The sequence below is a fragment of the Pelecanus crispus genome, chromosome 12 (assembly GCF_030463565.1).
Source record: "Pelecanus crispus isolate bPelCri1 chromosome 12, bPelCri1.pri, whole genome shotgun sequence".
Classification (NCBI taxonomy): domain Eukaryota; kingdom Metazoa; phylum Chordata; class Aves; order Pelecaniformes; family Pelecanidae; genus Pelecanus; species Pelecanus crispus.
In genome coordinates this window covers 8175095-8747540 of record NC_134654.1, presented here as the reverse complement: position 1 = coordinate 8747540, position 572446 = coordinate 8175095, and the positions used below count along the sequence as shown (strand labels likewise).

Here is a 572446-nt window from a genome sequence, read left to right as displayed (position 1 = left end):
CTTCGCCCCTCAGTGTTGAGTGAGAGAGTGAAAGCTTGCAGACTAGCCATTACCTTTCTCATGCGGGTGTCGCAGCGGGAATAAAAACAAAACATGGAGCTGAATTTATTTCTAGCCAACGGAAATTTCATATTGAGGGTTACAGGCGTCCTGTGCCTCTTAAAAGCAAGTAATAAAATGCTGCTCTCAATTACAAATTGTATTTACATTTTAAACCCCCATATGGTTTGGTGAGGTAGAGGGAGGTTTCAAATGCATTAGCAGCAACACTGTGATGTGATTAGTTACAATTTTTTGCTCTTTGTAATGAACAATTAATGCCTCCACCATTTTTTCCTCTGTCCTGCAAACTAACCCCATGGCTATGCCAGGTCAATGATCAGTAGACAAGAAAAAACTCCTGCCTAATGCTATGAACGAAAACAAGCAAATGCATTGAAATAACCATCTCTAAAAAGCCTCCTGTAACAGGATTCACACACTAAGTATAAATTCAATAGCAATTGATTTTTTTATGTAGCTTCCTGGGCTAAACTTTTGAAAATGTAGGGACATTTAACATGAAAATGCAGAGGCCACCACTTTCGCAGAGGTCTGTCATTCAGTGTCGGCTGTTCTGGTGAAAGCATGTCTTCAGGTGCAGATCTGAACAAAAATGTTCAACATTGCCTGGAAGGCCTCAAATATTTACAGGACTTTCTACTCAGCATTTTAGAAAATCTGCTCCAGATTACTGCTCTGACAATGTTTTTCCTCTTTAACTGGGCTAAGCTTATCTCTAAAGATCCTGGAGACTACCTACCATTTGATGTCACGAGCTGCCTTCTTGGAAGTCTGTGTTAGCAACAATGTCAAAAGGTGTTTTCATAGAAGGAGCTGTTTTATAGAAATAATCAGCAGGTCCTGTTCAGCTTTATTCAAAATCTGACATGGATCTGGTAGAATAACCCTACTCTGAGCTTTGTAGGAGCTCCTGATATGAATAGGAACTTTTTCCTCTCTATGCTCATAAATGCACATCCAACTCACTGGTCCTGCCCAATAATACCTATTTGCACCTAATGATACCCAAGCAGTGTAAGACTGTTTCAGAGGGTATAAATAGGAGCAGTGTCTTTATTAGCTATGAAGTCAATCCGCACTTCTACTGGGAATGGGTAAGGTCCCTGAAGGGAGCAAGGTCTAGAAGCATAACCTGCAAGAAAAAATCAAAAGGAATCAGGAGAAAACTCAGTAACAATGCTGTGGCATAGAGAACAGATGGTCATCTCTTATTCCATGGGGTTTATTGGTCACAGGTAAGAAGTAATAGGCTCAGATTGCAACATAGGAGATTTTAAGTTAGGTTAGAGATTTTAAGCCAGGAACAATTTCTGTCTGGAAGCATAGACAAGCAGAAGATGACTGTCCAGAGAGGGTGTGGAATTTGGAGGGTTTTGATAAACATTAAGCTAGTGGTTTAGCAGTCTGATTCTGCTTTGGTTGTAATGATGCTCGCACCCAGGTATTGCTGACCAGGCCTCACAGATAAGAGGATGTTCCAGACTGAAAGTGAGAGAACCAGTGCAATACATTACAGATGTGTCTTTTCCTCAAATTTGTCTCCAATGCAGCAGTGACAGCCCCACTGGAAAAGGCTGGGCCAGATCCACTGTTAGTGTAAATCACCTTTACAGTCAGTAGAGCTTGTGTCAATTTACCGCGGCTAACCTGCTTTGCTTTTATTTATAAATAATACATTTATGACACAATGGCTATAAATAGTATTTCATTAACTTTATTGCTTATTTAGATATTTCCCTACAGGGCTAATACAGAGTTACTGTTGTGTTACTATTTCAGCTTCTGTTTTTCCAAAAGTTTAGTTCGCAGCTAAACCATACAGTCTACTTGGAGCTGAGGCTAAGCTCAGCAGCTCGACTTTGGATGAAGAGCACATTTGGTGTAATTAGATTTGTGGGTTTAGGTGTTTGGGGGTTATTTTTTTAGTGTATAACAGTGTAATAAAAAGAAATGGCTGTAATTTATAGCCCAGCATTTGGCAAGTGGCTTGTCTGGTCTAGGATTATTTTTTTTTAATGGCAGAAATTTTAAATTTAGGTTAGAATTTCAAAGAAGCTTAGCACCCACAACTAAGGCAGATGTTCAGTGCTGCCAAGCTCAAGCATTCAAAAATAATGAATCAGGCATGAAAATACCAATATTAATTTAAAATAAGAAGTCAGAGACACAAACTCACACCCATATACCCACATGGATATACAGGTACCTCTGAATAAGGCTAATGTTTAATTTTGTATCAAATTCACTCTTGATGTAAATTTACCCTATTATGTTTTCATATAGAATGTGTTATTTGTGACATCGAAATGAATCTTATAAACAAAAATATTTTGATGTTCAATTAATTATCCTTAAGGCAATAAAATTAAAAATATTTTTATTTTGCTTAGTAAGAAGTGATTTTCAGTGAGAACCTGGGACTAAATTATTCTCTATGCCACAATATTGCACCAATTTAGCTTATGACTTTGGGTTCCTTTCTTTAGCATTCTGGTATTTGCTTTCCATGTGCATTTATTTCCAAGCTTTTTTCTACAATAATGAAAGCTCAAAAATTCCTATTCTGAGTTTCACACAAACTAAGATTCTCTAATCATCTAGCTTCAGGGACTCTAGATTTATGAAGAACACTAAGCTTGATAAGAATCATTAAAAAAACAGAACTATGAATAAGGTGTGTTGTTTTTCTTTATCAAGAAAGCTCAGATTTTTCTTTCTTTGCAAGAGTTCAATCCTCAGCATAAGAAATACCTACTCATAAAGAGAACTTCTAAGACAAGAGCTTTCTGAAAAATATAATTCCACTTTTAGGTGCTGAGTGCCTTTGTAGAGCAAATACTTATTAGATGGTACAGACAAATGCCAGCATAACAAGTAGAAAACATATTACATGAGTTACCATGTACACTGTACTCTGTACTGTAAATGCTTACATTTAGACATTGTGAAAGAGGGCCCCCTTTCAAATGGAGTACTGACCCATCTTAAGCCAAAGCTATCCAGAAGCAAGGAAACAGTGTGCTACTGACTTCCACTGAACCTTGGATCAAGTCCATGGAGTGTAAAGGTAAGCATATGAAAAAGGCTTTGCAGGACTCAGAAGCCTTTTGAGAGCATGTCTTGCATTCAGGCACAATGTGAAAAGTGCTGATTGTATCCCACTGTCCTACTGCATAACACTACTGCATAGACTGACTTACTCTGTTTTCTTAAAGCAGAAGTCCACTTGCCTGTGTTATTGTAATCCAAAGAAGTGATGCCTTGGTGCTGAAATACAGAGAAGCAATGGCACATTAACACCATGTTACTGGAATACATCAGAGCAATTGTGCTCTAGTGCTGTATTACTTACTACAGGGCATCTCAGTAACAACACTCACAGTAACACTGAGTACTCCTGCTGAGGTGAAAGAAACATCTTAATGGGAGACCCTGACATTTCTGCAGACCCATCTACATTCCTTCCAATCAACACAGTGATTGCCCTAGCATGAGGTCACAAAGAGCCGTGTAAAAACATTCAATCACAAAAAAGTCCAAACCCCATGTCAAAACATAACTCACAGGAGCATGTGAAATCGTACTGGGCTTTGAGCTAACTGCATTAACTTTGGAAACAATCAGGGGTAGTGAAAGAAGGGCATTTCGGAGCTCTTCAAGAAAAACCTTAACAGTATTCTACTACCATGATTCAAAAACTCAAAAGTCTACAACGGTCACAGTGCAATTCATTTGGAAGAATTCATGCAAAATGTCATTTGTTCTGGCTACTGGATCTGAAGCTACCAGGGCGTATAACTGTTTATTCAGGTTCTAAAGCAACACTGATCCTCTAGCCAGGCCTGGGAAAATTTCAGCAGACCCTCCAACAGAAAGAATTACCTATACAAAAGAACTGCACAAGATAAACTGAAATACTAAAAAACCACATAAGCCTGTTGTAGAGATTCTCTTTTCAGTTCCAGTGACAACCTATGGTTCATACTGATCTTGTATAAGTATAGGGTCAGCTAGAGATTATACCTTGCACCACTGTAGCTCTAACGCTACAAATCTTTCTTTTGTCTCAGTCAAAGCTCAGTCAGTGTAAGGAGTCTACAATGGAAAGTTTGTGCAAAGTAAACCAGAATGTAAATACACAGTGGTCATCATGTAAAAACTCAAAATGAGAACTAAACATACAATAGGCTGCTCCACTTCCAAAGCTTGCGCTTTGGGAAACAATGAGTACTAGCCAGTTCAGTTTAAATTCACATTCAAACAGCCTATGTGCTGAAAGCACCAGGGAAGATTTTCAGTGATCTGGCCTCTAAAGTGCAAAAGCATTTACATGGGCAAGGTCTGTCTTTCATCTGCAACAGAAGAAAATACAGATTTTATTCAGAACTTCACATGGAGGATTTGGACTCATTTGGCTTTTAAATTTGCTTCAACCTAAAATCTTTGGACTTGATTCTTACAGCTTGTGAAGTCATTTACATGTGTGCAGAGTGGAAGTAAGAAGCTTCCTACTGAGAATGGTAGGTAATCTGCATTCACCTTTACATGTGCACAATGATTCTACAAGGTGTATATCCTGCATGTTACTGCCCAGTGTCTCAGTGTAAATCCACCTTCATCAGTAATGCAGGGTAATGTGCCATACTGTGAACATGAATGGCTAATGTGCTGGCACGTGTCCTGTTCAGTCATCCCTGCCACAAGGCATATAACCTCATGCAGACAGGTAGGACAGGCAATGCAGAACGGTAATGTCTCAAACCACTTCAGTTAGAGCAGTCAGAGTTCATCTGTAGAAGCAATGTGACCCGCCCAAGGTCTCAGCAAGCCCGTGACAAACACTGACAGTGGAATCTCAGTCTTCTAAGTCCCAGAGATCAACCACTTGCTGCTTGTTAATATTTTATGTTACTTTTATTCATTAGTATTTTTGCTTAAGTGCTCTGCTAGAGGTAGACATCCACCTCTAGCAAACTCAAGGAAATCTCTTTCAAGTAAACCTATGTTGTTCACAACAATCTTTTTGTATTTAACTGGAATTTCATGGAAAAGTTGTGATTTCACTAAAAAACTGCAGAGTATTTACAATGCTTGTTGTGGATTTGGTTTGGTAATGGTGTTTCTGGTGAAAAAAAGTTGTTTGAGTGAAATCTGATTAATCAAAACAATCCTGTTTCTGAAGGAAGATTTTGGATGTTTTTGTATTTCCAGACTAATTCAGAAAGAGATCAAATTTTGTGTCAAAACATGTAAAAAAATAACTGTTCATATTTAAATTTAAAAAATAAATATTGTGTCAGTTTGTGAAGAACTGAGCACAAAGTAAGCAGTAGCAAAATGTGAAAATCTTATGAAACACATAAATATTACTTTTTATCCAGTTACACAGCTCAGTCATCAGATGCTAGAACACAGCAACAGATTCAATGAATGTGGATGATAGAATCCCATCAGCAAGACGCTTAATGCTTAAAATGCCAGAGTGAAAGCATAAAGGGCAAACAGATTTAGCAAATCATGCTGATTCCAGTTCTTCCAGAAAAAGTTGTAACATCATCTGCAAAATATCCAAAAGAGTAGTTATTTCTCTTTTTTTAAGTGAATGCACATAACTTTGAATGATATGTTGCTGGGTTTTTTTGTTGGAAACTGTTTTGTTCTGTGTCTAAAAGGTGATTCCCATCCAGTGCCCAACACACAGCAATGAGGTTAAATTGGTTTGGATGATATCAGCTATATGTAATTAAACCAGCAGCCCATGTCCGATCCTTTCTGTGACCATGTTAGGTGTTAAATTAAGGTCTGATTAAGAGTGCGCTGCTGCAGTTAAGGTCAAGGACTAAAGATCACAAGCTTTGTTTCATCTAGTAACAATAAAGACTGTCTGGCTGCCAAATACCACAACAGCTCTTGTTCTCCTATCAGACTGCTGTCCAGCTAGAGGGATCTGATTTCACTGGTATCCCTTTTTAAACCCTACTTCTAAGGGGGTTTGTAGCTATTTCATCTGTATTAAGCAGCACTGTGTTACCTGAGGCTATATAGTACGTTCTATATGATCAAAGCTGAAATGCAGCAGCTTCTGACGAAGAGTTATCGTGGCTGAGGGGAAAAAAATATCAAGGAAGGACAAAAAAGATACAGTGCTACAAAATACCAGGTCGTGCCACCAAAGTAAACACCCACAGGTAAGTTCATAACATGAGACCACACAAATGGTGGAAACTGTGCACATGTGTTTGCTTGGAACAAATCACAGGCCTGCCCCACCAGCAGTCAGCAGGAGAGATGTGTCAAATAGGATAGATGGGAGATAAAAGCAGAGTGGTGAAGAGAAAAACCAGCAACTTATTTGTAGGATGAAGACAAGAATGGGTGCATAAGAGCTTCTCCCTGCATAAGTGTTTTCCACAAAGACAGGTCAGGAGACATTACCAGAGCAGTTGTCTGTTATGAGAGAACAAAATTCCTAATAGCCCAACAAAGTGTTCTCACAAAACATGCCCGTATTAATCTCAAATGAATACAGGGTTCTGGGACATGTTTGCTTCCTGAAAAGGAGGGTGGAGCAGAGTAAGAAACCATATGGCCCCAAAATAATCTCTTACAGCCACATCCTATTTTATGTTTCCATACTTGGGGTCCAGTTTCAGAGTAGGTACTGATTCATTTTTCAAGAGTCGTCTGAAGTGTCTTTCATTCGCTCCTAGTACTTAATAGACTATTAATAGAGCACTGTTCATACCTGGAAGGACAATTTTTCTATTCTGTGAGGCTGCACACAGAGAACTCTTCACAGGGACACACTAAACACACTAAAGCCACTACGTATTTAGACAGTTCTTTGCGAATTGCATTGCATATGTGATCAAAAAACTTCCTTGAGGTGTCTTGATGCTTTTAATTTCAGGATTTGAGATATAACCTTTCTGTCCTAACAAGCTCTGAGTGAATCCCAAAAGATTAAATGACATAGTTCAACATGGATTAGCTTCCAACTCCTTACTGGTGCTGCTGAGCTAGAGATCTCTTCAGAGCAGGCTTTGTTGTGGGAGTTCCCAGACTTCCTGGAATCCGAGTTGCATCAGAAATACAGTGAACACCACAAAATAGCCAGGTGTGAAAAATGACTTCTCCATGACAACAGAAATATGTTCACCATTGGGAGTCGGTGCCTGAACTGGAAAGCAGCCTTTTACTGAATTAAGGAATTCCTGTACACCTTATTTCCCACCTATCTGTGAAAGCATTATGACATTGCCAGTAGAATCGTGTGCTAGTCATGGTAGTGTCTATCTTTCTAACGATAACAAGAAACTTTTTCTGTCACCAGTTAAATTTCAGAACAGCAAACTTTAAAAAAATCCAATCAAAGTAAAAGGGCAGGTTTTGTTTGATTTGATTCACCTCCTAATCATTCTTCTTGCTAAATTTTACAAGCAAATATTGTACACAGAAAACCACAGTTTTATTTCACTGTTAGAGACTGTAGTCAAAGCATTTAAACTCAGTGGTTTAAGACTGAACGTATATATCCATATTATCTCGATGACAGCGCCGAGCAGTCCTGATTAACTGCTGCTAGTCAAAGGAAGTTGCTTTTGAAAATGATCATTAGTTTTGAAAATTGAGCAACCTTTTTGAGGTACTTTTCTACCATTTTAGATACCTAAATTTAGGCACTTCAGTCTGGATCCAAATAAAATCAAAGGCAACGTTCAGTATAGGTGGCAGGTCAGAACAGTGCAGCTCAGCCACTTGCTCTAGTACGGGAGCAACACGACAGCATCACGTCCTGACATCTTTGACTTCCCAGGCTGAATGATGAGGGACCCAGTCACAAGCAAGTGGCCTGGCAATGGCTCTTACCATAAATCTGGAGTGAACTCGGACTCCTGCTTTTGACTCTGAAGCTGCTGATAGAAGGATTGCTTTTGAAAACTTTCTAGCTTTGTCTCGGGTAGCTGCATTACGTTATCTCAGTAACTGCACTATTCCCTAAACTACACTTAAGCTAGTATAAGAGGGATTGCTGTACATATTATGGTAATGTCATTTATTTATTTTATGCAACTGGAAAATTTAAGGGCAACCACTTCACTTCTGTGCTGTGTAGATTAGAGTATTTACAGTAACACCTGCTTATTGGACAGACAGAAAAAAAAGCCCCCTTATATTCCTTCTTTATTGCAATTTATTATTATAGCTTGAATGGTTCCTAGTGACTTCCTAAGATTAATGTTAATATTCTGATCGGAGTCTTCCCTCTGGGGTTTTATTATGGGTTTTGAACATTCATTTCATTTAACATACACATGGGAGCAAGTCTGGTGGTTCCAAAAATATTTGTAGTTGGAAATCACAGTGATTTTTTGTTAGGCTCAGTGCCAAAGAAATCACAAATCAGAAGTCTGTTATAGAGTAGTTCCAATTTCTTGGCATCAGAATTTCTCTTTATGTATATGCATAGTGTGATGTTTTCCATAGCTGTATGGCACTGAAGATTTACTGAGAAATGCATTGCTTATCTGTTTTTCAAGGTCTCTGATGGAACTAGAGAGTTTGTCTAACCAGCTGGGGATTCATAGGGATTTTATTGACTTCCTGTGTGAGCAGGAGACTGTCCATTGGGTATGCATCTTTCTCTGTCACAGCTGGTGTTTTTGAACCAAAGTGTGGAGTAGAAATTTCATCCCTGATTTTTTTGGCTGGATCAATTGTTTAGTCTAGGAACTCTCAAGCAGACTTTCTAGGTGCTAGAATTCCTCTTTTTCTTCAGTCAGCAGCTGATGTTGTATGGTGTACATCAGAGTCTAGATTCACATCTTAGTGAGCAGAGATTTATGTTCGTCCTAACGCTCCTCGACATTAATGAGTATTACAGACATGTATCCCCATGGATTAAGTTGAGAACATACCCCAGAGTGTGCTTGGACTCTGTCATTAGGGCATCACACTATTAAAACCAACAGAGAAATTCCAAGAGTAAGAAAGCAATTGGATCTCTTCCCTTCTCTCTACTGGAGCACATGTAAGAGATACACTTTAAATCTTCTCATATTTCCATCCCTCTCACACCAATTCCTGCATTCATTTTTGGTTGTTAATGACTTCAAAGAAGAATTGATTGCCACTTTAAGATATTTCCCATAAAAACATTAATTTTTTCCTCAACTAGCTGTTTCAGGAATTGGATCAATACAATGGTATGACCCTGTACACTCCATTATCTAGGGATTGCAACTCCTCAGTGAAATATTATGGATCCTATGGGAGGTACCAGAGACCGTGGCACAGACACACCTGATAGCAGTGCATCAGCTACCAAAAGAATATGCTAACTCTGGCTGCATCAGATCAGGCTGTTTTCTGCAGATCTGTGTGGACGTGTTTGGTCTCCACTGCTCATTGCTCCAGGTTTTGGGTATATTTCAAGTGCAGGGCTGCAGGGGCACATAGTCAGCTATATTATCTGTACATCTTGGGGACAATTCAACTGCAAGCCAGGTAAACCATACACAAAAAATAGACTCTAGGATGTAATTTCAGTCTCCCTTAAAGCACCATGTAAAACTGACCTGTGGGAGGGACTCAGTGCAGAATTACCACACCCTCGTGATCTACAGTCTACAACAAACAACTCTGGAGTCAGGATTCTTGGATTTTCTTCACAATATCCTAGCCATTGAGTGGAGATAATTACTGTGTGTCTGGCTGATAGGAGTTTTCTAGGCTGACTATTGTCACACATGAGGGTTATTAGCCTTGTGTAATCCTGCCTATATCAGCTAACTGCAACATGGAAATAAAAACTTTATGTTTTCTCTCAGAGCCACTTGAGATCTTTTGGAGAAAATTTTCATAGGAGAATTCTGATTTACCTCATTTGAAAGCAATGGTTCCTGGATCAGTCAGTCCTTTGAAACATACCTATTTCTCCCTCAATAGAGGAGGGATAACAATACTAACAGAGATTTCTAAAATACTTTGAGATATGTGAATATAAAGGGCTGTCTGTAAAGTGTTTAGAAAACTTCAAAAAAAGGTGCTACATAAATGCATATTTATTGCAGTGCTGACATTCTTGTGGCAGCTCTGAATGCAGAATCAAAAGCCGGGGGGGGGGCAAGATATAAGTCAGAATAAGAAACTGTCAGCCTTTAGCCTGTATCTTAAACTGCTTTGAAACGCTGCAGACATTCAGAGAATCTAGTTTGCCAATATTGTATGTGCTACAGTAATTATGCCAATCTGGAATATAAATTTTCCTCCCCCCTTCCGAGAGAAGGCAAGGCTCTTAGCGATATACACAAATGGACCCCTAATCCTACGAACTTTAATGCATGTACCTAATGTTAGGCAGCATAGTCATCCCACTGAATTCAATAGCTCTACTCAGATGCATGTGTGGAAGTGTTTGCATGATTAGAAGTTAATACTAATAAATGCACAGTTCATACAAGATCCCTGTGTAAACAATCTATTTCTGCATGCAAGTGATGATTTTATTGCTGTTCTGTAAATCTGTGTAGTGGCTTTGTGAAGAAGTCTTATATTTTCTAAAGCAGTAAAACGTTTCTGATAGTGTTTTTCATTGCTAGCTCTTTGGGGGCTAATTAAAAGAAATATCTGTTAAATTTATTCATTGCTTGGTTCCTTGATAGCAAGAGGCACCTGGTGTAAACATTAAGAAGAAGAGCAGGCAGCAGATAGACCTCACCAAATATTAGATGCATTAGGACATTTTATTTATAAATATGAAATTGGTTTTAATGACTTCAAAAGGAGGAAATGCCAGGAAGAGCATAATATGAGCAAGCTCAGTAAAGCTGTCATGAAGATGCCTAAACCCACAAAATCTAGAAATTGTACTTGCTTCCCCCTTCTCCTCTCAAATAGTAAGTGGCAATTCCAGCTGCAATTGGCAAAAATGTACATAAAGAACTCCAGGACTAATGAAAACAAGCAGCAGATGAGATGGAGTATCCAAGAGCATGTCTGCATAGAAAGCACCATCAGTGGCTGATCAGAAAATAGCTCATTTACACTGAGTTGACTGATTCAATGAAACAAATCCTGAATTTCGACCCCTATGATTTAATGCAAAATGCTTAAGGATGAGAAATCCATTCTTCTTCGGGGATATTTAAGCAGGCATTTAACGTTAAGCATATGTTTTACATTCACTTGACTTCACTTTCAGAAATGTTTAGCACTGTTTCACTCTGTTCCCACTACAGACTTCGATAAACCAGTAATGAATAGTGACTCATTACTTTAAAACTAAGCATGCATTCAGCACTGTCCCAAACAAATACGAAATAAATTAATGATCAATAGATTAACAATACAAGTGAGGAATAACAATAATTGTCCTGAAAAAGTTCTCTCTTCATGAGGCAAAAATGTATCCCAAAGGTAGGTTTCATCTTAAGGCATTTTATTGTAACAAGGCATAGTCATTCACACTAATTTGAGAAAGGTTTTTCACGAATTAATTTGATGTCAGTAAGACCATTGTCCACTTTCAGTGGGATGAACCACAGCATCATTTCTCATTTAGAGAGTTGAAGTTTTGAGCCAGGTGTAATATACATGACTGGGTCCAAAGAGGTAGAAATATTTATGTTACAAGAACTCTCATTCATTACTACTCAGAAACTTAGGAAAAGTGCTAAGCAAAAAGGAAGTTTGACCCAAAATGATAAATAAAGTACAAACTGATCTTAATAAAACAAGAATGAAAACTTCATTCGAAGCTAACCTACTATGTGAAAAGCTGAGACAAACCACAGACTGTATCAAGTCTACAAAGGACTTTCCTCCTTAATTTGACCTCTTCTAGGAGACACTTGGACACAATTGTCCACGCACATGGAGTAATTGCTTTAATCCTGGTTGGGATGAAAAACCTTTCAGTAGTTGTTTTCCTCGTTGCATGTGTCAGAGAACAGTATCTAGATAAGCAGAGTGAGGAAGGTAGGTAGAAGTGTTCTCTGGGTACCCAGCTCCCTGAGCTGGAAGACAGGGACAGGGAGCAGAATGAAGCCCCCATAATCCAAGGGGAAAGGGTTAGTGACCTGCTACAGCACTTAGACACACACATGTGCATGGGGCCAGATGGGATCCACCCAAGGGTACTGAGGGAGCTGGCGGAGGAGCTTGCCAAGTCACTCGCCATCATCTTTCAGCAGTCCTGGTTAACAGGGGAGGTCCCAGATGACTGGAGGCTTGCCAATGTGACACCCATCTACAAGAAGGGCCGGAAGGAGGATCCGGGGAAGTACAGGCCTGTCAGCCTGACCTCAGTGCCGGGAAGGTTATGAGCAGCTCATCTTGAGTGCCATCACGCAGCACATACAGGACAATGAGGTGATCAGGCCCAGTCAGCATGGGTTTATGAAAGGCAGGTCCTGCTTGACTAACCTGATCTCCTTCTATGACAAGGTGACCTACTCAGTGGATGAGGGAAAGGCTGCAGGTGTTGACTACCTAGACTTCAGTAAAGCCTTTGACACTGTTTCCCACAGCGTTCTCCTGGAGAAACTGGCTGCTCATGGCTTGAACGGGCCTGCTCTTCTTGCAGTATAAAAAATGGCTGGATGGCCAGGCTCAAAGAGTTGTGGTGAATGGAGTTCAATCCAGTTGGCGGCCGGCCACAAGTGGTGTTCCCCAGGGCTCAGCATTGGGGCGAATTCTGTTTAATGTCTTTATCAATGATCTGGAGGAGGGGATTGAGTGCACCCCCAGTAAGTTTGCAGATGACACCAAGCTGGGTGGGAGTGTCGATCTGCTCAAGGTTAGGAAGGCTCTACAAGAGGGATCTGGACAGGCTGGATCAATGGGCTGAGGCCAGCTGTATGAGGTTCAACAAGGCTAAGTGCTGGGTCCTGGACTTTGGTCACAACAACCCCATGCAATGCTACAGGCTTGGGAAAGAGTGGCTGGAAAGCTGCCTGGTTGAAAAGGACCTGGGGGTGTTGGTCGACAGCCGGCTGAACATGAGCCAGCAGTGTGCCCAGGTGGCCAAGAAGGCCAATAGCATCCTGGCTTGCATCAGAAATAGTGTGGCCAGCAGGAGCAGGGAGGTGATTGTGCCCCTGTACTCAGCACTGGTGAGGCGACACCTGGAATACTGTGTCCAGTTTTGGGCCCCTCAATACAAGAAAGACATTGAGTTGCTGGAGTATGTCCAAAGAGGAGCAACAAAGCTGGTGAAGGGTCTGGAGCACAAGTCTTATGAGGAGCGGCTGAGGGAACTGGGGTTGTTTAGCCTGGAGAAGAGGAGGCTGAGGGGAGACCTTGTCGCTTTCTACAACTGAAAGGAGGTTGTAGCGAGGTGGGGGTTTGTCTCCTCTCCCAAGTAGTTAGCAATAAGACAAGAGGAAATGGGCTCAGGTTGCATCAAGGGAGGTTTAGATTGGATATTAGGAAAATTTTCTTCACCAAAAGGGTTGTCAAGCATTGGAACAGGCTGCCCAGGGAAGTGGTTGGGTCACCATCCCTGAATGTATTTAAAAGACTTGTAAATGTGGTGCTTAGGGACACAGTTTAGTGGTGGACTTGGCAGTGCTAGGTTAACAGTTGGACTCGACGATCTTAAAGGTCTTTTCCGACCTAAAAGATTCTATGATTCTAAGTTTTCCCACCCCTTTTGAAGCCTCTTGCATTTTCCCAGTTTTAGCACTGTATGGACTGATCATGTGGGCAGGGGATGTGACTACATGGCCATTGTGGAGGAGCCAAAGTAGGAGACCTGATGCAAGTTTTCTCCAGAGAAACAGTATTTCTTTGGTATGCCCTGAAGAGGCTTTTACCCTGTGCCAACAGAAACCACAGGCCCATTCATGGAAGTCTTGGGCTACCTATGACCCATGATACTATAAGGACTGGTTTAGCTCATGTTGTTATTATTGAAAGCGGAAGGAGCACAAATGGATGTACTGTTAGTAGCTAGCACACCTTAACTTTTTGGATGCGTTTCACCTGTAAACCTACTCTGTGCATAATCTATACTGACCCACCATGGTAATCAAGCTGGTATCTTTGGCATGTAAAGGAGGAACATTCTTCACATAGACAGCAGGGCTGACTCTCCACTAGCATCAAGGCTATAAAAGAATTGGGCTTTTGTGGACTAAGGAATGGTGTTTTGTGGTCTCCTAGAATACCATAGGTGTGATCTTTTCAAAGGGTCATTTCCCAGTTTTGAAGAAGTAGAGTTTTCTTGACTTCTTTAGTCACATCAGAGGTGCTTCATTTCTAGGGCAGGAACTTTTCCTCATTCCCTTGCAAACAAAATAAACAGACATCAGTTTTCCATCCTGCCCTGACCTTTGGAAGATGTCATCTCTGCCAGTACTGCACTCTCTGGCCCTGGAGAGACTTACCAGTTCAATCCTGACCCTAAGGGAACTGAGCCACCTACCGAATCACCATCACACTTCCTGCAGGCTAACACCTGTGTTTTCCTTGGAGGTCACCCCATCCAAGAACTAACTAGGTCTGACCCTGTTTAACTTAGGAGATCCAAGCAGCAGAATTGTCCAGACCTCCAAAATTAAATATGAAACATACCACAAAGCCTCAGAGGAGGCTGAGAATAAGGAACTGCAGCCAGGGAACACAGTCCCAGCTCAGAACTGCTGCTTGAAGGATACAAGCATGACATGCTGCAGCACAAATTCTCCATTGCAGGTTTTAAGTGACTTCAGTGACAGGACCTTGCTAGGTTTAGGATGAAAACAGGTCCAGACGAGGGGGAGCAGCAGAGACTGTAACTTATAAAATGACTCATTCCTACCATCCCTATATGTGAGCCTTCTGCTTCCACCAAGCCAGGTGACATTTAACCACAAAAATATTTAACCTGCATTTTACAAGGATGTATATCATTGACCATGATAAAGTACAGGGATGTGGGAGAGTCAGGATGCAGCTTTTTCAGTGCAACTCCATATAAAGAAAAAAAAGGCAATAAAAAGGAGGTCTTGACACAAGGAAAACATCCCAGTGAAATCCTGCCTTTTAATCTCAGCCACAATCTCTCTTCTCATCATCTTCCCTGCTTTTTAATCCTCTGCTGCACTTAGGTTTTTTTATACTCATTCACTTTATCAAGTTCACCTGTCTCAAAAGTCAATAAAAGCAGAGGCCACAGTTTTAAAATACAGGCAAATGAACTAAGACACCAAACTTCTCAACTTCTCCAGAAGTGCTGACTATTCACAACTGTCAGTAACTTCAAAGCAATCTATGGGTGATCGGTGCCTTTAAAAATCACTTAAGTGCTTGAAGAGGGACATAACTCAAAAACACAGGATAACACTTTCAAAAGCTTCTGACTAAAGAGTCAGTAGTTTACTTTCAGAAGTGATTTAGGCACTTAGGAATTCAAGAGCTACTCTAAAAAAAAATCAAGTGTCTTCTGAAATGCATAATTATTTTTGTGACTAGTATACAGATACCTTTTCTGATAACATACTGACCCAGAAGTTTTAGGCCCGCCTGAGAGAGGGAGGCAATGCTGTGGACTCAATGAACCTAAATGCTAGTCCAAGATTGGTCACACACTCATCTATCTACACAAGCTCCACCAATGCTCTGGTGGAAAAGTAACTTCCGGGGTTTATTGCTTTAGGAAAACTATTTTCAAGAATGACCTAAACTGATTGGTATTGAACAACTTGAAGAAAGACTCTCCTGCATTTTGCTAATGCCTCTGCTAGGTGGAAGAATACTTTTTGCAGATTTTCTCCTGTTACCATCTTTTTCCTGGCATCTGTTTATCACTAAGCCAGCAAGAGATTCAAGTGTCCTGCCATGATGCATGTGAGCTTCCAAAACACTTTGAGAAGAAGGAAGAGATTGCTAAGTGTACAAAGAGATGGGCAAAGCCAGTCATGTCATAGCTTAAGCCAACTTGTTGATAGAGGAGGTTTAGAGCTGTCATTAGTGAAATAGAGAAGAGGGCCACTAAGCATAAACTCACACCAGTGACAGCTATAGATCAGGAAGAAAACATCTCAATACATGGCAGCATTTTACTGCTGAGCTGTTGGCCTGAAATTCTGTTAATATTTATCTAATGTGCTGATCTTTAACATTTGGACTGCTGCTGGTAGCAAATAGTCAAACCAGCCCAAGGCCTTCACAAGCGTGTTGACTGGCCAGAGTCAGACTAAAGCTTAGCAAGGCTTCCTACCAATAGTCCAAAGGCATCTGGAGCCAAAGGGATCAATCAACTTACACCTCCTTGGTTTGAGCTATCTGTATTCTTTAGCACCTACTAACAGCAGTGAGGAGGCCAGGATGCTATAGATGTGGTTTGCATATATTCTATATATATATTATGAATTTGGTCAGTGTCTTTCACAGACAGAACAGCTTGATCTGGCCTCTGGAACAGAGGCTTCTAGGTCACTGCTTTTCAAGCTCCCAAGAAGTACTCTGCCACCACCATTGCTACCCATCACTGCACACTGAGCTGAAACAGTTAACTATGAGCACAGTGGAGCTAATATCTTTGAAACATACTGGTTTCAAGCCTTGCTCCTCCTTGGCAAGACATATTTTTAATAGAAAGGTACATACTATTTTGTGTTTCAGTGTCTCTAAAGAGGAGGAAGATTCTCTTCTCTCCTAAGCCTAGCTCCTGTGACCCTGATGAAGCTATCCTCATACTGTCTCTAGAAGGAAAGAAGATTCAGAGCCACTAGGAACTTAGGAAAGACTGCTGTGTATTAAATCTGCAGCACTAGTCTGCTGCATGATGGTCACAAGACTGACCTCTTTTGAGCTGTTTTTTTCATGAGTCTTTGAGTAGAACTGAATCTGGAAAGGGTGACAGCAGGCAGTGCTGGCATACCGGACAGTGCCTAGCATACCAGTCTATAATACTGGTTGGAATCTTACATACTATGATATACCTAGAGGGAAACTATTCCAGCAATTGCAATTGATTTTTCAAGGTAAACTTCTCATTGCTGTGCCTATGTTAAGCTACAGATTACTTTTTTAGAATCTCTTTTCTTTGATTGAGTTAAAGCTCGCTCTTTGGAATAGCACTTCAGTTTTCCTTCCTTAATTTAGATAAGGTTTGAATCACATATTTTACTGCATTCATTTTTCTTTGGTTTTCTTTTGCATGCAGAACCTGTTGGCTTTCTGTTCTACAGTACCATACACCGCTCATAATATCATCCTAGCAACCTACCTGGTTACATCCAAAAAAGTTTTTTCTCAGTTTGCCTCCTGGCCTGAAGTGCTGCTTAGATGTTTCTCACTGCAAGAAGCCTTCCCCTCTTCTGCTATTCATCATGGCAATTTCACATGCTCTCTTCAGCTGTTCTCTCCATGGGCTGGTGAAGCTGGTACGGTTATTATCCTCTTTATCCTGTACAAAGTAAAAAAAAAAAAAAAAAAAAAACCAAAGATTATTTATGGATAACACTGGAGACCACCCATATAGCAAGAAAAATTGAGAAAAACCAGTTGTTTTCATGCTCAGGGCAGTTATAAGCATACATAGCTTTGATTAGACAGTTCTTCCCATTTGACTTCTGTTCCTCAGTAAATATTTGTAACTTTGCTGATAAAGCAATGCTGAATTTCTCAGCTGGGTTTCCATGTGGACAATAAGCCGTGGGACTGGAGTATGGGATCTCATTCTATAACAAGTTTTCTTGAATAGTCAGTTGTTCCATTCTCTATCTTGGTCATGAAAAATCTGCTCAGGAATCAAATGGCAGAACAAAGTCTCTAAATACAGCTGCTTTGTCTGTATTATTGATTGCCTGTGAGGCCCATAGCAATAGCTGATAAGGGCTCAAAGGCATTAAAACATTTTTTTACTGTGACCTAAATGCAGGCATTTCATGTATAGAAAATGGCAACATTGCAATGTTGGTTTTTTTAAAAAATATTATATGATTTCTATTTAATGTACTTTATCTTTGCCTCAGTCTTGTTTTACTCATGAGAAAAACATATTACTTTTTTGTGCCTGCCCTATCTATGTATTATAGTAGAAACTTCTGAGGACAGTCACTGCATACTGGCATGGTTAAGCGTTACGACCATGTAAACAAGCACAAACAATAATAACCTGAAGGAGGGAGTAGTGTAAGTATGTGCCCATGGTTGGCCAGCCTGGGGCTTTGAAGTACACAGAGTTGAGACGTAGCTCAAGACAGCCCTCATGCCAGAATAAATTGTGACCAGCAACAAGACAATTCTGGCACAAGGCTGCTGACTGATCTGAATTTCAGCTGGGTAAAAATGCTTACTCTGAGGTCAGTATCATTGCTTTGCCTCTAACCCAGCTTTCCATTTAGCTCAACACATTTTGCAATGGGACACCCAGAGAATTGTCACCATCTGTCACCTGTAAATTACTTTCCTGCATACACCTTCAGTGCACATAATCTGCATCCTACAACTAAGCTACAGGAAGGTTTGATTCTTGGCTCAGAGGTCGAGACTGTTGGCCACTTCTGGGTTCACTAGTTTGCAATCAGTAGTTTCTTCCTAACAGAAAAAAAAAATCCTTAAGAAGAAAAACATAGGAAGATAAGGCTGACTTCCCTTTCTGAACTAAGAACAACCCTAACACATCCCTTTTGCCCATAGATCTCAAAGTGCTTTACAAAGGCAACGAATGTCACTGACACCACTTTACAGCTAGGGACACAGGAGCACAAAGGGCAAAGTTAGTCGCCTGAGAACCCTTCAATAGACCAACAGCAGAGGTAGGAATACAAACAGTAATCTGTTGACTAGAAAAGCTGCCCCATGTACATGCTGCCTATAGTTGTCACATTTCTAGTGCCAATAAAAGCTTTGGTTAGTATTCTTCATCTTTCTGCTAGGGACAAACTCATGCAAGAATTGTTTAGACCTCTCTGACCCCCTTATCTCTTCTTCCCCTCCCTTCTCAACATATGCATTCCCAGTTAGTCTTCATCCCACAGTGAAAGTCCCTTTGGGATGGACTTATGGGTTATATTACTAAAGTTTCTGTTTCCAGGCTTCTTTCTTATGGTATTGGCTCTGGTATTTAAGAGATAAATTTTAAATTTTGTGCAAAGCAGGGAGATCAGGGACATGGGAGGTTCAATGTGTTCAATAGGTAGTTGAGACAACATCTTCTATATAAAGATTATTTCAAAATTGCACTCAGTAGAAGTTACAGTTGAACGCATTATTTAAATGCAGCCTTGGCTTTTTTGCAATTTCCTGCCCAGAAGAGCAGCTCTCCAACTGTTTTGAAATAAAAAGACATAAACATTGGAAGGATGCAAGCAGTCAATCGACCTCATCAGTGCTCAGCGTTGGTGCTAGTCAGGAATTTTCCAACAAGACTTTTTTTTCTTTTTTTTTTTTTTTTTTTTTGTGGGGGAGGGGAGGGAGCAGAAAATGCTGATCTCTCAGGACTGAAACTTTTTGTGGGAAACACATCAGTTTCAACAAAATGTTTGCTGGGAAGAATCTTCCAGCCCATCTTGAGACTGATGGACAAAACCTGATTGGGAAAGGATCCCAGCGTAACCAGCAGCCCAGTGGTTAGCACATCCCCTGGTGATGTGGATTTATACCATGTGATAGAGGAAAGATTGAGCTGGCTCCAAATAAAGCAGAGCAAGGATTTGACATAGTCTTCCCACAGTCATTGCAAATACCCAAACCTCTGGGTCATCATCTCTCCTCTGCCCCAAGGAATGGGATTTTTATGAAGTCAGACCAATTCAACAGGAGCAATTGTGCTTAACAGATTGATCATAATCAAGGAGGTGTTGCAGACCATAAACATGAACCCTGGTCTCCTACATCTTATAGGAATTCCCTCAGAACCAGGCCTTGGCATACTTGTGAGCTCTGAACCTCTATTCTGCTCACTTGCTCTCTCTTTAACAAGAGGTCTTATTTTTATTTTGATGAGACAAAAATTCTAAAACATCCACATTTTTCCAAAAACAGATGTTTTGCTTTCTAGCCAGCTTTACTCAGCATTTTGTAGAAAGGACCCCTTAATCTGATACCAGATGTTTAACATCTGCCCAACTTAAGGTTTTCCATTGCAACCATTTCTAAAAAAGCAACCAATATATGCATAACAAGAAGCATTTTCTATTACCTCAATAGGCTGTGAAACAGACCCCAAATTCTTTGACAGTCCCCCAAAGTGTGTTGTTGGCTTTGTTTGTTTAATGGAAAATAAAAGATGCATTCTTTACAACAAAACATCGTTTAGAGTAGCATGGCAGAAGACCACATTTGAAAGGTCAGTGCTCTGCTGTTCTGCCTTCTGTACATTGCTGTTTCGTAACACCTTATTCTTCTGTTCCTGGTCTCAGAGAGAAACTGGCAGGAATGGTGCAAGATCCTTGCATAGGTAGAATCAGATGATCTCTTTGCTACAGCTCTGTAACTACTGAAGAACTGGTTTCCACTCCCTTCAGCTGCTGACTGTTCCTCACTATGGTCTTAATTTTTGTGAAGTAATGTGAGATGCATCAGGTGAGTGAAAATAAGGGATCTGTCAATGTATTTAACTTTAGAGTAGAATATTTTAGTTGGAAGGGACCTACAATGATCATCTAGTCCAACAGCCTGACCAATTCGGGGCTGACCAAAAGTTAAAACATGTTGTTAAGGGCATTGTCCAAATGCCTCTTAAACACTGACAGGCTTGGGGCATCGACCACCTCTCTAGAAAGCTTGTTGCAGTGTTTGACCCATCCCTCTTGGTAAAGAAAGGTATCCTAATGTCCAATCTAAACCTCCCCTGGCACAGCTTTGAACCATTCCTGCGAGTCCTATCACTGGATACGAGGGAAAAAGGTTTCAAATCACCAATAGCCCATTCTTGATAGTGTCAAATTTTCCCCAACACAGATAGTAAATAAATTCAGAAAGAAGTGAAAGAAGGGAGAAAAAGGAGGAAGGCATAATCTGTGAATGTGCTAAAAAATACTGTGATCTCCTAGTATTGAGGGAGGCAGTGGCAGGTTTTCTGAGAGGGCCAGAGAGGTACCTATGATGTATAGAAGGATTGTGAAATACAGACTTTTATTATCTTTCTCTTTGGCTAAGGTCAATAATTAGAACCCTCTTTCTGAAACTGCTCAGGCAGATAGGAGGAGTGATACTGACAATTGCTTCTTTAACCTGTCCAACAGTTTCCATTTGGAAAGAAGCTCTTTTCTAACCCTATCAGTATAAACTAATGCTTTACTCAAAGCTAATTCTTCTTCTAAATTAGGATCTGTATTTACATGTAAGTAACTGGTAGCTGGATGGCAGTCTAAAGGAACATTAGCTGAAAGGTGCTGAAGAATAATAGTATTATTCTATCATTACTACTAGAAGAAAAGGAAACTGTACATCACATGAAAGGCTGACCAGCTGCTAGTATTACATAATTGATAGGTACATTGCTGATTCAATAAATGCTAAGAATACAGAAATTTATCTACAAAGTCAGATACTCTTGTGTCCACATTAAGAATTTACTAAAATGTATAGCACAAATATACCACATATTTCTTGGTTATTTCTCTTTGCATGCTGGCTTATTTCACATCTTTTTTTCCCCCCAGTAATATTTTTTAAAGACATTGAAGAGGAGGGGGTGGGGGGAAGTGTTCTAGCAAGTAAGCACATCATTTTACCAACATAACTGGGGAAAAAAAAAAAAATCATTTCCAGACTTGACAAGAGCTAAGCTATGCACAGCACCTACTGAATCTGAGTAAGATTTAAGACTTGAATACAGACGGCAGGCACATCACAGCCTACCTTCAGAAATAGAATGGATTCAGCTGAAGGGGAAACTCGAGCACTAATGATCAGTTAAGTACTCGATTGCTTCTGTCAGTAACTTTACAACATACCACAGGGAAGACACACAAAAAAAACTCCTTAGACAAAGGAAGAAAACAGATCTTATAAAAAAAGTCAACATTTGTTAAATAAAACAAAGCATGGTGCTGAGACTACAGCTCAATTCAAAGTGAAGCTGGGCAATTTTACAGGTAACTGGAAGAAGTATTGAGGAGAGAAAACTCATGCTTCAGACAGACATCTGGTGATTACAAATTAGAACTGGGTATTTTGTGAAATAAGATTACCTAATCCTGGACTATGTTTAATTTCTTGCCTCTTCCTTTGCAGAATTTAGTTCTGGTTGCTGGGGGTAGGAAATACTAAACTATTGCATCTTCATTTGGAAAACAGAGACATGAGGAAATAGACAATCACATCTGTTAGTGCAGGTGGGCATGTACATATAGCTGTACACGGATATGAATACATATTTGGCACATACTGAATGTAGATGGAAGATTTGGGGTGTCAAGGATGGAAGCAGGGGCCTGATAGCTCTTTAACAAGTAAAGCCTCTATACAAGATATACTCGAGATGTAAATAAAGATAAGATAACATACAGCAATCTACCTGCACTCTCTAAAATCTGTTTATAGTTTCTCTGCATGAGAAGCACAATTTCCAAGAGTTCAGCTTGCATTTAAATAGCAAGATAGACATCCTGGTTTTCCAGACATTATGAAAAATGCTATCACCACTCTATATCCTGGAGTCTGTCAGCATAGCTGACTGTATTTCATTTGGAGCAGCAGAGCCACATCAACTCGCACTAGGCAGGGAGCTTCTGTTTCCAAACAGACCATGAGGAGAGTTATGACCTGCAAATCAGGCCAGAATATCCTTGGCTCTGTTTCAGGATGCAAATACTGCTTTTTCTCTCAGAAATATTAAAATTGAATGATCTAGTGAGGAGGCCTTTGCTACCTACTTTGGTTATGGGTCTTTTGAGAGATTGTTTCGACTATCGAGTAGCTTTTAGTGGTTATCAGTGACCACAAGATCAATTTACACTCTTAGAAAATAAATACAATTCTTGCTTACAATAAAAAGCAAATGTGCAAGTAGAGGGGAAAGGAAGAGAGAACACGATTAATAAATTACAATTGTTAGCAAGCACTAACATGTATCGAAAATGGCAAATTCTCTGGAGTATAGCTGAGCTTCTTTTATTCGGGTCAATGACTCCTTTTGTGATTTCCTTCTCTAAAAAAGAGCATTTTTCAATGATTTATGTATAATAATCTCCATATCAGCATATCTTATTTTTCACTATTTGTTTGTTAAACATGCTGCAAGAATCTAACACTGAAGCCCTTAGCCTTGAAAATACAACTGGGACAAAGGCATAAAAATATACATATAAAATAGAAATATTTATTACCAAAGCTGATGTTTATGATTTGACATGTAGGTTAAGGAAAAAAAAAATATACCATTTTAGATTGCTGAGTTAAGGCTTTAATGGTGTGAGTTTCAGACAGATATTGAGGGCTGTTTATTAAGGGGAAAAAAAAAAAAAAATCATCCATTCACAGACTACCAGAGCAGGAAACTGCAGTAAGCCTTACAAAGGCAGCTTTTCATTGGTCTGTGCAAGTGCTGTCTCTTTGCAACCTGTAGGAGTCAGAACTGGACAAAAAAGAGAAAAAAAATTAAGATTACTTGAGTTAGTTCAAAAGTTCAAACAGATTTGCAAATTCTTGAATTCAAGGTGGGTTTTTCATGACTGAACTTCATCAAGGAAGATTTTCAGCCATCTCTGCTCCTGTCTGGTTGCTTATCTAAAACCTTGATACTTCAAAGTGCTCACCCACCTCTGTGCCCCAAGTGCCTGTTTCAAGTTCAGGAACTGACATGCTGATTTCTTGAAAAAAAGATTCAGGTGTCCACTTCTTTGACGTCTCATTCATTACAAAGATGTGTCATCCAGTCAAAGAGCAGGACAGAGCCCTGTGACAAAAAGGATGTGATTTCCAACAGTGAATCTGAAGACTGAAATATTATCTGAGGTAAAGACTGAACATATCATTTCTTTGTCTTAAATCACAGCAGACTATACATAGGAACACTCTTACCAGGCTAGAAAAGTCAAAGGAGGTCTCAGATGACCCCTAGTATATATGTCACATTGGATTATCCCACCAGTAAACCCATATCTGGATTAATTCTCATTTCCACACTGAAGACTTGAGAAATGCAGAAGCCATATGTGGGAGTTCTATACGGGGCAAAACTGCACCGCATATGAATAGTGACAGCATTTTGGAGGTTAATTTTTTTATTTGAAAATATTCAGATAATTTTGATTATTTGATTGACGAGTGAAAATCCCAACAGATTTCAATTGCAGTATGAATTATCTTTTTTACCAGTTCATACTGTACCTGTCCCCTAGTGATGTGGAGGATTTCATTGTCTTTGCTGTCAGTACAGAAGCTTTCACCAACATAAAATACATTTTCAGAATCCTTGGGGGGCGGATGGACCACACACACAAGGAGAAGGGGTCAGGGGGAAATCAATAGATAAAATGGCAGATTTCCAGTATGTTTCAGCTAACAGGTCTGTCCCACCCTGCCAATCTCTGGCCGAGACTTTAAAGGCAACCAAACCTTCTTACTAGAGCTGTATTCTCAAAATTGACTGGGTACTTAGTAGGCACTGATGTCCATAAATATTTCACAAGGAAAAGAATGCATTTCCCAGGCATTGACTAACTACATATATTATTCATATGAAACCATAACTTAAGTTGAAAAACAATAAATGCTTCAACAACAGACCTATTCACAACCTACTCCATTACTAAGTAAAATGGGCTCTGGCTGTTCCTCAAGATCTCATAACTATGCAGAAATTCATTGAGACCTGCATATAAACATGACCTACAAAGGTGGAATATGAGATTGTAGTCACTTCACCAATACTAGTTAACTTGAAATTACATGGACAAGGGATTATAAAACACTGAAATTCATTTACATTTTATATTTGTATTATACTTTATGCTCCTGTTAGAGACCAGGTGTCCCACTCTAAATAAAGGGCAGAAAATTCACAACAAGGAAGTAGTGTTATCTCCCATTTTATACACAAAGTGTTAGAGCTCAGGGAGATAAATGACTGCATTCTCTACTGCTGTGCCTCCAGCATACCTTACCAATAGCCTTTTCCAGAGGAAAAATTTGGCACAAAAAAGATGAAGGTCAGGAAAACCAGAGATTGAACATTCCAGGTTCATGCCAAGAGACTCCTAAAGAGCTGGAAGCTGAATTGAGACTTTCTACTTCCCAAACAACTTAGCTACAAAACTCCCATTTCTTGGTAAATGGTCTTCAAACAGGTTTTTAAATGACTGCTTTGTCATTCAACCTGTTCAACACCATAGAGGAAGCATCTCAGAGGATGTGTAACAGACTAATGCTCTTTTGCCTGAAGCACTCATAACATTAATGGAAGTTAATTCTGCTGGTGAAAAAGGGTTAAGTGAGCTTTTCTAGCTCATAACCACAGCTAGGGAGAAAGGAAAAGCTTTTGAAGGGAAGAAAGTGGATCTGAGAGGTAGGCAGTACCACCACCATTCACGTGTTTACCACTCAGCTGGCAGCTAATGGCCCATGTATAAACTCAGGGTGAAAGTGAGTAAAATAAATTGTGTTCGTTAAAAGAGCCATCTCTTCTTTCAGTGGCACAGAAAACCCATCCGAAATGCACCCCAGAAAGCTATTTTGAGTTTGTTTTTTTGGCAAGACACAGAAAGTGCCAAGATAAAGTCAGTCAATTCAGTATTGTGAAGTGGAAAAAAAAAAGCAATAAAAACAGTGGAAGCTCTGGAGACAAGACTCACCTCAGCACAGACAGCAAGAAGGATATTTATGCTCTATTTATACCACTCCAAGTGCAAATTTTGCCTTGCATTGGTTATAATGCACATTTCAAAGGTCTTTCTGCAGCTCTGGCATAATATTAATAACGCAGCAACAATGAAAGTCTGAGGAACCAGGGCTACTGGCAGCCACTTTGGGCAAGGTCAAATGGCACATTCCTCTCCCTTGGCACTCTGAGACATCACATACATCCTGTCAAGCAAACACCCAGAGCAGGCTGAAAGTTGCAATGACAGAGGCTGTGTTGGTAAAGGAGCATTTTCCAAGTGCCTCCTTGTTGCTTCCTAGCTCTTCATTCCCTTCACTGCATCGTTGAAGTGAGAGGGTTTGGGTGCTGCGTGGTTTTACAGTGGTGCGATGGGGGCCAGGCCATCAGCCACTGTTAGAGGAAGGAGATGCATTAGTGGGGTATTATAAGGCAAACCTCACTGCTGTTCTGCCTCCCCTGCCATTGCTGCTCACTTTGTGAAGGAACAAGGAAGAAGGCTGTCTCTGAAGTCACTCTGGAGCTCCCACTGACTCTGCAAAGCATGGCAGGAGAGAGGTCTGACCCAGCCCTGCTACCTTGCTTTCTCCTTCACTGACAGAAGGAGATTCACAGATTCGCATCCCACCTGAAACACACAGCTCTCAGTAGTGAAGCCCACTCACTTATTACAGTATTGCTGGTTTATATGGCAGGTGTGAACTAATTCAGTTCATTTGGATCCAAGAGCTCTCAGCAACAGACAGGAAGATAAATAACCTTGGAAAAGGGGGTGTTGACAAGCAGGGACTTGTGGAAACTGACTGGAAGGATCAGGAACCTGCACACTCAGCTCCCCCCACTCCCTCAGCAGCCACAAAGCGTCCCCACCATCAGAGCCTTCAATGCTCTCTGCATTTCATTTTCCATTGAAAAGGCATTTCAGGGAAGTCCTGCTTCAGCTGAAATAGGCAACTAGCCTTTGATACCTGGTCCTTTGAATGCTTCTGCCAAAGAGGATTTCCAGTAGCACCTACCGTGAAGATATGCCCAGTGCTGTGTTTCCATCTCATCACTAAAGCCAGACTGCACAGACTCCATTACAGTTGTTTCTTTGCCCCAGTACCACTTTGCCACAGCAAACTGATCCCACCAGTTGAAAATGCAACTGATCAGCAGGAGGAGGTGAGCAACCTAATTAATTCAAAGGATTATTCAGCCATGTGACCCCAGGTAGTACCTTCAAAGATCAGAATACATCCCCAGTTTGGCTTCATCAAACTCCAACATCAAACACACCTCCAGGTAGCTACTTTTCTCTGACATCTGCAGCAATAACATTTCAGTGACCATCTTACAGAACCGAGTTAGACCACCGAGAAGTTTGCATGAGTGTCCTATGTGCGCAATGTCTGTATCCACTTACAACCACTGGCAGAACACAAGTGATCCAGATGCCTTGTGCTCATCCTCAGCACAGAAAAGCTAATTTCCCACCAACTGTAAAAGAAGACAGTAGGACCGCGTCCAATCCAACTCCCCTCTACACCAGTCTCAAGCAGATATGAATTTGTATAGGCTACTTATGAAGGCCTGGAAAAGGAAACCCTGACACAACAGTGTGACATCACATGCAGCTCTGTCACTCAAGGGTTCACACTATAAAACCTTCACTGATCCAATCCGTGAAGCAAAATGATGAATGACTCCAGTCAAAAGCTTACAGTCAGGACCTAAATCTTCCACCACCCCCTTTCTGCATGAATTAATTTTAGGTGTTCTGTGAGATAAATTGGATTTTGCATTTTTGCAACCACAAAAATAGATTGTTCTAGTTATTAAAATAAACACATGAAGAAAAAAAATGAAAAGATAAAAGAGAAAGGCAATATTAGTGTGGTCAGAAGTCAAAGAGTTATGCTAAAGAATCACAGTGGTACTAAGACACTTGTGCTATATTTTTGCAAGGGCACCAATGAAGGGGTGGGGGGGGAGAAAAAAAAAGGAAAAAACCTCACAACTTTTCAAAGAGAGTCTTTTTGAAGGCAGTTTAAGGTTAAAATAAAAGCAGATGTTATAACTTAACCTGCACTGTAGCAGCTGACTGGCTTCAGTGGGAGCAAGAATGGGCCAAAAATTTTTAAAGTTCTGGTTAAACCTCCAGCAGATGCAGTGCATTCTCTGATCAGTATGGGGGGGTTATGCCTGAATTACAGATTTTGCCCATCATGTTTATCTTCAAACAGCCTTCCTCTTCTCTCTTCCGCTAGGTACTATGTATCATTTTTCTCTAACTGACCAAGTTCAGTCCTACACAGAAGACACTACACTCCTCAGGCAGTAAAAAGGCAAAAAATATCAGATACAAAAGCTTCAGAGATTAAAGAGATTGACACCTACATGTTTGTATATCTGGGCCCCTGAGACTATTAAGCAGCAATTACCACTTAAAAGGCTCGAGTCTTCCAATGTCTCAGCCACCTGCTAGACTAGGACCTCTCAGGTCAGCCATTGCAAACTTTTTAGTAGAATATTTTATTTTCTGACAATTGCAGATCAAGCTCAACTGGAACTATTTACCAGACTGGGAGAAGAAACATTTAGAGATGAAGACATTTTAAAATAAAGCATCTGAATTTTTTTTAAAGTGACAAAATTTTGAAAATTATTATTTCATTTCAGCTCAAATAAAGTATTTCATTTTACTTAAAACAAAGTTTTTACTATTTTTTTATTCAGCCAGAAAACCAAAAAATTATTATCAGTTATTTCCACAGTGCTGCTTAGATTTGGGCTCTGAATAGATTTCAGTACAGAAGAAAAACAATCAAGTGCTGTGTTGCTAACTCTGACCAATTAATTTGTAGTTCTGCAATAGTCTATTTTTTCTTAAAGTTCCAGCTTCTTGAATCATGTGATTATATGAAAATCGGCTTTATTTCCCAAATAAAGTAGAGATCTGATAATTTGGGTTGCAAACAAAAGCTTCCATGGTGGAGCACTAAAGGCTTAAATGCCCCAAACAAGCGAAACATCTGTTTTTCCATCTTACTGATTTTTAAGTCAATCTTATAATATGGGATGGATGTTATTTGTGATTTTTGAACTCTTAGAGTAGAGAAGATTGCAAATGACTTTCCAGGAGCTATCAAGAAAAAGATGCTTCAGGATTCTTCCATCCCGAGGGCTTTTAACCCTCCTCTATTCTTGGCCCCCTCCCCCATCGGTTTTGGGGAAGGAAACCGTCAGCCAGCTAACTCTAAACCCATACAAACAGTAAGAGTTAATTTGTTGCAATGTATCTGAGTGTAGTAACTGATTACATTTTTCCCCAAAGGAAACTTCAGTTAATTTGGTTAGTGACTCATATGCCAGGCTGCCAATTACAACACAGATGATTACACACATAAATTCACATCGGAGTGGCTCAACGATCACGGGGGGGGGGAGAGAAAAAAGAAAAAAGGCTCCTCTTTAACCTTCCTGCGATTGGGGGTGGGTAAGCACCCCACTCTGCACGGTGCTGGGTGCCCACCAATGCCATTGGCGCTGAGTGCCAAAACCTACAAGACTGGGACATGACATCTCTGAAATGGCAGTGTCTTCTAGCCTTCCATTTGGGATTTTCATTGGAGAAATTTGTTGCACACTCTCTAAAAGATTGTTTGCCACTTGCATTAGAGGAATCCATATACAAAGAGAGCAGGAAGGAGGTTAAATGAGCAGCGCTTGGCAGTACGTCAGTAAATCATTTAAAGATAACCTGTGCATACCAATACCCCCCAAAAAAAATCCAATTAAAGTAACTTATTACAAACCTAGTCCTATTTCTGAAGCCCTTTATATTCCTAAGGAGGAGTGGGAGAGGGGGAGGAAAAAACCAGGACAAGGAGTCAGACTCTGATACTATAACATGAGGAAAGCCCAAGCTAGGCATTGGAAAAAAATCCTTACATGCCTCACCAATTGGCCAATGAAATCAATATCAAGGGGATTTGGCCAGGCTCCTGAATACATATATTCAGAGAAAATTAGACTTTGCACTTAGAAGCAATAGGAAGCTTTGACATTTGGTGGAGAACATAGGAGGAAGAAGGTGTTCTTTTATCTTAAATGAAAGATACTTCACTGGCCTAAGATGTATTTCTAACTAGACATTCTTCTAGATAAACAGCTGCATACTTTTCCTTCATTTAGGGTCAACAGGCTAGCTATAGTATAATTCATGCAGTTCCTTGCTGGAGAGGTCAAAATCCTTTACAAACAGTAATTAAGCTTCGTGGCACCAGGGTACTATTATACCAGTTTAACAAGGGAATAAATAAAAGGATGTAGTGGCTAAGTGATTTGCCCAGGGTCATTAAGCAAGTCAGTGGCAGAATCAAGTATTACACACAAACTCCTGGTCTCCCATCCTCACCTCTCACCAGTAGACAACTCCCCTACATTGGCCTTTATTAAATAACCATTACAAAATGTATTCATTTTAATTTGGAACTATGTAAATTGACTCTTTCCCAAAAGACAGCAATTGGCTGTTAAATAAATACCAAGTTATTATTACAATCATATTTGCTGAAGGGTGGATCATCAGTGTAATGTGCTGGGTTCAATAAAAAGGTTATTGCCTGTCAAATAAACATGATGAGCAGAGCTTGGACTCATGCGGAGCGTGTTCAGCAGTCACTGGCTTTGGTGGGAACTGCAGCTGCTCAGCACCTTTCAGAGTCTGAGTTCAAGTATTTTTTGCAGTATGTAGGGACAAAACTGGCACTGCCAAAGCAGAGGTGACTCCATTAGCAAGATAACCTTAGGTCAGATTCTGGCACCCTAAACTTGATTATAAGGGTAGTTAAGTCTCACCGATTTCTGTAAAAAACAACTCAGTGTGAGAGGCTGTTCTTAACAAGGGTAAAGGTAGTAGAAATCATTCCTGTAATATGAAAGGGTAAGATGATTTTAGTGTTAGTGCTAAATTAACTGCAGATACAGGAAGCTAAGGATCTTGCTTCTGTTTTTATTATAACTCAGCGGAAGGGGACAGCTGTAAATACAGTTGAATGGTCAGATTATGTCTTTCAGAGAGATGGTCTGAACACAAAGGAAGCTATTTTAAATTGCCAGTTTCTTTTATGTTTTTCCAAAGCGTGAGTTTATAAGAATAGTATTTGTTCTCTGCCAGACAATCATGGATGCATCAAAAAAATCTTTGTACCCTGCAGAACTGATTGTCATTTGCAGTTACACACTAAGGCAAGCACCCTGCTATAAACTATAGTCGTTCGTTTTTAGGCTGCTTCACTCTGCCAAAGCAGGGTGAAAGGACATTATTGCAATAAGCTCTCCGTTCTGATGTAGTTTGTCAGTGTAAGCAGCACGTTTCATTGGAACAACAAATATTGTTCTTTGCAAAAGCTAAGAGCCAAACAGTCAATGCATGTCGTAACTGCTACTTATGTTAAATAAACAATTTTTTAAAAATCGGCTTTTGCAGCACCAGGTCCGGGCAAAAGGCAGAGAAGCGCAGTACCGAATTAAAGCACTAGGTGGCAAGCCTCTAACAAGAAGTAACTTCGGGGAGCAGAGCCTCAACCAAGGCTTTCAGCAATCACCTGACAGAATTTCGCGTTCTGGAAAAATGTACTTTATTTAAACACCTAATGTTTCCCATTAAGAGCTAATGTCTTCCCTATATGCTGGCATAGAGCAGCGGCTAAAGCATACAGGACAAGTTGTACTGCAGACATTGCTTGGAGAGAACAATTCTTACCATTCTTATCTGCAGACCTTACCAAGATGTTCTTTTCCTGTTAATGTTTCCTTAATATAGTTACTTCCCCCCCCCCGACGCACACACACATTTAGTCTGTTTAGCGTTTTGCTACTGGAAACGGCTGAAGGTTGAGGTATGAATTTTAGAAGATACAGGCTCTGCTTGATTCGGAGGGAGCCAGTTCAGGAAGTATGTGATGTGGCTTCTCTACCAACGGTGAGCCAGGCAGCGCAGCCACGCACACACATCTGCACTCTCACAGGCCAATTAGAATGTTAATAATAATTAAGTGCCTTACTCCTAAGACGCTCCTACACAGGGGAATGCTAAAGTGCCAGTCAGCTCATTTCATTACATGCAGCCAGACACCTCTCAGACCTCGTGTATTTGCTAAGGGAGCGGAGCAGAGCGATTCCAGCTCCAGCCAATCTGATTTCAGATGATCTGCTCAACAAACAAATTAGAGCAGCCTACAGAATGAAATGTGGACCAGAGAAAAGTCCAGCTGTGGCAGCTGAGCTGTGGCAGCTGAGCTGTACCTTTTACCTCAAACTGAGCCACAGCAAATAAATACAGGGTGAAGCCTACAAATCTGCAGTTTGCAGGGTTTTGTGGGAGTCTTTATCTAGCTTTGGTTCACACGCTTCAGAGCGGCTCCATTTCAGATTTGAGATAATCCCCTAATTAAACACAAACTCAGCCTTAAGCTGCATGTCATCTGATTTCTACCCAAAAAATCCAAACTGGACACAGACTTGCTAGAGTCGTTCAGCTTGTTCAGCTCGGAGATTACATTTAACCGGACAGCAAGGGCTGGCCCAGAGGTCGCCTTCCATCTGTTTGAACCACGTGAGTCACCCACCTTCCTCATCTTTCATGAACGCTATAGTCTGGCTCACAGCTGACCACAATGTGCTGCCTATTCACAAATCAAGCCGTTTCAGATGTTGGTTTGCAAACAGCAGTAGGACAGAAGGCTAGCAAGAGGGAATGGTGGGTTTGCTGCTGGAAGAGTTCTTGGGTTCAAGGCTCGCCCATCTGGTAACATCCAGGAGGGGGCTGGGAAGAAAAGCTTGGACACATTTCTCATGAGCAGAACCTTCTGAGTGACTCCAAAAAGTTCTGGAGTTTCATTATCCCTGGCTTAAAAGGAACAAATTTATTGTGTTTCTGATATCAGAAATATTAAGGCTACTTTTCTCCCAAACCTCGACTTTCAGAAAAAGAAAAAAAATGAGGTAAGAAGCAAAATCTACAGGAGAATGAAAACAGAAAACCCTCTTTATTCAGATCACATGTCAAATAAAGCAGATGCAAAATAAGTTAAAGGAAGACTGAGTCATTCACATTTCCAATAAATTAAAGGAAAAAAATCCCATCATTTCTCACTCTATTTCACATCAGAGAACAATCACAACAGACTACTCAATTAATGCGATGATGACTTTACCCCTGGCCCCAAGGAGTTTCTCTGCCTCTCTTGCACAGCTCTGAAAATTATCACATTTGCCCCCATTTTATGTCTCTCCCCAGATCCAGTTTGCTCCATTTCAAACACTTTGGGTTCACACAACTGCCTGCTTGCTGTTTCTTTTTACTGTCCTTTGATTTTTACCAGCTGCAAGAGAAAAATCAAGTGAAAATACACGAAACCATACATCTGATTAGATGTGCATGACACACAACTCTACACCTGACTGTATATCTCAGTTTACCCAGATTCAGTTTCCCCAAAAGATCAGAAGCGTGAGCAAAATCAAGCCAGTCCAGCAACCCGAATCTAGTAGACAAAGAACAGGTGAAGGTCCCTCTGGGTCCTATTTCCAGCTCCTCCACAGATAACCAGAGGGGATGCTGTTGGGCCAACTCATTGCTGTGGCAGAGGTCTTGCACACCCAGCTTCAATTTTATCTTCAGCCCTTGGGAAGTAAAAAGCTAAATGAGGAATCTAAACTGAGGACTCAACTTTCTGTTGAGCTAGAGCCCTTTTAAGCCACTATAGGGACAGAAAGTTTTGTTAAGCCATGTATAGGTACTAATGACTTTTATTGCAGATCAGTGAAAACAATCAGAGAACTTGGGTTAGAAGGGACCATGGAGATCCCTAGTTCAAACTCCTGCTCAAAGCAAGACTAAGTTACAGTGGTACATATAGCACAAGACCTTGAAACAGAAGTGAGCAGATGTGGGCAAGTTTCTAGGTAAAGGTCTTTCCAGAGCCTTTTAGAATTTTCTATCCAAGCTTAGCAGTATATAAACAGATTTTGCTCTAGAGCAGAGCAGCTGCTCTGTTACTCAATAAAAAAGATTTTCTATATTGCATTGCTGGTGTGCTCTGAGCTTCTAAAAGCATTACAGAAGGTGGAATCAGAAGTATATGGTGGAAACCAAAAGGGAAATCGTTGTATTTGAGTTTAGCACAAAAACCTAATTATAATTTCACAGGAGAACTGAGGGAGGATGGAGTAAACTCCTACACTGAGCTTACTGCTTGGAGATTCTGCCACAGTGAGGCAGAGAACTGAGAACAACCTGGAGACTTAATGTAGGTATTCACTCCCACAGGGATGCTGCTGACTGACTTAACTGGAACTATATTTGAAGCAGACTGTTTTATATTTTCTGCCCACTTTGTACGAGATCAAATTCCATCCACTCACTCATAAACAAGAACTTCTCTTTTCTCAAAAAATTAATTACAAATTTTAAACAGAAAATAGCAACTAAACATGCAAAAATAATTTTGAATAACTCTAAATGATTTGCACTAGCATTACTCTGCACATGCAAGCTTTCAAGCCATGGAAATAATGAAGTGTTCTTAATAGCAATTTTCCTCTCAGCTGTACAGTAACAAACCAATCTGTTTTATTGTTATTGCAAGGCATCAGTGAAACTGTACGAGACTATCTGAAAAGGTAAGAAGTATTAAAAAAGTCAAATGGTCTGAGCTTTGTTATTCACATTCAGCTAATAAGACTAACACTAACTTTTGGAGGCATCACTGTATAAATTACAGGAAAATGAGCTGGGCAATTAGCTGGAAGCAAAATAAGCATCCTCATCTTCTGTAAAATACAGCAAATTATTTTATAAATAAGTGTTTGATCAAATAATCATTTGATCTTGAGGGTTGTGTAACCAAAGTTTTCAATCATTTCTCCTTAGCTGCCAAGAGTTTCAGAATTACGGAAGCTGTATCATTTTGTCAACCTTCAATGCACGGAAATGTTGAGGCATGTCCCCACAAGATGATTATCTGTCTGACTCGCAGTTGAAAGCTATTAGATGTTAGTTTTTACATTAGCTGAGAATTGCCCAGTTGCAGTTTTTAAGTTTGTTAAGGATGACAAAGATGAGCATGACAGACTTGCAGTGATTAAATGCTTCTTGAATTTATTTCACAATGCGTTAAATGTTTCTTATGATACAATCTTAAAATTAGAATGAACTGAACTTGTACCTACTGAAGTTTATGACATGATGAATTCTTTAGAGAGTAAATTACAATGAAACATTGATAGCAAATCACTTGGTTATAAATGTAGCTCATCCAAAAACACGTCATGACAAAAACAACGCATTTTATTTGGTAGTATATGTCTGCTCTCATATCTGATTTCAGCAAATATGACTATTTTCACTTTATACATTCACTTTAACTGGGGGGGCGGGGAGCAGGCTTTATAGTCATTGCTGAAGAACTAAAATTTTACAAAAAGCTAAATAGGGATGGTTATCTGAGAAACGTTGTATATATTATACACTAAAAATTAAGTGGAGCATGCATATACTTCACAAGTGTTGAATTTGGACATGGTATATTTCTCTATCTTCAGACTCCTAGTTCTTTCAATTACTTATAGTTGTGTAATTAATTATGTTCATTTCTACCTCAAATGCAGAAGTAGAACAAATAATTTCCTTGGATAAACAGACTTGAACAGATTGCAGAAGACCACAAAATATTGATTATGTTAAGTTTGAACTTCAAATTAAGGCACAAATGAAGGTTAATTTCAGTTATTCATGTGAAAAGTCTTATGAATTGCTGCAAAAATGTATTGAAAAATTATTAAAACTGGTCATAAGTACTGTTTTCAGTAATGAATTGAATTTTACTGGACTGAATTGTATATTCAAGGGTAGTAGATGTGAACAAAAAGAGAAAAAATACAGGATTTGCTAAGGGAAACGACATTTCTTTAAATTGCCCCTTCAAAAAGGGCATTCTTCCCTTAATCATGTAGTTATTTCCAAGACAGGTGATCATTCTGCTTTGGATGCAGAAGAGACACAGTGGTCAGCCCAGCACTGTATTCTAGCTAATCTTAGCTGCAAAGCCTGCTTTGGTTCTTCTCAGTAGTCAGCAGCGAGTGAAAGAGCAGGTGCAAGTGCCAGGTTAAAACTGGAGACAGGTAAGGATGGTTTAGTTCCACCTCCGTAACCACTGCTCTGTCCTGTGCAGATCACAGCTCAGCTGGAAGAGGGACTGTAACCATAAGCTTCCCAATTCAGACCGTTCCCACCAGCTGCTGCGTGTTCTCTGCCATAACCAGACCAAATCAGCATGCTTGCTATAGGCAGCTAGAAATGGCCAGTACCAAAGTGTCAAGAGATCTGCCTTGTGTTCTGGCTTTATCACTGCATTATTTTTTACTTCCATCCAGGTGCTAAGGAAGTTGCTGCTGTAATTACTATTAAATTTGCAGTATGATTGGTCTGGGGTCCTTATATACACACATCACTTCAGGACGCTGTGCTGAATTCTGAGTTCACAGAGCCACAGAAACTGACCTAGTTGTGTTCACACTTCCTCTAGAGATGTGGTATAAATTTAAGCCAGGGAAACCGAGTCTCTCTCTGCAGTAAAATGAGAGAAAATGCCAGCGTTAAGACAGTTTGGACAAGCTGGGATCTGGGCCTTAACTGTCTCCTGAAGTTTAGAGCTGACAAGACAAATATCACTAAGGGAATTCAGCCATTTAACAGGCTCCAGTACCTTGAAACAGCTCTCTGAGTGGCATTATGTCCCCACAGTGTCACAAGGGGCTCTCCAGCTGTGGCAGTCTCTCATTAAGATGGTGTGACCCATAGAACTTTCCTGCTTACCTCTGTGTGCTTGACCACTTTGAAATAAACCCATGAGAAGTTTCTGTCTTTAGCAGTAAGGTGGACCAAGGCTTTTCCACATACCTCTTCAACCTAATGCTTTGGAGTCAAATGCTTCTGGTATTTTAAAATAAAGCTTTAGGAAGCTTCATATGGTTATGTTTCCTTTTTAGTATTAGCACATACCCACACCCAGCTCTTCATTTTGTTAAAATACAAATATGTACATGTATAATGCAAACGCTCACAAGTCCAATCAGAGTTTGAGAAATTTTAGACCTGAAAACCTGTGCACCAGAAAAAGGATAAAACGTGCCCCCTGCACTAATTTCTACAGCCTGCCCATCACTGTGATGGTGCAGAACAGCACTACAAGGGACTATGTGCTACATAATGTCAGCTGGCATCAGCAAAGGTGCTGTGGATACTGCAGAGCTCTACTGTAAGACTGCTGACTATCTTCATGGCATCACATGAAACACAGAAATAAATAGCTCCTCTTCTATGATCACAGCACGGAAGTTTTGCTTTGCTGTCTATCCCTTCTCATTAAAAGCATAGAACACAACGCAAGATAGGGATTAGGCACAGAGACAGGCAAACGCAACAGAGCCACAGGGAAGAGCTCAAGGAGTAAAAGGATTGGCACCTGTGCCAATAAAGCCGGTCCTGGTGTCAGCTATGAGTTGTGCCCTCAGAAGCCAGAACTGAATTTCACTCAGAGCAGAGGAACAATAGGCGTAGACACTCTAGACCACACAGGCATGTACACCCATTTCCTTCTCCTGAGCCTCTGTGCAGGTGTTAAGAGAAACCTCTCCCCCAGCAAACTGTCATAAAACTGTGACTTTTTCTTTTCTAAAGTCCTCTTAAAAACAAACAGGCACACACTCTTTTCCTGTGAAGCGAGTTTAGGTTTTTTCCTATTTAAATTACAAACACATCAGAAATCTTCCTCACCACAGTGCATCCTGTCTTTTCTCTGTCTGACATTTAGAGTACAAGCTTTTTAGGGCAGGGTCTGTCTTTATTTTTTATGTCTCAGGCAGAGCCAAGTCATATTCTCAATGTTAAATAGTAAGTAAAAAAGGCCCATACACATGTACAAGGTTATATGATATATGCCTACCTTATGTACGATATATGCATGATATGGTCAGTAAAACAGGCCTGTACAAGAAACCTCTCTACTTATATACACAACTAAACAGATCCTGACTTGTGTGCTGGGGCATACACACATGGTACAGTGTATAAAGGAGGTCCTTGTAAATGTACATCCATGCATCTGATTTTTAAAAGTCTCCAGGATCCCTTCAGACTGGGAGGAACAGGGAGAAGCAGAGAAAAAGAGGACTGCAGAGGGAGGACATGTTGTCTACAGTTCACCTCTTCATGATGCTTGTTGGTGAGTGGTTCAGGAAGGTGGGAGTGACTCAGCCACACAGACATTGTGCATTGGACTGCACATCTGAGAAAAGGTTGAGAACCACTGCTCACTGTGACCCCTTTCCTGGGCAAAAGCAAAGCAAATACATTTCTCTCAACAGTTCCCAAGTACCATCTTCAGGCAGGCGCCATGATGACATCAGCCTTGCTTTCACAATTATTTAACCTCTGTCTTTCAGATCAGCAATGAAACAGCAAGGGTGACTAATACGCACATCAGCTCTGGAAAGTTATCAACACTGAACAGGGTGCTGGCCCTCAGGAATTAACTACTCTTTCATGAGTCTGTTTTGTATTTGGGGAAAGACTGTATGAAACCAAACGCTATGTGTCCATAAGAAGCTACAGGCAAACCTCTGTGCCCCATGGAAATGTCAGTCCTTTTGTAAGAAAGATGCAGATATAGTAAAGATATTTGCTTTTTCTCATCTATGTGTGTTATTTTGTACAACTCCCCTCCAACTCTGGCTCCTGCTCTCACTCTCCATACAAGCACAGAAAAAGGAGCTTCTCTTAACAGATATCTACAATAAACATGCTGATACTTGAGGTGTAAACTGAGAGGCTGGCATTATAACAGAGCCTCTAAATCAACCTCAGGACCTTGTTAGCATAATTAGTGATAGGACTGGCATCTTACAAGATCCAGGACAGAATATGGAAAAGTAGGAATAACAATAAAAAAATATAGATGTACCCCAGCAATTGCTGGGATGATTTCTGATGGTTCAAAAGCAAGTCAGATCTTGCGTGAGACAAATACATTTTATATGATGTTTAATCTCACAGGAATTCTGCCGGAAATACTCAGAAGCTTGTTAGAGGAAAATATGAGAATCTACTCACGTGAACAATAAAAGATTCTTGTGTGGAGGAACTACTGTGACTCCCATCCTTGTAATAGGTGTACATCTTGCAATTACAAGCATACTGAAAAATAATGTTAACTTCACTGCTCCTTTCTACTAATTTGAAGCTTCAGAGAAGAAGACAGTACTGGTCTTCGAGTTGAAACTCAAGTAAGATGGAGAAACACAGGGAAGGGGATTTCTTCAAGATCACCTGGATGTCAGTGGCAGAGCCAGAAATAGCATCAGTCTATAAGGGCCCTGAGAGCACTAGTAAGTATTACTGGCCCTAACCAGTCCCACCTGAAGCCTCCATCCTCTGCCCATGGGCCCAGGAGCCCCACTTAAGCTCAACCCTGGGTCTTCACTCACCATATGAGCAAAGCTGTTAGGAGTGCCTATCTCCAGCTCATTCACAGCCATGCCTGTGCCTGACCATGAACCTTATTGCTCTTGACCCATTGACTGATTTCCCAGCTTGACCACAGACCTACCTCATAGCTATGACCTGCCTGGTGATCACTGGGCTGTGTTTGACCCTGGTTAGCCTTACTAGACCTGATCCTGACCTGTGGATTGACTTCCTGGCTTGAGGCTGGACCTGCCTCATCACCATAAAACTGTCTGACGATCTGGTCTCTTGGTGGAAGCTGGCTACCACTCCCAGGCCTGCCCTGCTTGCCTCACTTGAGGGCTGTGGGACAGGGCCCCTGGCCCCTGATGAGGACTGTGACCTTGCAGCCACACTATCCCCTTCAGTTACCCATCTCTTTGGGAGCAGCTGGTGCTTGCTGCACCCTGGCATTATCCTAGTAGACCACCCTGCCTCCCTTACTTGTTTCCGTAGCAGCAAGGGCAGGAAGAGAAATGCCACGTGTATTTTGATATGACCAGGGAACAGAGGCAGAAGAAATTAAGGCACAAACTCTAACTGAAACTCTTCTTTGTTCACTGTCTTAAGCGTGTCCTTCCTCCTACTTTGTATTGGAGAAGGCAGCGTTGCCTACCCCAATGCGAGGTAGCAGCAAAAGGCATTCAAGGGATTATACAAAGAGGTTCATGTTCTGCATCAGTGTCCCTTGGGAATTATAAACCTTAGCTGACAAGAGTAGAAGCAAGGGAAATCAAGCTTTAGCAGGAGGATCACAGCAGAGGGCTTGAAACTACAGGAAGGAAAGGCAGAGACGTGGGAAGGGGAAGCACTGTTAGATTACCCAGTAGGGCAACTGGAGGATGCAGATGCTGCCAGTGGGGAGCAGATTTGTGTTGGGCTACAACTTAACACTAGGGTAGTTCTAGCACTTGGAGCTGAGAAAGGCAAATGGGTTAAGCACCCACTGGATGGAGGATGTGAGACGCAAAGAGCTCATGACAGAGAGGGCCAGGTTGTCCTTTGCCTGATGTTAGATACGTTCCTGTTCTTAACTGCAGCTGCGATCTGGCTTCAGATCTTAGCTTTCCTGAGCAGTCTTTGGTTCAGAATGTAGCATTCCAGCAGGGCTTATCTTGCACGGGGGGACCTGGATATCTGGAGCCCTGGTTCCGCATGGGGAGGGCAGAACAGCTCATCCAATAGTTTTGTCTCTAACTACAATCTCACTTACGCTTGTCTTTTCACATCTAATAGGAGAAATTCCACAAACAGCTCATGCTGTGGTTATAAGGCAGAAATTGTCTAAATCTTCATATACAGGCAATTATTGGAATTTGGAAGCTGAAGGGGGGTGACTCGACAGAAAAGGATTCAGGCTGAGTCAGCAAGATCATTTCCTTGGGAGTTAGATATACAGCAAGAAAGCAAAATAACTTAGAGGGAGGCAGGAAAAACTTTGTGTTGTGGAGGTTCAGGGTATGGAATGCAGTTTGTCCCACAGTTTCTCCGCCTTTCCCTCTTCCATTCCTGAGACATCCATGTGCAGCCTGTGGAATGACTGTGCAATTAAGAGAGGAAGAAAGAAGTTAACCCTTTGTACCTTCGTAGCATCTAATACCTCAGTATCTACGAAACTCCTCAGACACTGCTTGCCATCTCAGTAGTATGGTTCTTGCTAGAAGTTTATTTTAATTTGGAGATTAGAAATCTCTGTCAGCCCCACAATTCACAGCGTTGAAGTAAAGACCAGGATCCAGGCTTTTACAGGAATGGATGTAGTAAAGGAAAACTGTGGATTACACCTCTCTGGGGTCCTGCAAGTGGCTAATTAGCCTAGAGAAGCACAGAAACCCTCTTAGTTTCTCCCTGCTGGAGGCAAGCCAAGGGAGTCTGCCTTATTCTTACATGAAGTAGTATCTGAAGAAAGATCAAAGGATAAGACCAAGATTTCATGGCCAGTGAATGAGGCAAGTCTGCCGAGGGTTTCGATATGATCTTTACAATAAAGGGAAAACTTCTCTGCTTAGTAACATGCTAGTTATGGGATATTCATTTTCTAGATTTTACTAATATGTGTGTTAAATTCCTTGGGTCAGTTGATGGCTCTATAATTTCATACTCTTCACATGGGAAAAAAAATGATGCAGATGTTTTCAAATGTGGTGGGGGCTCAGGTGTATTTTTGAAACGTAATGTCTGAGATTCCTTCACTTTCAAAGGGATTTCGGAGACTCACTTGCATGCTTTGGAAAATGTTACCTTAAGCAACTGTTTCCTTAAAGGGTTACCACTGAAGACTGAGTAAGCCTCAGTCTCATAAGAAAATGCTTTTAGGGACCAGCTAGCAGAGGTGAATGTGATCTATTACTGTCCCTTTGCCCTTTTACCAGAGCACCTTAAAGCACTCTGTAATCATAAATGTAGGAAGAATTTGCTTCCCTTCCGTCCATCTCCACCCTGCTATGGGAAAGAAAAGAATTATTATGACAATTGGGCAATTGTAAGAGTAATTAAGTGACTTGCCAAAGGCCAGTTAGCCAAACTGGGGAACTGATCCTAAGCGTCCCAGTTCCTGCTCCTCCTTTGTAGCCGATACACACTGACTCTGCTGCTGAAAGGTCAGAATACTTCTTCCCTGGGGAAGATTTCATTTCCTCCTTTGAACGCTGAGGGAGGGGCCCCCTAAATCACAGGTTAGGCAGGCACTCAACCGAGTTAACACAATGTACTTCCCTACACCATGTCTTGAAGGTGTAGTTAGATGTTATTACATGTATTGCTGTAGCTCCTAGAGGTCTCTGCCAAGAGCAAGCCCCATTGTGTTGGACATCGTTCACACACAGTATGAGACAGTCCCTGCTCCCAAAGAACTTTAATATTCTTTGATATTTCTGGGAAACGTTTCATGAGAGAATTTCAGCATAGCGTACAGGGCCTGTTTCTTCCTTTTAACCTAATTACACCAGGATAACTCCACTCACTTCAATCCATACCTGCAGAGATGACACTCCAGATTCCTTATGTTGCAGTCTCTCTTTTTAAAAACAGTGGAGCATGTATAACAAAGAATCAGGAAATGAGTGGGCAGTTGGCATTAATTTCCTCCATGTCACCATCTTTGGTTGCTGTTGTGGAAACACAGCAAGGCACGGCAACTGCTATTTCAGTGCACAGAGCCATCCCTGAGCCCCAGATGGTGACCATATGATCTGTCCCTCTTATGGACCATAGACATGTTTCTCATCCTTAGTGTTTGACTTCTGCATGCAAAGAGTGCTCACCTAAATCTGCCTAACCACCACGGCACCTGGGTGCAACACAGGTCCCTTTAGGAATCCAGTAAAGACCCAGACAGAGGGTAAACAATTTGTGGAAAAAGCACAACCTGACTCAATTAGAATTTCCTCCATGAATAGCTCCCTATGTCAGAACTTAAGGCCCCAATTCATACGGAAATCTGGGACCCATTTCCTCAGGAATTGCTAGTTATTTACGCAGAGAAAGTACTGCATTCTGATTTTGTTTTCTGGACAGTCTGGGGTGGGTTTACTGCTCACTTGAATAGACTGGATTTATGCTGAGCTGGTAGCAATAAGATGACAAGAGATCTGTACTTCTAAATGTTACCACTTGTGTCCTTCAGCATCCCATCTCTCCTGCCAGCAGAAGGTGTCCAGGTATCAGGAACTGCTCATCAGCTGCTGTAGATGAACACACCCTACCACCTATGCTGACTTTGTCCAAAGCCCAAAAACTACACCTGGCTGGTATAAAATGGAGCAATTCTCTGTCATCTCTTTGCTAAGGAGCCTGTGAACTCCCAACGCCCAACATACAGCTCTAGTCATCATCTGGGGAATGTTGGCATTTAGAGGGATAATGGTCCCTACACAAGAACAGTCTATGGGCCAGAGCCCCATACATCCCCTAAAGCACACTTCTTTTAGAGCTGCCTTAGGACAAGTGACAGTTATCCTTTTCCAGGAGTATCTTACTGTGTCCTTTACTCTGGCAAATAGGACTTGTCTGTGGAGTAAGATATTGTAAGAGGAGAGTAAGCCTGGTACAGTCTGACCCTTAAGCAATAGTTATGATGCTCTTCCAAAACATCCAGAGTGTATAATACACCCTTTTTCAAAGGCCCAGCCTTAGCCACACACTCCTGTGCAAACAAAATTTGATCTAATTCCAACTCCTATGGCCTTTCTTAGAGTTAAACAAAGCCTTGTAGAGCTGAATGATAACAAACCACACAGGGAGGGAGAAACTACATGAGAAAAAAAAAAGCAAAACATCTGTCCCTGACATTTCAAAAATTCTTATTTGCCTAACTCCCCTGATTTCATCAGAGCTGTATAACTTTATACCAGCTTCGAAGTTGGTCTCTCTGTTTTTTTAAATCTTTCTTCTGATGAGCTCTGAAATCAGCAGAGGTGTTCAGGCAGACATGTGTAGGCTGTCTCAGACAGCAGGGGCTTCAGGCAAGAAGAATTTCAGGCCAACAGTGGCAAGAAAGAGAAAAGGTTGTTGGTGGTGGAACAGAAGATGAAGAGGGAAGCAGTGAGAGGCAATTCTTGTGGTTTGGAAGTTCCTGTGGCTCTATGTACAGTCAGCATTTCTGTCTGCAAACAGAAACATTCTGTTTGCTTTGCAAGCCAGATTTCTCAACCTTTGGCCTTCTGACCTTCACTGTATCTGGCACTACGATCAGGTGTGAGATTGTAACTCACTGCTCAGAGGGGCAGAGCTTTTTCACTTAGTCCACCAGCCACACTAGATGGGGCCTACCCTTTCCATCACAGAACTTGAAAAGACTGACTACCTCTGTGAGACAGAATGCAGGGTTAGAGGCTGTGCAAGGAGAAAACCCCAAAAACACTCTCTTCAGAAGAAGGTTCACCTGAGCTTAAATATTGCCATTATGTCCAGTTCCAATAAAGGCAGACTTCAGGCATAAGGAGAATCTAGGCATGAGCTGCACATTGCTTTTGCATGGTGCTAAGAATCAGAGAAGGGTTCCACCTGCTTGAAGGTATATAGTGCTATTTCTGTTGGACTCTGGCAGAAGAAGAGGAAAGCAATGTCTTTATATTTGACCAGAAAGGTCATTCAATTTGTCCTTATCAAATGAAAATAAAATAAGATTTTTTAAGGCAGTACAGTTTCTTTATACCACATGCCCATGTTTATTGCCATATAAAATTCCCTGTTTGCCTACACCCCACCCAGGCTCTTGTACACACCTGCATAAGTCTATAATTTTATCCCATGAATCATTCTATACCATCAGATCACACCCAAGTTACCAGAACTCTAAGGAAGTGGCAAGTTCATTATGCTGTTTTTCATCTTTCAATTTTAAAATAAAAGAATTTTTTATTGGCGCCCTGAATCCACAAGTATTTTTTTTATAAATGACAGGCAGAATGAACATGTAAAATTAATTAATTAAATGCACCCAACAAAAGGGAGTACAAAGGAAGGGAGAGCTAATAAATGATTTTTTAAGGGGCTGTTTGGACCTGTCCTGCAGTGGTTGTATCTACCTCACAGGGTACTGCAAATCTTAAGCATTCAAAATCATGAGTCAGTCTCACCAAAAATCATGAGACTGAGGAAAAATCATCATTTTCATTTCAAATTAAAGTTTTTTGGCTTATTTGCCTCCGGGTTTTGCAACCTTGGGAGAGCATTGAGGCCATGGTTTTAAGCACTTAAGCAGCCTTTGAAGGACTTTTTTCCCATGAAAGCGGAGATTTTCACCTAAGCACTTGTGTCCAATAGCTAGATGTTTAAGGAACCTACCAAACAACGCAAGAGGTTGCAATCCAAAAGAAATCAAATACTGTGGTGTACAAGAGCAATAGTGCAGTGATTCAGGCTAGTTTTAGAATGTTCTTTGTTAGAAACACAAACTGAAGCATACTCAACAACGTGGAGCGAGATATGCAGGCAAATATTTGCAAGTTGCATTTTTTCACTTTTGTTTACAATGTAGAGGAATATACTTCTATCTTAGCAGACAATTCTCACTTTTAACTCCTTAGAGTTATCTTAGGGTTTCCAAATATCATTTGAAGTGATTGGCTTTGTAGTTTAGGATTAGGCTCAGTGCGCTTCTTGACTTGCAGCCATTTGGCGGCCCCTTCGTTGCTACACAACTGTAACATGCAGCAATGACACAAACTTCTTGCCATTCAATTAAAAAATGACAAGCAGCCAAAGAAGAAAATTGGATTACCTCCTGGGCAACTTAAGTTCATGTAATTTTGCCACTGGGTTGTTTCCTAGCCAGGACACTTAATTGCTGAGAAATGTGTTAACAGCTTCATATGTGCATCTATCCATTTAGGACCAAGATAGGCGCGACAGAATCATAACAGATTAAGATTGGCGAACAGTCTGGAAGAGGCTGCCACCAGCGGGCAACTCTACCACAGTACAAAGACTAAACATCCGTAATAACAGTTGTCTCTGATCCAGTCAGGAAAAAAAAAGAAAAAGCAAAGCAGTGGTTGAAGTCTCTTATCTGCTCTGGAAGGGTCTAGCTTTGGAGAGATGATTGGGCACTTCAGATGGGAGATCTATTTTCTTTCATACACATTCATCATGCTTTATTGCTTGCTAATGGAACAACAAAGAAGAAATGGTCTAAATCTAATCATGCTGCAGTTGACTACGGCTGAAAAAAACCCAGCAACATTGAGTATCAGATACCTTACTGATTCTCCCATATACATACTCCCTCTGTTTAATGGCCTCCCTGCTCAGCATACCATTAACAAGAAGTCTGTTTAATTCTTACGTCTACACAGTCACACTGACATTTAAATCTGTTGCCTCCTCACCACTTTGGCACTATCCAAAACGTGGATAGTGTGACGTCTGCCACTCCAAGTGTTGCACTCTAACCAACCTCTCTAGGTACTTTCAGATGCTTTGTCATTGGCAGGGAGGCTCGGGGTAGCAGACAGGGTGAATCCTGTAAACATGGCAAGAGATAAGGCAATACTGAAGGGAACAATAACCACAAAACTAGCTCACAGGGTTCAAGGAATGGAGGTACATGTACTATTCATTTTCTGTGCTCTTGGATCCGCTGCAGTTCCACATGTAAGCTAACTTCTTCAGCCTCAGCTTTAAGACCTGGAAAGTCCCTTAGGACTGAGCATTATTTAACAAAGAATATATGCTTTCTTTATCTTTTATCTATATAGGAAACAAAACAAAAACAAAACAACCAAGACATTTGAACAATGCCTACAGCTCTGACTTAGGCCATGTCTCTGCCCTTGTTTGCACTGATGTAAATCAGAGATCACTGTAAGAGATTTAAAATAGGCCTTTAAATTCCTTATCACATCACTCCTCTGCTACGCCAATGATCTGTTCTGTGTGTTTCTAACAACAGTGCCCATGCTTTTGCCAAGCCACAGTTACACATGGAATGCTTTCTCTCTCCAGGTACACACAGTGCCTGTCCCCTCTTTATACTTTCACAAAAAACATGCATCTTTTATCCTCCTCACAAGAAGTGCATTACCAATTATACCAATCCCAGGGCTTTTTAACTCATTTCCCCAGCATTTGCTCAGCTGGCTTGCCTATCCCATTTGTTTATGATGAATGTTTTATGACATAAACAATTACATATTCCCAGGTGCATTTAACCAGAAAAGCAGGAACAGAAAGAAGTAACAGACTTGGGACTGCCTGGGCTTGCATGGTGGCAGCAACAAATATGTTTACACGCTTCAAAGGCACTGATATAGCTGCTTCTGCATTTTGGGGGACTCATGATTAGAATGGGCTGGTAATGGGTGATTTTTAATTCACAAGCAACTTCTTATTTTGATTTGGTTTAGCTTAAGGCCAGCACACCTGAGAAATCCAAGGCCATGCCTTGCATGGCACAGTTGTGAAACTGGTGTGATTCTACCTGGTAGAGGGCAGTAGTACACACACGCACGCATACATGCACACACTCTTGCGCACACACACGCTCTCATACACACACACACGCATACACGTGCGTGCACACACACTGCATTGCTGTAGGCACCATATGTTCCATGCCACAGGAACACGATATGAGACGTAAGACTTGGTCTGGTTTTCTTCCTCTCTGCCTTGACCCCTAACGCTCTCAGCACCACCACTGCTACTTCAGCAGCTGAACAGCTTCCTAACATCTGTAGTATTTGGGGCAGAAATCACTAGATTAAATTCCATGGTTTGAATCATGACATTGATTTTTTCATTTCTTCAGGAAAGTGATTTATTCTGTCCTTAAAATCCCTGTAACTGATGTTGTATTATCTAGCATTGCCAAGTTTTGTCAAGGCCTTGAGAGAAAGGTGAATAAAAACATAGACAAAGTTTTTCTCTTATGTCTGCAGACTACTCCTTCCTCTGAGCTGCCAGGTAATATCATGTAAGTCATATTAGCCCTTGTTCCCTTTCTACTGTTGGTTGCCATAATTAGTGAAGAAAAATTGATGTAGCTGATGGTGACACAAAGCTGAACCTGCATCAGTCTGAAAACCAGGCAGTAACAGCACTGAGTAACGTGACCCAACCCTACATGCATTGTGCGTTGCTCCATAAAATCCAAGCAAAGTGGCCTGCATGGTTTTCAGCTTGGATGGTTCAGCAAAGAAGATTTTTGATAAAAAAAGATTAAGAAGCAGAGTCTGAAACTCCATATCAAACAGAAATGATCCCCAAGGTACATTAAGATCTGACAGTCTCCATTCAATTACCAAGTGGGAGACAGCTGTCTGTCTGTCACTCTTTCTCTTCCTTGAACACCAACACATTCAAAGTCAATCCAAATCTTTTTGTTTCATCAGCAGGTTTATCCAGTTACCTGCAGGATGCCGAACAAGTTTAGGTACCAACTAGCGTAAGTCAGTAATGGGTCCAGAGTTATTCTCCCTCTCTTACTATGTCTGAAAAACTAACTGTCAAAGGAAAGAGAGACCCTCTCCCAGACATTGTAGCTTTGGGACTCAGGTCTCTTCTTAAACTTGCCATTTGTCCCCTTTTCTCAGCACAGTTCAGGGAATTCTCAGTGAAGAATAAGGCTCTTTCTCCTAGACCCTTTGAGAGATTTCCTATTAGTCACTAGGATAATTAAAGGTTCCAGTTGCATTGCATTAGCACCTTTCATGTCATTAGAGTCCAGCTGCAGTGCGAGAATCACATATTTGCTGAGACTCCTGTGCCAGCCAGCATGCCCGCAGCAGAGTTTTACATTTCATCACTTTGTAAAAGAAATACAATTAAGCAGTGTTCCCTGATCGTATTGCAGGGCAGCTTGCAAGAGGTGCTGTAAGCACCAATCACTGGAATGTCTGGCCATGAATTGTATTGAAATGGTGCCTTGACAAGGTTTTATGAACATATCGTAATAAATCCATGGCCATCTAAGACTTCTTAATTGTCAATGTACCGCACACCAAAGCTGCTCAGAACCCCACGGTGGAAATGCCAGTTGTGCTTGGGCACTTGCTTCACACAGCACATGGTATGTCCACTTGACTTATAGGAAAATCTTCACCATTTATTAGTAGTGCAGGTATTGTGCCACAGGGTTGGGGAGTTCTGAATTCACCCTGCAAACGCTACTGGTGCAGAGATTTAGTTCATTATAACATTGCTAATTGACAGACTTGTGTGCCTGTCTAGTCAATAACAGCCTGCTAAAAATATGCATTAACTAGAGAGAATGAATCAGCTGCTAATAGCAGTCTGCCTGATTGTCAGCTTCTATCTATCTTCAGTATTTGTCGGAACCTTGTCACTATTGTACTCCGGCAGCTCCAAGCCTCTAACATATTTATCCTCCAAACACCCCTCTCGGGCAGGGCGGTTGTTGCTCTTACCAGTTTACAGATGGGAAACTGTGATACTGAGAGGGAGAGTGATTTGCCCAAGGTCACACGAGAAATCTGTAGCAAAACAGGGAATAGTACATCAGTCTAGCCCCAGCCAGGACATCCTTCTTGTCTCCTTCCTCTTTCAAATCACCAGAGCTATAGCAATTTATACCAGTAGAAATTCTTTGAGATTTCTTGAGAATGCAGAGCCTTCTATTTATGAGTGTATGAAGTATTAACTAAATGCCTGCCTTCCACATTCCCAAAATGCTGACATCCCAAAGCCAAACTTTAAAACATTAAACATGCACACTTCAAAACTTGTTTAAAATCAGTGTCTCCTTTAAACCAAGTTGTAGCTCTTCTCTTTATGTGCATTTCTTCTAATTGCTAACACCTCTAGCTCCAGGTGTAGGGAAAGAATGGCCACCCTACACTTCTGTTGGGAGGTCTAGAATGAGCAGCAGTGTTAGAAAGAGAAATGTGAACCTGTTTTCTGGCTTTGAGTCTTGGCGAGTACATGAGTCCTTTAGTTCATGTACCAGATAGGTTTTATTGTAAATCAGTAAGCTGACATAGGATCTTAAGGAACATTAACTCATGTGTTACTGCGATGCTGTGATTGATTATAATATTGCTATTATTAATGTTTCTTATGTGCTATGCAATGAACAAATGTAAGATAGACGTGATCCTTCATGTGAAGTTTGCCTTCCAAATAATATATGATAAAGGAGAAAAGATAAGGAAAGAGTACGGCAGTTGATCTCAAGAACATAGACATAAGGTAACTAATAATGGGCTGGAAACTTGCCCAGTTTGTGGGAGCCGTGAATTCAGGCACGGAAGCTGAGCAGTGCCAGTCACACTAGAGGGGAAGGATGGTGTAATCAGGTGAGAGAAGCAGTGCCAAATGCACATTACTGAAGCATGGCTCCGTGTGTCTCACTGCACTAGCTAAAAAAAAATAGCCATGCATGTGGACCCCCTTGAACAGCCCTCTTCTATCACTTGAAGAAGTGGTATTGCGGCTCTATTCCTGAGTTTGCAAATGAAACAGATGAGAATTTTTAGTATATGGCAAGTCTAAAAGATGGTAAAACCAGCAAGATCTAGTCAAAGAAAATGTTCTGTTTAATTTTCTTATCTTTTGTATTTTTGCCTCATACACTTTTTCAACAAGGACCACACACATACTGTACTGTCAGCGGTGCCTCCTATTTCTTCTTGCATGCAGCTTCAAAACCCCAGGTTGTAGCTATTACTGTTTCAGGACCACAATTCAACACAGGGATGCACTGTCAGAAGAAAAGCACCATGGTTTCTCTTGAGCTGGGGAGAGACCCAAACCACCAGTTCTAGTTCCTCTGCCTGCCTTTCCTCCCTGTGATTTTTCTTTCTCTCCACAGTTTCAGCAGGGTTGCTTCAGGAAGTCAATCCCCCAACTCCACTCTTCTGTGTCTTGCAGGCAGTTGTGGCTTCAGCTGCTGTAGAAGGCGATGACTCTGCAGGTTTCTCCTTCCTGCCCTTGTAGTCTATCAACTTTTCCATCAAAAGGAGACACTCAAGCTGACAGTTGGTGCAGCTGCTGTAGCTGCTAGCCAGTCATGGCTACTGGGTGGCATCATTCAGAGGAAAGGAGAAGTACACAGAAAGGCCTGCCAAGCTGTGCAATAGACACAAGCCCTTCCTGGAAAAAACGAGGGGTTTCAGTCTTTTGAGAACCCCGAAGGATTTTCCTCCAGCTTCCTACAGGTGGAGCGGTTGGTTGAGCCAGTTAACTCAACCATCCTCAAGCCCTCCCAGCCCACCAACAGCAGGCTCGCTGTTCAAAAGACTTGTGTACAACTACGTAAAGCAAACTTCAAAGCTGTCTAGCCCACTGACACAATATGGAAATACCTAATTAAGGGAGTTAGAGATGGATACAGTGTCAGTTTTTACTGGGACAGACCTTGCTGGAGGTAGAAAAGTTTGAACTGGGCTCTTAAAGCTGTAAGTTCGTGTCCTACAAAGGAGGAACTGAGATCAGGGCTTGAAGGACAGTATTATTTGAATATTTTAAAATGTCCATTTTCAGCTCACTAAGGTCTGGCATTGGTAATTTCTAGTTCTCCTAAAAGGCTAAAATATCAAAGGAGAGCAGTGAATGGTCTTTGTGAAATGAATGAATGTCATCACAAGGAGGATTCCCCAGACAGCTGACACTCAGTGAGTGAGCTAGGCGACTGACTTCACCTATTTGTGCCTCTGCATCAGCATCTACAAAATGGAGATGACAGCTAGGTCTGGGGATGACACAAGTATGTGCCTATACTTGAAACCAAAGGGTGATATTAGAAAGAAAGGTGCCTAGGAAATTGCAGACGGCACTGTAATGGTAAACACCAAAGTGAGTAAATTCACTTTATAAGAAGCTGGTAGACTCTCTCCCAAATGAGAATTGGGTTAACTTCATCTATCTGCTTTCCCTCTTGTCTGCCCTCCTGGCAATATTAATTATTAAGGAAGTGCAAGTCAGTTCAGAAGTAAAACCCCCAACAATCCATAACAGTTCCATTAATTAACACCCTGAACTTCCTTTGCACTATGCAAGTACATGGTTAGTGCCAGATACAAAGCTACTAAAGCCAGGGAAAGTCTCCAGAATGTCAGCTACTCAAATGCTCACAGATATTAATGAATTCACAAATTCTCAGTGAGATGGGTCAGTATTGTTAACCCCCTTTTACAAACGAGGATATTGAGGAAGAGAGAGGGGAAGTGACTCACTGAAAAACACCCTGTATTAGAGACAGAAATAGGACTCGGATCTCGACTCCCATTCCTGAGTCTTAATCACTATTAGATCGAAGCTGTATAGCTTCACATTTTCTGAGGGCTGGAAGAGAAGAGGGGAGAAACAAGAGGTGGGAAGGGTGTGGAGCTTCTTTGAGTCAAAACTAAATGCAACTTTCCTGGAATGGAGCCACCACTAATTTCAATAAATTTACTTAGATCTTGAGCTTTAGGATGGCATGAGCAGCTGTGAGTCATCTTGGCCAGTCAAAGGAATAATTAATTGTTGTGGGCAAATCTCAAAAGGTTTAGGGGGTCAGGTAAGGTAAGCAGCTAAGCTTATCCTTGACTGCTCTTTTCTGCTCTGCAAACTACTCTGGAGACACTCACTAGAACATTTACCCCATGGTTTCCTTATGCCAGATCTGTCCATCTGTTGCACACACTTTCTGCTTCATCTTCTATTTTGATTATAAACTATTCAGTGCTGGGGTTGTCTCTGTTTTAGAGGTTTTTATAGCACCTGCCATTGCACAGTTCTGATCCATATAAGGATAAAGCAGTACCAGAGGCACAACCATCACCTAAATAGTAATAGCAGGCTGAACAGTTTGGCTCCTGAGATTTTTTGTGCTTCCTGATTATAGCAGGAGTGGTTTCCTTGTGGTGCTTTGATAGTTTTGCTCCCAGCACAGCTCGCAACGAGGAAGTACAAGAATGCAGAGCAATGATAGCCAGAATTTGCAGAACAGCTCAGCATGCACAATCAGAAGCAGATTTGCAAAAGAGCTCAGCTCCCATTTAGGCACCAAAATCAGTATCTAGATTTCAAGAAGTGCCAAGCTGGCGGGCTACAGAACTCTTTAGAAAATCCAGCCCTCATGGCAGCTTCTGAGTATTTGAGGATCTGGCTCAGCTTTTCAGGCTGAAAGGGAACCAGAGCTATGTGAAAAGTGTCACCCTGACTCAGTGTTGGGTATTCTTATTCTTTCAGAAGTTCTAGCCCCTCTTAGGTCCTGTAAGATGAGCTGTGCAAAAAAGGGTTGTGTTCTCCACCAGCTCTTTATTCCAGACAAAAATGCAAAGTTCAGAGTAAAAAGATGCCTTTTTTTCCTATTCTCCTGCCCTGAAAACCCAGCTTCTCTCCAACTCTACTCCTTAGGCAGTGCCTGAGGTTGGTGATTGCCCTTCAGTTCTCTAAGCGTCATAGCCAGGCAAAAGGAAATCTCATGGAAAAGGGAGCACTAGCTGTATATGCTCCTTCCCAGTGTCCCTAATCCATAACTCATTTTTGAGTGAGGGAGGCAAGCAGTATCCTACGTGATGGATTGTCACTCAGGGCCACTGCTCCAGGTTACGCTTTGAGTGAGACAGGACAGGTGGCTGTAACCAGGTTGCTGACAATATGCTCCAGCTCCACGCCTTCCAACATTGCTTCGCCTCACAGCAGAACACCAAGGAACATCTGGCTGGGAGGGGTGACTAGGAGACCTCCTATTTCATGCCAAAATCCATCAAGGCTTTTTGAAAGTATGACAGGCTGTCAGCAACTGCTCTATGTTTTTTAGCATGTTTGCAGGGCACAACTCTTGGCATTTAATTATAAGCTGATACCTAACAGCACAACTTCCTCTGAGCTGGGCTGGCACTACAGGGCTAAAGGGAAAGGGGATGGAGGAGAAGGAAGACAAGAACTCCATGTTGGTCTCTGAAGTCAGCAGATTAGAGTCTGATGCACAGGGAGAACAACCCAGTTGGAAGAGATGTCCCTCACAGCTGGATAAGAATTCACTACTGAAAACTATTTGTGCCCCCAAAATGACAGAATCCTTGAAATTCAAGAAACTTACTGGCTTGTTAGACTCAGAAAGAGTCCTGACCGGTTCTGGCCAAGTTTATGAATAGCCTGTCCAATAGGGTACTATGGAGCACAAGTTTCTGGGATATACAGTCTGGGGATAGCCTCTCCACATCAGACTGGTCAGTGAGCTATGAAGCTAGCAGTATCAGCTCTAGTGGGAATGTTCCTATTGCAGATTTGGCCCAGCAAGTGACCTCCTGCCTTTGTGTGTTCTTGGCTTCCCATCTGGACCTCTTTGCGTGACTGCTCCTTTTCTGTTCTAGTGCAAAGTCGAATAGTTACGCCAAGCTATTGGCGGTTTTAAATGAGTTTGATTTTTTCACTGGGGTAGAGTAGAGGCACTCCACATCTTGCATTGTGCTCAGTTGGGAGGTGATGGCTAACATACCTGTGGAAGCCCTGAGAACCTCACTGAGAGCCGATAGGCATGCAGGAATTTAAAAGCCCTGAAGCCATGTCTGAACCTGGAACTTCAGAGCACAGACTTTCAGGTTCAGTTTCATTTTGAAATGTCTGTAATGAAAGATTTTGATATTTAAAAATTATTATAATTTACTTTCCCTTCCATGGGAAATTTCAAATATGTCACTTTTTTTGCACTGAAATAGAACTCTCCATCCCCTGCACAAATTTTCCAGGAATTTTCCCAGATTTCCAAATTCTAGGATTACCCATAAAGCAGACATGCTGACTTTCAACCCTCTCTAGTGCCATTACTCCACAGTCTTTTTTCCAATTATGATTACATTTTAAAGAAAGAGTTTATAATCCCTTGCCAAAAAAAATGAGCTTCTTTTAGGTTCCAAGTCTGGAGAAAGGTTCCCTTTTGTTCCTACTAAAGAGATATGTTGCCTGGTGCTGACTGGGAGCAGAGACACTCCTGCATTCCCAGCCCTGACACTAACTGCCCCTGTGGCCCCAGGCTAATCACTTAAATGCTCTGGCTCAGTCTCCCCATTGGTAAAACAGAGATAATGATACTTACCATCTTCTTCACAGGGTTGCAGAGAAATAATTAGTTTGTGTCTGTAAAGCACTTTGAAGATAAAAAGCACAATACAATTGATAATAATTATTGCTATGCAGACTGGCTCTCCCCTCCCTAAAAACTTATTGGTGCAGAAAGGTAAGGAAAGCCCTGAACTGAACTAAGTGTCTCTCCTGGTAAAGCCCCAATTTCAACAAAAGTGTATCTAAGCCAAAACCATAAGCCAGCCACCCCCGAATTTTCTAAGTGTCAAATCTGGTTTAGTGACCCTAGTTCTAACTTGCCAAAGTTAGATGTACCACTGCTTGGAAAAGAGATTTGTTTTTCACTGTCTCTTTTTCTCTAGTCCCTCTCAGTTTTTAATAGCATTTTGTGCCTTCAAAAGCTTCCATCAGTCCCTGATACCTCTGCCTCTCCTGGCATGGGGCAGCAGCTTATTATACACTAGTTTGTTACAGCCTTCGCTTCAAAGATCTACAGTTCAAAGGGTCCTAGAAGTGTTGAACAGGTCAGCACTTTAATGCTGATCCACACATCTTTAGAGGACAGTAACATAGCCACAGTTTTGTTCCTGGGGGAAACAGAGAATAACTGGTTTGTAGAGTTCCCTTTGGCCTTAAAGCTGGCCACAGAATTGGATGCTCCTGGTGACAAAGATCAAGCGTCACGGAACCCTGTAGTGGATGAGCATGTAGGGCTGTGATGTAGTGAATGAGTGAAAATGTATCTTTATGAGTCACTGACTTGTTCTTAATGGGAGCTGCAGAGGGACAGAGGAAGGAAAAGGGAATAGGGGAGTAAAGGAGAAAAAAGTATCAGAAAGGATAAATTAATCTAAGCTAGTTCTTTCCATGCACTTATTTTTTAAGACAAGTGATAGAGGGATGGCATACCTAAAGATTATCAAAACCAGATCAGAGAAAATACTATCCCAAATATACCTCCAGCACAACCTCAACCAGATCCTCTTCTTGGGGGGGAAGTTGGGGCGGACAAAAAAACATGTAGATACGGAATATTGGTTAAAATATTTTTCACTTGTACATAGACATGAACTTCCTGTACAGGCCCTTCTTGCTGCATTTATGGCCCAAGAGGAAGCAAGAAAAAGCAGAAATCACCCTGTTCCGCTGAGATCCTAAAGACCGTTTTCCAAACAGAGAGTCTGAAGAAGTAGTATTTGAGTCACTGGACATATCATTAGGCTGAATCCAAATATTGAAACTAAATGCCAAATCTTCCTTTCTGATATTAGCCAAAGTGGAAGAAGCCATTTTTGCGCTGGGTATATTCATTGTCTTTTAAATTGATCTGAATCAGATATGGTACCAAGCCCTGGAAGAGCTTTTCTCTTACCAGGTTTATATGCATATATATATATACACACACTGGTTTTAATTAAATGCAACATGCATGAAGGCAGAATTTACCCTGCAGTATCTAGTTGGGACATGAATATTACCAGATTGCTTTGAGTAACAGAACTAGAGATATTTAAAAAAAAACCAAAACAACCCACCGAAAAAAAGGGGGGTCTGCAAGGATGTTACCTTGGGAAGAGCTGTGTGCTACAGCACATGAATTAAATGCATGACTGAAATACATCACAAACCAGCCATATCAGAAGACTGCAGCATCTCCGGGGTGCAATTTATTGCAAAGCATCATTTAACTACAGATGCCTACAGATTGTAGATATCTAGACTGTAGACATCTCTAGACAATTACAGAAAGACTATTTTGATGGCTTAAGTAGTATGTGCATCTTGCAGTAGAGAGGGCTGAATTTCCCACCAAAGGAATGATTCAAGTGATAGGGTAAAAGAAGTTTGGGCTGTAACAGAACAGGCTCCGTCCCAGCCGCTCAACTTCAGCTTGGTTGTCAGAAAATCCAGTCAATAATTAGGATGCCACTCATTTCTTATTTCTCTTGTTTCATCTCCTTGTTTCTGGTCCCTGGGGGAAGGGTGTTTTCATTCACTGCAGAGCTCCATCTTATAGAGAGTACCTGGTAGCTTCTCAGTCTGCGAAGGTGAGCACTTGTATTTCTGAAAGGCTGTTTTTACCCATCCAGATCCATGTCTATGACCAGAGACCTGAAATTCTGTTTGCACAGCTACAGAGACTACTGCAAAAATGTGTGTTTTTGTGAGAATGTAGGGTGATTGAAAGCATATGAAGTGCACAGGTGACTACTATAAACAGAGATTTCATTTGGGAAGGAGAAGATGCTGTATTTGACCTAAACTAGGGAAGTATAGTTATTCTGAATCTCAGGTGAAACTGTAAAGCTACCCTGTCTGTAAAGCCTTGTCCTTCTGCTGAGTCTGTCTTAGGCTCAGCCATCCTTGCACCTTCAGGAAAATACTCAGAAATATCTTTCCCTGCTTCTCTTTCCAGGGCCTGGGTGGCATGATCTCTTAATGCATCTGCCTGTTTACGTTAGCAAAATGGAAAGCAGCTTTGTTTATGGAAAAGATCTATTTTTGTTTTACTTTTTTTCTCTCAACTAAACTGACTTTTATCCAGGATCGTGTTTTGCTTTGGGAAAAGAAATGTGCTGCAATTCTTAGCCCTTGCTTAAAAGTCAGGTCAAGAGGAAAGGGGGAAATCCTGATCATATTATTTAATTTTGTAGGATTACACTGCAGCCTGGAAATCTAAAAGAGCGGAAGAGTTAATATCCCCCTCTCCTCTGTAACATCTTGCTCTGTGTCCCTGTGCAATGACATTTGCTATTCTCCCACATATATTTAGACAAGCCAGATCAGAAACAAAATCAGTTTTTCCATCTTATGGGCAGGGGGACAGTGTGTGGCATCCAGGGGAGAAAGAAATTTCAGAAGTCATCATGCTCCCCTGAGGATAAATCATGTCATTTTGTGTCTTTCAACTTCTTCAGACTTTGATCTTGTAAGAGATCAAACAGGGTCAGGACATGGATGGTAGATTTTGAATGAAAACCCAGACAGGGCATTGTGACGTGGAGATGATGTGGTGAGGTGTGGAGCACAGCGTGCAATGTTCTCCCTCTGCAGATATCACTGAGTATCTGAAAAGTATAAATGTCTATGTATATACTGCTTTATTGCCAAAAGGTGAAGGGTCCTGCTCTTGACTTGGAAGTCAAACTAAAGCCTGGCCAGTCCTTGTCATGAAAGACTGCTGGACAGTTTTTGGCAAAAGCTGATGCTTAGAGCTTGGGTTCTAATTTTAGTTGTAGTACTGACTCACAGCATGGATTTTGACAATTCTCCGCATCCTCCTCAGAGATGGAGATCATACTTTCCTGTTTTGCAGAACTGTACTGACCTCTTTGAATGTGTGGTATAGAGTTGGGGGTTGTATAAATTATGGCCATCACTTTATGACATTTAACATTCATGGTGAAACCATATATAGCCATATAATATATCCTTAAAGCTCTGTGACTTAGGGAATGCATTGTCCCTATTTCAATTATGAAGATTTAAATGTATGTGTGTTATGGAAAACAGTGGTAACATTGTCTACTATGAAGGTTGCCTGACTTTCCACAGTAATATATTTGTATGCATGCATGTGAGTTTGTATAATGCACATATACATAACTGCATTAACAAACACTGTGTTAATACAATGTTATTTTGATTCCAAAGCAAAGTGCTCGAAAATGAAGGAAATTATAGACTTCAGATGGGCCATGCAACTTCAGTTCAGCCCCACTGTGCATAAGGCTTTATGACACAGCCATTTAGCATATAATCACACACAGTTTTCATTCCACATTTTTCCTCTCTCCATTTTCAAAGCTTTGTGCAAATCACAGTACTGGTTGCACCCTTCAGACTAATAGCCATAGGAATTTTCAACTACAAAACTGTTTAAGTGACCTAAATGTAAGAGTTCGCTACTACTATCCAGTAATAACATGATATGGTAGCCAGGGTATGCACTATTACGAAGGATAGCAAACAATGATAATAATCCTTAATAAGTCATAAGAAATAATAAAGTAGGTAATGAGGTGCCAGTTTTCACAGTTAGCTGTGAAATGTTTCTCATGTTGACTTGAGAAAAACCATATAAGGGGATGAAAATGACCATTTCTGTTGATTTACTCTCGCTTTTCACATTTCATCCTAACATCAAATTTGTGAACTGGAACGATGAAGTTTAACTGTGTCCTGATACATCTTTGGTGCAGAAAAATCCTTTTAAAAATGCAGAATCGATTGAAGAACAAGGAACAATAAGGTATCGGCTAGTTTCTGGCTGATTTCCCATCTGACATTGTAAAAGCATCCAACACTATTTGTTTAATCTGAAATAGAGGAGCGAACCATGCCATTCTGGAACACCTCCTAGGACATATGCACATACACAGACCCCAGCAACAAGCTCCCTACCCACAGCCATCTGTCATGTGTGCCAATTGGAGCAAACCACTAATATTACTCAACAAGGAGCTCATTATAATTTCCTCTTCATCTACTAGGCTTTTGTAAAAGATCACAGTCTTTGGGAACGTGCAGCAGGGATGACAGGCATTCTGGACTGGGGTGCAGTCTTTTCCTTTGCTTCATGTCCACATCAAAGTCTATGCAACAGTACCAACTACTATTATTGTCACCCAGGATAACATCCCGTCTTCCTAGAACATAGGCCAGCTGTGGGATCAACCTAAAAATGACTGGCAGCCAATCCACGCTGACCTTCTCTGGACGGTTTCAAGAGTTTATTTCATTTTCTCTATCTGTAAGTCTGTTTCGAATCATCCATTTAATTCAAATTTTTCCCAGTTTCCCATCACCAAAAGGGAAGTACTCACTGGAGCAGATTTTCAAGAGATACCACAGCTCAGTTCCACCATCACACGCTTCATTCCCTGTGATTTCAGTGCTGGTCAGCCCATATTTAATATTGCAGTGGAGTTTCCTGCCCTTGAAACTCTGTAAACTCTTTGGGACAGAGATAATTTTGTTACATCGCAGTATTCAGCGTCCAGCACAGCAAGGCCCTGATCACAACTACTGCAATATATTAAACAAAAAATGGCAAAACTACAGAGAAAAGCTCTGGCACACAAACAAATCCTTTCTCTTAACTTCTACCTGAAGCAGATGCTGGTGGTATATTTAACGTGTGGGGCTTTGCTGATTTACACCCTTGTAAAAATCAGTATTCAAAGCTCCTTTTCATGTGCAGCTTCCATCTAAGTGAAGGGGATACTGCATATCAAAGGCAGCTGCACCAGCCACTTTAGATTTATTAGTAAATCCATTGAAAAAACATTTCCAGTGAAATAAATCTCAGCCTGCTGACTTCCTCCTATTCTTTACTTATCCTCTTATTGATTTTTGTCTCGGAGATTTAAACCTCTCAATTTGTTTTATGAGACACTTGTCGAACAGATGACAAGAAAAAAGACAGTGCTGGATATTTTCCTTAGCAGTTTTAAGTAGAAATAAAGAGCATTTCTTTGAAATTAGTCTTGCTTTTGTGACACAGTAGGAAGAATATATCTGACAAGCCCTTTAGAAGGTTTTGGTTCGTGTATAGAGAAAGCTCACTGGCTGCCACCAACACAGCTTTGTGGCAGCAGTGCCCCAGAAGCTCATTGACAAGTTTGACATGTAAACAAGCTGTTGCTAAAAATATTTAACCTAGGGGACCCTGGCTAGTTGAAGGGGCTAGTAATGGAATACAGATCCTTTCACCTCTAGGCATCTGTTCAAAGCTAGGCCATTGACTGAAAGTCATTATCGTCTGATGACTGTTCAGAGGAATGAGTAGGTGGGCTCTGCTCTGTGTCCTGTGAGCAAATTGTTGCACTACTAAACCACACTGTGAATCTCAACAGAAAACTGGGGCCCGGCACCTTCTGGTGGCTGGGGCAGCTCCTCCCAGGAGGAGGGTGTCCTCAGCTTACTCGCCTCCAGCTCCCTTCCAAGGACATATCACCCGGCAGACACTTGTGTCCTTGCAGCAGCTCCCCTCCCAAGTTGCTACTGCTGCTGCTCTGGAGGTGAGAGACGATGGAGGAGCACATCCATTCCCATCCCGCTCCTGCCTCCTGCCCCACAACCTGAACCTGTCCCAGATGACGCATGCCAGCTGGGTGCTGCTCTGAAACCAAGATGTCAGCTGAAGTCATTTCTAAAGGTTCTCTAATCATTTCTAAAGCTTCTCTAATTGTTGTTTTCCAGGAAAAGAGGTCACACAGGCTAAAACACCGTCTCCACCTTGGAGACCCACCTTCTGGAGCAGGAGTGAGTGATGGCGACAGAGCAGCGTGAGAGACGCTCACTGACTGTGAGGCACTGCTGTTCACCATCGGCCTCTGCAGCGCCAGGCACAGCACGGCCTTGTTCAGGCTCTGCTCTTGGGGCAATCCCACAGTATGGTCTGGCACAGCAGCAACAGCCAGTCGCACACATCCCAGGGCTTACCCATGGCGCCTGAGTGCGAATAAGGAGGAGGAGGCGCATCCCTTCCCTTCAGGACCTCTGTGGGGATGGGTCCAAACCGCCCAACCCCCGACAGGGCGAAAGCCGGTCGGAGAAGTCCTGCCAGACCAAGTGCCTGTTTCTCTCCTCGGCTCCACGGGCTGCCTGCAGTGGGGTGGGAAGTCGGGGATGGGGAATTTCTACTCCCACGCATTTTAAATTTCTGTTACTTCACTTACCCTCCTTTGCACTGGGATGTGTGCTCCAAGATGGCTCTGTCAGGCAGTCCACTGCCACAGGAAATGGCTTTTGCTCCACTTTGTTATTCAGCTTGAGGCTTGGCAGTAGCTTTATCTAAAATCATGCCCTGAAGAGACCGAGACGCAGGTGCTACCTCTACCAGCACAGACCCTGGGCTTCCTCTTTTCGGTAACGCTGGCTAACCCTGCTTTGTTTCCCCAATGCGGCAGAGCTGCCCCTCACGCCGCCCGTAGCTGGCAGCCTGCCACAGGGACGGGCCACGCACCGTGGGGCTGCCCAACATGGCGGGCAGGCCCGCTCAGAGTGCCCTGCCCTCGCCCCCTCACAGCCTCCCCACAGCTGTACGCAGCGGGGAGACGAGCTGAATTTCACCTTATGTTGCGTACTCCGTATTAAACATATATGTATTACATATATATATGACATAGGTGGGAGAGATTCCTCCCAGGTGCTGGGATTTGTACAGGACAAGGGCTGTGGGATATGGAGGCCCTGTCATTCTGACAGGCCGGGAAGGCTGTGAGAAACCAGGAAAGAGGTGGGAGACACTTGGCCAGTCCCTGCTTTCTAGAGAAAAGTCGCTTTTCCAGACTGAGTGTTTCTGCCCCGATTGCTTCAGGCTGGCAGAGGATAGCGGGCACCCTGTGAGGGGACTGAACGCAGCGCAGCCTGCCATGAGCCATGCCTGAGGGGAATCTAACATTGGTGTCCTATAGAATACTGTATCATTACAGGTCTTTGTGCCCCCAAAAGTGAGAGGGTTTAAATCCTTTTCTTTTTTTTTTTTTTTTTTTAATTATAAGCCTGGCACCTCTCCTAGTTATTCGTTTTGTTGTGAGGCTTTTCCGTTCCCCGTTTAAAAAGAGACATCTCATCCTGGGAGCTCCAGGGCAAACTCCATCTCCACACGCATGGGAACATGATGTTGCTAGGCAAGGTTGGTGTTAATTTAACTTTGGGAATCGCAGGAACAATAGGACTGGAAGGGGCCTTCTGGTTCATCAAACTAGTCCTCTGTTGTTAGAGGCAACTACGTTATATAATCCCTTTTGCAAGCGAAGCTAGCTCTATCCTAAAGCCAGCTAGGTTATTTTTGTCCCCCTGTGTCCATGGGAAGGCCCTTGGAGAACCTCGCTGCTGTAAGGACATCTCCATCTGAGGAGCATCTTGCTTACCACAGAGCATTGCTCTTATTAATCCCAAACTGCACAGCCTGAGATCTCATCCTATCACATTTCATCGTGTTCCTAATCTCTAATGCCCAGGATCATACAAGTCTTCCCCTGGAATCCTCTGGCCCTCCACATTTACACCACTGCCCTTATTTTTTGTCACCACCACAGTCCTACGGCAAGATCATTGATCTTGTCTGGCATTTTTAGCAATCTTAAGCTTTTGTCTTGAGAAATTGTGCCAGTTACATGCCAGCAGGCTCCCTTTCAGCACAGCTATCATCTCCCTTTTTGAAGGGAATGCATTGGGCAGAGCTATCCAACCTGGGTAAATCTATCCATTCTCATACAGGGTTTTTTCAAATTCAAAGATGTATATGCAACTGGTGTTCTTCTATTATATATGTTAACCGTGATATGTCTCATATTGGCTGAGAGCTTTGTGAACTCCAGCTCTCTGGAGAACACCTGGATGCCACATCTTACTATGGCTCCGACTAGGGTCTCAGCATAGATTCCCTGCATTTACAACCTCCATCTTATTTTGCTCTAAACCCATGCAGATTTTTGGAGACAGTTAGTGTTGATCCTTTCTACAGGATTTGTTTCCATCTGACCTCTTGGTGGGGCAGGACAGAAGAGGAAGAATGCAAGACCTTAACTACTCATTGCAGAAAAATCCAGAGGATCTCCTGTTTTCTTGCATCCTGACTATCACATTGATTGTGCAAGCATTTCAGAGAAGGAGGAGGGGTCCTGTTACAAAAAGACCTGTTTCCCACCCTCCTTTTTTGGCACTTCTTAGAAGGCCTCTTTGGAAGGGACTAATGGTCCTCTGGGACAAGCCCCCTTCTGCCAATAACCGTAGGTCAAAAGTTAAACTGAACAGCGAAGAATGAAAACCGGATAAAATACGCTATAAATCTTGACATTCTAATTGAGAACTGTCCAATGCAAACTGCAGTAGTGTGTCTGTTTTACCTCAATGCTCTACAAGAGGCCAGATCCCACTTTCCTTAATGGCTTGAAATATCCTACTGATTTTTACTGGGAATTCTCACTTGATTAAGACAAGCAAGATTTGGGCCTATGCAGTCTCCTTGAAAAGACTTAAAGTTTGATAGTTAATGTAATTTCTCCTCTGCAGTTATAGGAGCAGAATGATGTTTTGGATTTCACACTAAAGGCATGTTCATCTCATCTTTCAGGCAGAACTGACATGACTGTGTATGTGTGTGTCTGGGGGCAGAGATTTGCAGGACAAAAAGATCTGTGGACAAATATAGCTCATACAGAGAATTTCTTACTGAAGAAAAATTTGCCTGAACATAACATGTCATCTAAGATATTTTATAGATATTTTTGCTGTCTGAGGTAAATGGGGGAGGATTACACCTATTTTACAGACTGGTGAAATCAGCGCATAAAGAATTTAAATGACTCACCCGAGATTACACAATAACTCAGTAGCAGACCCTAGCAGACATTTCAGGAGTCTGGAGTCCCAGTGCTTGGAACACTAGCCCAAATTGTCTCCTTGGTCATGTCATCTCTGACAGGCATACATCACTTTCAGACACTTAGAATACATATAGAGTCAAAAATAGAAGAACAGAGCTTGTTTATTCCTCTGCTTATATATTAAACATTAGTTTGCTTTCAGTGAATAGTTTTGTTGTTTACATTTTCATAGGAATTCTAATTATTGAAGCAATTCATTCCAGACTTTTGCTATTCCTTTTCACAAAGGAACATATAGATACTGGAACAAAACTACCACTACTAGAAGCAGACCACTGTGGTTCCCATCCTGGCAGCTCAAGAGAACAATCTTGTAACATTAGAATAAAGCAGCTTTTTATTAATATTACACCTTGGAGCTCTTCTATGAATAGGAAACTTTCCCAAAAAAATTATTTGAAATTACATCCCTATACCTTGTGCTAATTTTTTTCAGCCTGGTTAACATCATAAAATGGATCATGAATATGTCCTTTAAAAATGATGACAGTTCTGTGTAGCTTATACAGTCTGTATGTGTTGGTGCAAAGAAAATTGCTCCTACTGTATACAATGTGTGTGCCAGAGAACAGAGAGAGGGTTAAGGAAGGGAAAACATATACTGGAATGTAGTGGCATAACAAATCTATCCCTAATCTTGAAAGCTCCATAGTGCATGAGTAATGAAACTAAAGATGAATTATTACATCTTGCACTCATAATTTACAGGTATGTGTGTATTATCTTACAGCATAAATATTCCATTTATGCTTTGTGATGATGTTTTTCTCCATATAGGAAAATAAAAGTAGTATTAGTCACATGTCTATAGCTTTGTCAGTGGTTGCAAAATGTTTTTCTTTCCAAGAGGAAAGCATACTGAATAATGCAACACTTACACTTAGGCTGTTTTTTCATACATTGACACTTTCAAAATCTAGAAACAGTTCTTTTAATTTTAAGGGCTACAATGTCTGCTCCTTTTATTCCTGCCCTTTATCATCTTACACACCATGTTCTTATAGACAAGGGGGGAAAAAAAACATTCCAGTGTCTAATAAATCTGAAATCCATCAGGGGCTGCAAAGCGTTCATTCTCCTTCCTTGGTACAGATCGTGTTACATTCAGCAGCACAACAAATGCACTTTGTGCACAAGCGCCAATGGAATAAGCACTTTCGTTCATTTTTCCAGGGTGGGAACTGATTCCATTTTTTTTGAGTTTTGAAAATTTTTAACAAAGAAAAGAGCTGCACAATTGATTTTCAAGCAAGGAGAGAGAAAAATTGTATTACAATAGTTGTTTCTGAGCAGAATTTTAATATTGTTAAAGGACTTTAAAAAATATTTTATGATACCAGCCTTCCATAGCACGCAGTGCTCTACCTTTGGTTTTCTGAGCTAATTTATGAGAATCTCTCTGTGTGCATGTCTCAGTAGTCCTTTTTTTGTTCTTAGACCTTTTGCTGCCTGTTACAGTGAAGTTGCACATGCTGTGCTTTCTCAAATGGGAATTTTACTTTTGTTCTTTCCTGTCGCATTACCCTAAAATAAAATATTTTTTTGAAAAAAATTAAGTATTTTATTACTATTTGTGTAAGGAAATGTAATGTGGGGCCAACATTTTAGGCACACCAGGACTGATTTTCTAATACATGATCTCACAAGTATGAGAGATTTTATTTCAATGAGTTCACAGCTACATACCTAAAGGAGGAGTAGATTAATAGGTGTCGGGCATTTTAGTAGTTTCTTTCTGACCCTTGTAGACAGATTTTTTTAGAAGATCTGAGCCCTCAGCAAGGTGAGTTCTTCTAGAAATCAGAAGCCAATTATGCATGCTGAACCCTCCTAAAAATGATAGCACTTCTTTCAGATTCCTGCATTTCAGTTTCTGCTTCTGTGAAATGGAAGCATTAATAACAAGCTAAATCATTATTAATTAAATGATCAGTGAATGATATCTACGAAACGCTTTTAGATTCATGGATGCTAAGTAACGTTAAAACAAATAAATAATTTGTAGAACTTGCTTGTGAAGTTTAAAAATGTGCATGGAGATAATATTTCAAAATTTGTTCCACACAAAAAGTAAGTTGCATTTATCAAATCCAGAGCAATTTGCAAAGTGACTACTAACCAATGTGTACAGTTTTAAGGAAGAAGCAGTAGTTAGCTAATCTAACTAGGGCGCTTTCACATGGCACAAGTTTTCAAGTCTACTGGCCCAAATGTTGAAGAGCAGTAGCAAAGAAAAAGCAACAGGACAGGTGTTCAGAGACAAACTTTCAAATGGGTACATGATGACCTGAATGATCTGCTGAACTTGTGTGTACAGAATTTAGGGGGATTTACATTCATGCATGAGCATTTTTGTACATACCAAAATTAAGCATTTACATATACACAAATTGGTAGATTTGAAAACATCTGCATTGAGTGGCATGCAGATACGTGGGGCAGAACTGTAGTCAGGATTGGGTCTCTGCAAGGATTCGCTGTTATATTAACTTTTAGTCTTGTCCTCAGCTTAAACAGAAGAGAAGGCAGAGCAAACAATCCAGCCCATCCCATCATTGGCTTCTGTGCTGGATTAAACAAGACCAGAATTCAGACCTCTCACAGTAAGAAAAATAAATTATGTCTCCCATGTTTCTTCTGCCAATCCACAGCTTTCTTCTTTTCATTGTCATGTAAATGGTATTGTCAGACCTGGAAGGATGCAAAGAGGTTTCTTTTTCCCCTTATCATTAAGTCAGATATTTTGAGCGTGCAGTGGACACCTGTGCATTGTAGAAGGGTACTTTTGCTCCACTTGGTTTTCATCAGGAGTAGCTCTTCAAATGTGAAAAACTATAAATGGTTGCTAGTGTTTCAAAGCAGAAATTGTCCTTTGAAAAAACAATGTTCCCAATGCTGGCATGAAATTCTTGCCTGAAGAAAAAAAATGTTATGGTCCTTAAGAAATCATAGATGGTAACAGTAAGGTAGCAGAGGGAGAAAAGCACTATGCAGAGATACCTTGAGGAAAAATGTCTGGTGGTCACTCATTTCTTTGGGTGTTATGTTATGTCAGTGTTATGCCAGCAATACCACAGCTTTATTTGTAGGGAGTCATCCATTTAAGGTAAAGAAGGTGATCATATTTTAAAGCAGAAGCGTCTGTTTGGAGCTGCAGTCCCCAGTGAGTAAGTATTTCTTAAGAAACGGTTGAAACTGTCAGTATTTTAGGAAAGCTAGGGGTATTGCAGCCATTTCCTATCAGATGATGTCTCTCTAAGTATGCAGGGTAATAGGACTTTTTTGAGCAGATTAGGTTAAATACTACACCTGACTTCATTAATGCTGATGGAAACACACAGCTTAGTATTCTGTGCAAAATTATGTTCTGAAGGAAAACCTCCTTTTAAGTAAGAATATACCAGTTTAGAACCATTAAATTTGATACTGTCGTAATATAACACATCTCAAAATGGAATATCATTTTGAAATAAGAAGTAGAAATGTTCCAGTCCTGTAAGAGCAAAATCATAAATTTTTACATTGTTGGCAGTCTTTGTTTCTACTTTTTAAACAAATTTCCATCAGAAAACTTTGTGCGGGAAATAAATGTGGCAAACTTACTCTCAAGGATCTTGAGGCAAATAATTATTCAGTCATTTTTTTAGGTTCGTTATTCTGATTAAATGGTGAATAAAGTAATCATCATTTATCTATGTCCTACTGTATTTTTGTTTTTCAGTACAAAACTGCAACAGAGAGCTCGGAAGGCAACCTTGTTGCCTTAGCGTACTGGCATCCCTGATGATTCTTGTACACTAACAGGGTAATAATAAACAGAAATGCCTTTTGAATTACAAGTTCCATTGGAATCACAGGGGGAAGGTCAGTATTTGCCAAATTGAGGAAGACAAAACTGGCACGAAAGGAATTTTATGTTCAGGCTCCTCAGAGGGGATTAGAAATGCTTTCTTAATAGTGACTGAAAGGAAGCTGGAATGGTGTCACTGAACATACAGACATTGCCCTGCTTATGCACGTATACACACAGTCACCACATCCAGCAGCACAAGGAGCAAATGCATAAAGTTGCTGCAATGTTTGAGGGGGTTTTAAAATACATTTTTTTCATCCTTCATCTCCACATGCTAAATATATAATAAGATACCTTGTTTTCTTGCCCTGTAGACCCACATGACCAAAATGAGGGACATTAGTAAGTGTTAGAAAAAGTATTCAAGCGTGAAATGAATTTCTCAAACATTAATAAGTATTTCTAGAACCTCAGTTTCATAATTTGACAGTTCCACAGTTAATAAATCACAGCAAAAGGAAAGTGTGATAACAGCAGAGCAAAAGGAAGCCTGGATCTATGAAGTGCAACTGAGGGATAAGTGAAAGAAGCATGCTGATGACCCTGAGTTTACTTTTGGGTTTTCTGAGCTTTCACTCAATTAAATTCATTCCTCTCCTCTAAAGACCTATTATGTGCCTTTACCTACGTTCCTAACTGATTTTTCTTGTAATTCAGCTCCTTTGCCAAGTTATTTCCATGATTTAAGGAGCACTGATTAAAAAAAAAAAAAAAAAAGAAGTAACTGCTGAGATGAAAGGAGCATCCACACTATATTCGAAAGGGTTTTCTAAGGAGGTGGGTTGATTTTAATTAACTTCCTGAATGAAACAATTCAGGTCTGGAGCTGGCAATCTCCAATAATCACTGTTTGGCCTCTGGATGAAAAAGGGAGTCAATTACACAAAACAATGCAACAAAAAGGCAGTCAATGGAAGGAAGTAGTTATGTGTATTACGGCAGTATACACATTAAGAGAGGCCCAGCATCTAGAGACCCAAAATGAGATTAGTCCCCACTGCAGCAGACACTAAATACATATTGGAAGAGACAGCCACCCTACTCCAAAGCTTATCTTCTCTGCAAGACTAGTTCCTGTTTATATATTTTGAGCATTTCCCCTAATTCAAACTCTATATGCACACAAAAAGCTTTAACTTTACTGTGAGTTGTAATCCCAGGAGTAGCACAAACTGCAGTTCCAGTTACCCAACGACCCTGTGCCAATGTGACCGTTCTGTAACATGAACATCGCTTAGCATCACTCAACTGCTCCTGCATCCATAATTCTCTCCCTCTATCCCTCCTTTTGTATGTTCTGAAAAGAGGTGACTTAGACCACATTTTCCCTAGGAGAAGTTAATACAGAAACTTGAGGAAGCACCCAACACCTTGCAGTTGCCATTAAGCAAGAAAGATCAAGAATGAGAGGAAAAAGTGGCTGAGAGAAAGAATGGCTTGCCCGAGCACATGATAACAGGGTAATATGCAGACCTTTGTTCAGCCCTTGCCACAGCTGGGTCCTGGTCTCTATTGCGACCACTGCCTGCTGCCATAATTTATGTAGGCCATGGTAATAAGCAGGCTGGCAAGCTTGTGTGAAAAGAGAGCATCAAAGCAATATGAACATGGGGAAAAAAGTATACAGCTGAAAAAATGAAAAATATTCTCAGGCCCGCCCATCTCTGACAAAGATGGTTCCCATAAAAGGGCCTTAGGACTGATGTGTCACCATAGCAGGCTTTCCAATTCCTGCAACGTTCTGTAAATCCTGGGAAGTCTCAGGCCCTAATACTAGATGCTCTGAATGTCATTTAAGAGCTACACCTTTGTTTTATTAGGTATTGAAATGACCTGCTAGGCATCTGCAGACTCGGTATGGTTTGAGGTTATGAAAAACGCAGGCTCCTCTGTGTCCTGTGTTGGCAGAAGGGCGTTTTCACCCAGGGAAGCTGGAACAGCTACCAAAGACCACAGTAACCAGGGAGAGACAACACGAAAACAAATTAACCTGAAAATCGTGGTTTTGTTTTCTGTTGCATGACAGGTTGAGGGGTGCCCTTCTCTCTTTTTTAAAAGATAGAGGTAGAAATTTTGCTGCTGTTACTTTCTGTGCACTGGCATACAGAGGGTCTGCCTGTATCCGTCTACTCTGCAGGGATGGCTCATCTTGTGTCCACTTGATTTCTTCTGTGTTACAAGTAGAGACAGAATCACAAGGAACTGGCATTAATCACACAATAATGGGCTTAATATGCTGGGTTGGTTTCTCCAGGAAACTAACATGGCCTTAGGAGTTTGAAGCCCTCCCTCCAAAAATCCCTTCCACTCTCCCAATAGAAACACCAGTTTAACTCTCCCAGCCATCACTGTCTTTTAGCCTGAACAGAACCTGAATATTTACTGTCAAACATAACAAAAATGAAGGGAAATTATAGCACAGCAAATCCAGAGACACAAGCCCAGTTGTCTCCCCTCAGCAGTTCACCTTTCCCCCTCCTTGTGCTTCCCCTGCAACAAAGCATCCTCACCTTTTGCAAACACTTATACTCTAAAGACCACAGCCCAGCAATATGTGAACAAAAAGAACTCAGCAGAGTCAAGGAATTTTTTGTCTCTCTTTGGTCTTAATTTTCTATAAGTGCGGGTCTGAATTTAATGCCATGCTCTGGTCAGCAATGCTTTAAGACAGATTTAGTTCACAGCAGCATGACACATCCTCACTTCAGACATACATCTATGCCACTGCACCTTCAACCTACCCAGCAAAGCTCCTGGGCTTCTGCTGAGCAGAGAATGTAAGTCGAGAGGATTTTACTAAAACTGCTTGGTGGTTTTCTGCTGCTAGGAGGAAGGGAAAAACCCTTGTTATGGATTCAGAGTCTGAACTCTGTCACCTGTCAGTTCCACTGACATTAACGTGGTAATTCTGGGTTAGGATTTGGTTTAGGAAAGCATCCTCAACCAGGCGAGCACATTGGTTTAAAAGCAAGCGTATTTATGCAAGGTTGCCCTAGAGTGGTTGTTTTTGTTGATATAATTCAAATCAGAATCTGACCCACTGACTCTAAGCCCAGAAGACAATTACTGCATAGTTTAACCAGTCAGATAGCCTCTATGGTAAGAAAATTTAAAAAAGAAATTTAAAAAAGGCTTTTAAAAGTGAGATTTCCTTTACCCCCCTTGTGTATTTTTCCCTTTGTCAGCAGAATTAGTGAGTTAAAGAGTAAGCAGAAAGGGGCTGCAGAAAGAATAGGGAGGCTTCAGGGTTGTGCTTCTATCAGAATGGCACATGTCCTATTGCTTCATTGTGAATCACCTGATCTACGGATTTAGCAAAAGAAAATTTGAGACATTTGAAAAATGAATGATAGGGATCCTGAATGGGAGGAAGAAAAGCTTAAGTAAATAGCTTAAGTCAATCTGTCCAAATGTCATATGCAAGGATGGCTCTGCTCTGCTTAATGACAGGAGAGCAAGAAAGGTGAGGGGGAGGAAAGGACCCTTTTGAAAGACTGTTGTTCTAATGTACCTGTGTTTATTTTAAAAGCTTTTCAAGGAGGTAGGGAGGGAAGCTACTGTCTCTCAGTGATAAAAATTGAGTGATTGAAGACACCATTTGGGTGCAATCTGTTCTGTGTCTCTGTAGTTGCCCACAAAATTCCAGATACACAGGTAAAGCAAGCTTAGAAGAACATGGCTGATGGGAGAGGACCAAGAATCAAGACTCCTGGGCTTTATTTCTAGTTCTGACACTGACTGCATGTGTAGGCAAGTAATGTTGTAATGTGTAAGTTCAGTGAAACCAGCTATCTGGCAAGTGGGGACAATAGTCTTTACTGTCCTCATAAGACAGGGAAGCTATGAGGTTTAAGAGGTATCTGCCAAACAGATTGGTTTCATGGGTGAAAAGTGGCTTAGACACATAAAGTATCTGGTAGTTAAAAAAGACCAGTGTGTAGAGCTAGATCCTTACTGAAGGAATTCTAATTTCTGTAACATATCTGTCCCTGTTCTAATTAGACATGGTGTGTGAACATCTGCACCCACCATCTCCCTGTTATGTGGCAAATAATATCATGGTTTATGGTTCCTCTGTTACAAATGCATTCTTGCTCAGTGTCTGATATTAAATGATTTCAGGCTGGAGTCTAGTGTGCTGTATGTGAGCTAGTCTGTTTTAGAAGACAAAAGCTTTTGCTTCAGTTGCTGTCATGTACGGACACTGTAACCTGGCTCTTGTGGAGAAAGCTGGCTGTGGAACATCTCCCGGCAGGTTGCTGAAGATAAAGGTATTCTTGGTTTTAGTTCCAGGAGATTGTTCTGCCAGAAGTTCAGAGTCAGTTCCAGCACTTGCTGACCCCTGCTGTCCTCACACACCTCAAAACGGCCTTATTTAGCAGATAGGAAAAATCTCTCTTTCTCTCTGCCTCTCTCCTGTGCTCTCCCTCTCATGTAATGTTGTCCTTTACGAACAATGACATATTCTCACTGTTTCTCGTATGCCCTTCCATTGAGATTAAAAGCTAGGTCCAGATTTGTTTTTGCTGTCATTCCAAATGAAGCCAGAAGAGTTATTCTGGGAATCATCTGCACTCTGCACTTTACCTAAACAAATTTGAATGGACAGGTTTTTGAATGCAACTGATCCTGCAAGGTATACAGGGTCTTTAGTCAATGAGAGAGAAGGATGTTCACAACCACACTGCAGAAGACTGGGCTTTTTCATAGCACATGTAAAATTGTTCCAAAATGGTTTTCTCCCCATGTGTTGTGATGTGATCAAATTAGTCCTCAGAAAACAAGAAAAGAAACAAGAAAAGAAACAAGGAAGGAAGGAAGGAAGGAAGGAAGGAAGGAAGGAAGGAAGGAAGGAAGGAAGGAAGGAAGGAAGGAAGGAAGGAAGGAAGGAAGGAAGGAAGGAAGGAAGGAAGGAAAAGGAAGGAAAAGGAAGACAGCCTGTACATCAGAAGTACATCAGAAAAGTTTGACATGAGGCCAAAGCTGGGAATGAGGATTCCTAGGTGCTGGTTGTAGCCCAGTCCCCAGCATGCCTGGTGACAGAAGGATCAGATTTTCAGACATGCATAGGACTCTGACTGTGCTCAGGAAACTGAGCTGGTTCGCAAATCTGATCATTTTTCTGTGTGGCTAAATAGGAATTGAGCTCTTAAAAGGAAAGTGCCCAAAGACTTTGAACAAATTATTTCATATTCATGCAGACAAATCCTTGTCACTAGTGTTCCCTTTTGGTTTGTGGCTCCCAGCCCAGTACTTTAATGTGGCCTTCTTACTTTAATGTGGTAAAAGTCACCTTACAGTAACTCTAAAAACTCTTTAAAATGCCTTGCTACTATATTTTCTATGCAGTGGGACCTGGGTGGAATTTAAGCCATACATTTAGGAGGTGACACAGATGGGCAGGTTTCAGCAGGGCAAATGGTAAACAGGAGACAATGACGGAGGAGATGATAAATAAATTACTGATAGACAGTGTAGATGATAGACAAAATGAAGAAGAGGAGTTTGAACTTCATACAGAATGAGAACAAGGAACTTCGAAAGGTCATGGATAGAAAAAAGGAGGAGGTTACATGAGACAGTGGAAGACATGATCAGCATAGAAGCCATCTTGCCCTGAAATTTTGGTGGGGGTTGGAAGTTTCCTTAAGCATCTTTTACCCTAGTGAGTGCCATGAAACAAAAGGAATCACTCTTTGGAAAACAAGGCAGTACAATAAAACAAGGCAAGATTATCATAAATAGATTAGGTTGTTCTATTCATACCAAAGTTTCCTACTACACATAAGAATTTTCTCATCTTTTCTATGATTTGTAGTAAATGAACACAAAATTTCCTAGAAACAAGCTGAATGCTGTCTCAAAACCAAGACAAAGCGCATCACCTCAGCAAGTCTTCAGATATGTTTGGATGGTGGTTAGTACCGATCTCAGCACAGAACTCCTGAACAAGCAGAGTCAGGGCTCAGCATGGCAGAGTACTGGGGAAGTTAATTTGGATTAGGTTTTATGTCCCAGCTTCTTTTTTTTTAGCTCACCATTGGAATTAATGGCAAAGGGCAAAGAGTCACAAATTCTGACCCCTAAAATATCTGTCCATGTGAGTTCAGCTTTTCGTCCTTGAGGATCTCCGGCTCTGGCTTAATGGAGCTGCAGCCCAAGAAGGGAGACAGATGGTACTGATGTGCTGAAATTATACTCAGCTAAGTGCAAAGCTATAACTGCTATTTGTCATTCTAACATCGCTGATTTGTCTAGAGAGAAAAACAAATAACTTGCTGGGGGAGTAAGCAACCGACTGGCTGTGGCCAGGCCAGATTGGAAGTGGGTGTAAGGCTCAGCACACAGAGACCCAGGTGCCATCAGCACTCAAAGGAGGCTATTAGGATGTCATTTCTGTTTCTTTCTCTGTCTGTCTCTCTCTCTCTGCTTGCTGTGGAGGTGGAAGGTGCGTGTGTTGTGAGGTGAACTGGGGAGTGAAGATAAAAATCTGTGGTAAGGAAATGCTACAGCTTTATCTCTGTTCTTTGATGTGGCAGGACAAATTAATTGATAACAGAACCAGCCAAAGCAGATGTGGTCATGGCCTCCTGAACTGCCCTATTGCAAGGAAAGGGCCTAGCAACATCAAAGACAAAGGTCAGCCAGCATTCCCCAAGCACAAAAAGACAAATCATGACAGGCAAATAGCTCAGGCTGCCATTGGAAAGGGGTTATTATCACAAAAGATGATGTCTGGCACATGGCCACTATCCCAATCAGCTGGACTCAGTGGCTTCTCTTCCTCTGCCATTTCTTTCTGTACCCAAAGGCAGAGTTTGGGCATAATATTTTTCTGTAAAAGTGGCTGTTACTTTTTGTGTAGTGGCACAGGAGAATTAAAGCACAAAGCAGAATCCAAGGAGCAGGCCAAAGCCCACACAATGGATTTAGAAAATCGACCTCAGCTAGTTTGAGTCCTCTTGTAGGCATTTCTTTTGAAACTACAGTAAACCTATCTTCCCACTTCCTGTTAAGAGTAAAAAGATTTGGATTCTAGTCCCAATTCTACCATTTGCTGGCTGTGTGCCTTGAGCAAAACAGTTCCTCTCTTGTGTCTGACCTTCTTTGTAAAAGGGAGGTGACAAAGAAGGCCACTCTGAGACCTCCAGAGCTAACAGAACTCCAGATAATGTTAGCATTTTCTATCTAGTATTGCTTGTTTCTACCATTCCCTTTACTGTTTTCTCTAAGTATCTTAATGTTTTTCTAGCATGCTCCCCATCCATAACAAACATTTCAGAAATCACTGAACACTAAACACTCATACCAGAAGAGCTGACTGCACTGCATTTCTCAGGTTAGTTTCTTTGCTCCCTGTTTCTCTATCTGGAAACAGAAATATTTGTCCTTCAAATACTATGACCTTCAAAACCGAAACCCTCACACCCCTGGCAGGTAGTTATTAACTAACTTGGGTTGTATATGTTCCCTTTTACCATATTACTGAATTCCTTACCAACATTCATGTATTCATTCTTTCATCACCACACAGCATCAGCATGGTACAGTAACATCAGCATGCCATTAATCCCTTTTTCTTCACATGCTGTCCAGGTGTTTGTCCAAACTATGTCTCAGTTCCTTGTCAGAAGAAGACCTGACATGCATCTCATACCTCTGCCCACTGATTTTCTGCTGGTAAGAAAGCCAGCAGACCAGAAAATGCCTGCCAGAAAATACTGACTAGAAGGGAGCCATGAAACTTTCCAGCCTGGTTCCTGGACCTCCCAGGACACAGGGTCATGCAACAAGAGCAGCTGCCCCACAGCTGAAACATAATCAGATTGCCTAAATGACTGAGCCACCCTCACCTAGGAAACCTGCAGCATATTGAAGTCTCTGATCACACATGCCAGGAGTTAAGACAGGGCTCTAGCTCCTTCTTTATCATTCACATGAGTAGAGCTGCTACACGGGACAGAGGCTATACCATAATCTCAGAATTAATTTCTTTTCACTACAGTAAGACAGTTCAGCAGCAGATCTTGGTGTTCTCAGGCATCCCGGGAGAGTTGCACAGCACTGGCTACCAAGAGATGCTCGGTTGTTCCACTTTTAAGTGTCCTTGTGCCCATTATAACATTGTAACAAAAATAACCAGAAGCGGGTATGTGTTCCCAGCAGGCATCAGTGATTCATAGCAAACTGTAAAAACCAATGCATGACATAGATAAAGGCATTTGAAGCCCCAAGACACAATTCTGGTGTGTGTATGCACACTAGACTACGTCACCAGAAAACAGAAGACTGCAAAAGCTTATCTCCCGTAGTGTGCGACAATAACTCGGTGGGACAGGTCACATTTACAATCAGCCAGATCCTGTCCTTCTCCTGTGGAGAAACTTAAAGGAGAGATCAGAAAAGTAGAAAAGCTCTGGGAGGCAGTCCGGACAATGTTCTCCAAAGCTTTCCTACAAGGATTATGGGACAGCTTAAACTGTGGAACCCAGGGCACTGTAGAAACAAAAGGATGTTAGCTCCCCCGCTGCCGACTTGGGACTCCCCTGGGGAAGGGAATCTCTTGGTCATGATGCGATGCCTATTTGGTTTGTTTGTTCATTTACTGGAGATGAGGGTTGACTAAATTTTGTCCCTCTTCCCCAGGGCAACCTTGCCGACATGGAAAGCTATACTTCAGGGAAAAGGCGGATCAGAGAGGTTAGTAAATGTGCCACACCAGAGAAACAGAGCAGCCAGTGGGAAGTTTTTAGACTCAGACCTAAAAATGAGCCCTACTGGTTTCAGGGGGAACGCTCTTGTTTACAAAAGTGAGAATCTAACCCATTGAAGTTATTTCTGATTTGAATGCAGTGTAACTGCAGGAGGGTTAGACCCAACTAGCACCATTCTGGCAAGTCTGAGGAAAAGGGGAAATGGCGAAATTTGTAGTTTGAATGTGAGAGGCAGTACCAGCCTGGGCCATGAGTAAGCTCACCACGAAAGCTGGTCCTGGGTCTCCAAGTGACCCTCATTCACCTACAGTTTCTCTTTGCCTTGATTTCCCTGTCTGTCAGGGTGGGAAAGTGACATTGACCCTCTTTTGGAAAGCGATGTGACAAGCACTAAGTATTAGATTGTTATACAGCTGTGGGAAGCACTGTGAGATCTCTTGGAATTACAGATACAGAAACAAGGAAAGATTTTGTCAGCTGGATACAAGGACTAAAAAAAAGACATTCTGACATGCTATTGCTGCTGAAGTACCCTCCCTAGAGAGGTTTGGCGAGGGCATTTCTCAGTGCCCACTCTTTATCTCAACTCCTCCACATGCCTCAATCCTAATCCAGCACAGCAGAGACTCATCCAATTGTATTAAAATCAAATGTACTTACAGGTAAATGTCACTCTACCATAAAAAGAAAGGAAACCACTTAACTTTCTGTTTCTTTGTCTACCTCCCTCCATAATAGTTCTTGTCAATTTACATTATTCATGACTGGCAGAGCTAACTTAAAATCTGTCTTTCAATGGAATATAATGCAAACAGTTTTCTGTGTGGGCAGGGTAAAACAAAATAATAATTACAATACACGATGATAGTGCTTATAACAAAATATTATTTCCATAAAAAGACTTTTGTGGCAGGAATACATACTCCAGCAACAATAAAAAGTACGGAGAAAGAAAAACATCTCTGCTGGCATATTAGATTCTATCAATGACACTGATAGTTCCATTGTCTAAATAAACATTGTGTGTAGATAAAGTATGACCTGCAAAGTAAATCCTTAGATTGACAAGATAAAGCAAATCAACTTTCTTCTGTCTTTATGCCTCCCACCAGATATATAAGCAGACTTCTCCCTATGTGGGCACTCCAACTGCAAGCATCTGCCAGGATCATCTATTCTCGTAGCTTAGGTTTGGTAGTTTATGATAATCTGAAAAAACTGCATCGGTCCATTTCAGACATTTTTTCCCTCGCTTTTCAGCAATATGACTACTTAACATTATGTCTTTAAAGAACATTAGGCATAAGTAGCTTGATTTTGCAATTTAGGATAATGAACTACATTGTGTGTGTGTGTGTGTATATGTGTGTGTATACATCACATGTATGGAATTTATTTAGAAAGTAAACATAGAGCAATGTAGCTACCCCATCCTAAAACAGTGAATGGAAAACCTAAAGGGAAGATTTTTTCACCGTTCTAGCTGAGCTTCTGCTAGCTTTTCTGGTAGAATTTTTTTTTTTTCTTCTTTAAAAGTGAAGCAAATACTGTTGGATTAAGATACTCAGTATATCAGGCTCCAAAAGTTGTGTGAAGCACTAAGAGGATACACAAGAGTATCTAACAAGTTAATTCAGGGTAACTCTATTGTCCGGAGCCAGAGCAATAAATATTAAGATGATAGAGTTGGCATAAAATAACTAGAGCAAAATCCCACCCTAACTCACAGCTCCAAGTGAATCCAAAAGACAGCTGACTGTATACAGAAGATAAGATGACAGGGATATATTCACTTACAGCCTTAATCAGCACATCCCACAGATCACAGTCCACACAATGACAAACACTTGATGCAAAAAAAAACTGTCAAAAAAAAAAAAAAATACACCTGTGGAAGTGATTGGATTGTGTTGCACTGTGTGAAAAATGATAACCCATGATGTCACCTGCCTACCTCCAGCTACTCTGAAGGAACCACTGTTAAGAATTTTTTGGCAATATTTTTCTGGAAGAGGTCCCTCCCATGTTACTACAGAATCCTGATGAACCCTTGTTTATACATCTTCCCCAGGACTATGGTGACCTTTCTGCAGGGTGGAAATGCTTTCAGAAACTATTAATTTCTCCTCTGGGGAGGGTAGAGAGGACCCATGGAGAGAAAGGCTTCCACAATCTTCCTCATCCCTGTCAACAAAGATCAGACCCAGAAATGAGGTTGCTTGTTTGGCAATGTACAGGAATAAGCACAAAGCTATTACAGGACAGGGCTCTGTAAAGATGAAGGGCTGAGAAACATGAAATGGAAAAGCAATGCTGCTCAGTAAATATTGATAGATGTTCCCTGTACTCCCTCTACCTCTGTTGCACAGCAATCCCCTTCGCCACTGCTTTCATGCTGTCACTCTGTAGACTAGAACATTACTTCCCTTCCCCTTTTGGCTGTTTAATTTAAAGCAGGTTTCTGCATTTGCTCTGAAAAGTGAAGAGGTAAGAGAGATGGTAGGAAACTTTCCACTCAAGACTTTCTGCTCAAGGACAACAGCACAAATGTAACCCCAGCTTATTGCACAAAATGAGGTGAAAGGTTTTGTCAGTGTTGATCAGTGTTCATTTCACTAGTACTGATTACCCATTTTGGTAGAAAGATCAAGGACTGAATGCTGAATGGAAGGAAGACTAAGCTAACCTTTCTTCCCAGGAGATGATCATTGTAGGTCAGGCTTGAAGCATATTCGCCACGTATTATAAGGGGAAGCAATGCTGAAACTCCTGCTGTGCCTGTTTGGCAGATAAATAAAGAATTTCAAGCTCTGGGGCAGACAGATCAGCAATAAATTCATATTAAGAAATGTCTGTGAGAGTTGCTAACGACTTCAAGTACCTCAGGGCAGGGACCATGGCCTTTCATGTGTTTATAAAGCATGCAACTCAATAGAACCCTGGTCCTGAGCCGGGCAGACGCATGTTACTACAGTACAGGTAAGAACTGTACAACAGTTCTGTGGGCATACAGGTGCAACAGAGGAACAATACAAGTTCAACAGTACAGCCCTTAAACAGGTTTCAGTGCTAAATGGTCTAGCCATTTTTCTCTCCCTTCTCCTACCAAGCAATGCAGCTTCTCCCCAGACATAGCGAGAGAGGTATTAAAGTCCTGGAGGACAGCTGTGGGTTGAGTTCAGGTCTGGTTGTCACAAACTCCAGAGTGAGTCCAGTTCCTGCTTTGCCACAAGTTTGGTTCTTAACCAAAGAGAAAAAACTTGGGATGCTCTGAAGATGTCTGAATGACTTAAGACCAAGAGAAGTGACTGAAGCCTGGTGTGCTCCTAAGCGTCATGCTTTAAGAGCAGCGTGCCTCTTCTCTCTGAACAGCATCCATAAAACTGAACTGAAAATTCAGCATAGAAAGGTGAGGTTGAATTTGATGACTTTTGCAAAGCACTAACATAAATACTGAGTGTCACTCTGTGGTAGCAAGAGAGAGAGGGAGAGTTATGTGAGGTGGAGGGCCAAGGTTCTCTCACTAGAATGCTTTCAGTCAGCCACCTATGCTTTTGCTATGCAAAGTTACGGTAGAACTCCCCATTCTGCTACCCCTCCCTATCATAATGGCATCCTGGCTTCTGCCAGCTTCCCTCTTTCAAACTAAACAGGTTCAAATGTGAAAACTTCCCTTGGACGGGATATTCATGGAACTGTTTCAGGTTGGGAAGGATTTGAGTCTAGGATGCTGCCACATACAAGAGGGGAAGCAGAGGGACATGCTGCTTAGAGTTTATATGGACAGCAAATTTATCCTGGCTTCAGGAGGTCCTGCTTTCTCTGCCCCCTCTCCATCATAATTAGACACATCAAAGAGCTGATCTGTCATCTGAAATGGCAAGATGCCTAATATTTATATTAGAAGGAGTCAAGCCCCAAGCAAACAAAGATCAAGAACATGATGGTGAATGTGAGGGGGGAGATTGAAATTCTGTCTGTGGACCCCAAGGAAGCTAAAGTGATGGAAAGTGTACAAGCAAAGAAGAAAAGGCAATCAGCCTTCCAATTAAAATCCTCGAGGATGAGAGTTTTGTCTGTGTTTGTATTAATCAAGGATAAGAAATCAGGCAACTCAATGAGACAGGAGGAATTGTACTGAGAAGCAAAGGATGGGGAAAAGCTGGGGGTCACTGGGGGATGGGCGCACACAGGAATAAAGAAAACAATGACTAAAAATTTAACTACAAGGTGCTTAAAGGAAATAAAAATCTCCCCAGGTGCCGGGAGTGTTCTAAAGGCAAGACTGGCTTTACTCACCCCTCGACCTAAGCAGCAGGCTTTCTTCAAAGCAGAGACCTACTCAAATATGCTTATGCAAAGAGGTTTTAAAGCCTTTATTGACAGCACTTAGCAACTATGGCTTTCCTGAACCTCAGCTTGCCTGAGGTGAACATTGCGTAGGTTAATTTCTTCCTCTGGTCAGGGCTACTGACCTTCAGTTCAGGGACATGCTAGGCATGAGCTGGGTGCAGCAGAGGGTAGGCTCTCGCTCACCTCTGTACCTTTGAATCAGGAATTCTGCAGCTGTCCCTACCTCTTGCCCCTACAAGGAGCAGATCTCAGTCAAACCCATACTGATTAGCCTAAGGCAATAGATGGTGTCAGTGTCAGAGCCAGGATTAAAACTCCAGTGGTTTTTGGCTGCCAGTCTGATGCTCGAATCACTAGACCACACCTCTCATTATAAAATAATTGTCTGATTTTCCCTTTGAAATCAAAGCTGTTTACAATTATATGGGAGAGAGCGAGAAAATGCAATCTGGGATGGTTCTCTTTAAAAGCATTTGCACCTTTTTATGTAAAATTTCAGCTTGAACAAACCCTGTGCATGCAGTTGTTAGGGGACTCTATTTAATCCCTCCTTTTCTCTTCAATTTGACAGCAGGATTTCTTGTCCCTTTTGGAGGAGCTCTCCAGATTGAAATGATTTAATGTATTTTTATCTTACTGAGAAATGCTGATTGTGATGAACATAAAATGTTTCACTTTGAACATAACATAAATGTCTACTGCTAAACATGTAGCTGAAGACTTTGGCTATAGATATGTTATGAATTTATGAGTGTTGCACAGGACCAAGATTCTTCTGAAATAATTCAAGACAAGCTTATAACACCATAAAAAATAAGTATTGAGCATGTGTTTCTCTATGAACTAGGTAATTTTCTATTACTACTAATGAAACAGTAAAATTTTGAACAATTAAGCACTCATAAGTAGTAAACTACTGAGTAGCCTAATCTACTGAGTGCCTTGAACTTTCATAAAAATCTACAGAACTACTCCAGCATTTCAAGTTGTGCAAGTATCTAAATACTGACTGAATTAGGCCTTATTTAGTAACAGAATGGGACACCACCTTTGGAGGGATTTGACAGAGTTCCACTGAAATTTACTGAAACTGGAGTTTCAGAAGGGGGGTTTTGATACATTGTGCCTAAGCTAGGTAAGACTAACATCAGCAGGAGTCTTTCCTTCAAGTTGAAGGGGCTTTGGACTGGATCCTGGATACTTAAAGAGCTGTAGACAAGTCTGTATTGTAGTCAGCCTTCATATTTAGATGGTAATGTATATTGCTCATGGTTATTATGAAAATGATTCCAATTAGAGATACCAGATGCCGTGATATGAGGTAAGCTAAGGAAGCTGTCTTTAGCTAAGAAATCACATCCAGACCTATCATTAACAAAAAAATGGCTGAAGCTGTTGATATTTAAGACTACACATAAGTATTAGTCACTAAAAGCTGTGCAATATGGTTTCCCTAATATTTTATAACTAAACCCAGCACGAATCAGGAGATGTAAAAATGATATTTTCAGTACTGTCCTTCCTTCAAGTGAATTGCACTTCTTATATGTTTCATGGCATCTACTTTTTATAGATACATATTAGTTCATTAAACTACCTATTTAAGCAGAAAATCAAAACTAAAATATATGCTCCCTGTGCAATGCCTTTGAGTTGACGCTGCTGTTAGAACTTTGCCGTTCTCTTCCCTGTGGAAATAGACTATAGACATACATAGGTAGATTGCGTTTTTTTTATCAGTGACTCCAGAGTCACTGTACTCACAGACAAGTAAAAGTCTGGCTAAGGAAGCAATGAGAAGAGGAAGGGTGAAAAGGAAGGGTAAATTTAACCCCAAATAGTCAAAGTCCTGTGTATTTCTTTTTCTTCTTATGCCCTATCTGCGGGAACAGACTTTTTTCCAGGTTCAAATAGGGCTTGGGTGACATGTATACAGCCTCATCTTCCTGGGTGGCATATCACAAATGTGTTGACACCAATCATGACAACCACATTTTGTTTTAGTGTTAAGCATAATGATAATGATGTAACCTTAGATAGTGCTGTATTGTAATTACACAGTTGTGCCAGTTATTACATAGTTATAACACAGATCAACTTCTTGATCAGATATGCCCAGGAGCTTCTTTTGCTTTACTCCTAATGTAGGAACAGAAAACTAGATCCCTAATTAACTTTGATTGAACCTTGATTAGATAAGGGAGTGGGGCCAGTAGGCACCAAGCAGGCGGGGAAGTCAGCCCATATGTAGATATGTTAAGTGTGTAGGCACCATCCTGACTAGTCATAGGAAAGAGAAAGGAAACTCCCTTTTCAGGAATTGATACCTCCCGACAAGCACAAAGGAATTAGCCCAGACTAGCCCTCAGAAATTCAAGAAACTTCTTACCTTCCCCAACTAGCAATGCCCCCACCCTATTAAGATGAGATTCTCAAGCAATTCACCTTGGGAACAGATAGATTTCTATCATTCTCTCCTGCCATCACAGGAGGGAATTGCAGAGAGACCTTTGTACAAAACACAATTATTCCTCCTAAGTATTCACTCCTTACTCCTTTTTGCTGCTGAAAGTGCTGAACTGTTAGTGCTATACAAACAAAGTCCATTTGGCCTCTCTGAACAATTTCATTGAATACATGATTTAATAAACGGATGAATGAAGCCAGACTTGGTTAACTGTCTGGTGGACAGCTGAAACCTAAAAAGCAACAGATGTATCTGAGTAGAACACAGCAATAATTTTACTAAGGAGGCAGGAGATGCGCAGATGCCATCTCACTTTTCCAGAGCTGCACTGGCTCTACAGTAGTCGATTTTTGCATCCAAATTTTAGTATGTTTGGTAACGATACTGACAAAACCCAAAACTTCAGTGTGGCAGGATGTGTATTATCCTTTTTGCAAGAGTACAATTGCACATTAAATCTCCAAATTTTTGTTGACTGCATACATTTTTCTAGGACTCATTAATGATATAGACCCAACAGGAGCTCTAGGTTGTTTAGGTTCTCTTAAAATATAACTACTACTACAACTACTAATCTAATCTACTTTGAACAAAGAAATAACTAAAACTTGGGACACTCTTGAAAAGCTTTCTTAATCAATTGAGGCTGATTTTTTTTCTATGTGTTAAGCTGTCATATCAATTCCTAACCTGTTTTAGAGAGTTCTTTTTGCCTAAATTCATTAATGCATGTGAAGACATTTAGGATCCTTGACCACAGAGCATTAGAAAAGTGCAAGTATTATCTAAGAGTGCTCTCAGCTGCCATGGCATTTTGTACTCCCCTGAACATGGAAGGGAGCGTAATCTAGTGTTTTACAGAAGCATGAATATCTGAGCCCTGTTTCAGCACAGTATATAATTACTATTAAGTGAATATCATACTTACTTCTGTGGCGGTACTAAGCATATACTTACCATACTCTTTTGAAAGATTTTAAGTTATGTTAAGTCCTTTGGGCCAAGTTGGGCTTATTGACCCTAAAGAGGGAAAAAAACCCTCAGATAAAAAGTACTTTAGTAACTACCCCAGTGTGTGTACTGAATTGGCAGTACACCACTCTCTGTAGATGTTATCACACAGACTTTTCTAAGTCACTGAAATATTCTGTTGCGTGTAACAGTCAACTTTCAGTCATTCAGACTTTAATACTATCCAGACAAGATTTTTTTCCTGTAGGGGCTGTGGACATATCCTTCAATGAGAACTGTTCATGTGCCAAGTATCAAGTTTCAAAGTTATTTGATATATTAAATATCTGTGTGGTATAGAAAAGCATGACAATAATTTTTGTCAAAAACAGGGAAATATATTCATTTCACTTTTGCAGAACTCGGAAATGGCTAGTGTTCCATTTTACATACATGTGTGTACACACAAACACGGATATAAACTGAACACGGACAGCTCGCCTGCAAGAGATAGCTTTTCAAAAGTCAATGAGTGAAATACATGGAACCTGTCTGCAGGTACAGCTGTGGTCAGTTCTATCAGCTTGTTATGGTCTAGGTCAGAGAGTCTCAACACTTCCAAAACTCTGACACCTTCGTTTCTTCCTAGCATGCCTTCTCCCTTCCAAGATCTTCCTCAAGTACAGGACAGATCACCCAAACCTGAAACTTTATCTCAAGCTTCATTCAAACTTACAATCACCAGCTTTTCTGACTGAGCAAAGTAACAAGCACATGCTTAGTTTTGAGCTGATGATGAGCCTTCCTGACACTCAGATGTTTAAATTCAGGATATGCGTCCATGCTTTGCTGGATCAGAGGCAGTATCATTAGAATTGAGCCACCTTTAATTTATGATTTTCCTCGTTTTAGGGCAAAGAAGCTAATAGTGACATAGTAGGAAAAGCAGCCTGTAGACCTCTTAAGACTTTGCAATAGCCACAGAGACTCCAGTACAAATAAACTATCTGATGATACTGATTTGCTTTCTGCTGAGTAGGACCTTAAGAGTGAGATAATCAGCTTGGCTGTACATTTGTCCCACTCCAGTCATTTTCATTTCACACAATAAAAACAGCTTAGCAGTTTTGCCTGCTTTAGAGCCAGCAACATAGTGACAGAAAGCTGTAATAAATGGTGGAGAGAATGTGGCTGATCTGTGCTTCCAGCATTTGAACCTCTGAAAAAAATTATGTTTCATTTAGAGCTCTGAGGACAGACTGTGTGTGTAAGTACAATGCTGGCTTTTTCTCTTTCCCATGGCCTGGAATTCTTTTGCCAGGATTGGCTTCTCTTTCTCCCGTAACAAATCATCACAATTTCGGCAAGCACTTCATTGACTGCCAATGCTGTGCTACCAATAATTTACCAGAATTGAGAAACTTTTGTGCTTTCATTCTGCACAACTAAACTATCTCCTGCATGCCTGGATTTGTTCAGTTCTGGATTATGTACTAGAGGCTGAATCCTACCTGATACTGGGCACTGTCTCTAGGCTTTTAAGAGTATGAGCAGCCCCAAGGATCTAAAAGTTAAGATAGTGGGTCAACATTTTGGTTCAATTGGGGATGCTCTGCTGTGCATCTTGGAAAGGAAATAGAGACTTACATGAACACTGTAAATTAGAAAACAAAAGCACTTGTTCATAATTTATCACATTTTTAAGGCTTACGTAAAATTTTGTGATTTCTAATATGTCAGCTCCAAAAGCACCTTCTGCAGGGCGCTGCATCAACACCGATTACAAATGGTTCCCATTTAAGCACTTTGCAAAGTTAGTATAAAACAAGATGTGACAGATGCAGGCAGGACTGCGGAGATACCTTCTTCTAGGAACCTTTTTGGGGGTGAATTGTATGTACAGTGAGGAGATGTTGCATACAGCTGAAATGAAATTTCTCATATTAGCCTTAGTGCTTAGATTCAAACTTGTATTAACCTGGGAAATAATACAAATGCCATTTGAAAGCCTATTCTTGTAACATTTCTGACCCACTTCAGACTCCTTTTGGTAATCTGGGAAGGACCTTTGTTCCCATGGCAGTCCATAATTTCCTGACTGAAACAGTTCAGCTGAGCTCTGAATGACACAGTCAGGCATTTGGATGCTTATCTTGCTTCCAAGTGTTCTGAGGTTCCTCATTTCTCACTTATTGCACAATGCCCCAATCTCACCGGGAAGGTGAGAACTGGATCAGAAAGAAATATAATTGCTTTTTTTTATTAGCTTATGGTACAGTCCCACCCTTCTGTGTTGCCAGCTTACCCAGTTATTCACAAATGATGATATACATACAGTGAATTATATAATTATCAGCCTATAATTACAGGTATATAGATATATACATCCCCCTGGAGGAGAGCTGGGCTTGGCACATACCTGCTTGCACCTCTGGGTCTTTAGGGAATTCATGCCCATTTTAAGTAGAAGATTATTTATTTATCAAATGCTTGAGACATTTTATGAAAAATGAACCCAAAAGAATCCTTTGATTCTTTTTAATAATGTTCATAAGGTATGTAACTGAACAAATCCAGGCATGTAGGAGCAAACTCTCTTGTGCAGAGTGAAAGCAGAGACGTTTCTCAATAGTAGTAAATTATTGGTAGCACAGCATTGGCAGTCAATGAAGAGTTTGCAGGAGCCATGCTGATTTGTTAAGGGAAGATGCAATGCCAGTCTTGGCACAGTGATGAGAGGCCGACACTGAGAAAGCAGAGTCAGTACTGTATTCCCATAGGCACCTTCTTTTCTGAAAGCTTTAGACAAGAATTAGTTTATCTTATGATGCTGCTTTAATGCTGTAACCATAGATAAACCCTATTGCCTTCCCACTATGTTTCAATGCCTCATTTTGTCATTGGGGCAGATAGTGATTCTCAGCTGATATAAATCAGCAAAGCTCCACTGATTTTTAACAAAGCTGTGCCAGCTTCTGCTAGCTGAGGGTCTGCCTAGATATTTCTCTAGTTGTAAAGCAAAGAATCCAGGAGGCAAAGCTGATGTAAGTTGGATATTTTTTTTGGCTTGTTTTTCTTTGTTCCGTCTCTCAAATGCTGCTCTCATTCATAACCGCTTGGATGCTTTCAAGACTGTGTACAAGAGTTACGGGGCCTAATCTGGCTCCTACAATGGTGTAAATCTAGGGTAGCTCTATTTAAATCAAAAGCATTACTCAGAGGTATTGCACTGCTGTAAAAACAGCATACTTGCCCAAAGCAACTGATCTGTAAATCTCATAATGTGCCCTGTATCTCTCTAAGAGTTTATTTGCAAACAAACAAGCAAAAAGAATCATCGTGGCTGAACAGACTGATTCCAGCCTGTGGAAAACGGACTGAGCCTCTGCCAGAAATAAACTGTAGACACTTGCTAATTACAATTTGTGGCCAGCTTACAAAGTTCAGTAAAGGAGAAAACTACCCCATTCGGATCCTCTCGCCCAGTTTGATGACATCATTCACATCATTATGTTGTGATATGCCAGATGGGAAAATTTGAGGTGGGGATGAAGTGAAAATTCTGGTTACACCTTTTCTCTGGGCTATCTGCTTGTCCATCATTTTTCAACATCACAGAGACTCTCAAACTGTTTGACTCTGCCATCCCCAGCTGGTTTGGACCAAACAGATAAATGCTGAACCATTAAGAATCGATACATGTTCCCACCATCGTAACAGGTTATGCTGCACATAGCTAACCTTCATTTAAATGGTTTATTTAAGCTCACTAGTATATTTAAATAGAGAGTGAAGGTAATAGTATAAACTCTGTAATTTCTATTGCCTGGGAAAAAAAAATAAAAACAGCCCTGCATCAAATGCTTATTGAAACTGAAACATATGTATTAACATATGGCAGAATTTCACTTACTGTATGTTTTAGTGCAGAGCTGATGAGGAAGGCATCTGTGCTGAGAGCATCTGAATGGAGGCTCAGATAACGAGCAGAGCTCAAAAAATACACTCTGAAAGTTTGGGATGTGTCAAAGTGCCCTGCAGTTGATTTGTGTCAGAGCTGAAAGAATATACTTAAGTCTCTATGCAGGTACACTGCTGTGCTTTGCTTTCTGCACTGGGACCCATTTGAGTCTTCATATGCTACTGTGGGCACCTGCTTTGGAAGTCCTGGACAAATTCTAAACCCCTGAGACAAATGGTTTCACACCAGAAATGCTGACACAACATCCACTTGGAGCTTAAGCAAGTGCTGTTACAGTAGTGCTATTTAACAAAGAACAGATTAATCAGAGATCTTAAACATTAAGCCCAAATCTGGATCCAGATTTGAAATTCTCTTTAAGGACAGCAGCTCTTTGGCGCTGGGGTTTTGGTTTTGCACTTTCTACAGACATGCAGACTGGTAGAGTTGTGAGCATAATCTTTATCTTCAAGCAAGAGACGCTAAGAAACAAGAGCAAGCTTCCTCTGCTGAGATTCTCATCCCAGTCATACAAACTTCCAAGCTTTATACAAAGCCAGATGTCTTGGTTCTGAGTGAACCCCTGAATACTCTGAATATTAACCATTTCTGCTGCACGTATTGATGTAGCGTTTCAGTAAACTGTATAAAGACTGTCAGAGGCTCTTGCTGCCAACTACTGATATTATTAATGGGCACTACAAAGCCACATTGTTCTACACCTATTTACTGGTAGTAAGATATGAGGATACGAGGTGTAATTACTTCACTGCCTTAAGGATAGAAGTCTTTCTTTCTGATTTGACCACAGTAGAACATCTGCATCACTCAACCACAGATTACCTGGCTCCTGGGAGATGCTTTCAAAGCACCCAGTTGCTACTTGGTGACCCAGAAGAAAGTTTACCACCTACTCACAAAGCCTCATTTTGAAGTCCTGTGCCTCTCGTAAAAGCAAGGAATCTTAAGCTTCTTCAGAGCATGGGCCACGTGTTAAATGCGTGGACCGCTTGTGCACCGTTGCACAAATCACAGCTTCCGATACAAAACTGTATTCCAGGGATAATTCCTTTTCAAAAAAAAAAAGTTATTATTGAGACTAAGGAAAAGTATTTAACATACGTACATTGCTTTTCATGGAAGCTTGCATGGAAATAAGGAAAAGAAGTTGGGACAACTCAAACTGCCTGTTTCCCAGAAACACCAAGAGCTATGCGGAGAAGGCATCGCTGTGTACGACTCAAAATCATGTTTACTGAGAAGGTTTCGGTTTGTTGTATTTCCATTGTTAGCTGTACTGAGGAAACTTTTGGAGGCCTCAGCCCAGTCCCTGTGCTGTGGGCTGCCCCACAGAACGGAGTGCGTCCCACCATAGATTTCAGTTTGTGGCCCTGGAACATGAATATATTTTCATATATTTATTGAACTCCACCCAGGTACGAGCTTGTCCTTCTTTGGAAGGACAGGTTGTCTAATTTGGGGTAAACCAAACCGCACAAGGGATGTCTTGGTTCTGCAGGGTAAACACTGAGGTGCAAATGCCCTGCCTGAAAGTGCAAACGTGCTGAACTCCCTTCAGTTGTTGAAGATGGCATTACTCCGACTCCTCCGCTCAGTCTCTGCGCTGGAGGTTACCTCCCACAGAAGCATAATAGGCAGGAGATACCTGCCTGCACCTCCACTGCCCTGAGACAAAATCAAGGCAAGTAATTTCAGCTCTTTGAAGGTAGGTTTGTGCTAAAGACCCAGATTTTCTGCTGAAGTGGCTGACACTAATATTATTTGGGGGATAAGGGGCAGCCTTTGGCAGCAGACAACTGAGGGTTGTATCATCCTCAGCCAACACAGGAAGATTTTCCAGAGCTTGTCTGTTAGCACCTTCAATAAGCTCCTGACTTAAATTCTCCTTGACTGAGAAAAGAGCAAAATAGATTATGTATGCACAGAATCATACAAAAAACTATATTTAAATGTCTGCGCAGGTATCTAAATAACATTGTGAACAGAGTCTCAGTGTTTCACTCTAAGTCAGGCAGAAACATTTGGCATAGGCCTGGACACTGAACTTGTATCTCCTGGGTCCCAGCCCACCGTTTCAATCACAAGACTATTAGTCTTTCTGAGTATGGATTTGTCTATCCCCTATGTCTTTTCCATCATCTCTAAACTTGAGTGACTCCTATGACTAACGTGATTGTAAGTCATAAAACATTAAGTTATGACACAATCAAATCAAAGCCAAGAAATTCATGGTTAGGGTGTAGGCTACATTCTTAACTCAAAACCAGAAAAGCAGCATTGCAGGGTAAACAAAAGGATGAAGTGTCAGCCCTCATTTTTCATTTTTGGGCTCTTATCAGTTTGTATCAATTTAAGCCTTTTTAAAATATGTAATTTCTTTGACTTATTTTTTTCCCTCTAGGAACTGAAAATTATTCTGCTTTGAGGTCTGGAACCTGCCATACAATAAACACTACTTAACTGGGACATGCTTAATAGGGATGGCCACTTTAATGGGACATCTCCTAGGGAACCTATTTATGTTAATGAGACTGAATGACAATGACTGTTTCTTAAGTGGGGCAACAAAAAGAAAAAAACTCCACTTAACAGGGAGGTACTCAGCTGTTACTAGTTTGTTAAGTGTTTAACCAAGTGTTAAATAGTCTAAAATTCTGAGCTTCCATCTTTTAATTCAAAAATGGAAAATCAAAACACATCATGATGAAATGTAGTATTATTATTTGTACAGTGGCGTGTAGCACAAAGAAAGGGCCAGGCTGTTTTCAACTATGCCAGAGTTCTTTTCTCCAAAGAGCTTAAATAACCCTTTTCTCCAAGCATGGAACTACCTGTAGATCACATTTGTTCAGAGATTCATTGCAAAAGCTAGAAATAAAACCCATCTGTCCTAATTCTGAATCCTATATTTCACCCTCTCACCCCAAATCTTTCCATTTCTGCTGTTTGAATAAAAAGATGGAAGCAAAAAAGTCAAAATAGGAAAGCTTCTTAAATTGAAGTGATCCTGTGATCCCTAAGAATAGATATCTGAAGACTTCCGGGAGCCTCCAAAAGCCTGTAAGCCATTTTGAAGGTTATTTTCTTCCTGAAGATCTTTTGTGTTTTGTGGTTTCCTCTGAAAATATGTATACACATTTCAGGGGGGAACAAGAGAGCATGTTAAGAAATTGTCTTAAAAACAAAAATCCCATCTTAGACGACAGCTAAATAAATTTGGGGACTCTCCCAGGCAAACCAAGACATCTGATTATGCCATTGTATCCTGTTTGGCAAAGGAGAGAGTGAAGGAAAGTGATAGACATGAGGGGCAGATGGAGTTTGCCTAATGTGTCTGTTCTTTTCTTCGCTGCCTTTTCAATTTAAGAATGTAGCAAAATAGCAGCTGCTCATAATTTCATGAATCAAGAAGTATGTAAATTTCAGCTACAAAATTTGTTGCATAGTTAGACACACACACACACAAAAAGAAGGGGGGAAAAAAAAAAAGAAAAAAGATCTTGCTTGCATCTACAACTTTCTTAATCCTGCACGCAAATTTAGCTTTCAGGCCTGGTTCTCCTCTCGTTTCTGAGCGAACCAAGAGTGGCTCAATCGATTTCGCTGTCGTCACGTAGGGCAAACGCTGCGGGATAATTGTGCTTTAAGGATTCAGCTAGTCTCTGCTTGTTGCCCTGATGCTAGCATGGAAGGACGAGCCCGGCATGAAAGGCTCCTTTCACACCCCTGAGCTACCACCGGGGCTTTACGCCGTAGCTCTGCTTCTAGGCCGCAGATGCGGAGGTACGGAGGAAAGGGGTTGCGGCAGGAATGCCTCCGCGAGCAGGAAAGCCAGCGCTGTGAACAGTTACCTGAGGATGCTGACAGTATTCAACTCTCGTGTTTCAACCCCTAGCAGCCCCCGAATTAAAAGATGGAGAAAGTGACTTGAAATGTCTCATCCAAATGTATGAAACGCTGCTCAGAAAAGGCTGGGGATCGGGGCCTCCATATACTATACAGCTGGTTCTAGTTTTCAGACAAGATTTACTAAACACATGTAAACCGTGCATATCTGTTTGAATACTTTTTGTGCAAATAACTTCCTCTGTGGTCAAGCTGTTCCTCTCAGATCCAGGCTACAGATTTGTGCTTTATACTCACCACTTTTTTACCCTTGGATTTCCACCAGTATCGGTTCACACTCAGAGTACGAAACTGTGAAGAAGGGAGCTGAGTTTGGCAGCAAGAGTCAGGAGAATTTACAATGCAAAACACCGAGCAAACTCCTGATAAAGGGCAGAAATCATCCCTGGCTTAGCTCCATCCCAGTCAGTGGGCCAGATCCTGAGCAGCTATAAACAGACACAAGACCGCGTATTTCATAGGAGCTGCAACCGTTTATATCATTTGGCCCGACAGCCTCTTATACAGATGCCACATTTCACCAGTTCTAGTGGGGTTTCTCCTGATTTATGCCCACCGAGTGAGCAAGCAGGGCAGTGATCTTTCGTCACCAATTAAAACTGCCCCACAATTATATTTGCCAAGCATCATGAATTCAAACTTTAAACACAAAGCAACAGCTGAAACTGAATATAAAGAAGCAGGAGGGCAGAGTTTTATGATCGATGTTTTATTGGAATCATATAAAAAAGAAAAGCATTTCACATATTTCATGGAGGTATTTTATGTGCAAATTTAATATGAATCCTCTTCGTGTTAAACTCTTACGTGATCTACGTACTTCAGTATATAAAACACAGTATAGGACAACTATGAACAAGTTTATTAAAGCAGCTTGGGCTCCTGTTGACATCACCAACCACACAAGTGCTTGCTCAGGGTTGGTGTGATCTTATCAGTCTCTCCTTATATTTCAGGTTACCTACTTGTTCGTTTTCCCTATATATCTTTCATTGTTACAAGAATTCAACTCATGGGCAGATCTCTAAGATAAATCTGCTTGTCTGTTTTGGGAATATGGCTCTAGTTCTAATTTTGCAGACTTCGTTCAGGCAATACTCCCTTTGACTTCAGGGATTTTTGCCTGAGTAATCCTTTCAGAATTGGACTCTCCGTGATTTTCATTTACTTAACAACTTGGCATTACATCTGTAAAATATTAGTCCAGTAATGTAAAATATCAGATTAGATTTATGCATTAATCTAATCTATATATGAAGCTCGATAGTCAGTTCTGTTACACTGCATTATTGCAATTCCAGGCATTCTGTGTCACTTCAGATTTGTACTGATGATGTAAGAGAAATAAAAAGTGAGGTTTCTAGATAAAAAATTGGTAACCTGTGTATGTGAAAAGGAATTCTAAAATTTTAAACAAAATTTAAAATAAATCCCCACTTTCAGATAAACCAGGTGAATGTTTCTCTATCAATCACAAATGAAGGAAAGCACACAAAAAAAGGCTAATCTGAAATAATCAACAAAACAGTAAGCTATTAAAAAGGAAAAAGCAGGTCAAAATAAGTATCTAAAGTGCAATGTATTCTCTAAGAATCCTTGAAAATGACAAATAAGCAATTGTTTCTTTCCTGTGTGACAGTTGCAGTCTGAAAAGTAAAAAATTACTCTTTCATACATGTTCATAAACTGCATTTATAAACACTTCACATAACTAAATTATATTTGTTTCCTCCAGGTTGGCTGCCCTTGGACATTTTCTCCTTCTTGCAGTTTTAATTTTTTTTTTTTTATACAATCCTTTCATGAAAGCAGGTCTTATGCATATGGCCCTGATTCAGCAGCCAGCCCCACGCAGCAGGGCATTTAAGAACATGTTAAACTAAGGTTTTGTACGTGCTTTGGTACTTTTAAAAACTGGATACTTGGAGACAACCCACCAATACGTTAGTCTTACATCTTAAATACATTTACTTCTCTTTATGAATGCTTTCAATTTGTTTTACTCTTTTTGGGCCGAATCCAGCTTGTTATTTACAGAAAGAACACATTTACAGAAAGAACACAACAAGATTAATAGGCTATGGTCTGCACTGGCCTACACCCCTGGAAATTCATAGTGATCCCATCAATTCCCATATAATTTCTTTGGATTCACATCAGGTTAAAGCCCCAATCCATGATAATGCCAAGCAGATGCAAACAAGGGCCAGCATATAAATGTGGAGAATCATAGCCAGAATAAGACTGGATCTGTTTATTCCAGAGGAGAAAGTAATGTTTAGATATAAAAAATTACATGGATTTTTTTTTCCCCTCCTATTTGGTAATCCATCGCCAGCCGAACACCAAGTAGGAAACGATGCAATGCCAAGGGGAAAAATACATTTATTTCATACATGTTATTAAAGAAATACTGGATCGGTATGCTACCCCAAGCGCTTCGGTTCACTTGCATGTATGATGACAGGCACCCAGTACACTCTCTTCAAAAGGGAGGTTCTCCACACAAGAATGTTTCCTATGGGACGCAGCATCGGTTTTGCCGGTATGGCAGCTGCAGTGAACTTATGGCTTCCTCTAAGGGTGTCTATTTTCTCCCTTTCTGCATTAATCCAGAATTACTGTTTCTCCTACCCTAGCATTCAAATGCATCAACCCCAAACACAGTTGTGTTTGCAGAAAATCACAGTTGTGCTCAGTCAGTCACAGTTGTGTTTCTAAGAAAAGATGCGCCTCCCAAAATGAAATCTCACACTCCATAGTGGAAGAAAAACCACCTCAAACATCCTAAACATCACATATTACAATAAAGCCAGCTTCCCGGTTGCCCCGATAGCTCCAGCGAGCACTGCAGCCCTGTGCTCAGGGCTTGGCTGTACAGCGGTGCGAGAGGCAGGCGAGTCGGTCTGTCTCGGTATCTCCCCATCTCCGCACACACCTGTCTCTCCATCCCCGTGCACCCGTCTGCCTCTCCTCTCCCGTCCCTGCGTGTTGCAACAGGGCCCAGGCGCAGACGCCTCTCCCCTCGGCACCCACGTGCCGGAGCCGGCTGTGCCGATGCGGGGCTGAGCCACCCCGGGGACGGCCGGCACCCGCGGGGGACCCGCCGCGAGGGGTGCGACCGCTGCGGGGTGGTGACAGGCCAGGACAGGGGGACCAAAACACCCAGCTGGAGGAAGGGAGCAGAGGGGTGTTTCCTCCTTCCCTCCCCACATGAAGTGTCTGTGATTGGAAAGTGAAAGAAAAACCTTTTTTCTCTTTTCTTTTCCAAGAGAGCGTCAGCTTTGCACTCACCCGCTTTATAGGCCCTATCTGGAAGTGAATGAAAGGGAAACTGGTAGGTGAGGGAGCAGCCTTGGAGCTGCTTTATTCATGTATTTCCCTCCATCTCCTTCTTGCAGTTTCCCTGTTCTGCAACCCACCAGATGCAAGTGTCCGACAGTCACCACAAGATTTTTATCTCCTGGTGACCGCAAGTATTTTACAGAATGGAGAAACTGAGGGAAGATTCAGTGAATTGTTTCGTGGCACGAAGAGCCCTGTGACGGCAGCTGAATGCAGCTCCCATCCCAGCTGCAGTCACTGAACCAGCTCTCCTGCCACGGGGGAAGTGGCACAAAGAAAGCAGAATATAATCACCCCAGCTGAGGTTCAGAAAACAAAAAGGGATTTAAACTAATAATGCTGGTTTCAGCTTCTTATTCCTAAGTAATATGTGAAATATTGGACCTGAAGATTCTGCAGAAACTGGGAGAAATACCTGGCTGGGACAGTTAGTGGAGGGGAAAGCACAGCCAAAAAGGATCCCTGACGGACCAGGGAGGGAGAGATGGGAAGAGAAGAACCTGAAGCGAGAAGTGGCTGCATGAAGTGGGTGAGGAGATTCATGATAGGAATAGCAAGAGTTAACTACCACAGAAAAGGATGTGCAAAAAACAAAACCCTAACAGAAACCAGTAAGAGGTAAAAAATAAGTGGAAGGTTCCAAGTGAGAAAAAAGGTGCGAATTTTGCCTGGGAACATAACCTACTAACTCGTCTTCTAACCCCTCGAAGGACAGGGAAGATAAATGCCCGGATCAACGGAACGGTGTTAAGTCAGAGAGGAGTGCCAGCGGGAGCGTGCGCCCTGCCCAGCCGGGAACGGGCTCAACGTGCCTGCCGTCCGGCCAAACGCTAGCTCTGATATCGTCCTGCACATGCGATAAAGGACAATGAGGCAAGGGCACTGCTTACAAATTAAAACTGGTATGAACCATGTACTTACATAAATTCGGTACGAAACTTATTCACTGCCAGCTACAGGGAGTGGATAATCTGATAGGTCCTTTTCTTCTCTAATTCTCTTGATTGCCTATGGGTATTGTTATTACTTATGCTGGCCAAAACATGACCATGCATCTGGATAGAATATACTGTAAGAAAAGCAGCTATTTGACAGAAATGTTGCAAAACATATTCAGTCTGGGAAGACTGACTCAATTCACTAGACACACTACTCGTTCTTTTGGGGTCTTCAGTGACTTCTGCTGTACCTGGCAGAGAATACCGCTACGATGTCATCACACGTTTTTGTTGGTATGGGTTAATCCACAAATCCTCAAAGAAGATCTGTTGTGGGTTATGCTGGATACTTATAAATGTCTTCAGAGTTAAACAGCAAGTAACCACACCACCCAAATTTACTTTGCTTTTAATTGTGGCCATTTTCCCTGCCCTCTATGAGAATTGCTTTCTTCTCTTCCATCTACCGGTGTGTATCTGTGGCTACGCAGTGGTCAGAGGATTTCATGCTTAGATCACGTATGCCACCATCTACATGATTTGTGCTTAAACTTTCACAAATTACCAAAGAATGTGGAAATCACCATGTTGGTTCAGAACAAGGGTCCATCCAGCTGAGCCTCCTGCCTCTGCCCGTGACCGTAGGTGGACACCCAGGGAAGAGCGGGCAGGCACATGGGATACTTCTCCTCGGTACTGTCCCAGCTTCCAACCGTTTTCTGCTCAGGGGGTTTCCTGAGCTTGTACACATCACGGTGTCCACATCACTGGCCAAATCCGCCGGCAATTTATATGCTGCAAAACCTCTGGCTACTACGACAGGTATAAATCAAGCAGTATTGGAGTCACTGACAATAATTGGGAAAAAAAAAAAATCTGTGATTTGGAAGACATATATGAGTTTTGATTTTAATTTGGGCTAAATCTCCCAGCAACATAAATTATCTGTCTGTTTGGCTGTCTCTATTCTCTGCCATCCCTATGGGGTCTCACTATGCAATGGCACAGTGTAATAAGGATAGATGGAGCACAGCTTGCTTTGCTCTCAAATCCAGTTTAAGAGTGAACAGAACGACACTTTCACAGGGGAGCGGGATGGGATTTGGAATGAGGCACTCCTTTTCAGTGGGCACAGACACATGGAGCCAGGCAGCTGGGGACAAGAAGCAGCTGAAGAAAATGCAAAGATGAGAGCCATGAAAATGAGGAGAGAATGGGCTGGACAAGGAGCAGGCAGGGGTACAGATAAGGCTCTAGAGGAACACTTTTACGGGAACTGATAGAAATTTGCGAGTCAGTTTAAGTGAAAAAGAGGAGAAGAAAAAACAAGAATCCATGGAGGAGAGATTCAAAGTTACAGCCTTGCTGGGAGACGCAGCACCTCATCTTTCAGTGCTCTGGCCAAGGAAATAAGCCAGATTCGCTAAGGCAAAGAGAAGCCTATGTCCAGTGAGCAAAATTGAACTCATGGTCCAAAATATCTTAATGAATGCAGACTGCTGCCCAGAGGAGCAGCTGTGACAATGAATTGTTTCTGACAAGTTTGGGACCCTTGGAATAAAGGTCCATTTTCTTCAGTATTCTGGACGACGACATGTAAAGCATAGCAAGACCAGTTGCCATTGATGGCCCAGTGTGCAAATGTGTTAATTAAATATCTGTATTAGTGACATTTTATGACAGGATGACGTTATCAGGAAACAAATTTTAATCAGATATTTGCCTAATTCCTAAACCAGTGCCCGTATGACTATATCTGGAAGAAAACGGAAAAGAAATCTGCACAATAAACCTACAAATATTTTGGATGTAGCAAGCATTACTGAAGTATTATTAGTTACTGCCATCATTTTAGATTTAAACTTCAAATACACTGTACTTACTTTTTCAGTACTCTATTAGTGCATGTTGAAAGAAGTTAGCATTTACACAGATCAAATCTAACCTTAAGAAAACCTTCCTCAAATGAACAGACGAAACTGATTTCTCAAAACAAAATAATCCAAGGAACTTCATTCTACCCATCTTCTTGCCAGGGTGCACCAAATTTTCCAAGATCTTCCTTCCATCTCACATAGGTACGGTTCGGCAGGAACACAAAGAAAATTATCGCTTGCTCCAGGGAGCTCTGTACCCTGCAGAATCCAGCCCGAAGAAATACAGCACTTTGAAAAACCAGAGCTGTCAAGCAAGATTTCCTTGGGCTTGCTGCCACACAAAATGGCAAATAAGGGACTTGATCCTGCACGGAAGACAATAGGAATTATAGGTGCTCAGCTTGTCTTCCAGCACAGTTAAGGTTTCTCAGTGCTTCCTAAAATCAGCCGTACTGTTTATTCTTACTCAAAATTATACAGCTAAAAGCTTTGGTATCTAGCCACGGAGCTTTTATTTCAAATTGGCAATAATGTGACAAGATGTAACTCCTGCAAAAAAGACTACAATAATGTTAAAAATATCGTAAAATATTATTTATATCAGGATACATTTGTTACCCCATATGACAATCATTCATATTTCTTGACAGATATAAACCTCTGCTTAACACATTAGTATCAAAAATATTACCAGATATAACACTGTAATTTAATACCTACCAAATGTATTTTAAAATATTACTCAATTTAAAACTTTGGATTTTAACCAGATGTGGTTCCAGAAAATGATTCAGGTCAGATGCTTTTTTCTTTTCCTTTTTCTGTGCGTGCGCGTTCAAAGTGGAGCGTTACTATGTGATTTATTGTACTATGACTGCATGCCCCGAACCTAAAACAGCACCATGATACTTCATCCTTGAGGCTTACACACCTGCAGTCCAAACTAACAAGAGAAAACATCTACATGGCATGGCAGGAGTCTTTGAAATGTCTCTTTGCAGTTGCCTGGACACAGAACAGACTGGTAGAACAGGGAGGCAGCGGAAAAAGGGTGAAGACAGGAACTCCAGCCTCTTTCATCTAGAAAGGGGGGACCATGGAGAGATTAGAGGAAAGGATTTTGATTAGATCACTCGAATGTGAAATGATGCTTCCCAGGATTAAAGTCCTATTTTAGAGCTACCAAACCGGTTACGTTGTTAGTCAGAATTTGGAGGCTCGTGCAGCTCCATCCCTGCAGACGGCTGTCGCTCAGCAGCACCCGACACCCTCTCGCCGGAGCGGGGGGGACCCCGGCCGGGCACCCCCCGCCTCCCCACCGCCACCCCAGCCGCGGACACGCAGCCACCACCCCAGCAAAGAGCCCGAAGCGTGGCAATTCTGCGGGAAAAGGGGTTTCCTTCTCAAAAGGCATCGCTGGGTCCAGCCCCACGACAGCCGCGCGTGCCGCGGTGCGGAGGCTCTTGGATTTCAATCTCGTTGAGCGCCCAATCTAGTTCACCGGGTGGAGGCCTGACATTTTCATAACCGAATGCCATTACTTTTATTCCCAGTACAACCAACTAACAATTTGAAGGTCTATAGTTGTCGGGCTGATCATTACGTGGAACCCATTAACATAAAACCCGCCATCGCAATTAGTATCTTTGTAAGCAGCAGCCTCAGCAAAAAGTGGAAATGGAGGCTGAAATAATGGTGCTCCTCCAAACGAGGACGGCAGCAGATTGGGAAATAATCTGTAGCAATTGCCCTGCCGCTGTCTCTGCCGTAACTTCTCGAAAGATAGACAGAGCCGTTTTCAAGTAGTCAACCTGCTGACTTGAGTGAGCACTAAATTCGCTTGATGATCAAACACAGTTTGAGAAAAAAAACCCCTACACTCACTCACTTACCCAGAGGAAGATACATTTTGCTTTTACAGACGAAGTGCAAAACAGTGCAAGTAGCTGCGTTTGGGAAAATCCCGTGCAGCTTATCGATTACAAAGGGGACAGGTACAGGCGGCGGTTTTGCCCGTTTCCCAGCAAGGAAATAAGGAATGCTTTCTCGAGGGGGTAAGGTATTTGCAGACTGTTCGCGTACACTGGTTTGTTTTGTTAAGAGATGAGCCCGGTAAAACGTTCTCTGCTTTTCAGGAAGGGAACAGGGAAAATGTTCGTATTTATAGCAACATTATTGTTCAGAACAAAGTAAGTTATTTCATCCTTTTAATCTCCGTTTCTATGGATATCCTGTGCGGAGCTATGATCTGATTTTCCAGCCTTCATGCGAGTCGCCCCCTCCACGGCAGTGGTCAGTGGCACCAGCCCTATGAGTAAGTGCCTGTCTACATTTAAATAAATCCCTTTTAAAGACGCATTCGGACCGCCCCGGACACAGTGAATCAGGCTGCCTCGAATGTACTTTTTCATTGTTGTTTCCCCTAAACTCTCGCCACTTATCTAATTTTAGACTGCAGGCTCCCCGAGAGGGCCAACAACCTTCCCCGCGCGTTCGGGAACCATTTGCCGCGGGCGATGCTCGGCCGCCGCCCCCGGCCCACCGCGCCCGCGGGGCATCCGCGCACAGCGCCGGCCGCGGCGGGGGCTCCGCGCCGCGGGCACTGCCCCCCGCCCCGCCGCTCCCCGCACCGCCCCCCCGCTCCCCGCACCGCCCCGCACAGCCCCCCCGCTCCCCGCACCGCCCGGCCCCGCACCGCTCCGCAGAGCCCCCCCCCGGTCCCCGCACCGCCCGGCCCCGCACCGCAGAGCCCCCCCGCTCCCCGCCCCGCCCCGCACAGCCCCCCCACCCGGCCCCGCACCGCCCCCCCGCACCGCCCGGCTGCTCCCCGCACCGCCCCCCCGCTCCCCGCACCGCCCGGCCCCGCACCGCCCCCCCCCCCGCTCTCCGCACCGCCCCGCACCGCCCCCCCCCCCCCGCTCCCCGCCCCGCCGGGTCCCCCCCCGGGACTGCACGCGCGGGGGGGGCCGCCCTGTGAGCGCGCGGGCGCGGCGCCCCCTCCCCCCCCCCCCCCCGCCAGCGCACGGGCTGAGTCCGTGTTCCGGGCGGGCGCGGGCTCCAGGCCGGGATTTGGGCGCTCCCTGCCCGCTTCCCTCCCCCTGGCCCCCCCGCCCCTCCTCCCCCCTCCCGGCTGGCTCCCTCCCTCCCTCCCTCCCCCTCCCTCCCGGCTCCTGAACTCCAGCCCCTCTCTCTCTATCAGCCGCTCACTCTGTCTCAATATGTCTCAAGATGGCGGCCAATGTGGGATCGATGTTTCAATATTGGAAGCGCTTTGATTTACAGCAGCTGCAGGTCAGGCTCCCCCGCTCGCCGCACCGGCCGGGCCGCGCCGCCGGACCCCCCCCCCCCCTTCCCTTCTCCGCCTTCCCTCGGGCCCGGCCTCCCCCTCCTCCTCCCGCTGCCGGCCCGCGCCGCCTAAAGGGAACCCCCCGCTCCGCCCGGCCGCGGCGCTCCGCTCCCTCCGCCCCCCCCCGCCATTGATCACCGGCCCCATCGGAAATTGATCCTCTTTGTTCAATTCATCGATCAGCCCAAGATGGCGCCGGAGCCGGCGCTGCCGGGGCCGCCGCCGCTTCGCCCGCTCCGTCCCGGGCTGCTCTCTTCCCCGCTTCCCGTTCCCCCCCGGCGGCCGGGGCCGTGCGGGGCGGCCGGGGCGGCGGCGGGGCTGCCGGCGGCCGCCGCTCCCCGCCGCCCGCCCGCCCGCCCGCATCCCCCCCGCCCGCCCCTTCCCGCCGCCGCTTCCCCGCCGCCTTTTCTCCCCGGGAGCCGGGGAAAGTTTACCGAGTGCCGGGACTTTGTGTGGGGGCGCAGGGAGCCGGCCGGGCTCGGCGTGCAGGCGCGGCGCGGCGGGGGCTGGGGGCGCTGTGGTGCCGGCCAGGCGGGCGCTCCCCCGCCGCTGCCCGGCCGCCGCCGCCGCCTCGCCCGGCCGGGGGTGCCGGCCCCCCGCCCCTCCGCCGCCGGCGGGCAGGGGGCTGCGGCCCGCCGCGCTCCCGCCGCCCTGCGCCCAGCGCTGGCTCCGCGGAGGGGCGGGGGGGAGGGGGGGGCAGCCCCCGGCGGCGGCGGCGGCGGCGGGGGGGCGAGGGATGGAGCCGCGGCGGGGTCCCGCGGGGCAGCCGGGGGCGGGAAGGGGGCGAGCGGCCGGCCTTGCCCGGCGCGGGGCGGGCGGGGGCAGCGCCGTGCGGGCTGGCGGCGGGGCCGGCGGGGCGCGGGGGCGTCCCGCCCGGCGGGGCACGGCGGGCGGCGGGCGGGCACGCTTACATAATTCACGGGCGCTCCGGCCTCGCCTGCTGCCCAGGATCTGACAGATGAGCGGAATATTGATGCTTCACTGTGCTGGCTCGCAGCCGCCTGTGCAAGTCTTGTTTTCTCCGGGGGAAAGTCCTCGCTAACCGGCTTTCCGTCCCCCTTTGGGTGCGTGCCCTGAGGAAATGGCAGATCCACTATGGAATATAATCGCTGGGGTATAGATAAGGCCGGGGCGGATTGCGGGGGGGGGGGGGGGGGGTGTCAAACGATGAATTGGTGCTGCTCCCGCCGCTGAACAGGGTTGCAACATGCGTGTTTCTCCCAGTTGATTGGCGCAGGAAAGCGCTGCCCTGCCTCTTCAGACCCTCCGGTGCCTCCCGTTTAAATAAATTGGCTCGAAAGCCGCCGGCTGCCCGCCCTGGCCCCCTGCGCGGCGGTCCGGCCGGGGCCCTGCCGCCGGCGGAGCCCCGGTGCCGGGCAGAGCCGCAGCCCCGCGGGAGGTGCGGGGACGCTGCGGGGCCCGGCGGGACCCGGCCCCCCCCCCCGCGGGGCTCGCGGAGGGTGAGCTGGCGGGAGCGATGCTAAAAAACCCCAGCAAGCCCCAAAACGGGAAGTGCTGCGTAGGATCTGTAGCAGGAGGCTGGTCCCTGCTGACTTTCAGGTGCATTAGGAGGTGGGGTAATGTAACGTTTTGGTTTAGGCTCTTCTCCCCCCACCCCCTTTCGTGTTTTATTGTTTCTTTTAAAGGCTTTGGATTAAGGTAGACTTGGCTGAACTTTGCTAACTTGAAAGGGTTCTTAATAGTGACCCAGAATACCTACAGGAATACAGAAAACGAGATCCAGATGTAGAATTGTATAAAATAAAATGGATTAAATTAAGATGTAGTTAAACAAGGTCTGACATCTTTAATTGTGGACTTTTGCTTTTGCCTCTGTATATGTGTGGTTGTACTTGCTTAGCATAGGAAAATAAACGCTCCTAACGTCACTGCGATGGTGAGGAAGTCTAAATATTTCCTGTAAAAATAAAGCCTTCAGAAACACTTATTGATTAAAACATATTATGCGAAGGTATCTATCATGTAAATTAAATTCTAAAATGTAATGAACGCAGCCAAATGGCATTTTGATAGATTGTTCTATTCTGTTTTTAGTAAAAAAATAGCTCACTTTTATCATAATTCAATTTCTGTGCGTACTGTAAAACCTGTTGTGGAATATCACTGTACAAACCTTAATCTCATTTTTGCAGACTAAATGTGACAGTCTTGACTAGAACAGCTTGTAGGTTCTCCTTTGAAGCATTCCGGTAACGCTAGCTTGAAGCTGTTTGAACAGTATTCATTACCTGCTTTTGAGGACTTGTGATTATTTATACACGTTGCGGATTGAGGCTGTTCACCTTTTGGCAGGTTCACCGGCCAATCTGTGCGCAGTGCGAAGTTTATTAACTTTGCACGCGGTCTGTCTGTGGAGCGTCCTGGAGTGACCAGAGAGGTAGAGAGCACCTTCATCCATATGCAGAATAGTTAATTTGTTTCAAATTAGCTTTTTATTTTTTTTTTATCCACCCATCTGCACGAAGAGGTAGTGTAATACTTACTCCCACTTGCAGATGAAGCAATATGCTATAAAAACTATCGTTACTGAGTATGAAGTTCAGTCTTACAGAACTGTCCGTGCCTCCCTCCCTCCCTCCCCCATCATTCATTTGTACTAACGTATTTCGAGTGTGGAATTATAGAAAACAAAAATCCGTTCGTCTGCACTTCTGTTACCCTATTCCAGGACAAAAACCTGAAGGATTTATGCTTGACGCAGTTCCACCTGTGCCCCTGTAAACTCCAGCTCCTGTAGCTCTGGGTCTAGATGGCTTTGAACCCCTTGTTTTTCTGCATGAGAAAGTTGTAAGGAGCTGAGACTGTGCGGCCCCGTGTCGCTGGCAGCGGAGCGACATGCACCCTGTCTGCTCGCAACTTCCTCTTCTGCCTTCTGTTAGAAGACGACGTTTAACTGTTGATGAGCTTCGACCTGCCTTGTAATATTAAGCAGCAGTTTTCTCAGGATTGTATCAATATTAATTAAAACCAGCCAGGAACACTTTAGGGTCTGACTCTTAATTATTTATTTCCTTTCACTAAATAACCTCTTGTTTATAGGAAGAGAGATTTCAAGAGTTGGAGGCAGGATTAAATAATTCAGAACTTGGATTAAAGAACAAAAAGGTCTGTTCACAAGTGGAACATGAGATGCAAAAATGGCAGTTTCCTACAGGTATCAAACGTGGCTCTTCACTTGAGGCTGTACCTGAAAGGCATGCAGCTGAACACTTAGCCCTTTTCTCTAGTAAAGGTTAGTTATATTTCCTAAAGAAATGGTGGAATTAGCATGGCATTTCTGCACCAATTTGCCATGTGGTTGAAGATGGACCCACGTTTGATAAACTGATGGCAAGGGAATTGCAGTGCATAGAGAAAACAGATCCTTGCAAACGGTGAATATTGTGGCACTAAATGCAAATTAAATCACTGGAGAGATGCTGCTTGCCCCCGAGTTAAAACCGCGTCTCCTGTTTGGAAGCAATTGTGTGATCTGAATCAGGTTGACGTACAGCGGCGTGAAGGTTACCTGCTGTTGCATGGTCCTGTTTCGAGTTTGTAGTTTTTGATGTCACCATCACCTTCACCATAAAAAACCAACCCTCTGCTGCAGAACAGGAAAGCGAGCGTCGTGCTCCCGTGGGTATGGCATGCAGTCCTCTTTAAGATTTTGTTTAATATTTCTGAGTGTGTGTGTGTATGTATCTGTATCAGAGGAGACAGTTGGTCCTGTCGTATCTTTTGGACCAGCAGTGTTGCATGAGTAAGCCTCGCTTGGCTCTCAGATCTAAGTTGAATCTGCAGGATGAATGGAAGAAGTTAATACCATTTGAAAACTAAACAAACTATGCGTTGAAGTATTTTGATGATAAACACAGGTCTCAAAATGTTACCGTAGCTTTGCAGGACAGGCACGCATATTGGTAAAAAGTACAGTTTGTTATTGCTTTTGAGTAGAATGGCATAACTTGTTATTGTCAAGCTAGGGTATGAAAATCTAAAGCCAAATCTTGCTCGCACGTTTCTGTTTTTTAAAATCTCATCCTGGTATTGCATCATATATGATTAAAGTAAGGATGGAGTATTCTATGCATGCTGTGACTAGCTGTTTAAGGTAAACCATTGATCTTGTAACATTATAAAATTTGTAACAAAATCTGGAAAAACTTAGTAGTAATGAGTAGCTTTTAAATACTGAAGCACTTCTATTATTTAATTAGAAACAGGTGGAGTTCTTGGCATCTTTTAGTTGGATCTGATTGTACCAGAGCACAAGCTGATTTGTTTTAAGTGAAGGAGTTAACGTGCTTCATCAGAAGTGGAATTAGCAATTGCATCTGAGTGTTTAATTTTGTTTATCCGTGCAGGTCACTGTAGAACTTGGAGTTTCTGTCCTAAAAGTAGACAGTGCTTTACTATTTATAATGGTAGTTAAATGTGTATTGAGAAAAGAGTCTCTAGCTACTGTAAATATGTGTCTGCTCCTCCCTGCCTGATCAGAGATGTGTAGTGCAAGCAGCTTGGTAGTCCTTCAAGAAGATGCAATACAGGGAACAGAGAAGGATGTAAAAGCCAGGGCACTGCTGCCAGTAGACTCTGATAGCTATCGTTGCTTCCCTGCAGCAGGAAGGCTTTGGCTTTTTGTGGTGGTCAGGGTGGTGGCCCTGGACATCAACATGCGTGACATACTGGAAGAAAGGCCCTTGGTGTACTTCTGAGAATTTGGCTTTCATGGGATTCTTTGAATCCTACTCCTTGAGTCCTGTTCCTTGGAAAGGAATTTCTGAAAGCTTTTCTAGCCCTCTTTCCTGTTCCTCAAATGAAATAATGCTCGTCTGAAACATGGCAGAATTAGTGCGTGTTTCAATCGCTCTGCTCTTATGCCAAGTTTGTGGTTAATTGGATAATGTATTGAGAAATGCAGTACTGAGGATTTGGAATACGGTAATGGTTGGGATTTTTTTTGAAAAAAAGATTGCACTGCTTGGCTGTGTATAACAATACCAAATAAGTAATGGGTGAAGCATTTGCTATAGAAGAAATTACATGCAGTCTAAAATTCCAATGAACAATTATTCTTTATTTGCAAGCTGATTTGTAATGCAGAAAGTGGATGTAGAAAAATGCATAATCCAAAGTTTCGGTTTGATCACACTGAGGCTGAAAATAAAGGCAGTTTATTTATTGGACAGAGAACAGATACATACATGGATGCTTAGTATTTTTTAAGACACCAAGCAGGCAGTGCGGATTGACTTGTGGTCCCTTTCATGTAAGCAGGGTAGTAAGTTCCCATCTTGTATATTCAGGTTTCTCTTGCACGTGTTCTTCACATTTTATTCTTTGCTTACCTTTGTGTTTGGTTGTTTCCCATATACTTTATGGGCAAGGTGTTGAAAATACAACATTTTCTGGATTGAGGATACAGTGACAATGTTCCAGCATTGCATGAAGGAGTAGGAAGATGTGACGCTGAGAGGGAGAAAGCTGAAATGGGGTAGTTAGCAGAAGACAAGGAGTCTAGGGCAAAGAGATCTGTACAAGAGTGCTCACACATGGGATTGTAGGTGTGGTGTTGAATTTACCGGGAAAGATGAGAGAAACTGAGACCTCACGATCAGAATAGTTAATGTCCTTAAATTAGTAAAGAGAAATCTTACTCATTTTGTGACATACATGTTCCCAGCTTGTTTTTGTCATCTCTGGTTTGTCAAGGCAAATAAGTTAGTAATTTCTGCTTTTACTGTTAGCTATAGTGAAGAAAATACAGTATATTGCATTGCTTGGGTTGGGAAGAACATGGAAATCTAGAGAGATAACTGAATGTTAACAGCGGTAAGTTTTTATAAAAGATTAAACACACAGTGTGCAGATGTTGGGTGTAGGTTGTTGGATGTAACAGTGGTCTTCCCTGTTGTCGAACAGTACTTGCATTTCTGCGAAAGCAGTGGGCAGGAAAGAATTTGCACCAGATCCACCACGGTTCCCTGCTTGTGCTTGAGTTTTGACTCTAGCAGGATACAGCAGTCCTTGCTGTGCTGCTACTCGGTCACTTCTGTGACTTAGCAGAGTTAAGTATTTAGCATGAATAAACTTATTTCTCGGTATGAAGGTGCTAAAGCTGGGCTATGGCCCGACGGCTCTGTGCAGATGTGTTACAGCAGACGCAGGTTTGAAGTTGGAGCCTCTCAGACTAATGTTGTCTAATAGCTTTTTGCCTCGCTGGCAATGCACTTGCTTCCTTGCCTCGCAGTAATTTAAGGCTTTTGTCGACGGTTGGGGTAATAAGGAAGTTTCTGTGAGGGCTGGAGTTGTTGTGCTGCTGTTTGATGGGGTGGAGGGAGGGGAGGACTTGTCTGTCTCCTAGTTGGGTTCATGGACCCACAGGGATCTGCTCTGGGAATACAGAGGTGAAGATTACCCTTTCTTTGAAAAGCTCAAAAGCAGATGCACAAACGTATTTAAGCTGCCGTATTTAGATGCTTTAAATTCCCCCATATCTTTGTGTTTCTGGCTGTGAGCTTCTTTTAAAAAAAGAAAAGTGTAGGCCATGGCTGTCTGAGGCTTTTTCAGAGGAGTTCGTACATCAGTGCTGAACAGATCCTGTTGTTCCTATCTTTGTTGTGTGGAAATGTACCTTGGTGAATAAGCAAGCTTGGACATAACAGCATCTGGAAGTGCCAGTGCAAGGTTCTGTGAAGGATATGAAAATTTAGGCCAAATTATTGGTAAACGGCTGGACTAATTTCGCAGTGGGGGTAGACCGGTCGTTTCATTGAATTCAGTGATCTTGCTGTTGGCTAATGGTCAGGTGAGCCCTGGTGTGCATTGCACAGGAGTATGCAGGTGACGCCAAACTGTGGTCTAATTCCTGCTTACATTTTATAGTATCCCTTGAGCTATGGAGATCGGATGGTCCTGTGCTGCGGCATTACCATGTTGCTGTGGGATTGTTCTTATGGGTTTGGGGGGTGTGTACGTGCAGGGAGCCTCAGTCGCTTCTGATGCTTACATTGTAGAGGTCTTTCCTTGCTGAGAAATGTTGGCTTCAGTCTGTGGCTCACATGTGACAAGCTGAGAACAGTAATGCTGCAGGGAAGTAAAAATAAAAACAAATGGAGTGGGGGAAATGACGCTGTGTAAAGGACTGGATGGGATAGAGGGAAGTGGTGAAGAAAGGAAGGAGTTAAGGAGTGAGCTTAAGCTGAGGACTTGCAAATGAAACTCTTATTGCAGTACAGTTGGGAGGAGAGCTTATTTTAGAATTTATATAAATATTGGGCAGTGCAGCTGGTGAGTATGGAGGGTCTCCCAACAAACGCCTGGCTGTAGTGTTGCAATCAAATCCAGCTCACCTGCACTCACTGATCATATAAAAGGATAGCCTGGGGTTTACCACCAAGATGTTCTTGTGGAAACATCCTGGGAAGATTTGTATGTGAGATACCAGGGTGATGGTATGACTTCAGAGTACACTGACAGATTTTTAATGTTGCCCTGTGACAAATAGGGCTTACGTTCCTGTTAGACTTAAATAGCTTTTTAACCACTTGGATGGTATTTCAAGGTATTATGAATAGCAGCATTCTCATTGTTCTTAAAAAAAAAAAAAAAAAAAAAAAAAAGAAAAAAAAGCAATTGAATAGCTTTAGACTACTTTTTTTTTTTTTCCCCCCAAATGAAGACTCAGACTAGGTATGTCTGAGATGCAAAAAGGTCACATGTTTTGCATGGAAATGCCCTGCCTTATTCCTATAGAAACTAAACTGCAAAGCTAAAAGGTAGTGCTGCAGATGATGAAACGCACAGAAGTTTGATGGGTCAAGTCTTACTCCTTCTGTTCTCTCTGGTACCTCTGCTAGGTATTTGAGGTTGCGTGGTGTTGCTGATCCATTATTTTAAGGAAGACAAAAGATTTTGCTAACCAGAACGGTAAGCTTCAGCTGGTATGCATCAGCCCATCAAAAATCTATACACTGTGAATACTTACTTTGGGCAATAATGCTTAGGGGGACTGGTACTAATGTACAAAGCCTTTAATTGGTTCAGATTCAGTTTGAGCGAGAGTTACTAGGTAGCAGCGACTTTGAAATAAGTTGGGAGTTTTCAGTCTTGCTGCTAGCAGTTGATGCATGCCTCTTCTCGGCTCTGCTGTGGGTCTGCTCGGGCCTCTGCGCATGGCACCCAGCCTCTGCTGGTTTACTTCTCCATCTGGAAAACATTGATAATGCTCCTGACCCCTCTTTGAGGCACAAGATTGTGCGTTAGCCCTTAGTGTTCCTTTTTGCTACTACTTAATTCTGTGTTGTGTTGTGGATAAATAAGACTTAGTTGTTGCTACATTTTCTGCACCTTTGTTAGCTTTCTTTTTAAATGGATTAGACAGAGGATATACTACTGTTGATTTGTAGGTACTTTTCAGGCTTGTTGCTGGAAGCAATGTCTATAGAAATGAATGTGAAAAAAGAACTGAGTAGTCGGGTGTCCTAAGAGACTATTGTTGATGATTGGTACCAAATCACTGAGAGAAAATGTTTCCTGCAAATGGTTATAAGGTTATAATCCGGAGTTATTCATACATACACACTCTCTTACTTTAAAACGTACCTCCATGTTCTTTGGTATACTGTTTGAAGGCAAGATAGGCAATTTATCAAGTTTCCCTTCAAGATTTCTCTGTACATTAAAGGCTGCTTAAAATTTACATTATAGGCACCCAGTGATATGAATGTTGAATTTAATATTCAACAGTTTGTGGTTGCATCATTTAAAACTGCAGTCCTCAGCTAGCTGCAGCGGTAGGTTTGAAACAGCTCCCTGTTTGAGAACGACCGGCCGGCCTCTGCCAGCTCAGGTGAAGGAGGATCTGCAGTCGCTAGCAGGGCTTTTGTCCAAGCCACGCTCCGGTGGTTGCAAGGACTGTAAATGGCAGCATGCGAGCCCCCCGAATGGCAAAAGAGAGGGATATGTTCTGAGCAGGTTTTATGTACTGTGTTCGACGCGTATCTGAAGGCTGAAATTCTTGATTCACCAAAGACGTATGATGGGGTAGCTTGAAACTTTTTCTTACAGCAACTTTTATCCAAATTGTTCAGGTTTTGCAGTATCGATAGCCTGCTAAGACTGCCAGCGGGGTTAGAGGTTATGATTTAGATGTCTACTTGTGCCATCAGAAATATTGATCGCCTACTCATTTCACATGCGTTTGCTTCCTGGATCGCTGTGAGGCTGGAGGGGTGCTGTGCTCCGTGGCTGAGCTCCTGCTCGCTCCTGCTGCTGCGAGTCGGGCACAGCTCAGTGAACTTTGCAAAGGTGAATAAGCTTTATCCCTATTTAGCACAACACAAAGGCCCTGACCCAGTAAGCGTTATCACATGTGCTTAATTTTTAACACATGCGTAGTTGTAGCCTTCTGACTGAGCTCGAGTGGGAAGGAGCTGCCTTCTCTAACCCAGCCCGTGGTGAAGTTGTGAATAGAGGTGAATCTCTCCGTACTAGTCCAGTGGCTTCTCAGTCCCTTCCTTTATGTCATGTTTCTAATCAACTTTGTTCTTTTTCTTGTTGTTTCATTGATGTGAAATACAGATGTTGTCAGAATAGCTCAATAAAATTTATACTTGTGTTTTGTCAGTAATTATTTTTCATTTTGTTTTTATTGGGTATTTACACATTTTATTGCGTGTGCATGTCAAAGTAAATTTGTATCGTGCTATCACTTAAAGACGTTTGCTTCATTTTCAGGCATAAATAAAATGTACCCTTTGTCTAGGATCTGAAATATGATAATGTTAATTTTGTCAGCAAACTACATATCTATCTCTCTGTTGCAACTTTTGTGTGTGCATGTTAATATCGATAGTACTCAACTTTGGTTTGGTATGTCTGGTATGAGCATAGTTGCTTTTTTAATACTAATTGTGGAGATGGGATAATATTAAACATTTAAAAACAAGGAACCAGTAGTCTTGCAATTGATTTTCTGTGGAGAGACCTCTGTGCAGAGTTGCTTACACAATTGTAACCTTAGTTTCTTTTATGTGAGTGCAAGAAGTGTTTCATGTATTTAAAAAGTAAAGAAGAAAAAAAGCGAATGCACTGGTTACTCCTCCCTTCCCTTCTTCCAGCTCTGTCCTGTCTCTTTCAGGAGTGCTAGTTTTCTTTTGCTTATAGGTTTCTGCACGTTTTCTTTGGCATGGAGTCTTGCTATCGAAATTCTTCGGATGTTGGAAAAGGGCAGCTTGCTAATATTGTGTCTTCAGCTCATCTCTCCACTGCTGTTCATAACACCCTGCCCGTTTTCTCAAGCAAGCATACTGTATACTCATAATTACTGCTTGCACTCAGAATGTCTTTTTTTTCATTGCTTTCAAGAGTGAGTCGATACTTGCTGCTTTGTTAGGAGTAAAGTCAGGGGGCTGCTGTGCTCTTGCTTCACGGGCTACAAGAAACATTAGGTGCATGGTGAAGCAGACAATGAGGGAAGAATTGGTCTATGAGAATTTATTTTGTGTATTTTCCTAATGAAGAAAGCTTTTCTAGTCTTGATTCTGCGAGACTGTGGGTGCCGTCTGTGTTACTAACAGTCCTTAGCCCCTGCAGGACTGGGGATTATTTCCCTGTTTTAGATCAGGATTTGAATCAAATTAAATTGTCTTACAAAGCCATACTCTCAGTTTTATGGATAAAACATTGTTTGCTGTTTCTGTGCTTGTGAGGAGGAGCTAGTTTCAGGATTTTTGTGTATGTGCAGGCAGAGCTTTGGTCAGTCCCATGATTGGGAAGTTGTATTGTAAAGGTGCTTTCTTCTGTGCAACTTCTGATACTCATTTCTGTCTGAGTCCTTTGCTGTGCTCCATGCCATCAACTCGTGAAACTAGAACTGTGTGGTTTTTTTTCTTGGGGTGGTATGATAAATACAGCATGAACGATTAAAACGGCACACACGCTGTGCTGTGATCAGCTTGGTTTAGATAATAAGTTAAAATCCGTTAGCATCTTGAGATGTTCTGGCATACCCTGAGAATAGTCAGTTCTTTAATGTGCCAAGCTAAGTAGAACTTGATTAAGGTAAATATCTGAGTTTTTCTGTCTTGTAAATAGGACTTGAAGTCTAAAATTGAAACTCTGAAAACTGTGAAAACCTATTTTAACTAGGATTAGAGGAGGAATTTAGTAGTTCAGATTGTTTTTGGGATCTTAGAAAGTGGTCACTATGCCCCAGAGCTGTCGTACGTGCCATCTTTTTGAAAACTGACTTTACTGCAAGGGCTAAAAAGTTAGTTTGGGACACCAGCATGCTGTACTTGGTCATTCAGTGCTGTCTCTCCCAGTGCTGTAAAAGGTGCTTTCTGTGCTTGGCTGCTGCCTGCTGTGCCAAAGGTTGTTACGTCTCCAGTCTCACGGGCTTGCAACTTCTGATACCCTTTAGCATCCTTGCTGCTGAAAGGTGATGGTAGGCAGGCGTTCATTATTAGAGGCTTTCTTCTGGAGCACATAAGCAAACGTGGAAGCTCCTGATATCAGGAAATGTTGGATATGTATTATTTTTCATTTCTTAAGTGAACTTTGGTTTTGTACAGATAGATTAAATGGAAGCTGGTAAGCTCTAGCAGGCATGCCTGATTTGAAAAAACACGCATACTTCTATTGTTTTTGGGCATTCATTGCTCTTTATCTTGTTCCCTTCTAGATATGTCATGGCAAAATGCAGTCATAGATCGTAGTGTTTTTACGCCCTATTTGTTTGCTATAATCATTTTACCAACAAATTGTGAAGTTAATTTCAGTGGTAAGAAATTTTCATTCTGTAGCTTTTTTTTTTTTTTTAAAAAAAAGTAGTTGACAGTTGGCAGCAGCCTCTTTGTACAGTTTCTTGATTGTCAGCTCTTCATTATAAATTTACTTTCTAAAAGCTGACTTAAGGCCTGACACTTTATTTGTCTAACTGTCAGTTACACTAGTTTGGAGACCTAATAAAAGCCTCTCATCTTCCTATTGAATTAGGCCATCCTTTACCACCCCAGTGACTGAAGTAAAACAACTCTAATAGTATCTTTCAGTATCTATTCCATTTTTGCTGGAACCCTGCTCAGGGTGTCTTCTGATACTTTATCCTCACTGTGACAGTAGTTAGTTCTCTGGTAAAAGGTCACTGTAATGTTTTAATTGGATTTTTCAGCTGCAAGGAATATAAAAATATAAGTTTATTAATAGAGGAGCTTTGATCTTGAAGGATTCCAAAACATTTGCTGCATTGCACGTACAGGAATGGTTTAGTTTTACTGCTCATTCAGGGATAATCGGTTTTGTTGTGGAGCATGGAAGCTGGATGTTCTACCTAGCAGGTCAGGAGGAGTGAGGAGCACTTCTGTGTGAGGGGGGGAAATCTGGGAAGGGAGAACATTGTTCCCGAACTGGAATTTCCCCAGGATACAGAATCGAACTGTACTACTGTCAAAGGTGCCAAGGGATCTTTCACAAGTTGTTTTGGTTTTACTTTTCATCTGAAATCTTTGAAGAAGGTCACGGGCAATAGACAATTAGAGAAACACTTAATTGAACTTGTTACTGTATTTTTGTGGAATTATTGTGCTTTACAGTTATTGCTGCTTTACACAGATGGTTATTGCTGGTTTCCATCTGTTCGTTAAGGAAAAGTAAAGGCAGAGAACGGCAGCTTTAACTGGGTTTTTAACCAGAACTGTTAGATTTGATTTCTTCTTTGACCATGTCAGGTTAATCTGTTGGGTACAGTGCACTGTGGTTTCAAGGAAAAGAGATCAAAGTGGGAGCATGTCTGCACAATATGGGTCACGATAGCAGTTTCCTGTGTTTTGGGCACCCTTTTCTTTGAACGGTCCTCAGGTATGTAGTACGGTATCACCCTGGCAGATGGCCAGGCCAAGGGAAAGACTGACCAAGACTGACATTATGGAAACCATTTAAGTGAAGTGCTTCACAGCCAAAAAAGATCCTTCAGCTCATACTGCTGCTTATTTCCAGTTTAACCGTAGTGCTCTCAGTATGAATGACTTTATGGTGTCCCAGTGGAGTTTTCCCTGGTTTTGCAAAAATCTGCTCCCTTACACTATCGTGATGGTTAAAAACTTGAAAATCTTTTAAGGCTTGCAGGTGTGGGAGCTTCCTGCTGGCACTGATGCAGCCGAGCTGACATCAGTTTTAGCGCTCGTGGTGATCCTCCGTTTCTCAGTTTCTGAGGAATGGTAGGAGAAGGAGCCCCAGAGATGCAAGAGAATGATCTGGGGTTTCACCCGATGAAGAGCAAAGCAAAGTGAAAAACTTCTTCAAAGTCCCGTCATCTTACTTGTGGCACTCAGAGTTTTTCTTCACCTGACTCCCCTCTTTGAACCAGTGGGTGATTTGTTCTTGCAGGGCTGCTTTCAGCCGGCAGAAATTCAGGTGGGATGGAAAAATGAGCCTGTCTGGTGGGAGAGCTCTTTGCAGGGGTCCTGAGCAGGGTACAGAACAGTCATTTTATTTCTCTGACTCCCTTGCCAGTTGCTCAACCAGATGTCCTCAGAAGTTTGTGCTGTAAGATGTTAAGTAATTAGATCATTCAGATTCTAGTTAAACATAATTAGAGCCCTGTGTAAACTGAGTGAAGCTGACAGGTTTTATAGGTTGGTCATAGCAAAAATATCAGATGATATAGCTCAGCATTAATACAAAAAGATTTAAGCCTCCCTGCCCTCAAATAAAGAGGTGTTTAGTCTCCAAATTTAATCCTTAATTAGAACTACAGTTTATGGAACTTACTAAAAATGTTTTCAGGATCTTGGAGGCCTCGCTGAAAAGTGCTCCCATATAGTGTTTGCTGGTTAAATTTTCCTCTCCTATGCTCCTGAATTTGAAACAGAGAACCTAGCTAGCCGTTAGTTTGTAAAGTTGAGGATCCTTCCAATTCATGGAATCCATGTAGATCTACGTGGATCATGTAGAATCCTTCATGTATGATCCATCGATCATACATGGATCATCTAGCTGCAGCACAGACTGTGTAAGATGCCTTGTTTTCCACGAGCTATCCCACTGCAAGCTGAGTTCATAACCATCACATTTCTTTGGTTATTGTTAAATAGCAGAACTGGAGAGAATCTCCATGGTATTGCGAAGTAACAAAAGTAAATGCAGGATTGCAAGCACAAGGCTGAAACATTAGCTATGTGTTCCAGCATTTGATTATTGTTGCTTTATTACAGCACTCTGAAGCTAGTCCTGGTTATTTCTCTCCCACATTTTACAGATATGACACATTATTTTGTTGTTTGTTTGCTGGCAAGCAAAACATATTTTCTGAAGGAAAGTGTTAACAGATACGCTGATAAAATGTCTGTCTTCTAAAAACTGTCTGAAGACAAATTGAGTATTTGTCTACATGTGGTGTTCACACTGTTGTTGTGCTAGCTGCCGAACAAATTAACAAGATGATTCTTGTCTTTTATAGGATGTAAACTTTCTTTTTAAATGTTGCAGGAGTCCTAAGTTGAGAACTAGACCCAGGGTGATCCTTGTTCTGCTGAATGCTCTGAAAGCTGATTGCTGTGTTGCTTTGCAGTAGCTAGTAAAGAAAAACTAGGTAAAGAACATTCGCGGGAAAGTGAAGATATGTTGGAAAACTCGGATTCAAGTAGTTAAGGGGATTTTGCAGTTAGACTTAGTTTAAGAAGAAAAATCAGAAGGAAGAAAACTGCAGTTATTTCTTGGTAATTCCCAAATGCTTAAGTTGTCTTGCTCGGTACTGAAAACAGCTCCTTTGCGTGCCCTACAGAGTTACTTCATGCAGTAACTTCCCACGTCCCCTCCAGCCTCTCCCCACCATGCTTAGTTATGTCACTTGTGTGATGCTTCGAGCCTTGCTGTCCTGGCTGGAATCTCGAGACTGTTTCCAAGCTTGTATTTCTCACTTGGCAGCACATGATGCGGCTGGTGGGCAATCTGCCGTATCCCTTTTTTGTCAAACATCAGAGTTGGTGTCTGACACTGAATCCGGGAACAAGAATGGGGAGAGTGAAATGTACAGTGGAGCTGAAGATATCTGCTGGGTGTCTTTGTGCATTTTGCTGTGGTTATTGCTTATGATTGATACTCAGTTCTTGTGGTGATAGAATGACAGAGATTTTGCTTTTCCCTTTTGTATTTTAAGTGTTTAGCATGACCTGGTAAGCGGAAAATTTTCAGCTACTTTTTTTCTACCAAGTGCTGTCTGCTTACAAGCGAAAAACTCAGTTTGAGGAAAATCCCCTGAAGTTCTATAGAAACAAAACCATTTTATAAGGGGGGGGGGGGGGGAGTGTGTATGTTTGTGTAAACACACAAGCTCACACAAGCACAATCTCCTTTCTGGATCAGCTCCCACCATGCAAAATACGAACCTGAAAGTGCTATAATTGATTATGTGCAACAGGAGACAAACAACCAAGATTTTTGGGAGAGGGCAGGGTGTGGTCCAGATCTGGCAAAACATTTAAGAACTGAACATTATTTTTTCAAAGGTAGGGAAACTTTAAAACATTGGTCCAAGAGTTAAGACTGGTTGGGAGAAGGAAAAGAGTACAGTAAACTGAGACGTCTTATTTGTAGGGGGAGGTGTTGGGGGAGGAATTGGGAAGAAAGAACACGCAAGTTTAGGTTAGTACATGTTCATGTTCTTCTGGTTTTTTAACTTCATTTGTTTCCCTGGCAGATGTCCCATGGCTTTGAGGCCTTTGTCTGTGTGAGAGAGAACATGAAGGAGGGCTTGGCGGGACACTTCTGGGTTGTGTGGAATAGCTGGTAGTCACGTTTATGGTTAGTGTTGTCTCTTGGCTTATGCAGTTTTGATAACTGGCAGTTGTTCTGTGAAGTTATGTGTTATATTGGCAAGTCAGCTCTCCCTGAATTTCCTCCACCCATTTGGTGTTGTAGATAGGTTTCATGTACAAGTTTTTGTAAGGTCTGAATAGGACTTGTCACACCCACTGTACTTTACTTTCATAGAGTACTTCACTTTTCATAGACACCCCCCCCCATATTAGACTCTCTCTTTTTTAAAACGTCTTCATACAATCTAAGATATTACGTGCAACCCTGCTTAATTAAATTGAAAAGAAACAGTATTTTACAGCAGATCTACCAATCCTTAAATGATAATATTTTTCTGAGCTTTGTAGCATATATGCTGCATCTTCCTTTGAAGGCTCTTCATTCATTTTTTTAATGATCTTTGTACCTCAGTGCTTAATATTGTATCCTTTTGACTTGCTGTAATTTATAGTGGAGTTGGTCCTGTAGCTGTTGCGGTCTGCAGGGGAAGAGGAACAATATTCAGCTGCTGTGAGGGTTTGAACCTTCTGGTAGCCTTTTGCTTTTCTGTGTCTGTGACTCTAAATGGATTTATAACTCTGTAGCTTTATGCCTTTAAAACACCTGCTGTAATTGCTTAGAAATATACTCCATGTCAGCCTTTATTGCTTACTGTGATTACGCTTCTGGTAACTATCCTTTTTGGCAGACTCATAAAATAAGTTTCTCATAATAGAATTCCTAACAGAGTTAAACAATATGCATCGTTTAAAGTGCAAATATGTTTTATTGAGGAAAGGAGATTATTCTGCTGTTCTTCGATACCTTTAATTTGAGACTTCAGAAGGTGCTCTGCATTAAGTACATGCATAAGTTTAAAAAAATTATGTTTCATCCATTTCACTGATGGGAGGTATGTGGGGGCCTTTTCTTTGTATGGAAGGTTTATAGTTGAGAACGTGCAGGCAAGTTCTTGAACTTCTAGACACTGGTTTTTGTCAGTTACCATAGCTTATATATAAACCGTACAAAAGGTTGAAAAAATGCTGCTTAATGTTGCTGATTTAACACTGAAGTGGTGCGTGAATACTGAAAAAAAAATTAGGCATCAGAGGTTTGTACCTTCAATTTAGGGCTGCTCTTGTACTTCCTACTAAAGCGGAGGGTCCTGTGAAGCTGTCTGTAGGGTGTGATGGATGAGCTATCAGTACGTTTGGCTGTGTTAATATGTTACATTTGATAATTCTGCATGCAAGAAACATATCAAGGTGTTATGTATTCTCACGACAGTGAAGGTACAGAGGATAGAAGATAACCGAGACAGTTGAACTTTGTGTTGTACTACCTTGATCTTGATGTCTCACCTGGCATACTTCAGGTGGACATCAGAGGGTTGGGAAATTCTAGTTTAACATTGCAAATCAACTTAGTATATTAATTCTTGTAAACTGTTTCTAGAGATTGCAGGATTGAGGAGGTGTTATTTATCATCACTTTTAGCTAAAGAGTTCCACCCATGCAAAATTCTTAGCGCTAAGAGAATTAGACTTTTTGGTAGGCGGGTTGTTCTCAAAATCTTGAGCAGAGGAAAAGGTGGTGAATAGTTATTTTTGGGCCCTTTTAAAATATGAAAATAAAATTACTGGGGTTAGTCAATGTTCTTTACATCAGCACCTTTATCCTCAAGGATATTTTGGTATTTTTGCCTTTGAAATTTAGGCTAGACTTCAAAGGATAGATGGAATTTCCTGGGAGAAACAGCGTGCTGAAGAATGGTAGAGGCTGGAGTTGGAGAAGACGAAGTAAATGAGTGCAGGTCGCTTGGTACTGCTGGCCTGCTACGTGTCTCAAATGAAGGAAGCCAAGCCTTTTCCCACACCGAAGTGGGAGACCTGCCAAGGATGTACCTGTGCCCCAGAAAATGCTACCGAGGATTTAGTTTGTGGTGCAGTTGCCCATGTCACCTGTCTGCTACGGAGTTTTGATGTGCTGGGATATGGCTGTGAAATTCTGCATTAGCTTAGTGAGGCACCAGGCTTGGTGACACCATGTGCAGGCGCTTTGTGCTGTTGTACAAAACCTGTTTGAGTCGTTTTAGCCATTTGCCTGTGGGAGAGGGATAGTGAGAAGTTTAATTTCTTTTTTAGGCGTAGAGTGTATCATACAAGTATAAAATCAAATACTGTGGGATGGCAAATACTGTTTTTTAAACTAGTTGGCTTGTTGTAGCTGTGATAATCTGTGTTGATCAACCCTTTTGGTGTTTGCTACAAAATTTATTCTAAAAGGCATGGTAGCTCATTCTCGTTGGTGGCGGTCCAAATCGTCTCTGCTGCCAAACTTGGCACTGGTGCCAGTGGTTTGCTTTAGCTGATCTAAGAATATAATACAGATGGTTTGATACTCAGTACAGATATATACAGATGGCTTGAAACTTTTGAATTTCTTTATTTCATTCCATTGTTTCTCCTTGGTATATCAAGTATCTCTGGATATATAATTGCTATTCTTAAAAACAATCTGAACTGTATTTGGTTCAACTTCTGCCTGTTGTTGCTGTAAGAATTTGTCAGCAAAAGGCTGCTGTTTCGTACAAGTTCAAATGTTCTGCGTGTCGGTACAGGCATGCACAAGAATATTTCTGTCAAGCTGTTTGACCACCACACCTGTATATATTCTTCAGTTACATGGGATGTAGAAAGCAGATCCTGTAAAGTGAGTTTGTAGATCTAAAAATCCGAAGATTGTGGCCACCGACACTGGCTTTGCTTCAGATTTGTTGCTGACACTGGTAATGACATCTTTGCCGTTGAGGCAGTGAAGTTTTAGCCCAGTGTAATAGTTCAAGCAGAGATCAGTGATCTCTGGCTAAAGGCTGGATAGTTTGTTTTCAGTACTCATTACAGCCTGTTGATCTCTTGCCAGCAGAAATTTCTAGGTTGTGAATTTGTTTCTGTTGTATGCAGGCGTATGACATCAGTTGCCTGCTAGTAGGACAGGGCGTAAATAGAATCATGACAGCATAACTTCAGTGCTCTCCGCGTTTCTCCATGCATACAATACCTTGATGTTACAGTAGCTGATGTTGACATAGCTCATTGCCTGGGCAAATGGTAAAAGTAGCCTCTGCTTTGATTTGCTTCTGATCTGATCTTGTATGGGAATTCCTCGTTCTGCAGTTCAGGGATATCAACAGCTCCGTTCTGTGCATGGAAGTTTGGAGGTGGTTATATAGACTTACTTTTGAGCTGTGATTTACTTAGCTTCCTTCATAAGGTTGTTAAAGTGCTTAACAACGCAATTAATGTAATTTAAGGACAGTTAAAAGCACTAGTCGTTCTCTTCAACTTAATTTTAAATGCTGAGACAGATTAAGCAGTTTGAACAATGACAAGATTATGCGCTATAGCCATTGAGCGTATAAATAAAATATGCCCTAGTACTTCGTATTTTGAATCCAAAACTTATGGACCACTGAAATGAATGATTATGGATATATTGCCTTGTTCTGGGATCATCAGACATCCGACAAGTTAAGCGTGATCAGTGCAAGTCAGTATTTAGATGTCAAACCTGTAATGAATATTTCACTGCTATGGGAAGTACTGCTGGTGACTTCAATACATTGTATGTCTCGAGTTCATTTCAGTTCCACTACAGATACTGACATAATGATAATTCTAGAGATGAGACGTAAAATAGATTTATGCATCTCTGAATGCTTTCTCTTCCATTTGCACAGAGGCATTAGCATTTTATCTGAGTAGTCACTTAGTTTTTGTGCGTGTAAATGGTTTATGTTTTGCAGGCTTTTTTCCCCTAAGTTTCATTAATGCTTCAGTTAATATTCTTAATACAATTCATATTTTTAATACAGAGACGTTCAGATTTTGCTAAACAGGAAGGAAAGTTTCATAAGAGTTACCCTTATGATGAAGCTGCAAGCCAGGTCCGTCACCACCCTCTCTGGAATGAGGCAGCAGAATTCTCTCCGTTCAGCACAAGAGGCCTGGCCCATTTCATGGTTGCTTTGGAGGAGTATAGTTCCACCTTTGTTGAGGAGAAGAGAGATGGTGACTACCCATGTTTGTAAACACACCAAGAGTCAAGTGGTACATAACTGTTCCTTGTTGGTCAAATAAAAGCATTAAGGGTAGGTGGAATGTTGCGGAAAGCAGTGTTTTACGGTGAACGCAGTGGGATGCTTGTGCCTTGGGAGCGAACTCACTGGAGATATATGTTGATTAAAAGGAAACATGAATCTAAAATTGAGTGGGACTTTGTAAAAGGCTTACTCGAAGGATCATTTGTAGTTTGAAAACAGTTAACCTAAATCATACGTGGATGATGCAGTGCCATTAGCTGACTTCAGAGTCCAGTCCAGCTCAAAATTAATGTTGACCCTGGTGGAATCAGCTGAGGTGGTTCGACACTAAGAGTAGGCACGTCTTTTAACAGATTGGTTGGGAGCAATGTGCTTGGTAAAACTAGCCTTAGCTTACGGGCATTTAAAATGTTTAAGTTAGTTTTGAAAACATAGCTTGTCTTTGAAAAGGCAGGTGCTCATGTGATATGTTTATTTGAACAGTCCTTTTCTACCAGCTTCAAGAACTTTGGTTCTATTTCAGCCCTGTTTAAGAAAAAATAGTTCTTAAAATGTATATTCATCCTTCCTTAGTAAGGATAGAGCTTAATTGGGGTGTTTCCCAGAGAACTGGTTTAGGAGTAATGATGAGTGACAGAATTAGCATTATTCAGATTAGTGGAGATACGGTTGGCTAGTGCCAGCTGGCTGTGTGGGCACAAGAGTCAGCTCTTGGTAGCGATGACAGAGGCTGATTCTTATATCCCACCCTGGCCTTCCCACCCAGACAGCTGAATATCCAACTGGATGTTTAATACTTGAAAATCAACCTACTGAGCAGCCTGGATCAGGCTCTAGGGATGAGATTTTTAAAAGGGAGGGCGGGTTTGGGGTGGTTTTGTACAGGGGTATCTCGCCAGGAAGCGCTACCGAGAAGCTGGCAGCTGGGGGACGCCGGTGGAGGCTCTGGAGATGGCTGTCTGCGGGGGGTGGCTGGGACGTCTCTCCTCGGCACCCCGAGCTCTCCCACGTCATGCGATTCCCCGGCAAGCGTTGTTCGTGGCACCCAGCCAGCTTGTCATGTCAGCGTTGAAAACTCTCGTACGCTTCTCCAAAAGTTTTGAACCTGTCTCGATCTGCCCGGTAACCTCGGTGTCTCCGCAAGCTCCGCATGCAGAGCAGGACTTTTCAGCTGCCAGCCTCTTGACCACGTTTGACTGACTCTTTGTGGCTTGTTAGTAGCTGGGTCAGATCATCCACGTGCGACGTGTAAGCAGCGTGGAAAACCCAGGGCGTGGTGGAGGAGCGAGAAGGTGTGTGTGTGGCCACCCTGTGCCGTCCAGGTGACGGCGTCTGGATCAGGCCGAGCAGGTCTCGGGGTTGTATCCCATACTGGGCAGGATGGTGGATCTCTTCCTGCCTGTTCTGGCTTGGGAGTGCTCTCTGGTTTGCAGCCCTGGCCTGGCAGAAGTAGTGGCACGGCCAGGGAGCTGGCGTGGTGGTGGCACAAGGTGCCGGGAAGGGGCTCCCCTGGTGCTGCGGTGCAGCTGCAGGGCAAGGGGTGACGTGCCGCTCGCCCCCGGGCTTGGAGCTGGGGGCCGCGGGGGGAGCTGAGGGACCACGGGTACCTTCCTCCTTATCGTCCCCTTCCAAATGCAGTCTGCCAGATCTTTTGTGAGACATATTTTTAAGAATAAAATAAAATAGTGATCAAATGCACCTCTATGTCTGTGTCGGATGCCACCAGCAGAGTGGGGAGTTGTCTATTTGGGAATTACCGCTCCATATTTTGCCGTCTCATTACTTTCCATATCCACCGTGTTGGACTCCTACCTGATGATACTGTCTGTATCTTGAAATAACGAGGGTGAAAGATGGTCAGCCTTCAGTTTGTGTCAGTTGTGAATTGTCAATCTGGGCAGCCCTGGGCAGCGTGCTCAAAACGCACGCCTGCTAAATGCACACCCTGACAGGCAGCGCTGCCTTTTTTCCCCCACACGTGCTTAATCACCTAGATAAATAGTGGCTGTTCAAATGGGGCTACTAAAAGGCACCTGCAAAATCAGTAGTCACTACTGAAACCCTAGTCCCTGTATGCTGATTAGGCTCTTGTTTTTTAAAAAACTTGTAGTGAATATGTTAAAATTCTGAAATGAAGATATTTTCCCCAGTTATTTTCTTCTAAAATACACTTAAAATTGTTCGCTCTGATGTTGAGGAATACTCAATGCTTCTTCCCTCTTATTGGTGTAAACGCAATCCTGAAACATTGTCAGTGTTTTCTAATATTATTTCTAATATTTTTCTTAGTCAAAGGGCTAACTGATGAGTTCTGTGACTGCTTGTGAGAATAAAATACTTGATAGTATTCCTATGAATTTTTTAAATTATTTTTTGAGTTGCTTAGTATCCTGCTTGTTTAGTGTAACTATATTGGGCTTTGAAGGTAGACTTATCATGAATTTTCATGGGTATCATTTTGTTGGAATTGCTGCTCCCCACCACCACACACATACACGTTACAGATCGGCTCATGCAGTTTTCGTGCTGTATGTTACTGCTTTGGTTGTTTGGGTGAGATAAAAACTTGTTGAACTACTAAAGTGGACAGAGTTTAAAATTACAGACACATTACTTTTCCTTTGCAGCCATAATATGTTTGTTTTGGCAGGCTGTCTCTTCACTGTAACATGGAACAGTTCCTTTTTTTGCAATTATTCACTGTTTTCAGTCATACAGCACCAAGTATTATTCATGGTCCTGGAAAAAGTTACTCTTTCACAGAACAAAAGCATAGGAAGTACTCTGAGCTACCCCGTTTTCATAATGGACAGGTATTCATGGTACGTGGGTACACGCTGCAGTAACAGTGTGTTTTTAAATTGCCAAATGGCACGGGGTGTTCATGGCTTTTGAGCCACAGGAGCCCTCTCCGGGCTCGTGGTTTGAGCATCTTGGGCCGTGCTGTTGCGTGGTACCTGCCAGGACGATGCCTTGCGGATCCACCTCCAGCAAACCCCGCGCTCACCTGGGCTAGTGCTAAGCTTCTCCCACATGGTGGAGCTTTTACCCTCAACTTGACCACAAAAAGACATTTATAAAGTGCAGAGAGCCAGATTAGGAAAGGAGGGCTCTGCTTGCCTCTTCTTTGATCCATAAAATTTTTGCATGTTGTATAATGATGTGTGTGAACTGCACAAACATGGACACTACCGCTGTACTAATGCCTCCAAATCGATTTGCATTAAGTAGGAGAGAGGCTTTTTGGATCCCTTCATAATCATGTGGCAGTTTCTAAATGGCATATAGCTGCAAATGCCATGCAGCGCTACAGCTGCTGAAAAACCATCATCTGTTTTTAAACTAAAAAAGGCTAATCAGATCTGCATGGTGTTCAACAGGTATCTGCCCTGTTCTCCCACCCCGTTTTTCAATTTCCAGCTGCCTTATTTTGAAGCATCTTGCTGTTGTTTTCTCATAATGCAGGAATAGTGTTAATTATTAAGATTAATGATTCTTTCAGCAAACCGCTTTTGAAAGAAGTGTTGAATAATCTGGGAGTTTGTGTGATTTGAACCATACCTGGGAACTGGGAGGAAAAAAAAGTCTGCTAGCAAGAACAACTGCCTATTTTACAGAAATCAGCTATTTCTTATTACTTGTTTATAGTATTCTGATGCTGTGCAGTCTTCTAAAGGTGTTCTTTGCTTATCCAGTCAAACTGTAATTCACTTTAGTGCTTATCTATTTTCTAATAATACTTACCTAGAACAAGAGGTGCCCTTTCCTTTTTTTTCTCAGGGAAAAGGAAAAGAATAACTTCAGTGTCTTTTTTTTTTTTTCTTTCTTTCTTTCTTTTTTTTTTTTTTTTTTTTTTGTTTTGTTCCTTGAGTAAGGAAAATACCGTTTCCTCCAGTGGAAATGAGTAATGGTGATGCAGGTCAATTTAGACTTTTGTATTAGGCACTTGTTTACATAAAAGTAATCTGTTCTTCTGAAAATCTGTACTTTTCAGGGGAACTGTGCATTAATTTTAAGCTCACCCTGTTCAGAGCACAGTAGCATTTTTTTCACCTATTATTCCTATGGTTGGAAATCACAATTGTTTTTCCTGCTGTCCCTGTATGTGCTAGAAAATTGGTTTTGCTGCTGAGGTCCATGTGTCCACTGCATTGCATGTTCTGCCAGCTGGCCTGTTCTCCCTGCCAAACTTTATACTTCTTTGGTCTCACTCTTTGCTGTTTCTGAAGCAAGTCCCTGAAACCTTTTTTTCCAGTCTTCCTCTGCCTTGCTATTTTTTTTCTTTATAAAAATAAATTGTAGAACTGATCTAACTGTTGCATATCTGCCCAGCTGTTCATGAATTCTCCTATACCAGCGAACAGAATTGCTAACTGTTCATGCCTGTTCTTACTGCTCATCTGGCTGCATGCTTAGATTTCTTTTTTATTACAGAGCCCTTTTGTGAAATATTTAGATGGTTTTATCAAGTGATGAGTTAAGTTCTGTGTTTTGTAATGCAGGAATAAATGTTTTCAAATGATAACATCTTGTAGTGAATAAAATGATGCTTCCAATCAATGGATGGTTCTTCTTTGACAGCAGGATGCTTGGTTTTGTTAGCTGATATTTTCTAGGTGAGAGTAAGTAATGGCTTCTTCCCATAAACTCAGTAATCTTTTAATTTTGGTGATTCAGTCTTTAGTATAAAGACAGTAAAGTGACAGGCTTCATGCTGTTTTTAGGACTTTTTATGACTTTTAGTCATCCTTAGAATTAATTCAGGTTCCAGTAGAAGCATTTGTTACTAAAGAAAACACACTCAGATATTTAATTACTTGATTTTCTTTTTTTAACAGATTTTTAAGAACATCTGTGGATCCTAATGAAGTCAGTGAGACTCGCAGCCCCTAAAAACTGCCTAAATTTTTACAGTAACGTGGGAGGAGGGGAAGGATTGGGGTGGAGGGCAGGGTACTGTGAAGACGCCTGGCATGTATTTTCAGAAGACTTAACTGTATTTTTAGCTAGTGGGTATGTTTAGAGTGTCATTCATTTTAGAGAGTGAGACCATCCATTTGTTCTAGACTGCTTGAATTTCTAGTTTTTCTGTAAAATACAGTAGAGTTTTCTTGTGGGGATGATACAGAGTTGGAAGATTCTCAGCTGTGAAAGAAATACGCTGATTATCTTTGCTTTACTGTTTTCCTTAGATTTCAAGAGTTTGTGCTTAACATTTCAAAATTAGTTAGAGAACTGCTTTCAAACTGCTAAATTATGCCTACCAGAAGGTTGCAAAGCGAGGTATGCATACCTGCCTGGCTGAACTGTACCTGCTTTTGACAGCACTGCAAATAAATTATATATTTAAGCAAATTACTTTGAAAGCAGTAGTTTTCAAATTGGGACGGTGCTTCTCTGTGTGTTCATACATCTTTTGTTGTAGCTGCTTAACAAGTGAATTTGAACAGGACTACCTTTTGCAAATTTGGTTTCAAATTTTCAGACAAACACAATACACAAATTCTCCTTCTTTCTGTCCTCTACAAAGAGGAAGGAAGGAAAAAAGTCCCCAGATCTATTTCAGGACTTTCTCAGAAGTTTGCTCATATAGTTTCATAGAAAAAAAGAAATTTATACTTTTAAATTAGCAAAATTCTTGAGGACTGCTAGAATTATTTTGCTTTTTAATGAAACATAATGACTAATGAGAAGAATCTGCCTGGACTTCTACAAAATACTGTTTTTTAATAAAATATGTAACAAATGGCTGCTCACAATTTTGAGTAATTTTAATGTATTTTTTTTAATCAGCTTGGAATTATCAGATGCTTTTGCGTGTTTATGCAGAGGACCACGTGTGCTGGTGGCATTTATGGCTCTGTCAATGAAGCTTTTACTCGACATTCAGTTCTGCTCAAATGTCTGTACTGACCTAAGAGGCAAACAGAAAACTTTGTTTCACATGACAAATACAGACATTACTGGATTTAAGAGTTTTGCCTTCTAGTCAGTTCTTTTGTTCTTTGTGGTCTTGTAATTACATTTTCTTCAATGCAGTTCTCTTCACTGTTGTGGTGCAGAAGAGTTTTAAGGAAGGGAACTGTGCATGTGCAATAGTTCACGTATGGTCAGAGTGCGTAAGCTAAGGGGAGAAAAATGTCTCTTATCTTTTTCAGTTATCTCTGCTTACCTCACTTTTTGGGGGGTTGGTTTCCACCTTAAGAACGCAGTACTGCAAAATGAATCTCATGAAAATCATAGAAATAGTGTTTGAGGCTTCATGGTGATTTGTTTTACTTCCAAATGAAAATATTTAGCTGTACTCTAAGGTCCTATTTTGTTCCAAGTAAATCAACACATAATATCAAGTTAACTTCATTGTTCTTAGAGTGCTCTTTATTATAGGTATTCCGATTTGGGTGTGGTTTTACAGACTTTGCAGAATTTTGTTAAAATTAGGGATTATCTTTTGTGTATTTAAAATAATCAAAAGTGAGCGTTAACCTCTGTTGATACTCTGGGATTGGGGGAGCTGCTAGTTCTTCTGTTTTCAGATACCCTGAGAGCAAGTCTAATAAACTGGTAAGAAACCTGCTAATGGGGCTTGCATTTTACTCTCCTAAATGAGCAGCAAGGTGGCTGCCCTTAAGTCAGCGCCTGAATGTTGTAATCTAATCGAAGTGGCATGCTGGAGTTTTTTGCAGGAGCATTCAGGGCGGCAGTGCAAACTGATGTGGCTGGTGGTATTTGTGGATTATAGCAACATCAGTGGATTATCTGCAGGAGGACGAGTATTAGAAACAAGAATTAATAATACACTAAACAACTAACTAAAAGTGGCTAGTGAACAGGAAAGTAGCAGAATTATAGACTGTACTATTTACAGTTGTTTTATACTTGACATCCTTTTGGTAATTTCTGTAAGAAAAATTGAAAAAAGTCTAATGGAGGGGTGGCAGCAAATATTAGGCAATTTACTGAACAATAGGAATTGTCCTGAGCAGGGAGTTGAAGTATTTGGTATGGCTGTTTTAAGTTAACAGAAGGTGAGTTGTGTTTGCCATTGAGGGGAGGTAACATTAGACACAGCCTGTTTATGTCTTGCAAATGGAGAATTTCTGAGCAATGTCATTTGTTTCAGCAAGAACTGGTTTGTTCGAGTATTTTACTGGTAGTGAAAAGGAGTGATTATTTAAAAAAAAACCGGGGGGGGGGGGGGGGATTTTATTCCTGTAATCAAAATCCACCACTGTATTAAAAACCAGCCTGCATAAAAGGTAGCATTACTGGATAGCATTTCAGTAAGCTTGAGGCTTCGACTCAAAATAGGTATCGCAGCACTAAGAGTGAGCCTCATCTGTATTTTAAGGTATGTTTGTCTGCCAAGCACAGTATTTAATTGATGGTAGCGTGTTTTTTTTGTCGTTTAGCCCCCTTGTAGAAAGCAGAAGAATCTGAACCAAAAATCAGAAGTCATTCTGATCCAGAAACTGCCTACAGTACCTAAATTGTTGGCTTGCTGTTCGTATCTACTAGTATCCTTGGTGTCTAGAAGTAAGAATCTAAATGACTTGAGTATTCTGAATACGTGTTTTTGACAGCTTTGGTAGAAGGCATGATTCCAAGAGTAGTTTCTTTCTAAATAAAAAAAATAATTTTGTATTTTTCATGTGTGCAGTGTTTCTAGCAGTATTTATTGTAGGCCTAAATTATTTAAACTATAAAGCAGCATCTTGCAAGAAATTCCTATTCCTATGATCTTTTTTTTAAACATATAAATATTTCACTTCTATACAAAAGACAAACCTTGTATAAAAATACTGTATCACCCATGAGTAAGAAAAGTTATTAAAGGTAGGCACAGACTGAGTAATGAAATGGGAACATCAGATTCCTTAGAATAGCCTGTTACTAAGGGATGTTGAATCCAAGATAAAAGAACTCCTGTTTCTTCTAATTTCTAAGACTTTTTTCAGACCTATTTAATTATGCTTTGAATATATCCAATCTGATGTTGATGATGGCAGTTGCTTTGGATAATGATCAGCTGTTGCAGCAAAAGGATTCGCTCAGATTTTTAATTTAGGAAGCAGAATGCTGATTTTTTTTTTTTTTTTTTTTTCTTTTTCTCCCTATAAACTTGGCCAGCAAACGGCAAACTATTTCCTAAGAAGATGGTAGTGTCTTGGATGTCACTTTAGTTTTCTATCTGCTTTCTCGGGAATCGGCAAAAGTACCTAGGGATTTAACTGTTTTGGTCAGCATTACCCTTTTCTGCCTTTATGTTTCTATAATGGTTCATAAACCTGCAAATAATGTTCTGCTCAGAGCTCAGCCAAAAATGAGTAATTTCCTTTTTTCTTTACAGTACTCCGGAACTAGTCTGTAAGATTCTCCCCAATGGAAGAATGAGACACATAATATACTGGAACCAGAGCCCATAAGAGAACCAAATTGAAATTAAAATAATCCTAAGAATTTCTTTTTTACTTCATTGTGTATCTGCATGCGCAGAGTAGTCCCTTCATCCTTCATCTGCCCTGTTGCCATTTTAATAAGCTTTTATACGTTTATTGTAAAGGGTGCTGTTAACTTGTGTCGGTTCCACTCCAGGAAATTGGCGGTTATCGTCTGTTCTCTTCCTAAAATACTCACTAGTCCCTGTATGAGACTTGACTCCCTTAAATATGGTATTAAATACGGTATTGATGGTAGGCAAAGTCATCTTATGACTGTTCTGTTTCCCTGCTGTTGCTGCAAACAAACGTTAAGAATCTTTCCAAAAAGAAAAATCCTCAAGGATCCTTCATTAGATGTACTCCTGGGAATTGGTAATAGATACTTGAATATCATTCATTTTAGGAGCAAGGTTTTGAGGCCTATTAAAATCAGTGTGCATGCTAAATATTTACTCTGTTTGATTTGAAATGTGTATTCCTTTTAAAACAGCTTCTTTTGCATCTGCGCTGTAAATGCACAGCTCACTGCTGCACTGAGAGTGAGTGGCTCCTCGGCTCCCAGGGGTATCCGTGTTTTCGCTGACCGGGACCTCAATTTCCCAATTCCTGATAGGTGCCGTGCAGGCCTTTGGCTGGCCTTGTACAGGAGCAGATGGTATAGCAAGAACAGCCCGCAAGTTTTGCGGGCCAAGGTTTATGGCAAGCAGAAAAAAAGGGAAATGTTAACACAGAAACTCGAAAAATCCCCTGATAAAGAGAAGGGAGAAATGCCAAAGGGAAGAAACAATAGTGTTGCTCTAAAAGCGGTATTCTAAGCCCAAACGTACAACTAAAACTATCCTGATCTCATCTGTGCAAGGTCTATAAAACCCAATTACTCTGATATCTGGTATTTAAATAACTAGAAACTTTATGTCTAGTCTTGTCTTGCTTTTAGCTTTTTTTTCAGTGGGAAAAACTGTCCAAGTCAGTGATAAGAACCATTTTATTTGGGGAGGAGTTTTAAACAACACCCAAGGATGATGTCATTCCTGACACTGTTCATATCCTGATTATAAATCTGCAATGGTGAAAGAAAGAAGTATGTATTAGGAATGCTGTATCATTACAAACCTATTAAGCATTGTTTTAGATGTTTTAAAACAAGTCTTGGCATATAGAGCAGCTTACTGGGTTTATAGAAGACCGATCTACTTTTTAACTGAAAAAAAAAAAATCATTACTCAGTATCTGATAAAGTGATAGTGCATAGATTTTAGGCTACAGTACTTTTTTTTATGTGTTTAAAATGGAAAAGGTACTGAGGTTTTGCTGGTAAAATATTGTACCTTTTAAAACATTAAAGGAGAAAAGACTTGGAAGCATCTGAAAAGGAAGTGGATTGTTAAAGTTGCTTGAGAATTTCTTTTGCTGTCTGTTTAGGTAATCATAATTAAAAAATGCCTGAATGATCTTAATAACACATGATTCAACTGACAAGCACTAATTGCTCTCTATCAGGCCAAGAGAAGATGAATGTTGTCAAGAAAACCACAAGTCAGACAAGCTGATTCTCTTCTAGTCTGACACCATGTTCCCATGTACAAACCAGTTTTTACTGGAGTCTTTCCAACATCAAAAGAAAATCCTTGCCTTCCCATTAATTTTCGTTGCTGGCAGGCTTGAGCTGTTTGTGACGAGTTACTTTCGTTACTATTGCTGGCCTGCTAATGCACAAGATGGTGCAAAGACAAAAATGTAAACAGGTTTCCCAACTTCTCTTTATCTCTTGTAGCTTAAACTGAATACATTCTTACACTGGAATACGAAGCATTAGGTATAAAAAAAACTCTCTTTTTTTTTAATTGTCATAGCAATCCTTTTCTTTTTTTCTTTGCCCTGGCATGTGCAGTGCACTGGGCCAGGTAGAATAACATTATTTTTCTTCAAAGGTTCTCTTTTTTTTTTTTTTTTTTTTTTTTAAGACATCTTATGCAAATTATGTCATTGCAGTGAAAAATCCCAGTTTTATATAGCAGATGCTATCTGGCAGGATTTCCTGCAAGGTGATGTGTATCTAGTGCTGGGTTGTTTTTTTTTTTTTTCTTTCTTTTCTTTCTTTTGTTTTAAAGACACCTTTTTTTGTCTGTGCTCCTTCTATTCAAATTGAAAACCTGTTCTTGCTGCTTGACATTACTATATTCCTTGATTCAGATACAAGCAGTAGGAGATACTCTGTGTTCTTTCATACTTCCCATTTATATTTGGGCATAGGTTACTAAGTAGTATTGGAGGGGTATGGGTCACTTGGGCAACCATATACCAAGATAAATCTGATGACATCTTTCTTGTAAACAGTGTTTAAAAAATATTGCCTGCATTGTACTAAGTAAATTCTAACTTAGTCACTCCAGTATTAATTATGAAGGGAGATCATATGTTTTAATGTAGGTTTGAGACTCTTATAAATTAAAAAAAAAAGAAAGATAACAAGAAATACTGGGATATTCCTGTAAAAAAAATATGCCCTTTAACCAGGTATTTTAAGTTGGATTATTAAACCTCTCCCCAGAGTTTAGTAGTGCCAATTTGTCTTTTAATTAGTTTTTTCTGAGGAACAGGAATATTGACTTGGTTGTGAATGCACCCTTGCAGTCTGGAAGGACTTTAGTTCGAACCACTTTATGTTCTTATGGAGAAGACTGAGATCAGCATCTTAAAACTTTACTGTAATTCTCAAACTTTAATTCTTAAACATCATGTCAGTTATCAACCTTGATAATATTTCCCTGCCAAATTTGATTACTGTTACTATTTGATTAACCTTTAGCATGTCTGGAGATGCGATATCTTTAAAAGGAATGATTACTTTGTGCAAAATGAAACTTTGAATTATCTCTCAATTTTGGCATCTCAAACTTAGACCCGTGTCAACATCTCAGTATGCTAAACCTGCTGTAGAAACAGAGTAATAATGAACACATTTTCCTTACCAGTTTCTTTTGCTGGCAACAAAAAAAACCCCTTGTTAATGGGTAATGTTGAAGTGCAGAGGGAAGGATGGGTGGAGAACATGTGAAGAGAGCATTCCTGGCTTGCTTTCCAGCAAGATGCCGGTCTCTCCTATTTACTGGGTCACCTTTACAGGTATTGTTCCCCGGTTTTTGGCTCATTGACAGTAGAAATAAGTAAATAAATCAGAGTAGGTAGGCAAGACCGTGAGCTGACAGTGGGTTGATTTGTCATTTCAAATCTCCCCCCCCAAAAAAAGTACTTGCGTTTTTTATGTCAAAACTATTCTCAAATCTATCTGAAATTACAATAATCTGTGACAGTTTAACAGCATCACACGTTATAAAAAATGTAGCGATGAGTTCCTTTTCTTAATTTTTGCATGTGATGGGAGAACAACAAATTCCCTCTCTTCTCAAATGGTGCCCTGCGATGCTGTTTATTGCGCTGCTGATCGACACCCAGGAATACAAGGGGACTTGTTAAAATTGGAGGGTAGAGCACTGTACTGTCAGCTGGAGTCAGATCCTTTTGGGGCAGCAAAAGGAGAGGGTTTGTTTGTTCTTACTTCACAGTTTTCTGTAGAAAATAATGAGAACCCTAGAGTCTGTCCTGAAATCGTAAAATCTTTTGTTTCTGTAGGAAAGTGAACAACTATTAAAAAAAAAGGGGGGGGGAAGGTGTGTTAACTTTGAGGCTATGACTGTGTTACCTGAAAAGCACCAGCCAGCCATGGGGTATTCTGAAAATAGCTGTTATCAAATCTTGTTTAATACTTTTCAGTGCTTTACGTATGTAATTCTAGCTTGTATTTGAGAAATGATGTTAAAAAATGGGATCCGGCATCTTCTGCTGTACAGGACAGAGCAGTGTTTGTGGTCTCCCTAATATCATAGGTTTCTAGGGTTTTGGAATTTTGTTTGGTTTTGGTTTTGTTTTTTTTTTTTGTGGTGGTATCTTTTTCAGTAAATTATTTAAGAAAACAGTTTGGGAGTTTATTCACTGGCTTTGTAGAGCAAGGCATTCCTGTTGATATTTGTGTCTAAATGCAGTTATCAACCTGCTCCTCAGGAGCAGATCTCTATACTGGGATCTGGTGGGCTGAAGAATGGTTGTCCCCGGGTCACACCCTTACTCGTGCCGAAGGTGGTGGCAGCACTGGGACGTGTAAATGAGATGGTGTCTCTGAAAGTGCGACTGCTGCTCTGCCCTTCTGCCCAGGACAGTTGTAGAGGGGCACGGCAGCCTTGTAGGTCCTCTGCTCTTGCGCAGGGTGGCTGAGGTTTCGACGTATACCTTAGAATGCATAATCTGTGATATCATGAGTACGTTCATTGGCATGGTTCCTGCAGCCGAGCGAGGAACATGCCAGCGAGCGATAAGCAGTGCCATCTAGGGTTGAGCCTGGCCTAGGATTTTCATCTAAGAGCCCTGTCTAAACAGTCAGTCACAACCCAGTGGTGGAAGGTTTCGGAGGGCAGAGTATATTATTACTCTTACAGAATATGGTTTTCTTTAGGTGATAATATGTATTTTAAAAGTACGGAACAGTACACTCTGAATCTTGCCAAGAACTTTTAATCCTGATGTTATATCAAAAATACATACCTGTGACAGGAGGATTGCAAGATATTTTTGCGGGGGGTGTGATGTTACGTGAAGTCCGGGAAGTTCCTGGTGTGTAGGTGATGAAGTGTTTGGATTGTTCTTCAGAACCAGAGGAAGTTACCTTCTAGCTGGTGCATGCAGGAGAACATCTCCTTGAGGAAAAGTTGCTGCATATATTTGAAGGGGAAAAATGTAGTTTGATCATATGGCTGAGCAAACCTACCTGAGCCAGATGAGTTGCCCAGAAGTAACTGGGTATCATGTCTGGATATTGATGTCAGTGCAAACCCTTTTTTTGGGGGGTAAGGGGGAGGGGGGAGAAGATGGGGTTTGAAGTAAACTTCCTCTTTTCTGTGAGACAACGTGTTTGAAGTTCTGAGTAGCAGAGGCTTCTGATAACATATTCATATATATGCCTTATATCTCCATTTCTTTGGCTTTGTAGCTGAGGCATCCCTTAGGGGCAAAGTCTGAAGAAGTCATCTCTAGAACTGACCTGTACCCAGAAGGAAAAGATTTTGTTTTACAGATTTATCTGAGGTTTGTGTGTAGCTTTGGGGGAACTCGTTAAACTTGACAGCAGATGCTATGGTCTTGTTAGTACCACCCAGAAAGGCCTTGTGGTTTAGGCTTTGGATTACAGTTTTCCACAAAGAACCACATTATTTTAGGGTAAGTAATTAAAGAAGGTGCCAGTGCTAAAGTTCCATCATATCCTTCTGTGCCTATATTGCCCAGTCTGTGGCCCACAGTCCAGTAATGGTACTTGCTGGGATACTTAAACATAGCCTTTGCACAAAACTGTGCGGACCAAACCAAGCCCAAGCCCTGGTCCCTCTAACCCTATGTCCATCCCTGCACACTTGGCACATGCATAGTGCAGCCTGTCTTTGGGCAAACTCAGGAGCCAACTCCCAACTACTGGTTGGTGCCTGTGGGCAGTCGTAGGTTTGCATTATTTTTCAGTAATATTTAAGTTCAAATGACTATAACTTATAATAGCAAAACCATAATTTAGTAAACAGTAACAATTTATTTCCCAAAGTGCTGAGCACTCTATGCCGCCTTCTGTTACCAAATTATAGCAGGATGTACAATGGTCTGTGGATTTTATTTCTTTTTCCTGAATTAGATGGTTTTCCTAGGTGAGTTTGCTATGTTGAAGGAATGTGGCGTGGGATTACGTGAAGAGAGGGGTTGGTGGAATGGAGTCACGACTGTCAAGTGCAGGTTGTGCTCAGCAATTCTTCCTAACTGCAGGCTTGAAGGGCCCCTTTTGACCCATGTAAGTCTTTCTTCATCTTTCATTTCTTCTTTACAGTAATTCATTTTCTAAGGAATTTACTTACCTTTTGATTAGATGCGTTAGGCCGGGGTGTTGACTGTAAGCTCAAACTACTTAAAAGGTAGTTATTTTGAAGATGCCCTCCATTCCACCCCACCCCAAAGCAGCAAGCATGGTTTGCCCCTTGGCATTTCAGGTCCCTGCTTCTTCCTGTTTGAATTTCCCTATTTGCTAGCTTCAGGGTTGCTGTTTCTCTCCCCTACCCGCCCCCCCCCCTTTTTTTTTTTTTTTAAACCCTTGCTTTTTTCCTGAAAAGTATGTGTCAAAGCTCTTTCAGGGAGTTTGTTCTTGGCTCTCCTGATCAAATGACTAAAGGCTGGAGTGGGAAGAATGTCTGGCCTTCAAGTCTGTGATCTGTTGATTCATAGATAAATATCCTATAAAATGCATAGTTGGGCTGCTCTGAATTTAGGGCTGAATATTCTTTCATGATCTGTTTGGGAAAACAGCCACAACTTGACTCAAACTTTCCAGTTTGGTATGTCTTTGTTCCGGTTTTATGCAGTTCATCAGCCTGACTTAAAGGGAAATCTGGTTCTTAGTCCCGCACATTGAACTCATCCACGTGCTCTTACACCCTATGGAGAGCCAGGTGAGCCAGTCTCGATATCCCCCTTGCAGAACTCTGCCATTGTGGGTCTCAACAGCGATATGTGTGATCTTGGAGCATTTGAAACTCTTACTTTGCAGGGGCACAATTCATTAAAAATAAACCTAGATTCAAAGTATTAAAAAATAAAAAAACCACATACAGCTCCCTTCCATGAAACTGCTTAAGACTGTAGGCAGAGAAAAGCCCCAAAACTTCCCCCCCGCCCCGCTTTTTTCCCCCCCCAAAGGGGAAGTTCAGAGAGGAGATGGTCTATGAAAGTGTGTAGTTTTCTGTGGTGAAACAAGTAAATGTTTTTGTAAAATTTGGACCGTATTACTTGTGGGGTAAAAAAGAGGGAAAACAGAAGACTGAAGATGAGTGCTGAAATGCAGTGATATGTAGTCCCTACTTGGTTTTTGGTGGGGGAAAAAAAAAAATCATGTAGCAAAATAAATTATGTACAGTCTGAGAAGCACTTGTTTTCCTTCTTGATCTTGTTAAAGCATTTCTTAACACAATGGCTTTTTTTCTCAAGTATTAGCATTAATTACTGAAAATGTTAATAGTTTTTGTGGGTTGAACAAGTGGGAAGACTAGCAACAACCTGGTATTTCAAAAGAAAATATTCCATCCTCTAGATTCAAAGATAATTCAGGAAAGTAATAAAAGCTTGTGAAATCACATGGAAGAAAGCTTTATGTCACTTCACTCCTTCATCAGATAGAGAGCAAATACCTCACTTCACTGGCCAAAACTCTGTGTCTTGGAGATGACACTGTAATTTTTTCTTCTGCAAGTCACCGAGTTTCATATATTTCAATGGACTTTTCCCTCCCCTTCTCAAATAGTCATCTTAAACCCTCCAACATCTTGGGGCGTTCTGGCAATCCAGCTTGCTGCATGTGCTTCCTGTAGTCAGCGTGCACAAATGATCACTCTTTAAATCATACAGGGCAAGATTTCATTAAAAATCTGGAGAACCATCTTATGACTAGGTTGATGATCTCATTTTATCCATACATGGTACTTATTAAGTAAATACCTTTGAAGCATAGGAAGCTGTCTGGGAACAGACTTGTGTTTCTTCCTCTGCTGTGTTATCTTAATTGATTGGTAGTACAGAAGTCCTGAAAATATTTTCTAAGGGAAATATACATTGGAAATAATGCAGTACTATTCTTAGCTCTGTTTGCAAACTTCCTTTTTTTTTTTTTTTTTCTTCTTCTTCTTCTTCCTTGTGGCTTTGCTGTTCTTCAGGTACTTTAACTTTGTATTTACTCTCATTTCCCTTAAGGGGAGGATTTGGTGAAGTACTGAGCACGTTTCAGACCTGACTCCAAGGCAACAGGAGGTTTTCCAAGAGCTAATTCTGGCCTTTTCTATGAGAATCCTTGTCAGCACATTTTTGCTGTAATGAAATGGTGAATAAACCAAAGTATTTTTGGTAACGGTGGTACACCACACTTCTATGGTGCCTATCCTTTGAGGATGCATGTGCTTCGGAGACTCAGGAATTGCACACCTCGTGCATGTTTCTGCTTTAGTTACGAGGAAGTGTTTATGCCGACAGGCTGGGACAGAAGTTCTCACGAGTGATCACTTACTGTTTCACCGTGGATAGTAATCAGCAGCTCACCTTCTGTGGTTAACTCTTTAGTTGGAAGTCAGAGCCTTTTAGAAATCTGAGTGAGGGTGTCATCTTGTTATTACCAGTCTCCTTTGGAGGCATCCAAAGGAAAGATCATAGCATGATAGAAACACTGGATGAGAAGGACCTCCAGCATGTCTCTAGTCTGATGTCCTGCTTGAAAGGGACTGTCACCCATACTAGGAGAGCTCTGCTCTGGTTTGTCCTAGCAGAGCACTGGGAATCTCCATGGATGGAGATTCCCCCATCGTGACCTCTCAGTGCAGTACCACCTTTACAATGAAAATGCCCCTTCTGAGCATCTCAAAGAACAATTTTGGCTGTTGCTCCTCAATTGAAACCCTCCTAACTAAGACTGTTGTTACTCTTTGCTTTAGAGGACTGCTGCTCATGGCATGAAATAATGAGCAGGAGCTCCTCTTAGTTGTCAGGGCTGGTAGCAGGGCTTCTGTGTTAGAAAAGCCAACAAATTCTTTTGAAAGAGGATGTAGCTATTCATCTGAGCCTTAATTTTTATATATAAGTGTTGTTACCTCTGCAAAGCAAACTTCTGTATTTGATAGAGAGAGCAGCAGTCGGAAAAATCTTGATGAAGAGAAGGAGGAACCACCCAGCATTTAGCCTGGCATTTCTGTTCATTGTGTTCTGGACTTTCCAAATTGGATTGAACGTTGTGATTGAAAAGATTGTCAGCGCTATGCAAATGAGAAAGAGAAGTGAAAGTGCATCTCATGCAAGTAATTTCTATGTAGATAATTTGCCATAAAAATTTATATTGCAGTCCTTAAAACCTTCAGAGATTTATTCTGTCTAGGGAAAGGTGATTTATATGGTATTAAAACACTTTTTATGTTCCAGTCCTTTAGATTTAATGTTTATTGCCTATAAAAATGAAATCTTCCTGTGGATATTTAAAAGTTTTGGTACTGTGTGAAATATATATTCAGCTTAGAATCTGAAATGCTTTAGAGATGCAGTAAATAAGTGATGGAGTGTTACCTCAGGTTCACCAGCCTCGGCAGTCCAGACTTACTCCAGGGCTGAATCCATTATGTAGATAGCATTCTGCTTACCTTAGACATATGGTAAAGGAGAGCATATAATGACGAAAGTAATGTGTAATTTTGTCATTCTTTTTTGGCTGAATATTTAGGGCACTTTGTATAAAGGTGTTTGAAGCTGAACTTGGACTGATGTGTATAGTCAGCGTTAAAATGCAGAAGTAGGGTTATTCCTTACCTGCAAAGGGCCGGATTAAAGCATAAGATTAGGGTACACTGCAGGAGTATGAAAAGAAGAAAAGGCATTCTGCATCGTTTCTCTAAATAGCTTCTACACGGGGTAACAAAGGGAACAGGGCAGGACTGCTGCAGTCCCTGTGAATAGATGGGCAAGGAGGAGTCTGTGTTCTGGGTTTATTTCTAGTTTAATTGTTGGTTATTTTTGCTATCCCTGTTACTGTTTGGGCAGAAACACAGAAGAAACTGTACATCTTTCAAAGCGTAATTCCTAACCATCATAGTGTAGGTCCCTCTCCCCTTCTATTCTAAACAATTGTATAGAGCATAATCTATCTGTCTAGAAATGTATAAAATACGAGGCATGAAAGATATAGAAACAAATCAAGCGAGTTTTTACACAAAACTAAGAAAGTGTGTGTAGGTGGTTGTTTTGCCTTGTAACTTCTTTAATGGTGGTGCCCTGAGAAAGTAAATGACGTAACATGCATTGCTTTTTCCCGAACGTTTCTCATCATTTTAGAATTCATCCCACAGCAAACCTACGCAAGTTAAATGCATGTGTCCTGCTGAGTACCGATAAAGATCGAGGAAAGGTTGGCAAGTTCTTTCGAGATTTTTTTTTTTTTCTCTGCAACTGCAGAATCCTGTATATTACTGCACATGAAGCACAAAAATTAAAGACTGATTTATAGTCGTCGAACTAATATAACCGGACACATTGTGGGAAATAATTCTGGAGGCTTACAGATAATGCTTAATTTGCAGTGGTACATCAAATAGCATCTAGCAATCCCTTTCCAAATTGTTCGCTTCTAATAGGAATCTCACGTTACTGTGGCTGCCTGGACAGATTGCGCTGGAGCCTGAAGTCCTGCCTCCGGCCGCAGCAGGCGCGCGGCACGGCGGTGCAGGCTTTCTCACACCGCGCTGCGGCTCTGCCCTGTCCCCATGTGGGAAAAGATGCAACTCGGATGTTGCAACATCGGGAGGAACTTTGGTGAAACTTCCCAGGGTTGTAACTGTCTGTGCCCTGGCACATGAAAGCCAAGGAGGTGTCCGAGTGTTGTAGCAATAAGAGTTAAGTCTGTGTTAGTAAATGTAGCGTTTGATGCAGCATGTTCAGTGAAGGTGGCTTGTGTGTTGTTTAAACGGCGAAGCCAACCAGCTGTCCTCAAGGCTGGGTGGGTAAGGGAGCTTGCAGAATAGGACAGACAGCAAAAAAATCCCAAAGCACTATCAGGATAAAACTTTTTTTTCCCCAAAACAAAAAAATCCCTAATGAACAACAAAACCAAACAGCCCCCCCCTCCCTGCCTTTTATTCTGGCCTGCATAAGAAATTTGGAAGGCCAGGATGATGTTCTAGATGTCTTTTTTCCTGGGTGATGTGAAAGAAGTGGAGAGGCAGGAAAGCAGAATAAACCTGTGGTGGGTTTAAGCAGAGTTTGACCTTTGTTTATAGGATTGTAGAAATATGATTTAGCTGAAGTTAACTGAAAAACACTAGCTGCAAAAAGAATCAGGCTTTGGCTGAATGGTGGTTGTTCCTGGTTCCCTTATTGTTCAGGTTAACATCTCTAACCACTGCATTTCAAAGTTTTTCTCCCCCAGTGCTGTTTCTGTGGATCCAGAGAATTTTTGCATGGTGTTTTCAGTGATCTGCTTTGGATGACTGTCTTCATAATGCAAAAATTAAACTCTCATATTTTTTGTATACTGAACTCTGAAAAGCTTTAAGAGGTTTTAGGCTCTCTGATGCTGCTCTTGAAGCAGATGTCTATAGATGTCTTTGTGTAGAAGAATTACTGTTTTATTTAGATTATCCTTTGTACTTATCAGCCAGATACACTGCCAAAAAACAGCTCTGGTGGTCTGATAATTCCGTGGTTTTGTGGGGCTTCATATTTGTCCACTTGCTTCTTCTGCAGTAAGCTTAGTAGTTACATATTCAGTTCATACCAGAAATGTATTTTCTTTTAAACACTTAGATGTTCTTTAACTAGAACTCTTCTCCTCCCCCCAATTATGTAGGATCTAAGCTGAGAGAGAAAGAAAACCAGTCTCAAAGTGAAACTTTTATTGTTTGATATAACATGTAGCATGTTGTGTCATCTCAAAAGAGGCATTTTTGGATCAGACTTTTATATTGTCAGGCCTAGGGCTTTATAGTATTTCATCAGTTTTCTCCACAGAAGTGCTTTCTGGCATTTGGATGAGGGTGCCCAACACTCCCGTCTGCATATATGAAAGCTCATATTTGGCTTTTCTTAAAGAGTGTCTAGATAAAGGATGGAGACACTAGAGGCAGTGAATCTGAGAGTGAGTAGCCCAGAGGTAATCCAGCTATTTATTTATAGTTTGTCTGAAAAGCACATGGGGATGGAGAATGGCGATAGCAACTTCAAACTGTTCACTAAAAACCTTTAGCTTGCTGCTATAGGTCATGCATTTGAATGCTATTTTTTGTTCAAAAATGTGATGCTGATTAAATACATAATATAGATAGGAAATTATTCATGGGGACCTGACTTTTTTCCCTAAAGGGCTTGGGATAACTCTGGACTTGGTTTCAACCACAGGAAAAAAAAGACAGGCAGTAGTCCCATCGTGTCGGAAAGTGTTGCTGTTTATTTCAGTTTTCGTATAGGGGAGGGAGAGATGTATGTATGTATATATGGACTGAAAATCACTGCATGACAGAATGCCTTGAAAAGATGCAAACGTAAATGATTTCTTGGTAAAGAGATCACTTACGTCCCTAGTACATCATCTACCTCCCCAAATTGCCAGGAAGCAAGAGTTACTGTATTGTAGCTAACTGTAGAGTTTCTTTCTGTGTTTGGGGAGGGGATGAAGTAATCTGTTCCATCAGCTTGTAAAACTGAACTAATTAACAGACAATCAGCATTGATTGAGACAGCTGCATTCTTTACTGAGGGGTTGTAAACACAGAGTCTTCACAGAATTGTTTTTACTGCTCTAAAGTGCAAGAAATTGAAATTGTATTTGATAGCCAAAATTAAGGACTTTTAGTGACAGTGTATCATAGCAAGGTTGACAGTGCCACTGCAGCTAAATCTGTTGTTTGCATTTTAGTGTGATTTGTCACAGTGAATAGTGGGGAAATTCTACAAATTATCACCAAAGAAGTTTTTTACGGTTAAAAAAGTATTTTAGCTGTACTGTCTACCTTGGTTATGTTCATGGAGCAGGTAGGCATCGGCTGTCCGTAGTTCGATGCTCATCCTGGTAGGCATGCCTTTCACTGATTCTTAATGCCAGATCTGCAGTATTTTAAAAATATTTTATGTATGCATTTGTCAGTGCATGATTTCTAGAAGTCCTGTATAATAGTTCCTGATATACAGTTTAGGGTATGTTAACTAGGAATGCTGATTTTAAAAATGGACGGTCCATGTTAAAAATACTGTACAGAGAATAGTACTCCTGGTTCTAAACTAGCTTGCAAGATTATTAACATTAAGCATGTTATTTTTTGTTATATGCTGTTACGCGTGCTGTCACCTCCGCGCCAGCCTCCTTGTGGCTGTACATCAGCTAGTTTTACTTTATCAGTCAGTTCTGCTATATTCCTTTTCATGTCACAGAAAATAAGCTTAACTCAGTGCTGCAGTACGTTGTTGGGAAACACCTAGCTAGAAAAGGCATTCTGCATTCCACTGCCCCTGCCTCTCAATTTCAGTTCAGTGTAAAGTGTGACACTTATGCTGAACTGTAATCATCCAGATAAAATGTTTAAAAACTATAAAACTTTTCTGAAAGGCTTCAAGATCTGGCATTCTGTTTAATGGTCCAGAATATGTAATGCTTGCTAGTGGTATTAAATGCCAGACATACATTTTACTGTTGTGTGTTGTCATGGCAAGATGAGTCATTATTTGGGATTTAGATCTGAAAGAATACTGAGAGGCCTAAATGGGACTTTAGTAGTAGCAAAAACCTAAATAAAGACAATGTTGCTTTCTTGTTTCCTATTTATATCTATAATTTTTTTTAGAAAACATCCACCAGTTGCATTTACAGGCAGCTTCACAAAAAAGCTATATTTTTTCCCATGATGGGAAAATGCATAAACCTTACAGCATGCCCAGAAAGTCAACAAACTCAGACCAAGGGAGGAAGCATGTTAGTCAGGAGTCAAGGACCGTTCTCTGAAAACACTCTGCCAAATACTCTTCCTGCTTAAATTGTTTATCAAACAACAATTTCATTTGCCAGTAAGTTTCTTCTGATCTTGTTTTTGTTACTGCTTATTTCTTAATACAAGTTCCCCATCCAGCTTCCTCCCCAAAATGCTGCAGTCCCTGTCCCGTGCCTGATGCCCCTCTGACTGCGCGGCTGCGCCATGGACCAGGTATACAGCTCTTCTGCAGGGGAGGAAAGACCATCGGTGAAGGAGCACGTTGGCATTTAAACGTGACATTTAGGATATGATCCTGGCTCTCCACATTTCTTAGGCACCACTTCTGCAATGCCCAAAAACATGAGAAGGGGGAGAAACATGAGGCATTGTGTTAGTTCAAGTCCATGGTAATTTTTTCCCATCCCTCAAGGAATTGCTTTGTTGGAATGTGGTTTTAAAAGTATTTTTAGGTTGCTTTTTCAGTGTGCATTTATACTTTTGTCGGTTAATATTTTATGTGCAAATGTTAGGATAACAGCTTAAGTAGCTTTCAGATTGGTGATTGCATTTGGAGACTGAAGGATTATTGAGTGGTTGTCGTGATGGACTTCAGGGTGGACAGCTGGTCTGTCTGTAATGGTTAACCGTGTTAAAAAAAATCTAAAAATAAAATTAACGTGTGTCGTCAAAGGAAAAATAATTGTGAATTTTTGTTCTAAATGACACTTAGTGTAGTTAGAATTTGGGTGAAGTTAAATAAAATGTGAGCAATGAGTTTGTTTTCATCTAGAATAAAAACAAACAAAAAAGCTTGAGTTTATTTTTTTTTAAACCAGTAAATTCCCAGAACTCACACTGAAACAAGACTCTGTGTGTATATGTACATTATTGATTTATTGGTGGCGACCTGTATAGCAAGTTATAAATCCTGGTCTGTGTTACAGTATCTGTATTGCTTAAAGCATGGTCACGCTTCATTTCCTAGCAAAGCTTAGGCTGGAAAGGGGAGTAACTAAATGCTTTAAATGATGTAACAGAGCTTAGTTAAAGGGTTGATCTTTTTGTTATTTAAACCACTCTTTTAAGACTACATTTTACTTTGATCTGTGGTCAAAAGAATTATTTAATGTAACTCATTAATCTGATCTTACTTGGAAGTAAGACATGAGCTGGAGTTAGTGACGGTGTTCTGTTACAAAATGGCGGCGTAATCCCTTTCCACCTGAGCACAGGGGCTGCCGCATTACTGGCTTGAAACAAATGATAAGAATAGTGAATTAAGTAGTTTGTAATTACTCAGCAGTTAATTGCCCCCCCCCCCCCCTTTTTTTTTTTAAGAACCAAAGCTCTTTTAAAAATTGTCTACAAAAAATGTGTTTCATGGGGCATGGTTGCTGTGCACCTCCTAGCTAAAACCTAATGATTTGCTGGTATCAGACATGCGATTAGGCTGTTGTTTTTCCCTCGCTGTCCTTCCCACGTGCAGCAATTCCAGCCCCGGCGCTGGTGCCCGCAGGAAGGGCTGGGAAGGGGACAGGGGGGACACCTCCTGCCTCGACCTGCTGCGCTCCTGTCGGCACGGACAGAAGCGGAGGGGAGCAGGAAGGGCAGCGTGGCCCGAGTGGGACCCGACGTGCAGTCATCTTGATAGCGTGGTTACTGCGTTCTCTCTTGCCACTGGAAAGAAGGGGTAATTTGTCTGCTGTAGTGTGGGCAGAGCTATGGTGAGTATGGCTTCTGGCATTGCATCTCGGTCAGCTTTTGATCAACTACTGAGATAGAAGGTCAAGCAGATGTATTTTACTCTGTGTCTTGCCTAGGCAAAGTCTTTGCAAGCAACAGTAGGTTTCCTTTGGTTTCCCATAATTTATTTGGCAGAAGAAGATGTAGTTTGATTCCCCACCACCCTTGTAGCCGCTATGAAAGTCACAAATGTTAAGCTGAGGCATTTTTTTGTTTCTTTCAAAGTAATTAACCAGTGTGTATGTGATTAGCTAACAGTTTTATCACGTAGGAGGCCATCAGCTGCGTAGGGCAGGGACGCAAGAGTTTACGCGGCTGTAATGCAAATTGGGGTGTGCCTTGCTGCGTGGCCGGGGGACGATGGGCGAGCAGATTGCTCTGAGTCGGAGCGCTTGCTGCTTTGTGCTGTGCGCTTGCCATCTGACTGAAAGCCTACCTTCTGGGAAGCCTCGCTGCAGCAGCGTTTAAATTAATTCATTACTTTTTGGCCTTTTCTGTTGTAGCTATTGAAGCAACTAGTTTGAACTTTTGCTTTTAAGTGGAAAAGTGTGAAAATTAATGTGTGGGAAGTCAGTGAAGTTGTAAGCAGTACCGCACCGGGATGGGAGCTGCAACGGGCGGGTTGTGGACGTGCTGTGGTTTCAAAAAGAAGCGAGCCCTCTCCCCAGCAGACACTTGCATTTACTTTTTAGGAAACTTATGTCCTTTGAAAGTGTGATGAACTGAAATCCACAACCTAGCAGAGTGTTAAGTAACCGATGGAGCAGGTTTGCTGAAAGGGTTTCTGGGGGTTTTTTTGCCAGGTATTGAAACCAAACTGCAAGGTCTTTGGGTGAGGTAATGGAAGGTGGTGGTTTTGTAATGCTGTAGGGGCTGCAGCGCGGGTAGCAGAGCATCTGCGTGAGGGCACCTGTTAAAAAGGCTTGGGGAGGAGCAGGCTTAGAGACGCAGAGAGCAGCGAGCGCTGCTGGGGTCTGGGTGACCGGCTGGTTTTTAGCTTGCACAACATTTGAGGCAAATGCATGCTGCTGTGCGGTAGCGATGAGGAGAAAGCAGACCGGGTGGGAACCAACACAGAGATGACTAACAGTCTGGTGTAGAAGCTGAGGAGCACGAGGAGGAGGAGAGAAGCTTTGGGGTTAGGGTTGAGGATGCTATGAGTGAAACCTGAACGTCGTTTCTAGAGAAGTCGGAGCACATCGCTTGCAGTGCCGCTGTCACCAGTGGTGGAGACCCAGCCCAGGTGCTGCGTGTCGGACCTGGGGCTTGGGAAGGCATTCTTCAGCCCTGAAAGCACGTGGTTTTGAGGAGGGTGGAAAGAGGGAATAAATAATGCCGGAAGATGAAAACTACCTTTTGGAACAAACAGGCAAGGTTTCATTATTTTCCTGAGTGAGAGGAAAAGCTTGCTAAATAGATCCTACAGACCTTTGGCATTAAGGTCTTTATAGCTCTGGACAGTCTCCCATTCTTTGCGTTTTCTAAAAAGTTTTGAATGCAAGGTGTAGAAGAAAAGACAGGCATGATATTGTGTTGGCTGTGGCACTGGCAGTCTTTTCCCCTCGTAGTGTATTTGATGCTGGCATAGATATTTATGCAGCTGGTTTATGCTGATAGTAGCTCCTTTTGAAAATCATTCCCCTCTTGCAAGCTATTTTGATAGGCTTTCCCTACGTTTGTGGTAGTGGCTGGTGTTACTGTGAACAGACAAAGCCACAACACTTTTTTTTACGTTTTTCTTTTGTTTTCGTTTTTAAAGAGCCTGTTAGTTAAGGTATCTTATTGATAGCCACATCAGCACCTCCGTTTTTGTTCTCTCTTTACTTAATAGGGTGGCCACCACACACGTTGACTCACTGTCCAAAAGCATTGCATAGACCACAAAATCTGTTCCGTTAAAGCTTGTTTAAAAGCCTACTTGGAGCCAAATTATTTGAGTACGCGGAAATAAAATGCATTTGTTGAAGTTTCCTAACTAATTCTGTGTGTGAAAGGTAGCTGCATCAGTTTGCCAAACGGCAAAACACTTCTTAAGAAACACATTTTGTTTAATGCTTATGGTTTTTGATATTTTTTTTTTTCCTGCCAGGAGCATAAAAAGCAGATATTCTTGTCTTTGCTGTGTTATTTGTTCGTCATTCAGTGCTGCTTTGTAAGGCAAGGGAATGGTGGTTCTTGGTGCTGCGCTCTTGTTGAGCTCTGATCTTTCCTTTTGCTTCTGTTAAAAAGGGGCTTTACAGCGAGGGAGACAAACTCATTTTACTGAAAAGAAACTTCTTCCATTGTTGCATTCTTACAATATGTTTTACCTTTCTGAGCGCTTTCAGATTGGAATTGATGCTTGCTTTTTACAGTCAAAATAGACATTAACAAAAATTCCCAGTGTCAGCTTTGTAGTTACTTCCCTGGTCATAATCTAGAGCTTTATCAAGTGAGCATGCCTGTTCTTCCAGAGAAACACATCAAGCTTTCAAAGCAGTTTATAATTTCTGAAATATTTCTGAATAAACTTAAGTAATCCATATGTAGGCTTCTGAACAAGTGAAAACTATGGGTTTTTTAAGATTGAAGGGTAGATTGCCTAATATATCAGTTAGGGAAATGTAAAATTTCCCCAAGACAAGTAGGCTGTGCATATGCAGAGTTGTGCCAGACACTTCTACATTGGTGTCATCATTGCACCAAGAAATTTTCCTTTAATAGGAAAATAAAAATTGCAAAAAGCTGCATTGAGAGCTTTGATAGATCTGACAAATGCAATCCTGAGAGGGGATGAAACAAAAAATGAGACTACTGAAAACTCCTTTCAGTAGCAGGTTATCATGTAGACTGGGTAACTGATTCAAATGATTACAAAGGGAAATACCTTAAATACGCAGAAACCAGATTTCAGGGGAAATAGTTACTACTACATTTAGTGGTAGAAAATACCTAATCTACATGCAGTTGTGATTTGTGTCTATCCTTGCAATGAGTTAAACGAGGTCCACGGTGAAAATGTGCTGTTAACATCTGCAGCCACGCTTAAGGCTTTTGAAGGCATAGCCTAGACATTGCGTCCCTAACTAGAAGTCTACCACAAAAAAAATCAGTCTGTCTTAAGCTTGTGATATAAGTTTCTTGCTCCAGTGTAAGAGCTTTGTGGTAAACGCAGCAGGGATTAAGCATTTTAAAATTGGAGAATAACAAAATTTTTGGATACAGTTACATAGCAGTACGTGCAGATGATTATTACAGCTTTTTATAACTTTTTCCATGTGAAACAGAAATACTGGTTCTAAGCAGAGACTGAATACTAGTTGTGATAGAGGATGTTAGAGCAGCTTTTGGGGGGATTGGGATGCTGAAGCACGTATGTTTCTTGGGTCCTGAAATACCTGTGCCGGGCAGCGGCCGTATCTGTTAGAAATGGGCGTCCGAGATGCGTGATCAGCTGCGGTGAGCGTTAGGGCAGAGAAGGGTATCGGTGAGAGCTGGATGTATGAACAGAGTTGTCCAGAGCACAGAGAAACACTGGTTTGTATTACTTGTTCCATTCACTCCACTTTGAGTGAAAAGGAAGCATGGCCGTGGAGAAATGGAGTGAGTGTCTGTCCTCAACGCCCTCGCGCTCGGGCAGCTTCGCTCAGGTTCTGCCTCTTGCTGCCGGGAGGGGCTGGGGACCTGCACAGTCTGTGCCTCTGTCGCACCTTTTCGGACCAGAGGTGATGAGTCTAATTTTTGCTGTTGCCTCTTCCTTCCTAGTGATAGAGCGGCATTGCAGAGTCACATACACCTTTCCCACCATCACGCTCCCAAATTCACATTTCCTATGTATCCCCTGTGTCTTCCCGCAGCGTCCATAAAGCAGAGGGTGCTGCTCTTGGCCCGGCTTTGCTTTTCACACAAATTGCTCTTTTTAGTCCAGTTTCACTCACATAAGCAGAGCAGGGCAGGAGTGAGCAGCCTCAGCACCATGGGGTTCTCTCTGCTTATATAGTCTCGTTTGCTTCTACCTTGCGGATGGGGGAACAGAGGCTTCATAAATATCCAAGAAAGCCCAGTTTCTTTCTGGAATCGTTTTCCCAAGTGAGTAGTTTTTGGAGAGCCCATAGGACTCAACTTTGCGAGATGCCAGCCAGCTGCTTGCAGGGCTTGGGTGGCAGAAGGGCTGGTTTGAAGCTTCCTGTTATAAAAAGGGAAGGAGGACTTCGGTGTGCTAAACCGGTCAGTTGTCCGAGTGGTGCAGACCTGCTGGCCAGGTGATTATCAAGGTATGCATCTTGTAGGGAAAGACATGTCAGAGGTAAAAGAAAACAACCTTGAAACCTGCCTGCAGAGCCTGGAGTTTCATAATTACTTGGGGTCAACCTAATTGCAGGTTGGTGCCGAAAGGGGGGATTCCACCAGCCTCCCTCTCTCCAGCTGTGGTTTCCCACCTCCCTTTTGTAATGGTACAACACCTTGTAGCTGCAGGGGGGGGCTGAGCAGGGAGCTGATCCAATGCAACAAAAGTTAGGAGGGGAAGAGTGGGATATTGGTTTTTAGCAGGCTTGCCTTCCTGCTGTGGCTCCCTGCGCAGCCATGTCATCGTGGTCTGTGGCACGGAGGCGGCAGAGCCAGAATGAAGAGGGGCGGCTCCTGGGGAGCTTAAAAGAGGCTGGAAATACTTGCATTAAAGGAAGACAAATTCACTTCAAGTTGATAGTTGTTACAGCGGAGAGCAGATTGACCCTCCTAGTTTTAGATTTTTTTTTTTTTTATACTGCATGAAAGAAACCTTTTAATGTTTGTTTTCTGAGGATTGCTTTTAATGACTCCCGCACTTAAGAGCGTAAGACTTTCTTGTCTCCTCTCTTCCCACTGCCTCCCTCCCATCCCCAATAAATTTGTTGAAATGGGTCAAAGTAGAAACCCTGGAGACAGTTCTTTAGTTTTCTGTGGCTTAAGCAGTGTGTACTGTGTCTGCCCTAAATCGATGGGACTTTGGGGCAAGGGGAAAGATATTGGTCTTGCTTGTTCTCTCTCAAAATGTGCTCCAAGTTGCGGCTCACTTTTTGTAGGGGCAATTGAAGGGTGGCTATTTTTGGCCAGAAAGTTTATTAGCCAGTGTTGAGTCAGTGGAACTAAAGCTTCCGAGCTTTGAATCCTTTCTGTAGTCAGGTCACCACTGCGACACCTTTGAGCCCTGGTTTCTGTTTGCTTTTCATTGGAACCTTTTTGATTTCAAAGGTGTGGAGAAAGATACTGAGACATGGTTGTCTTTTTTTTTTTTTTTTTTTTTTTTTTTTTAACACTCTAAAGGACACTCCACTATGCTTCTGTCTGTATGCTATTACATCTTCTTTTACTTAATATCTACTTAGAGAGTGGTTGCAAGGCTTGGGAAGCATGTATACCTTTGAGTGTTATACAGTACTCGGGTGTGAAATCTCAAAGTTAACACTACTTACCCCTTAATATGTGCTTACCTGCAGAAATAATGCATCGGCCACGTTGAATTAGTACAAAAATTGGGGTATCTCATGAGATCAAGTCACAAAAGTATGAAAAATCTTCCATTAATGTTTGTGGGTTGTCATCCTGTATCTATTAGTATGTTTAAATAAGTGAAACTTGTAGTGTATATGGTTGAGATCAAGTAAGAAGGTAAAAAATAGTGATTTTCCAAATAGTTTTGATTTGGGGTTTGTTAACTATGACATAGCTTGAAGATGTAATTTCTCATTTTATATCAGATCTTGTATACAGAGCTAGATATCTACTGTTTCTCCTCTGGAATTGGATTTTACTATATCTGTTATTTGTAAATGCTAGGCAAAGATCTTGAGCTTTTGGGCTTCAGCCCACAGCGTCAAACAGTTCAGTGTAGTTGCATGATGGCATTTCTCCTTGGTGATGTCCATACCTGAGATGTCACATATGGAAATGTTTTGTGGTGAGAAATTATCATACCTGTCCCAGAAGGAATTCTGAAAGTAATGGGAAGGTGCCCGTAGTAAGTGCATTGGGGCATTGGTATCAATGAAGCGGTGAGGGCGAGAAGGTTATTCTTCATTTGCCACCTGACTCTTCTTTTCATGACAGCACAAAATATGAAATGTGATTTATTTTTTAATCAGTTCTTCTTTTTCTTTCTTGTCTCTAAACTTGGAAGTACAGGTCTTTAAAAGTCTACTTTTCCATTTGTAGAGTCGCTTGCTAGTGCTCTATTTCGTAAAACAAAGCATTTGATTCTTTGGTCTACTGAAATTCCCTCTTACTTTATGATTTGTGTTTTCTTTGCTTTGCTTTAAATGTCTGCTTCCTTTTTAAATACAGTTTTCCAAGTTGCTGGCCGTACCAGATTGTTTATATTTTTTAAAAGCCTTCTGCTTAGCCGTTATATTGCTCTTTATAGTACTGCTTAACCACATTGGTTTCTGTTGCTCTTTTTTCTTGCATAAACTTAGCTGGGATGAATTTCAAATGTGGTTTATCCAACTGTTAAGTATTTCCCACTTTTCTGCAATAGATTTCACATATGTTACAGAATTCCAAACCAAGATCTGGTGGACATATTGCCCTGTTTTTTTCCTCAAAGTCAGAAACAGAGGTTTTTCAAGCATTACAGTGACAATATTTAGGTCACTGGCTCCAGCATGCTGCTTAGCTTCAAATCCATTTGTTGTATTTAGCTTATTTCCAAGGATTAAGATAACTTTGGTCCATATATTCATTAGGAAAAAAAAAATCTCTTAATTTTCTGGTAATAAACCTAAAGGGGGGGAAAAAAGTATTGATCCTTTTGAGTTGGAAACTGCAGAAGGCAGCTTTTTTTTCCTCCAGAGGTCGAACTGTGGGGTCACATAAAACACACATGCGTTCCTCCAGTCATTCAAATCTACAGGATTTACCCATACAAAAGTGTAACTAAGAATTTGGCATTAGGCTTTTTCACAGAGTATCTAGAAAAAAAATTCAGGACCTAAATTACCTTTTACTTTTGATCTGCTAGTCCTGTACGTTCTTTTTTTTAAACTTGCAGAACAGGGGTTTTAGCAGGTGTCCCTTAGGTACAAGTGGTCTGTTGCTATTGCTAGCACCTCTGCAAAAATAGGCAGAGGCAAACCTCTTGTTTTCCCATTGCGTTTCCTCATATTGGGTGCCCAGTTCCACTGGGAAGTACATATGACCCAATGCATGGTAAAGTTTTTGTGCTACCCATCTAGTAATAGTCAAATCTGTTTTACCTTTACCCTGTTTTTTCTGTGTGGTGGTATCAAGAGAAGACCTGATCGGTGACTTGACCAGTTACTGGGGATCTGGAACTACACCCAACGGGAGGTCCCAGGCTTGGTTTTTTTGCTCTGGTCTGTTACAGGTTCTCCAGTTATGAACAAACGCCAGTGGCGTGGCAGGTTTTCTGGTGAGAATACTGGGTTTTTTGCATGCAGGTCGGAGGCGTGTTGGCAGAGTGACATGATGAAGATGGCCGCAGATGAGACCTGCTTTATGTCTTGCTCTAGCACATTGTTCCCACTTTTTGTGAACATCTTTCTCGTAGCCAGGCTTTTCTCCTTTCAAATGAGTAAAGGAGGAAAACAGTGCCAAATTCCTGTTAGAATTTTTGGTTATAACTCCAAGTGACTTGGGGAATGATGTACGTAGCTGAGTGAAGGGTTTAGCTGTTATTTTTTTCATGTTATCTGGAAATACTGCAGAAAAGGAATAAACTGACAGGGAAGATAGTGTCGTCGGTTTATGTGCTGATAAGTGACCCATTCAGTCTATTATGGTGAAATTTGGAAGTACAGCACCGAGTAAAACTGGGATGGGGATAACGCACTTGGACGAAGCTGGGCAACGGTCTGTAGGCTGAGCCTGTACTTCAGCCTAGTAGAAGCTGTTGGAAGATAATCTGGCATTCATCAGCTGATTAAAAAAATATGTTTTGGGGAGGAAACAGGGATATCTGCTAATAATTTTAGAGGAATAGATTCCAATGGTAGGAAAAGATGATTTTGTATTCAAATAAGGAAAGACTTAAATGGAAAAAGAGCATTGCAGTGGCAGTATAGAATTATATGCAGTATGTCATTTGAAATTAAGAGTGGCTGAAGCGTAACCAGTCTAGGCTGAAGTATAAGGTTAACCAATATTTGAGTTAATCATAATTTTTTTTCATAAAGTAACTCAAGAGTGGAAAATCCAGTATCTTTAAAAAGCAGGCAGGTGAAAATAAAGCTGGCTTGAACATGTCCAAGATCTGTAATCTTCACTGGATTTGGGAAATTATTAGGAGGTGTGTGTTGCATGTCACTGCTGCTATCCTGTATAATGTTGTGGTAAAGCCATGAATGCTTTTGAGAAAAACGGTAATATTTTGGTTGCAAGGTGGAATGAAAAAAGTTGTAGAACTTGGTTTGATGTTACTTAGGAGGTCCAATTTCTGGAAGCTTGGTCTTTGTTCTGTACTGCTCTGTAGTCCAGCTGTCTCGATATTCCAAATTGCATGATGTACATATGAGCTTTTGGTTTTATTTCTGTGAGAAACTGAGTTCTAATGACAGTTCCTTTTTTCGTTTTGTTTTTCTTGACAGAGAGAGCTCGATACCACAGCAACAATATTGGCTAACCGGCAAGATGAAAGTGAGCAGTCTAGGAAAAAACTTATTGAGCAAAGTCGCGAGTTCAAGAAAAACACTCCAGAGGTAAGGAGAAGAGCTGTTCCAGTCTGTTGAGTTTCTTGCAGTAGTATATGGTATTAGGTCTACTTAAGTGTTTTGGGTGGGTTGGGTTTTTTTTTCCCCCTCTTAATGGTTTGTTCCCATGATTTTCTCATATCTGTTGCTAAGTCCACCATCTTAACTAAGACTGCTTGTCTTTGGCTTTCTCTTCAGGCAGTTTTTGCATTGTGTAAATAATGAAATACGAATTGATGTTTTTAGAGGAACTATGAACATTAGCCTTCATACAGGCTTGCTCTAAATTTTGTAATAATGTAAAACCTGGAGAATTGAAAAAAAAAATTCTTCTTCGCTAATCCAAACTCTCTTAGCACTTGGATGTGGAAAGTGACATTTCACTGCCTAAATAAATCTGTATCAAGGGCATAACTTCAAAGATGCTCATTTTTCCATCAAAAATCAAATTAAGTTTTGCTGTTGATTTCACTGGAAATGCAACAAGGTCAGTGCTGAGCTCTTTAGAAAACTCCACTCGGAGGATGTGCATCGCACGCAGCAGGTGGTGTGTAAAGGGTGTCAGGACCGACGCTAGGCAAACCTCGGAAAGGTGACTGTTGCGTGTAGGAAGCTGGGAGTATTTAAACACTTCCATGCTCATGGTAGCATGTGCCGGGTGTGTGTCTGTGTACATGTATGCATAGTTGTATAGAAAATACACATAGACTGATTTTATTAACAGTAATGAATGCATAGAAGTGTGTAGGGCTTTTGTTTGTGTTGTGGTGGGTCCCCCCCCGCCCCCCGAATGATTGCCAGCAATCTGTTCATCCAAGAATGTTCTAGGGTTTCAAAGCTCGTTCCAGATAACCGATACACGAGTGTCGGTTCCTTCCAAGTATCTTCCTGGGAGAGAAGCAGCAGGCAGCTTTTCTAACCTTTATTGCTGCTTCTCAAGTAGCAGATGCTGCTTTGCTTCCGGTGGTGCAGAGGGAGAGATGCTGGAGGAGCCTGACCCGGACCGGAGAGGGGAGAGGGAATGCCAGAGCAGGAGTGACTTACGGGGAAGGGGCATGTTTAACTGATGCCCTGAGGAGGCTTTGTGCGGCAGAAATCAGGTCTCTTTCTGTGAAAAAGAGAAGATTTGGGGACTGCAACTTTGACGGAACAGAACTTTAAAAAGGATCAAAAGAATATGGAGAGTGAATGCAGTAGCTCTGAGAGGGTGAGGAATGAGTTGATTGCCTTCGCAGGAGAGAGCAAACTATTGGGAAGAAGAGGAGGAAGGAGAGAAGTAAAAGAATATGGAGGGTATAGGAAATTGTACAAAATCCAGAAAATAAATAGAATTCTGGGGCACATTTTCAAATTGTTTGTTAGAAGCTGGAGTTCATTCTACAAGACTTACTTAACTTGCCTGCTTCCTTGTTTTTTTTTTTTTTTTTCTCCTACAAGGAAAATGACAGAGTCTTCAGAGTGTGGCTATAGCTGCCAGCTTGTAGCTGACAGCATGTTTGCAGATGTGTTTCAGGATGATTTCTTTTGGCCACTTTCGTTTTTATGGAGCAGAACATTATTGGCGGGGGCAGGGAGACGGACCCCAAATACTGCACTTCTGAGTGTGTTGTGAGAGGGCCTTGGTAATTCAGTGGGAGTTGATGTGCAGAGGAAAATTGCGTACTCTGTGTAGTTATTTCAAGAGATACAGTGGGAAGGCGGTATGCAGTTCTTTCCAGTAAGCAAGATAGGGAAGTGAATGGCCCCTGCTGTTAAATCACTTGATGGTGAGGTTTTAAATACACTTTTTTTATAAAATATAATTCCGTAGCCTTCCGTATAATATTTTGGAAGAGAATAGAGATGTTACATTTGTTCGGGGACTAGGTTCAAAACAATGGCTCTGAACATCCCCAGTGTTTGGGGAATTTGGATCTGTGCTAGATTCTACATCTTGATCTTGTGTCCTGGGACTCCTATGAAACCGTGTTCCTTTATAAGCTTGCATGGATTTTTTTTTATGTTCTTTCTTTCTCTTTCTTCTCTGTTGTGATGTTCTTTCTGCAGCTTTGTTTCTGAACAGCAACACAATCTAACTCCTCTTCTACTTTCTCTGACAGAATTAAAAAATGAAAATGGGATCAAAGAATTAGGAGAAAGTATCTGAACTGTGACAGTAGCCAGCTGTAACAGATGTGCTAGGCAGTTAGTGCTCCCAGGGGCATGGAGGAAGCAGCTCAGATGTGCAAGGTCTGATAGGGCTGCCCTCTCCTCTCCTCTCCACGGTGCTTGGTGTGGTAGACGTGGGTTTGTAAGAGGCAAAAACGGAGTGAGGCTTCGCTGGCATTCCTCTTTACGCAAAAGTTTAAGCTTGCGCACTGCTGTGTTCATCTTGAGCTGTTTTCTGTGCTCCCCAAAAAGAAGGGAAGTCTGTGAATAACTCCAGAACTGCCTAACCTTTGAGAAGACAGTTGAAAATTAGAAGGCAGGATTACTTGACCTGATTTTTTCCAAAACTGCAACTTTGCCTGAAAACCTACCCAGTACGTTGAAAACATCCTTGAGGTGGACAGGAAATGCACAGTGAGCCACTGGCATCTCCAAACTGATACATTTATGTTACTAAAACTTCAAACATGCTCTTTTTAATAACCAAAAAGACTTCTGCTGAACTGAAGCTGCTGAAGACCAGCTTGCATGCAGAACCGTTCTTTAGATAAATAAGTAACCCAGTGTACAGCTTAATTTAAATTTCCACAATGAAGTAACATCTTTCTTGGTACAAAAACCCCACAAACCCACAAAGATGGAATTGTTAAATGTAACAATTTGTTTCAGAATTCTACTTTCCATTTTCTGTTTTATTCTGCATGCATCCTGTCAGTGCACTAGTGGTTTAGCCTGTTCCAGCATCTCTTTTCCTCTGCTGTAGCCAGTCTCACCATAAATCAGGAGACAAGTGTCGATTGCCTTGACTTTCCTCTCCATTGCTGTCTGGGGTGTCCTCTAGACTTTCCATAATGTCTGCTTGCAAGCAGTCTCCTGTGTAGCAGAAAAGGATTTGAAAAAATTACTAATGAAGTTGAGGATATTTATACTTCTGTTTCTTTTTACTTTAAAAAATGCGACAGATCTATTTGGGTCACTTCTGCCTTCCTTGCAAATTATCAAATTGCTACAAAAGAAATATAATATTTTTGTGTTTATAGGAATGACTCTAGGGCTTTTGGTATTTTAAAATGTTAAAATACTATTTCTGACTTGGCATACTGGGAGATGACTCTGGGAAGAAGTATCTCATGTTTGGGAACCTTATGAGAACAGAAAATTCAGTGGTGGTTCTTGCACACAAAAACTTTTGGAAAGGGTTCTTAATTCCTGTTATTCCAAAAATACTTTTTACTTCCTCACACCTTTTAAGAGGTCATAGAATCATAGAATCATAGAATCATCTAGGTTGGAAAAGACCTTTAAGATCATCCAGTCCAACCATTAACCTACACTACCAAGCCCACTCTAGACTAATCAAGGGTAGACCAGACTAAACCATATCCCGAAGTGCCACATCTACCCGTTTTTTAAACGCCTCCAGGGATGGTGACTCCACCACCCCTCTGGGCAGCCTGTTCCAATGCCTGACCAAAGGTCATATCAGACCTGCTACTCACAGATGTTTTGGGGTATTTTCAGTCTCAATTTGTTTCACCCCGAGCAGCTACCACCGAAGGCTGACACTGGTCAGGAGATTACCTGAAACATCAGTTTGATGTAACTGTTACTTAGAAGACATCTCAAAATACGTCATGTGAATTGCCACCCTGCATCAGATGATTATTTTCTTATCGCGATAATTCCTGAACTGTTGTGACTAACTGTGTTACTTTTGGGGTATTTTAGCCTCTGTGAAATTCTTGGTCTAATTCATCATGTGACCTCATATGCTGATTCTGGTGTGAACGAGCAAATGGTTGAATGACCAGCTTTGAGAATTGTTTTGGTTTTTTTTTAAGTCGCTAAATAATTTCAGTTGCACACGTTAATAACTTTTGGCACAAAGTGAAGATACTTCCTAATGTTGATAACTTTCCCTTCATTTCCACCCAGATTCCTAGTTGAGTAACTACTTTTACTCACCTCTTTCTGTTTCAAACATTGACAAGCTTATCTAATACTTCCAGTGGTACAGACTTTTAAGCCAGTCAACAGCAATAGTGAAAAATATCAGAAAACAAATAACTGAGTAAGCCTAGACTTTGTAAATAAGTAATATGTAATTGTTAAATGCTCTCGGAGTGGGAAGACAATAATACTTAAGCCTGTTTAACCTATATCTCTCCATTGCTTTCCTTTATGATTTAGCCATGTAAACTAGATAATTGCTGAGCTGTGTCGGTTATTACCAGGCTCACCTGAAACATGGGTCCTTAAACTGAGCACAAGACAAAAGACCAGCCTCAGAGGCCTGGGCCAGCTGCTTTTGGGGAATACAGTAAGATGCTAGTTTTCTAATGGGAGAGCATGAGCTCTAAAAAATCAGGCACGTGTGACACGCCTGCATAAAGCATGTGTTTGGATACAGGAGCTTACCCCGTGAGCTTGTTACTTTGGTCACTGTTGTTTTTTCCTGATGGTAAGTTGAACTGATGATTCCTCGCTGTTGTTGCCCTTTCCCGTTTCTGGGTTGCAGAATTACTCTATCGGCGAGATTTAGAAAGTCAAGATTACCTTTAAATGCTCAAATTGACATCTGTATTTTGCAACACAGATTAAAGATTGGATCGGCGGAGTTACAGAAGGACACGGGAGAACCTTTAAACATAGGCAGCATAAGTATGTTCTCAAATAAATAGGTTTAAAAAGCCCTGGAAAATGGAATATTGGAAGGTGCCAGAAAACAAAATAAATGAGCATATGAAAAGCATATCTTAACACTGACTGAGTGGATGTGGCTGCCTGCTGACCCCAAGCACTTTTGTAAATAAATACAAGTTCTGCAGGTGACGGCGACGTTGCCACTGAGGACCATCCAGTGCCACGCTGTTGCGTGCATTCCCATGAGCTTGCGTGCGTGTTAACAGAAGTTGCTATAGCCACTTTCAACGTATTTACACTGTGTGCATCATTTTACATGACTAATTCTGTGCTGCCTTGGTTGATCTCTAATGTGTGACATTTTCCTGCCTATGCAAAGCCTGGCTTTCATTGTCGCCCTTGTTACCTGAGCTATTGCCATCATCCCTGTCCTGCTCAGTTATGTTTCTGCAGTGCCACTGCTGCAAAAGAGAAAGAAAGATAAGTCTGTAGAAGTTTTTGTTGCAAAAGTAATAGATTTATTCATGACATTACATATTAGGGTAATGTGCATTTTTAAGATACATGGTATTTTTTTTAGGACACCCACCCCCCATTATAATGGCCAGTCCTAACTAACTAAAGGAAATGAACACAGTTATTATGCAAGGGCTCAATTTTTTTGAATTTAAAATTCTTAAATTCTTAGTCTCCAGTGTTTCTGGATCATTCTATTGAATTATCCAGTCTCTACAGCAAAAGATAATCAAATCGAGCTTAAAAAAAAAAGAAAATTAATTCTGCTGGTTGAATTAGTTCTTGAAATGAGAGTATTTTTCTAATTGTTGGTATTGATTCCTAACAACTTTGCACAGTCAGCTGTGGCCTAGCCTGTGTAACAAAGCGAAAATGATAACATGCGTAGGAAAAGTACTGAAAATACATAGTCTGTTTGAAAACAGTTTGATGCTCTCCGTGTCTGTGTACATAGGGGTGAATATTGATTTGCTGCCATCTAGAGCTGGGTTGTTCTACTCCCTTTGTGTGGGTTGGTTTTTGGGGGGGTTTGGATTTTTTTTAAAATTCACTTTCCCAGTGTGCCTGACAGTATCTAGTGTGCGGATGTTCCTTCCTCCCCTTCGCCCGGAACATACGGGAATCCTGCTAATTTTGGGTCCTGACTACAGAAGAACATACATGATGTATTTATGTAAAATTTAGCTGGCATGATACAACTAAATCCAGTTAATACAATTACACTAACAACAATTAGTGAATGTCTCAGTGCATGGTAGGGAATTAAAAAATACCACCTTTCTATGTATTTCCTGACTTACTACTTAAAAATTGTTTCAGGAAAAAGATGAGGAAGAGAAACGCTGTATAAGTTCTTCCTTCCTTCTCTCTTCCCATGACTTTGAAAAGATTTGAAGAGATTTTTGTTAAGAAGAAATGAATTTGTAGTTTGTTCAAAAAGAATCTTTTTTTATTAATTTGTATGACTCAAATGCAGTTATCAATGTTCATTTAATACTATTATAAAACTGGTTTGTATCTTTAAGAATCTTCGTATATTTAAAACCTCAGCAGAATGCTCAATACATAGGATACTCTCCTTAGTGAATTAAAATATCACCATTTCCTTCCATACAAAACAAAATTATAAGACCAGAGAACTATGACTTATGTTGTAGGTTTGGAACAAAGATTAATACCTCCCCTTCAGGATAATGATATTTAGGTGCCATGTCCTCCCTTTCAATGTTTTTATTGAATATTACCATTTTTTGAAGAGGTTCTGTTTGCAAGGTAAATGATGTTTATGGTAATTTGTACTACATGGGCTTGTTATTTCAAAAGCTAAATGAAGTAATATGCTATTATTATGTGACTTTTTACAGAAAAATAATATAATAAAGCTCCATGTCTTAAAATATAATCTAAAAACTAGTCTTGTGGAGTCAGTTAGGTTAAATTAGATCAAACCTCATCCTGGAGGTCCTTTATTCATGAGTTCTCAATAATTTTGTTGTCATAATTTAATACATATTTGACTTTAGCATATTCTAATTGTTAATAGGAAAAACATCAGTGTTTCTGACATGCTTGTCTGTATTATGATCTCTTGCTGCCTTTTCACTTTATTGGAAGTGAGGGAACAATAAAAGAATTATAATTCACAGTTGTATTTTTCTAGGATTCTCATAAAACTGACCTCCATTTTTCTACACGTTGACCCTTCTCACCACTATAATTACTAGACATTATGAATTTTTTTTTTTTTTTTAAATAATTGTCTTTATCGCCCACAAAAAGCTAAGCCAGAATCTCTGGCAGATGGCATCTCCCCTGCTGTTTGCTGTGCACACATTACTTGATGCTCACAGTGATTCTTGCTAGAGCTCAGTGCATTGAGGAACGGCAAATCCAAGCCAGGAACAAACCTTTTTAAGACGTAAGCCTTTATCTGGTGTACCTGCCTAATTCTCCTGTGTTGCAATATGGTTGTGAATATTCACCCCAGCTCCCCTAAACACTGGGTCAGTTTGTTGATTGAACTGGCATCCTTGGCTCAGTAAAACTTTGGTTCTCGTTTGTTCTCCAAAAGCAAGTGATTTTGTTCTTCTCAGTGGGGGGAAAAGGTGGCAGCAAAGGCTGTAGGTGGGTAGCAGACTGTTGGGTTGCAGAACCTGTAGAATTTATTATGAGATAACAGGACTTGAGAAGGTCCTTTTACAAAATGAGGCCATATTTTGGTGATTATTGGTATGTAGGATTTCACAGGCAACTGTATAGCTGTACGACAGCATTTGTAAAGGTCTGAAATTTAGGAAAATAATTCCCTTGACCTGCAGAAGTAATGATCGTGTGTTGTATGTTACTAGGCGGAGAAGTTTAATTTGAAGCATTTTTCTGAAACCACATGACCTAGGACACTTTGAGTTACTGCCTCTGTTTCATATTCTTTAAAAATAACCTTAAATAAATTTTCTACGACACAGTTACCTCAAAAGTCTTTCTATAAAGCTGAAAATATATGGTGAGTACTTTATTCAAGAGTTCCAAAAATATTCAAGAGGGAGACACATCTGATTCAACTGAACATGTTAGAGTAGTTGAAGAAATTAATTACTCTGAAGTCACTTGCTCTTAGTAATTTAGATTTATTTTATTTAAGCATTTTTCTGGTTAAACATGCTTGATAGTTGAAGAATGCATTTTTCTTCTAGCAACATCAGTTGCAGGTATTAGATTTCAGTCATGTCAAGGGTGCTGATTTTCCATGGCAGAAAAGGAGAATAGGGGCTATTTTTGGAATTACCATGGTTTACAAAGGGACATACTTGTCAGCAAATATTTAGAGATTAATTTCTCTTGTTAAACATTCGATGCTACTATGAATTTCTGCTGTCACTAAGAATGAAACAATGCAAAGCAAATAGTTTGTTTTTCCTCAAGTTGTACTTGCCTTTGCTTGAACTTTTCAGCGTTGACCCATTTGGAAGTTGGCCAGAGCGAGTGACCGGGGTAGGGGGAAGATTGGGGAGTGAAGGTCTAAAAGAGGAGAACTTTTTCAAGGTCAGAACTCGAAGAAAAAAAAGCTTGATCTTACAGGGCATTTGTCATCCATCCTCCTGAAGAATGGTTGTAGTTTTAATAACTGTGCATTAAGACTAATATGATTTACTGAATGCATCATTGACTTTTTTAAGGGAAAATATTTCCATTTATTTAGCTCAAATAGCTGAGATTTTTCTCACTGTGGTACCAACAATTAACAGCCATTCTTCTGTGTTATGTTACTTATAAAGGTAAGTGTAAAACTGGGAATTTACATATAGATCACACAAAGATAAGAATGAATACTCTCAAAGCAAGTCTGAACTTCAGTTCCTAAATTTGCTTTGAACCATTTGAACAACAGTTTGATGTATTTTTATAAGTTGAATCTTGAAAATAACAGGCAAGTAAGATACCTGCTCTTCCTTCCTATGTGTCTTTACCAAAAGAAGAAATAATTAAACATCTTCAATTAGTACTTCTCCTTTTTATTTTGTGAGCAAATATGCTGTAAACCTGCTTCTGTTCATCTGCCGGACCACCTCAAAGTCATTCAGGTGTAATTAAAGGAACATGTTGTTCTCATTAAAATTATTATGTTGTCATGAATAACGCTTTTAATAATAGTTGCCAGTTAAGAGAGATTCTTTTCATTGCTCTGACAGTGGATAAGTGAAACGTTGGATCTGCTTGAAACAAGAGCAGAAACGATTAATATGTTGGGTGAAAATGTTCACAAACAAAATTACTAGGTTACAGATTATAGTTGCAAGCTTTTCTAGTTAAAAAAAAAAAACACAAAAAAAAACCCAACCAGAAAACCCAAATACCCCATCTTTCTGCAGGACTGCACTTTTATGGTCAATTTTGGATGAAGTCTTGAGGTAAATTTTTAGGGTGAGAAATTTTTGTAAAGTGTTCTTAAAACCTGTTTTCTTCCAGAAATTTTTAGTATGTTTTGCTTGCTTTAAAAAAAAAAAAAAAAAAAAGAAAGCTTCCTAGTAACCATTTTAAGTAAATTAAATGCCATATGAGAATTAGAGCAGTTGAGAGTCATTTTTATTTTAGAATTCTTTTTGCATTAACACATCTGCAGTGTTGATGAATATATGGAAAAATGAAATTGTGCTTCTATCCTGCCGTGTCTCCAATGTGACAATAAATCAACTTTTTTTCCTTTTAAAATGTCTGGCCTTGTAATTTATGTTTGCATAACCCATTACTAAATTCGTAGTAGGTGTTTTAGTTGGCAGGCACAATTCCAGGGATTCAGTGGACCTATTTTAATACTGAGCTTTTGTTACTGTTCATAATTATGTGTAGAAATATATGTACTTTCTTAATTATAAAAACTAGCTTGCTTTAGCTTTGGATCTCATCTTACTTCCTCAACACAAATTGTGTTTTAAAGCTTTGAAAGAATTAGTGCTTTTTAGACTTGAAAAAAGAAATGGGTTTACCAGGTTTTTTTTTTTTCCATTCTTGAAGGGGGGGGGGGGGGGGGGGGGAACCACCAAAAAACAAAACACCAAAAAAGTAATAAAGTACAACAAGTAAAGTTGTGATGCATCCTGGGTGCTCTTTATAATTTTGGAGGATTCTTTTATTTTATAGTCAAGTTGTAAATATTTAGGCCAGCATCAAGACAGTATGCAAATAAAAGAAGTTTTATTAATAACCATTATCTGGGCCCTGGTAATAAATATGTATGACTCACATAGGAATAAACCCACCCGATAAATATGAAAGCCATACAAAACCATTAACAATTTTTAATGGACTTGCAGATGGAATAATTTAATGCAACTGTAGTTACTCAGGTTCCAACTCCTGTAACTATTTCTCATCTGCTTGAAAGCTTTCATCTGAAATACATTGCTACCATTCATGATTCCACCTTGTCTCTGTTTAAACCCATAAAATTGTGGTTTCACAATTTTTGAAGCGCTAATGCTTATTTATGGCTATATTTCTGCATTTTTTAACTGACTTCTTTTTAAAAAGAAAGTTTTTTATCGGAAGCTGCAGCCCGAGACCGGTGTTCAGCAGTAAAGACGGGGCTGACTGGTCCCCTGAGTTGGAAGGGAGCTTTCCGCACGTGCTTTGCTCATCCTAGATGCTTGCCGTAACACAGGAGTTACATACGTGCCTGTTCCGACAGCAAATTATACAGACCTGTGCGCTTGGAGGACCAGTTCATTGATTATTCCTCTTAAAGATTAAAGTTGTTAAGGACCAGCATGAGCACGTGCCCTTCTGCATACAAATGGGTTTGTATCTTTTCTTGTGATTCTCTGAAATACAGGGAGCAATGAAAAATGTCACCTGCTTCAGTCCATAAATAAAAGCAGTCTGGTTTGAATTGGCTAATGTAGATACAGCATCATCACATCTTGTAAAAACTTCTGCTGGGGTTTTCTAAATGTTTTGTTTCCTACTGGGTAAATAATCGTGCTTTAAAGTATTATGAAGTGTATGTCAGGTTCATCAGTTTGTCGGCGTCGTGGTTCAACCCCAGCCAGAACTCAGCACCACGCAGCCGCTCGCTCGCTGCCCCTGCCCCGATGGGATGGGGGAGAGGATCGGAGGAGTAAGAGTGAGAAACACTCCTGGGTTGAGACAAGAACAGTTTAATAATTGAAATAAAGTAAAATAGTAATGATAATAATATAATAATGATAATAACAACAATAATAACAATAATATACAAAGCAAGCGATGCACAATGCAATTGCTCACCACCTGCCGACTGATACCCAGCCAGTTCCCGAGCAGCGATCGCTGCTCCCCGGCCAACCCCCCCAGTTTCTATACTGAGCATGACGCCATATGGTATGGAATAGCCCTTTGGGCAGTTGGGATCAACTATTCTGGCTGTGCCCCCTCCCAGTTTCTTGTGCACCTGGCAGAGCATGGGAAGCTGAAAAGTCCTTGACTAGCATAAGCAGTACTTAGCATCAACTAAAACATCAGTGTGTTATCAACATTCTTCTCCTACTAAATCCAAAACACAGCACTATGCCTGCTGCTAGGAAGAAAATTAACTCTATCCCAGCCGAAACCAGGACAGTCGGGGGGGGGCATCAGGGACCTTTTAATGGGCAGGATATCACAACAGAAATTCTTGCGTATAGCCTGAATGCTGATAAATGAGCTGTTCTGTGAGAAGAGGGACTTGTAAACATTCTGGAGTTTTAAACGCGCATTTTAAACCAAAGCTTTCATTTAGTGCAAGATAGTGCTGGGACTGCTTTTTAAAAATGCCCAAATGTGTTAAAGACTTCTCAGTCCTGTTTGTCGGAAGTGATTTAAGTGCTGAAGATCTGAACTCTTATGTACTTTCAGTGCACTGTAGGGCATGTCTACACCTGCAGCGGAGCTTGGCGAAGTCTGCTGGTATGACCGTGGGTTTCAAATGCGGCTTAATGTGTTCCCTGGCTGCTACCCTTGGCTGTCAGAAGCGTGCAGCTTCCTTTCAAGCTAGCTGGCTGAGCACGGCTTTGGGGACCGTGCTGTATCGTAAGTTCGAAATGCCAGATCTCTGAAGGCTTAATCAGACAAATTAACCTGTTGCTGATTATCCCCTTTGCCTCTAACTCCTGCTGATGAGCAGCTGAAGAACTGGAGCAGGCGAATAAGAAGCACTAAGTTTGCAGTGCAAACAAGAAGCTAGAGGTGGGCTTGGGGCTGCGATCACCTGCACCTTGGTGGGATCCAGGTTACCCTAAATAACTGCAGTGACCATCAGAATACCTGTCGCTTGACGATCTTGAAATGCTATCCGTTGCCTCCCGTGCAAAAGCTTTCTTGGGCTAGGTGGTGCTCAGCTAGAGGAGCTCGGATCAGATGTGCACATCCTCTGGCACTTTGCAGCAATCCGCTCTTGCTTCCTAGCAGAAGGCAACCGAGGGGCTGGTTCTTGTGAGTGGACAAAGGTCTTGATGACCGGCGGTGGGTGTGGGCAGTCCTTACGCTAGTTCTGTGAGAAGGGAAGGAAGCAAAATGCTCAGATTCTTGAAATGCATTTCTCTTCCATATTAGAGGTACAGACAAAATACATCTCTGCTTTAGGAGGAAGAATTGGCAATAGTAGGAGTTAATTCTGTGTTGGCACGATTTCTCTCCTTGCTGTTCTGCTCCTCTTGCCGTGCTGTGCCTTCTGCGGGGACGTTCCCGGTACGGAGCAGCTGGTGTCCGCGTGAGCAGGGTCCAGCACCAGCCTGGCTGCAGGCTTGACAGGAGGGGATGCTGATGAGATCAGGGATATCGAGCACACGAACGCGGAAACAGGGCTTAAAGTTAAGACTGTGCAGCAGTCCCTGAGTGTGTTATACCTTTAAACCATGCCATCTTACTCCAAACAACGCCTATTATTGCCTGCAGTGCCCTTGGTTCATCCATGCAGTTAAAATGAGGGCAGCAATAAAGAAATGAAGTACTGCTTTGTTAGAAAAGGGAAGACATTTTTAGTCCAAAAAAATCATGTAACTGGTTGAAGTAGTTCTTCAATTAATGCTTGATAAAGTAATAAGCCAGTTTAAAATACATGTTCAGTTACAGGAGAAGGCATATATTAAGCTCACCTGTTGAGAGGATTATCTCAGCTAAACACACTCATTTTACATGAGACCGAAATAGATCCTTAAAAAATTAATACTGAAACAGGTTTATGGCCGATAGAGAGATTTCCTTCAGACCTGTTTTGTGGTATGCTCATCTGCTTTTTCAGGAATTTTAAGCACTGAAGGAATGAAGTCAAAGCTGCTGCTTGTCTTTGAAATGGATGCCTCTTTGATAAGCCTCTGATCTCTGTACCCAGAGTTGTAGCAGCAGATTCAAACGCTGATTGTAAAATTGGGAGACTAAAATGTAGCCATGACAGCTTCAAACACTCTGTCTCTCTGTCAGATTCAATGCACAGGACATTGCCAGGAGTTAAAACGATGCAAAATTAAAGTAGCCTACTAAATTTACCTGCCATGGAGAATCCACAAAAGAGCTGCCACTTCTAATCCTCAAATTCGTTTCAAATTATTATTTTTTCAAATTGGACTCCCTGATCTCTTCAGCTCAAGCTGTTGTACAGATTTGAAAAGCTGTCTCTTCTTGTCAGATCACTGGTTTAATAATAATAATATCTTACATTTATATAGTCCTTTTCATCCTGCAGCTTCCTAAAGTGCTTTACAAGCTTTATATATACAAAATCGCGCAACCACCTCTTGGGTGGCTGGTGCTAGTCAGCCGGAGAAGTGGCTGGCAGCTTGTTACCCTCGCCTTCCTTGTTCACATAAAAGCACTGGGGAAACGTAAAAGACACGGAGATGATCCCAGTTCATCCCAAGGGGATGGCGCCTTCATCTCCTGCAACTGGGAGCTAGAACCAGTGCAGGGATGTTCTGTCCGCCCCCAAAACTGGGGACACGGCAAAGAAAAACCATCACTGCGGTCTTGCAACCCCAGTGCTAGTTTTGTTTTGCGATTATGTTTTTTTTCGGTGTACTCTTAGTCTGAAAAATACCTCAATCTCTGGAGTTTGGGGGAGCAAGAGGACTAACTTTGCTTGACTCCTTTCAAAAATGCACATGTGAAAAATGCAGGTACCTTGAATATAAAGCAGTTATTTTAAAAAAAAAAAAAAAATCCAAACCTCTACCTGAATATTCTTACTCATCTGTTTTTGGTGGAGACTGCTTGGACAGCTAGTTCTAACCTGTCAGTAAATACGTTGCAATGGTTTCTTTAAACCTCCAGAGGCTGGGGTTGATCGTGCAGAATAGATTTTTGTCAAATTAGTTCTAACTCTTGAGGGAATAATTTCTGGGAGAAAAGAGCTATTGAAGTGGGACATGTGCTGCTCGTTAGTGCAAGAGGTACACATGCATTGAGCCACTCGGCACTGGTTTCTGAAGGAAGAAAGGGCAAGAACACATTGACAGAGGTTTAGACACCATTAATATCACGAGGCCAGTTTTCTGTAATGATTGATCTAGGGTTTTTTGTCTTCTGTTAGTACTGCATGTTACATTTTTGTTTGGCTTCAGGTTTGCTCTTTTCAAGATTGCTGATGTTGAAAGGCAACTATATTTAAAAAAAAAAAAAATCAGGCTCCTTTGTTGCTAAACTTAAGAGCCACTGACACATCTGGAGAACATCCAGCTCTGATGCGTTCTTCTGCAATTTGGATCACGTCCGACCTCATAACTTTTTTTAAATTATCCTGAGTTTTTTGTACTAGATACCATTAGAGACCATTTCCTGTGTCTGGATTCACATCAAATAATCTTGCCTTCTTCCTTACCTACCATTTGGGGGCGTAGGGGATGCTAAAGAGGAAGGCTCCTCTTCTGCATGAAGGGAGGGGTTTTACTTCAGTGGTCCTTGAGAGCCAGGAAGAGGGAAGGATGGAGACCCAGACATGGTCTCAGAGGCCTTAAAAACGTGGAAAAAAAGAAAGTGTACATCCATAGACACTAATGCTAATGGACACTTATCCTGTCTCTGGCTGTAAATTATTGAGATCCTGCTTCTATCTGGTAATGCAACTTAATCAGAATCAGTTTTACTGCTTTGACCCCATAGGGAACCTTCTAATTTCATGTTTTTACATTTTGTCTAGTCACTGTACTGGGAGTCTTCATATCCGGCCTCCTGGTGGCATTTTGAAGAGACATGCTGTTATATTTACCTAAAAAACTAGTATCAGAAGGCTACTATTCAGTGCCTAGCTTTTTCCTGCAGTCCTTCAGTTGATGGTCAGCTGAGAGGATACAGCTTGTACAGCAATTTGCAGTCCTGCCCTCTGTTCAGGACTTCAAGTGACTGAAAACATCCCTATGCCAGGACTTCCCGAGCAAAATCCCCCAAGGCAGACTACTGCTGAGGGTTGTGCTGTGCGGAAGATCTCTTTCTATGCCTCCTGCGTCTTGCAGGCTTTTCAAGTTACAGCTTTTGCTTTTATGTCTTTGTAAATGAGATGCCTATGACATTGTACATTGCCTCCTCGCAGCCTTAGCACTTGGTGGGGTTTTTTTTCTTGTCATGCCATGGGCCACAACAGCTTTGTAGGCAGGAAGAAACCTGGAAATCAGCTCTACCAGTTGCTTTGCATACATACATGTAAGTTGAAGGTCAGTTTTTGGGACAGCCCAAATGCATGACCATGGCACAGCACTTTATAGCTCCTGGTGGAGGTTTTTTATGAGGCCGTGCAATGTGGCATAGCAGGAGTGCTTGCCTTACCTATCCGAACACTGCCTCCCCCAGTGGGAGGTGCACACTCGAGCCATCTTCTGTTATTCCATTAAGGACAGTCACTAATTTTGTGCTATGTCAGCTCAAAGAAGGCGTATACCTTGACGTAGTACAGACAAGGAGAGGCGCTTCCACGTTGGGTAGAGGCTGAAGAGTTGACCCTGCTGTGGGTCAACATCCTTTCCGCTACTGAACTAAAAGACACAGAGTCTGAGTGTAGTTCCTAAGAGATTGTTCCACTGTCATGTTTAAATTCAGTGCTGGAAGGAGCCAGTGTGCAACAGCATGTTAATGGCAATACCTGAGAAGATCGATCCAATGGTGTACTCTACCCATGCTGACTGCGGGGTGAACAGGGCTCACACATCTTTCAGTTCAGTAACTACCATATCTTTATTCCCTTAGCCTAGTCTGCAGCTTTCTTAAAGGGATTACACTCCAAAGCCTAGGACTTAAAGCTAGTTTTAATGAGTTTGATGAGCCTGTGTAGCAGACTTTCATAGAAGCCTGTCCGTCTAAATAGCATTTTTAATAGCAATTCCCTCTGCTCAGGAGATTAGCAAGCTTAATGCTTTGAGGGCTTCTTCCCCACTGGATGGTGGCACATAAAGACAAGCTCTAGTGAACAGTAACAGTCTTTGCCAAAAAGTATGTTTTAGACCTAAAGTTGCAGCTCACTAGTGTTAGAGCTGTCTCTGTTCTTTGTCAGCATCGAAGTGTGAAGTGTTGAGTGTGTAAGCTAAGTGCTGTTGAATGCTCAGCTGCATCTCTATAGGCTCTTACCCTAAGGCTCCTCACCACTGCCTTTTGTGGAGGTTACTGCTTGCTGATCTCCCATAAGTGATAATTTGCTCAAAAAACCTCCCAGTCTTCAAGATTACTTACTAAAGAAAGTAATCTGTGAATTCGTATTGTTTACTTCAATTTCTGTTGGAATTCTTCAACTGTGAGCTAGTGTAAAAGCATTCAGATGCTCTGTGTACATGTGTATGTTTGTGTATATATATTTATGTATATGTACATGCATATGAAAGTAGTTCTACTTATAGATGAAACTGGTAATGGTGTCTTAGAACAAGTGTGCTATAATATTCCTCCAGTGGACATGCTTTTCCAGTAAATTCTGTGTCTCAACAATAGTGTTAGCATATTTTTAGATGTGTGAATACATGTAAATTAAGTCTTAGAAAATAGCATCTGATAAGGAATTTTTTACACGAGCAATAATTGGGTAAAATAGGTAATTGTAGATGGTATGTTTTATAGGATATTTGACTCTTGAAACCTGTTGCTGGTCCAAAATTAAATATTGCTGTTCTGTTTTCCAAATCAGTGTAAATTTGGAGCAAGGAAAAAAGATTTCTGTGTTCTTTATTATTTTTCTTTTTCTTTTTTTTTTTCTTTTTTTGATAAAAGAAGAGACGCAACATGTTTTCACATGTGAGCTTTTGAAATATTAGAATTTTGGGGAGATAGATAAGTTGGCAAAGTGCATGTTGTTGAACTGCTATTCAGAAACAAAAGTAGAGCTGTTGGTGGGTATGAGTGTTTCGTTATCTTGTTTATCTGATCATACATTCATTTTTGTGAAAAAAGGGATTGTCTTGTCACAGACCCGGGATGAAACACTTTGATAACTTTTCCAAAAGTCCCTGTTGTTATGATGATGATCACATGCTAAGTTCTTAGACACATTCAGTTTCCTTTTTTAAAAATACCTGCATGCTTCGGAATACAGTTAAGAGAGGAAGTTGGTATTTTGCAGGGTTCAGGGGCATCATTATCTGTTTTCTGCACTTACTACTTTCAATTACACAATCTTTTTGGAACATAGTCTTTTTAAATGCACCACAAATTAATGCCTGTACATGTGACCGTGTACAATGTGGAGGGGAGGGGAACTTGGAAAAATACAAGATAAGATTTTAACACTTACAAGTTGACTGTTCTCAGTAACAGTTCTTCTATTGTTTGTATTATTTTCAGTTCTATAAAAGAGGGTGAAAAAGTTGGGGTTTTTCCCCTGTCAATACAAGTAAATGCTAAATGCTTAGATACGGCATCATCTGCAGCATTTAAGAATAAACAGGTACTTACGTGCTAATAGCATCTATAGGTTTCTTTCTTCCTTTAGCATGATGATTTGAAGGAAGAGAAAATGTCTCACAAGTCCTGACTTGTTGCTGCCAAATAGGAAAGTCTATAATTGAAACTTTGGCACTGGTTGCATATACCTTTCATAAGTATTTGCTTTTTACCTTGCAGGATTAAAAAAACTGGAAGCGAAACACAATCAGGTGTAAATGATGTTATATAAAATCTTATTGCCAAATCTGTGCTGTTAAGAAATAAAGTATTTTTATTGAAACTAATAATTTAATTTTACCAATGTACTGACTTTTCCCTGCTCTCAGAGTAGGAAAATTGGCAATTAGTATTCCATAACCCAGTCTTATGGAAAGATTTATCTGTTATCAGATACATTATAATTTATATATTATATAAAATCTAGTGTGTTCTGTGCTTTGATATTCTTCAATCTGGTCTTTTAAAATTTGTGCCAGGAATCAGAATTTAATGTTGGAATTAATTAAAGTCCAGAACATTCAACAGCTACATTTGTTGACTATAAAAGATAATAAAGGGATAACTATAAATATGTTGTGCTTGGAACATCTTAGGTTTTAATTCAGTTATTTAAGACCCTTGGACCACAATAGTATTGAAGGTTCTATTAGTAAAACTTGCACATTTTCTCTTGTGTTCACAGCTTCTAAAAGCTAAAAGATTGGCTTTTAAATGTCAGTGAAACCTGGTTTCCAAATGGCAAGTAGATGTATTTGTGGCTACGATGCTGGCGCTCCCCTTTTCCTCCTGCTTCTTATTTAGGAACATGTTTGTAGTATGGATTTCATACAGTGACATACAATCAGAAGTAGTGCCAACAGCAGAATGGTATTTGTTTAATAGAAGACTGAGTAAAAAGAACCTCACTGTTTGGTCTTCAGTACCTTCACTTTATAAGCTTAACATTCTGGAGCCAAAATAAGAGAAAGGTATTTAAATCTATGAGAAAGAGCTATTTCTGAGAATTGTAGTGACTTCTATTAGATAAAAAGGAAATATTAACCTTAATATCAGTGGGTGGATAAAAAAAAAGGATGCTTAGTGGATAAAAATCATGACATTTATCTTTTTAAAAACAGGGTCTTGCAGGTTGGGATCTTTGGTTGGAGGCTTTCCAAAGCTGGATGACTAAGTAAGAAAAGACAACTCCCAAAGCTGCTGGGTGGAGTTCCTAGACTGGTACCAGAAAATTCCCAGAAAGGAAAACAATTGCTCCTTGATTGGAATTCTTTAATCCAAAGATTATTCACTTATCAATACTCTAAAAATATCTTAAATAGTTTCCCAGAATTCTTAATATACTAGTTGTTTTAGGATAGATATGTTCTGCTTGTACAGCGACGGTAGATGTGCCATAGGGTGCTTTTTAGTATTTAAGAGCAGAAAGGGAGATGAGAGGTGAAAGAAATGGAAAATTACACGAGGTGCAGTGTAGCGCTGACTCTTGACCTATAAAGAAAGACTGGGAAAAGTCAAAGTGGGATCTAGAACTTTCACTTAAATTTTTGGGTGAACGGGTATATTTTTCTAATATTACCCTTTTTGTATTGCTGGACTGTGTAAAATTGCATTTTTGTGAAGTATTTGGATAACAAAACCATACATTTTTCAGTATAAGTAACTTGACTTTTCTCAATAGCTCTTGTAGAGTGTTATGTATTCTGCTGAAGTTGTGGGCAGGTGCCAGGTTTTCTATACAACGTGACATAGTAAGTCTGTGTGGAGGAGAAATAGCAGTATGTATTGCTTTAATATTTGTAAAATGCTTTGTAGAGAAACACTTTTGAGATAGAACAGATTGGCGGAAATCTGCGTCCTTACCACCAGTAAGTCTTCATGCTTTTAAAATTTCAGCTGCGCCTTTCTATTGTGTTTCTCATGGGTGAGCTAACTAGGAGGTAGTTCACAGTAAGTTGATGAGAACATTAAAAATCAGAGATTGTTCTCCACACAAAATCAGTTACTTTGTTCAAAACAAAATTCCAGGGATTGATAACTTACAACATTTGGAATTTACCGAAAATATTAGGTGTAGAAGTCCTTTTGATTGTGAAAAGCATCTCAGTTACTTTGAGGAAACTTCCTAGTTGTATAAACTTGGTATTTTGTTGCACAAAATTTGCTGTTAAGTTTTTACGTTAAAACTGGATGTTAGGTTCTTAGCCACTTACCTTGATTTGTTTCAAATCTGTCCTTAGTGATGCTAGTAAAATGCTTTCTACCATATCCTTTGGCACCTTCTTTTGGTGAAAGAAATCACTGAATCTGTATCATGAAAGTCTTGTTTGGACTTTCAGGACAGATTCTTCTCCTGGGACTACTTAACACTTTGCGAACACTCTGTGTTTATTCTGGCCCTTAGGTTGGACCTGCCGATATTGGAAACCAAGCCAGAGGCTGCAGGAATTCCTAGGAAAAAATTCCCTCTCGGCTGTGAAAGAGGAGTGTTTACCAGAAGCTGCAGCTTCGCAGTGTGCTTATTGAGCGGGGAGGATGAGATGGCAGCGTAATCAATAGAGAACTTGCTGCACACGAGCTCGCATCCAGGGCACTTCTGTGGCAGGGGAGATGGCTGCAAGAATTGGCAGCAAAATAGTTTTGCATGGGTTTGAAAGTATTTTCTGTGTTTACTGTAGTATTAGAATTATTATGAACTAAAATGTCACATGTTTAGTTCTGGCGTCTGGCACTTTGAAAAACAGGTAGTAGCTCTTAATCCAGCTTTTGTTGATACAGCTTTTCTTTCGCTCTTGTTGTTGCGCAGAGCAGGAAGCGTCAAACCTACCTTTCTTAAGTACCTGTCTACGAGCAGCACTGTAATTGAAAATATATACTGTGAATGCCTGTAGGATAGAAGTTTCATTTTTCTTTGATGACCATCAAGATATCTCTTAGTGGTAATTAACCCTTAACCCAAAAAAGATTGGAGCTCGGTACATTATCGATCAAGTCATAGTGTTGAATGCTCTATGAAACAGTGAGGTTTTAAAGATTTCACGTACAAGGACGTAATTTTCCATAGCTCGCAGGACAAGATAATACCGTCTCTCTCGGGAGTCGTGAGCGAGATGGAGGAGCGCCCCGAGTACCAGATGGACACAAGCGATCTGTTTGCCAGGGAAGTGGAGCGCTCCGTCCTGGCCTGCATGGGCTGCCGTGACATCTCTCTTCATTTTGCCGTCTCCTTCCTCAACCTGTATCTTTTGGTATTGTGATTATGACTGATCAGACTAGTATCTTCACGAGTCTCTTACGGAATCTGTTAATTCTTACCGGAGAATTAACAGCTCCGGCTTTTTTTTTTTTTGTTGTTGGCAGGATTGATGGTGGTGTTTTCTTTCCATGGAGACAGTTAAAGTTTTAGTATTGCTTTTGTCAGGTTGGTAGTCTGAGTAATTTTGGTGGTTTGTTTATACAAGAAGTTAGTTTATGTACTCCGGCTTGTACTTATTCTGGCTGGTTCTCTTAAATCCATGTAAAATAGCAAAGTAGAAATGCATGGTAGAGGAAGAACTGGAAAAACAAACCTCTGGGTAGAATCTCTGTGCTGGTTTAAGCAGATCCAGCTGCAGTGCTGCTAAAGGAGATGGCCTCATCCTGCACTGTCTGCGTATTCTTATCCCCTTGGCTTGTGGATAGTTTTTACATTGATCCAATTTTATTTCTCCTTTTGCTTAAAAGTGATTTATTTATTTAAAGACTGGCAAACCAATCAGTAATTCTTATGTGGGATTATTTGCATGTGCTTGTGTAACATGTTTCTCAAGACTCGGATCTTGCAGGATAAAACTCCCAATAAAAATGTAACAAAAGTAAGTCGCGTTCCTGTGCTGTAATGATTTCTCCCCTTGCAGCAAGGGCATAGTCACTGTCTTCTATTCAGTCCTTTTTTCATCTGAGGAGACTGATTCTTCGGGTTGCACTGAAAAAATCAGACAGCCTCACAGCTTCTCCTTTCCCCTGATTTGACCCCAGCTAACAAAGTTGCCTGAAGTTCTTGCTTTTCTCATTGACTGAAGAGAGCAGGTCCAAACAGGACTCTCAAATTTCACCAACTGCCTTATTCTGGGTTAGCTCCATCTTATCATGTGTAAGCCTGTTGTTGGCCTCAAAGCTGGAAGTGCAATATTCCCCAAGTAGAGGTATTTGGGAATGTTTCTCATAAAAGAATTGTTTTGAAGTGCCAGTTGATCCGACTAGACTTTTCATGGGAAGATGCTTTGATAAAGTGTTAACTGGGAATGGTTGCTCCCAGACGACTCATCCAGTGGTGGAAGGAGTCATCCGAGATGAGGTCTGGGTTGATGATCTGACTGCTTGTCTGTAGCAAGGGGGATTCAGGTCAGCATTGCTTTGCTTAAGTGCTACTGTGTAATTAAACAAGAGCTGTCCATGCCCTGCACGAATCATTTAATGCTGATCTACTGAATTTGTTTCTATCGTGAAAGCTTTTCCACTCTCAGGGCAAAGAGAGGTTATGGCTTTAAGGTGAATGGCTTGTTCTCCTGAATTAAATTTTTTGGAAAGACAGTCTAATCGTGAAAACACAAGGACTTGTGATTAAGGCAGTCGCTTTTGGTTTGCGACAGTGACAAAGCAGACGCTATTAGCTTCTGCCTCTCCTTCCTTGTGCTTTACCCAATTTTGGATGGCCGAGAAGGGGCTTGGTTGTTTCCTTTGTTCTGTTTTTCCTTTTTAATACTGAAAGGTTTTGTGGGAAGGGACAACTGCCACGTATCTCTACCTCATTGCATGCAGTAATGCTTTGCAACAAATGTGGGATATGTAGAAGTGGTACCTCACGGTTTCCCATCACCGTCTGTCCCTGGTAAAGACCACGAAGCGACGTGCTTGAGGCCGTCCTAGCCCCCACAGCCTGGGCAAGACTCATGGAGCAGGTAGCCTGCATGCAGGATCTTTGAACCAAACAGGAGCAAAGATGAAGAAATTCCAGAGCAATTAACTTGTTGCGCAATATTTAAATTATTTTTAATCATAGTTTTACCCCAAATTATAATTTAAGATATATCATGTAATCACTAGTAATACAAAATGAAAATGGAAAGGGCATGTTCTTTCTTCTGAACATTCTCCATATAATAATCAGCTAATAACTCTGCTTTAATTCAGAAGTTCCACTTGCTCAGTTTTTAAGTTGGCAGGCTGCTTTTTAATTCTTCTGTTCTAATTTGTTGTAACATGTATGAAATACATGTGTTAATTTGAGTAAATACAGTAAAGTTAATCAAAGGAAATGATTACAGAAGGAACCCGAGAGGGTAGCTAGTTATCACTCAGGAAGGAGTTATGTAGTTCTGCCAAATTAATTAAATACTACTAGTTAAAATCAAAGGTTAGTGATAAGAATCTTGTTGAATTTTGGATACAGGTGACTTGTTCTAATGGATGAAACAATGATGCTTTGGCTGAACAGATTTTTTGTTTGTTTGTTTCCTTATAAAAGCCTAACAAGTTATTTATTCTTGACCATCCTATTGCACTTTTAACTCTGAATTTCCCTATGGGTTTTCCTTAATGGGGTGAGCAGTAAAGTTCTTTTGCCTCTCTCACATAATGCTTCAAGGTTGCTTCACTGGAGGCCTATGTGCTCATCGTATCTCTGCGTCACTGCTATGTGTCCCCACTCTGTTAAGAGAGCTATAATTAGCTTGCAAGGCGCTAGTCAGAGGATTCGGCAAAGTGCCAAGAAATCAACCCCGATTACTATATTCACGTTGTCAGTAATGCCCACTTCACAGTTTCTGCTAATTTGAAATGGCAAGTCCCAACTTCCCATAGCAAAATTACCATTTTTGCACTGTTCTTCTATTTTCTGCTTCTTATTCTGTTATTTTGACTCCGTTAAATTACTGTTGTAAAGAGAGTTACAAATCATCTCGGAAAATTCTCATCAGGTAATTGCAGTGATACAATATAAATACAGTAGAGCCAGAGTTTTACAGCTTGTTTTTAATACAGTTTAACACAGACCCGGGAGGGAGGGGGTGGGGTGGTGTATTATTATGCTTAACAAAAGATGGTATTTAGGATTGATCAAAACGGTGTCTGCACTTAAAAGAAGATTCTTGTAGGGGAAGTTAAATCACTACTGCAATTGAAAATACGCTCAGAAACCTGACTTTTTCTTCTTTTTCATCACTTCGCATGTACTACCTTTCAGATTGTTGCATTTGCTGTCTTGTTGATACCTAGTTTCTTATTTAAATCATTAATTTCTTTTTTTTTTTTTTTTTTTTTTTTTTGCTTCTCTCGAATGGGTTTTCTCAAACATTCCATAACCAGAATCAAATTTTACAGGGAGTTGGGACAAGAAATTATTAACTTAATCTACATGACACAATTGTGCATTTCAAAGTATTTTTCAGATTTCGGTGCTTGTAGTGCAGGTGGCAGAGGCATAACCTTCTGTAACCTCTGGCATTTTTCTCGTCTGGAGGATGGAGTCTGTAGTTGTTAGATGTGCTCTGAAACACCTCGAGTGGGATGATGGCTCTAACGGAGGAGGTATTTCTGTGATCTGTGCTTCTGAGATCCTGCCAGGCTGATCTGATCAAGCTTTTATCCTTTAGTATTCAGGAAATGTGATTATCTCTTTGTAGACTTCTTTCACTCCCATAATGAGTCCCTGATTTGTCACCTATTAATAATCTGATACAGAGAGCTGAATTAATATGTTTCCCTGTATTTCTCTAAACATTAGCTTAAGGGCTAGGTCATTGGGTAGGAAGTATTGTGATTCAGTGGCTTCATGTTCCTTAGTAGATAGTGGTTTTGACAAGAAGATTGGTTATGCTGGTAGTTCATTGAAGCACATTCACCGATGTTTTTTTATGGTTGTAGGTTACTCTGAATTCCTAGGTAACATCCTTAGGAGTAATACTTGGGTTTAATTCCAACAGCAAAAATAAATTTTGTGTTTTGATTATAAGTTCCATTATAATGTTTTTCACTCTGTTGTTAGGCAGAGCTGATGAATTGAATGGGCATGAAATGCAAAATTTTCACCCTACAAAACTTCTCAAAATTAGTTTTCACTTTTCTTGATTGGCACAATAGCAATACCCGATAAAGAAACAGTGTTTTTTATTTCTGTGTGTGTGTGTGTGTATATATATTAAAAAACCCAACAAAACCCACACACGCCGTTCATACCTCCTCCTATTTGCATTTGGCCCATGCCCAAATGGCCAGTAGCGTGGCAACCAGGATGTTTTTCTGGTCTGTGGCATTCTGCAGTTCAGGTTTTTGCCTTGTTTGCTTCTGAGTAACTTCTTGTTGTAAAGCACCAGTTCCTTTCAAGCAAATTTAGAACAGTGTTGTTAAAGATCTGTTTTTAAAAAAGATTGTGGTTAATTAGCTTCAATAAAGCTAACTTGTTAGCCCAAACTGGCCATGGCCACTGGTACATTTATTGGCATTTTCCTTGTTAGCAAAGTGATTTTTGGAGTACATCATTAAAAGTATTGTAGAGATGACCAGGAAAATTTATTCTGCAGTAAGTATTCTGAAGTAATATTTCCACATTGTTCTGCCCTTCTTAATGCAGGAAGTAACTGTATTTTGTCCAACAGTCTTTCTCTTTTGCTACTAACGTAATTTACCAATATCTTCAGAATTTTGTCCTCACTGACCAGATTCATCTTTCTCACTGATGACTGGCATTTTAAGGCAAGGAATATGAAGAATATTATCAAACTTCCGGAATATATATGTATTTTATATCTATATTTTAGCCTTTTGAACTTCATGAATCTAGGAGGTCCTGAGATGACCTATTGAGAGGATGATTTTTCCCAACTGCAACTTTGCCCAGCCAGCTGCCGTTGGGGAAGCCATTTGCTTATTTGGTTTGAAAGCTTCGAACACCGGTGATTGAACTCCTGCAGTGGAGTATCGCTGCTCCCCCACTGTGCGACGTCCTGAGAACAGCAAAGAATGTCACACACTTCGTAAAACAGAGTAGCAGTATTTCAGACTGACTGGCTGCTGAAAGAGCCGTGATTGAAAATGTGAAATAACTTTTAAAGTGCTGGTTCTTTCTACTGTTTTCTTTTTGACCTCGTTTTAATGTTTGAGAATGGATGGCTTTTATTCGAAAGGAAAATTTTCCGTAGAAATACAGCATACTGCAGAAACAATAGAAAGTACCTAAAATACAGAGGTGTTTTTAGAATAGAAGGAGGTGGTATCTCAGATATTAATGAATGCTGTAGATAAATAACATTTGAGTGGGGGGAGGAATGATTTTTCTTCAATTTTAGTATCTCTTGAATCATTTTTGCACGCTGATGACTGTATTCAGTACTTCACGCTACTGTCCCTCCGAATCCTTTTGAACTCCATCATGGTTGTATCCAGTTGGAAAGAAATTATTTACGTGCAAGTTAAAAGATCTACCTGAGGTGATGGCAGTAGTTTGGTGACAGTTCAGATTAAGACTGTTTTCCCTCCTATTTTTAACCTGATGTTTGACACAATCAAAGCCACAGTCAGATCTGAGGGACATCGCGTGAGGGCTGGATGGTCGCAAGGTGTGAAGCAGTTCCTCCTGAACCGCTGAAACAAAGCGGCATTTGTGGGTTAGGTGCGATTTGTTTCTCTGTCCCGTGCCCTGGTTTGATGCACCAGTACTGAGGCTGAATAGCTCCGGAAAAGTAACGCGAGGTTACTTGAGCAGGAGTTAGCAGGAGACGGAGCCCAGCGGTGCTTACAGAACGCCGAGAAGCTGTGAGCAAGCAGAACTCAGAAATGCGTGGTTGGTACCAACGCTGGTGCGCAGATCCACTGCCGCGTAGGTGTGCTGCATCTGTGTGCAAGGACAGCTGGGTTTAATCATCTTATTTTGGAAGTAAAGAGCGTGGCAGTCGGGTGTCTGAGGACCGCGGCTCTGCGCGGCGGTTTCTGGAGTGGGTGTTGTTGCTAGCGGCTGGGTGGTGGGTGGAAGCGGAGAGGAGCTGCAGTGGGTATTTCAGTTGCGTTGGTTGCTCATGAAGCGCTTTGATGGTGGGAACTTCTAAGTTGTTGTCTCTTCCCTGATTGTGGTTTATTCAGAAAGTGAGTTTGGGTTAGTTGTGATTTATTATGACTGTCATTAAAATCAGTGTTATTTTTCAGGATCCTGAAAACCGTTTACATTGCGAAAGATATTTTTGGTTGTAAGTAATGTAGCTTTCCCTCACTGTGAGCAGGAGGCATGTATCTTACTGTCCACCACAAATCTTGCTTTAGTTTTTAAAAAAGGAAAGTTTTGGGGGTTTGGGTTTTTGGTGGTGGTGGCTTGGTTTTTTTCCCGGAGCAAAAGTGGGTTTTTCACAGACAAAGCCAAACTGCCAGAGTAACACCACCAAGACTCACTTAATATTGGGACCGGCATTAAGATTGGATACTGGTCTGTCAACTTCATCCCAGCCCATTTAATTAATCCAGATTTAAAAATCTGGAGTTTGAATGGTTGCTGTAATCACTGATGGTAGACATTTTAGCAGGTAAGAGATGAACAGATTTTAACTGGTTTTGACCATGGTACATAAAATGACGCTTCAATAACTAAAACGGGTTTTTATCCACTTGGCTGTGGCTCTGTTACTGCTTTGACCGGAGCTGGCTGGCGGCTGTGGCCGAAAGCGGTTGGTGCCTTTTGGGGGGACTGCCCTTCTCCCTGCCTGGCCCCACGCTGGTGCTCTACTGAGAAGGATTTCACAGCCAGCTAACAAAAAAACCCCATATGGAAGAGTTATTCGCTTGTGGAGAAATTGTGATAGTGTGCAACACAACAGGAATAAAGTGTTGCTCTTTCCTCTGAAACTGATTATAAAGAGGGTGGAGTTCGTTGCAGTTAATTTTATTGTGTTTTTACAAGTCATACTGTTTTTTTCCCTTCCCTGTTTGTTCTTACTTGATTTTTGGGAGGATTCAGTTTTTGCTATTTAATTAGTAGGGAAAATGTCCTCCTTTTTAGTCTTGCATCATATATTAGATCCGTGTTCTGACATGGTGGAGCTTGTGGACCCTTTTAAGTATAGCTTCATTATTTATAAGGCATTAATCAGATTAATTTCGTAATAGTTTCCTGCTAATCCTGCCATTGTTCCTTAACTCAGAACTAACGAAAGCACAATTTTAATACCCTTTTAGTTGCTACAACATCCTTCTATTATCGGTTATAGTTTTATTAGAGAGTACTTTCAAATAGTTTTCTAAAATCTTACAATGATTGAGCAACATCTTAAAATTATAGCACTTTTACTACTGATAAAAGGACAATCTATCAAGCCAATCCCCTTCTTATTGAAAATATGTTTCTTTGTCAGTTAAAATTTGTAGGAGTTTTCCTGTTTCTGTATAATCCCAGCCCTTGTGCCAAGTAGATTTTTTCTAGCAGTGATGGTGAGGCTCACTTAAAAACATGTTTCATTTGTGGAAAATGTCCTTTTGCTGATCCTGATAGCATTTACAGTTGAAGTAGTTAACACAGTGACATGCAGCAATAAACACCAAAATCTTAATTACTTGAATATTATTTTGTTACTATTGAAGAAACCTGTGTTCGAACATCACTTCCCTAGCTTCAGTTTGCAAGGGGCCTCATTTCTAAGATCTTTTAAGGAGATTAGTTATTCTTCTGGTATCTTTTTGCGTTCTGTTTTATAAGGTACTTTTCTGTTATGTGGTATTGAAATATGCCATTCAGGAAATTCTGTGACATTACATAGCTTAGAACAGAAACTTTATCTAGTGGTAGTGTTAAAAACAAACAAAACACCCTGAAAGTTTAAAAAAAAAAAAAAAAAAAAAAAAAAGGTTAAGTCCGATTACCTGCATAGACAACCATATTGATTTCATTCATTCTTAACTGCTGTTCATCTCATCTTCAATAGTGTTTTAAATACTCCAGTAAAAATGTATATATAATTACAAAAAGGCTATTATAATCAAAATCTAAAGGTCAGCAAGCAGATTTCTGAATTGATGTACCTAAAAAGTACGTTATTTTCAATGATGATGAAAACTTACTCTGTCTGTACCAAAAAGGATGATGGGGAACTGCTTGCATGCAGCCAAAGAACAGACTTTTGCCCAGTAGCTTGTTGCAATAGGGTCATCGAGATGTCAATGACATATTTTATATTTATAGAGCACTTTTGTTCATGGAAGATTCCTAAGTGTCTCCCAGGTGCTACCACATGCATATGAGAAGATTAATATATCACTTTTCCTTTTGGAATTGGAGTGGTTCAGAAATACTAGGTATGCTTTTCTGTTAAATGAATACTATTTTCATAAAAAGACTGACTGAGATAGAGGGGGTTGTAGGAGTTCCCTGGAGTTGTCACGTGAGTTTTTTCTCTGGACCGCATATACTGGAATAATTTTCTTTCTGGTTACGGGCTTCCCTGAAGCAGTAACCATGCTTCTGATTTAACTTATTCTTGTAACTGATTAATGAGAGAATGAAAGTTTAAAAAGCACTCACAACTCATTTCATTAATAGCTTATCTCCTTTTAGAAATTGTATCTATATTCTACTTTTGAAGCACCAAATGAAACATCATTTTACAATCCCATCATGTGTCGTTCCTAAATTAGGGTAGGTTTAATTGCTTTGAAGGAGTTCCACAAAAATGTATGCGATTCAAAGGAGGCATTTTTTTCTGATTTGGGGGATAGACTCATTATGTCAGCAATAGTTACGGATCTATTAAGAGTTTGTTTTATGTGAAAGACCTACAATAGAAGTGCTGATCTCTTGTAGTCATGCAAGTTTTCAATGCTTTCTGTGAATAGCAGTTGAATAGATGATGCTAGGGTTGGATAAGATCTAGACCTTCTAGAAGGGATACTGTATTACACGTATTCTGTTGTGGAGTTATTTTTTTTTAGTTTTTGCCTTCTAGAGTCTTGCTTTGAATCTTCCAAGTGAATGAGTCTTTGCTGTCTCTCCTTGGCAACTAATTCATTGCCTAAAAGAGTTGCTGTGTGTTGCATTTTACATGGTCCAAACCCATTCGGGTGCCCGTGTACAGTTAAACATGTTCTTGTTAAAGTGTGGTTGTTATACTGGCAAGTAAAGCGTTTCTGTGCACACCTGGAAAATTGCATACATTAATATTTTGTAAACCAGTTTTTTGCTCTTGAGGATCAAAGCTAGTATGTTAGCAAAAACTTCAAATTCATGTCTTTTAACCTGCTGGTTAGTTTGTCGGTATGTATTCTTTCCTGCTTAATAGCAACGAGCTACATATATCTCTCATGCTTATTTTAAGATCACAAAGCAGTTGTTGCTATTTTGGCATTTAAAAGCATCTTGAATGTCTTTTTCTTAGAAGGAAAAAGGCGGTAAACTAGTTTTCTCCACGGCAGCATTAGCAGTACCACTGGAGGTGCTACGCAGGGTCCTGGAAATGCAGAAAACCCAATTAGCAAGAGGTTTTGAGAGAAAGGAGGGAAAGCAGGTAGTTCTGGGAGACTGTAATTAGGGCAGATTTTATAAATATTTTTGTGTTCCTAAAAATGCCATCATGTATTATCTCTGTCAGTCATGACAATAACCAGCAGCAGGGGAGAGAGGAAGGGGAAGTGGAGAGAATTAATATACAGACCAGTAATGTGGCCATTCCTCTTTTTTAAGAAGAGATGCTACACGATGGGCAGCTTAACTAGAGCAGCAATAAATATCACAGCCTCTGTTTCTTTTTCCTGCAAGTGAGACGCTAGTAGGAAATTACAGCTTCATATATGAAGCCTCCAAAAGGCATGATGTCCTCAGATTTTCATGTTAAATCATGCTCAGAATTTTATAGTTTGGATCCAGTTCTGTGCCAGAATCCTAAATGCTTCGTTGTGAAAGCAGCTTTTCAAAGTACGAAAGAAACGCGGTCCCAGATTCATTATGAGACTGTTGCAAGGAACTGCATTGTTTTTATGGCTTCGTATGCTTTGGCTCAAAATGTAGAAATCAAACAAGAGATTCTGCTTCTTATTATACAGGTGCATGAGTCAGCTTCTTGTTTAGTTTTTCAAAGCCTTTTCAATTGTGCAATAAAATCATGTTGAAATGCATTTTAGTTCTAAACATATTGTTTCTCTAAAAGCTTCACTTCAGTTGTCTCTAGAATTATTCAATTTTCCATCCACATGACAACAATTATCTACAGTAGGAGCTCACAGTTTGGCACCCAGATTTACCAAAGCACGACACAAGGTAAATTTTGACTATGCAGCTTAAGGTCAGATTGTGCTAATGAAAACAAAAGTGACCAAAGGAGACCTTTGTGCAAATATTGTTGTTCCTAATGCTGGTCCCAGGAGATATGAACACTTACTGGAAAGGTCTAGGTTAGAAGCAAAGGAAAATGAGATTCTTGCTGTTAGGTTGTCCACAAACTCTACGAGGAAATGCATTACGCACGCCAGAGTGGAAAACCATGTTTTATGTAGTGTATAAGATTTGATTTTTTCTTATTCTATATTAAAAAAAAAACCAACCCAACCAAAAGACCACCAAAAAACCCCACCTTTCAAGTAGACCTTGTGGGTTTTTAAAAAAACAGCTTTCTTTTTACCCTGAATGGAATGTTCTAGAAAGTGTGCCTGTCTATAAATTATGCTGTTAGTCTTGATTTTCTTCTTGTATGACTGAAGCAGTTGTTTCAACTTTAATTCAGGTTTCTTAAATGTAGAACGTACAAAGTATCAAAGAAGCGTGAAGCTTCCCACTGCTTAATGATCTTGCTCTCTGCCAAAAGTGCATATTCTTCCACTGCATCTTCCCTGTACGTGACTGCAGGTTCAAGTTCAAATTATCTGTTGCTTAGCTGAGAGCAAATAGGGAGTTTTTCCTGCCAGATTCAAAACACTAAAGCTTTCTAAACAAATAAATTCATTTTTCTTCCAATTAAAGAACAAAGTCATTCCTGTTTGAGTGAGGCGTGAGCAATTGCAACCCTACCATCATGGTGATCAATTTTAGGATATAGAGCCTTCCTCCAAGCAGTGTGATATGCTTTAAAAAGGAGCACTTGGGAGAAAATAAACGAGCTTCATATTGCACTTGAGGAATTAACTTCCATTTTAGTGTAGAAATTGGAAACACCAATATAGTGAGTCAGTAGCAATCAAGTAGAGAAAACAGGACATGGCTCCATATTTCCAGATATATAAGCATTACAGTTTCTTTGGAAAGAGGAAAGTTAGATTTATACTTCTGTTGGACTTTTCCGCAGAGCTTGTTAGCAAAGTGCATAAAAAAATTATCTCTTCTCTACAAGTTTTGGGCTGCATGTTTTAGTGTTAATATAGGATGATCTGCTTAGGGATGTTAAGTGTATACAGAACGTGTGGCTTTGGAATGGAGCAGAGGGGGAATCAGCACTTTGAATTAACCAGACGTGTTAAATGGAGACTTACCGAGTGCTTTATTTTTTTAAAGAAAAGCTGGGCTAGACAGAAGGTTATCTGGTCCATCAGCTGCCCTGAGTCAAGCTCGGCTGTACCTGACAGATGTTTGTTTAACCTTCTCTTAGTTCCTCGTGTTGATGGAGGGTCACAGACAGTTGTTTCCGGTGCTTTTAGGTCTTTTCCATTACCGAATAGCCCTGATGTCTAGCCTTAATGATGCTGTACTTTTGAGTTCATTTCTCCGTATTCTGCCCACAACATGGAGAACAGATTACCATCTGCCTCTTCATAGCAACGTTTTACATTTTGAAATAACCATCTTCCCCATCACCTTCTCTTTCCTCAGCCGGGAATTCTTTTATTCATTTTAAGCAGCGATTTTCTCAAAGTGCCCCATGCTTTGTTTTCCAGTTCCTCCTTCATCGCAGAACTGCTGCTGTCACTTCCTCGCCTGGCTTGTGCTTACGCCTTAGCAGGGACGCTGGTTGCATTAGAGAAAGGATTCCTCAACAAGCTGAACTGCCCTCATGTCTTGTCTTTGCTGCAGATGTTTCCTGGGCCTCTGATCATTTCCACTGCTTTGCATGTTCTCAAATTGAGCGATATCATTTTTGAAATGCAATACCCAAAGCCAGCAAGGCCTCAGCTGGAATACTTTGTCCAACACTCATTAGAGCAGAAGAATTCTTTCACATCTTATTGGCTATACGTATGGGTTTGCCCTTCTCAGTACGGTATCTTCCTCCTTTGAAACAGAAGGACACTGCTGAATCATGTTCATTTGTGATCCAGTATTATCCCTAGATTTTTTTTTTTTTTTTCCAGAACTGTTGAGTACCCAGTTGTTCCTGCTTAAGTGTAGTCTTTTACATTAAATATATTTCTGTTGAATCTTGGGATTTGGGGGGGGGGGGGGGGGTTTGATTTTTTTTTCCCCTGCAGTTAATTTTTTCAGTTTGTAGACTTCACTTTGAATTGTAATCCTATCATCTGTCATTGCTGTTCACACCAGGTTCCTGTTCTTTGCAGATTAAATAAATTTATCCTCTGTCTGTCACAAGGTTATTGGTGACAGTTGAGTAGGGCCAGATCCAGGTCACACACTGGAGGAACCTCTCTCTAAACACTGATAACTTCTCTCTGGATGCTACTTTGTGGATGGAGCTACCCAGCCCACCTGATGTCTAACCTCGATAGGTGGATCTAGACCGGATTAACTTATCTAGCTTAAGAGTGTCCTAAGCAAGGCTTTGCTGAAGCCTTCCTCAACTCAAATTGTGGCATTTCCTGCTTTTTCCTCAGTCCTTTAAGCTCCTTAGCATCTCAAAGAAGGAAATCGGGTTGCTTTAACAAGGCTTTTTCGTTACAATTTCGAGCTAGCTATCTGTTTGTTTCTGGGTGCTTACAAGCAGGTGGTTATTTGTTTTAGAGTTTTTCTTGATTGCTGGTAAGGTGTCCAAACCTCTCTGTCTCCTGCTGTTTTTTCTGTGCCTTTAAAAATGTGCTGTATATTTGGCCTTTTATGTCCTTTTTAAGGTAACAGCTAATGCCTTGAATTATTTGTCAGTTTTTAGCATACATAGCAACAAAGTTTATGAAGCCAAGCCAGTTTGAAAATACCTAAACCCTTTAATTGACGTCTTTGTAATCTGTTCCAGATACAGTTTTAAAACCTCCCCTCTTTTCTCCTCATGTTGGCCATCTACTGGCAGGTCTTCTAGTAAAAACCAATGCAAAAAGACACCCCTTGTGCTCTTACCGATATCCTCTTTTCACCATATGGTAAGCCAGCAGTCCCTTCGGTTGTCATTCCACTGTTCCTTTATTTATAAAATGTATTTCTTGCTTCTTATTGGATTTCTTGCTAGTTTTCTCCTGTTCTGTGTTGGAACATTTCTGATTTTATTTCTAAATGTTTATGCTGTACGTTTATACTTGTCTTTGGCAGTCTCACCCAAATCTTTAATCCTTCAGGCTTTCTTCTTTCATTTGAGGTCAGGGAAGAGCTTGTGCTTTAGCCATTGGGCTCTTTTCACGCTCCTTCTTCAGGGGGATTTGGACCTGTGTCCCTAACTGCGGTTATTTAAGATTCTGCCAAGCTCTTCTGAACTTCTTTTCCCCTTAGGTTTGTGTCCTCTCTTGACCAATTATGTGAATTTGTTACTCTGTTGTCTTGAATTGTACTTGTCTCACAAAACCCTCTCCTGTACCTAATCTTCCTCGTTTGGAGCTGAGAATAGATTCCCACTATAAAAGTTCCTGTATTTGTTTTCTGCTTTTGGTCGTGACCTGAGGCTTTTGGCCAGTTTGTCTCCTACAGGTATCTGAATCTTGGAGTAAATGTATTGAATCCTTGATGTCTGAAACAATCCTTCCCTTTTTTTGGCCCCTTTTCTCCCTGGCTCCATCTCATTCTGCATTTTGCACAAGGCATCCTCCTCTTTGAGCAGAATCCCAGGGCGCTCTCCGTTCAGCATTATGCTCAAGTACGTGCTATGAAACCTGAAAGCAGCAGTAACAAGGTGTGACAGAAGTTGATTGCCCTGATTTTTACTCCTTAAAAATGTGCAGAGTCAAGTCTGTGGTGGTTCTACTGACACTGCCATTGAGTATACCAAATTCACTGATGTAAATACATACTGACTGTACATACTGGAGACCTAGTTGGAGTATGTATGTATATGCATTTATTCAGAAGCTCGTTGATCATAACTGATGAAGACAAGGGGTGGGAGGGCAGAATTGATAACTTTCTGGGGGATGCTAGCAATAGATACTGTAAGGAAATTAAGTGTCTTATTAAACTTGGTTAACTAGACATGCTGACAATTCCTGAAATAACATTTGCTGCTCAATGCTCACAGTAAAGGTGCTGTTAGGAGGCACCTTCATAAGAAATTTGATAAACGGTATCAAGTATCTCAAAGCTAGGAGTAGTTATCCGGAGGAAAATCCTAGCTCTCAAGCAGTGCATAGCTGTCATTTCTCCCTATGACAGTACCACAGCAATTTCTTGGATTATAATACTCTGTTTTAACCCTATGGCTGATGCACATGCTTAACATTGATTAATGAGCCTGAGCATAATCGTGCCTTTCCCTCAATAGCCCAATTTCTGACCGTTTGGGAATGGGGTAGCAAAAGTAGCTCAACAGGTTATCTTCTGCCACTGGTGCTACGCAGTTGGTTTGGAAGGCAGGTGGTGTTGAGGTTGATGGAGAAAGCAGAAAAAGTGAGTCTGGCCATGAACCGCAAACCAGGTACTGCTGAAAATCCATCCTCACCAGAACTCAGTCCTGCTACGGTCAGCTTGGGAGCAGTGATAAACAAGAGGCAGGTATTTGGAGGGCAGCTTTCCGCGTGTGAGGAAGGCTTAGCTCCTGCTTGCTGGTGCCCCAGCACAGCACACTGGGACAGGCTTCAGGCCAGGGAGTTAGAAACAGGAGAGGGTAGTTAAAACTGAAAGCAGAAGGAGGAGGTGGTAGCCATTTGCCAGGAGACAGAAAAAGGATGAGATGAGGTGCTAATTTAGGGTTGGTAGAAATGACTGAAGACAATAGAATATATGCTGAAGTTAGCATCTGAGATGAATTTGGGCGTTTATGAGGAGACATGAAAACTGTATGTAACCTTCATTGTTATGCTCCAGTTTTGACTTCACATTCCTGGTTCCGTCTTCATAAATAAACCTTACAAGAAGGAGAAAGATGTTTTCATGTTGACCACAATGGCAACTGTATTTTAATCGTGCTGGTTTTTTCTTAGTTGGCATGATGGTTTTTATTGTATGTGGAGTTGTAAGAAATTGTACGGAAATGTTGCATTAAGTGGATGAGCAGCCCTATAGAGTCGGTGGATTCACTGCTAACACTTGCATAATTGTCCATTACTACTTCTTAAGAACAGCTCTCCTGCTCTTAGAATTGCCAGCAAGGGGTCCTTAAGAACACCATTTTGGGTGGAAGGAAACACAGTTGTAATCAAAACAATGATTACCATCACATTCATTTAAATGCAGAAGGAGAAACTAATGTGTGCTCCAAAGGGATGTAAAAAATTTACAAGTAATTCCTGGTTTTGAGGTTAGGTTTCTGATGTCCATGGGGAAAAAGTTAATTTCTTACCTTTCACTTTCAAGTGAATATTTTTGTATTCATTTCTCACTCTGCATTTAAATGACTGTGATAGTAATCATTGTTTTGATTACAGTTGTGCTTCCTTTCCCCTATAATGGTGTTCTTGAGTACCCCATGCTGGTAGTACTAAGAGCAGGGGAGCTATTCTTAAGGAGGAATAATGGACAATTATGTGAACATTAATAGTGAATCTTTGGACTTCTCAGGACTTGCCAGCTCTTACAGAATATTTCTTTTTCTCTTCCTCTAAGATGTGGGGAAACTCCCGAATAGTCTTATCTAATCACACAAAGTTAAATTTTGCGGTTCTCAATCAAGCCCTTGCTAACGGCAAATGGAGATCTGCCTTGATTTTCAAGTCACACAAAAGAATTACAAACACATCTCTGCATTCGTTGTCCCAGTCAGTTGGACTTCAGTATTTTTGTGTGTAAGTCTTAAATACCAAACTGCAGAAATACTCTGTAACTGTCAACATAAATACAGACATTTTTGCCATTAGTAATGGGTGGTGACATGCCGTACAAAGAACACATTCCCCGTCTCTGCCATTCTTCCTTTCTCCTGCTCTCCATCCACCCACTCCTCTAATATTACTACTATTGTTGTTATTTTTTTGCAGCAGGCATCATATCTGGGAGCAGGGGATTAAACGAATAATTCCATTTGGCAGCAGGCAGGCAGCATCAGTACTGGAATCCTTCAGTCCTTTAGTAATATTAATGTTGGTAGAATATTATCCAGGAGGTAGTTGGTTGACTGGAAACTTGCATATAAATGGAGGGGGCTTTATATGGTCAGTATTGTTTCTTACAACATTTAACTATACAGGAGCAGCAACACTGCAAAAATATTCTCTCTATATATGTTTTTAAATGCTTTTAATCCCGATTTTTATTTTAAAACCGAAAGATACTAGAAATATAATGCATTTTATTTAGAATTATGGTGCTAGTTGGGGTGGCTGTCAGTACAAAGGCTAATGCTATTTATTAAGGTCCTGGTTTTATTTAATAGCCAGATGAATGGAACAGTTAATAAAAGAAATATTGCTTTATTCCCTGACATTTATGTCCTTGGTTTCCAATAAAGAATTGAAATTATGAATAGTTGATGGTTTAAATTGATGTTTTATGTTGAACGCTAGCTATAATTTCCCCTCTGAGGATTGTAATACCGAGAAACAGATGGTTTTTCACAGTAACAAATTGCTGTGTGTATACTGTATATAGAGCTGGCTTTCAGATCCTTTCACCTTCAGCGCCGCGCAGTCAGTGCGTCAGACCAAAGCGAAAGGCAGCAAGCACGAAGGAGCGCCTCTGCAAAAGGGCTTCCTGACTCTTCACAAGACAAAGTAAATGCCGTAGGAAGCACGACCTGTTTTTTCAGGTGCGATAGAGATACGAAAGCTGCTGCTGAAATGGCTCTATTGAAACTTGGTATGAACAACTAAGTAGTATAAACACAAAAGTTCTTGGCTGTTGACCGGGTCGAAAATGCACGCTGAGTCTCATGCGTTTCAGTCTGCTCTGGCAGGCTGGGCTTCCTTTTATGATGCTGTTGGAGAAGGAAGTTTTGGAAAACTAAAAAGAGTGGTAGCGCTGGGGAAAGGAGCAAGTACGTTTGAAGTTAAACAGGCAACTTGAGTCCAGGCCCAGCGGTTTCTTCATATTCATACTGAATTTCTGAATGCATCCTGTTCGCAGTATCTTGAGGTTTTATTGACGTTTGGTCTAAAGTAAATGAGCAGTAAACGCTCTTGTTTATGCATTTTTAAACTGTTGTTCAATAATTGTTACTGTGGGGAAGTGGTGTGAGATGATTAGTGGAGAGTTTGGCAATCCACATTAAAAATACACTTTTTATAAGCTAATTATCTAGGGAAATGGTTAGTAATTATCACTTTTAAATGTTCTCTACTAAGATTTGCATGTAATATTTGGATTAAGAGCCACTTTAAGCTCCATTTAAAAGCAGAAAGAAGAAGAAAATAGAGGGGTGAAAGAGCATGAGCAAAGGGAGGGATTGGGACCAGGTCTGCGCTCCTCCACAACTTGTGGGTGTGATGCCGTTGTTGGACTCCAAAGTGCTGCTGTGGTACTGCTGCCGCTATTGGCAAAAGGGGTATTTTGCTTTTCACAAATACTTAAATCATGTTATCAACACGCATTTAAAATACACATGCTTCAACTTGAAAACAGCAGCTATTGTGTGAGAGACATTAATTGCTCAAAATTGAATTATGTAGATCATAGGATTTAAATTTTTAGTTCTAATTTTCAAAAGAACTCATTCTAAGAAGTGGTAAACTGCTTGCAAAATCCTTTTCTCCTTGTGAGCCTTACCAAATCTCAGTGTCCTAAGACTTTTCCGTGTCCTACAAGATTTGGACCTGAACGTGGTTATTGCATACCTTGATTGTAAAACAAAAGTAAACTGTAATTTTTATAAAGCAATGAGGTTGCTGGAATGAAATGCCATGTTAATAATCAGAGTTGGTTAACTAGATGTTACTTACCCTGATTTTTCTGGTTGCTCTGCTAATGGCTTGTATTCAAAACAGTGAAGAAATGCATCAGAAATCCTGCCCTTTACTGTTTTCCCCTTTTGGCTTAATGTCAGGAAATGGCACATTACTGCAATTTGTCCGGCTCTGCACTATTGCTGACAGAGATAAAGCACTAAGAACACCAAGAGTCCAGAGCTGGAACTAAGTATGGCCATTGACAAGGACAGCAAAGGTCGGAAAAGGTTAAGATGGTTGGGAAAGCCATTTCACATATATCAGCTGTGTTGTTTAATAAGTTACCTGGAACCAGTTTCTAGCAGTTTGCAATACGGCGCTTAAGTAGGAAAATTCAACAGAAATCCTATCTCAAGTAACTGTAGTGTGGGTTATAATTTAAAAGAGAGCTTGCTGGGACCAGCTTTATAAAGCTTGTGTAATGAGAAAGTTACAGTCAGAATAATTTAAAGTGGTCTTTTTGTTAGTAGTTTCTAAGTATCACTTGATTAAAAAGTACAAGACATGATTGTCATTAATTTTCTAGCACAAAAGAATGGTTAGCTGAAGTTTTTTACGTAAGCAGCTGCAGAAGTGGGATCAGCCCCCAGGTGGACAAGAGCCCGTAGCATTTTGAAATCAGTGCTGAGGGACGTTAATGAACTTTATTTACTAGCTCTTGCCCTGAGGAATACTGTGCTAATGCAGCTAGGTTTTACTTCCAGATGAGGGAAAAATGAGAGAGAAGGTAGAGGGAGGATCAGGAGATCCGGACCTGCAGGCAAAACAAAAGTCACTTGGACTTGTGTGTGTATTGTCTTTAACTACAGCTTTGGTTCCTTGAAATTCTCATAAATTATATGAAAAATTAAACAGATATTTTCAGTCCTGTGAAGTGCTAAAATAAGCCTGGTATTCTCCAACTGTGCTCCCACTTTTTTAAAAAACTTTTTTTTTTTTTTTCTTCATTCTTTCTTCCTCCTTTTGGCCTGGAAGTTTTGTCCAGGCAGAATTTGAGAAGGTTGGCTCTCTGCCCAGGATTTCTGACTGTCTGGTGCCCTGGTCTGAACAGGAAATCCCAGGCAAAGCCCAACCGTGCATGTGCAGATCAAGCCGATAGCGCATGCATCGTGAGCCTAAAATGTTTTGGTCCCTGACGGAAGTCTTGTGTGTGCGCTGCGAAGTAGCTTTAGCGTGAACAGGAATCTCGGATGGGCTCTTTAACACGCAAGGCTCGCCGCATGCTCTCAAGCTGTGTGTGCAGCACATGTGCAGTAGGTCCAGCTTCTCTCCTGGCAGCTGCCCCAAGCAGTGCGTGTGAATAGAAGATTGCAAACAGAAATATAATGTTCCTGGTAATGTGTATTTTCTTTTAATTCATATAGTCGTTTTGTAGGTCTCTGGATGAGCAGTAACATTTTAAGTTAGTGCTTCCTTGTGACTTGAACAGCAATGGGTATATCAGCTCTTAAGAACTGGTTGAATGGAGAATATTGATAAGAGATTTCTTAATCCTCCATCTTTTGGTTCAAAACCACTCCATATCTCTTAAAGATTAAATTTGGTCACTTTGATAAGTCATTTGTGGCATGTGTTGGACAGCAGTAACCAGTTATTTTTACTCCAGAAACATAGGAGTTTATGCCAAATAAATCAGCGCTCCCTTTTTTCCTAATAGTTACATCTGCTGATGATTTATTCACTTAGGAAAAAATGCAACTAGTAACAAGTGGACATGTCTTTGATTTGCAGGTTATCCTTCCTCCAGAAGTCTGAGGTGTGGGGGCCTCCGGCTCTTGCTGGAGAAGCTGCCACTGGCAGAGCTCTCATACGGGGGGGACGGAACAAAACATGCTAAGCCGCACGTTTGTACGTAATAAATGGGAGGTATTAGGCAGCCATACGTTATAAGAAAGAAGTACCCTGAATTTCCATCTCCTAATCCACTTGTCTTTTTAGTACATGTATGCACAAAACATTATTATAGCACTTTTTAATAAATGGAATAATAGTAGACTTAGCGTTACATATAGCAGATTATCATCTTCAGTGATTGTGTGTGCACAGCTTGTGTTATCAGAAGATTAAATGAATCTTAAGGAGAGACCGCTTCACAGTGAGATTTGATTTTCCTCTGCAAGAACGCTTCTTAAATTATTGAGGCATTGCGCTTGCGCTGCAAACAACGTTTGGCAGTATGAAAGCCGAAAGGAGGCAAGTTTTCAACCAGCTTACCTGTCTTGTCAAATCGCTCACCTTGACCGAGTAGAAAGGGCCCTGTCGCTTGTAACATATGGGATGAATTATGGGCAGATTAAATGCTTCCTCCTTGACTTAATGCAGCGGAGCTCTGCGTGTAGAGCGAGTTGCAGGGTTGGTGACGATACCAGCGCTCTGTGCCTCGCTGGCTCTGCAGCGACTGCTAACGACACAACCTCCGCCTCCTGTAAGAAGTGCTGCTCAGAGCTGCTCCCTCTTTATTCATCTATTTTAGAGACCTTGGCACAAGGGACCATGAAAACTATCACCTTACGTAAATCCTCATAAGCTATTCATGTTACTAGACAACTTTGCTCGTGCTATTTGATTCACAATCCTCTGCTCCTTTAGTTCTTTCACATATTAACGAGTTTGATCGCTGCTCCATATAAATGAGGCATAATCTGAAGCTGTCAGACCTAAACTGCGTCTTGAACATACACTAAGTGAATATATTCAAATTTCTCTTTAAAGCTAGGAATATTTATAATAAAACTTGTCAGAGCTTCAGTTAACAGTTTACATTGGAAGTATTTTTGGTTGTGAAATACAAAAACAATTCCAAAAATGACTTTGTGAGTTGATATTATATTTGCCTCGCATTTGGAAAACTCATGTTGTGATTTCAACAACAAATGAGAAAATTGTCAAACTTCTATGAAAATTAATTAAGCTCAAACTCCTATGAAAATTAATTAAGCTCAAATGAAAATGCGTTAAAACACTTCACAAATTTATACTAATGTGACTTGTAACAATCACAATAAAAGAGCAACAGTCTCTGTTAGGAATGCTTTTAATTTTGGTTATGCTGCCTCTTCTGTCATAGACTGAAATTGGATATATGTTGAAGTGCAAACAGTGGACTTTTTTTTTTTTTTTTTTTAATCCTGTGATGTTCCTAGTGAAGTATGCTGCGTAAAAATGTCTCCTGGCTCTTGTAAGCAGCAGTCTCCTATTTTCTCTTTGAACGCTGTTCAGTTCGTACCTCTCCCTCGGCCTCCATTTGTCTGTTCTCTCCTGTCCTGTCTGATGCAGTGCTGCATCCTCGCTGGGGCAGAGGCCAGCATGGAGGCAGCTTGAGCCTTGTCTGGATTTTTGTTTGTGTGACTGTAATACAAGTGTATAAAATTTAGGAATACGCTTTATACCTTTGAGTGAAGGAAGCACAAAAATAAACAATATATAAAGATTGTTATATGACTTAAAAAACTGAATTCCTAACTTCAAAGATGCAAGAAAGGCTGGCTGTAATAAGGAACCGTCAGAAGGAACAATAGTAGGAGCAAGTTATGTCTTTTTTTAGCTACTAGGTTAATATTTTGGAACTGAATGAAGGCTATAGCTTATGAATCTCATTTCCCTCCTTGGCTATATCAAATGCAGAAGATGAGTGTATCTCGCAAGTGCGCGTTTCCGTGTTAAGAAAATTCAAACCGAAATGAGACGTTATGGAACTCCTATGAGGAGTGTCTGTAGTGTCTAAAGTCCTCGGTTGAAAGGGAGAGGTCTGATTATACACAGCTTGGCCAGACTGCCTTGAGCATCCTTGAATTTTGGCCTGTAGTCTAATGTCAAAACTGATACAGTTTAGCCCCTGAATTCAAAACATTATCTTACCCAGTCGAGAACATTATCTTTGTCTAGTCCTGTGTCCAAGGCTAAGCAGACACTTTAAACATAAGTTGAATCAAATGTGTGGAAGATTTCCTCAGCAGTCTTGATGCGAACAGGAAATTGATCCTCCAGCGCGAACGGCCAGAATGCCAAAAGCTCATTCTTCAGAAAGATAATCAGGCACAAAATGTTGCGAGTTAATCAGTTCAGTTTCAGTTTAGTGTTTACATTCAGTCCAGTTTTAAATAAGCATTTAATTAGTTCTTAAAGTGTATTTGAAAGCCTTCATGTTGGACCTCATGGATAATGAATGATGACTGTGATTTTTGTTTTGTTATTGAAAAGTGAAACCAGATGCGGATTTGCCAGCCAAGTTCAGATCCTAGCTGGCTGAAAGCTGTGGAAGATAGGCGTTTTTATCATTTTGGAAGTATTTTGTGTGCTGCACTAAAACTGGCTGTTGCATTATGGAAGGACGTTGATTCTACACAACGTTTAAGTTGCTGGAACAAAATTCAAGAACATCAAGCAGCAGAATCGGATTCCTCTGTTCAAAAACAGGGGAAAAAAAGGAGTTAGTTTGTGATTAATAACTCCCAAAGTTGTCACGCAGTATACCTATATTCTTTTGCTTATTAATTACATGGCCTCCTTTCTGTCCTTTGGGACCAAATTTTTGTCCTGGGTGAGAAACCAAGCTCCCTTTTGTGTTGGGAATCTTGGTGTGATTTGAGGCAAGGATTATGTTCGCGAGTCGTTCAATGGTATTTGCCAGTGAATTGTCTTCAGACTCTGTGGGTTCCCTGCAGGGCCCCTCGACTTGATCCGGTCCTGCCGCTGCTCCCGGCTGCTGCGACTTATTTTTTTCACTTGCTCAAGGTTTGTGCGGTGTTGAAAAGCTACTAGAAGCCATATCTTCTCTGATGGCTGTATAAGAAATACCCATTTTAGATTTACTTGTTAAAGCAGCCCTAGCTGCTGTCTTACTGCTTTTGCCTTTTGGGACAATCTGTTAAGGATTCTTCCTGAGGGGACGCAGAGGGAAAATCCTCCTATGTTTGTGATGCATTTAATCTACAGCCTGTCTATACACTGAAATAAATAGAGCATTCACCTTTCTGTTTGTGGATTCCTTTCTAATACAATTACAGTGTCACCTGTGGCATCCCGATTCATCAAGATCTGTACTAAGCACTTCTGAATCTTATTGACCACTTGTTTTAGAGGATGATAAATCCCTGTTCTCCCAGAGCAAACAGATCTAATAGAGCAGATTTTTTTTTTCTTTGATTTATGTTTGCCATGACCAGAAAGCAGGATTTCAGCATCCAGTAGACAGTGCTCCACAATTACAGAATGTGAGGCAGGCAGTGTCTGTTTTGCTGCTGTATGACAAATTGTGTAAGACGACGGTGACAGTTTATGATATGTTCATATAGAACCAGAGCACTTGTTGCAGTTGTTGCTTCAAGATTAAACTTTCTTGAAACCTAGCTTTGAATTTAGAGGATGCCTCTGTATAGACGTGAGCTCGGCAACTCTGGTTGCTGGTTAGAGAATGAAAAGAAGCAAGAAGAGCCCTGTGTATTAGACTTGGAAAAAAAAAGAGATGTTGTAACACACAATCTGTGTAGTCTTTAAAAAGTGAAAGTAGTGTGTATTGTACGTGGTTTGGAAGCTTACTGTGGACATTTGAAAATTATTTTTATCCCTCATTCTGTAACATCATAAGGGCATAAAAAGCAATCCTAATTGCATTTTAACAAGCCACAATGTTAGTGCACAACAGCTGAAGAAATTAAAGAATGACATGCTAAATTGTGACTGTATGGTAAAATTCGATAAACAGAACAGAATAACCAAAATCAGATTTTGGCTGATGGAATGGGTATGTGGTGACAACCCTGTGTTTGTACACTGTCACAATAAACGATCATCCGAGTTGCAAGTATTAGTGATGATGAGTGCCACTATACTTCATTGATCATAAGACTAAGTGGCTTGTGCAAGATGGTATCTCCAGCTGCTGCTTACTCTTGACATCGTTATGCTGTCGGTTCGTACGACGTGGAAGGGGTGCCATACACAGTGGTATTTATGGGGTATCTGGGCCTATTACTTATCTAACCATTTCATCATTTGTAGTTAGAGCCATGGGATATAGTCCAGAAATAGTTGTGTTTGCTTATTGTCGTCATTACATTAGAATGAGACTTGTCTAAATAATGAAATCCTAGAAGAGCAATATCTCACTTGAAAACCATATGTCAATAGGGCTTTAAAATTGCTTGAATATGAAGAGGGTATTACACAAAATAGATGGATTCTGCCAACCTAAGGACAGGAATTGACATTTTTCAGAACAGATGTCATTGATAATTTATGGATGGCTTTAAAAATTAAACTTTATATAGAAGCTGGCTTAAAAATGAAGTGTTGTCAGTGTTCTAAGTGCATTAGGTACATTAAGCGAAAACATACGCTTCACTCAATGGTATTTAAATACTTCAGGAGTCAGGAGCAGCCATGTCATTTGAAAGTCTGGTCATGTTCGATATTAAAGGCTCATATGAGTCTGCTGGATCCCAGATAATGTAGTTGCGCTCCTAGGAAGTGTTTTGAAAACAGTAATTATTGGTTTTATTTCTTACACTTGTGATTGAAACATGGAAGTGAAGGGTGTGATTTCTGGAGAAAAAGGTACTTTTACGTCTTATTAACGTAGCTTTCTGTTTTAGTAAGTTGTAAAAGCTTCATATTGATGCCCTCCTCGTTTTAAAAACAGCTTGACAGTCCACTCAGAAAGCAGAAGGCATCTGCTCTCTGTGCACTGGACAGTAACACAGAGCTGGGAAAATTACTGGAAATCTTTCTGGAAATCTTTCTGGTGCTTTTGTAGAATCAGCATTTCCTTTTTTTTTAAAAAAAATACACTTTTTGTTGAACTGATCCATCTAAAATGAAGTAGGGGTTAATACACACTTTGCTAAGTAAAAATAACAACAACACAAAAAAGAAACAAAACCCCAGGCTCAGCCCAGGAAGATGGGAATTCTGAGATAATATTCAGTGTGCCCAAAGGGACAATGCTGTCTCTTGTTGTCGCTGTCTATATTTAGCTCCCATGCTCATATGCAACTTAAAATACCTAGAATAGCAAGAAGAAATTTTTTTCCCCTTCATTTGAAGTGGCACAGTGTAGGGTTGTTAATTTTGGCTTATCACAGCTGACACTTGAGTAGGGGGAAAAAAAATAGTGGTTTGAAGCTTTAACTCTCTCCACATGTGCCCCTTGCGAGGAGCCATCTTGACTTCTGTGAAACTTTCTTGGCTGTCTTAAATTATATGCCCCCCCCATTTAGGAGAAGTTCACAGGTCACTTAGCTGATTTAAAATCCATTGTTGTTTGTGCAGCTGATAGGGGCAAAAAAGCTATTAGTTAACAGACCTAGTTCAGAAATAATTGTTAATAATTCTAGCTTCCTACATGCATGAACTGAAATTCTCCTGATTAGTTAATGTAAACAGTATGATTTATATTTTAATACTCCAGTTTACATGAAAATGAGCAATAATTTTCACGCTTTCAGGAGTGTTTCATGCTGTTGCAACGTAACATTTTGTATTTTACCCCGTTATGGAAAAGATAATGAAGTATTTCTGTATGACAGTCTGGCAAATATTTATGTTTTACGAACATATTACATACTTCAGTGTGCTGGTTTTTAATGGGTAACGCTCCAGAGTGTCAGTTAGAGCTGTCAAAAGAATTGAGCAGAAAAATGGAAGAGAGCAAAGTCCTTGAGGAAATACTGGATGAGTTGTTTATGGGGGAATAACCCTGGCTGGTTTGGATCACACTAATGGCTTACTTATCCAAAAAGTGAACTTGTGGTCAAAAGGAGGGTGCTTAAGACGAGAGGATTTGGGGGGGGTAGGGAACAGAAAGGTTGCAGTGGGTTGCCAAGCTTGCCTGAGAAATCCCAGCTCCGGCTGGGAGGCTGGCAGGGAGCGTGTCGGAAGGCGAGCCGGCAGCTGCAGGGAGCGTGCGGTGCCTGCTGCACAGCGCTGGGAGTTCATCGGGCACATGAGAAGGAAGAAAAGCCATAAAAATTAGGGGTCTAGGTCTGACACGGTTGGAAGAAATGAGATTGCAAGCCAGAGAGCCAGGCTGTGGAGTCATCTCGCATGCCTCCAGTGCATCTCGAACTTGACCAACGAGGAGTTTTGGCATGCAGTCCTTTCCCTGCATTCTGCACTATTAAAAAACACACACATGGAATATAACTGAATGATACCTTTTCTTTTCCGATAGGAGCTAACAGTCGCTTCTGCTTCCATTATCTGATAACGGCAACGAAACATGTCCCCATAAGAACAACTTTTCCCCCGTAACGACTTTGAGAGCAGCGTCAAAAATAATGCATCAGGCACCCTTGTCTGCTTTGACGAGTCCATGGCACGAGTGGATTATCTGAGTCCTCAGATCCCGTGGGCCGTTCAAACGCTGCACGAGGCGTTCCAGCCAGCGAGGCGGTACCTTCACCCCGGCACTGCCAGTGGAAAAGCTTCTCAAGGTGGCCAGTGCTGAGGGGGTTTCTGAGGAGGGCTGGGAGGCCTGGGCGGGCGGAGGAGGCAGGCTTCTTTCAGAAAATCACAAAAGCCCAAGGCTGGTTTACACTCGAAAGTTGTGTGGAAATAAATGTCAGTTAGCGGCGGGAAGGGATGTGGGTTTTTGGTTGTTTACCAGTTTACTATACACAAGAATATGGGTGCAGCTACGATGAAGATGTTTATTTCTTTTCCCAAGATGGGACTCGCTCTCTGAACTTGCAGTTACATCCAGAGTGATGAAATTTCAGTGTGTTAATAGCAGTAGAATAAAAAGCGCAGCAGCATTAGAATAAAAAGCACCGTTTTCTCATCTGAAAGTTAGCTGACTGTTTCTAGCCACCTGCTTACACGTGATGCAGTGCAGACATTTTGTACACGTCTGTGACAAGGTGTCGGAGCAGGGCACGCTGCAAGCTCTGCCTTCAGCCACTGCTCACCTGGGGTGAGGCGACGGCGCGGGACGGCACAGGCACTGGGGAGCGGTCCCGCGTCACTGCTGCCGGCGTGACAAAAAAAATCAAAGACGGTTATTCCGATTTATGTAAAAGCTACAGCTTGAAAGACGCCCGGTGATGGCGTGGCAGCGGGCGCTCCCAGAGCGAGCGGGCCGGTGGTGGCCCCGCGCGGCGCGGGGAGGGCCAGGCCGAGAGCTCGCGGTGTCGGACCGAGCCGAGCGCCGCGTGGCGGCAAGGAGAGCTCCTGTGCCCCGCATCTCCTGAAAAATTACCGCCTTCTCATCTAAATCTAGCGTGGAGTCACTTTAATTTTCCCTTTTTTTTCCACGTGCAAGTGGTTTACTAAAGGCTTGATGAGCCCCGGCCCCTTCTGCGGGTTGTCCAGTGTCTGCCTTTGCTTTCTAGTAGGAAGAAAGTCCTCTCCGGGTGAGTGAGTAACCTACAGAACACAGCTTTGTTGCGCTGTTGGAAGCCTTCTTTTAAAATGAGAGAAAATACACCAAACCGTGCCTTTTTCTTAAGACTTTAATAAGGTGAAAATTCAAAATCAATTTAAAAAATGAACTGTTCCATCTTTCTGTAAGCATAGATGATCAGGATCCAATAAGTAGGTTGTAAAGTCAAATAAGTTGCTTAATCGATTCTGATTCTGAGAGTCCATGATGTCACTTGCCCAACTTCCTTCCCCCCAGATGGTCTTCAGTGTTCGTCCTGCCCTAGCTGAGGAGGAGATCAGTGGTTCAGAAATGTCAGAGTTTATAAGGCTGTCATCAGTTGGGAAAACTTGATACGCTTTGGGTCTTAGGAGTGCTTATTCAAATACTGCATTTCCAAAATACAGTGCTCCTTTACAAATTTAAAATAACATTTTAACTGCACAGTGTTAATAAGCAGCTGGGTAAGATACAATCTCCTCTGAACAGTAGCTTTTTCTTTAACTTTTGTTATCTCTGCATTCCCTAAGACCATTCCACAGGACGAAGCGTGACGGTGCTCGCGTTTTGCGCCGGCAGCTCTCAATCCTCTGTGGATCCGGCCCACAGCGGGCCGCGACGGGGCGGTGGCTGTTGCTGAGGTTTCAGAGCGGCTCGTGGTCGTTCGGGCAATTCACTGTTGTCCGCATCTTGCGCAGGAAGAGGCTGGTTGTGGATCTTTGCTTTAAATAATAGTCAAAAGTAAGCCCTTGTGGTATTTCAGAACGGGGCTATGCATCAGGATTATTTCTTACTAATGTTTTTTTCAGGCAGTCGTAAGCCAGCCAGAGGAGAAGCAGGAGAATTTCAAAAGTTTGAGCAAAATTAGCAAGGTACTGAAAATGTGCAAGAACCATCACGGAGCTCAGTAGGAGTGGTTCACCTTTTCTGTGGCAGCCCCGCGAGCAGTCTTCACTCAGGTGTTCTCAGCAGGCTTACAAACACCAATAAAACCCCAAAGTTTGGGCTTTGTTGGGATTTTTTTTTTTTTTTTTTTTTTTAATCACTGTTGCATTCCCGTGATTCTGATCGTGACAGTCAGGGACTCAATAGATTACTAGGCAGCGTAAAATAAAACAGTAATAGCATCTTGAATCTCTGAGAGAGGAGGATGCCATCTCCCCACTGAGGACCAGATCTTTCCCTGGGAAACACCTTCTGGGTTTTAAATGCTGTACAATCTTAGCAATCAGATGGGGGGGGGGGTTATATATAGAGAGAGAGAGGAATTGAAGCAGGTATGGTAAATAACAACCGTGCCTATAAGCTAAGCTGTCATTTGTGATATTCTTCCCTTACGCAACTGCCGGTAGAGCAGAGCGCTGCAGATTCTCGCTCCGTGCTGCCGTGGGCACGTCCCCAAACCCATCAGGGCTTCTTGTTCGGTTTCTCACCGAGCACTGTGCTGTTGCGCTTTGACAGTGTTGTTTATTGGTTGGCTTTTTTTGGAGGTTAGTAGTGAATTTTTTTTTCTGAAAATATGTTTGTGCATGTGTATTTTCTTTATAACAGACTTCAAAGAAAATTGTTTAATAAAGATGTTTCTAAATAAATGTTGCTTCATGTGGCTCCTGACTTGAGCTTTTCTAGATGCACCGTCTCCTCTGTCTGTCATACCCTCCTATTATTCTCTTGTGCATACAGAACTCAATATTTACTTTCAGTCTTTCAAGTTTGTTTACCTAGGTTTCACTCCTGGGTTTGAGGAGCTGTAATCTTATCTATTTTGAGCCCTCTTGAGGTGCGTTAGGAATATTTAGCTTAAAGAAGTTCCCTGAACTTGGTGTACCCTTTGCTTTGGATGCACAGAGAAGTTTTTTGATCCAGCTAAAAGAAGCCTTCAGTATTGTATCACATACTATTGGTTTTGATGTCTTTGTTTAAGCACCTTGTAAAAATTATGTGTATAAAAGATGGTGATTGCGAGAAGTTAAGGCAGAGTATTTTTCTGGATTAAAGGGTGTTGCAGGCATTGTTGGAATTCCTTTATAAGACCCTGCGTACATCAGTCAGTGAGTTTTGACCTCCCCTCTTTTTTTTTTTTTTTGAGTGCAGATTTCACTTCTTTTACCAGTTTGTGCTAGACTTCTCATGACACGTGGTGTTAATTGATATTTCAGGTAAGCAGTAATGGAAGGAAGACATCTGCTGTCTGGCAAGGTGTGTGTCTTCGATAGTAGTAGAATAGTGTAAATGAAATTGTGAGCTTCACAGCATCTCATTCTGGTTTACTCATATATAGAAATGTATTTCTGAGAAGCAGAAGTTGTTAAGAAAAGTTAATTTTTACTTAAGTGTATCTTAATTCAAGGATTTTTACTATCTTGAGTGGGAAAATGCTTTTGAGAAGAGTAGTTGACAGTTTATATCTAATTTAGCGGTATTGCAGATCAAGGAAGTTTGCCACAAAGATAGGAAGAAGGTAAAAAGTTTGAAGCTTAGGTTAAAATGATTGCAGATAACTTGATCTGTAGTTGCCATATATAGTCATACAAGGAAAAGTCTGTACAAATCCGCCAGACGTTTATGGACTTCTCTGATTCATCCGTCAGAGCCAAACAGCTCCAGCCAAGAGATAGGGAATTTGTTAAACTGCATGAAGTTCTATATTGCTGTAGCCCAGAGGAGCAATTCTGCCTTTTTAAAGGGGGAAGAGTAGGAGGGAGTAGGCAGGGAGGACAGTGCATTATGAAGTCTCTACTTCCGTGTTTCAAGAAGATGAGTAACATTCTAGAGCTCTTTAAAAAAAAAAAAACCACAACACAAAAAACTTGAATTAATTTCCGTTGCTATCATCAAAAGCTGGCTTTCTAAATTTAGCAGTTTCCTATAGATGCTCAGCTTATGCTAGCAACAGTAAAACTATTTTTCCTTAAGTGCAATTTGTCACCTCCCCCTTCTAAGTTAGTAGAAGATAAGCTTGTATTAATTCTGTTGATTTATTATTATACAAGTATGTCTCATTTTAATCTGCTATTGAGTTCATTGTGATTCAGTCCTAGGCTCGCAGGCCTTTAATGATGGGGGAAAAAGTGCGCAGGAGCGACAGACTGTGTGCTTGCTCTGTGTCTTTCTGTCTCTCCTTTTTTAATTTTCAATCCTCTGGGTTTCTTTCCGGGGTCTTTTTATCTCTGCCACCACCACCCCCACCCACACTGGAACAGTCCGCAGTTCAGCACGTGAATTTGGGAATTAGTCCCAGCTGAGACTATATATTACTGTTGTGAGAAGATGCTGCTGCTCAAAAACGTTTTATGTGGGTTTTTTATTTCTTAAGTTCAACTAACAAACAGTAAATGTACTGAATAAGTCTGTAGTCAGATTTTGCTTTCTTTCACCTTCATGATTCATTTATACCTACTGTGTGCTACCAAAGCATATACATTATAGGCCTGAGCGTGTTTCGGTAAGAATTTTGCCAGAAAGCATAAAGGCAGCAAAAGTTTGTCTTCCCTGAATTGCTTTACTTACTGAAGCAACATGAAAAGATTTGTGCTGTATTTTTTTATTTAGGTCAGGAGGATGACAGCTATATTAATTTTGAGGTGTTTTTACCAGGTATGCTAAATGAGATGTGGTAAACCCTTTGGGTCTATATCCTGATGTTTTTGAGGTTGTCAGGTTTTTTTTTCTTAGAATTTCCCATCTTTGTAGGAATCTGAAGTTAATCACTTCAGCTGCATTTAAAGGGTGATGCCTGCTAAAGGCCTGCGAGCCGCAGCAGGCGACGAGCCAGTCACTCCCGGTGCAGAAGAGGTCACAAAGAACATAAAGATAGCAAAGATGATGGTTTGAGAGTTTTAGCAAATATAGGACATGGATTTGCAGGACAGCAGGCTTTTTGCTCTGACCCTCGTGAACAACTTGTCTTCTGTAGGAGCAACTGGCTTTTGAATACAACTGAATGGTCAGGATCAAGATTAAGTGAGCAAATCTTATTAAAAGATTATTAGAGGATTGCTTAGTATTCGATTTTCTTGCATTGGAATCACAGAAAAAGGCTGGCTATAATGATATAAATCACTAAATACACCTGTGTTCTTATATGCAGGTATGTCAGAGTATGATTAATGCACGGTCTGTTCACAGCTGTATTTTTAACCTGTCTTTAAAAGATAAGTAGGGAAAACAATTTTGTAGTATCTGATGTCTCTGATGTCAATTTATGTATAGTCTGTAAGGATCTGTGAGGATGAAGCCTGGTTCCTTATTATAATACTTCACACAGAATTACTCTTCTTGGAAACTTAACCTGACTTTAAAGCAAGATATTTGTATTTTGGAAATCTTTGCGCTTGACCAATAACAGGTTTTAAAACATGAATGTTTTTTAGTACTCTCACTTTCCTAAATAAACCTGTACATTGAAATTAATGATTTCGGAATAGTCCTACCCATCTTTTCTTTGAGACTTGAGGAGAAATCCAAATCTCATGAGCGCAGTGCTGCCAGACGGCACCCAGGTTTCTGGTTTCATCATCCAAGAAGGCAAGACCGAGCACTGAAGTAGGATGCACACTGATTCAGACACAGCTCTGCTTGTGGTGGAGGGAATATGGAAAATTACAGGCGCAATTATGGTTTTACATTAAACATCCTCCTTTTTAAATCCACCACGTGAAGCATTGGTCTGTGTTTGAACTGGTGGTGTTAATTGGACCACAGTACTTAGGTGCATTTTCTGCAGAGTCATGGCCCATGTCATTAGCTTCTCATTAGATGTGTTAATTTTTTAAGACTCATAATAATTACCTTTTTTCAGAAGTTCCCCATTTTACACTGAAGAGAAACCTCTGTTCTGCAGGCTGTAATTCTGAATAATCAGGGAAGCATTGTGAACTCTTTCTCTGTAGGCTTTCAGAGTGGAAAATCAGAGCGCTGTAGTGGATGGAGAAAGCGATCCTGCAGTATGTGAATTGGGAGGAGTGTTAAGGATCTTCTTCACTGGAAACCTCAGATGCAGGGGTAGAGGGCTTGTGGAACAACGTGGAGTTTTTGGAGGGACAGAGCGATTCTGGTTAAAACTTGACAAATGTAGGTGAGGCTGTTTATTGGGATGCACAACTAAGCAGTCGGTTTGCTCCGGACAGGCGTACTCATCTAATGGCACCTGCGGGTACTTCAGAAAGCTCACTGCCAATATATGCAGAGGTACTGGCCTGAGCCCTAAGAACAGCAGTTCCTGGGGTTTGCTGACACGTGGTTATCCTGCTGGCAAGAACAGCGCGCTTCAAGGATTCTGAAATATTTATTTGACTAATCAAATAAATCCTTACATAAATACGTAGTTTTGCTGACCCGGGATGATACAGAAGTGTGATTTTTCCCGTGACGAGGGTCTGTTGTGGCACGGTTGGTGTCACCTGCAGCCTTCAGCAGGGACTACAGGGTTTAACAAGAAAGCAGGACAAACTGTTAGCAGGAGGAAAAATCTCCACGGGGCCATTAGCCAGTATGTAGCCTTTTAAATTAATATGTTTGTTAAAGATGATGCTTGATTTTCTGCCTGTATCGGTGAGCTGTTAAGTAAGTAATCTTTTTTTTTTTTTTTTTTCCCCTACTGGAATTTCAGTGACCAGGCTTTCATTTCGTTAAAATTAGCTCCTTCCGAAGCTCTACCTGAATCTTTTTTGTTTGAATTAATTTTTTTGTTTCCTAGCAACTCTAGTTTTTAAGTTCTGAATTGTTTCTGTTCAATGTCTTTTCTAGCCAGTGTTAACTTGCTGTTTTATAAATGACAGCAAGGTTTTAACGTGATTCTAAAAGCATAGTTCACTAAATTAATTTGTAAACTTGGTTGAAAAAATTCTTTTTCTATTATATATTATATGTGTATGCGTATATACATACACATACATACGTATATATGGGTGCAACAGTTCTTCTCTCGCGCAGTTGATTTTTTAAACAGTTGTGAAGGTAACCAGTCTGTTTATACCTTGCCGCATAGGCACAGAGTAAACTTGTTAGCTTTTTGTTTATTTTAACTTGGAAGAAGCTATAAGAGGATTCCATTAAGACTCGCGCAAGTGAGTGGTTCCATTGAAAGTAAAGTGCCAGCCCCAGACCCAAGGCAACGCGGCAAGTAGGCACCTTCACAGATGCTCCATTTTTCTTTTGGGCGCGGTTTGCCTCCTCGCCAGTGAAAGGGACCCCAGGACCAGCCCCAAAAGGGGTGCTTGCTCTAGACCCATTGCCCCGTGGCTTATTAGGACCCACACGGTCTGCAGAGGTTGGGAGAAATGACAGTATTTCCACAAAGAAAGTCTTGAAACTTCTCTATCTGCTGTCGAGAGTCACTTCCTTCTGGGATTGGCATGTGGCTGCAATTTTGCAAAACGGTCTGAGGTGGTTAAGCAGCAAAAATCCCATCTCTTTTCAAGGAATCTCTTTTGGTGTTTATTCTGTAGGCTGGTTATGCCCCGCTTTGTAACCTTTCTGAAGTGCAAGCTTCTCCCCCTGAATTACAATGCATGTGCTTTTGCTTAATATTCTACTTTAAGCTAAAGTCTGCTCTCACTAAATCAGCCTTTCACAAATGGAATATATTTTCACTTCTTGCTGGGTGGGTCCATACACTGAAAAATAGGTCAAGAACAGTAATCTAAATCTACTGCTAATAAATAATTAAAACTAATGGAATTTGCACAAGATCTGTGAGCTGAAATATTTCAGGAAGTACTGTGGTGTACATTTTGCTACTGTAAATCAAGATTCTTTATTTATCATTGTGCTAGGTTGAAATGTATGTATAAATGTAACTTAAAAAGATTTTTTTGTACAGAGAAAATACTGGCATGTTAGTGTATTAAAATAACTAAAAATATCATAGAAAATTGATAACATCGTGATTCATTCTTTAATGATCGGATTTCAAGTAAATACTTTAGCAGCCTTAAGCAATAAGAGGTTTTATATCTCATTAAATCGTAGCGTAAATTGAGCAATAAATTGTTTGCTCATATGATTTAATTTGCCTTATATTTTAGGAATTAAATAAGTCATCTAAGCTCCTGTATAATACCTGTTTGGACAACTATCCGGGATTTCAGTTTCATATCTTTTAGAGCAAAGCAAAGTGGAGCTTGCTGGAACTAATTAAACATAAAGACTTAAATGTTTCCTTTAGTACACCTCCAATCACATGTGCCCAGGATCTCTGGTGGAAAAATCGCGTATTCTGGATTTTTCAGAATTGTGGGTGCAAAGAAATAATATTTAAGACTTGTGCACGGGTACGTGAGCGTCTGATTGAGTGATCCCAACTTGTTCACCAATTTCTCCATAGCAGGGTGAAGCATGCTGGCGCTCTCTAATTAACCAGCAGAACTGCTTACTACTAATAATAGTAAACTTGCTGATTTCTGTGTTTCACAGTGACAAGTTGCGTCCTTGAAGTATATAATAATCTAACACACCTCGGAAGTTGATGCCAGCGTTCTTCCCAAATCCTTCATGCTTGGCTGCTTTTTACCTCTCCCCCTTTCAGCTGCATTTATATGAAGGAGCAGCTCAACAACATGATCAAGATAATAGCTGTGTGGACAAGGTGTACGGAGCCCTGCCCGTGAGGGTGCACAGATAAACATCCTTGCAATCGCAGGAAACGAATATCCCTCGTACCGATGCACTGCCTCTTGAAAGAGGGGCTTAAACCTGGCTGCCAGTTTTTGACACGAGAGTTCCTCTTGAGGCCGTGCTATTTCTTCTGTATATGTTGATTGAACTGACATGTATCTTCCCGCACCATCAGTATGTATTGGGGTTTTGTTCTGGGTTGGGTTTTTCCTTCCTTTTTTTTTTTCTTTTTTTTTTTTTTTTTCCCCTTTTTGTAAGTTCTTACAAGAAAGTATCTGGAGTCACGGTGTTCAGCCCGGCCAATTTTGAGCGCAGGGCCACTTGTTAGTTCCTTATTACGTGTGAGCTAACAAGGAAGGAAACGCGAGAGGGTAAGATGGCAGGAAAGCCGTAGCATCTCGCCGGTGATAAGGCAGCTCAAAAATAGGTTGTGGCAGCTGAACTAATGATGTCACCGATGCTGATACAAGTGGGCTGCTTCTCATTATGATTTCTCTGCCAGACACAGTGACATTCACCAGCCAGTGCATGTCTCGAGTAGACGACATATAGAACAAATCATAGGAAATGTGGTGCAGAAGGCATACAACAGAACATTTGCCCCGTTTTTTGTTTTGTTTTATTTTACAAGAGCACAATACTTCTGTAGATGATAAAGGTGTATAGGTCAAGCTTAGCCTTGCTGGACCCTTTTATCAAACCAGGGTCACGGGGCTCTTGTTGTGCCATTTAGAGATAAGCATTTGGGAGGTAAATGAGATGGAGCAGTCTGCGAGGAGATCAGAAGGTGCTGTGTAGCTTCAGACCTCAGGCTACAGTGTTGGTAGCCTGACCATTGCTCAGTGTTGGTAGCCTGACCATTGCTATGTCCTTTGTACCGTACGCAGTGTATTAAGATAGCGAAAGATAAATAATGGAGTTTAGTTGTCAGAAAGATGCATTTGTTGCCCAGGTCTTTACTGTAGATTTATTCTTGGTCTGTTCTTCCATAGAGTTATTTTTAATGAGAATGGAGAGGGAGTTAAAAATCATTTGGATTCAGATTTCATTGTGTAGCCACTTGATCAAAATATAAACTCGTTGTTTATACCCTTGTAAAGGGAAGACGCTATATTAGCTTTCTGCTATCAGATTTGATTCAGATAATGATACAGCATCCTAATTCATAGTCTCTGCTTCAGATATTGAGTTTGTCTGTGATAGAGCCTTTTTCAGAAAACTGATCTACCCTGATAAATCATCCAGAGAGAGAGAGAGAACGCGCACGTTTAGATGGCATGGAAAAAATAGGCTAATAATGTGACTGTATAGGAGTACTCAAATATTTCAATGCATTTGTGTTGATAAATTATAATTTGTTTTAATGTTCAATTGCATGTACCCTTTTTAGCTGTTCTGCTTGATCGCGGTGATTTGCTAGCTGTATGTGAGTGCTGGAGTTGGTTGCTTTTCCTGTTTTGATCACAGCCCAGGCAGTAAAGGCCACTCACTACATTTTAAACAGATAATAAATCATATGGTGTCCTTGCTAACCAACATTACAGATTCCCCCGGGTCTGAACTGAACGTCCTTCTTTCTCTTCAGTTTAGTGCAAAGAAGGTAAAATTCTGTTTGATGTTAGTGTAATATTTTGAGACAAAGTCTAAGGAGGAATTTTTCCAAACTGCCAAAAATAAATGTCACCAGCAGAGTTTTAGCTGGTGAGTTGAGACATATGTATTCCTGACTTCTGTCTGTCTTCACCTCCATTTTGTTGTGAGCTGTCTTAAGTTTTGATCCTGTTTAGCCAAGGAAGGAATTATAAAAGTAATCTATAAACTCTTTCCAAGGGGGGCAGGAAGAGAGGGGAGAAATCAAAAAAAGGTGTGAAGAAGGTGTTTATGCCTTTTGTTACGGTGTTTGCCACTTACCCACTGACCTGTGTGGCATATTTGGTTGCATTTAAAATACCAGAGCAAGTTCCTTGCAGTTGCTTTTCTTAGACTGTTTGCTCTGTGAAGATAATGGAAGTGGGATGCTCTGTCTCTATTGTTCAGCTGCAACAGATTTCAAGTTATTGCTAAGATTCCAAGTTGTCAAAGCATTTTATCGTGTTAAACTGTGTGCTCTAATGATCACCGTGTCCCAGGATTGCCCCAGATTGATTACTGTGGTATAACCGATTGCTTGCCAGCGGGACTGAATCACTGTAAGCTGCGTTCTCCTCTGTCAAGAAATGTTTTAAAAACAGTTTTACTAACAACAAAAGCTGCTGTCTAAATCAAGCACAACGCGTTTTCCCATTATGGCACGAATTGTGCTTGGTAACATTTTGATTGCTGGGATGAGTGTTTAGCATCCTGAATTTGCTAAATGAAGGATGTGTGGGAATCAGATTTTGTACTTGAAAGCTTTTCTCCCTTTTTGACAGCTTGACCAACTGTTTTCTTGGCTTTGGGATGCCCCTTCTATTCCTTTTTTATTCCCCCCCGCTTCTCTCCCTCTTCTCTCTGCTATAAACAACCAACAACAACATCTCTCATTATTAAAGATGAACATGAAGGCAAAGTCCTGACATAGTTTATATCAGGAAATAAAAAGTGCTGCAAATCCTGTCTTTCAAAAGTTAGTCCGTGTCAGACCATGCAGTTCAACAGCAGGCTCTTGGCTAGAGCTTGCCATGCACACAGAGAGGAGCAGGGCTCCTCCTGCCTCCAGAGCCGACCGTGCTGCATTTCACTGCATGCCGTTGCGGTGCTTTGTCATCTGCCGACGTACCTAGGGTGACTTCTGATGCTCATGCCGTGTGCTCAGGCAGTGGGAATAACGCCCTGCTCTTGGGAGCCGTGCAAGCCAGAGACTTGGGGCCAGTCTGGAATTAGATCTCCTGTATTTCTGCTTTCAGTTTTGACAGCAGTTTGCTGGCTGGCGCCAAACTAGTCAGTAAATTCAGAGGCAATACCAGGGACAGAAGCCCTAAAACCGATGATTTCCTACCAGCTGAGATTTTTATTTCAAGAAATGTTGCTTTGCTTGGATGGTATAATTTTTCCTGATTTTATAAAGTTTCAAAGGGTGCCAGTATCCTGACTGTAATCTAATGTCTCTGTTTGTAATTTTACTGTGCATTAAAACCTACCGTGCCAGATTTTGGCCCTGAATGTGAGCATTTATTTTGCCATCGATGGTTATTGTTACTGTCTTCAATGTCTTCATCATCAGGTTACAAAGAAAACGTTATAAAATGTGCACAGCCCTCTGGTCTCCCACAGTAGTCAGGAAGTGGGGAAAAGCTGCTCAGCCTGCCAGTTTGCTTTGGTAGAGGTGTAATTTGTAGATGTTTGTGATCTACAAGGACAGTATCTAACCTTTTTTTGTCCTAAAACAGACAGCAGAAAATACCAGGCAACATTTAGGTGACTTGACTTGTCTAAGAACAGAAGAGTTGTTTGGTTTGGTGCTAAAAAGGGAGCTTATAAAGCTGCAACATTATCCTTAACTTGATAGGGATTAGCTGTATGTTAGTGCAATAACCATGCAAGAAGTGAAATTTGGCTGATCATTTGTCTTTGATAGCTTCATTTGCGTTTGGCCCCTAAGCCATTTCTCCGGGGGTGGGAGAACTCCTGATACTCCAACTCGCTGCATGACTTGTCATTTAAATGACAAAAATCACTTCCTCATAAGTCTACTTTTCCTTCAGGAAAATCAGATTAAATCCAGAGCTGAGGGTGTTTGGTGAGTGGTTTAATGTCCAATATGTTGCATGACTCTAGATGTAAAAGTAAATGCATTGGAAAAGGGTATTTCCCAACTCTTTAAGGTCACCTTCTTTTCCAAAGTTGGAAAGTTCCCAAGGCTTCAACGGACCCTTTTTATATAGAGAAAATACTTCAAAGACCTCTTTATGACCTCTTGCACGAGGTTCAGGGTACCTAAGGGACTGTGGCCTGGGTGAAGCTAGGAAGATTCCATGGTTACTTAAGCAGTTCATGACTGTCCCAGCTGTGAGCAGCATTCTCAGAGCATTATAGGACTCTTGGTTGGAAGGGACGTCCAGAGGCTGACTAGATCTCACCTGGCCCTGAAAATGGGTCTTTAGCACCCACACTAGGTCTGGTCAGCTGTGCCTTGGAAATCTCCAACGATGGGAAATCCGCCTTCTTCCTGGGTAACCCGCATCAGTGCTGCCCTCCAAAATGATGCAGCATCATGTTACTGTTTTATGCCTCTTACAGATTTATTCCTAGCTGTAAGTGTACTATGAAGTCGCTGCTTGTGCCTCATCAGTGCAATACCACAGCAAAAACAGGAGTCCGGCTTCTTGGCTGTGCGTGAATACTACAGTGTCCCCTGCAAAGTTACAGGATTTTATTCTTCAAGCATGCACATAATGAAAATTCTGAGAATTTGTAAGTGAATTAGACCCAAACCAGCTTAAAAGTGGAGCCACTGAGAAATGTATGCAAGATAGATATACCTTTGTTGTGCTAAATTTTCTATGCTGCTAAATAAAAACATGCTATAAACTTTTTGATGGCTAAAATCAGAGCACTCTTGTGAAAATAATTAAAAAAATAGACCTTTTACCAAACAGCAACACTCTTAGTTGAAATGGTGGTCCAAAGTCATCTGCCTTTAAGCCTAGCTTCCATTTGTGGAAATTTCTTTGGCGTAAGTTCAGAGGTGTAGCTGCTGTTCAGGTAGATAGAAGCATTTACTTCTAATCGCATTAGTGTTTCAGCTGAATTATGAGATTGAAGGCATTCAGTGCTTACCCAACATCACTACAGTTTTGTTAATTAATAGTTTTTGCAACAGATACTGCTGTATGTCAAACTGGAAATGCAGACTGGTTCAAAATGAATTCTACGTATACTTTTATTTTAATCAAAGCTCCCATAAAATGCGATCAGAATTTAAGTAGTATTTCAGAACTGAAAATAGCGTTAGGAAAAACTTGACAATTACTTGCCCTTTCAAATTTTTCTGATGAAATATCTTGCTTCTGTCTTCTAGGACCTGCGCAAACAGGTAGCTCCATTACTGAAGAGTTTCCAGGGAGAGGTAAGAGCTTATGAGTCCCATGGTGCTTTCGATATTGCTTCACATGAGTCTGGTGTGCTGGCAGTCTTTCAGCACGGACGGGTGGGTACAGAGCCCTTGAGCAGCGAGCGTTGCAGGGGTTCAGCCCTTCCGTGTTTTGCTGGGTGCAGGATATGTGTGTGGCACGCTGGGTTTGTGCTGGACAAGCTAAACTGGTCAAATCACTTTGCATTCAGCATACCTGAGCTTAAGTTTGCCGTTGCGGTGACTCAGGTGGCACATGCTAACTCGCTGTGCCTCAGTGACTTGATGGTTTGAATGCCGAATGAATGCAATGTAATGCACGTATACAAAAATATGAAGATACTACAAATAGTTTTCACTGTAAACCTTTTCAGCTGTGAAACATTGTATTCTAGAGGGCTTGATGGAAAACCTTAAGTTGGCAGGTGTTTGTTGGAAAACCAACAGAAAGCATTAACAGCTCTGGTGCTGGCTCTTACTTTGATTTCTCTTCACACCACTCCACTAAGAAACACATGATTAGAGTGATCACAAGTTTAAAAGCCAACTGTTGTTATTTTGAAGGATTTCTATAGCAAAAGGCAGCTGGGCCAATTAGAGAATTTTACGTTTTAGCTGTGGACAGCACTGAAGCGCTCACTTCACGTGAGTGCTTAGGCCAGATGGGAGCTGTTGCGCTGCCTCTAGGAAAATGCCGTGTATGAAGTTTGCAAATTATATTTCTCCTTATAAAGATCAGTGCCTGGGTGGGGCGGTAGGTTTAGGTTTTAGCTCACACTCTGTTACAAGTTGTAGAACTCTTGCTTAAAGTTAGCTGTGTTAAAGCAGCAACACTTTTTACTTTCTCAGTCTAGAAGTTGTTGGCTGATTTTTATACTGTTGCAGTTCCCATCAGAGCACGGCGAAATTCAGGAGCATGTTTTCAGAAGTCTGCAGGGGAATTAGGTGCACAACTCCCATTATCAGTATGAGGGTTGCATTTCTGATTACTTGTACATCCTGCTAAATATGTATCCCAAATAGGCAATAATTCCTCATGTTAAAAGCAGTATCGTGTTTTTTATTTTACAGCTCGATTTCCCAAGTATTGCTAGAAATAAATAAATAAACAGGACAACTTTGTCCTTGATATATCTAATAGTAATTTGTGAGAACAAAGAATGACTTGTGTGAGTCTGTTTGCCAATGGAAATTTACACTTTAAAATTGCTCCGAGTGGCATTGCAGTGCTCTTAAAACCTTTTCACTTTAGTTTCAAGCTTGCAATGCACTGACTGAAAAGTGTATGTGTGCTTTCAGCACTGTTCTTTAATGAAGGAAATGTCTGAGGATCAAGTAAGAATCATAAATCCAAATTTGGCTACAGTGAAGGAAGATTCTCCCATTAGATCGTGCCTGTTGGAGACAGCTCACTGTTACCTTGGTATGGCTCACACACACTCCTCTTCTGTAGTTTTGCCTCACTAATGTAAAAGTGAAGTTTATGTTGGTATAAATTCAACCTCACAAATTACAAGAGTAAAATTTGTTGGTAGGAATCCCCTCTTATGTAAATAAAGCTTGAATACGTTACCAGGTTGCGCTGCTGAATCTCTTAGGCAGTGATTCCAGTCTCCCTAATCTAGACAGTGGTTTAGAAACCTAAAAAAACCCTGAACTAATCATGATTGACTACATAAATGCAGAACATTAAACTGTGAATTGTGGTATTTGATTATAGATGTAATTACAGTATCTTGTTTTGGAGACAAATCAAAATACCAAGAATATTAGCCTGTTCTGTTGAGTTATATTTCATTGTTCAGTATATAGATTTGGTCTCTGCTTATTGTTAAGGCTGACTTTATGAAAGGTCAGGAGATGAATGCCCCAGGTAGCTCAAGAACAAACTGTGTTAAGCGTATAGGCTTTTCTGCATTTCAGATCCACTAGAGATGCCTCATCTTACTCTCCCCTGAGGCGGCTGAGCCAGCCGTATAGCTGGGGGCAGGACACCCACCCCACGAGCTCCACGGGGTTGCTTTGCGTGAGTTGCATGAGTGTTACCTGTTAGGTGATCTCTGATGTCCTGGGAGGTGGTGGCAGAGGGACCTTTTGGTCACATAGTGCAAGTACTTTGGGATGTGAGGAGGAAGGAGGAATCGGGAGTGATCTGCTTTTAAGAGGTTCCCTGCTTCTACTGCAGAGACTTGTTTTCAGCCCCAGACTGGGATATTTAAAAAAAAACAAACCAACAAGAGTAAGTAAATAAAACAGAGGTAAGCAGAGAAGTAGTGAAAAAAAATGTTTTCTAGAGTTCCTTCCACTGGAGAGAGAGCGTCCTTGAGCAGCAGGTAGGGAATGCTGTAGGAGCGCTCTGGTTCTCACCGCTGTAGGCATTGTGGATGGGATTACTGAACTTTGGAGCACCACCACCTTCTCACTGGTTTCTCCTGCAGAAGCTAGGAAGAAAGATTCTCGCATGACGCAGCTTCTCCATTTACCGTCTCCACCACATTTTTGCCGCTGACTTGTCTCCACCCCTACTGCTATTGCCCCATCCTTTTCTTGATCCCTAATGACAGAAGTAAGTAGGTGCTTTTTGCATGTCCAAGTAATATTAATTACAATTCTCCCTCAGAAGGGAAGCGGGCTTTTGCAAATCCCATGTGGGATGACTGTGCTCCACGGGCCTCTGGGCACTAGGGAGGGCCAGTGGATCAGAAGGGACAGACAGCTCCCTAATGAGCACAGGTATTTAAGTAGCTTTACATGGATATCGCTGTGTTCCTGCCTACCTCAGAACTGGCTCCCCACCTCCCGCCTTGTCTCAGCACTTTTGCTAGTGTGCTCCCACAGTGAGCACAAAGTTTTCTTTTTTTCCCCCGTTTTTGCTGGCTTAAGTCTTCTGCCAGGTTGGTTCACTGACACAGCTCACTGCAGGCGGCTGCTGGGCAGGGGAGAGGCCGGGAGCGCCAAGCCAAGGGCAGGAGGAGTGCAAATGTGCCGGCTCAGGTTGACTTAAACTGTCCTTGAGCTGTACCCTCGGTGAGCCTGACGTGACTTGGAGAGAGGTTAACATGCGCTCGCATATTTAAATATCCTCCCAAGCGTGCTTTATGGGACATCTGCTTGTAAACCTGTGGCTAGTTGACTTTTTAAAATAAATCCACAGATCACTTCAGCCAATTTTTCTTTGCGAGTTTGAGCATGGATATTGATATTCCCCCCACCTTATCTTCCCTTTGTGTAATATGAATTTATAAGTAAACCCCCCCAAACCAGAACATTCTGTATTCCATAGATATTTATCTCATTCATTCAGATGAAAACTGTTCCACTTATCAAATATGCCGTTTCCATTAGTAGTTGGAAATAACTTTTTTTTGTCTAGATCTCGGTGCTTTAAGTAACTGGATTTTTTTATGATGACAGTTAAAGTAAAGGCATTATGAAATGGAATTTAGCACACTACAAATTTTAAAATGCATTCCTAGTTCAATGTGAGACTATTAATTCATCATTTTAGTATAATTTTATTATAGTACTTTTTCCTTATTTAGGATTTTAATGGAAATTTGAATGCAGGTTTTGTTTTTTGTTTTTTTTAAATTAAGAGAATGTTGTGTCTGATTCAAAGCTGATGGTATTTTTGTGGGTAACCTTTCTGGCTTTCCTGGAAAATTTAGGGTCTGGATGGTATAAATAGGCTTTTGTGAGCAAGACAGTTAGAAGTCATTAATCTATGCGGTGTAAAATTCCTGTTGTTTCTATCTTAAATCTAAATTTTTTTTTTTTTGCTTACCATTAACCTGAGGATGCAACTTATTAATGGTTTGCTCACCATATGCTGGGCTAAATAGAGGACAGAATCAAAAAAGGCTAAAGAGCTTTATCATTCAATCATAAAATGATTATATATCATTTGCAGGTTGGCAAGGCACTCCTTCAAGCAACCATCTAAATAAGCTGTGTTCCAAGTAGGTCATTGTGTACATGTTTACATCAGTGTATGGATATTTGTACATGAAATATTTAAAAAAAAAAAAAAAAAGAAAGTTATGTTCTTGGGCTATGTTAATTTACAGAACTAAAGTTGTGGTATGGAAATCTAATGTTGGAATCCGTATTTGTGAAGTCATCAAATAGATATTTTTAAGGCTGGGAAAGGATTTCCTGAGGTCATTAGCATTCTTTTCATGTGGCATAACAGTACTGTCCAACAGTAATGCAGTAATCCCTCATTTGGCGAACCCTTTAAGGCACATACTCCAAAACAACGCACTGGACTTTATTTCTGTGAAAACCATTTCTCATATTCTTCTGACAAAGCAAGTACTTTTAAGGGTATTGCTATTCTGATGAGACCACTCTGGCTCCCCACTTAGCTGAATTGCTCTTTAAACTATTAATTTGGTCAGTAGAGTAATTTAATAATTTTCCATATACAGACAACAGAAGCTGAAAATCAGTTTGGTGTGCTGGAACTACTAATCATGCCTTTGAAGGAGTACTCTAATAATGCCTGTGCCTGAACAACTTCAGACCTACTTTCCTTCTGCATTTTGAAGGAGTATTCCTGAGCTGATAGTCATCTTCCCCCCCCCCCCCCCTTTAATTTCCTTATGTTAAATTTACAAACCTAATTAATACAATTTCTTTCCTGTAGGTTCACTCCATGATGGCTCAATTAGAGTAGCAGTAGAACTGTGGTTCAATATTCAGGCCAGCTTCATAATTGAAAACACATTTTCTTCTCAAAAGCTGCAGCTGGTTTGGTTCTGCTCATGCAGAAAAGGATATAACCTTGCATAACATAGGAAATGAACGGTTGAGAGAGAAGCCAAATTCAATTTCAGTCAGATATTTTGAGGATAAGTCCATGATCTATGGAAGCAAGGGAATGAGAAGTGTGTGTATGTGGAAAGCAGCGTATTCAGCACTCTATTAATCACGGCTAGCCTGGGTGCTGTTGTGTGCTGTTGCGTTAGCACCGATTCTAGTACAGAGGCTGGAGAGCAGCCAAGCACTCCAGAAGTTAACCTCTTAAAGACCCTGGGCTGCTTTCTGTTGAATAAATGTAATTTTGTGGTCAGAAATAAATGCTGGTGATGTAGCAGGAGCTTTGAAAACAACAGCGTGGCAAAGCTATTACAAATTGCTCTGCGTGGGGGAAGTCAACAGCATACATCAAAATTCAGCGCTCACGTCGTGCTGATTTAGGCCCAGAGCTTTCCTGCTCCTCAGTGAAAGTCCCGTTAAACCACTCCGTGTAACAAAATGGAGTAAATACAGGATTTTTGGCAGGTAATTGTTTTCTTTTAGTGGGGCGTGGGTGGTGGGTAATTTCCTTTGTGTGACAGGAGCACGGGGACGGGCCTGTGCTTCGTCTCGGTTCTGCTTCCCGACGCGAGCCGGGAAGGGAGAGGGGCGCGCACTGGGCTTTTGGGGTAACGGCAGCGCAGCGGCGCCTCGTTTCTCTGCCTACGCAAGTGTGTAAACGATTATTTATTCATTTTTGGCTGGCTTGATCGCAGTTTTAACAACATCTTCCCTGAGGAAGGTGATTGAAACATACTTCAGCATCTCGGAGGCAGGTGCGCTCTCCCCGACGAGCGTGTAGGACGTCTGCTGCCAGCGCTGGGCGCAGGGCCCGGGGCTGAGAACGTCCCCAAGAGACGAGACGCTCAACGCCAGACTGATGCGCAGAACTCTAGAAACTCTCAAACGCAGTCAGAGCCTCTCCTCTGTGTACCTCCTTCTCCCTCCCATATTGATACCTTCCTGAGAAAAACACCAGCGACGGGGATAACGGGCAAGGTCATAGAATCATAGAATCGTCTAGGTTGGAAAAGACCTTTAAGATCATCCAGTCCAACCATTAACCTACACTACCAAGCCCACCTAAACCAATCAAGGGTAGACTAGACTAAACCATGTCCCGAAGTGCCACATCTACCCGTTTTTTGAACACTTCCAGGGATGGTGACTCCACCACCTCTCTGGGCAGCCTGTTCCAATGCTTGACCACCCTTCCCGTAAAGAAATTTTTCCTAATTTCCAGCCTAAACCTCCCCTGGCGCAGCTTGAGCACATTTCCTCTCGTCCTATCGCTAGCTACTTGAGAGAAGAGACCAACACCCACCTCACTACTACCTCCTTTCAGGCAGTTGCAGAGAGCGATAAGGTCTCCCCTCAGCCTCCTCTTCTCCAGGCTAAACAACCCCAGTTCCCTCAGCCGCTCCTCATAAGACTTGTTCTCCAGACCCTTCACCAGCCTTGTTGCCCTTCTCTGAACACGCTCCAGCACCTCAATGTCTTTCTTAAGGTCCCAAACCTCCGGTAACCCACCCTAAGCCAGCAGCAGGTACCGTGCACCTTTCTGAAGCTCCTGCAGGTTCATCTGCATCCCATCCAGCGTGCAGGCCAGTCATACTGAGACAGCAGTTACTGCTAGGATAACTTGGGGGAAGATCAGCCCAAATCCTCTTATTTTTATGTAATTGACAAAGTGCTGAAATTTCTGTTGGCAGCTGGTGGGCTGTCTATATTAAGGCCCGCTATGCCGCTGCCACACGTTTGGGTGAAATGCTAACAGTGGTGGGAAACTATTTATGAAAAATTCAGACAGGCAGCACTGTTTCAGTTCGCAGTGTCAGGAGTATCTTCTCATCCTTTTTAAAAAAAGAGAGCTTGAAGTGTGCTGGAAGGAATGGGGATGGGAGGGCTGTGCCGGGCGTGGTATTCTGCCGAGTGTCATTATAATCCAGTCCCTGTTTCTCCAAATACAGAATTATTCCTGTATTTATTACACAATTACTATGAGGCTCTATACAAGCCAGTGTCTGGTCTTGCTTTGCTGTAATAGAGAAGCAAGAGGGTAAGCTCAGTATAAAATATTAGCGAAAGGTTACATTTTGGTATTTATGTGCAGGTGGATTTTGCACAAAGGCAGTTAATGAGCTCATTCGTGCAAGGATTCCTCTGCCCTAATTTTTAAAATACTTAAACAAAAGGTTGGATCATCCATAACGAGAAAAAGGAATTGTGGGTTCTAGGTCACTGTTCACAGAGGCAGGAGGAGAGGCTGACGGACAGGTGAAAGCACCCACTCGCTTTGCTGTGTAGCTCCTTCTGCTGGGAAGCTGGAGGTGATGTCTGATAGCACGTGCTGCTGTGCCCTGGCAGCAGCACCGCTTTCTCTCCTTCCTCGCCGGCCCCGCTTTGCCACACCGAGCGTGGCTGGGCTGGCTGCAGCAGGAGATGTTCTCCATCCTGCATCGTGCTCTTGCAGAACCCCGAGGATCAAAAGTAGCAAGCTCTGATGTCTCCCTGGTTAGTGGCATAGCGAATAACTTGCTGATGTATTCCCTAGAAAGATGTTCTTTCAATTTTTTGGGAAGTATGCGTCCCCTGTTTAGAGGTTGTCTTTTTCTTACTTCCTGCCACGTGTTTTGCCTTTTTTGCATTACAGAAATTTGTGACTGGCCCGTGAGGCTAGGATGGAAAGTATGGAATTACAAGGGTAAATAATTATTCATGTGCATGAGGTGTCCCAGCCAAATTGGGGCACCCCAAATGTGGTTTCACACAGGGTTCTTACACCTTCAAGCATTCAGGTATGACAGAATTTGACTAATCACTAGCACCCACACTACTGATTACTACTCAGAGTAAACCTTTGCAGATCAACTATATTTCTGCAGCATTCTTGCTGCTTGCCAATTGATCCAGATGTCCCTGGAGTCAGTCTTGCCAGAGTTACTTATCTGTGACACCAGAAAACACTGGGAGGGTTTAAATCATGTGTTAGAGGGGCTAGGATGCTGGCATTATCTTGGTTGTTCCAGGGGTATCCTTTATCCTTCATGGACAGCTCTAAGCTTCCAAGAAGCAAAGTCCTTATTTCTAGGGCTAGGCTGTCCTTTAGTTTGTTTTACTTAAGCATGAACCAATACCAGAGTCTCCGGTAGAATTCTACTGCCTCATTACATTACAGCCTAGAATGTGAACTAATACATATATTAACTAAGTTAATACACTTTCATACTATAAAGACTGATTGATAGAATAGTTACAGAAGGGCGTTTTCATAACATTTGGCACTTTGACCCTCCTTTTGCCATCCATATTTTGTCACTCTGGTTTCATGCCATACCCAATCCATGCCAGCACGGGACTGACGCTGGCAAATGTCCTTGCCCCAGCCCTGGGTGCCCACCTCCTCCCTCGTGCTGAGCCTAGCAAATGCACGGGATGAGTCAGTTCAGTTTGCCGGCATGATGGAAAATAAATTCTTTCTCTCCTTCGTTGCTTAGTTTTTCATCGAGTCAGTGAGCTGAATCATGCTACAACAGTGCGATCTCTAGATCCTCATGCAAGAGAAGCAGGAGCCTGTGGCCTGAGGCAGGAGGAGAGAGCAGGGCTGCTCCGTTCGGTGCCTGCCCGACGGATGGATTAGGAGTCGAGTGAGAGCAGGAACTGAGAAGCACTGCTCACAAAGACAGAGAGGTGTGAGGAGGGAGACACACGGGTTATCCAGGAGGCGTTCAGCAATGATAGGAGACCCACCATCACAGTGATCTAAAGGCAGGGTGGCAAACAGTAAAAGCTGTTTAAACAAAGCTGTCATTCTGCTGTCAATATCTTGAGGCACATGTTGGGCTGGGCTGTTTTACTGGGAAGGAAGATCAAAGATTGGAAAAGCAACAAGAAGCTGTCCTCTGAGAACGAGGGAGCTGAGATTTCCTCAGGGGATGGCAGTGTTGTTTGTCTGGGAAAATCAGGATTTATCTGGGCATGAAAGGAAGAGAAGGTTTCAAGGGTTCAAGGTTGCAGCTGTTTCACAGTGGAGGGAAGCAGAATTGAAAAGTTGAAGGATTTGAGTCCCTCTTAAAGCTCTCTTCTTAACTTGAGGTTAAACCAACAAGTTGGTGAGGCGGGCATGCTCTTCCCAAGCTCTTTCCTGGTAGCGTACCTATGCACTGCACCCAAGCAGCTTTGTTAAACAGATTGGTATTGTATCCACTGTGAAGTCCTTATTTTTCTTAAAGAATTTATAGCACAGAAAATCCACACCATATGCTTTAAGCAGCTGCACAGGTATAATTTCTTTTTAATTTTCCTTCAAAAATCTTTTAATTGCAGCCAAAAAAAAGTATTTTCACTTTTTCTTTTGTCAGCTGCAAAATAAATTAACTGGGATGATAAACTATATATTTTATTATTTTTTAAAATGATAATGTTATATTTTTATGAATTTATTAATATAGATATCGGTGGGTATTAAGAAAGGGAAACCAAGCCAACTGCGCACATACCCTGCGTGCTTCCTAATCCGCATGCACAGTGTTGTAGAGCTGTTGTGGTGCACCACCTTAGCAACTGATGTACTGTTTTATATGAAAAACCAGCTAAGCTCTATTGTAATGGCTTCAAAGAAAGGCTGATGCCATTGCATAGCATTAATTATGCTTGCTATAACCACCATTTGAATCCAAGGCAGCTATTCAAGAATATAGCATGGCTTAAAATAATGGTGCGTTAATGAGTCGTTATCATGCTTTTCCCTTTGTTTAATATGTTTCTTACAATTCTTAATGGCATTTTGGTAGCTTGAAGGAATTGAAGACAAATGGAAAAACTTTGTGATGCAAAACAATAGGACAAAAGATGTGTAAGGGAGCTGTGTGAATGAAGGGGCATGGGTGTCTCATTAGGGCATCTATTTATTAAAAATCAGAACAGAAAAATAACTTCTGTTTTAAGTGACTTATTTTTACTTGATAAGTTAGTTCCAGATTGGGTGCAGGACAGTAAAAGACATACCGTTTATGTTAAGGTGGCTATGAGAGTGAGAATTGCAACTGAAGAACAATGAGGATAAGTAGAAGAGTTAGGACTTCAAAATCCGTGTTTAGCATAGTTGTGTCTGAGACACGTGATATGTACTGCAAGTAAATCACCAATACTTGGTAATGCCATACAGGCACAGAAAGCAACGTGATCCCTTCATTAAGGAGTTGTCTTTGGGATGCCGAATTGCCTAAAAACAAAAGAAAAACACATCAGTGCTGAATGATCCCAGTCGACCTGTCAGGAGCAACACATCGTGGCCATGTGCCGGTCTCTTGGTTTGCAAATGTGTTAATGTGCTGATACCTGTGAGTTCAGAGAATTTAGGTGTTGATGCAGAATGCGCCAGCATCTGGCAGTCCCAGCTTCCTTGCAAAGAGCTTTATCTTCCTGTTTCGTCTTTAAATTCAGAAATACAATTGTGCGCCCTTCTGTCTGACTGGTTTGGATGAGACCACATACAGTAGAGCACAGAAGAGCATCCCACTTCTGCAAACCTGCATACAGAATCCAGGAGATTTGTGGGGCAGTAGACATCATTTAATTAATGTTGAAATTTCTTAGTGTATAAAGAGTGACAGATTCCAAAATAAAGCCACAGACTTGACTCAGTAAGTTTGCAGATGACACCAAACTGGGTGGGAGTGTCGATCTGCTCGAGGGTGGGATGGCCCTGCACAGGGACCTGGACAGGCTGGACCCATGGGCCGAGGCCAACTGCTTGAGGTTTAACAAGGCCAAGTGCCGGGTCCCGCACTTGGGTCACAACAACCCCATGCAACGCTACGGCCTTGGGCAAGAGCGGCTGGAAAGCTGCCTGGCCAAAAAGGACCTGGGGGTGTTGGTTGACAGCCGGCTGAACACGAGCCAGCAGTGTGCCCAGGTGGCCAAGGCGGCCAACAGCATCCTGGCTTGTATCAGGAATAGCGTGGCCAGCAGGAGCAGGGAGGTGATTGTGCCCCTGTACTCGGCACTGGTGAGGCCGCACCTGGAATACTGTGTCCAGTTTTGGGCCCCTCAATACAAGAAAGACATCGAGGTGCTGGAGCACTTTGTGTCCAGAGAAGGGCAACGAAGCTGGGGAAGGGTCTGGAGCACAGGCCTTGTGAGGAGCGGCTGAGGGAACCGGGGTTGTTTAGCCTGGAGAAGAGGAGGCTGAGGGGAGGGAGACCTTATCGCTCTCTGCAGCTACCTGACAGGAGGGTGTAGTGAGGTGGGTGTTGGTCTCTTCTCCCAAGTAGTTAGCCATAGGACGAGAGGAAATGGGCTCAAGCTGCGCCAGGGGAGATTTAGATTGGATATTAGGAAAAATTTCTTCACGGAAAGGGTAGTCAAGCATTGGAACAGGCTGCCCAGAGAGGTGGTGGAGTCACCATCCCTGGAAGTGTTCAAAAAACGGGTAGACGTGGCACTCTGGGACACGGTGTAGTCTAGCCTACCCTTGATTGGTTTAGTGCGGACTTGGTAGTGTAGGTTAATGGTTGGACTGGACGATCTTAAAGGTCTTTTCCAACCTAAACGATTCTATAATTCTATGATTCTATGACTTTTATGTTTTTGAACGTGACTGCACGTAGCTGAAAAAGAGAGAGGCAGTGTTCAGATAAAACTATACTCAGCATCTTCCCTGACATAGGTGGCTGGATTTATGGTGCTTACCTAAATGTGGAGATAAACCCAGTGATTTCATTGATGATATTTTGATTTTAGCCAGGTGTACTAGATATTAGACTGTGACCAAGCATTCCTAAAACAGGCTGGCCATGCTACTGCACTAGCGTGCCGGCAGTACCGGGCAACCAGCTGTCATTCTGGCAGTGGAGAATGGGAGCAGATCAAGGAGGCCTTCGCAGGCAAGTTGGAGAGAAATTATTATGGAGGGGAAGGATGTCATTCAGCCTCTAGGATGAACTCGGTACCCTGAGCAACAACTCATGAAAGCATTTGACCTGGAAAAATAAGGTAGATAAAGGGAGGACTGCTCTCAAGCCGGTGTCTCGCTGCAGCTCCCTCCATATAGCTCCGGTGATATTTTAAAGATGAAGAGTGTGCTAAGGAGGGAGGATTCCTCATGTCTCATTTCTGTTATCTCAGTATAGCGCCAGTGGTATTATCAAGACAAATAGTATGCCAAAACTTAAAAGTGAACATATGTTTATGGGGGTGGTGGGGAACACAGAGGTCACTGTTGTTTCTTTCTAGTCAGAGAAGACATAATGGGGCCTGGTTTAGATAAATTAAGATTTGGAGCTAAGCTCGTGTCAAGGCTATGCTAGTATAATTATAAGTTGACTTCTCTCATGGTCCCTGAAGTTTTTAGAGTCAAGTAAAAATGTTTAGCAAGAGTTTTATAATGTAGTTCAACTGTTGTAATGTGTGCCGATTGCAGCTCATCCTTCTTTGCTCCCGAACCGATTTTACTTTCATTTGAAAAATTTTCAGTGAACTTCCAAATACTTACTTCCATGTAATTTCAGTGCTCTGTTTCCTTTGTTTCTGGACTCCATTTATATTTTGCTATTTTTGATGTCACTTTCATCCCATATTTCCTTATGCAACTGGAAGCTGGCATACTTCATTATTTTTTTATTCCAGTTCAAGTTGTCACGGTGCTTTTCCTAAATTTTATTTTAAGATATGAAATAGTTGCGGTGCTCATTTTTAGTAGAACTTTAAACTGGACAGATTGATTGATTTTTTTTTTTTTTAACAACTAAAACATAAAAAAATCTTTCTGCCTGGTGGGATTGTTTGGAATTCTGGTTCTGAATTTTGGGGGAAAAAAAGGTGTGAAAGTTCCTATGATTTACAAACTGCTTCCACAAGAAAGTCTCTGATCTCCTTGGACGATGTTGTTTCAATTCTGTTTTGTATTTCAATCACTACATAACTGGTAGGACTGAATAAACCATACCTTTTGTAATACTTAGGGAGAATATAAGTTCAAATGCCCTTTCTTAAAATGTGAAAAAACTGTAATAGGAAAACAAACCTATCCTGTTATTTCACAGAAATGCAAGCATTTTAAATGCTTTGGTTTTCATAAAAGGAGCAAATGATTTTTTCAAAATACAGTACAGAATCAGTTCTGTAATGCTAATTGTATTTAATAATAGTAATTTAAATTTGGCTGTACTCTGCTAAGCAGCAGCGAGAGAAAATTGTATGTGGGAACGTTAAAGTCCAGAAGTCTAACATATGGTGTGCTTTGGCCTTCAAAGTCTGTCTTTATGTACCCATGAAATATCTCAACTGCAAAAGTCTTTCTGATGGCTGCCCCCTCCTTTCTCGCCCCTTCACAAGCGGTGTCTGATACTCCCAGGCAGTGATTTACACTACCCGGTGCCTCTCTGCCGTTGGCAGTTTGTTCCATATTCTAATTTCAAATACTCTTTGTGTGAAAATGTTCTAACCGAATTACTTATGTTCTCATTCCCTAATGAGCATCAGTCCATCTGTGATTGCTTGAATTCAAATTAATAAATGGGTTATTCACAACCATCAGTCCCTTGCTCTTCAGCACGTCATATGCCCTGTGAGATTCCAGTGCCTTTCCGTAGCCTTTCTTGGTAAACTCTGGAAGACAAGTATGGCCAGCGTTTCTTGAGAATTTATATCTGCTTTCCACGTCCTCCATCATTGTGGCCTCTGCTGCTTGTTTCTCATCTTTCCAATACCTTTCTTTTAATTGATAAGAGCAGGCTGCAAATAGGTCAGGTTTCAGTTATGCTACACCTCCACCAAGCTACGTACATTAATCCAGATATTGGGGGGATGTAAGCAAAACAGGAGTTTGTTTTGTTTCTGTAAATACAGCCTTGTATTATGTTAAAATAACTTGCCTCTTTACAACCTCTCGCCATCTCTCCCAAGATTTCGTTGCTGCTGCCAAACGCTGCGCAGATGCTTTCGGTGTCCTTATTTTCCTCCTTGACGGTTTATATGCTGTGCATCGTGCTTCTGTGTAATTTCTACAGTTGTCCTTGTCCTTTGGTTTTCTGGCCTTAATCCCCTCCGTAATGACCTGTACCAGTCACTTATCAGCCATAAGACTGATCTGTGCAAGTCACACGGCGGTCCTGCGCTCTGCTCCTGTGCACTTTGCGTCTGACTCCATTATTTTCATCATCTACACTGTAGGATCCCCCGCCACCAAATCCTTCCCTTTGCAAAGTCGTTTTCGTACAAAGCAAACATAAGTGGCACCAAATCTGAGCCCGCAGCACCCTCCTGCTTATCTCCTCTGCCCTGCGCCGCTTCCTTTCCCCGGCACCCTCTGCTTCCCGTGCCCGGGCGCTCTGCGAGCCGCTGCAGCCCGGCGGGCTTGTGGCGTGCTTTCTAATTCTGCAAATCTCCCCCCCCCCCCCCCCCCGTATAATAAAATATCGGATACTTTCCTGAAATACAGATACAGCAAAGTCTGTCCATTGTTTCTGCCTTATCTGCCAAATCAATAACGTAGTGAAAGAATTCAAGGACGTTTGTCAGACAGGACCTTCCTTTCTTAGTACATGTTGATGTACGCACCTTGAAATGGGTTCATAATATTAACTGCTTTTCAAATACGCAGAAGAATTGATATCAGGCCTTTGTACCCGTAGTTCTTCAGATCCTTCCTTGCTTTTTATTAAAGTATGGGAACGATAATCTCCATACTTTTAGTTTCCTGATTTCAGTAAGCTGCTGCAGGACTGTGTCGGGCTTTCCTGTTGCCCTGCCTCTCTCTTTCTGCTTTGGCGTATTAATTTAGCGGACCTGGTCTTGGGTTGGGTTGCTTGGTTTTTGCCAATACTTAGTAATTGTAAATCCTCTGTTTTCTACTACATTAGGAAAGTACACGTTCACCAAAAAAAGTTGTTGTGGAGTAAGTATTTTCTTCTCAGAGCCATAACGCTGCATTTCCTTCTAAAATGAAGTTTTAGTTGAAAATACAGATTTAGAGGAAAATAACAGATTGCATGAGGTAGTATTTTCCCTCAGCTGGGGAGACAGCTTCTTAGATTGGTATTGCGTGTATTAAAAAATACGAAGAGAAGCTCGTCAGAGGAGCACGGCTTGAACTCGAGTGCAAGGCAGCACAGACTCTGTGGGTCTGTGCCTGAGCTTTATTATTTGCGTATAGAAGATTCACGGTTGTTTAGTTACGTATCACAGGGTACCCAACAAGTACATCTTCTCACCCTCCCATAGGCTTAGTGGAAATAATAGTAAAACATATTTGCCACAATAAAGGCAGAGCGTGACGTCAGAAGTGCACACGCTCCCCACTTGTTGTGTTACATCTTACTAAATGGTAAAGGGAGACAGTTGTTGAGGAGAGAACCTGTCTGGCAAATACCATGCTTTTCATAAAGATTTAAAGTAAAGAATCACAATAGACAGTGGTGGTCATAAAAATATTGATGCTTGCTATTGTGCTGAAACAGGACTTTAAATTATATTCAGTACAAACGTACCAGAAATAATCTTACAAGCCTGCTTCTATAGGAGCGGTACACAGGAGACTCGAGTTCCCTTTTTATGTATTCACTAGTTTTATATGAAATATATTCATTTATTTTTATAGCTCTGAGTGTAAGAGTTGTGTTGGAGTAAGTCTAAAAGCCTTCTTTTCTCATTACCCCGTTTAGATTGACGCATTGGGTAAAAGAAGCAAAGAAGCAGAGGCAGCCTTCTTGAACGTTTATAAGAGATTAATTGATGTTCCAGGTAAGCAAATTATTTCCTTCTTCTGAAAAACTGATGGCTTACGTTTGTGTGAATGCTACTGGGCATTTTTTCTACCGTTGATAAGGTAAATGTGAGCAATGGCTTTATTCTGAAACTGATACGCTCCAACATTATTTTTGATGGAAAGAACTGTAAGTAAGGCACATTTCATGACTTCTCTTAAAACTGTTCATTGCATTTACATTTTAATGTTTGAGTGAATCATTTTTTATTATTACAATATTGTGTGATTCTCAGTAATTTGTTTATTAGAGGGTTCAGACATTTTTAACAAAAAGGATACATCTTGAAGCTTCGTGAAGAAGCAATATTTGTACTTTTAAAGGACAGAGAAAATTTTTCATACCATCCAAAAAAAAAAAAAAAAAGCATTACTGAAAAGTAAATCACTACCAAATTTAATTTCTGTTCCATGTAAGTGTGATCATAAATTTTATTCAAAGGCCTTTATTGTATATGTTTTCAACTTTTCTTTATGTTTGACATCAGAAGTTTCTAGTTCATTTCTTTTTACATTTTGGGAGGTGATTTTTTTTTTTTGTTTTCCTCAATGGTCGACAAATACTGTCAGAACAGACTTTTCTTTTTGCAAGTGTACCCAAAGATGAGAAGGAGTTAGGAGTCCGAGTCTCCACTTCCAAATCTTGGCCTGACTGAGCTGTTGGCATATGACAGTGTGTGTGTATAATTTTATACTTTTATAAAATGTAAACATTATAGATAATATTCAAAATAATTACCTCAAGAGAGGTTTTGAGGTACAGTTAATATTTCTAAGGGCTTTCAAGGCCTCATTGCAAAATGCACCCTAGTCTTTACTTGCTTTACCTTTTAAGGAGCATATTTCATGCACGCTTCAAATACAAATTAATTTCAAATACAAATTAATTTTTTAATGTTTTGTTTACAGCTTAACTGGTTAAAAGGTCAGTGCTTTTCCAGATGCTCAGTCCGAGCTAACACATATATATTTTTTTAATGCTTTCACATTTTTTTCATATTTTTTTTAATGCTTTCACATTTAAAACATTTTAATGCTTTCACATAGTCAAGTAGTGCCCAGTGGCCAGTTCCTGCTGGGTTAAGTGCGGCATACGTAGAGAGATGCGGGGACTTACCATGCTCATCCTAGACCACAGTTGCCTCAGAAACGTTGCTTTTTAGGTTAATCAGCTGTGGTCTGTGAGTTTTTGTTTACTTGTTTCCTGCTCATAGTCTTAGTAACGTTCCAGAGGTGAACAGCTTCCTTTGCACACCCGCTGGTGCCGCGGGAAGAGGCGGCTGACTCGAAGAGGCTCCCGACCGCTGCTGCCAGGGTGCGGGCACTTTGCACCGGCACGAGTAGCATGGGCATGGGGTGGGCTCTCAAGCTCTGTTTTGTAAGGGAAACCCCTCCGTGAAAACGTGTCCAGCATACCTGCAGCCTGCAAGTCCACCGTTCAGTGCGAAGGAGAGAGGCTGTAGCCCCGTCATCACCATCCTAACACAGCCCAGGGCGCTCATTCCCTGCCATAAGTTGGGAGGCAAGTAGGTTTGATTTCTGATGGTCTGGTTTTTTTCACGACTGAGTAGTTGTGTCAAACAAGAGCTGTGTGGGATCCTTTTCGTGCTCTGGTGCAGAGACTTTTTTCTGAAGCCTGGCATTTTCACAGGTGCTGGGACTTGAACAGCAGAATCAGACCAAAGCCTTACAGAAGGGGTTGAACGTATATCTCGCTCATGCTATAGGATCTAAATGGTGAGGGACTTTATCAGTACTTCTTTGTAGGGCGAGGAATTTTCTCCTTTCCTTCATTTGCAAGAGCAAAATTTACACCCCTTCTTCCATGCTCCACAATCCCTCTCTTGTCCAGCCTTCCCCTGCACATGCCTTATGTTACATGTCAGAGAAGTATTTCTTTGATATTCCTACTACATGTACAAATTTCGGCCTGGCTAAGTTGTGAGTGCAATGGAGTCTGTGGGATTAGAAATATCTATAGGTTTTAGTCCCATGCTATATCTGCAGGCCTGAGAGGCACATGAGGAGCATACTGATGTTGCTAAAAGCAAATTCCAGGTTCCCGAGCGTAAGTCCGGCCAGTCTCCTGTAGCTGTATGCAGGCATAACAGATACTCACTGTTTACAACACATACTGCAATGAAGAGGAAAACAGCCATTAGGAATGTACGGCGCTGGTATTTGTCACGACGTGGTAGCGGTGAGTTAGGCGTATGCAGTTAGGGGCTTGCTTCATTGTATTGGGTTTTTCTATTTCCTTCTAATCGTATGTAGTCTTTTACGTTGGGTATGTATCCATGGAGGGCTTTCCCTTATAAAAGACCATCGGTATTCATTTATCACATGTGTTGTTTTGCCTCTGTGTGGCTTTACATATCTTTTGACCTGTCCATTTGGTATTTCAAATATTTAGGTATACTTGTAGCTCCAAAATCCTGCTGTTTTCTTTTCGGTGTGAGAAGGGAGCTATGATGTTTTGAGAAAGCTATGACTGGAATGCTGCAGAGTGGTTATTTAGCATTAAGCATCACTGTTACATGACAAGGGTGCAATTTTATCAGACTTTCAATATCCTTTATAGGACCATATAATAATTGCAGCTGAAGTCTAATTCCCAGCAGCCAATTTTATGGTTCTTGAGGAAAGCATGTATTCCTCTCCTCAGTAATAATGTGCACACTTTATATAATTAAAAAGGGCTTCTATTTTAATTTTACTATAAAATGATCTGTATTGAAACTCCAGCTACGGTGCTTTATGGATTCAGCTAAGTTTAATGATTTTCTTTCCTGACTTGACCAGAGTTTTTACTCAGGCTCACCAGTAAGGAATTTGTCGGAAGGGTGGTATTTTACTTGTAAATTTTCCTATATACATCAGGGGGATTCTCTTTAAAAGATAAAACAGACCTTTTCATCTCTCTCTCCAGCTTTATGATACTGTTAAAATAGCATTATCATTGGTTTGTGCTGGAAAATTTATCCTTCCTAAAGGAAAGTACATGTCAAGGAAAACATTTTGTTTTATGAAAATTTATACAGCTGTAATTCTCACTCAGATCATTCTGTCTTGCTTGAGACTGAACATTTTTAATTAATGGAATTAATTTTCTCATTTAATTGCCTTATTTTCAGTATGCAGTAGAGAGCTAGAGAGAAGTGAATGCTGCCACATGAATTGCACTAATCAACAAGGTTGTCACAACTTACCTTTAAAAATAATGTGAATATATTTATTTTGAAGTAAAGGGAGGTTGGGGTTGTATTTTGAGGAAGCTTTCTTCTGTCTGTACAAGATTTCTTTCTCTCTAGTTTTATAAAATAAGTGTATTATGTTAGCACCCTTGGCTGTTACGGTCTTAATCTTGCAAACACTTCAAGTGAAACTGGAGCCCTGTTGTGTAAGTGTTTGGAGGAGTGGGGTTGCCTTGCAGAAATAGTATATTCATAATACTGTTTTTCTAAAGCTTCAAAAGAAAAATATTAAGCATTAAAAATACTAAAAATTAAACATTTTTCTTCTAGAAAGGAACGGTGTTCACGACAGTTTTCTTTTTTAAAACAAAACTTCGCTGTAATTTTCAAGTAAAAGTTAAAAGGTGCAGACCCAGAGCGAATGCCAGATGACAGTATCTGGATAAACTGGTTAAATGGAGTTTCACTTCATGCTGTGTCTTTAAGTGTGCAGTTACTGCACAGCGCTACAGTTGGATTTGCTCAGTTTTCAGTATTGCTCCTGTTAAGCACAGCTCCTGTGTGGGCAAAGAAGAAGGAATTCTGCCTTTCAACAGAAAATCTGCTATCTTGATGTGGCAAGAACTAAACCGAATTTGGGTTCAGTGGCTGTTTTCCTATAAAAACTGACTGTATATCTTTTGCAACACTGCTAAGAGCTTGCCACCGAAGGGGAGTACCTGAAAGCTCGTCTCCTTCCCGCTTCTCCCTTTACTCCAAGGTAAAACTGGCGTGCCCGGGCTGCGGGCGCAGCAGTGCCAGCCGCGGCCGTGCTCAGGCAGCCAGCGCACCCCGCGCTCACCGCCGCTCCTCCGCACGCACCGCGGCTGCCTCCCCTCCCACGCTCCGCTTCGCTGAAATGGAGCCCTGACCCGCTCTCACTCCTCCGTGCTGCCTTTCCACTGGAGGCACGGTATTGCATCTCGGTTATACGAATATCACGGGGAAAAGCGTTGCGGTTTTTCAGCATATACATGTTTGAGAATCAGGGTAGATTAATGCAAAATATTTGCTCTCGGTTTGGTGGGGACTGTGCAGCCTTCTAGAGTTGAGCCATAAATGGTATTCGTTTCTGCTTAATGGGAATTGTCTCATCAAGAAAGTGAACGACTCTTACAGGGTAAAAGGGGATGTATGTGTGTTTTTATTGGAGACTCTTCACAAGTCTCTCTTGCGATCAGATTTGCCATAAGTTTGGTGCTACATAATGCGCGTGACGCAGTTTTTAGCTCAGAGGACCCACTATTTAAGGAAAGTATAAAATAACAGAGAGGATGAAAAGAAGAGTATTTCTCTTTTTTTTAATGTGCCCCATCGAAACTATTAAAAGCAGTAACAGTGAAAGATGGCTGAAGTGGAAATTTTATCTTTTTCTTGCTGTCATAAATTGCACGCCCTGCCAAGGGGGCTGTATCTTGCTAAGGGGTTTGAAGGAGGAGCAGGCTAGTTCCAAGGGAGTCTTCCACGCACCCATCATTACATGTGGTGGTTTTGTGTACATATAATCACAGTTCAGCCTTGCAAATTCAAACTGCCCTGCATAGGGTTTTCTTTTTCCAAGGAACGATTTAGCTGAGGAAACACAAATTTCTTTTAAAATAAGTAATCAGTAAAGCACAAAGTCAGTGTTAGGGAATTACTTCTAAAGGCAGAAATGAAAAGTTGTTTCTCACCCATAAAGAGAGCTTCATTCCTTCACCACGGAGCCCACGCTAGCCGCGGTGTGAGATGCTTGCTGCCATCGCTCCATGGGCTTGTGATTATTTACAACTTAGCAACACTCTCCAAGCTCGTATTGCTGTTTGGGCTAAGGGAAGACTTCAGTTTACAGTGTTATTTGATCAATGTTCTGAGGTTAAAGGTGATAAAAGAGAAAACCAGGTTTGCTTTCCCTCCCTCCCCCCAAAAAATTATCCGCTGCTTATGTTGGAGGTGATAAATGTGTATGAACTTGTATTTATATACGTTATGTGACATGTTTGGACTTTTTTTGTAAAGCGTAATGTTAAGCAGAAAGCATAAAGGTTAATTCCAGCCCTGATAGCAGAAAGTCTGTATAGACTTTTACATACCCAGATGACCCAGAAGTTGCATGATCTGCTTAAATTGCAACATGAGCACACCCAGCTTTTTGTGCTGGTAGAGAAGAGCTGGTTGAATGTAAATTGAGAGAGATGTGAAGAGGGGAGAAGGAAAAGAGGTTTGCTCCAAGGGACTGTGTTAATCATATCCCAAACTAGAATACTAAAAACATAGTTTGAAAAAGTTAATAGAGCACTTTTCATTGGGCTAATCGTTAATTGTTTGGCAAAACTCTGTCTAAAGAGCAAGATCGGGTTATGGTATACCCCGAGTTTCTGGTATGTCAAGACTGATCAGCACAGACAATTTTTGAGAAACGTTTGGTACCATTACAAACTGCGAAAAATTTTAAACGGTTCCTGGTTTGTTAATAATATGTGTCAAAACGGTCATCCCTTTCCAAATAAAATAGATTTTAATAAAATTGAAGACAGACCCCTAAAAGGCTTGTATTTTTGCTGCCCCTAACTTTACAAGGGAAATGAATATTCATAACATGTGCCTTTTCTCAACCTTAGAGGGAAAAGAAAACAGTGTTACAGTGAGTAGTCTTAGGAGAAAATGAACTTGCTCATGGACAGCGGAAGTAGTGCAGACACCCCCTCAAACAGAGCAGCAAGGTATCTTTCTAAACACACTTGAAAATCTGATAAAATTAAGCAGAAAATTGAGCATCGTTAATACTTGAAAGAGTGAAACATGATAAACCCCTGTGGCTGCAGGCAGTGATTTAGCTTGTGGCTGTGTCCCAACTGAAGACTTGATGCTTCACCAGCATGTTTAGACCAGGTAAAAAACAGGAGTTGCATAAACATCTGAAAAATGCCCCAGTTCTGGAAGCTGGGTCTGAAAGAGAAGTCTGTACAGTAAAAAATTCAGGACTGTAGACACTGGTGATTTTCCCCAAACTGTTCTGCAAACCTTTGCACAAAGAAATGCCTGAGGTGGGGGTAAGAGGGACAGTTTAAAGTCCGGGCTGCAGATGGGAGATTGTGGGCAGCGTTTTGGTAGGGTCAGCGGCTGCTACCGTTTTATGTTCCAGAACGGTCTGAATCGCCTGGGATGCTGCTCCAGCCTTCGGGTAGTCCAGCGCTGAGGAATGCAGCAGTAGCTCATAATCACTTCAGCCTCCTTCCCTCCGGGGTTTGAATTCAGAGAGACAGCATAAAATACAATTTTGCATCTGTACTGGATGAATGCACGCTGGTAGGGCATACTGTTAGCATTATATAGTTATTTTCAGATGAAGAGCGAAGTCCTAGCCAATTCTCATCTTTAGCACTCATTCACTTTATCCATATGTTTTGAAACTGATGTCAAAATAACTAAAAATAGCTCTGTTACCTGAATATCTGGCTTGAAATTGGGCTTGTCTGATCACATACTTTTTTCTTTTGTTTTTATCGTTGAATTAATAATTGGATAAATTCCTTTGTAAGAGCTGGAATAAATATTCAAAGGAAGAAATATCCCTAAAGCATACACTTTAAAAAATTTATTGTGTGGTTGTCAAGCCCTATTTTACTTGGTAGGCTGGAGGCACGGAAGGAAGAGGGGAGGTGCAGATAAGGGGAAGGATGCAACGAACAGAAGCAGGAAGAACGTGCTGTATGAGAGAGAAGATATCCCTGCGGGCACTGGTTGTGCTCACCTGGAGGTTGTAACTGCGGCAGCACCCATCGAAAGCTGTTGCTTCAGGGAGCGGAGTTAGAGCAGCCCTAACCCCGGTGACTGGAGCAGTGCTGCATATTGGGAGCAGAACAGGCAGACCGTGGCTGCGATGGGGAATATTGGACTTTCCCTTTCCCAGTTGCAGGAATGTGAACTGGAATTAGAACAAACCCCAGCTTTCGGAGGGTTTAGTGCTAAGTCTATTCAGAAGCTTTTAGGAGAAAGAAGGGATGATTGTGGCAGAAATGCTTTCAAACATAGTGGAAGGTTCTTGTTTCTTTTTATAATCTCAAAGAGAAATGAAACTTAAGCGTACAAGTGATTTTCTGTAACTGTCCTTTGCTGTGTGCTTAGTGTGCGAGCAGTAAATTCCAATGTCTTCATATTATTAGAATATTAACGATCAAATTGGAGCATTTTCAGTTGCAGTGGCTTCTCTTGTAACTCATTAGGTCCTTTTTCAGCTGACATATAGTGCCATAAAATATTGTATCACCTATTATGCGTACCCCACTTTTAATACTAAAAACTTGTCTGAGGATTTCTTTTGGTAACTCCTTTGAAAATACAGGGAACTGCAATGCAATTCACTCAGGAGTCCATCATTTACTCTGCCTTACATGACTTTTCTGGATACTAGGGTTAGAGGTGCATCTCATAATCTGGGGCAGGGCTAGAGCATCTTTCCGGCAGTAGCCATTGGAGGGTAAATAAAGGATTTTTTTAAATAATAGCCCAAAAGATCTAAGAACCACATTCTGGCAAAGGGATCTGTATGATTGTGGTCGAACTGGCTATACACCATCTCGCATCGTTTCACGTAACCCTGCGAGCATCGGAGAGCGCTGCCACGGAGAACTCTTGTCGTGATTAATGGGGAGGAAAGGCGCCGGTTTGCTGCGACTTCCCCCCGTCCCCATACAGAGGGGTCGCATCAGGATTGTTTTGCTGCTTTACTGCTTTCAGAGGTCGGCAGAATTTGGGATTCTGTTTTTTTGCTGGTAAGGAAAATGAGAGTCCCTCACCCTCTTGTGGGCACTTTGAATTCGCTGGTACAGCCCTTACAGAGTGCCCTGACAGCAGGAGGGTGAGGGGAACACTGTGAAAAAGTGGGGAAAAAATAAAAGGAAGAGAGAGATCCAAACCCTGTGAGGTTTCTTACTGTGGGGCAGTAAGAAAATATGTGTAACTCCTGATTGAAGGACGAACCTTTTCATGTTTTTTATGAAGCGAGGAGTTGGAAAGATGATGAGCTTTGTTTCAAACGGAATTACGGCTATAACTCTTCTGTCCCTGGGCTACCAGAGTCATAGGGGAAAAGGAGGAAAGCTATCGTTTATTCCATGAAATCTTTGTCTCCGTCTCTCTAGGCTATTTCAATTTACCCCTGAAATTTCTGGGGAATAATTAATGAATTAATTAAGTATGCTGTGAGGTGTTTGAATATTCAAAAGCTACGATGTAATTATTATTTTTTTTTCTAAAACACATGTTCAGGTTATTTTCAGATACGCAGCCTCCCAAGAAAGCTCTTGGTGCATCCAAGGCTCCCAGGGCTGCTTCCCGCTGTCCTGCCTGTAGAGCAGAGCCGCTCTCCCAGGACGCGCTCCTTGCCAAGAGCGGCGGCAGGGCTGGGCAGCGGTGCCGGTGGCGAGTCCAAAACTTCTTTTCCTTCACGACGGGAGTAGCGTGACAGCCGAGCTGAACTCCTGCCTTTTTTAAAAAGTTAAATCACGTTAATAAAGTTGTGTTAAGGAGGCACACACACACACACCCCCCCCTTATCACGACGTGTGGGCGTTTGTGAGCGATCGCTGAGAAAGCTTTGCTTACGGTGGGGTTTAGGCACCAGAAGTACAGCCTTGTTGGAAGAAACGCGCTGCCTTCGATGAATTATTTTTAGATCCGAACCTTAGGAAACGCATTTCCAGTGATATAAAATATTAATTGCCCCCGCAGTTCCGGCGCCGTTTCTTAACTCGCTCGCTTAACGTTTCCAGCGTTACGGGCCTGCAGCGAAGGGGGAGGTGGGGGGTTCGGAAAAGTCCTTTGTTTTGGAAAAGTCCCTCCAGGAGCTCCATTTTAAGATACCAGCCCAACGCATTCTGCAGCCCGGCAGGCGGGCCAGCGCGCTGCCCGCGGGCAGGGAGCGCCGGGCCGCTTCGCAAGGGCGGCCGGGCGGCGGGGGCCCTGAGGGGGGCCCTGAGGGGGGCCCAGCCCGCACCCCCCCTGCGGCCGCCTGGGCTGCCGGGCCGGGGCCGCCTCCCGATCCGCCCCGCCCGATCCAGGCCGCGCGTTGCCGCTCTCTCCCCGCCGCGCAGCCCCGGCCGGTGCCCGCCGCCGGCTGCGGGCAGCCCCGCCGCCCCCGCCGCCCCCGCTCCGGCCCTGCCCGCCGTCCCCGCCACCTCCCGGCCGGGCTGCCCCGGGCGCTGCGCTCGGACAGACTTCCCCCTGCGCAGCGGTGCTCTGAAAAAAATAATCCGCCTGTGTGGAAGTAGGTGCGCGGAGCGAGAGGGCGGCCGGCCGGAGCGCTCCGCGAGCGTGCGTTCCGCGGCGACGCGCTGCTTCCGCTCCGTTGGGCCGGCCGACCTCCCGCAGCCCGGCCCCCCGTCGCTCGCCCCGCAGTAGCCAAGCGGTCCAGGGGGCGAGGGGAAGGAGGCGGATCCCCCCTCCCGCCACTAAACCCACTCGGGCCGAGGGGGTTGAAACGGGAACTTCCCAGCCCGAGCTCCCCGTGAGCCGAGGGGGGGCTCTTCCCCCGCTCTTAAATAACGAGGGTGGTCCCAGCCTGCTCTATATCGAGACAGCTTTTCATCAGTTGCTCATCAGCATGCTAATTGCTGTATGACTAATTATGCCCTGAATTCCAGTTGATTTTCTTAATGAGACAGCTGGGTTAATTATGTAATCGTATGATTACATTAGCCTAGAGTGCCCTGGCGAAAAGTAACGCAGGCGGGAGCGTGATGTCATGGCGCGAGCCGCGCGCCCGGGGGGGGGGCCGTCATTTTGCCTAATGACGGGGGAGGGCGGCGGTGCCCACGGCGCTCCTTGTGTAAACACCTGCATGGAATTGCTGAGCTCTGGGGCTTTTTCCAGCTCGCAGAATGAGGGAGGAATGGGTTGGGGAGGAATGGGTTTGGTGGGTTGTGGGTTTTCTTTTTTAAAAACCCCAAAACTCACTTTGGAAATTCAGCTGGCCACGGCTAGTCCTGTCCCATCGGGCTGAGGGCGGGTTTGGTCCGAGCAGCGTGGGGTTGCGGGGTGCTGCCCCTAGCTCGCCGGGTAACGCGCCGTTTCGGCGAGACCCGTCTTTGCGGTCCTTTGGAAATTGGTCGTCAAATACGTAGTTCACATGCGTACGCAGCAGCAGCAGCAAAAACAAAACCAAAAAACCTGGTTCTCTTGCGCTGCTATTCAAAAGATGCGTCGCCAGGGCATGGATGCGCTGTGAGAACGGTCTGAGGGGTGCTACCGCGGCTGCGTAGCACTAGCTTGCCTGATGTGAAGTATTAACTGGTATAAATATAATGTTATGTTTATAACATTAATTTTTTTCGCTTCTGTGTTCATTGAGCCGTGTCCGTCCACCTATTCAAAAGATGCGTCGTCCAGGCATGGATGTGCTGTGAGAACAGTCTGAGGGGTGCCACCGCGGCTGCGTAGCACTAGCTTGCCTGATGTGAAGTATTAACTGGTATAAATATAATGTTATGTTTATAACATTAATTTTTTTCGCTTCTGTGTTCATTGAGCTGTGTCCGTCCACCTATTCAAAAGATGCGTCGTCCAGGCATGGATGTGGTGTGAGAACAGTCTGAGGGGTGCTACCGCTGCTGCGTAGCACTAGCTTGCCTGATGTGAAGTATTAACTGGTATAAATATAACATTATGTTTATAACATTAATTTTTTTCGCTTCTGTGTTCATTGAGACAAGCAGCGTGGGGTTGCGGGGTGCTGCCCCTAGCTCGCCGGGTAATGCGCTGTTTCAGCGAGACCCGTCTTTGCGGTCCTTTGGAAATTGGTCGTCAAATACGTAGTTTACATGCGTACACAGCAGCAGCAGCAAAAACAAAAAAACCAAACCTGGTTCTCTTGCGCTGCTATTCATAAGATGCATCGCCAGGGCATGGATGCGCTGTGAGAACAGTCTGAGGGGTGCTATCGCGGCTGCGTAGCACTAGCTTGCCTGATGTGAAGTATTAACTGGTATAAATATAACGTTATGTTTATAACATTAATTTTTTTCGCTTCTGTGTTCATTGAGACGTGTCCGTCCACCTCCTTCATGAGGACAGAAGCTCTTCTGCAAGGGCCCCGTGTGCTGTGTCACAGCGGCGAGCACAGGGACGTGCTTGTGACATGGTACCGAAAAGGCAATTTCACTGGGAAGGCAAGGCAGGAACAGGCTTTGCAGGCGCTGGTTTCAGAATACGGCGGTTATTATTTCTCGTACGGCAGCGTGGAGGAAGCCTCGTTGGGGGTCGGATCCAGGCGTGCTGGGCTGCGTGCGAACACGTGAGGCAGAGGGCTGCCTTGTGGGTACAGTATGCAGCAAGTGGATTAGGAAAGTAGAACAGAATCGGAAGGGATAGAAAAAAATATACTAAACTTAGTATAAAAATAGGCATCTCAATTTACTCTTGGGCAAGAATGATCTTGCTAAAGACTTTTTAAAGCTCTGGATGAGCAGAGTCCTTTTACCAGTTTTCTCCTTTCTTACTTATCTTGTGCCTAGCAGGGATTCTGAACTTTTGCAAGCTAGAGAAGGTTCAAGCCAAGAGAATAATTTGTGATGAGTTTTCCACATTTAAGTGTTAAGTGAGGTGATTTTTCTCTTTTACAGATTACAGAAAAGGCATTTCATTCTTTGCCTCACTCCATAAGCTAGTACCACTTGATTTTTTTGAAATGTGTATGCCTGTTGTTTGTGTAATGAATCGAAAGTTTTGGTCCATTGCTTGTTTAAAAATTCAGTGACCTCCTGTTAAATGACATGAAACATGCTTTGTAAGTCTGGTTAATATAAAAAGGTATGCTTTTTCATGCGTGCATATGTTGGGAAAAGGAGAGCGTTTTTATTTATTTTTAAATCCACTCCACTCAGGTAAGAAAAAAATCATTCTGACTGTAAGGTTTTTACCTGTTTCAGAATACTTGGTGCTTATAAATAGTTCAGAAATCATGGGGGTTTAGGTTTTTTCGAGATTAAAGAGCAGCTTGGGGCTTGCCATAAGAAATGAAGTACTTGTATCTCTGCCCAAAATGTCTTGGTCATTTTATTGTCATGCAACGATTAGTTTTCTTTAATGCAGTTTATAAAAATTAAGTCTAAGAGGTGCCTCAGCCATGGGGTTTTTTTACATGTCCTTAAGCAGTATTTAGTGGCTGCAGGCCATTAGTCCTTCAAATAGGCTCTAGTAAAGTTTGAAGTTTAATGCGCAGAGACTGTTTTTACATTTTGTTTGTTCTGCTACTGTTTTGCTACTTGAACATTAACCTTTAATAGAGCTAAATTAAATATACATGTCCTGATGAATAATTATGAGATTGCAAGCATTTTCATTTTGTACATGAAGCTTCTCAGGGATTGCAAATTTGACTAAAGGTTTAGTCATTATTCACTTTATAATGCCCATGTTATTTTTGTCTTTTAATTCTTTACCGATTTAAATATAAAAAGCCCTGTGTATTTGGAGCAAAATACCTCTTGTGGGTCTTCTGGCTTTTTACAGTGGGCCTGTTAAAACGAGGAGGGGAAAGTGCACCCTCAATTTTGTAAAGTTCGGTTTCTTTCGTTGTGGCATTTTAACACTATTTTATAGAAATATCATAGCTGAAGCTTAAGATTCCTGCCCGATATGTTTTGCGGTTCCTGTAACAATTTACGACGTGGCTAGATTGAGGCAATCCAGCCTTTCTTTATGTTCAGCAGACGAATGTCCTGGGCTCGCTCTTTCGGAGAAATGCTGAGCTGCAGAAGTGTGACAAAACGGTCATTCCAGATAAAGGTCGGCAGACCTACATGGGAGAAGGGTGATGTTGTGACAGCCCGTACCTTAATTGGACCGTACATAAATATTGCAGAGCCTTTAACTCATGCTACTGCTGTGACTTAAACTTTATATTTAATTTCTTACCTGTACCCCCTGTCTCTGCCACAGTAACATTTTAAGTTTGATTTATTATAAATATTTTAATACAGATAATAATAACGAAAAGTATTTGGCCTAAAAAGCATAAATGAAAAAGCTATGTAGTCATAAACTATGTATGTACAGAGAACAGATGACAAGCAACCTAGATTTTGTATTATGAACAGGGTAATGCCATAAGCTGTTGAAGAACCGAAGTAACAAAATGCAGCAGGCTGCTACTTATAATGTCTCTGGGCTCAACATATCCCAGTACTATTCTTTTATAAACTATGAAACAACGCTGGCATATTGAAAAAACACACAGGCTCATGCTTAATGTGTTAACAGAGGTACAATAGACTTATTATGTGTTTCCAGAGACTGAGGGTGGTCTGAAAAATTAATGACTGCAGTGGTTGAAAATTAAGTGAACTCCCTAATATATACTGCTGTTGATCCACTGAGTTTGGTGTTTAGCATTCCTCAACAGGAGACTAAATCTTTGCAGCCATTTCACAAGAGATGCTGGCGCCCATAGCAGAAATGTATTCAATAATCTTTTATAAGTCCATCGGACTCCAGCGTTTTCCCATTCGGACTGGGAAGAAGTCCCAGAATAAATCACGCGTGCGCACGTCAGGTGTGTGCTAAGGACTCTCTTTAGCAGAAGGGGACCAACATCAGAGAATTAATACTGAGAGGACATTAAAAATAATTTCTAATTTCTATTCGATTAGTAGTATAAGAAGAAGAGGGAACAGAGGTCACAAAACCCAAGGTTCGTGGAATTACTTACATCCACACAATATTTCTGGTAATCATTGATCTGTCAATTAGAAAAAGTATAGCTCAGATCTCCGTGATCAAGTAACCTTTTTGAGCTCAGCTGTGCAGGAGGGCACAGTTTGCTTCAGAAATTCACTTCTGCAGAAGCAGAGGTATGTGAGGGACACCAGCTGTCAGGGAGCCGTGCGGTTTGATTGCTTTTTACCCCAAAATTCTCATTTTGCAAACAAAAATTTGAAACTTAAGACTCTGACAAGCCTTCATATCATGACTGTCTGCACCCAGGGATGCTGCCCTGTGGATGAACGCCAGGATGAAGAAGGCACCCCCCAATTTAAAGGGTAACACAGATACAATGAACTATTACCATTTTTTGAAGTTTGCAGGATGAGGAACATACAGGAATAGTAACTCAAAGTAGGGCCTTACTGGCACTTAAAATGAATATTAATGACGAGAAAAAGGACATTTGTGCTCTGAACTGTGTGAGTCGCAGTGTTCCTGTTATCTTACATTTTATTTTACTGTTTCTTTTTCAGATCCGGTTCCAGCCTTGGATTTAGGACAGCAGCTTCAGCTGAAGGTTCAACGTATGCACGATATTGAAACAGAGAACCAGAAACTTAGGGAAACTCTAGAGGAATACAATAAAGAATTTGCTGAGGTGAAAAATCAGGGTAGGTTGCAAATTCGTTGATCATCTTTTAATGCATACTTGAAGACTGGGATTAAATTCAGTTTTGTTTCTTACGGGTAGGGTTGACAGTAGCATTGAAATTCAGTAAAGAAAGTGTAATAGTCTATTGTAGCCGCTTCTGTATTTATGTGTGTAGGTATGACTTTGGGTAGGCTCTTTGGATTTCTTTAAAAGTTTTGTCTTCTGTAGCAGCAAGTCAGAGAATGGAGCTGTTATTCTGCATATTTGGTTGTAGCTTTCAGCGCTACCTCAAAATCGCACCCCTGACTGAAGTTACATGTAGATGTTTTAAGAAACAGTGCTACTGCTGACATCAAGCTGAATGTGTGTGGGTGCATGCAGCACATACCTTTCACACAGACACACACAAAAATCCAGTATTTTGTACACACATACAAATCTGGACAAAATGGAACTTTTTCTGTACTCTTTTTTACCTTGTCTAAATCTGAAATGTGTTACTGGAGTACATTCAGCATACATACTTTATATTTACTCTAGAGACTATCCATAGAGCAATGTAAATACAAGCTAATACTGTTTAATTATTTAAGTAAGTTTTAATGAGACCAGAGTACATGAAAACGCATGAAAATCTCAATGAGATTTAAAGCCTGTTGTGCTTAAGACCGTTCAAGTTTTCTTGTGATTCAGATGAAAGTGTCCTGCACCAGGAAAGAAAATTTGCTGAGTTGTACACCTGCTTGCCTACACATGGGAGTTTTCATTTCCATGTTTAATATTCAGTTCTGGGTGGTGGAAAGGTAAATTTTTCTAGGCATTTGGGAATTTTTTTTTTTTTTTAAATACTGTGGAACTGTTGCACCCAAGTGGGTGACATTTGAAAGCTTCATTAGTAACTAAGTTGGTTTTGTTACATCTCATTTTCAGCAGAAAATATGTATAGTATATGCAGTTATATATTCTGTTTTAACATAGAGGATGTGACCTATGGAAAGGACACGTGTCAGCATGCAAGGATTCAGGCTGGACTGCAAAAGATGTCATGTGGGAGCCATAATGCTCTAAGCCCGACAGTAGTTTTACTGGAAATGTACAATAATTGCAGTTCACTGTGCAGAGTTGTCCTGAGGCTGTGCATCCTGTACATCCAGCATGGTTCATCCCAGAAAGTGGAAAAGATCTCGACTTCCAGAGTTTTTTGCTGCAACCACTCATAAACTGGCATTTTTTATTTCCCCCAGTGTGCACTAACTTCTTTCTGTTTTGCCACTGCAGTCTTTGTTCCAGTTTTTCACTCCAGTGCAATAGTTTTACACTCCATTTCAAACAGGGATTAATAAGATATCCAGGGAAAAGCCGGTTGTTACCTAAGGGTGCTTTGATCAGTTAATCTCTTTGTTTGGAGGACTGTGTAAGAGCTATACAGTTCCTGTAAGAACTTCTTCCAAAACTGATATAAATGGCAGTGGCTAACAAGCTTTAGCTGACCTGAACAGTAAAGGCGGCAGCTAGTTCTTCAAGCAGTGTAAAGGATTAAACTGTGCTTGTCCAACACGTCTGTTGTTAGGTGCCTAAAGGTAAAAACACATTTCGTCACAAAAGTCATAATTTTTTCCCATATTTGTGCACTTCTTGCATTCATTTTTGTAGTTTTGTTTCCTTTTAAAACGAAACATTAAAACCTTGTCAAGATGCAACTATATGCATTTCCATGAGACTATTTAGCTTGGTGCTTCTCCATATACCTGAATACTTCTGCAGGTTTATGTCTGAAAATACCTGGAGCAAAGGTGTCTCCAGTACAAAGAGTACATCCTTTGTACGTATGAATGAGCATCCTTTTGTCTGTGTGAAGGAGCATCCTTTGGTTATTCAGGAAGAGATCACAATTTGTATTACTTCCCGGATCTCAGAGAAGAATTTCCCTTTGCTTTTTAAAAAAAAAAAAAAGTGACATGTCCTTTTCACAGCCTGTTACTCAGTAATGAGCCTCATCTGGCTTTTGCACGGCTAGCAAAATCCTGCTCCTTCGTTCAAGAGTAGTTGGTGTGCCGGCAATCATTTTTACCGCTCTTCCCCCCGCCTTTTGTGTGGTCACGGTGGCCCAAGCTGCCTTTGGTGTCATTCCCAGAGAGCGGACCTTGTCACCAGCTATCTACTGTCTGGCTTTGCAGTTCTCTAGTCAAGTCTAAAAGTCTAGACTTTGAAAGGATTACACATGGTTTTGTGTGGTATTATTGAGATTTTTTCCCCCAAGTCTGTAGGCTTTCCTTTTTATAGTAGAGTTTGTCTTTCTATGATGTTACTGCAGAATGAGAAACTTTTTATGTCCAGCGGCGGTTTTTCTTAAAGCATTGTTAATGGCATCTGTTAATAAGCTGATGTCTTTAAACCACCGCATCTCCATGCAAGTACATTGAAATGTATTCCTAGCTGCGAGTCTTCTGGCAGTCTAACGCTTTTTCCAAATTCCATTATTGTTACAAAGCATACTCTGGTGAATGTCCTGCTTTTCCTCTTATGAGCCCTATAAGGATTCAGTCCTTTCCTGTGGGTGGGATCAAAGGGCTTTCGCATAGGAATGGATCAGGGCACGTAACAAGATGCTGCCCATGAGAGGCTGTGCCTTAACTCTGCAGGTTTATGCATCTTCTCTCATCCATTACCGGGCATCGTAAATGCAAGATAGCTTCTTTATCTGAGAGAAGAGTTTCTGCAAATTCCCTGGAAGGCTACAAGTGCACTCAGAAAGTTACGGTTAATGCTTGTGCATAAAACCCAGTGTCGATGACAAGGCAGTCAGAGCAACTACAATATGAAGGGCTCCGGAGTGTCTGTTGAATCTGATCTACTGTTAATACAGCAGTTAAATCTTAACTGCCGTATTTTTCATCAGTTGTGAAGCAGAATGTAGCTGTATCCCAGATACGAGCTCAATTAGTGTTAGATTGCATCTGTGCATGAACCATAGTAAAACTGCCTCTTTTTACATGAGCGCAGTTATGTGAATTAACTGTCCTATGTGTAAATGCATACATAAACCTACGCTGGGACTTTATTAATCTCCACTCAGCAGCGAGCTAATTTGAGACTAGTCAATAAGGTGATATCATATTTTACAATTGATTTTTTTTTTCCTTCCTCTTTTTTAAAGTCATGTTAGAGGAACTTTCTTTGCTCTGCTTTCCAGCAAACTCCATTGATCCTTCTCAACCTAAACACTTAAAGTTCAATTTAACATTTAGGGAGTAAAAGGTCTCCAAAGGGACTCATATCCATTGATTTTGTGTCAGAGTTGAAGAGCTAAAGTTTAAAACACACTGAGCCTACAGGGTAAAGAAAGCCTTGTGTTGTGGAACCACGTGGAGCTGTGTAAACTCATTCATCCCCTATTGTTTTTCTGTAGAGGTTACAATAAAAGCACTTAAAGAGAAAATCCGAGAATATGAACAGACCCTGAAGAACCAAGCGGAGAATATAGCCCTTGAAAAAGAACAAAAGTTACAAAATGATTTCGCGGAGAAGGAGAGGTGAGTGTGCATGTGTGCGTCTGTAGGTGTTGTAGAGGAGGAGAGATGTATTTTTCTGTTTAATCTTCCCAGCCAGGACTCCCTCTTCAGTGTACTGAGACAGCTCATATATTGAGCGATTCTGGTGATTTATGTGTTTGACACGGAATCATTTGATACTCAACTTTGCACAGAAAAACAATTGTGAAAGTGTGGAAGTAAAACAAGGACAGATTGTTTCTTCGCGGTAGTGTTGTGGGGGGGGGTGTCATGTTCAGAAGGGTGCAAACCTGCTTTTATTCTTCACTAGCTGTATTGTCCTTTGTGACACTAATCTTTCTCCATTAGCCGACAGTGTAATTCAGTCTGCTGTGTCCGCTTTGTGTGTCACAGTACCATTGTACAATCTGTACAACCCTGAGCTGTTTAAGATGAAACACTGTACCCCAGAGCCTGGGTAAAAGATGCATCACCCCTGCTCCTGTGGTGATGTATAAGAGAGGGGATGTGTTCCTGAGTTACCCTGAAAAGGTTTGCATATTTCTACATGTTGAAATTAAGAAGTTTTTTAATTATTTAGTATTGATTTTTGGAAGCATCTTGGATGCATTTCTACTCTTCTGCAAATTTGCAGGGAACGTTTGAATCTTGTAGGTGAGCGAGCAAACAAATCAGGCAGGACAAGACCAAGGGTCTTAAGAAGGCGTTCTTCCAGGCTGTGTTCTCTACCTTGACAATTTATTTCTCCCATGGAACAATAACATTGAAGCTATAGTATGTTCAAATCAGTGTGGAAGCCCTTAAGTTTACGTGAGCTTTTAGCTGGTGGGCTCGTTGTTTAAATTCAGGTCTGAGTGGAAAGAATCTACCGGTAAATGCAAAGCTTTTTTAATTCATCAATATCTGTGATTACTTTTTGATAAGTAGCATGTAAGCAGTGGCTTTAACAAGTGTGATTTAGGTATGCTTAAAATAAAATGGCAGGTCATGGAATGCAAATAAAAGTGTGTATAAGAGAGGGTTTGAGTTGTCAAAATATATAAATTGGTATGAAGGGAACTGGCATGTGTTTCTCACTATAAATAGTTATTAACCTGGTCATCAGTGTTGGAGAATAAATTTATGCAACCTATGGAGTGCAAGTAGGATGCTGGTAGTTTCATAAGCTGAGTTTCACAATTCTGAAATCTGCGGAATATCTTAAAAGCAGTGTCATAAAAAGCAGCGACTCCTGGGAGATGTTGGAGCAACTCCCTTTGAAAGATGAGTTCTGTAACTCCTGTAGCCTAGCCTGTAGCAAAGCGTGCAGTGACTGTATGCCCAGATGATGTTAAAACATGCGTAACTGACGCAAACAAGAAAATATTGCCTGTGGACATAAGAAATGTGAGCATATTAAAGGTTTGCTCATGTTATATAGAAAATATCAATGTGAGATTTGTTTTGAAATATGTGTGTTTTTTTAAAGAGTAGCTAATAATATTACTGCATTTGGCATCCATTACAGCTATGATGAACCAGCTGCCGCATCTATTCACTATATCAGTTATGGCAACAAATTTCTTCATTATGACAGTGAAATGGAAATGTATCATTCTTATTGTACTAACTTTGTACAACAGAGGGTGCTTGGTGACAATTTTCTTAATATGTGTGACATTTCCAAAACAAATTATGCTCAAGAAAACCTTCCACTAAAGTTGTCATTTATATAGCAGTCAACTCTTGTATAATGTTCACAGCTTATGTTATGAGGTGGCTACACTGTTAAAATTTTAATAAGTGGGACTGCAAAGTATGAACAGTATTGCAATGTGACATGATTTATGGGTCCCACTGAAGCACCTTGTAGTCTGTGTGGTGTTGTCAGTTGTCTGATTACAGTTGAGACATTTAATCACTCGATCTTCCAAATTTGCAAAATACAAATAAGTTGTTTAACATGATTACAAGCTCTGTTCTCACCTCTTCTCTTCCCTGTACAGAAAATTGCAGGAGACACAGATGTCGACAGCCTCGAAGCTGGAAGAAGCCGAACACAAAGTTCAAGCTTTGCAAACAGGTTTGGCATCGCTATTCTGACCTATACCGATGATCAGGCTGGAGGCGGCAGGATAGAGATCATGAAATGTATCAGGACTCTGTGTGAACCAGCTCTTGCAAGTGCAGAGAGATCCAGCAGAGCTTGAACGTGCTTTGTGAATCGGAGCTTCTTTTGGGCTTCACACCTTAAGTGAATGCTTGTGTTGCAGCCAGTCTATTGGTAAATAAAGTGGACAAGGCCAAGCACGAAGCACGTACAGCATTAGAGCATTGCTGCAATTAAAGCAGGCCGTGGAACTTTTCATCCATCCTGTGTTTTGCTCTGGTTTCACACATTTCTGAACTGTGATAAATACACGTAGTGATCTCGGTTCAGTATGAACCCAATTTCTACCAGTATGTCTTGCCTGTTGCTATGACTTGCTTGCCATTAATTTTCATCTGCATACTTATAGATTCCAGGTCTGGACACATTTGGTTTTGTTTACTCTGAGAACACAAGAAATTTTATTCCCTGAATTACTGCAATAAATATTTCAAATGAATAAGCAGTTTAGCCACCTTAATAAGAAATTAATAATGTCGAGCTTTGTTAAGCAGAAACTTGGGAGTTTATGAAATGTAAGAGAACTACCATAAGAAATTGTGAAAAAATGAAAGCTGTGCTTTTTCTAAGTCATAATGGTTTGCCTAGGTAGAAAGATAAAGCAAAGAATTTTTCATCAGGAGGTGTACAGCTTTATTTATGGCTGAATAAAAGAAAAAGGAGTAATCTTTTTTGCTTTTCACTGCTGTTACAGTGCTGTAATGCTTCATGTTTATGCCTTTTAGCCTTGGAAAAAACCAGAACAGAACTATTTGATCTGAAAACAAAATACGATGAAGAAACTACTGCAAAGTAAGATTTTACTGTTTTCTTTCTATGTCTTCCTTCAGGGTACCACTGCTTTTTTTGTTTTGCATGTGTCTGTTGGAGACAGATGAGATGGAAGATGTTCAGGAGTCCAAATTTATTGGAAAACATGGTCATAATTTGGCCTCCTATAGAGAGATTATTAGTTTTCATATTTTCTTCCACCCAACAGGACACTTTTCCTGGCACACATGCTGCTGCATTCCTGGTTTCATTCTCAGGTGCTGCATCTACTATGTATCTCTTATAGTATGTATTGCTCGTATTTTATTTAGAAATAGGGCAATTTCAGAAATAGGATATTTACTGTGATCTTCCAATCTTGATGAAAATAAAATTTAGTTTAGTAAAGGATTTCTATTTCGCTGTTAGGCACGCTGGTTCTTTCTGCTCTTGGGGCAGCAGTCATCACTCTGTCAAATCCACCCCAAATTAGAGAGAGCAGCATTTTTGGCAGATTGTTCTTGTTTTCAAGTAGAACATGAAGGTTGTCTCAAAAATGTATATCCATGTCTTCTTAATGGCTACTGTTTTCAATTATCCCCTGGTTTTATTAACAATCAGTGCAGGAAACAACAAAAGAGAGAGAGACTTCTGCTGTTTTTCTTTGAACCCTTCATATTTAAGGGAAGTTAGTAATGAGAAGGAATTCTCATGATCAGCAGTATTAAGCCCAAAGAGTCATTTCTGTGTCTGGAAATGGGATGGGAGAGAAGAAGCCGGTTCAGATAGGTGTCCTTGGCCTGCTGTAAGGGCAAGGGTTGGAAGACACATGTCGCATCCTTGTGCCCACTACCCACATCCCGCAGAGCCCCAGCTTCCCCTCCGCTTCCAAGTAGGCAGGTCATTGGGTGAGTGAGAGGAAAACCCTTGCTTCCTGCCCTTACCACCCATTCTGGTACAGGAGAAGTGGTAAGGAAGGCTGTTGGCAGTCTCGGTGTTGGGGCAAGAGAAACTATAGCCTGGGCTTGATGGGAGGACTGACGTGGTCTTGTTTTTGTCTGTAGGTAAGTCCTTTCTGGTATGGCTCATGGCAGTCTAGATAATACAAGTTTTTCAAAACCAGTCAAATTGGCAACAAGTTTTAATTTCATAGCGTTTGGTTCTGTGAGCATTGAGGATCTGATTCTCCACTGAGTACCTGGGGAACCTGGAGCTTACAAAATTCAGTCCATAGTAGTTAAGAATCAGTGCTTGGAGTTGAAACACCTTTTACATCATTCAGGATAATCTTTTAGGTAAATTTTGGTTTTGCTCTGTAAGTCCAGTTTCCTTTGAGTTCCATATAAGGTGATAAAAAGTATTTTTGTTCCCTCATTGATTTCATCCTTCTCTAAGAGACGCATACTAATGATGTTTCTGTTGGAGCCTTAAATTACTGCAAATTGCCTTTTTTTTTTTTTTCTGCACGTATCTGATGCTGGCAGCTCTGTTGCTGTTATTTTGTCTTGCAGTTGCTTCTGGGGGAACAGTCAGAGATCAGGGCTCAGTGGTTGTAGACACTGTAGAACCTAATAACCCCTCACCCTTTTCAGTATTTTTATTTGCAGAATGTTTGGTTCATTTTTTAATACTATTTCTCTAAGTACTGTAATTTATCTTATACTGACCAAAAGATGTACTCTAAAATGTTTGTTTGCATTTCTAATGTGTTTCATTCTTTCAGAGAGATTCACACGGAAAGATACGCATATGATCTTGAATATGATTCTTACCTAATCTATATAGAATTACGTAAAATTAGTAGCATCTGCAGTAACAAGAAGTTTATTGTATTCTGTAGCAGAATGATTGTGAAGGCTGGGTCTAGAATATAGTGATCATGCAGCTGAATCCTGAAGCAGACATTAAGCATGTACTTTATCTCCCCAACTAATGTACTGTGAAAACAAACTTGTAGGACCTAATAACGGCAGAAATATTTTATCATTGTTTTGGATATTTGTGGCAGGAATAGTTCTTGCATAACAACAGTCATCTGTGGCGTTTGTAGCCCAAATTTTGCAATATGGAAATCCAGAAAAACATGAAAAGGGAGCTGAATGTAGACAGTGAAATTGAGTCATCTATTTTAATTGTAAAAGCTGGGAGAAATGTTGAAAAAACACCAATAAAACCAGTGAAAGACAGTTTGATTCTTTCTAAAAAGAAACCCTCTTTTGATCTAAGTCTGAAAAGCTACTTGTATTGCGAATTTTAATTTTATGTTTTAAAAACATGTGATTTTTATCTGAGGCCAGAATTGTTACTTTTGCAGACACTTATTTGATGCAGATGAATTGGAGTGCCTTCAGGAAAAAAAAAGATAATTGTCAATTTTTTAAAGCTAACAGTGCTTTTAAGATTTTTCAGTTTGGAATAAAGCTGTCTTTCAACCGTTTGTAACTTTGAAAATCTTTGAAACAAAAAAAAAAAGAAGCAAAAGAAATACACAGTAAGAAGTGTTCAGTATCAGCATTAAGGAGTCTGGATTTTGTCCTAGCAACTGGTTGTTGTGATCTTAAAGTTGGAAATCATTATGTCAGCTTGTTTGTTTATCTCTTCAAAATGTCCCCATTCAAAGTACTACGTGCAAGTGAGGTACCATCCGAACTTGATGCTAGCAAGGCAAATGAGATCAGTTGCTGAAATTAAAATCTTCAGTCAAGTTAGCTTCTGTCGCCCCAGTCTATAAAAATCTCCGGTTCCCTTGGCCAGCGAGCAGGTAACGCGCGTGCAGCGGGAGCGGAGGGGCTGCCCGTGCCCCTTCCCCTGGCCCCTGCGTCACGCAGATACCCCGCGTGCAGGGCGCTGAAGGTGTTAATGACAAAAAGAAGTTTATTATGTGCAGTCATTGCAGGCTGTCAGCTGGAATATCAGAAGCTGAATTTGACAAGATGGCAGCAGCAAAGTTTTCCATGTGTAGGCTTGAAGTAAAATGTAATTAGCCTTTATGTGCAGAACAAGGATCCATTGATGAATACAGCTGGTCTTTGTTTTCTTCTGTCATTGAGTGTGGGAGGTAAAAGTGTTCTTCTTCATGTTTATTAATACAAGATTCCTTAGACAAATGGCAAGCACAGTTTAATATTTGTTGGAACACAGAAGGGCTTGCCAAAACAGTTGTTGTGTAAGAGGATTTCAAGGTTTTCAGATTATAATCATCTCTGGGTTAAATAAATGAATGATTACTCTGCCTTTTTCAATTAAAGAGGCACATCCTCTCTCGAGGCCTGATACTGATTTTGTTTGCTGTCCCACACGTTTCTATCAGCAAACCTGGGTTTAACCAGCACTAATGAGCTTGATCTGGAGATTCTATCAGAGCGGGAACTGAAAAGCAAACTCAGACTTGAGTTTCAGGAAAATTAAAGAATGCTGGGGTTGGGTTTTTTTTTTTTCCTAGTGCAACAGACTTTTTTTTTCCTTCCTCCTCTGTAGAAAAAGAAATGCTCTTGTGTGCATTTCCTTCGTTTTCTGGGGACAAACTGTTCGCCTTGCTAACATTGCTCTTTCACTTCTGGTTCACTCCAGAGTCCGAGCAAGTGTTTGGGATTCCCACCTGAGCGTTAATGCTCCCAGCCAGAACGGTTGAATTCCAGTTTTAGATGAGGTCCAGAGCCACCTCTTTGCTCTGACCCCTCCTCTCCCCCAACCTAATTGAATTGTAATTGGACAAGGACCTTGGGTTGCAGCAAGTACAGTAGGTTGGTTACATTACTGTTAACATGTGGGTTGAGGCTCCCTGCCTTTGATGAAAGAAAATATCGAATTTCACTGAAATGCTACATTTTCACCAGTAAATGTTAAGTAGTCTTGTGAGGATTTTAAGTACTGCCCCCCCTTCTGCAATAAAAAGCCTTCATAAACAACACAAAGCAAAGGATGTTTAGGTTAGGGTTGTCAGTCAAAGCGGCTCTGCTACCAGTTTTGTTACCTATATGGTTTTCTGGAAGACGCGGGCTTTCTGTTCTTCTGAAAGTAGCGTATACGTAGAAAATGCAATGGAGGAAGAGGTTTTCATATTTACTAAAGGAGTCATCCTAAAACAACTACTTCCGATAACTTGTAGAAACATTTTTTGCCTTCCAGTATACGAAGCAGGAATTGTTGCCCGTTTATAGGTTAGACTGATTATGCTCTTTTTTGGCAACACAGCTAAGGATGACACAGGGGGGCATATTGGTGTAGCGTCATTAAGACTGTACTCTGGTGCAATATTGCAAATTACCCCACCATATAGATCCAGCTGACTTATTTGAATCCTGGGCTGCATTTTGATGAAAACTAAATCTGGAAATGAACAGAGCACGGTTGATGAAAGCGCGGTCTGCGAGCTGGCAGTCCCTGCTTCACGATAAGGGAGAGTTTGTCGTTGGTTTTGGGCCTGAATCTGTAAACTTGACTCACAAGATTTCAATATCAGTATTGAATACTTCTTTTCTTGCAGCGGTCATAGACCTCGGTCGGCGAGGCTGGGGATAACCAGGGTGGGCACTGTGCGCGTATCTCTTACTGGCTCTGCCCTAAAGAGCTCACGGCATGATATCATGACAACGTAAAAGAAGTTATTGCAACAAATAGGTAGAAGCTCAGGCGTGGAAGGACAACGTAATGCCTATTTTCATCCCTAAATCCCGCTTGAAAATAAATCCTCAAGTAATGTGCACGAAGTGGGAGGTGGGTGAGAGACGGGGAGCGCGGGGGCGGAGGCGGGCGATGGTGGCAGGCAGGCGGGGGGCGGCCGGGGGGGACGGCGGGCAGGCGGACGGCTCCTCCTGTTACCTGCACGCAGGCGCAAGGCGCTCCAGTCTCTGGTTGCGGGGAAAGGAAGAGGTTTCGTGGATTATACACCAAAAATACAGCAACAGAAGGAGATGCTTGTGTTTTTTGGCTGTTCGGGTGAAGGATGCTCCTCTTCCTTGCTTGTTACCGAACAGACCTGTTCTTCAGGCGTCAGTCTAGAATAAAATTGTAAAGGTGTGGCTTTCTGCAAGGAAGGAGCGTGTGATTGGGCTTGGGGACAGAGGACCAGTAGGTTTAGAGAATTCATGAAGAATTATTTCTGCCTAAAGTTATGCGATGGAATTAGAGTTCAAGTATTCACGTGAGATGTTCTGTTACACTGGGGCAAATCTCAGCTAACTTGGACTTCAGGGGAATAATTCCCAATATATAGTGAGAATTGAATTTGGCCTATGAATTCTTTAATTTTGTTTTAACAAATCGTTCTTGTTTAAGTGCTGGCTGGTACCAATATATCGCTTCTCAAATGTTTGTAGTCTTCCATTTTGACGGTGCTCAGGGTCAAACTGAATAAAAAATAAAAGTCGTGCTCCCTCCAGCATCACATAATTACTGTGATAGATGGTCTCAAATGCTGCTTCCCCCCATTGGGCATGAAATACTGTAGTTAGGGCGGTTGTGTTGTACATGACATGAAATAGCTTCTATTTGCTGTGCCTTTAAGGTCTTAAAGTTTCCCATTTCCTGTTCTTTTGATGAGTCATTAACTTCTAATGCTCGTCTCTGGAATTATTGCTGTATTTAAAGTGATTTCCCTAAAAACAGGAGATGGAGAACTTCATAGGCCGTGTCTCTTACAGCTTTTTCTCTTCTTAAATTTCCTAGTCGTGCTGCCATCAGTGAAACCCCAGAAGTACTGGTAGTGGTGGGGGTGAGAAACTAGGGAAGATGGTAGAGAACTAATTTTTTTAGGAAAAAAAGGGAAGAAAAATTGAATGTCTTAAATCTTTCAGAAAGCTCTGTCTGCATTTTACAATTTGAGATACATGTTAAAAGTTTTAACTGTGCCTTATGCAAAACTCAGCAGGCTGAAAGTCACTATGTAACATTAATATTTTGCTTAAAAACCTAGAAATGAAGATGAACGAGAATACTTTGGAGATCTGCTTCTTACTTTGATCCAAAGCTCTTGTGTGAAATAGGGCTTGAAAGCTTATGTGCAAACCAGCCTTTTTGTCAAATTTCTGGTTCAGCCTACAGTCAAACCAGAAAAGTTGCAAGATAGTATGCTGTGGGGAGTGTATTACAGTGTTACCGTAAAACACTTGCCTTTGTGAAATACTGAGTGCTTGCTTTGAAATGTTGCCTTTACTTTTCAGTAGGGAAACTGAGGCATGAGGAGTCAGTATAGTGCTCAAAGGCAACAAGTCTGGTCTTGGCTGGAGCCTAGAAATATGTAGACATGAGAATCATAAACCACAAACTGGCAAAAAGGTTTTTGGTTTTTTGTTTGTTTTTTTTTTTTAATTTCAAAGGGTGCATTTCTAAGAACTCCATATAAATGGAGCATTTAGAGTTTCTAGAAGTTAGTGCTGTAGCTGGGCTGTATTGTCTCTTTTGTTAGACTTGTAACGCTTGCAATTAGTTAATGTAACTTTTTGACAGCACAGAAGTGCCCTAGGTCATTGTTTTTTAACCTCGAGTGAGACTGTTCAGTTCCTTTTTCTAGTATAGCCTAGAAGCTGGTGTTATTTAACAGCCCAAAGTAGAAAAAAAACAGCCTTAGGGTATTCCGGCATATTCTAGTCATCACCCTGTTACCTATAACCTTGGGCTGACATGAGATTCTTAGATGGAAATCTTTAAATAAATGCAAAGTACTGCATCAAAGGGTCTTATGCTACCGTGCCGCCCATGCTGTTGGTCATCCTGACCATGGCTGCAACTGCAGCTCCCTCCTGGGCATGAAACCCCATGGAAGAGGCTGCAGAATCCTTGGTGCGTGGGCCTGTATGAAATCACGAGGGGCAGAAGCGTCCCTGTCCTGTCCTTGCTTGTTCTTGCTGGAGCCAAACCTCTTCAGGCTATTGGAAGCTGCCTTAGTCCGCTGAGCAGAGGGGCCACGAGCGTGATCCTGCAGTCCCAGCCTGCCAGCAGGAACTGGCTTTCCCTGTGTGCCTGACAAAAGGGCAGTGCAGTTTTTTGAGCCATCTTGCCACAGTAGCTCATTTTATCTGTAACAGCTGAACCCTGTAAGGTGCCTGGGAGGGCTTTGTGAGGAAGAAGAGGAGCGAGTTACAGGGAAGGAGCACCCTTCTCGCAAAGGCACATTGCCCCCAAGCATGGACAAGGTCCTTGGGCCTCTATGTCCCAGTCAGCTGAGCCTGGTTTTCATGCAGCCCTTTCATGTATGTCTACAGATTATAATAGTCTCATTTTTTTGAATGCAAAGTAGCAAAGCAACAGAGTTATTTTGGTACAGTACCGCTTCCTTGTGAGGTCTTGTCTGCGAAAGCAAGGAGGGGATGTGGTTCTGCCATGGCTCCTTCAGCACAGCTACTGCTGGGCTGGGATCATGGGGGAGGCAATCAGGATAAATCCTTGAATCATCAGAAACAAATGGTTCATCTGTTTTCAATTGGGACCTGCCCTGTATAGTATGCAGGGTTACCTATTTCCAATCACAGAGCAAAGCTCTCCATCAGCCTCTAAGTTAAACCAGCAGTTACTGCGGTAGTTGTCTCTACCTAGCCAGGCGTTTAATGTGTAGGCTTTCTTTACTGGCGTTTACTTGAAACTCTCCTTGTGCTCTGTAGATGAATTCCAGCTGTTTTTCCCACTCCCACGCGACGACAACGCAGGCGAAAAAATGAGTCACGTAGTGTGTGTTGCGCTCCCTCATTTAATGGAAAGAGATGGCTGTCCTGAACGAGAATGGAAGTTCAGGAAACTTTGTAAGGTCCCAAGCACCAAAACTCTCTGTCCTGAAAAAGAGTTTCTTTCTTCTGCCTTTATCTTCTTTCCCTTTGGAAAGCCACGCATTTTGCCACGAGAGCTGGTGGACCTGCTCTCCCGTGTACCCTGTTGTTTCATACAGACAGCTTTCACATTCATTCAGTGCTTGCTTTTTTTTTTTTTTTTTGCCTCTCCTAAGAACAGAAAGATGTGTACCATCGCTGTCAGCGGCTGTATCTGTCACAACCTTCATGAAAGTATCCCTATGCTGTTTCCTCATTAGACAGGTTTGCTAGTTTCTCACTGAATGCATGCCTGAATGTGTCTGATCCCACCCCTGCCTTAAAATGTTACTGTGATGCCACAGCTATAAGCCACCTTACTACAAAACCAGGGACATTATCCTCTCCACAGTTGCGTTAAAAAAAAAAAAAGTATTTCTGTTTTGTATTGCCCATGTTAGTACTGTTGACGTCGGGAACTTTGGGGTGTTCACGTTACTCAGGGTAAAGGCTGCAAAATGAAATCCTATGGCTGCATCATCACTATGCAGGTCATCCCTGCTGCTTTCGCAAGGGGTTTAAAACTTCTGGCAATTATTTCTCATGCCCACCCCCATGTAAATCTTTGACTTCCATTTTAACCCTTGTCTATGGGAGAAGCAAAGCTGGGAGGGAAGTGTCTGTGTTGGTATTAGGTGCTGGAGTCACCCTCAGCACTTGTACCTCTGCATCTGCCCCGTGCCCTGGTTGCAGGAGAAGAGCGGATCTTGGTCTGCAGACTTCGAGCAGTTTTGGCAGTGATACGACATGGGATGTTTATAGGGACTACCTGATGAAGCGGCCCAGAAACGGTGGCATTTCTAGTAAATCAAAGACTTCTCTGAAGCAGTTGCAGCTTGGAGCAGGTCAGCATGCAGTTTGGCCATGCTGCGTGCGGGTGTCAGAGGAGCGTGTCCTGTCTGGTTCAGCCCCTTCTAATCATCCTGGAGACATCACTTAATGGGACCTAAGAAATATTGTCTCATTTACATATCCTCTGATCTCAATTAAAAGACAATAACACCGTGTGGGATTGTAGTTTTGTATGCCACAGAAAATACCTGGCATGATGAAATAGAATCTCATTATCTTGATGAAATTTTAAAAAAATATGTTTTAATGAATGCGTTTTTTAAAGTAGTATCTTTGAATAAGAAACTAAGAATCCCAAACATGAGCTAGGAACCAGGATTGAGCACTAATTCAGGGTTTTGGAAGAGAAGGATGTTGGCCAGCTCATGGAGCAGAAGGCTTAAGGCAGTGTGGCGCAGACACTAAAACCAAGAAAAACAATAGACAACATGCAGGCCTGTTAATAACTTCATTAGCATTCATGTAAAGCATTAAATAAACAAATGCATTTACAGTCCTGTGAGCCTGATATTATTAACCCTTAACGTTTATCTGGTGTGTTTCTGCAGGGGCAGATGATAACAAAGGCAGTGATTTTGTGACGGCCTTCCCTTCCATGTTTTTAACATGTTGAGAAACTGAGTCACAGGCAGGTTGGTCAGGGACACGGAGGGCAATCAGTATTACAGCAAGAATCAAAACTAAGAAATCAAATCACTGGGGAGAAGAAAGGACTACTTCTTCCCTTATTTTGCTGAGATATAGCTTCTTGATGCCCACAATAAACCCCAGCTCTTTGAATCTTGCCTGCAAGTTTTACATGCCTGCTTGTAACAAATTTTGAACAAAAAATAAATTTGACTGAAGCTCTGCCTTAGGGATGCCAATCTTCTGTAGCAGTTTTCCAGTGGCTTGTAACATGATCTTTGGTTACTTGTGATCAGCAACTATACAACCTGTCCTCATTCCTTCCCTCAAAGTAATGAACTTTCAGTTGAATAGTGTATTTCCCCCCCCCCCCAGGTTTTTATTTATTTGTGAGGGGGTTTAGGCTAGTCTGGACTTGATTTGTTTTGTGCTGGCTACCAGGCATCAATCTCTTCAGTTCCCTGTGGACTGCACCTGCTAGATGATGAACCTGCCCTCCTGCACCTCCTTCTGGATGAACTCATGTGGTTGAACCACTCGCAACCTGGATTGCTGGGTTGAAGTCAGTCTGATTTCCAACTACACTAACAAGTATATATATTCATATATATATATATATGAAAAAAAAAATACAGAGGGAGTGGCACAGCAGCTTTTGTCCAATGGCTTACATTTTCTTCCTTTCCCTTCCTTTGATTCCAAATTCAGCACTGGGAAAAGTGAATCTTTCTATTACGGTTGGTGCTAGGCAGAGTTGCAGGGGAGGACTGTGAAAGAGGTAACTTTCTTTGCATGGTTTCCTCCAGAAATTGTATTTACTGATGTTTCATTTCCTGTGCGTTTGCCATTTATGGTATGTGGATTATTAACCTGCCCGAATACAGTGGTTACATCAGACAGATAACCTGAAGGGCACATATGGCTTTCATAAAAATATAACACCCGTTTCCATCATCGTGAGCAGTGTCATCTACCAGTGGGTTGCCATAAATTGCTGTGAAATGCACACAGCCTTAACCAGTAGTGAGGAGCGCGTAACTTAACCATGGAGTAACTAACCACCTTAATAAATCTAAATTCACTCTTTGCTGGAGACGCTTCAGGGAAAGTGGGAACAATTTCTACAGCCTGTTATCCCACGTGGTCACAGTAATGTAAAGGGTAAGTAGAGTTGTTCTGCGGAGAGATTCCTATACCCTGCTCTGTGTTTTACCCTCTATGTTTGGGAATCTCTGTCTCGTGTAAAACAAATAAAAAAGTGCTGCCAAGCAGCCGGTTTTGCAGCCAGAGTGCCCAGCATCCTTGTTCAGGGCCATCATTAAAAGATTTCATGAAACAGCCTTAAAAATGAAAAGTTTCCTTTCTGAGAGAGAGAGATAATTGAACTCATTGATTTGTTTCACGGTTTGTTTGCCCTTTCATTCCCTTCCTGAGGTGCTGTTTGTTGAGGAATGTCTCCAATTGCCAGAAAGACAGTGGGGTGTCTAATATTTCCCCGCCAGCTCTCCTTTCAGCCAGAGCAGAGTACTGTGGCAAGCCTACGATATGAATTTTTAATGCAGAACTTTATAACATAGCCCTTGCAGCACGGCTGCACTACTCTCTTGAGCTTTCAGATTTAATGCTCTGATGAACAGAGCACAGACTTGGGGCATTCGACAGCAGTCAGAATTAACCCCTACATTACCAAATGTGTAGCAGTTAATTTCCCTGTAGATAAATACAGGCATGGGGGGATAACTTGGAATTTGACTCCCAAATAATTCCCATAACTTGGAATTTGACTCCCAAAATTATCTGTGATATATATTCCCTCTTTTGCTAATAATGGGAATTTTTAAGGGTCTACTTTTCCTGGGCTCAACAATGATGCAGTCCTTCTGTGTTGGATAAAATGACACCGTCTTGTCCACTGTCTGATCTCTGCTAATGACCCATGCTGGTATGCTAGATGTCCAAAAGGGGGAAAAACTAGTTCTGTAATGCATCATTGTAGATTAATTTGCCATAGGAATGTTCTTCCAGATCGTATCATTTAGTTGTTTATGCTGTGAATCATGATAGTTTGTCTGAGGGGATTTTGCTCTGTTTGGAATATGATCTTAACTAGGTGTGGATGTTCTTATTAGTCCATCATCTTATTTACCTAGCCAGAAGTGTAGAGCCCAGCAGTGTAGATAAGTAGTCCAAACTATTACTCTTCAGGGCATTAGCACATGTTTGTCAGTGTTTAATTTCATCTGTTGTAAAGCTGCCTACTCACCTGGCTTGTTTCAGTGTCTGGACTTTTTACTCTTCTGCAGTCTTGATAATAATAATTCTGCTCTACTGCAGTTAGTGCCACTATACAGTTCATTGGCTTTTCTAAATCACCCCGTTACTTATTAAACAATACCAGTCCTAATGTATTATCTGCAGGAATATTGCTCTCAAAATCCTTTAAAGTCTGTCTGTGTAGCCTTTGGGGTTTTTGTAGCTGGTTCTTTTTGGTAGTAGTGTGTCACAGCCAGGACTGGCCTTGTCTGCGATCCTGGCAGGATTCTGTCGAGAAAAATGCAGCATTGTCAGTTTAACTTTGATAATGGAGAAGGAGTCTGACGTATTTAAATTGCAATAGGACTGGTGTAAGCCAGAGAGAATTAGAGGGGACACAGAACATGCAGAGGTGTTAATGGCGTGCAGGAGCAAGACTTGGCGAGGGGTTTGTGCCCTGGCGATGTTAAACCATTTGCCTTAAGCCCGGGCGAACGAGACATGCAAGTTGTTCTTAACTGATACCACAGAAGTACATTTCCACTTTTTAATCATAAATCAGCATCTCTGCTTTGGTGAGACATTTACACATTTGTTTCAGATGAGGTCTTTTAAGCAGCTTGTCTTATTGATTATAGACTCAAGATTGTCTTTACTTCCTCCACTGTTATTACTGACTCATGAGATTAAGATTTTCAAGGCTTGTTGCTAAATGCAGAGAGATCCCGTCGTTTCATTCAGTAGTTCTAGGCAGCTATTAGCTTTACTTCTATAAAAAAGCACTGTATTTTGATAGAAAATTTAGTTTAAGACTTTGTCTTATGGAAAGGACACTCCTGTTTTCATGTACTGCACTAGTAATTAGCTCTGCATCTTATTTTTGTTGTGTCAAGCATGCTACCTAAAAGAAGGCTGATGACTCAGTTTTGCCATATGTAAAAAGGGCACATGGGGTAAGGCAGGACTTTATTAATGTGGATAGTCTTTCAGTCCTTGGATAGAAAAGTGGAAGTGCTGTTCTGATGCTTGCATTGTAGCCTGTAAAAATAAATGTACATAAATAGAAGCACATAAAATGCATTTGCTGACCATTCATTTGAACAGTGCCATCCATTAGGTCATTCTGTGATGAATGGAAATATTCTTCTTTCCTGGAGACCACACCGAAGGAAAAAAGATGCATACGGCATCTGTCATAATAATAATGCTGTATTACCACTGACTGCCCCATAGCATGGCCATTATAACTCACTGGAATGGGCAACTTTTAATCATTATAGCATTTTTCATTGTTTTACCTGTGTGGCGCTTTAATGTGGGAGTCTTCTGCTTTTACTGAGCCAGAGTGGAAATACTTACTTAATGAGTTGTAGCAGATTTTTATATGCATAGTGGTAGAGTTGAGGAGCATGACTCATAGGAAGCAAAAAGATCAAGGAGTTCAGTGAGTTTAACTGTTTCAAGTTCCTCGCCACTGTCCTTCCCATTTGGGGGAAGGGAATGAGGACTGCAGAGGAGCAAGAGGCGGAGTCTCCCACCCTGAATTCCAGGGATGCCTCTGCCTGATGCTCCCTGTCTTGACCCAAATCCTAGTGATGAGAAAATGGAGTCTTCTAGAGTGTCTCAACGTAGGCGCTTTCGGTGATGCTCACTTTCTGTGGCTTTGAAGTTTGCCTGCATGGCCGCAATGATCTTTTTCCTCTAACTGACCCCAAATGAAACTTTGCTTTTATTTATTTATTTATTTTTAAATTACATGTGATCAGAGGAAAGTAGCTACTGCAGTAAGTTATGCTTTTTAATTACAGATTTTGATGTTGAGATATGCAGGATCTGAATCAGGACGCTGTATCTGGACTTGCTTAAACTTGGGGCTCAAAGCCAGAATTAATATAAGTTCGACTTCTAAAAATGCAAGTAAATTACTGCAACGGCTTATATTTTTAGGGCAGAAGTTGAAATAATTAAATTGCAGCAGAGTGCATGATATTGGTGTCTTTGAAGATCATGGTAAGAAAGTATTCCTCAGTAATATACAGTAGCACTTCTAACAACTTCACAGTCCTGGGTTGGTTTAGATTTGTGAAGCCAGTAGGGAAATGTGCATTAGCATTGCAACTTGGCATCTGAGTGTGACAACAGACAACTCCTGCTATTTGAATGCTAACAACTGACAAGTCGCTTGGTATAGCCATTTGCCAGTTTAATGGCTTAAGCAGCTTAGTTTTAATTAAATAGCAGCTTCTGTGTGTGATATCAGATAAAATAATATTCTACTTAAAGCTGAGTTTAGTGTCGTCCCTAACTTGCTGAATATACCAACAGCTTCTCGGTTTCAGCATTCAGCCGGTGCATTGTCTGCCATTTCATATACAAAATTTCTTTGCGACAAAGCTCCCTTCCGGTTATGGATCAGCCTTAATCTATTAGTTAAGTGCAAACTCAGCATTGCCTTGGTGGCAGCAACTGTTCCTTGGGCAGGAAGAGCTTCATCCGTGGACTGCAGTTCCAGATGTGTTTCATCACAGAAATGCATAGGCTGGGAGATCCTTCAGGCCTTTGCCAAAGTGCTCTGTGAGTAGAGGACTGGGACCTTATTGATAAAGGGGTAAAATTCATGCCTCTGGTCAGAAGGTGCACCTAACATGAAGACGAAGCGACTGATAATCCGTGGTAGGAGGAATGGGGTTTTTTGTGGTCTGTCTGAAATTAATTTCATAGAGAGTAAATGACTGCCAGGAGAAAGTCATGTCCTTTGTGTATCATGCCCTAGTACCTGGAAGCTAGAAACCAATTTTTGTTGGATGGTCATGCTAGAGGTGATAACCTTGGCATCTTCAGGAGTCATTTTACTAGTTCCGGAATGAGAGTTCGGTGGGGAACAACAGAGGACCATGGCATTGCTACTTGCAGACACAGTTCCTTTTCTTAATCATGCTGCTTTTCAACTGATGCCTTTTTAAAAAGTCTTTTTTTTTATTTTACAAGGAGTATGTGGCATGGGATCACTGTATTCTTTGGCTGATGATCCTTTCTTTCTCAAAGAGAATGGTGTAACGTGAACTTCTGCACAGCAGATGAAGATTTAACACTTAGACTACTTAAGATTAGACCTGTACCATCATGTGTAGACAACTGATTATAAACGGCCTGGATTTCAGAGTTGTTCCTTTTGATTTCTGTTATCTGAAAATGTCAGCCACAGCACTCGTTTGCCTGTTACCTGATCCCTCTGTGTGCCAAGAGCCGTGAGCTCCAAATAAGTCAAAATACTTTGCAGGAATTTTTCTGTCTTCTTTATTTCTCCTTTTCATTTCCCATCCCTTCCTCTTCAGTCCTCAAATACTACAAAAGCCTTTGAATCAGTGTGGCAGTTTATGCAAAATCTGTAATTCTGATGTTACACCCATGTTAACAAAAGTAAGGAGGCAGCCAGAGGTTTTCTGAGGTTAAGAAGGTAATAAAAATCCAGAATGCACAAGGTTTAGTTCAGTTGTGCTTATTAGGGCAAGTATTTCACATCTCGACTAGAACCTCTTGAGACTGATACAGCCTAGCATTGTCTGATTTATTTAATCACATTTACATGAAATCAGATATATTCATCAACAGAGAACGTTGTGAGCAAATTGAATGAAAGCATTACTCAACAGAATTTCTGGCTCTGATAATAGAAAATATACTGTAAGTTTTAGCTAGCAGAGCTGCTCTTTTTAGCTCAATAGCAGATCATCCACGAAGGAAACGAGGGCCAGAAGGCTACTGCTATCTGTGACTTCTCCGTTCATTCCCTGTTTGACACACAGGTGTCCAGAGCCCCTGCCACCGAGCCTTAAGGACGTTGTTCATTAGCCCAGAGCTGCGCGAAGTGCCTAACCAGAGGCAGGAAGGAGTGACCTCCGCTGCTGTTTGTTTAGGAAGATAAGTGATGGTCTCCATGTGGGCATGTTTGGAGAAGGAAATGTTTCCGTGTTCTTGCTCACTCCAGACTCAGGCTGGACGCCGAGCTGTCCTGCCAGTGAGGCCCACCCTGTCGCACTCTGGTCTTCGCCATAACATGCACAGATTGAGGCAGAAATGTCCATTTTTAACAAGCAGCTTAAACCTGTAACTGGTGGCAGCTCGGTTATGTGTACATAAGCTTCTTTTAGTTGAATAAAATAAATAGCAAATCAGTATTTGTTTACAAGACATGCTTTTGGGTGAATGGATTGATTTCCATGCTCCTATTTCATTAATTATTTGGGAGAAATGCTCATTGTTTATTAAAAGTAGGACTGTAGTCACAGCGAGGGGGTGGGCATTAAAGTTGTGCTTGTGAATATTGCTGGGAAAAAATATGCACACAAAGTGGCAAATAGTAAATCATTAGCAGAATTTTGTTAGTTAATCCAGTTTGTAGTCACTTAAACTTATCAGCAGTCTTTTCTTGACTTAACATATGGCTGACTGTCTTAAAATATGTTGTGCCTTTTTGTACAGATAGAAAAAATTCACCCGTCACGTCTCATTCTTCTAAGAATTGTAAAGATACAACATTGTTGCTCTATTGCAGGTATCTGGAGCTCCCAAATTGTGCATTATTGGTCTTTCATCATCTTGGCAAATCAAGGAGATGTTCTTGTTGCCAGTCACAAAAGGAAGATAATACAGAGACTTTCTCAATGTCATGTGCCTCAGAGCTTATGTTATAAAACAGTTTATCCTTTTTTTCCCAGAGCTATCTACTTTTAAGGGCTTTGTTTTGTATGCTGTTACGAATACATTTGCTGCATGCATTAGTCATTTACAGTACTTAGATCCTGTAACTATTAAATTGTTAACATTTGGAGCCAGCTATAATTATCTTTTATTATTATTATTTTTAATGGGCATACTGCTTTCTTTCCTCTCTAGCTTTCCTAAACATTTGAGGGATCTTTAAGGTATCTGTTACACTGAAGCAGCAGTGTTTGATTTCTGTTTATACTGTTTGTTTTCTAAAATACTGTGATCGCTAAGAATTTTTTGTCTGCATGAAGTTTTTGTTTCTCTTGAATGTCTAAAATGAACATCCCAGGGAAAAATATACCTTAAAAGCATGGCCCTGCAGAATCACCATCTTCCATGACTTCTTTGTGTTCAGTGCTTTGAGAGCTGCTGGACACCCAGGCTGAAGGAATCAGCTCTATAAACCTGATGCAAATACCAGTTCATGTAGTTGCTTGTTGGTTTTGATACCTAAAACAATATAAGAAATGGCAGATATCAATGTTAATCACTGGCTATTCTACTAAACACTCTTTTTACCCATGTTCCAGTTAGGAACATGGGGGGTTCTTTCACTTTTATTTAAGCGTGGAAGGTCTATAAACCAGCCCTTAGTTTAACTGTTGTTTTTTCTGATGCCTTATTTGAATATTTCCATATCTGAAACCATAAAAGATAGAGGTGATTGACTTCTGCATTAATTGCACTTTTTTTCTAGTGTTTATTGTTTGGTGGGAAGTTGGAGGGCAGGAAAGATGATTGCGTTGATGATAGTGTTGTTCACATCTGGGGACTATCCATGGACAGACATTTCTTTGAGCTTCTAATTAAGATACTGTGGATCTCAGAAATGGTGGACAGCTCTTAGCTACACACAGTGTGCCCAGTCAGGCTGCGGTAATATTGAGTGAGCTCTGTGTTGATGGTCTAGATCAGTGATTTTCTGTTCTGCAAATTCCTGCAATTCCACTGGTTATTGCTGAGAGATCACAGAAATAACTGTGAAAGGCAACCAGTCATAACCCGTAAATGTGCTACACTAATGTTTCATCCTTTGATGGAAAACTCCAGGTAGTCTGAAAGTTAGAAAGGTTAGAAATCTCTGTTGTAGATCCCCTGGTGTAGAAGTTTTAGCTGGGACGTGATCCCTTTAACCCTGTTGGGTAACTATGCACAGGACAGCAATGACTTTCTTGTCTTTTCCCTATTCGTTGCCTACATACTGTCATAGTTGCTGTTGTTGTAGTTTTAAATATACAATATCCTGATGTTAAGTATGTCGGACCAGCTTAACTCATCAGAAAACCATTTCAGTACAGGGCTTGTAACTGATAATGGGTGTACTTTTGCCCTCTTCGCTGAAAGACAGTGGCCACTAAATATAGCAGAGCAAGCTATTTTTGATTATGTAACATCTCTATCTGTCTGTACTCTGATTAAATAATCTATTTTCTTGGCAAAGGAGTACGAGTTAATTTTCTATTATTGATCAAAAACATATTTTAGCTGTGATACAGATGACTTATTTGTCTTGCTGCCTGTTGGATTGATTTTTGTCACCACCTCGTCATCAGTGATGCTGTGGTGCCGGGTTCGCGCGGAGCGGAGCCGGGCAGGCAGCTGGCAGCAGTGAGACGTGCCGGGCACGTGCCGGTCCTCACCCAGGTCAGTATTTAGCAGTCTTCCTGTGTAACGTATGGTAGATAAGCCTTGCTCTTTCTCCAACGGTTTTTGTTACTGTTTTTCTGTGAATATATTGCCCGGTCTCTGTATTAACTACACTTTTTCTTACTCAACGGTTTCCCCCCCCACTTTTTTTCTAGTTGATTCCTGTTCTCTTGTATCTTCTACCTACATAGTGTTGGTATTGCAGTAAGGTTAGCTGTACTGAAGACATTACAACCCTAAAAGAAGCTACATAGCCAGGGTCTGTGGAAGACTTCATTATTGACCATTTCTGGGAACAAGTTTGAGAAAAAAAAGTCCCTGGATGAAATTTGTGAGCTTTGCAATGTATTAGTGCATCCTACCCATATAGACCCTCCCCTCCCGGCCTTTTTTTTTTTTGTGTGTGACAGCAGGGTGGTCTTATTTCTGATACAACATCACATAAACTTTTGTTGAATGCTTCAGCCCGTGGCTTGGGAAGATGATGCAGCGGCAACAACCTGCGAGCGAAGGCAAGGCGGTGGGGGAAGGAGGCAGAGCTGTGTGCAGCTCAAGGGGCCAGCAAGTCTGGCCCCATCCTCTCTGTTTGTATAACACTTCAGAAGCAAAGTAAGGTTCCCTGAATTACTGATTTACTACTTAATGCCATAAAAGGAGCTAAGCCTAGAGAAAATAGAGGAAGACTAGATATGCTGTATTTGGCAAGTTTAAAACTTTTACACAGACAGTGCAGGAACTGATGGCACAGAATATCCACTTAGGGTAAAAGAAGGGGAAATTCCCCTGCTCTGTGGCTGTGCTCGCGTACAAGTTCATGCTCCAGATAAGTACCCAGCTGAACCCAATAAACTGAGGACGGAGAAGCTGCATCTGTGCAAATGGTGTGTCTTCCTGGGGTGTCCCATCAAGCACAGAGCCCAGCGTGTAGGTCCATGCCCAGCTCACACCCAGCCCAGGTGGCCAGCTCGGCAGCTTATGGGTCAGGCCAGCTCACCAGGTCTCGCAGGTGAGACCACAGAGGATGTCACACCTGGAGAAATGTGGGGGCTGCAGCAAGAGGGAGAGGGGAGTGAGTCGGAGGTGTGACGCCTGATACTGTTACAGGTTTAGCTTCACGCCTCCCAAGGTCAGGGAGCAACCAGGGAAGGGTGTTTGGCCACTGAAAGTCTGAACAGCGTGAACTTGCTCATTAAGCAAATGCTGGTTTTGTGACTCTAAGGCCTATTGGCTAATAGAGTTAGAACTGCTTCAAGAAAAATAGTCAAATCCAAAAGGTAGATTGGTGTTGTCTGACTTCCCTTCTCTGCTGCAGCTATTTAGGAAGGATGGTTTTCATCCCCTGAAGAGGCTTCTGACATCAGCATGTCTTTTGGATATAGTAGAAATGTTGAGGAACTGGCGTTAGCAACAGACAACTATTATTTCCAGTTCAAACTCCCCTTCTGTATAAATACCAAACCTGTTATATTAACTGTTGAAACAGAGTAATCAAATAGTTCCATACCACAGACTACAATATTATTCAAGCCTGAAGCTGTTTTACTTCAGCAGTATTTTAAAGGCTAAACAACTGTTGAAAGGGAAATAGAGAATTTGAAAAGTGTTTCTGCAAATAAAATTGTAAAAGGTTAAATTAGAAAATACTGCACTGTTGTCTTCCAGGGGCTTGCAGTAGTACCTAGTGTTGTTGGGTTTTGTCACAAAGGATTATTCAAAGTAATTTCGCTGTCTAATATGTATCTAGTTTAGATTCTGTGTAGACAGGCGATCTGTCAATCACACTAGTGAGCATATCTCATAATCTGATACAACTGGAGATTTAAGTTAGAAAAGAATCCAGCAGTTTTATATATTCAGCAGAGACGTAAAAATAAAATATGCCGGATGCTCTGCTGGTACAAGCGACTTGAGTGAAGCTGCGCTGATTCACACCAGCACAGCATCTAATTGGTGCCAACCTACCATCCAGCTCCTTGACCAAGTAAAACTCCTGAGGGCAACTGGAGGCCGAGTCTGCTTCTCGGGATGCCCCACTGGTGTGAGAGCAAATCTAGAGGAGGGAAAGGAAAGAGAGGAAGACAAGTCTTTCATCTGAAGACCAGGAGGTGGTTCTGTGTCTCCGGCATTGCTCTCCGTTAAGTAATAATGAACCGGTGCTTGTTGTGCAATTTAGACAATACCTGCCTTTCTCCTTCCTCCAGTTTGTTTTCTCTATTCTGTGGTCTCCTGTTCCCTCCTTTGTTTCTTTCTGCCTGTATTTTTTGCAGCTTTGTCGCTCAGGTCAGCAAGATTCATGCTATTGATAGCTATAAACTGAAACTGCGAAATGGTGCAATTTGACAGAAGTAGTGTTTCCATTCAGAACAAAGCTGGAACAAATTGGGAAGAGAGAAAACCATATTGGTAATTGGATACATTATTATAAAGATAGCAATCATCCTGGTTGTTAATCTTCAGCATAGCTCATGGGAAAGGTAAAACCTACTCAAAATGTACAGTAAACGCGTCTCCCATCATGCTTTATGCTATTTTCAGTCCATTTATTGGATAGAAGGACATCAGTTGCCTTTATCAGAGACCATGTAATGGTGTTTTCTTCGATAGCCAGAAGGAAGTACTTGCTTGAGCAGCTAGCAGAGAATAGGCACATCACCTATATTCACTTCTAAAGCCAAAAGCATCTAAAACATTCCCTAAATACATCTCCCACTTGAATGCGATGTTACTGCAGAGTCAACATCAGCTTTTCTTTTGCACAATGTGCATGTCCTGTACTTAGATAAAGGCAAAAGGTAAAAATAAGATGCATTTTTGTCCAGATTCTATCACTAAATAATGCCATCATAAAGCACTGAGCAGATGCTACAGGTGCATTTGACAATGTAGGGAAGCAGGAATATTATATTTGGGTGCCTGTTAGTAAATGTGCTTGGAGGAATAGGTAAGCAGCTTCGTAAGAAATAGTAAATTGGACATTATTGGCCTAGTGGACATCTTGTTTCATGCCAGTAAATCCTTCAAAGGGCCACGTAGGATGTTGTCTTATACTCCATAGTACCAGTTACCAAAGTCAGACTGGGTAGAGGGGACAGACAATTTAGAGAACTTGAGCTTTTCAGCTAAGTTTGAAACAGGTGTGGATTTATCTTCTTTAGTCTGTTATATTCACCCTAATACATGTTCAGGCCACTGGAAAATTACCATTCTCCACAAGGCAGGAGCTGATGGTCTGTCATTGCTGTGGTGGTAAACAGTAATTTTCCCTTGATATATGCCTGTGGAGTGACACCTGTACATAAAATTGCTCACTGTACTGTTTTATTTTCAAACTGGCTTAAATCTGTTTCACTGAGTATAGACTGAGGTAAGTTAAAGAAAAGCATTTTATAGGTTCTTACAGTGATGGACAAAGGTACAGAATAAGTAAGGGGAGAAATTAATATATACCTAGATTTTCCAAATTACTGAGCTCCTCAGCTCTTTCTGCAGTTAAGGAGAATAGTTGATGCTGAGTGTCTGAGTGTCTCTGTAAAGAAACTCCTAAAGATGAATCCGGAATGTTGCTATAGCAAAAATTGTGAACAGCGTCCAACTTTTGAGGTTATTTTTGTTTTAAAGAAAATAAGCATGCAGAAGTATGTGATTTTAGCATTGTTGTAGAATGAGGCTAGATTGTTCATTTTGGGGTTGTAACTACTCAAAGCCTAAAGTAACTTTTCCGGTGTGACATGGTGATTCTAAAAAAAAAAAAAAAAAAAAAACCCAAACTAAAAAAAACAGTGACCTTGCCAAGATATATGTGCTGATTTTACACATTGTAACTCCAGTGACGTTATTGAGTAAGTTAAAATATTTGTCTGTATTTTTAGAGGATCTTTAATCAAAGCACAGACAATTCTTCCTGCTGATTCTTCACTTCACAGTTTAAAGTATTGCCATTCCAATAAAAATGAATGACACCTAAGATGCCTGCAATTAAGGTTTCTAATTTTGGATAAATTATCTATTTTAACTCCATCAGTAAAAATAAGTAAATTGTTGCAGGTGCTGTATTTCCAAAATGCCAAACTGTCTATTATTATTATTATTATTATTATTTATTTGGAGAAACAATTATAAAACAGCTTACACGAGTTGTAGAGAAGCGGAGTTAATCAGTTAAGACTTGGTCTTTAAGGAAGCTCTTATTTCATGCTTTGTTAAACATTTTTTTTCCAAGTAAAATACAAAATGGCAAGTTGTGCTCTTGTGCAGTGGGAGCAGAGCAGCCTGTTTGCGCATGTAGCAGCGGTAGCGCTGCATGACCACAGCCTTTAGCCTGGCTTCCGAAGGAAATGAAGCTTCCCTGAGCTTGTGGTCTGTTTTACTGCCAGCCTGCTTGGTGATCAGTTTGCAGGTCGTCAGTTCCCCTCCTAAATTAACTTGGAAGCTGATGATTGACTTCAACAGTAATTAACGGCATTAGAAATCCCCAGCACAGGGAGCTCTGGTGAATCTTGCAGGAATTGGGAATGGGTAGGAGAGACAAATAATCCATTGGAGTGGAGGGCTGCAGGTTGAGTGAGCAGCAGTTGCCTCTCCACTTGCTGGCTGCTCAGCCAAATATGTGTTGCTGGAAAGCATCCATAATCTGTATTTCCATTTGTGGGCTGGGAGGTGAAGAGATGACATTTAGGGGATAAGGGAGTGACCGAGAAATATTGCAGGAGGAAGTAGCAATGGGGGGCAGCTACAAAGCACGGATGGGACAGCTGATATTATTACAATAGATACTGTCTAAACAACTTCATAGGAACAATCGATAGGAAGCAGTGCTTTGTTTGTATTTAGGCATACGGGAGAATGTGTTATTTTATCCACTGACTCACCTCCATGTAGACCATCACAGGAAACAGCATGCAAGCTTTCAGAGTATTGGGTAAAACTCTGGTCCTACCAAATCAGGTCTTGTAATTGTGCTGTCTTGTTGCTTTATAGTGAGGATTTTGCTCACTGTGGGAATCCTATAGACTCTAAATCATGAAAATGGGTAAGAATACGCCCGACTCCACCACTTCAGAGGCTGTTGCTTGTTTTCTTCTGTCAGGCCAGTGCCGAGCACCTTTTTGGAGCAAGCCAGTATTGACCACATCTATTAAATTTTGCACAAATGATAGCTGCTCTGTTTAATTGTGTAACAAATTAACGGACATCTAAAGCTCTGTGAGTAGACTGCAGAAATCATCAACTCCTGCCAACAGGAATAAACACCCAGAGAGCAGGGCATGGACTCGGAGCTTTAAAGTTCCTACGTGCTCTGCAGGGACATGTTCTGAACGTATGTGAAGTTCATGGCAGGTGAGAAAGTGTTAGGGTTTACAAGTTTGGGAGTAAATTGAGCTAAGTTACCGTTAATAAAACAATCACTTCGCAAAATTACTTGCAAAAGATGCTTTAGATTAGGGTTTCTCACAGTGCGGACCACAAACCGACTAGTGGAATAAGTGAACAGAGAGGGGTCCTTTGCATTGTCTGGTGCAAGGTGCACGTTCTTCCTCCTTATGTTGGGATCAAAAAGAAATGAGGGGATGGAAAACCTGGGAAACAGTGAGAAATTTGCTCTGTGTATGAGGAGAGCAGCCTTCTATTAGAAAGACCTCCAAAGCTCATGTTTGGGTCCTTGGCAAAGAATGATTTCATCATCAAATCTAACTACAGAGTGTACCCAAAAGAATCAAAATGAGTACAATTCCAGGGAATGTAAGGTTTAATAATGATGCTGCCTTAATGTGATTAATAAGACTGCTGATTTCCCATGTCTTATCAGCCGACTATAACACTGTTTTGTGTATTTGTTATCTCCATTATGCGTTGTAGTACGGGTAGATAAATAGAAATACCATGGAGGCGACAGGAAACAAAACAAAAATAATCAAACATGTTTATCACTAGAGCATTAAAATGGCTGCTGTGGCAGACACCAGATGAATTATGCAATACATAACTTAATTCTCTGGGCCACAGATGTTTCATTTTTCCTGCAAGAAGATGATTGAACCTTGAATGACAGTTTCAGGCAGTCTTTGATTGCTCTGTGGGTCACATGCTTGATATGACCTGCATTTGAGTTGCTTTCTACATGCTGTTGCTTTATAAAACATGTAAAATTGACATCATGTTGGCTGCTCAAGGCCAAGTCAGGAGTAATTCCATGCTTTTGATATGCTTTGTGTGCAAGTGAGGGAGAGGGAAGGGTGTCTGTGTTTAAATTCTGGTATGTGATTGAATCAACTGAAGTCAGGAGAGGGGAATTGCAGCAAGCTCTTTCAATTTGTAACAGGAGGCACTAGGAAATAAGAGAGTTTGCCGCATCTGTGTCATCTTGCATTGTTAGAAAATCCTCAGAGCCATAGTATTGGATCAGGCGGTGACTCCTGCTACCCAGAGCATAGCACAGCGCAGAGTGGCAGTGGTCAGGAAGGCAGCTGGAAATGTTTGTTTGTCTAAATCGGCCACTCTGAGCATGAATATTCAGCATAACCTGAATCTGGAGATTATGTTCCTCACCCTGAGGACTTGGTCCTGCAAATCTGGTGGGTTTGTACTGATACCGGTGCAGTATCTCAATGTCAGGACATTAATGCAAGTGGGATTCAGGCATAAGTACATCAAAAATGAGACGTCAGAAAGTTCTTTCTCCTTTTCTCCATAGTCTCTAAAGTTAGGGCAAAATGGTTAAACCAGAACTGAATTGTGAGGACTCCTCTCTTTGCCTGCCAGTACTAGAACATGCAGGAGCATGAGCCCACAGCTCGTGAGGTTGCAGACTTCTCACCAGTTCCCTCAGAAGTTAGTGGAAACTGATTGTTAGGCCCGTCTAAACAAGGTTATTTGTTTCTGCAAATTTCAGGTGCAAAAATTATCTCATATTTCAGCAGCTTTCTTTGAACTCCTCCATGGCCCGAAGGATTGTCACCAGTGGTCTGAGGTGGGATGAAACCCAGAATGATCCAAATCTGGACAGTCCTAATGACTGATTTTAACACTACTCATAGGGCTTTGCAGGGTAAAGCAAAAATACATCGTGAAGGAAGGTATGTTTGATCATGAGACTGGGAGAAAAAGGATTTATTGCATTTCTTTTCCTTTCCGTAATGGGCAGCGTGATGGCTGGACAGAGAGTTCACAAGAGACCTGTTCTTGTGGAGAGAAAAACACAATGAAAGTTGAGTAAGAGGTGTTTAAATGAAGGATCGAGCAGTATGGGGAGCTAAGATTCATATTGGCTGTGGTATTGCATGTGTAAATACGTGCCACGTAAGAAAATAGTATAGTCATCAAAAAAAAAGATGTACCATCTATTTCTATATTGGGCTACTTTTTAATACAACCAATACACCTTTTCTTTATTCCAGCTGCTTACGTTAAGCATTCTTCTTTGCAAAGTGTGCCAAGGTCATGTGTGTGTAACACTATGGGAATTACAGCTCTGGGGTTCTATGGGTTGACATTATCTGTTATATATAATTCTAAATTTTTCTCTTTTATTGAGCATATCAATTAGTGTCACTCATCAATTTCTCTCTGTAGAAATGATTAAGAAAACACTGCTGATCTTTAGAAACTCTGTTCCCTAGTGTAGCACTAGATTTCTATTGTGTTTAAAACTTTATAATTGCAAACATGACTTTCTTATCCTTGAAATCCTGACTTAAGCTGTGAAAGAGAAAACAAAGTGCTGTGCAGGTTTTCTTGGAGAGCAGTTTTTCTACAGACTGAAAGATGTTTTATTTTATAGGGTCTTTTTCTTCTAATGATCGAGATGATTCTTGTCTTGTATTGTCCAGGTATTGCTCAATATCTTGGGCTTTATAAGCAGTTTCTTTAACCTTTATCAATATTTGATGATCACTTGACATCTTTCAAGCGCCTAGGACATCATTTATTTGAAGATTATACCTGCAGCTGGTGCAACTACTCGATCCTGGTACTTACGATATTAACCTGGTGTGCTTAATGAGAAATCTTTGCATGAGATTTAGTTTATTTTTTCAGCTTGAATCTGTATATGGTGCACTGCATGGAGACAAGGCTAGCAATGAGAGGAAACTAGAATTAATTCTAATAAAACCAAAAAAAAACCTGAAAAAGCATTGAGTCTCTCTCCTTTTTGCTAGGGAAGGAACTTGATTTAGTATAGGATAACTGCAGAGAGGGGTCTGGACAATGTACAGTGGACATTTAACCATTCCCCAGGTTAATCCAGATGACGTGTTGTGTAATCACTGGAGCACCTGAAACCAGCATTTCTTTGATCTCTCAATTTAAAGCCTTCAGTGTTTCACTGCTTAGCAGAGAGAGGATTTTTTCTTCAATTGAGTTCCTAGGAAAGGAAACACCCAATTCATTACTAAAGTTGGTGGATTTATGAATCCCTGAACAGAGAAATTCTTTTACAAGAGGCCTGGATTTATATGACATTGGAAAAAGGATTATCTGATCTGAAGATCCTTAGAGGATTGCTGTGAAAGAAAATATTAACCTATAGCTCTTGCAATTTGAAAAGTAGATTTGAGAACTCAGTAGTAAAAAGTCTGTGAGTTCTTGCCCTTTGACGTGCTGGTTATGCTGAAATAACAGTTTTTCCTTTCTTTGTACAACCCTTGTGTCTGTTACTTTTGGAGGTTGTATTAGCAATAAAGGTGGATTTATCTAGTATGGATGTTCATTAGATTAGCATCATTATGAATACTAAAAATGCCTAAACTATGTGTACAGTGATACTCATAAGGTGCAAGTGTGTTTTTTTTAATATTACCTTCTATACGAAACTTTCTAAGAACTTCAAAGAAAGTGTTTGGTTCTTCTTTCTCTCCTAGAAATTAAGTAAGCCAGCGCCATGGGCAAACCTTGGCATGGTCACTGAGGTGCAGGGATTAGATGAGGGCATCTACCAGCAAAGCTTAGAAAGAGTTTTGAATTTGGGTAGGAAATTTATCATGCTTCTTTTTTGCTTGAAGAAAAAATAAAATTGAATATTCAAATGCTGGAATGCTCGTGTGCCCTGAGTGAATGCTGTGATCATTGGGCTGCAGGCAATTTTGACGTTCTTTAGTGATCTGAAATTACTTCCTAGACCCAGGAACCTTCCCTGATAAAAATTTTCTTGAAACTTGAAAAAATTCAATGAACAGGGGTTTTTTGCCTTTTTTTTTTTAGTGCTCTGGCCCTTCTCCTTCTTTTCTTCCCTTCCCAAATGTCCCAAATAACTCTTCACATTTAGTCTTGTGCTAGCAAAGTACTAGGTTATACTGCCTCTAATTTTAAGAGGCTAAAATGTTTACCTAATTTGGCCAAAATCTGCTCTGTGACGATCATAGATATATGTTACAAGTAGGATTTTTCTTTTTTTCTTAATTAAACATAAATGCACATTGGTTGATAATGTATGCTTTTAGTTTGAAATTGCCTGCGTAAATGTTTTAGTAATTAGAACATTTTAACAAGCCCCAGTGGCTCCATATACCGTTTGCTTTGACCAGTAAACTTACACATGTTTTTAAAGAAAACAAATGTGTGGGAAAAAATGTTGTTTATTTTTTGCCAAACCAAAATATTAATCTGCCCCGCTAGTGAAGTTTCTTGGCCATGCCACTGACTGCAATTTCAAGTGTCATCTGTATTTTTCAGTTCTTCCATGTATAAAGAATCCAACAGCAGTTTCCTTCAAGGTTCAGTAAGTTTGAATGTTTAGGGGGCTGTAGCCACAAGATTTGGCAAACCATTCACTTGTCATGTTAGTAAAAAAGGAATTGTTTCTGCCTCTTTAAGCTAGTATCTAAATGAAGGATCAACTGGATTTTACTCATAAAGTCCAGATTCTTCTTGCTTGCAAGTGAATAGCTTCATGGTGTTCAGGGTTTTCATCTGATTTAGTTTTATTTAGAAAAAGAACTGAGCTTCTTCCATGTTACCAGTTCTTGAATTTGCCTGCTTGTTATGCTGTTCAAACCTAATCGGTTATCTTGATCTTAAAAAGAAAATTGAGCCTTTCTGTGTTTTTTATTTCCCATAAGCAATTGAATTGAGAAGTGGGGTGTTTTTTTCTAAAAAATCCTTAAGTAGTTTTTTTATAGATGGCATGTTAGCTTTGAGGGCTCTTTCATGACTGGTAAAAGCTTATACCTTGTAAAATCTATAGCTTTTAATGTGTTTTGTTTTTCACTTCGAACACAGTAGCAAGAAATAATACAATATTTCATGGTTGTGCTGTTTCAACAGTTCAGATTCTTTTTACTTGGTGATGCTTAGTCTGTAGCTCCAAATGCTTGGGCTTAAAATTTGATTTCCTAAATTTCTTAGCCTGAAAGTGTTGAAACTTAGAACAAGCTATCTGTAATACAGACTGAAGAACTGTCTTGCTTACATGATTATGTTTCCTCTAACACAGGAATTATAAGGAATTAGATCAGATAAATGATTATACTATCTGTGGAATGAGAAAACACAGGGTAGATCGTATTTGTTCCTGAAAACAGCTTTTACGCACTCTTTTTCTCATGATCTGTTTTAATGTTAAGAAAGTATCACCCTTGACAAACCCTGAACAATGTTGGGTTGCAATGTAGAAATCTGCTGTAAAACACCATAAATATGAGCGTATTTTAGAAAAAGGTCGTCTTGTTACTAATTGCCCTCATTCTCTGTATATCTATCTGAAGACAGACAGAACTTACGGGGTTTTTCTCCTTGCCTTCAGCTCTTGGGGTGATGGGGGAGTCCAGACCAAGTCGCGTGTTGCTTCAGGAACGAAGAAAGTTAAAAGTAAAATCATCAGATCTGTGTCTCTTATGAGTGAGCTTAGTTCACATGGAATGACTTTGGTCAGAAGTTTAGGGTCGGTATAACCACGGATTTGCTAAACTCGGCCATTGTTCCCTTCAAGGGTCCCACCAGATTTTCAATGAAAACCCGCGGGACAAGATGCTGGCAGCCTTGAGCGGGATGGTATTTTGCCTGCTAAGTAGTTCCACTGAAATAAAGAGAAATATTGAAATAGGAAGGGCTGAAAATGAGCAAATGTGGCGGATGGTGAATACATCAAAAATGACCTGTGTGGGACTACTTCGGTGAGCCAAAGTGGAGTTTCCTCATACCTTGCAGGTTTGAATTCGACACGGTGCTTTGTAAACAATAAATCAATGCAAGTTGTTTCTGTGAGTGCATAAAAGGTGTGAGAACTGTAATTTATTTTATAATAAATACTTCTGGTGAGCAAACAGTGAATGTAGCTATTAGAGACTTTCTCAAATAAGTGATTTTAGACTGCTGAGTGCCAGCTACTGATGTGGTAGTTGAGCTTTTAAAATGAAAAGACTGAATTCCTTTTGAAGATTCTTCTGAATGCTGTTGACACTTGTGCTAGGAAAGAATATAGAGTAATTTAATTCATTACTTCACTTAAAGATAACATTTATGGTTGCAGCATTAACCTCCATTGGTGTGCAGACTGCTAGGCTGGAGATGTTTTGCTTGAATTTTTTTGGAGATGCTGCTTCCTTTTATTAGGTGCGCGGCAACAGATTGTCTGCGGAAAAGCTAGGTAGGAAAAAATGTATGAGGGAAAGGGGAGTTCAGGATCAGTCAGCTGGTGTGCCTGGATACAAGGACAAAGGGACAATTTTGCCCTTGGCTACAGTTTGACACTTCTACTGGATTCAGTCAGAATTATCTGTGCGCGCTGAAGGGCAGAAATGTCATTTTTATGGCGTTCTATATCCTTGCTCGCTTTTTTTTGTAATTGGCTGCGTATACCAGTGCTGTAATAGAGCTCTTAAATCCTGACCCCGGCCGAAATGGCATACAAATACCGGTATTAATACTTCTGTCCATTTTAAATACAGGATTGTCCTGTGTCCTTTCCCCTCGTTTTTCAGGCACTGTCCTGTGTTTCAGCCTGTTTCACTGGCAGCCGTGCACCCTCCCGCTGGCCCAGGGTGCTCCTCTGCTTTCCTGCTCTTGTCCCATCTCCCCTTGGCCCTTTGGCCTCAGACGTCCCCCTGTTCCTTCTCTCTGCTGTCTTCATCCGTGTCCCTACCCTTGGCTCCCTTCACTTGCCTCTGCGACCTTTAAAGGTGGCTGAGGGTCCTTTGACGGGTCCAGACCCCCTCACACTTCTGCCCCTTCCCACTCATCTCTTCTGCATCAGAGTCATCTTCTTTTCTCAAAAAGAAAAAGTTCCCTTGGCTGAACTGAAAAAAACCCTTCTGCTCCCAAAGCAGGGCGCTCTTCCTCTCCTGGTCCGAGGGTTTTGTGCTTCCGAGTCCTTTGCTCTTCTCAGGTTCTACAGTTTTTCAGACCTTTGGCTGATACCTGGCACCCCCTGTTTGGGAGGAAAGGCAGTGATTTTACTGTTCTCCAAACCTTACAGAGAAGTGAGCGGAAACTGGATTTGCTTAAGCTGTAGCTGGTGTGTTGGGATGCGACATTCCCAGCTCTGATCTGGGAGGCATGTGACATAATCCAGACATCATTTACTGGCTCCATATAACCTGAGGCATTCACACATAAATGCAGCCTGAATGCTTAAGCTTATTTAAAGAGGATCCTTAAACTATCCTGGCTAAAAATATTTGTAAAATGCTGGGAAACAATTTTTTTTTTTTTTTTTTTTTTTTTTGTGCATTAGGGTGCTCTCTTCCCTCTTATCTCTGTTACAGATACATTAGGGACATCTTTTCCATGTGAAATACTGTAATTTCTGTAAGTGGGTTAACAAGTATGTTGGGGCTGGAGTCTAAAAAAAAAGATATTTCACAACTACAGAGGCTAAAGAGATCAAAAGTGTTATTGCAGGCTTATGTTAACCTGTCCAGGTTAGTCTTCTGGCTACTCCCTGCACGCTTTGAATCCTTATTTGCCCAATGAGTGATTGTTCAATTCAGTAACTAATGTCTATTATTTATTATTAATTCAAAACATGGTGTGCATGATTTCTTTCCAATGTAAGAGCACATTAGCTTCTCCTGCACAAGAAAACACATGTTAATCTGTTTTCCATTATTGTCCAAAAGATTGTTTCAAAAGGCAATTCATGTTGCCCTGACAACATTAAAGGCTGTAATTAAAAATAATTTTCCATTAATTTATATACATACACATTTACTTATTACGATCTTTTACTGCATTTCCCTAAGTGTGCATGCAGAAACCTAAAATGCTGTTGAAGAGTAAGTCAATATTCAGTGTAATGATCCAGTGTCGAGTGTGCCAGTACCCTGATGTACTTCAATTAACCATCTTTCCCAGCAAACACCTGCATAGAAAAATGGATCTTCTGTGGGATCAGCAGAGAAACAAACCCTAACTTTTCTGCATCGGCAGAGGAAGGGAATTCCAGTATTTCACAGCTTTTACTGATAATGATCTGCTACAGATTAAAAACAAAACCCAGCCATTATGGTGTTGGCAGTTTGCAAAAGGACTTGCTGGTTAAAGCTGCTGTTCATAGGAGATGAGGATAGTGTTTATTGCTTCCATATGGTCTGGAGATATAAGACAGGCAGAATGTCTGGGGAGAAGTAATATGTCATCTTGCATTGATACAGAACATACTTCTAGGTCTGTAGGTCCTTTTCCTGGTACCTTTCACAGGTGAGAGCATGAATGTGAAATGTGTGCCCATGATTCAGCGTGATGATAAAAAAAGATTGCTTGAGGATTGGATCCATTTGTGTGAGTGAAGTCTTAGAAATGTTGGCGTTTTTAATGGGTGAGGGCTGGTAGCTGCCACCTAACACACGTATGTGAAGGATCTGTTTTTCCTTGACTAGTTTTCAACCCTTTGACTTTCCTATTTGGCTTTGTAAAGTGCATTAAGAGCCTGAGTCTAAGTATAGAGTTTCATAAATTTGTGTCAAAAAATTCTTTTCTACATAATGTAAAATTAAATTTCTTGGTCTCTTTGATCTCGTGATATTTTTTTTTAGCCAAACTTAGAACCAAACTTCTAGGCACAGGCACACTGAAACAGAAGAGTAACAGGCCACTTTTGTGTGCACGTATACAAGTAGTTGACTGAAGAACTGTAGTCTTTGACTTCTCCATAATTATTGCTTGTGAAGCACCTTTACATGTAGGAAAAGGTGCCTTCTGCAGAAGGTTGGGGAACTAAGATCTTCAAAGATCTAATCAATATGCTCAGATACTTATTTTATTGCACAAAGGGAACAGGCAAAGGAATTAGAGACTTGCAAACCCCAGTCCACAGAGCTGAAACCCAAGAGGATTTCACCAGTCAAAAGATTAGCTGATCAGTCTGTGTCCTTTTAAAAAAATATTGAAAATTGGTATTGTTTGTATGAATGTTGCAATTGTACTGTGCATGAACTCATGTAGCAGGCATTCTTCGTGTGATAACAGTACTTCTGCTCTCTTGTTCTCCCAGGGCTGATGAAATCGAGATGATCATGACAGACCTTGAAAGAGCCAATCAGGTATGATTTTAAATGAGTCCCTCATAAAATTCTAAGTGTGACTTTGATTTTTTTTTTTTCCTTCTCTTTTGGATTTCGTGACAGTTCTTTTATATGCACTTAGCAGTCATAACTGTGTAGAGTAAGAAAATATGCAAATTTAGAGAAAAATACAGCTCTTGAGGGATACTTCATAAGGATTGTATGCACAGTAGAGTACTGCTTGCCATATATTTACCTTCTAATAATTTAAACTTAAAATTCCCACTATAGTTATTCTTGGGTTTATGCTTCTAAATCCATCATGCTGGCCCCTACTTGGACATGCAGGTAACTGGTTTACCCAAATTAAAGGGCTTCTGTGCTGCAGCAGTGGCAGGGCTGCCAGCAGCCTGACCTAGGGAGGCCTGACCTTCTGATGCAGTTCCAGCTTTTGTGGACTTCGCTGGCTTTTCTTTTTCCTTCCTTTTCTGATATGTTGTACTGGTGTATTAATGTTTAGCAAGGGTTGGATCAGACCGTGCCATGCAGGAGAACAAAGAAATTGTAATTTGTTCCTGCAGATGCTAATTTGGTAGACTGTGAAATGTCTCTCCTGCGTTCCCTCACAGTGCACACACTCCCAAGAAAGTGGCACAATCGTATGGAACTTTTTAAAATAAAAGGTTCCAAAAAAACCAAACCCAACAAGCAAGCAAAGTGCCCTTCCGGTCCAGTCTGTACTTTGGGTGACTACTTGAGGTGATGGAGGAGATGTGTATGGACATGCAGGCTTCACAGGTGATACATGCAACGGGTGATGGTTCCACTGAGGGAAACCTCAACCAGGCATTTGCTTATCAGTGAGCTTCATTAATCCCTCTGTCAGGTAAAATCAGAGACTACAGATCTTAAGTCTCTCAGGTTACGGTTTCATAATCCAGCTGCAGCTTACCTAAGAGCAGCTCGCTTCCAGGAAGAATAGCTGCACCTCCTTCCCCAGCGCGCGGTCCTGCCGCACGCCTCGCGCTGTCAGTAGTGGTTGTGGGGCCGCACCGGGAGCCGGACCAGGTCACTGATCCTGTTGAAAACCAACCCCCTCTCCAGCTGCTGGTTTGTTTTGTCTTTTTCCTTTTGCTAGATCGGCTTTCAGCCCCCCACGCTCCCCTGGTGCAGCTGACAGGTATAGCGAGTATATTGTCCTTTACATTAGTTCTTTATAAATTGGAAAAATACTAATGAAGCAGAAGGCAGATTTGTAAGTTGTTGGGTTGATTATTTAGCCAGTAAAAGAAAATTGGGGTTTGCACAGTGGGTTTTTAGTTCTCTCAAATAACTTTTGTAGACAGCATTAAATATTTATGAAAGTGCTAGTAATTATTTGAAAATCTGTAGACTTTTTAGAAATGATGTAGGTGTTGAAGATGTTCTGGTAGAATTATTTTGTGATTTTTGCAAAGGCAGTACGTTTTGCAAAGCTGTAGCTATGATTTACCCAGTCGTTTTTTTCTTTTCTCAGAGTAGAAAGGTGGTTGTAGTTAAAGAATAGGTATTTCTGATTTCCTTATTGCCATACTAAAAGGGAATGTATCTATTTATACAGAAATGCTGAAGATACTTTCCTATCTAACTGGAACAAACCTGCAATGGGTTGTTTTTTTTTACTTACGTTTTTTTTTTTCATTAGTCAAAACTTATAACTGCTTACGTGCATATCCCTTAGTTTGGTTGTAATTCAGCAAACTCTGGATTGGTATGTAAACATCAGTGTGCAGTTCATCTGAGCTGTCGTAAAGCCAGAAGAGGTGGTTCTGTCTCCCCTTTCCCCATGTCCCCCTCCTTTGCTTCCTCCTCCCAGCTGCTGTGCTCCTGTCCCCTCCCTACCAGCAGCTTCTGCAACTGGGGGACCCTTCATTGAGGCCATCGAGCTCAGTAACTGCAGAAGAGCCTGAATTTGGGGTGAAGGGGCCAGGTTTGTTTTCTGTGGCTTTAGCAAATTGAGGCAGCTCAACAAAACGCTGGAGAAGCAGCAGTGCCGAGATGGGGGATGCGAGGGGAGCGCGTGGCCTCGGAGGAGACAGGGAAGGGAAAGTTCGCCGGTGGAGGAGCAGGAGCAGCAAGCTGCTGGAGTAGCTCAGCTGATTTGCTGAAACATGCCCCTAGTCTTTGTCTTGTGTGATGCTTTACCTTTACAAAACACTTCTATAAATTATAACTAAGTAATCTTTGTAGCAGCAATTCCTGTGTTTTACCTCTTTATAGTTCAAAAAAAAATTGGAAGAAATTAAATCCATTGCACAGGCCAGAAAGTGAGTTTGCATCAGGCTGAAGTGTTACAATTGCAGAAACAAGTACTTAACATAATTATGTATTTAATAGTTAAATTAACATTTCCTTTTACCATTTCAGTAAGTACTTATTCCCCATTATTAAGGCTACCTTTAAAGAGTAATGCCCAGCATGACTCCTACTTTGAGGATAGACTGCCTTGCTGATTTTGATGTGATGTTTTGCTGCTCTGGAGTTAACCCTGACCCAAATGACTGGCATTTGGAGCAGAAATTTACAGAACAGCAAAATGTTTCCACCGAAATTGTGAAAAATATTTGCTGTAACTTTTAAAATACCTGCTATTTCTTGAAAGTCCCTTTCTCAGTTACTGCCCTTTCTAAATCCAGAGCTGCCATTTCTGAACTTCCCTTGCTCTATGTGAGGACACCTCTCTGACTCTTAAGAGGTGGGGAGTGCCAGTTCCCTTTCCAATCCTGCAGTAACAAGAGGGTGGATCTACTCATTGACGTTGATCCAGTTATCCGTATTCTGGGTGATGAAAGCCATAGGGACAGAGTGATGTTGTAATTCCCACCCTTGTGTCCTGTTGCGCGAAGCATGGACCATTCTTTGTAGTCTTCAGGCTCCATCACCTCTCTTCTGCTGTTTTTTCCTCATCTGGATCCTCAAATTGTTTCATGCAGGAGCTTTCTGGGCTTGTTTGTGTGCTATCATCCCCAGAAGAAATTACTAGCTCATAGAAATAATTACCTTTAAATACCAGTGAGCTTTGCAATTTTCTGCTTAGAAAGAAAAAGGGGTAGTGACCGCAAAGCTTGGTTTCTCTCCATTGTGTTGTTAACTCAAGGTATAAACTGAATTTTCCTCCAAACCTTAACCCTAACCAACAAGAGAAATAAATCCCTCACTTGAGCGGAGCAAGCTGGGGTGGAGGGGTTTGGAGGTGGGTGCTGGAGGCAGCGATGCAGTGGCAGCACGGCTGCTGGGAGAAGCTCAAACAGAGTAATTTAAGTGCACCAATTTACACCCTCTGTTAGGGTGAGGCGGGGTCCTGGCTCAGAGGGGGGTGTCAGCAGTGGCCTGTGGAGTAACCCTTCCACTTTGAAGTCTTGAGAGGTATAAGCCAGTACAAAAAGGACAAGAACCGTACATTAAATGGCTGGTCTACCTACGCCTGCCTAAAGAGGAGCCATTAGCTCCATGACTTGTAGCTTTGGCAGGGGTACAAGGTCTGAAGCCAATAGCCCCCGCTTGCTTTAGCAGAGAGATGCGACCGCATCACCTGCGAGACAGCAGAATTGCGGTGGGCAGCGGCAGCGGGGGTCTGTTATCCCTCTCTGGTTTTCTCCTCACCCCCGAGGTTGTAGGACTTGTATCGCTTGGGTAGGTAAAGGGCTGAAGTCAAAATATAACTAATTGCAATAGGAGTTGCTTATTTTCACTTTACTAACTCGCCAGCTCGATAACGAAAATAACCCAAGAGTTCACCCTCACATTTCCATGAAGATTTAATAATCCTGTAGTTTGGGGAAGGGACTCATTTTATTAAGATTTCATTTTGCACAATAAATCACTGCATATTTTCTGATATGCTACGAAGTATAATAATAAATAATTAAAACTAAACTACCCTTACTTGTCAAAATAAATGATTTATCATAGTTTGGGATATAGCATCTTTGAATTTTTTATTGTTTGATTCCCAGAATATTACAATTTCCAATCAGTGAAGTTAATGAAGCTCCAGTGTACTTTTCTGCATTTGCAACAGTTACAGTTGTGTGAATATATATTTTCCACAAATATTTATGGTTAGCACTTTTCTGTACCATTTCAAGTTTACACCTTTCTCATAAGTGTTTATAGCAGTAAGTCACGAATCTTTGGGATGACAAATTTATTCAAATGAATTATCCTTCTGTTTCTATACTTCATCTGGCAACCTGTAATCACTCAGTTGTGCATGAGAAAAACTGAGGTTTCTGTTGGAAAGAATAATTCCTATGTTCTGAAAACAGAAGTACTTTGGAGTGTTAAATTTAAAAAAAAAGGGGGGGGGGGCTTATTTTAAGTTTTTAATATTGAGTCTAAGTTGTGGTTTCATGTCACTGAGGTATCCAGATCTGTTTACTGGCTTTACACATTCAGTTCACATTGTTTAAAAAAGAAAAAAGTCTAACGGACTTTATAATTTGGGCTTCCTGAAAAGAAGTGCTTTTTCACTTCTAAAAGTGAAAGAGAAGGACTTCCATTAGGGTTGCTCGATTCTGGGTTATTGTATTTTAACCTTGAGGAGGAGGAAATAGATATGAAAAACAGACTCAGATATAGGTATCCTTAGATTTTGGGTGTAGCAACCAAAAGAGAGCATGGGACTTTTTCTGTAGCTTTCACAATACAGTCCACAAAAAAAAAAAAAAAAAAAAAGAATGATTTTTTTTTTTTTTCCCCCCTGTGTTTATGCCATGTTATCCCTTTGGAAAATCAAATTGTTTCCCTTGTTTTTTTTCACATCTTCACAGTGCTGATAGTGCTCCCAGATTTCTGCTCCTTATTTTTTCTGGGGAAAGAAAGTCAAGTATAGAAACTTCCTGTTATCAGTAAAACAAGAACAACTGTTCTTTCTGAAATACTTAAAGAATCTAGACTGGATCAGTACCATTTATTCCACAGAAATGTACGGTTAGATTTTAAGATCTGTAGAAGAAGGGTTAGTGAGTTTAAGCATTTTTTGGAACCAAACTACCACTAAAATACATAGAACAGTGTCTGCTATAGAAGTAGAAAGAAAACCTCATTAGGGCATTTTAGCAGAAATGCTGTTCTCAAGATTTTTTTTTTTTTTTTTCCCATTGAGTATGGTACCTTCATATCTCTAACAAGTCACATTGGAAAATGGTTTGAAAAGATTCCTACTAAGGGAGATTGCTATAAAATATGTATGGTTTTGAGCAGCAGATGGAATAAATTCTCTTTCACTTAGCAACACAAACGCAACGCAATATAGGGTGGCGCAAGTGCTGTGCCGGGAGGGTTTTGCTCTGACCCACCAGTGGTAACAAAACCAGTGACAAGGCAGTCCTTGGTTTTATGTTTCCACGAAGAAGGGTATTCACCTTGACAGGAATCCTTCATCTGCGCTAAGGCTAACACAGATACTGCCAGAGTACTCGCTTTTTATTTCTGACTCCCTTTGCAGTGAACAAGATCCTCTGCTATCGTGGGGTGCCATAACCCCGCTGAATTCCGTGAAGTTATGCTGCTTTATGGCAGATAAGGTCATTCACTTAATCCCGTGATTTCACTATCTGTAAAATTTACTTTATAAAGTGCATTGAGATCCTTGCATGGAGAAGTGCTGTATAAAGGCAAAATATGGTTAATATTATTTTCATACAAACACAGGAGTTTCCTGTAAATGCTTGGCTTTCAGTTGGGAATACATTTATCTGGCAGCCTGTCAGTGCGCAAAGGAAAGTGCAGTAGCCTGGAGACAAGAATGAAGACAACCCAACCTCTTCTGTTTGTTGGAGTGGTTTTTTCTTTTTTTCATGTAATTCTCCATTGCTGGAAAAAATAGGTGCCAGAGCCCTAAAGAGTCTTTCATGTCACAGATTTTCTGGTAACCTTGCAGTTGTTCTGTGAAAGCTAGGGTCATTTAAAGGTTTTAAAATAAATTTTAATATCTCAAAAGTTAGAAAATTAAAGCACATTGAACCAATGTGCTTTAATTGATCTCGTACTCCGAGAAACATAGCTTTTGCGGCAGCTTGCAAGTAAGAATGTCAGCTTCAAGCACTTAAAACCAAGCATGGTGATTACTGCCATAACCAGGCTCATTAACTTCAGCAGAATTACTTGTGATAATATACACTCCTAGCCCATAGGAAGATTTTGCCACGTATAGGACTGAATTTAGCATGTAATAAGGAAATACAGTTTGGCTGGTAGAACTTTAAGGGAAAGGTTACACTTTTTTGCTTGTAAGTATCTCATTTTGCTATTCACACCACTGGTCTTTGATCAAATTAACATTTTACTGTAAGTAGAAGAGCACTCAGTTCATGCTATTCATTATCTTGTCAGGAAACAATGAGAATAATTTAAACTGGATATATTGTGTAAGGCTTTTTTTTTTTTTTTTTTTTAATTGGAAAGCGCACGGTGGCATTACGATCGTGACCTCCTGGCTCCACTGTGAACAGTACAATATTTACATGCTATACTAAGGAGAATTAAAGTATTTTGAAATATTTTGTTACCAGGGACATAGCTCTATGCTAGAAAAACAGCGGTATGGAAATTAGGAGGAATTGTACGACTGAGCTATCCAGAAAAATAGCATTTTTAGACAATGCTGGATGGATTTACTTGATCTCTATCAAGGCCAGTAGTCTGACTGTCAGTGGTCATCGTAGTTTTTCTAGGCTGTGCGTAGTAGAAGTGAGAAACCAAGAGTTTTAGCAGTGACTGATGAAAAGCAACTGTACTATGGCATACATATTTCTTAGCCGAAGTGGAATAGTTTCACACAAAGAGAAGGTTGCGTGAACTTTCCAGTGGCTCCAAGTTGTGCAAGATTGCTAGATTTTAGCCATTTTCCATACTGGGCGTCTGTCTCTGGCTGCACTCTCTTTTCTTATTTCAGGAAAAATTGTTCAACCATTTCTAAGAACAAGATTAGGAAAAAAAATCCAGTTTTCCCCACATGTTATGAGTTGTTCTCGCTGTTTTGGTGAGGAGCCTGCTGTGCCCATATTTAAGAGAAGGGGCTTGGCACTTGATGAGGGAGGGTTTGCCTTTTTCTCAGGGTTGTATCTTCTGTTGCTTCAAGTAGCAAAAGAAAAAAAAAGCCCCAAGTTTGGCCAGCCTGTAAGAGTCTGAAAAAAAAAGCGAGTTCACACAAACTCAACAGAATCTGTTTTGAATTTGTGAGCTTTGATGTCCGTGCCTGTCCCAAGCACGCTGCAGTCTATCACTGCGCCGGCGGGGTGAACATTAACCAGCCAGGTTTTTCTTCTCTTGGTTGCAAAGTAGGGTTCAGTGCCGCTTTGACAGGGAGCACTGGGAGGGGAGATGCTCCTCCAGGATGCCTCTGCCACGACGGGGAGACGGGCAGCGTCGGCGTGAGAGCACGGAGGGCGAGCAGTAGAGAAGGGGGTTCGTGCTGGGGAGGGAAGGAGGAGAAGGGCTGGGACGGGGCTGCCGTGAGGACATTTGGAGAAGCAGCAACAAGGAAAAGAGGAAGGAGGAAAGCGTGGGGTAAGACAAATTCTGAAAGTTTGTGTGTGTTCGTTAGGTCGTGCAAGGTACGAGCTTGCAAAATTTTGCCTGCCTGAAGCTAAAGGCACCGTGAAGCTCAGTGAAGACAGAAACGGTGCTTCCAGTAGCCAAAATGAATTAGGGAGGGGACAAAGTGACAAGCAGAGAGGGGTAGGAGTCAGAGAGGCAAAACCAGAGGTTTTTGCAGGGGAGCAGCACCGCAGCCGCCGTATGGGGTCTTGGGTGCAGGCGAGTGGGTGAGAAACGGCCAAATGCAGCCCATGGCGCATGGTGAGGCTGTGGTTGACGCCGCCGTGCACAGCACCCAAATGGGCTTGGGGAACCCGTATAGCTCAAAATGGGGGGTTGTGCCAGTGCGTTCATTAACGCTGCTGAAGCACTTGGATCCTTTGATGGTAGAAACCAGAGCACAGCCCATGAGGAAGCGATTAATCCTATCTGCAGAGGAGGGTGGGATTAGTTTGCAGTAAATAAGCTGCAGAGGTCACGTGTGGAACAAGGAGGACAAAGCAAAATACTCATTCACCGAGCAATATTCACCCTGAGAGTTGAATGAAGTATAAGGTCTCGCTGGAAAAAATGCAGTAGCACGTTACTGTGCGGTTCCAGCCTGCCTCCCGAAGCCCTGCGCACAGGGGGTGGCCGAACATACCTGCAGCCTTGGGATTGGCTTTTCAAAACTTTTAAGTGCTCAATTTTGAAACTACCGTTCTTTTAACAGATTTCTGTGTGTAATTTATAATTTATATTGCAATAGCACCCAAAAGTGCTTTCCAGACACTGAACACATCTATAATTCTGGCTCTAAAAAGCTTCCATTCTGGAAAAAAAAAAAAAAGAGAATAATTGACCAGTATTTCCCAAGCAGAATTGCCCAAAGTTTCTGTTGATGGATTTTTAACAATGCGTGGTATGAAATCTTGTCTAATATTATTCACAGGATTACAACAGGTGTTCCGAATTGGCTGGGGAGGCTATGCAGAAAGGGCAGCTGACAGCTTAGTGTATATGCAGATGTAACATCTATTAGAAATATCCTCTGTGGTTTGCTTGCATGCAAGCTGAATAGATTCTCAAAACAATGCCGCTGTGAATGGAAGCCATCAGCAGAATTGCTTAAGGCTGCAAAACCCATTACTTATACAGCAGTAGATGCAAGAGCGAGTGCCACAGTGTAGTAACTTGTCCTGCTTTGCTGGAGTTGTTTAGCAGTTATTAGATCAATATATGTACATCCACATCTAATAAAGGGTGAGAAAATAATTTATCTCAATCTGTTTTGTTAGCTCAGTTTTTTTATCCTGGTGTTACCCAGCTGCATAAACAACATAAACTTCCTCTTTTTGTGCCTTTTTAATGCTGCTGCCATTTTTGCACGCAGAGACTAGGTTGTGCCCCATGCTCTGATTATTAGAGCCATGTTACTTTTCGTTTTACAATTACATTTTAATTACAGCTGTAGAACCTATGCAGAATCATTTAATATAATGTTGTGAGCAAATAGCACAGATGATGCATTTAGTATTTGATTGCCTTTAGTTTACTGATTGATTAAACATGCAGACAGAGTCTCTGCGTTGACTAGTAAGTCAAAGACCACGCACACGCACAGGGGTATAGGTTTTAGATTCGCTATTTTAGATGATTTAGGTTTTCGAAAGGGTCAGCTGAAAAAGCAGGGAGTCTGGCACACAGAAATACGGCGGGTTTGGTTGCTCAGAAATGAACTTCTTATTCAGTAAAGGAAGGGACCTGTCAGTGTAAAAGTTGGTCAAGAAGAGTTTTGACCTTGATTGGTGGCAGTTCGTGGGTTTGGAAGAGTTGGTGGAGAGAGAAAATTATTTTAGCTATTTTCTGCCAAAAGTGCAGCATGATTTGCATGGAGTAGCCCAGGTGAAAAGCAGTCATTCAAGGAGGTAAGCAATGTGGTTTTACGAAAATAAAACAAATTTTTACAAAAAAAGAGGGAAGAAAATCTGACCAAGAGGAGTATATACTGTAAAAACAACCAGGTTTTGTTCCGCTTTCTTAACAGAAGCTGTTAGACAATTATGGAAAGGACTTTGCTGCTATTTATTGCCTGAAGTTACTGATCCATCTGTCTCTACCCAAACTCTTGCATAGAAAATCTTTCCTCATAATTCTGCTTCTCTCCTTTCTATTCTTATTCAATATTTGTATGGGAATTTTGTCTGGTAGCCAAGTCACAGGCTTATCAGATATTCCTTAAATTCTCAGCAGTTGCTAGCTGATCTGTGCAAAATTGTCAGTTTAGAGTTAAATATTGTTGAATAAATAGATGTGCTGAAAGAACAGAATCTAACAATTCATGTTTTGGGAAATAATTACTGAAGAAAGACAGCCCACAACATTGTATGTGTGTTAGAGGGAATGGTCAGAATATCTTTTAATTCAGCATTTACCCGTGAGAATTATTCCCATGAGGAACCTTGCAATAAAATCTGCTTGGTCTATGAGAATAGAAAGAAATTGAATAAAAAGACTCCATTTCCACTTGTATTTATTCAGTCTGGGAAATTCAGTGGGCCGCAGCATTAGTATCAGCAGGGGATTCCTTGCTCCTAGCGTTAAATTACTGTCATAATCGCTCAATTATTTCTTCCTTGTACTGTTTAAAATAAAAATCCATCACATTCTATGTTTTTTTCTAACATTTATTAGGTTGAGTGTTTAGGAAAATCAATTATATTCAGTCAGGCATGAATTGATGAATGTTCTTGTAATAATTGTCAGTTGTTAAACTGAATGTACTTTCTCTTTTCACCCCTTTTCATTTCCTTCAGAGGGCAGAGGTGGCTCAGAGAGAGGCAGAGACCTTAAGGGAGCAGCTCTCGTCAGCTAACAAATCTCTCCAACTTGCTACGCAGATCCAGAAAGCACCTGATGTGGTGAGAGAAAATATTTACTGACTCTTACAGGTTTCTGACATTCCTGCAGTACAGCTCTTTCAATTTATGCTCACAGCTATAAAAATACCTGTTTGGAGTAATATTTTAACTGCAATGGAACTGTGTTCCTTTGGGATTGCGGTTCGGTTAAACTTCCAAGGAGGCTGGTGGCTGCGGAAGACCACGGGAAGGACAGAGGTCGCTCTGCTCCGTGGTGAGCGGTGCGGTGATCCGTAGCTCTCCGCAGCTGCCGGTCCAGGCGGATAGCATCAACTCGCAGAAATTATTTCATGTTGCTAAGAGCGTCAGCAGAGGAGAAATAAAGGCAGCAATGCGGTGTAACAAAGAGCGCCTTGGTGGGCCGTCAGAACGTGCCTGCCTGGAGGGCACGGCAGAGGCGTGGAGCTTCGGACCGAGGGGACCCACTTTGCCCAGAGCTGGTTGCACTCGCGGGGACCTGCTGCCTGCCCCTTTCTGGGTCTTGTTATTCTTGCTGTATGGGCTGTCAGCGGAACTGGAAGTAGATTCGGTATCATTCCAGCTTTCACTGAATGTATCTAAACTGAGAATTACACCTATAAATCCAGTAGAAGAAGCTTAGAAAATCGAGAAGATACCCTGTGCTCCTAAAGGTTTGGCTGCTTGCTGCTGTGTGTTTCTAAATGAAGCAAACACTGCTGTCTGGGGCGGTCGGTGGCGCTGACTCTGCTGATCGGACCTTGCGGGCACAGAGCGCCATTACAGGACTCCAGCTGGTCCTGGGTTAACAGGTATCACAGATGAGCAGACAGATTATTTTGATTTCTGTTTGCCAAAGGAGAAACAGGAGTATTTAAATGTAAATATGCAATTAAATGAAATTTAGTCTACTTCTAAGCAGCAGATTTACCAAACAAAAGAAATCATCCTCCTTACATTGCTTTTTTCTTGCAAGCCATATACATGCTTGACACTGATATCGGAGAAACACATGGTTGCCTTTAAAATACATCTGCAGAGAACGAGTAACAAACCGTAAGTCCTGTAGATCTGTTTGGTCGTCTATTAATACGACCCAGTATTTTCTCAGAGAAGTCAAAAGATAGACAAGCAGGCTGCAAAACAAAAAATAAAAAAATAAAAAGCCTGAATATCACTTGTAACTCTGAATTACCTGCCTCTTCCTATCTCGTGTCCTAGTCTTATCATTATTTTAACATTAGGTCTTTCCTGTATTTAATAGTACTTCTGCACTTCATTTATATTTAATATGACAACTACTGCAGGATGAAAATGATCATTATCTATCTTATTTCAGACTCTACGTTCTAGTCTCAATAGGCACAAGCAGCAGATGATTATACAACTTGTGATGTTTCATGCAAGCAAATTAGAGGTTTTTTCAAGTTAAAAGTATAATTCAGTGTAATAGGAGAGCGTTGTTAACTGCTGTTCGTACATGTAGCTTTCTGTGAGATACAATGGTATGTAGTCACTGAGAATCAAGCTAAGTGTTTAGAAGATATGGAAAAGGTATTTTGTTGTGCCTGTATTTTCCAGAAAAGAGGGTATGGAGTATGTTTCAATCTGCTGCAGTGTCATCTTGAATTGTAAGGAAAGTGCTTGGGTGACAGCATCGGTGGGTTGAATTTTCAGCTCTTTTGCTGTAGGATCTTTGGTATAATGCTTATGATCATTGTCTCTCTCTTGGTAAATGGATTCTTTCCTACTTCACTGGTGTTTTCTGAGGAACAGCCATTAACCTTTGTAAGACGCATTTTAGGCTTTTTAATGGAATTTGCGTTCATCGTTGGGCTGCCTCGTGCTCCCCAGATCTGCACAAGGATTTCCTTATGTTCTTCATGGAAGAGAGGTTCAGAGCTCTCCGATGCATTATACTATTGATGTCTTAACACAAAAGGAGACAGACGAGATGGTATAATTAGTCTGCATTATCTTTTCTGAATAGATCCACCTTCTTCTTAACTTCTGTGTCCTCTCTTATTTCTTGTCCTACTGGGAAGCTGGCCTAGTGAGGAAGTTATAGACTCAAGGACAGATTTTGCAGCCGTGGGAAACTGGAAGAAGAGCGATCCTGATTTAGGAAAGGGAATTTCTGAAAGTGGAGACCAAAGGGAAAATGGCCTTGTCTTACAGCTGTCACATCCATCTTCATCCCCGTGGAGGAGAGGCTTTAGTTGCTAGCAATAATGTTACCAGTGAACAATTTTCATGCAAGGAGCAAGTTCATTGGAAGTAGCAGTTTGGGGCAATTTTTGACAATTTTGCCTGAAACATGCAGCATGCGTACGAAGAGCCAAAGGCACATGACTCTGCCGTTCCTGATTAAGAAATTCTGCTCCATTACTTCAGAATGTTTTATCTGATTAGTATTTTGCAAGCACAGATTTTCATAGTTGTCAAAGCATTTGGACTATTAATAATAAATAGATCTAAATAGAATCGTTTGACTTTCATGGCTGCATCTTTCCAGTGCTCTTATGAAATAGGGAAATTTATTCACTCCATCATCCCTGTTTTACCAAAGAGCTGTCCTGGGGAGTAGAAAGGTTCATCTCCAGATTCATGCAGTCAGTTATGGAGGTCCCAGTTCAGAAATTGTTTCTGTCTCTTGTGCGGCCCGATGCCATGCTTGGTCCTTACCTAACTGCCCTGAATTCAAGCTTGTTGCCTTTTTTTATCAATGTGGTCTAATACTTTTTTCACGTTAGGAGCAGGCCATTGAGGTGCTAACACGGTCCAGCTTGGAGGTAGAACTGGCTGCGAAGGAGCGGGAAATCGCCCAGCTGGTAGAAGATGTCCAGAGACTCCAGGGCAGCCTCACCAAGCTGCGGGAGAACTCCAGCAGCCAAATCTCACAGCTGGAGCAGCAGCTGACCGCCAAGAACAGCACACTTAAAGTAAGGCTCGGTTCTGTGCTCAGCAGCTTTCGAAGGGTATAACTGACGTACCAATATTGGGTTTTATTGCTGTAAGTTTTCTGCGGTTCTGAGAGGCACCGTAAAAGCCATTGACTTCTTCAGGATGCTTTTGAATTCTAGTTTGTGAGACATTTTGTTCTAAGTGATCACAGTTTTGTTGAAATTTAGTTTACCTGGTTGTCATTGTTTTGAAATTTGTTTTTGCGGAACATGGCTACCTTTAGGATTAAAACCACCAACAAAACCCAACATGTATTTACCATGGATATGTAGTGAAATAACTGAACTGAAAAGGCACAGGAAATCCTGCTTAGGTTTTAAAACTTCTAATTCCCATTCCAGTGATTGGTGTTGCAGATTTGCCAGGAATGTATATTGTGCTATGGTCTATCTTTGAATTTACCTGCTACCCCCTCCAGTTCTCTCCCCTGAAAAAGGGAAGTGTATCATTTACAGCGTAAAAACAAGTAAAATCACGACACAGAGAGAAGGCTTTTTAGCCTCAATAACCATGTAATTATTTTTTTTTAACTGTATATTTGCTGCAGAGTAATTCCCATTTATAATTAGCGGCCCAGTCCTATACTCATTTGCATGCCAGTAGCACTGCACTAAAACCAGAAGAAACATCTTACCAATTTTGTGAGTGACCCTTTTACCTTTTGCTTCAGCAGCTTTACTTTCTTTGTGCGCGAGCCCACACAGTTTTGATCTATCAGTAAGCATGAGAAATGTTTCCTGACATGTGTTATGAATCAGTCTCCTGTAACTCCTGTCTCTTTCATTGTTCTACCATCTATGAGCTTCAAAGTGTAAACAAGATAAATTTATCTGTTCCATTAAAGACTTCATAGTTTTGCAGGTTTTATAGTCGGAGAGGTTTTTTGAAAGCAGGAGGCTGATAGTACCCACTTAGCTCTGACTGTGGCGTGGGTAGCTTTCCTCTATCAGAATGATTTAATGTTCAATTGAAACTCTTACAAATTGTTCTAATTCTGACATTTTTTAGCGGTTACTAGTTTTGCTCTGCTGTAGCATAATTTATGTGGAGAAGTGTCTGTTAGGGATGAAAGCCAAAGTGTTGCATTCAGTATGCTTTCTGCATGTTTTAAGAGGGTCTTGCAGAATTTTTCTGAAAATTCAGCAGAGCAAAGGAAACCTATTGGGTTCCTCTATTGACAGTATCAGTCTCTGCCCATCTGTCACCATGTGGGTACCACTTTTAATGAGGGAGGAAGGAGCTGGCCTGGTTTTGAGGGACACATTTTGCTGGCTACACCGCTGTTATGGGAGGTTTTTAGTTTTTCATAAAGCCTCATAGAAAATATCTTGAGTCCTTGCACTTGACAGATTTTCTTGGAATAAAGCATGTTCCTGGTGAGGTCAGTATTAGTTTAGCCATTAACTTCAAAGGGAATAGGATCATAGAAATGACAGAGCAAGTCTTTGATTTTCATTTCAGTAATCTCCTTCCATTTTCTCATAGGCTTGCCCAGCTAATGCTCTGTATTTAGGTTCCTGTTGATAGTGTCTGACGCAGTAACTCTATTGATAAAGTTCTAGTCATTTCAACCCTCTTTAACCTTATTTGTTGCACTATAAAAACATTTCAAAATGCGTACTTTTACCCCAAAGTGCTAGGAAAACCTGTGCCTAAGATCTGCTGTACAAAGAACCAAATCTCAGTGGTGATGTGTTGATCTCCTGTTTGATTATAGAGGAATTGCTTCTGAAATAACTGAGATTGTAATGGTTGCCTCCACAAAAAATGAATCACAGTTTCACAAATTAAAGCAATGTTCTCAGACCATATCTTGGGGGAATTCTTTAATACTCTATGACTTAATGAAACAATACAGAAATACTTTCAAAATTATTGCTTCTTTATCTTCATTTGATCTAATAATCAAAACATGTCCTCTAGTAACAAGACTTTTCTAACTATAATTATATTAACCCTTTGTTGCTGGGACTTAGAGCTTCCCTGCTACCCAGTTAAAATACAACAGTGCCGGTTAGCAAAGAAATACATCAAATAACCTGTGTTCATTAAATAGGGGCTTTTTAGTTTATCACTCTAAACTAAACTACAACATTAGTCTAATGGGTTTTTTAAAATGTTTTAAGCCCATGTTTTAATACGGCCCATGCAATTTGCCTAAGACACTTTAGTTAATAATAACACAGTAATGATTTTTTTTTTTTTTTTAAATAACATAAGAAGGGACCCAGTCTATGCATGCATGCTCTAACATGGGTTCATTCATACAACAAATGCAAGACGATTCTATAACATGAAATATTTGCAGATTTAGTGTGTAGAAATGCCACCAGCCCATTCCATCTGTCCTCCAGCTCCCTGCGTTTTTGTGTGTTGGAGGACACTGGAATATATTTTGTCTGAATTAACCAGGTTGATATTTAGTGCAAGATATTGGTTCCTCCAGATTGTCTCACAGCTTGAACCTTTGTTATACCATGTTCCGTGCATTTTACAGGGTTCTTTGAGACAATTACCATACTAATACATTTTAAAACAGTCATTGACTGGGAAGATGCCAAGTGCCTAAATGGTCTGCTTATGTACAGGCATTGCATTCTCAGTTGTTAGTTTATATTGTTTAGTAAAGTGTACATTTAGGTGCAGATTTTCCATGGCAACAATCTCTGTGTTAGGTACTTGGGAATGATGGATGTACATGTTTTTTATACAATTCAAAGTAAAATATTGCTAGTTGCTGTACTGCTGCCATACAGCATGCAAGTACCTGAGAGTCCAAAACAGCTTCATTCTGTCAACATCTTTTTTTTTTTTTTTTTTTTTCTTTTTCTCTTTCCTAACTGCGTTTTGTACCTAAAATTTCCAGAAATACTTTCAGGGTATAGCATATCCCTATAGAGAATTACATTTAATATAGATTGGATTAAAATGGGAATCATTAGCTTTTCTGTATTTTATATCTGTTTCTACAAAAGGCTTTTTTCTTAGCGTATCCTTAAGTAACTGACATATTAATCCAGGATATTGTTTGTTTTAAATTTATTCCGGTACCTTTTATGCTGAAGACTAGTGTAAATAGCCAGTCATCCCTACTGCAAAAGCTAATCTGCTGTAGACCCAAAAATGTTATGCCTCACAGAGTTAAGGAAGAGGTGAATTGTAGCGTATCTTCGCTTTAAGCTGTAGAGCAGCAAAAAGCAGCTAGAAGCGACGGCCAAGGAGAGCTGAAAGATGTCGTGTGATGTTCGGCAAGGTCTTCCCATTCCCTGCACCGAGTTTTAAAGCTGTCAGTCATGATGCTGAGTCTCCTCCCTGGTACCGAGGGCTCTCTGCCTCACTGGTTTCATTTAAAGATCCTTCTCCAGTCTTACTGAGCCTGATCTGGTGCATTAAAAAGTCTAGCTGATTCCTTGTTAAAGTAACTCTGTTTTGCTCAGCGTCAAGCTGTAGCTTGAAAAGCTGCTTGAACTTGTGGCGTGTTGTAGCTGGCTCTCCTTAAAACTTGGGAGAACTGAAGTGACACCTTGGGCCCGGGGATTACGTAGTACATTTGTATAATGAGATTTCAACACACGTTGGAGGTTATCAAAACCTCACATATCTTTAATATTTGTCAGGTTTTCCTAGTTACATCAGTATAGGGTTTTATAGCAGGGCCAAAACACCCGTAGCACTGTGTCTGCTCTAGAAAGCAAAGTTGGTACTCCATATAATTCCAGTTAGTAACTGGAACTTGGTAAAGCAGGACGTGTCAGAAGAAATGACTAAAACTTGCCCTGTGTTTATTCCAGGAAAAACATTTTTAGCTGACATGGACGTGGTTTGGGTTTTTTTCTTTTTAACGCAATCCGAATGACTGCACAAGTTACTGATGGCTGCGGAGGCTAGGACACGAGACCTTTTAAGAGGCTGCTTGTTTCATCAACGCCCCATACATACAAATTCCACACTTAACAGCCTTTGCTTTCCTGCAGCAGCCGGTGGTGGTGATCCTTTAAGAGTTGCTTGTTGAGCAGCTGCCAGAGCAGGGGCTCGTGTGTTACTGCTGGGAGATGCCTCGTGTCAGCAGTGACTAAGGATTGTGGATTATGCTATCAGAAAGCAGAAAGAGGAATTTAAGGGGGCTGTATATTGATAACATGGATGTCCACTTTGTCACTGCTTTTTAATATACGTACTAATGGCAAGGCAGAAATTTCAGCAAAGCGCGAGCTGGAAAGGGCATGACAGGAAATCCTTTAAAAGATGGCAAAATCTTTTTTCCAAAAGTCCAACTTTCTAAAAGTCCAACAAAGCCCCATCGTGCCACTGTTGTCACCTGAAGAAGCCTCATTTATATTATTAAGGTGGCTCAGATGATGGCCTTGCTAATCTATGGGTGCTGCATTACATGGTGTTTAGGTTTGCTGCTTGTACCCATTAGATAGCTTTGAGATGGGCGATACCTGCGCACTGGCTTACTTGGGAAGAACAGCATGGTTAAGAGGTTCCCACTTGTAATATTTTGTCTGTCCCAGCCCTGCCGTTCACGCAGCCGTAACTGCGCTGGTGCAGAACTTTATGGGGCTGCATTTTAAACAGATTTGCTAAAATTATCTGAGTTCACAGTAGCCCTTTCCCTGCCTTCCTCCTGCGTTCAACAAGCAGCCCAGCAGTTGGGTGTAGGATCTTCTTGAATTCACTTCTCCACTGAAGGCAGCCTCTCCTGGACATAAAGCCCTATTTTTCTTTTTCATGTCACATATTCCTTTCCTTTTCAAAGCAGAGGCTCTGTCTTTGAGGGTGATACGTCCTTGTGTTATTTCTGTTTCCTGTGACCTTTGGGATTCTGTGCCAATTTTAACACCAAAAATTAAGTAAAGCAGAGCTAGCCTGAACTTATTCATGGAAGTTGCAGGCCAGTAAGTTCTGTTCTTTGCTTAGATCAGGCGTGCCTGTACTAAGCAAAGAAATTATTAGTGAGAAATTAATGTGGCTTCTGCAAGCAACATAACGGCATCAATTATGTATCGCTATGTTTTAGGCCTCCTGAAGCATTTATCCTGTAGTGATGAGCACTGTTGTTGGGAGCAGGGGCTCTTGGGTAAGGTCCAAATGTGTGGCATTGCGTTATGGATTGTGTTAGGAGGTTTGTTTCAACGTTTGTGGCATCTTCACACCGAAGAGAAGCCATTGAGACTGCCCCAGGTCAGGCAGACCTGAGCAAAAAGACTTGCTGAGTTGGTCTCAATGCTTCATCTCCGGTGTGTAATCCTATTAGTTATTGCAATAAGTAATGCTTGTAAAACGACTTGGTACAGCTGTTTTGTTTGGGCATGAGGCACTGTAGAAGTCTTACAAGCCTAAGGCGTTCCAGTCAACAGCAGCTTCTTCAGTCTTTTTTTCATGTAGATAAGGTTATCAAGAACTGTCGTTATCAAGAATACAGTATGTGCCAAAGCACCCTGCTTGTTTGCTCAGTTTATCAGTTTTGTAAAAATTTCAGCTGCCCCATTTTTAATACCTTCTTCCCCGATCTCTTTATTGAACACAACAGTGACATTGCAAACAGCCGAATTGGGACCTACTGAATTCTGTAATGCTTGGCACTCTGTAAACAAAGGAAGAGTGAGGTATAATTGTGTTTATGTTGAATTGGTTATAGTTTGTTTTCTAATATATGTAAATTAGGTATGAGTCATTAACCCTCACTTGTGCGCTGCTGTATATATGGAATAATTTAAAGATGATTTTGAAAGCCTGCAGAAAAAAATCTAAATAATTAAATCCATGTTCTTTCTTTTAAAGCAACTGGAAGAAAAACTGAAAGGACAGGCTGATTATGAAGAGGTTAAGAAAGAATTAAAGTAAGTGTTAAATGCTTACATAATTTTTTCACAAACTCCAGTTTAACAATGCTTGTTAAATGAAGCCACAAATCTGTGTTCTTGGAACAATAAGGAATTCAGTCAAAACCACAAAGACGGGGAAATCGGGAATATTGGCAGAAATTGCATCCAGAGCCAGTGCAACTGCTGTATCTGAGAGTACTCCTTTTTGTTGCAGCAGAGTATTGCAATGGCAAATAATACAAGCGTCCATGAAGAAAAGGCACTAAAACTATCGTCCACCAAGGGTAAAAAGTTTGAAAATCTGTGGTGTTTTAGGTGGACTGCTCTTTAAAAATCCCTAGCCAACAGCTGAATGTAATGTGGACCAAGAATTTAATGCAGGGCCTTTGGCCATAATACCTTTTCTATGATTTTGCCAGCCAGTGTTCAGCACTTACCATTTTAATGCTGAGCTTGTTTCACTGTATATTTTTGCTAATATATTGTGGTTTTAAACTAAAGCCACAAACAGCCTCTTCCTATTTCAAGGCCTTTTTTTAAGAGACTTAAAAGAGCCTCATTTTAAACTATAACAAGATAAACTGTCAGGTTCAGAAGAGAAGTTTTTTGACTGGAAATATGTTTAGTGTCAAGGCTTAAATAACTGCAAGAAACTCCATCTCTTCTTTCATCATTCTGGCATTTTTGTGTGTATTTTAAGACGACTGAAAAAATGTTGCCTTGTTTAATGAGGTATTTCAGATGAGGCTGGTAATCATGTGCTTTTGTTTACACGTCCCTGGAGAATATGGAAAGCAGGTTTGGTTTTGCAAGCCCAATGACTGCCCAGCCCCTGGTGCTATTATATTCAAGCCACGCTGGCTGTGGTTCTGGTTCCCTGCCAGCTGCAGCACACCCTGATGTAGGTATATAGTTACAGTCAAGTCAAAGGAGTTGACCATTTCTTTGGTCATTATACCTGAATATTAACTGGTCTCAAAAAAGCGTCATCGTTGTACTGATGCAGGTAAATACGTCCATGTTCCCTCCTGAGTTAAGGAAACTCAGCTTGAGATTTCAGCCGGTTTATGCCCTCGTATGTAAAGTAGTGAATGAGAATTAGGCCACAATCTTCCAGTTTGCTATGTGAGTTACTAAATGTGAATGTGCCGAACAGCAAATGAGTTTTAAATCCTACCTGATTTAGTGCCTTTACTTTAGATACAAAACTCATTTAGATCCCTGTATTCCTGGCAGTAATGCCTTTCTTTTTTGTTTTTTCTTTTTACAACACTGACTTACGTGAGGGCAGGGATGGGAAGGCAGATAAGAGGTCCAGGAGAAGCCATGACGCAGGAGTTGTTCATATGGTGCCGTCTGCCTGTTCCTGTTATTTCGGGATGAGCCTGCAGTGAAATAGATGGGAGAATCTCCTGGATGTGGCCCTTGTTGGGTGCCAGTAAATTAACTCTGTTCTCCTGGCTGTTACAGGAGTTTTTGATATAATTTGATGATTGATATGATTTGATGATATTTTGATATAATTTGAATACAAATTATATCCCCTAATTTGTGGGTACCTTTTTTTACCTGGGCAGGCTGACTTTGGAGGGACAGCCAGCTAGCTCGTAGGTGGCCTGGGGTCCGTACACCGTCCTGCTGGATGGTGCGGGGGGTCAGGACCCTCTGTGAGAGCACTCAAGGTGTTTGCAATGCTGCGTCGTCACAGCAGCTCAGTCACGCCACCCTCTCTGCTCCCATCTGGTCCAAATGATGTGCCGAGATCTAAACGTACATCACCTGAGAGTGACAGTCTGATCTGAAGTGAAACTATGAAAAGTCTATTGCTGTAAAGCTGGTATCCCTTAGACTGCATCCTACTATGCCTGCCTTTCTGCCCTGAGACCCTGACAAAAATGAGCTGCTCGTAATGCACATATGCACCAAGAAAAATGCTATCTTGTCAGTAAGGAAGAAAGAATAAACTTCTCAGTTGTTTTGGCACTGGTGTATTTTCCTTAATCCTCCCAAGGATGTTAGAGGCATTCGAGGCTGAGGGATCTCAGTATCAGCCAACTTCTAACCTTGGAGGGACTTAACTGGGTGCATGTCAAGATCTAGGATGGGAGGATTCCTTGCTTTCTGTATTGGCTTTTGTGCCAAATGTCTCTTAAAACTATTTTTGAGATCTGAGAGCTCTGTGTGTCCTTTCAGTTCCCTCTCGAGTAATACAACAGTGTTAACCCTCCTGCCTTTGCAGTTGGGATCATACGAACAGAAAAGTCGAGCTGTCCCAGTGCACACTTTGCTTTAGAGTAAGATCTTTCAAGTCATCTTAGATGTGCAGATTCAAGTCACAGAATCATTCCTTTAAAAAGCAGATAACTGATCTTCAGCAGCAGATTGAGTCAAGATCTCATGGGCAAAGATACTCCTGGAATCCAAAGGGGAAACGTTTTGCCTCCTCATATTCCTGAGAAAAATGTCCCTCTTGTGACACATTTGGAGAGTCATTTTTGACATGTTTAACTTTTACATTTTTTGAAAAAATGAACCTGCTGTAGTGAATATTCCTCCAAGGGCAATTTGAGATACCATCAGCTTGGGTTTTAGTATATTTTGGGTTCTAAGTGTATAGGAAATTACCTGCGAAATTGCCAGAAGGCAGTTTCAGGTAGCAAAAAATCCACTTCAAGTAGGCAGAGGTCAGTAACTTTCCAGCTAAGGTTTGAATACACATGCCTGCTCCACACTCGCTGAAAAATGCAGCTGCTGCAAGGTTCAGGATCCTTCCTGAAGGTCCCAGCTGGCAGCAGGTACTTGGAACCAAAATGCATTGGCAGAGCAGGCTGTGCAAGTGGAGGGCACAACAGGATCAGGGCTTTGAAGCCAGACTTTTGGTGCTGAGAACCCGATACACACACGAAAGACGTTCAGGCTTACTTTGCACTTCCGACTGGTTTCAGTCTGGTTCTGTAGGCAGCACAGTAGTGGTCAGAGCACGTCACACCCGCTCCTTCAAGAGCATGCAGCTTCTTTTGATTTAGTCTCATCCAGAAGGAATGCGGTTGGTGTGCTCCAGGACTGCTCTGCATGGCAAACCGAAGCGCGGTAAGTGGGGATTACTGGGAGGCCTGCGTCGCAAGTTTACTGCTGATCTGAACTGAAATGGGAGAAACGCCCGTGATTTGCCACGGGAAGTTTGCCATATGATAATTTGCTGTTACAAATGGGTTTTTTTGAAATTCAGATGGATCTCCTTATTTGACCATCATGAGGACATACATTACTACTTGGTGTCCTTTCAGAGGCCATACCCTGCAGAATGCACGGGAGGATGGAAACAGTCACCTGCCAGTGACTGGGCTTTTCCCTAGATGAGTCTCCGTATATTTATCTCCCCCAGCACCTTGGAGTCCTGGTAGACAGAGCTGTGCCTCTGAAGAGGTGTCCCAAGAAACACTTGCTTTCAGCAGTGATTAGCAGCCTGAGTAAACATGCCTGTCATGTCAATCTAATGTCAGGATCTTTAAGAACTCAGGCCATTAATGCACAACCTCTCTCCTTGACTGGCGTGACTCCGTTAATAGCAGAAAAGAGGCACTTTTGCATATGGGTGAGCTGCTATGCCCACATAAAGCAGAGTCGTAACAGCATTGCTTTATGTACTTGTGTATTGGATGATGGCTGTAATCTACAGCAATTTTTGCTGGCAAGAGGTGTCATCCAATGACGCCGTATGATGAAACCGATGGCCGGAATTTTGTGATTTTATTATTATATTTGTAGGAGTGCCTGTCAGAATTAACACTGTATGCAATGAGTACGCACAGATGCAAAATACGTGAGGTTTCTGTCTCAGAATGACTTTTTTTTTTTCTTGGATTTGCTATGACTTTGTGCGATCTTGAATGAGTCGCTGAGGCCACTGATTTCCACAGGGCCACTTACTGGACATCCAGTTCTGGATTAATGCGTGGACAGATTTACAGAGGAGCTGGACGCCACACGGGCTGCGGCAGTAGTGAGTGCTGCGTGCCCGGCTGGCTCCTAGTGGCATCCAGAACTAGTCCCTACGTGTTAATACTGGCCTTCTGCTTTTTTTAACTCGGTTTCCACATTTAATACGTGGTTAAACATATTCTGCCTGCCTCACAAAGTTCCTGGTGCTTTATACATGAAAAACGCTGTATAAACACTATCTATATCTGTTTATGTATTTTTCTTCAACAAATGAATGTCATCTTTGTACAACGAGAAGCTGAAATCATTTATTGCTTCAGTCGGAGGAACTTAACGTCCTGCCTGCAGCAGGCCTATTTAAAAAAATTTATAAGACAAAGCATAGTGATAAATTTGTATTCCTGTAAGATTCTCGTTTGCCAGACGATACAGCTCTAACTGACAGACTTCGGAGGGAGATGTCCTTTGACCGCTCAGTATTTATATAAAATATTGACAATGAGACTATCGGATTCTTCTCTTAATGTACTTGCAAATATTTGGATCTTTCATATTTCTTAAGAAATATCGTGCCATTGTGTCTTCCCTTTGCCATAGAACTCGGAGGTTATTAAAATGAAAAACTGCCTTTTAGCCTGTAGTGTCTTGGTTGGGAAGATTATTTGTGCATGTTTTCCTTGATATGTGAGCTGGAGTATATTATAAAAAGTACTGTAGCTGTGGTGGTGTTTCCCCTGTTTTGTTGCTTTGCTACAACTTTTTCATTCCCTTCAAGCTTCACAGATAAATTTATATCGCTTCTGACAGCTTAAAATGTTATATCCTTATTAACCTTTAAATTTACACTTTAAACTGGCCCGGTGGGATTGCATATGGAATGATTTAGATGACGCTCGAGAAAATTTTCTTATCCAATAACTAGTTTGAATAGTTATTCTATATTTATTATGAGGCTGTGTTACTGCAAGGAAAGTTGTTATCACTTGTAGTGTTGCTGGAGAGTAGGAAATGGTAATGTTAATGCTCATTAGTGCAGTTGTTATGAAAAGAAGAAATAGAAAATAATTCTTTTTTTCTGCCTTCCACAGTATATTGAAATCCATGGAGTTTGCACCATCTGAAAGCTCTGGTGCGCAGGTACTGAACCTACTTTTGTTTTCTTAATTACTTCAGCAGCTCAGTTAATTAACAAAAATTTTGTCTTGCAGTTCATTGGTGTTGGCATGGAGAATTTCCTGTTGATGTTGAGACATACGGGTTGATCATTGTTTAACTGATGTTTTATTCTGTAGAAAGCTGAACTGAACATTTTTTGCCTATTAATTTCTTTTAAGTGGTCAAGGACAAAGAATGACGTTTCAGCTGTGCTGGAGTGGATAACCAGAATGTTGTGAAGCTGAGTCTTTTGAAGATACTAGAGTCAGTGTACAGCTACGCTGAGATTTGCATGTTTCTTGTACTGACAGTACGCTGAGCAAGGATTTTAGCATTTTTAAGTCTTTGTTAGCCTTGAAAATAATGTTCACAAAAGAAAACAAACCTTTGAGTACTGAGAAAGCAGGAGAAAGCTCTGCTATTCCAGCAAATTAATCTTACTTAAGTTTAAAGGTTATGAATTAAATTCCTGCTTCTGAAATCTGAACTGAATATCAATATACTGGAATTAATTTTCGGTATGTTTTTTAATGATCAAAGGTTAGATATTTAGTGAAAGGTAAATGGCAGGTTTCTGTGACTGGTTTTATTTTTGAACAAACTGTTTATGCTGAAACGCAGCATTTCAAGGAAATGCTTAACTTGGGTCAGTTGACCTAGAAGAAATAATACAATCTTAACTCCTCTTTTAATCAGATTAAAAGAAGTATACAGCTTTTAAATTGAAAGCTTGCCAGTACCATTTTAAAATAAGTAGGATTAAGAAAATGCTCCGTTACACATTTCAAAATAATGCAGAATTGATGAATGATTTACAATGAAAATTAAACAGTGAATCTCTTCTGTGGCTCACCTAGGAGCACTGAGTGATTCCTGCAAATATATGCATGGTGAATTCCCTAGCTGCGTTCATAGCAGAGATGAGCACTTGTTTTCTTCCTCTGAAATCCTTTTTAGTGCCCGAGTGAGACTCTTAATGCTTTCAGAAATAAACCTCCCGCTTTGATTTTCTTTAGGATGCATCTAAACCGCTGGAGGTGCTGCTGCTGGAGAAGAACCGCTCCTTGCAGTCTGAGAACGCCACGCTGCGTATCACAAATAGTGACCTGAGTGGTAGGTTGACACGATTTTCAGCTATTCTGGTTTGTTTGCTGTCTTGTAAAGGGAGGGAGGGCTGAGTGAGAGATGAATGTCTGAGCTAATGCATGGCAGAAAGATTGAGAGGCAGCAGGAACACTGAATAATGTTTGATTTCTGCAGTTTTATAGTCTGGATAATAAAATAAAACTTGGAGACCTCAGAGAGTCTTTAAAGGTTAGGAAAGGGAGGCATTACAAGATGTACCAAGTGGTAGTAGCATTTGAGGCTGTCTTCTGTTTTGGGAACAAATTCATCCGTGGCACCAGAAGTCTCTTCCCCCACGCACAGTGTTATGCAAAATGTTTGCATGTAGAACACAATAATCTTCCTGTCTGATACACTTAGATATACTACCAGCAGGTCAGCTTGGAAAAACAAAATACTTTCTTTTTAGCGAAGTGTGTTTGCCGTTTAGCTTTCCTAGTGTGGGCTTTTTACGTCTTGCGTGCACATTTTTTAAATGGCAAGTCATGGAATTTCCAGATACTTGAATGCTTATGGTTTTTGCAGCTGGAAGAAAGTTAAAAGTTGCCACTGGCCTTGGGATTACTGAATTCTGAAGCGTTTTATGACTTTAACTGAGTGATTTTGGTGCATCCACCTAATGGTGATTCCTTTATTCAAATTGGTTCGTTCCAAAATGTAAATGTTTGCTGCATTTGGGTTCAGTCAGGTCCAATGAGTAATGTCTTGAATGAGAGACAACAAAAGAGACTTGCTGTCTGTAACTGCATTTATTTTAAATGTGTAACTGCACTTCATGTAATTGTTCTAGTTTTAATGTTTGTAAGGGGGATTCTCCAGGCTGCAACATACAAGAAAGGTGCAAACATGAAATGCATGTTGTTTGTTTTGGGGGCCTTGTTTGGCTTATTAAAATTTCAATTATGGAAAAAAAAAAAAAAAAAAAAAGAAACCAAAACCAAAATGAAAACAAAAATCCCACCGCCACTTCATTGGCCCTTGTAAATCTGCACTTTTTCCCTTTGCGGGGCAAACTTTGCATTTTTTTATCTTGGTTTTTCCCTCTTTGATCCCCCATAATGCATTATGTTTGACCTTCCTTGTAGGGTCAGCCAGGAGAAAAGGGAAAGACCAGCCTGAGAGTCAGCGTCCTGCAACCTTGCCGGCCTCCCCTCCTTCTCAGTTGCTCCGCAACACGGGGGAGCAGGCTTCCAATACTAATGGTACACACCAGTTCTCACCAACGGGTTTAAGTCAAGACTTTTTCAGCTCATCCCTGGCGAGCCCCAGCTTACCCCTGGCCTCCACAGGAAAATTTGCACTAAACTCTCTCCTCCAGCGACAGCTAATGCAGTCCTTCTACTCCAAGGCAATGCAGGAAGCAGGAAGCACAAGCATGATTTTTTCAACAGGTCCTTACAGCACAAACTCCATATCTTCCCAAAGTCCATTACAACAAAGTCCGGATGTAAATGGCATGGCCCCATCTCCCAGCCAGTCAGAAAGTGCTGGCAGCGTCTCCGAAGGCGAGGAGATAGACACAGCTGAAATTGCACGTCAGGTGAAAGAGCAGTTGATCAAGCACAATATTGGCCAGCGGATATTTGGACATTATGTGTTGGGACTGTCGCAAGGGTCTGTGAGCGAGATACTAGCCCGGCCAAAGCCATGGAATAAACTGACTGTGAGAGGCAAGGAGCCATTTCATAAGATGAAGCAATTCCTCTCGGACGAGCAGAACATCTTGGCTCTTCGCAGCATCCAGGGTAGACAAAGAGGTAAGCGCTCGCCAGCCGAGGGTCTTGCCCTATTTTCCTGTTAGTTACAAATGTTAAAAATCGGAAGCTTCCCTGTACGGGGCCGTTTGTGCGTTGCCGCTGTTTTCACCCGAATCAAACGTCAGGTACGGAAAGTACAGCTTTCTAACTCTGCTTTGCAGCACTCAAGCAGGTTAGTATCTTTGCTTATGCTTTTTTTAGCCGCTGACTTGTGTTTGTCAGCAGGGGCAAGCAGCGGGGACACTTAGATCCCTCACTTCCCAACAGCTCCGTGTCAGAGCTAAATACAGAGTGAAAAGGGTCAGTAGCTCTTACGGGTATCACCCCTCAGAAAGACTTGAAAATTTTTATTTGGGATTGTTTATTGAGACCAGACTTTTGTTGTGTCTTGTGTGATCGGTTTTTTTTCCAAAGCGTTTTGATGAAATATCGTAGGTGATGCATGAGATGAGTAATTAAAAAACAATCCTAATTTAAAGCAGCTTTGCGTATCTAAGGCAGTGATTTTCAGAAATAACGTGCATTTCATTGTGATTCATCTTAAGCGAAAACTGAGATTTACATTTAGAGAAACTGAAAAGTAAGTTGTTTACAGTCAAGAAATATTGGAAAGGACAAGGCAGGATTTTCCTAGATTTTGTTTAATTGAAAGTGCACACTGTTAGATTTATAATCTGTTCTTCCTTTTGATGATTGTACTTGAGGGGATTATCTGCCCATCTTTAACCTCTTCATTTTTGGTATCTCTAGACATTTATTTATATCTGTCTAATCTCCTTTCCGAACGTAGCTGTAATCTTTATTAACAAATCAGCCAGCCTTGCTTCTTCCAAAGTAGCCAGCTCCTCCAGCGCTCAGACAAAGGCTCGAGGGGGCGAGGACAGCTCGAACCCTCGCGTTCAGAGACAGGCTGCTAGCTTCTCGTGTCACACAGCCCATGATGTCAGAGCAACCATCCCCTGATTGTTTTGTTCTTACCAAACTTGTTTTTCAACAGAGAATCCAGGCCAGAACCTGAACAGACTATTTCAGGAAGTACCGAAACGAAGAAATGGGTCTGAAGGTACGTCACAGGCAGGTGTTTTTCTTTGCAGTCAATACCTAGGAAGTGGAGTGTGCTTTAGCTGTGTGTTTCCTTAAAACTGTGCAGTTTGATTCTGGCCTGGAATCTGATAGAAAAACAGACAGTAAGTATAAAACAAACCATGGGTTAGACGAACACTTTGCTTTTTCTAATTCTGCTGCTGCTGTACTAACGTAACCCTGTTTGGATACTTTTTCCACTCCCAACATCACTGCGTACGCAGATCAAAAGAGATAAGTGATAGAAGTGGCTTTATAAAATCATCAGATCTACTGAAATGCTCTCTTGCTATTTTTGTGATTTTGGAGGGAGAAAGCTGCACAATTATGTATAATCCAACATCAGTTGCATACAGCTTCTGCTCTAGATTTACGTCTTTCTTCTCATGGGGCTTATGTTGACAAATACACTTGCACACACTGTTAAATTAGTGTGATACTTACTTCAGTAAGGTATGTGAAAAAGACAACAAGATAAGTGAACATCAGATCGATAAATTAACACTGAACAGGAAGTACGAACATTTTTCTTCATTATAGATTAGTTGCAGAATTTTTCTTTTAGCAAGACAAGAGGAAGAAGAAAAAACAAAAACAGATGCCCCAAAGCTCTGTAGTTGTTTTGACTCCAGTCAGAAATTATCTAGCTCACTCACAAACTATAATCTCGTAATGAAAAATGCAGTTGAGTGCAATAGCATTCGCAGGCATAGTTTTCCCTTCTTCCCCTTAGTGGTTAAAAAAACCAAACCAAAACCAAACAACCAAGTAATAGCTCTTAGCTGGAGAGTACTTCAAATGGTATCTGCGCTTAAATGACTGTTTCTCTTAATGTATTAACCTCTAGAAAGTTAAAAATTATTTTTATCTAGTTACTTTTTAATTCTGTTTTGGGCTGAATGTGTACTCATCCTACTTTGCCTAGCAGCTGATGCAATTTTTAAGGTGATTCCTGAGCTTACGTTTTTAGCTTTCTTCCTTTCCCCTCTGGTTCTTTTCCCTTCTGTTTCCTCTCCCCCTCCAAAACAAAGAAAAGGAAAAAAATAGACCTATATGTGTTATCCTGAAAAAGGAATATACGACCACCTAGTTCTTCCTCTGATGATGTCAGTGTTCTCGTCGTTCCAGGGCAGCTAGCGGACAGGCTATTGCACAAGGAGGGCATTTTTCTTCTATTATGTTAAGTATGTTCTTGGTGTTGTAAATGTTGGTTAGGGTCCTACGTAAACTTTTGTCAGGTCATGCTGATGGTATATTAGTATATGCTGGCTGTCTTTGTGTTAAAAAACCAACCAAACAAATAAAAGTTTTCCTGGTGTCATTAGTTCTGTTTTCCTCTTCAGGTAATATAACCACAAGAATCCGAACCACAGAGACTGGCTCTGATGAAGCCATCAAATCCATTCTCGAACAAGCCAAAAGGGAGCTGCAAGTACAGAAAACAGGTATGGTCTCATTTTATCTCCTGCTCCTTTTATTTCAGAATTTAATTAAAACAATTACCATGAGCTTTCTGGTCAGTTAATTATATTCTTAAAACTTTGAATGTAGGTTTGAAGAAATTTTCTTTTTTTTAAGTTTAGTGGAGTTGTTTCTGCCTATAAGGCAGCCCAAGTTAAGGTTACATGTGTCACGGCTTGGCAGGGTCTCTGCTCGGTGCTCTGCCCCGCTCCCCGGGGAGCAACACTGAGATTTCTACTCCCCTTTTTTCGCAAGTGCAGAGCTCTGCCTTCTTTACGCCACTCCAGACCTGCAGGCAGTCACTCTGCAGCACGAACCTACAAAATCCTTCCTTCTACCAGTTTGCTCCTTGGAAAGGGAATGGCTCCCACTTTCTCTTGTCTTCTAACTCAGGCCGCAGGGACACAAACGCACGGGAGCGGGAAATGAATGGATTTGTTGGGGTGAAGGTCACGATCTAGCCAGCAGTTACTCGTCACATAGTACCACCGTCCTGTGGACGTCACGTACTGAAATTATAGTATAGGCCAACTCGGGTCTAACTTTCATATGACTATTTTTGGTTACAGACTGTATTCAGTGAATGAACTGGCAAATCCAAAAAGCATTTCCTTTCCCCAAAACATTAGTTTAACACCTTAGCTCGAGATAAGTTTAATTTCTCATTGCATGCTGTCATGTAGTTAACATTTCTGTCTACTCCATTGCCCTCCCAACTTTCTGGCACTGCTAAAGGGCTAATGCTGAAGCAGAGAGTACTGTACGTTAGTTCTGTTTTGTTTTCCAAATAGTGATCTACTGTTTTGGATAGTTGTGTTTTAAATGAAAACTAAGCTAATCTCATGGCAAAATATAAAAGACTAGTTAATATACTATTTGAATAATATGACTTTATACAAGTAATGATTACACAGAGAAAAAGTGTGTGCTGTGTGCAGGAAACTGCAAGCACGTTGTTCAGTAGCATGTTTTCAGCTGAGAATCTCAGACTTCCTTTCAAATACTAATTCAGCCTCAAAACTCCCTATGAAACTAGTAGATAAAACAGAAGAGATGGTCCCACTGTCTTTTTTCCCGTTTCTTAGCTTTTCATGTATTTTATTGTGTGTGACAGGAAGGAATGTAGGGAGGCAAATTCAGAAATGTGTTCAGATAAGACATAATATTACTAGAATTATACGCAGCGTGTTTCAGATCTTATTCCACTTCGAGGCCACTTCTTGCAGCGTATGGGTTCCCTGTTACTATCTAGTGCTTCACTTTCCCCATTCTTTGCAGAGTAGCTTTCAGAGGAATTGGTTTTCAAGCACTGGGGACCTCAGTGGAGGCTAACTTAAATGGAAGCAGATGCCATTGCAAAAACCTCCTGGCTCTGCAGAGATAGTTCTACACCCACGTTCCAATCTCTGCTCATCCCTGACTGCTGCAGCACAGCCACACGAGTCCTGGTTCCCCGCTGAAATACTGCATTTAGGTGTTACCTCTTCTGAAGGCGCCCGTGGCTCCATTCTAGGGCTTCGGATAAGGCAGAGAGTGACGGCCAGGCATCAGCCTGATTTTTGTAGAGCTGTTTATTTCAGTAGTTGGGACCATGAAACAAGAAAACAGGAAGCAGGAGCAATATTTAACTTGTCAAATGAAATAATGATGTCCCTTACTAAAGTTCTTGTTTTGTTGTAATTTGTGTGTTATATTTTTGGAGTTAAAAGGACTCACCTTATTTATATTGTAAGAGGCTATTAATAGTCCGTCCAGGTGAATGCAGCTGTGTTCAGTTTTGAGTGTGTGTTACGATTCATTTGTGGAGACAGAGCAAAGTGAAAGGTTAAATAACTTTGTAAATAGAGCTATAAAATGTTATCGAGCACTTGGGGTAGGGGAGGAAGAGGAGAAGGCTTGATTTTCAAAGGCATTTATTTGAAAATTTTTACAATGGTGGAAAACATGCAAGTAGTACTAGACTTCTGCAGCTGAGTCTGTGTGCACAAATGTCCAGCGCTTTGGCAGCTATAAAAATTTTCCAGTGAAGAACTTTGGAAATCTTACCTTATTTTGAAAAGTGCAAATCTTTGCCTAGTGAAAACTCCTCCCTCCCATCCAGAAATGTATTGCAGCCCTTTTTCTGACAGGGAAATATTTACAGTAGCACGTGTTGACTATAAAGCATATTCCTCTGTTGCATTTAGTCTTTTGGTTGTTTTTCGTAGCTGAGCCGGCTCAGCCGCCTTCTGCATCTAGCAGTGGCAATTCTGATGATGCTATTCGATCCATTCTGCAACAAGCCCGACGCGAAATGGAGCAGGCTGCCCTTGAACCTGCCTTAAAAACACCACCTTTATCTCAAGCTGACATTTCTATCCTGTCCCCCAAACTAGTATCTACACCTGCAATGTCTTCGGTTTCCAGCTATTCTCCTTTGGCCATATCCCTGAAGAAACATTCATCTGTCACTGATTCCAGTATCTCTGCATTGCAGAACCTCTCTGGGCTCAAAAAGGAGCCTCAGGAGGCACCTGTTTTAGAGCTTCATGGAATAAGTGAGTCTGCCCAGGGTATGTTGAGGCATGTTAAAAATGAGTTGGGACGTGGTGGTGTTTGGAAGGACCATTGGTGGAATACTGTGCAGCATGAGAGAAGAAATACAGCTCTTCCCGAAGATGTAAAAGTTGAGGAAGCCAGTGGTGGAAAAGAAAAGGTCAGCAATCAGACTAGGCCAGATCGTAGCCAGCTCCAAGGACCATCTTCTTCAGAGTATTGGAAAGAGTGGCCAAACGCTGAATCTCCGTACTCCCAGAGTTCTGAATTGAGCATGACTGGGGCGAGTCGCAGTGAGACACCACAAAATAGCCCCCTCCCTTCATCCCCTATCGTGTCTTTGTCAAAGCCATCCAAACCTTCAGTTCCTCCACTGACACCCGAGCAGTATGAGATTTATATGTACCAGGAAGTGGATACGATAGAGCTAACGCGGCAGGTCAAAGAAAAGCTAGCAAAGAATGGCATCTGCCAAAGGATCTTTGGGGAAAAGGTAAAGAACTGGTTCTCTCTTGTTACACCAGTATTGTGAATGTGCGTTGTGCTCCTTACGTTGGTATGGAGCTCAGTTTAACGGAGGGGGATATGCCACGTGTGTCTTACGGAAAAGTGTTTTTGCTTCGTATGTTAAGTATTTAAAAAACAAGCTCGCAAAGGAAAGTGTTAGTTTTCCTGTATTTTGCGAATTGCATTGGGTTTTATACAAAGATTGGCTTCAGCCGCTTGTAATTAGAAATGGGGCCCCCGAGTTTAGAAACGTTGAAAGCTGAAGCAAACATGACTGAGACTCAATATTTCATGCTTAATGTAATGAATTCATGGAATATTTGAGTAATACCATTGTCATGACTGGAGAGTCTTAAATTTGTTACAAGTGAAGATTATGGACACAAGAGCATTTTTCCTTTCTTTTAATATTTGGAAATGCGCACAAGGGTATTTAAACAAACACACGGAAAATCCCCTACCTCTCCTTAGTCTTAAGTCAAGAATTCACAGCCATTTCTTATACCTGGTGCTTGGTATCTTAGCGTGCTTTCAGACATTTTTAAGCAATGTTTGATTACAGATATGCAATGCACGATAAGGCTTTCTGAAGTTCTCGTATTGTGGGACCCAAGCATTGAATATGGATTTCGGGGGGGTCCCCAACCACCAGGACACACTTCCCAGGCTGTAAGAAGCGGTGGACATCTGGTGTTTCTTCTTCCTATAAAGAATTGAATCAATATAATAGTATAATAGGAGCTGGCATCACGCTATTACCTTTTCACTAAGATGTAAAATGAAAAGCCTGACCTCTTGGGGTCATTAAAGATCCCGTGGCAGCTTTCATTAAGTATGATTTTTAACCCCTGTACCTGTGCTGAATTCCAGGCAAGTAATTGCGTTCTGCCTGTCTGAAATTCCCCCTTTGCTGCAGTCGGCTGTATTCTTAAATATTTACTTATGTGGAGCAGCCGCTGCTACAGGTGAAAACACACATCATTATAATTCATACCAAAAAAAAAAAAAAAAAAACCCAACCAAATATAGGCCTAGTCTCAAAAGTCCCAATTATTTTTGTTTGAGAACAAAATACATGCCAATCATTTCCTGTTTTATCTGCCTGTGTGTGCCTGGACTCTGTGGTTTTCCTGTTAGAACTGATGAAACTATTTGACACAAAATACGAAAAGCATGCAAATCTTGCGCCATCCTTTTGCCGTTTGTGCTGCTGCTCCGTTCTTGCAGGAGAAAACCCATGCTCCAGAAGGAAACCACGGCAGGAGAAAAGCATTTCCATCAGTTACCTACAGATGTCATTTTGCAGTCTTACTAATTGTCCGTATAAAACCGATTTGAGCGATATAGCAGTAAAGGAAACCAAAGTGCCTTAAATTACCCCCTTCCACATCAAATGTGTTAACATGCCGTTCTTGGTTGCTTCACTTCAGGTATTGGGGCTGTCCCAAGGAAGTGTCAGTGACATGCTCTCCAGGCCAAAGCCATGGAGTAAATTGACCCAAAAAGGCCGAGAACCATTTATTCGTATGCAGCTCTGGTTGAATGGTGAGCTGGGACAGTGTGTCCTGCCTGCACAAGGGCAGCAACAAGGACAAGGTAATTAAAATTCCACTATGTCGTTTGAGTTGAGGAGGAGGAAATCTTTTTTTTCTCTCTCTCTCTCTCTCTTTTTTTTTTTTTTTTTTTTTTTTTAAATTTGCAGTAAGCGAGACTCGCGCCCGGTGCTAGTCCAGGCGTTCCTGGAAGTGGCAGCGTCCACCCTCGCAGCCCAGCCGGTCCCTAGGGGGGACGCGCTGGGAATGTTTACAAACAAAGCACTCGCTTATGCGTAATTGATAAGCAGCAGTTATCAAGTTCCTAATTAGGGTGATACTATCTAGCCATGAATATGATAGATAATTCAAAAAATTTTGGCCAAAGAGCTGGAAAATCTTGCGTGCTGTTTTCTAGGGTTGCGTAGGGGGTTTTTATTGTTCCTAGGAGAATATCGATTGCTTTCTCAGGAGGTGAGCTAGAAGAACTAAGCTTTAAAGGGGGAGTGCTGTGTTGCAATTACGCTTTTATTGTGGCGTTCTCTTATCCTAATACCTATTGATACAGAACGGCCAGACTAGAGTTTGGCCTCGGTTGTGCCCTTACAATGCCACTGACTTAAATGAGCAGCGTGCCCTTGCCGAGATAAGCGGTTTGCTATTTGTTGAGCCTGCTTACTGTTTAGTTTGTGGTTTGGCATCTCCTTTTATTGTTCCCTGATTTTCCTCTCCTCTCTTATCTAGTCCTTCACTCTGTGACATCATTACAGGATTCCCTACAGCAGGGATGTGCAAGCTCAGGTAATCAGCTGGTTTCAATGATTTGCTCTGAAATAATTCTCTGTGCTTTTGTTACATTTCTTTTGCTTTGATGCCGAGAGGTTTCTCGCGTTTTGTTGTATCATACAGGAGACCTTCAATTTTTTTATTAACGCAGTTAATTCCTCGTTCTCTCCTTGTTGCTATGGCAGATGTAGGGAGTACACATATTTAGCTGCATATATTAGGTAAAGAGACTCTGTCTGATCTTAGAGATCATTGGCTCTGTAGGGTTTTTTTTACCATAGTTCAGCTTATCAACTTGACATGTGACAATGGCTGTAAAACAAGCCTTTCGTTTGTAATGTGATCTACATACTCCAGCTGCCTTACTCACTGGCATATTTTTTTTTCCACTTTCATTTGCACAAAATCTGCTTTGTTAATTTGAAGGTGGGGAAAAGACCACGTTATGTCTTTCTTTTTCAAGCTTCGTTAAATATTCCAAGCCGGCTTCTTTTTTCTCCCTCCCCTTTCCGTTTGCAAAAAAGCAGATGCAGCAAAGATGAGCGTCAGAGAGAAGTGAATTGCTAAAGGTTTTGTAAGATGGCCACAGTATAGGAAGGAGGCTGGAACAGAACAGCTGTGTTCCTGCTGTTAGATACCAAGCTCTACCCACACAGACTTTTTACCAATGATACGCTTAACTTATGTAAACCACTCAGGCTGTTTTGTGCTCTAGAAAAAATACTTGTGCCCTGCTCTGTACATATAGCCAGTGCCCTGTATTGGAGAATTACTGCATTTCAGGATACAGAGAAGGATGGGTTGTGCTATTTTTCCACCTTTCTGCCATTCCAAAACACTTTTTTTTTTTTTTTTTCCCCCCTGGAGCTTGCTGGGTTTATTCTGAATATCCCAACCAAACTGCTTTTTCTCTCTACCGGGAAACTATTCTGCATTCTAAAAGATCTTACTAGCAGAAAATCCGTGATGATATTCAGTCCACATTTTTCTTAAGAAGAACAGTTGAAAATAAATAGATAAAAGAAAAAAAAAATGCCCCTGGTAAAAACAAGCCATGAAAATAAAACCAAAATGGGAAAAAATTATTTGCAATCATTGGGCTATTGTTACTCATAGCCAAGCATTTAGCGAACATGGAAATTTCCTGCGACATTTTATACGCCGCTGTTCATTAAAAGCGTGCCATTGACTACTTTTTTGTAGCATCAATACTATGCAAGAGTAACTGTTACAGTTATAAACGCCTAAGACAGCGTGGAAAATATGAGTAATTAATTGTAGCCATTTTAAGAGGAATTTGAAATCGGAGGAGCTGGGAAAAGGCTGCATTGTTATTGCTAATCATCATATTTATGACTAACTGCAATTATAAAAGATTGAGAGACAAGCCCATAGTATTAAAATCCGACCACCTTATGGATTCCCATGAGGATCGCTGGTAGCTGAAAGTGATTTCCTTCAGGAAGTTCAGTTTTGCTGCTGTGATATTTTGCTCCCCTCCCACACTCCCAATCTTGTTTGTCAGTTCCTGCCCTTGAGCTAATATTTTGTGAGGCGACACGTTCCTATCAGCTAATAACATCATATTATTGATGATCACCCTCCTTCTTTCCTTAAAGCAGCCTTAGAAATGAGAAAATGGGCTCATGCCCTTTTCTTCCTCCTTTCCGATGATTAAAAATAAAATTGTTGTACAAGACGTTCTTTTCTTGGTGCCTTTCTCCGTATAAAGGAATAAGGAAGGTTGTGACACTACGCAGAACAAAAGAGCGAAACCAGGTTATTTGAATGAAGAAGGGCAGTTTGGTAATTTTCTTTTATTAGCAGCTGTTCTGTAATTAAAAGCGCAGCAAACAGTTTGGAAAAGGTAATAATAATTATGCATTTGTGAAAGAGCCTCCACTCCAGGGCAGGAAAAAAAAAGACAGCTCCAATTTTCTGGTCTTCTGAGACATTTCCCAGGAAAATCAAGGCAGAAAAGGTTGCATACTTGTAATTTTAAAACAGAAATTAATCAGAACAATTTTGAAATGAGAAGAGGTCTGGAGCCTTTTCCTTGTAATATAATTGGCTTGGAACTTGTTGAATGCATGAAGGGAAAGAAGTGAAATTAAACTAATACATTCAGTGGCTCCTGAGTGCTTTGCCAAGAAGGTCTTCAGTGTACAGAGTGTCAACATGCATAGTAACGTCTCAAACTTTTATTAGCTGTGAGTATTTTCATTACCGTTTGGCACTATTCTATCAAACTAGCAAGATTTTCTGGATTTCTGACCCAGTTAGTTACACTTCTAGATCATAAGGTTTTGATTAACACCTCATTCATGAAAATCTGTTCTTTTGTCCAGTAATTTTCCATTGTCACACGTGGACAGATGGACCCATCAGTCTTTTACATGTTGGAATGAATGGATAAGCTGCCTTTTTTTTTTTTTTTTTTTGGAGATAGCAAAGAGAAGCCAGGCTTGTTTTTCTTTTTTGAAAGCTATATTTATGCATTTTGAAAAAACACATATACCAAAATTACAACCAGATATATATCTGTATTTTCTGCCCGTGACCTTTCATCAAGGCTTTGGTGATTTTGTGCAAGTTTCAGTGAATATGTTTTACACAATAATGGTGTCTGTACCCTAGGTGGTCAAAAAATAGTATCACTGTGCCTTTTCTAACATTTTTTCTGTGTGTTTCTTTCCACCTAAATGCTCTAATGCCCTTGGGTAAATCTGCCTTTTTAATGATTTATGTGTCAAAAGCACGGACCAAATCACATGGAAAAAAAAGTTGAATTAGTGTCACCCAACTGCATCAGCATTTTTCATGATGAATTTGGCCCTTATTTAGTTGCATTACTGATGATCAGAGCTGGGTTGGGTTTGGACAGTAGCCATGTGCCAGAAGAAGGTTTATGTACTTGGATATTTTTCTACATACTTGTACTGTATATAGCTCTTATTAGTTTGTTTTATTTTGGGGTCTTATGTCTTTACGAGCATCTATCTGACATGAAGACAAAGTTTTGGTTTTGGTGCTGTTGATTTCATAGCTACTCCCAGGAAAGCTCAATTTTTATTCACTTCTGTATTTATCCTCTGTGAAGGACGTATATATACTCTCTATATACTACATTAAAGACTTTCAAATACTCAGTGGGAAAAAGACGTGCCTTTTTGGTATGTGTTTCTGTAAGGGTCGTCTTATGACCTAATGTGGAAATCTTCATTTGCCGATACAGCTGCGGGTGATCTCAGGGGATTTTGAATTTCCCTTTTGTTTGTCTTCCTTTCTGGGTATCATCCATCATTCCTAACCTCATGCTGCTTAGCAATAGTAACACTCATGGGAGTTGAAGAAAGGATTATAGCAGCATAAAATGGGGAGCTAATTAGAGCTTGTTTCAAAATCAGAATCTAGCTTGAGATAATTGCATATTATCTGGTGATTTAAAAACCCAAGATCTACTGTATTTAGATCAACTAAAATATGCATAAAAGCTTTATTTTCAAAATAAAACATTTGTAACAACAGGGAGATTACTTCTTATCATCCCTTGGGAAAGAAAATCTGAAAAAAAATCAGAATGCAATCTATGGTTTACTGTAGTTATGATATTAACAGACATATTGTGGAATGATGACAAACCCAGGTATCCATTATATTTTTATTTATGTAATACATATTCCTGTAATATTTTTCAGTACAGAAGCTGCTGAGTAGGCAGGTAGTTAGCTGTGTATTGGGTAGATCTTCCCATTTACCAAATACCAGAAGGATGCTGTCACATGGACTACTGTGAGAGAAACGAAGTGGGGAGAGAGCGTATTTCAGGCTTGGAATCCATATTCAGGATTGCCATCCTGATGCGCTTACGGGAAGAGCTCACTAGCCACATGGTGGCGATGGAGAAGCTCTTACCTCCCCCAATTCTCCATGGTTCATGATTATTTCTTTCATTGTACCGTTTTGTTTTGGACGGGCAGAGCTGTCCAAGATGATGCTCCAGAGCACGACTGGGTTTAGCATGTGGAGAGCTGAATCCTTAGTACCTTGAGATCGCACGTGTGATCCGTCTGGTGGTGCTGACAGGTCTTCCCAAATTTGAGCTATTTTTTGTTGTTGAATCAAAAAGAAGGGAGAGATTGTTTGCAGTCATTTGTTGGCAGGTTAATGAAATTGTATGACATGAAATGTTTGTGGTTAATGTAGTCTATAAAATGGAAGAGAAGGAGATCACATGGCTTTTAATAGCTGAGTAGTTGGACTGCAAGAATTTCTTGCGTAGATGGTTTATGTTTGATGACCAATTTTTGAGTCTTTGCATTTGGTTGAGACGGTTGTCTCCTTTTGTGCTAGCTGCAAATGCATTTTTAAAGTTTGGAGCTGAAGACTAAGCCAAACAGTTATCTTCATGCTAACCCTGAAGTACGCTGGCGTGCATTGGTGAAGTTTCCACATTCTTTCTGCGTGGCTTGAGATTGCGGCTCTGAAGCAGTTGGCCGTGGCTGTCTTGATTTCAAACCATAGGATATCAGTTGGCTCCTCATAAGGGCAGCTGTTGTAGTCTGTCTGTAATGTGTGTGATCGTATTCTGTGCCATTTCCCTGACATTTGGACCATGAAAACCTTCCTGGCAGCCTTTCTGGTATCAATAAAGCTGGGAGAATCGCTGTCAAGGCACCTTACTGGGACCTGGGAATGCGGCATGAAGTCACCGTTTCAAGTTCGTTCTTAATATAACATTGGCTATCATTGCTAGCCATCGTCTGGTCATTTCTGCCTCTTGCAGACCTGGGTCTGTCCTCCCCAGGCTGTCTTGTATGGCCATAGTCCTTTGTCCGTCAGCGATGCTTTGCAAATAGTTGGTATTTGTAGGGAAATTCCTGTCCTAGTTGTACTGTTTTCTGTCCCTTGAACCACCCAGTGATTAAACTTGCAGAAGATGACTCCATCCTCATTGTGGTCATAGTTTTACTGTTACAAAAGTGCTAAAGTAAAATACATAATCATAGAGTGAACACTGTTTTACAGGCAGATATTCCTTGTGGCTGAATTACAATGACAAAGCACCAACACACTTCTCATACTAATACAGCAAGGACGAGACTCATGCTGGATTCTGAAGACGAATTTAATTCACTCTGAAGTGTGGTTATGGGTTCATAGCATTCGTTTTGGAGAAGCTACCCAGTCAGGTTGCAGCTATGTTTTCTTTCTGTGGTTGATTTGGGAATGTGGGTCCTTTAAGCTCACTCCCCTTTGGTGTGCGGGAAGAGATCTCCAGGCGAGGAGCCCGTGTGCAGCTCTGCAGTCGCATTTAGCCAGGCACGCTAATGCCTCATTCTCAAAGTCTTAGCTTTTAAAAATCAGAATTAATGAATGAATATATTTTTTTAAGCTGTATGAAAAAAGCAACTTTCCTGACCGTTATTGCTGCTGTGCTTCTCAGGTAGTTTATAGGAGTAGCAGTTAGCATAATAGCTGCTAAAAAGTGGGGTGTAGTTTGTGAATACACGCTTCCACTTTAACTTCAGCATCAATCCGAGCATGTAACTTCCTTGCGCTCTCTTCAGGCCTTGTTTAAAAGAAACCATGCCCGTTGAATATTAGAGCTCTGTAAATTCCACCGTTCATCATTTCATTACTTATGACTTCAGTTCTTAATTACCAGCGTTTTCTTTTCCCTCCACTTGCTCACTTGGAGATGAGCAGCCTCCTTTGGGGAGGGGGCCCACGTTACCTCCCCTCCCTGCTTCCAGGCACGGGGGGCTTCTGCCAGCTGCTAACCACAGAGGAGACGGGTGGAAAATGACGAGCTGATACGTTAGAAAAGCAAATACAAAAATAACTGGAGCAGCGCTGAAACGCAGTGGGGCCGTCGCAGTCGTGCTGTGGCACGGGAAGGCCAGGCAGCTCCGGGGTGGGTCAGGAACCGGGGTGATGGCCGGCATCTGTCCCCCGTGGGCTGGCAGCTGCAGAAGAGGTTGGAAAGGCTCTTCTCCGAAGGGAGCAGATATTTTTCTGTTGGTAATAGCAGGCTCTGGCAGCTGGCAGAAGCTCATGTTGGTCTTCTGGTTGCTTGTGGGAAAAGGAGGGGGCTGCAGGTCCGGCCCCCGTGGCCGCACGGCCACCACCGGTGGGACGGAGATGGCCACCGCGCCCTCGGCCGTCCCCGGGCAGCAGCCCAGCCCCTGCTCAGCAAATTACAAAATGCTCCTCCGCTGGATGAAAATTACCTTGCTTTCAATTCAAAGAACAGATAATGGGCTATTTTCCTCCCAAAATACTGGAAAAAAGGTGTGCTAGCACAGAATGCACGGGTTGTTATCCATCTTATAATGGGGACGGAGCTGCAAGGCAGCTGTCTTCTCTACCAAGTAGCTCTGAAACAAGGAAATAAACAGCCTGTTAGACTCTTAACAACCAAATCCTGATTACAGAGTTATATATTACTTGATAGCAAATCATTCCCAAGAAGAAAAAACAGAAAACTACCAGAAAATTACTATCTTCTAAGTTACCTTCTAGCCGGTCCTTTGCATTAGGGTGCGAGAAAAACTGATGAATTTGTCTCACCTAGTTCGATGGGTACTGGAGGTTTTAAAATTTGCCAGCAGCCATCCAGAGAAGCAGCAAATGAAAGAATCCAGTGATTATTTTAAATCTGATGAGAAACACAGCTTGCATTGAAAACAAAGCAAAGTGGATTTGAGATCAAATTTAAATAGAAGTGAAAATAGAAAAATACCCAATTAAAAAGCCTAATGAAAGGAGAAAATACGACAAGAAGAAATGTAAAATAGGCCTGATAGTACATGTCCCAGGTTTATACTTGTCAAAGGTATTGCTGATAGCAACTTAAAAGATACTTGTTTCTTTGGCTGTATCTACAATGCCCTGTAGCGGGGTTGAAGAGAGCGATTGTTCCCCAGAATAATTTGGGCGCTGTTTGATACTACTTATTGGCAAAACCTGAGCTTGACCAAACATGCCCGTGTTGCCGTGAGGGCTCAGGGTCTCTCGGAGGAGACTGTTCCAGGACAGTGAGCTGCTTTGGAGGGAGACGCTGTCCTTGCGAGGTGTTCTCGCCCTCACCTCGCAGCTAGCCCGGCCCCGCAGCAGAGCCCAGCCAAAACGTCGTCCTCTGTCATGCGGCATGAGGTGGTCCCCTCGGGTGTCTTCTCCTGGGACATCCCCCCTTTCCTTTCGCCTGCCGAAAGGAGGTCGGGATGGGCGCGGAGGCGGGAGCTGCCCCCTCCCGCGTCTCTCTGCCTGGTGGGCAGGCGGGAAGGAGGTGTGAGATCAGCTGCAGCGTAGCTACGGTTGTGTTTTATGTTTGTTTCTCCCTTTTACCCCTCTGGAACTTGGGTCCTAAAAATAGTGCAAGTTTGAACTGGCAGATGTTTCATTTGTCCTTTACGAGAGGCCCAAAATTAGCCTCTCATTTGGCACCTAAATAAAGCAGCTTGACTGCCTTTATGCGAACTTTGCAATTACCGTCTATTGAAGTTGCAACATTTTGTTGTGTTCGATGGGGAAGGGTATTATGTAAGCGATACCAGCACCTAAAAAGCCACCAGACCTTGAGAGAGAGAGGACGAACAAGAACGAGCCCAACTGTTTTGTTTGGGGGTTTGGTTTGGGTTTTTTTTTACTTTTTCTGATCTGAGGCAGGTGGGTTTTTTCCTAATGATGGTTTCATTTTAAAAAAGCAAAAGTAACTTGGAAATGCTCAGAGAGCTGTCTATTGTAAAGGTAAAAAAAAAAAAAAAATCTAATAAAAGGACAGCAATGGTTTCTCTAATTTTCAGAGAAAAATCTGCACAGAATGCCTGAAGCTGGGTTAGCAGTGGGACTCCCCAGGGGCAACAGAAAGATGTTATAATCAATTACCACATCATAACACTGATGTATGATAATTACTGAGTGTTCCTCCTGAGATAGTGCAGCATTTGGCTGGGATGCGGCTCTTTCATGGTCCACTGCCTGATTAATATGCAAATAATAGGCTGATTGCATGATGAATGCAGAAAATGAGTTCGCTGATAACGTGAGCACCGAAGCGGGAAGATGATAAATTACTTTTACTGACTGTCCTACATTAAGTACCCTTTCTCAACAATTTTATCACAAATTAAGTAAAGCAGTATGGAGAGATTATGAGGATGTGTAAAATAATGTACCTTAATAGCTTTTATAATATTGTTGCGTACAATGTAAATGTCATTTTGTTTCAGTACTTTAGCCAGTACTCCTCCCGAAGAGGAGTGCATTTTGTATAGCAATGTTCGGGGTCACTCTTCTTTGACTGCTTTCTTCTAAGATGAAGTAGAACCCACTGTGCTGCGGATGTTAGATAGGACTTCTCTACTGGGGGAGGAAGGCAGTCATTAGCCTCGGATCCATCCCTTATGTCTCTTGCCCACAGCAAATGAATGTCCACATTGTTTAGTGCGGGAGATATATTTAAATGCAGTGCACAGTGCACATATGCATTCTGCTTCATACCTTTGTCTGGAGCAGAGAAGAGGTTAAAATCTCAAAGGAAGGTAGGGAAATACCTTCACACGCAGGCTTATGGCAGAGAAGGACAACAAACGGCCATAAACATGGTAACACGTTAAAGTTAGTCTCCAATCACAAGGTCAGCAAGTCAACAAAGACACCATAAACTGCAGCAGAACCTCTAAAAGCTCTAAGTCTGTTTTCCAAACGGTATTGTGCACGCCTTTATTTTGATTATACTAAAAATACAACTATGTGGGGTTGTGGCACCTTGATTGATTGCTTTCATGACATACTTGTTTTAATATTCAGAAAATCCTTAATAAAGTTTCTGCACACAAGCTGTTTTAATAATAAGGTTATTGAAAATATTTTCCAGCGGTTATTTCTAAATATTGACTTCTGACTAAGTTACAGACACACAGAAAAATCTGAATATTAAATAAAGATTAGCAGAGTAGAGCAATGTCTTTTAAAGCAGCCATGATTTTGCCATTAATCACCTAATTTAAAATCTGATTTCTTTGTAGAAAGGGGTTTTTAATTGTTTAAAGGTGATATCTGAAAACAAAAAACTATCGTTCAGCACTCTTCAATGCAGAGGCCCTACTTTTGGCTGAAGAAGCTATGCATGAGCAGGTGGGCATTTGAGGAGATTCTCCCTACGTGCTTACTCTGCTGTTTACCTCTTCCATAGACATCCGCTTTTGGCCAGTGAGACTGGGAAAAGATTTGGGGCTGTTGGCCTGACCTGCGCATTGCTCTGATGTTTCCAAGTGTGTCTCTACATCCAGCTAAAAGAATTGTCATGTTCCCCCCCCCCCGCCTTCATTCATTGTAAAATAGCGCTTAAAATCATGGCTGTATAGAGACCTCGTGCTTCCCTGTAGGTCATTTCAAAAGTGTCACTTAATGCTGCTTATCTGAGAGTTTTATCAGGTGGTGCGGTTGTGTCAGGGCTTGGTGTGTCTATTCCAAAGTCTGGTAGATCTCCGTGCAACTTTTAATTTATTGACTCCAGTTGTATCTTTGTGCACAAGATTCTGGACATCCTGCATGTTCAGCCTGCCCTTTGTAGCGACCCCTCCATCCGAGCCCATCCACGCTGCAGTGGACAGCTGATTACGAGTCCTAACTCAGTAGCTAAGTTTGATGGTTTGAGTTTACGCAGCGTTACAGTTGTTCAGCTCTCTGCGGTGTTGCTTAGCCATTCCTGCTGTACGAGTACCTGGATTTGCCTCCCTACGTCCAGGCACAGCATGGTGCATGTATTGTGCAGAACAGAACTTTTCAGCTCTTGAGGCACTTTGCATCAGTGGGGCACAAAACACCTGTTGGAGAGCGATACGGCACTCACTGGTGCAAGGTGTGGGCTCAAGGGATGTGTGTAAAGGGCTGCAAGTGTTCACTAGCCAGGGCATTCGGTGATGCCTTCCTGAAGCGGCCAGAGAAAGAGGGGTGAGACTCGGGTGATGACATTGGCATACTCCATGTGGCAAAGGCTTTGGAAGAGGCAGGTGCAGAGAAGAAGATCTGACTCGATCAAAGCTTGTGAGCTGAGCAAGACGGTCCCCTGCCCTGGTTCCTTGCTGCACGGTATCCAGAGTGAGCAGGCATAGATCACACAGGAGCGAAATACGCCTCTGCTTGGTTATAAAGTTGGCTGGATGGCCCTGGGCACAGGGTGTTCTTCAGTTGTCGTTCCGCAAGCAACATTTAACTCACTAGGACTTTCCTCATTATGCTAAGACTGGGGCTGGCGTTAAAAAAACCCATCCTTTTGCTAATGGGCTTGCACTGCAGATGAGATCAGGAAAGGGATCCAGACTCCTATTCTTAACCCCTTCCTGTGTTGCAGGTGTGTGGCGGCAGGTGGCTGTTTTTCAAATCTGGTTCACTGATTTGGTTCCCCCAGCCCCTTGGGACAGCACGGTTGAGGTTCAGTGTCAGGCAAAAGGGGAGGTAAAGGATGGAGCCAGGACAGGAATGCCTTAAACTCTCTACAACTACCTGAAAGGAGGTTGTAGTGAGGTGGGTGTTGGTCTCTTCTCCCAAGTAGCTAGCGATAGGACAAGAGGAAATGGGCTTAAGCTGCGCCAGGGGAGGTTTAGACTGGAAATTAGGAAAAATTTCTTTACGGAAAGGGTGGTCAGGCATTGGAACAGGCTGCCCAGAGGGGTGGTGGAGTCCCCATCCCTGGAGGCGTTTAAAAAACGGGTAGATGTGGCACTTCGGGATATGGTTTAGTCTGGTCTACCCTTGATTAGTCTAGAGTGGGCTTGGTAGTGTAGGTTAATGGTTGGACTGGATGATCTTAAAGGTCTTTTCCAACCTAGATGATTCTATGATTCTATGATTCTATGATTCTATGATATTGATGCCAGTTCTTGGCTATGAGAAGTTGCAGTCTTAACATAGGTTTGGGCAGAACAGTAGGATTTCCAAGACTGACTGAGGCATTTGTGGATGTGCATTCATTGAAAGGGAGAATTGGTTGCCTAACTTCTCCAAGTACTTTTAAATGTCTAGCTGTAAATCTCTCTTCATGAGTCTATAGCCAGCTCCCATCTTACTTGCTCTTTTCTGAACTTCATCTCATTTCTCCAGCTCCTTCTGGTTCCTAGAATGGCTGAAAACATATCTTTTTAATACAAGTGCAAAGCTAACATGATTATTGAAAATGTAATGTAAAATTGGAGCAAAATGTTGTAATCCTTTAAGAATACTCAGAAGCAGTTAATTTAAAGTACTTCTAACATTTACGTTCATCATTCAGATAGTTTTAAGTGTTCCTGTCATTTAACATATACTCATATGCAGGATGAGGACCTTTATTTTTAGTATTGCCCCAGTAATTTCAGAGTTAACCAAAGCTGGTTTCCTCCCCTTTCAGTGCAGACGTGCATACATCTGCATGCTTTCCTAAAGGGGTTTTCTTTTGATCCTCCCCCCATCCACATAAAATTTCCCTCTGAGCCATGACCCAAAATAACATTTTCCCCAAAGTTACTACATTTGCAAAACAAACAAACAAACAAAATCTCCATGGTCATAGTGGAAATGTGTAATCGTAACTATAGCAAACACTTGCAACTATAACTGCACGTACCTACATACTTTGCGTCATTATATGTGCACACTGTAGGGAGGTTTGTGTACTCCCTACATATAACTGTGGGAGTTTATAACTGTAGGGAGGATCATATTTTCATAAGCCACATTAATTTGCAAATTGTGAATAGGCAAGGTTCACTCATTTAAAGTAAATCCACCAAAACCACTACCTGTGAGAAAGCGTTCAGCTTTCACGGGTATTTTCTTTTAATTAGTCAGAAGAGGGATGTGTTGCAGTGCTGTTCCACAAATGCACTATTAGCAAGAAGAGTTGTTATGGTGCTTTAGAAGATCCTGCAAAGACAGCCGTTGCTAAAGGTAAATTAGATAGAAGGTTGGAGAACAAATATCTCTCCCTGAAATTTTCAGACCCTGGGAAACAGAATGACGTGGTTGTTCTGAGGATGTTGCCGTTGATCAGCTGCGTGGTTGGGTCCTGATTCTCAGGACAGCATACCCTGGTTTTTGGTCTGCAAATTGGATAGAATGGGCAGCCTAATCATCAGGGGAAAATGGAAACTAATCCAGTCCCAGTATGAGACACTTTGATCTCGGGCAACCTGCCAGGTCTGTTGTTGTCCATTAACTCATCTGCACGGCGAGGTAAATGCAGGCCCTGAAGTAGCAAATGCTCTTCTAAGAGGTTGCCGAGAAATCTCCTGTCCACATTTGTCTGCTTTCATCTTCCCTACTAATTTGCCGTAAAGGGAACGAGCAGAGCATGGGATGCTTCGTTGCCTCCCCACTCCGCTGTGCGCAGGACGTGGCGATTCTTGCTGTTCCTCCATAAGGAGCTTCGGATGTGACTAGTTTGGCGTAGACCTGAAGCCTGAGCTTTGGACATTACAAAGAGTGGTGCATCAAACCAAGCGCCAGTTAAATCATGTTTGGGTTCTTGTCGGAATGTCACAGAGTACCCTGTCATTTTGTTTTAGCAACTTGTCCTTCCAAATGCGCAGTTCGCCTTATGGCATGCCAGCAGTAAAAATGTCACTTACAATAATTACTTTTTGGTGAAAATGCTTGCTGACTTCCTACCTTCAAGCTGTTTTTTACACAGTGGGGAGATAATAAGAAATGACTTTATCCTGACTGCTCAAATGAACACTAAATGGAATTTAGGTTATTATTACTGCAGATAGAGGACTGTGTATTGAAATTTAAATAGTGGATCAGATAAACTACAGAGATTTGTCTCTGAAAATTATAGTGGATCTGCTTTTTCAATCCACTTTGCTCTGAAACTTGAGGCAGCTGTTGTCTGCCTGCTGTCTTTAGAATATAATATTTTTCATAATCCTTTTAGAGGCCCCTGAATACCTTCTGTGTTTTGTATGGTCTTCCCCATCTTCTCCATGTTCTGTACCTCCTTCCCCGTGAGTCCTTTTGCAGCTTATTAGCTAAGCTGGTGTTAGCAACAAAGGTTGGGCAGTTTATTTTCCCAGCGGTTCCCAAGCTGCAGAAGTACAGAGTGCTCTTTATAGGCAGGCGAGTATGCTGGGAGGAGAGGCTCGGTGCGCTGAGCTCGTGTTTTATGCTTGCAAATTCAGGTGCTTTTGTTCAAACCTTTGCTCTGAACTTTTGATTTACAAGTGGGCATAAAGTCAGTTTGCTGCTGTGGCGGTAGGAGTTGAGGCAGGGTCTGACCAAAAGTGGCAAACCTGCAGCTCTCAAAATGCGTGCAAGAAATTTCACTGGAGGAATCTGCCCGTGCTGGCAGACAGCAGCGTGGTGCCTCTGGGACTGGTGAAACCGTATCCATGTCTCAACACTGATCCGTCATCTAGATACCTCTGCTGAGGGGGATACACCCGGGACTGGTGTCAGGTCATGTAGACGTCTCTGGTTTTCTGGGGAGGTTGTAGCAGGCATCACCTGCAAGTCTTTGCATCTGAGGTGTCCTGAGCTTCAGAAGCAGCATCCGGCTGAAGTGTGCGGTGGATCTGAGCTCCGCCACTGCTTTTGTGTGGAGGGCCATGTTAGATTACTTCCTGTGGTCAGAAGAGTTCCTCTGCATCACAAAAATGGTCCTTCTTGACCAGTGCCCTGCAGTTTCGCAGAATATAATTAAATGTCTCTGAGTGCTGAGTTCATGCAGCTGAGCAGGTGATGCTCAGGAGTGCTGCAGGAGGGGAGCCCAGTGCCGCCTATGGTTCGTTACACCCTACAGGGATTTTGTCACGTTACGATGGCAGAACACGATCGGACCTTGTAGAGAAATGTGTCAGGCTGATACTGTGTTGGGGGAAGTGTTTTCAGGTAATTTGCAGGCCGCCAGTGGGATAATCATAGCCCAAAATGTTCTACAGCCAGCGTTCAAGCAATTCAGGACCCAGGGATCCAGTACTGGGGACCTGGCCCCAGCCTGGGGGTGGGAAATTTGTAGTTGGAGCAGAATAAGAAAATCTAATGTTAAGTTCAGGAAAACCACCATAACCAATGAACTGAGACTGGAACTCTGTTTTCAGACTTTCTCACATTTTTCAAAACACTGTCATGGTAGAAGCTATGGGGAAAGCGTAGAGGATGGCTGGGACCAAAGCATCATTTGGCTTCATCCATTGTACTAAGGAATGCAAGACCATGAAAGATTTTCTGTGTTCATATAATTAAGGCAACGTCAGTTTGTTATGGTTCTCAATGATCAGACAGACCCTAGTCCTATATGCTAAATTGTTTGCAAAGTTTGTTTAGTTTCTTAACTGATAACTACTAAGGGGTGGGAGGGGAATGGGCAATCTGTGATGACGGTTTGGGGTTTTGTTGCAGTAAGATGGTCATTCAAGCAGCAATTCTATATTGGGAAGATAGTATTTAAAAAGAAAACAGAAGGTATTTGTTGACTTTGTTTCCATTCATTTATATATCTTCATTTTAGATTATGCATCCCTCTCTAGTGTTGTAGTAGGAAAAAACAAAACTGAAGAATTTCCTGACTTAAGAATAAGGACCATGTGTTCTGCCAGGAGTGATGTGTGAGCCCAAGTATGGCTCCCTGGTGTTCACAAACTGCATCAGATGTGTTTGTCTTTATGAAGACATATTTGCCTTCAAAGACTTGAATGCTCACCTTCACTGTATGGACGTCGCTTTCTCTTAGCTCTTTTCATCAACTGTGAAATAGCCAGTGTTGGTGTTTCAGTTACCGTCATGTTTTAGCTATGAATGGAGGCCCAAACATTTCAGATTGCTGGACCATTTATGTAGACATCACTTCCTAGTACTTGGTTTGCATTTGATGATTATTTTCTGTGCTGCATATTTGAATGTGCTTTTAAAAATTGGTTGGAAGTGCCTAACTTCCCTATACTCCAAACGTATATTTTTAATTAATATTGTAAAAAGTGTATGGTAGAGCCTTTGCCCTTTCATGACTCAGTTATACTTGCAGCTTTCGAAGATGTGGATCACTTACATGCATTTGTGGTGTATTTGAATCTTTAATGACATTTGTCAACATCAACCTGTAATTGTGCAAAAGTTACACCAGTTTCCCGATCATTTAAAATTGTCATGTTGAACTGTGTCTTCATCATATGCTTGGGACGTAACAGCCACCATCTTTCCACCAAGTTAGTTTGGGGAGACCCTGTTTCTTCCATCCTCTATAAAGCGCAGGGCATGGCTGATGTCTTTGGCTAATTTAGGATTAAAAAACTCCCAGGTTCTGCAATGACCTCGTCACTGGTGATGCTCTTGATCTCTCCAGGTCTTGACTTCTAGCACCTTATTTTTGAAGCTTTTGGGCTTTTGCTTCAGGTTTTAAACTGGATACAGACTGTTGGAAAGCAAAATGCAACACCCCTTTGGTATGGCAAAGTTTATCTGGAATGTATTAAAGTAACTTCATCAATAAATGGTGGCCATGGGGTCTGCAGGTTGTACAGCCTACCGTAATGCAGTTTTACACGCATAGTGACAACATGATCTCTTCCTCACTGAATACAAATGTATAAACATTCAGTGAACATCACTTATTCACTCGTAAGAAACTGGCTCGCTCTTAAGTTAGTGCTATTCTTCAGTGCAGGCTGGGGTTAAAAAAGCAGAACACATTATAAAGAGAGAAGCTTTCAATGTATTATTTTCATTGGGAATGTTCAAATGCTACTTTTGAAATCTTAATATGTATTTTTCAGATGTCCTGAATTTGTTTCTTTGTCCTGTGAGGAACTTGAGAGAAATGAATACAGACAAATTATTTCATAAAACATGCGAAATGGCTGTGGATTGACAGTTAAATCTGTAATAGTGAATACATTCAATTTTCCCCTTTGTTCTGTCAGCAGTCACTTGTACTCTAAATGTCTGTTTAATTTTTTAAGTAGATTAACGGGAAATGTTTGCATTATTTGATTATTGAATTGACGTTTCCAAATAATGGATCTTTTCCTCAAATGTTTATGTGGTCTTGAAAATGTTTTTCCATAAGGGAAAAATGCTAAAAATGAACGGGGAACATATTTTGAGTTATTTGTAGTATATGCGCATAATGCCTCATCTGAAATCACTACACACTTGCCTTTCGTTGGGGGGAAAAAAAGCAGTTTGTCATCTGTACTGCCTGCCAAAATTAGATTCGGATAATCCTACCTTTTTGAGTAAATAAGCAGCAGATTGGTCTTAAAAATGAAATTCAAGTAAGCTCTTGATATGTGATATAAAAAATAAATAAGCTAATATGTGAGCAACATAGAGCATTTCAGTGATAGATGATAATATAGATTACCTTTGTTGTTTACATAATTAGGCTGGGCAGGGAAAGGAGAGGGAGAAAGAAGCATTAGTAAATGCTTTTGTTTAGTCCTGTGTGGTTGGGGTTTTTTTATTTTGGATTTTTTCTGCACTCCATGTGCACATGTGGTTTGCAGCGTACGGATGAGGAATTGTATAGGAAATTTGCAGCTGCTCTAGTTATTCAGTAAGATTTGTATAAGCTGGCACAAGGGACAAAATTAGAGGGAACTTGGAACGAGTGCCGTGCAGTTTATTAGCTAGGCAGCCATAATTTTGACCTTGCTGTGGGTTAAAGGACACAGACCTGAGAAGAAATCTGTTTATCATGTAGGGAATTCATGCCATCCCTGACAGTGTACAGTGAGCAAGATGGATGATCTGCCAAATTGGTCCCTCGCATGGGTGAATCAGGGCAAATTTACAGTACAATTCCTTTGCTGCTCCTGATACAAAAATAACATTTGCTGGGTTTTATATTCAGTTGTATGATGACCTAGGGTGAACAGAGAAAAGAAATAAGATTTGTAGGATCCCTATTGCCTTAAAGATTTATATGCACCTTGCTTTCCTTTTATGTCTGCCTCTTTTGCATCTTTCACAAAACACTAAGGAAAAAGTCCAGTTGCTTGGTTGGAGAGAGCAACTTTATGTAGGTGTGTCAGGGAACCTCCCTTTAATGCAGCGTTGTGAAAGCTTCTATTACCTTGAACAACACAATTATACTGTGCACCCTGCTACATTTAAACCCTACTTTTATTTATGTAGTATTTTCCTTTAGTATTTGGGGTGAGTTTCCATGCTACATGGGCTGCATGTTTTGTAATGATCTGACAGTGTTCCGGATAATGAACAAACAAACTGGAAAAACAGTGAAATTTGCTGTTAGCCATCGTCGTGGTAGTGATGGGACCTGATGCTGCAGAGTGAACCGCTCTCATGGTTGCAGTGCTCAGGAAAACACAGTTCTGTTAGAGGGACTAAGTTTTTGATGGAGACTGGCCTCATCCTTGTACGATTGAGAGCATTGTAAGCTTCCTCCAGAGATGTTGAGATGAATCCACTGATGTATGAATTTGAGATACATACGATTAACCGTGTCAAGTAATGAGATGTGAGACAGCAAGGAGGAGGAAGCAGTCCCACAAAAATGGGAAAAAACTGTGAATGGAGAAATCAAATGTGCTCTTTATCTTTTGAAGGGAATTGTTCTTCTAAACCACATTGTCTACATGTTGTTGCTTTAAAAAATGTTTAGACTGTACCCTTAGATGTCTGGATTTTCTGCATAAGCTCAGTTGATACATTCCATTAGAGATAAATGTGAATTTATTAGGGGAAAACAGTGTTTTGTACAGAACCTATTGTTGTTGGCAAATTAACAGATTCAGAAAGCTTTCTTTTAAACAAAGTGTCTCAGTAACAGATTTGGGTGTCTCCTGATCCACTAGCTATCTTTACGTTGGATTCTCAAACACGTTAATTAATACAACATAATTACAAACTGTATTTTAATCTTGTTAAGCTATTTCCCGGCAAAGAGAAGTGCAAAACTGTGATGCAAGTGATAAGAAACAATATGAAATCAGTAACACTCTCAAGATAAAAAGTTGTATCAGCTGTAGAAAATCCCTCATTGACGCTACAGAATAGCGGCTAAGTGAGTTTTTTACAAGTCAGGAGGAGGCTTAAACCAGTCCCTAATGGTAGATTTAAGAGCATCCTTATATAAAAATGTTGTGGAAAGCAAAACTCTGAGATTTCCTGAGCAAGGACATTTCTTGCAACCTTACAGACTATTGCACTTCATTTTTTCCTGATTTTTATTTGTATTTGTACATCTTTTTATATAAGAAAGCAGAGGTGACTCAAGATAAAATTAGAAAATAATTCTGTTTTTAAAAAGAGGCTTTTTAGTAACCAAGCCATAACAAGTAGCATTTTGCATACTTGGGCATTTCTTTAAGTAGGTATAATATAAATGAGAAGGAAAGTTAAATATCCTGCGATCAAAACATTACGATTATGCTAAAGTGGGGACTTTCTTCTTTTTTTTTTTTTAAATTACAGAGAGCACTCCAAAGACTTCTGCCAGTTGCAGTCCTGCTCCTGAATCTCCTATGAGTTCAAGTGAATCAGTGAAAAGCCTGACTGAACTGGTACAGCAACCCTGTCCCGCTATAGAGACAAGTAAGGATGGCAAATCCCAAGAATCTAGTGAGCCGCCTGCTTCTGAATCCCAATCTACAACACCTTTGCCACTGTCGGGCCACTCGGCACTCAGCATTCAAGAACTGGTTGCTATGTCCCCTGAGCTGGATACGTATGGCATTACGAAAAGGGTCAAAGAAGTGCTAACGGACAACAATCTTGGTAAATCGCTTTATTCTCATTCTTGAGTGAAATAAAAGTCTTCATACTTCTATTTTTAAGCTATATTCCAGTTGACGTTTACAAGAATACATGGTTTTGATTCTGGCCTAAGCTTTAATCTGTTAAAAAAGATTTTTATTTTTTTTCAAACCAGTAGAAAAATCCTTTCAGATTGTCACATTCTACTTAAAATGTCATCATACCCTTGCTCTTCTTAAGCTCTGCTCCTGGCTCACCAGCCAGATACTGCTCCCACCTCCCTAAATACAGTCCAGCAGGCTGTCAAGAAGACCAAAACCCCAAAGCCAGTGAGATCTCCCCTTGAGAAATGCTGTTTTTCCCATGCTTATAGATTCAAGGCCCCAGCATCTTAGGCATAGGTGAAGTAGAGAAGTCCGGCATGATTGGAGCAGGAGGTGCATCGCAAGCAAAAGCATAGCGTACCTCTAGGGCGAGGAGGGTAAATTCAGACTCAGTTGAGGTTTTAGATAAGTGTAGGGGGCCATTTGGTTATTTTGCTTAGAGATGTGCGAAGCTAAGGCTGCTTTTGCTTACAGATGAGTTTTTGGGTGTCGAATTAAGTGTAATGTTGACGTAGCTATATATTTGGAATAGTCAAAGGGAATAATCTGATCTGACTATGGGAAGTCCACCCTTAGTACTGCCACTGTGCCTCTAAATCACTAGTTCTTCATAGGTGTTTAACACTTGCTTCCCTCACACGGCATTGGGAAACCTTTAGGAGTCCTTTGAAGTCTCTAGCGCGAAGGCAGTAAGGCTGCCCAGTGTTACCTGCACGTGCTTCTGCGGCTTAGCATGGGATTCATCTCACCTGCATTTAGATGTTCAAAATAGATCTCTGAGATGGTTGGGATGAATCACCCTCCAGAAGTACCAGTTTCTCTCCATTCACTACAGGTGGGGCCAAAAAGATAAGTTTAGATTTAGATCGATGATGATACTTAAGTGAGAAGAATTCCATCCATATCATCTGAACATTGTGACTGTATAAGTAAAATCTCCTTTATTTTAGTACATAAGGAAGCCTTTTTTGGCTAGACACAAAATAACGTGTTATTATCTTAGATTATTTTTTTTTTAAAGGGGAAAAATACTGGGATGGGGGAGGTTGCAGGTTCTCATTTAACATAATTTGGGAAAAACAGAAAATGGCCCTGATCGTGGACATACCCTGCATGAGATTGTGTTCCGCTGAACCCAGCAGAATTACTTGCTCGTGCACATTGGCATGGGCAGATTGTGGTTGCTTGTTCAGTGGAGATAATGTAGAGATAAAGCCGCAAGTCACGGTAAGGGTTTGCAGGTTCAAGCCCCTAGTTTTTGGGCAAAATACTGTTGAGTGCTGTACCTGCTCTGGTATTCCAGAGAGGTTTGAAAAAGTATTTTTGTTTACATTTGCTTTGATGCCATTTTTACTTAGTCTTTTTTATTTCCCATGATTTTTGTTTTCCTACAGTGTGGCTGACAAGCCTAAAAAGCAGCAGAAGAGCCAGGAAATGTGCCCCAAACTCTGCATTAGGTGTGGAACCAGTTTCAATGTCTCCTTTTGCGCCCTCAGTGTGCTAGTGCACCAGATTGACTCGGTGCACAGGTTTCTCTGTCTTAGGCCACCGGGCCTTGTGAACCTGTCTTAGGCAACTGGTGGTGGCTCAGTTGTTCCAATATCATCAGCCAGTAAAGACCACGGTTGTGCAAAACCACTCAAAGATGTGTTTGGCGGGTCTCTCCTCCCATGCCTTTTAGCATTCGTTTAGCAGTCGCCATTTTAGCAAACGATGCTGGCAGTGTTAACACTGAGGTGTTGCTAGTATTCCTAGTCCCAAATGTCATAGTATTATCAGTGATTCCCTGTTGGGCAACATATAACTTAGGTACAGAGGGAAGCAAATGTAGTGAGCTATTGAAAGATTGCAGTGGTGGGGATTTTGCAGAAAGAGACAGGACTAACCATGAAAGCAGCATAATTTACAGAAAGTTTTGTTCATGAGGAGTTACATCAGTGGGAACAGGCATCAAGGATATTAGGGAAAAAGATGGGGAGAAATAGCAGGAGTTTTAGGAAACGTGTGCTTAAAAATATTCCAGTTATTAATAGCGCTGTGATGAAGATGGAGTGTGATATACCTGCTACCTCCTGAGAATGATTTCTAACACATTCTCCATTAGCTCGGGAGTCTTTCAGGTGTTTTATCCTGTCCTGCCATATCCTGGGATAAAATAAATGACACAAACATCTTTAGCTTTGTCCTTAACACCTAGAGAACATGATGTTACCTCCTTCCACATTTGCATTTTTAATTTTTAGGCTGTTCTTTGAAGTTCATTTCCTTCGGCAGTGTTGGTAGTACCTGCTCTGGGCTACTTGCTTCTGACCTTTTTGCGGATTTGTGCCAGTATTCCTGTTCCTGTGGCCACACAATAAACCCGACCAGTTGATCTGAGTCAAAAGTGGCCTTTTTATTCTTGGTAGGTTGGTTTGACTCGGCTCAGTTCGCTGCTCCGATTTACGGTGCAGCCACACAGGCAGTTGCAGTGGCCGCGCTGGCTTTGCACAGGGGCTGCCAGAGCTCTCAAGGCCACTGGAAGAAATGCTGCTCACACCGCAGCCTGAGCACAGCCTGGGATTAGAAACTGCAGGGAACATTAAAGGAAAGTTATTTACAAAGGTAAATTAAAAGATCTTTAAAGTGTCTGTCTTATCTTGCAGGTAGCTGGCAGGTTTAAAGGTAAATGGATGAGGCCTTGCTCATGTTTTTAAATAGGAAGACAAGCAGGGAGTAGGTTAACTCTGCAATACGCATCATCTAAAATTGGCCTTGAATTACTTCTTTTGTCTGATTTTCCTGGTATTGAGGGTAGCTGAAAATCGCTTATTAGGAACTTAAGTGAATTCTGAATTTAGGCTGAACGCCTGTAAGAACCATTTTCAGGGTTAGTTTTAGAGCTTATTAGCAGACTCTGTCGTACTAGCCCTGTCCTCGTGTCCCCTTTCCACCTTTCATATCTCAGCTGCTTCCTCCAGCAGCTTTGCAGACCCACCTTCCCCATGCATCTGAATGGGATGTTCTGCAGCTTCTGACTGGTCCGATATTCCCTCCTCTCCCCATACAGGCGAAAAAAATGGCCAGGCCAAAGGTTTTGGAGTGTTTTTAAAGAGGAGGAGGAGATTCATGGAATTAAGCACACAGGAGGGGTTTATGGAGTAGGTATTTTCCACCACCTGTTTGTGACAGGATCAGACGAGGCTGTGAAGGCAATAGCCGATGGTGCTTTTGCAAGTGCGGGCCTGTCCTGCAGAGCTGTAGGAGCACGAGCCCCCACGCATCTGCATTGTCCCCTAGCCATCTGTTTGTGGCCACTGGCTAAGACTGGTGGCATTGCCAGGAAGTAAAGGAAAAGCGTTCTGCTTTGTCTGAGCGAGGGCATTGAAAAGCTACGGATCAGACACGAGACCCCGAGGCCTAAACTTGAGCAGTACGGAAAGGTCTTTGGGTTACCTTGAAAATACATGATAGCTGCACTTCTATCAGAAATCACCAGCGATGACTCAGATGACTTCAGGCTCTGTCTTGTAACAAAAGCTGTTGCATATCAAGGCAGTTTAGCTTAGGAAGAACACTGAAATGAAGGGGTTTAGAAAACCAGCTGTATGGTTGGGTTTGAGCTGCACAGGCATTTTCCACAGTCCTTGCTAAGTTAGATCTTAACCATGTAAAACTAGCATTACTCAAGCACGTACAAATGCTGCACATTGGAAAACATACGCTGTTTTTACCTTGTTAGACAATAGCATTTCAGAAGAGAACTAGAATTAAGTATTCTTAACTACAAGTACTGTAGAGGCTGTAAAAAAAGCTGTTACATTGTAAAATGTGAATATTTCTAGTTGGTAAGATGCAGTTAGAACACCACAGATAGTACAGTACAGAAAGTATGTACATGACCATTGCCGATTGGGGGGGTTGCGTTGGTCTTGGTCATTGATCGCTTGAAATGTTTGGATTGCCCTGTTGGAACGAAGCTGTTGCACTACCCTCCTGCGTAAGAGCTAAGTAGTCTCACTGCTCTCACTAGTTGCCTGCTTAGCTAAAAGTTCGGTTTATTTTTAGTCTCGTTAATTTTATTTTTTGCACACTGTTTCACTGTAAGATCCCGGTCCCCAAAGGTCTTGAGCTCCCCGCTTTGCCACAGCCAGATCCTAGGGATTAAACTAAAGCTCAATATTTAAACTTTGGGGTGGGGGGAGAGCTTTTATTCTTCTAAATGTTTCTTTTGGGTTTTCAAGCAATTCTAAAGTAAGAATAATTGACGAATGATCTCGTTGATGTGTTCTGTCTTTTTAGTTAGCCTCGTCTCTTAGCTGAATGAATTCACGTGATTTTCAATTTCATATTAGGTCAGCGTTTGTTTGGGGAGACAATCCTAGGCCTAACACAAGGCTCGGTCTCAGACCTTCTGGCTCGCCCAAAGCCCTGGCACAAGCTGAGTTTGAAGGGACGGGAACCCTTTGTCCGCATGCAGCTGTGGCTGAACGATCCCAACAACGTGGAGAAGCTGATGGATATGAAACGAATGGAGAAAAAAGGTAACTTGGAGCAGATTGCTGACTCATGTTTTCCATTGTTTCAAAGATGACCGTGTCTTTTATAATTCTCCATAAATAGTATAGAAGCAGCATTGATCCAGTATTATGAAGGTTATGCAAAAGGACTTCATGACAGCTTTTTCATAGCTTTATTTGATGCTGGCTCAAACAGATACATCTCAAAAAAAAAACCCAAAGAAGAAAACCAATCCCAAACCCTGAATATTCACCAGCTGTTGTGAAATCATTGCTATATTCTCCTATAGATTAATTACTGAGGCCCTGGTGTATCACTGATAACTTGCCTTACCAAATGAGAAATGTGAGTTTGGGAGCTGGCTTTGGGTTATTAGTTAATAGTGCTGCAGCTGGTCACAGATGTTGGGCTGGAAGAACTGTGCATTGATTCCTAAGCGAGCTTCTTGCCAGTCCTGCACTGATGGTCGCTAGGAGGAAAGAAAAATGCAGTCTTTATAAAAGGGTATTTGAGAGTAATTAAATTTGTGGCCTTTACAGGGGTGGGCAAAGGTGATTGTGTTAATACACGCTCACATAAAACAGCTAGGTCATGAGTACGTACCTGTGAGAGATCTAAGTTGTTATTGGGTATGTCAGTAGGGAGTATATCCTGAAAATTTATCCTGCTCTTAGTATTTTAAATTCATTACTAAAAAACAGTGGTTATACAGAGCCCTGTTTTTAGTATGTTCATGTGATTTTTACAAGAGAGACTCTTAGGCTGCCATTATCAGCAGTTAACTAATTAATGATATATACATCTCTCGAGCTATCCCTTAATGATATTAGTACAGACAGCATTAATCGTGTGCACTGAAAGCGTTGCTGTTGACTGATGTCCTGAAAGCATTAACACATTTGATCAAGAACTTTGTGATTATATTAAAAATTGCAGTGAGGGAGCTTCTGGGAAAATTCTAGTCTTGCATGCTTTTAAGAAGAAATTCAAATCCTTGTCATAGTAACCAGTATAATATAATGCAGTGCAGTATCTTATCACAAATTGTGTATGATCTTCCACGGGGAGTAAAATCCACTTGGGTTTCCCACTTACAACTGTAAACCAAAGGGAGCCATGATGGTTTTTGCTGTATTAGAAATATGGCAGAAATAAAATTGTCAACTAGCTGGATTTTTATAGCCTCAAAGAGAATATCACCCATAATGCAGGAAAATAAAATAAAAATAATTTAAAAGTAGTACTGACAATATCCTCTCAAAACTATTTTCTAAACTGGATTCTTATCAAATACTGTGCAATACATATGCTCTATAGATGGCACCTGAATGGAGATAAGGCTATAAATCATTTGAGACTCTGTACTGAGCTCCTGAACTGTGTAAGTGCTGTCCTCATAGCAGAGCACTCTAAAGTGAATTCAACCCTGTATTTTCTGCAAAATCCTTTCATGCAGGTAAGGATCCTGTGATTTAACCTTTTAGATTGCTCTAGAGCCACATTAAGAATTTAACTTTCCCTTCAGCTAATGTCAGTTAAAGAACAATGCAAGTGAATGTGCTACCGGTGAAACATTATTATCAATTATTTCTCTGCCACATTTTATTAAGGGAGTAAATTAATAATTATGATAAAGGTGAGCTGCATATATCTTTTTTTCTGTTCTGCCAGTCTGAAGTTTGTGCTATAAATGTCCATTTCAAGACGTTGTGACAATTTGCAATGTACATTACCTAACCTCTTTGGAGAGGGCCGGGGGTTCATGCTCACTAGGCTGAGACGCTCTGCACCACCTTTCCTGCCTTGGAAGAGTTCATTCCTCTTTCTTATAACCTCCCGGTGTGTGTGCTGCTGGTAACGTCACACTTGTCACTGAGCAGTACTGCAGCCTGCTGTCAGGAGAAAATTTAATTCCCTTTATTTCCCCATTATTTCGCTTTTTAATAATCTTGTTCAATACCGCATAAGATAAAAATTATATTAAAAGGGGCTCTGTTTTACCTCAGTGGGCAGCCGCTAGTTCTGCCGTAGTGTCTGCTGCATCTATAGCTGAGCACACGCTGGGGAGTCTTCCCAGAGGGACACGGTGATGCTGGGTTGGCAACAGCAGGGGGAAAAAAAGGTGGTAAAACTCAGGGGATGGAGCTGGCCTCGACAAGTTGGTCTCAGACCCAGATGCAGACCTTTGCCCAAATTACATTTGGGTTTTCTTTTTCATAGGTCTCCTGAGAAGTGGAGACCACTCACAGACAGAAACCAAACTTCTCTGGAAATCAAGTGTGTTTGTGACTTGGATTCCAGTTTGAGCCTTGCTGTTGCTGCAAATGTGCTGAATGATCTCCTTATGTTGCCGACACGCAGCACATATGTTTAAAATAAGGATTAAAAAGGAAAAGCTTTTATAAACGTCATGTAAAGTTTCCAGAGAGCACCATTAAAGCCTAAAGCTTAGGTGCTAGTTCGGCACATGGCAAGGTGGCAGGATTGTGCCTTTGACCCAATGGAAAATTTTTCTGATGTTATCCTCCAGAAGAACAATTGGTTATGACAGAACAGTGGGACATCCTCTTTATGTTAAGGAAATATGTGCATTTATCTCATTTGTTCCATTCATGTGAGAAAGACCCAAATAAGCTATTGCAACTTTTGTGGTCCCGGTGTGAGGTTACAAAAGTAGAGGTAGGCATAGGGCATGAAATTTTTCCCAAGGTATAGCAGCCTTAGGACTCTAAAGATGGGAGCTCTGACCTGGCAGAAATGCCATCCTTTGGAGAGCAGAGAAAGCAGAGATTAAGAGCATCCTGATGCATGGGTGTCTCATGCTCACTCAGTCACCTGACCAAATTCCAGAAACTCCAGTCAGAGATAGCCTAAACACCTTTTACGTCTTCCATGTGAGATTCTGTTTTGTCTCATGGCCTCCTTTAAGCTGCTGCACGTTGCTGAAGTGATAGATGCTGTCCTTCAGCCCTCTTGGTTGTGCTATCAAAAGGAGACAAGGGAACCTTGTGTATAGTTTGCATGTCAATGCAAGTTTGAAATAACACCTAGGGGTCTTTGAGATTAAAGACCTTATATAAATGTGAGATTATGTTGCTGGAATGATTAATTCCATGGTTGAAGATTGTAACAGTTCCTTGAAGGCTGCAAAAATAAGGCCAATAGGTCACCTTGAAATAACGCATTTACCTGTGGTCACTTCGCAGTTCTACATCCAGTTGGAACAACTTAAATAGGCAATTTTTTAAGTAAGTTTAATTTAAAAAAAAAAAAAACTGCTTTGCTTTTTATAGTTATTTCAAAAGCATGCAGGACTGTATCATGGCAGAGTGATGGATCAGGAGCAACTTCTGTTCTGTTCCATATCAGTGATCTTACACCGTAGGCAATCCACAGGTAATCTGTCATATTCAGGAAAAACAAAATGAGGGCTATGCAGATACCCCCAAAGGTTACAGAGTGTGTTCAAAATTCACTTTGACGATAGTAACACAGTGTAAAAAGGTCCCACTGGACATACCACCGTGTAGAGGACAGGATGCTGAAACCTGCTGAAGACAGAAAACCTAGCCAGTCCTGTAGGAAGCCTTGCCAGAAGAAGTTGGCTTGTGTGAGAAGGGCTTTCAACGTTTCCATTTATTTGATTGCACTGAATTTTTATTCTTTGTGCACCCTCAGCCTAAAGGCAGAGCTGTGGGGAGAGAGAAATTTATTTTTTGAAGAATTTGGTTGCTGACCAGTGTGACGTGCCCCGCATTGGTCCCTGGCTCTGATCGGAGCTCCTGGCGGCTGGAGATTTAGTGCCTGCTGGATTGTAGTCAGACTGGTGTAATCTGGAACTTAATAGCCAAGGTTATCAAATTGCAGCTCTTGAATCCCTAAACTCTTAAATATCTAGACGGTATTTAACAGGCCGTTAAATATTTTATTGACAAGATTCATCTACATTTGCCATTTTCGGCCCCCTCATTAGCAGTGCTTGCGCATGATACTGCCAGGTGCAGTAAATCCCACCTCTCTTTGCCTGGTGTAAATCAATCAAGTCAATGACAGCGTTTGCTGGGACTCTTTCCTTGCAGAATTTGCCAGGATCATTCAGCCCCTGTTGGGGAGGAGAGTTAGCAGTGGTATCACAGGCTTCTGCCATCAGCCTCACCGCTCTCCATCAGTGCAGCAAGAGCTTTCTTAAAAGTATATGCATTTTTGAAAGAGCCTTGCGTAGGGGAGGAGGATGCTGTGGGCTGTTTTTCTTTCATAACCTGTCACCGCTATAGCGGAGATCTGCAGGAAAAAGCAGCGAACGCCTGACGGGTTATTCAGTGCATCGCTGGGATCGTGGGCTCCGGGCGCCATCATGTGTTGGAGACCTGGCTGTGGCTGCGGCTGCCTTCAGCTTCCACAGTCGTATTTTTAATTCAGAGACCTTAAGTGTTAGAGGGGCCTTAGTGTACACCTTAAGCGTTTAACAACCAAAACCATTTAAGTTGAAATGAAGTGCAACTGTCCTAGTCAGGTGCTTATGTGGAAGTTCGCCACTCCTGAAAGAGTGAATTTGAAATAAGTCGTGTTAACTGAACCCTGTTATTCATGTCTCATGTTCATTGAAAAAAAGCAGAAAACTCTGGCAGGTTTCCAGATGATTTACCCTCTTTTCTTTCCTTTCTTTCTTTATTTTCTGACTCTTGCATCCTCCCCACATTTGCTTTCCTCTGATCTCTGATGATGTCCCTTCCTTTCTGTTCTCCCCAAGTAGCCCATCCGTGCATCTACAACCTGTCATCTTCACATTTATTCCACAGCTCGTATATTCATTGATTTTGCATTTGTATTCAGCTGGGGCTGATCCGATGCACTTCTCTTTCAGCCTACATGAAACGCCGACACAGCTCTGTTAGCGACAGTCAGTCTTGTGAGTCCTCATCCGCTGGAATAGACTACAGCCAGGGAGCCAGCCCGCAGCCGCAGCATCAGCTGAAGAAGCCCCGGGTGGTGCTGGCACCGGAAGAGAAGGAAGCTCTGAAACGAGCCTACCAGCAAAAGCCATACCCATCACCAAAAACCATTGAGGAACTCGCTACGCAGCTCAACTTGAAAACCAGCACCGTGATCAACTGGTTCCACAATTACAGGTATGAGATCTCCCGGGAGCCCTACTCATAAAGGATTTATTTTATTTGCTTTGGCAGGGTGCTGCTCTGCTTCAGCAGACTGTGTCTGCTTCCGCTAGCATTGAGCGGTTGTGCAAAATGAACAGTTCCGACAGCAGGGAGGTTCTAACTAACAGTAATGCTAATGCTCCAGACTAATTTTAAGTCATCCCTGAGGAGTGGCAATATTCACATATTGATGTAAGTAGTGCTTTTAAACAGAAAGTCTTGCTTTTGGAGTGGGCGTTGATTTAGAGATGTCCACTAATGAATATTTATAAATCCCATTGCCGTAAGCAAGACTGGTCTTTCCCACTTGCATATGCACGCTCACACAGACATATACTCACATGTATATACACGCGTATAGGTGTGTGTTGTGTGTGTTATGCCTGGGTCACTTGGTGGCGGGTGCTTGGAAGTGTCCTCTGCTGGATGGCCTCAGAATTGCACTGCTTTCATCATCTATTTTTCCCACTAAGAGCAAAAAGAGGGTTTTCTTTTAGGTCTTGAGTCACTGAGCTCTGAAAATAGGCACAGTATGTGCTGTATTGCTGGGAAGCTCCGCAGTCATGAAGGACAGAGAACCGATAACCCTGAAGTCAGATGTGGCAGCAGATTTGTTTCATTGTTATGATTAGATCATTGAGTCCCGCTGAAATGAAAGAAGATGTTGGTCTGTTTAGTTCCTTTCTCATATTAGAAGGAATCTTCTCCATATTTGAAACATTGAAGTAGGTTTAGGCCTAGAGACACCGATAAAAAAAAAAACAATGCTGGAATGACATATAAGAATTATAAGGATTTGAATAAACGTATTATCAACTGTGCTTGGGATTGGGAATCTTAATTAGTGCAGCAGATTTTTCTCCAAGAAATTTGTGCTAATGAATATTGAACAGGTACAGTTAAGATACCAGATTTAATACTATTCTGCCACTTCACTCGGAGCCAGTAATGTTCCTAATTAGTCCAGATTGCTAAACTTATTTGGTTTTGGAAACTGCTAACATTTAAAGGGTATTTTCCACTTTGGCCCTTCTCAGCTTTTAACAGGGAAGTTGCTGAAGCAGAAGCAGCACAGTTTAATGACATATCTCAGAAATATTGTGCACAATAGTAAAATAATGTTTATAGTAAACAATATAAAATTTTAAAATTATAACCAACGAGTAATCATATTTACACTGAATTTCATTGACTTGAATTTGCTACAGATGCCGCCTCTTTCACTGCTCAGAGTTCTCCAAATGCAGGCCCCTATTCCAATTCCCACTTCTAGGCAATTATACACAAGTTGGAGGAATGCCTATGAAAATATGTTCCCTTCGGCCTGACAGCAAAATGTGCTGTTCTCACTTACGCAGACGAGTGCGGGAGCACTGGTGGCATGTGTCATCTTCCTCATTATCATGAGATCTCCTGTTCAGGCGTGCTGTGAGAAAGCGTGACAAGTCATGATTGATCAGCGTGTTTAGCCGCACCGAGCTATACACTAATGTAGACTAGGTGCTGACAGTTGTATACAAAATAAAAAAATGTATAAACAAGGTGCTATAGGCTGGTGGGTAGCACAAGCCTCACAGCACTGAGTGATCTGGACCTGCTCCCAGATGTGCTGCTGAGTCTCCAGGACTTTAAAGAGATATTGCAAGCCCGTTTGGAGCCCTGGCTGCTCTGTGCGGTTGCCACCACTGAAAAATCAAAACACGTGCCTGTTCTTTTCCTCTGTCCAATAACCTTCTTAGCTTTCATGCGTGACGTACTCTTAAATCATTTGCAGGACGTTGCAGAAGAGGTACAAGTTAGTATTCTGCTAGGGCAACAGGATCTGACTGTTCTGCAGCTCATGTATTACAGGAAATGGGTAGTCTTTCCCCTCTTCATCTTCTCCAGGCCACACTTAACTTTATTTATCTCTCTTATACTCTCCCTCAGTCATTTCTTTTCCAAATTGAAGAGTCTTCATACAGAAGCAGTTCCACACCATATAAATTTTTCTTTAAATTAACTTCAGGTGAGGCAGGGTACAGATTTGGACAAGTTTGTCTTCCTGTCTCTTGGGAATCCTATTGCAATGATACTTTTCCTTTGGGATTCAGCCAAAGCCTCACTTTCCAAAGGTGGTTGCTACAGCAGAACCTACCTTTATATCCAGCAAATGGGAAGTTGGCACTAGCGTTTGTTTTCTGCAGCAAAAGAAACTTTAAAAAAATCCTCAGCAGGCAAAGAAATAATTCACTTCAGACTATAAATAGGTATAAAGGATTTTTACATGTCTGCAGACTTCTCCAGGTCTATGGCTTTGCATCCATACCAATCACGTAGCTCTCGGACCATAAAAATAAGAATATGCCTTGCTTTGCATTAGTGAAGCACATATACAGAACCCATCAGAGTCTTGAGGCCCTATTGTCTTAAGAACTGTACCAAAGAGCAGGAGGCAGAGATTTCTGTCCCAGTTCACGTGTGAAAACTGGCACAGAAACTCAGTATGGTCATAGAGATGGTACTACAGAAGCACCAGAAATTAAAACAAACTTTCTTGAATTATAAGCTAGTGCTCTTGGATCCTAAATTTTACTGCTTTTATTGAGGGCATATTTTTTCAATGAACTGTAGCATTATGCTTGTTTAGATGAGTTCCTGGAGTTGTGTGGAGGCTTGTACAGGGAACTTCAACGTATACACCAGGAGATCTCTGATATTTTGAGTTACGCTGATGAATGCCAACAAGATGTGTTGATGTCGAGGCCAACACCTTCCACCGAGAGGAATGCTCTCTGGAATTTCCTAGCTGCTGTCACCAGTTCTTCTTTACCATAGGGATTTAATTACTGTGTTAATCAGGAGCCAGACTAGATTCCAGAATAAATATATTGGGTGTGAATTCCAGGGATTTCCACAGACATTGAACCTGTATTCTGTAGGGCTTTGGTCAGATACTCAGTGAGCATGTCATCATTCAGTATCTTGCTGGAGCTGAGGTATTTTAAATGCCATGCAGGCACAAAGCTCTTACCCGTATCCTCTCCTGACTTGTGGAATGTTACAGAAGCAGCACGTTCTGGATCAATGTCCATGCAGGGAGATTATAGGCATAAATAGAGCCTGATAATCGATGTTGCAGGATGCATGCAATTAATGGTAGTAGAAAATTAATGTTAGCACCTGTGGTCTTCTGTTAGGTGAATAATATTCTCCTAGGGAAAATTACAGACCCCCTAAATCCTTCAAAAGTGTAGAGTCAGCAAGTACTGCTGAAATACTCTGTTGCATTTCAAGTAAGTCAATAATATCATTAGCTTCAAAAGCAGTATTCAGGTGGTGTTCTGCATTTATCCTAATTTTTTTGTATTGTGTGCTGTCTTCCGTAGCACATTTAGGGGAAAAATGAAAAATTCGTACAGCCATCAGTGTTGGGACAGCATTTCACTAGTGATTTACAAGACCCTTAGCAGTTCTCCCTGGCTAAAACCAAAAGTGTTATCTTCGCTCTGAAAGATAAAGTTTTGCTAAACTCTCCCTGTGTCTGTAGTCTTGTCCTGACCACAGGTCATTGAGGCTCCCTCTTGGTTGCAAATTAGGACCTGAACAGTGGTCATAACCTTTCCTGCTGACAGAGTAGTACAGAGAAAGAATCATAGAATCATAGAATGCTTTGGGTTGGAAGGGACCTTTAGAGGTCATCTAGCCCAACCCCCCTGCAGTGAGCAGGGACATCTTTAACCAAATCAGGTTGCTCAGAGCCACATCCAACGTGACCTTCAGTGATTCTAGGAATGGGGCCTCCACTGCCTCTCTGGGCAACCTGTTCCAGTGCTTGACCACCCTCATTGTAAAAAATTTCTTCCTTATATCCAGTCTAAATCTACCCTCCCTTAGTTTAAAACCATTACTCCCTTGTCCTGTCACAAGAGGCCTTGCTAACAAGGTTGTCCCCATCTTTCCTATAGGCCCCCTTTAAGTACTGAAAGGCCGCAATAAGGTCTCCCTGCAGCCTTCTCTTCTCCAGGCTGAACAACCCCAACTCTCTCAGCCTGTCCACGTAGGATAGGTGCTCCAGCCCTTGGATCATTTTTGTGGCCCACCTCTGGACCCACCTCAACAGTTCCATGTCCTTCTTGTGCTGAGGGCTCCAGAGCTGGACGCTCACTCCAGGTGAGGTCTCACCGGAGCAGAGCAGAGGGGCAGAATCCCCTCCCTCGACCTGCTGGCCACGCTTCTTTTGCTGCAGCCCAGGATACAGTTGGCCTTCTGGGCTGCAAGTGCACATTGTTGGCTCGTGTCCAGCTTTTCATCCACCAGTACCCCCAAGTCCTTCTCCGCAGGGCTGCTCTCAATCCCTTCGTTCCCCAGCCTGTATTGATATCGGGGGTTGCCCCATCCCAGGTGCAGGACCTTGCATTTGGCCTTGTTGAACCTCATGAGGTTCACACAGGCCCACCTCTCCAGCTTGTCCACATCCTTTGGATGACATCTCGTCCTCCTGGCGTGTCAACCGCACCACTCAGCTTGGTGTCATCTGCAAACCTGCTGAGGGTGCACTCAATCCCACTCTCTGTGTCATTGATGAAGATCTTAAATAGCACTGGTCCCAGTACGGACCCCTGAGAGACACCACTTGTCACTGGTCTCCATTTGGACATGGAGCCATTGACCACAACCCTCTGGATGCGACCATCCAGCCAATTCCTTATCCACCAAACAGTCCACCCATCAAATCCATATCTCTCCAATTTAGAGAGAAAGATGTTGTGGGGGACTGTGTTGAAGGCTTTACAGAAGTCCAAGTAGGTGACATCCATTGCTTTTCCCTTGTCTACTGATGCAGTCACTCCTTCATAGAAAGCCACGAGGTTGGTCAGGCAGGACTTGCCCTTGGTGAATCCATGCTGGCTGTCTCGAATCACCTCCCTGTCCTCCATGTGCTTTAGCATAGCTTCTAGGAGGATCTGTTCCATGATCTTCCCAGGCACAGAGGTGAGGCTGACAGGTTGGTAGTTCCCAGGGTCCTCCTTTCTTCACTTTTGAAAAATGGGCACAAGTTTCCTTTCTTCCAGTCACCAGGGACTTCACCTGACTGCCATGACTTTTCAAATATCATGGAGAGTGGCTTGGCAACTATGTCAGCCAATTCTCTCAGTGCTCTGGGATGCATCTCATCAGGTCCCATAGACTTATGTACGTTCAGGTTCCTCAGGTGGTCTCGAGCCTGATCTTCCCTTACAGCGGGAGGGGCTTTACCCCCTGCTTCCCACCTTGCAGTCCATCGACTCAGGAAGGGTGAGGAGAGAGGTTGCCGGTGAAGACTGAGGCAAAAAAGTTGTTGAGTACCTCAGCCTTCTCCTCGTCTGTTGATACTAGGTTGCCATTCTTGTTCATCAGGGGGTATGCTTTCTTTAACCTTCCTTTTCTGGTTGACAAACTTGTAGAAGTCTTTCTTGTTACTCTTTACGTCCCTTGCCAAATTCAGCTCCAGCCATGCCTTGGCCTTCCTGACTCCATCCCTACAAAACCGGGCAGCTTCCCTGTACTCTTCCCAGGACACCTGTCCCTGCTTCCATGGCCTGTGCAGTTCCCTCTTGCTCTTTAGTTTGACCAGTGTATCTCGACTCAGCCATGCTGGTCTCTTCCATTCCTTGCCTGATTTCTTACACCTGGGGACTGAGAGCTCTTGCGCTCTATGGAAGGCATCCTTAAAGATCTGCCAGCTCTGTTCTGTTCCCCTGTCCCTGAGGACCGTTTCCCAGGGGGTCTTTCTGACTAACTCCTTGAAGAGCTGGAGGTTTGCTTTCCTAAAATTTAGGGTCCTGACTATACTCCTTGCTTTTCCCATATCCCTCAGGAGTGTGAACTCCACCAATGTGTGATCACTGCAGCCCAGGCTGCCTCCAGTCTTGACGTTCACCAATGAGCTCACTTGTATTGGTAACCTTCAGGTCCAGTATTGCATCCCCTTGGGTAGGGGTGTCTATTACCTGGCTTAGGAAGTTATCCTCAATGCATGCTAGGAATCTCCTGGATTGCCTACAGCTCGCCGTGTTGCTTTTCCAGCAGGTGTCGGGGTGGTTGAAGTCCCCCAGTAGGATGAGAGTCTGCAAGCACGAAGCCTCCTGGAGCTGGAGGAAGAAGGCTTTGTCAGTAGGCTCCCCTTGATCAGGCGGCCTGTAGTAGACACCAAGCACAAGGTTCCCCTTGTTGCCTCTGTCTCTGATTCTACCCATAAGCTTTCGACCTGCTTGTGGCTATTCTTTGGGATAGCTCTTCACACTGTATCGATTTCTTTATGTAGAGGGCAATGCCTCTGCCCCTCCTTCCCGGCCTGTCCCTTCTGAACAGCCTGTAGCTATTGATAGCCACATTCCAGTCATGGGATTCGTCCTGCCAGGTTTCAGTAACGGCAGTCAGGTCATAGCTTTCCAGCAGCACAGTAGCTTCCAGCTCCTCCTGTTTGTTCCCTATGCTGTGTGCGTTGGTGTAGAGGCATTTCATCTGGGCTGTTGGCCATGTCACCTTCTCAGTGGTACACCCCGTGTTTCCCTTGAGGTGTTTCACAGAAGTTTCCTTGTTGGCTCCTACTACCTCAGGAGCCCACAGCTCATCTCCTCAAGACTTCGACTATGCTGCAGTGTCCCCAGCACGCCTCTGGGCAACTAGTTGAGGGCTCATACTAGCACCCCATCCTTCTAACCATTGTGTACCATCCCACAGCTTGCCACAGGCAAGCCTGATATGTTCCCCCTCCCCCTTCACATCTAGTTTAAAGCCCTGTCAATGAGCCCCACAAGCTCCTGAACCAAAGACCCTCTTTCCCCTTTGAGAAAGGTGGCTCCCATTTGACACCAGGAAGCCCGGTGTCATGTAGGCCATCCCATTGCCAATAAACCCAAAGTTGTGACGGTGGCACCAGCCACGGAGCCATGTATTAATAGACTGGGTCCGTCTGTTCCTTCCAGTGTCACTGCCCACAACTGGAAGGAGGGAGGAAAAAATAACCTGTGCCCCAGGTTCCCTCACTAACCTTCCCAAGGCCCTGAAGTCTCTTTTAATCACCCTTGAGCTATGCACTGCAACTTCGTCACCACCCACATGGAAGAACAGTAATGGGTAGCAGTCCGAGGGCTGTACCAGGCTGGGAAGGTTCCTAGTGATATCTCTTAACCCAGGCTCCTGGGAGGCAGCAGAGTTCCCTGTGAGGAGGGTAAGAGTTGCCCTAGACCCTAAGATTTTTTCATAAACTGTTCTGTACTTGTGAGGATATTGGGAGCTCCTTAAACAGAGAAGGAAGAGGGAGGAAGGGCCAAGTTAAATGGCAAAGGCAGTGTGTTTGGCGTAGTATTGCACGCTTCAAGTAATAGGAGGCACAGGGTGGTACACCAGGCAATTTAACCACACATGGAGTGCATTAATTCCCTTGAAATGCACTGCTTGCCTTGTCAGTATTCATGTTCTGAAATTGATTTTTTAAATAAAAAATGAGGTAGAAGTCAGACCAGCTCATAGACTGACAACCTGTCAAAAAGCTGTGCTTCCCCAGAGCAGTTTCAGAACAATGGACTTTATTTCATCTTCGTTTCTCCTTGGTGTCCAGGAGAACACCAAGGAGGTTGTCCAGATTTTTTCCTTGTTTGTTTTTTGTTTAGGCAAATTGTGGCTCATTTCTAGTAGAAATCTGATTTGTTTTGTATTTACAAGCTGTTTTCTTCTGGATCTGCTAGAAATGTATTCATATTTTTAAAATCATCCATTTTTCTGGTTCAGAGTATTGTAAAGTTTCACCTTCCTGATGTCAGACTTTTAGTGAGAATGGGAGACTGCAGAGCCTTTCATCTCTGTTCCTTAAACCACGTCCAGTGCTGTAAAAATCAAGCATACAATTATGAATGTTACTTAATTTAAACTTGAAAAAAAAGGAAAGATGATCTGTCATTGCCTTTCACCAATCATTTCAGTACAAATTGATTATCTGCATAAAGTTTGTATTTTTGCTTTATTCCATAATGCCTGCTGTGGTTACTAGAAGGGGCAGTCATCAGCGTCAGATTTACAATAAATACACAAAATCCTGGTTGAAGTCAGAGGGGTCAGTCTCAACACTGAGCACTGCCGAAGTTACCAGAAATGGTTTATCCGCTCAAAATCCCGGCTGCGACTGCGTGCCCCCCTGCTGCGCCAGGGAGGAGCCCCAGCGGGGTCTGGATTTGCAGCCTGCATTCCGTCTAGCACGGCAGGCTTCGCAGTGGGCCTGTGGTGGGGGGAAATTAAATTAAGAGCATCTTGACGATATTTCATGTTCTTCCAAATGCCTTTTCAGGCAGTCCTTTGGGTTTGAGGGTGTGAGCACTTCCACCGACGGGCTTGGCACGGCTGTCCCATAGCCAAGGCAAAATGGCGTCTTATGAAAGGGTGTTTTGAATGGCGTATCTGGTAGAGCAGGGTGGCTCCGAGTGACCCCCGGCAGGCTCACCATCCCTCTCCCCTGTCTCCTAGGTCTCGCATCCGCCGGGAGCTGTTCATCGAGGAGATCCAGGCCGGGAGCCAGAGCCAGGCTGGGTCGAGCGACTCTCCTTCCGCCAGAAGCAGCAGGGCCGCTCACAGCTCCGAGGGAGACAGCTGCGATGGCGTGGACGCAGAAGGCCCACCTGAAGGAAAGACGAGTGGCCCAGAGGCGGATGAGTACAGCAATGCAACCACAAAGTCTCAGGGAGGGCCAGCGGAGTCGGCTTTCGAAGCGGGGGAAGAGGCACTGCAAGGCGCCAGGTCTTCGGAGAAAGCGGAGCCGTTCCAGGCGGAGAGCCTGGAGGACACCGACGACGAGGGCAGGCTCAGAGCACCGCGCCAGAGCTCTCCGCCGGCATCGCAGCGCCCAGGAGAAGCTCTGGAGACACTGCCAAACTCTGCCACGGAAGGGGATGCCTCTACCTCAGCTGCCTCCACCTCAGTCCTTACAGGGGAGAGCTCCTACAAGTCAAAAGAAAGTTCAGAGAAAATCTCCAGTGTGCCAAGTACGAGCTCAACGCCGGCCGCAGGCTCGCAGAAAGCCAACTCTCTTCAGAGCTTGTTCGGCTTGTCCGAGGCGGTGAGCTCCAGGAACACGCGAGACAGCTCCTTGAGGAAAAAGAAAGCGGCAAACTTGAACAACATCATCCACCGCCTGGAGAAGGCCGCGAGTCGAGAAGAGGCCGTCGAGTGGGAGTTTTGAGATTAAACTCGCCCAACTCTGGAGAGCTGGGAAGTGAAACTTGGACCTCTACTGGTTTTATTGTGTTGCGCACTTAACCGCCCTGCGGGCCACAGGGCAAAAACGCCATAGGCCAAGGTGCATATAGAAAACAAAAAGGAGCGTTAAGCCCAATTTATGTTTGTGTTTTCAAGGAAGAAAACTGAAATGTGTAGTCAAGCTTTTTTGTACCCTGAAGTGTTTTTATTATTGCCCTAAGTGATTTCCACAATTTCTGGAATAACTCATACAGCTTTGCCTTGTGCCCTCCTCTTTGGTGTGGGCTTTAAAAAAAGAAAAACAGAAAAAAAAGAAAAAAAAATCAAACCCACATATTAAAAGGGGGCTTTTTATCTGCCATCTAATGGCTACAGAGCGATAATACACTATTATCTTCTTAAACCAGGAAAAAAGGGGAGATTTTTCAAAAAAAAAGAAAAAAAAAAGAAAGTTTTTTGTAGCTGTTCAGTTGCCACTAAGAGATTGCACAGTCAACCGACTCTAAACACACTAGTTTGGATTCCTACATATTTTCAAGAAAAGAAAAGAATCTTGTTGTTTGAAACTTTGAATTAAAAAAAAAAACACATTTACTCCACATATTTTTTAACAAAACAAAAAAAAAGTCACATCAGGAAAATATCTTAATTTGTGGTAGCTGACTTAGTGTTTTCTTGTAAGTGAAATAGAATATTGACACGTAGTGCACATTGTTTCATAGCTTTAACTGATTCTGGTCTTTTGCAGACCAGAATTTGTTTAATACACTCCATTTTAGGCCAAATCAGGACAAAAAAAAATCTGAATCTAGGTATTTTATAATCTGCTTTTTAACCTCTAACCACAGAGCACGCTGATCAGACCTCATATCTAGGAGGTTTAGGAGACAACTTAGAAACAGCATGTACTTGATCATTTCACTTGGTTCGTAGTGTACAGAATTTCCTTTCAGTAAAGACAGATCACTCAAAAACGTTGGCCAGTAACATTTCAGCCTGCTACTTCGGAGACATATTCCGTAACCTGAAATATTCAGCTTACCTGGAATCGAGTAAAGTGTAATTCACGTGTACGATTGCTGTCACACACCACTAAGAGGGGACTGGAGCTGCCTCAGATAGAGAACTTTTCCTGCTGTTGGTGGCCATTTACTGACTCTCTTCCCACCACAAGCACTGATTTTAAATACGTTTTAGTTGTGGGAAGCGTATTTTCGCGTGGAAAAAAGAGTACATGGCAATGACCAGACGGGCTCTTACTGGGACGGAAGTAGCCCAGACTCCAAACCAAAACATTCATGCTCTCGAGTCCCGGTCTAGACTATTCTGCCCTGCAGAAATACAGCCTTTTTCCATTATTTTATGCACAGGTTAGGGCTGATCAAAGTACAAATCAAATTCTAACTTGTCTCTAACTCCTCCTGTTGTCTATATGTATATGCGTGAGCATAGAGGTGTGTGGAAGGATGTGTGTGCGTGAGTGTGTGCGTGCAATTTTATACGTCTGTGTATTTTCTTACGTACTTGTGCACACATAGAGTGCATTACTGCCACCTTTTTTCAATAAGCTGTTTTATCAGTTATGGCTTCTACAAGTTTGCTAATTTAGACTCCTTTATTGCCATATCTTTAAAACTAACAATAGATGATTTCGGAATATATATATATATAAAAATATATATATATATAATTTTTTTTTTGCTTATTTATAGGTGCTGTATTTTATTATCTGATTGTTAGGAAGGGATGAAAGGGGGCAAATATTCTTTAGAGGGATAGACTGCCGGCAGTATTGGGTATAATTTACAAGATGTAGTTGTCATACTGTATATTATTGATTGAAGACTTTTTGACCGTATTGTGTATCATTGAACTTTTGTCTTAGGTCAGCATCTTTTTGATGACACTTTAATGGTGCATTCATTACTTCTTAAGTTTAATTAATATTACTTTTCTGATTTTGGGGGAGGGAGGGATGGGGAGAGGAGTTCCGACTTTAAAGGTATGTTCCCAATATTACACCTCAGTGTGCTTGTATTAATTCATTAGTAGGATTTTTGACTGTAAGATGTGAAACCACATTTCTTGCATGATGTTTTAGAACTTACGTATTTCATTTACAGTCTCTTAACATGCAACAGCAGCACTTAGCGCAAGTTTTCACAAATTAAGAATCAGTACACTAAAATCAATCCTTTTCATGATTAAGAAAAGAAGGCTCTAGGAGGCTGAAAGGCAGGGATTTGTTTCCTATTTTTACTGCTAGCTGTTTCAGGATACCTCCTTGGGTAATTGGGGACTTGTGATGCAAAACTAAAATTGAGAAACGGAGAGAGCAACTGCCCCTTTCTGTGATGAGCTGAGGAGACAATTTGTAATAGCAGACCACCAGTATGTGACAGCACGTGCTGGAGGCGGTTACGGCTTCTTATCTGGAGCGCAGTTAGTCCGCGGGAATGGGCAGCGAGGGAAATAACGTGGTGAAGCAAGGTGTTACCTCTCTGTATCTGTACAGTGTCCTGGTTTGACTTACAAAGCACAGCTCCATCGAAACATGCATGTCCTGGTAAAAATACACATACCTTAATACAAGTCGTAACAAGATGCGCCTTCAGTCAAGAAGCAAAACTTCTGACTAGAAGGCGCAGATATTTTCTTATGTTCTTTATTTTTTTCTTTGTTGTTGTTTGGTTGAGGTTGGGGTTTTTTGTATTAATTCTAGGCAATACACTTGCCAGTCTGTTTCTACTGTCCTTGTCTGCTGATTTGAGATCCAGGTGCTTGATGCAGTCAAGTGGTTACTCTCGGCTTTCTCAATAGTGAGGGTTTTTTCTGTTTGACAGTTTTTTTAAATTAATCTTCCCCAGACTGTTCTTGTGCCTGTGTCTATATGATTGCATTCCATGATGCTTACTGAGAGCTCTTGCTGCATTATACGACAGCAGAACTGTATTCACAGGTTCAACGCAAATGCAGCACTTAAGGTCAATCTCTCTTTTTAATAAGCAATACGTAAGTGCCTTGAAACTTGTATCTTTTTTTTCTGTTTATTTTTGTTTTGCTTTTCAGGTTTCCACTAGTTCTTTAGGGTTCTTTAGCATCTGCCCGGTTTTTAATGCTGTAATGATTTTCAAAAAGCATATCTGTAGCTTGCCCTAGAGGAAATCTTTCTTTTATAACACTAACTGTTAATTCTAAGCTCCATTATTACATTTGAATCATGTAATTTCGCTGGATAAAGACAGCATTCATAAGTCAGAAGTCACTCCATCCTGCCAAGGGTTGTCATTGGTATCTATTATAAAATTAATCAAATAAAATGCTGTCAGTATTTCCTATATTTTTGGCACTTTATTAATGGCTTAGCTCCTTTTGTTGTTTCATATTTAATGATCTGCGTTGAATGTGGATTAGCCTGCTGAGATGCTATTGGGGTGACCCAGGCCATCCTGCCGGGAGTCACTTTGGGTTCCTCCGTGACCACTGTGTTTAAGGGCACGGGCAGACGAACACTCTCAGATCGAGCTCCTAGAGTTTAAGTGATGTTCCCAGCTGTTTGTTCCCAATTCTTAGCCAAGGTCACAGCTGCTTTTGTGTTCCAGTGGAAAGTAAAATGGATTAGCTTGAACTACTGCTGAGATTCTCTTGTTGGAGATGAGTTACCTACTGGCTTTCCGAACTGGCAGAGACCTCCCCGGTTTAGAGACTGAACTTCAGCAACACTGAAAGATTTTAGCTACATTTCTGATCAGGTGCAGCATTTAAAAGTAATGCTTTTAGGAAAATGTGTATTGGAATAACTTTTTTTTACTTAATTAAAAGAAAAGGATAAAAAGTTGGAGGAGAAGAAATGCCAAAGAGTAGCACGGTGACTTTTTACCCTCTTGGGTCACTGATTGCGCAGGAAGGGAAAAGGCGTTATTTAGGCACCTGTGACGTGGCACTCGTCTCACAGGGCAGTCATTTTTGTAGAGCGCAGAGCGTGGCAACAGAGCCCTCGCTGATGGCGTTTCTTTTCCTGATGCATAAAAGCACAGGTAGTTTTCAGAAAATCTGTAATGCCAGAGTCTGTTTTTTCCCTGAGGTTCTATAAAAGCATTTTTATTTTCTCCTTCTGTTTCCAGTTCCGTGCTCTTACTAAAGCTGTGGATGAAGGGCCCAGGCTATTTTAACAGGAATAGCTTTGTACTGCAGTTAAAACTGTCGATTTTTCTCTCTGGATGGTTAGGGAAGGAAAAAAGTGTAATACTTCGCTAAAAGCAAGGGAAGAATATCCCTTGGCAGAGGAGTCATACAATATGATTGTCAATACGCTTCCATTATTGAGGATACATATTTCAGACAACAGAATTGCACGTTTATTGGCAGAAATGCGTTTAATTACAATTGTTATTGAGGCTATAAAATTTGGCCATTTTATTTATTCATCTGTAAAACCTAAGGTCAGGTTGGACGGGGCTCTGAGCAACCTGATCCAGTTAAAGCTGTCCCTGCTCACTGCAGGGGGGTTGGGCTAGATGACCTTTAAAAAGGTCCCTTCCAACCCAAAGCATTCTGTGATTCTGTGATTCCAAAATGCCTATACATAGAGCTACTCCTTAAGGGAACCTGTGTCAGTGCACTCTGCCTATATCGTGAATTAGTGAGTCCTTTAATGATAAACTCCTTGCTGTTTAGGAAAGAGCTGTCTTACAGTTAAAAAGAAAAAAATGTATGTGCCTTTCTCATTAGGTGAAAGATCTTTGCATTATTTTTATGTAACTTGTTCATATGGGAATGGTGTAGAGAAAGGGGTTCATGAACACGACAGAATTCTATGCAATATTCTCTGATCCAATTCCTTAAAAGTTGCTATTTTTCAATCCTTTCATGGGAGAAATGGTAAGTTAAGAGAAATGCATCACTCTGGTGATAACTCGAACTACAAAGCTGATAAATTTACATAAAATAGGATTGAGGGAAATCTGATAAAATAATGTAATGAAATAGCACAGTGGCAGTCAGAATTCTGTCATTTTCTATCTTAAAATTAATAATTTTGAGTGTTCTTAAAACTTATATGAAATAAAAATGCTCCTGGCAAAAAGAGGGCAGGTTAGAAACAGGAAAAAAAGTTTGACCATATATAAATTATGAGAATACACAAGAAAAAGTAATTGGTTTTGGACGCTTCTTTGCACTTAAATCCAAAATAGTTTATTTAAACTGAAATGTCGCAGTAATCTGGACTAGTGCCTTTAGCAAGGTTGCAAAGAGATCAGTAATCTTAGCAACGTGTTGCAAACCAAAAGTAAAGCGGTGACATTTTAACATGTAGATGGAGGGCACTATTTTTGCTTCATTTGTGTCTCTTTCTAACAAGTGAGTTTCTTAAATTATCTCTTCTTTCTTCTGCACCCAGTGTACGTATCCTAGGCTGTTCTCTGTCTTAAAGCTGCTGTGTATGGCTGAGCTGTGAGCGTTTCTTGAAGACTATCAGACGCATAGGAGGAGAAGAAAAGTTGGTTCTTAGGTGGGGGCCGGATTTGACATTCACTAAAACCAAATCAAGTCTTTCCCGTGAGTGAGTGGCAGCTTTGGCCCTGATGAGACAAGCTGCTTATAGCCTCATATTCCTAAATTTAACTCACACAGATAAAACAGCTGCAAAGCAGTATTCAGTTCACTGATATGTTGGCTATTTTCCCCTTGCACTTTCTGTTGCCCCACTGTTTGAACACCGACATTTTCTTCCTTTGTGTTGCATATACAATCAACTTATTTTAAAAAAAAAAATAGAGAATTTAAAAATTCTGTACAAACAAAAGACTTTTTTTTTCCCAGCAGTTTAAAATCTTGCCAGGTGGTTTTAAATTGCAAGGAGAATCACTGGCATGGAAAGCATGAGATCTGAATTTCTTTTCTGGCTCGACCTTCTTAGTTTGAAAATTGACTTAGTTGTCCCTGTCTCCTTCACCTATGTATTTGAGCTCTAAAATGTAGAAATACTGTTTCTCCAATTTGTTCTTTCCTCCCCATCTCTGTTATGGGATATATTGACTATGCCATATATAAAATACAGTTAATAATGAACTTTATAGCAAGCAAAGCCCTTTATGCTATGCCTAGGGACTGATTTGTCCTACATGACCAGGTCATGTACTATACCCTACCCTATTAATATGCAAGGATAAAAAGTTTTTATGCTCTGACAGTGAAATTTATCCTTTTGGAGAAGGTTAGCGTTAGGCCTGTGCACTTAAGTTTTCAAAAAGCCTTAAAAATAGGTAAGTGGTGCCATCTCTCTCCTCAGGGATGATTTTCCCCCCCAGCCAAGTGGTACTGTGGCATATTTAATATAAATTATTAGTTGTAAGGTCATTTTGCAGTTGAAGAAAGTCGCTCATTGAACTTCTATTAGTGAGCTTCCTCACCGACATCCTCTGGTACAGCCAAGGGCTGATGCAGGCATCACACCGGCTTTTCCCAAAACCTGGGTGCTCCATGTCAAACCCAAAGTCCTTGGCTGTCTGTGAAGTCTGCGTTTCTACAACTATTTTTGAATGTAAAAAAAACCTGATCTGATTCCCGGGCCTGATTTTCATTGCTATTCACAAACGTTCTGGCACTAAAGTGCATTACAAGGAAATGCCTCCTTTAGATTATTGTCTTTTGCCTTGTCCAGCTGTTCTACAAAGGACAATTGCTGCCATTTTTCAAGCTTGCTTTACTCACAGTGATGTTAATAGATTTTTGCCACAGTTCTGCAGATTTCTTACTATTAAAACTGTTGGTTTCATAGTATCATTTCAGTTTCTTTGTATTTTGAAACAGCCGAGTGCAGAAAATGACTGAATTCTTAACCATAACGAAATACGGTTATGGTTATGTACGGGAAACTGTACAGCGAAAGTTAGATGCCTGAACTCCCCATGACGTGTCTTTGACTTTTTGTTTGAATTTTAGAGATACTTGTACTACATAGTACAATCTTCATCCAAAGATCCTTGGAAATGGAGAGTTATGCCAGGAATTTCCTGCTGTTACGGTGACATACCTGCTTTTTGCATAGTTACTGTGTAATTCTGTCGTAATGTTCATAACAGCGCGATCTCTCTATTGATAACAAGAATAACAGCGTTAAATTGTGTTATCCTCTTCTGTCTATGCGGGTAATCAATATGCAGTTTTAGGAGTTGTTAAATGTGTATATGTACATGATTCCAGTATGGAAAAGCCCCTCTGTGTATGTTGTATTTACGTGCTTGGTCTTAATGGTGCAGTAGAACTGCTGCAGCCAAATTCCTGAAATCATTTGGGGCGTAGGTGAGTGAGGGCTAAAAAACAATATGTATTTTACTGTGTAGAGGATGCCATTTTCCCACTTGTCAGATAAGTTCCCTGTTGTGAAGAGGGGATTAGCCATCTGAGAGATTGGATTGTTTTGAGATACACAGGTTTAGCTAATGAGGAGGGGAAAGATCACGTTCCGAATACATAAAAATAATTCCAAGGGTCTGAGATCTGCAAAAGCCAAGTAATCTGAAATGAAGGGCCAAGCCTCATCTGCAGCCTCCTCTAACAGTTGGTCTGTACGTTTTGCTTTGATACGGCTTGCAGGAAGTTAATATGCCAGATATTTGCACATGTAAAATACACTTTTCTGTATCTGTGTACAGCAGGAAGGTGAACAGTAAAGATATTTGCAACATACTTAAAACAATAGCAAAAACAGCCGATCGGGAAATTAAGCTAAGTATCTAATTCAAGCACGCGGTTCATTCTTGCTCTCCCTAAGCTGAAAATTCAAGTATTCTTAGGAATGAGATAGAAATTCTCTGTTATGCAGTTCCTCTCAGAAGGCAAGTGTCTGTGTTGTCAAGAGAAGAAATAAAACTTGGCACTTGACTTGCTCTGAAGTACCATCTTGTCTCCAAGTAACTACAAAAAATATTTTCTACAATCAGGCTTTCAATCAGACTTCTCTGGCTTTTGTTAGCTTACGTTAGACCCTTAGTGCTATTTTGATGTATTATTTATATGTGGGTAAATTACTACTAGCTTTAAAAGTGTTTCCAAAGTACCTAGTTACCTCTGGATGCTAGTACAGGCTATACAGGGAGTACTTGAGCGTCTAGTTCATAAAGGAGGCATGCGGGGAATAAGCAAGGTCACATCTGTATCCTACTTTTCTTTTTTCTTGATCAGGGCTTCCATTTCCTTCTCGCCTCCTCCAGAGAGATGGAGATCATGGGTCAGTTTCTTTCTGTGGGGGAAAGATTTTGGTGTAGCTTGAAATTATTTTATTTTCAGTCAGTAGGCATGTCATCAAAATCCTGTATGTTACCGCATTTCCCGTTAAGCTTTTAGGTTTTGCTACTTTCCTAAAATTTACTGGTTAACAAACTTTCTATACTTGGAAAGCTATGTGCCTTATTTCCTAATCTCTTCATGGAGAATAATCTAAAGCACAGTGATCGAGATTGCAGCATTCACAGCCGCTTTTCATTTGGGTGGGGGGAAAGGAAACACTGCTCGAGGAGCGTGTCAGTGGCCCGACATGAGTTGCCCCTTTGCTAACGAGCACTTCAAACACTGTGCGTTAAGTCTTTGTGCAATAGAAATTCTCGTTCGGCGTTCGGAGGTTCGTGTCCCGGCCCCCAAACGCAGGCGAGCGCGAGCTCTAGTTTCGGAGAATTCAGGTTCCTTGGGGCGGGGGGGGGAGGGCAGGGAATAATTCCTCTGGGTTGGCCCCAGCAGCACGGTGGGGTCTCGGGTTGGAACGTCCACCATCGCCCGGCAGCGTTAATGCTCGGAAGGCTCGGTCTCGCCCGGCGTACTCGGAGGTCTGTCAGCATTCACGAAACACTCGTGGACTTCAGCCATTGCTAACCACAACCGTGTCCTTTCGTGCCATTAGTAATGCATGCTGTCTTCATTTCCACGCCCAGAGCCGTACCGTCTCTGGATGGCGAGGCGCCGTAAAGTCATTCCAGTCTAAATTTGGTTTTGTAAAGAACAGGCTTTCACCCACCAGCATCCTCAGCCCTTACCAGCGCTTGTGTGTTATTTTCCAAGCTTGCTCTCTCTGCAGCATCATAAGGTGAAATATATAAAGGTGGTTTGTAATTAGGAAAACAATCTAATATTTCCTATTTATGAGATTAATTTTAACAGTTTCTTTTTGAGGTTTGTTTTTGTTTGATATAAACACAACAGGAGTATACATATCCCCTAAATGGACGTTGGAGAAAGTTTGGGCTATCCTAGGGATGGAGCGGGGTGGTGTCGGCTCGTCATAGTATCCATATCATTGTGCCCCTGTTGTGTTTTCTAGAGCAATCATTTTTTTTTTTTAAAAAAAAAAAAGTATTTTATCTAAATGCCTAATAAATAATATTATTTAAATAGTTTTTAAATAATTTAGGACTGAGAATAAGAAGCCTCAGTTGTGAGAGAAGAGACTTAGAATATACAGAGAGAGAAAATACCCTTAGCCTCCTAGAGCCTCTACAGAGAATTTCATGAAGATGCAGTGCCCCTTTGTCAAAGTACATTGCGATTTACTCAAGAGCGTTAATTTAAAATGAGAGACTGGTTTCCTGTGATGTTCATCTTTGTTGGCATATGTTTGAATTTCTGCATTCAGAGCTCATTGTCTTCTCATTCAAAGTTGGTCAAGGGAAAAAAAAAAAAAAGAAAAAAAGAAAAAAAAATCACCTTGTGCAGCAGCAACTTTTCCTGGTGTGAACTCTGGAAATACATGTTGTGAATTGATCTTTGTCACGGAGGAGTCGTTTAGTTTTCTTGCAGTGTCAAAACACGTTCAGACAGGCTTTCCCTGGCTAGGTAACACTTCGTGAGCGAGCGAGAGAAAAGCTGCATAAGCCAAACTGAAAACGGTTGCGCTAGAAATTCCTCCTGCTCGTCGCAGGGGAGCGTGTGTCTGCGCGAGGGACGATGCAGAGGGCCTCCGGTCAGCACTGAACCAGCCGGCCCTGCAATAAAACCTTACAGTGGGCAAAGATGGAAGGTGCTGAGCTAGTTGCAGGGCACATCGCCACTTCTGTGGATTTGGAAGCAAATTTGCACTTTGCCTTTCGAGGGTGTCCCACTAAAATCCATCAGATGAATTTCCCAGGTGAGGTTCTTTTCTTCTGGCGTAGTCTGAAAGCAAAAACAAAAAAAAAAGCCCTACGTTAACTATTGGATAAACTCTGCAAAACAAAAAAAGGTTGTTCCTGTCAGAATACTCTATGCATTTCTGTGTTGAAAAGCATTTTCTGCCATTCCTTTTCCGAAAGCGGGCACCACGCGCCCCACTCGCTGGAAATGCTGCGAGAATGTCAAATGTATGAATTTGGAACTTAATTCCAAAGCAGATGGAGGCTGGCGGGGGGGAGGGGGGATGTTCTTTTGGTTTGGTTTTTTTTTTTTTAATTGTTTCCCTCATATCCCTTTTTTTTATTAAAAAATTAACTCTTTGCATTTGTGCAATAACTACTTGCCATGATAATGGGCAGACCTTTGAAATGCCCCGACTACTAACACAGCACAAGATGAACTCAAACAGAAAGTGGTGTACTTTTTCCTGAGAACTTTTTTTTTTTTTTTTTAATAATAAGCTCAGTTTTTACCCCAGTGTATTGTGGTGTCTTACATTTTTAGCAGTATTTTATATTTTTTCTGTAACGCACTAAGTCTTAGATGTTTTTAGAGCTTGTTTGTTATATTCACGATCACAAGATTTAAAAAAAAAAAAAAGATCCTCACAAAGACCCAATTGACCAAAAAAAAGTGTCATTTTTTTGTACAAGTAGCTTTGAGAAGCCCATATTGTGTTGCTGTGACTCATCTTTTGTAACATTTTATTTCTTGGTATTTGTTTAAACATAAAAGTAAGAGTTTATATGGCTGGCAGTAGCAGGGCAGCGCTCCCTCCGTCAGCAGAATGGCATTGTATCTTCCGTCTTTGTTTGGTTAGCCATATAATGTTTGTTCTCAGCACTGTACAACGGTCCCTATATGATATGGAGAAGCAATATCACTGTATGAAACTCACACGATGTATTATTATTATTATTATTCACTAGCACCCTAGGTGTGATAATTGAAGTAAATATCTTTTATACAAACACAATTACGCGTGGGCTGTCTTTATTAAGGTGAGACCTGAGTCCAAGCAGCAAACATTTACATTGGTGGTTCTGTTTCAGTGATGTCCAGGGGAATGAAGGGGCTGGCTTTGGTGGGGATTTGTGTTTATCCAGGGGAGGAAAATTTACTTTTTGTGTATCGATTTCTGGGGCAAGGGCGGGGAAGGGGTTTCAATATCTTAAATATAAATAAGTGTTAGATTTCCAAACTGTATCCTTTTTTCAGTGAAATTCAAGTGTGACGATTCCTGCTGCAGTCAGTGGGAGGTGGACACCTGGCTTCGTGGACAGAAAAGATGTATTTTGGGTCTGAGACTGCAAGGGGGATTGTTCTGTGCACCATAACAATGTATTAGCTAATTGTAAAAGATTAAAGACATCTGAGGTCAGAAGTGCTTTACATTCAAAAATGAAAATGTAAAAGAATGTTGCCAGATATTTGACTCTCTGTTTATTTTTACAGATACTCTCTATAACGATAAATTCCTCTTCTAGTGCCTTACGAGATGTTGTTCCTATAAATATATTCAGTGTTTACAGAGTCTAGAATTTTTAAGTTTAGTAAGGAACAGATGTTTTAATCCATCAGTGGAACTATATATTAAAAACTAGTAGAATAAAGCTGTAGCTTGAATACTCCAGGTTTCAGGTAGAGCGTGTGTGTGTGTGTGTGCGTGTGCTTGCCTGTGCACTGCTGTTTTACCTGGCATGCTCGTGTCTGGTTTTTGAATTGTGAATTGGAGGGACCTATGTGTATTTACATCATCTCCTGCAGTACGTATCTTAACATCTTTTTCCTACCAGGCTGTAAGCTCATGTGTTGTGTGCCTCGTAGACTTGAGTTTCGCGTTGATTAGGGTGTGTTCAGTGTGGCATGAGGAGTTCTGGAGGGCCGGGCTGAAAATTTGCTGTAGTTCTGTCCCAAAAAGTCTAGCTGGCTGTCCTGGAGAGCAGGGAGTCGGGCTGGGCTTTCCCAGCATGCTCCCTCCCTTCCAGCCACTGCCAGGATCCATCCAGCCGGTGCCACACTCGGACACCCTGGTGCGGCGTAGCACCTCGCCCAAGCCAGCGTTTGTGTTGGATGTGCGTCTTGGCCATCTTTAGCTTTGAGTAGTTCTGCAGGAATGGGTGGGAGACTCTTCAAGATGTATCAAAAATGCTATTTAATGCCTTCGTTTCTTTATAAATGTGTGTTTGCTGCTTTTGAAACATCTGTGACAGGTTGTTCCATGTGATGTAAAAGTTCTAGGTTTAACACCTTTTTTTTCCCTCCTACCATTTGATGACTGGTCAAACTGTTGGTTGCTATCAATGGCATTATCTTGTATAGTTTGAGCCTAATCATTTTAAGCTTGATACTAAACATCTACACTTTTAAAGTGTTATGACTCAAGGTGGTTAATTTATATATTTATAACCTGCACTTTTCTTTAGGTATGGTGGTATCGGCACTGAACTACTAAAATCACACACATGGTCATAAGCAAAAGATGCTTATACTTGTGAGAGCACAGACCTGGTACAGAAGAAGCTGGAGAGGGTTCATTGTAGCTCAGAAGCATGCATCGAGGATAAAATCAGACTGTCATCTCAAGCCTAAATCTCCAAAAGTTTATTTCTGGGAAGCTAGGAAGGCAACCAAAACCACAAGGTTGCATCTCAGAAGTCAGGAGCAGGTACTTACGGTCTTCCAGGGAGACAGTTGGATCTTCCATGATAGCTTTATTGTCAGCCCTTCAAAAAGATGTCAAAAATCACCTTTTCAGAAGAAGTATATGCTGTGTGTTCCCATAGACCCTTAGTGGTCAGCACTGAGGCATACCTGTATCTCACCACTGTTTCTGCTGGTAAATAGCTGCTTCTGGAGTTAAATGCTCTAGCAAGGGTGAGATTTTACATAGGAAATACTACAGACATTTGCCGAGTTAATGGGAGAAATCCTCATTTGTTGTATCCTTAGGTGCAGGAATAAGTTAGCACCAGGTGGGCACCTCAGTGCCACAGGTACTGGCCATGGGCCCGCTCCTGCCCCACAGTCAGCGAGAGGTAGTTTGTCTTTCGGTGGGAAGGGGGGTATTTTTTCACATGGCATCACGTTCCCACCAGGTAAGAACACACTGAGCAGCTGACACGGTGCTTTTGGGCCCCACTTCTTTCCATTTCAAAATGCCGTCATTTTCTTCTAAGTATTTCTGTTTTAATGGAAGTGGTGAAGAAATTGTGTACTTGCCAACAGAGGGCTTCAGAAAGCATGATTTGATTACAGTAGAGCATTTTATTTTCTTTTTGCTCCAAGCTATGGGAAACTGATAAGAAAACTCAAACTGTTTTCTTGAACTTTTCCTAGTTACCCATGTAATTAACTTAGTACCCTTGGAAATAATCTGTTCTTCTATGAAATCTCTATCCTTACAGGGAGAATTTGTTAAGCGGTACTGTGTTTCTTTGCTGGGGGCTGTTTATTTTGGAGTGGCTGGGCCAGGAGGAAAGGGAAGGAGAAATCCTTCAAACCTTTCCTTCCTGGCAGGCCCTCAAAATTCCAGATTCATCATGAAAAGAAAGGGGGGAGAGGAGGGGAGGGAGCAGAAATCTTGCCTGCACCTCCTCTGCCGGCAGCTGGCAGAGAAACCCCGGGAGCTGGGTAGGGAGCTGCTGTAGGGTGGGCACTCATCCGCTGCAGTTTGGTAGCTTGTTTTGCTCTTCCCCAAGGCCGCTTTCACAGATGTATCTAACAGCACTGATGAAAAGGGCTGCAGGGGATTCAAAGAAGGATGCTCATCTTTTGTAATGAGCATGGCAGCTAGGGTGAAGAGGTCTTTTCCCTGTGCTCCCAACCCTTTGTCAATTGGGCAGATGAAGGCTCCAGTTTTGTCCTCAGGGTGTTGGATGTGATCTGCTTTCTACTGTCCGTATTTTTTTCTTGTCTTTTTGACAGCACACGAAAGTAAAAATGAGAAGGGTTGTTCTTGCTGCCTTCACTGGTGCCAGTCCCAGCCCTTGCCGTCTAGGACTGCACATCTTCTGCATACATCCCTGAAGGATGTCACTGAAGGTTCTTGATGTCTTCTCCTACAGCCGTTGTATCTGTAGAGCAACCTCATCACTTCATTCTTGGAGCTTTTCCAGGGCTGGTAACTGTGGCTAAAGACTAAGTAGATTGTGCTAGGAGTTGCAGATGGCTTCTAGAGATGTCATCATGCCTTTCTTTTCATCATCTGTTTTCTTTTTTTGCCCTTTCAGAATGCTTGCAGAAGGTCTGATCAGAGAATAATCTTGTGGCAGGTACAGAGGTGATAAACAAGGACAGCCTGATTGCTACCCATGAGCAAAGTTGCAGGCTGAGATGGTTCCCAGACTAACATAACCCAGGCATTTTGGCTACTCAGGGGCTCTTGGGCCTGACTGGCCTTTCCTCCCTCTCTGGAGATTTCTAGAGAGGTTGCTTTAATATGTCCCAAAAATCCAGTTCTTGTGTGACTTCTGCAGTGTCGGTGGGATCTCTGGAGCACTTGATCCCCAGTATCTTTATTCACTCTGGGGAGATTCTTGGAAGAATATACACCCTTCGGGTGACAGTGATGTTTCTTCATTGCTTTACGTGAGGTGAGGTGGACCTCAGGAGGTGGCTTAGCTGGGCTTTTGTACTACAACCTGCTCTTCAGCTTTACCTCTCTTCAGCTTTACCTCTGAACAGACTTGCACCACAGAGGACTCTGCTAGATTTGAGAGACAGGGCTCTCAAAAAGAAATGTTAAATCATTCCCTTCTGCCTTGTCCTGTTTCTCAGCCTACTGACAGCTCACAGCAATGGTGGCCCCAAGGAAAAGGCTTTGCATGAAGTTGAGACAGATTGAGTGACTCCCATGCAGCTCTGGACCACGCAGAAATGCTGTCCCGCTCTGTGAAAAGGTCAAGACAGAACTAGAACCATTGAGATGTAAAACACTGAAAGGCCTTTGACAACCTTCCCATTGCAGAAAGAATTTTGGCTCAGATCTTTCTTCCTTGGCATCTCCATAGACTAAAAAGAGGACAGACAAAATCACCTGGTTCATCCAGGACTTACTCTGCAGCGTATGGACAGTGTCCCGCTCATCCTTTCAGCTGCAAAGCGCAGAGTCAAGTCATCTCCCTTTGATTCCCCTGGAAGAGGAGCAGGACTTCGGGCAATAACAGTACTGTCTTTTTCAGACTTCCTTAAAAAGTATATGCCAAGTATTTCAAGAGCCTGAAATTGTGCCTTGGTTTATGTATAAACCTGGGAGCTCTGGCATCAGGTAGAACTGGAGGTAAGACTGTTGGCTTGGAAAGACTCATGGGAGAGAGATGCCAAAAGGCCTTAGCATTTATTTCTGCATGGGGAAGAATGACCATTTCAACTTCTAAGTAACTGTCCACAGCAACATGGTCATTAACTGGAGTGGCCCAACCTGGAGAAAGGTAAAGGAGGTGGAAAAATCAAGAAACCAGTGGCAGACCGCTTCCTGCTTCTTCCTTCGGCTCCCGCTCCTCGTCCTGGCGCACTCGAACACGAGTGTTTGTGTTCAGTGAGTCTCCAGCTTCATGCCTGGGTTTCTCAGCCTTCATGTCAAGGTACTCCAAGATTTAGTTATCTTGCCATCATCTTCCTTCCAGTCAATAAAATAGTCTTAAAGCCTTTGAAGTAGTGGGTTTCAATGCACTTCAGTTGACTTCTGAGAGGATAGTTTTTCAAAGAAAGCTCCTAGCGTGCCACATCACTTCTCTGCTTACTTTTTTTTTTACAGTTATGCAAATTCAAGGAGGCCAGACAGTGATGGAGGCAGATTAAAAAGTTACCATAAGGCAAATCAGGGTGTGAACTTGCAGAGCATCAGCTAATTTGCAGTAACTGCCCATGTGTGTGCTCCTACCCTGCAGATCCCTTCAGCAATACCACTTACCTCGCATTTCCTTCGGGCTCAGAGGATATACATGAGCAGTTACTCCAGTCTCGTGGATGTGTAGCAAGTTACAGCCTATCTCACCCCAAGGTGATTTATTCATCTGTCTGTATCCTCAGTAATCAAGCCACCATCTTACAGAAAGATTGCCTCTCATTTATTTATGTCTGGCCTTATAACTTCAAACTAAGTTGCTAGTATGTCTTAATTTTCTCCATCTGTGAAAACAGATGCTGTTTATTTTGGATGATTTGCCAAGGGAGTCCAATTGCTGGGGCTTGTTAGAGGAGTCAAAGTTGCTGTTGCTCCATGACAGTGCTGGGCTCGCTGTCTCGCAGGCACTCCCGATGAGCCCCTACATCTGCTGGGCTCGGAGCTACCCATGAACGTGCCCGTGGAGCCTCGGGCTTTGGGACTTTTTTTCTATATATTCACTACAAGGATTTTAACTTGCAGTTTTGGAGGAGTGCGAGACTGACAGTGCTATCCATGATGAAAGAAGTGAGAGTTTCATCTAAATCTTTTATTCTCCGTTTAGGACCATTTTGTTTCCTCTCTGCGTGAGACACCTTTGTGTCTCACCGCATGGCCTGTCCGCACAGACACTTCACATTTTTTCAGAAACACATGTCTCTTGGCAATGTCACCTCAGGCAGGGGGTCGGAGGTGTGTTTAGACTTCCCAGGACAGACATCTTCTTTACAGCATCCTCTCTGAGCAGAGGCTCTCTGTAATAACTCAATCAGTTTTGGGCAGGCTATGATGCTTTTCAAGAGCCTTACCAATATTATTCTTCCTGACGGATGACCAGTCTTCTGCAAAGTGGTTGGTTCCCTGCAGAGGGCCTGATCCCCTTCCCCACTCCTGCTGGGCATTTCATCAGGCCAGATGTTCAGTGATACAGAAAAGATTTGAAGATTTGGTCAGTCATATAGGGTATGTGGGAAGAGGCTTGTGGCTGATCGTTGTCCTGAAAGGTGCTTCTCTTCAAGCCCAGGAGGGTCCAGCTGTGGTGTTAAGGTGCTAGCCCAAGTTCAACTGTTGGCAGCCAAAGTTCAGTGGTTCCACCAGGGACTTGCTCGTCGCCCCGTGTTTGTTGTAGGTGGTTTCTGCCAAACATCTGTGAGCCTGTCCACAGAAACTTTTTTTAGTGATTTTTTTTTTTAGTGACAATGTGTTATTACCCAGCCAGGCTGGATGAAAGCTCAGGGATTTGGGATCAGTGTCACGGGGAATTTGATTTAAGAAAACCCTGATCAAGGAGGAGAGTTCACCCAGCCAACTGCTCTCTAGGAACTTCGGAAGTGCCCCATGCAAAACTCCTGGTCCAGCTCCCATGTGCTCTGCCACCTTCCCAAGGAATCCCAGAAAAGCAGAAGATATTTGTCACTAACGATCCAGTCTCAGCTGCTTGTTTTCTGTGTATCAGGTGGAGCCGGGAAGCTAAAACCAGACCTGCCTGTGCCAACAGCACTGCAGTATGGCACCAGGCAGGGCGGGTGACTTCTGCCGGCCTTCGGTTGCCCAGTTGCTGCATTTCATTGCTTTTCTCCGTAAGGTGATGGCAGTGTCAGGCCTGTTTCTCCATTGCCTCAGAAGTCAGGAACGATGGAGTTTGAGGCTAAAGATATGTGGTTTAAAATCGTAGTTTCCCCAGGGCTTCACCTTCTTTGTCCCATTATCTTCTGCAGTACCTCACGATCTTCCACAGCTTTTGAGGTATTTGCACATCTGAAGGGTCAGAGCGAGGGCTTTCCAGCACAGCAGCTTAGAGAAGACAAAGGCAGATTTTCTTCTCAATGCTTGAACTGACCTGCCTTCCAGGGAGAGCCGTCCACCCGCTGCTGGAGGTGAAGGGTTGCTGGCAGAGAAGTGACGAGCTCATGGGTGGCCGCTGCCCCTTTGAAAAAAGAAAGTTATGATTAAAAAAAAACCACCAAAAAACAACCGTGAAAAGAGATACTGAAGGGGAGATGAGAGAGGAGCTCCATGCATTTTGGTTGCTTTCAGTGTTAAGGCATGGTTCCAGTCTTTTCTGTTTCCATGGACAGTTTGTAGAAAACTGGCCAATGCTGAGGCAGTGAAACCCAAGGGAGGAAGGACATGGCTTTCTTTAAAAACTGGGAGATGTGTTTCTTTGGTGACCCCTTTTTCTCCTAAGCAAACTGAAAAACTCAGTCCGTATAACTCAAAAGCAAAAAAAAAAAAAAAAATCATTTAAGAGAGAAACCAGGGAGCTGGGATCCAGGGCTCGGGTCTCTTCCAGCAGGATGCCAAAGCTCAGTTCTGCAGAGGTTTTTTGGGCAGGGTGGGAAGCCAGGAGCGTGTCCTGCCCCAGCCACCCCTCCACTCTGCTCCTGGCCGTGGTGCAGCCTGGGCACGCCGGCAGCAGCATCAGGCCTTTTGCACAATGATCAGGGCTGCCTTGTCCAGAATTGGGCCCCGCAGCCCATGTTTGGCTAGTAATAGCTTCCCAATTACATTTTAATGCAATTTAAAGAGACAGCCAATTAAATAATTAACCGTAGGGAAGAGGTTTTTCTTCTTTCCAAATCTTGTTAATGCAAATATTTTGCATCAGGCCACCCATGTTTTGGGAGCAGGCAGCGATTCCCCATTTCTTGAGAAACACTGACCTCCAGTGGGACTGCACCTTTATCACAACTGCTCCTGGCTCTTTCCTGAGACTTTTATTTGGGGCCTATAAAATGCAAATAGGCAGAAGAAAAAAAAATAAATCCATGTGTTGTGTCTGAAGCATGTGTCACCTCCCTTTCCCTGCAGGCAGGCTTGGTGCCTTGCGAATAACATAGGCATTGCATTTCTGACAAAAAGGGGGGAAATTTGCACCAGCAAAGCCCCTGCTTCGTGGGAAGGCAGCATTGGCTTCAGGCATGACTTTGTTCGAGCCCCCATCCCTGCTGCTGCTCTGAGCCCAGCCCTCCCAGCCAGCCTCTGCAGAGCATCAAGCCGCGTGCAAGGACCCCTCTCTGCAGCCGGTTTTGGGGTACGTGGGGCAGCTCCCAGCCCAGCAGGACTGGGCGAGCTAGAATTGAGCTGCACACACTTTGTACCTCTCATCTGAAGTCTTCAGAGAGGGTAGGATGCCCCGCGGGCGCAACAGTCGGCCCTCGCTTCTCCCCCAGCGTGGCTGCTTCCCAGGCAGCCTTTGCTTTTCTTGCTCCCTGGCTGTTGATAAATGAGGATTTTTGCCTTCCAGCTGTCTGGAATTCAGTGGAATAATTACAATGGGAATTATCAGGGAGGGACTGGAACAGCTGGGACCTGAGCTTTCACCCACCTGGAAATCCAGGCACAGAGGGACGTATCCTGCAGCCCTGCGGCAGGGAGGCTGGCAGTGCTAAATGCGGGGTCTGAACCTTGAGCTGAGCTTTTTTTTTTCAGCCAGGCAGAAGCCCAGACATTGCTGGCAACAAGGGAGAAAGGTGAAACAAGCAGATCTCTGCTGCAGGACAGGGCTCCTGCTTGCTGATGCTCTGTGTTTCAGGATGGATTTGCAAACAGAGCAAGGAGCTTGCCCTGTGGTGCTGGTCCTGCACCTCTCGCTGTAGCTGCGTTTTGGCCCCGTCTCTCCATTGCTTCACATCTGGGCTGGGGTTATACGAGGGGAACGAGAGGCTTTTGTTTTGCTCCTGGAGCATTCCAGCAAGTGCCTGTTGTGGTTTAGGGCGTGGGTTTTACTCTGGGGGGGCAACTGGAAGGAGGGCTCCTTTGTCAAAAATTGGCCAAGCGGGGATGCTGGGGGCTGCACAGCCTTGCCCGGTGCCTCGGGGCAGGATTGGTCTCACCTGAGCCCCTCCTCGTCCCCCACCCTGCTCCAACTCCCCGTGGCACCGTCCCCCCGTGTATGCCTGTCCCAGCACCTGTGGCCAGGGACGTGCTGCCTGGAGTCCACCTCCATCGTGCCTTTTCTGTGCAAACCAGACCCAGGGATCGGTTCGTGGGCTCAGCTCCCCTTATCCCTCTCCAGGTCCCCCTGCTCTGCCCAGCCGGGTGCTGCCAGGTACCCTTGAGGCACCAAAAATATTTTACTGATGCATTTGAAGCAGCCGTGCCAGTGCAAGCAGCTGACCGCTCACATTGCCTGCAGTGCGGGGATGTGGCACTGGTCCTGCCTGGGGGTGGCTGCCTGCCCTGGGGCATCACCGAGGCGGGCTTGGGCCCCTGGTCGCTTCTGCCTGGAGCAGAGCAGGGATTGCTGGCCCGGTCCCTCCTGCTGCCCCCAGGAATAAGGAGAAAACAGGGTTGCTGCCTGTGAGTTGGCTCCGGTGCTCCAAGTGGGGGGTTCTCAGCTTTTTGGTGTCCCCTTGGCAAAATCTGGGGTTTTGGGCCACCCCTGGGTGACGGTCCCGGCTCTGTTTTCCAGTGCGCTGTGCAGAGCTGCAGATCCAGTTGACAGAGGCTGTGTCCACGCTGGCTGGCCAGAAGGAGCTCATCGCCAAGCTGGAGCACGACCTCAGCACCATCCAGGCCCTGTCCGCCGTGCATCGCCCGGATGCGGAGGTAACCCCGACCCGCGGCGCTTGGCTCCTGGCAGCGGGCAGGGACCACTCAAAATGTCCCTAGGGGTTGACTGTCACTGATGGAGGGGCCAGCCGCAGATGTCACCTCTTCTGGTTTTTCTTCTTTTTTTTCCCCTCCCTTTTCTTTCTTTCTTTCTCACAACTCACCAGCAGAGGGTTGCATCGTGCCCATGCAATGGGAAGGTGTAGTGGTGCTGGCATCCAGGGACCGTCCAGCCCTTCTCCTTCCCGGGGAGAGGATGGGATTTGAGGGTTGAATACCAGACTCTCCATGTTGTCTCAGGCTTGATCCTTGCAGAGTGCCTGTTTGGCAGCATGCTTCCCACGAGGCTGCGGGTGCCAGGGCGGTAGCAGGACCCAGAAGGAGTTTGCTTTGACCAGGCACCTCCAGGTGGGTGGGAAACGCTTAATCCCTTCTGCCTTTGCTGCCCAGGGTGCGGCCGTCCCCAGCCTGGAGAAGATACCTGAGCCCATCAAGGAGGCCACAGCACTGTTTTATGGTGAGAGGTGGGCGCGAAGCCGGGGCTGAGGTGCTGGTGGGTGCCGTCCGGTGCCATGGCAGGGTGGACACCTCCGGGGATGGTGGCACGAGGATGCTGCTAAGCAGGCACAGACATCACCTGCGCAGTGTGTCCTTCACTGGGGCCAGTGATGGCTTTTCCATGCTCGGCATGGTTTGCTGGTCCTCCGGCTCCTCCCGAGACAGTGCAGCGGGCATGTGCCAGCCTGACTCCGTGGCAAGCCGATGAACCCGGGCTGAACCAAGCACCCTGTGCTTTAACCCCTGCTCTTTCCGCACCAAACCCCCTCCAAAGCCAGTGAGCTAAACATTTCCTTTATGTTGGTTCCTGTGCCAAAGTCTGCAGGAGAAAATGAATCAAACAAATAACAACGCTTAGCTCCTCTGGAAGAAAACCCACTTCATTTCCTTTTTTTCTTCTTTTTTTTGTTGTTTTTTCTTTTGAAAGGTTTTGAAAACATACAATAAACAATATCGCAGCAACAGTCCCACCAAGCCAAACAACCTGCAGCCACCCATCCTGCGCTATGAATAGCTCCTCTGTGCAGCAGGTTGAGTCACGGCCTCGGGGACATTTTTCTCCTTGGCCGTGGATGCCTCCTGCTGCTGGGAAGGCAGAGCAGGGAGGGATGGCTGCAGCCCCCTGGGCACCTGCAGAGCCCCATCGTGGGGGGCAGCCATGGGGGGCGCCCACAAAATGGGGCTCCTGGGCATGGCAAGCTGGCAACGACTGCGGGTGAGCTGCCCCTGCTTTGCTGGCACGGCTGAAAGAGGAGAAAGGACAAAATGGGGATGCCTGTTTTGCAAGGAGGGGAAGAGTACATGGATGGAGGGGCTGGTTGTGACACTCGGTCTTTTATTAGGGCTACGGCTGCTGCAGAAGCTACGGGGGAGAGTCTGGCAGGGACTGGGAGTGTTGGGGTCATGGGAAGGCAGCCACAGGTTGCACCAAATAATGCAACTGGTCGTCCCTGGGGAGTGAACCTGTCCATTCCCAGAATAAGTCCCAAAAAATGAGAAAAAGCATAAAAACTAGTCCATGTTGTAATAGCTGTGCACAGGAGTTTATCTGCCTGGGTGGTCCTGCGGTGTCGGAGTGGGGACCTCAAGCAAGCCCTGCTTTGCTCCAGGGTGGGTGGTGGGCATCTGCTGGGTTGTCTCTCATGCCAAGCATTGTCCGCAGGTCACCCGCCGTCCCCCAGCACCTCGTTCCCCGAGGGGCAGGTGGACTCACTCCTCTCCATCATCTCCAGCCAGAGGGAACGCTTCCGGGCCAGGAACCAGGAGCTGGAGGGGGTACGTTGGGTGGGGAGGGTGGCCATGCGGGGCTGCAGGACCTGCAGTCCGGAGCTGGCTGCTTTAATGACCTGCGGGGAATTTATCATCAGCACAACGCAGGCAGTGCCACGGCAAGCAAGAGAAAAATATATTCTGCTGTTAGCAGGACCAAAGCCTCCCCCAGCCCATCGGTGTTGCTCCAATTCAAGGACAGGTCCAAATTCCTGTTGCCTTGCAGGTGTGCTTGGCCATCTGGCACAGCATTCAGGGGTGCCATATAATCAGCACACAGGGAATGAGGTTTGGGGTAAAAGCCCAGTAGCTCTACAAATTGAAGTACAGCTCAAAATGACCTCTTCAAAGCCAGCAAGTTGGCTTTGCACCTCCCGTGGGGGCCAGGTCTCAGCCCAAAGCCACCTGCAGCCACCTCAGCTGCCCCGGCCCATATTCAGCCATGGAGGGCTCGGGTTCATTAATGCTTCAGGGACTGGGGGCCCCGTTCAGCGGCAGCTGGGACCATTTTAATCTGGGAGTAATTTTAATTCAAAGCCAGGGAGTTTTAATTACTGAGAAGGGACTGAACCCCAGCTGGATGCACCAATCAACCCCCCTTCTGCCTCCCACCCGGTTAGATCCTGTGCTCCCCCCGGCCTCGCTGCTAACGGCCCCCTCGCTCCCCCCATGCAGGAGAACCGCATGATGCAGCACACGGTGCATGCCCTGCAGAGCGAGCTGGACAACCTGAGAGCTGACAACATCAAGCTCTACGAGAAGATCAAGTTCCTCCAGAGCTACCCCGGCCGGGTGAGTGGCTGGCTGGCTGGCTGGCCTCCAGCTGGGTTCAGATGGACAAACGGACTCCAAACATAGACCGTTGCGCTCCGTGTACAAGAGCAGTGGGGAAATTGCACGTTACCCACACGCACCTTGTGTGAAAGTTGGAAAACGGGAGCTAATTGGGGTAAAGAAGGGTGCAGTGCTCTGCCTAGAGGAGCAGGTACCCAGCCCCTCTGCTGGGAAGGTAGTTTTTAACCATGCTGAAGGGTGTCTGAGATCTTTGATGCTGGAAGCTCAAATTTCCTCCCTGAAAAAGCTGCTGCAAACCCCTTTGATGCTCACTGCTGTCGGCGTGATGCGCCAGCAGGCAAGTCGTGGGTGCTCCTGCCCAACCAGGCAGCAAGCGGTTAAATTGGGACCTCCTGCAATAAATCCCTACAGTTAGAGCCTGAAAAATAATTCATCCTGTCATACCTATTCTCATTCCTCACCGCCCTGAATTTCTTGTGGCCAGCAGAGAGAGCTGCTCGGCTTCCTGCTCTCCTGGGCAGCCAGGGGCCCTTCCCAAAAGAGCAGAAACCAGCCCAAAACCATCCCAGTAATCCCAGTAACGCCAGGAGGAAGCTGGGGAGCAGCATCAGACCTTACTGGAAGCTGCTCTGCTCGTGCCACATCCCTTGGGGGTTTCATCCCTGGAAATCCCTGGGGCTTTTGCAAGCTGGTCGGGCTGCCACCTGGGGAGCTTTCAATTGCAACCACTTCCTCAGTCACAGCTGGGCTATCATGACCTCAGGCTTTCCTAGTAGCTGCAGAAGTGACAATAACTGGGGAAGGGACATCGGTTTGACTGCCAGCTCCTCGCCCTGCCTGCTGCCTGCCCTGCCGTCCTCCCCCAGCGCTGCTGCCTTTCTGCGCTGGCTGGACTGAGTCCGTTTTATTGATGGATATTTTAATAGCATTTGGGGATGGGAAACTCCTACAGCCGTGAAGGACCTTATTTGGTTCTTTTATTTATGTCTCAGTGATGACGCTGGGTCAGCCCCTCTGACATTTTTGTCCGTTTCTCCCGCGGAAGATCATATCCATGTTTATCTGCTGCCACAAGGCAACCCCTGAATGCCATTCACATGATCTAAAGAGCAAAAGCCTTTGACGCAGCAGCACGGGGGATTGCATAATTCACCACCTAATCGGGCATGTGACACGTTAAAAATAATCATCAAAGATCATTCAATAAGGCCAGGCTATAGTGAATTCATCGCCCCTAAATTGGGAGCTGGTCTCATCGCTGGCTTCTGACTGTGCAGTGACCCGTGGATCGTATTGCGGCGCGTAAGGGCATATTTGCTAAAGGTCTGTGTGCGGCGGGGTTTACCCGCGGTGAAACGGAGCCACCGGCCAGCGTGCTGGCGTGGCCAGGCAGGACAACCAGCAGCACGTAGTAAAGGGTCCAGAAAGACCTCGGTAAATGTCAGCATCACCGTGCTGGCGGGGCAGAGCCAGAGAAGGCACGGTGCTGGGGGGAGAGAGAGGGATTAGCACCGGGGCCTTTGAGCAGGGATGTGCAGCCCACGTAGCTGGGAGCCAGGGCTCACACCAGGCTGTGGCTGCGCCTGCTGACAGCACATGCTGTTTCCAGGCTGGTTTTGGGAAGGAACAATGTGGAATCTGCAGTTCTCGTCACCTGCAGAGGTAGCGCTGGAGAAAGGAGGGGCAGGGATGTGCAGGCTCCACGAGCGCCCTTGGGGCTTGCTGCTGCCGCTGGTCCAGCGCTGCCTGCGAGGCTGCGCAAGGGGAACCTCTGTCCCAGGAGGAGTTTAAAGCCCAGCATGTCTGAACTGATCTACACCTTTCACTTCTTTCAAGGAGCTACCTTCATTTTCCTTGCCCTTTGCCCAGCTAATGATAGCTGTGTGTTTAAACATACATGTTCAATTTCCTCCTGCTAAACCGCTGCCTCCCTCCTACCTGGCCCAGCGGCAAAAGAATTCAGGGTGGGATTTGCCCTAGCCCAGGCATTTCCAGGTGAGCTCTCTGGGCTGGCACAGTCCCTGTGGAGGAAAGGACTTTGTTAAATAGCCCCTGTTGTGCTTCTCCTTTTTGAAGGTGACGCATCCTGTCGGCCCCATGGGTCAGCTCTGGGCTGCGCTGCTCCGTCCCTTGGGGGGGTCATGTCTTTCAAATGAGCAGCTCTGGGGGGCTTGGGGGGCTCTGGCCCTGTGCCGGGTGTCCAAGCGCTGCTTGCACCGCGGGGCACGGGTACAGGCAGTGATGCCAGCACCGGCGCCCGCTGGCTCTCACCCTGCCTTTGCTCCCACAGGGCGGCAGCAGGGATGACACCGAGCAGCGCTACTCCTCCCAGTACGAAGAGCGCCTGGACCCCTTCTCCTCCTTCAGCAGGAAGGTATGAAAAGCTGCCAGCACCCTTCCTCCGCGTCAGCCCCTCCTGGTGCCACAGGATCGTTGCCTCCCAAGGGGTAGGACTCGGCCGGCCACGTTTCGGCATCGCAGAGCAGCACAGCTTTGCCCGGCGTAGGGAGGGAAGGGGCTTTGCAGCGTGCTGCAGTCGATGAGCAGCTTGCTGTGCTCAGTTCTGGTTTTGCTTGCAGAAAGGTGGTCCAGGTGTGTTGAAGGGAAGGAGCAGCCAGAGAATGAAACCTCTCAGGGAAATTATTTCATCGCTCAGATGAAATTCAGGGACAGCACTCTGAAAGTATAAAACACACTCAAATGCCAAAAAAATAAAAGAAGTTATTGTTCCCGCATGATGTCCCCTATGGCTGTGTATACGTGGGGGTGGGAGCATCCCAGGGCACAGGGCTCCTTCCCTGATTTGCAAACCCTAAATCAGCCCTTTGAGCCTCAAAATCAGCTTCTTGTACTGTTTACTTGCAGGAACGCCAGCGGAAGTACCTGAGCCTCAGTCCCTGGGATAAAGCCACGCTGAGCATGGTGAGTGGGCTGCACCCGCTGTGCCACAGCGGGTGGCGAGAGGTTTTTAGCCTGGTGCTTGCACAGGGAACGCTGCTGCTGGGCTTGGCCCTGGGTGGGGGCCAAACCCCATCCCTGCTCCCCCAGGCAGGGGTGCAGACCATGCCAGGGCCACACTGGGGCTCGGTTTAGGAGAAATCACTTTCCTCCCTTGCCCTTCCTTCCCCTTTTCCCCACTCCATCCCACAGCATCCCAAGGGGTCATGGCTGGAGCGCATGACCCAGCCCCAGGCCGGCCAGCGATGCCACAGCCCAGGCCACTGCAGTGTCAGGACACAGCCCAGGAGCTCTTCCCGAGCCCTGACCCTTCCTGCTCTGTTCTTCCTTCCAAAAAAGCATTGGGGAAAATATTGGGGAGCTGCTGGTGTCTGCAGCAGCAGAGGGTCCTCGCCTGAGCTGTGGCGGGCAGGAGGGCTGCTGCTGCCACCGTGGGTATTGGCTGCCATCTCTTAGGGATGAATGCTGCTTCCTAAGCTACAGATGTGGGTATCGAGATCCGACTTATATTTGTGACATTAGCAGCAGGCTCAGGATCAGGTTTTGGCTGAGTTAACCGCCAGCTATCTGGCGTAGCAGAGGTTAATGTGGGAGTACGGGTCTGCAACAGCCACAGAATACAGAAATATCTTATAATAAAGGCAAAGTTGTCATTTGCATAAAAACCAAGCAAATGCCAACATGAATATGGATTGGGTGGCGTGCCAGCACCGTGGAGAATTAATGAAAGGCATTTACAAAAAAACTGACTTAGGGGAGTTATTCCTTGGGAATATTTAAGAACATAATCTTGTTTGTTACAGCAGCCTCTGCTGTGGCCGTGAATAGCAAAGAAGATTTCAGCCCAGAATTGGTTTGGTGGGAGATCTGTGGGTTTTAATGCCAGCTTTGGAAAGCCCACGTGGTGGTTTGTGGAATGTGTTTATGTCCATAATGAATCCCTAGCTTTTGCAGCGGGAATAAAAAGTTGCTATGTAGGAAGGTAGGATCTGTCCCTCGTAAGCTGCTTTTCTAGGCTGTGGTTACTCCTGACTTTGGCTCTTTTGAAGGGATGGACACGAAGGTTTTCCCATCGGGACCCTAGTGTCATGAGCCAGAAGGGCTCGGACATCATCAGGGTCTGGCTGCTGTTCAGTGGCCTCTCCAAAATGAGGGGTTGGAACAGGACACAGCCCGTCCCCGCAGGGCTTCTGGGACCCAGTGAGCTCGGACATCTCTGTGGGCTAGCGCAGGACTGGCAAAGGTGGAGGGTAAATCTTTCAAGATAGACCAGAGAAATGGGTGAAACTGCAGACAGGGTTACTAGTGAGGTTTTGAAGGTGCCCAAGGATTTTCCATGTTTGCGGTTGCCCTCCGAAATCCCCCAAGGCAGCGGCCATCTGGCAGCCCGTACTTCGGAGGTGCTTTGCTTTAGCCCGAGCAGTGCTGCGTGCCTTCCCAAGGGCTGCTGATGCTCCTCCACCTCATGGCCTCTCCCGCATTGGTACCCAGCTGTGCTGGGGACCAGCAGCAGGAGGAGGCAGCACGTGCCTGAGAGCCCATGCTCATGGATAAGCAAAGCGGGGGGGTGAAGCCCTTCCCTTAAATACAGTTATCTGTGACAAGTGGGAAGGGCAGTGAGCCAAGCTGTGGCACCCCAGGGACCTGCCCAGACTACCAGGCCCAGCCATGAGCCTCCCCCATGCAGCAGGAGGGCTGTTACTGGGGAGAGCAGCTGGGGGTCTGGCACGCAGCTCCCCTAAAAACAATAGTCCACCAGCAACCGGCATCCTTGAGAGCTTACATTTTCCAAGGTGCTCAGCCATCACTGCAGCCTGGCAGGGGGTGTACACGGGTCTCAGCAAGCACGTAGCCTCACCGCTGCCAAAGCTGGGGGCTCCACACCATACCAAGCCTTTAATCCCACTTTATCGGCTCCAGAGCCACAGCACGGGGCCACGGTTGCTTTAGGCCGAGCTGGCTGGAGGTTCAGAGGGAGGGATGCCAGGAGCTGGAGGAGCATGCAAATCCCAGGGTGTAGGGTGATCACCCCTAAAATGTGCCGGGGCGCTTGGGAGGCTGCACCATCACTTTGGGTCTGGCTACGAAATCCTCCTCTAAGTCATTCCTGGGGTCCCGCGCTGGAGCTGGGGTGCAGGCAGGGCTGTGCAGCAGGGCCAGCCTTCGGGAACACCGGCGCAACATTTGCTCGGCTGCCCTGCCCAGGAGGTGGTGAGGGGATGCTGCAAATCACAAGTTCTTTGAGCTCATGAATTAAAAATGTGCGAGACTTAATTACTGCTGGGGTTTCAATCCGGAGTGGTGCTGAGCCACAGGCAGGTGCTGAGTCAGGGCTGGCACAGGGGGAGCGGGCAGAGCCGGTGGAGAAAGCTGGGGTAAAAGCAGCTCAAAATTAACTCTGAGAGAGTTTTTAGTGCAGGAAACCCCGCAGTTTGCAGCCCTGAATTCACTTCGATTTGGGCAATTTTGGGCTGAGAGCATGGGCACTTGTGGTAGTCGCCTTGAAGGAGAGCAGCTGCTCAGAGATTGGCACAGATGGCATCCTGCCTCGCCTGCTGTTTACGTAGGGTCTAGCAGAAACAGGGCCCCAGTCTTGGCCTGGGTTTCTCCGAGCCTGTGCGCAGAGAGGGCTGGTTCCCACTGACCCGCATTAAAATGGGATTTTCCGTTCTGCTCTTGCTGCAGGGGCGGCTCATCCTGTCCAACAAGACAGCTCGGACCATTGCCTTCTTCTATACCCTGTTCCTGCACTGCCTCGTCTTCCTCGTAAGTGCAGGGGCCATGGCGGCGGTGGGTTGGGCACCCCATTAAAATGGCAGCAAGCATCCCATCCAGGGGGAATTTCTGCATTCTTAAGATATTATGCCAAGGAGTGTGTTGCAGCTGGTATATCACTGGGTCCAGAGGCATGGGGTGGCTGGGAGCGTGGGCAGCAGAGCTCAGCAGAGACACGTACATGCCAATAAATGTCCCCCTCAGCTTCACGGGGCGGGAATGGCCACCCTCGGGTGGGCATGGGCTTGGCCGAGGGCAGGAGCTGGGAGCCGTCTGTGTCTTCACGTTGAGCCTGGAAACAGCCGCGAGGCCCCGGTGCCACCACGCAGGGATCTCACACGGGGTTTAGCATATTTGCGTGCAGGTCTGGTTGGCCCTCCCTGCACTCAGGCAAGCAAGCACTCTGTTTGTCAGGCAGCAAAATTCCGGTTAATTATTGTGAAGCCAACAGCGTAAGAAATTTTAGGAATAAAATATGGCCCCATGACCCCACGTTGCCTGTTTCTAGACCATGTGCGATTCCACCTTCCCATTTCTGGGTACATCCCTTAACCTTCTGCATGGGGGAGCTCGGTTACGTTCCCGGCTCCTCCAGGTGATGAGCTCTGGCTCTGCACTACGCTGTACGAGCTCTGGTCCTCCACACATTCCCTACTTGCCCTGCAGCTCTGTTTTCTTCTAGTTTTCAAGTTTCCTCGACTGTACATTAGGGTTGGAAGTAGAGAAGTAGAGGTTTGTTTAGGAATAGAAGCTTGAGCCAGCCTGAATCCCCTGGGAATCAGTCGTGGTGCAAACTCCTCCTATATTCTTGCACAGTTTCTGGGAGTTTATTTGTCATTTCAGGGGGAAAAAAACCAAAATAATAAATTATTAAACAATGAAACAAGATGAAAGACAAATCAGAACAATATTTCTATCCTGATCTTCTCAAAGTAAAACTGACTTTGTGTTATTTTGGTGAGGAAAGGAGCAAAGAAAATAAAAAGTTAAACATCATTAAACTTTAAAGCTCAAACCTAAAAAAAAAAAAAAAAAAAAATTCATAAATATTACATGGCTGAAATGATCTTACTTCAACTAGACACAAAAGGGCCTGAAATCCAGCACCCAGCTCTGCCTGGGCTGGGCACGCACCGTGTGTCCGACGGGGACTGGACAAACCCCCGGCTCCTCCATCCCCACGGTGGGAGCAATGCCTGCGCCGCTAATCCCGTGAGACATTGCAGCCTTCACCCCTTCTTGCCCGCTGCCTTCTGCCTGTTGTGATTTCAGTTAACCCTAATTTTAAGGCCCGCTGAAGGGTGTTTGTGGAATTAGAGTGTTTCCCTGGTGACAACATAACAACGGCTCACAAATCCCCAAGGCTTTAATGCATCAGCCTGGGACGGGAGGGCTTCTCCTTCTTTCCAAAACCCACCGCTGCCTCCCCACCTCCTCGGACCACAGCTTTGAAATGGAAACCCAGTGGCACAAAGGCAAAAAGGAGCCAAACCAAGCAGTGACCTTCCTTACGCCTGTTCCAAAAGCACATCTCCATCCATGTGCAGCCCGGAGCGTGCCCGCCTTACCCCAAACCACTGCAGCTGCGGCAGCGCTGCCCCAGCAAAAATAACCCCCTGGAAAGGGTCATCCTGACCGTCCTGAGGACAACCCCCTGAAACACACGCTGCGTTTCTCCACGCTGGTAATGCAAGGCTGCAAAACCAATTTTACCCAAAGGATCGCTTTAGGTCTCTGCTTGATGCACAAAAGCCAGGGGTGCCTGCAAAACGCTGCAGCAGAGATGTTGCTGGTGGCCGCGGGGGCAGGATGGCAGGGACGGGATGGCACAGCGGCGACAGGGGCTGCTGCGAGGGCGGGCAGAGATGGGCAGGCGAAAGCAGAGCTGATTGCATTTCTTACTTTGCAGGTCCTCTACAAAACAGCCTGGAGCGAGAGCGTGGGAAGGGACTGTGCTGCCTACTGCGCTAAGAAGTGGGTGTGAGGACAGGCTGGGTCAGCCCAGCCCCGGGGCTCGGGAGCACTGTCCACCTGGGTTTGGGTTGGATGGAGCATGGTGGTTTGGAGCAGATATTTTGGGCACCGCTTGATTCACCTCTGTCCTGCAAACAAGGGCAGTTAATTGGGTTTTAAACCCTTACTCCAATGAGGATGGGGGGCAGAAAAGGTGCACAGAGCATGGCAACTGCCTGTCTTCAGTCGAGTGTTTTCCAAATCCCTTCCCATGAGTGGTTCTTGCCCAGCGAGGAAGCCTGCTAAAGCCAAATGTGAGCCTGGACATCAGGATCAGGGCCATGCCTTGACTCCAGTTGCCCTGAGCAGCTCCCAGGCGCTGCTGCCCATGGCTGGAGGAAAGCGTGGTGCTAATTATCGTGGCTAGCGCTCAGAAACGAAGCGGCTCTGCCCAGCCACCAAAGTGCTTCGGACCCTGCTGTGAGTTAACGCGCCTGTACCCTTTCCCCAGGTACGCCGACCACGTCCACAAGTTTCACGAGAACGGGGACGCGGGCGACATGTGGCAGTGACGGACAGACACGACCCTACGGGCGCCAGCTCCCCTTTCATCCTGCGGCAGGATCCGGCCCTTCACGCCCTGCCAGCCACTTTGCTATAGCTTTGCTTTCTGCTTCATAGGATGGAAGCAGTGATTCCCCCTCGCTCCCACCTTTGGAAATCAAAAGTCTCAGCTAATGGAGAGCCGTTTTGCAGGACAAGGCGTTTCCAGCTCTCCCTCCCTTCCTGGAGGAGGCCCGTGTCCTCCTGATGTCCCAGAGAGGTCAGTCTTTACCAAAATACAGGGAAAATGCAAGATAAGAGGTACTCCTCTGAGATGCAATATCTCTTTCCATCCTGTTTAAAATCCAGCACAACCCTGGGTGGACTAAATTTAGCCAGAAATGGGGGAAAAAACCCAACCTCCTGAATGTGCTTTTTCAAGTGTCATGGTATTTGAGAATTCTTGTTTTGCTCTGGTTTATTGAATTATCAGAAGGCAAGCAGTCCTGCTGAGCTCTGGCAGAGCCAGCGAGACAGTGGCAGATAAAAATCAGCCGTCCCCAAAGATGGGGTTGCTCAGCGCATTGCCTTCTCACTGCCTCTCAAGTCAAATGAAGCTGTTGCTCATCTGTGCTCCATCTGAAGGGTGTCTCGGGACTTTCTGCACCGCCTCTTACCATGCTGCTGAGCACCAGCAGATGCTCTTCTTGAACAAGAGCCGTCGGCTTGAAAACAGCCCGGCTAGTTAGGACTTAACGGGCATGAAGGGAGGTGTTGCTGGTCAGGACTGATCTCACTGGGATGCTCCGGACCTGAGGGAGCAAGGAGACTTGCTGAGATGTTTCTGCCGAGCATTGGTTGCCCTTCTGGCTGCGGCGGCTTCACCTAATCCAAGGCAGTACCTCGTACAGGGCTTTACTTGCCTTGTAGTTGATCTGCTCAACATCTGACCCTTTTAGGAAACTACAAGTCAAATCAAGCGATTGCTGGTGGCGGGTTTGCTGGGTGATGAACACTGGGCTGCTAATTTGGGTTGATCTGGGGAGAAAAAGGTGATAGGAGAGGCTCTGATTAAAAAGAGCAGGTCCTGGCACCCCCTCTTCCTGCCTCGGCTCGCTGTGACCGCATGGTGCGGGAAGATATTAGCTTGTTAGGTAATGGTGGTCCTCAATTAAAATTCCCCTCTGAAGACAGGCGAACAGTGTTGCTTCCAATTAATATTTCATTGCAGATTCAGATCTGTTCACATTCACGCTGCTGGGAAGCCGAGGCCTCTAACAGAGCGTGGAGGCAGTGATAGGCTTCACATCTGCCACGGGCAGCCCAGGTTTATTTATAGGACCTGTGGCCCGCAGCAAAATGTAAAATACTCATAAATCGAAGGGAGGGATAAACCCCAAGGGACCAACCTGCACCTGTCCCGCTCGGTGCGGGGTAAACCGAGCCCATCCGGAAGGGGGGCACCCACGGGGCGAGATGCCAGCGAGGGGCTTGGGGGTGATGCTGCCATATGCCGGGGACCTCTCCATAAACTAATTGACTTCAGATGTGAAGGAGATGAGCTTTTGCTGTCTGAAATCAGTAGCTCGGAAACGTGATCCAGGGAAGGGTGGGATGCTTGTTGAGGCTTTGTTGGGAAGACTAAATTTGCTTTTTTTAGAAGCTGTATGTGGTGTCTTGGAATTGCAAAACTTCTGCAACTATTCACACTTGTACTCTTCATAAATGACTTAAAATAGATGTTGAGTTCTGCGGGACAAGTGATAAAATAAACTTAGACATGCATTGACTGGCTTGCCTTTGTGCTTTGCTTCCCTTTTTTTTTTTTTTTTTGGACTTTTGATATTAAACAACTGAGAAATGTCATGCTCGAGTCCAAGGGCAGAGTGTGCAGCTAATTTTAGAAACCCATTACAGCAACTAAAGGCAGTGATGTCTCTCAGTGCCGGGAAGGGCAGGACCTCTGTCCCTGCGTGCTGAAGCCGTTGTCCCGGCTGCCGGCGAACGCCGGCATCCCACAGGCCAGGCGAAAGGCTCCCAGCAAAGGAGGGACCACGGGAGCAGAGGGGCTTGAGTCCAGGCAACCTCCAAAACCAGAGCTAGTCTGTATATCCCCACGCAGCTGTTGGTAAAGGCATTCAGGTTGAATGGTGTAGGTTTGCCTGGCTAATTCTGGGGGAGCTGGTTGTGATCCCCCGCCCCCTTCCTCATCCTCCTTTTTTCTTGCTTTTCCAGCCCCAGGGGACCCCAGCAGCCCCAGCCTGGCGGGGATGGGCTGCTTTGCAGGCTCTGACCTTGGGGTTTAGCCATGGCTTCCTTCTGCCGAGCCCAGTGAGTGCGAGGGGGTCTGGGGAGAGCCAAGACCATGCCCCCCGCTGCGAGGGGCCGAAGGGCAGAGGGCTGTGCTGCAGGTTTTGCAGCCCACCCACCACCCCTCCCTCCCCCGCCAGGTCTCCCAGGTTTTACTGGACCCCTGGCCCTGGAGCTTGCTGGGTTTCATCCCTCAGGCAGAGCCATCGCCTCCTTCCACACAAAATAAAAAATGGCACATTCACCAATTTGCCCCAAAACCCCTCCTGGGGAGGGCAGGGGTTACATGCAGGGTGTTGTTTTCTCTTCTAATCACGCTGTTTTGCAGCTTGCAGCAATTCCTACTGCCACTGCACGGCACAAGGAGCCACAGCTCCTGCCTTCCCCCAGCACCGGCCGCTGGAGCAGGGCTGCGCACAGCCGGGGCGTCGCAGCGAGCGCCGGCCGCGCGCGGGGTAACGCACCGCTCGCTCATCTCAGCCCCGGCAATCTTACGGCAGCTAAGGGACATCTGGGTGTCCCGGACAGCAAACAACTGCTGCTCCCGAGAGTCCGGCTTTGGCTGCCAAAAACCTCTGACCGGAGGCAGGGAAAGCCCGAACTGGGGAGGGCTCTTGGGTCACCGCCTGCCTGCGGCTGGCCGGCGCCTCGGCCAAGTTTTCAGAGCTGCTTTCTAGAGACGTGCCGGAGGCAAAGGGCTTGGGCAGAGCTGGGGCGTTGCAGGGCGCCGGGGGAAGCCCTGTCTCTCCAAGCAGAGAGGTGTGCACTGGGACAGCCAGTGAGATGCTCATACATAACACAAAACCAAAATGTGCAATTTTGGTGCCTGGGAAGATGCCCTGCACGTGGCGGGGTGTCCTCGGGTGGCTGGGCACCAGGAGACGTCTCCTCCAGCGCCCCGACACCGCCTGGCAACCCCGGCCAAGCTTGGCAAGGCTGGGGAAGGGCAGGACAGAGCACAGCATTGCTGGCAGTGCTGTGCCCGAACCCCCTTTCCCTCCGAAAACAAAGCAGCAGGTCAGTTAAAGGAAGCAGAAGCCCCAACCTTGGGAAGAGCTATAAAACAGCTCACCCTGTGCAGGGTTTGCCATAGGCAGGGCAAATGCTGTCAAGCCCGGCGGGGAGTGGGAGCAGGGCTGCCCTCGCCGTCCCGGTGTGCGCGGGGTTTGGAGTACACCCAACTCATCGCACCCTGCCTGGCCCATCACTGGTTTCTCAGGTGTCACCGGCTACACTGGGTGACCTTTTGGGGACACGCTTACTCAGAACCCAGTTCAGTTCTTCTTACAGTCAGGCACGGAGAGAAACGGTGACAGGGCGGGCACCCTCTGCACCACAGAGCAGCCGCGGCTCCGAAATGCTGTTCCCCAAATGCAGAAGTCCCCAGAGGCGGCCGTGGCCCACGGCAGCACGTGCGCAGGCTGGGGCTGACTCAGCCACGAGAAGGGACGCGGCGTCTGCCCGTGGCACCGGTGCGACCGCGGCACCAGCTGCGCTGAGCGGTGAATGCACCAGCACCTCCGCACAGACCTCGATGCTCCTCCGTAGGCGGCGTGAGGGCAGGTACCGCATTGCATCGCCCCCCCGCTGCCGGCTGAGCAGCTTCCCTGCAACTCCCTGGGCACCCCATAAACGCCCCTGCATACCCCTATAGACCCACACCCCTATAGCCCGACACCTCTATACACCCACACCCCTGTAGATGCACGGGCCTATAGACCCACACCCCTGCACCCACCCTGAGCCCTAGCACCCCATGAGCCCCATTTTTGGGCAGATTCAGAGGGCAGCACCAAAGCACCCCACAGCAGGGACAGTGCTGCCCAGCGAGCCCCACAGCCCCGCCCTTGCTGGGTCCCTGCCTTTTTTAAGGGTGGAAGTGGATTTTTTGCTAATTTGATTTGAAAGCCCCTTTTATCCCTGAGTGATTTGAAAGAAAAGGATTTCAGTGACCCCTTGCTCTCCCTCGCTGTCTTAAATTTGATTATGGGCAACAATTTTAATTAGTATCGACAGATATTCAGGAAAATAATTACGGGAAAACCTGTGCTTTTTATATCCATTTAACCTGCAAATCTCTGTCCCAGCTCAGAGACCCAGGCTGAATTTCAGGGGGTGGTGGAGGTTTGTATGGTAATAAAAGGCTCCTGGGGAAGCCCGGCTGGCTAATGAGATAACAGGCTGCTCACATCTGGGTCGCAAGTTCAGTTTTTGTCACGGGCAGAGGAGACAGGAGAGAAATCACTGCTAGGATGTGGCCAATCTGTCTTGATTTTTGGCTGCAGCACACTGCAGGGGAGAGCAGCAAGGGCCCAATCCAGCTCCAGCCCCCCACCATCCCCACCGTGCAGGGGATGCCGAATGCCCTAGCAGCCCAGTCAGTGCACGTCCACGCTCAGAAGCAGCCGGGCGATGCGGCGGCGTTTGCAGGGCAAGCTGCAGCAGCAATTATTGCAGTGCTATAAAAAAATAATATGATTTTCCTAAAGGTCTCCGGCCGGGCACCTCATCCCTCCGGTCCAGTTCCTGCTGGAAACAGGTCTCCAGAGCCACTAATGCGCAGGCAGCAAACGTGTTTGCCCCGGGTCTGCAAATGGAAAAGCAAGATCGATAGGGTTTCAGCAGAGCTGAATGAAGCAGAGGCAGCGCCTGGCGTGCAGGATGCTAGCGAGACTCCCCCGCCGGCAGGAAAGGAGCTTCACAAACAAAAACACAGGCAGAGCCAGCGCCGGGAGAAATGCACCCGGTACTGCGGGTTATTTTAAGTTCAGGGTGTACCCAGTAAATGCAGCAGATAAACAGATCGTGGGGCTGGGACCTCGCAGGGTCCATCGCACCAGGTCAGCACACGGACACAGCCCATACGGAAAAAAGGGGGATAAGATATAAGGGGTTTGGATATCTGGAGGCAGGATCCTGACCAGTCCAGCCATAGGGATCGATCGGTGTTTATTTTTGGAAGAGCGGCTCTAATTATCCCCTGCAAGCACGCAGGGAAATGGTGGTGGATTTCCACCACTTGATGCCTTTAAATCAAGGCTGAACGGCTGTCTTGAAGACATGCTCTGGTTCAGCCGGGAGTTACAGCCACATGGTAGGAATTATCGGCCAAGGGCGCAAGGCGAGCATCATGGCTTTACGATCTATGAGCCATCATCCCTCTCATTTCTTTCCTAATAGATGGAGTAGCCAGAGCTGCTGGTTTTAGATGGGTTGTTTTAAAAATGACAGCGGGGTTTGAACGCTGGGAACTCCCTTGGCCAAAAAGGTGCATTTGCCGTGGTGCTCTTCCCACGTGGCCGTCCCTGGCTGGGACACCCGGTCCTGTGCAAGAGGTGACAGCAGCCAGCGGAGGGACGTGGGGGCATGTGGGACTCGCAGAGGGGTTATCTCGATGCCAAAATCACGGCGGGGGGCGGGGGGACACACGACATCATGCCCTGCTGCAGCAGAGCTGGGCGTCTCTGCCGCAACCTCTAATAATAGGGGTGTCCCGATAGCCCTGTTAATAGGGGAGCCCTGTTACTAAGCCAGGTTTTGGGTGAGGGGGCGAAAACGGAGGCAGGCCCCTCCGCACGGCTGTGCTGGAAGGTGCCGGCTGGTAATAACTGTTTTATTGCTTCCTGTTGTGTTAGACATCTGATGGCAAGCCAGGGCCGAAAGCTGGTGCAGCATATGGAGCGTCCCCCCCCCCCGTCCTCCCCCTCCACCTTGTTTACAGAGTCTCCCTGGAGATGGGCCTCGCAGGCTTTTCCAGCTCGGAGAGGAAGCGGAAAAATATTTACCTTGCTCACCCCCACCCCCCAAAAGTCTGTTCTCATTAAGGAAGGAAAACGTAAACGAGGTGCACAAGGTGGAAACTCTGTGCTGCCATGGTGAGCACTGGGGGAGCGCCGGGGATGCTGAACGGGGCCGTGGGCAGGGACCCTCCCTAGGGAGTCCCTGCTCCCCACGGGGATGTTGGCCAAAACCAAGCCCTTCATTTCCTAGCCCTGCCTTCAGGGGAGGGATGCTGGGGGTGGCAGAGGATGCTTAGGTGTCCCACTGCCCCCCATTACACCTGCACCCTGCGGGGGCTTGCAAAGACCTTCCCTGCACGGCTGCATCCCCTGGGATGCCCCAGGATGGGGGGGGCCAGGGCAGTGCCCACCTCCAGGCTTTGCTTTGGCAGCGTGACACTTTGCAAAGCTGGGGGTGGGCATGGAAAGGCTGCACCTCCAAAACGTTATTCTTTTATTCCTTAATTATTTTTTTTTAACATTGACCAGCAGAGGATAGATGCCCATGAGCTGCCAACCCTGCAACATGCTGGTGTGAGGGTCTCCCACGGCGCCGGCATTGCAATGGGAAAAACAAAAACAAAAAAGGAAGGAAATTGTGTTTCCCTGAATGATGCCCCAGCCATCATCACCGAGTCACGCCGGGAATGGCTCCCAGCCAGCGCAGCCAGCAGCTCCTTGCTCCACGAGTGGTCTCCTGCCAGCCTGGCCCAGCCATTAGTGCTGGGTGGGAAAGCTCAGCCATTAGCTGCGTGCGGCCTTTTCATTGGAAAAAACCCGGCTCCGACCCTGTGGTGTCTCAGGGCAGCCAGTTTCTTTCCCCCCAGCCCTGGTGGCTATTTGCCCTGGAAGGCAAAGAGCTTGGGCAGTCGGCGAGCCCCGCTCAGCCCTGGCAGCTCCGCTGGGAATGGCCCTTGCCGAGGGTTAGCTGCTGGCTGGCGGTGAGCTGCTGGGCAAGCTGGAGCTTGTGCCACCCCGCTGACACAAAGGGGTGAGAGATCGTGCTAGAATTAAGACAAGGGAAGGACGGATGCGGGGGCACGTGCTGCTGATGCGGTCTTACCGGTGGCAAAAGGCATGTCTCCCTTTGGCTTCGCAGGTAAGGTGTGCCTGGCAATGGGGGAGTTTCCGTCCCAGGGCAGGTGCCGGTGCCAGGCAGAGCCATGGGTGCTCGAGGGGTGCACCCGCTCGTGCCTGGGCGGCTCAGGCATGGCAGCATCGCGGCCCAAATGTGGGAACGGCGTGGGTGTCAGATGGGAGGCAGATCCCACCCAAGCTGGCAGAAATAACACCCCTTTCCTTTCTTCTAACCGTTTTACTCCCTTCCTTTCATCTGTCCACAGCTGCAAGGGGATGGGCAGTGCCACTGGTCAAGGGTGTCTGCACCGAGCCACTCTCTGTGCCTTGTCCCCACTGATGGAGCTTTGTCCCCATTGCATTAGTGCTTCATCCCCATGGCACGGTGCTTTGCCCCTATTGCATTAGTGCTTCATCCCCATGGCACGGTGCTTTGCCCCTATTGCATTAGTGCTTCATCCCCATGGCACGGTGCTTTGCCCCTATTGCATTAGTGCTTCATCCCCATGGCACGGTGCTTTGTCCCCATTGCATTAGTGCTTCATCCCCATGGCACGGTGCTTTGTCCCCATTGCATTAGTGCTTCATCCCCGTGGCACGGTGCTTTGCCCCTATTGCATTAGTGCTTCATCACCATGCACGGTGCTTTGTCCCCATTGCATTAGTGCTTCATCCCCATGGCACGGTGCTTTGTCCCCATTGCATTAGTGCTTCATCCCCATGGCACGGTGCTTTGCCCCTATTGCATTAGTGCTTCATCCCCATGGCACGGTGCTTTGCCCCTATTGCATTAGTGCTTCATCACCATGCACGGTGCTTTGTCCCCATTGCATTAGTGCTTCATCCTCATGGCACGGTGCTTTGCCCATATTGCATTAGTGCTTCATCCCCATGGCACGGTGCTTTGTCCCCATTGCATTAGTGCTTCATCCCCATGGCACGGTGCTTTGTCCCCATTGCATTAGTGCTTCATCCCCATGGCACGGTGCTTTGCCCCTATTGCATTAGTGCTTCATCCCCATGGCACGGTGCTTTGTCCCCATTGCATTAGTGCTTCATCCCCGTGGCACGGTGCTTTGCCCCTATTGCATTAGTGCTTCATCACCATGCACGGTGCTTTGTCCCCATTGCATTAGTGCTTCATCCCCATGGCACGGTGCTTTGTCCCCATTGCATTAGTGCTTCATCCCCATGGCACGGTGCTTTGCCCCTATTGCATTAGTGCTTCATCCCCATGGCACGGTGCTTTGCCCCTATTGCATTAGTGCTTCATCACCATGCACGGTGCTTTGTCCCCATTGCATTAGTGCTTCATCCTCATGGCACGGTGCTTTGCCCATATTGCATTAGTGCTTCATCCCCATGGCACGGTGCTTTGTCCCCATTGCATTAGTGCTTCATCCCCATGGCACGGTGCTTTGTCCCCATTGCATTAGTGCTTCATCCCCATGGCACGGTGCTTTGCCCCTATTGCATTAGTGCTTCATCCCCATGGCACGGTGCTTTGTCCCCATTGCATTAGTGCTTCATCCCCATGGCACGGTGCTTTGCCCATATTGCATTAGTGCTTCATCCCCATGGCACGGTGCTTTGTCCCCATTGCATTAGTGCTTTGTCCCCTGCACTGGTGCTTTGTCCCCACTGCACAGAGGCTGCCCCTGTGAGCTCAGCGCTGTAACACAAAATGGGTGAAAAAACTCCAATGCAACCCACAGCAGCAAAGCCTGGCGTTCCCACCTGCAGAGGAGCGGTGCCGGGGCCGAAGCCAGGACCACAGCCCTGGCACGACCTCCTCTGATGTCTCCTCTTGCCCAGAATAACCGTCCCCACCGGCAGCGGGGGGGGGACCAGCACGTGGCCTGCCGGGTATGTGGCCAAAAATAGCTGGGGAGGGAGTGGGGGCAGAGGGGAACCCGCACACCCCTCCGGGGCTTGGCCACGTTCCCCAGCTCCCCCGGGGAGGCAGGGCCGGGCTGGCAGCACTGGGGTCCCTGTGGGGGCTGAGCACCCTGCTGTGACCCCCCGGGAGGACAGGTCCTCCCCAGGCATCCTGCAAAATGCACGGTGGCTCATCGAGGGAGGCGATGCGAGGCGTGATTTTATGAGATGTGGGGCCACCCCAGGGACGACTTGGGGGGGAAGGATGCTCCCCAGTAGCAAACTGCAGCATGGGGCTTCCAGGTACCCCCTCATCTCACTGACCCCCGCCCCAAATCCTTGCCCTGAACACCCAGGATCTGGGGCCTTTCGGGTGCCTGTCGCTATGGAAACCCCTTCTCACAGTGCGGGTCTGCGCTGAGCCTGTCTATCCATGCTGCTGCCTTCCTGGAGGGGCGATGCGGCAAGGTGACGCTCACGGAGGTGGTCCTGCAGGTCCCAGCCACAGCAGGATCAGCTGAGTCCCCCCGTGAGGGTCTCGGGGAAAGAAAGGGCTCTGTAGGGAATAGCATTTTTTTAATAGTCTCTCGGTGGTTTTAGAGACTTGGGGAAGATGTTTAGCGCAGAGGAGGGCTCTGGGCTGGACCCACGTGAATGGTTCCGCTGACGTCCCCAAAAGGCTTCACCCTTCCCCAGGTGCAAGGAGCCAGCGCTGCACCCCTCAGCAGCCACGAAGGGGCTCCTTGCGTTAAAATAACTTGCTTTGCTCTGCAAATGCTGTCCCCGCTGCACGCCATTTCCATCGAGCATCCCACCACCCAGGGAGGTGCACGGGGTGGGGATGGCAGTCGGAGCGGGGGCAGGCAAGGCATCGGCGTTCCCCTGCAGAGGAAAAGCAGCGGCTCGGGCTGTGCCAACCCCCTGGGGTCCCCACTGATGGAGGGGACCCTAACATAGTCCCCACGAGCAGGTGCTGCTGGGGCTGCACGGCAATAGGTGCATCTCCCAGGTGGCAGGATGGGACCCATCCTGTGCCAGCATGGTGTCACCCTCCTCTGTGGTGTCCCTCTGGGGTGACACAGCCTGCCCCGGGGTGGGGAGGGGGCTGCCCTCACTGACCACCTTCCAGTGCCCTGGCCCAGAACTGGGATTTTCCAGGGCTTTTTCCCAGTTCCCCTCCGTGCACCCCTTCCTGCAGGGTTGCAGGGTTTAGGAATTTCCCAGCCCCTGCTGTGAGCTGTGTGGCTTCGCTTTGGGAACTCCGTCAGAGGCACTTTGCACACCAGCCTTGCTGCTCGCGCACGCCTCGCACCGGCTCCCCATGGGCTGGTAAAAAGATGGAAGCAGCTTTCAAAGCTAAGGGAGGCTTGGGATTTTGGAGCTGCTAACATTTTTAAGAGCTGCTCTGAGTCCAGGCAAAGATGGTTTTGTCTTTAATATTTAATGCTTTTTTTTAACACACGTGCAAGCGTGCATTCAGAGCTGCTGCAGGGCAAGCTTTGCACTGCGGAAACGCCAGGGCCAGCCTGACCTGGCAGCGTGGGACTGCTTTAAAGCCAAGGTTGCCAGAAGGGCATTCTCCAGGCTGTAGGAAAGGCAAAACCCTGGGAAACCACAACGAAAGAGCTGCTTGGACCAGCACGGTGGGAAATGCTGGGGAGAGGATCCCGCACAGGCTAGAGGCACAAAGAGGGACTAGTGGGATAAACGGGAGCTTGGAGCAGCAGCGTTGAGGGAGCCCATGGCTGTGTGATGCCTGGGGAGAGCAAGGGGGGAAGGATCCGACCTGGGAGAGACCCTGTGGGAGAGCTGCGTCGTGGTCCCATGGTCCTCAGGGTGAGCAGCTCCATCAGCCTGGCTGTGGGTCAGGACCAGCAAAGTGGGGGTCCTAAGCCCGTCCCCAAGCAGAGGCCACCAAATAGATGCAGCTACAGGAGGTGACTGAAGCGTGATGCCGCAAGGAGGGCTTCACTTCTGGAAAAAAAACGTGGCCAGGACAGCACGGCCAGGGAGGCTGTGTGGGAAGGCTTTTTGAAGCTTTTTCCTCCCATGGCTGCTTCCTACACGGTGGTCTGCCCAGGCAAAACAAAGCCTCTGACACCATCTTTCAAGCACAGCCCCAGCAAGAGCAGAACGGCACAAAGAAAAGTGATATTTAAGAGACAACCCGAGAGTAGCTAATAGCCTCTGACCTTGCTCCAGTAGAAATGGGAGGCAGTTTGGAAGAGAAGGTGCAGAAGGTGCCTGTGCCCCCAGGAGGGACATGGACCCCGTCACCCTGGCAGGGCAGGCACGGCCGCAGGGAGCAGCAAAGGAGCAGAGCCCTTGGGCAAGAGGAGGCAGGAGCAATCACACTGGGATTGTTCGGGCTTTTTTGCTAGAGTTTCAGCTCTGCAGCCCCAGGTGTTGGACACACTCACGTCCCCCAGCACAGAGACCGGCGTCTGGGTGCTTGTCCCAGCACAGGGCTCTGCATCTGCTTGCAACCGCTTGCACGCTTGGCGAGCTCTCCACCTGCCACCCTGCTGGCGGTCACGGAGGGGAAGTTTTAGCACAGAAAAGGCATCGCTTTTCATTTGCATTGGCAGGAGGAAGAAGAGCAGTGGCAGCACTGATGCTGGGCTCCTGCGGCTTCCCCCGCAGAGGCCCAACTTCCTCGCAAGTGACGCGTCCTCAGAGGAGATGTTGTGTTTCTGAATGCAACCATCTCTCTTCAAAACATGCTCCCTGGAGACACTGAGTGAGCACAAATACCATCCCGCTGGTGCGGGGCCGGGGCATTCGGAGGGGCCCGGTGAGCTCCATCCCAGCAGGATGCAGTGGAGGCATCAAGATCAGGCAGAATGAAACGCTTTAGGATGGTAAATCTTGAAGCCATGGATCATGTCCACTGACACCAAGCTGGACACCCTCTTTTTGCTCCTAATACTGCTCACAGCACTTCTAGGGAGGCAGAAGGGTTGAGCCCCGAACCCCCTCTCCACCTGACAGTGTTTTTGGGAGTTTGCATTCCTTCCCCACTCATCAGCCCTAAATATTACTCCCTTCCCAGCTGGGTCTGACACTGAGAGGCCGGCAGACGTGATCCTGAACAGAGATGTTTGAAGTGCAGAAGAGCCAGGACACGGCAGGGGACAGGCTGTGCACACATAAGAAGGACGCAGGATGAATTGTTGATGCTGCAAGCTGGCCGACTGCTCTCCCGCACGGCTCCTCCGCTCAGCCATCTCTGTCTCCACCCAAACTCCGTCAGTCTGCCCTGGGGAAGATGAGGACGGGGTTTGGTCCTGTTTGTATATTCTCCCCCGGGAGATTTCAGCTGGTCTGGCTTTGCGCTGGTCTGCGGCTGGGCTTGTCCATCTTTGAGGGTCATCTTGGAAAAGCATCACTCAACCAGGGCTGGGCAGACACCCTGGGCAGCGGGGGAAGGAAAAGCTCAGGTTGCAGAGGAAATTTTAGTCACAGTCTTTGTGTGGAAAGGAAAGGGCTTTTCTCCCTCTGGCAGGTAAGTCCTGAGTCGGGGTTGAGGAGGAGAAGGGAATTTGCACATCAAGGTCTTCACATCAGCACATCCCCAGGGGAAGGCTCCTCCAGCCCCGCAGCTGAGCTGTTACTGGCTGTTTGCCTTCTCTAACGTGCCAAAGGATATTTTAAAGCAATTTCTCCTGCACAAATAAATACAAAACCAAGCCACTATTTATCCTGGTTTCTTCTCTTTTCCCCTTTCATCCTTGTGACATCTTTCTCCAGTAAATCCTTCCCTTACGTCTCATTAGAGACTGTTCCTGGACAATTTGCAGCTGTGACAACCTGGGAGAAGCCCGAGGCCCATCTGCCTGGCTGACAGCTCGCATACGCACCCGGCTTTTTGCCATGCCTGCGCCATGAAATGGCTTTGAAAGCAGGTTCATGTCTGGGCTGCCCCATGCCACAGCTGTAAAAGTCTCCTGCCTCCCTTTCCAGGGTTTTTCTGGGATGCTGAACAAAATGCTTCACCTCCTGCCCCTGCTCTCCTCCCTCTAACATGCTCCTCTGTCCCCACCGTGGTTTTGTGGCTTTGCAGACGTACAGCATTGGGGTTTTGCAAGAAAATCTGCAAGAGCATTACGGTCCCCGCTCTCCGGATAAACCTCCGCCTGCCCCGGGACGCGGCGAGGATGGAGGCGGTGAAATTAAAAATAACCAGCTTTGCCGGGAGGCGCGGGTGGCGGAGGGCGCACTGCCGGAGCTGGCACGGCTCGGCCGCCGGATGCCTCCGGGCACAGGATTTCAAGGGCACGTCACGCTCCAGCCGGGCGGCTGCCAGCAGCCCTCCCCAGCACTGGCTGCGCCGCTCTCTTGACTCCTTCCAGCGATTTTTTAAGGCAGCTAATAGCTCCGAGGGAGTCCCGGCGTAATGAGAATTGGCAGAAGCGAGCAGATATTAGGTTTGTTCACCACCAGTTTTAAATCATTTAGCATAGCAGAAAGGCCGTGTTTCTACAAGCAATACGTTCTGCTTTGCTCGCATCACAGTTCCTATTAAAAGGGTTTAGTGATGAATGGGGACGGTGGTGTCCGCCCAGGGAGCGGTGCCGCATCCGTGGTGATTGGGAGAGGGATGAGCGGGACCAGAAACTGGGGCCAAGGATTTGAGCTGAAGCCCATCCCCATCCACAGGAGCTCCCACCGGCTGCAGAGCGGGACTCATGAAGAATTTACAGCACCTTGAATGCAGCCTGTGGCTTTGATTTAAAAACAAACCCTTAAAAAGTTAATCTGGGGAGCTAGACAGGGGATGTTCTTTGCACAGCGGAACATGGTTCCTCAGAGATTGCTGGGAAAAGTCACAGGAGAAGTTAAACTTTCACCCCAGCAATTATTGTAAATCTCTTTGGTCAAGGCACAGACCTAAAATTAGCCATCAAATCCTTTTGAAGGTTGGGATTTTTCACTTGATTTTTCCAGCGACTGACCAGCAGCATTGCAAACTCTGCATCCACGTTGGGAGCCCTGGTTTTCTTTTTAATTGCAGCCCGCAAGGTTACCCAGCGTTTCATCGCAAGCAAGGCCGGGCTTTCCAACCTTGTTTTACACATCCTGAAACAAGCAGCAACCCACGGAGGGAAGGCAGAAGAGAGCCTGTTGCGTACCAAAGCATTTGCAGTCACAACGCATTTATCCCGGTTCATGGAAGAAATCCCAGCATCCCAGCCCTTCCAGGTTTTGCTCCCGAGTGATGTTCAGTAACATCTGGGAATTTAGTAAAAGCTGGGATGCTGGGTTTTCTGCTGCTTGTATGATAACTGGAATCATACTGGGGCCACGAGCCGGGGGAGCACAGGGCACAGTGGGTCGCAGCACGCCCTGCCAGGTCTCTGCACCCGCTGCACTGCCTCTGCCCCAGCACCCCCCAGCCCCTTTGCCAACCCAGCCGGATCCTCTGCCCAGCCAGCGATGCCAGCATGAAACCCAGGGCTGTCCTTGCCATCGCTGCCCTTTCCCGTGGAGGATGGTCCGGATGGTCCCACAGTGCAGGCAGGGCAGGGCAGGGCATCGTCCGCATCTGTCGGGGCTGCCGGACCCACGGCGTGCAGCTCCCTGCTGGCAATCGATAGCGAGTGCAATGAAACCCTTAATGAAATTCCAGCCTAAGAGACTATTGATTGTGTATTTTCTTTAAAAATGTATATGAATGGGAGAGAGGCTTTTTGGAGGAGAGGCCGGGGAAGGCGGGGGAGTGGAAACACATCATCAGCCGCGGCGGGAGATGGGTGAGTGTGGTCTGTCCGGGGGAACCTGCACTGAGCAGTGGGCTCCAGCCCCTTGGTGAGCATTAATTCATCCTCCAAACACCCCTGGGAGGGGAAAAAGTGACCAGCCAGAAGCAGGCGGGTGGGCATTCACCCAAAATGATCACAAAACCAGTGATGATGAAACCAAGGAGAGAAGTCAAGAGTCCATGCCCCGGTCATGCCTCCTAGACGGCGCTTTTGCAAATCCCCCTTGCCCCATGTTTCGCATTGCTGGCTAAAACACACCAAAAAAAAGAGGTTTAGGAAGACACTGCATTCTTCTGCTTTTTGGGGTTTGGGGGAAGAAAAAGCAAGCGGTGCGTCACTGTGCAACAGCCCTACAACCACCCTCCCTCCTTGTTTCTGCACCCTCCCAGTGCCCCCAAACCAGCCTCTCCCAAAATTTCACCAGATTACTCCTTTGTGGGGTAAGAGGATGGCAAGGAAGCATAATAAATAAATAATAATAATAATAAAAACCCACCCCCCTCTCTGCCCCTTACATAACCAGCATTGTCTTAATCCTACAGGTGCTTCACAGAAGTAAAAAGGATTTGTTCCTCCTGCAAATCCTTTCTCTTTTTTTTTTTTGGTGAGTCATCCTTATCCGCCCCGTGGACATGCCGCGGGGAGGCCCGGGGGGGCTGCGCGGGGTCCGGGAGGCACAGCCCGTGCTAATGTGACCCCTGACTAAATCACTTAAACCTCTCTGGGCTTCGGTTGCCCTGCGGTAAGATGCGGATTATAAATCTGTCCTGACCCCCTTGGCAGAGGAAGGTGCTCGGCGATGGGCCCTATAAATATGTCAGCAGGACAGCGAGGGCGAGCGCCGGGGCTGGCCCGCAAACCTCCGCCCGGAGCCCGCTCTGGCCACCCAGCGCTGCCTTCTGAACCCCGGGGATGTGGGGGTGCTGGGGATCCCCCCAAATACCCTTGCACACGTAGTGCAGAAATAAGCTTTGGGGCTGGTAGATGGGGCGAGAAAATGCTGCTCTCCCTTCTAAGGGCATGGGGGTACCGTCCTAGGACTTGGGGGGGGTTGGGGGGGCTTGAGGTGCCTTCCGGGGATTTGGAGTGCCCTCCGGGGATGTGGGGGTGCTGGGGATCCCCCCAAATACCCTTGCACACGCAGTGCAGAAATAAGCTTTGGGGCTGGTAGATGGGGCGAGAAAATGCTGCTCTCCCTTCTAAGGGCATGGGGGGTACCGTCCTAGGACTTGGGGGGAGGTTGGGGGGGGTTGAGGTGCCCTCCGGGGATTTGGGGAGCACCCGCAGAAATAAGCTTTGGGGCTGGTAGATGGGGCGAGAAAATGCTGCTCTCCCTTCTAAGGGCATGGGGGTACCGTCCTAGGACTTGGGGGGAGGTTGGGGGGGGTTGAGGTGCCCTCCGGGGATTTGGGGAGCACCCGCAGACACGCGGCCTCAGCCCAGGCAAGGGGGGCGGAGGGGACGGCTGACCCCACGCGCGGGGTGCAGCCCCCCGGGGGACCCCGGCCCGCTGCGTCGCACCTCGTGTGGGCTGGGCTGGGCCCGGGGAGGGGGGAGCGGCGGGGAGGGGGGAGCGGGACCCCCCGGCGGGGCCGGGCGGGGCCCTTTAAAGCGGCGGGCGGTGGGAGGGGCGGGAGGCGGCGTTGCCGGGCGGCGCGGGGGGCGGCCGGGCAGTGCTGGCCCGCCGGGAGCCGCGCCGGGAGCCCGGAGCAGCGGGCCGGGTGAGCGCATCCCCCCGGTACCGGGTGGCGGCCGCCTCTGGCGGCGGGGGAGGGGGGAGATCCCTTGTTTTCCCGGTTATTCCCCGCCTCCCCCGTTTGGGAGCGGACCCCCAGGCCCAGGGGGGGGATCCCCGCTTGCAGCGGGAGCGCGCAGCCCCCCCCCCCCCGCGGGAGGGTCGCCCCTGCGGCGGGGTGGGGCCGGGGGGTGCCCCGGGCCGCCCCCTCCCCTCGCCGCCGGGCCGGGGCTCCGCTCGGGCGGGCCGGGGGCTGCCGCCGCCTCCCCCCGGCTGGTTCCTTCCCCCTCCCGGTGAGCATCGCCGCTCCTCCGGCCGGCCCCGAGCGCCGGCGGGGGAAGGAGGGAGGCCGGAGGGCGGTGCTGGGGCCGCCCGGGGCAGGCACCGCTCCGGGGGCCGACGCCGCGCCCGGGAGGCGAAACTCGCTGGGTCCCGGCGCTGCCCGGCTCGGTCCGGAGCGCCGGGGGGGGATGCTCCGGCGGGGGCACGGACAGCGCGCATGGCCCCGCGTGGATGCTCTGTATTTTTTTTGTAATCAGCATTGTTTGCTTGGGCTTTGCGTGAGGGTCGCGGGCTGCTTTGGGCGGTTTGCCTTTGCCCCCTCCTGCCGGGTCCTGCCAAGGGCAGAGCAGCAGCGGGCCCCCCTGGGCAGCCAGTGCCTCCAGTCCCCGCCGGGCTCCGGGGACACCCGTGGGGCAGCTCCCGAGCATCCTCCAGCCCCAGCTCCGGCGAGGCTGGGTTGCGTCACGTGAAGGCCTTTGGAAAGCAGAGGGACTTTTTCTGTGGCCCTTCTGCTTATTTCTAGCTTCTGCTGAAGTGGCTGGTCAGGCCATAGACCTGCGGTGATTGCGCTCGCTCCAGGGCTTGATCACGTAAAACTTTGCCTTCCAGGCCCCTCTGAGTCGGTCTGGTCCCTCGTTCCGGCGTAGAAATTCATCAGTTGAAGTTATGCACTTGACCTGGAAGAACCGCGCTGCTGGCACCTCGGGGACCCTGTGAACTGGAACGGGAGAGGAGGTAAAGCTGCTCTGTCCACCCAGCACCCTGCCCAAAATCCCTGGGAGGGCCTGCCGCTGTTTCTTTGAGTGGATTACTCAAAGCTCCCCTCCATGGGGATTTTTGGTTTGGTTTGTTGGGAGAGGAGTGGAGAAGGACCATGGTTGCAATGCTGGGCATCTGGGGCTGTGCTTCTAAATAGGGATTGTGCTCTTAAACCACCCAGGCTCCTCTGAAACACTCAGCCCTCCTACCCTGGGGCCCTCGGCCATCACGTTTGCACAGACAGGTGGTTGTGTGCTGCCAGGAGATGTGCTTAGATGGGATCGTGAGCGCTCTTGGACCTCCCCTCTTGCATTCCTCGGTGTTGCTTCATAGTGCCTCTCCATTGCTGTAACACTGCAGCGCACCCCAGGGTGGCAGTTGAATAACTTATTTCTAAAAAAAGTTGTGTAATTCTTGCAGAGATACTCCAGCCTGTTCACGTGCATTGGAGAAGGGTGTGGGTTTGCCTGCCGGTGTCCGGTGTCTCACCCAACACAAGGCAGGAGCCTCCCCTGTTCTGCTCTGGGCAAGGCTTTGGGGTTAAAATTGCCACCTTCCTCGAGTGCGAGCCCCTCAGTTGGCTCAGGGGTGCCATGGTTGCTTGACTGCAGGGTTACCTTTTCTGGCTGCTCCTCTTGACCATCAGGTCTGTCCCCTCTTCTCCTGGGCTGGTGGGAGCATGTCTTGTGCATGCCCATGGCAGGGTGGTCTTGTCCAACCTCGTCTTGTTCTTCCTCCTTGGAGGTAAATCACCCATCTCTTCGAGATGAAGATGTTGCTGGCTAGCACCCTTCCTCCTTCTCCTCTTCCTCTTCCCAGGGCAGGCAGAGAAACCCCATGGTGGTTGCACATCTGCTGCTCTTGCTGAATCAGGCTGCCTGGGATGCCCCGGGGCAGTGCTGCCTTCCCTGCTCTTCTCCAGCCCAAAGGCCAGCAGAGCCGCTCCTGGCAGCGTTCCCCTCCCGGCACACCCACGTATTGGTGCCCTCGCTTGCCCTCGGCCGGTTTCCCAGCCAGGGAGGTGGTGGGGTAAGGGTTGGAGACTTGTGCCTGGCTCAGTGCTCTGCTGTCTCGTGCGAGCAGAGAAGAGAGTCTGACAGAGGGAAACTGGGGGACCCTGTCACTGCGGGGAGCGCCTGGTGTGCTCCCTGAATCCCAGAAATTACAGGTTTGAATCCCAGCTGGCTCCATCACAGCGGAGAGGAGGAAAGGTTATCCCTAAAGGGAAAACTGCATCCCAGACCTGATTTTTGTTAAAGGGAAAACCAGCAGGGCTTGGAGAATCTGCTTGTTGGGGGAGTGCCTGTGCTGCTGCGTGCAGGGTGAGACTCAGCTGGAGCCCTGCAGCCATCAACGCCCGCAGATGCTTGCCATGCTTTGGAGGGGGGACCAGGTGAGGGACCTGGTGTGCATCCACTCCAGGGTCCCATTGGGAAGATGGGAGCAGGTTCGTGCCCTGCCACACCAGGTCCTTGCATTTGGCACGCAAGACCCTGGGGCTGGGGAGGGGCTGCGATGGCACTGCAGCGGGGCAGTGCCCTAGCCGGGAGCCCCGGGAAGGAGGGCTGGCGGAGAAGTCAGGCACAGCCTGTAAATCCCTCCTGCATAGTCGTGGCTGCCACGCCAGGTACGAAGCGCTGCCTGCCTGGGAGCTACACTGCACAGTGAAGGGAAGAGGGATATTTGAGGTTGAATCTCCAGCCAGGGGTGGCAGCCATAACAGGGTGTTTTGGCATCGTCTGGTTGAGCGGGGGTTTCAAAGCCCACTGGAATTTTTATGAGGTGTTTTGCTTAATACACCACTTAAGCAATTAGCAGCGATTGTAGCAGTCCTGGGTAAGGCGCTGGGTAGAATTGAATTTCCCAAGCTCAGATACCATTAGGCAGCAGTTTAACGCTGTTTGCAGGCGGGTAGGAGACAGTGATGTGTGTGGGAAATTAGATCTGCAAAGTAAAAAAAAAAAAACATAATAAGAAAATTTTGTACAGACCTATGTAACTTTATCCCATGCTCAATGTGCCATAATTGAAAAAACAATCTTGGGGGCTTCTGTAGCCTAACGAAGCGGGGATCCCCAGCAGTGAGCCGGGACAGGCACACAGCGACGGCTGTGCCGTACCGCATCAGGGCGCGGTTTGCTGGGCATCCTGCACCACTGACCTGTGCAGCTCGCTCCCCAAAAACGCCCAAGGAGCCCCTTAAGGGCTTAGCAAGCTACAGGGCAGGAGGCTTCTTTTTAAAGGAGTTTGCACTTGTTTTGGGAACTGCAGTTAGTTTCATGTTGTGGGGCTTTTACTTTAAATCCCCTGAGTTTCAGGTACATCCAGGGGTGGTCAGTGAGCAGCTAAATCTCCCGTTATTTGGCATGTCTGAGTCTGGGAAGGGTCTACCCCGAATTCCCAGGTCAGTGGTTAATATAGAACGTGCATGATACCGTGCACCCCGCACCAGCAGTGGTCCAGCCTGGAGGTGGATGTGCAAATAGTTTTACAAGGATGCGAAACCGAGAGGAGGAGGAGGAAGGTTTTGTTGTGGGCTGAGGGGCGGAAGGAAATCTAGGCTTAGCGAGGGAAATGTGAGATTGCTTGGTTGGGGACAGGGCTTCGGCCGCTCCTCTTGGGAGGCTCTGCTATTGTGGTGGTTAAAAATAGACTTTGGACTGGTTACTTTCCTGTGGGAAGCTCCCCGGCCGGAGACAGGCAGGTGAGATGGCACCCGACTGAAATGGAAGGGACAACAGCCTCTGACGTCCTTTACCAAAAGCTCTTTTTTTTTTTAATTATTTTTATATTATTTCTATTTTTTCAAGAAACAGACAGCTTTTCTTTTGGGGCATTGAGAGGGTGTCTTTATTTTCCAGCAGCTGTCAGCATGGGAGATAAAAAGTACACTGAGGGGGGATTTTGGAGGGGAGGGAGAGAAACAACCCTGTGATATGAAGTCGGTCAGAATAGTGGGAAATGGAGAAAATCTCAGGTTTGGCTGGGGGACTGCTGTGGGCCTGAGCTCTGCCTGGCTGCTCTTGGCAGACTGGCTGCGTGTGGGAAGGAAGAGCGTCTGTGTCCCCCCGGCCGGGAGCGGGTCCCCCGGGGCAGGGCGAGCGGTGCCGCGGGGTGGGGGCTTGCTCGGTGAGCCAGCGGCAGGGCTGGAGCTGCGTTCGGGCCGCGCCGCTGCGGGTGGGATGCGGCCCCCAAAGCCTGGTTTATTTGTGGGTGCATTGGTTCCTGCGGGGTCGGCATTGGGATGCAGAATGGGGGGGGTTGCACGCAGAGCTGCAGGGAGACCATCTTATATTTTGAAGACATCTCCCTTCAGCGCCTGTGCCCCACAACCCTGCGTGGAAGATGGCCATCCAGTGCTGCTGGGTGCTTTGGGGGCATCTGTTTTGAGAGCCGCTCCAGCTAACGCTGTGGCTGGAGGGATCCCTCATCAGGCAGCGGAAAAAGACCTGAGAAGCCTTTTCACTCCAGACAAATTTTTTTCTAGGGTCCAGATGACAGGAGGACCCCGTAGTGCATTTGCGCAGGGAGTCAAAGCGTGCTTTTAATGGGGGATTGGTTCGAGGAAGGTGGTTTGGCAATTAAAATTGAGGCCAAAAAGCTGTTCAATTAATATTTAGTGGAATAGACAGTAAATGAGAGGAACAAAGATTTGTTTCCATTTCTATCCGATTCATAGAATCATAGAATAGTTTGGGTTGGAGGGGACCTTTAAAGGTCATCCAGTCCAACGCCCTGCAGTGAGCAGGGACATCTTCAACCAGATCAGCTTGCTCAGAGCCCCGTCCAACCTGGCCTTCAGTGTTTTCAGGGATGGGGCATCTACCACCTCTCTGGGCAATTTGTTCCAGTGTTTCACCACCCTCACTTTACCACCCTATTCTTCCTTATATTTAGACCAAATCTACCCTCCCTTAATTTAAAACCGTTACCCCTTGTCCTGTCACAACAGGCCTTGCTAAAAAGGTTGTCCCCATCCTTCCTACAGGCCCCCTTTAAGTAGTGAAAGGCCGCAGTAAGGTCTCCCCGCAGCCTTCTCTTCTCCAGGCTGAACGACCCCAGCTCCCTAAGCCTGTCCTCATAGGAGAGGAGAGGTGCTCCAGCCCTCGCATCGTTTTTGTGGCCCTCCTCTGGACCCGCTCCGACGGTTCCATGTCCTTGTGGCGCTGAGGGCTCCAGAGCTGGACGCTCACTCCACGTGAGGTCTCACCGGAGCAGAGCAGAGGGGCAGAATCCCCTCCCTCGACCTGCTGGCCACGCTGCTTTTGATGCAGCCCAGGATACGGTTGGCCTTTCTGGGCTGCAAGCGCACACTGTTGGCTCGTGTCCAGCTTTTCATCCACCAGTACCCCCAAGTCCTTCTCCGCAGGGCTGCTCTCAATCCCTTCATCCCCCAGCCTGCACCGATGTTGCCCCATCCCAGGCGCAGGACCTTGCCCTTGGCCTTGTTGAACCTCACGAGGTTCACATGGGCCTGCTTCTTGAGCTTGTCCAGGTCCGATGGATAAGCTGGTCTGGTTTAAGATCTGTGGTGTATAAATAGTGCATGGAGCAATGAAGAGTGCAGGGAGCAATCAACTTCTCCCACCCTTGGGCTGCAGTGGGGATGGTAAGTGAGTCTGGAGAGATGTGTAATATGCACGGGCAGATAACTTTTGCTTTTTTGCCCTACGGCTTTTTCTTCCTAAGCTCAGCCTCTGTATCTGGTTAAAGTTCTGATGGGGCATGAGGGCTGGGACCCTTCCCAGCTACTCGAGGTGGCACAGGAAGCCCCCGGGAGGAGGTCGCTTGGCCTTTGCATGCTTCAGGTGTCTGCTATGGAGGGGGGGATGTCAGCTCCATGGCTGATGTGTCCCCCATCCCCTCGGGTTGCACAGTAAGAGCAAAGATGATGCTTCCCTTCTGCCATCAGCTATGAGCCCCGCATGCTGCTCTGCCCCACCGTCCCCGAGGGCAGTCCCCATCCCAGTTTTAGCTGGTTTTCCCCCTCTGCTCCAGGCAGGCAGTGCCTGGGGGCCATGCAGGCAGGCACCAGGCTCTCGGGGCTGCCTGCCTGCCAGGGCCAGCCTGCCTGCCTGCCAGGAGCGTCGCCTCGCAGCCTGCTGCCGGGGGGGCTGGGGAGGCGTCGCCTTGCTCTCCGACTTGCCCATGACTCGGGGATCTCCCCTGGCCCAGCACGCTGAGGTCAGGCGGTTTTCTGGGGGAGCAGGTGCCTGGGTTTCCTCACATCATTCCCCTGGGATCGCCAGCCAGAGCTTTAAGTGGCATCGATCTTGCTGGAAGCTGAGCAGCTTGCTGGACCGGGGCAGCCGGGACCAAGCTGGGGACCTCCTTCCCCATGAGCCAGGGCTTTGCTGCGCGCCTTTCCGTGCAGGCTCTTCCTCCCCTGCCCTTCCCTGCTCCCAGCCAGGCACACGCTTGACCCCCCGGAGCTCTCCCCTGCAGGCATGGATTGAGGGATACAGGCTTGCCTCTTACAACCCATATCGGACAGTATATTTTTTTCCCATTGAATTTCAGATCACTTTGGACCAGGCTGGCTGCGCTGCACCGAGCAGAAGGGAAACATCTCTTTATTAGGGTTGTTTCCTTAAATAAAGCCCTAGGAGAGAGTGCTGGGCTGGCTGTTCTGGCTATCCCATGACTGGTGTTGCGTGTTCGGGTTATTAACACCTCATTAGATGTTGGTTCCTCCCCATGTCTCTGATTCAGCAAATCCTGGTGGCTTTGTCGTTGCTCCCTGACTTCTGCTTCACTGGAGACTTTTTTTTTTTTTTTTCCATGGTCTCTTGCACTTCTGCTGACAGTTTAGATTTAATTTCTTCTTGAGGTCAGTAGTTTGCTTCGACTTTCAGATCTTTCTACTCGTGTGTGCCGGCACGCATCCCCGGTGCAGGGCATGCATCAGCACAGCTTATTGGAGAGGTTGACAAAACATCGCTGCCAGCGGCTGGCTCTCGCCTGCATTTGCAACCTGGGTTTCCACTTGGCTGATCCCCAGAAATCCTTGGTGGTTTTTTTTCCTTCCTTCTTAAACCTTGACTTGCTCTCCCAAGTGACAGCAGCAGCAGGGCACAGCTCTTCCCTGGGAGGTGTTTGGGGACTCATGCAGGTGGGTTAGGAGTGCATCAGCAGCCTGATGTCTTGATTGCCGCTCTGTGGCTTCCCTTTGACAACAAACCTCCTCGTTTTGTATATTCAGATGTCTGTCCTCTTGTGTAACCCAGGCCAGGGACTCAAGGCTGTGGCCCCTAGGCCAGTTGTGGAGTTCTCTGATAGCACCACTGAAGGGATCTGGCTCCTTCAAAAGGTGCTCTGGAGCATGCTGCAACCCTTGGTAAGCTGGCCTGGAAGCGGATGGCCCTTGCTTTCCAAAAAAGCAATCGCAGATTTGCTGCTTATTTTCATCTTGAGCTTATTTTCGTCTTCGCTTCTACTGCTGTGCCCGGGGATGCTGTCGGTGGCATGATAAGTTATTTCGAGAAGTGGGGCAATGCTGTTGGTATGGAGGGGAGTGGAGGCACCGAGATTAAAGGTAAATCTACGCAGATAATTGGGAGCCTGCTTCCTGCTGAAATCAGGTGAATGTGTGTGAGCTGGGGTGGGTGCCGGCACGGCAATGGCTCTGTGGTCCTGGGGGGTGCCCCCAGCCACCCCGCCTGCGCCCAGCCTCTGCCGTGGGGTCCCAGCTGGGGGCTCACAGACCTGTTCTGGGCAGCAGGGACTGGAGATGCAGCGCAGGGTTGGTAATCCCGCCCCCCGCCGCCTCAGACCTGCCAGATGTCTCTCCTCTAGGCTTCATTTTTATAAATTGGCCTTTTAAAGTCTGTCATCCCCGTGCAGATGAAAGGAAGATGCCGTGATGCCTCTGTGTGTGCGTCTCCGAGCCTGAGCCTGGCTGCAGTGCCTGGGTGGCAAGGGTTTTTGTTTGGGGCTTTATCTTTTTTGAAGTGCCTTTTTTTTGTTTCTTTTCTTCTTCCCTCTCCCCCTGCCCCCCAATCTCTCTGAGTCTGTTGCATCTTGGCTTGCCATCCCTCAGTTTCGGGCAGGGAGGCCCCACTCTGTACCACCGGTCCCTCCTGGAGAGATGGATGGGGAGAAGCGTTCTCTCCCAATCTGTTCTGGGGGGACACCAGCAAAGCCCCAGGGCTTGACAGCCAGGGCAAAGCCAAGCTGCTCCCTTCTGGCAGATGCAATTAAACCCATCACTGTGGGGCTTTCTCTTCCCTCCCCACCAAGCCCCTTTCCACTCTTTTCCCTTTGCACCCTTTCCCCCTCCCTTGCTCTCACTGTGCCTGGTTGGATCGGCAGGGAATCATCTCCCCTATGTTCCCCGAGCCCAAATACACCTGGCCCGTTGCTTGGTGCCAGGGCAACTCCTGGGGTGGTGGCAGGGAGCTGGGGCTGTGAATTTTAAAGCTGAACGGCAGTAGCTGCTGCTGCAGGTTGAGCCTTTAAATTCTCTGCTTGGTGATGGGTGGGTAAGTAGGAATTGCATTTGCTGGGTGGGTAACAGACAGCTTTGCAGTTTCTGCTGCTTTCCCGCTGTCTCTTGGGGAAATTCAAGACATCGTTCCTAAACTGCAGGGATGGGTTTTTTTCCCAGCTGGCGTGGATCCATGCGAGCAGGACTCGTTTGGCTCTCAGGGGAATCCCCTGCGATGCCAGGAGAGCCTCGCTGGGGATTTCTGCAGGGGCCGGAGCTCTGCTGGGGACTGGCGATGGCACTGTGGGACACGAGGGGCCAGCACAGCCTGGTGGCCACGTGTGTGCCCTGTCCTTGCTGCCTCCCTGGCACAGCCGGGACTCTGAGCAGCATCCCCGTCTCGAAAGCATGAAGATGCCACGTGTGTGGGGCAGAGATGCTGCCGAGGGGAAAGCTGTGTGGTCCTTACAAGACAGCGGAGGAGCCAAGCTCCCCCAATTCTGGCTCTCAAGCAGCTTGGGGTTTCTCTTTCCATCGAGTGCTTTTGTTGCCTGTGTGAGTTTGAGGGGGTTGGAGAGCCACTTCCAGGGATGGAGGTGCTCCTGGAGAGCTCCAATGTTTCATGCTGGCGGGTCAGGCAGCGTCTCATCTCCATAGGGTGTGTTGGGGAAATGGTAACCGGCTCCTGGCCGCTGCTGCTCCAGGTTGTAGCCTTTGGGGCTCAGTCCTGCCTGGGGTCTGGTGACCGATGTGGCCAGGGTCTGGAGGATGAGGAGGGGGTTAGCCCAGTCCCTGGTGCCTGCCCCAATCCTGTGGCTTGTGCAGTTTATCTGAGTGGTAATTAATTATTGGCCGTGTAAGCTGCTGGCAGGTTACTGGGCATGATTTATTAGCAGGAGCAATCCCTTGCCAGCAAAAGAGCTGCTCTGTGAATGGAGAAAGCAAAATCCAAGGGAAATGTCCTGTCCTTCCAGAAGTCTGGCTCCCCAAGCCCGGTCCCTGTCTGGAACATGGCAGCTGCAGGCACCCCTGGGCTCTGTATTTGAGCCAGCTGAGGTGGGTCAGCCAAACTGCTGCCCTTGGTGGGGCGGGGAAAGAGGGCTGTCTGGACACATGGGCTGTGAGTTTGGGGACATGGGCTGAGCGGTGCCCCAGTTGCTCACTGGGGAAGGCTCACCATCACCAGCAGGCACAAGCAGTCTCAACACTGGGAGATGATTTTTGAGATGCGATTGCTGCTGGGGTCTCCCTGGGGAGGTGGTTGAAGCTGCCCAAAGCTAGGTAGAAGTTTGGGAAGTCCAGCATAAGCACAAAGCCAGGGATGCTCATGTGCCCCTGCGAGTCCTGTGGCCACTGGGAGAGGGACCAGTGTGGAGGTGGGGCAAAGTGGTGCTTCTCCCGTGGGTGTGCAGGTCTGGTCTTCAGCTCCCTTCAACTTCTGGTGGGCTCCTGGGTCTGGCTGATTTTATTCCCTTATTTTATACCCTACCTACTCGTTGGTCTTTGCCGAGGACCTGTCTCGGGGTTATCCATTACGCCACGGTGCCTGATTCTCAGCGGGGAGGGCGAGGGGCAAGGGCTGAGCTCCTGCATGGCTCCAGCAGCTCAGCTCCGTCTGATGGAGATGTGACCGGACAGGGAGGGCTCAGCCATGGCGGGGGGACACGAGAGCAGCGCCTGCCCCAGGTGAGATGTCACCCAGCCAAGGAGGCTCTGGTCTATAAAGCCTGAGGATGTGTGGCTCTGGCAGTGTGTCAGGCTTGGTCCTTGCCAACAAAAGAAGTTAAGATCCATGCCTCTTCTAATATGTCTCTTCCAAAAAAAAAAAAAAAAAAAAAAAAAAAACAAAACCAACAACTCCAAACCCAAAAAAAAGCACCAAACAAAAACCAGAAAACCAAAATTGATGTGGCAAAGGATCAGGACAGAAATATGGAAGGAGAAAGAGAAGGCCCAGCTGCTGGGTGCGGAGGGGTGGGTGCTGCCCTGTGTGCCTGTGTGGGCCCCGCTGGGACACCGGGTGCTGCCTCACCCCATGGGAGGGCTGCTGCCGTGCCCAGGCAGAACACGCAGGCGAGAGAAATCCTGAAGGCGAATCCCCCTGGGCTCCTCCGGTCGGGGACTCCTTAGCAGTTTTATGAGAAATCAATAATGCTTTTGCATGGTCATAATCGTAAAATAAGTACAATTTATGGCTGCTGCTGGGGCCAAGATTTTTTCCAGCGTACAAGGTGGAGAGGGAACAGAGCAAAAACACTTTCCCACGGCATTTCTCTGCACCAGGGCTGCAAACCTGCTCCTGCATTCTGGCGGGGGGGAGACCCCTGTTTGCAGGGGGGCACGGCTGCGCAGGGTGGGTTGCCCATGTCCTTGCCCATACTCACGCTGTCTCCTTGCCCCCGCAGCCCGCCGGCAGGTGGAATGGGGCAGCCATGAACGGCGATGCCCTGTGCCAGGAGCCCTCCTCCCCGCTCCCCGACTGGAGGGAGTTCTGCGAGCTGCACGCCCAGGCGGCCGCTGTGGACTTCGCCCAGAAGTTCTGCCAGTTCCTGAAGGAGAACCCCCACTACGACACCCCTGGGGCAGAGACCTCCTTCTCCCGCCATTTTGCCGCCAACTTCTTGGACATCTTCAGCCTGGAGGTCAGCCGGGTGTTCGTGTCCGACTCCCCCACCAAGTACAACATTGTGCCCTTCGTGGGGCTGCAGAACTGCCACGTCCCCTACGGGCGCGAGGTCACCCCGAGGAAGGAGGAGACGTCCACCGAGTCCCTGGACAGCATGGACACCCCGTTGGGTGCCGGACGGTACCTGAGCCCGGCGCAGCAGGTGCAGGCACGCAAGGTGTCCTCCTACGGCCAGTCCCGCAGCTCGGAGGACGTCTCCATCCATGCTGCCACCAAGCCCAAGTTCAAGAAAGGTTTCTCCTTGAGGAACATGAGCTTGTGTGTGGTGGACGGTATGAAGGAAATGTGGCATCGCAAGTCCTCTCCAGAGCCAGGCGCCGAAGCTGCCCCGGGTGGCCGGAGAGCTGAGAGGGAGCTGTGGCCAGCTGGGGGCAAGGAGCCCAGCGACCCACGGGAGAAGTGGACCCACAAGCTGCGCCTGTCCAAGGTGCCCTCCTCCAAAGTGGAGCTGGTGGACATCCAGAGGGAGGGGACGCTGCGCTACATGGTGGCCGACGACACGAACTGTGTGGGGAGCTCGCAGTGGCAGAAGTGCCGCCTCCTGCTCCGGAAAGCGGTGAAGGTGGAAGGAGAGAGGTTTCTTCTTGAGTTTTACGTCCCTCCGAAGGTAAGTCCTGGCTTTCCTCTGCTGTTGTTTTTCTGAGCAATTCAAGCAGCAGTTGGGCTTTGCTTTAAGTTTTTCTTATTTCCATTGCTGAGCTGGGATGAAATCCAGCTCTGGTCCAGAGGGAGATTTGGTGCTGTGTGACTGAGATGCGAATGGACAGGACAACGTGGTTGAAACCCGTCCAACCTGCAAGCCCCAGTTGCTGCCGTTCACCAGGGCATAGCCCCCTCCTTCCCCACAGCCCTTGGGAGAGGTGCTGAAGCCTCTGCCTCGTCCTTTGGTCCCCACATATCATCAGTCTTGGTGGAAAAGCTCATTCCCCCATCAAGATGTGGGTGTCCAGGCTATCCAGAGGGTTTTTTTCTCTTCCCAGCGTGTTGCAGAGACATGTCAGAGCGGTGGCTCACGCAGCAGCAGTATGGCCGGGATTGCTGCCTGGGCTCTGTGCTTTAGATCTCAGAGGGTCGCTAGTTCACTTTCTGAAAGCAGTTTTCTTCCTTTTAAAAATAATTCATTTGGAGTAATTTGGCATCTGCAAGGCCACCTCCAATGCAGCTTTTTGATGTTGGGGACAGAAGACGCCAGTGTTGCCCTCTGGGGCTGGAGCACCACTACTGTGGATGGGTTTTGCAGCTCTCCTCCCAGACACCTCCAGCTACTTCCCCTCCTGGGCAGAGGAACGCTGATGATGATTATTATTACCCACAGTATCACTTTTCCTTGCCTGCATCTTTTCTTCTTCTGCAATTTCAATGAAAGCTTCAAAATCGGGAGCTGGTTTTCGTTGCAGTGTGTTCTCGACGTGTCCTCCCTCCCCTTCTTGCACGCATCCCCCCCCTGCACACGATGCAGGGAAACATTGTCCCTGTTTTCCTGGGGGAAAGGCTGAGTGGTGGAGCCATTTGCTCAAAAAATGTGGGTTATGAGACCTTCAGTCTCCTTCTCACCGTGGGACTGCCTTTGCTTGTGGGCCGAGTGAAGGGATGTGTTGCGCTGCCAAACCCTCACCTGTGCTAATGCTGTGATTGTGCCTCATCTGTGCTGTGCCTTCTCCTCTCTGAAGAGCACAGGGTGAATAATAAGCTGTTCCCTGGGGCTTTACTAGCTGTATGTGCTGGTAATGAAATCTCAGGTTATTTAAATACCTAGGGAAGAAAAATCTCATTTACTTCATCTTCTCCAGGAGTTTCCTGCTTGCATTTCAGTCCCTGGTAGCGAAGCTGGTCTAACACAAGCCATCATGCCAGGCACGCACCCAGGGCTGCGGCTCTGCGGGTCTCAGTGTGCTCCGAACCCCCGGTAACCCTCTGTTTGGTAGAGGGATGGATTTGTACATTATATATGGGGACAGCAGGATAGTTCATATTTTTAAGCAGCATTTTCTATTTTTCCTGAGGCTGAAATGAACCTTGGCACCATTGGTGTTAGCCCATGCCTCTCGCATAACCATCGCATCTCTCCTGATAAAAGATAAAATATGAGTTTAAACTCAAGTGCATCTCTATAGAGCGGCTCGGCACTGGTACGGATGGCGCGCATCGCTGGTAGCTGGCTCTAGGGGCTTCCTCAGCCCAGGGACTGCACGAGACCTGGCTGCAAGGAAACCACCGCATCCATGGCGCAATGCACGGAGGATCCGGTGAACCCCGTGGGTGTGGGCTGCATGGAGCAGCGCTGGCGAGTTGGCTGCACCAAAGGGGCAATAAACTCAAGATAAAACGGAACAACTGCAGCTCTTAAAACATTTAAGAGAGTGCTCATAGAGGGATTTTTTTAGTGTATCTTGATTTGCCTCTCAAAATCAATTTCAAAATTATTTTATGGCAACTTTTATGAACATTGTCTACTCTTCTGTTATAATCACACCCTGCGTTGGTTTACATCTTTCTCCCCTCATCCCATCTTGCTTTCCATCTGGCAAATGATTTAGCTGTAAAAGTGGCACCAGCCTGGCACAGCTGGAGGAGAACGGCATTTTGCTTCAGCAGCCCACAGGTTTGTTTTTGCATAGGCCCTGCAAAAACTATGGTCATGTCTTTAAATCTTGAAAGGGAAGAGCCCTCCTGGAGAAGACCCTTCTCTGGCTCACCGGTGAATTAACACCATATTTTTCTTTCCTTTTGAAGCAGCTGCTTCCTCCTTTCTGACCTTCTGCTGGGCAAACACCAAGAGCAAAAAATACCCCGGGGCAGGGCTGAGCCCCACACAGCCCGAGACGCATGTGGAGGCAGCCTTGGGGCCCCCACCACCGGCACTGGTGGAAATGAAACGTCCTGGAGGGGAAAAAGTAGTTCCTGTTCTGTCTTGGATTTATTTATTTTTTCCCATAAAAAAATGGGAACTGAACCCATTGTTGGTAACGTGCAGCCCGGTGCTCATTGCTGGCCTCATCCCACCCCATGCACCCAAGGCACCAGGCGCAGATTTTGGCGACTAAATCGCATCTCTGCTTCCTGCAGCTGCGATGCTCTGAATCCTGGAGCCCCGGGGAGCAGCTCCACGGGCTCCTTTGGGGGGATTTGTTATAATTAAAACAAATACCCGGGGAATTTGTTGCTCAGCAGAAACCTCAAGTGGGAGGCACTAGGTCCTGCCCCCCCATCGAGGCTCTGGCAGGTGCTGGGGGCCCTGGGGGAAATGAATTTTTCTTTATTTTAATATAATTAAAATTCCCTGCACAGCTAAGGCTGCTGCATCGTAGCTTCTCAGTTGAAATGCTGCTCCTGCACTGCATAAACGGGGCATCTTCCTGGGCTGTCTTCCGCATAGGAACTATCCCCCATCAGATAGCACATCTCCATCAGGAGAGTGTTTATAAAGGAGAGAAATAAGTGGTCTTGGCAGAGCTGGCATATCAGCCTGTGCTGGAGCAAGGAAGAGGTTTGGCAGTTAAATGCACTAACCTCCCTATCTTCCACCGGGCCTCCTCTTGGTTTAATTAAAAGAGCTTGGAGTTATCAGGCACATGAGGGAAATCAATGCTTTTTTTTTTTTTTTTTTCCCACCCCCTGTAATAACCGTGCAGGCTGAGCTGTGATCTTGCCTCTCTGAGAGCCCCGCTGCATCGTCCCCCGGGAGAGTTTGATTCAATTGAGTGACTTTTTTTTTTATTTATCGATTTCTTTTAGTAATTTTTTTTTCTTTTCCCAGGCTTCCAAACCCAAGGTGAGCATCCCACTGTCGGCCATCATCGAGGTCCGCACCACCATGCCATTGGAGATGCCTGACAAAGACAACACCTTCGTCCTAAAGGTGAGAGCAGGGCGGCAGCGGTGTGGATCCTGACGGGGACTGCACCTGTGCCTGCATCCAGCCCCTGCTGCAGGCGTGCTCAGTCACCAAGGGGATCATTGCCTTGGTTTTCGGAGCTGAGATGGCAACAGCGCTAATGCTCCCCACGGGATCCCTGCCTCCCCTCCCTGGGCTGTGCCCCCTGGCCCCGAATGATGCAACCTCCACCTGATGCCCGGGTATTTTGGGATCGAGCTGTTTGCCTGCCTTTCACCATGGGGTTTTGCTTCTCCGTGTCACGAGGAGATGGGTTAAATTAGTGTCCAGAGACAACCTGCAAGGGGAAACGCTCTTTGGTGCGGCTGTCTGTGGTTTCGTGACTGCCGCTGCCCCAGTTCAGTGGCACGTGGTGGCCGTTTCGCTGACACGGGGCGATGGGAACGGCTGTGCGGGGCCACCGAGGCCCTGGGGACCAGCCACCCCACGCAAGTCTGGGGACGTGAGCAGAGAGTGAAAGTCTCTCTCTTTCCAGAAAGAGTTTTCCATATGACGCAATTTATTAGCTTAATGCTTGTTCCTGCTCTGCCGAAAGGCAGCAGCATGTCACGGCAGATTGGGGCTGAATTTCCCGGGGTCCTGGCTTGGTGTGCACCGTGCCGCCATGATGATGAACGTGGTGTTGGAGGTGGTGTTTCTCTCCAGCTAATGAGGCTGTGCCTCCCAGCTCGTGCTAATGGACTTGTGCTCTCCATCAGAGCTGTTGGACGTGCCTGGCTGGGAGGTAGCACATATATGTGGGGGAAGGGCAGTGTTTTGAGGATTTCTGTGTCCTACCTCTGCTAAAAAACCCACCTTTCTCCCTGATGCTTCTCCCTAAAAGTGTGTGGCAAAGGCAAAGCAGAGAGGCCAAGCTTCCCAGCTGAATGAACCTACTTAAAAGCTTAGAAAACTGTGAAAGAGGAGGGAAAAAATTGAGCCTGGCTTGGTGAAAGCCCCCATGCCTGGTAGCCCATCTGGTCCCAGCACATGTTGCTGCGGGAAATCACTCTCCACCAAACACATCTCCTTGTACAGGTCCCACACCTTCTACTGGCAGCCTCCTTCAGGGCATCCTCCCTGCCCCAAGGGCTTCTTTGCTGTTCAACCTCAACCTCTGCTGCAGCCAGTGTCCACCATGGACATGGAGGCTAATTCAGCTGTTGTCTTCTCTGCCTCAAAGACCAACCTCATGTGTTGTCGTCTTTGCAGACTGACCAGCCCAAGGTCTTCCCCGCTTCCCTTGCAGACTCTGGAGAGAGCGTGCCCCAAAGCGTATGTGGTGCCATGGCCAGGAGCGGATGGGAAGGATTGCTTCTTCTTTGATTGCTTCTCCTTTCTTCTTCCTCTTTACCCAGCCCAAGTTGATCCAGTTGCTTTCTTCATACCCTGATGATGATGTTGATTCATACGCAGCTTGTGGGCTGGTGTAGCCCCTTGATGCTTTTTGCAGAACCGTTCCGGAGTTGCGGTTCCCCAGCCCACACACCCACGGCAACCGGTGCGAGCCCAGAGCTCACCCATGTCCTTGAGCTGGGGGCTGGCTTGGGCTTTATTTTTTCCACAGAGCATTTCCCAGCTTTGACAAGTTCATTTGAATTCTCATCTCATCCTCCAACACACTTGCAACGTGGTGTCATCCATGAATTGATTAGGCATCTTCTCTTTGCTTTTGTCCTAATCATTACTGAAGAGCAGCATGCACGGAGAGAGTCCTTGATGTGAAGGAGCTTCTGAGAATATCCCTCAGCTTTGAGCGTTAGCCATCAATAACCCACTATCCATCGGAATCTGCTCTTGGAATATGGCTCATCAGCTACTTGTGACCGTGTTTTCTAGATCCCCTCATAAGTCTCAACTCAGCCGTGTCTTGCTACCTGCCTCGCTGGAGTGTCGCATCAGTGTCCAAAGCGTGGCCAATGCCAAGGATGTGACACAGCTTATCCCCGTCCCTGAGGCTGTCACGAGCAAGTGCAGATGGGTTTGACAGGGTTTGGTCATGGTCCCCCCTGCTGGGGGGATTCAGCTCCGGGGTGCTTCCTGGCTGCCTGTGGAGGGTTGGTTTCTCTGGCTGCTGGAGGAGGGCTCTGGGCTTGCCCTCTTCCCATCTTCAGGAGCCAGACATGCTCTCTCCACTCCTACCACTAATGGCTCTGTGACTGCTTCAGACGTTTCTTTAATTACCCTGGGGAGCGCTCCAAACCCTGCTGGTCTGAAAATGTCTGATTGACCAGGTACCCTCCTGGCCTGCCCCATTCTGGCCAGGGCGCTTATCCTGCCGCGGGGTTAATTGATTGCAATCGATCCTTTGAGTGAGGCGAGGCAGCAAACCATCAAACCATCAGCTTGCTCCCCCATCTCTTGCTGCCCCTCTCCTGCCGTTCCAGCCAGCCTTTGCCCTCCCCTCCTGGCTGTCGGCACAGGATGCTTTTCCCGTATTCCCAACATCCTTTATTATTTCTAGCTCATTTTCTGCCCCAGCCCTTCTTGCAGGGACATCTTCTTGCCGCTCTTTTGCGTTCCCTCTTTGCTAGCTGGACTCGCAGAGGGGGTGAAGCACCCCTTGATGTCGCCGTATGGATTAGAGGGGTAAGAAAGGGAGCTGGGTGCTGTGGTTTCCCTGCTGCCTTCCCGTGTACAGGGTTGATGTTGAGCCCGATCTCAACCATTGCATGCAACTCTACTGCACTCTGGCAGGTTATGATGGGTGGAAAAGCCCCTGCCTTGTTCAGCGAGGCCATGCTGGAATAGTTTCTACCAGATGGCCTAAAAATGAGCAGATAGTGTGTCCCCACCACCCATCAGACACCGAGCACATGCGTGGTTTGGGTTTTTTTTTTTTTCCATTGCACAAGCAGGCACTTGCAAAATAACCTAAGCCCTGCACGCACTTTGCTTGCTGTCATGCTCTGCATGAGAGAGCAGCCCTGTCTCCCACACTGGCTTCATGCATTGCCCTCGGAAAGCCAGAGAGGCTCCTTTGCTCTAGTTAAACAAAACAAGGGCGGGGGGTGGGATCTTTGCTGCTCCCCTCCACCTCTGCTTGGGGCAGGATGGCCCATGCATGGCCCCGGGGTGCAGCAGGGGAGCAGATTGCTGCTCAGTCCCAGCCCAGGCACTGGGCACTGCTCCCTGCATGCTCTGCTTATTTTCAGGACAGTGATTCAGTTGTTTGTGATTAATTTAATTTGCTAGGAGGTTGTCTCAGCTGGCAATGCGATACCCTCCCGGAGTCAGGGCTGCCTCGCCAGCTCGGGAGCGCAATGCATAAGAGGTCCATGAGGGATGCGGGGAAACCTGCCAGAGGCACACAGCATCACATGGGGTGGCTTCTGAGACCCGCTGCTCTGTTGCTGATGTGGGGCTTCTGGATCCTCCCTGGCCCCAGAAAGGCCCAGCTCCTTTGGGCTTGCAATTTTGGAGGCTCTTTTGCATCCTGATTTTTATTTTAATTTTTCTCCTGTTAAAGGAGGTTTCTCTCCCACCCCATTGCAATCAGAAATCAGAAGCCTCATGGACCAGCAGGCAGAAAAGATAACAGAGGAGAGATTTCAAACTCCTGGGCTTAGGGGTCTGGCAGGATTTTGGGGCAGTGAGAGGGCAGCATGGCTTCTGCTCTACCTATGCAGAGCTAGTTTTTGGGGGACACTGAGGCACCCCAGAAGCGAGGGATGCTGTCTGTGCTGGTGCGCAGTGCCATGCATCCCCGATGCTGCTGGCCAGGTGTGGTTTTGCCACAGAGGCTGTAAAAACCTTGTGATGCATTTGCTGATAACGGTGAGGTGGAGATTTTCCTCCGAGCCCTGGCTTTGGTCAGGGGTCACACTCGGACACACCAAAGCATCTCTGTGGGTCACCCTTACAGCATCCTTTTGCTGGGATGGGAGGGGGCATTTATCCCCCTGCCTTGTTCAACTGAGGTGCTGTTTAATAGCAGCAGGTGAATGGGGGGTTCCAGCTGGGTTATGGGGTGTGCCTTGCCCCAGGGGAGTGGTGGGACCCCAGCTGCAGCCTGACCCTGTCCCGTATTGTCCGCAGGTGGAGAATGGGGCCGAGTACATCCTGGAGACCATCGACTCCCTGCAGAAGCACTCCTGGGTGGCGGACATCCAGGACTGCATCGACCCCGGGTAAGGCTTGCTGGAGGAGGGTGCTGTGCGGGGGCCAGGCTCACCACTGCTGCTCACCACTGAGCATGGCTGTTACCCCTGATGCTGGTTTTGCTACTCAGGTTATTACAGCAAGTCCCTGACTCATGCCAGCAGAAGTCTGGAGGCAAAGTTAGCGGCCTGCATGTGTCAGAGGTGCAGCCTCGCAGAGCACTGGTTGCTTGCTCACCCTTTCCTGCTCTGTGTGCCTTGGCCAGGCAGAGGCAGGTGACCCAGGAATGCAGCCCTCAACATGGGAAGCTCCTCACACCCACCCTCTGAAGCTTTTATACTATATTTGAGCTATTTTCTATGCTTTTTTCCAGCACAGCATCCATGGTATATTTAAGATTCTGTGGGGTAAATTGACTTACTTATGTTTCTGTCACCGTGGTATTAATGCTGTTGTCATTGGAGTCACAACAACTCTGCCAAAACTTCTCATCTGTTTTTTTCATCAGCCCATGCACTGGTTACACTATAGGGAGGTTTGCGTGCCTGGCGCTGCTGCCCTTCAGCTGGCTCAGACAGGCCCAGTCCCGGGGAGGCAGGATCAGCCCAGGCACTTCCCAGGCTCCAGGGAAACCCCAGCACTGCCCTTCTTGGCACAGTTTTGGTAAAAACAAGGTGCCTGAGCTTGCAGAGGTGAAAACCTCTAGCAAACCTGGAACCCAGGGGCTTGAAGAGGCTCCAGCTGCCTCCAGGCTGCCTTTGCCCCCTTCTGCCAAAGAGTCATGGTTTGGGTGCTGCAGGGTTGGTCATGGCGGAGGCTGCATCTCGCAGGGAGGATGCACTAATGGACTCCAGATCTGTGCTCCTTCAGCTCCTTTTGCTGCTTTTTAAAATACATAATTCAAGAAGCAATGCTGAGGCTGGGCTGCTGACAGAGGCGAGGCTAGGAAACATGGCCCTTTTTCTCCCAGTGTGTGTTTCAGTGCTGGTTTTCTAGCCGGAGCCGAGCGCCGCGGCTGTACTCACCTCAAGCCACTGCAGAAGCCGCCGGCAGCCCTGCACCAGGCCCTTGCTCTGCCACCGGCAGCATCCCAGCCTTTTATGTTTACTTAGCACCCAGCACAGTCCCACTTTGGCGTCTGGACGTGACTGTAAAGCAAATAATAATGAACTCCAGAGCAAATAATAATGAGCTGTTTAATACACCGACACACACGCTTGGTGCCAAGAATGAATTTTCAATCAGCTCCTGATGCTTTTGCCAGGGGCTGCATGCTGGAGCTGCTGCGTGAACGTCCGTTGACGGCTTTTCTGCGAAGCGCTGTTGGTTTTGGTTTCCTTCCTCCCTTCTTGTTTTTAACCGGCTGCAGCTGAATGACTCCCAATGGCTGATTCACTTACTGGCCACTAAATAATTCAGCAGCTCCCTCGTGAGCCATTACTGCTAACGCAGCCGCTTCCTTGTTGCCTGTGCCCACGTGGCCGCTGTTAAGCAAGAGCAGCCGAGTGCCACGGGCAGCTCCAGCAGCATCAGGCTTTCGCCAGCAGCCAGGATAAAAATAGGCTGTGGAGCAAGTCGGGGGGCTTGCGCAAGAAGGGTGCTGAAGTGCATGGGCAGGGGTCGGGCAGCAGGGATGCTCTCTATGGGGGCTGCACCGCTGTGGCCCCACCTCTTGCTCTGCTCCCGCTTGCTGTCTCGCTGCGGGCCTCCCGGCTTGGGTTTTTGGTGTCTTTCAGGGACGTAATTCCTGTGGGTTGGTGGTTCCCTTTGTGGAGGGTGAAAGCGAAAGCACCTTTGGGTGGAAGTTGGTGGTGGGAGTGTGTGTGCATCTACATATGTCTTGCAAACCAAAAGTCAAGGTAACAGATTTTCATCCAACCAACAAGGTTGCAGCAAAATACTGCAGCTAGGACCAGCTGGCGTGACCCACATAGTGAGGCCTTTCAAGGGTTTAATCCCCTCACACAGGTATCTCACCCCCAAAAGGCCACATTGTTTTGCTGGCCATTCTGCCTCTCAATGCTGCAGGCACTTCTGTCCATGGCAGTCCCTCCAGGAGGAAGCAAGGGGCATCAGGATGTGCTCCGGGATCACAGCTGGAATTTCGTTTGGTCAAGAGTCCCTGTCACGTGCCTGTGAGCAGAGGTGCCATGCATGCATCCCTGCGGTGTGGCGGCTGGCATGTGACCGTCTGCTCTGTGCTCTCCCCCCAGGGACAGCGGGGATGACATCGAGCTGGCGTCCTGCACGCAGGGAGCCTGTCTGCCGAGCAGGGTGTCCTCCTGCAGCTGCGAGTTCCTGGCTGACGGTAAGGACCTACATCTGGCAAAAACACCCGACAGAGAGGGTGGGTGTCTCCAGGTGCTAGGTCTGGTTTGGGGGGGCCAGATACTGCCAGCAATAAAGTGAAGGAGCCTGAAGCAGGTGCTGTGGGGATGGATCATCTTCTGTCTGTTGCCTTCCTCTCCTTCATGCTAGCCCCCACCTTGGGGAGGTGGCCCACCCCATCTAAAACATCAACGTTGCCCCGTACATCCTGGTACATGTTGAAAATCTAGTCCCCATCTGCAGGTACTGGGGTCTTCGGGTCCCAGCGAGCAGCCTCCACCTGCACAGCCTCACCTTGTCTCCATGCCCAACCAAGACACATCTGTGTCCCCCATCCCGATCGCACCAGGGGAAGGAAACCCAGTGCAGGCTGAAAGGGAGCCCCCTGAGCTGCAAGCCAGAGCCATAACTTAGCCCTGCGATGTCTCTTAGAGCCCAGAGTGCTCTAGCACAGTGGCCTTCAGAGCAGGACAGCCCCCAGCCTTGTCCAGTGATGCTAAGCCATGAGCCCATCCCTCTAAAAATTCCCTTCCAGATGTGCCCAGGCCGCCAGACAGATGTGCCCTGCCCGGCGCTCACAACACCCCTACAGCCACCACCGTCCCCATGCCCCACGGCCGGGGCAGGGACTCCCTGGGGGAGCTCCTCGCCCACGTCCCACTGGAGAGCTTCCTGCAGACGCTGGAGTCGTTCCCTGCCGCCAGCGGGCATCTTGCAGGTACTGGGATGCAGGATGTGGCCCCAGCACCTCACTCTCAGGGGTGCAAGGAGGGAGAAGAGGAAGGGGTGGGAGAGGGCAATGTCCAGGTGCTCCCTAAAAGTCTGCTGTCCCTGTGGCCAGGGGAGGACAGCGAGGCGGAGGCAGAGATCAACCTCTCTGACTTCCCCTGGTTCCACGGGACTCTCTCACGGATCAAGGCAGCTCAGCTGGTGCTCTTCGGAGGTGCGCGGAGCCACGGCTTGTTCGTCATCCGGCAGAGTGAAACGCGGCCGGGGGAGTACGTGCTGACCTTCAACTTCCAGGGGAAAGCAAAGGTGGGTGTCCTCTGCTTCTCCCTGAATATTAGTGCCAGCCAGGCCCAGCACCCCAGGCTCCTTCCCACCCTGCTGGGGCTCTGTGTGCAAGCAGGTGCCATGGGGTGACCCCAAACACAGCAGCTCTGTGGGGAGCTGCACCGTGGCAGGGCATCCCTCGGGACCACCTGCCCTTGTCCCCCAAGAGCCCTCTGCACCCTGCCCAGCCCCATCAGCACTTTCCCAGCTGGATCAGTGCCTGCCATGCGGGCGTAAGGTTAAATATCCCGTGGGAGCCCAGCGTAGCCTGGCACATCATCCTCAGCTCTCTTCTTGTCAGCTCCATGTCCTGAAGTATACAGATGCACTATAATAAAACAACCCACGTGTAGTTTTCTGCTGGGTCCCTTTTCTACCAGAGGGCACATGCTGCAAGGGGTTGAGATGCAACTGCCTGGCCTTGTCACCTGTCCCACAAGAGGTAGTTCAGGCAGGCTGTGGGCTTCCCTAGGCCATCGGTGTCACCAGGATTGGAGCCTGCAGCCCCCCTGGCTGCACCCAGCTGCCCTTCTCTGGCTGCTTCTGTACGGTGTTCATCACTAGGAGGGGACAAACTTCTCCTGGGGCTGCAGTGAGTGGGGTTTTGCAGGAAACACCCTGTAGCAGGAGACCCTCCTGGCCAGGCAGGTTAAAAATAAGAGTCCTGTATTACGACCAAACCTCCCTTGGCTGATGGAGGTGGCTGCTTCTGCTGATTGCAAGGGTGAATCTCACCCTTGCGATCCCCAGCTCACCCGCTGGCCCCCTGCACTTGCAGCACCTCCGCCTGTCGCTGAATGAGAGCGGGCAGTGCCACGTGCAGCACCTCTGGTTCCAGACCATCTTCGACATGCTGCGCCACTTCCACACGCACCCCATCCCCCTCGAGTCGGGTGGCGCGGCCGACATCACGCTCCGCAGCTACGTCGTGGCCCAGAGCCCGCTGCCCGGTAGGTGCCAGGGCTGTGCCGCTGCTGGGTGGGGGCACGGCTGCATGTGGAGGGCTGGGTTCGTGTTAGGGCTGGGATCTCGCATGGACCCAAAAGGGGAGCGATCCCTGGGATTCCCCCACTGACCCCCCTCCCTAAAGCTGTGCCTGTGTTGGTGCGCATGGCTTTGGAGATGCCCCAGGGTGGGTGTTATCCCACTGAAGGTGGGCAGGGAGGACCACGCAGCAGCACGGCTGTGCTGGGGTGACCCCTGTGTCCCCGGTTGTGGGTGTCAGTCCCCTGGCTTGAGCAGAGGGGTCTGCGGGGCTCACAGTATCCTGCTATGCTGGGAGAGGGTTGGGGAAGGACAGGGTCAAGGATGGAGAGCGTGAGCAAGGGAGAGGGTGGATGTGGAAAGGTGCCAGCGAAGGAGAGGGGGGGCTGAGTCCCCAGGGAGCACTGGAGGGGTCAAGCTCCTGTCTCCTTTGCAGACGCCGGCCCCCCACCAGCCCTTGTGTCACAGCCACCGGGCTGCCGGGTCGACCTGCCACCCCCCCACTACTTCTGCAGCACAGCACCTGCCGGCCCCCCGGCCCCGCCACCTGCCGAGGGGGTGGCCGTGGCCCCCGCTGTCACCATCCCTGCACCCTACCACCGCCTGGAGGGTGCCCTGGGCCCCCGGAGCCGCAGCGACAGTGCTGAGCGCCGTCCGGAGCCCCCCGCCGCCAGTGCCGAGGACTACCACGAGGCTGATGGTGCCCGGAGCCGGACCCGGGCGGTGGAAAACCAATACTCTTTCTACTGAGCCCCCCATGCCCAGGGGCTGGATGGCAGGGGGATGCGGGGCACCCATGCCCCTCACCATTGCACCAGCCTCACTGTTGCCTCCTGCCACCACCAGCAACCTGGCCAGGACGTCCTTCTCTCTCCCTGACGATTTCGGGAGCTGTGTAACCAGTGGGCAATGTCCCGGCTGGACCCAGCGCCAGCCCTGAAGTTGGGGCAGCGCTGGGGGTTTGGGAGGCTGAAAGCATCAGTGCCATTTTGGAGCTTGCAGCCTCTTCCTTTTCCCTCTGGACCAAGAGCTCTCCCGGGGCTGAGCTGGGCTCCCTGCATCTCCTCCCTGGGGTTGCCCCTCCGGGGTTGGCAGCACGAAGCTGTGATGGGCTCCTTCCTCCAGCCAAAGCACGTCGGCACATCCCCTCTGGGGTGAAAGCCCAGCACGGCCAACATCCCTTCTGGCACCATTGCCCCACAAAACAGCCACCGAGGGGCTCTGGCATTTCGGGATGACAGTGGAAGCAGCAGATCCCCACACAGAGGCTTTCCTCACACATGTGGATCCGTGCGCCTGAGAGGGCACCGCTGCGGAGGTGGGAGGGTTTACCCAGGCTGGCTTTCAGGCTCCCTCTGGGGCACGTGTTTCCCACCCTCTGCCAGGAGAAGGGGTTTTCCAAAGCTTAATGCATCACATTTGAGGAAGGTTTTTCCTGCTGTCCTGCCATTTCTGTTCCTTTGTCCTTTCCCTCCTTGCTGTACCTATGGAGAGTCCGTGGATAATCCCTTTTTTCTTCGCTCTTTCCCTTGCTTTTTCAAAACTTAAGCTCTCCGCAAGGGCATCAGCCTTCTGCCTTCTCTCTACTGAGGCTAGGCAAAACTTTCCATTGCTCAAGGCAAACCTTGAAAAATATGACAACACCCCCGCTTTGCATCAGTTGTTAGTCATTCGGGATGTCTCGGGGGGGTCAGGCAGAGGCCAGGGGCTGTGTCTGGAGGTGAGGGCTCCCGGGAATGAAAACACTACATATCTTCAGCAGATGCTGTTGAAGGTGGGGTTTTTTGGGGGTTGTTGTTTTTTTTTTTTTTCTTAGAGAAATAGAAATGCCCAGGAAGAGCAAAAGGAATGGGGCTGCTGCCAGGTGGGTGAACAGCCAGCCGACACAGAGGGGCCAGGCCAGGCTGACGGCAGCGACAGGCAGGGTTGCCTTCGCTGAAGGCTGAAGTCCCTCCCCGGCAGATGTAAAACCCTGCCAGCAACAGTTGTAGCAGCACTGCTGCCGGGAAGGACCAGGCACTGCAGTGGTCACTGCTTCTTGGTGGCTTTCTGATAGACCAGTGCAGCCATGTGCATCTATAGCAGAAAAAGGAGGTCCACTGATAGAGGCGAGCCCTGGAAGAGAGCGTAGAGCAGAAACCCGCCTATGGCCAGGTATGCACTGTGTTATCGATGCTTTTCTTACAGGTCACTGAAGCCCTTAGGGTGGTTTTACAGGCCAGGCTGTTTACCGGGATTGTGTGCCTCATGTGGGGCAGGAGACCCTCTGAAAGGGCAGCTTTGCTTGCAGACAAAGTGCTTGCACATCCGTCTTGGTTTGCCTCACGCAGCTTGTCTTTCCCCATCACCAGGATTCCTGGCTGCTCGTGTGGCTGCCAGGCCTGGGTGACAGTGCTAGCAGGATCTGGGTGAGGCAGCTTTGATGTGTCTAGGTAGGTCTCCAAGTAGAGCAGACCCCACCATACCTACCCAGCTAGAAGTTGCCACTTGGTGCAAAGAGAGGTATGAGCCAAGCCACAACCTAGCTCAAAACCCCTTGAATTTGCCTGGAGTTTTGGGTTGGTTCAATTTTTTTTTTTTAGGTGCCTTCTTTCCTGAGCTAGCAAAGCATGTCCCCAGCACTGGAGTTGCTTGTCTCTCCCACTTCAAGAGGGCAGGGAAGGCATCTCCAAGGCTCCTTGCCTCGTCCTGTGATGTGAGAGCTGCCTTTCTGGCCCATGGGTGCACGAGACAAAGGCTGGTGGAGCTCATCCCTGCAGCAAATGCCACCTTCTCCCCAAATGCACGGCCCTTCAGAGGGCAGCGGGAGCAGTTTGCTCTGGCAGGGGCTATTTCTCCTTCCTCAGCACAGCTACAACCCAGCTCAGAGGAGCCCATGCAGCAGGGAGAGGCCAGATGCTCTTGGTTGATGGATTTAGCATGGATCTGCTTCCTTCACACATGGAGTGAATGGGGGGGGCATCCAGATGCAGCACAGACATCATCACTTGTGTTCTTCACTGAGGTCCCAACAGGCCAGGTGGTTGTGGATGGAAGCACTGCCTTACAGGCCTTTAAATGTTGGCTGATTTTTCACCTTCTGTGTCATGGGATAGGAGAAGGAGGGGGAAGCAATGATCTGCAAGCAAAAATGTTAATTTGTAAATAGGGAAGAGTCTGGAAGAGTTTACTGTTCTGTAGAATAAATTAATTTTATTTAAAAAAGAAAAAGGGACTTGTTAAACAAATGGAGAACTCGAGTTCCAGTTTTAAAATAAAATCACTTGTAAAAAGGACACCGCATGAGCTTGGGGCTTTGCTGGATTTGCTATATAAAAAAAAGAGAAGAGAGGGAGGATGCTGTCATGTTGCATGTATGTAGACCTCATTGCTATCTTGAGGCAGTTGGGGCTGGGCTTAGACTGCCTCTGCCTGAGGGAGCTGGGGATGGAGGAGAGGGGTATTTTTTTCACACTGTTGTGCAGAGGGAGACGGAGGATGGGTCCAGGCTGCACAGGGCAGGGTTTCCTCTCCTCCCAGTCTGTTATTTTCTTTGTCTGGTTTGTCACTGGTGCAAGTTGGAACACCTCCATCCCCGAACAGTACAGATAACAGTGACTTAGCAGCCCAGGGGAGTGAAAATGTACCTCCCTTGCCAAAGGCCTGTGCTAGCATCTCCTAGCGGCTGAGTCCCCTGTAGCGTGTCATTCCCCCTGCCATGCCTTCGTCTCTCCTGGGAGGCAGTGCCTCATGCTCTGCCATTGTATGTCTTTCTAGTATGCTCTCTTCTGCTGAGGATCCCCCAGGAAAACTGGTACGTCGTCCCAGACTGTACTGTCACAGCTAAGCGGCGTGACAGACACAGCTTCTAGACGCAGCTAACACATGGCTTTGAGGGGGGGGTGGAGGGAGCTGCTCAGCTCTGTAATCAGGCCATGGTTGTGTCATGATTCATTCACAAAAACATTCCCTCCCCAAAAGGCTCCAGAGCCTGTTCACTGGTCCTGGAGAGTTCATCCATCCAGAGCTGGGGAGGTGACAGCCCCTCCGTATGGACAACTGCAAGGCAGAGTGCCTGCGGGACAGCTGCTGCTCCTGCCTCACTGTAAGCCGTTCACACCTCAGCATATTAGCAAATTGACTAATTAAGACATTAGTCTTGCTGGAAAACATGCTTTCCTTTCACAGGATTCCTCGGAGGGCAGCGGCAGGATGCAACAGCTCTTTGCATCAAATGCAGAGACCTAGTAGCGAAACAAGAGGAAAGCAGCCTCATCGTGTGGGCTGGGCTGGACTGTGTGCCGGCGATGCCCTCTGCCCGGGGACGGAGCAGGACTAGTCTGCGGGGATGCTGGCGCTGAGCTGCACCCCGGCAGATACTATGAGGAGAGCAAAAATGTGAAGGGATTGTAGCAGCACAGCCTTCCACGGTTCATATGGGTGGCTGAGCTGTCCACCGCTGCTCCTGCCTGCCTGACACACAGGGTCTTTCTCAGCAAAGGTTCACAGTGCTTCCAGAAGGATCCCTTTATGAAACCACTTCCCTGTTCTAATGCAAATCCCCTGCCCCAATAAGCCCAGCTCTGCCCGGATCCTAGCCCAGCACTTTCATTTCATGGGCTTTGTATTTGTTAATGGCATGATGAAATACTTCCTAGTTTTGTATGACCCAAGTAATAGCCTTGTCCCCCCTCCCCAGATAGATATATTTTAAAAGTAATACGTGCATAATACATCAAGAGTCCGCACCAATTCCCTAGACATGTAGTTTGAGAGTGAGACGCGCCTGGGTCTCCTTCCCCATGCTGTTTGTGTGGGCTCTGTTGGCCGACGGGCAACTGCCTGTTGTTTCCCAGGGCTGTAAGATGTCGCTGGCATAAGCCATGCTTCGGGCAAGGGAATCAAGCTGCTCCCCACAGCCCTTGGGCTGTTGCAATGTCTGCAGGCACGGCTGCCATTCTGCCTTCCTCCTGTGGGGACTGGCATGAGAGAGCTGAGACGTGACAGCTCATCACTCACACCCCTGCTTTTGGAAGCTGTGTTTTGGAGAGGGGGCCATGACAGCAAGGAGGAAGAAACAGGGTGACACCTTACGGGCTAGTGAGCTAAACTGGCCTCTGTTGTGCTCAGGACTCAGCAGAGCGTAGGGAAGAGGAAACTCAATCGATCTGCAGCAACTGCTTCTAAAACCCGTTCTGCAGCAACTGAGAGGGGACGGGGGCATGTACCTGCCCAGCCTCTGCAAATGGAGTGGGTGTCTCCCTGGTAGGGGCTGAGTATGGGCTGGCACCAGCTGGTTTTTGTCCTGGTGGGATGAAGAGGACCCAGGGCTGGAAGAGCAGTGGGTGCAGGAGCTCGCGAGCTGGGAGACAGCATGGAGGAAGCTGTTTGCATTGCTCCAGCCAGGGCTGCAACTGCAAGGATGGCTTCCAGGGCCAGCATGGCCAGCTGGGAACTCAGCCAACCCTATATTCACACCATTCTTTTACAAATCAGGGTGGTAAGACAAACACAAGGCATAAACTAGTGCGATTTCCATAGCAACCTCAGTAGAGGTTGAAGAGTCTTTTGTAAACATAGGGCTGAACCTGAGGATCAGCTCCGATTTTCTACATGGAAGGGGGAAGAGCATCGGGGCTTACTATTTTCAGGTCATGCAAACGACCCATAAATCTCAGAAGAAGCCATTCCCAACCTCTCTGTTCCCCTTTCTGTCACCCTCTCCACATGCACGGCACGAAGCTGTCTGAAACCTGGAACCCAGCTTCACCACTCCAGCTTATCTCCATAAACTACACAAAGGCTTATGCCCCTCTTCCATTGCAGCTGACCTTTACTAGCTAATTCTCTGACGCACGCACAGCCCGAGCACATGCCATGCCATTTCTGTAGGGCCACGGCGGCTTGACAAGAAATTTGGCTTGCAAAGGAAGCCTGTATCGCAGCCAGCTCCAGCTCCTCTTCCCTGCTCACGGCTTCTTCTGGCCCCATCAAACAAGCGTGGATCTGGGCATACAAGCCCTCAGCCGGTCCAGGCACTGTTCCTGCAAAGCCCAGGAGTGAATATTCTACGATTCTATGAATACAAACGCAGATGGCGCGGCGTGTCCCCCCGTTACCTGCCCACCTCTCCCAGCGCCCGGCGAGGCTGTGCCGCGGGGCATCGTGCTGCCGTTCATCACTGTCAGCGGACAAAGCCTGCGGGCAGCGCAGGCAGCGCCGGTTAATTACCAAAGTGACACGAACAGATGGTGCAGGCAGCCTGCCGGGGAGGCACTAGGAAGTCCCGTATCACTTACACCGTCACGGGGAAGGGATTTGGCAGGGCTGAGGGTGTCAGTGCGAAATGCACTGAATTTTCACCCTCCCCGGGGCTCTGCTGTCAGGGCTGAGCCCAGAGCCCAGCCAGAGCGCGGCAGATGCTGGAGCCGCCTCGCTAACGGGCCCCACGGGGGACGGCCTGCCCTCACTGCCGCCCAGAGAACGCGCTCGGGGGCACGGGGGAAATCGGAGCTGCGGCAAAGGCGGCTTTCAGGGGAAGCGGGCCCCACAGCTGCGGCTGGGACGCGGGAGAAGCAGGGCAGGGGCCGACGCCAGCCCCCAGCAAGGCCGCGCCGGGGCCCGGAGCCACCCTCGGCCGCCGGGGCACGCGGCTGGCGGGCGCCGCTGCCCGCTTTCCCCTGACGGCCCTCGGCCGCGCCCCGGGGGCCTGGCGGGCCGCGGCGCCCGCTTCCCCGCCTCGGGGGGTCCCGCTTGCACCGCGCGCCGGCCGCGAGCCCCCGCCATGACAGGCGGCGGCGGCCCCGGCCCCGCAGGCCGGGCGCGTCGCGCGGCGTGACGTCACGGCGGGGCGGGGCGCGGAGGCGGCTGGAGCATGGCGGCGCCCTCGGCCCCGCGGCCGCCCCGGCCCCGCAAGGAGCCGCAGCCGCTCGTCATCCCGCGCAGCGCCGCCGAGGAGCAGCGCCTCCGCCTCGAGCGGCTCATGAGGAACCCGGTGAGGGCACCCGCCGGGCCCCTGCCCCTGCCCGGGGCCGTCAGGGGAGGGGGAGACCGGTACCCCCGCCCCCGCCGGGGCCCGTGAGGGGAGAGGGACCGACAGCCCCTCCCTCCGGTTCTGTGAGGGAGGACGGACCCCCCCGCTTCCTCCTCCCCGGGGCCGTGAGGGGAGAGGGACCGACAGCCCCTCCCTCCGGTTCTGTGAGGGAGGACGGACCCCCCCGCTTCCTCCTCCCCGGGGCCGTGAGGGGAGAGGGACCGACAGCCCCTCCCTCCGGTTCTGTGAGGGAGGACGGACCCCCCCGCTTCCTCCTCCCCGGGGCCGTGAGGGGAGAGGGACCGACAGCCCCTCCCTCCGGTTCTGTGAGGGAGGACGGACCCCCCCCGCTTCCTCCTCCCCGGGGCCGTGAGGGGAGAGGGACCGACAGCCCCTCCCTCCGGTTCTGTGAGGGAGGACGGACCCCCCCCGCTTCCTCCTCCCCGGGGCCGTGAGGGGAGAGGGACCGACGCCCCCTCACCACCACCACCACCACCCCCCCCCGGGGTCTGTGAGGAGAGAGGGGCCGACCCCCCCTTCCTCCTGCCCGGTTCCATGAGGGGAGACGGACCGGCACCCCGCCCCCTCCTCCTCCCCGGGGCCGTGAGGGGGGAGAGACCGAACCCCACCAACCCTGGGCTCTGTGAGGGGAGGGGGACCGACCTCCACGCCGCTGCTCCCCGGCGCCGTGAGGGGAGAGGGACCGACAGCAGCACCGCCTCCTCCCCTCCCCGCTCTGCGAGGGGAGACAGGCCGACCCCCCCACACACCCCCTGGGCTGCCCTGAGGGGAGAGGGATCCTTCTCCGGGGTGCCGTGAGGGGAGAAACCCATCTCTGGGGGCGCAGGGGGGACCGGTCCCTCAGCGCTCTGCCAGCTGGTCTTTCCTCTGCCCGCTGTTTTTAACTGAGGGGAGGCGGGGGCGAGCATGACCCTGGTTCCTCTAACTGGGTGTTTTGATCCTTGTCCTGAGGAGGAGGCGTTTGCCAGGTGGAGGCTCTCACCCTCCCTCTGTGCGTATGCGCTGGAGGAGGCTGAGACTTCCCAGCGCCGTATTCTTCCTCTGACCTTGCACCATGTCTTCTCCCTTCCCCGCTCTTCCCTGTACTCCCTAGATCTGGCATGGAAGGTGCACAAATGCCTTTCATCTCTTCCCAGACTACTGGTAGTGGGAGTATTCTCGGTTTCTGCGAGTGCTTGGAGGTGCTGACTTGCTTCCTTCTAGTTTCCATACTGAAAAGAAGCACAGACACTCCTAATCCTCCTGGGGTTTGTTGACCTGCAGGCCTGAACGTGAGGGAAAGCGGATACCTTCTGGTTCTCATTTTTTGCTTGCTCCTCATCCCTATGCATGAAGAAATTACTACAGCTGTGCTCCTTCTGAGATCTGTCAGCTGATGGAAGAGGCTGTTGTCAGACGTATACCACCTCTCAACAATGTGTTAAAATTGCAGACTTTGCTCCTAGAAGATACTGATGACTGGTTGGTTTGTTCTTGCAGGAAAAGACTGTACCGATTCCTGAAAAACTGAATGAATGGGCACCACGACCTCCCCCGGAGTTTGTTAGAGATGTGATGGGTAAAGAATCTATTCTTCAGATAACTGTAGGGTCAGCTACGTTAAATTTAGAAAAGTGTTTAACAAAAAAAGGCTGGAGACAGTTTTCTGTTGTTGCTCATTTTGCTGGAGAAAAGAGGTATGAAATGTGCTTCAAGAATTGCTTTTCCAAGTTCTATTTGGTTCTTGGGTTCCACTTTTCTGCTTGTTGTCAAAATGCAAAGTGAACAATGCCTGTGGCACACCAGCACATGGACTGCGTGCAGTGAAATAAGCTGCTGCTCTGGTGATGACAGGTAAATCATGATAAGTAAATCTGTCCTTTCTATGGATCTGAGAGTGCTCTGGAAACATAATTATGAAGTCCCTTTTGACTGCTTTGAGTCTGAATCTCAGGCAGTGAGATGCAGACGCGTGCAACGGATATGATTGTATGTGGTCAGGTAGGGAGCTGGCACCTGTGCAAGGAACCCAACCCAAGTATTCTGCTTACACTTTACTTTTGCCTGCACAGATTAAGTGTACTAGTTGTGGTATAAATTTCATCTACATGTAGAAGTGTCTTTCTTTGGGACCTTCATCCTTATTAATGATCCTTTCTAGAGGCTGACTTGTTCTTATTTTCAGAATAATTGATCTTGGACTAAAGCTTTTATACACTTCTGAATAAACTGTTCTGCCTATTGTAATTCCCTCATTTTCAAATAGCTTTGCTGTGTGCTTGAGTTGAACTGTCTTGTTTTTCTGGGAGCACCTGATGTGCTGGGATTCTGTTAGTATCAAGAGCACCCCTACTGCAGTCCCAGCTGCCCTGTTTTAATTACTAGGTGTCTTCTTTTAGGCATGTATTTGTGCTTTGCATTGAGAAATGTCTCAGGAGACAGAGGATGAGAATGGAGTGTGATGTTGAAAGCTCCCGTGAGACTTCAACACGCAGACTGATGCCAGGAAGAGAGAACTATAGGGATTTCATTTATGAAGAAATGGTCAAAAACTGTCAGTGGTGTCCATCTTGCATAGGAAAGTATAATATGATGGGGTTTATCACCTTTCTATTGACCTTTATTTTTTTGTATGAGATGCTGAAAACTAGAGAGAAGCAGCCTCAGTAGGATGTTTTAGCTCACCTCTGCCTAGAAGAGAATGGGGTGTGCATTTGATCTCTTGTTCTTTTACTGCCTCAATGTCCAGCTAAGATTGGATTCTCTCTAGGGGAGTAATTGACCAGTAGAAACTGCAGTAACCCAAAAGTGTATGGTTTTGCAGCTCGCTTTGGCTTTTGATTGTGAGTGATTTGAGCTTATATAAAATGGTGACACACTCTCTGTGTTGTTAGTAGATTTTAATCTTACAGTGCATTTTCATTTGTCCTGTCCCTCAGCATCTAGCTGTAGTCATTTGTGAGCATCTAGTGTATATTATTTTCTAGCAAACTAACTCTTCTTTATTGTAGGTTCCAGTGCTGGAGCTGGGAGTGGGGAGTTTCATGTGTACCGGCATCTTCGTCGGCGAGAGTACCAAAGGCAAGATTTCATGGATGCCATGGCTGAGAAGGTCAGCGGGACTCTTTTTATAATTTGCCACCCTCCGACTATTTGGTGTACATTGCAAATTTTTTTTTCTTTTAAAGTCCTGCACAAATAATTCAGTTCCAAACCACCCCTTATCAGAGGAAAAATGTAGGAATGTGATACGTGGCATCTTTGTCAGTATTGACACAGTTGGTGCTTTATGTCAGCCATGCTCCATCTTCTCTGTTCATTGGGGGTCCTAGCACACAGTGAGACTGTACGTGAATGTTTGTGTTCTCAGATTGGATTAAAAATACTTTAAAAACTGGAAATCCCTAATACCAGTGTCTTGCACAGACAGAATCAAAGCAAGTGCCTGTGCACAGACTGGATCTCTTTCTTTTAAGTCTTGGTCGAGTAGAGTAACACCTTTCAGAAAGCATTATTGTTATGCTCTCTCTTGCCCAAGATGAGTCCTGTGATCCCTATGTTAATGTTTGTGTCTCAAATTATTCTCTTGTTTTTACTGAAGCATTCTTTAGGGCAGAAGCCCAGCCTCCCTCATCTGTTTCAGTGAGGATTCCTCCCTCTAAAGGCGTCAGTGATTGGCTCAGGCTGCAGGTTAAAAATGCTGTCTGTACAGAAGTCATCCCTAGGAATATGGCGTTTGTATAAAGAAGCAGCCAGACAAAACTGTCAAAGCTCCCTTCTGTATTTTGCTAAAAGACTTCTCCCTGAAAGGACTTGACTTTTAAAAGTATTTTAACTTAGATTGTGACCAAAGTATGACATGTGATCAATTACAGCAAAGACTAGATGAGGAATTCCAGAAGAAACTGGAGAGGAATAAGATGATTGCAGAAGAACAAACAGCAAAACGCAGAAGGAAGCGGTAAGGGCAGATTGTTCCCAGGAGGCTTGACATGGAAACCCTCATGCCCCGTGCCTCATCTGTAGCTGCATGCTTTGGATAAATGCTTTCATTCTGTGTCTACATCTATCAGCTGAGAAGTCTGGCTGTGGAAGTTAATTTTGTTAATGTCATTGTTTGATTTCTAAAGGTAGCTGTAAATTTGACAGGCTTTGCTGGCATGGTTTATTTTCTGTGCCATCGCTAGCAGATAACTTTTGAATGGTTGAGCAGCTTTTGCTGACATGGTGGTGGTGACTGCAGCATTGTTACATTGCATATTTGTTATAACAATGTCAGGAAAGGTTTATATGTACATCTGGCTTAAATAAATATCTGAAACAGCTGACACCAAGCAGCTTAAGTGCAAAAATGGGTGCTGCTTAATGGGTACGCTTATGGATTTAGACTAGCAGAGCATGGTGGAGCCTGATGCTGTCCTCCATATGCTGCCAGTGTGACTAGTCCAGTTCAGTCTGTCAATACTTGAAAAGGCCACTGATGTGTGCAGTATTGTTAAAATCAGTAGCCACTTCTACCTACCTCATTGAAATGTCTGGCAGGTCAAGTCTAGTAAGTCAGATGGAAAAATTAAAAAATATTAAATCTATCCTTCTCTTAAGTTTTAAACAAAGTGAAACAGTTACAAGATTGATGCTGTCAAGAAATAGTCTGAGCACTGTAATGCAGTGGTACAGGAATTTAAATTCCACAGTCTGTCTGTGTCCACCATACCTTTCAGAAATAGCAGGGTATCATGGCTCAGCTCTTTCAGAGGGTCTGACCCTGAGCAGCCTCTCTCTTGCTTCTTTGAGGGGTTTACATCTTGTAGCTGAGAGTTGCTGCTGAAAGGCCTGTGCAAAGTGACTCACTGGCGTATTAGCACAAAAGTGCACAACACGAGCACTGTTGCCATCTTACTTTAATTTAGTGTGGTCCAACAGATGGCCAGCAAGTCAGATCTGGCCTGCTGCCTTCTTCCCGGCTGAGATGGAGAACAACTGTTCAAACAGCAAATGCTGCCTAAACACTCCAACACCTCCTTGTCCCCTTTCCTCTATACAGTAGTCTAATGGTGTAGGTCCCAAGCGGCTTTGCCCTGTAGGAGCCCCTCTAACTTCTCTCACCACCCTTTCTCTTCTGTCCTGACCTAACAGGTACAGTACTTGGCTCTCTGTTTCAACAGAATTCATTTATGGTGTTGAGAGAGGAACATGAATCCCTGATTGCTCTGCCCTGTCTCTGCCATTAGACTGCCTGGTTACCTTTGCTAGGCAAACAGAACTAGGTCGTATGAACTGAAATTCCCTCTTACCTCTAATGTTAGTCCTAGGGCCCAACATATTGATGAAGTACAGCCAAAGATGAAGATCAAAGCATGCTGCCGTTGGGGTTTTTTTTTTTTTTTTCAATTAAAGTATATATTGCTCAGGATGACTTAATTTTTTTTCCAGTGTTCAGTTCCAGCAGTCTGGATTTTGACACCATTTTCTCTTTTTGTTTATTAGGCTAGGTAGCTAAAATGGAGGGGCAGTTTAATTTTACTTCTTTATGTGTTCTTGGAGATTCTTGCATATCACATAGTTTTGGTTGCAGTGGCATCATGGAAGACTTTAAAAAAAAAAATCCATTAGACTAAAAACAACATAGAAAAATTTCTGTTGATTCTATGTCTAAGATTGCTCTCGCTGAATTTTCATTTGAGGCCAAATTCAAATTGAACTTCTCTTCTGCAGTCTGTTTTTCCAGGGTGTCTGTAATATGTCCTTTATCAGTGTATGAATGTGCAGAAGCATTACAATGTTGGATTTGCATAAGAGTCTTTTCTTCTTTGCTTTATAGCCAGAAGTTAAAAGAGAAGAAACTGCAAGCTAAGAAAAATAAACTTGAACAAAAGAAGCAGGAAAAAGGTCAGTGAAATTTAGTTTTCTTTTCTCAAGACTTAGTTCTGTTCCCTAATTGAAGCCTAGAAGGGTTTGTTCCATCCCCTGCCCCAAGCATTCTCAATATATGGATTGGAAGACTGAGCCTTAAGCTTGTTAGTTCAACTAATGTTTCAAAAGTCCTCTTTCAAAGTCATGTATGTTGAGATTTAATCTTACAAATAACTTGGCTGTTTGTGAATATTTTCCCTTTATTAGGGGAAATTTTAGACAGCAAACATTGGAATCTGAGTTTGTTGATTGTGGATGTTCTGCCCCAGCTATTCTGACAAACTGCACATTTGGAACATCTTCTGCTAAAAAAGGCAATATTGTTAAAGGCTGGGGTTTTTTAAGTATATTTTGAATGATTATGGGAAAACAGGTGGGAAAAATGTACAGCTTGGACAGCAAGAAACTGAGTTACGATTTTGTGTGTAAGAAACTGATCCACCTTGGTGCCATCTGTTCCACACGACTTTTATTTTGCATAGAAATAAATGTGGAAAACCTGACTGCCTCCGTTCTCCCGCTGTCTTGAAAATTAATGTTCAGCAATGTCAGTGTAACTCTTTGCTCAAACTTTTGAATACTCGTTGCTTCCTTTCAGTGAGTGTATTTTAGCTTACTCTTTGAAAGAGTTGTCCTTTGTGGTTTAGCACACTAACTCTGCAGTGATTCTTAGTCTTAAAGTTACAACAGTTCCTGATAATTCTGTTAGAACAGTGACTTGTCTGACAGTGCTACCTGATTTGCCTTTCAAAATTGGATCTGTTTCAGCTGAGCCATTGCCAGCCTCCTATATAAGCATGGGAGGACGAATTAATCGTTAGGTTGATTTTACTTGTCACAGCAAGTGAATGTAGCAGAGTGGGGTTTTTTGGTGTTTTGTTTTGGTTCTGGTTTTTTTTATGAATTGTGACTGGGAAGAGAATTTAAGTATGAGTCAACATACTTTTGTTCACTTTGAGTAAACAAAACAGAATACTCATTCCTTTAGGGAGTGGCTGGGAGAGAGGGGAGCTGGATCAGGGACTGGCACTGTGCTATGGGACTGCCATATAACCAGTTGTTGGGCTGGAATGTTTTTATTCACCATGAATAAGTCATCTTCTGGAAGCCAGAATCCAAACTCCCCTGTCTTTAGGATAGTTCTTAGCTTCTTACAGGTTGTGGTTCTCTACTTAAAAAAAAAAAAACAACCCCAACAAAACAGTGGAGATAGAAGCCACTGATAGCCATCTTTAGTCTACCGAGAACAGGCTCTTTTTTGTCTTTTTCTAGTTTTGTGTGCCTTGAGTTGAGATCTGAGAGTTTTTCCAAATTAATTGAAATGTATTTGTTGGATGTGGCAGGCAAGCATTTATCTTTCTTTTTGAATGAATAAATAAAACCTCTGCGTTGCCATCTTTCACCTTTGTTGTAGTAAAAACATTAAGAATAAAGGTTGGTGCTAAATAAGGTTAGCTGTTAAAATTGCATTATTGTACAGACCCCTAATAAAAAATGAAAGTACAGAACTTCACCACGCGGTGGCATCAGACCACTAATCCTAAATCCTGCGTGTAACTGATCAGAGTATGAGCCAAGTGTCACTTGGCCTGAGAAAGAGTAAAGGTACAAGAGCTACCGGGAGCAGAAGAATAGCTTTTAGATTCAGGTCCCACTTTATGCTGTGCCTAATTTTCATTATCTGTTATTTAATTCTAGTAGGTGTTTTCTGCTCTTTTAGCAGGCTTCAGGAGTTTTCTGTGACCCTCGTTAATCTTACACATATCTTAACGAGTTCCTGTACTTACAGTATACCTAACAGTCTGTAAAAGTTCATGGTACCTTGTGGAGTTTCTGTAAACTTGGATAGGTGTAGAAATATACTGAATCTTGCCTGTGGCTTCCCAGTGCCTGCATTCTTTAGCAGTACTCTGTAATACCTGAAAGGTCCTGCCGACACGTGGAGGTGAGATTGGGAATGAGATGATCTATCACTTTAGCGTTTGACTGCCTCTGTTTGAAATAATGTTCAATAGGAGGTGGAGTTATTTAATGATGGACTTGGCACAGTGGTAACATTGGAGGTAAGGGAATATTTCTACAAGGGAGAATTTGATTTTCTGAGCTCTACATCGCTCAGTAGAATTAATATAACCTGATACATGTTTCCTTAGTATCTGGGACTACTTTGTTGTGAGATATTTAACAAGGAAGACACATGGGAATATGTTATCCATCCATACTAATTAGCGTGACCTAATAGACGTTTGCTTAGCACCTGAGACTATTTTGTTGTGAAATACTTAACAAGGAAGACACATGAGAATATGTTACCAATTCATACTGTTTGTATTTTTAGAACCTGGTCAATCTCAAGAGCAAGTCAGCAGCGAGGATGAAGAAGAGGATAGCAAGGAGGAGGAAGAGAAGGAAGACGATGCTGAAGAGCCAAGTTTTGTGATGGGAAGAGGATGAGGCCTTTCAGGGACAGCTGGAAACACTGTTCATTGCTTTATATTCAGGAGCATGAAAGTCCTTCATCTCAGCCAAGCAGAACCCATTGGCTTACGTTACATCTGCTTAACGGTGAATGACCTTCACGTCACAGGCCCAAGAGATATTGATAGAGAAATGCCAAATAAGATTTTTTTCTTAATTGCTTGTATAACTGCTGTGCAGTCTGCTCTAAGTTTGCTCTAAAGAGTCAGCCATAAGTCTCTGTGACCCTAGAGTTCTTTCTAACATGGCCCAGAGTTTTTTTCCTGTCTGAAAGCTAAAACATATCCATTACCATTTAAGGAAAATATTACTGTGAGGGCTATGTATTCTACTTATGTCGAAGCTGGTAGCAGTGGGATACATGAATCTAAGGGAAGAGTTTAACCTAAAGTAGAAAAATGGTCTGTAGCCAGACTCTCCTGCACTGTGAGTGTTCTGAATTTGGGGTTTTGTATGGGGTCATCTCTAACCCAAAGAAATCAGTTTATGTCGCTAGTCAAGTTCTATAGATTTTTAAGCAGGGTCCCTTTTTTATTGCTAAAACTTACCCTATTACTTTTCTTCCATGTTTTTTAAATTAATAAAGGGGATGTGTTGGATTGTTTTGTCTTCTTTTTTTTTGAAGAGGATTTCAGTAAAATAAAGAGATGCTTGCAGTGCTGCAGGAGGGGACAAAAAGACCAAGTGATGCGCTGCACATGAAAATACAGAAAAAGGTGTTAGCTGCATTTCATTTACTTTTTGCTTTTGGATTGGAACGGTATCCTTTCCAAAAGATTATGTCTGTAAAGCCTCCAAATCCTGTGGCAGAAAGGCTTGGAACGGAATGGTTTTGCTTGTGTTCAGCTTCATGTAATGACACTTGCCTTTCAGACACACTCATCCCAGGACCTCAGCATCCAGAATGTGGTGCTACTTCTTCTCAAGCCTTTGTTAATGCCAAATTATTTAAAGCAAAAACAATAAAAAGGAGAATCTCTTTTTAGGTTTAGCCTTTGTTGCGCAGTGCTTCCGGAAATCCTGCATTTTGCCTGAGCTGGCTTTATGTGATGGCTTTTCAGTGGTATTACCGCAGTGGCAGGGAAGCAGATGTGATCAAGCGCAAGTGACATTTGTGTTTAGTTCCCCTGTACATACCCAAAGACTTTAGAGCTGGATAACTTCTGAGCTGCAAGGTCCTTATCCCCACCACCCCTCAGGTCAGAGATCTGCATGGAATTGTTTTCTGCTTAATCTCCATAGAGGCGAGTGCTTCAGAGTAAATTGTGACAGTGTTTCATTCGCTAGCGCTTAAGATGGAGAATGGCTGTTCTGCAGTTGTTGGCATTTTCCCTGTGGAGAGATGACTTATGAGGATTGCTTCACTTGAATCCCACTTAGGGCAGGTAAACCCTGTTACGTCTGTGTCGTAGGATGAGCCATAAAAATGTTGTGATGTTTCTCAGCTTTCATGGATAGAGAAGAAGTGAGAGTCTCACAAATAAACAAAGACTGTTCTGCCTCTGAGCTTGTCAGGCTTTTGAGCTGAGTAAATAAGTGCTGTTTTGCATTAAGTAGAGTTGCTGCATGAGGACACACTTCTCTCAGTCGCGAGGAAGATGGACTTGAGTTTGTCTTGGTGAACTAAACTAATTCAGGTTGTGTGGCCTCATCCTGCCTCCCTAGGGCGCCGTCATTGCCCATGCTGAATTATTCATACACTATGTTTTCTAGGAATGCTAAGTTTGTAGGTGAAATCGTAAAAAGCAAAGAGGATGTGTTGCTGAAGGTGGTATCTGCCGTACGGTCTTTCTTGCTGGGGTGGCTGAATGTAGCAGTAGGAGCTGTATTTGGTAGGTGTTGCTATGAATTCTGAAAAGTACTATGCCACGCTGTGATTGTTCGTGTCAGTACTACGTCTTCCAGAATACAAAGGCACTTCAAAGTGAGCAGCTTGAAGGGATGTTTTTTCGTTAAGACAAAATACCGGTGTTCTGTGTCCTCGCAATGGGGAAAACATCATCCATGGAGTAGAAAAAGGGAAGTGCTCCCATGTGTAGAAAAATGAGGAACAATTCTACAATTCCTTCCTATTCCAAATACGGCACCAAAAAAGCAGTAATAACTTAAAGGCTTGAAACTGCCAAGGAGTTTGACCTACTTATGTTAAATTATTGCTCTGGATTCTCTTCTAGAGGACTCCTTCTCCTTTCTCTGATGGAGACTAATCTTCAGGGGCTAAAGTTTGCTGCTGTTCCACTTCTACATGCATTCGTACAAGCGTGGGAGCCTGAGAGACAGCAGTGTTAGTGCTGTAACCGAGCAGAGGTATTCATGATCTCAGAGGTGAAAAGCATGCTCAGGATAACGAATGTATTTGTCTCTCTAATAAGTTTTTAGGAATTGTTTTCCTTTGTCTTTTCCCTCCCCCAAGCAGAAGTGAATTCAGGAAGATGGGATTACCGTGTGGTAAAGCTGACCCATTGTGCCACCTTTCAGCATTTTCTTTATCTCGTTTTCAGGGAGGGAACTCCCTCCTCCTTCCCCTCAGGCTGTCCCTATCCTTGCTCTTTTGATGGGTTTATACAGGATTTCCTGCTGAGTCAATAGAGGAGGAATGCAGGGAGACAGCAGCCTGGCTTCGGTAGCCCTCCTTTACACAGGGAGCCTTTTCTCTGCTTCAGCCAGAGGATGTTGCAGCTCGGCGGAGGCCAAGTCAGCACTGCCTTTTGACGTGTGTAAGTGGCGACTTTTTGCTGTGTAATTAGTGATTGTAATAAAAGCACATTTACATCCCATTGCACCAATACCTTCTCTGTGGAAAGATTTAGATACGCCAGGCCCAGACCGAGTAACGTTTTTGTCAGTGGGGGTGTTTTCACCCCGACCATGACTTTAAGGAGCCGCAGACCTGATTTTTTTTTTTTTTTCCCCCTACAGACACATGTCCTCACAGGGAGCTCCGAGGGCTGCGGGCCCCAGGATCCCAGCGGCCCCGGAGGCGCTGGGGTCAGCTCGGATGCCCCTTCCTCTGCAGCCGCCCCGTACCTTCCCCGGTTTAGTAAAGCCCCCAACCCAGCCCGGCCTGCCGGGGCGCAGGGGCGGGCGGGGGCCGCGCCGGGCGGGCGGTGCTCGGCGCAGCGCAGCGGGACGCAGGGGCGGAGCCGGGCCCTGGCCCCGCCCCCGGGGCCCGGCCCCGCCCCCGGACCCGCCCCGCCGCCGAGGGGCGGTGCCCGGTGTGGCCAGGGCCCAATGAGGCGGCGGTGACGTCGGCGGGCGGGGCGGCTGCGCGCCCCCCCATTTCCTGCGGGTCACGTGGCGGGTGCCCGGCGTTGCCTTGGCAGCGGCGGAGGCGGCTCCGGCTCTCGGCAGCCGGCGGCGGTGGCGGGCGCTCCCGGGGCTCCGCGCCCGACCCGGCCCGGCCCCTGGCCAGCCAGCGCGGTGAGCCGGGGCCCGCCCCCGCGGCCCAGGGGGGGCTGCATCCTGCCCGGGGTGGGGGGGCCGCCCCGGGGGCTGGGGGGGTCCCGTGCTCTGGGGTATCGGGCTTCATCCCCAGCGGGGTGGTCGGGGTGGGGGGCTCATCCTGCACGGACGGGAGCATCCCCTGCCCGGCGTGCTGGCGGGGGGCAGTTGGCCTTATCCTGCCTGGATGGCGCTTCCCCGGCCCGGGGCGGTGTTGGGGGGTGCGCGCCTCGCCCTGCCCGGGCGGGGGGATCCCCTGCCGGGGTGGTGGGGTGTGTGGGAGGGGTCCGCTTGGGCGGAGAAGGGGGGCTCGTCCTGCCCGGCGGTGTTTTGGACTCCGTTGGGATGCAGAGGGCAGGCCAGCTCTCGGGGGTCGCATCCTGGCAAAGGGATCCTCTCGCTGGGGGTGCTGTAGGGGAGACACCTCCTGCCTGCGGTGCAGGGAAGCCCCTGGCCCAGGGTGCTGTTGGAAGGGGGGATCCCAGCTGTGGGGAGGGAGCGGGTCCCATCCTGCCTGAGGAGATGTGGGGGATCCTTGGGATGCTGGGTGCCTTCGGAGGGAAGGATCCTAGCTGTGAGGGGGTCACATCCTAGCTGGGGGGGGTCCCATGTCTGAGGGTGCTGTTGGAGGGGAGGTCCTCGCTGTGTGGGGTCGCATCCTGCCTGGGGTGTGCTGAGAGTGGCTGGCGAGGAGGAGGAGAAATCCCCTGCTCAGGCAGTGCCCTGTGAGTAGGATCCCAGCTGTGGTGCTGGGGCAAGGGGGTCACATCCTGCCCAGGAGGGGGGGATCCCCTGCTTGAGGTGCGCTGCCGTAAGGGGGGCACAGCTGCGGGGTGCCCACACCCTGCCTGGGCGGTGTGACATCTCAGGGTGCTGCCGGGGAGGGGGGGTCCCAAGCCAGAAGAGAACATGGGAAGGGGTTCCCCGTAGCAAAGAGGGGCTGATCTTGGGGGGTGCAGAGTAGGAGAAGAAGGGGGAGTAGTGGGGTCTGGGGTTAGGCTTAGCCTTGGTGTGTGGCATCTTGAACGATACCGTGCAGGGGAGAAGGGCGCTGGTACAAATCCGCTGATCAGTCTCAGGCTGGAGGCCAGGCTGTGGGGCAGAAACCTGGGTCCGAGGCGGGGCTGGTGTCCCAAAGCCAGGCAGAGAAGCTGACGGTGCTGCTGAGACAGCGCTCTGCAGGCGATTGTTGAGGGCACGCCGGCGGCAGGAGGGGGATCCGCACATCTCGGCCCCAGCGGCGTCTGCTTCGTTCCCTGCCGTGAAGAAATCCCCGCACGTGCACTTGCAACTGCACAGGGGCAGCTGAGATGGAAGGCACGGCAAAGGCTTTCCCCACTGCACTTGCGGCTCCGAAGGGCAGCGCTGGACAGATTAACAAAATTGATATGAGGCAGCAACTGCAGAGAGCTTTATGGCTTCAGTGGTGTGAAGTGAAGTGGGGTCAAATGCATCGGTGGTGCAATGGAAGTGAATAAAGACACAGCTGGGATGGACCTGGCCAGAGCTGGCTGTTAGGCTGAGGAAGAGGTCTCGTGGGGAAGTCCTGATTCTCCATCCAAAACTCAACAGCCCGGTGCGATAAAGCCCTGTAGGATAGTTATTTCTGTAAGAGTAAGTGCCCTGAACCTTTAATGCTGCAAGGCAGGAACGTGAAATCTCCAGAATAACTCTCCCCTGCTGCCAATAAATGCCTGAAAAGTATTTCCAGAGCAAAACTGTTTAAGATACTGTGCATGTAAAATGCTTCTTTGGTCTTGTATTTCAGCCCTTGGAGCCCTCCGCCCAGTCTCTCCATGTCCGTAGCCAGCAAGGTGAGTTTGCTATCCTGTTACTGCTTGTTTGGGCTATGTTTGTATTCATGGATTTTATTCTGAAGTTGTTTACTTATTTGGGAACATCCCTTGAGCTGCTTCAGAGTGAAAATTCATCCTTGTGGTATTTTTAGCTTATTTTTCTAAGGAAAAAAGCAGATGTGATTGGGTACTCTTGCCCTCCCTCTCTAACCTCTGAATTCATTTGTCTTTTCAATGGAATTTGTCCCAGGGGTTGAAGTTTCCTACATACAAAGTTCCTACGCATTTTGTGAAAATAAATGGCAGGGTAGAGGCCATTAGTGTCCCAGCTAAGGACAAAGCTAATAAATTCACCCACGCTATACATTGCAGAATCCACACAGGATGTTGTCACAGGAAACAGCTTCATAATTTTGCTGCTCACAGAACGCTTCTGCTCTGATCCTCCCAGGAGGCTTGTGGGGAGATTTTTTTTTTTTTTCTTCTTATGTAAAATAGGTGATCCTTGCCTCTTTCTGGTAACGCAGAGCAAGCAGGGAGGTTTGTCCCTATTATTCTGTTCCTGGTTTTATTGTTGTGTGAAAGTTCTTATATGGGTTTTGGTTTTTTTTTTTTTTCTTTTTAATAATTTGAAAACTGCTGAGCAGTTTTCAGGAGCCATCCTGGAGTCCCCCAGGGGCTGTAATAGTGGCCTTGTCAAAAACTGTCCAGAAGAACAAGTCTTGTGTTCTCGCTGCCATCCTTACTATGTCTGAGGGGGCTGAAATCTGAAAGCCCACTGTGCTCAGGAGGGACGGACAATCTTACGACCTGCAATGCTTTATTTGCTGCTGAAGTCTAATCTTTCTTACTGTGCCTGGAACAGCTTTGCTCCCTTTTAGTAATACCATTCAGAGTTGTGGGCAGTTGGTGTCTTTTTTATCTTTGCCAGTTCCTCAAATCTCACCGCAGACGCTGGTTTATTAGCTGTCACCATGTGGCCCACGTACACGGAGGGCTGGATGGAGCAGGGGGAGGATGCAGGCAGGGCTGGGGCTCCTCTCAGGCGAACAGCAAGGTGCTTATGACCTTGAGGTGTGGAGCTGGGACTAATTAGTACCACACTGTGTGTGATTCTGGGCATGCATCTCCTCCTTCTAGGAGCTGGTAAGTATTTATGGCCAGAAAGGTCTCGTGTGGTGCAGCTCTGGTGTTGCTTCCGCCACTGCCATGGTGGTCGGTGGCAGAGCTGTGAGTGGGGGGATTAGTCAGAGAATCGTGGTTTCCATTCTTCGGAAGGCTGAGTTAAATACTCAGTTTCACATGTTTGTCAGAGTTGAGAAATTCTTGCTCAAAACATTTAGCGAATCCTGTTCTGTGTCCGTGGATGGCACGGAGACCACCAGAGCCATTCGGCAGCAGCCTGGCGAAGTTGTGGTGTAAGGAGGGGGTGGCTTGGACCTTGCGCTTGTCTCTGCTGGCTGCTGTGGCATTCACCACCTGAAATAGTCTTGCTGCTTTCTTCCATCTTTCAGTGTAATCTCTTGAATCTGAGGATGCTGAAACTACCTGAAAGGCACCTAGCTTTTCCCCTTGGAATTGTCTTTTCCTTTCCCCATCCTAAGAGCCACCGGTGGAAGTCAGGGCACAGGATTCTTGGTTAGATGCGGCTGATAAGTGGAGTGTGAGCAGTTCAGGAAATTTAACTTCCCGCTGCAAGAGCTTGGGAAGTTCATTTGTTAACCCTACACAGCATTCAGCTCCATGACTATAGGGGAGGACTTGGGGAAGAACTGTGCCCATCTAAACTGACCTACGATGAGCGACGTTTTAACTGAAAACCTGGTTTCCAAAGAAAGAGCAAAAAGTGACTCCCTGAACATGCTAGCTGGAGTTACTTTGGTATGCTGAAGCAGATGCATTTGAAGCCAATTGGTGATGCGCTGTGAAATTAATTGTCAGCTTAAAACAAAATTGTAAGATGGGGGCCCTGTTTCCAAAGTGTCTTTATGTAAAACACGGGTTTTTTTATTAGCAGGGAGGAATTAAAGGGGAAAGTTGAGATGCCAGCTTTGAAATGAAAAGCCAGACGCTGTGCAACCTTCCTGAATTCCTAGTGGAGTAGTTCCCAGGTTTACTTGTGTAATCTTTCCTAGTTCTTATGGTCATTTTTAGAAATTACAGGTGGTACTTATCTGTTCTGTGCCTTGCAAGTGTGATGGTATTTGGTCCATCATTTTCTACTGACTGAGGGTAACTTTGTTTAAACGTAGTTTTTCCAGTAGTCGATGCTTGTCCTGTCTGCTACCTCCTTTTGAACTGACTATTTTGTTTCCTTAGCATTTCTCTCATCATGAGTTCCGAATTAAACGTTCCGGTGGATCCTTCCACTCCTGCTTGCTGCTCTGAACCTGGCACAAAAGGCATGGATTATCGGGACTGGGTCCGGCGCAGCTATCTGGAACTGGTCACATCAAACCACCATTCCGTTCAAGCCCTTTCATGGAGAAAATTGTACCTGAGCCGAGCCAAACTGAAAGCTTCCAGCAGAACTTCTGCTCTGCTCTCTGGATTTGCAATGGTATGTGTACTTTGTAGCAACGCCTTCTGGATCGTGAAGGTTTTGGTTCTGTAAAATCATCTACGAATCGGTGTTTTCCTCCTGTGAAGAAGCAGGACTTACTGTTGTTTTCTGAAGAGGCAGGAGGCATCTGCCTGGGGGCTTCTGCTTGGCTGCTGCTGGAAAGCTTGAGGCTGGCTCTCAAGGCAGGAACAGATACGTGAGCTGCCCAGCAGTCAACCCGCACGCTCCCAAGTCAGCCCTTTAAGAATACTAATCCCCTACCTGCAAATGATCCCGAGTGCTCCAGCAGTGTTGCTAAACAGTACAGGACCTGGGCTCTCCTTTGGCCCCGAGGCCAGTCGTCGCTGGCTGCCTTCGCATGAGGTTGCACTTGGGCGTGGAGCTCCTCGCAGCAACCGCGGGGCCCAGGTCCTGAACATTGTCTTAATTTCTTTATGTGCTTTTTTGGGTCATGGTGTCTAAAATAAGGTGGAGGTTGGGTCACACTCTGCCAGAGTGAAATTTGCATGGTGTGATCGGGGAGATTGTGCCGTGTGCTGAGGTATGAGCAGAGGCCCTGGTGGCAGAGGACTCAGTAGCCTGGAGGGAGTTGGCTCCTGGTAGATTTTTGTCAGTGCTGCCTATCGGGAATAATCCCTGGTACTTGCTTTCCTCCATGCAGCACCTGGGTGTTGTCTGGAAGCTATCTGCATAGGTCACAACCATGTCAGGGAGTGAGCAAATACACAAGATGGAGACAGTCAGCAGTCCAGTGCTCAGACCTGTCCGAGCCGTGGTGTTAGCAAGACACGGCCGTGCTGTGTCAGCGTGAGCCTCTTCATCTCCCCTCCGGTTCTTGCTTACTGGGAGTGAGAACTGAAACCTGTTTGGGGGAGGTTTTCTGCTCAGGAAATGGACAGGTCTGGTTGTTCTGAGCTCTGTCGCTGAATGCAGAGAGCAGTGCCTGGGTGAGCGGGACATGATGCGATGGACTGCAGCTCAGGAGCAGGGGGGAAGACACGTCTCGGGAACTTTCTGGATAGCTTTCCTTGTTTTATTTTAGCTCCTTCCATGGTTTTTTTTCCTCTCCCAATCCCCTAGAATGTGAATCATCTGTAACATTACAACAGTCTGTTGGGGATGACAAAGTTGGCCACCCAAAGTGAAGCTGGAAAAATGCAAGCGGGGAGTTAGGTGGGAGCGGGCTGAAGGGGAGAGAGGGTGCTTGGTTGCTTTGCGATTCCTCTCCGCTCGCTGACTGCGTGCATGCGATGCTCGTAAAACTTTTCAGGCAGCGTATGTTGGTTTGTCACCAAACTTGTGTGCTGAAATGGCAGAAAAAACCTCCTCATTTTGAGAAAGTTGACTGCTATCTGGTAGACTTCTTTCACTCAGAAGCTTTCTTACTTTAAAAAGCAGCTCATGTGCTTGCCCTTCGTGCCTCTGGGTTACTTGACTTCTGTGTTAGTCATTTGTGACCGTACTCCTCAACGTGATTATTAAGGTAACGTTTTGTAGTGTTGTGAACTGCTCTGCCTAGGCAGCGTGGTTGCACAAGCAGGTGCCGGTGCTGGGGCGTTGCTGGGACTCGGGGGGGCCCGCAGCCCACCCACGCTGCGGCGCTGAACCACGTACTGGAAAACAAAGCCTGCCTTCTCAACTTGCGCAACAGAAAGTTGCTGAAAGTCCTCGGCAAACACACAAAATTAACCATTTGACTTCTAGTCTCTTAAACTGTTTAAAACGCAAGTCAGATAAACACGTAAGTTAATTATAGATCACCAGTTTAACATAATAAGGACACCTAAAATCAGCAATTGTCAGAAATCAAATTTTTTGCAATAAGTAAATCTCTTTGTTGGCAAGCTTTTTCCCAACTGATTGTACTGGGCCTTCCAGTGAAAGCTGAGGTATCTACTCCTACCCAGCTATTTCTCCTCTAGTAATTTGGCAGGCAGGTATTTAGTACACGGATGTTTACTCTCTAATAAGAGCATCTATTTGGCTATTGATGAAAGTAGAGAAGTTATTTAGAGTTAAATAGTTTCCCTGAAGCCCTGCGTGCATTTAACTGTGTAAACAAATGTCATACAGGGCTTGGCTATTACTTTATTTACTTCCCTGTCAGTGTGTTTGATTCAAGCCAGTTCCATATTGGCTGAAAATTATTACGAGCTGATGGATATTTAATCAACAGGCAGTGGCTTTGATCCAGCTCCTTCTGGACAGGCTGCAGAATAATGCGAACCTTCCTCGTTAGTCGATGCTATCTCTGGTATTTCTGGCAGAGTTGGGCAGATCAGGAGGATCTGGGTCCTTTCCAGTGCCAGGTCTGCTTGGAGGTGGGCTGTAGGGCTACTGCATTTGCCCCAGGGAGACTGCAGACTAAGGAGATTTAGAAGGAGCTTAGAAAGCCCCCTTAATCATTTTCCTGGTGGAAATAAGGGCTATTACTGCTAGTCAGTCTTCTCGATACTTGTCCAATTGCTACAGGATATGTATTTGACTTTTAAAAACAAAAAAAAATCCAACAGATCTACTGGAGTGATTGTTTTTAGCGGCTGCCAAACCATCTGTGTGAATGTAACATGGTTTATGTTAAGCCATTTGTCATCTTTTTGCCTGATACTATCTATCCTGGTCTAAATTGCTCAAGATGAGCATCTTCTTTGTTGTGGACAATCTGGGCTACACTGGTATAAGAAAACCATAATTGCATGTAATTTAATTGCAGTTTAATTCTAAAAGGTTGTGAGTACTTGGTCCTTTACCAAACCTGTGAGTATGGAGTTCAAGAGGGCAATTCTCAAGCTTAAAGTTAAGCCTATGCTGAGATACTCTGCGGCTCGACAGAGTGCTCAGCGCCTTGCAAAGTCAAGCCCTTGACACCTTGGCTTCTGGGAGGAGGTTACAATGAAGGGGGCTGTTATCACGGAAGAGTGTAATTGTATCAAACATGACATATTAATAGTTTTACAGACTAAGCAAGCATATTTAATGATTTTTAAATGGGTTGTGTCAGCTTGTCCTCTTTCTCTTATCCCAGTCAGAGAATGACATGACAGTCTGTACAGGGTAAAGCAATAGGAGCTCCCTCACCTTTCCAGTACTTGTTCGGGTTAAATGAACTGTTTTTCTGCCTTGCTGCCCTATCTGGATTGTTGATGTTTTTCCCTGAAATACCTCTTAGTGAGCCATCAGCCAGTGTTAAAAATTCATCACATTGCACAGCTGAAGCTAGCCCTAGGGAATAGGTTAGTCTGGGAGGAAACATCCAATTAGCTGAAAAGTGCTGCTCATGCGAAGGATAACAAGTAGAAATTGATATGTTGACATCAGCCAGGCTTTCAGCTTTAATATAAAGCTATAAATTGAACATGCAGGTACAATTCCTGTTCAGCTTGCTGAATACTAAGACTCTGGGTATTACAGCACCCAATAATGAACAATATACCTGCAGCTTTCCTTGGCTCGTAGGGTGTGACGTGACAACAACAGCACTGTACAAATTCATTGTACAGAACGGTGCAGCAGAGAATAAGTTTGATCTTCTTCTCGAATCAATATGGGGGGATCTTCAAAGAGAACATATGCAAGGCAGTGTGGCATGTGTTTTAATTAACTTGACCTTGCAATAGATGGTGAAGTCAATCCTGCATTATTATTTTCTCTGCTATATGACAAGAACTACTGTGAACTGCAAACAGGAACCTTTAAAAAAACAACAAAGTAAAAACCGCACATGTTCATAATCAGAACAAAAGTCTGTGAACATCCAAGAACTGCGACAATTTTTTTGGTGTCTCTAATATCCTAAATAGTTGATGTAGGTACAAAATTTGGACTTTCAGAGATTGACCGTTTGCTGCCCCAAACACACACATTGTATCATGGTTGCTTGCTGCTTGTTCGGACTTCGCCTTCTCATGATGGTCTTGAGGGGCACTGCCCTGAGGCAGGCGTCCAAGCATTGGCTTCTCCTTTCTTTAATGCATCCAGCAAGCTGTGCCATGCCGGAGCAGCAGGTTGCTTGGGATCACCAGAGGTTTTGCCTGCTGCCAGGCAAGTTAGTATCTGTGCAAATCATGAAGTACAGCTGCAGGTCTCAGGAAGCCACTAGAGAGGAACATTTGATAGTCTTGTCCACTGTTTTTGTAGCTTCTCTTAGCACAAGGTTTCTGCAGTCCTTTCAGGGATGCTGCCACACAGAAGTACTAGTTTACTTCCCAGGTAGGTTAAGTGATCTTACAAATTGTTATGCTAAACCAGTTAGCAAGCCTGCAAGAGGACTCCAGTTCTGATCTTAGAGGAGCCCCTTGCTCTCTTGCGCTTATTCTGCTTTATTTGATTAAAGAAAAAATAGACTACTTTAGGGACTTGCTAAAAGATAGCTCTTGTTTTGAGAAAACAGATTCCTATCTGAGTTGTTGAACACACCTATAATCCAGTAGCTGTCCACTTCTGTTGAGTCTATCAGTAAGTTATTAGCTCTCAAGGGAGAAATTTGAGGATATAAATAACTTGTATCTGGGCATATTTGTAATAAAAACAAACGCACAATGTTCTGAGAATAGAAGGCAGCTATTTTAACTAGGGACTAACTTAAACTGTAAAGTAGCTTGCATGCTTCCCATGGGGGGTAGTGAAACCTTGCTGGCCGCTGGCCAGAAGAGCTGCTTGCTTTTGCTTTTTGTTATGTGCCTGAAGCTGAAGCTTCCTGCAACTGCAGCCACAAGTGGTGAACGGAAGGAGAATGTGTGATGGGCGGGCAGGCTAGCAGGCTGTCAGCTGCCTCTGAGCTCCACTTGTTGTCTAATGAGTTCCTTCTGTTGTGTGTTTGGTCTGATGCAGTTCGTATGGCTCACGGTTGCAAGGAGGGATACGTTATTTCAGAAAACTACAGCGCAGAAATGTGCACGTGAGCCTTCAGAAAGGCCAAGCTGCAGACTGCATGTATGTCTTCATGGGAAACAGAAATGATCCATCTAGGCTGCCATTCTAAAAAGCACTCGAGCGTGTACTTGACCTTAGGTGTTCTTCCTGAATAAAGATGCTTTCCTGGAAGAAAGCCTTGAAAAGAGGAAAACTAGCAGCTGTTGACAAGCTTTTTTGTTCCTTTCCCCCCAGGTTGCCATGGTGGAGGTGCAGCTGGAGGTGCAGTACAAGTACCCCCAGATGCTGCTGATCGCTTTCAGTGCCTGCACAACAGTGCTCGTGGCAGTTCACCTCTTTGCCCTTCTCATCAGCACCTGCATTCTGCCTAACGTGGAAGCCGTGAGCAACATCCACAACCTGAACTCCATCAGTGAGTCCCCACATGAGCGCATGCATCCCTACATTGAGCTGGCATGGGGCTTCTCCACCGTCTTGGGGATCCTCCTTTTCCTTGCGGAAGTCGTGCTTCTGTGTTGGATAAAATTTCTGCCTGTGGGCTCCATCCTGAAAAATGAGACCACCAGCGTCCAGAAGCCCAGCGGCCATGCGGGTTGGCAGTCAGCACTGGTCTCCACCATCATCATGGTTCCAGTGGGTCTGATTTTTGTTGTCTTCACTATTCACTTCTACCGCTCTTTGGTGCGGCACAAAACGGAGCGCCACAACCGAGAGATCGAAGAGCTTCACAAACTGAAAGTGCAGTTAGACGGGCATGACAGAGGCATGCAGGTAGTGTGACAGAGAGGCACAGGCTGCTTCCAGCAAATACACTCAGCTAAGGCTAAGAGCAAAATACCTGTTTTGCTAGGTGGTGAGACGCACCAGTGATGGGTTGTCTTGAGGCTTAAATACGTAAACGCTAATTGCCTGCCATATATAGCTGTGGGTTCTAGTGCTGTTTCAGATGCTGGGGTCTCTGGCGTGTTTCTGGTCCTACACGCTCGCGTACTTACGTCGACACTGCCATGGAGTTCAAGGTCAAAACTTTATCTACCTTAACATTGGTTCAAAGGTAGCCAAAAATCTGTATTTTTTACAAATGCAATATCCTGTTGCCAAAAGTAAAACTGCATCAGCTGTGCAAAACGCCAGTGTGTGTGTGTAGGACCTGTCTTACGTGTCAGAACTCCCTGGCTGTCAGTGCAGCAGCAATTAACTGGCAGCTCGTTTCTAGAGCTGAGCTGGTTAATGAGGGTATCTGCAGCTGACTTGAGGACATCCAGGAAAGCACAACAGAAACTGAGAGTGTTGATCACCTTTGTTCCAAAGCAAGTATTCCATAAATACATAGCCAGAAAGAAATCAGCCTTAGCTTTTTATGTTCTTTACTTGCTATTGCTTACTATATTTTTACAGCTGGGGAGGTAGAATTTCGAATTGGAGGAGGCTGGGAAGTTCTGTTGTACTTTCTTCAGCAGCACCTCTCACTTTAGATTGAACAAATGCCAAGATCATGTGTTTTTTCCCAGTAAGAGGCGAGAGTGCCCAGGGAAGGCTTACAGGTGTTTTAGTTTTAACAAGGACATTCTTAAAACAGAACAGTGACAGGGAATTTAATGAGACAAAACTTTGAAGGACTAGAAAAGCAAGTTTCAAGGAGGTAAGGAGTGACAGCATATAGCATATTGTAGAAATCTGTCGCTATGTCGTCTTCATTTATGTATTGCAATGTCTTTTGCCTGATTTGCTGGAGGGAACAAGCCCAAATCCTGCATATTTCATCAATTGTTTCTGTGTTTTTGTCAGCTGTAGCGTTAGTCTGTCAAAAAGGAATGCTTCCTTCTCACTCCACCAAAGCAGGCAACTCCTCTGGTGGAACCTGGACCTGTACTGGCGAGTCTGACGGAGCTGGATCCAGCGAGAGAGCTGTGTGCCATTAAAGAGCTATCACATTTCATTTGAGCTGACTTTATTTTTTCAGCTGCAGAGAAAATGACACCTGCACGTCTATATTGCTTAGCAAGGGAAGCTTGTAAATTCTGTAGCATCCTTGTGGGTGAAAACTTCTGTAAAAATGATTTTGTGATTTATGGTAACTTTGTGGAGGAAAAAGCATGTTTTGCAATCATCAGCTCTTTTAAGGGAAAGTAAGGCTTTCTGCCACACAGGGCTGAAAGAAGCATAAGCACATTTTCTTGGCCCTGATCCTGTGCCGATTTCCTGCTCTGCACTCAAACATTGCAGTTTCAGAGTCTCCCAGGCCTTACAGGTTTCTGAAGTCATTAAGGATGTTTGTAATGTTCTATTTAGCCCTGGTCCCTTATTCCACTGGGATTTGAGAAATCTAATGACAGTGTATTACATGTCAGCTTCCCAGAATGGGAAGCACACGCAAATCCCAGTGCAGCAGGGTGAGGCTATCCCTATATTCCTCTCTGGCGAGGGCCTTGGGAATCCAACTCTAATCTCTCTTGTTTGTGTGCGAGTTTGAGCGTTGCTGAACAAGTTGCTTAGCACTGTGTCTGTGGCTTTCATCTGTTGTTCTTGCTGCAGTTGGCATGTACCATATTGGCTGATGTGCAGCAAAGAAAATAGTCTTTGTGTGCTAAATGTCTAGTCTCTACTTATGTGCATAGGCAAAAAATAAGGAGTGTCCTCCAGGAAGTGGGTGGTCGTGAAATTCATACGATCTCCCCAGGAGTCTGCCCTCACTCCCTCCTCTTTTTACCATAATAAAAATTAAAGGTTTATACAACAAAATCAGAGTTGAGTTTTCTGCCAAGTATTACACACGTAGGCTCTTCTACCCACAAAGTTTCTGTTGTGAGGCCGGAGCCAGACCAGATAAGATCAATCTCTGATCTGTACTTTGCAGTCTCCTTTAACATCAGTAATAATAGGACTCTATGCATGGTGGAGCTCAGGAGGTTGAGGAAAGTATTGAGCCATTTTTGTAATTTAAAAAAAAAACCAAAACCAAGTTTCACAGTGTGCATACAGTGCTGTGAAAGCAATGCAGCTCATTTGGAAACAGTACATCGTTCATTTAATTCTTTGCAAATGTAATAAACTTCAGCAAATGGAGAAATGCAGCAGAAACTGTGCTTTGATTTTGTAGAATAACTTGGTGAGGCTTTGGTGGGATTGGATCCAAGATAAGTCTCAAGGTAGCGGATTGGCAGCTGGAGTGGGATCACCTTACTCTAGCAGGGATTCTGAGGTACGGTTTGAGATGGTGTCCCAAGGGCGAATGCACTTAAAACAGAATAATAATGTGCTTTCCCATCTTTGCTTGCAGCTTTGTTTCTTGTGTCTCTGTGGGCACTGAGTTCTCCCTTCCATGAGAAGCCCATGGGAGTATTTTTGCTCTTTGGCATCTGGGATCTCTCTAGGTTACCCATCACCTTTGTGCTGTAACTCCTCTCCTTCTTTCCCAACAACAGCATTTGCTTTTCTTGCTCCTGCCTCTCCTCCTCCAACTTGTTTACATTTTCACCGCTGCTGGGTCCAGACTTGTGTTGCAGAGAGCTTGCCTGTGGTATCAGCCACGGTAGTTCATCCGTAAAGGAATAGGGACATCGTACTTGTCCAGATGGGTGTTTCTGTGCTACAGTGCCAGAAAATCCGCCTTGCTTCTGCTGCTGCCGCTGTGGCTGTCAGCAGGGTTGCCATCAGTCAAGCGTGGAGATGCCTGCCTTTCCGCACCGTCGCTGGTGTCCCAGCGGGGCTGGCAGCGCGCTGTGTCACGTCCGGCTTTGCTGGTGCCTGGCCGCCTCTGTCCTGTGCTGTCGCCTCTGTCGTTCCTGGCATCTCCCGAGCTTTGTGTGGCTCTGTTCCTGCGGCGCCTGCACGGGGACGCTTCTCCCAAGGGTCCTACACTCGGGCTGGGACGTGTGTTGAGGATCTCCCCTGATGTGTGTTAACTTTCTCTACCAGCCTTGGGCCCTTGGGTGCTGTAGTTTGGGATGACTGTTGCCCTAATTCTCCGCTCCCTTGGGCTGTGACTCTCTGGACCAGTTGTTGCCTTGTTTGGGCCATTTCTCCAATTTCTGCAGCGGGGCTTGCCTTGGCTTGCCGCAGGGGACAGCCACAATCTCACTCCAGAGTCCTGAGTCCTCTGTCGGATTTTTTGGGGCGGTTTTTGCCTGGCAGAAAAATGCCTCTGCAGGCTCCAGTGCTGGAAAGACCCTTTCTAAAGCAGGGAAGGAGCTGTTGAGGAGAGGGGTACAGCCCTGCTTCGTATCGTTCCTGGGCACCTGCCTTAGTTTAGGAGGCACCTCCTCTCTCTGCTTCCCTCATTAGCAGGAGTCAAGACCGGGCACGAATGCGAGCCGGAGGGAGCAGCTGGAGCTGGAGCAGTATCGGGTTCTCCCTTTGCTGTGGTTAGTGGCAGCTCTTACTCTGCGAGCTCCCTATTTTTAACATTGCCCCGGGGCAGCCCCGGCTCTGGTAGCTGCCGCCCCGTTGTTTTGGTGGATATGTGACTCTCGGGGAGGCTTTATGACCACGGGAGATGGAGTAGATGTTGGATTTGACCGTCTGGGCCTGACCCACGTGATGGATGAAAGCAATACTGTGCAAGAGTCCCGGGTGGAGCGTGCTCTGCGGTAAGCGCTCAAATATGTGGAAGTGTTTATAGAGAGCTGGTGGGGTGGGTGCAGCCGCAGAGCGAACATCCTTCGGCTCCCCGACGCTGGGACTCGGGGACGGGCAATCCCAGCTTGCCACGGGGATGGCTGCGCTGGGCTCGCGGATGGAGGTGCAGGGTGCCCGGCCGGCTGCTCGTACTTCACATTCTCCTCTTGCCTTTCTGTGGAATTTCATAATGTCCTTTCTCTTTTTTCCCCTGCCTTAAACAAACAACAGGCCTTTGAGTTGCCCGGCTTATGTAGCTTCGTTATCTTCTAAATCTTGTTGCATCTACTTTTAAGACAGCTTCCTCAATGTCGTGTCCGTCCCCCCCCCAGCCCCCTGAGCCTCAACCTCAAATTCAGATCCCAGCACAGCGGGGCCAGCGTGGTTCTTTTCTGATTAACTTCTTGCAGGCTGTCTCCTCTGTACCCATTTCAAACAAAGCAGTTTCAGTAACTACTTACTGGCTGAACTGGGAAAGCATTCCCATGAATACCTGTGTGTACGACTGGGAGCTTCCCTTCTGCCCAGGGCTGTAACAACGATGAGTACTGATAGAAAAAAAAAAATCTCTTTTTTTTAGCTTTGCCTATTCTTGTTTTATCTCTGCATGAACAATATTTAATATAGAACAACATATGTATCTCAGTTATTGTCCAGCTGTGTGGAACTGGATAAAATTGCTAAGTTTTATGCTTCTTGCTGATTTCAGGCTGATTTTTGAAAGGCAGCTCAAGTCCTCCAGCATCCTCTATGGGTTAACTTGGGGTTTACCTTTTTTTTCAGCTTGGTCGGATATTATCTTTCTCCTTTTAAAATACACAACTAGATAACAATTAGATACGCTTCCTTTTGATGAGGGCCTAGTTCTTCATAGGAGTTTTACAAGTGCTAATCTTGGTTAAGAAGATGAACAGCTGTGATAGGAATTCATGAAGACCATTAACATGAAGACCATTAAAGTTTGTCTTACATTAATAATACTAGCATAGTGGCCAAAATTACTTTTAAGAGCTAATTAATTAAGATGAAAACCTCTATATACTTTTCTCTGATTTCTATGATATTTGACAATCCAAATCAATTGTAAATGTTCTGCAGCACTGCAATTCTGACTTTTTAGGAGAGAATGTACATAAAGTTTTATAAAGTAAATACAGAACCAATGGGTGTGTAATGGCATTTTAGAATCATAGACTGCTTTTGGGTTGGAAGGGACCTTGAGAGATCATCGAGCCCAACCCCCCCTGCAGTAAGCAGGGATGGAACCTGTGAACTTGGCGTTATTAGCACCATGTTCTAACCAACTGAGCTAACCCGGCTGGTCATTTTGAGCTAAGATGATGCCCGAGAGGCTGTTTAACAGGTGAAAATATCAAAAGATGGACATAGCAATGACTGTATAGTGACTAGATTTCAAGTTTTGGACTTCAAAAACATCTAGACAAAGCCCTCAATTTTTGGCTCAGAATATAATTATTTGCATTTTTTTAAATTTAAGATATCAACTAGGAAGAGCTGGAATTTTCTGGCAAGAATGGCAGCTTCCCGTGTAGTTGATCGCGGCAGAAAAATTCAGCTAAGAAATGCAAAGCACAAAATGAACTAATATTGTTTATCTTGTTATTGTGGCACTCTGATTCATCAGAAGCCATCATCTGCTTTCACTGCGAAGAGAATGAAACAGCAGGTACGCATACAGAAAGTATTTTAACAGGCTGAGAGCACGACATAAATCTAAAACGGAGCATTGGAAATAAGGGCCAGATGTTAATGGAAACACTTGACTGCCGCAGTTTGCTGAGCAAAGAGCGGATTGCTGGAGAGGCTCAGTACTGAAGGGGTGATGAGGATATGGGCTCAGCGCTTGCTTTATCTATGAAAGCCTGCCCCGGGTTTCCTCCCGTAGTGTGGCTTTGTGCTGAGCTCCAGCAGGCTGCCAGCCGTGTCCTCCTCCTTGGCCGAATGTCCTCTGCTCCGATGGCAGCTCCAGGTGCTGGCCTGGGGACATCAAGCTCTCTACAGCTGCTGAGCCCTGTGGACACTAGCGGCACGGGTCTGATCACACCAGTCTGCCAGAAAAAGGTTGGGAACCGTAATTTTGAGAGCACAAGGCCCTGCTTTTGGGAGTGAGCGGGAAAAGCTGCAGCCTATGAGAAATTTCCCGGGTTAAAGCTCGCTGTGAGCGAGCGTAGCCTGCCTGTTGCACATTATCTGGCTGCGTTTGCAGTGACGGGTTTCCGTCAGAGAGGGCACGCTGTGACTGCCGAAACTGCTGCTGGAGCACGTAGGTGACGCTCGCCAGCCGGTCTGGATGGAGGTTTGGCGTTTAGGACTGCCCGTGGGAGCCCTGCTCGTGGGTCCCTGTTGGAAATATCGCACAGATGTCCACAACTGTTTAAATACTGGGCTCAACTGAAACTGGTTCGTTGCAGCCACAAAGCACTGTAATTGTATCTGTTAGCTTAAACGGATAAAAAATACCCTGATTCACCCAAATGATTTCTAGTAACTGTTTTGTTGGGTGAAGAGCTCCCTGCCCTGCAGTGCCTGAAGCGGAGGGCAGTGTCTATGGCATGAGTGCATTACTGTACAGTAAAACCCGTGCATTGTGCCGAGGAGGTACTTCTAGGGCAGAATATGGCTGTGCAGGGACACTGAGATCCCGTGTATAAATGTGTCCCCTTTCCCTACCAACTAAAACCAGGTGGCACTGTACAGTGCTGTTTTACTGCTGTAGGTGTGACTGGGCTGAATGGTTTTGACAACGCAACTGTGTTTATTAAAGGATCACACTTCCGCCATGGCACAACTTCATTTTCAAGAGCCCAGAAGTTTGTTCAGAGCGGACAGATGGCCTCAAATCAGCTCCTGCTACAAATGACTACTTGAGTCTTAGGTACAAGGCATGATTCAAACCTGACTGCTGGAGGTGCCAAGAAAAAAAATTATAGCCGCCAGTGTTGCAGTCTGTTGCCCAGCTTATTCCCCAAATCAGACTCTTGCTACTGAGAGTTGACAGCAGGGTTCAGAGATGACAAATGATCAGAAAATAACACAGTCTGTGCAAGTCTTTGGTCTGAACTCTGTCCAAGCTGTCCTGCAGAAGAATCGGCATCGACCCTCTGCAAATGCTGCTCTTTGGTCCCAGAAGATATAGGTCACACACAGTATTTATGATTAATCCTCACCGTTAGAGCATGAATCTTCAGCAAAGGATAATTACTTTAATTAGTTCTCAGTGTGTCATGCTATCTGTGGAGAGACGCTTGCTTACCCTCCTCCCCTGGAGAGCTGATCTCTAAAGGACCTATCTGAAGCAGGTGAGAAGATAGTTGTGTCCCTATGGCACAGTGCAACGCTAAAAGCTGTATGACAGAACCAAGTACGGCCCAGAAAAGGTTAAAATTTGCTGCAGGGCTTGGGCTGAATCTGTGCCAAGGGATGTTTGATACTCAGCTCAGTTTAATGATTCTAAGTTTCTTTCTTGGTTTAATTTAAGCATTTAAGAACTGGCTATTTGCTTTTTGCATTTTGTTACAATACAGCTAATGAATACAACAGCTCATTCCTGACCTTTGCCTAAAAGCTCCCATTGCCCAGGAGGGTCTTCAAAGAAACAAGCCGCCCACCCTTTCCTTGCACTCTCTTATTTCTGTTTGTTAAATTTCCATTTAATTGAGCTTATCTCTGTACACACCTGGTTCCTTACGCATACTTCAGAAATAAACCGAGTTGCACAAATTCTGTACTTTATTTTTCAAGTTTCCTAACAAAATGCAATTCTGTCTTCATCTTGCTGATCACACTGGTCTTCCTTGAAATGAAAGAGCTATTTCTAGCAGTTCTTTACCCAGTTCTTCATGCCTACCTCCGGCGCTGAACTCTGCGGACAGCTCCCTGAAGGTGACACAGATTCGGCGATGCTCTATATGCTTGCGGTAAATTGCGTGTTTCCACTTGTACCGTGCATCACCATACAGCACCACCAGAGACCTTCGGGGTAAGTGAATGGCAACAGTCACTTCTTTACTTGGAACAAGCCTTGGGGATAAAATGCAGTTGATTCCCTCGTTGCCTGAATTTTTGCACGCTGACGTCTGTGTAAAAGATCCAGGGAGACTTAATTCGCTGTTTTCTTTACTGAAAGTGGAAAATAATTGGATACTGTCCTCTGAATCACAAGACATGGATAGCACAGTTTTTGAGAGCAAGTTTAAGCTAACCAGACGCTCTCCCCAAAGCCACCAGTCATCAAAATGTGGGTCGATGGCAGAACCTCTTTCTGGCACGTAGTCCAGATTACATTGTTCAACAGGTAAGAAACCGCCTAGTACAGAGCAGACCTTCATTTGTGCCACAATCTTTTTACTAAAACTTGGCAAACCAGTAAAGCTGCCAGATTTCAACCTTTGTTTCTTAAAGTTCACTTTGGGTCCATAGTCCTGTTGGAAAAGAAAAGAGGGGAAAAGCTAGTGTTAGGGAAAAATCTAGGACAAGTCTTTTTGGAGACGCTGTGATCCCTACAGGGCTCAGAGTCAAGACTTTTGGGTTTTCTTCCTGTCTCTTCCAGTGACCTGGTCACCAGGTTGCAAAAGGACTTAGTGAAGCTACATTAATCTCTCTGGAATTAGATTTGTCACCTGTAAAGTAAAAACAAACCAACACACCCACTTCTTTCACTTGGAGACTCTGTGAACTTTAATGCCTGAACATGCACCATCAGATTCTGTTTGTTGTAACTATCATGTATTTTTGCAAGAAGTTGACTTTAACTACAAGTAATTCTTGCAACTGATTTCAGGAAAAGCTTTCAAAGGAAAACATTTGATGAAACATCTAAATGTTCTGTGTTTTAACTGAAAACGGCTTTCCTTTTCCAGAGGCATCTAAGAACAAATGTGCTGCTTAAGTCAAACCTGTTTCTTTCGGCCAGACTGTGATGGTTTCCAGTCATCTTGATCCATCAGTTCAACTATCTCAGATTCTTCCTCTTCGCTAATGAACTCCTCCATCAGAAACACCCCTGGAAATGGAAATGCCCAGCCAGCAAATTCTGAGTGCTCATTTCCTTTAGCTAGGCCTGTTGCTGGACAGTAAGTGAAATTATCTTCTCCCTGTGGAAATAACAATGGAGAAGAGAAAAGCATTGGGGGGGAAACTTCTCAAGATAAGGTATTTCCATGATTTACCCCTGCAGCCTTGGTGCTGCAGCCTGAAAGCTGTCTGTACAGGATTCCTGTAGACACAAGAAATTTTATAGCTGCTTTTGGGGAACAACTCTGCCCTGCTTTTTTTACAGCTCCAGCGTTACTGTGCTGCTTGCTTGAAGCCGCTTTTCTTTCCGAGTAACATCTTTATCTTGCAAAGACGGGGAAGAACAGACGATCCTCAGTGCCAAATGTATAAGGAGATTAATGGTCGGTATTCCTCAGGCCGGCTGTAGAGATACGGTTTGTCATATCAATAAATGTTGAATGAGGAAAGTTGATAAAAATCGCCAAGGCCAAAAAGCTAAGCTGTAGCGAACCTGGCTTTTCTTAATGGATGAAACTCGGGCAAGGCCTGTCCCGGCCTCTGAGGTGGCTGCGTGCACCTGTAAGGCTACTCGGGCGAAGCCAGGTGGGCTCTTCTCACGAATACCCGGGGGCGGCCACCGGGCCCAGCCCTGGGGGGCTCTGCTTTGTCCCCAGCCGGGGCTCCCGGGGCCCTCTCCGGGCAGGGGGGGTCCCCGCACCCCCGGCGATGAGCTCTCCCGCCCCTTCCCCGGCCCGGCCCGGCCCGGCCCGCCCCGAGGGGGGCACGGCGGGCGCCCCCCCCCCCGCTCCCGCCGGCCCCGCCCCGCCGCCGGCCCCGCCCCGCCGCCCCCTCCCCGGTACCTGCGGGGGCGGAGCGGCCTGCGCGGGCCCCTCGCAGAGCAGGCAGGAGCGGATCCCCTTGCAGCCGCAGCCCGGCCCTTCGCCGCCGCCCGCCGCCTCCATCCCCGCCGGCTGCGCTGAGGATTCGGCCCCCCCCCTCCCCTCCCTCCCTTCCTCCCCGTCTCCTCTTCCTCCTCCCCTCCCGCCGCCGCAGCCCGGCCCGCTCCCAGGTGAGGCGAGCGCGGGCGGTGCGGGGGGGCCGGGGCCGAGGCGGCGGCGGGGCACGCGGGCTGGGCGCAGGCCGCGCGGCCGGTCGGTCGGGGGAGGGGGGGGGACGGGCCGCGGACTCGCTCTCCCAGCAGCCCCCGCGGCGCCCAGCAGCGGTGCAGGGCCCGGCCGCGCCGCGGGGGCTGCTGGGAGCTGTGGTCCCGCCCCCCACCGCCCACCCCGTGGGGGCGCCTCAGGCCGCGGCCGGCGCCGGCCCTCAGCGCGGCCTCCGGGCTCGGGCAGCTGGCGCCGTGCGGGGGCAGCGTGAGGCGGCGACCGCGGCCCGGAGCCGCACCTGGGCGCCTCGGTGCGAAGCCGGCGCCGCCGTCGCCGTCCCTGCTCGCGGGCGGTGCCGCGGCCTGCGCCTGGCAGCCGGTGCCCCGCGGCCCGGGCGCGGCCCCGGGGCTGCCGCGGTCTGAGGGGCCGCCGGGGCCGCCTCGCACCCCGGAGGCCACCCCTGGCCGGGCTGACGGGCTGGCGCCGGCGCTGGCGCTGTCGTCCCCGGCGCGGCGGCGGTGGCGCCTGGTGCGCGGGCTCTCCTCGGCTTAGGCGAGGCGGTGGTGCAGCTGGTGTGGGGCAGTGAAAACTGAACTGGTTTTAATCTCCGCTGCGTTAGCCTGGCCTGAATGGACACCCTGCTCTAGGACCGCCGACCCCCAGAGGTGCTCCTGTGGGGCAGGAGGAGGGTCGGTGGCCGCTTCTGGTGGCGGTTCTCAGTTGGGCTGGGGTACGGGGTTGTCAGGCCCCGAGGTGCGGGCGCCTTCTGAGGTTGTGGCGATGGAGCCATGTTATGTCACGGTCTTCCCTGCAGCTCCCGTGGTGTCACGGGTGACACGGCTGTGTCTGATGTGTCTCTCAGTGTGGCCAAAAAGAGGGTGATGGGAACATCCACAGTCATGGGTGTCAAATTTTTCTTGTAGATACTAGAGCTTAGGGGGGTTTATTAGGTTCGGCAGGTAAGGGCCTGATCCTGTGGTTTGGCTTTCAGCGACAGCTCTGTCACTTGAAGGATCAGATCCTGAACAGCTGCTGTTCAAACTGTTTTTCAGGCTCAATGCTCTTTATGCTGGTATAAAATACTCCGTACATGAAGGATTGTCCTTACTTACAGGTGTTAACAAAGCAATGCCCCGTTGCTCATCACATGCGACGGTCCAGGTGCTGTAGGCATGTTATGGTGCTGAGGTCAAGCCTAAGGACAGCTTAGTGCCTCGCGTGTTCCTCGCCATTCACTGGAGTGGTTGTTTAAGCAGCGGTGAGGCTAACACAAAAAGACAGTAGGGAGCCTGACCTTGGAGCTCTTTTCTCTTTTCTTTCCCTTTCTTCAAATCTGTGCCAGAAAGAGTGGTAAGCCACAAACCAGTAATTTCATGAAGCTACATTGGCCCTATCACTGTTACTATTCTAAATATCAGTGTATCTGTGTGTGTGCGTGTACCGTCCTATCCACATCGATGCATGAAAACATCTGTTAATTACCAATAACATACAGAATGCTGTTGATTTTTTTTCCTTGGTGAGGAAATTACATGATTGATTGGTGGTTATTCACATTTCTGGTAATTAATTTGGTTTTCCAAAATTGTAGGGCATTTAGAAGTTGTCAGCCAAGAGTCTATCCATCTGGTCAGGCCAGCGAGCATACTGTGTCATTTCTTTGGGAGGAAGACATTCACAACAGGTGTATTTATTCTTACTGTTGCTGTTTATTTGAAAGCGTGTCAGAGTTCTTGGAGCAGAGCCCTATTGCTCAGGAGAGGTACAAACAGGTAACTGCGAGACTGTCCTAGTCCCAAGTGCTGTCACCCTGTGGACAGCTTTCATCTACAGCAAGTCTGTCGCTTTAATAGCCAAGGGAGGTATTGCTGTTGTTTTGGACGTGGGTTGGGTCAGCGTGTTGAGTGTGTGCCCAGCGTAATAACAATCTCTGGTATTTTAATTTCAACCGTGTAAAAAAGGCAACTTCAAACACAGCAGCAAAATCGGTAGCTAACCTCATAAATTTTTTTCCCCCTTTTGGACTCAGTTGAAAGGACTTCCTCTTATTTCTGTTTGTTTTACCAGGAAGGTTACAAGAAGAGATCCTACAGCTGACTGATCAGTGATTCCAGCAGAGGGGTGGAGATTAAAAATGTCAAAAATTACTACAGAACTTCTTTTGGAAAGAGCGGTTCCAAGATCTACGAGGCTCCGAAAGATCGAGACACTGAAGTAAGTGCAGACAGGCCCATGGAAAATTCCAGCTGAATTCAGCCTGGGCAATCCTTTTTTTGTCTTTCTTCCCCTAAGCATTTTTAGTGAAAAAAGAGACAGTTGCGAAGCACAGAACAGGAGACGGCATTCTCGGTGCGGGATCAGTGAGCACTAGCGGAACTGCATTCACTAGATAGGTTATCAGCAGTTACCACCTCTTTTCACCATTTATATTGTATATATGCTGCCACCTTCTTTCTGTAAAACTGCTTAAGGCTGGATCCTGATTGCCTAGCCCTCAGATACAGAATCATAGAATCGTTTAGGTTGGAAAAGACCTTCAAGATCATCCAGTCCAACCATTAACCTACACTACCAAGTCCACTCTAAACCAATCAAGGGTAGACTAGACTAAATAGACTAGACTAGACTAAATATACTCCCTACCCCCGAAACACGTCTGTCTTTGCTAGCAATTGCTTAATGTGAATAAGAGAATCTCTTCTGGCCTGGATTTTAGAGGGTTTTTAAAATATTTTTGGCATTATTTCCCATCCCTTTTCCTCTCCCTCCATCACTTTCTGTCTCCTCTAGATCCAATTATGTTAGTACCTCAAATATTGCAGAGAGGGAGAGTAAACTCTGACACACTTAGAAACCACTAAAAACAGTTTTGTTGTTCAGATCCTTAACAGAGGTCATTGAAAATACATGTCTTTCCAAATGTTTAATACAGTGGAATTTTGCTGTTCCAGAACTGGTCAATCCCAGTGACTCAGCTAGCCAATTTCTGGCTGGCGCCTTTGTTGTTTTTGTTGCTGGTTTAAGAGTTCTGGGTTTCATATTTGCTCTTTAAGGTTATTTCTTTAGCTTGTCTTGTGCTAAATAATTGTTTTTAGAGAGAAACTCAAAAGGTTATCTGAAGAGTATAGGCTGCAGTAATCTGGGTAACAAAGTGATGCTGAGATGTTTGAAGCAGTGAATTTCTAGAGTGTGGCTTTTTCCATGCAGCTTCGTACCATGGTTTTGGAGGGTTATATTTCAGCAAGTCCGTTTGGAGAACGCCGTGTTGAGTTTCTCCCCAAAGTGACACGGTAGTCACACTCAGCTTTGCAGCCAGCTGAATTCTGTTGAGCCTTTCTTACGTGCTTTGCTGGCTGGTTTGGCTTTTGAGTTGCAAGTGAAGAAAAAGTGGTCTTGCTTCCTAATTTTATTTACCTCATTTATTCACACTTCATTTATATTTAGAAGGCCCTTTTTTACTAATCATTAGAGATGGAGATTCTGTTTGTTAAAGGAACTCAGGCTTGTGTCCTCGAGAGATGTTGGCTGCCAGGACTAGAAGCTCCCTTTGAAGCTCAACTAAATGATCTAATCAAATCTAAATGACCCTTCTTATAATATGCAGTTTTCACGTTCTTACAGAACAGGGGTATTTTTTTTCCCCTCACAAATATTGTACCACTTCCTACTTCAGGACAGAATGCTTCTGTTTTGGTGGCAGCCTTGGGATTTTGTAAGGTACATTTCCGTATTTGCCACTGGAAATTTTTGCAGCAAAATTCACTGTAAAAGAAATGGAAAAATCACTTTTTTGTGAAGTTAGTTCTTTGAAAACAGCCAAATGATTTGGGGACCTACCCTGTACTTGGCCTGAACTGAACTTCTGATGCAGAGAAGAAAAGTTTTGAGCCAGATCAGCAAACTGATCCAATTTGCTGCATCATTGTGTGAGTGCAAGTGTCAGCATGAAGTGAGGGGGAGGACAGGACGAGCCTTTTGGAATCACCATAGTCTTATATTGCTCAGACCAGTTGTGAGATGGTGATTTCTAAAAAATGAGTGAAGTAATGGATCTAGTGCCTACTGTGGACAGGGTAGACTGTGTAGTGAATAAGTGTCTTGTATTGCCACAGCTTGTTTTGTTGCATTTACGTTACAAAGGAATAAAATACCAAAGTTCTTAGAGGTGTAGTAATTTTTTATACGAACAAAAACTTTTCCAGTGACTTACTGCTCACAGCCAGCCCTGTTACCTGTAGGAGTTTTATTTGGATTGTGGGTTAACTGTACTGCAAATACTTTGGTAGGCTTGAGTCTCTGATGGTGTCTGTTAGCTCAGACACAGCATCTTTTCGATGTATGTATGCTTGCCATCCAGGATGCTGCTGACAAGAAAAAGCAGGTTTGGTCAGATTTACCCAGTGAGTTGTGCTGGACTGAGAGGTGCCACCAGGTGGGACCTTGTGTCCTGTGAAAGTCAGCTCTTGTTTTTCCAATGAACTGCAGATAGTTCATGTTCTCTTTTGTTTTCAGCCTGTCCAAGCTGCAGTTGAAGACTGGAGACTTAGACCCACGTTTGTTTTCCCGTCTGAGGCATCTGCAGAAACTAGATCTCTCTGATAATTTACTGGACAAATTTCCCAACAGTCTAACCCTGCCTGATCTCCGTGTCCTAAACTGCAACAACAACAAACTGGAAGATGTAACTGCTCTGAAACAGTTCCCTCTGCTCGAGGAGCTAACCTACGAGAACAATGTGTACTTGACAGTGAGTTACCTCCTGTCCTTACAAGCTAAGCATGAAATAGAGGGGGAAACAAGCAGCAGTTATGCCTAGTTCTTCTATATTGTTCTTAGGCAGCAAGTGTTAGGGCATCCGAGAAAGCAGCTGGTCTTTTTGCACCCCTTCACCAGTTTGTGCCACTATTTCCCAATCTGCAGAAGTGACTTGCCCAAAACCATTCAGATATTAAAATCTGGGTATCTTGAACTCCTGATTCTTCAGGCCAGAGTCCCATCTTCGGTAGCTTATCAGGCAGGATATCTTACGTTCATGTTTGTGTAAAATACAGTAATGGCTGTAGAAATGTCCTTCTTGTATGTTAGTTTTAGTGCCCCTTGTGCTCTGGAAGGGCAGACTTGGCCCTCTGATGAGGGGTTAAACTTGGTGATTAGTCTAGTTTAGGTTTTCTGACCTCTCCCAAGAGGCTCTGACGACTGTACAGTTTAAGTAGCTGAAACTGTAATTTTACTTGTGCTTTAAACTGGCATCAGCCACCATCACCATCCCCGCATGCTTATTTGCCGTTGCATGCTAGCAGAAGTGTATGTGTGGCTGTATGGTAAACTGGATTGGGGAACTGGTCTGACCTAAAACACACCTGACCCGAAGAAGCCCTGCTGGTATTCGTTTACTGTAGGCAGGGCAGGCCTTCCTCTGTATTGGATGCTCACTCAGAGTTAAAGGATGTGAACAGAAGACCCCGCATTGCGCTCAGGCCGGGGCAGATGAGCCTGGTTACACCACCACCACCTTGTGTTGGATGTTAGTACTGCATAAGTGTGAGGCAGGTCTTTTGTCTGCAGTTTAAGATCCCAACTCATAGGAGAACGTTAATTTACAACTAAAAGGTGATATTCAAGTCGGAAGTTCTGAGAAGATTTCATGAAATGGCTTTTCCTGACTACATATATTCTTCTCATCCTTGGCTGTATTTTAATAAAGGACTAAAGCTAAAGCAAGTACCATGTGTACAGGTTTTGTAACTCTGATGTCTTCTCTTTCTAGCTCAATGATGACTATAAAGTAATGTTTCTTTTGCAAAATCTTCGGCTACTCAATGGCAAGGATATAACCAAACTGGCTAATCATGTGAGGCGTGTCAATAGTCGTAAGCTCACTAGCAAGGTAAAATGTGTGATATTTTCTTAATCTCTAAACACCTGAGAAGTAACTAAATACTGTGCTCGGTTTAATGAAAGTTGCAAACAAGCATCAAATGGTTAACAATAATTCTGGTATGATCTGAGCACAGCCTGCAGTATGGGCCACCTAGTAAATGTCTTACTGCTGCTTTCTCTGGTCACTGCTTGCATTTGCTCTGCCTGTTCTGTGTAGCCAACTTCTGCCTTTGGTTTAAATCACAGGAGCAGGGCCAGCAAGGTCTGTGTCTGACCCTCTAGTTTTTCAGGTCGCTCCGATCATCATTCAAACATGGGAGAAGCCTGGTGCTGACATAATAGCTGCATGCACCTCCCTGTCTAATTTACATTACTGTCCTGGCCCCAGGAATGGGGAGCACAAAACCAAGCTCAGGATGATCTTGCTTTTTCCAGCATACACCGGGAGTGAGGATTTGTTCTTCTTCAGCTGTGCATGTTTGGAACTGTGTTTTCACTCATTTACCTACACAGTTTAGCTCCTGATGGATTGTCCCCACAAAGCATGTTGTGATCTTGAGAAAAATTATTGTTCTGTTATGAAAAAGGTTTTTTTTTTGTGCAGTACTGCTCTTACCATTTGTATTCTGGTTAGTTGATCTTGTTAATTCCTTCTGTGTAGCAGTGGTGGAGAGATCAAATACTGAAGACTGGGATGGCTTATTGTGTTGCTATCTGTGTAATATCTTGCACCTCAAAGGTTCTTGGTGAGGGCTGCTCAGTCTCTTATCCTCCAGGCAACTGGGCATGGTTGGCTGTTTAATGAGACACCAAATGCTCCCCCATGCTGTTCATTTTGTGCTGGTATCTGTGTCCCAGATACCTTTCCCTGATGGTCCTGCTTTGTACCTGGCTGCCCAGTTCTTACTGCTGTGTCTAAATATAAAACATCTGTTGGGTCCAAGTGCTTATGGATGTGTTACTACCCACCAGAAACTCGCAGATGGGAAACTGCTGATAGATGAGCATCTGCATGATTGTGCCCATAGTTCAGAAGCCTTTTGGGTCAAGTTATGTTTATAAATGGGGATGACATGCACCAGTCCTGCTCACGCATGCACTTGAACTGCAGGAAAACTCAAACATCCCCATTATCCTGTGCATGTTACAGTAAATTAGTTACCTGTCAGGTACTCCCTGTTAGTAGGGCACAGCGTAAGACTCCTTAAGACCATTTGCTATGGATCCAGAGGCATGAAATTGGGCATCGCTCTGGGTCCATGTTGATGGTATCTGCTTAGCCGCACTCTCTTAAGTTTGGTTCAGAGGAATTTGGTTTCTTGTTAGCTGAAGTCGTGGTTTGAATACTGATAAAATAAATGGAAGCAGTGCCATCAGGTAGCTAGCAGAGCCTCAGGGTTGGCAACTTCTTAAATGCTTTCGCAAGTACTGTTGTGCTTTTCTGCTCTGGTTTTCTGTAGTATTCTGTTGAATAAACTCAGCCTTTCTGCCTAGGTTACTGCTCACTGGGAAAAATTCTTCCGTGACCAACTTCCTGAGAAATATACAGCTGAGCAAGTGAAGTCCATCAAGAAAAAGTTCCTGAAGTCAGTACAAACCAATGTAGTGTATGGACCCAGCTCACTCAGTGAATTCACCCGCTGGCGGGTAGGTTACATTTCACTTACCCTTCTGTTCTTCAGGCAAGGACTCTGGAGCCTGATTCTGAATGGGTTTGATTAAAATGCTCTATGGATTTGGGTTCAGGGTATCAGGGCTCTTGCAGACAGGTGGTATCACTTTTTCTGGTTTTCTTCACTGCTTTGTTAAGCAGTTACAGAAGCACTAGGACTAAATGTGCACCAAGTTGCAATGACTGTCATTAAACATTGTTTTTTAATTAATAAGCAACAATGATACTTGCACTAATTAATAAGACTGCAGTATCCTTAGTACTTAACTATTTGCAAATAACTGTTAATGGCAACCTTTAGTCTTGATGGAAGCTGTATGAAAGGAGAAAAGATAATGACAGAACTGTAGTTAGTTCCAGTTGGGAAAGATACCAGTTTGTAATGTGTTTTAATTGTATGTGCATACATTCCATCTCTCCTTTGTCTTGTTCCATTGCTGTGCTGTGCTGTTGTTTTCACAAAATGTGCACCCTGGATGCCCATGACAAAGTGAAGTCCTTGGGTCATGTATTGTCAGCAGAGGACTTGGCCTGCCAGGCTGTCAGCTGAGGACACCTCCATCAATTGTGAAATTCACGTAGAATAGTGGAAGCAGATACTAAAAACTCGGCAAAGCAGCTCTTGTCATTACACATCAGAGTTCAGCTGTTGCTTTTTGTCTGTTTGGTTGGTTGGGTTTTTTTAAATGTATCCACATATTTGCTTCTAGGTGAAAATGATTGCAGAAGAGTTTCTGGCATACTCACTGGGTCTGGAGTTAAACACAGATCCTGAACCAGAGGAAAAGATGGATGAGAATGAGGAAGAAAGTACAGAAAGCCCCACAGAAGCTGCAGAGGACACGAATCAGGTAGGTGGTTTTTCCAGTTACATTAACAATGTCCTTTTTATTTCTTAGGAATTCAGTAGCACTTGTCAGTTTACATTTATGACCCTTTGGTAACTGTGGGGGCAGTCTCAGGCTCCAGTCCGTATTCAACAGCTGAGGCTTGTTCTTTATGGCCAGATTGAAGCTTTCCCAGCAATGTGAATGTTGAGTTGCTCTCCAAGAGGAGAGAGCTTCCATTCTCATAGGAGACCCAAAAGATTTCATGAGTATAGTCCTACTGACTGCACCTCTCCTTTGAGGAAGGGATATTTTTAATGAGAGAGCTGAGCTGATGCATGGACAGACTGTGATGATGCTTGATGATGCTTGCCTTCTTTGAAATGGCTGCAGACCGAATGCCCTCGGTCAGTGGACCAGACTTGTTTTTCCACATCGTATGTAAATCGCAAGTAACTGGGACAAGGGAAGGGAGATAAAAATGAGGCTGGCTGTGTGATTTTCATTAGCTTCTGCCTGTAGGAACTCTGCAGCTCTGGGCTGTCTGATTCTTGGAACCCAGTCTGAAACTGTGGGAGGGTACTTGCATTTGAATAATTAATAATCATCTGCACATCTTGGGGAAGCTAGAAACCTTCTGCAGAAACTGACAACGTGCCTTGTAGGTCACAGTAACACCCAGCAAGAGGAAAAGAAATCATTCAAAACCAGGCTCTGGAAACAAGAGGTCCAAGTCCCAGGCAAACACCGAGGAGGAGGCTGTAGTTAGTCCCAGAAAGTCCGGTCATGCGCAGGATGACCCAGCTCCTGATAAACCAAGAACATCAAACCAGCCAGACAAAGAGGCAACCTCTGAGCAGGGAGCTGAAGGGACACATAAGAATGGAGAGCAGTTTCCCAAGGGGCAAAGCAACAGAAGATCCAGCCAGCTGACAGGGGAACAGAAAAGCCAGGAGCAGGACAATGGAGTTGTTAGCTTAACCCCAGTGAAGAACTCCAAGGGCAAGGTATGTTTGTTCGTCAGCCCCCTTGGGACTGGATTTCGGCCTCTTGGTTTAGTGGGAGGAGCCGCGTTCAGATTTCATCAGAGCTCTACACAGCTTGGAGCTCGTAATTGGCTAGATACATTGTGAGTTACGGGTTTTGTTTTGGTTTTTTTTGTTGTTGTTTTAAATCTCTCAGAGGCATCAGGGAAGACCCCCCCCTGGAGACAGTGAATCCCCTGCAGGGGACAGATGGACCAGTGCTCTGAGATGGTGCGCTGAAAGCCTGTTCTTAGAAATGGGACTGGCATGGATTGCTTTCAGGTCAAACTGATGGCTGCACGGGGAAAGGTCTTTCCCCCTCAGCTCAGACCAGTGGGGATCTAAAGGGTTTTTCACATTTCTCTGCAACAGGAAATGGGGTTCACTGCTGGGGTCTGCTGGGCACATCTTTTCTAAACAGTTGCCTGCTGGTTTAGGAGTCTTGAGCATTGGTGGCACCTCAGTCTCTCCTGTTCTCTGTAGCACAGAAGGGCTGAAAAATACTTCAGTTTAACTCAGATTGCTGTCTTCAGTAGAGGGTTCTGTCAAGGCACTCACAGGCAAACCACTGTCAGGGGAATGAATTTTCTAAATGTGGATGGTTTATTGTAGGAGGATGTCAGTGCAGAGCCATTGCATTTTCTTCAGTGTCACAGTAAAGGCAACAGCCGTGAGGATTTTAAAACGCAGCTCTGGTCCTGTGTCTTCGAGCCATTGCTAGACTGTGGAGCCAGGAAAGGTGAGCTCTTAAAGAGGTTTGCAGGATTCCCAGAACCACCTGGCTCTGGAATCCCAGCAGACTCCATGCGTTAGACCCCTGTTCTCTTCAAGCTGTAGTCTCCGTTGTCAGGAAGAGACTTGCTTACATACTTCTTCTTTGACTTTGAAAACAGGAGACTGGGAGAGCACCAGGCATTGATAAGCTGCAGTCTTCATGTGTTATCCATGAACCTGGGAACTTCTCACCTATTCTTTTCATCTTTCAGATCCCATCGTGAGCTCCTCCAGAACTGTGGCAACATGTGGAGGGGAGTCCATCTGTCTGATTGATTGTGAGACAGGGACAGTGCTGAAAAAGTATAAGGTGGCTACAGAGGTAGGTTGCAAGTGGGAAGAGTAAGCATTGAATGGAAATACCATAATTTTATTATCATTACAAACATGTATACATAGTTTATATTACAGAGAGTTCTGAAAGGGTTTCAAGCATTAGCGTGAACAGGTCTTAAAAGGATGAAGATAGATAGTAAACATTTCTTGCTTATCTTTTTAGCCTGGTTTAGTTTTATTAGTTTGAAAGATGAGTCTGCTTCTCTTCTCCTCACACATGCATACGTATGTGTGTCCAGGCTGTTAAGACTTCTTGGCGGCAGAGAGGAATAAACATCGTGTTTTGATAGTTTGTGTTCTTCTGAGGGTTGTTTTGAGATTCGATGCTCCAGCTCGAATAGTCGTGTCATTTCACCTGAATAGCTCTTGTGATAGTTGTCTTATCTCTGAGCTAACAGCCGTCCCACTGGCTGTTCTGTTTCATGCTATTCTTGGTTTCTTTCTATCCTAGGAGTTTTTCAGTGTTGCATGGACAACCCTCACAATGGTAATCAGCGACAGTCGGAAGAAATCTCATAATATCTTGGCGGCTGCTGGGAGGAGAGGAATCGTCAAACTGATTCATGTGGCGGCTGACTTCTGCTACGGAGAGATAAAGGCTCATAAAAAGCCCATTGCTACCGTCTGCTTCAGCCCAACTCAAGAAACTCACCTCTTCAGTAAGTCTCTGGTTTAGAATCTCTTTAGCTTCAGTACCTAATGTAGAAAAGGCTGGACTTCCTTAACAAGGCGAATTGTCAGCAGTGCGAGCAGGTGCAGGTAGGGACCACACTCACATACAGGAAGCATGGACAGATGTTATGGAGAGAGTATTGTTAGTCTCATTTGGCAGTAATCTACAGAAGGTACAAATTGTTTCAGCCACAGAGCCTGACTCTTTAGCTGAGGTGCAGCAGCTCGTGTCTTTCTCTCAGTAGCTCTCAGGGTGGCTGTCAGGCACGCATTAGCCATAAACAAGCCCAGTAGTGGATCTGTTCCGCAGGGATGAGTAAGAAGAATGATAGCCAGAGCAGCCTGCTGGGGGGCAGGCAGTGAGCGGTCAGCTGGCAGGGCTCTCATCAAGCATGGCAACAGGGGTAATGCAGCGTATAATGGGCTGTTGGATTTCATTTTTTCCAACGAGCAAAACTATGTGTTTAATTGCTTTTGAATAAATGAAAATTTTTTGAGTTCTGTGCCTCATCAGAAATTTTTAGTCCTGTTGTAGAAGAGAGCTTTGCCACAGTAGGGCCCACAGAGGCTGAGGCTTACGGACTGGTAAGAAAGGAACCATCATATTACAAATTGCAGCTGCATTGTCAGGCCTGTAAAGTAAGCTGTTACAGAGCCATTCAGACCACACGTGCACCCCACAGCACATTGTTTCTCTTGCCTACAATTACCCACATCCTGGAGTGGTTAGAGTGCTACCTGAACCATTAAAAGTGGAATTTTTTTAAGGCATGGGTATCTGTAGTGGATACTTTTCAAGTAGGTCAAGAGCACAAAAAGCAGAAGCCTAGAGGGATAAGGAGGTTGATAGCACATCCATATAATGGCATGGACAGCAAGGCTCATTATATTGCATAGAAAATTTGGGGACTGGACACTAACCCGTTTACTCTGAGTTTGAGGGATGCCATCTGGTTAGGACCCAGATTACTCTGAGTAATCTATTAGGACTGTTTCTGCTATCAGTGCATTAGCTTGGTGACAGACATTAAGTGTCTTGCGCACTTTACATCAGTGCCTAACTTTCCCAATGGGAGCTGTTGTGGATGTGAACACAGTAAGCCATGGATATGTGGAATAAAGTGGCATCTGCCTGAGAGTAGAGGTTGGAGCTCGTATTTTAGATTCCACTAGAACCCATGACCAGAAAGATGAGCTCAAAGGAGCATTAATTAATGACCTTGTGAATCCACAACTTAGTAATGGACACCAGGAAACAAACTTTCTTTTATCTGCTCCTCTTAGAGCACAGGATAAGAATGCAGATTACTGACCGTGCATGTTTGACAATGTCTGTGAAGTGGTGTTGAGCCAGGAGCCTCAGTGACTGCTGCTGTGCTTTAATGAGCTCTCTGATGCCACAGGCAGAGTGTTACAGCCTGTGACATGGGTAGAATTGCCAGCTAGCACGAGAAGAGCCAGATGAGCAGCGGTGTCACTACCTGCTTCTCTTCTGTGTCCCACAGCTGCATCCTATGACAAGCGAATTGCACTCTGGGATATTGGGATTCCAGACTGTGACTACAAGTTCAAAGCAAGGTAAAGGTTCAAAACCCAGATGTGGCCAGTCCAGGAGCCTATCACTTCGCAGCACCACTTAACTGTTCTCTTTTTTTTTTTTTTTTTTTTTTTTTTTTTTTTTTTTTTTTTTAGCCAGCTGCTGGTGCTGGAAGCGCTCTCCATTCCCTTACGGATTGTCCTGGTCCCCACCTGCCCAGATCAGTACCTGCTGGCTGGCTGTGAAGGCGGCTGTTTTGCCTGGAATATAAAACTGGATAAGGAACAAAAAAGCAGGTGACAATCAAAAGCTGGGGGCATGCCTTCACTTTTCATAACAAGAAGAGGTAGTGCTAGCAACGGCTTTATTTCTAACCAAGGAGGTCTGAGCAAGTAAAGCAGCATGTCCTACTAAACTTAAAACATGTTCCCTACCCCATAATGGCAAGAAATAAATACTAGCGTAATGCTAAAGGAGTGTTCAAAGCTAGCAGCCCTCCACTTGTATTGATGCTCCAGTGTGCAAGTGTTGCAGGCTGCTTTGAAGGAGGGCTGACATGTGTAATGCAATACCCTAAAACTTAAGGGCGTATCATCTTGAAGTAGTGTAAGGGTGTGTAAATTCTTGGATTGCGTTCCAGTCTCACAGCAAGGCCTACCCTGCTTGTGGTACATGAGGTTACCCAGGAAACTGGCACTCTGTGGGAGCACAGAAAAAAAAATTACAAGAAAGAAGCGAGTGAAGTCCTGCCCTGCTAACATATACTAATCCTGATGCCTACAAAATCAGATGAAGTAAAACAGCAGTCTCTTCAGCAAATGGGCTTCTGCTGTATTAATAAAGCCAGGTGGCTGAAAGCTTAAGTTTAAGTGGGAATTCATCTGAGTTTGGCAAGAGGCTCACTAACACATGAATTTGCTCCTGGGTTCTGTCCCCAAGTGCCCTTCCACTGCTGCCCATTCAGGACTTGACTCATTTCACCCTTCCCCCTACTCTAGGCCTTTTGAAGCCGTATTCCAGTTTCCTAATGAGGATGGAGGCATAACAACATCTCACAGGGTTGACGGTTTGGCTTTTCTGAATGATGATGTCATTGGTGAGTATGAACACAATAGCCCAATCCAGAAAAACAGTCAGGCACCTCAGCATGTGGCAGGCTGAAGCCAGCATGATGAGCAGAGGGGCTGAATGGGGTGCGACTACCTTGTCTTTAGAGTTTTTTTTTGGGGGGGGGCTACACAGAATGGAGTTGTCTCCCAGAGTCACTTACCTTTCCTTAAAATGTGGGCTAGAGGTGCAAACCCATGTCTGAGCAGGACAGGAAATCAGATGGACCCATCCCCAAGCGCAGGCTTGGCTGCGCAGTGCCGAAGCGGAAGGGAGGAGAGCTCCTTTCTGCTCAAGGGCTGGTGGCAGCAGTATGGTTTTTGCAGGGGAATTGGGGGTTCCCACATCTGGGAGGGTGCTTGAAAGCATGGGCTGGGTCTTTCTGAAGAGCTTATGCTTGTTCTACAGTTCAGGAACATAAGCATGGGACTGAAAATCCTTCTGCAGCCTCCAATTATCCTGAAATAAGGTAAAGGAGGTGGAAACAGTTGCTGCTGGTATCAGATCCCACATCTTAAAAGCCACCTTCTGGATGGACCGCCTTCACCAGAGGCCAGCCTTTGTCTTGAGGCATTTCACTTCTCAGCAACTGAGACAGCCTCTCCCATCTTCCTTCCCTAGTTTCCAAGAGCTCTAAACCAGGATGCATATACTTGTGGAGCTGGAGTCGGTCCTTTGACGCAAAGGGGAAAGGATGCCAGCGAACGGTATCTGCGCTTATTCTGGCTGAGCTCGAGTGGTCCATGACAGACCTGTCCTACCTGACGCTCAGCACCTGCCCAGGTAGGCAGCACCCTTCCTCGGGGCAGGCAGCCAGGCTGTACCAGTCACCGTAGCAGAGACGGCCGCACGGGTCAGGATTCCCTTAGACCAGTTGTGCGTGCCTCCCTTGCACCCGTCGGGGAGCCCGTAGCTAGAGGCAGGCCTGGATTTCAGTCCCCATCAGAGAGCGCGTGTCTGGTCTGCCCTCTGCAAGCGACACGAGCCCTCGCCCCCCTGCACTGCAGCTCCAGCCCAGTGCGGCAACAGCCCAGCGCCAGCTGTATATAAATACGTAACGCATAAATGCAGCTATGCTAGTTGACATCCAGCGGGGGGAACAGCTCGGGCTTACAGTGTTACACCGACTGTACGGTGCCACCACAGTGTTCCTTGTACAGGTCTTCAAAGCACACAGAGCTGGTGGCTTGGCCCTGTACCTTTTCTAGAGGCATTTTAATGCTTGCTGCATCTGAAGTAAGGGGTAGGAATTCCTCACACAGGGCAGCTGGCTTTTGAGACTAACAAGGAATAAACAAACCTGATCTGATTGCCACTTTCCAAAACGAACAAGTCTGAAAAAGTCCGAAGAAATGCCAAAACATTGTCACTAGCTTTTCTTACTAGAGTAAAACCGCTGATTTATCTTCAAATGAATTAGTGTTTTTTTCAGAGTGAGGTAGATTCATGTATTTGTGCTAGAGAGAAAATTTTGCTGAAACCCTCCCTGGGATCCTTCAGCACTGTCTTGAGCTCTGCTTTAGAGAGGTGTGGCCTCTCAGCTCCACACTCATTTTCCAGCTTCTTTTGGTCTTACAGCAAAAGCCTACGTGTTCTGTGGTGATGAGAAGGGAAGTGTGTGGATGTACAACCTCTCAAACTACACCACAGCGTGGAGCTCTGCAAAGGGAAAACGCTCAGACAAGAGGATCCCTCCCACACAGGTGGGTCTCATTTACCCTTTGGGGCTGAGCCAGGCCGGCCTCCCTCCCCTGTGCAGCTGTCCCGAGTCTCCTGAGCAGATTTACACCAGAACATGCCCAGTGGTGTCTCTGCCCAACACACACAATTAAAAGCAATCTCCAAGCCAGGATGACCAAGGTGATCTTTCAAATCTCATGCAAACACAACTGTGACAGGAATTAGGAGCTGTAAAGCACACCTGTTTGCTCCTGTGTTCTGCAGCTTGGCAACTTTTCCTAGCAGAAGGGCCCTCAGTAAAAAAATGAGGGGTTAAATTGGAGAGCCTGAGCATACAAGCATGCAGGCACCATTTCCCTGACGAGCCGAGGGGAGGGAAGCCTGTGTGGCTGTTCCCTGGCATGCTCCTGTATGCTCATGCCAGCCCTTTCCCCCCATGCCTTGGTATTTCCCCAGCCTCCAGAGATAGTCCTCCTTTGGGCAATTACTGTTCCCTTGCATGGTGAAGGCTCTGAAAGGACGATCAGAGCCTGGTCTTGAGCTACCTTTATACATAGGTACGAAGTGCCGCAGCGTCCATCAACTTTTTGGAAGTGTATTGCCCGAGTCAGTCAGTTCCTCCAGGACTGAGGGGCAGCTGCTTTCATTTTTTCTTTTCTGATCAAGCCCCTCTGCATTAAACCCTGCTCCTTTAGGAGCAATATCATAAAGCTGCACCAGCTCCCTCAGAAAGGGGAAGAACCTTTTATTCAGGTTCCCCAGGTCAGTAGGGAAGGGGATTCCACAGAGGCCCAATTGTCAAGCCAGGCCTTGCAGTAATTAATAACCTCCCACTTTCAGAGACAATACCACCGTTCCTTTCCTACCCAAACTCTGTTCTCCTTGTAGATTCTCAAGTGGCCAGAGCTTCGAGCGAACGGGGAGCAGCTGACTGAAGTCCTAATAAACAATGTGGTATCAGACCCTACTTTTACTTACCTTGTTGTTCTAACTAGTGTGAACGTAACAGCGATTTGGAAGAAGTCATAGTTCCTTCTAACAGTTTCATTCCCATGCTTTGAAATAGTGCAGTATTAGTGACTGTTACCCATGTAACCATGAAGTTTTCTAGACCAGCTATTACATGCAAGAGAAAAAAAAAAAACGGTAAGAGTTTGTTAAACTCATCAAGTCATTGTAAACATCCGGTTTCTTTTACTGTAAGTTTTCACAATTTGTGCATTTGTTTTATAGAAATGACACTTAATAAAACAAAATACCAATTCAGTTGGCAGTGCCTAGACTTCTTGAAAAAGAAAAGCAGAGAGTTCATCTACCGCTATCGCTCAGCAGCTTCCTTTTCTGGAAGTACACTCACAATAAACTCGCCAACAGCCCAGCACAAATATGTGCCTTAAGGCTCCAATTAGAAAAGTAGAAATCATTTTAATGACTTATCCATCAAATCAAACAGGACATTTATCCTCTTGGCAAAGTGCCTGTCTCGTATAAAAAAAAAAAAAAACAAACAACCTCAAAATATCACTGCTGCTGCTGTCAAAAACTAAACATAAGTGGGACAAAGGGGAAATATTTGCCGTGAATGGAGGTTTAAATACAGCATTCAACCAACAGACATGTCATTCTGCCTCAGAAGTACAGTCCGCTCTAAATGGGGTGATTTTACTCGATTCCTTCTTGTTTGTCTTTAATAGCAACCTGTAAAACACAAACACATGCGCTAAGACAAGAACTGTTACTGAGCTGGAGGAGGTTAGTTAAACATTCCTAACAGTCTTCTGTAAAACCCAAGAACCACTGCAAACCTTCAGTGGAAATCTTTACACCATCCAGAGAAATAATACTTAAAATCAAAACGTATTTACAAAAGTGGTGCACTGTTACCTTTTACCAGCACATCAGAGAAGGCTGTGCAGATGGTATCCTATTCATAGTCCCCCTGGCTTTGTCTGAATAGCCTTTCAGGCAGATTTAAGTCTCAAGAAATCAGGGGCTAAATAAATATGATTGCACAGCTGAGCAGAATCAATGAGGAGTGGTCAAAAAAAAACCCCAATTACTGTCCTAGAGTTTTGGCAGGAGAAGTTAAAAAAAAAAAAAAAGAAAAACACTTGGAAGAATAGAAATTTGTTTTCTACAACCAGTGCTAATGCTGGCCACCTAGGGAATTACAGAGCACCCACTGAACCCTTGTTGGGCGTGCAAGTAACCCTTGAGAGCAGCCAGGCCCCACCATGCCTTGACAGGAGCTGAGTAATGCGGTGCTGCGTGGCTTCAATGAATTTACTGACCTAAACCAGCAGCTTTGACATACTACCCCTCCCATTGTTTAACTTTTAATTGCAAGGTGCTCAAATGCTTTAAAGAAAAAAAAAAAAAAAAACCACCACCCCACCACCACCACTAAACTTACCCTGAACCTCTCCTCCAGGAGGGAGAGCTCACTGATCAAATCCGTGATAGCATTGGTGAAAGCTTCCTGGGGGCTGTAATCGGGGGTGGTTTGGACACGGATGATGATTTTGTGTTCCAGCGGGTGCGGGACCTTGTACCCTGCAAACAACACCTGGGGGTCTTTCAGTAACTGCCTGGAACGGAAAAGCAGCAGTGAACAACCACACAACACAAATATAAATGCTTTTTATATTAAAAAAAAATAATAATTTAACTGCCTGGAATGGCAAAGCAGCAGTGAACAACCACACAGCACTAATATAAATGCTTTTTATATTAAAATAATTTATAAGCCATGTTTCTGATGTGTTGGGTGGTTTTTTGTTTTTTTTTTTTCCCCTCCCAACGTGCTTTCAAACTGGGCATTACGAATGCGGTTTCTGCAGGCTATTCCCTCACTTTTAAAGGCAGAATTGCTTTGCCCTGACCTGACAACATCTATCCCAACGTGACTAAACGTTCGGGGGGGGGGGGGGGATAAATAAAAAAAACCCCAACAACCTTCCCCCCCCCCCCCCCCCCCCCCCCCCCCCCCCCAAAAAAAAAATTTACATCCCCGCCGCCCTCAGCTCACGATTTGATGATGTTCCCCAGCGTGTGGTCCTCCTTGTTGATGGTGAACAGGCAGGCGTTGGGTACTTTGGTGTCCTTGTTGATGGTGATCCTGAGGATACGGAGAGGTCGTTACCGCAGCCCCTCAGGGAGCGGCCCCCCCCCCTCCCCGCCCCGCCTCGGTACAGCCCTGAAGGCCGCGGGGGGTTGGGGAGGGAGCCCCGGGCTCCCCACGGGGAGCCCGGAGCTCCCTCCCCAACCCCCCGCGGCCCGATCAGGGTCTGCGGCCGCCGCTCACTTCTTCTCGCCCTCGAAGAGGAGGAAGGACTCGAAGGCCGGAGGCGCGTTCATCCCGCCGCCGCCGCTCGCCCCGCCGTTGCCACGGCGCCCGCCGCAGTCACTTCCGCCCGCTCCCGGCGGCCACAGCGCCCCCAGGCGGGCGGGAGGACTCGGCGCAGGCTCGCCCCCGCCCCCGGGGTGGCGTCACCGCCGGTGACAGCGGAAAAGGGCACCCGCGGTGATGTCATCGGCGATGGCGTGAGGAGCGCCGCCACCAGTGATGCCCCCAGCAGAACCACCAGTGATGCCACCACCGCCACCAGTAGGGCCACCAGAAATGGCACTAGAGGGCCATCAGCAGTGTCACCGGTGCCACCATGAGCGGTGCCACCATGAGTAGCACCACCAGTGCTGCCACCAGTGCCACCAGCAGAACCACCAGTGCCACCAGCAGAACCACCAGCAGAACCACCAGTGCCACCAGCAGAGCTTTAGCCAGTCCCCAACCCAGCGCTGCCCCCCCAGAGCCACCAGCGCCCGTCCCCGTGGCCAGCAGCGTCCCCGCCAGAGACAGACCAGGCTGCAGGGTACAAAGTGCCTTTATTGCCACCGCCGCAGTCCCCAAGCATGGGGACCCCAACCCCAGAGGTGGGGGCGGGGGGGCTCCGCTCCGGGCTCCTCATGTCTGCAGCTGCAGCAGGGTGGGGGCTGGGGGGGCCGGGGGCTGCACCAGGCGGTGGCAGCCCTCCAGGTCCCCCAGCACCCCGAAAAGCTGGCTCAGCCCCTCAGGCAGGGGAGCTCCTGTCGGGGGGGGGAGCAGCAGTGAGACCCCACACCCCAGAAGGGGAGCACCCCACAGCCCCCCCAACGCCCAGGGACATGTCCCAACCAGAGCATCCTCAATGGGGTCCCCAAAATCCCCCCACACCCCAAACCTACCTTCACCCCGAGGGCCATTTTGGGCATCCTCCGGCTCCAGCAGCTCCCAGTACTTTTCCCTGGGGAGAGGGGGAGGAGAGTGACGGGCCCTTGGCAAGAGGTGGGGGTGCAGGGGGGTCCCCCCTGGGGCGGGGGCTCACCTGAGGGTCCCTCGGAGGCCCTGGAGGTGGTGGAAGAGGCGCTGCGCCTCCGCCGCGGGGTCCAGGGGGTCGCTCCAGTCCTGCAGCGTGATGCCGCGCCGCGTCCGGTCGCACCCCAGCCCTGCGGGACAGCGGGCTCGCGATATGGGGGGGGGCCCCACCAGCACCCCCGCAGGGGTCCCTGGTGCCCTCCCCGGTACCTGTCCTCTCCTTCTGGTGGCAGCAGCTCCACTTGTCCCCCCGGAAGACGCCGGGATGGTAGGCGCGGAGCATGTGGGGGTTGTTGACGCACACCTTGCGCAGGGCCGACAGCCACTGGTTCAGCTCGTTGACGCACTGCGGGGCGGGCGGTGAGGGGGCCATGACACCCCTCGGGGTGCACCTGTCTGTCCCCGTCCCCGTCCCCGTCCCACCTTGCACTGGAGGTAGGCCGTCTCCTGCCGCCCGCCCCGCGCCCACGTAGACCACCTGCATGACGTGCGAGCTCCCGAAGCTCTTCTCCTCCACCTTCTCAGCAGCAAGGATGTCGGCCAGGGCGATGGCACCGCTACGCTGACGGGGGGGGGGACGTGACACAGGGGGTCAGTGCCACCCACCCTGCCACCACCCTCACTGCCCCCCGGCACCCCCCCTACCTCGGCGCCGGGGCTCTTGCCGAAGCTGAGGGCCTCCCTGGTGAGGCAGAAGTGGAGCTTCTTGGCGGCGGCGGCAGCGAGCAGCGGCCCCTGGCCCCGCGTCTTGTGCACGAAGAGCGGCCCCTCCTTCACCACTGCGGTGGGGGGGCCCAGCGGCCGCCCCTCACCTTCCTCCTCCTCCATCCCCACCAGCCGGGCAATGAAGTCCTTCATCTGGGCGATGCCCTGCTGCAGGGCAGGCAGCAGCGGGGCCAGCCAGGCCTCCTTGGCCCGCCCGGCCACCGGCTCCATGTTGCCCACCATCTGGACGGCCTGGAGACCCGCAGGGACGGCGGCATCACTGGCGGAGACCCAGCCCTCCCCAATGGGAAACAGCCAGGCACCCCAAAAACCCCACCCAGGTGACACCACCACCCTCCCCGAGTCCCCCCGCCGTCCCACCTTGGCCAGGAGCAGCAGCGTGCGGCTGGTGCGCGCGTCGGCGTGCGTCTCCCGCAAGTGGAAGAGCTTGGGGGTCATGATGGCCGGCGAGAAGAAGCGGAGGCAGAGGAAGCTGGTGACGGCCACGAACTTGGCGTGCTGCAGCCGACCAGGGTGGGGGAAGACATGTGAGGGTCTGTCCCAACGCAGGACATCCCCAGGCACCGCAAACATCAATGCACCAGGGACACGGGGGCTGGCTTCCAGCACCAGGGCTGCTGTTTGGGTGCAGCATGGCCCCACTGCCCCGCTGCACCCCAGCCCTGGGGGGCTGCCCCATGCCCAAGAGGGCACCCCAGCAACCAAAGCTGGGGACTGCACCCAGCGTACCCTGTCCCCTGGGGATGTCCCCATTTGACCCCCAGTCCATCCCCCGCCGCAGCCCGACCTGGTGCTGGGGGAAGCGCTCCTCGACGCGCCAGAAGAGCTGCCGGAAAGCGGTGCGGATGATGGGGGGACACAGCGGGGCCGACTTGATGATGGCATCCAGCAGCTCGCCCAGGTAGGACTGGAGGTGCTGGCAGCCCTGCTCGATCACCTCGCCCTCTGTCTGCACCCGGTGCAGCCCCGAGCACCTGTGGGCACCAGCACCGTCAGCCCCGCGGCCGGGGTCCCCCCCAGCCCCGCCACCCCGCGCACCCCTTACCCGACGTCTTTGATCTCCACCTTGCTGGGGTCCAGCTCCACGTACTTCTTCTCCTCAAACACGCGGGTGATGGGGGGTCCCAGGACAGTGTGCAGGTACGGCATCCCCGTCACCTGCCGAGGGACCACACAGGGAATGGTGATGGGGGGCATGGCCACAGGTTGGGCACCCGACACCCCCAGACTCCCCGATAAGGGTCACCCAGGGGATTTGCTCCAACCTCCCAGCCCCAGGGGAAGACACAGCCCCACCAGCCCTCCCAGTACGCCCCCCAGGAACCGGCCCCAGTGCGGGGAGCCCAGAGCCAGGGTGACCTGGGAAGAGCAGGTTTCGGGCGGTGTGACACCTTGAGGAAGGACTCCATTGACTTTGAGGCCAGGGAGTTGCTCCGGAACAAAGTGTTGGGCTCGCCTGCAAAACAGGAGAGGGTCTGTGGGCAGCTGCAGTCATGGGGGGCATTTACAGGGGCTGTGCCTTCCATCCCCGGCCATTTCCAGAGCAGTTACAGGGATTTCCTAACCTCAAACCACCCACTCCTCCACCAACCTCAGCCTGTGAGTTGCTCAGGATGAACCCAACAGGTTCCCACCTGCAGCACAGCATGACAGCTGAACCTCAACCATCACTCCAAAAAAATCACCGCGCAAGGTCCCGGAGGTTTTACAGCCCCAGAAGATGGTCGGAAGCCTCCGGCTCCGCTCCCTGCACCAGCCTTACAGGGCTTGGCCAGCTCCAGCTCGAAGAGCAGGTCCAGGAACTCCTTGACCAGCCCTTGGCCCAGGAAGAGTTTGACCAAGTTGATGGCGACCTCCTGCCGGCACTCGGCCGTGGTGGTTTCATCCAGGAGGGTGACCAGGTGCACTTGGCCGTCCTGTGCAGAGAGGCACCACGACGTGATGACCCGAGGGAGACGCACGCCCCGGCAGAGAGCCGGAGGAAGGTGGGTGCCCCGGCAGGGCTTTGCACGGACCCCTCACCTGGCGCCCCGACTTCACCTCCTGGCACAGGAGCTGGACCAGGGGCTGGTAGCAGTGGTTGGGCAGCACCGTCTCGTCCCGCAGCCTCACCTGCAGCTGCAGCGAGCCCAGGCTGCCTCGGCGGCACCTGCAGGAGCACAGGGTGGGAGGGTCGGGGGGTGGAGAAGTACTTCACCAAGCAGGAGGTGGCCCAACAGCCGGGGAAAGCCTGGGCAGGTGGGGCTGCCCTGCACTTGCCCCCCCACCTCCCAGACAAGGGCATTTCCAGGAGCCACCCCTCCAAAGGGATGATGCTTCCTAGGAACAACCGGGGAATGCCCTGAGGGTACCGGGACCACCCCGGCACACCCCAACACCCCCGTGCTGAGACTCACTCGTCCTCCCTCGGCTTGGACTTGTCCGGCTGCAGCCTGAACCAGCCCTCCTCCTGCCCGGCCGTCTCCAGCCCCTGGATGCTGAACACCACCTGGGAGGGGAAGGCAGGAGGGGGTCAGGCAGGCAGCCGGGCAGGCCCCCCGGCAGCGGTGACAGGGCTTGGGGGCTCACCTTGCCCAGGAAGTCATTCCTGCTGACGAGGTCCCAGTCCCACACCTCCACGCACAGCTTCTCCTCGGTGGGCTCCGCCAGCTCGAACTCAAAGGTCTCGTTCCAGCGGGGGTAGCAGGATTTCTTGACCACCTGCAAAGGCAACGGCCTCATCCCCCCTTGCCGGGTGCATCCGATACCCGCCCCGGGACACCAGGCTGGGGATGCCAGGGGACAGGGATGGCTCCTGGCCAAGGTCCGGGCTTCCCAGTGGGATGATTTCACCTGCACCGCCGGCAGGTTGGAGGATCACGATAAACTGAAGTCGTACTCACGGTGCTCTCCTGCACCTTCCCGTTGTAGTGCAAGCGCACGAAGGGGTCGGAGGCGCCGTTCCGGTCCTTCCTGGCCAAGTCCCTGCCAAGAAGAGGGGGAATTTGCCAGTTTCCTCCCAAAATACCTGTGGGCACCCACTCCCCTCCTTGGTTCCCCAGCATCTCAAGATGCATGCCCAAAACACCAGCAGACAACGTGGACTCTGCCCCAGGACCCCCATCAGCTGCTGGGTGTTGGGAAGGATGCTCTGCACCCGAGGGAGGGTAACTGAGAAGACCCTGATACAGTGGGGAAACTGAGTCACGGAACAGCCAGGACTTGCCGGACGCATCCCGGCTACACACGCAGCCCCCTGCCACCGCCGTGTCCCCTCCTCACCTGGCCTCCAGCACGGTGCAGCGCAGCCGCCGACTGCCCTGGCTCCCCACGACCTCCACCCGCAGGTGGATCTCCCCCTGCACCTCCTCGTCCGGGTCCACCTCGCTGAGGCTCACCCAGCCACTGTAGCCTGTGGGAAAAGGGGGCACCCCCATGGGAGGGGTCACTGGGGGGCCCTCGGGACCGGCTCGTTGTGGGGGTGGGAGACGGGTCCCTGCTGGGACGCTCCCGGCCACTTGTCCCCCTACCCTTGGGGTGCTCCGCCAGCATGTCCCGGGTGATGCAGACCTTCCCAATAACGTCATCACGGCTGGAAAACAAAAGCCGGGAGGAGGACATAGCATGGGATCAGAGCCCGCCCGCCCCACCGGGCCACGGGCAGGACAGCCCCTGCCACGCGTTTCGGGGGGAAAAAAGGCACCCGGGTGTGCTGGGCTGGGGCCACCACGGTGCATCTGTCCCCATGGAGCACGTCAGCCACCCTTTGCTGCCAGCTGGAAAATAACCTCATGAAATAACTTCACCCGTTTGTGTCCCAAAGCCCAAGCCAGCACGGCCAGGTGTGGATTCTCTGGTGTCTACAATGGGGTTGAGCACTGCAGGCAGCCAAAGCCACCAACCTCCGAGTCGCCATGCCGAGCCCCCGCTGCCCCGCAGGCAACCTGCCCATACCTTAGCGCATCCTCATCCATGACGTAGATGGAGACACTGTGGAAGGTGGGCTGGAGGTGCACCTCATATTCCTCACCCCAGAATGGGGACAGCGTCTTCCACACAGTGGCAGTCCTGCGGGGCAGATGGCACTGGTGACGGGGGGGGCCGGGGCTCCCCAGCCCTGTGAGCTTCTCAGCTTTTGGTGACACATGGCTGGGGGCAGCACCCGGAGTTTTGAACCCCCAGCCCCAGGGGGCAGAGGATGGGTCCCTGTCCCTCCCCTGTCTTGTGGCTCTGGGCTGGCAAGTTGTGGGGGGTGGCTTACAGGGTGGGGGTGGCCATGAGCTGTTAGACATTGCAGCCTGTGTCTGGAGGAGGGGCTCAGCCCAAAGCAGGGAATAATAACAATAATAATAACAACAACAATAATAATAATATTGTGCCTGCAGCAGGGTAGATGGAGGAACCTGCCAGGAGCCAGGCGTGCCAGCAGGTTTGGGGACCAGCCAGGGACATGGAGCCACTCACCTGATGATGGCCTCATCGTCGATCTTCACGATGCAGTACGGGTCGCTGCTCCCCATGCTGGAAGGACACGGCATGGCCCCATCAGCACCGCCAACTGCCCCGCCGGCCCCCTGCCCCAACCCCACGGGGGTCTCATGGTCATGGGTGACCAAAGCCTTCAGCCCTGGCAAACCCCTCCCCCAGAGGGGGGACCTTGCAGGTGCCCCTTGTAGGCACACCCCAGCGCTATGGGATGCTGGGGAGCAGTTGTGGGGGGTACAAAGGCACCCCCAGAAGCCAGCAGCTGTGGTGGGTGGATTTAGCCACAGTTGCAGGTGACCCCAGCTTCACTCCTGGCCCAGGAAAACACATCCTTGACCATGTCCGGCCAGCGCATCGCGCTGGCAGCTGAAAGTGTCTTTTCTCTTCCAAATAGGAAGGCGAGGAACAAACAAAACCCACCCTTTCCCCGAAACGGCTCCAGGCACCCACAGCCCCGTTGCACGCTCTGGGAGCGGGGCCACGGCAGCCTGCTCCAGCCCCAGGGTGCAGCCAGAGCCCCGACACCTCTGAAGGGATGGGGACACCTCCGGTGATGCAGAGGGTGCCAAGGGCCGGCAGCACGTGCCACAGCGGCCACGGGCTCTTGGCAGCCGCCGCGATGCTCTGACCCCACTTCCTCCCTGGGGACCACCCAAGTCATCGCTCCCATGCACCGCCGCCAAAAAATATCACCATTTTACAGCTTATTGCCGCAGTTCATCAGAAATGAGGTGACTCAGATGCGGGCAGGGGTGGGGGCTCTGGCCAGCAGCAGAGGAGCCGGCAGGACCTGGGTGCTGGCCAAGAGGGTGGAAAGGTTGTGGCTCCCGTCCCGCAGGCAGCCGGCACAGAGCAGCCCGCTCTGGGCACGGTTACTCATTAACACCGGTCCTGGCAGCGTTCGTCAGCCAGCCCCGCGTGTCCCAGAGAAGGGGAAGCACGCGGGTGGGGGTTTGGGGACCCCAAGCATGGAGCAATTTCCCCATCCCAAAACCGAGGAGGCTGAGGGCCAGCTGCTGGGGGGATTAAAAGGGTTTGGGGTGCTCCCTGCCCTGCAAAACATGGCTGGGGGGGGTTTCTCTGGGCTGTGCATTCCCAGCACCATGCTGGCATCCCCATCCCAAGGCACCCCAAGTCATTTCGGGCCACACGTGGTACTGGCAGCGCAGGCAAGTGCCTAAGAGCAGCATTCTGCCTGCCCGCTCCCATCGCCAGCCACCTTCCAGAGAGGGTTTTAATGAGAGCGGTGGATGAAGCGCCATTAACTGGAGCCTGCTGCTCGCATTTCCTGCCTTTATGGAAACCATCAGGCGGGCAGGGAGCATGCAGGCAGAAAGGGAACATCTGCCCACCTGAGCTGTGCCCAGCAACGCGGGGCAGGCTTCAGATGGGAGCCACCTTGATGCCAGCAGCAGGAAAAACTTGTCCCCAACATGGGGATGTTTTGAGCACATGGGTTGCTCCACGTCCCCTGGGATGCAGGGTGCCATGAAGCCGCCCTTGCAGTACTGGGGTATCACACGCTTTGGGGATTAAAACACAGGGTGGCCAAAACCCGTCCTCCACGGGCTGCAGGAGCGGCTGCAGAGGTGTCCAAGCTGCTGGGCAGCCTGTGATCCGCATCAGTGGGGGATAAATCCCCACTGCAAAGGCAGGCAGGGAATCTGGCGCCGCACTGGACAACATCATCTGCATGGCATTGCCAGGAATGCTAACCAGCACCCGGGAGATGTCAGGGGAAGAGATTTATAAGGGCACTGGGCGTCCTGCTGATGCCTACGTAGAGCACAGCTCACTCCAGCCACCCACCCCGGCCCCTCCACGCCGGCACAGGCAGCCGCAGGCAGGCAAAGCTGGGGGTTTGATGCAGGGGAAGGAGCTAGGAAAGGGGAAGACTGGGCTTTGAAAAGAGGAAATGAAGACTGAAGGTTTAAAGATTGATAGCACAGTATAAATTAGGGGGGGAGGAAATAAACATGCATGCTCCTGTCCTGGTTTTGGCTGCGATAGAGGTAATTTTCTTCCTAGTAGCTGGCATAGTGCCGTGTTTTGGATTTAGTATGAGAATAATGTTGATAACACACTGATGTTTGAGTTGTTGCTAAGTACTGCTTATACTACTCAAGGACTTTTTCAGCTTCCCATGCTCTGCCAGGCACACAAGAAGCTGGGGGGGGGGCACAGCCAGGACAGCTGACCCAAACTGCCCAAAGGGCTATTCCATACCATATGGTGTCATGCTCAGTATAGAAACTGGGAGGAGCTGGCCGGGGGGCAGCGATCGCTGCTCGGAGACTGGCTGGGCATCGGGCAGTGAGCAATTGCATTGTGCGTCACTTTTTTTGTATATTCTTTTATCATTATCATTATTATTTTCTCTTCCTCTGCTGTCCTACTAAACTGCCTTTACCTCAACCCACGGTTTTACTTTTATTTCCTAATTCTCTCCCCCATCTCACCGGGGGGCTGGGGAGGGTGAGCAAGCGGCTGCGTGGTGCTTGGTTGCCGACTGGGGTTAAACCACGACAGCTCCCCACAGCCAGCCATCCCGGCACGCAGCACTGGGGCCGGAGGCACTGAGTTTTGCGATTAATAATTCACTGGCGTAGACTGCGGCACCACTTTGCCCAGCCTCTGGAGGGGCGGGGGGCAATAAAATAAAGCAGATCATTTTCCTCGCTTTCCTGCAATGAAGATGCAGGGGAGGATTTTGCAGCACTCAGCTGGGAAGGGGCTCACGTTCCCACTGTGTCCCGGGGAGGGGACAGGGGCAGAGTCCACCCAGGGCTGAGTGGGAGCTGCTGCAGCTCTTCCCACCTGCCCAGGGTCTGGCCCCGGTGTTAGGCAGTGATGTGCAGGACGGCGAAAGCGCGAGCGGGTTTCCTGCCTCTTTATGGGCAGTTTCATGCTCTCATGGCTGCGCAGTGCCAAGCCCCATGCTGGGTGAGCTCTTGTTTGGAACGCAAAACCAAACAGCGGCTCTTCTGCACCGGGAGGAGGTGGGAGACCCACGGGCACAGCAGTGGCCTGGGCTAAACCCCAGGAAAATCACACTGCTGCTGCCGGCGGAGAGGAGGGGCTGCCAGTGGCACGGCTCCTTGGAGCAGGGTGGCACCAGGGGGGGTCACAAACCACAGCAACATCGGCCAAATCCTGCTCCTGCAACTCCCTGTGCTGAATCCTGCAGGAGCTGGGGGGCCCCGCAGGGGTTTGGGGGTGCCCCATCACTCACAGGTGCTTGCAAGCAAGGTCTGACCTGCAAACAGGCGCTGACACCCGCAGATGGATTTCCTCCGGGGAAACCGGCAGCGATCCCAAAGGATCTCATAAGCGCCCGTCCGCAGGGGAGGGGGACGGCAGCCAGACGCGGCCAAGGCCAGGCAGGTCAGCGTGCTGGATCCGGCGCCTGGGTTTCCCTCCCCAGCGGCCGCTCTCCCTGCCCAAAGCTGCGTCCCAGAGCCACTGGTCCGGAAAGCTCCGCTCAGGAGTGTGGCAGCTCTCTGCCACACACTCCCCTAAAAACCAGAGCCTCCTAAAAATCAGAGCCTACTCGTGCTGGTTCAAGCTCCCAGCAGGGAGTTCTGCCAAGAGATTTAAAAATCAGGCCCTGACACATGGGATTTAAAAAAAGAAAAAATGAGGGGGAAAAAAAAAAAAAAAAGTCATGTTTCTTTCCATGTTTATCCTCTTTTTCCATGACGGCTGCAGGGATTTTTGCTGGTTTTCCAGCAGCCCTGACCCTGCCCAGCTGCCAAGCGCTCCTCATCAGCCTCCCACTGCCTCCGCGGCTGGGGGACACCCCAATGCCGTCCCCCCCGTCCCACCCCACCACTGTCCCCACATCCCAGCCCATAAGGATCAGAGCGATGAGGATTACGCCGGGACGTGTGGGCAGCCCTTGGGGGGCTGCCAAGGAGGGAAAGCCCGACCCGAGGGGCCAGGGCTTGAGCTGGGCTTGAGCTTGGGCTGGGAATGGAGCGGTGACAGGGGCCAGAGCACCGGGGCTCCTCCCCGCTCCTTTTGGGGGACGGCTCTACCGGGGGTCCCGCTGCATGTCTGGGGGGCCCTGCAAAGGACCCAGCTCCAGGGCCAGCTGCAGGTGCAGGGTGCGTGGTGGGGGCAGCCCTCCCCCATGGCAGCACGGGGGGAGCCCACAAAGTGGGGGCACCCCACAACACTGGGTGCTCCTGGGAGGCAACCTCAAAGCCACCCCAGGGGGTGTCACCAAGCAGGGGGGACATCCAAAGCACTCTTGAGGGAGCCCCCAAAGCACAGAGAGCTACTGGGAGCCCCCAAAGCCATCCTGGGGGGAACCCCAAAGCAAGGGGGATCCCAAAGCCACCCTGGGGAGAACACCCAAAGCACAGGGACTGCTGGGGGGACACCCCAAAGCCACCCCGGTGGGAACCCTCAATGCAAGAGGACCCCAAAGCCGCCCCGGGGAGAACCTCCAAAGCACAGGGACTGCTGGGGGCGACACCCCAAAGCCACCACGGGGGGAACCCTCAGTGCAAGAGGACCCCAAAGCCACCCCGGGGGGAACCTCCAAAGCACAGGCACTGCCTGAGGGGACCCCAAGCCATTCTGGGTGAGCTTCCAAAGCAGGAGGGACACCCCAAAGCCACCCTGGGGGGTGTCCCCAAAGCACAGGGACCTGTTGGGGGACACCCCACCGCACTCCTGGGGGAGGGAGCCTCCCTCCCGGGGACGCCCCCCCCAAAGCCCTCCCGGGGGCACTCACATGTCCTTGGCGGGCAGGTTCCTGCCCTCCACGATGCGGATGGAGAGCGCGCTCCGCCGGGCCATGGCGGGCGGGCAGCCGAGCGGAGCGGAGCGGAGCGGAGCGGAGCGGAGCCGAGCCGAGCCGAGCCGAGCCGAGCCGAGCCGAGCCGAGCCGAGCCGAGCCGAGCCGAGCCGAGCCGAGCCGAGCCGAGCCGAGCCTCGAACCAGCGGTACTCAGTCCCGCGCCCATGTGCGGGCCGGCACCGCCGGCCTCCAATCAGAGCGCGGGGCGGGACAATAGGCGGGGCCGGAAGACCTTCTCCGCTGGCGATTGGGCGATTATATCGGCTGTCAGCCAAGCGGCGGAGCCTGGGTGGGCGTGGGCGGGGCTTAGGCGGGTGTGGGCGGGGCCGATGCGGAGTCGCTCCGGCGCGCGGCGGGCAGCGCCCCGCAGGGGGCGGGGGCGGGGACCGGGACCGGGCCACCCCACGCTCCGTGGGCCCCGCCGGGACCCCCGCTCAGCCCCCGGGGACCGGCCGCGGCCCCAGCGCGGTGCAGCCCGGGGGGGCTCAGCCCAGCGCCCCGCCTGGGTTGGCCATTAAGGACCAGCCCCGCGTTGGGTCCCTGCGGTCCCTTGCTCCCCCCACGAAGCTGGGGGGCTGCAGCCCCTGGCCCAGCACCCCGCTGCCCTGTGCTCCAAAACCCTGCTTTTTCCTTGGGTTTTTTACCTTTGGGGGTTTTTTTTAAGCGTTGCACCTCCTGGCTGCGGCACCCACATGGGGTTGGGTGGCGTTTCTGGGGGTCTTGGTGCCATAAATCCGGGAGGGGCGATGGGGGACCCCTCCTGCGAGACCTGCCTCGGCTCGAGGACTCGCCGGGCACCCAAAGCTGAGGCTCAGGGCCGTGCCGGCAGACGCAGCCGGTCCTTGGCGGTTTTGCCCATCCGCCGTGGGGACGCTATGGGGACACCTCCTGTCCCCCACAGAGGGGGACAGGGGGACGAGGCGCAGTCCCTGCCACAGTCGCTCCCGCCTCCCCGTGTGCCGGCTCCAGCCTCGCACGCGGTCGGGGCCTCCTGTCTCACCTCCAGCAGCCCCCGCGTGACGGGGGACAAACCCCCCCCCCGGCCGCTCGAAGCTGCTGGGCGGGTGATACGGGTGGTTCACGTCGGGGGACAGAGCGGGACGGAGGGGACCTGCATTTGCTGGATGAAACCGTCCCTTCGCTGCGCCGGGGCTGATCTCCACAGGGGTTAATCGCCAGATTTGCTTGATTTTCCTTGGCTGGGCTCCATGGAGGCCGGCTCCTGGCAGCAGCAGCATAGGAGCGGGGGGGGGGGCAGGTTGCTAACACCCCCCCAGGCAGCGTAAGGACACCCTGGTAAGGGTGCTGTAACCATTGATCAGGTATAAATGTGATGCTGCCCTTTGCACGGCCCCCATGAAAAAAATATGGGGGTTTTAATATATCTGTATGCATTGGATTTTAGGAAAAATTTCTTCACCGAAAGGGTTATCAAGCACTGGAACAGGCTGCCCAGGGGAGCGGTTGAGTCCCCATCCCTGCGGTATTCAGAAGATGGTTTAGCGGTGGCCTTGGCAGGGCTCGGTTTAGGGTTGGGCTGGATGATCTTAAAGGTGTTTTCCAACCTAAACAATTCTGTGATTCTGTGTATATGTGTATGATGTATATATTTAGATGCATACCTGCCCCGACTCCACTCGAAGCGGGGCACGGCCACCCTGCAGTGCTCTCTGGCCTTCTTGTCCTCAGCACCAGGGGGGTCTCATCCTGCCCAGGCTGCAGGATTAGGGCATCCACGACCCCCTGAGCAGAATCAGGTCCCACGCCCCCCTGAGCAGGATCAGGGACCCACACCCCTGCTCAGGATTAGGCTCCCACACCCCCAGTGCAGGATCAGGCCCCGGGCTGCCGGTCCCCTCTTGCCATCTCATGGCTGGCGGGGGAACATCTGCAGCATCTGGGCGGATTGGGCCAGCTCTGCCTGGGGGAGACCCTCCTCCAGGTTTGGGGCTTGGGGAAATCACCATGGGGTGAAGGGAACAGGGAGAAACACCCCCCATTACCCCCCCCATGCTCCCCCCCACCTGCTCCAGGGGGCATTTCTGTGCCCCTCACCCTAGCGCTGGGGCTTCTGCGGGGGTGGGGGGGGGGGCCTCATCCCCCATCCGAACCGGGCACATGTGGCACCGCATGTCCCAAGCCGGGTGTGAAAATGCTTCTCCCACCCAGAGCATCCCCGGCTGCACCCTGCCCTGGGTGGCAGCCGTCCCCTCCCAGGGATGGGGTTCAGAGCCCCGCACAGGGGCACAGGGACGGGGAGCGGGGCTCTGGGGCTTGTCCCGGGGGCTGGGGGAGGCGGCGAGGTTTCGGCAGGTGCCATTCCCCGGGGGGGGGGGGTCACAAACAGGAGGCGGAGGCCAGGCTCAAAGCACGTGGAAAGGCCTTTAATATCCCACTCCAGCTCTGGCCGTGCCCCCACGGCGGCGGGCATCGTGCCACCAACACCAATGGTGCAATCACCAGGGCACCTGAGGGTGCGTGGGACGGTGACGGCCACTGCGGGAGCAGGCGGGGAGGCAGTGAGGTGCCGGGAGGGCGGCGGGGCAGAGCGGGGCCACGGTGGGGGCTCAGAGCTGGGCGGCCGGCTGGTCGAAGACGTGGTGGGTGTTGTACCGCTGCACCGTCACCGCCTCCGGCTTGCTGAAGGTGCTGCTGCCGCCACAGGCATCCGAGCTGGGGAGGGAAGGGGGGGGTGAGGGACGAGGGTGTGGGCCACGGGGTGCCAGCGTCACCCTCTGGCACTGGTCCTGCGTGCCCAGCACCCATCACGGCTCCTGGGCAGTGGGGTGGGACGTGGGGGTGACACTCACCCCCAGAAGACCAGCATGGCCACCAGGCCAGCCAGCAGGATGGCGAAGAGGATGGAGAGGATGGAGGTGAGGGCGATCATGCCGGCACTGTGACCGCTGCCCATCGCAGGGATGTTACTGGGCGCCTGGGCTGAGGAGAGAGCAGGAGGGGAGGGAGCAGCGTGTGCACCCCGGGGCATTGCAGGGGGCCCAGCCGGGGCCCGGTGCGTTCGCGGGCAATTGTGCCGTGCAAATGCAGCGTGCAAACACGATATGGACTCCCGGTGTGCAAGTGGACCGTGCAAATGCAATGCGCAGTTGCAGCGTGCAAACGCATCGTGCGAACACAATGCACCATCGCACAGTGCCATCGTACCCCAGCAGCACCCACAACAGCACCCTGCCTCAGTTTCCCCAGCTGGTGGTCAGTGTGCAGCCCCCTGGGACCCCCCCCCTGCACCCCCCAGCTGTGGGATGGGTGTGAGGGGCAGGATGAGCACCCCGGCAGCGGTACCTGTCCTCAGGGTGATGGGGTCCGACCAGGCTGTCTCAGCCACAGGCTTGGAGCCATCCAGGGCGAGGAACTTCACCCTGGGGTGGGAGGGGAGGTTGGTCCCGCTTCCCCAAGCCGGGGGGGTGCTGGCATGCCCCGGGGGCGGGGGGGCACATCCCCACGAGCAGGCTCACCGGTATGGCCCGGGGCTGGGCAGGGGGCCATTGCAGGTGGGTCTCGTCTCATCCCTGGTGCAGCTGGTCTCGCTGCCGACGCGCAGCACCGTGATCTCCCCGGCGGGTTTGGGGCAGGGGTAGTTGAGGAGGGTGGTGTTGAGGGTCATGTAGGCAGGGGCGCTGGCAGGGAAGGCCTGGAAGGCTCGCTCGGGGGTCCCCGGTCCCACGCTGTTGTTGAAGCTGTCTACGGCTGTGGGGACAGGGGTGAGGAGGGACCCCCGGGGTGCGGGGAGCCCTGCGCACACCCCTGCCCGGGGCTGCTCCCCCGGGGCCTCGCCGCGCCCCACCTACCCTCGGGGACGGCCACCACCAGCCAGATGACGGCGTTGCCTTGCATCTCCGTGAAGACGCAGCGGGGCTGCTCCAGCACGAAGGTGGAGGTGGTCGTCACACCCCCCAGTTTGGGGCTGGCCAGGGTCGGTTTGTACTGGAGCCGGTCTGCAGCAAGAAGCCAAGGGGAATGCGGCGGAGGGTGCGGACACCCCGCTGCAGCCCCTGACTGGTGGCTCTGACCGGCTGCAGTGGTGCTGGGGGCTCGGCGTGGGGCCAGGGACAGGAGGGAGCTGACCCCCGTCATCCCGACCGCGGGACCCCAGCTCCCCTCCCGCCCCTGGTTTTGGACTCGGACACACTTCATGAAAAGAGGCAGCAAAGACAATCCCATGCCGCCACCCGGGGAGGGACACGCCTGCGAGACCCCAGAGGACCCCACGCTGTGCCAGCAGACCTGGGAAGGTGACACCAGGGACATTAGGGGAGGCACCCGGAACGGGGGGGGGGCATCAGCTGCCCTGCACCTCCAGGCTCCTCGGGGGGGGGGGGGTGTCCCAGTGCCCGTGCACAGGGGACCCCCGCAAGCAGGGGACAGCGGGGATCCCCAGCCCAGCCCGATGGCGTTGGCAGACTCACCCAGGCCGTGGGCCGTCGCCAGGAGCAGGAGGAGCAGCGGGAGCATCGTGCGGGCGCCTGGGTGCCGAGGGCGGGAGTGCGGGCAGCCGAGCTCCACATCCCCACGGGACCCACCTGCGGCCGCCAACCGCCCACATTCCTGCGCCGGCTGCGGCCCCGCGGCAAACAGGTTGGGCACGTTTCCCTGGGGAGCATTTGCTATGCCCCAGCGCCCGCAGGTGAAGCGTGCTGAGAACTGCCACGCTTGTAGCACGGGTGGGAACAGCCTTCCCCAGGCACTGGGGCAGACGGTGCCGCCCCAGGGTGATGCCCACCTCAGGGATCCCCTCAGACCCCACCGGTGCCAGCATGTGCCCCCCCCCGCCCCCATCCCAAATGCCACCGAGCCGAGGCCCTGGATGGGTTTTGGGGGTCCCCGTGCCCCCATCCTCCACAGCTCCAGCCCTGCATGGCTGACGGCGGGGCCCTGGTGAACAGAGCCCCGAGCTGGTGCGTGAGCGGGGCGGCAGGCGGAGGGCGGGCATCCTCCCGCGGCCGGGCAAGGAGGAGGCAGCGAAAGATGCAAAGCGAGAGTTTACTCTGCAGGACACGGACCAGGAGGCTGGGGGGCAAAGCAGCCCAGCCCCGGGGGGCTGCACCTGCAGCCGGGGGGCGGGGGCTGGCACAGGGCCGGGGGGATGTGGTGGGTCCTGTAGGACCTGCGGGCGAAGACGACGGTCCCCGAATCCCGGTGGCACAGGGAACCCCAAGCCTCGGCGCTGCGGGGAGAGACAAGCAGAGGCATCAAGCGGGGTCCGTGGGGCTCTGCTGGCCCCCCCGCTCTGACCACCACTAAGGGGCCCTTTCTCCTTGCCAAACTACAGCAAACCCCCAATTTCAGAAAAAAAAGGCTTTTTAAATGTTAAAAAGTCTCCTTCGCTCCATCTTTTTGCTGATGGGGCCGAGGAGGGGGTGTTCTCCTGGGGCCCCCACGGACGCGTCCCCCCGAGCGCGGCCCCACGCAGCCCCCGTACCCGACGGCGCTGAGCACCATCGCAGCCAGCGCGGCCCCCAGGCTGGCGAGGATGGAGGTGATGACGACCACGTCGCTGCCGCGGTGCGCGGGCGCGGGGTCGATAGCGCTCGGGCTGCCGGCTGGAAAGAGGCGGGGAGAGGGACATGGGGGGACACGGGGGGCTCAGAGATGGTGCCATGGAAAGGGGAGGGATGGGGTGGCTGAGGGAGATCGGGGGCTGCTTCTCCCCTCTGGTTTTGGGGTGATGGCATAGGGATGATGCGGTGCCACGTGCCGGCACCCCAACCGGGCGGGCGTGGGGGACCCATGGGAGGGCAGCAGTGACACCGGTACCTCTCCGCAGGAGGATGGGGTCAGACCACCTCGTCTCCGCTTTGGGGCCGCGGCAGCCCATCACCAGGAACTTCACCCTGCGGGATGGGTACGGCGGTGACAGCAGGGGGGGGACGAGCACGCTCTCCGTGGGGAATTACCCCAGCCAGGACCTGAGGGGGTCCACCCCACCAGCCTCACCTGTAGGGCCCTGGGGAGGGCAGGGGCCCGTTGCAGGGGTCCCGGCCACCCTGGCCCCCGCACGCCGTGTCGCTCCCGACCCGCAGGATGGCCGGGCTTGGGGCCGAGCAGGCGTACGCGGCCGCTGCCGTCTCCAGCGTCATGTAGGAGTGGGTGGTGGGCAGCCTCTCGTACGGGGGCACGTCGGCCCGGGACGGGGGGTTTCTGAAGGTGGCTGAGGCTGCGCAGCACAGACGAGGGATGAGCGGCTGCGGTGGGGGTCCCCCACGTCCCCCTGCCACAGCAGCGAGCGTGTGCCGGAGCAGCGGGTGCTCACCGTTGGCGAAAGCCACCGCCAGCCAGATGCTGTCGGAGGCGTTGGCGTGCCGGTCAAAGATGCAGCAGGGCCTCTCCAGCGCGAAGGTGGTGGCGGTGAGCTTCCCCGGCAGCGCTGCAGGGGGCACGCGGGGCACGTAGGGCAGCAGGGCTGGGGGGGGCAGGCGGTGAGCGGGGGGACCTTGTGTTCCGCACCGCTCGGGAAACGCCTGACACCCCCACCCGCATCTGCACTGAGGTCCACGAATGATGGTGCCGGCGCAGCTGGGGGCTCATGGGATGCCGGCGGTACCAGCACCAGGGGGATGGCACCAATGGGGGGACCCCCCCAGCCACGCCCAGCCCCATAGCCCCCTCCCCGGCACAAAAACCTTGCAAAGACCCATGGGGAAAAACACCTCGCAGCCCCTCCGAGCCCCCGTCCCCCCGGGGGAGTCACCCAGGCCCGCAGCTGCGCCCATCCCGGCCAGCACCAGCAGCACCCACGGCAGCTCCATGGCGTCGTCCCAGCGGGGCTGGACGTGCCGCCCTGCTCCGCTCACCCCGTCCCACTGCGGGGGGACGAACTGCCCCACGAGCTCCTGTAGCGGGGACCGCCTGCCCCGAGGTGCCGGACCCTCCCAGACCTGCATTCCTCCACCACGCATTCTTGCACCGGCTCTGCCGGCCCAGCAAGACCCCGCGGGCAGAGGGGCCGCTGCACCTCCCGGGTCACCCGCTGGTCCCAAATGCCCCTGGGGAGCTGAGGCGCCGGAGCAGGCTGTGAGGATGCAGGGCACAAGCCTGTGATACGAAAGGGGAAACTGAGGCACAGAGGAGGCACCGGAGACGTGTTCAAGGACAAGTCGGCAGGAGTCAGGGGTTTTGTCAAGGCTATGGGGGCAGCAGGGCAAGTGGTCCTGTACCCCCATTTGCCCCACCAGTATCTGACTCCCTGTGGGCGCCCCATGCCCACCCGGCCCCCAGGGCCAGGTTCTGGGTGCGGCCAGCCTTTCCCCAAAGGCGGGGAAGTGCTCCAGAGCCATCACACCCAAACTCACCCAAAACCCCAAGTGTTCAAGGCAACCGGTCCCACCCAGCGCCAGGGGCACAGAGACACCCAAGCTCCAGGGCCGCTCCGTGCTGACATTTCCCCATCCATCCTCCCCCCTCGCTGGCAAGGGGCCGGGCCGTGGCCCCCCTCCCTGGGGAAAGACCCCCCAAGCCCTTGGGACGGGGCCAGGGACAGTGACCCCAGCACGGGAGCTGTGGCACAGCACAGGGGTCCCCACCGCTGTGCCCCCCCCGCTGCTCTCCAGGCAGAGGGGTTCGGGTGCTCCCCGCTCCGGTGTTTGCCGAGGGTGTTGCCAAGAGGCCGCCCACTCGCGTGGGAGGGGATTTACCCCCCCTCCCTGAAGAGAGGGACCGCGCCTTTAGATTAAGTGGAAATGGGGCATTCAAAGATTACACAGTCCAGCTGCAAAGGGGAAAACCAGGCACAGCTGCGGCCTCCATCCCTCCTCCCTCTTCCAGTCCCTGCCTTATTCCCCTCCTCCTGCCCAGCCATACCTGCCCCAGGGTCCCCGCCAGCAGCAGATGCCCATGGGGACACGCCACCCCCCCATCTGCCACCCCAGAGCCCTCCTTGGCGCTCCCCGGCAGGGCGGGGGAGGCCGGGTGACGCAGGGGGACACTGAGTCACAGTTTCAGCTGCTGGCACCCACTCCGGGGCCAGCATACCTGCGGGGTCAAGGCTCTGCTAATAGTAACCGCCCTGCTGCAAACAAGCCGGCACCACAGGGGAGAAACCCCCAGGCCCAGGGCGACCCACATCTTTTGGACAGACCTGTCTGGTAGCATTATAAGCACTTATTTCGGGCTCTGTCCCCTCCTGGTTCCAACCGGCACCACGGCATCGCAGCCACGCTTTCGCCCCATGCCAGAGCACTGGAGCTGTCCCCCTCCGCTGGCTGCTACCCCGCCCCAAGGCAGGGATGCGACCGGTTTGAAGCATTTCCCTGCACAGCGGTGCCAGAGCACCCAGCTCTCCTGCTTTCCACCCCTTCGCCGCCCGCATCCCCCCACTGTGGGGGCTGAGCCATCTCAGGGCTCAGCACAGCATGGCAAGGATTTTAGGAGATGCCTCATGCCCTCATGGCAGAGGACGCGACGGCCAGGGATGAGCTGCTGAGCCTGGCCAGCTCATGCCACGGTGCCCCAGCCCTGGACCAGCCCAGACACAGGGAGGCTCCAGCTGATTCACACACAGGAGCGTCTGCTGAAGATGCCTTAGGCCACACTGAGCAGGAAATTCTGGCTTTGTACAGGGCTAGGTGAACGCTGCTCGATTTTCGCTTCAATTCAGCATTTTGATTGCTGGGAGAACATGATCTGCGGATAGAAAGCTGAGGTTTAAACTAGAAATCTCCCCCTTTCACAGCCGGGGTAGAGGAGCAGACGCAGCCCGTTTCTGTAGAGCTCAGCAACACACAGACATGTTACCTGCTGCTCCCAAGGAGCTCCCGATTTTGTAGGACCCCCAGAACTGGCTGGGTGTTTAGGGGCTTTCTCCCTAGAACCTGCAGCAGAGGGCAACCAGGAGGCTGCAAGCACAAGATGGACACTAGGGAAAGCTCCAGTCCTTGACGGCTCCAAAAACCCTTTCATTTTTATATTGGCATGACAAAAAAAACATTGCCCCTCTGCTGGCCTGGGACATGCTGGTCCCAGGAGGATGCTGAGTCACAAAGCTACCACGAAGCACAGCCACGTTGCAGATCTCCCGGGAAGGGGGTGAAACTGCAGATGGCGCCAGGGCCTCTAATGTGCCAAAGGGATTTAAAGCAGGAAGAATTCCTGGGACTTGCAGCTGGGACTGGTGGCCACAGGGAAGGGAAACAGCCAGGAACAGCTGTTTCAGAGGGAAACAGCTCTAAGAGAAAGGCTTCAGGTACCAGGCAACAAGCAGCCAGGGACAATGCACAGCAAGGCCACCAGGACTGGAGCAATACCCACTTTGCAGGGTGCCAGCACTCGTAACAGGCAGAGTTCATGGTGCAGGAGCACGTTCCTGCCCAGAAAGCATCTCTGCCAGCAGCCTTGCATCACTGCCATGCTGCTCACCGCCCCGCTGGCACGGAGCAGGCAGGACGGTGGCCAGGACAGTGGCCAGTGACCACGTGGTGGCACCAGCTCTCCCTGCAGCAGCAGCACAGAGCTGTTAGACAGCCTCCTCCCTGCAGAGGCTTCACCAGGCACAAACAGCCCCAAACTGCTGCCATTGCACCGCAGAGAGGGGTAGGTCCTGCCAGAAGGGCTTCAGGACAGTAGAAGCAGGGATGGCAGCTCACAGCAAGAGCAGGGGGCTGCAGCTTCCCCCAGGATGGACACTGCTGGGTCACCTCCGCCAGCACCATGGCCACAGGCCACGGCAGGTGAAGCACTGACAGCCTGCAAGCCCTGACCCCCGGGACCAGCGCCCCGTGTCCTGCCCCTGCAGAGATTTGTGTCCCTCCAGCAGAGCTGAGCTTTCCCTCCTTTCTCCCAGCTGGATTGAGTGCCCCCAGCTCCACAGAGCAGGCTGAGCCCCCTGAGGGCCACCAAAGGGGGAAGCACCCTAAGCCCTCAGGCAGCTTGAAGGCAAAGCAGCAACTTGCTGTGGAAATGAAGTGTTTATTACAACCAAGCAGAGATACAGGGGCAGGAGGCTTCGCTGCAAGAGGTGCCTCAGAGACAGGGAGCTGCAGTGTGCCTGAGGGAGGCCCTTGTCTGCTTTCCAGCTGGTCCAGTGGGAGTGAGACAACCCACCTTCTCCCTGTCCTGTCCCCAAGCATTACCAGGGCAAGGTTCTGCCTTCCCAAGGGGGTCTGTCACCTCAGGACCGCTCTCCCAGCTGGTCCTGGCTGTAGCCATCAACCCTATCCAGAGACACAAGCACGGTTTCTACAAAAATATCCTTCCATCCCAAAAGAAAAGACTGTAGAGAGCAGGCAGGGCTCCCGTGGTACAGTGTTATTGCTCAGTGTGACAGGCCGTCAGACACAGGAACTTAAGGCAACAGGAATAAGTGCACTAGGTGGGCCCCCGACACGTGCACGGCACAGCCGGGCCCCCGGCCCAGCTCATTGTCTCAGGCAGTCCTCGGTGACACCCTGCGCAGCCAGCTCCGCCAGCACATTGTCCAGGTAGTTGGGGTCAGGGTAGCCATGGCCGCTCAGGTTTGTGTCCATCTCTGTCTTGTGGTGGATCTCATTCCACACCACCGTGTTGCTCTCGCCAGTGGTGCTGGAGGTGCCCACTGTGAAAATCAGGCGTCTTTTCCAGGCCACCCTCAGGAGCTCCAGGACCTAAAGGTGCAAAGAGAAAAAACAAAGCTGGCCTTCAGCAGCTAGGAGACTTGAACCATGAAAGTAGCTTGCCAGAAGCTTAATAGCCTAAATCCTTGCTGTAGCAGGAGGAAAACAAAGATCCCAGCATCAGAAGGGATCTCCCTCACCTCCTAGCTACCCATGTGGTTCCCCTGATGGGAAGGACCACTGCCTGCACACTGGTCTTCTAGGACTTGAAAAATATTGGCACAAGTTGAGACAAATGCATCCACCCAGAGGAAACAGGGATGGGAAGAGCCAGTAGCCAGACTTTGAGCTCAGCAGTTTTAAGTGCAAACCCTTGTAACTGCATAGCCCAAGACAGGCCAGGAGTGCCTTCCCAAAAGATAAGATGGGATTTTGTTCAGTAAAGGGATGAAGGAGAGTAAGTCTTCACAGTCAAAGCTGTGAAGAAGCAGCAAAGATTTTCAAAGGCAGAGGGGTTACAAATACATGTAAAGAACAAACAGCACAGACAACTACTAAGAATAGCTGGTTAGCATCATGAGGACAGCTCCCAAAAGCAACCCTGTTGTGCCCATCCAGCAGCACAAGGCCAAGAGACAACCTGAGAAGGGTCACGTTATCAGGGTGTGATACCTTACCTTTCTGCCCTTCTCATTGTCTGGTAGGTAACAATAGCGAGGAAAGCCTCTTGCTGTGTAAGGCATCCCAGGGTTGGGGTGCTCAGGGCCCTGCAATAGATAAGACATATTTGGTACAGACACATCCATCTTCATATCAGTTGGACAACCCCTCAGCAGCAGGATTTGACACAGGTCCATCTCAAAGCAGCTCTTCCATGTAAAAGCAGCAAGGTATTGCTGATGAGTATGAGGTATCCAACTTGTTCTTGTGAGACATGCAAGTATTACAGGTCCTCCAAGAGCAGTCTCATGCTGGGATATAAAGCCAGCTCTTCACATTACCCTTAACTGGTTTAGTGGTGGACTTGGTAATGTTAGGTTAATGGTTGGACTGGGTGATCTTAAAGGTCTTTTCCAACCTAAACAATTCTGTGATTCTATGATTACTTAAATTCTGGTGGGAGACCACCCCAAACCACAGCTTTTTCCATGTGGCCTGATGACACCCTAAAAAGACCACCCAGCTCAAACCTTTTCAAGCTCACTACAATCCCTGCAACCTCAATCATGGGTTGTGAAACCAGATGTTGGGGTCCCTCCCACCTTGTGAGCATGGGCTGAGTCTCCTCGCTGCTTCACATAGACATTAGTCTTTGCTGTAGGTGAAAGGCTGCTGTAGACCCTGGGGCCACTCTCAAAGGGGGAAAGATTGTTCCTGGAGGAGACTCAAGTCACTCATACGCTGAAGAACACAGCGCAGCTGCTGGCTCCAGGCACCCCAGGCTGCTCCGTGGTGGGCTGCCAGCAGGTACTGTACTAGATCCCCGTACTTCTCTGGGAGGCTCTCGCAGCTTGTGCTATCCGGCAGCAGCTGTTCCTGTGAGCGCGCTGTGCACTCACCTGGATGCCTCTGCTGATGTGATACACAATCTGGATTGTCCCACAGTCCTTGTGGCCAGGGAGGGACTGGGGAAAAGTGGAGACCTCCATCTTCCCTTTGGGCTGAGTACCGGTTTTCTCTCCATAGATGGTTTTACAAGAGGGGCACTGCAAACTCCCATCCTGCAGGGAGAGAGAAGCAGGCAGAGCTCCACAGCTGAATCACCCGGGCACAGGGGACCTGGTGGGGATGGGCCAGCTCAGTACCTTGTTCCCGTTGGAGTACATGGCCAGCACGCAGAGCATGTGGAAGGAGTGCTGGCAGTTTTTCAGACGACCAACCATCTCTGGCTTGATTGTGCTGCACTCGCATGCATCACCGTAACCTGAGGGGGAGGACAGCTTCTCCATGCAGATGATACAGTCCTAGAGTCCAAGACAGCAAGGAGAAAACCACCATGTAGTGCAAGCACAGGCTGATTGTAATGACTGACCTACCAAGGAAGCGATCAAGGAGATGCTTTAGGAAGATTTGCCTTCAACTTTAATCCTTCCCTTTGAGGTTTAAAGGGAGAGAGACAGGTTTCCTTATCTGGCTGGTATCACCCTACTCTGCCACCTCCTGGACAGCACAGGAAGAGAACTGCCATCAGTCAGAGTGGGAACTGAGTATGGATGTGTCCTGCTCCTCTACAGAGCAGCTCCAGTGCAGGGTTTTGATCTCTCTAGTTTTGACCTCTATGAGCACTAAGAGGAGACCAAAATCAAACTCCCTCCTCCACCCCAGGCCCTACAGCCAGCTCCAAGGTAAATGGGGAGGCACTGCCAGGATTAGCTACTCAACCCACACGGTGCTTTCTCTGTCACAGTTCTCTGACGAGGACAAGTCACCAGTTACCACATGTGGGCTTCAGGCAATGTCGAGGCCTCTCCACCTAGCATCCACAGCGCCAGTGCAAGCAGCAATATCTACCACATGGAATGCCCCAGGAAGGATGGTCCTCAGGCATCACTGTGGTTTTCACAGCACCCCAGTGAAGAGGCCACTGGGCAAGCTGGAGTCACTTCACTGTCCTCTCACCTCATCAGCGGGAGAGCCCTTCACCTCTTCCAGGTACTTCTTCACGACTGCTTCTGGCTCAGTTGGTGTCGCTGCACAAGGAGAGAGATGAGAGAGAAGAAATCAGACATGCTGTGAGGTATGACAGGCACGTGTAGGGTGAGGTAGAGAGAAGGGAGAACAAGCAAGTCACTGGCCAGGACGCCAAGGAGAAAGGTTAGGGTTAGAGGGGGAGAAAAGCCTGCTCCAACTGATCCCTACAAGCCCTGCAAAGGCTTTGCTATCAGAAATGGCTACTGGGACCGTGAGCGCCGCAGACAGGAGAACGCACTGGCAGATGTTGGTGCCCTGTGCCATATACCCAGGGTCCACCTGTAGCTGCTGTGCTCCAGTTCTCCCCAGGTACCCCCAAGCGACGCCAGCCAGGTCCCAGCTGGACTTTTTGTGCACACCAGAGGCCAGCTAGGATCAAACTCAACCCAAGGACACTGTGGTCTCACTGGGGTAGAGGATTACATCACATGTGGTGTAAAAGGAGAAAAAGCATTCCCACATGGCCCCAGCTGACATGGGAGCTTCTCATGCCCTGCAGCTGGCACCTGATAAGGAGAGACCCAGCAATACACTAAGCACCAGGCCCTGTTTCAAGTATGGCAGAACAAGCCTCACATCCTTAGCACAAAATAGCAGCTTTTCTCTCAAACTTCCACATACTCAAATCCAGCAAGACATACCACAAGTCACAGGGTATATAAAACAAACCAGCTTTATAACAGCTACCCTATTTGCAGCACATGACACCAATATCTCCACTTTCCCCTAAATATAGTCCCTGCTGCCCATCCACCCAGGCACAGGCACCTGAGCAGCCCACCAGCATCAGCAGCCTGGTCCCCTTGGAGATGTTACAGGATTAAGCAAATAAACATCACACAACACCCAGAGCAAGTTACCGCCAGGAGCATCAGCAGTCACTTCAAATCCCAGCCCATCCTTTTGGAGCTGCCCAGCAAGGCTTGGCTTAAGCCAGTGAGCATCACATGCCTCTGTGTGGCACCCAGCCCCAGGCAACAGGACATGAGGTCCTTACCGGTCTGATGGCCCATCACAGAGGATGCCAGGCTCTTCCACCAGCCTAGGAAAGGAAACATTTGCACAAGTGACATTATGACTCCACCTTGCAGGAGGCAAAAGAGACCTGTCACTTGGCTTAGGGGGGAACTTTGCCCTTCCTTCCCAAATCTACTTCTGGGAGAGATCAGGGGAAAGCAGTGCTGTGACAAACAGGCCAACAAAGGCATAGCTCTTCCTTCTCCATCCTGGCTGGCTGAGCCACCGGGGCAGTTTAGGGAGCAAAGGAAATGCTAGCAGCAGCCAGACAGGCCACAAGCATCCGTGCCCAAGGGCCTTACGAGGAGTTATAGTCTGACACTGCCCCAAAGAGCTTTGCTCTCGAGCTCGTTTCTAAGCCACTGTAGGACATCAGCTGTGCTTTTAGCACAGAGGGTACTGCTACTCCAAACTGCCATGCTCCCAGGTGGACGCAGAGCATCGCCATGTGCAACTGCCAGGCATCAGAGCTGCAAGTGTACCTGTACAACATGCATCTTCAGCTCTCCCCGTCCACTTTGGGGCTTTCAAGGAAGTTGGAGGGTTCACAAGTGTTGCCTCTCTGGTTGAAAAAGCTGTGCATCAAGAGACAGTCACACCAGAGCCAGCACCAAGCTGTTCTGCCACCCCAAAAAGCAGCCTCTGTCACCAGCAGGAAGGGATGGGTGCTATTTTCTGGATAACCACTTTTCAAGGTAAATGCAAACATGGTGAAGCAGAAGGGAAGGACTGCTTGCATACCACAGGTGTTGTTAGACAGGCACAGACCTGGATGGCACAGACCCCATATCACATAGAAGCCCCTTGTTCCTGTGAACATCAGCTCTGCAAGCTAGCTTGGGGCAACAGAAGAGAGCAAGGCAGAGCGCTAATGTGGGCGGAAAATCATTTAGCTAAGGAAGACCGATGAACTGTCTTCCTGAAGTTGGACTCTCTTAAATGAAGACACAGTCATTAAGATGAGTTATTTTCAGAAGGGGATTCCTGGCCATCCTGAAACATGTGATTTCTGGCAGCAGTAGCAGGCGGAAGAGATGACTGAGCACACAGAGCAAGAAAAGGAGCCCATGAGGTGAAGGGATGCTCCCTCCGAGTGCTGGTCCCAGGCAGGAGAGATGCCTGACATCTCAGGCAGAGCAGGGCTGTGAGGCTCACCCTCTAGAGACCCTTAGTCAGTAAGGTGGTAACAGGATAAAATAACCATTAAGCCAAAGAGCAACATGGAAGTGGGCGTTTTCCACTCCAGGGGCATGCCAAAATCCCCTAGAAAAGCATTTCCAAGAACTGCCAGAAAAAGAGCAGGAGACAAACAGGAACCTGGGCATGCCCCAGCCTTCCAGCTCTTAGGCCAAGAGCTCAGCACTGCCAGGAGCTGCTTCAAGGCCTCATCACCAGACCCCACAGGGAATGCAGCTCCTTGCATTTTCCAAAGGTGAGAAACAGGTCCAAGAATCCTCTCTGCTGGGACCTTGCTCGCACACAGATCAAGACCTGCCAGCCAGAAACGAGTCACAAGGGGATGCAATCAGTCTGCTGTCTCAGTGCATTGTCAGAGCTCAGCTTGGTGCTTACTGTGCCTGAAGCCCTCCCAGCTGTGTGCTCTGTGGTGTCCCCTCTCCAGGCTAGCAAACACAGGGTGGCACTTCCCAGACGTGGCAGCTGGAACCAGGCTCTGGTTTGCAACCACAAGAGACCTTCACGGTCACATGGGAGACAGAGGGTTCAGCTTCTTCTGCTCTGCAGGTTTTGGAGAGGCCCACGTGAGCAGGGCTAGCTGCTACCCACCATAACCCCATCTGCTTCCATGAATACCCAGTCATGATGACCACCGCATTCCCATTCCTGAGGATCCTGTGCTGCCTGCCAGACTGACCACCAAGTTCTTCTCCATCTGAATTGTGTTTTCCATGTGGCTCTTTTTGAAGTGCCCTTCTTGTCTCCTCTGGCTATGGGCTAGAGAAAGCAGTGCCAAAAAGATGCACAGACAAGGCGGTGAAGACAGCAAGGGAAGACGGTGTGTTACACCAGCAGCAGTGCCTGCCCAGTACTTGGCAGAACACCCCAGCTCACCTGCTCCCACCTGCACAGATGTGAGCAGCTTTAGAGCTATTCACCTCATTCAGGATGGTGGAGGACACTCCTTTCCTGCAGCCCCTGCTGTGCATTTCTCTTGCTGTTGACTTTCCTTAGCTCAGGGAAACGAAGAGATGACTTGCCCAAGAACTGGCCAGGCTCATTCAAATCAAATCAATGAAAGGAGGCAAAAATCCCAGTGCAGAGCCAGGTAAGAGGGAGGACAAGAAAGCTCTTTGCAGAGTCTGTGGGGTACAGCAGAGATTTCAGGCAAAGCAAATGGCATTACACCACCTCACCAGCTGGCACAAGGATGGAGCTTGGGGCAATCAGACAGGCAGAAGAGGGTGATGCAGCCCTCAGCCATCCTTAGGAAACCCACACCTGATGACTTTGCATTGTGGCACCTCTGATCTGTTCCTGTCACTTTGCTGTGATAATGCTCTGATGCATTTAGATCCACCAAGGTTGTCTGAAGACAGAAAGGGCTGGGGAGCCCTGATGCTTTAGAAAAATCTGTCCCTAGCTGTAAGTGCTTGAATGCCCAGTCCCAAGGAAGCCTTTTGATACCAAGAACTTGCTTTCAGCAAGGGTAGCAAAGCCCAGACAGCCTTCCTTGCCTCTAAAGAGAGGCTCTTCCTTGGGCAGACCAGCACATCTGGCAGGCCACGTCCCAGCAGCACAGGGTGGGAGCTAGAAGGTGGCTGGGAGGCACAGCATCCACCACGGCACGAGTTGCATATGTTTCAGCACATGAATCACTTCCTTACTGGACCATTTCCTCCATAAAAGCGTTTGCCTCCAAGCCTTTGTTCTAGCCATCCCTTGGGATCATCAAAGCCTGTTCAGTCCCTACAGTTTTTAGGATTCAACAGCAGACTGAAGATGCAATAGCAGAATTGACCAATGCTGTTTACCCCCAGCTGGTGCAATGCTGTGCTATTGATTTAGCTGGGATGTGAAGGAATGTTTACCATTCTTTCATTTACAAAGAGAGGAATAATGATTTTTTTTTTTAATGCTTCCCCTTCCTCACTGTAGATAATAAGTTGCTTGCTGAAGCAAGGGCTTTCCACGGGCAACATTTAACAGATGTGTTTTGAATCCTTCCTCAGCAACCAAATGCTTGCAGCAGTAACATACCTCCTTCTGTATCCCAAAATGAGCCATATGGTTAGCAGCAGACTTTTTTTATACCCTATGCAGGTCAGACAGAGGTTGTTTCCAGTTATTGCCATGGACAGTCACCCAACTCTGATCACCTCTGCCCTCTGACTTACAAGGGCTGGACCTACTGGCCTCACTCCCAAGAGGGTTGCCCAGAAATCAGGAAGGTGAGAGGAGATTTGATGTTAAAAACAGCTTTCTCCACATTTAGCATTTCAGCAGGTTAACCAAGCGACCAGGCTGCTCTGAATCTGACACAGAGCATCCCCATTATTGCAGCCTGTTTCCTTTAGTAGATGGTCCCCCACAGGAAAGGCAAGCTCCCCCAACTCCAATGGGCTCCCCACTCCCACCCATCCCATAGGCACCGGCACAGTCCACAGTCCCAGCTGCAGATGGACAGGACATATGGGGAGCACTCGGAGTCAGCTGGGATTATTCCCCTTGCCTAGCCAGATCCCATCTTGCTCAGCCAGGAAGGACAAGTGTGCTCATCTCCTCTCCCACCATGACCGCAGCACTCTGCGCATGACTGCCCACCCCAGAGACGATGTGCAGAGAAACCTTCAAGCCAGGGGAAATGCGGACAGTGATCCCATCAGCTGAAAAGGTAACAAGTAGCACACCAGACTCAAAACCAGGCCTCCTCCCTTCAGTCCCCCTCTGTGGCAGCCAGCTCCACTCCTGAGCAGCACAGCAGCACTCAGAGCTGGACAAGCCGCTCACCTTCCTCCTGGACAGCCGGTGGGGTCTCAGTCCGCCCCAAGTGTGCAGTCAGCAGCACTGGCGTGAGGCAGTGGCTGCAGCAGCCCAAGGAAGCGCGGTGCCATGCCAGCCGGCAGGAAAGCAGCATGATACATCAGGATGGCAGAGGCTGCCAGGCCCCGTGCCAGCACCAACAGTGCAGTGCCTGCCTGGAGACTACGGCTTCCCCGAGACCTGCAGCACCCACAGTGCAGCGCTCGCCTGTGCCCGAGACATCATTGCCAGAACAGCAACAACATTAACAAGTCCTGACTAATTAGTGCCTTTGTTTAACAGAACCCAGATATTTGCCAAGCTGGCTGCAATTCCATCAACATTGCCTCAACCCGCGTGGGGCCAGGGTTTGCAGCAACAGGAGTCAGAGAGAAGGGGCTCAGCAGGGGTACACTGCACCCACCACCACCTGTTTTGGCACCAGCTGGTTGTAGTCAGCACACTGATGGCCTCCTCCTGGATGCACAGCTCTTGCTAGAGCTCTCAGTGATGGAAAAACCTGGAGGGGTGTGGGAGGGGAAAGGGCATGCGATGCAGAAATTCAGGGCACAGAACAGGCCCATCTCTGCCTGTTGGCAGCTTCAGGGCCTGTAAAGGGAAAAAGAACAGCCTGGCCAAAAGTCAGGCTCACTATTTTCACTGCAGAGCAGTGTTCCTAAGCCCAGAGGGGTGTTGTACAAACACAGCTTGTTCCTAGGAGGGACTGAGCACCCTCTTCATCCCAGGAGTCATGCACTCTACAGGACCAGCCTCCCTGCCCCCAGCAATGGGGACCCCACTTTCTAAAGCAGAGGGGGGACTTTAGCAAACTAAAACAGAGAAGGCACCCCCTTCTCACAGGTCAGCATTGGAAAGGGCAGAGCTGGCAAAGCATCTCCTCTGCAACATGTCCTGAGCAGGACAAGGATGGTTGGGACAAATCCTGCTGTGCCAGATGGGAGAGGGAGCTGCTTGGTGCCCCTTCCCCAGGCACTGTCCCATCCCTCCTGCTGGTGTCCCCTCTCTGCTCCCCGTGCCCCAGCAGGTGGCAGGGGTGAGCTGGCAGGGAGGTGGCAGCCAGGCAGGTCCCCAAGCCTGGCACCGGGCACAGCTCTGGAGCTGAGCCAGCTGCCTGGATGCCCCAGGGGCCAAGGCTGGTGTCAGCCCTGCCCCAGCACCCCCAGCCTTTGGCCAAGGTGCAGCTCAGCAGCCCCAGCAGGCAACACATGTGTGCTCCCAGGTGCTGCAGCAAATGCTGATAAACCAGCATCTTACTGAGGAAGAGACCTTGCTGATGGGGTACATAACACCCAGCACAGCTACAGCCACCCCTCTGCTCCCCAGGTGGATACCTAACACAGTGCATGCTGCTCTTACCCCCCAGCCCACATCCCATCCTCCCCACCCGCTCATTTCATGCTCTGCATTGCTGCTCTCCCCACCCTGCTCAGAAGTTGCAACACATATCCTCCTATTAGCATCACACTCTTGCAAGCATCCCGGTCACTTGCACCCACATCTCCTCACCAAGGAGGGGCTGGATGCTGTGAGCATGCTGCTACCAACAGACCCCACTGAGAAGCTGGCAGCCAGCTGCACTGCAGAGGAGCAGGGCTGTGTGTTTGTGGTCACACCTTGCCCTAAATACAGGTAGTTTCCTGTTATTAGCCAGCAGCAGGTGTCCAACACCAATGGCAGGCCTGGCCCTTAGTTTTTCAGGCTCATCCAGTGACAGGGGCCAGGCAATACCTCTGCAGGAGGGCCTGGCCTCTCCGCAGCTCTGTTTCGGCACAGCTTCCAGGGCATCCCTACCACCCAGCCCTCGTCCCCAGCTGCAGAGGGCTGCACGGATGCTGCCCATGCTGGGAGTGAAGCAGCAGGAGCCAGCATTACCCCACCAGCCAGCTGGCTCTGTGGAGCAAGATCCTCACCCAGCCCCTCTATCATCCACCTCCGCTCAGCTCTTCTTCACCTCCCATTTTCCTTTGCTCCTCCTGTTCTTTGCTGCTTCTCCTGCCGCCCCCTGCTTTCTCCTCCTCCTCTATCACACATCCTACTCCACACTTGCTCTCTCCCTCCTTCTCACTATTTGCATCTCCTCCTCCTAGCTCCCTCCATAATGCATTTCTGCAAGATAGCCCTCTCTGCATTTAATTTCTAATTTCCTTCTACCAACCTCCCTGCCTCTTTCAGATGGGTTTGGACCTCACTTCCCCATCAAGCCTCCTCACTGCACGCATGGACTCAAGGAGAGAGACACTGGCACCAACAAACTCCCCAGACAGCCAGATACCTCCTCCCCTCCACCTCAGGGCTCTTCCCTCTTTCTTAAACGCAAAGATCTCCATGCTGAACACCCCCCCACCTCTAGTCCCACCTTTGCTTACCTGAAGGGGGCAGCACCTTAGGTTTGGTGGTGGTTGACGACCCCAGGACACCTATGCTGGGGTTGGCAAACAACCTCTACAGCTACACCAGGCTGGATTCACACCTATCCCCGCAGAGTCCCAGGGTTGCTACACACAGATAGGACCCAGGCTCTAAACTTGGAGCCCACCGACTCTGCAAGGGCAAGGGTGTGGGATGCCAGTGAGATATGAAGAGGAGAAATGAAGGCCCTGCCCTGAAGGTGGCTCACCTCACAGGAGAGCTGGGGTAACCCAGCCCTTCCTGCCAGGGCATGTCCACCAGAGAGGGCTCCACTCTGCCCCACCCCAGACACAGGTGGAAAGAACAAATCCTCTGCATTCAACCTTGAAAGCCCTGTATGACTCAGGGGCCTGCTTGTCTGGAAGATCCTTCTCAGCCCATGACTCAACTGTGACAAGCATGGCTCAAAAGCAAACCTTCTCTTGAAAGCACGTATGGATTAAATGCTCTCCTTGATGGTTCCTCAGCTCTCAGACTTGACCAACCAATGAGTCAGAGAACATCCTGGTATGTGGATGCCCAGTGCTCCCCAGGAGGGTGTAAAGGGACCACAGGGGAGGCTGCAGGAGTCTCCGACATGCACAGAGAACAACTGGGCTGCTCCAGCCCTAATGACTGATGGAAATGAGCAGAGCTACCACAGGACAGGGTCTACTTTATCGTCTTATTTTACAGCCTGTCTGTGCAGGCCAGAGGAGACATGCCCTGCTTCTCCCCTTGATGGGGTGAACATCATCAGTCAAATGAGAAGAGCCAAGAGGGTGGGGGAAGAGACAAGAGGAAAGGAGGGAGGCAGAACAAGTGCAGAGAGATAAAGAGAAGGAGATGGAAGCAAATATCAGAGTTTGAGCAGGAACTACCTTTCTTGGACACTTTCCTCCCCTCCTTAACTGAGCTGTGTTTTTTAGTGGCTTTATGGGTGCTGGCAGCTTGCGGCACACAGGTGAGGTGCACGGGGAGTCCAGCGGCTGACATCAGAATAGCCGTCATGCCTACAGCGGATACGAGATCAACATGCAGGAAGGAAACAACGGGGAAACATATTCATTAAAATAAACTTTAACCTTTCAAAGAAAATTTAAAAAGATAAAATAAAACAAAACCCAAGCCCTTGATTCAGGGGACATAAAACATCCAAGAGGCAACAGGGTTGGAGTCAGCACAAGGACACGATCCAGAGGCTTTTAGAGAGAGGAGCCCAGGCAGCAAATTAAAGAAGGGAAATACGGGCACAAGTCTCACCCGTGACCCTCTGAGCTGTGTATGAATAGCACCTTCCTCTTTGCCTTGGCTTTAGGCTTCTCAGGCATTGAGTCTGCTGTGGTGCAAAGTCCTCCCGCTCACCAGAGCCCTGGAAGCAGCCCTGACCCTGGGGGCCTGAAGGATGAGGGGCATCACCTGTAACCCCTAAAGATCCTGCTCAGCTATCCCTCACTAAAGCTATGTATTTCAAAGGCATCGCACCAAACCAATCCCCAGAGTCCAGCTTAACTGCCTTCAAACACTGCAGCAGCACTGGGCTGACCATGGGCTGGAGCTGCCCCACTCAATTCCCTGCCAGACAAGCCCGGTGGTGGCAGCCCCCCACTCACCCCACACCTTGGCACTCCAGTTTTTCCTAGCACCCCTAGCTGCAATGCAGTTCTCACCCTCCCCCATCCCTGTCAGCTGTATTAATGGGATACAGTTTGTTAGAGCTAATGAATCATTAAAAAGGACAGCCATTCCCTGAAGGTAAAATTGGCACACAGAGCTACAGGACTGATCATGCTGATCTAATATGATGTTTGCCCATGAAACACAGGCCTGTTACAAGTCATAACATTTCTAAGGTAGCATATTGCTATTAAACTTACATTCAAGAAAACACCTGCCTTTGCTTTCCCAAGAAATGACTTCCCCACCTGCAAAAGCCATCACCAGAACTAAAAAAAAAAATGCTTATGGTTGCAAACTAACAGCAGACAACCTAAAAGACAGCATTTCCCCAAAAGCTACCTCTGACAGTAGACCATGCAAAACCACATCCTAACACTAGTAAATTCTTGCCAGCATCCTGCATAGTAATTCACAGCCAAAGCTGAGACTAAGGATTTTCTTTTTTCAAGCCTCTATTCAGTTGGGTTGGGAAAGGAAGATATAAGAGCACATTTGTTCAGGACAAAAATGAGGTACCTTGCCCAGACACGATTGAAAATCAAGTTATGATGGGAAGCATCAGCCAGCTTGGTGTGCAAGTGGTAAGACTATTTTCTGCCTCAGACATGCAACTACTTAAGAACCCGCGCCTTGCGACTAGAAATGCCCTGCGCAAAGCCTGTGTCAATGCCCCACAAGCAGAACTACCCCTGTGCAGTGCCAACTGTGTTTTGCACCTACTTCACTTAAGGTCCAAACACAATAAATATTCCAGAACCTGTTCAAGTCCTTTCTTGACAGAGTTGGATGGTTAAACTAAAACTTTCTCACTTAAGGACCAAAAAACAGACAGAAAGGGTTTCGCAAAATGGGGAGAGGGGCACAGACAGATGAAGGAATTTCCCCAGGGTTACCTTTGGCAGAGCGGGTCTGGCTGGAAGACCAGGCTGCCCAATGCATGGTGAAACCATGCGCTTCCAAAGGGAAATAGGTAACACCAAACCAGGCAGCCATGGATCACCCTCATTAAGTACCATCATTGTTGATCTAGACCCGAGGTGTAGCCCCCCCAGTTCCCAGGAGCTGGGGGGCCAGAGGAAGATCTTCAAAGCATACAAGCACTGAGTTAGTACCCCTCACCCTACTGATAGCACCAGGCTGTTCCCGGCAGGTAGAGCCAAGGAGAGGCCCTGAAGTCAGTACAAGCCAGCAGGCCTCTAGTCAAACATTGGATCCAGAAATTTCACAATCAAAATAGCTTCCTTTAAGTCTTGAACCAAAGACTGCAAGACTACTGTGTGCTCTCAACCCCGGTCTAAGCCAGCAGTCCTTCACTACTCCCAGGGAGCCTTAAGCAGCAGCTTAAGTGTTCCCATAACAAAAGCTACTTGTTTTTTGAGCAAACAAATACAACTGAACATGTGAAGCCCAGCAAGAGCACCAAAGCTGTCACCTGCATATGCACCAGGCAGGTACTTTTCCCTTTCAGCAGGTTAAAAGACAGCTGGAGTTATTCCTAGAAGAGCGGTACCAACTCACACTGATTAGAGAGTCTGGAGGAACAATACTGCTGAGAAACAGGCAAGATGCTGGACCTCCCCATGGCTGGGGGAGATCATCTCAGACAGCCTGACCCCACCAAGGCTGCAAATGCCAATTCCCCAGAATTGGTGCAGAAAAGGAAACAGTAAAGTTGTCTCCAAAAAAACCTGCTTCTAAGTAGTGCAATCACACTGACTGCAGAGACTGACATTTGAAAAATAAGTCCAAAGACTAACAGGGATTATCACCACCTACGCACAGCTGACTGATAGGCAAATGCAAAATTAACGCTTTCTTCTTAAGAGATCAATACTGTCTTGCTAACATTAATGTGCAGAGCCCATTTGAAAAAAAGAGAACATGACAGAAGCTGAACAACTGACTTCAGACTCTTAATGTGAGAGAACAAAATGTCACCTTCAAAAATTAGACCAAGTGAAGAGCATGAGCCACAGAACCTCAGCTGAGTTCAGCTACCCTCTAACACAGCCCCTCTCATACCTGGAATAACATGTCCAAAACTGTCTGCCAGCATCCTGAATCATCACAAAGAAAAACAAACACTTATTCCAGGAACTTTCTCTCATTTTGAGCTGCAAATGCATTTACAACTCCACGCAAACATACAGTACAGGGCAAACATGGAAGCAGGAGAATTACCCCCCACCCAAATGTTCTCCCATGGACAATCTTAAAGTGGCCAAGAAAAGGTAATTTTCTACTTCTACCTTCTGCTGCCTTTGGAGAGACACACAATGAATCATCTTCTGCAGATTCAAATCAAGAGAGCATTCAAAAAGGGGCCGTTCTGGCGTTACATTGCTCTTCTGGCTCATCTCAAAACCCAGCAGCAATGCTTCCTTTAAAACTCTAATACAATACTGGAAATCTCAGCATCTAACAATGCTCCCACAAGTTTGGTGGCAAGAGTCCCCAGCAAGGGATCTCCTGTGATCCAAGCCTTACGTGGGAGTGTGTGTTCATACAAAGCACCAAAACAATACACAGACACGCATCACATCTGCAGATTGATTCTCCAATTCTGACCTGGGGACACAACAATTTCAATTCAAACTCATTGTAGACATCTGTGGAGTTATGTCAGGAACAAATCTGGCCCTAGATAAATTCTCACCTGAGGGTGCAAGGGCCAAGCTGCAACAGGATAAGCTTGCCCAGACCAAGACTCCTTTGGATGCCCACACATTCCTGCAAGGATTCCTGCTGCTCCCTAGCTACCCCAGGAGCTTGAAAAGTATTAATGAATATGTTCACAATTTCCATTGGCCACTGGGTTTCTTCCCTGCAAGGGCTGCAGGAGGGAAGAGACAGAAAGCCTTGCAAAGCACCCTTTGGCATCTGATCCAATCCTACAAACATGTGCAATAAGCACACTCAGAGGACTGCCTCTTCTCTTGCTCAAAACATCTATTTGGCCAGAATTACAATGTTACTGACTCCTTGGGGTAAAACTATTTTCATTGGAACTATGACAACATGCACCAGCTTTTCTCAGCCTGCCATGTAAATAAAGCACTTTTGTAATATCCTGTGCAGAAGCTGAGCATGGGAAAAACACCCTTACATAATCTATAAGCGTTGACCACACTCTTGCTCACATACCCAGCCTAACATGCCGCTCCGGTCACTGGCCCTGGCTACTGATCTGTATTTGCACAGACGTCAGACTGGTATGCCTTTGGTTCCAGTCCTGGATTTAAGCAGGTAGAGGGGAAAGGGCAGAGCTTGCCTTCAAATAATGTGAGGCCTCAGAAGCACTGCTAATTTATATGATTACACACACCAGCAAAATTATTATGGTTGGTATGTTCCCAAATGCCCCAGCTCTAGGAAGCCTGTGAACGAGAAATGCTCAGTTTCATTTAACAAAAAGCTAATTCTCAGTCTTCATCTTAAAAACAGTATTAGAAGGGCCTTCATATGACTGCCTAGTCCACCCCCCAGCCCCAAGGCACACAGCTAAACTACATTATTCCCAAGAGATGTTAGTCCAGCTGATCCTTAAACACCAACACTGTGGTTCAACAGTTTGCTCAGACCCCTGTTGTGGTACTTCACCATACTAACGGGGAAAGCAAAAGCTTACAAGCTAAGTTTCCACACGTAACTTGAAGTATTAAAATAGCAGAAAGCAAGGAAAAAGACATTTCTTTTCTGTACAAAACATGATTTTAAAGTCAGCTTCATGATTTCTGGGATCCCAAGTTGTGCTTTTGGAAGACATGGGGTTGACAGTGTTACAAATCCCTCACTCAGATCTCCATTTTCTCATCACACAAACAAAACCCAGCTTCTCATTCAGACCTGCAGGATCCCCCATCTCCTGTTTATCCACCAGAAATTCCCTGTGCATCCAAGATATGCACCTGCAGCACTTCTTGGGATCACCCACAAGATTCAGGGGGTTTATTCCTCCTGTGTCAAACCAGAGCCAAAGCTGCTGACAGGCACCTTGGGATGGAAACCAAGGGTTGCGAGACTTCTGGACACGCTTCCCAGAATAAAGCCTTTTTCAGTTCCTATCTGAGACTGCCCTCTCCCCCACATCATCATGGAGCCCCCTTTGGTCCCCAGCCTTTCCACCACTGATGCTGAAAGAAGCAGCCATGCAGCAGGGACCGGAGGAACAAAAGGGGCCCAGCCTGTGTGTTAGAGAATAACCTGAATAATAAGTAAGTCAAACACCATCTGCAGGATTTTCAATATGAACAAAATACCACTTCCCAGAAGAGGTCCTAGAAAGAGAGAGTGGAGCATAGAGGGGAAGAAGGTGTCCCTAAAGACGCAGCTAATAAACATTGTGATAAAATTTGGCCTTTTTACCAGAACTCTGATGCTTGCTTTTTACCAGAAATGTTCCCAGAGATTTATTTTCCTTTCACTTGCTAATTAACTTGTCCAGATAGCTCCTCTGCTTCTATGTGATTTCAAGGACAGACTCAAATTCAGACTTTTCTCCTCCCTTGCACCTCTGAGGTCTGTCACATTTGGCAGAAGGCAGCACAGCGCCCATCAAAGCTGTGTCCTATGAAGACCTGGGTCTGAAGGAGACGCTGGCCCCAAGGAGTTGCTTCTGCACAGACCACACTCAGCCCAGCCCATGTAGCCCTGCACTCCCCTGCAACTCAGCATGCCTCTTGCTAGCTGTCTTGTGGAGAGCAAAAGGTTATTAAAATGAATAATTACTCCCTCTTTTGCACCCCCAGCCTCCAAAAACAGAGATATCAATTACAAACTTAACCTTGTCATTTTACTTTATTAAATGGGGGTAAATGGCTTATTCTACTGAGCTCTCCTACAGCCTTTTATATCTAAACACTGCACTACAAGGCATAAATAGACCATATGTATTCACCTCTTCCAAATTAACAGTGGATGACTTGCACATGTAGAATGAGATCACCATTAACGACATTATCACAGCCTGGATTCACCAGGGCGCTTCAGTTCTTTGCTGTATTTACCTTTATGTGAATAATTACCTAATTACACAGTCAGTGCTAATAGCCAGGGGATGAAATTCAGAGCTTTCATAACCAAGCGGAGTTCTTCTGTTCAGGTCATCCACCTAGACAAGGTCTGAGCTTGACTTTACACCTCATTTCCACAAAGACTGATTTGCTAACAGGGAAACAGATGGGCTGCTCGCTGTCAGAGGACACCCAGTATTAGTTTTTACACAGTGCCTGTTTGGCTATAGAGACATGCAAGGGACAGTTTTCATAATGATACCAATGTTAGACAACTGGAAACATCAATCCTGGCAGGGTGAGGCCTGACACTCCAGGAGACCAAACGCCATCACCTTTCCTGGAATAAGGTGGTAACTGTTTTCTAAGAGCGAGAACTATCTCTATGTGCTTAGGAGCAAAGTTCAGTGTCCAAGGATCTAATAACCTGGACAGACCATGCACAGACAAGAACCAGAGGGTTAATAGATACTCTGTAGTGCCTGAAATTGGTACAGAAAACACCATACAGCAGGTCTTTTCCCCACTCCTCTACCCCAGGTTACCACGTTATGATACGATTTTGAGTGCACAGTCAGTGTCGACATGGAGAAGACATCTGCTCTCAGCAGAACACCCATCTCCCCAGGCACCACCAACACCAGGGTCCCGCGGTTTGGCACTGGCCGAGTCAAAACAGAGCAAACGCACCGACGGTTTTTGGCATGGAAACGCTTCCACTGAAAGCTGCAAGCGCGAGTTGTCGTTTTCAAGGCAACGCCATTTCATGTTTAACAGGCAAATCTACTCTGAAAAGGAGCACTGAAAACTGGCACTTTCATCCCTCCTAGACACACTCCTCAGGTATATTTAGTATTGTATTCACAGGTTTGGACAATAACAAGCAAACCTGTATTCTGCTGCCTCAGGAGACAATGTCTGATTCAACGTCTGTCCCCTCCTTTCCCCAAGACAAGGCATTGCAATCATTTTTTTAAGCTAAAGACCACCTGAGCTTTTGTAACAAAATCACATTAAAAAAATTCATATTAAAAACCACACACCAGCTCACACCACTCTTCCCCCTTGACTTCAAGAAATGTAGCAAGTAACAGCTAACTCTGAGCTTGATCTGTGTGCTCCCCCTGCTACTTGCTCATCCATACCTACAGGAGAAGATAAATACCCAACCCCCAAATAAACCCACTCATTTTGAGAGCCTCAGGACCAGCACCAATGAGAAAAACAGTTACCAAGGTTTGACCACCCCATTCTCCCCCCAAATTTGCCCTCTTTGCCCTTCTGAAAAGTCTTTGGGCTTAAAACCCTAAATGCCAGTGACATTTCAGACTCTTCCTAAAAACTAACAAAGGAAAGGAAGTACCACAGAAAGGTAAACCGCTTCCTCATGTAACCCTAGGGACAGCACAGGTAAAGCAGAACAGGATCCTTACCTGCCAGGGCCTGGTTCACCTTGCTGGGTTTGGGCATCTTGACTGGCAGGTTTGGGGTGCTGGAGAGAGAAAAGAAAAAGAGGCAAGTTCACCAGCACAGCTCAATCACTAGCACAACAGAGACAACTGAGCAGTGCACTGTTCCCTCCTGAGGGCCAAGGCCCTGGATATATTAACAGGGATTAATTGCTCAGATGAGCCCCACCTGGGACCCCCACCCATGCACCCTTTGGCCACTGGTCCAGCAGCTACATTTAAGGAGCCCAGTCCTTGCTAAAGTGATCTAGCATGTTTACTTGTCTCCAGTGTGGACCTTGGACCTATGTTGTAGGTAGTTGTCTGCAGCCCCATCTCCTCCTGGCTGGATGCTAGGCCTCACTCATCCCTTCCTCTTGCTAGGGCCTTTTGGTGGACCCTGTTGTCAACCCCCTGCTCTTGCTGCTCCACCACAGAGCTTCCCATGAGCAGCCAACCTGCACTATGACAGACTGCTGCACCACCAGGTCCATGGCATGAGCACACAGCCAGGAACTGCTGGGATGCAGCAAAGTTCATCTTAAACCTTCCAGGTGACTTGGTCTCCAGCCAGAGAAAAACCGCTCACCAGAGCATGAACCCCCATGCTGTATGGGAAGTTGCAGCTATACAGATCAAAGGAAACAAGCATCATCACCTCCCACTGCTTTCCAGAAAGGGAAACTGAGGCACAGAAGGGCCAAGAAGAGCACTCGAGCACATGCAGCTGCAGCCCTGGGTTGAACAGAATCAAGCCTTTACTCTCCCTGTGCATCCAAGGGGTTACTGCAAGATGTGGGAACAAGGGAGGAAAGGTTGAAGGAGACTTAGAAGAGTTTAGCACCCACCTTCCTTTGGAAATCAAGAGGATTTGGACACCAAACATCCCCTTCAGGTTCCTAACCTACTTGTTTTGGCAGTGTTTCCCAGCACTGGCAGCTGCACCTCAAGCTCGTTTGGGATACACAGGCAGCCAAGGTCATGCAATTAGCTGACAGCAGGAGTTAGGAAGGAAAGGGTGAGCAGCAGCATGAAAGATGATGAAGGAGTCACTAGAGGAGAAAGCAAGCTGGATCCACACGAGCAGAGCAGGAACATTTGAAATCCAGCATGCTGGCACAGAGAAGCCACCTGTGGACTTTGTCTCAGGTGGCACATGTGCCTGGGATGGATGCAGGCTCATGCGCATCAGCTGCAGTTAATACATGGTGCATTCAGAAAACCATCTCCAAGGACTCCCCAAAATTACATCAAACCTGGACAGCTTCTTAGGAGTTCACAGAGCAGACCAAGATGGTCAAGTGCCCAAATGCAGTTCACTGTCTAGGGGGAACCTAATTCTCTCCAGCTGGGATGCAAGAGCTGCCACTGTGCCCAAAATAGCATCACAGGCAGAGGTCCCTCCTTTCAGCCTTGCTAAAATCCTTGTCCACATTTCCATGACAATGACCAGAGCTGAAAAGATTTGGGAGCCACACACACCTATCTTCTACCCTGATGACAGGGATGCATCCCCACCTCCCTCTTCTCCTACCTGCCGCAGTTTGAAATAGGTTCCCACACGCGCACTGAGCTCCCTGAAGAAACCCCTGGGCAGGACCCAGGGCTTGGCACTGCGCTGACAGCCTGGCCAAGTGAGACCAGCTCTTCCAGACCCTTAAAAAGCTCTCCAGACCACAGAGGTTTCCCTTCTGGCTCTTTCAAAGACTGTGTTTTCCCCTCCGCTGCCCCCAGTTTTGCAATGTCTTCAAATGATGCAATGGATTGTTGTTGCTACAGCTCAATTCAAACCCACCAAATACAGTAGAAATCCTCCCCTCAATTTCAAAGGGCTTTGAATCAGGTGCTGTGACTCCTCCTTATGACTTTTTCTTTCATCATTCAGTCTCTTCATCACAGCTCCTTCTCAGGTATTTCCCTCCTCCTTCTCTATCTCAATCCCTTTGCTTCATTTCTGTTCCTACCTATGATCTTCTTCAGATGTCTAGTAGCAGGGCCGCTCCGTCTCCAGCTGCAGACAAGGAGGGTGTTTGAGGACCAGATAATGAAAAGGAACTTGAGAGACCTGCCCTCGAAATTCAGAGAGGCATTGGACCTTCCCACCTTCCCTCCTCCAACTCAGCGGCTGAGAAGACAACACCGTGCCTGGGCACCCCTCCACCCCAGTCTGTGATGCTGCATGTGACTGAAACTGAAGAGCTTGTGCTTCATCGTCACACCATGAAGTGCAGCAGCCACCTTGGGTGCTTTCACTTCTCTGTGGAAGGTAAAAATACAGCAGAGCACAAAGCTGAACCTTGAGCTCTGCCAGGAGAGCAGATGAGCAGCGGGGGATCCGTCCAAAGGGCTGGAGCACAGGGTCATTACACCTGAGGTTGAAGAAAGCAAACCCAGAGCTGCTATCGAAAGGGGATCACTGGTAACAACGCTTTGAGAAGACCGGCATAGAAATTCCTCACTCTTCTTTCCTGCATTGCAAGGCTCGACTCCAAGTCACCCAGGAGCTAGAGCTTCTATGGAGAAGAGCCCTTGAGATTTGCAGAGGGAAATGGATATGCAATTGATGGGTTTTGCAAGCAATCAAGTTTTGGAAGCTGCAAGTGCACTGCAGATAAATTACTATCCGTCAGCCAGGAAACAGTTGCTGACCAGCTGCACTCCTGGTGTAAAGGCAAAGTGTGTTAGCTTTGACCGCTGGAGGCTTTAGGCCAACTAATGTGATGATGGAGGAACCAAATACTTCTTACTTCACACAGAGCAAACACACGCACATTCAGATAGCAGCATCTCACCTAACAACGTCGTAGGATGTGCTGACCATGTGAGCGTACTGGCAGGGCTGCCACGCACTGTGATTTCTTTTACATCTGCAGCAAGCCCAGACATAAGGCTGATGAAATCAAGGGAAATCCACGCTGCTTTGAGGTACCTCTGCCACAACACTGCCCAGGCTGATTTGCAGCCACAGTGTGTGGGAGGAAGTGTTGCCACGCCAAAAAAGGTGCAGAAACACTACTCGGAGCCTACCCTGGGTCTGAAGTGGTTATTTTTTGGAGGAGGAAGGGGAAGAAGTAACAGGGAAGGATATTGCTATTGTAGTATAACACGGGCTGTACCTCAACTCTGAGAGCAGGCTCGCCAGCAGCACCAACAGATATATTTAGTCTATCAGTTCAGACTCAAGCTACTCCAGTATCACCATACCAGCGCTGGCTTCTTGGGAGAGAGACGGAGCCAGGCTGGGGTGAGGTCCTGGAATTTTGTCCTGTCATTCGCTGCAGCTCCTGCTCTCCTGCTGCTCTGTATGCCAGAGGTGACGGAGCACAGCAAGGGTCACTGCGTTGTGAAGAAAGGGATACCAAATAAGACACTCTAAGATTCAGCAAGAAGATCCTGATAAGATTTGCCATCACTGGTTCCCATAAGCAGAGTGTGGCAATTCGCTGTAGGAGGCAGACAGGGCAGACTTTTATTTCAGCATGACAAAACCACTCGCTTCTCCAGAATTTCAAGATACCACAACACCGGTGAGACAGCAAAGCACGAGACCGGGGAGGAAGCGTGGTGTCCATGGCTGCTACCATTTCAAACACTGGGCAGCCATGTTTGAGCTGAACATCACCCAAGCGGCTTTGTACACAATATCCTGACAGAGCAGAAGCGGGGAAGCCTGTAGCAGCTCCCCACCTGATACGGCCCTTTCTTCCTTCCTCTCTCTCTGCACACCAGCCAGCAGGCCACATGTTCCTGTATCACAGCATCTTTGTAGCCCCCTGGACAATAGCCAACACTTCTCCTCCCAGATCAGGGCTGCATCCAGCCCTGCCTCACATTAACACCAAGTGTTACCACAACATCCAAAGGTCTAACCCCCTTCCCAGGGCTAATTGAGTGTACAATGACATTCATGACCATGCAGCAGTTTCTCCCCTACCTTTCTTCCCAGGATGATGCCAAAAACCAGACCAAATCCCTCTAAAGGAGGACCTTTTGGTATGCTGCACGCAGCCACGTGGATTTGTGGTTTTGCTCCTGGCACCAAGCAGAGGAGATTCCCCTGCTCCTGCTCAGGAAGAGCAGCCGGCAGCAGAACCACGCCAGCTAACAGAGTGCTGTGGGACCAGTACCGAGCAGAGCCCCACCACCGCCACCTGAGGAGCTTGTGGGTGTGCCTACGGACAAAGATGCTGAAAATGCAATGGAGGAGGAAAAGAAAGCAAAGGCCCTGTCCAGGTTCTGGTCCCTAGGTTACACCCACTGATCTCACAAAGCACTGTGGGTCATTCCCCTCGGAAGACTTCGGGGCACAGCACCAGACCCTTCCTAGGAACACAATACTATAACCATCCTTCCCCAGTCCCCAAGGCCCCCATTCCCCACACTTCTAAACAAAATCCTCTCCACCCAAGCTGCTGCTTATTTGCAGGCACAACCTAGACCAGCACCCAAAGCCGCATAAGCTCGGAGGGGCTGGCAGATCTACAGCGGGGATTTGCCTGGCTGGGGCACTAATTAATATATCCCCCAGAAGATTGCTTCCTGCAGCTTTACTTACTCGTATTACAAGCAGGGCACTCCTCACCATGTTTCAGGAGTGCCCTTCCCTAATTAGTCAGCACAGCACGGGGAGTGGGGCAGCTCTTGCCCCAGGGACAGGTGCTTTCCTGCATGGGATGGGAAGGATCACACCAGGAGGTGGCTGGGAATCTGAGGGGCTGCACCGCAGCAAGGTGCTGACCCCTGCTTCACAGATCTGGTTAACAGCGCTGATATAAGGACACGACCCTTGCTGCGGCACGCTCCATCTGCAGATTTCAGTGCTATCTGGGAGGAAGGCTGGGTTCACTAACTCTGTTTAATATGCAGGAGGAAACTAATGCACCAAGAAGCAAAATAACTTGCCCACATGTATTTAGTACATTAGCAGCAGAGCCAAGGATATTAACATCTATTTAAGCCTTGGCACTCCTCTCTGGGTTTTCCAGTGACTTTGACCCTCTTGAGAGCATGGGGAAATTAAACCTGTGTTTTGAAGCGCCTGAGCTCCACCCTCTCTCACACCAGCATCCACCCTCCAGCAAGCAGGAAATGTATTTAATCACCGCCAATGCCACAAAAGCTCAGGCATGCCTGTGCTACTAACAGCCCGTACTGGGGGCTATTCCTGCCTGCATATTAGAAATAACTGTCACAGCCACACAGGGAGTTAGGCAGCTTTCCAAGCTGACATACACCTCTTCCTGCAGGAGAGACGTTTTCTTCAGTACTGCCATTTTTAGCTGTGTTTCCTAAAGAAACTGGGTGTACGCAACTGCACCATCTTTCAGTCTCTCCCTAATAGCTTTTGAGGGCTTCTGCCAGTTGCAGCTCAGCTCCGAGAGGCAGGAGCTGGGTCATCCCTGCAAGCTTTGTGAAGATAAGCAGTTTCGTAAAAGCAAGTAATCTGCCAGGGCTGCTTTGGAGCCAAAGGCTGCGGGTGAACACAACACAACCTTTATTAGACACCAGAGGATCCACCGCAGCCCGCTGCTCCCTTCCCTTTGGCCTCTGAGCACAGGCCAGCACAGGAATTGCATGTACATCACAGCTAAGAGGAATGAGCAATGCTGCACGCTGGATGCAGACAGAAACCCTTGGCCGGATAATTAGTGGAGGATAATTGGTGCTTCGTCTTCACTGCCACAAAGGCCGCACTATTTAGTGATGCAGGAGGAGATGGGGCAGCGACTGCGAGGGAAGGGGAACTAACCACTGTGCCATGCCAAGCCCAGCCAAGGGGGGAAGATGGGGAACCTAGGGGATGAAACAGCCCAGGAATGTTCTGGGCTTAGGAATTAAATGAAACACATTGTTAGAGTTTGCTGCTCAGGTTTCTCCTAATTCACAGAAATTAGAGTATTTTCTGCTGGAACATGGGTTTCACAAGCCTGAGACTGTAACCCCAGCCAAGAGCAATTACACCCACCCAGCAGCATTTCCAACTCAAACCCAGCAGAGAAGTGACGGGAAAAGCCATGTTGAGCTGTCAGCTGGTGCTGAAAAAGCCCCTTTCAAATACAGCACTATACTGGGAGACAGAGATTGCCTCCCTGCATGCATTTGTCTGTCAGGCAGGGAGGAAGCAGAGCACCCCTGGCAAAACTAGTCCCAAAGGACCAGAGATCCAGACATCGTCTGTCATCCATGGTGAGCCACCAACACCATCTTTGTTGTGCTCTTCTCTAAGGATCCGTTTGGGTGAGCCCCCAGCTGCTGCCTTCATCTGGGTTCAGCGCACAGCCACGGGATGAATCCGGAATCCATGCATGCTCCTGCAGCAGTATATGGAAAATGGAGGCTTCCACAGATAAGACTAGTGGAAAACACCAGTGTTAATGAACAGAAAGGGAGCTGTAGAGATAAAACCAGCTCCTAAAGTCCTGCCTGCAAAACCACCTCCCAGACAAGCCCTGTAGCCAGGCAAGTGGCCAGCACCATCCCCACACCTGGGCCAGACTTGGGTCCTGCCAAGGGTTCACATCACACTTGCCATGGCAAGCACGGGCAGCAACACCTGTGCTCAGGGCACACTCACACCCCAGTGGGAACAGACAGCCAGCAGCCAGGAGAGCAGGGACTGTCCTGGTTTTGACTAGGATAGAGTTAATTTTCTTCCTACTAGCTGGCATAGTGCTGTGTTTTGGATTTAGTATGAGAATAATGCTGATAACACACTGATGTTTTAGTTGTTGCTAGGTACTGCTTATGTTAGTCAAGGACTTTTCAGCTTCCCATGCTCTGCCAGGTGCACAAGAAACTGGGAGGGGGCACAGCCAGAATAGTTGATCCAAACTGACCAAAGGGCTATTCCATACCATATGACGTCATGCTCAGTATATAAACTGGGGGGGGGGGGGGCGGGGGGGGGAGGGTGTTGCCCAGGGGGCAGCGATCACTGCTCGGGGACAGGCTGGGCATCAGTCAGCAGGTGGTGAGCAGTGGCATCACTTTTTTTTTCCCCTGGGTTTTGTTTCTCTCTCTCTCTCATTGTTCTCCTTTCATTAAAAAAAAAAAATAATAAAAATTGTAATTTCAATTATTAAACTGTTCTTACTGCAACCCACGAGTTTTCCTACTTTTGCCCTTCTGATTCTCTCCCCCATCTCACGGGAGGCGGGAGGGGTGAGTGAGCGGCTGTGTGGGGCTTGGTTGCCAACAGGGGCTAAACTATGACAGGGACCAAGGCTCACAGCTGGGGCTGCAGGGTTTGCACAGAGGGTGCCTGTCACACAAGTCTGCCAGCACTCACACGCTCCCTTCCAAGCATTCGAAGAGCTGCTGTCTTCCACGCGTGGCATGTTCTGCTGTCCCCAGCGAAGATTTAACCGTACGATCCCTTCGCATCCCCCAGAAAGGTTGGCTCGGCCAGGGATTATTGCCAGGATACCAGCCACCTCACCCCTTGCATGCCACAAACAGCTGAGCTGCAAAACAGGTTGCGACAGCCAGACCTCAACCAGCCACAACATTGCTCATCCACAGCCAATGCCTCCACTGGTATTGCAGCAGCCCCAGCGCTCCGGGAGGGCTCTGCCCTCTGCTGCTGTCCCCAGGCTGGCCATTGTGGAGGGGACTAGGTGCTCCTGCCACAAAAGCCACCTTCAGCAGTGCTCGAGAAGGGGCTGAGCTGGACCAGCTGAGCAGGGAGGGTGGGGGCATACACCAGCCCCAGAGGGCTGTTGCATTAACCCAGCACCAGCTCTGCCAGCACTTGCCTGTCAGAGGGTTTAACCAGCCACTGAGAGCTGCCCGCTGCCCCGGCAGCTCCCGGGACCCAGCCCAGCAGGCTGCCACAACAGTGTCCTTCCCAGCTGCCCTGGCTGGGTATCCAGAGATCTCCTCCTGGCTGTTGCTCTCCTCCTAACCAGCATCTTTTTGGCTGTGGGCTCAGTTCACGGTAAGGATCCCGTGCCACCCCTCTCTAACATCTGTCTCCCATCCTCCCTCCTTTCAGGACAGCCATCCCCCCATCAGTAGCACACAACATACCCAGACCCTGATCGGCTCCAGATAGGCTTGCGGGGCAACTGCTGCAGCATTTGGCTCTTCGTTTTTATCAGCAATTCCCACCCTGAGAGTCACTTTGCAAATCACGCTGAGGCTCTGGGGAAGGACGTGGGGCAGCCCAGCAGCCCCACGCACCGACCGGCAGCTCCTGCGAGACGGGGAAATTTGGCAGCTTCTTCAGAAGACTGCAAAAGCCTTACTCAGGGCTCTTGCAGGCAGTACCAAGCTCTGGTTCTCAGCCTTATTCAAAGGTGACTGGAACAGAGAAGTATTGCAGACACTTAAGACGCCACTAAAAATCACCAGGTGCAAAGAAAGCACCAGAAAAAGACCGTGAGAAAGAACAGGGTGCAGGAAGTCATTTCACTCAGATGACCTCAAAGAGGGAAAGTCCTGATATGACACTAAGGAAAATATCTAAAGATTCACCATCTTGCTTAAAATACAAACGAGATTAAAAATAAACCTCAAACCCCTGAGCCTCATGTAATTGGCAGAATGCGCTTCCAACACCCTTCTAGATCTCTTATCTCTGTATTTACTCGGCATAGCTTGGACAGGTAAATCAGCCCTGGCAAGTTCCCCTTTAGTTTCTCAGGTGCTCACACAGCGGTTCAGCACCTGGATTATTTATGGTGAAATGCATATACTGCTCCATATGCTTCCAGCAGTTTACAAATGGAGGGAGCAGTCAGACAACCCTTGCTTGGTCCTCAGTTTAGTGCTGGGAGATACTCAGTGCAAGTATTATCACCAGACAGGCCACAAAGGCTTGCCCACAAGAAAGAGTTAAGACCCTGGAACCGATTAGTGGTGATTTGGCTTGATTTGGGTGTCCAGGCTTCACACAGGCCATCCTACAAGAATGCAGAGGGAAGTGCCCTGCTTTGCAAGGGTGACACTGATCTCCCCCAGCCCCAAAATCCCCGCTGGAACCCAGTGCCCCAGCCCCGCTCCAGCCCACAGGGGATAACTGACCACCACTTGGCCCAGTGGCCCATGCTGTGGAGAGTAGCCAACCTGTCAGCCCACGAGACTGCTTTTCATTTAGGTGGCAAGAGCCGAAAGGCCTGAAGAGAAGTGAAGACCTTCCTCCCACACTAGCAAGGTGCAAACACAGCCCTCCTTCGGCTCCAGCCGCTGACGGGAACTGAAATCCTGTGCTGCGAGATGCACAGCAGTTTCAGCTCTGTCAGAGAAGAGGCATGGTGAAAATGGATCAGCAGCCAGCGTGGGTGACCCATCCATACAAGCTGGAGGTGTCTGAGGGGTGACAGCTCAAAGAACCAAGGAAAGCTAGACCTCAGGTAGCACCACCACAACTGTCAGTCCTTCCTTCAAGGTAACTACCTCCCTCCAGAGAGCCAGAGCCCACCCTGAGCACCCAGCCAGGAGAGGGTCACTGAAGAAAGATGAAGGGAAAGGACATGGCAAACAACCCTCACAAGGTGAGGCTTAGCTGGATTTTAAATCACTTACAGTCCTGCTTGTGCTTCCAGTCCTCCAACATTGCAACAGTGAAGCCCCACAACACCTCAACACGTGCAAAATGAACCTCTTCAGTGATTACCCAGTGGCATCCCTGCTCTGCGCCAGCATTTAGCCTGACAAATAGCCTGGACACCACTCAAATTGCTAGTGTCACCCCATTGATTTCAAATAGGGAGGGATCAATATGGCTTAAGGTATCAAAAGAAGGGGAAAGTAAATTACTGATTTGATTTTCTAAACATCTTCACAATGGATTTAAAGAATCCTTGATCAAATCTATGTCTTCGGGTTGGGGTTTTTTTTCTGCTTGTTCGCCTTAAATATGTCCAACATGGACTTCCTGATTTTGCCAGAGAACTCACGAGGTCTCAGCCACACACAGCAAATCCTGTCGTCCCTCCTTGAAGGGGAAGAGCTTTGAACACAGAGCAGTTTTTCCACTCTACATTTACTGCATATTTTGAATTTAATAAGGGTGTTCACAAGTCCCCTTTTCATTCACTCAGTTCCCCTCAAAGTTGTTTTTAAGTGTAACCAGAAATGCCACGAATCACCTTTAATTTCCTCAGACTTGCAGTATCTCAACCTGACTGTTTTCTCCAGTGGTTCAGGGAGACTAGTAGACAGGGACTAGATTTCAAGTGAGAAAAAAGAAGGGAAAAGCAGAGGAGAAGCCTTGTCATCCACTGTACTAGACACAAAAGCACAAACACCTCTCTCGGTCTAGGGAGAAGACCCTTGTAAAGGCCTCTGGGACAGAGAGGCTCCTAGATAACACAGACCGGAGCACAGCAGGTCTCTCAGACACACGCACACTATTTAAAGGTGAGTTAGGGTCTGTACCTGACTCCGTTAGATGCAGACAGTCCTGTGCTGGGGCCCCCAGCTTGAGGCAAAGCCCAGGTGCTCTGTGCATTGAGTTTTGGTGTTGACCTTGCTCCAGACAAAGTCGGTTTGTTATAGGGCACGAAGCCAACGCTGGAAGAACTTACTGACGCTGTCCTACTGGAAACCTGATGAGTAGTGGAAGAGTTGGGAAAGTTTATCATGGAGTGCCGGTAGCGCGTGGTGATGGGACCAGTCCCACCATTTAGCCAGCACTGCTGGCAGGAACAAGCCACCCCCGCGTGAAGGGGTGCTGAGGAGGCTGTCACTGGGTACGGGGCGTCCAAGCGTCTCTGAACGCCACGGCGGAACCTCGTGGTCTTGTTGGTCTGGACTTGAGCCACAAAGTCAACTTCATAGTTATAGCCCAAGGGTCCGAGATCTACTCGCTGGTGGTTCGTGGCACGGGCTTGCTCCAGGAACACACAGACGTTCATCTCGTAGGGGGACCACCCACCTTCATCGTTCTGCCACTCCCAGATGATGCCCTGCCCGGCAGCAGAGTCCCCGGGGAAGAGGTGCCTGCGGACAGCCCGCATCGTCCCTGTGTGGGGAGGGGGCAGGAAAAAAAAAAATCATTTTGTGAGCAGAGAAGTAAAGGGGACCTGGACTCAGGGACTTGTTTCTGCACAGATCTATGGTGTCTGCATCAGAGTGGCCTTCCTCACCTCTCCCTTGGCAGGGGCACTAACAGAGTTTCTCTTCCCGACAGGGCTGGGTTTGCTCATGAAGCTTAGAGAAACGCAACACCCCCAAGATCCCTGTCCCTCTGCCAAATCTGATTGTGGGCTGGCAATAGGTTCAAAAGCTGCTGAGGAAGGGTGGGAAAGGAGGGAAGGAGAGAGGATGCAGAGACAGACACACCCAAGGACAAAGGCACAGCTATCACATATGCCTTCCTGACATTAAAAATAAGTTTAAAAAAAAAAAAAGTCAGGCTGAGGCACAGATCTGGTTAAAAAAACCCAACTCCCACAGCCTTGACAACAGAGTAGCTATAGAGACACAACACCATCGGGGAGTGCTTTGCAGAAGCACTTAAGGGGCTAAACTCCCACTTTGCAACACAAGGGTCTGAGCAATTTTGTTCTTGGGGGAGTGGGTAAAGTCTCATAAGGGCCAGGTCAAGGACTTTGGAGAGGATGGACAGGGCCAGCTTCTCCAGGCTCCTGAATGCTGGGAGATATAGCAAAACTACACAGCAGAAGACAACAAAGTAATTTGGAAACTGGAGAGAGCAGCTGTTCAGACAAAGGAAGAGAAATGAAAGCAGACACGCTGCTCTTGCAAGGCCACTCGACAGCAACAGTAGGAGTTCAGAACCCCCTAAAAGCTTGGCTTTCTGGGGTGACTTCACTCCTGGTTACTTTATTCCTATATACAAAAGAAAAAGCCTAATGAGAGGGAGGTAAGCCACCCAAGAGGACAGAAGCTCCGCAACCTCTGCAAAAACAGTTCCTGCAGCAGGGTTAAAACTGCTGCTGCTGGGAAAATTCTCAACAGCACTCCACACTGAGAAAGCGGAATGGGAAACGCAGCGGGGCAAACAAGTCTGGGGATGCCAGCAGGTGGGGGTGAATACGAATGCAGCAAGTTGTTATGACACAGGACGAGTTCAGAGAACAGCACTAAGAGGCAAAAAACAATATAAAGCCTCCTAAGCTGTCATGAGAGTTATGACACTATGCTCCAGGACCTCAGGTGAAAACAGGCACGTTAACAAGTATCCACACCTAAAGCCTGCAGAGAACTGCTCCAGGATATTGCTGGTGCTTCCTTGGGGGACAGACAATCCAAGCAAGCTTTGCACCCCACAAGCACACCCCAAGGAAGGAGGAGGACAGCCCACATGGGACTCCACACTGCCAAAACCCAACTGCTACCTGTGTTCAGGCTCTGGCTGACTGAATGCTGGCTTGAGTATCTCTACCTCACACTGCTGTCTCTTTCTACCCCATAGTAGGTAGAATGCAGATATTGCCGAAACTACTAGGATTTGACTCAAACCATAAGGGCGTTAACTGCCTCCTCACTGCTAAAAATTCTGCACGACAGCATGAAAGTCGCACCTCTGCTCCTGTCACACTCCTGGGCTTCTTTGTAAATGGTGCTGGTGGTTTCTGCACAGCGCTTTGGTGGTCAGACCATAACGAGACCCAGGGTGCAGGTATGTCCCACGTGTCATTGCAGAAACTAAATCAGGAAAGACAGATCTGAGCTCCAGAGCCACTCTCTCAAAGGCAAAACGTGCCATACCAAGGAGCGGCAGGACTCGTGTTTCTGCTGGAAAGCTGAAGGCACTGGGGACTGGAAGGGCTTTCCTCAGCCCATGCAGGGGTTGAGCAGCCAGGAAAGGTCCAGCACTTACTCGCAACCTTTGCTTTGGCGGCCAGAGCAGCACCAAGCATCCTGCTTATTGCAGAGCAGGACTCTCCAGTGACACCATCCAACAGACAGCTTCTCATCAGCATACCTAAAAAGCTACTAGCAGCCAGTGAAACACAGCAACCTCCCCCGTAAAAACTGGGATTGAACCCCAATAGCTCAGCCACAAAGCCCAGGGATTCCGGTGGGACAAGACCTTCCTCTGGCAGAAGTCAGGGCAGAAGGTGTCAGCAGAACCAAGCTGACCTTCCCCAGCCAGGAATCAGCTTCTTAACGTGGGAAAGCAGATGAAACAGCCAAGAGCAAACTCTGGCAATGACTGCTCCTATCCAGCAAAGAAGTCCTGCCAAATTTTAGAAACACAGAACCTATGGCCTCAACAGGTGGGCAACATCAGGGATAACCCCCTGAACAGAAGGAGTACTGGGGATGAGACTGGGCTGGAATTGAGATGGTGAGAAATGAACTACATTTAGAGATGAGTGCAGGGAACCTGCTCCCAAGAGAAAGGGGACTACCATGGGTAAAGCAAGGTGTCAGAAAGCCCGGTGGGACACATCATGGAGATTAGCAAGGCTGCCACTGCTCCATTGGCAGGTCAGAAGCTAAAAGCAGCACAGAGAGGACTTGAGGAGTTTGTAAGCAACCTGTATTTTTAACATCCCAAAACAGCAGCAGGGAGAAGAGCTTTTAGGAATCAATAACAAGACCAAAGCCATGCACTTGGAAAACATCCCCCTTCCCCCAGGCTGGCAGGGAAACTGGCATTCCTCTCCAGGGTGGGCAAACAGCTGTGTTGAGAAGACAACTCCTGCTGCTCCCTTGCATTCACTCCCAGCTAATCTGCCTCGACCAGCAGCTGAAGCCCGTGGCTAATCCTGCCTGCAAGATCCCCCTGCACAGCTGTCATTCCCCGTTGGTGGGGATGCTGGTCCCGTTAACATTGGCTTCCTGTTATTCTCCCTGGCTTCCTCTGAAGAGCCTATTTGTCTGTCTAATAGCTAATGAGCAGAATACAACAGCCTATTTTTTGCTCTGTTTAAAGATTTTTCATGGGGATGTTTCCTGCAGAGAGTCTTTTCTCCAGCACATGACAAAGGTCAGCTGGCTGCTTGCTCAGAAAGGTTCACGTTTAACACAGAGCCCTGCAGAGAGAAAAAGCTTTGCTTAGAACTGGGCCACTGAAAGGGAATACAAGAGCATTTCCAACAGTCACGTTGCAGAGCACACAGGTAATTGTGGAGGGAGGCTCACAGACCTGGCCACTCTGATCAGCACCCCTCCAAATCAGTGGGAAACGCTGCAGGAGACCTCTGAAGTGGAATCAGCCTTTTTGTTATTAACGACTCAACCACAGATCTAGTCCGAAAGATGAGATCACATCAGCCAACATAATTTCCAAAATTGTATTGTGCTATCCCCCAGAGTTGACCAGCTCCAAACCATCCTGTGATGGACAATATTCACGAGGTGTTTTGAGATCTTTCATCAGGGTCTAAAGAGATACAAGACCTTTGCGGAGAGACAGCTCCACTTGTGGAGAAGGATGTCCCATTCACGCTAGGACACATCTTTCAGTCTCCCACAGGCACTCTGCTCACCAAGTTACAATGGCCCAAACTGGGCAACTTACTGAGAAGGGATGGCGCAGGACTACTGCCCATGTGTTGGAGCACTGGCTGAAAGGACAAGAGGCTGGAAGGTTCCTTCACAAGTTTGGCATGAAGGAAACAAGACAGAAACAGCCACTGGTGCTAGCTCTGGTGGTCCATGCTGTATTGCTTGAAAGCCACAGCCTCAGCAGGGCTTCCAGGTGCTCAAACAGGCCATGCTGAGCCAGTTCTGCCAAGGCACCCAGCTAAGAAAGCTCCTCACCCAGCACACCCCTAGGAAAAACTAACCCTACGGTCACCAAGTCAGAATAAAACCACAGATGGCAGCTGTGATGACCACTCACATTTGCTCCAACCACTTCCTTTCCTGTAGGAATTGCCCAATCGTGCAGTTGATTCAAGATAGTGCTCACTTACTGCTTCAATTGGCAAGAAACCAGAGCACTGCCCATCTCTAAAGCTGGGGTGATGCTTGACTGTGTCCTGGGGTGATGGGAAAAATGTTGACAAAGGGGAAACCGATGCACGGAGAATTTTCCAAAGCAGCCATTCATTCGTGGTGTGTAATCTGGGATCTCCCTGGATTTTCCAGAGATGAAGAGCATGCATTCCACCCCTGCCCTCTTTCTAAGCTACAGCTGCTCAGCACATCTGGAGCAAAAGAAGGTAGGAGTCACCTCAGCAAATTCTGAGCTGCTAGCCTCAGTGACCCCAAGACAGACAAGATGCGAATAAAAATCAGGTCTCAATCCTGCTATTAAGACCAGCCTGCCCTTCCTCCCTGGGAGGAAACAAGTCAGCCTCGTATAGCACAAGTGCGGGGAATATTCTGCTGCAGCATTACAGCGTTCTGCGGGGGCTGCAGGCTTTCGCAAAGCAGCTTGCGCAGGGCGGCATGCCAAGGTAAAGCAGCTGGCACTCCAGTCGCAGAGGGAATAAGGGATTCAAGCAGGAGGGTTTGAATCGTAAAAAGGCCTTTTTATGCGAGTGGTCTTGAATGGATGTGGATGGGGGCAGGAAGAAAGTCTGTGGCTCTAAGGGCCCTGGCTCACTGAGCTCCAGAGGTCCCGTGATAAGGCTCCTCAAGAAATCACCACCGTCTGCCTGCGCCCAGCCCTGCAGATTCATGCCAGCCAATGCAGATTTGCTCATGTGCTAATATGTTGGGCAGCCGACAGCATCAGGAGAGAAGCAGACACACCACCCATCAAAGGACTGCCCAGCAATGACAGCAGAGCTTTGTAGGGCTCTCCTGTGCAGAGCAAGGTCCCGCTTATCTCCAAGCACGCAAGCAGCCTCATTAAAACCCCAGCACGGGCAGGGAAGCTTCCTTACCTGTATCCTGCCGGAACTGCGTCAAGCTTGGGATGTCGATGACGTAGGGGGCCAAGACAGGATCCACATGTCCCAAAGGGATGCTGCTGACAAGCCCTGACCCCGAACGCCGGCCCTTCTGCTGAGAGGCCTGAAAAACCTGTTCAATGTAGCTGCAGACATTCCCTCGGTATGGCCTCCACCTGCCAAATTCATCCTGCCATTCCCACACTGCCACTGCCGAGGAGTTGCTGCTGTGCCCCGGGGCAGAACCGGGGAGTCCGGATGGCCCGGCTGAGCTGCTTCCTGCTCCCTGAGCTGCTGCCATGTTCCTCCCTGAGGTCTGGGCACGCCGCGATTGGAAGTGGCAGCTGCGCTGGCTGGCCTTACACCATTTTCTTCTGGGGGACCTGCAGCAAGGAACAAAGAGAGCACATGGAGCTGAGAATGATGCCCCAAATCCACCCCACCCTGCATCCATACCATACAAGCCATTTAAGAGAGGGAAACAAGCTCAGCCTTTCACAGAAGATGATCACTATGCATTTAGGAGACTACAGAGAAGTGGATCGGCCTCAAAACCCTCTGGTCAAGGGCAAATGAGGTACTACCACCCACTCCCTGCCAATGCTAGCAACTTTTCTTCCTAATTTAGAGCAAAAACTCTTTGGAGAGATTCAGCTTCTTATGGTTTGTGGCCCCAGACACCAACAGTCACTGCAGACCTGTACAAAACCAGCCCAGAGCTGCTGCTGACCTACGCCAGGCAGATCTGTAAGCCCTGACCCAAGTTCAGATGCTCACTAGCCAGGAGTGTGCCAAGGCAAGTGGCTGCTCCGCATCTCTCTCCACCTGTGCTCAGCACCAGTCCTGGCAGCATTACGCTCTGACCACCCTGACATGAGCTGCCAGCTTGCGAGCAGGAGCTCTCCAAGCACTTGTGCATATGAATGACTTGGTTACACAAGCAATTCCCAAACTCTTCTCATTGATCTGAGCCCCAGGGCTGCAACATCAGCTCCATTCAGGCTTCTGATCACTCAGTTTTGATCCAGCATCAGTCCCTTGACTCAGAAGCAATCCTTTACGCACAGTCTGCGATTCACAGTAATACATACATTGAGTGTGATCTGAGCCAAGGATGGATGGGAATGAGTACAGAAGCACCAGGAGGAATGCAGGGCGTAATAAACAGCCTGTGCCAAGGGCAGTGATTTAGCGCATCTTCAAGATCTCAGCACACCTAGCTGCAGCTTCTCAGGTTGGAAAACAAGGAACATCTTGAAACAAGGGACAATCTGCATCAACAAAGACTCAAGGCAGAGACTCAAGCCATTAAGAGATGATTTGGGGAAAAACAGAGAATGGGGTAGGAGCCTCAGGACATCCAGATAAAGACACAAAGGGCAGTGAGTAAATCTTAAGGACTCACAGAGAAGGGACAGGAAGCAGAGACAAAAGATCACCATCACTCTTAGCCCCCAAGGGATGTAAAAAAGCAGACCCAAAGCCATCACATGGTTGCCAAGCTGTCCAAGAGACACCAGAGGTCTGATATTTGGCATTCCTTGTCTGCTGTGTCATTGCAAGGAATCCTGTCCAGACCATCTGGACACACGTGTCTTGATGGCCGAATGCCAGACAGACCACTTGGAGATCCCCATGCTGGTGCTTGTGAGCAGGTGGGTATGACTGTGAATGAGCGAAATTCATTTTGTTTTAAAATAAAGTCGCCTTCTCCCTCCTAAGGTCTCACGTCACTGATTGCTCGCTTAACTCCCAGCAGTCAGCAGGGAGCTATGAGCTTCCTTCCCATCAAATGGAAAAGTTCAGGTCTCCCAAGAGGCAGAGAAGCAGTGGGTGGCTTCCACTGGAGGATGCCATCTGCGCGGAGAATGACATCCCTACCGGATGGGGGAAGATCCCACGCTCCATGGAGCGTCCCATCCATCATGCTCGCGTGGCTTGCTAGCTTAAAAAAGAAATAGAAAAAGAGCGAGTGAAGAACAGACACGCCCACATGTCTGCATTTATAAGAGGAAAGCAACACTTTCTCCAGGAATTCATTGTAAATTAGTTTATGAGCTGCTCTGAGACTTTTACAGAACACCCCCAGCTTGACTGGTGTTGGTGACAAACCACTCTAGATCACCAACAGAAGACCCGAATCTCTGCAACTGATCTCTTTGATGTAATTCATTCTCCCCTAATGCACCAAGGATGGTTATTTTACTGCTCAAAACAGCAAATTAACACTTGAGGTATCAAACCCAACACCTGCCTCTGCCAGCTCTTTTTATGGCATGTTTCACACCGACATAGCTTCTCCTCAGGGACCGCCAGCATGTCCATGCTCGCCTTGGACCACCATGAGCCAAAGCAGGGCTGCAGGGTTTTCTATCCTACCCACCTGGCATCAGGTGCTCTGAACCCCAAATAGAGAACTAACACCATTTTTTTCCCAAAGTTGTTGTTGTTACCAAGTACTCATCTGCACATCCTACAGCCACAAGCAGAGCAGGAGAGCAGAGGGAGGCTGTTTGGAGGGAGTCGGCGATTCATTTTCCTTCCTTTTTGAAACACAGCAGCAGGAAATGGAAAAAAGAGAGTATCTCAGCAGAAGAGCTGCCTCCGTCATGCACCACCTCGCACTCGCTGGGACGCTGGCCGAGAACAGCCGGGTGACAAAAGCCTATTGCTCACCCCCTCGGATGGCAGTGTTGCTTTGAATCCTGGACCACACGCCCTGACCAGCTCCCACACGCAAGCAAAGGTACCCAGACTAGCTGCACATGAGCACTGTGTGCTCCGACACTTGCTTCCCCATCAGAATGGAAAAACATTGCCTGCGCTGAGACTGCTGGTCCAAAGGAGGAGCAAGGGGCGGATTTCAGCCTCCTGCCGGTTCTCGCTGCTGCACGCTGCTCGAGCCAGCAGCTGTTTGCACAGATTGGGAAGTGAGGAATGCGGGAGAGCTTCAGTAAGCCAAAATCACACAAGTCCCTGAGTTAAGGCAAACAAGAGAAATAAAAGGCCTGAAGTTGCAGTTCCTTTCCCCTCTCTGTGAATTCAGCAGCACACAAATATTAAAAGCCGAGAAATTCAACACCAGCACTGCTCGGGTGGTTTTCAGCCTACCCCCTTGGACTGCCACGTGTGTTATACCAAGGCAGAGAGGGTTTAGGGCAGGCAGCTAACAGAGCTGTATGGAGACGGCTGGCTGTGGCTCGGGATGTGTTACACATCCCACTTTACCAGCATTGCGTTTTGGATGCTAGCAGCAGCAGTTAAGCTGCAGCAGCTGCTTCACACTGGCTCTGCCCTGGGAAGATTGGCAGCCCAGAGAGCGCGCTACCTGCCTTTGCTAAAATCCCATGGACTATAACACTTCACCTTGAGCTTTAAAAATGCTTTGAAAAGCTAAAAGTCATACCAACCCCTAAAAGCTATGTTTATTCAGCAAACAGGCCTGGCTCCAGTTAGAAATCCTATGGGCCACCTTGCTCTAAATGAAAACAAAAGCACAACTACTTGAAGTGCAAACTTACATATTCTGGCCAACTGCCTTCCACTTTGGAGGTAATTTGTAACTTGGGCTCCGATCTTGAATTTGGATTTGTTTGGCTGGATCTTTATGTCCCAGCACAACCTCCGAAATGTTTGCCCACGTGGCTTTAATCAGGGACTTGGAAAGGAAAAGAATTGGGTGCATTTCAGTTGTGTTTCCCAACAGATTCATTCCCTGCTCCTCAAGCTCCAGCAAATGGTGGTGAGAAAGCTGGGGAGGGGAAGGTGGGAATTAAAACATTTGAAAGACATGTTTAATTCTCAAACCTGTTCTACTTCCAGTAAGCATGATTTTCTTTCACTTTAAATGCAAGATCTTAAAATTCATGGGTCTGAGATGATTTCTAAAAATGCCAAGTCCCTTTTAAAAGTTTCAGTTCAGTTTCTAAACTGAAATTGCCAATGCTGATAAAAGTTTAAATGATATGCTAGCTTGTACCTGGAAAAAAGGCCTCAGGAGCCCTTGAGCTGGGCTGCATTAAAAAAAAAAAAAAAGGTCACCAGATTAGTAAAACAGAGACTTTTCAGCAGGTTGCTCAGAAAAGAGGGTGCCCAGGAGGGATTTGTTAAGCGCCACTAACACCACACGAGAGATGGGACTGGAAGGGCTACAAAGAGTCCATGGGAAAAGATTACACACGGATTAGGAGAGCATGTAAAGCACAGGGAGGCAGGGGGGCCGTAATAAGCCCGTGACCCTGTGCAGGGTGCATGACTGGAGCAGCACAACAGCTGCCCTGTGCCACCCTAACCCCAAACCACCCAGCCAGGGCCCCCACATCATCTGAGCTGCACTTCTAACTGCGAGATAACTCATATCTAAGCCCATCTTTCCATACACAAGCACCCAGCACCGACCAGCACACAGCTAACAGCAGCCAAGGGTAATAGCAGAGCAAAGAGGTAGAGGGGAGGTCGAATTAGTAACTCCAGCCACGCAGATCAATCTGCCCTCAACACAGTCCTGCCTTCTTCCAGCCTTTGCTGATCCTCACGGCACAAGGTGGCGGGGTTGACAGCCAAAAGAACAGAAGAAATAAAAACCCGACCGCTCCAAACCTAGACTCCTTCCATTCAAAACAAGCTTCAAGAGAGTTCCCTTCGGAAGGGAAAATAAAGACCGCAACTGAAGCGGAACAAAGCGTTTGCCTATCAGCTAGGCTGAGGGCTTATTTCAGGCACAAATGAATAGGAAAGCTGAGGCAGCGAGAAAAGGGCAGGTACGCCTGAACGCAGGATCACACCAAAGCCGGCACCCCACTCGCTCGCTCCAGGGTTCTTCCGGGCACTGAGGCAGATTATTTATTTGTGGGGAGACTGTTTACTTGTGGGGGTGCAAACCTGGCAAGATCCAGAGGGCTCCTCCAGCTTCTCGACAGCTTCAACTAGCACCAGGAGGGCTCTTCCCCTGCTTTTAGCCAGACGGCACCGCCGGGAAGGGCAAAGCCAAGTCCTGCCAAGGGGAGCGGGTGACGGGGGCCAGCCTGGCCGCCCCGCCGCGGACGCTCGCCGGGCCGACCCCGGAAGCTCCCGGCAGCACCGGCAGAGCCACCGCGGCCCAGGCAGCGCCTCCCGGCTTCCAGCCGGCACCCCCGCTCCAAACACCCGGTTACCCGGGGGTAAGACCCTCTCAGGGGCCCACCCTGAGCTCCGCAGGTGCGGGGGGGGGGGTGTCCGGGCGGCCCCGATCCCCCTCGGGGGCGAAGGAGGGGCCGGGGCCCGGTGCGAGGGGAACCGCGTCCTCGTCCCCCAGCCCGAGGGGGGAACGGCCCCCGGGGCCCGCAGGGGAAGGCCCGGCTCCCGACCAGCCGCCCCCCGCGCCTGCCCCGCCGCTCCGAGCGGGCTGAAGCGGCCCGGGCAGGGGCGAGCTGGGCCCGGGGCGGCCGCGCGTCGGTGCCGGTCGCTCGCGGCCGTGACCGCCCGGGCCCTCCGCGCCAGAGGGAAAGGGCTGCCGGCGCTGCCCGCCCCCGCGCTGCCCAGCCCGGCCCGGCCCGGCCCCGGCCCCGCCGCGCCCCTCACCCCGAGTCCCGGCGGCGGCGGCGGTTGCTGCGGGGCTGCCGCTTCCCGGCCCGCGGCGGCGGGAGGCAACGCGCATGCGCGCGCGCGGCCGCCTGGGGGATGTAGTGCGGGGGGGCGGGGCCCCGCGCGTGCGTGAGCCCGCGTGCGCTCCTGCCCGCGCGTGACGCGGTGTTTGCGTGCTGCGCGGCGGTACGGGGCGCGAGCGGGCGCGGGGCGGTCTGGCGGGGCGCGAGCGGGCGCGTTTCTGAGCCCGCAAGGGCGTGCGAGGGGCTGCGTGCCTCTCCGCCAGAGCCGGAGCGAGTGTGGGACGGTGCGCGGGGGCGGGACCCCCCCCGTGAGCACCACCCCCCCGTGAGCACCCCCGTGAGCACCCCCCCCCCCGTGAGCAGCCCCCCGTGAGCACCACCCCCCCGTGAGCACCCCCGTGAGCACCACCCCCCCGTGAGCACCACCCCCCCGTGAGCAGCCCCCCGTGAGCAGCACCCCCCCGTGAGCACCATCCCCCTGAGCACCCCCCCGTGAGCACCACCCCCCCGTGAGCAGCCCCCCGTGAGCAGCCCCCCGTGAGCACCACCCCCCCCGTGAGCACCCCCGTGAGCACCACCCCTCCGTGAGCAGCCCCCCGTGAGCACCACCCCCCCGTGAGCACCCCCGTGAGCACCAGCCCCCCGTGAGCAGCACCCCCCCGTGAGCACCACCCCCCTGAGCACCCCCCCGTGAGCACCACCCCCCCCGTGAGCAGCCCCCCGTGAGTACCACCCCCCCCGTGAGCACCACCCCTCCGTGAGCACCCCTCCGTGAGCAGCCCCCCGTGAGCACCACCCCCCCGTGAGCACCACCCCCCCCGTGAGCACCCCTCCGTGAGCAGCACCCCCTGTGAGCACCACCCCCCTGAGCACCCCCCTGGGAGCACCACCCCCCCCGTGAGCAACCCCCCGTGAGCAACCCCCCATGAGCAGCACCCCCCGTGAGCACCCCCCGTGAGCACCCCCCCGTGAACAACCCCCCGTGAGCACCACGCCCCCGTGAGCACCCCCCCCGAGCACCCCCGTGAGCACCACCCCCCCGTGAGCACCCCCCCCGAGCACCCCCGTGAGCGCCACCCCTATGAGCACCCCCCCGTGAGCACCAACCCCCTGTGAGCACCCCGCTGTGAGCACCCCTATGAGCACCCCCTCATGAGCGCCTCCCCGTGAGCACCCCCCCCGAGCACCCCCGTGAGCACCACCCCCCCGTGAGCACCCCCGTGAGCGCCACCCCTATGAGCACCCCCCCGTGAGCAGCACCCCCCCCGTGAGCACCAACCCCCTGTGAGCACCCCGCTGTGAGCACCCCCGTGAGCACCCCCTCATGAGCGCCTCCCCGTGAGCACCCCCCCCGTGAGCACCCCGCTGTGAGCACCCCCGTGAGCACCCCCCTGTGAGCACCCCCCCCAGGAGCTGGGGTGCCCCCCCAAGCGTGCCCCACGCGCCTCCCCCTGCCCGGCGTGGGGCGGCCGGAGCCGCTTTGCTCGGTGCCATGGCGGGCACAGCATCACCCCTTGCCCAGCCAAGGGCGCAGACCCCCTGCCCCGCGGGCTCTGCAGTCCCGGTGCCGTGGGGCCCAGCGCCCTCGGAGGGACGCGTGGGTGCCCGTCGCTCCCGTGTCAACTCCTTAAATCCACGGCAGCCCCCCGGACGCGGGCTGCAGAAGAAGCCTGGCTGCGCAGGCGATGCCCGACGGCTGCCAGCCTGCCTGCGGGCGGCAGAGGCAGGGCTGGGAAAGCCACGAAAAAGAGAGAATCACCTGCTGGATTAAAGGACTTCTAAAATCTATTTTTACTGCAAAGGCGAGAAACACAGAGAGAAGGAGGTTTCTGGGTTTAAAAGGTCTGAAAACGGGGAGAAGCACAGGGAGGTTGTCATTTCTCTGCTGAAAACTCTGGGGCAACCTGAACCACGCGCTTTGCAGCAGTGATGCAGGGTTAGAAGGAAAGAGCAGGAGCTAACACAGCCTTGCCCTTCCTTTCTTTTGCAGCTATGAAGATCTTTTTATTTTGATGCCTTTTATTATTTTTTTTTATATACCTAATGAGAGAGGTGTTGGTACTGATGCTCAGCAATCGATACCCAGCCCCTGCTCTTCCCCGTGCCCTGAATGGCTCTGATCCCACTCTGCTCCCGCTTTGGGTTTCTTCTGTCTTGCACCGCTCCGCTGCTGGGACTTTTGTGCAGCGCAGGGCGGGGAGCAGCGTGCGGCCCCCTCCAGAGCGGGGTACGGCCGTGGGTTTCCCCACGGCAGGTGGCTCTGGGGTCTTCTCCCACCACCGGTTCTGCAATATCTTGGGTCCAGTATACAGAATTTGCTCCTTTTAGAGAAACGTTAGACACACGTATGCTCCTGGTATTGTAACCTCTATCCCCGTGGTTCAGCAGAGCCTGTGACGCGTACGTCTCATTAGAGGTGTGGCCTCTAATGAAGCTTAATGCATCTGGATGTCTTCTGTGGGAGCCGCTTTCTAGACACTGACTGGTGCCATCGAAGGTGGCGAGTGACTCCCGGGGGGGCTGTGACCACCTGGAGCCCGATCCAGCTGGGGATTGGTCAGCTGCTCAGCTACGGCCTTGAGGAGAGATATTTTTGGTTTCATTTACATTCATGTAAATGAGAAACACCCCCCTGGAGATTACTGCCACGTTCGTTGTTTGAGCACAGGATGAGGATTGTTAAATATAATGCATGTGTGCAGCCGATATCTCTAACAATAGAGCACTGCTTCCTTCCAGCTGCCTGCTTCGTCTTGATCAGACCCTTTGCAAGACGTATGTGTTTGTTTAGAGATTACACTAATTCTGGAACACCTTGCAGACAGGTGCATTACTTCTTAATACTGTGTTAGCGGTAGGTCAGACCCCATGTGGGTTTTTTCCCTTGATGGGTGCTTCAGCAGCAGAAGTCAAAACCACCACCGAGACATTGCAAAACCAGGAAGCATTCACCAGTCCTCATCAAATGACTTCAAACTTCCTCGGACTTTACACCCAGCGGCTCTGATTCACCCGTGCCGTGCTGTGATACGCATGCTCCAGAGGTGCTCCAAAAGGCTTATAAAAATGAAGTACATTATGCTTGGACTCAATAGTTATAGCAAAAATACCATATAGAACCACCTTACACCATAGGCATGGAGGGATATTATAAAACTCTGCTTCCTGGGTTAAATACATGGGACTCACCTTTACAGAGTTTATATAGGGTCAGTTTTCTGCTCACAGAAAATGTATAGCGCGGAGCACATAACCATTGCAGCGGTGGTAAAAATCCTCTGGAACTGTATCTCCTGCAGTTGAGCCTCGTATGCAAATGCCCATAGATTTCTCTGTTCCAGGATGGATGAGACTGTCACATACTTGAGTTCAAAATACTCACAAAGTACTAATAATTGCCAAATGTGATTGATAGCCTGCTTGTAATGTGTCTGTTTAAGCAATAAGTTTCACATTTACAACTCAGGTGCTTAGAATTCCTGTCTCCTGCAGCAGTAATAGGGAACAGAAGAGCCATGCAAAGATTTTTTTCCTTTCTACCTCAATAGACACAAGCCTGAAAAATAGATAAGTATGCTTTATAAAGCCATGCTGGGAGCTGATTCTGATCCGTGTGGTTGCACAGGTGGACAGGCATAAAATATCCCGCGATCCTAAATAGGAAAAGGTTTCAGGGAGAATCAAGGATGGTGAAGAATAGATTACATTGAACCTGGCAGAGCTACATGGCATGGCTGGAAGATGAAGAGATGCTGCAACTGAGGAGCAAGGAATCCTGGCTGATGAGGGAAGCTTGGTGAGGGCTTTGGACGATGCTACAGGGTCTGACGGGTGTTACAGATAAGGGCTGCAGGGTGTCTACAGGGTTGTGGAAGAGCAGAGGTGCACTGGGAGTAGTTACCAGGAGAAGGGAAGGGCTGTATGACGGGGATAAACCAGCCAGGTGGTGGCTGAGCTGTGGGAAGAATCTAGGAGCACACTGGATTTATTTTGTTCTTCTTATTATATTTTATTATTTGTTTTTGAGCAGGGATTAATGAGCTGATCTGGTAGGATATCTTGCATCAGGGTACATGGAAGGCTCTGCAAGGCACGGTAGATGGCTAAGATATCTCAGCAATACAAGCGCTTTGTTGGACCTCAGTCATCCTCTTCTCATACCTCTCCCTCACTTGTCCAAGCCGCAGCTGTATGCCATGATGGTCCAACACCCTGAAAGAGGTTAGCAGAGCCGAGGCACCACGTACAACATGAATCCTGGGCCTGACGACCAGCCGAGACCATGAGACCCCGCTGCACAAATTCCTTCACCTATTTTCTGTGAGGGTGGCTGCAAAGACGCTCAGTGCTCTCTGTGCTTGAAAGGTGAACCTCAGTGTCCAGCTCTCCCTACGGACCCTGCTTGCTATTTACAGGGATGCAGACCTCATAGTCCTCACTGCCTGCGGAAATATTTGATGTCATATTTGATATGATTTTTACCCTAACGATCCACAGAGTTTAACACAGACCCTTATGCTTTTTTTTTCAGCTGGAACGCTTATTTCCCGCGCTCACACACTGAAACAACCTTCTCTGCTTGCTCCCCAAATCAGTATTCAAGGCAGCGAGTCCTCCAACATGGGATCATCTTCTGTCTGAGCCATCCGCACACTGGGGTAACTAGCCCAATATTTGCCTTCTCCCTGTTTCTTTTCTTGCAGTAAGGCTGGAAGGCTGTCAAATTAATTTCCCCATGGCTGCTCCATCTCATGTGGTTTTGACTCAAGGTCCTACATTAATGTATATAAAACCTGATGCTTGAGGCTCTGTTAAATTGCCAGGGTTAGCCTCGTGCTCTAGGGAATAGCCCAGCCACTTAGAAAACCGTCTGTCCAGGCTATGCTGGGATTGCTGCGGCACTCTGAATTCACAGCCCACTTGATTTCAGATTAATTTCCCTGAGCAGACAAACCCGAAGTGACAGGAATTAGGAAGAAATTCCTCTGCAGGCAGAGGATAATAGATGAAATTTTGTTTCATTTTCCTCTGCAGCAGCTGCTGCCAGTCCCTGCCAGGGACCGATCAGACAAAGCAGAGGTGGGATCTGTTACAGCCATCCCACTCTTACCGGGTGACCTTGCACTCCGACACCTGGAATTTGGCTGCTGAAGGGGACATGTCCCTGGTCCCTGCTGGTGGTGGGAGATGTTCTACGAGCTCTGCTAACCTCCCTGTGCCCCACTGCCTGCCTTATCCAGGGAAATCATGGAATCATTAACGGTTTGGGTTGGAAGGGACCTTTGAAGACCATCAAGTCCTAATCCCCGGTCATGGGCAGGGACATTTTCCACCAGATCAGGTTGCTCCAAGCCCCATCCAACCTGACCTTGAACACTTCCAATGATGGGGCATCCACGGCTTCTCTGGGCAACCCGTTCCCGTGTCTCACCACCCTCATCGTAAAACATTCCTTCCTTATGTGCACTCTAAATTTACCCTCTTTCAGTTTAAAACCCCTGCCCCTTGGCCTGTCACTCAGACCCTGGTAAAAAGTCTCTCTCCATCCCTGCCTTTGCAAAATCCAGCCGAGAAACCACCAACGCCGAGTCCTCTGGGTCGTGGGCCCGTCTCGCCTGCTCTGGCTGCCCTCACCTTCCCATTAGCGCTAATTAGGGACAGCACTCTCCCTGCTCGGCCTTTTGCCCGCTTTGCCCATTGCTTTCAACCCCCCGGAGCCAGCAGGTCCCTGGGGCTGGCATCAGCCGAGCTTTGCTCTCTGCCCAAACCCAACCCCTCTCCCAGCTGCCTCAAGCATTTCTTCCTGAAAATGCATGCCACCTAGTGCACACTCAGCCGTGTGGCAGCCGAAAATGCGATCCATCCCTCCGAGATCCTTCAGGCCGCCCCTGAAGCTGGAGGTTTTCTGGATCAGCTTGGAAGAAGCATCAGGCTTGGTTGGACACGGCGTCTCCGTCCCACGTAGGTTCCTGCACTAGTGGGCAGCGACGTCTGTCTCCTCGGTCTGTCTGTCCCCACTTCTCAATCACACGCTTCAGCACGGTTCGAGCTAGCTGGCCTTTATTTAAAAGCACTTAAGCTGTTCCTGCAGCAGTCCCGTCTAACACCAGTAATGCTTCAGCAGAAGGGGGCTGCCTGTATCCCCTGGTGCTGACAGACGCAGGCAGAGAAGCACCGAGTGCTAGTCCCCATGGACACGTCGTATATAAGCAGCTGTTGTCCCACAGGATCCTGCTGCCGGGAGCCTGGTGTAGGGTGAGGTTTCGCCCCAGAGAGGTAATGTCATGAGAGGGGACACATAAAAGGGAGGTAGTTACAGGTATACCCCAAAGCTAATGGTCTACAGCGAGTGCCTTTGCTGTGACCGACCAAGGAGACCCAGCTCCCTGTTTCCCATCTCCTCTTCCACCCCACGGTCTGTGCCTGCTCCTCCGCAGCTCTGGATGCCGTACGGAGCGCATGGCACAGATTGGCTGGCCCTCCACAGAGCTGCCTGTCAGCACCATGTCCTTGGGCTGCTCTTTCTCACCTGGCTGGGGTGGTTTCTGCAGCACGTTGGTCAGGAAGCAGATTACCGGGAGGAACAAAGGTGATTTTGTCCAGGGAGGGGATGGGCACCTCTCCCTGAGCCCCAGCTTGCTGCAGCCAAGGGCAATGCTGAGCCTCTCTGGGGGCTGCAGCTGCCCTTTTCACAGCCCTGCCCTTCATTCAGCGCTTATCAGCTGCCAGAAAAATCATTAAAATTAGCACTTGGGTTACCAAATAGCACAGAGGTGTGCTATGACCACAGCTCCAGCTGCATTGAGGCAGGGCTTGACACTGGGACAGGGGAACCAAAATACTCTCGTACTGTGCTTACGTCTTTCCCTTCTCCTAAGGCTGCTGGATGCTGGCTGGTTTGGGGTGTGAGACCTCCTCTCCTGGGACCCCATGTCGCAGGGTCCCATCTGCTGCCCATGTCCTGGAGCAGCAGGAGGAGTGGAAGAAGGCATGGAAGGAGGGGAGGCTCCACCCAGCTGCAGGCACAGCATCCTTCATGCTGGTGCTCCTCAAAGTGCAGGCAGCAGCGGGAAGGAAAGCCGTAAATACCTGGTGATTTAGCTCAGCAATCAGCAGGGGAAACCTGTCATTCATTATAAGCTGGCTAATGGCTCACAACAGCAACTGGTGTCCTGAGGAACAGCCCTGTGCTTTCCTCCTACCAGCAAAAAGATGCTTTTTGGTTTAGCTTGTGGCTTTTTTATATTGCCCCAGGCCTTTGTTCTAAATCACCAACATATTTCCTGGCAATGGCATAGTACATACAGATGGGTTTCTCTCTCCTCTCTGTATTTTCCCAGCTAACTGAAAAGGGAAGCCTTTTTATTTTTCTTTTTCTGGAAGCTCTGTGTTTTCTGCATATTTGTGAGCCACTATTTTTCCCCAGCTTCCACCCATGACCAAGCTGCTGCCATAGAAGAGGTTTGGTGACAGCTGCTGTAGATGCCATCCACCCCGCCACCGTAGGAAGCTGTGGCAGATGCTGCTCATGGCACATTTCAGATGCTGAGTGGATGTGGACATGGCCCTGCTCAGCCCTGACCCCTCCAGAAGCTCCCATGAGCAGCACCAATGTCCCTCAGTGACTAGGCAGCAGGACCATCACGAAGGACAAAAAGAGCTTTTTTTTCCTGGCAAACAAGAGAGCAGCCCTGCTGCCCTGTGGAATTTTATAATTAGCCTTTCTTATGTTGTGGCTGTTCCTTGAATAAGGCTGGCTGTGTTTTCTTTTCCTCAGAGGAGTGTAAGCCCACAGCCTGATACTGCCAAGCCACTCAAAGCACATGCAGTAACGATGTAGATGTAGAAAACGTCTGAGATGCTGCTCAAATGGCCCGAGAACTCATGGACAGGGTGGGGAGCATCTTCGGGCTGCTGACCTTACCCCTGCATATTTGCATTTAGGGAGGCTTACATTCCTGGTGTTCAAAGTCTGGATGTGGATCGATGCTGAAGTTGATTTTCAGCCTGTGGGCCCTGGCAGCTAGCCAGGACAGCGGAGAGTTTCTCAAAGTTTAGGCAAAACGGACTTAAAAGGCACCTTTGAAACTCGCATTTGCGAGCTGACTAATTAGAACTTTGCTGCTACTGGGAAATAAAAAGTAAATGCCTAATTGCTAATTACTGAATCCCTACAAGAAAGTAATGGCAGATGGGTAACCGTGCAGTCAGTGACAGTTGCAGCCAGAGCCTGCTTTGTACTGAGTTAAAACACGAAGCCCAGGCGTTTAAGGGCATTTAAGGGTCTGGGAGCAGGTGTGGGAGCAAATGAGCAATCCCGCAGCGAGAGCAACGGGGCAACTGCCGCCTCCCATGAAAGCGAGGGCAAGAATCCTGTTGATCATAAGATTGACTTGTTCAAAGCCAAAAGCATGCCAGACTCCTAAAATTGCTGGGGAGCTTAAGAATTCACAAGACTGGGAAACCCAGTACATTTGGGGGTCCTTTTTCTATTGCCTTCAAGGCTGCTGAGACCCAAAAGTCTCATGTTGTCAGGCTTTTACTTGCAATGATGGTTAAAATGGTTAAAAGTCTATAATGGTCAAAAATGGTTAAACACACACTTCCTTTTAAAATGAAGAGAGATGCCCCAGTTGGGAGCTGAAGGAGACAACGTGAATGTGGTGAGGATGACGTGATAACACAGGGTGATGGAGGTGGATGAGAAAGGTTTCCAGCCCCGGGGTATGGGCATTCCTCCCCACGCGCTGAGTTTGCAAGGACATGGCAGGTCTCTCTAATGTCCTCAGCAGAGCTGCCTTGGATGGCCGGGCAGGAAAAATCCTGAAAAAAAGGACCTCCGAAGGCAATTTCGTGCCCAGAAATAGGCAAGGAGGACCATGGTTTGCAGGAGGAGCAGGGCCCCTGGCAAGTGGCCCCCAAGTCCCCTGGGCAGGGCAGGAGCCTTGGGACCATCTGCTCCCGCTGCATCCCAGTGCTAGCTCAGGCATCGACAGAAATATTTCCAGCCAGATGATTATTGCTGGCTTCCTCTCCAGGTGGGTATTCAGCAAGCCAAGGAGGGAGGTGGGAAGGAGCTGAAAAGCCCAAATCCTCTGAAATAGCTTCTCCCTTCCCCTGAGGCGTAACCCAGGCTCTGCCAGCACCCAATTTAAGGATGTGTCCCTGCCTGCCTTCCTGAAACCCGAGCCATTCCCTCCCTGCCATGTCTCCTTAGAGGTCTTCCCTCTCTTCCTCCCTCTCTCCTTCTTCTTCCTCTTCTTCCCCCTCCTCCCTCTCTTTCTCCTTTGCTTTTGGGATGATCTGCCCCAGGATGGGATGCAGGGCTGCCATCCTGCACTAGAGCTGTAACCCAGCTGACAGCAGCCACCTCCTGGCCCCAAAGGTGCAAAGAGATGATGGGCTGGAGCTGTTTGGTTGATGGATGAGATCTTTTTTCTCTTCCTTTTTTTTTTTTTTTTAATTTACTAAGCAAAATCTCACCTAAAGAAAAAATTCCTGCCTTATCCCCATCACCTGTCTCCTGGGATAAGAGGGAATATTCATTTCAACAATTTTTTTTTTTTTTTAAAAACTAATTAGCCAGCTCTTTCCTTTACTTCAAAAAAGAATATTTATTTCTGGGATTAGATGTACCCATCTTTATACTGGAAAGAAAATACCAAACAGGTACGTGGATTTATGATGCTTTTTTTTAGGTCAGCGTGATAATTACAAATAACATTCTGACGGGGCGGTGGTGGCTGAAAGACTGTAATTTCTTGTTAAGTTGTTTGAAAAATTGAAAAGTGGAAGAAGTGACAGCTAGAGAGCAGGGGGGTCAGTCCAGCTGCGGCCAAGGGGGACCAAAGGGGACCAAAGGACGCACAGGGTCTCGTGTCCAGGCAGGAGGAGGGAGTTTTCACCGAGGGCAAAGAGCTGGTTGGGCACAGTGTGTCTGCTGTGCTGTGTGTTATTTGGGGTAAAAGCAGGGACTTTCTGTGCCCCGCGTTAGAACCCTGCTCCTACCCTGTAAGTTTTGCATCAGATGCAGTGGTCGGTGCTCGTGCAGGATGGGGGCTGATACGGGGCACGCTGCTTCTTCCATCGAATGCATGGTTGGGGGTTGTTTTACAAGGTACCTAACAGCTTGGAAGACCTCACTTGGAAGGCACTTTCAGAAACGCACATTCAGCAACCCTTTAAAAGTGATGCCGTGCTTTGCTACAGTGACACAATGGCTTATTATGGCTTAAAAGCAGTTTTTAATCTATAGGCATTCTCAACACCCCTGGGCCCCAACACCCCTGGGTGCAAGGAAAGGGGGTTCAGTTTGCCACTGAACTCCAAGCATTTGGATAAGGATGGAGAAGCAGGTGAAAAAGCACAGAATGAGAAGGAAAATCGGGTTTTACCTTTTTGGGGACAGCTGCAGCGCAGCATTGCAGCGGTTAATGCCTACTGCCACCCTGCCAGCGTGCAGGAACGTGCTGGCTCCAGCACAAAAGTGGCCTGCGATGACAATGTCCCCGAGAGCAGGACATGATGTGGGGGCTTGGCCGGGGCAGGGCAGCGGAGGGGCCATCTGTCAGCCCTGCCCCACCGGAGAGCGGGGAGGGCCGGCGGGACAAAAGGCAACATTATTCAGTGCTGCAGGAGGGATGAATGGAGTATTGAGAAACACCACCTTAGGGACTAGATTGATTTTCATCCCCCGGCAGTGAGCTGTCTGTCTGCTGGCGGGTCTCCTCCTGGGGCTTGGTCAGCAGGAGCTGAGCGGTGAGAGCCGGGAGGTGTAACAGGGCTGTTACACCATCCATGGTGGCTCCAACCTGCACCTCCAGTGCTGTGCTTCCGTCATCTCTTGCTGGTGCACACAAAAAGCCTTGGTCTACCATCACTTCTTGCTGGTGCAGACGACAAATTCAAAGGCTTGGTCTGGAGGCTTGGGAGCCCACCCAACCTACGGTCTTGAGGGACCTTGGCTGGGTGGACACGGCACCGGCACATGGTCCCACCTGGAAACTCTTCCCACCCCATGCCTCCACATTGGAAAACCAGGACCAGCAAAAGGCTGGATGAGGGGTTTCCACGGGAAGGGTGTCTGGTCACTGATACGGTGGATTTCAACATCCTTTCCCAAGTTTCTGACCATCAGTAGATGCTTCAAGCAGCAGCAGTCTGTACCCATCCCTTCAGGAGATGTTGTGCCTTGTGTAGTCTGGAGGGACTAATTTTAGGCCTCTGCTTAGCTGAGACTTACAGCCTGGCTTTAGAGCCAGCGTGTGAAGCATCCTCACGATGGCACTCCTCCACCGGCGCACGCTGCGGTCCCTGTGCCGCTGTCAGGCCGGCTGCTGGGACTGCTGGTCTGTTGCTGTGGGTTCGCAGAGGTGTAACGGAGAGCAGAATCAGCCCCCGTCCTGCTCCCCAACAGGGTGTGAGTGAAACAGAGCCAGAAATTCTCCACTTCGGCATTAATTTCTGAAGGGAGCAGTAAATGAAGGGGAAATGGCATCTTATTGTATTTGATCTCTTCCTTGGTTTCTGCCTGACATTCCCGTTTGCTTTCCATCTCATCCCTGCTGAGTTTGCGTCTCCATCCCCCAGGTGAATGACACTATTAGACCCCAGAAATTTCTGTCTTCCCACAGAAATGCCTTTCCCTGCTTTTTCCCACCGGATGATGAAGAGCGGAGACAACGGGGGCCTGTGGGTGAAGCCCCCGGGAACGTGCCAGCCGAGGCAGGGAGGTCTCATGTTGGGTGGTTGGCATGGAGGTTTCAGGGGACATCAGTGGCCAGAATTAGAGCTGCCCAGGAGAGCTCTTGGGTGCATTAATTCATCACACGGTGATGAAGAAAGATGGGTGCAAGGCCCTGGATGGGGTGTTTTGGTAACTCAAGTGCCATATATGACCACGTCCTGGCCAGTCGCACCCCATGGAGACCCCCGTGCAGGCTGGGTGCCAGGAAGGGCCCCTGGGAGCGGGGAGGCTGTGTCACCCGTGGAGCAGATCCCTTCATGTCAGGAGGAGGTGGGCATGGTCTCCAGGAGCCTGGAGGAGAGCAATGGCAGGAGAGGAGCCAAGGCAAAGCAGAGGGTTGGCCACGGCTGTGTCCAGGCTGGGCTTCAGCTGAGTGTTTGTCACCAGCAGAGACGGAGCAGCCTCACAGGGTCCCCCCATGGGGCAGGCAGCCTGGCTGGGGGCAAAGTGAAGCACCGTGCCTTTCCAAAGGGGATTGTGTGACATGACTTGGTGGACTACTAGGTCCACTCCATGGTTTAGGAAGTGCCTTTCAGGCTTGTGTGGATGGGGAGCTCCTTCCCAGTTCTGCCTGGATTTAATATGTGACTCAGTTTACCCACGTGTGGTATGGGGTATATGGTATATACGTGCTACGGGGTTTGCTTGTAACCTCACATAGAAGTAACAGAAGGACAAGCTCCATGTGGATGCAAACAGGGTGGTTCCCTGAACGTCTTGGGGGCTGAAGACCCTGGGTGAGAGCTCTGAGGCTCAGCATTCAGGTGTCCTGGTGGGTCTGAGGTCCGTCTTTCTGCCTGTACAGCAGCCCAGCCCTGAGGCTCTCACTGCTTCCAGTTTTGTCTCCTGGGTGGGATGTGGCCCTGCAGCTTCATCTTGCCGCTCAAAGAAATATCTCTCGTTCTCAATAAATCCAACCTAAGTTATTTTTCATGTGACTCCTGGTCATTGCTCCAGCAAGCGCTGAGGAGGGACTTGTTTGCAGGTCCTGCACGGCCCTTGGTGGGGCAAAGGCTCTCCTGGTCATCACCACTGACGCTGCTGTCTGCATGTTTCAGGGACAACCTCCTCTGGACGCCCATCTGCAGGAGGACTGCGGCACAGCAATGAGACTTGGTCCCCATCCGGCCAGCTGGCACAGCGTGGGGAGGCCAGACATCAGGGTGCTGCCTCTATCCCTGATGCCAGCCATGCTCCTCCTCCTCCTCAGCCCCACCGGTGAGCTCCTGCGTGGTGCGGCAGGAGGGCGTAATTTTAGGCACCCACAATCTCCCTCCTGGCCTCAGCTTTGTGGTCAGGAGGTTTTCGTCATGGAGAGCCATGAGCAGGAATATCACAATGTCCCCAACGGCATTGAGTGTGCACAGGGATGGAGGGAGCAAGTTCAGCTCTTACCTCCCACCATGACCTATGTGTGATGGCAAGTTCAGCATTCAGGGCTGCAGGCAGCTGGAGCAGGCAGGCGGCTGGAGCAGGCAGCTGCCGGCAATGGGGACAGCACAGGTCTGAGCACCGGCGCAGGCAGCACTGCCGGGAGGATGCTGACGGCCAAGGGATGGGAGCCTTGGGACCAGTCCTGCTGAGGCGATGGCTGGGAGAAGCACCCATCCCCTGAGGACACTGGTCCTGAGTAACTCCTGGCAGACACTGTCCAGCCAGGCTGGCAAGCATTTAAATCAAACTGGAAAAAGCCATTCCTGCTCTCGAACGAGGGTCCGCACGAGCACTGCGGCAGCGTAATTATCCTGGTGTGACTTTATCAGTCTAATTACAGCCAGGCGGTTGGTAACACCTTCCTGCCTCAACAAAGCCCTGCCAAGACAAAGCCAGCCAGAAAGCAGGCAATTAAGGTGTAGTCAGACATCGTAATCGGATTAAATCAGGTTTTACAGTTCCCACCGCCTCAGCTGGAGCTTCCCGTCTCCCCCCCAAGCTGCTGGTGGCAGCGCCTGCGCCCACAGTCGGGGTGTGGGGACCCCGGGGGACCCCGGTGGCTCTGCTGCTGTCCCCTGCACTGCTGGGCTCTCCCAGTTCTCTTCATTAATGGGCATGGCTAAGTTGCTAACAAAGGGCAATTTGTCCTCCTATTTGATGGTTTTATTTAGCACTGTGCCCTGAAAGGGATGGTGTTTACTTGAGCTGGTTTCCCCTTTTCTTTTGGCTTTGTGAAGCTGGATCAGAGGAACGTGGAGGGTTCACTCCTCAAAAAATACTGGTTTCCTCTTGTTCCTCATTAATGGAGACATACCAGGCGTATTTTTTCAGGTCTCTCTTGACTTTGCTGGAGGATGCTCTCAAATGAATATTTCAGAGCTTTGATTTTTACTTAAAGGGAGATGAATATTGAATATTTAACAATGTCCTTTTTATCCACTGCTTTTTCAGCACTGGAGTGAACTAGGTGTTAAAAATCAATACAAACCAGGATCAAACGCTCTTCCTAAAAAGCCCCGCATCTCCACATTTTTGGTGCAGAAATGATCTCTCCTGTTATCCAGCCCACAGGGCTGCTGCGTCCTTCCCCATCCTCTCCTTCAGCGAGCCAGCCTCTCTGCTCCTTTGGTCTCACCTGTTAAATCCCCAGATCTTGCTGGCATCGCAGCATCGCTTTCCAGCCTGCCTGGGTCCAGCTGGGGTGGCTGGGGAGGGCAGCAGCACCCAACCACAGCTGGAGCTCCCTGGCTGCCCTTGTTCATCCCAGCTGTGGGTGGCATCTCGCCCCTAGCCCCCGCTCCTGGGTGCTAAGTCATAGTTACAGCCAGACCATTGCCTTACTCTCATTGCCCTTGGGGCTTCTAGGACTTTCTTTGACAGCCCTGTTTTGTAGCTGACTTAATGTCTCCCAGGCCACGTCCTAGCAAGGCAAAAGGGAGGTGGGTTCATCTGCTCGACCATCCCCTCCAGGCTCACGCTGCTTCTCACGGCAGTGACATCCGCCTGTGGAGCGGCAGGAATTGACCTTCATGTCATTGCTGCTAGGCTGAGCACGAAGCAGGACAAGGCTGGCCCAAGCCAGGGGTAGGAAAAGAGGCCACGGAGCCGCCACAGGCATTGATCAGGCCTTGGCTGCTGTAATTAGCGTGGAGGGATTTCGTTTGCTAGGAAGGTGTCACCTGCAGGAAAGGGCTGTGCAGCCGGAGTCTCGGGACCGGGGTGCCCTGGATACCCAAGGAGATCTGTGCTGCCCTCCCTGCGAGCTGGCCTCAAGCATCTGCCGAGGGCTTGCAAACCCCTGGGGCACCCGCAGGGGCAGCGATGGGGACATCCACGAAGTCCAGCCACCCGTCCCTGTCCACCATCCCCCCATAATGATCATGTTGCCGTGACCCCCTGGACAAGCTGGAGACCTTCAGTGCCCCGTGCTGGCAGCATCCTGGGGGGACCCCGCATCACTCAGAATTGGGGCCGAGAGAGGTTTTGTGCCCAAATAACACCCAAACTGTAGGAGAGGGACCCAGCCTGATGGGGGGAGGAGGTTGCTGGGGGGAGCTTTGGCTCTGCCCATGGCCTCCCCGAGCATCTGTAGCCCTGGGTGCAGGGCTGCTGGCAGGGCGCTTTCAGAGCCCTTATCCCAGCTGACTGGGATGGGGATGCATCCTGCAATGCTCCCTCCAGATGCTGCTTGTTCACGCTGGTCGGAGAGGGCTGAGAATTAAATGGGAATTAAAGCCCCACGGCAGCGCAGTTTCTCATGTGGCCGGGCAGCAGAGCCCTGAGGCAGAAATCACCAGGGGTCTATCTGTGTCCCCAAAGCGCTCACCCCATCACCACTGCGGGTGGTGGATGAGAGCCAGATTCCCTGAAGTGCTGAGGAAGGCTGGAAAACAGATGGAAAGAAATAGAATAAATGTAGGTACATGACCCAAAGGAAAGCCCCGGCTATTGCACAACAGCACACTGCATATTGCAAACCTGCTGCTGCCCTTCCTCAGCTGGGAATAGATCCCACCCTGACTTTCCGACACCCCTGGATTACACCAGCCCTGGTGCTGCAGGAGAGCAGCAGCTCTCCCCTGGATTTACCCCCACCGCTACACAAAAGCAGTTTTGTTTAATTGGGAAGGCAACGGAGGAGTCCCTCCTCTCCCAGCTCTTGCTTGCTCTGATCCACCGAGCTCCTGCCTGGCTGTGGGAGGACATTTCTGCGGCAAACTCTTGTTAAGCCCTTGGCAGCATCTCCTGGGCTCCGGTTACCGGGGGGGCTCAGTTCCCAGCCGAGGAGCCATGGCTGTGGCTGTGCTCCATGCTCCTCCCCACTCCCTCCCAGTTTTTAATGCACCTCTTCTCCTTGAGCAGCTGATGGTGCCACCAGCACCCAGTGTGAAGTGCCACGCACCCCAAAGGGTGGCAGGTGAGGGGACAGGTGCCCACGGCTGTGTCCCCCCATGCCAGTCCAGTGCAGCCAGACCCACTGGTGTTTTATGGGCTGTGGCCCCGCGTGTGGGCTGCAGAGCAGGTCTCACCCCAAGCCCCACAGCAGGCAGGACGCTGCTCTGCCCGCAGCAGAAGGTGGCATGTGGCAGTGGCTGCCTGCAGTTCTCCTGTGCTGCCTGGAAGGTGGCTGCACCCCATCAACAGGTGTGTTGGTACATGCATATAAATATAGACCTTGTGAAAAGCAGACTTTATTGGGAAAAAAAAGAAAAAAATCAATTAAAATGCACATAGGGATGCCCAGTGCAGCATCTTCCATCAGGAGATCTCCAGCAGGTTTCCCATGCCAGGCAGGATTGGTTTTCCTCATTCCCATCTCACCACCCGAGTTTTCCGTGGGGAGATGGGGCATGGGGCAAGAGGATGTGGGAGCTGCCTGGGACCCACAATAAGTCAGCAATGGAGCTAGGGAGACACAAAAGTCCCTGAGACCTGGCCCAAGTCACAGCCCACCACCCACCTGGGGCTGCTGCTGCCAGCCACTGGCTTTGTCAGAGAAGCTGCTGGCCCGAGACGAGGGGAAGGAAGGAGAGGGGGAAGGAAAAGCTCCTTCTGCCTGAGAGCCAGCAATGCCCCATGCCAGCCGGAGAGCAGCTCACTCTCAGGGAGCTGGTAATGGCAGCCCTTGGCACCCCTTGGCCATGCTTCACCTCGGGGCGTTGCACGAACCCGGGTGACCCAGGACTCAGGGCAGGGGGGGTCACACGTGTAACCTGGTGCTTAAAGCACAGTCCCACCACAGAGCCAAATCACTCACACCACGTGCTGCCGCCTCAGTTTCCCCACCTGTGAGGCAGATGAAATGATGCCCTAGGCTAGGGTGTTTATTTTTCCCCCTACAAACCTCAGGTCTTTGCAGAAAAGGGAAGGCACAAGTAATTTCTGGTAAAATTTCAGGTTCTCAGAGCTCGCAGAATGAACCCAACTGTCCTTGCAAAGAGCCTGGAGACAAACCCTGCCCTGGGAGAACACATTGGCTCCAGCACTCCAGTTATTTAACTGGGTAGGGTGCAAGTGCTCCTGGGGCTGAGGGGGTGACTCCTGCAGGGCATGGGGGGGCTGCCGGGTCCTGCCAAGCCCCGTTGCCATCATCCTTTGAGCTGCATCCCTCCTCTGCTCGCTGCGAGGATGCTGGGGAGATCTGATCCCTTGTCTTCTCCCTCGCAGGCACCACCTCCGAGCCCGCGCTGTTGCCATTCCCAGGTGAGATTCTTCTCTTAAAGTCACTTTTCTCTAGAAAGCTTCGTAGTTGAAAAATGCATTTTTTTGTTGTTGTTAAAAAAGGAGTTTTGGGAATTTCAAAAAGGAAGCACATTCGTTTGGAACAAAAAGTGGCAACAAAAAGTGAAACTTCTTTTACAGAAAGGTAATAGAGATTCTTTATTATCCCTGTTCTGCTAATTATCCCGAGAGGGGAATTTTGCCATGTCCTGCTGAGTCCCTGTCCCTGTGCCATTCGTTATGCCCAAGCGACTAATTCCCTTGATGTGGCAGGCCAGGGGCACTTACATGCCTGCTCCCCATTGCCAGCAGCTTGAGAGATCATCTCCATCGCACCAACTCCCATGTGGGACCAGCTCCGGACGCGTTCGTTGACGCTAATAAGAATTTGCTAATTGCATTTCATCACTTGTCACCCATCATATGTCATCGTGTGACGCCACGTGTTCGCTTCCCTCCTCTCCCATTGGGTTATTGCCCAGGCCATCAGTAGGCAAGATGATGGGGTGATGGTGCCTCTCATTTATATAGAGATGTATTGAGTCTTCATGTCCACTGCTTCCAGCAGATGAAGATAAACCCATGCCCCACCATCAGGTGGGCAGCAGCAAGCCAACAGCTGCCTTGTGCTACAGCAAAGGGTCACCATTTTCTTTAAGGAGCAGAGATTTGGTGCAGAGAGGGCTCCCGCCCTCCCCATGACACCCACTGAGTATTTGGGATGGGCTCATTGCCTACTGAGGGACCTCTCTCTGCCAATTCTTCCAGAGATACGGCTTGTCAACGGGCCCAGCCAGTGCCAGGGGCGAGTTGAGATCCTCTACAACGGCTCCTGGGGGACGGTCTGCGATGACGACTGGGACATTGTGGATGCCAACGTGGTGTGTCGCCAACTGGGCTGTGGCCATGCCACCGCCCTCCCAGCTGCCATGACCTTCGGCCAAGGGAGCGGACCCATCTTCCTGGACAACGTGGACTGCAAGGGCCGGGAGACAGCCTTGAGCGAGTGCTGGAGCCATGGCTGGGGCATCCACAACTGCTACCACTATGAGGACGTGGCTGTTGTATGCAACGGTAATGAGGCTCAGTTCTCCAGGGGCAAGGAGAACAGGGGGGTGCCTGCAGTGCTGCAAGTCCTGGTGTCTGCAGACACCTTGGGGGAGCCCAAGAGTTGTATTCCTCTGAGCCTGGGTCAGCCAAACCTCCTCTGCATTCTTCCTCCACCCCTTTCTTCAATCCAGGTCATCTCCCAGCTCAGCATGCTGGTGCTCCACAGGGTGACCACCCTGTTTTGTGTTCCCCGTCACTCCCAGCTCAGGGACTTTGCAACCTCTCCGGCACGATCCCCAGGGAAAGAGCACATGCCCACCCACGCTCCTGCCTCTGAGTCAGGCAGGACTCAAAAGTCCCCTTTTGTCTTGCCTTCCTTTAAATTGCTGAGCTTTTCAGTAGGAAATGTCCCTAAAGGTGAGAAAAGCAGCGGAAAGCATTTGAACTTGGCATGTGAAAGTAGAACGGCTCCGTGCTGACCCCTATATACCCTACGCGTTCCTGCTGCATAGCTATGTAGGGTTTGCTCACCAGCCATGCATCAACGACCAGTAAACGTGAGGCTGTGCAGACCCGGAGCTCGGCCACGGCTGCAACTGCTTGGTGAATCCCTGTGTCCTGCAGAAGTGGGGCTTATAAAGCGGGGGCTGCTGGGCTGGCTGGTGGGTCAGACCAGCAGCAACCAGAGAAAGGAGGTCATAGATTGAGCAGGAACCCAATTCAAGGAGCTGCTGGAGAGGAGATGCAGAAGGCCTGAAGAAGGAGGTGTGGGAGATGGGTCTGAGGGCAGAGGAGCGGCTTGAGCCCTTAGGTGTTTGTAGCTTGCTTGGCGAAGGAGACCAGGAGATGCTCTGGGGTGGCCCTCAGAGGAGATCCAGGAGTCTGACCCAAGCACCAGACCCCTAGGGAAGGTGCTTCCACCTGTGCTGTGTTGAAGCTTTCAAGAGCCAGCTTTCTGTCAGTTGTGGTTATGGAGGAAAGCATGGAGCCGGCCAGCTCTTCACGGTGCTGGTGGACTGGGTTTCCCGGGATGCTTCCCACAGCCCTTGGGCATGCGTGTGGCCAGTGATCAGACTGCTTGGCTCCACTCCCATCCAGCTTCCTGCACCACCCCCAGAGAATTTCACCAGCCCAGCCAAGTAGCTTGAAACAACATTGTTAGCAAAAGAAATATAGGTAAAGCCAGCAGGAAAATCAAAATATTACCATTTTTTTCTATATTTCTGCCATGATTCTGAATCCAAATCCCATGATAGGTGGGAGCCTGATGCCCAACAGCTCAGCAAAGCATTATGATTTGGTCCAGGTCCCCATGCCATGCTGCTGGGCACCACTTCCCACCGTGCCAGCAGCCGAGGTCCTGGCTCCATCTGCCTCCCTGCACCTACCACTGGGCAGATAACTCTGGGCAGAGCAGTAGAGCTGCAAACCCCTCTTTCTTTCCCTGTCAGGGCTGGTTTGGTGCCAGTCCTCTCACTTTCCATGGTGTGTGCTTGCCAGCATGTGTGCACACCCGAGCGGGGGGAGCAGCAGGGCGGGCACGCGGGGGCACGGCTCCCCGACGGCTTCTGGACAGGTTGCTGTGGTCAGCAATGGACGCCATCTCTCCACTTCCCTTTTCAGACCTCTCGCCCATGCAAGCCAGTGAAGGACCGACAAGCAGGACCCTCACAGCCTCGGTACAGGATGGGGAAAGTAAGCTGCTCGGCCGTCACTTGCAGGGTTCCGTCCTGGCTGAGGTCTGGTAGAGAGCAGCGTCCCCCACCCGTCACCCGCTGCCCCTCCATGAAGCACCCCAACTCTCCGGCTGCGAGGGGCAGAGCCCCGGGGACCCTGTCATTGTGTTGGCCATGGCCAAACCCTATCCCAGAAGTTCACCAAGAGTCCCATCAGCCGAGCTGCCCTAAAGCATCATCCCTTCCCCGCAGTTCCTCACCCGGTTTCCTTGCTGTCATGCGCGCTACCGAATCCAAGCTCGGCGGCATCGCTGCGCTGTGGCGTGTGCGGTGACCTCCTGGGGAAAGCAATGTCCTTCTCAGTGCGTGCTGCCACCCTCCAGGTGACGGCAGCATCCGTCTGGTGAGCGGGACCGACACCTGCCAAGGCCGGGTGGAAATCTTCTACCGCGGGAACTGGGGCACCGTCTGTGACGACGACTGGGGCCTGAGCGACGCCAGCGTGGTGTGCAAGCAGGTGGGCTGCGGCCAAGCCCTGGATTACAAGAGTAACGCCTATTTCGGCTACGGCACAGGGCGCATCCTCTTGGACAACGTCAACTGCGACGGCAGCGAGCCCTTCCTCTCCGCCTGCTACAGCCTCGGCTGGGGCATCCATAACTGCGGCCACCACGAGGATGCTGGGGTCATCTGCACAGGTACCGGGTCAGAGCATTGCCTTCGGGGCTGCCCCCAGGGCAGGGAGGGGACGATGGGAAATCCAGGGACATCCTGGTCCCCAAGGAGAAATGGCCTCAGAGAGATGCTGATGTGCCCAAGGTCAGGCAGGGACCTGGGCTCTGTGCTGCGGGAGCATCCTTTCTCCTTTTCTGCCATCATCCCGGCGCTCCAGAGCAGTCTGTGACACCACGCTGAGAGCCTGGGACATGGCCTGAGCAGCGATTTGCAAGGGAAATGCATCTGCCTGCCTGCCATTTCCCTGCTCTGCTGGCTGGAAAACAAGCTGCCCATGTCTGGAAGGAGCGACTGGTGGCCGGGGGCCGGGCACGCCACCAGACCTGGCCTGCCTCCCCTTCCCCTCCCTAAATGATGTATTTCTGCCATTTTCCACTGATTACCATTTATAATGTTAATAATCCCCCTGAATTCCCTCATTATCATGGCTAATGATGGGAGCACTAAGTGCTGGTGCTTTCCCTTTCCTGCTATTACTGAACAAAGAGGCTGATGCAGGAGAAAAGGGACAATTTTCTCAGGCTGGTCCTTTCCTCCCTAACTGTCCCCATCCCCTCTGGCACCTCACCCAGGCACAAAGCCGATGGCACCACCATGCATGGCCCTTGCTCGGTGGGGCAGGGGAAAAACGAAGCTTTAGAGCTAACGAACCCTGCCTGATAAACCTCCCGGGTATACGGAGAAGCGAGGGACCCCTTGGCACTGCAGGTGGGAGCTTGGTGCTTGGGTTGGGGTGGAGAAGCACCATCTCCAGCACATGGGCAGCAGGGTTCTGCAGGTGGACGGGACCATCTCCATCCCCGTCACCCTGGAGCACCCAGACCACCCTGGGTCTGCCTCCCAGAGTCAGCAAGTTCACAGCTTTGCAGCTTCTCCCCGCATGTCACCTCTGTCGCTCTGTGTCACCGCAGGGCTGGATACATCCACCATCACGTCCTTCACCACCTCGGCGGCCCTGGACTACGAAGAGACACTCACTGCCACGGCCACAGGTAGGAGGTTGGCAGCCACCCGGCTCACCCTTGTGCCATAGCCAGGGCTGGGAGCTCACGGGGGGGACACCGAGTCTTCTGTGTGTTCCCGTGACCCCAGCGCAGTCACCCTGGGGTCCTGCTGCACGTAGGTGAGGCACAGGGGGTGACGTTGCCCATGGCAGGAGCTTGCCGTGGGGCCGCCGCGGTGCTAAGGGTCATTGGCACCGACCGGAGCAGGGGCAGCGGGTGCTGGAGCTGGGCCCCCCCAACGCCCGCGTGTCCCCACGCTTGTCCCAGCAGCGACAGACAGCAGGGACCAGCCCTCCCAGGCCACCGAGGGGGTCACCACTGCTCTCCTTACCGTCGAGCAGGAAAGTAAGTGTGCGGCCGCTGCTAGTCCTGCACAGGGTCCAGCATGGCCCCCCAGGCTCCACGTCCCTGGGGGGTTACCCCATATCCCCAGGGCTCACCCCACAGCCCCGTGAATTACCCCATGCTCCCAGGGGACCTTCCACATCCCCTGGGTTTACCTCTTTCTCCCGGGGCTCACCCTACATTCCCAAGGGATCTCCGGCACCCCATGGTTCACCCCACACTTCCAGCGTTCACCCCAGGGAGTTGCCCCATGCCCCCAGTCCCCCGAGTACCCCAGAGAGTTACAGCCCCAGGGTCCACCCCACATCCCCAGGGCTCACCCCACATCCCCAGGGCTCACCCCCACATCCTCAGGGCTCACCCCATGCCCCCGAGGGCTCATTCCATATCCCCAGAGGTTACCCCATGTGCCCAGTGCTCATCCCATGCCCCCAGGGAGTTACCCCACATCCCCAGGGCTCGCCCCATATCCCCAGGGTTCACTCCACGTCCCCCAGGGCTTCACCCCACATCTCCAGGGATTACTCCATGCTTTCAGTACTCACCCTGTGCTGCTTGGGAGTTGCCCCATGTCCCCAGGGTCACCCCACATCCCCAGGGCTCACCCCACGTTCCCTGGGGTCTCACCCCATGCCCCTGGAGGGTCGTCCGGGGCCATCGGACCCCCCGCGGAGCCACGGTCCCCCCAGCAGCATGCCTGTGCCGGGGCCCCCACACAGGTGGCGGCGTTCGACTGGCGAACGGGAATGGGAGCTGCCGCGGGCGGGTGGAGGTGCGGCACCGCGGCACCTGGGGCACCGTCTGCGACGACGACTGGGACTTCCCCGACGCCCAGGTGGTGTGCCGGCAGTTGGGCTGCGGGGCCGCCCTCGCCGCCACCGTCCTCGGCTCCTTCGGCTACGGCAGCGGGCCCGTCCTGCTCGATAACGTGGGCTGCGGCGGCGGCGAGGCTCGCCTGGCCGACTGCTTCCACTTGGGCTGGGGGCAGCACAACTGTGGCCACCACGAGGACGCCGGGGTCATTTGCCGAGGTGAGAGCATTAGCAAGCCTGGTGGCCACCAGCTCCCACCGGAGGGTCTCCCCTCGCCAGCTGGGTGGGAGGGAGGGATGGGTGCGACTGCCCAGGGCTCCCCAGGTCTCCGCTGAAGCCCAGCTTGGTGGCATGGAAATCCCATGGGATAATGCGATTTCAGCCTGCTGGCCATGGGAAAGGGGGTCCCTGAAATGGGGTAATGGGTGCATGTGATCCCCAAGCCCCCGGGGTTCCTCCTGCCTGTGGGGGCACAGCAGCGGCAGTTGGGTGCCGCAGTGACCAGCGATGGCCGGAGCATGGGTACCACCTCTGGTCTCCACTTGTGCACTTTCCTGGAAGCGCAGTGGCTGCACATCCCACCCCAGGTGTCCCTGCATCCATCCACAGCCAGCCCCACACCACTGCTGGGGGGGTCTGACCCGGCCCTGGGGGGCACAGGGGACCCCTGAGTCGCTTTTTCCACTCCACCCCCGCTGCACCAGGCGCTGACGATGCTGGAGACCATTTCCAAGAAGCCACCGCTACAACCACCACATCGTCCCCAACCCGTCCCAAGGATGGTAGGTATCGAGGTGTCACTGGGGATGCGGTGCCAGCCCTGGGGATGCTCTGCACCAGTACAGGGTGGAAATGGAGGTGGCTTGGGCAGAGGCCAGTGGCTTCGGCAGTGCCTGAAGCACTAACCTGGAGCAGCCCACAGGATGGGGAAAAGCCGTGCTGGTGGTATGGTTAAACTGTGGCCTCTCCCGGTGCCCCCAAGGCTGGTCCAGGCAGAGGAGGTGATGGACCTCAGGTGATGGACCTCGGTGGGAGGAGGAGGTGATGGGCCGATGGAGCTGAGCCAGGAACAGAGATTATTGCCTGTTCCTTCAGCACTGCGATGCTTTGGGGGTCAGCCCCAGCTCTGATGCTGGCAAGTGGTCACCCCCTTGTGCTCCTGCCTGTGCAGAGGCAGTGGTGGAGCCGTGGGGAGCAGAAAACATCTGCCCAGCCTTGGAGAGACCAGGGCTCTTCTTGCCCGAGGGCCACCTGGCCAGGAAGAGCCCCTTCTCTGCCAGCCCTGGGGAGCCAGCCCAGCGGGTGCCGCTGTCCCAGGGCAGCGGCAGGCAGGGAGAGGGGGATGCAGTGCTGGGGTGGGCATGGGCAGGGGCTGACCCCAGAGCCGCTTCACCCCATCCCCTCTGCAGGGTCCCTGCGCCTGGTGAACGGCAGCCACCGGTGCGAGGGGCGCGTGGAGATGTTCTACCTGTCCCAGTGGGGGACGGTGTGCGACGACGCCTGGGACCTGCGGGACGCCAAGGTGGTGTGCAGGCAGCTGGGCTGCGGGCACGCCATGGCGGCCTGGGGGGAGGCACGCTATGGCCGGGGCACTGGCTACATCTTCCTCGACAACCTCAAGTGCAAGGGCCATGAGCCTTCGCTGCTGCGCTGCTCCCACATCCGCTGGGACGTCCACAACTGCGACCACTCCGAGGATGCCGGTGCCGTCTGCGGCATCCTATGACTGCCCACCCGCCAGGACCCTCACGCAGGTACAGGGGGACAGGGACAGTGGAGGGAGCTGGTGGCAATGCCGACAGAGAGGGGCTGAACCCTGGCTGCTGGTCGGGGACACCCACAATCTGCTTCAGTTTCCCCACTCGCCCCACAGGGGCACTGGCTGGGCCCCCCGTGGGTGTTTGGGCTCTGAGGATGGGAAGAGCTGGGTGAAGACTGGGCTTTCCTCACCTCCTAAAATACTGGCTGAAGCTTTCCCCACCGAACTGCCCCTTGGAAAAACAAAACTGATTTTGGTGTGAAATCTGGTTGGTTTCAGCCATCTCACTTAAGAGATGAGGAGAGAAAAATGGACTTTCTGCTGTGAAAATGATGTTAGATTATACTCAGAAAATGTAAAAAGGGGGCTGAAATCAAACCAGGATGTTCCAGTGGCTGTGCAGTGAGTTGCTGCTGTTCTGCAATTTGCTTTGCAAACCCCCCAGCAATCCGAATACCAGGTTTTTCTTCCCATTTTGGCAGAAGAAATGCCAAGTCCTCACCAATTTTCATGCAGCAGGAACGCAGGTGTTGGATCTCACACCATCTGTAAGCCTGTCCCGCTTC

At 45.8% G+C, this 572446-nt stretch overlaps 12 protein-coding genes across 21 annotated transcripts; 6 read left to right on the top strand and 6 right to left on the bottom strand.

Moving 5' to 3' along the window:
* The first annotated feature begins 101822 nt into the window (after window positions 1–101822).
* CUX1 (cut like homeobox 1) lies at window positions 101823–388297 on the top strand. Of its 6 annotated transcripts, XM_075720278.1 has the most exons (24): window positions 101823–101923; window positions 154198–154308; window positions 215064–215111; window positions 230579–230657; window positions 245129–245266; window positions 248657–248780; window positions 250745–250821; window positions 251634–251700; window positions 284032–284080; window positions 294418–294522; window positions 297234–297422; window positions 303232–303290; window positions 308306–308354; window positions 309389–309485; window positions 310583–311254; window positions 312252–312317; window positions 313681–313782; window positions 316006–316826; window positions 318271–318436; window positions 319117–319173; window positions 337579–337881; window positions 342299–342487; window positions 347329–347593; window positions 356105–356816. In XM_075720278.1, exons 1-24 carry the CDS (start codon window positions 101861–101863, stop codon window positions 356814–356816), a joined length of 4608 nt encoding a protein of 1535 aa, XP_075576393.1. In that variant the 5' UTR covers window positions 101823–101860. The 6 variants fall into 6 exon arrangements, with proteins under 6 accessions (XP_075576393.1, XP_075576395.1, XP_075576394.1 ...); XM_075720280.1 differs by lacking the exons at window positions 310583–311254; window positions 312252–312317; window positions 313681–313782; ... (5 more) ...; window positions 347329–347593; window positions 356105–356816 and adding exons at window positions 377278–377414; window positions 377868–377934; window positions 379138–379250; ... (4 more) ...; window positions 387682–387746; window positions 388237–388297 and having other exon boundaries at window positions 297240–297422; XM_075720279.1 differs by lacking the exons at window positions 310583–311254; window positions 312252–312317; window positions 313681–313782; ... (5 more) ...; window positions 347329–347593; window positions 356105–356816 and adding exons at window positions 377278–377414; window positions 377868–377934; window positions 379138–379250; ... (4 more) ...; window positions 387682–387746; window positions 388237–388297.
* A 27390-nt stretch (window positions 388298–415687) lies between these two features.
* Window positions 415688–429052, top strand: SH2B2 (SH2B adaptor protein 2). The gene is made up of 8 exons (XM_009492503.2): window positions 415688–416569; window positions 419720–419821; window positions 423875–423966; window positions 426151–426245; window positions 426801–426983; window positions 427107–427300; window positions 428097–428268; window positions 428739–429052. Exons 1-8 carry the CDS (start codon window positions 415709–415711, stop codon window positions 429050–429052), a joined length of 2013 nt encoding a protein of 670 aa, XP_009490778.2. The 5' UTR covers window positions 415688–415708.
* Window positions 429053–435155: 6103 nt separating this feature from the next.
* On the top strand, window positions 435156–444304 carry PRKRIP1 (PRKR interacting protein 1). The gene is made up of 6 exons (XM_075719960.1): window positions 435156–435275; window positions 436815–436893; window positions 438326–438426; window positions 439190–439275; window positions 441136–441203; window positions 443566–444304. Exons 1-6 carry the CDS (start codon window positions 435156–435158, stop codon window positions 443679–443681), a joined length of 570 nt encoding a protein of 189 aa, XP_075576075.1. The 3' UTR covers window positions 443682–444304.
* A 5767-nt stretch (window positions 444305–450071) lies between these two features.
* On the top strand, window positions 450072–459213 carry ORAI2 (ORAI calcium release-activated calcium modulator 2). The gene is made up of 3 exons (XM_009479892.2): window positions 450072–450088; window positions 451262–451502; window positions 456612–459213. The coding sequence occupies exons 2-3, from the start codon at window positions 451275–451277 to the stop codon at window positions 457155–457157; spliced, it is 774 nt and encodes a 257-aa protein (XP_009478167.1). The 5' UTR covers window positions 450072–450088; window positions 451262–451274; the 3' UTR covers window positions 457158–459213.
* Window positions 459214–464524: 5311 nt separating this feature from the next.
* On the bottom strand, window positions 464525–466972 carry ALKBH4 (alkB homolog 4, lysine demethylase). Its single transcript, XM_075720001.1, has 3 exons — window positions 466871–466972; window positions 465911–466108; window positions 464525–465436 (listed from the first exon to the last, which is right to left on the bottom strand). Exons 1-3 carry the CDS (start codon window positions 466970–466972, stop codon window positions 464795–464797), a joined length of 942 nt encoding a protein of 313 aa, XP_075576116.1. The 3' UTR covers window positions 464525–464794.
* A 689-nt stretch (window positions 466973–467661) lies between these two features.
* On the top strand, window positions 467662–483750 carry LRWD1 (leucine rich repeats and WD repeat domain containing 1). Of its 2 annotated transcripts, none has more exons than XM_009491785.2 (16): window positions 467662–467802; window positions 469181–469327; window positions 471626–471860; window positions 472881–473000; window positions 474488–474640; window positions 475376–475516; window positions 476158–476499; window positions 477130–477256; window positions 477504–477613; window positions 478079–478286; window positions 479805–479877; window positions 479992–480132; window positions 480835–480932; window positions 481565–481726; window positions 482522–482646; window positions 483512–483750. In XM_009491785.2, the coding sequence occupies exons 2-16, from the start codon at window positions 469248–469250 to the stop codon at window positions 483650–483652; spliced, it is 2256 nt and encodes a 751-aa protein (XP_009490060.2). In that variant the 5' UTR covers window positions 467662–467802; window positions 469181–469247; the 3' UTR covers window positions 483653–483750. The 2 variants fall into 2 exon arrangements, with proteins under 2 accessions (XP_009490060.2, XP_075575578.1); XM_075719463.1 differs by having other exon boundaries at window positions 467744–467778.
* A 44-nt stretch (window positions 483751–483794) lies between these two features.
* POLR2J (RNA polymerase II subunit J) lies at window positions 483795–486009 on the bottom strand. 2 transcript variants are annotated; one of them, XM_075719464.1, is made up of 4 exons: window positions 485928–486009; window positions 485652–485741; window positions 485037–485211; window positions 483795–484321 (listed from the first exon to the last, which is right to left on the bottom strand). In XM_075719464.1, exons 1-4 carry the CDS (start codon window positions 485978–485980, stop codon window positions 484286–484288), a joined length of 354 nt encoding a protein of 117 aa, XP_075575579.1. In that variant the 5' UTR covers window positions 485981–486009; the 3' UTR covers window positions 483795–484285. The 2 variants fall into 2 exon arrangements, with proteins under 2 accessions (XP_075575579.1, XP_075575580.1); XM_075719465.1 differs by lacking the exon at window positions 485652–485741.
* A 578-nt stretch (window positions 486010–486587) lies between these two features.
* On the bottom strand, window positions 486588–496973 carry LOC104031226 (ras GTPase-activating protein 4). The gene is given in 21 exon segments (XM_075719672.1): window positions 486588–486709; window positions 486848–486906; window positions 486988–487108; window positions 487188–487323; window positions 487401–487439; window positions 487441–487539; window positions 487623–487934; window positions 488064–488201; window positions 488491–488677; window positions 488749–488861; window positions 489095–489159; window positions 489466–489619; window positions 489726–489852; window positions 490100–490191; window positions 490272–490403; window positions 490586–490667; window positions 490965–491094; window positions 491213–491274; window positions 491637–491750; window positions 492147–492203; window positions 496909–496973. Coding segments are annotated over 21 exon segments (2406 nt in total).
* Window positions 496974–499540: 2567 nt separating this feature from the next.
* Window positions 499541–501446, bottom strand: LOC142594733 (uroplakin-3b-like protein 1). The gene is made up of 6 exons (XM_075720182.1): window positions 501401–501446; window positions 500783–500929; window positions 500450–500681; window positions 500277–500353; window positions 499784–499913; window positions 499541–499646 (listed from the first exon to the last, which is right to left on the bottom strand). Exons 1-6 carry the CDS (start codon window positions 501444–501446, stop codon window positions 499541–499543), a joined length of 738 nt encoding a protein of 245 aa, XP_075576297.1.
* An 855-nt stretch (window positions 501447–502301) lies between these two features.
* LOC142594713 (uroplakin-3b-like) lies at window positions 502302–503740 on the bottom strand. Its single transcript, XM_075720123.1, has 5 exons — window positions 503683–503740; window positions 503245–503394; window positions 502929–503148; window positions 502749–502825; window positions 502302–502534 (listed from the first exon to the last, which is right to left on the bottom strand). The coding sequence occupies exons 1-5, from the start codon at window positions 503738–503740 to the stop codon at window positions 502302–502304; spliced, it is 738 nt and encodes a 245-aa protein (XP_075576238.1).
* A 3484-nt stretch (window positions 503741–507224) lies between these two features.
* DTX2 (deltex E3 ubiquitin ligase 2) lies at window positions 507225–541857 on the bottom strand. Of its 3 annotated transcripts, XM_075719733.1 has the most exons (10): window positions 541508–541545; window positions 538244–538367; window positions 536133–536718; window positions 525738–525796; window positions 518494–518625; window positions 510137–510207; window positions 509323–509481; window positions 509077–509238; window positions 508195–508284; window positions 507225–507568 (listed from the first exon to the last, which is right to left on the bottom strand). In XM_075719733.1, exons 3-10 carry the CDS (start codon window positions 536711–536713, stop codon window positions 507344–507346), a joined length of 1479 nt encoding a protein of 492 aa, XP_075575848.1. In that variant the 5' UTR covers window positions 536714–536718; window positions 538244–538367; window positions 541508–541545; the 3' UTR covers window positions 507225–507343. The 3 variants fall into 3 exon arrangements, with proteins under 3 accessions (XP_075575848.1, XP_075575846.1, XP_075575847.1); XM_075719731.1 differs by lacking the exons at window positions 518494–518625; window positions 538244–538367 and adding an exon at window positions 511206–511250 and having other exon boundaries at window positions 541508–541857; XM_075719732.1 differs by lacking the exons at window positions 518494–518625; window positions 538244–538367 and having other exon boundaries at window positions 541508–541857.
* An 11093-nt stretch (window positions 541858–552950) lies between these two features.
* On the top strand, window positions 552951–571847 carry SSC4D (scavenger receptor cysteine rich family member with 4 domains). Its single transcript, XM_075720122.1, has 12 exons — window positions 552951–553059; window positions 558732–558793; window positions 559903–560062; window positions 564446–564481; window positions 565268–565573; window positions 567173–567244; window positions 567609–567923; window positions 568872–568952; window positions 569232–569309; window positions 570029–570340; window positions 570826–570903; window positions 571531–571847. The coding sequence occupies exons 1-12, from the start codon at window positions 552951–552953 to the stop codon at window positions 571845–571847; spliced, it is 1926 nt and encodes a 641-aa protein (XP_075576237.1).
* Window positions 571848–572446: the final 599 nt, after the last annotated feature.

Bases quoted from the DNA above. Each gene is read 5' to 3' on its own strand.
- LRWD1 (XM_009491785.2), top strand. From the start codon at position 469,248: ATGTCAAAAATTACTACAGAACTTCTTTTGGAAAGAGCGGTTCCAAGA. The intron at 474,641-475,375 runs GTAGGTTACATT...ATTTGCTTCTAG, and splicing joins GTGAATTCACCCGCTGGCGG to GTGAAAATGATTGCAGAAGA. The intron at 477,614-478,078 runs GTAGGTTGCAAG...TTTCTATCCTAG, and splicing joins AGTATAAGGTGGCTACAGAG to GAGTTTTTCAGTGTTGCATG.
- PRKRIP1 (XM_075719960.1), top strand. From the start codon at position 435,156: ATGGCGGCGCCCTCGGCCCCGCGGCCGCCCCGGCCCCGCAAGGAGCCG. The intron at 438,427-439,189 runs GTCAGCGGGACT...GATCAATTACAG, and splicing joins TGGATGCCATGGCTGAGAAG to CAAAGACTAGATGAGGAATT. The intron at 441,204-443,565 runs GTCAGTGAAATT...TTGTATTTTTAG, and splicing joins ACAAAAGAAGCAGGAAAAAG to AACCTGGTCAATCTCAAGAG.
- SSC4D (XM_075720122.1), top strand. From the start codon at position 552,951: ATGCGATCCATCCCTCCGAGATCCTTCAGGCCGCCCCTGAAGCTGGAG. The intron at 558,794-559,902 runs GTGAAGCCCCCG...TGCATGTTTCAG, and splicing joins GAGACAACGGGGGCCTGTGG to GGACAACCTCCTCTGGACGC. The intron at 567,245-567,608 runs GTAAGCTGCTCG...GCCACCCTCCAG, and splicing joins CTCGGTACAGGATGGGGAAA to GTGACGGCAGCATCCGTCTG.
- LOC142594713 (XM_075720123.1), bottom strand. From the start codon at position 503,740: ATGGAGCTGCCGTGGGTGCTGCTGGTGCTGGCCGGGATGGGCGCAGCT. The intron at 503,395-503,682 runs GTGACTCCCCCG...TGCCCCCCCCAG, and splicing joins GGGCGCAGCTGCGGGCCTGG to CCCTGCTGCCCTACGTGCCC. The intron at 502,535-502,748 runs GTACCGGTGTCA...GCCTCTTTCCAG, and splicing joins CCCCATCCTCCTGCGGAGAG to CCGGCAGCCCGAGCGCTATC.
- ALKBH4 (XM_075720001.1), bottom strand. From the start codon at position 466,972: ATGGAGGCGGCGGGCGGCGGCGAAGGGCCGGGCTGCGGCTGCAAGGGG. The intron at 466,109-466,870 runs GTACCGGGGAGG...TTATTTCCACAG, and splicing joins AGGCCGCTCCGCCCCCGCAG to GGAGAAGATAATTTCACTTA. The intron at 465,437-465,910 runs GTTTGACTTAAG...CTTTTCCAACAG, and splicing joins AGTCTGGCCGAAAGAAACAG to GACTATGGACCCAAAGTGAA.
- LOC142594733 (XM_075720182.1), bottom strand. From the start codon at position 501,446: ATGCTCCCGCTGCTCCTCCTGCTCCTGGCGACGGCCCACGGCCTGG. The intron at 500,682-500,782 runs GTAGGTGGGGCG...CTGTCCCCACAG, and splicing joins GGTGGTGGCCGTCCCCGAGG to CCGTAGACAGCTTCAACAAC. The intron at 499,914-500,276 runs GTACCGCTGCCG...CTCTCTCCTCAG, and splicing joins CCCCATCACCCTGAGGACAG to CCCAGGCGCCCAGTAACATC.
- SH2B2 (XM_009492503.2), top strand. From the start codon at position 415,709: ATGAACGGCGATGCCCTGTGCCAGGAGCCCTCCTCCCCGCTCCCCGAC. The intron at 423,967-426,150 runs GTAAGGCTTGCT...CTCTCCCCCCAG, and splicing joins CAGGACTGCATCGACCCCGG to GGACAGCGGGGATGACATCG. The intron at 426,984-427,106 runs GTACTGGGATGC...CCCTGTGGCCAG, and splicing joins CGCCAGCGGGCATCTTGCAG to GGGAGGACAGCGAGGCGGAG.
- ORAI2 (XM_009479892.2), top strand. From the start codon at position 451,275: ATGAGTTCCGAATTAAACGTTCCGGTGGATCCTTCCACTCCTGCTTGC. The intron at 451,503-456,611 runs GTATGTGTACTT...CTTTCCCCCCAG, and splicing joins TGCTCTCTGGATTTGCAATG to GTTGCCATGGTGGAGGTGCA.
- DTX2 (XM_075719731.1), bottom strand. From the start codon at position 541,814: ATGGCAGCAGCTCAGGGAGCAGGAAGCAGCTCAGCCGGGCCATCCGGA. The intron at 510,208-511,205 runs GTAAGGACCTCA...CTCCTTGTGCAG, and splicing joins TGTGATGGGCCATCAGACCG to CGACACCAACTGAGCCAGAA. The intron at 509,482-510,136 runs GTGAGAGGACAG...CTTGGACTCTAG, and splicing joins AGGGCTCTCCCGCTGATGAG to GACTGTATCATCTGCATGGA.
- POLR2J (XM_075719464.1), bottom strand. From the start codon at position 485,980: ATGAACGCGCCTCCGGCCTTCGAGTCCTTCCTCCTCTTCGAGGGCGAG. The intron at 485,742-485,927 runs GTGAGCGGCGGC...CCGTATCCTCAG, and splicing joins CTCTTCGAGGGCGAGAAGAA to GATCACCATCAACAAGGACA. The intron at 484,322-485,036 runs GTAAGTTTAGTG...TGTGTTTTACAG, and splicing joins TCCTGGAGGAGAGGTTCAGG to GTTGCTATTAAAGACAAACA.
- CUX1 (XM_075720278.1), top strand. From the start codon at position 101,861: ATGGCGGCCAATGTGGGATCGATGTTTCAATATTGGAAGCGCTTTGAT. The intron at 245,267-248,656 runs GTAGGTTGCAAA...GTTTTTCTGTAG, and splicing joins TGCTGAGGTGAAAAATCAGG to AGGTTACAATAAAAGCACTT. The intron at 337,882-342,298 runs GTAAATCGCTTT...ATTTCATATTAG, and splicing joins GCTAACGGACAACAATCTTG to GTCAGCGTTTGTTTGGGGAG.